Source organism: Gopherus flavomarginatus, chromosome 14 (assembly GCF_025201925.1).
Source record: "Gopherus flavomarginatus isolate rGopFla2 chromosome 14, rGopFla2.mat.asm, whole genome shotgun sequence".
Lineage (NCBI taxonomy): Eukaryota > Metazoa > Chordata > Testudines > Testudinidae > Gopherus > Gopherus flavomarginatus.
In genome coordinates, this window is record NC_066630.1 from 38360918 (window position 1) to 38869346 (window position 508429).

Here is a 508429-nt window from a genome sequence, read left to right on the forward strand (position 1 = left end):
ATTTCCCCCTTGTAATGAAATAGCTAGCTCTTTTCTCGCTTTATAATCAACTCTCTCCATTTCACAAGTGGGGAAACTGAGGCAGAGAGCAATTGAGGCTTGGACTGTCAATAGAGTTTGTGGGATTTGGGCACAAATAGTCTCAGGCTCTTGGAAAATATCAGCCAAAAGAACTTGCTCAAGGTCACATGGCTGGTACGTGGGAATGCCAGATATGGTGGTCAGGGAGCCCTGGAGCTCAGGCCTGCACTCAGACCACACTTCTCCCAACAGTCACAGAGCTAACTTGCTAAAGGGACCAGCTTGATTGTAATGCTGAGACAGGGTATTGCCTGTAGCAGCTCTGGGATTGAGAAGGGCCAGTGACCATACTACCATGGACAACCCAATGAAATCTGCCATGTGATCATCAGGCCCAGTTCTCAGCTCTATATGGCTCAGCTGGACCCATTAACCCTGGTTAGCTGAGACCATGGGCAGGAAGCAGAAGTCTCCCAAAATTCCCAGGGACTTCCCAGCTGGTGTGTCAGGGAACAAACATTTGCCCAGTAGTGGCTGACTCATGGGATCGGTATGTATTTAGTACTCACAAAAGGTACCAGATTGACAGGGCTCTGGAGACTGATGGCCTCTGATCACCCACAAAACCAGCAGAGCACAGCTAGAAGCAGTGCAGGCCTCCTCCTGCAGCCCCGCCTACCTGCCTCAAACCTCAGTTGGAGGGAGCTCTACTTCGAGGCCCTATTTAACCCTTGGAGACTCTGCTGAGACGCAGGGCTCACTTGCAGTGGCCTTGAGCAATAGGAGCACCTGTTCCCTGGAACTGGGCTGAAACGGAGTGTGTTCTGGCAGTACTGTATAGCTACCCTAGCAAAGCCCCCTCCTGTAGACGCACCTTATACTGACAGGAGGAGTTTTTCTGTTAGCCTAGGCCAGTCTACACTAAAACATTAGGTTGATTCATGCAGCTATGGCGCTCGAGCCTGTGAAAAATCCACCCATGTGACATACTTAAACCAACCCAAGCTGAACGGAAGAACTAATCCACCTCCCTGAGACACGGGAACTAAACAACAGGATGTAGCCAAGTGTCTACACTGAAGTGCTACAGCAGAGCGGCTGCAGTGGTTGACACGTAGACCTAGCCAGAGTAACACCACCTCCCTGAACCTTAGTGGTGCTGACAGAAGCCCTCTTCTGGTGGCACAGCTGGGTCTCCAGCAGGGCTTTTGCTGGCACAGCTGTGTCAGCTATGGAGGTGGTTTTTCCATACCCCTGACCACCACAGCTTTGCTACCAGAACTTTGTGGTGTAGACCTGGCCTGAGTTGAGGCTTTTCAAACTAGAATGCAGAAGTCTAGAAAGCCATACTGTGCAAAACAAAAGCACACACCATTTCACAGAGGAAAATTAGGGTGCCTAAAATTAGTATTTAACTGACACCACATCCACTTCGGTTCAGAGAGCGCACTGGCTTAATGACACCCTCATTAGGAGCTGAACATTTTTAGTATCACAGAATGGGGGAGCTGAGGGGGGAGGATAACATGCATACAGAGCAAGGGTGTGATATGCTCAGAAGCCGTGCTACTGTAGTGTTTTATTGGAAAGTGTATTTGTAGAGAGCAAATGTTATAAAGAATTAAACAGATTCCCATTGGGCCTCCCACATCATCTATGCACAGGAGAAGAGAAACATAATCAGAAATGCGTGATTGAAAACAGAATGTTACATTTCATATACTGACCACCACATTAGGGGTAACTCTCTGCAAATCTCCGTGGCAGTAAAGTTTGGTGTTCCTGGGAACATGCTTCTCCAGCAGTAGGAACAAACATTCAGGGAGAGAGGCAGGTCCCTTGGAGAACGTGGTTATATTAAAGAGTGGTCAAGTCAACTTAGGTTCAACATTTAGGTTTTATGGTAAAACACAAACCCAGAGTTATTTTATTTATTTTACAAAACAGATCAACAGAAAAGGTTGTTTTTAAACTCCAATGAGAACAGTTTTCCACTGAGATCTAACTACCCTCTACAGAGTTTGCAACCCAGCTACTATGCTAACCTCTGAGGCTAGCAGAGTGAAACTGACTAGAAACAAAAGTGAAACTGACCAGTTTGTTTCTCCTCTTCCAAGTGCAGAGAAATGCAAACAGTGAATAGTATAGTTTGTTTACTCTGGGCTATTTAGAAATTCTCAGTTTTAATAATTGTAGGTATTTAATATAATCCATGTGGAGGGCTTTTAAAGTTATTTAAGATTTTTGCCCTCACAGTGTCCCTTTAAACTTAAGATCAGGGCCAGCTCCAGGCACCAGCCCAGCTGGGGTGGCCAACGGTGAGGGGTGGCACACCCAGGGTCTTCGGCGGTGGGTCCCTCACTCCCTCTCGGAGCGAAGGACCAGCCGCCGAAGACTGAAGCAGCAGCGGTAGAGCTGCAGATCACGACCACTGGTTTTTTTTTTCCTCCTCCTTTTTTGCTGCTTGGGGCAGCAAAAACCCTGGAGCCGGCCCTGCCTAAGATTATCAGCCCCGTCCAGCAAACATCCGTCCTGGAAGAACAGGATTTGAAATGACAAGAGCCTTTGAAAACTCTGAACCCTCCAATCAATAAATAATTGTTACAGAGTCATAGCACTTTCACTAAATAGCGATCAAGCCCCCAAATGCATGAAGGGGGAACACTGGTTCTGTAAACATCACACTGCTTTGTTGGTGCTCAGTGGCACGTCAGGACAGATGTGCTTTGTTAGATTCTTCCCTGGCCCTGTTTTCCACCCAACTACAAAGAAGAAGAAAAGTGCTTGTTACAAAATAGCCAATCAGCAGCACCTTCCAGTAAAAATGTAAACCAATCAGAGGCAGGTTAAGTAATCCCCTGGTTGAGGTAAGTGAGAACAGAAAAGACTGACTAGATGAGAAAGCCCAGCATTTAAAAACAAAACAAAACAAAACAAAAACAAAAAAAATGAACAAAGTGATATGGCAGAAATTTTTCTATAGAAACTAACTTGATAGCCTAGAACAAAGAAAGGAATGTATTTACTAGAGTTCTTCATGAAGCATGATTGAGGAATTGCACTCACATGTATTAAAAAGCATTCCTTTCTTCAGCTTATCTGATATCTATTCCCTTCCCTTCCAAGCACTCTTACCATGACAGAGACAACGGTCTCATCATGCAAGAATGGAGTATTTCATTCTCACACACAGCATAAGGAGTGATCATCAATACAAGTATTGTTTCTTAGGGAAAATTTCCTGTGGTTTTATCATCTGAAGCTAAAAACCTCGACATGAATAATTCCTAAGTTCATAAAGCAAGGTTACCAGTTTGCTTTATAAGTCTCACCAGTCATTTCACTATTAAAACAGGTAGTTTAAGGCCCTTTTGTTTGGGAGAGAGGATTTGTCAGAGAGGAGATGCAGCCCAATGTAGTATGGTCTCCTGGTTCCCTGCTGGTCTCCTACGCTGGGGGTGGGGGGTACTGCCTATTACACACTGTGAATCCCAAACACACTTCTTCAGAGATTTCTACCCCAAAAGGGGTAACAATTCAGCATGGAATTCCAGTGTGGCGCTCCAGGGACCTTCTGCACAAAGGCTTCCATCATGACCTCGTTCCAGGAGGGCATCGTGCTGTGCACACCCACTGGGTCAGTGTCTGAATTCTCTGTAGTGAGCCTCTGCAATTTCCCAGGCCTGGGAACCAGAAGCTAGAACAAAACCCTGACCTGATGGTGTGTTAGACGATGAACACACAAGCCTGTAGGACTCTCCCAATGAAACAGACTAACAAAATCCCCAGCAGGAGAGGAATATGTTCCCCTCCAACCAACTTTTTGGAAACATCGGAAGCCAAATCAATTTTTTCCTTCAGTCCCGGGCTGTCCCAAAGGCAAAGCTACTTCTAAGGAGGGCAGCATCAGCCAGTCCTGTGGAATGAGTCAGGCCATCAGATCCACAAAGATGGCATTGGCAGTGGTTTGTCCAAAGATGAAGGCTCCAAGCGTGACCATAAACGTCCCATAGCTGACCAGCGCCCACCAGCTGTGAATAGAGAAGACAGGTCAGGGTGCAACATCAGGCAAAGGAACTCACCTTGATATAGTGTCTGGCTGAACCCCGCCAATGGGAACCAACGTCTGAATCATCTTGCAAAAAGGGAGGGAGAAATGGACAGCGAATTTGCTTTTTACCTGGTTGACCTAGTTTCCTGGATTTCGGAAAGTTTGGCTTGAATCAGGCATAGTCCTAGCAGGGAGGGAATGCAAACAACGTTGAACATCAGAATAATCATAGTGATCAGCAGTCAGATTCCTGAGCAGAGACTTAAACAGCCACACCCAGAAGGCAGAGGAGTCAGGAATTGGAGAGACACACAGACAAGCCCTCTTTGTTTTTTCTTGACTTGTTACAGTGAGATAGAGGGAAGATAAGACCCCCATCACCATCACCCTCCCCCTCCCAGCCTGACTGGGAAGTACTGTCCTATCAATGCTGCTAATTAATTAAAGGGATCAAGGAATTCCCTCTGCACCCCCCTTCAGCATGCAGCCTCTCCTGTCCGGGAGCATGGATGACATAAGAAGAAAGAGTCCAGAATAAGAAAGAACTGGATTCCCTTGCATGGCAGGAGACAGCACAGGCAATCAGTACCACCAGGCCATACCCTCCATCCCAATATGTTGCATTTTATTGCCTTCTCAAAGGGGACAGGTCCACCCCCTCTAGAAATGTGTGCTAAGTGCCCTGCTAACCAGCCTGGGGGAGGGGGAGCACTCAGTACCCCTCCCATACCTCTCTTACCCCGCAAGCGTATTAAGTTCAGGACACAGCCAGCCAAACTCACTCCCACCTCCCATTTAGATCCCACAATCACAAGTCTGGCTCCACAGTGACTTACCAGTGTGTGGTACACTTAACGTCACATGGGGACAGCACCAGTCCTTTCCTCTATACTACTTCTCATGATTTGGGGCCACTTTCTTTTTTTTGGGGGGGGGAAGGCGGGGGGAGAAGAGGGGGAAGGCAGTGGAAATGGGGGCATGGACTTTGGGCCTCCTTTGCTGCGAATTGAGCCCTTGATGTCTCCCTGTCCTTGAAGGGAGGATAATGTTTTGTTGTATTCAGGACCACAGAGGGAAAGGGAGAGGGAGTGGGAGAGTGTGTGTGTGTCCCCGTCTTGTCCTTTTGTGATCTTTTCCTGGAACCTTGGCTCAAAAGGGGCTGTACAGCACTCAGCATACTATGGAGCATGTATGGTGCGTGCCACCTGGATTTGGGGAGGCTGGATGTCAACGCCTGAAGCTCCCTAGAAGTGCATTGGCACCTGGACTGTGGCCCTGCCCCAAGGCCTGCTCTCTCTCCCCCAAGGGGAGGAAGGAGCGAGGCACAGGGCAGGGGAGCCTTGGAGGAGGGGGCGGAGCGAGGGCGGGGCCTCGAGGGAAAAAGACGAGCGGGAGCGGGGCCTCGGGGCGGAGCCATGTCCCAGGTGCCCTTTCAGTGGTGGTCTCCCAAAGGCGTCTGGCCAGCGGGTCTCCAAAGGGAGGTGCGCTGCATCCTGTTTGGCCTCCCCTTGCCTCCGATACACGCCCACGCCATGGAGCCGGATGGGATATGGAGCCAGACAGCCTGTACTGATCTCCTAGTGGGAACGGATCTGAAGGACTCCTGGCACATAAACCTCCAGGGTGCCTGTGAAGCGTGACCCCAGGGCCTTCTTCAGCAACCCAATGAAACACAGTGCTCACTGTTCAACAGGCTGGCTGCTTTCTGATTGGCTGCCGCGTCATTCCAACCCACGGAACATTGGGGCCATACCCGGGAAGACGAAGATGAAGCAGGCAGCCAGGCCCCCAATGAGAGAGATGACCTTGCCGATATCTGGGATGAACAAGGCCAGGAGAAGAGTCAGGAGAAACCAGCAGACTGTCTGGAACACACGCCGGCGCCTCTCGCGGACCACATCTTCCTCCACCATTTCCCCCTTGTAGCGTAGCCAGAGCCCCTCGAGCACAGCCCTGCGCAGGAGGCAGAGAGATGGGAGAATTGGGGGGCTGCCTACTGTGATCCCAGACCTCACATATCAGGATTCCCCCACCATTGATTGGTTACCAGGAACGTATGTACGTTCAGAACAGCAGGATCTCTAGTAGCCTGGGCACAGCCCGGCCTGCCCCTCGAAGACAGCATGGCAGCACAGGGGAGAACCAATCCATTTAGTCTGGAGCGCCCCATGAGCCACCTCCAGGGGCACTGGAATGGGAGGTTAGGGCGATACCAATAGTAATGGTAAGCAAGCGGGGGGGAGCAAGCAGGGGGCCACAGTTTGAGTGCCTGTGTTACCCCCCCCAAACACACAAACTTTTAGGGTACATCTGTCACTCCTGGCCACCTCCCATGCCTCTCACCTGCCGCAGAAGTGCAGGATGGGATAGGATGTCAGCACGCAGAGGATGATGAAGGCCCGTGCAATGGCAACGGGGACATCGTTGGAGGGGTAGGACAGCAGCACATCTTGGTCCACGCTCGCACCAAACGTCAGGAACCCGCAGATCCCTGGAGGGGAAGAGAAAGCCAGGGGAGGATGCCAGCAGGGGCTAGGGGAAAGATGGGGCACAGAGATTTGGCTGAAGGAGGTGGCTGGGTTTGTCCCTGGGGCCCAGGCTCTAGCTGGATCTGGGGTCAGAGTGCCGAATGCACACAGATGACAGCAGCTCTTCAGCTGCAGTGGCTGCGGGACAGTTTACAGCAACTCCAGCCCCGGGGTGTCTCTCTCAGCAGTTCTGCCTGAGGGGAAACTCGCAGCTTCCCCAACCGAAGTCTTCCAAGAGAACGTGCTGTGGCAACAGTGGCGCCCCGTGGGCAGGCCAGAGACAAGGGCCTTGCTCCTACCTGTCCCTGCGTAGACAAAGAGAGCGATAACCATAGCTGCCGTCACCACCACTCCCCACGGCTTCACCTTGGGCCGCTTCATACTATTGAAGACGGGCACGCTGCTCACGTGGCACTGCCAGAGATAGAAAGAGCATGCAAGGGGCTGCTGGGCCAGGCGTTCTGTGCTCCGGGGGGGAATCCATCAACGCCAGCCTTACCCTGGGAGAGGAAGGGGACACAAAGGCAGGCAGCCCCTCCACACACTGGAACAAGTTACCAGGGAAGGCAACCGACGCAGAGACCGTAACTGAGTTAAGAGACACCTGGATTTGTTTCTGGACAAGGGGAGCCCACCTCCCAGCTGTTCCTTGGGTTCAGTATAATTTACCCACCCCGGATCCGTCCAGCATAAAGCCAGGCCGTGTGCTGGCAGGGAAACATTGAGCCGTGAAATTGACATGATGGGAAATGTCATGGATGGCGAAAGCATCCCTCGCCCTACTCAGCCTGATGGATGCCACTACCCAGCCCCAGGGAGTTCAGGGAAGGGCAAGAAAAACAGGCCAGGGGGCGGGGCAGGGACTGACAGAGGAGGAAAGGAGAACAGCTAATATAGATGGCGGGGCTAGGCGACAGAATAACAATCTGCAAACACTGGAAGGGTGTGAATGCTCAGGCGTGTTATTCAGCCTGAGGTAGGGGCATAAAGGGACTCCTAGGCTGAACTCCCAGGGAAACACCCTGAGCACAAGTGAGCTCTCTCTCACTGGGGAACAATCTCCCAAGGAACTGGTGGAAATCTTGTTACTTGGGCCAGTTAGAACTAGACTGGACACAACACTTGACAAGGTCTTGCAGGGAACAAGCCAGTTCTGGCCTCAAAAAAGGGACCAAGTGGAGCACAACAGGTCATCTCTGTCCTCAGCTTCAATGGTCATTTTAAGACACTGTTGTTCTGCTGGCATCTCACATCAGTCTGAGGCCCCAGCAGGGGCAGTAGGAGCCTTGGTATTAAAGCAAAGGAGGGGCAGGAGCGGACCAAAATTAATCCAAAAGAGGGTCAGCAAATGAGACAGATGGACATTTCCTGCTCCTAACTTGTCTTAGATCTCCATCGGCCCAGGTCTTCCTGGGAGCAGCTGTACCTGGAATCCGAAGCAGATGGTGGGCATGGCGTTGAACACGGCCATCCAGGAGGCGGGGCTGTGGAGAGGGAAATCACAGCCAGTTCAGATCTAGCTGCCAGCGCAGACACTTAGGTTAAATAGCAGATCTCAACAGCACATGTACAGTCACTCTCCAGAGGGCATTTGCGGGGTGCACCAGGGCATGCTCATTTCACTGCAGTTCTGCACAATGACTGGAGGCTTCCCCGCACATGCAGTGGTCAATGTTTTCAAAGGGCACTAGTGATTTTTGGGGTGCCCCACTGGACACCTTAAAGGGCCCGGATTTTCACAAAGTGCTGAGCATCCACCCTCTCAAAAATCAGGCCCCTCTAAAAGTCATCTCAAGTCAGGTACCCCCAAACAGAGGTACTTGGAAAGTCACCAGCCACTGTTGAAAATCTTGGCCTGTGTTTCCCTCTTATCCCTATTTAGTTTGTTCTGAAAATTCTCTATAAGGTACTAAGCAAATAGAAGGGAGGTTAGATCATCAGGCTGGATCTAAAATCTGTTTGACCACAGTATGGATGGTGGGTGCAATGCTACATAAGAAAATCATAATATTATTTGACCAACGTAAAAATAATAGTGAGGCCTTCTTCTGAGGCACACGTACAAAGGGTGAGGTGGACAGAATTTAATCACCCAAGATGCAATTGGCCTGGACACTTGCAAAGGGAGGGAATTTTTAAAATGGCAACAAGTGATCAAGGCCTCTGTTTTACAGCTCATCCATAAGATGGCACAGTGCTCTAACACACACACAATGCTGGGAGGTTGAGTCAAAAGAGCAGCGTGCCATCTAGTGACCCATTAGCAGAGAAGAGGACCTAATTTGAAACACTACTGGAGACCAGTGAACCAAATCTCTTGTTCGCCCAGGAATGTGCCATAAAATACACCACTTTGTATCTACAGATAAATTTAACAAAGGCCAACAGCCTTTGCTTCCCTGTACAGCACAATATAATTCATTAATCCATTTGGCTAAAATGAAATGTATACTTCCATTGTTTTCCTTTATTACTGATATTTGATGTTATTTGTTGTATAAGATTAATAACTATAAAAGAGACCTGTTGGATATTTTGTCCATTGCCAGGATATTTAAAGCTGTCCTGCCTGGAAAACCCCCTATATTTTTGCCTGTTCTGAGTGACTATTTTAAGGTTTCCTCTCTAACCATTCGGAAATCCCAGCTTCCCCATAACATATAGCAAGCTGCTCTTTCTAGCTCATAAGATATCAGACTTTCATGGGGATAGATACCTGGTGGCAACCAAGGCCAGTGCTTGTCTGATGTACCAGACGTTTCTGCAGACTGTGTCATTTAAGAACCAATAACACGCTCTGTGCTGTACAAATCAGAGATGGACACAGTCCCTGCCCCAAGGATCTTACAATTCTCCAGGACAAAATGCACTGGGAGACCCACAGGGAAATAATAAAGTGCTCTCTCCCATCCTGTATAACAGTGGGACAGAGAAGGCACCTGGCTGAAATGAGTCAGCATTTACACATATTATGAAAGTGGATTTAATTTCCCTGTGGGGATTGGAGTAAGAAGCTTCAATTAAAATATATATTCGTTTAAAAGTTTGAGTTCAAAGAGTTCTTAGCCACCTGGTTGCAAAGCAAACCCCCTAGAAGCAGCCCCAATGGTGAACTGTCTGCCTGAGCCTGCAGCCAAACCAAAAGAGCAGCTCTTGGAGACATGTAGATTGAACTCATTTAGAGCGGGAATGTATGACCGTTCGCATTTCAGCATCATTAGCTTTTTCACTGCTGATCAGAATCAGACAGCTGCTCTGCGACGGGAGGGGCGGGGATTTCCGGTATAGGGCCACCCCTTTATCTCCCTAATCTAACTTGGGACTCGATACAGCCTGGTTTTGAAGCATGGGTGCAGCTTTCACGTACCGCGTGGGGATGTGTCCTGGGGTGATCTCCTTGTCAGGCCAGATGTATTTGATGACGACGACAGCGGTGACATACCAGGTGCCAATCACGCTCAGGGAGCTGCAAAAAAGAAGAGACTGGACAGATGACAGTGCTGCTCCCCACATCTGCTCACTCTTACTCCTTGTTCAGAGCCTCCCTGGGGAGAATCTGGTGAGCCTGGGCCAGGACATCTTCCAACGGCATCTCCCTTTCCCTGGTACATTCCCACGGTTCTCCCAGAGGGCCCAGCTGTGATATCCCACTACACCCCACCCAATTCTCCCTCCAGGACCCTGGCTCCTTCCAATCTCCCATCACTGCCACCATCAATCCAACTCCTTCAGTGGTAGCCTTAGGATAAGCCAGCCACCAATGGCCACTGATTTTCTACCTAGAACATCTGTTGTCTAGCCCTGCTCCAAGCCATTAGAGGACCTGGTGGTTAAAGCAGCAGACGCCTGTATACGCCTGTGCTCCCACTGCTCGCTCTGGGGACAGTGTGACATGCAAAGGAAAGTGTTAGCAGAGACATATGACACCTGCTTACCTATGGGACCATCTTCATTGTCCCCAGGGAGAAACCAGAGACACATGGAACCCACTCCCGCCATCCCAGTCTCCTATTCCGGCTTGGTATGGAAGAGCTGGAGAAGGGGGGGCTTGTGATAAACACAATGCTTTTCATATGATGCCCTGAAAGCACTTTACACCCCATATTACAGGTGAGGAAACTGAGGCGAAGAGCAGTGAAGGGACTTGCCGAACATCACAGAGTTTATTGCCAGAGCTGGGACTAGAACCCTGGTCTCCTTGATCCCTGTCCAGTGCCCTACTCATTAGGCTCTGCTGCCATCTTAGAACACAACTGAACACTCTGGTCAGGCCCAATTGCCTGCCTGTCCCTTTGGCATCCTCCCACCCACAGTTCCCAACCACCCACCTGGCGTATTTCTGGAAGCCAATCTCCTTTGGGATGGAGAGGGGCAGGATTAGGAGGAAGGCCGTGATGCTGATGGTGAACTTGCGGTCCGCATACCAGTGGCTGCCATCTGGCCTCTGGGGATCCTTCACCAGCGCAGCAATGACTGGTGAAGGAGACAAGGGTAGAACAGTATGGTCAGGACACAACCAAGCCCAATGCCAACTTCTTGCTAGAGGGCAGATCTCGAACCTGGGCCAGAGAACATGGGGAGGAGGAGGAAGAATGGAAGCTGCTCTGAATCAGAGGCAGAGAGCTCAGGGGCCCCAGCCCTGGCAGTTCAACCCTGGGACGCTGGAGGGTCTGGTGAAAGGAACCCAACAGACTGCAGGTCTTTGTGGCCGTCATTCAGGGCATCCCCTCAACCTGGCTCCTGAGGGCTGCCAGGCCCAGCACAAGCTGCAAGGATGGGGCACGGAAAATGCCCATCACTTGCAGAGAAGCAGGTTCGCCCCTGCTCCACGCCCTCCCCCAGGTGTAACACCCTCCCCTCCCTCTCAGGGGGCAGGCCTGAGCACTCACTCTTGTCCTGCTGGTCTCCGATGATGATGAGGAAGGCGATGCAGGTGCCAAAGGTGTAGACGGCAATGGCGACCTCACAAAGCACGCCAGGGACCTTGCCACACACAGCCCACACCACTTCCTGGTAGGTGCGCTCGTTGCTGGCCCGCGAGCAGTAAGCCAGGATCACCAGCCCTCCAATAATGAACACCAGCAGGGACTGTGGGCAGAGTAGGGCAGTCAGAGCTCTGGCGCCTCAAGCCAATGGCCCATCCCACCCAGACAGATATGCCGAGCCCGGGGCCTACCACCTGGCCCTGGAGCAGTGAGTGGGATCATTTGCTAAGATGTCTCCTGCACGATCCTGGAAGATTCTCTGCACCTTGAAGTCTTTAAACCATGATTTGAGGACTTCAATGGCTCAGACACAGGTCTGATACAGGAGTGGGTGGGTGAGATTCTGTGGCCTGCATTGTGCAGGAGGTCAGACTAGATGATCACAATGGTCCCTTCTGACCTTAAAGTCTATGATTCTATGATCCTCTGTCTTCTGCAGGGAATCTCAGGCACCCACAGCCCCTTCCCCAGGCCTGCCCGGCTCACCATCTGCAGTGCGATCCCTGCGGCCACGCCACCCGCAGTGCTGAAGGCTGCAGGGAAGTTGAGCAGCCCAGCCCCGAGGGCAGCATTCACCACAATGAAGACGGCCCCGAGGGTGGAGGTGGTCCCCGCTCCAGGTCTCTGCCCCTCATCGCTCTTCGGCCCAGTCTCCACATTGGGGCTCTGCAGTAGTCTTGCCCGCTCCCCGGCGTCGGCGCTCCAGTCCCAGTCTCTGTACTCCCTGTTGATCCCCACATTGTGCTGGGCCATTTCCCCGTCTGGCAGCGCGCTAACTGCTCTCTGCCTCTCCCTAGTGCCTCATCACCAGGCCAAGACCTCAGGCAAAGGAAACACCAGACAACATCGACTCCATCCAGCCCCAGCCTCCAAGGGGTCACAAAGCAGGCAGACTCATTATCTTGCTACAGGCACAAGTGGCCTTGTCCAGGGGTCCCCAGACACAGAGTTCAGGCTACTTTACTGCACCTAGAAGAGGAGCAGAGGAGGAGCAGCACCATCAAGCAGGGTGGATAAAAATCAATTATTAAAATAAATAAATCAGATTTTTTTGATAAAATGCTTTTTGAGGATAAAACCTATCTAAAGATAGTTTTAATTAAGATATCTTTGAGCTACAATGTATCTCATCCTGGAATAGGGATTATAAATTCTAATTCTATAGTACGAGACAATATATTCATATAATGTTTAAGAAAAGTTTTGAAATGAGTTCCAACAGTTCATGGATTAGGGACCCAACCTTATGGGGTTCCAGAGGCTTCTGTATAGATTATGTAGGTTAATCTTTCTATCTGCCCAATGGGACTCAGTGCTCAGTGTAGAAGATACCATCAGAGAGGCTTAGTTTTGCAGTTCTCAGACTGTGGATTTGTGTCTCCAGAGACAACATGCTTGTTAACAGCAAAAATGGCTGTTTTTAAGTTTTAATATTTCATTTAACTAGTTTATTTACGAACAATTTTAACATAAAACAAACCTGATTTTAAAAAACTTGAATGTTTAACTAAATTCAAAAATTCAGATAGTATTTTAACAAAACAAGCATATGTTTGCTGTTGAAGAAAAAAATCCAGAATACATAAAGTTGTTGTTTTAGTTACATAAAACAGTTAAAATGTCTGTCTGGTGATGTTCTCCTCCTAATACACCATGGCAAGAAAATCCTCCAAATATTAATGATTAACCTCCTGAATTGGAGATAGTTCACCTCCCAATGATTTCATAAACATCTGCTTCAATTACCTTTGGTAAATGAAATAACCAATCATTCATTCTCTGATATAGCTGTAAAACTAATCTGAAAAGTTTTCAAAATAAATCACTGTTTAAAAATGTATAGTGTGTACCTTCTAAAAATGAAACCTACATCTACCTCTGAGTTGTGAAGAATATGTATTAAGGTTATAACCACCAACAAGAATGTACTTTTATGTTGAAATCCATGATTAAATCGAGTCTTCCTGATTAGTTATTTAAATCATGATCTAAATCAAATCCACCCTGCCATCAAGTGTATATGAAAATCAGGCTAGACACAGCTGGCTTGCTGGACCAACACTCCTCTTGTACTCTACCAGCTGTTCCACAACTTAACCTCCCATTTAAACAGGACACTGCATCCTGGGCAGGTCGTAAGCAGTGGGAACCCAATCTGGGACCTTTGGTTCTTACAGCTTGAGCCTCTGCTGCCTGAGCTAGACGGCCCAGCTCTGTTGTCACCTGTGATAAGGATTTTTGCATGCCATCACCACAACTGCTCATCTTTGTCTCAGCTGACAGACCCAGGGGTTGGACAGACAGAAAGAGAGCTCCTGTCTCTGAACAATTGGCCCCTCCAGGTCAGAGCTGAGGCACAGCGGTGAGCTGTTTGCACTGCTCGCGTGGTCTATGCTGCACCCATCCTGTGGCTCGAGAGAACTTCAAGCCACAAGGGTGTGAAACTGGTGCCTGGTCACTAAAATTCATTCAAACACACACACACACACACACACACACACACACACACACACACACACACACACACACACACACACACACACACACACACACACACACACACACACACACCCTGTATTTCAAAGCCAACTTCCTTATTTCCAACTCATGTTTCTGCAAACACAGCAAAAGCCCTTGTCCTCCTTTGGGACAAAGTTCAGGGCAAGACTTGAAGAGCTGCCAGTTGGAATGACAGGAGCGCAGAACCAAGCGGAGGGAGCAGCTCAGAACGCCCCACGTGTCTGCTCTGCTCAGCAACCTCCCATGGCTGCTGCGCTCTCCCCGCAGGAGGGGAGGCCGGGAGGGAGGGGGCAGATGGAGTGAGGTATGTCCGTCTCCCACTGAGCCTCTCCCGAAGCATGTTCGGCTGCTCTCCCTGGCAACGAGGCCTGGTCAGGGAGCAGGAAAAAGCCACTTTTCACACTGGCTGACGCTGGCCACTCTGGATTGCTGACTCCACGCGCTACAGTGGCCTGAGAGAGCACCTGTCTGGGGCGGTGGCCTGGCTCGCCTGAGCCTGGCTGCTGGGTACAGGGATTGAGCAAGCTGGAGTTTCCCCCTTCCCCCGGCACATTTCCTGCTCAGTTGGACCCTGTCCACAGCAGTCAGGCCAGGGTGGGAAGGAGAAGGGGCAGGGCAGGCCGACCCCTTCCCCTCCCACCCCAGCCTTTCAGGCAGCCACCAGGCTGCATAGAGCAGTGATTCAGAGCAGCCAGCATGAAAAGTGCCTATCCCCGGATGCCAGAGACAGAAGCTGAACCTGCCTCAGGGCAGGGAGCCCCTCTCCCTCACCCCCGGCAGGCCAAGCAGAAATGTGGAGGGGGCACTTCACTCCACAATCCTCCCTCTCCCAAGCATTGTCTATGGCAGTGGTCCCCAACCTTTTTGTGGCCAGTAGCACGTTCATGTTTTCAGAAGAGTGTGGCGGGTGCCAACAATTTTTCAAGGCTTATTTTGTATTTGTACATTAAATAATACAAAAAAATCATATTTTATGACATAATATATGAATCTATAAGATAAAAAGGGTAATTTTACATGTAAAAGGTATTAAATTATTCGGCAATTACTCTTTCACCTTACCATGTGAATTTGCTCTTTTTTATCTACCTGTAAGAAAAATTAAGGCATTTTTACAAAATAAATATAAACAGTTTTCACCTTATTTATTTTAAAAAAGTAAAAAACACTGTTGAACTGCTGGTCCAAATATATTTATTATTCTTACTTTAACATAGAATGAAGCCTGCAGTTCCAGAGTTATCTGTCCCTGGCAGGGGCAGGGCCGTGGCTTCTCTCCAGCTTCGAAGCTGGAGAGAAGCTGCGGCCTGGCGCCTGCCGAAGACAGAGAACACCGATGCCCGCAACCTGCAGCCCCAGAGAATCCAGAGAGAAGCTGCAGCCCTGCACCTGCCAGGGACAGAGAACCCAGGCACCCATAGCCTGCAGCCCCGGAGTTCTCTGTCCCCGGCAGGTGTAGTGCCTCGGCTTCTCTCCCATGCTGGGCACTAGGCGGGCGCACATAAATTCCCTGGTGAGCGCCATGGCGCCCATGGGCACCATGCTGGGGACCACTGGTCTCTGGCTTTTCACACTCATCACGAGAGGACACCACAAAGTCATTGCTAGGTTGGGGATCTCAACTTTTGTGTAAGATCCACAGCTCTGGAGCTCAGAGATGCACAAGTCTGAAATCCTCCCCTTACGCTAGAGCTATTGCCAGTGCTTAAAGGGGACATGCAGAAGGTAGTGGCAAGAGATGAGACTGTAAACTCTCTGGGGCAGGGAGCATCTCCTTATTCTGTGTTTGTACAGCACCCAGCACAAAGGGGCCTGAGTTCACATCTACGGCTCCTAGGTGCTACAGTTCACAATAAAATAATAGAGGTTATGCCCTTGTTTGCTTCGGTGTGCTGAGGACAGGAGGCCTAAAAAGTCTATTTTTCCATTAGAAATGCAGATCTTGTTTTCCATTTCTCTTGGAAGATTCTATGAACTTGTCCTCTCCAAGTACCAAGGAAGTAAAACAAGATTCATTGAAAGAGGAAGTGATTTTCATTAAACTGTTTAAAATCTTTTGAGTTTTGCTAATATCGCTAAGTCAAATACCCAACACACAGTTGGGAGGAAACCCTGAATCATGGGTTAAGAAAGCTGCCACTCTGTTGCTGTAGGTCCTCCAAAGATCTCTCCAGCAAAAAAACAAGGAAAACAAAAATTAAAACTTCCCAAGGGTTAAAAAGCAGGAAAGACAAAGAAAAAAAAAATCTAAGAGGGGAAAAGGCTCCCTTCCCCTCCGCCCCCCCCCAAAAAGGGCACAAATCCAGGTTACTTTTAATCACAGAAGTATTACTCACGTGTCTGCATTGGTTGCTTTGTCCCCAAAGCTCTGTTTACAACTGAGCTACGCTAATTAGAAACTGGTCATGATGCAGAGGAGCAGCTTGAATGAGGAGCTGGACTGCATTTTTCCTCCCTTCCCCAGCAATGAGGGCCTTTATATTGTCCTTCATCGGCCCCACTATGCACAGTTACTGGATTAACCCTTATAGCATGAGGCGAGAGACACTTGCCTCCTTCCACCACAGAACAGTAATGACACCAATTGGTACAATTCACAGCTCCTCGGTATATTTATTCAGCTCATTTTAGTGCTGATCAGGAAGCAGGGAACAGGCAGACAGGAATGAGGAGCAGACTGAAGTTTGCCCTATCATGGGATCATCAACTAAGACCCAAGCATTAGTAAAATAAGCTACCAGCTTTGTCACCCAGCGTCTTACTCTAAGTGTAACTCAGCCATGCAGCATCAGCATTATAGCATAGGATTAGAGAAAACAAACCTAAACCATAAAATTAACAGGCCAGTAGTATTTGCCTCAAACCTGTAAGTGGCTCCCAATCCCCCAGGGAAACAGTTAAATACTGAGTCAGGTGCCTTGTTAGACCCACATACGTGAGCTGGGAAGGGCTCTATGGGGAAAGAGGATCCTGGGTGTGGGCTGAGCATTCTTGTGGGAGGAGCCTGAGAGCAGCCACACCAGGGGGAAGGTATGAGTTGATCTTTATGACCTCTCCCATTGTTTTCTTGGTTAACAAGGAAAGTGGATGTCTTCAAACACTACATACAGTGTGGAGCACTTTTGAGCTGCAGGTTGAGAACAGCATCTCCTCACACAGCCCTGAGATTGACTTCAAACACCTCTGTATGATTATTGGGCAAGTCACCCTTCCAGGGTAAAAGCTAGCTGAGGGCATACATATCCAAATTCATAAATAACTTCTAATTCACTATATAGTTAACTAGTGGAACTCCCATGTACAAGACAGCACTGAGACAGATATTTTTCTTCTGAAGCTTATTAAACTAGATACATACCTGGACAAGAACCACACTTGTAGGATAACCCTTAATACTACTTCCTAGTTATCAGTCAACATTTATGGGTATAAAATGAATTGCCATCTAGGGTCTGGATGAAATTTCCCCCCAGGACCAGGTTCCAGTTATTACAATAGTCATCCAGTGAGCTGAACTCCTTGTCTTGTATACTGCAATATCCATGCTGGCAGCAAACTTCATAATGTCAGGAATAAATGTTCTTCATTACAGTCTTATTTCACACTAAACCCTCAAATAGCATGGCACAGTCAATCAGGTGTAGTACAGGGTATCAGCCCTTCCTATGAAGCAGGTGGCATCTATCTCTCCTTACAGCCAGGAAGCTCAAACGTCTGTGACTAGCTGTCTAGGTTCAATTAATGATTCCTATGAATCCATTTGGAAGAACTACACTGCCTGCAGAAACTTTTAAACCCTTGCTTCTACTGCAGAGCTTCCTCGTGGGGAGTCTAACCCTGAAATCTGCTGACAGCAGGGACACTATAACCAGGAGAAAGACTCTTAGCTCCATGCCCTACCCTCTGCCACTGCTGACCCTCAGTCACAACACAGCCAGGCCACATGCAGCCTGCAGTAGGAAAACTCCAGCCAGGCAAAAAACAAACTGCCTTTCAAACACCTGCCTGAAAAAAGAGCAGACCCACTAGCATAGGAAATGGGGACAAAAGAATAGGGAAGGGCAAGCACAGAGCCTGCACCAAGCACCTCACAGGGAACAGTAATCCTCATTTATGGCGGATGCCGGGATGGTTAAGATCTAATGTCCACAGCAGGCAGCTCCACCGCGGGCCCTGCAGCAGCAGAAGTGTCACATGGGGGCATCCACAGAAGGGCGTAGGTGTGTGGGTGATGGTGGGTTTCCAGGGCTCTATTTCAGCACCGAAAGGGAACCGATGATCACATAGCTGCTAGAGACCCTGTTTAGTCATCCCAGATGGGGAGGAGGCCACTACCTGAGGGCTCCAGTACTGATGCCTAGAAGGGGTGGGCGAGGGATCCTGTTTTGATACAGGGGAGTTGGTGCATACAGACACCAAACCCCTCTCTGCTGGCCGCTGGGGGACACCTGTGCTCATTAATCCACCAGCCCCCCCAAGCCCAGCCACAAAGCGCCCCCTCCCCTTACTCATACCTGCGGAACGGGAACAAAAAGCCTCGCACAGTCCCACTCCTGCCCCTGAGCACCGGCTCTGAGCTCCTTGGGCAGATGATTAAGCACCACGTGCAACCCAGCTGGCGTCACCCGGCGCACAGCAGGCTGGGAACTGTAGTTCTCGCCCAGCCACAGCTGGGTCTCCGCTGCCGGCCTGCCTGCCTGCTCTCCCCCTCTCTGAGTAATTTCCTGTTTCCTAACCCAGCATTAACACTCAGCAAGATCTGGGTTTCCCTGCTCCATTTCACAGCCCCGAGGGTTCCCACCAGGTCAGCACAATTGTACAAAGTTTTCCATCTTACCAAGCTAGCTTCCTCCAATAAACAAGGCAATAAACAAGACCCCACAGCAAAACAGGTTTCAGATCTTGCCACACAGTTGTTTGCTGGGGCTTTGTATTCATAGGAGCAGGTTCTTCAGAGGTGGAGGAGACTAATTAGGGTAGCTCCTTACTGGCAAACACCTCGCCTAGAGGCTGGTCTGTCAGGCACACGGGGGAGGGGGATTCTTATTTTTCAGACCAAGTGAAATGTTTAAATATGTAACTGACCCTGCACACACTTAGGGCTTGGCCACATTTACAGGTTAGAGCACATTGAGTCAGCCCCAGGCGCCCTAACTCCTGAGGTGTCTGCACTGGCAAGGCATGTAGAGCCCCCTGGACTCTGCGGCTGGAGTGCCCCTGGTAATCCACCTCCATAAAGCTCCCTGTGCCCCAGCTGGAGCACTGGAGTGCCAGTGTGGACACTCCAGTCTATTAATGCGCTTTGCTCGGTCTCCAGAAGTGTCCCACAATGCCTGTTCTAGTCACTCTGGTGAACCCTTCAAACACACTTTGAACCCTACTGCCCTGCCCTCAGGTGACCAACCGTCAGACTTGACTTTTAAATTCTCTGGGAATTTTGAAATTCCTCTTCCTGTTTGCTCAGCCAGGCATGGAGTGCTCTCAGCGCATCTTTCCAGGTGACCATGCCGCCACCCACCAGGTGATCCCCAGTATGGAGCAATGGCAAGGTGTTGTACCTCATCAGTGTTTGGAGGAAGGACGCAGGGCCGGTGCAAGGATATTTTGCGCCCTAGGCGAAACTTCCATCTTGCGCCCCCCCCCTCAAATCACATACATTATACACAATACACGGTCACAGAGTAACATGTTATAATTTAGAATTTATGTTTCCGCACTTTAAGTTTAGAAAATTTAGAAAATTCCATTTTCTAACTAAATAGGTCACACACACTCAGATGGTTGCCAAGTGCTCTCTGTGATGGTATGTTCATCTGTTCTAAATGCCTACTAACTTCCCTGTGAAAATAATCTTTGACTTTGATCCAATGAAAGCAGGATGGAAAAACTCCCCCCGCAGAAGACCTAAGACATGATGGCTGGATGACATAAACAGACGCTCAACAAACTTGGTCCCTCACAGGCACTACCTCATAACATGCCAATTGTGCTCAGGACAGAACATCATAGAGGAATATTATGCATTCAGTGGTCTCTACACTGGCCAAGCAACAGCACGACAACTAACCTAACCAGTCCATCCAACTTTTTTGACTGCTTCTTGGGCACTGGTGAGGGGTAACGGTGCCAGACTGAGCCCGGTGATGGGTGCAGTACAAGTCTACAAACTGAGGCCAGGTGCTGGGCCTAGAGTCCTGCTGAGACTGCTGTCCTGCACCAAGTGGAGCGCAGCCTCCATGAGGAGAGAACTCAAATAAATATCACGCTCCTTCTGCATGATTCCCCCAAGCACTTCTTCAGGCAGCTGCTATGAGGGTCACTCACAGGCTTAGGCCTGACTGTTGCAGGCAAAACACAGCAGCAGGGCTTAAAACTCAGACAGGGCTGCCCAGAGGACTCAGGGGGCCTTGAGCAAAGCAAAATTGGGGGCCCTTTCCATAAAACTTTTGCAATACTATAGTAACATGTATTAGGAAATGTAAAAAATAACTAGTGAAATACGTTCAAAAATTAACTTGTAATAATTTGAAAATACACTAAATACATTATTTAAAAACATTAAAAGCTGTAATGGTCTGTATACATTTGCAATTACATAATGGGCAGATGATGGGTGATTGTGATGGTTGGTACCAATGGGCTGTCGCTGCCTGGGGGTGGTGCTGCTGTTGCCCAGGGCTGGGCAGGGAGCTGGGCTCTGGGTTCAGGGTTGCCCAGCTCACAGGGGCTGGGCTCAGGGATGTGGGGAGATGGGGTCAGGGTGGTGTCCAGCTCAGAGGGGCTGGGCTCGGAGCTGGGGGTCAAGGCTGTGGGGGGGATGGGGTCGAGGGAGGTGCCTGGGGGCACTGGGGCAGCTCAGCTCTGCAGGCTGCTGTTCTCTCCAGCCGCCCACACGCAAGGGGAGCAGGAGCAGGGACCAGCCAAGGACCAAGGGGGCAGGAGCACAGGCGCCTGAGGCCGAGCTGTGGGGAAGCACTTGCTTACCTTGCCCAGCACATGAGCGTCAGGGTCCTCTTTCTTCCTCCACTCCACCAGACCGCCGCTGAGGCTCTTTTCTTCTCCGTGCCCCTCGCTGGGGCTGATGTGGAAGCTGAGCCAGGGGGCAGCCCCAGCTTTCCTCCAGAAGTCCTTGTGTTGTGCCATCACAGGGCTCCTACCACGTGCCCTAAGCAGAGCTGCGCAGCTCTGCCCAGCAGCCGCTGCCCCCGCCGGCAATGAGAAAAATTGCATAGGCTGGAGCCCCTGCTCTGGGAGGGAGAGGGATTCTGACTTCTGAGCCTCTGCCGGCAGCCCAGGGATTCCACTGGGTCAGCGCGCCGCCGGCAGCCCGAACCTCTGGGCAGTCGCGGCAGCGCCCTGACCCAGGGGACCCCCTGGGCTGCCAGCTGCCGCAGCGGCACCCTGACCCAGGGTCAGGGCGCCTCCGCAGCAGCTGGCAGCCCGGGCTTTCCCTGGGCCAGGGGATCCCCTGGGCTGCCGGCTGCCGTGGCAGCACCCTGACCCAGGGGGCCCCTGGGCTGCTGGGGCGGCGCCCTCACCCAGGGTCAGTGTGCCTCCGCGGCAGCCCGGGGTTTCCCTGGGCCAGGGGACCCCCTGGGCTGCCGGCTGCCGCCCTGACCAGGGGGACCCCCTGGGCTGCCGGCTGCCGCCCTGACCAGGGGGACCCCCTGGGCTGCCGGCTGCCCCCGGCAGCTCAGACTCCCTCTCTGTCCCAGCAGCAGCAGCTGCTCAACCATTTAAAAAAATTTGGGGGCGCTTTTTGGTCTCGCGGGTGTTGGGTCAGTGGGTGGCAGTCTCGTGGTATTGGGACAGTGGGTGGGGGCATCGGGGGGTCAGGGTGGGTGGTGGTTCCACAGGTGTTGGGGAAGTGGGTGGAGATCTCGGGTGCGTGGGGTCTCACAGGTATTGGGCAGTGAGTGGGGGTCTCTTGGGTGTTGGGGCAGTGGGTGGAGATCTCGGGAGAGTGAGGTCTCGTGGGCATTGGGGTAGTGGGTGGGATCTTGTGGGTGTTGTGCCAGTGGGTGGGGGGTCCCTTGGGTGTTGGGGCAGTGGGTGAGGGTGTCAGGGGGGCAGGGTGGGTGGGGTCCCATGGTTGGGGCAGTGGGTGAGGGGTCCCGCAGGTGTTGGGGCAGTGGGTGGGGGTCTTGGGGGAACAGGATGGGTGGGAGTCCCATGGGTGTTGGGGCAGTGGATTTCAGGGGGGCAGGTTGAGTGGGGTCTCGCAGGGGTTGGGGCAGTGGGTGCGGATCTCAGGGGGGCAGGTTGGGTGGGGTGCCGCGGGTTGGGGCAGCGGGTGAGGGGTCAGGGGGAAGGGGGTTGGGGCAGTGGTTGGGGGGTGTCGGGGGCAGGGTGGGGGGGCTCACGGGTGTTGGGGCAATGGGTAGGGGTCTCAGGGGGGCAGGGTGTGTGGGGGGTCCCACGGGTGTTGGGGCAGTCGGTTAGGGTCTCTGGGGGCAGGCCGGGTGGGGTATTGTGAGTGTTGGGGCAATGCGGGGGGTCCCGCGGGTGTTGGGGTAGTGCATGGGGGTCTCGGGGGGGTGTTGGGGCAGTGGATCGGGGGGGCAGGTTGAGGGGGCTCTCGCGAGTGTTGGGGCAATGGGTGGGGGAGGGTAAGTGGCACTGCCCTGCCTGGTGCAAGGCCCAGGAGCTGCTCCCTCCCCGGGAGCGTCCAGACCGAGCCGTGCGAACACTGACTGCGCGGTTTGGTTCTTGCGCCGCCCCGTAGCCGTCGCCATGGAGACGGGCCCAGCGGCCTGCCCCAGGGCAGCGCACGGGAGGCGCCTGGAGCCACCGGCCTGGCCCTGAGCGCGCCCCGCGGGATGAGGCAGGAGCGGGGTGCCCAGAGCCGCCTCTCACTGCGGGGAGAAGGTGAGGAGCGGCCGCAGCCTGGAGAGCGGGGCCCAGGGGGGAGCGGGGCCTCCCGAGAGGTTCGTCCGGCTGCGGAGGGCGGAGCCCTTAGGCAGGGGCAGCCCGGCCCGGAGGGAACCTCCGCTTGCGGGGGCTGGGCGAGGAGCAGCCCGAGAGCCCCAGGGGCCTGCTGAGGGGGTCGGTACTCGGGCTGCAGCGCCCTGAGCTGCCCTGTGTCCGGCGAGTCCCCCTGGCCGGCGGCGGGGGATTCCTGCCTCCCGCAGCCCTGTATGGGCGGTGCCCCCCGTGGGGTTGCCCTTGGTGGTGGGATGGATTCCTGGAGATTTCGTCACATGACGTCATCTTTCATTAAAGATTGATCTTCAATCCCGGGCCACTCCAGGCCAGTCCTGGAGGGTTGGCAACTGTTGCCCACGTCCTCCTTCCAACACCGTATGGGTTTTTTAAATCGTCAATGTATGATGCACTATTAGAAATGTTACCACAGTAAGTGTGACTGATTTGTATAACAACTTATAGTAGGGTTTAATTATTCAAATAAAGAAAGCGGCTTTCAGTGGCTGTGTATAAAATACTTCTCAGGGCCCCCAAAGGACACATCCTGGTGACTTGGACATGTCACTCATCCAGCCTGACCCTTTATGCTTGAGCAAATATGCTGACATATAAGAACATAAGAATGGCCGTATGGGGTCAGACCAAATATCCGTCAAGCCCAGTATCCTGTCTTCTGACAGTGGCCAGTGCCAGGTGTTTCAGAGGGAATGAACAGAACAGAGCAATTATCAAAGTGATTTATCTCCTGTGTGGAAGTGGAGAAAGAGATAAAGGGAATTGAACATAGAGATCTTAGTTTGTCTTTAAGCAAGAGTCAGGCTAACAAAGTCAGGCCAACACTGACTCTAATAACGCAAGACCTGAAGGCCTAGGCGGATAGAAAGCGAGCGGGAACTGACAGTAAGAGATACTGTTTTGACATTCTGTTAGATAAGAACAGAATGTAGACTGTAGCAGAAATTAATGAGAAAAGTGAGATATCAGGAAGAAAAATGTATAACAAAATGCAGCTGTTGCTCATTATTATATGTAACACAAAGGTATAAAAGCTTGCTTTCATTATTTACATAATAGAGACCTGCCTGGACAGGGTGAATCCCTGCCAGAGTGTTCTCTCCTCTTTGCAATTGCTTGAGAATAAAGATGGTCTCTGACTTGCTGCACCCAACCAAAGAGTGAAGGCCTGTTTCTCTTGCACACCTGTCATCCAGTCCCAGCATCTGGCAGGCTTAGGGACACCCAGAGCACAGAGTTGTATCTTGGACCAATTGCCATTGATAGACCTATCTTCCATGAACTTATCTAATTCTTGTTTGAACCCAGTTAGTTTTGGCCTTCACAACATCTCCTGGCAAGAGTTCTACAGGTTTACTGTGCTTTGTTTGACGAAGTACTAATATTTTGTTTGTCACACACTGATCCACGTCCGATTTGTAGAGGAAATGAGTTATGATTAGCGCTATATGACAAAATACTTTTGGGTCACCTCAAGGGATGCATCCTTGTGACCATTACGAATAGATGAGGATATGCCACGCCCGGAGCCAAAGCTTCATTTCTTGGCCAAAATGTTTCTGCCAAATAGTGTGTTCCCATTTTCTTTGTTAGTAAACATACAATATGCATGTAAAAAAAACACACACACACCCCAAGCAATTAATCAACCAATTTGTTGCAAATCTGCTTGGAATGTTTTCATAGGAATTATATGAACGGTAAAAAATGATGAAATCTATATGAATCCTATTTGTTAGACAAATCAAGAACAGGGAAAATGGCTACATTTATCAAGATTCATTTAATTGTAGAATAAATATGAAAATATTTTTTTGATGTCTCTTGTTTGTTTCCCATCTAAAATATGAACAAACCGCATGGACACAGTTGGTTCCCAAATAATCAAGTTTATTAATTATATAAAATATACAAGGCCTAACTTAATACTGCTCTGACTGGTCTCTGATGGTTTCTAAAATATAGAACAAAGTGACTGTCTGGAGGGCTCACAAACTAAAGGATATGACTCTTATACAATTAGTTGAACCAGTCTTTAGACTTGTTGTGAGACTCATACAGCAGCAGAGTGACTTGCCTTTTTAAGGAATTTGGAGAACATTTCATCTGTGGCTGGAATATCTTCACTTCCTTTCCTGTTTTTAATTCCAAAATTCCATCACAGATTTGCCAACTGTGTTCCAAGTTTGTGGAAACATACAAAATGGTAGCCCATGTGCTTTAATGTTTGTGCAAATAACTGTCCTCTATTGAACTAATCAGTATTTGAAACAATAAATGCTGCATTTAAATTACATAGGAAAGAGTGACAGATAAAGGGTTTTTCTGGAATATGAGCATTTCATTGTCTTAGTATTCAGTGAATAGCATTTGAAAAGATGCAATTCAGCATTTTGATATAACAACCAAAGTGTATCTTGTTTTCTTTCAACTTACATGCTATCATGCACAGAAATCTCTCATGGAAATAATCTAGGGTCAGCTTTTTGAATTTTTCTGAAGTCAGACAATTGCAAGTGTAGTAAGTGAGATGCATGGTTCACTGTTAATTAAATCATAATTACTCAATTGACACAACTCATTCCACTTGTTCACTTTGACTCTGAAATTGTAAAATAAGAAAAGTTGCAGTTTTTTTATAACTGTTTGTCTGAGCAATTGTTGCTGTTATTTTTAGTGCTAATCACTGGTAAGAATGTGTATGTGCCTGTGTGTGCGCATACATGCATGCAACTATAAGCCTTCCTAATTATTTGTATTAAAACCCCTTTTTTACATGGAAGTGTGAGCGTGTGGGACCGGGGCTCGACCCTCTCCGAGGGGCGGAGGGGAGCCACACACCGGCTCGTTACACGTTCTCTGGCTGGGCCGGCCCCCTGGCTCTGATCCTGGGGCGACGAACACAAAGTCACACGGCTTGGGTCCCCGTTCGGGGCCGAGCAACACTACAGAGCCAAAAGGGGGGGCTCAGGCCCTCTGCTTCAGGGCTGAGCAACAATCCAGAGGCAAAAGGGGGGGTTCAGGCCCTCTGCTTCAGGGCTGAGCAACAATACAGTCTTAAAGGGGCCCAGCCCTAAGTTCAGGCGGGGAACCAAATGCAGAGTCACAAAGCTCAGGCCTTTTTGGCTCAGGGCTGAGCAAGGCACAGGGTTTAGGAAGCTCAGGCCCTCTGGTTCAGGGCTGAGCAGCAATATAGTCTATAGGGGCCCATCCCTAAATTCAGGTGGGGCACCAAATGCAGATTCACAAAGCTCAGGCCCAAGGCACCTGGTCTATAAGCCCAGGTCCGTAGGCCTGAGCTCCGGGGAGAGCGGGAGACTGCCACCCACTCCACTGCGTCCCAGCCCGGGGCCCTAACAGTGGCAAATGGTCCACTGCTGCGTCAGTGGGGATCCTGCCCGCAACACACTGACATAGGCTTGGATATGGTTGCAACCTGACTGGAGTCGGCTGCCCCCGGGCTACTTCCAACCTCCCCCTCAGGGCCTAGCTGGTCCGTGGGGTTGCCCCCCGGAAGTCCAGCACCATGGGCTCCTCGTGACCAGGGCTGGGTGGCAGGTCCGGTAGTTCCTCAGGGAAGTCCAGGCTGGCTTGCTCCGGTGGTTCCTCCGGATAGCAGCAGGGCTGGGGAGGCTCCAGCGGCTCCTCCGGGTAATAGGCACGGGGAAGCTCCGGCAGTTCCCCCGGGTAGTAGGCACAGGGAAGCTCCGGCAGCTCCTCCAAGTAGCGGGCGCGGGGAAGCTCCAGCCAGTCAGGGAGGCTGCCCTGGGCCCTAGAGGGTTCCCAGTCTCGAGCTCCCTGCAGCAGGTCTGCTCCCGGCGGCGACTGGGCTCTAACTGAGCTCTGACGGCTGGCTTTTGTACTTCTGGGTCGTCGCCTGACCCTCTGAGGGGCGGGCTCACCACTCCTTAGCCCCGCCCACTCAGGCTTCTGGCTGGGCGCTCCCTCTCCTGGGCAGGAGGGGCGCCACACCGACTCGTTACAAGAAGGAACATTTCTTCATGAATTCCTGCATAATTTGCTGCTGTCTGCCTTTCCAAAAGGAAGCTTTTATGATCTGTAATATGGATATTACCAAGTCCTACACCAAACATGCACAGGGAGGGAAAAACTTTGGTAAAAGTGTTTGTGTAGAAGGATTGGTGAAAGGTTTTCATGATTCATGGAATTTAAGGACAGCAGGAACAAATAGGTGATCTAGTCAAACCTGTCTCACAGACCATAGAATTTCAAAGATTTGCAGATTACAAGGTTAGAAGGGGCCCTAGTGATAATCTACTCTCTGCTCTGATCTATATAACACACAGAACTTCTCCCTAAGATCCCTAGAGCATATCTTTTAGAAAACATCCAATTTTGATTTATACATTTTCAGTGATGGAGAATCCACCACAACCTCTGATAAATTGTTCCAATGGTTAATTTCCTTTACTATCAAACATTTACATCTTATTTCCAATCTGAATTTGCCTATCTTTAACTTCCAGCCATTAGATTGTATTAGACCTTTCTCTGCTAGATTGAAGAGCCTGTTGTTAAATATCACTGCTCTACAGCCAAAATGCTTCTGAAATAAATGTAGCCCAACTTTACTAATTCTGGGTCACTGAGAACGAAAATGATGCTTAAAATTGTTGATTGGCTCTAGTTTTCAAGATATGCTATTAGGTCAGTATATACGACCCTTGACTTGGGAATGGCAGAGGATAAGTGAGTTATAAAGGGAAGGGATCTCAATTTAAACCAGAAATGACTAAAATACATCTTTGACTGGATCTATGAATAAATCTATGACTGGGTTTGGACAGTACTTGCTTTTTAGGTAAAACAATGAATGCTGCAATCTGAAGCTGGTATTGCGTCATACATGATATGAATTGCATCATGTTATTCCTAGAAGTCATGGATGATGCAATCATAACGAAGCTTACATCACTCTGCTGAACAAATTGCCCTAGATCAGCTCTAGAAATCATGCAGTGTGGTGCTCTCTTATTTGTCAGTGTTTGATTTTGCAAAGGGACACATTTCTGTTTAGCCAAAGTGAGCAGAGATGCCTCGTACTTGTGTGAACAGTGCAGATAACTTCTGCTATGTTTGTGGTGAAGTGACTTTTGCATCACAAAAGCGCAGTATAACCACTATGGTTAAGAAAGCCTATCACCTTTATTTTGGCTGCAAAATTGGAGATCAGGACAAGAGGTGGGCCCCACACATATGCTGCAACACTTGTGCAACAAATCTTCGCCAGTGGTTGAACAGGAAAAGGAAATCTATGCCTTTTGCAGTGCCAATGATTTGGAGAGAGCCAACAGATCTTACCAGCAATTGTTACTTCTGCATGGTGCCTCCAGTTGGGAAAGGTGTGTCAAAGAAGAAAAAGTGGACTGTGCATTATCCAAACATTCCATCAGCTATACGCTCAGTACCCCACGGAGAAGGACTGCCGGTTCCTGATGCACCAGAATCATTCTCGCTTGAGTCAGACGTGAAAGAGGAAGAGGATGAAACTTCTGGTCCTGAACCATCAATGTCACAGGACCCACATTTTCTCCCATCCTCCTCCTCTGAACCACACCTCATAACACAAGGTGAACTGAATGACCTTGTCAGGGATTTGGAACTACCCAAGAGTAAGGCAGAGCTGTTGGGCTCCAGACTACAGCAGTGGAATCTCCTGGCAGGCTCTCAGGACAAATGGAGCCCATCAATGCTTGCAGACTATTGCTGGACAGTGACAAGAGATGCTCCATTTAATGAATACAAGAGACAAGCCAAGAAGCGCCGAGTAGACACTGAATAGGACTAAACTATGTACATAATAGTTTTTTGCCTTTTGTTTCATAATACATTTTATTTATATAACCCTTTTGCTGATTTTTAAAGTGTTACATAAACAGGACAGGTGAAATATTATCATGTAAAGCAACCATAAACACATGAAAAGACCTAGGTTTATAATTTATGATTAAAACTCTACTATCTACACAATATACATAGACATAAAATGTAGAAACTTAAATATCTTAGAAACAGTAGCCAATCAGTTGTTTTAATTGCCATATTTGAATTCAGCACATCAAAATACATAATAAATATCACATTTTATCTCTGAAGCAGACGACTTCTCAAAAATTGTAGACCAGTGTATTTGTTCCCTGTGTAGGTACTTGTAAACCGTGATCAAGTTATCCCTTAACCTTCTCTTTGTTAAGCTAAATAGATTGAGCTCCTTGAGTCTCACTAGAAAGCATGTTTTCTAATCCTTTAATCATTCTCATGGCTCTGAACACTCTCCAGTTTATCAACATTGTTCTTGCATTGTGCACACTAGAACTGGACACAATATTCCAGCAGTGCTTACACCAGTGCTAAATACAGAAGTAAAATAACTTGTCTTCTCCTGGAGATTCTTCTGTCTGTGCATTCCAGGATCGCATTAGCTCTTTAGGCCATTGTGTCACATTGGGAACTTATGTTGAGCAGATTGTCCACCATGACCTCCAAATCTTTTTCAAAGTTACTGCTTCCCAGGATAGAGTCTCCCATCTTGTAAATATGGCCTACATTTTCTGTTCCTAGCTTTAATATGGCAAAATGTATAAAATGCATATTGTTTGCTTGCGCTCTGTTTTGCAAGTGATGCAGATAACTCCGAATCAGTGAGCTCTTCTCTTCTTTATTTACTGCTCCCTCAGTTTTTGTGTCATCTGAAGACTCTACCAGTGATGATTCTATGTTTTCTTCCAGGTCATTGATTAAAATGTTAAATAGCGTAGGGCCAAGAACCAGTCCCTGCTGGACCCCATTGGATGCAGATTCACTTGATGACAAGTCCTAGTTTACAATTCTATTTTGAGACCTGCCAGTTTTTAATCCATTTAATGTATACCGTGTTAATTTTATATAATTCTAACTTTTTAATCAAAATGTCGTGGCACCAAGTCAAACACTGCTTCTAGGTATAAGGAGAAACAGACGAGGCAGCAGTGCCAAGCTGCTCGTGATGCAGGAGGCACAATTTTCTTTTTCAAGTGTGGCTCACTCAGCAGAGCTGCTAGCATGCCTGAAACTGTGGGAACACTTGAAGTGAGAGCAGGAGTTGTATATGAAGGCAAGCTGAGGCTTAGATTGTGTAAGTGAAAGTGATGCTATTGGGCTAAGGAAAGGATCTTGAGGGTATGCAGAACTTGTTTCTGTCCCTGTTGTTGAGCCAAGGTCGAAGTTCTTAAGTAGATGCAGTGTGAGTGTAGACCCAGCCTTTCTTAGTCAACTGTTACTGTCCTCCAGCAGCTATTCCACAATGCCCCATACTGACCACTCTGGTCATCATTGTGAGCTCCACTGCCCAGGGGTCACATAGACTAGAAGCCCAACATCCCAATTAAATCCCAGTGAATTTTTGAAATTCCTTTTCCTGAATGCCCAGCTTCAGGAGCACACCAGGCAGCTCTTCATTGTTGAGTGCAACTTCCCAGCTGACCATACCGGCTACACAATCCAGACTCGCTCCTGGCTGGAGTAGACCGCAGGTATTGGATCTCCTTGGCCTGTAAGGAAAAGAGGCTGTGCAGGCACAACTCCAAATCAGCTGCAGAAACGTGGACATCCATGAGCAGATTGCTCAAGGGATGCAGGACAAGGGCTACAGCAGGGACCAGCAGCAGTGCAGTGTGAAAGCCAAGGAGTTGCAGCAGGCGTACCAGAAGGCCATGGAGGCCAATAATCAAACCAGTGACAAGCCACAAGAGTGTCCACTTTTAGAAAGAGCTACATTCCATACTCAGAGCCGAGACCACCCCCACCCCCAAGAGCGTCATGGATACCTCTGAGAAGCCCGAGTCACTGGCCCCTGCTGTGAACAGCGAGGAGGAGGATCCAGCCTCCCAGCGAGCCTAGACTTGTTTTTGACTCCACCACAGTCTAGCCAGTCCCACAAGTTAAGCACTGGCAAGCCCAATGCAGGGGAAGGAACTTCAGGTGAGTGTGTAGTTTAATTTAAAATTACAGGGATGGCACTCCCAAAGTAGCAGGACACATCTTTTGACTAATCATTAATTTACTCTTGCTAGAAGAAGTAGTGGTACATCCAAGAGAGGTAGAATTGATATCTACTTTTCATTCCCCTCTAGAATTATGAGAGGGGCGGGGCATGCAGAGCAGTTTTTGTTCAGGGTTGTCTCGGGAATCCTCCAGAGAGATCTCTGTGAAACTTCCATGGAGGTACTCCGCAATCCTCTGCCAAAGATTTCTAGGGAGGGCTGCCTTATTTCTTCCTCCACAGTAGGACACTTTCCCACGCTATTCAGCAATAACCTCAGCAGGCGTCATTGCAGTACACAGTCTAGCAGAATATGTTATGGCCTGGATGGCCTCAGGATTCTAGCAGCAGTTGTGCTTTCTGCTTTTGTTACCCTCCGAAGTGAGATATGAGCTGAAATCACCACTGCTGGTGCAATACGGTGCCAGTATTCAGTGCCATTGTCCTATACTACTAGAATCATGCAAACAAGCAATTCCCTCCTAATTTCCCCAACCCCTGGTGGGCCATACTCACCATGACTGGTGCTGTTACTGGTACAGTGCACAAGCATTCTCAGGCAGAAGTGAGAATATAGTGCTTAAAACTTTAGGGGAGTGAGTTCAGCATCTTAAGTTTCACTTTCCATAGTGAATACACTGAAAATGCTACCACTGTGTGTTTTATCTGCAACTGCTGCCATTGTGGCTTTCAGGGTCTCCCCCTCCACACTAACTGAACACCTAAGCCAGATAAGGAGGAGAAAGAAGGGGACTCAGGATGACATGTTCTGGCAAATCCTGGAAGCCAGTTTTGCATCGGACAGTGAGCACAAGGCCAGGAGGATGAACATTGTGGACAGCTTGGAGAAGGAAAGAGTGGAGAGGAGAAAGGTACAAGAAAATGAAAGGGAGATGTATATAGGGATTCCGAGGTAGCAAACAGATGCTTCAGACTCATCCGTCCCATGCTTGCCTCACTCTGCAGCCCATTGAGAACTCCCTATGTCTCTCCTCAACATTCCATGTGGCATCGGGGTCGCTGCATTACCCCTACCACTCTATCCTGGGAGACATTAAAGACAATCACGGTGTCACGTATGCAGACTTGTGAAAGCCACAAGTGGTTTATGTGTAGCTGAAAGAGACACAAATGTTCTTTACTCTTCGTAAGTTCTGTTCTCTTAATTAAGTTTTATTAATTTTTTTAAATGTATTTGTTTTTAAATGATGTCTTTTTTTTTTTTTTGCACAGGTTTGGTTACAGAATAAAATTCTATTATTTGGAACACGATTTCTTTATTTGTTCACAACACATGCTGGCTGGTGCTCAGCAGTTCTGAAAGCAACCAATTACCTGTTAATGCACAGAGTCACACAACTCATAAGATCATTCACAAACAAAATTAACAGGTGCATTGACAATATTATATCCCCGTATGTACAGCAATCACCACATAATTCATACCAGGCTGCAAAAGAGCAGGGCCAGATAGAGCACACTACGGCAATACACACGACTCTGGGTCACAATTACAATGGTCTTTCAAAGCCTCCCTGAACCCATATAGCTCCACATGAAGCTCTTCCAATAGCCCTTGTATCTGGCTGTTCAAATTCAGCAGAGAGCTGCTCCACCTCTGCCTCGGTGGAAACTTTTCCCCCTTAGCTTCACAGATATCATGCAGGACACAGCAGGCAGCTATAACCATTGGGATATTTTTCCCACTGAGGTCAATTTTGTGAGGAAATAATGCCAGCCTCTCTTCAAACAACCAAAGGCACATTTGTCTGTCATTCTTCACCTGCTGAGCCGGTAGCTGAAGTGTTCCTTGATGCTATTGAGGTTGGTGGTGAATGGCTTCATGAACTGGAGAAGCAAGGGGTAGGCTGGTTTGCCTAGGATCACTACTGGCATTTCACCATTGCCAGTGGTAATCTGCTGGTCAGGAAAGAGAGACCCTGCTTGGAGCTTTCTGATTAGTCCTGTGCACTTAAACATGCGAGTATTATGCACCTTCCCTGACAGCCCACATTGATATCAGTGAAGCATCCCCAGTGATCCACCAGTGCTTGCATAATGATAGAAAAGTAGCCCTTTCTGTTGATGTACTCTGAGAAAGGTGGTCTGGTGCCAAAATAGGGATATGCGTGCTGTCTATCGCTCCAGCATGCTTTGGGAACCCCATTGCGCTAAATCCATCCACTATGTCCTGCACTTTGCTGAGAGGCACAGTCCTGCATAGTAGGAGGCAATTAATGGCCTTTCACATTTGTATCTCAGCGGCCCCCGTGGTGGATTTCCTGACTCCAAATTGATTCCCGACTGGCTGGTAGCAATCTGGCATTGTAAGTTTCCACAGTGCGATTGCCGCTTACTGCTCCGCTGTCAGTGCAACTCTCATTTTGGTGTCCCTGCACTGGAGGGCTGGGGCAAACTTGGCACACAGATCCAGGAATGTGGCCTTGTACATCCAAAAGTTCTCCAGCCACCACTCGTCATCCCAAACCTGCATTACAGTGCGATCCCAGCAGTTAGTGCTTGTTTCTCAGGCCCAGAATCGGTGCTCCATCATCTGCAGCTGCTGCATGAATGCCAGCAACAAACTTAAATTGGTTCTGGCTATGTCCCACAGCAATCTGTCCTCCAAGGAATCATCATTTTCCCTGTCTCTCTTCTTGCAGCTCTACAAATACTGTAGGATTATGCACCCTGTGTTTGCAACACTCAGGACAATAGTGCAGCGCTGTGCAGGCGCCATCCTTCTGTCCAAGATTGCAGATAGTAAGGAGGACTGTGGAGATTTGTGGGATTTTGAAAGAAAGATGCAAAAATTATGGGGTACAGATGAAATTATGGGATGGAGACAGTTGTGACTGGGAAGTTGACCCAGTCATCCCTGCGTGACTCTCATTGCCAAAACTTCCCAAAAGAGAGTGTGCTGGACATGGGTGAGTTGCACAATGGGATACATACCCATCATGCACTGCACTCTGCATCAGTACAAGGACTCCTGGTGAATACATGCATCGCCGACATGAGTCAAACATGCAAGCGCACAAGTGATGTATTAACTATGGTGGCTATATGCTGATGTAATTTGAGTGGATGTAAATGTGTAATGTAGACATGGCCTTTGTAGCAATAGTAAAATTATGAGCAGAAGCGTAGGCACTGGAGCTGCATGGTTCACTTTTGGTAGGGTTTTTTTCCCCACAATCATAAGGGCTAGAAATTATTTTTTAACTGAAGTTTGAGTTCTGCAGAATTCCTTAATTACTGCAGGTCTCCTTAATTACTGGGTAAAGCTTACTCCCCGTTCCACTTGTGTACACACTTTTACACCCACCCTGTTCTGCTAGTATTAGATGTCAGAACGGTTCTCAAAATATTTCTGGTGCACCATGTCCTCATCAGGAATAAAGCTTGGATTAGGATTGCCCAGCTAAGAGATATTCCTAGTCTGTGCTCTGTAATGTTCATTGACCTCTTGTACCACATTCCACCCTCACAGTTTAGTTGGTATGTTGGGGAGAAATATCACTTGAAAATCCAGGGCTGCCCAAAGGATTCAGGGGGCCCGGGGCAAAGCAGTTTCAGGGGCCCCTTCCATAAAAAAAGTTGCAATACTATAGAATACTATATTCTCGTGGAAGGGGGCCTGCAGGGCCTGGGACCTGGGGCAAATTGCCCCACTTGCCCCCCCCTCCCCCCGGGCAGCCCTGTGAAAATCCTAAACCAGGTAAGTTCAGTGAGTAAATAAATAAGTTAAATTTGCAGCTCATTTGATTTGCTACTTATTAGTTCCTGCCCTTCTGGACAAAATTGACTGCCGCTGTCAACTACTGAGCACTTTTGGGGCTGTATAAGTGTCCTTTGAAAATTGGGCTGGACTGGTGGTACTCTGTCTTGTGCTTATCTGTGGGTACTAAAAAACAGCATATGGGCACTGCATGTTGCTGTTAAATCCTATCGTTAAAACTACAGGGTTTACTTCTACAGGCACAGGTGGTTAAATAAGACTCTGTACACTTAAAAAGCTGCACCAGCGCAGCTGTGCCACTTTAGTGCTTCAGTGAAGATGCTACTATGTTGACAGGAGAGCTCCTCTCATCAGTGTAGTTCAGTGGTTCTCAAACTTCGTTGCATTGTCACCCCCTTCTGCCAACAAAAATTACTACATGGCCCCAGGAGGGGGGACCGAAGACCGAGCCTGCCCAAGCCCCACCACCCAGGGCGGGGGGGGGGGCAAAGCTGAAGCCCAAGGGGTAGAGGGCATGTAACCTTAGCCCTGGGCAGTGGGGCTTGGGCTTCAGACTTGCTGGGGCACAGGGCCAACACCAGCCTTGGCGACCCCATTAAAATACGGTCCCGACCCACAGTTTGAGAACCCCTGGTGTAGTTAATCCACCTCTGCAAGAAGCGGTAGCTATGTCGACAGGAGAAGCCGTCCTGTTGACATAGTGCTGTCTACACCGGGGGATTGCTCACGGGTGTGGATATTTCACACCCCTGAGCGGCGTAGTTATACCAATGTAAGTTTGTATTGTATACCTGGCCTTAGTAACAGTTTTTAGCAATCCCTGTCTTGCCCTGTTTTGGTATTTCCTGAGCTCAGGATAGTGCTGATGTCTCTCGCAATTAGAGCTGTTATTGTCCTGAAGCTTTCCAGCAGGAAATTTTGTCCATTGCAGGAAATGCAGCTCACATTTCCCTCACTAGTGCATTCACGTGGCTTTCAGAACGATTGCAAGTTTTGTTGATTTTAAAAAATTTGCCTAATCAATGTTAATATTAACTTTTTTCTAAACAATTAATGTTACCTTATGTGGTGGGGTGACTGCCCCACCCCCATGAGAGAGAGGGCTAGAGTAGGCCAGAGTAGCTGTGCAGGCAGCAGCCAATTAGAGAAGGGCCTACTGAGAGCCAATCAGGGCCAAGATTACAGCCAGCCAATCAGGGCCAGGCTAGGCCCTATTTAAGGACTGCCTAGGAGAGGAGCAGGCAGTCTGTCCCAGATCTTCATGGGGGAAGGTCTGTCTCTGGAGTAGGAGACCAGCACCTTGGACAGAGCAGTTCTGGGGAAAGCTAGAAGATGCTGGGGTGCTCCAGCCAAGGAAAACCCCAGGCTGTGGGCCTTGCTACAAAGGACTGAGTGGGTGTACAGGGTCTGACAGAAGGATGGAACCTGCCCAGCTCTGCACCATTGTCATGAATGTTGAAATAGAGGACGTATAATCTTGCTGAGCTTCAAGAAGAACTGAATCCGCAGGGAACATGACCGTTTCCTGGAGGGTAGATTGCTGTGTGACATAGCAAGAACTAATTCAAGGCTATTGATGGCATTCACAGAGCAGCTGCAGATGGTGGAGCACTGCTTCTGGGCCTGAAAAATAAGCATTGATTGGTGGGATCGCATCATAATGCAGGCTTGGGATGACGAGCAGTAGCTGCAGAAATTTTGGCTGCACAAAGTCACGTTCCTGGATCTGTGTGCTGAGCTTGTCACTGCCCTCCAGCACAGGGACACCAGAATCTCAGCAATGTGCAGGGCATAGTGGATGGATTTCCGACAATGAGGTTCCCAACCTGTGGTGGGGCAATAGATTGCACGCATAGCCCCATTTTGGCACCAGACCACATTGCCACAAAATACATCAACAGAAAGGGTTATGGTTATGGTTATGCAAATGTTGGTGGATCACCAGGGATGCTTCACCGATATCAGTATGGGCTGGTCAGGGAAGGTGCATGATGCTCTCATGTTTAAGAACACAGTGCTGTTCAGAAAGCTGCAAGCAGGGACAGTTTTTCCCAACCTTCACATTACCACTGATAATGATAAAATGCCAATAGTGTTCCTGGATGATCCAGCCTACCCCTTGCTCCTCTGGCTTCTGAAGCCATACACCGGCCATCTTGATCACACCAAGGACAGATTCGACTACTGGCTCAGCGGAGGCAGAATGATAGTTGAATGAGCTTTTAGTAGATTGAAGGGACATTTGCATATAGCTGCCTGCTATATCCTGCGTAATACCTATGAGGAGTATGGAGGCACATGGAAGCTAACGAAAGAAGGATTCATGACATCGTTTGCACTGTTTTTGATTGTTTGGATAATCTTTTACACTGCCATCCACTATGACTGACAGTCTGCAGCCTTTGCCTCCCATTCCGGTCTTCAATAAATCCAAGAACATTTTAATAAATCAGAGCCTGTAATGGACGGTGGGTGATGAAAATCAGCCACCTTTTTGTTATCGGTGGTCCAAGGAGCCTGGAACTGCCGCAGCTCCCCTAACAGAGAAGCCAGTCCATCTTGATTTTATACAGGTGTTGCTTATTGAAACTTTTTAAAAAGCCATCACCATTTTTGAAAGCAGTTCAAGATTATTTAGCTTTTGAACTTTTCCCCATGACTTTATTTGATAACTGTAACAACCTCCTGTGTGCTAAAGGGTGAATCTATTAATATAATTTGTGTAAGTTACCTCACCCTCTGGGTGAAAGGTCATTAAATTGTGACTTGACTTCCATTGTTGTCCTTCAGACATACAGTTTTAAAACAGCAGTCACTTTAAGTTACTTTCAGTGGAGAACACTGCAGCATTCAAGTAGTACATGGAGTTCAATGGTTGCCCTTGAATTCTTTGAAGATAATTAAAAATATGACTTATTTGAGTACAAATAAGAAAAGTTACTGCAGTGGTGGAGGGCAGACGTGGCGTGTCTGAATTTGAACAGCAATACAACCCGTAGACCTGGTTGTACGCAGGCAAGTCAGGCCTGGTGGTCAGCATGGGAGTCGGGCCTAGTGTTCAGAGCCCAAATGCCAGAGCCAAGGGTTGAGAGACAGTTTGAGTCTGGAGTCAAAGCAGAGAATCAGAACTGGATTACCAGGAATCTGGGAAGGCAGGAGCAAGTTTGGAAGAATATGGGAACAAGACGGGGTGCAGGGCAGGATGTGGGTTGGAATGTGGACGAGCAAAGCAGGAGCAACGCTTGGAGAGACGAGCACAGGAAAGCAGAGAGTCTGTGGAGGTGTGCTTTGAGCAGCCAAAGAGCCATCAGTCTGCTGGCTTCCTCAGCCAATCTGGCAGGGTGGACCATCAAGCAATCTGGCTGTCTTGTTAGGGCTTCAGAAGTACTGAGCAGGTACAACTGAGGGCCTTACTTCTGACAGCTCTATTGCTCAGGGAGACTTTGTAAGTGCACTTTAACAGTGAGTCCCAGTAATGCACTGTTGTGTAGTGTTCTCTCCCTGGCCTGTTACAAATTGTGTGGTGCTTGGTGTTCATCTGTGACTATAACAGTGTCAGTGCACCTATTAATTTGGGGGTGCTTGCTGTACACTAAAGATTATTACACTGTGTTTCTCACTGAGCCAATGAGTGGTCACACTGTGCAGTACAAAGTAAGCAGGAGCATTCAGAACTGCTAAGCACTCCACAGCATATGTTGTGAACTAATAAAGATGAATTATTTTCCAAGTAATGGAATGTTATTCAGTACCAAAACCAATGCAAAGAAAAACCCATGCAACTTAAAATCAGACATTAAAAACTTTATAGATTACTGGAACAGAACTTAACAAGGGGAAAGAACATTCTGTCCATATTAGCTACACATACAGCTAATGTGGCTTTTACAAATCACTGTATGTGAAGCTGTGGTTGTCCTGTGGTGAGTGGTAGGTGTAGGTCTGCAGCCCCTGATGCCATGTGACATGTTGGGGGGGGGGAGGAAATGGAGGTGCTGCAATGGGGTTCTCGATGGATTGCAAAGGGAGGTGAGCTAGTGATTGATGAACCTGTAGGTGCACAAGAGTCTGCAGCATCTGTGTTTGCTGGTGGAGGTACTCTATTATGTCCTGGTGCATCTTCCTCTCTGGCTCCTGGGTCTGTCTTTGTCTGCTCTTTCTTTCTCCATACAGTCTGCTGCAGTATTCATCCTCCAGGCTCTCTGTTCAGTCTGATGCAGCACTGGCTTGCAGGGTCTCACTGAACATGTCGTCCTGAGTCCTTTTCTTTCTCCTCTTTATCTGGTGCAGGTGTTCCACAGGTGTGGAGGGGGAATGCCTCAAGGCCGCAACACACAAAGGTATCACTGTCAATAGAGTCGCTACGGAAAGTGAAAGTTAATATTCAGAACTCCCTTCCTTGGCTCCCCTAAAGTTTTAAACTAGACATACTTATTGACACTTCTGCTCCAGAGCGCTTCTGTGCGGTGCCACTCACAGCACCAGCCATGGTGACTCTGGCCCTTCAGGTGTGAGGAAAGTGAGGAGGGAGTTGCTTGGTTGCATGAAACTGAGTATAGGGAAATGGTACTGAATACTTGCACTATTTTCCACAGGTGGTGGTGATTTTAGCTGATATCTCATGCTTGAGGGTAACAGAGAGAGAGAGAGAGCACAGCTGCTGCTGGTATCCCAAAGCCGCCTGGGCCCGTAGGCCGCTATCCTGTGTACTGCAGTGGTGCCTGTAGTTACTGATGACTGACATGGGAAAGTGTCCTACCGTTGAGGATGAAATAAGGCTGCCATCCCTAGAAACCGTCAGAGAGGATTGCAGAGAATTTCAATGGAAGTTTCATTGAGATCTCTCTGGAGAATTCAAGGGACATCCCTATTGTGACAAAGTTCCTCCTCGACCTTAGTGGGTCCTGCACTTATTGGTGGATTTGCTCACCTCAGAGATTCACCATGTGGATCAGGAAACAGCCCAGAGACCTTCCCCTCTGGTAGAAGCCACCGTCCAGGTCAATTCCTTCTGTGTCTGATCAGGAGTTGGGAGGCTTGGGGGGAACCCGGGCCTACCCTCTCCTCCAGGTTCCAGCCCAGGGCCTTGTGGACTGCAGCTGTCTAGAGTGCTTCCTGGTACAGCTGCGTGACAGCTACAACTCCCTGGGCTACTTCCCCATGGCCTCCTCCCAACACCTTCTTTATCCTCACCACAGGACCTTCCTCCTGGTGTCTGATAACACTTGTACTCCTCAGTCTTCCAGCAATATGTCTTCTCACTCTCAGCTTCTTGCATGCCTCTTGCTCCCAGCTCCTCGCATGCACACTACAAACTGAAGTAAGGTCCTTTTTAACTCAGGCGCCCTGATTAGCCAGCCTGTCCTAATGGATTCTAGCAGTTTCTTCTTAATTGGCCCCAGGTGTCCTAATTAGCCTGCTTGCCATAGTTGGGTCCAGCAAGTTCCTGCTTGTTCTGGAACCACCCCTGTTACCTTACCCAGGGAAAAGGGATCTACTTAATCTGGGACTAACATATCTGCCTTCTAACACTCTCCTGTAGTCATCTGGCCTGACTCTATGTACATAAACAAACTATGCTGCATGGTCCTCCTTGCCTAACTCAACAGGGGAACGAAAAGCAGATAACTCTACATCTTTGTTGTACCACTACCTCTTCTAGTATGAATAAATTAATGAAAGCTCGATTACTGTGTCCTGTTAAATTGGGAGCACCATCAGTACATCGTTATAATGGAGAAAACAATTAAACACTTACCTGGGGTTCCTTCCCTTGCATCGGGCTCACCCATGCTTGACTGCAGTGGAGTCTCAAACAGGTCCTGGCTCACAGCATAGCTGGACTCCCCGAGCTGCATGTCCCCAATCCTCCTCCTCCTCCTCCATCTCCTCATTCTTGCAGCTCACGCCAGGGGCTTGTTGCTCAAACACCTCAGGTATCCCCAGAGGTGTGTGTGGTAGTAGCAGAGATCCCACCAAGTATGGCATGCAGCTCTTTGTAAAAGGGGCAGGTCTGTGGATTGGCACTGGATTGACTGTAGGCCTCACGGACCTTCTGATATGCCAGCCGAAGTTCCTGTGCTTTCACACAGCACTGCTGCTGCTACCTGTCGTATCCCTGCATCTGCATTCCCCCATGCAATCTGCTCATAGATATCCTGGTTTCTGTGGTTGGTCAGTAGTTCTGCCTGGACAGCCTTTTCTCCCCACAGGCCCAGGAGATCCAATATCTCTTGTCTACTTCAAGCCAGAGTGCCTGGAGCATGTAGCCATCATGGTCAGCTGGTCAGTTGCATACAACAATGGAGAACTGCTGGATGTGCTTGCCAAGCTGGGCAATCAGGAAAAAGGCATTTAAAAATATACAGGTCTTTAAAGGGGGTGGGGGGCATTCCAGTCTCTGTGACCCCTGTGCAGTGGAGTTCACAGTTGTGACCAGAACAGTCAGTTGGGCATTGTGGGACACCTGCTGGAGGACTGTTAGGGTCAACATGGGTAATGCATTGTCTACACCAGGGGTGGACAAACGTTTTGGGCCGAGGGCTGCATCTGGGTGGGGAAATTGTATGCAGAGCAGGGGGTTGGGGTGTGGGAGGAAGTGCGGGATGTGGGAGGGGATGTGGTGTGCAGGAAGGGGCACAGGGCAAGAGATGGGGCAGAGGAGGGGTGTGTGGTATATGAGGGGGCTCAGGGCAGGGGTGCTGGAGAGGGCTCAGGGCAGGGTTTGGGGTGCAGGGTGTGGCAGGGAGTTCAGGGCAGGGGGTTGGGGTGCAGAAGGGGTGTGAGGTGCAGGCAGGGGGCTTAGGGTAGGGAGTTGGGGGGCAGGAGGGGTTTGGGCCCTGGCCCAGTGCCTCTTACCTAAAGCGGCTCTGGAGTGGCAGCAGCGCGCACCGGGGCCAGGGCAGTCTCCCTGCATGCCACGCCACTCCAGGAAGCACTGCGACCCCTGGAGGAGGGGGGCAGAGGACTCCGCCTGCGCGGCCCTTGCCGCACCTCCAGGTACCTCCCCCGAAGCTCCCATTGGCCGTGGTTCCCCCTTCCTGGCCAATGAGAGCTGCGCGGGGTGGTGTGTGGAGGCAAGGGCAATGCACAGAGCCCTCTGCCCCCCTGCCCAGGGGCTGCAGGGATGTGGTGCTGGCCACTTCTGAGAGCGGCGCGGGGCCCATGGTGGGCAATCCCGCGAGCCAGATCCAAAGCCTTGAGGGGCTGGATCCGGCCTATGGGCCATAGTTTGCCCACCCCTGGTCTACACTCACACTGCATCGGCCTCAGTATATCAACCGCGGCTCAGTGCCACTTGGGAAGGTGGTGTTACTGCATTGCCGTAAGAGGGCGTTTGCATCAGTGGGAGGCAAATGTAAGTGTAGACACAGGCACAGCTCATAGACTCATAGACTCATAGGTCAGAAGGGACCAATCTGATCATCTAGTCTGACCTCCTGCACAAGGCAGGCCACAGAACCCCACCCATCCAATTTTGTACAACCCCTATCCCAGGACCGAGTTATTGAAATCCTCAAAAATGGTTTGAAGACCTCAAGCTGCAGAGACACCACCAGCAAGCGACCCGTGCCCCACGCTGCAGGGGAAGGCAAAAAACCTCCAGGGCACCTGCCAATCCGCCCTGGAGGAAAATTCCTTCCCGACCCCAAATATGGCGATCAGCTAAACCCTGAGCATGTGGGCAAGAGTCACCAGCCAGCACCCAAAAAGGAGTTCTCCGCAGCAACTCAGTACCCATCGCATGCAACATCACCCCGCAGACCATTGAGCAGACCTGTCTGGTGGTAATTCAAGATCAATTGCCCAAATTAACGATCCTATCATAACATCCCCTCCATATACTTATCAAGCTTTGTCTTAAAGCCAGGAAAGTCTTTTGCCCCTACTACTTCCCTCGGAAGGCTATTCCAGAACTTCACTCCCCTAATGGTCAGAAACCTTCGTCTAATTTCAAGTCTAAACTTCCTAATATCCAGTTTATACCCATTCGTCCTCGTGGCTACATTAGTACTAAAGTTAAATAATTCCTCTCCCTCCCTAACGTTAACCCCCTTGATATATTTATATAGGGCGAGCATATCCCCCCTCAGCCTTCTTTTGGCCAGGCTAAACAAGCCAAGCTCTTTGAGTCTCCTTTCATAAGGCAGTTTTTCCATTCCTCGGATCATCCTCGTAGCCCGTCTCTGAACCTGTTCCAGTTTGAATTCATCCTTCTTGAACATGGGACACCAGAACTGCACACAGTATTCCAGATGGGGTCTCACCAACGCCGTATACAACGGTACTAACACCTCCTTATCCTTGCAGGAAATACCCCGCCTGATGCATCCCAAAATCGCATTTGCTTTTTTTAACAGCCGTATCACATTGGCGACTCATAGTCATCCTGCTATCAACCAGTACCCCAAGGTCCTTCTCTTCCTCCGTCGCTTCCAACTGATGCGCCCCCAACGTATATCCAAAATTCTTATTATTAATTCCTAAATGCATGACCTTGCACTTTTCACTATTGTATTTCATCCTATTTCTATTACTCCAGTTTACAAGGTGGTTCAGATCTTCTTGAATAGTATCCCTGTCCTTCTCCGTGTTAGCAATACCCCCCAGCTTCGTGTCATCTGCGAACTTTATTAGCACATTCCCGCTCTTTGTGCCAAGGTCAGTAATAAAAAGGTTAAATAAGATCGGTCCCAAAACCGATCCTTGAGGGACTCCACTGGTGACCTCCTTCCAGTCCGACAGTTCACCTTTCAATACGACCCTCTGGAGTCTCCCCTTTAACCAGTTCCTTATCCACCTTACAACTTTCATATTCACTCCCAGCTTTTCCAATTTAACTAACAGCTCCCCGTGCGGAACCGTGTCGAACGCCTTACTGAAATCTAGGTAAATTATATCTACCGCATTTCCTTTATCTAAGTAATCCGTCACCTTCTCAAAGAAGGAGATCAGATTGGTTTGGCACGATCTACCTTTAGTAAATCCGTGTTGCAATTCGTCCCAATTACCATTGACCTCTATGTCCTTAACTACTTTCTCCCTTAAAATTTTTTCCAAGACCTTACATACTACAGACGTCAAGCTAACAGGCCTATAATTACCCGGATCACTCTTTTTCCCTTTCTTAAAAATAGGAACTACATTAGCAATCCTCCAGTCATACGGCACAACACCCGAGATTATCGATTGCTTAAAAATTCTCGCTAACGGGCTCGCAATTTCTCGCGCCAGTTCCTTTAATATCCTCGGGTGGAGATTGTCCGGGCCCTCCGACTTCGACCCATCGAGCTGTTCAAGTACGGCCTCTACCTCAGTTGCAGTAATATCCACTTCCATATCCACATTCCCGTTTATCATCCCTCCATCATCGCAAGGTTCCTCACTAGTCTTATTAAAAACCGAGGCAAAGTACTTGTTTAGATGTTGGGCCATGCCTAGGTTATCCTTAACCTCCATTCCATCCTCAGTGTATAGCGGCCCCACTTCTTCTTTCTTTGTTTTCTTCTTATTTATGTGGCTGTAGAACCTTTTACTATTGGTTTTGATTCCCTTTGCAAGTTCCAGTTCAATGCGGCTTTTAGCCTTCCTCACTTTATCCCTACATGTTCTGACCTCAGCAAGGTAGCTTTCTTTACTGATCCTGCCTTCCTTCCACTCCCTGTAAGCTTTCTGCTTTTGTCTAATCCCCTCTCTGAGTTGCTTGCTCATCCAGTTTGGCCTGCAACTCCTGCCCATGGTTCTTTTCCCCTTTCTCGGGATGCAGGCTTCCGACAGTCTCCGCAGCTGTGACTTAAAGTAATTCCAGGCCTCCTCCACATTTAAATCCACTAATTCCCCTGTCCAATCCACTTCCCTAACTAATTTTCTTAACTCTTTAAAATTAGCCCTCGAGAAGTCGAAAACCCGAATCGCAGATCTACATTTGTTTATCCTTCCATCTAGTTTGAACTGAATCAGCTCATGATCACTCGAACCAAGGTTGTCCCCTACCACCATTTCTTCTACGAGGTCCTCACTGCTCACCAACACCAAGTCTAAAATGGCATCCCCTCTCGTAGGTGCTTCAACTACTTGATGAAGAAATCCATCCGCTATCACATCCAGAAAAATCTGACCCCTATTATTTGTGCAAGTACTTGTCCTCCAGTCTATATCCGGGAAGTTGAAGTCCCCCATAATCACACATTTCCCCTTTGTGTTTACTTCATTAAAGACATTAAAGAGGTCTCTATCCATATCCCAATCCGATCCCGGCGGTCTGTAGCACACCCCAAGCACTATCTCAGGGGAAGCTCTAGTTGCTTTTTTACCCAGCGTGATTTTTGCCCAGACAGACTCCGTCTTATCCATTCCATCGCATCTTATTTCGCTACATTTAATTTCATCATTGATGTACAAGGCTACTCCCCCACCTTTGCCTTTCTTCCTGTCTTTTCTGAACAGCACATAGCCTTCAATACCTGTGCTCCAGTCATGAGTACTATTCCACCAGGTTTCGGTAATCCCTATAATATCCGGCTTCACTTCCTGCACGAGTAACTCCAGTTCCTCCATCTTGTTACCTAGGCTCCTCGCATTAGTGTACAAACCTTTTAATTTTCGGCGTTTGGCGTCAGTGACATTCTTTCCCCCGTCGTGCACAAAATGTCTGCCACCAGCATCACCCGTTACTCTGGTTTCTACTCCACTATTCCTCCTTGGATCAAATCTTGGGGCCGCAAGGGTATCCCCGCTCACTTTGTTTACTTCCCTCTCCAGGTTATGTTCTGGCGTGGAGATCTCCCGAACATTTCCCAACCATCTCCCCCAACTTTCTAGTTTAAAGCCCTCTTGATGAGGTCGGCGAGCCTCCATCCTAGAATCCTATTTCCCTCCTTGCTGAGATGAAGTCCATCCTGAGCAAACAGTTGTCTATCCGTAAATGCATCCCAGTGACCGTACATCCCAAAGCCCTCCTTATAACACCACTCCCTGAGCCATCTGTTGATTGCCATAATCTTGTCCCTCCTTCGTCGCCCCGCTCTAGGAACCGGCAGAATCCCACTGAAGATCACCTGAGCCTCGATGTCTTTAAGCCTCTTCCCCAGTCTGAAATAGTCCTCCTTGATACAGTCCAGTGAGTAACTAGCTGTATCGTTCGTTCCCACATGAAGGATAATCAATGGATTTTTTCCCGCTCCCGCTAAGATGGTATTCAGGCTCAAGTCCACATCCTGTATCTTAGCCCCCGGCAGACAGCACACTCTTCTGTTCTCCCGATCCGGTCTAGTTACAGGCCTGTCTACTCTTCTCAGTAGAGAGTCTCCAATCACGTAGACTTGCCTTTTCCTGGTGACAATGCGATTCTCCGGTCTATCCCCCACAGCAGCTGGCCGTGATTCCTCCCGATTTGTATTTGACCTCACAATCCTCCTAGGGCTCGTACTTGATGTTGCCTCCACTGACTGCTCCCCTCCATCTGCAGGACTAGCTGCTTGCCTCTTCTTCCTTGCCGTTACTCCTTCAGCAGCCCGCTGTGTTCCATCTTCATTTCCCAACTCAGCAAACCTATTCCTGAGTTCTATTTGTCCATCGCTGGCCCGTCTTATCCTCTGTCTGGTTCTCCTAGTGACATGCTTCCACCGTCCACTTTCCTCACCCAGCAGTCCCTCCTCAGAGTCCTTAGGTCCTGCTTTTGTCCGCTCGCCTGAGCTTGTCCCCTGTGCCTCATCATGTCTGTGTTCCATCATCTGCTCAAATCCCCTTCTAAACTCAGCCAGAGTTTCCACTTGCATCTCCAGTCCCCTTACCTTTTCCTCCAGCAGCTCTATCAGACGACACTTCATGCAGATGAAACTCCTTTCAGGTGCTCCCTCTAGGACCATGTACATGCCGCAGCTACCGCATCCGGTCATCCTCAGTGTGTCTGCACCTGCTGCCTCTGCCTCCATCGTAGCGCTGCAACTCTATGCCTGGCAATCCACAGCTCACACCGCACCGCAGGCCGCCGACCAGCGCAGGGCTGCCTCTTCCCTGGTCTGCCTTCCCGGTTCCTCTGCCTTGATCTCCCCTGCAACCTCCAACAGCACTCCCACTGAAACTCCCCTGTTAGCCGCTCTGTTCGCCGCCTCCTGTGCCGCTGCAGCTGCCTGAGTGCCTGGCTCCTTATATAGGACCCCTCATCAGGTAAGCCCCGCCCCCAACTCAGGGCTCAGCCTCGCTCTCAGCACACAGCCCCTAGCAGCCTGCACACACACTCACTCACACACAAACACCACAAACCACAAAAACCTGCTCCTCCAACAGCACTCCCACTGAAACTCCCCTGTTAGCCGCTCTGTTCGCCGCCTCCTGTGCCGCTGGTCAGTGCAAGGTGGCTTATGTTGACCTAACTCTCTATTGTAGACCAGGCCTAACTTTCCTGTAATAGCTTTAGAAACCTATAACAAGCTGTTTGATTGAAGACGAAGGCAGATTTCACTTTGTTGCAGGAGGTTTATTATTTGGTTTTGACTATACCATGGAATTGTGGCAACCACTATGGTTTGGGGCAGAAGAAGCAGTAATGACCAAGAGGAAAAAAATAAATCTTTGAACAGTTTGATTATTTGGTTTGAGTGAATGGTGAGGAAGGAAAGTGGATTCTTGTTTTCTCTGAACTGGTTGGCTTGTCTCCCATACAAGCTAAGAATCTGATCAGCGTTTGATTCATATTCAGCTCATTCACAAGTAGGGCAGGGAAATAACATAATTATTTTATATACAAAAGTGTTGGATAACATAATTATTTTATATACAAAAGTGTGATTTTTAAAACTTATTAAAATAATATTAGTAAAACTAATAAACAACTATAAAGTCTGTCAAAGCCATTTTTGATTGCTGGGGAGAAGGTCTCATCCTCACAGAACTCTCTAGGTTTAAGAGCTCCAGCTACAAAGAGAATGGACCCAAGATCAGGGCTCCATTACAGTAACATTTTCCAATACACTGATAACGTTTGCAGATGACACAAAAATTGGGGAAGTGGAAAATAATGAAGAGGACAGGTGACTGATTCAAAGCGATGTGGCTTGCTTGGTAAGCTGGGTGCAAGCAAGCAATTTGCGTTTTAATGCAGCTAAATGTAAATTTGTACATCTGGAGACATACAATGTTGGCCATGTTTACAGAGTGGGGGGACTTGATCCTGGGAAGCAATGACTCTGAAAAAGATTTGGAGAGGTGATGGATAATGAGCTACCAGTGCTGTGGCCAAAAGATCTAACGCAATTTTTGGATACATAAAGACGGGCATCTTGAGTAGGAGTAGAGAGATTATTTTGCCTTTGGATTTGGCAATGGTGTGACCACTGCTGGAATCCTGTGTCCAGTTCTGGTGTCCACATTCAAGAAGGGTGGTGGTAACTTGTAAAGGGTTCAGAGAAGAGCCATGAGAATGATTAAAGGATTAGAAAACATGCCTTATAATGATAGATCCAAGGAGATGAAGCTATTTAGCTCAACAAAGAGAAGGTTAAGGAATAACTTGATTACAATTTATTAGTATCTACATGGGGAACAAATATTTAATAATATGCTCTTCAATCTAGTAGAGAACAGTATAACACAATCCAATGGCTAGAAGCTGAAGTTAAACAAATTCAGACTGGAAATAAGGTGTGAATTTGTAGTTAACCATTGGAACAATCCACCAAGGATTGTGGTTGATTCTCCATTACTGACAATTCTTAAAACAAGATTGTATATTTTTCTAAAGGGCCTGCTCTACAAATTTTTGGGGGGGAAGTTCAATGGCCTGTGTTATTCAGTATGTCAGACTAGATGAGCACAATAGATCCCTTCTGGCTTGGAATCTCTGGACATACCTTCTGAGAATGCCAAGTGTAACAGGAAGGGATTTTCCTAAGGATTACCTTTTTGTTGTTTTTTTTCTGCTCTCTGTAGATGAACATCTGCAACAAACCTCCTAATAAGACAGCTCCAGAAAAGGAGGGTGAAACAACTGCTGAAGTCCAATCTCAGCACGCCCGAAGGAATGGCTGGAGCTGGCCTCTACATCCCTTCCAGATTATTGCCTGGCTGTTATATCTCTTCTTTGCTCTGATTGGTTTTGGAATCCTTGTGCCTCTCTTGCCTCACCACTGGGTGCCTGCTGGATACATTGTATCCTTTCAACTGACAATTAATGTTATATACCACAAACACAACTTCAACTGTAATGGGACAATGATGGTATTTTTAAGTTTATTTAGGTACTGTAGATTGAAATCATCCGTATGTCATCTCCTGCCTTGTGATGATAACTACCCCTTGCTCTCCTCTAGTCTACATAAAACACATCTTTTGAGTTTCTTTCTCTTCCACTACTTTAATTGTGTTATTACCATTCTGCTCTATCCTTCCTATCTCTGTACTTTTTACATTGAAGCTATTGGTCCTTACCTCCAAGGCTCTTTCCATCTCCACCATTGCCTATGTCTCTCTCATTTCATCCTGCACTCCCTATATTCCTGTGCTTCCTTTTGTCTCTTCTCCTAATCTCGTCTTCTTGACTTCACTCATACTGCCTCCTGTGCTTGGAATAGCTTCTGTTTCCTTTTGCAAATCCCCCTTTAAAATTAATTTATTTCATAAAGCCTTCCTGTGCTGATCTTTCTTCCAGGGATATCTGCACGTTTCTCGTGTTATGAACTGCAGTCCCATGTTTGTATTGATATTTGTTTGCATTGGATTGCAAGCACATCAGAGACAAACCTCATCCCTTTTGTATTCCGAATAGTGTCACATAAATTTGTGGGATTCTGTAAAATCAGAGAGTCTTAAACTCTGGCATAAGGAGCATTTATTGGTGAGCTGCAGAAAGATGGCTAGTTATATGGTGGTGTCATTTCTTGTTTCCAATTGCTAAATCATGTTAAAAGATAGCTACAGATGCATTCATTTCCTAATATTACTTTTCCATACAATAATTGCTAGAGTTGCCCAAAGGATATTATTTGATTATTAATGGAAGGGGAGTTAGTCTATTCAAATGTGAATGTTGGGGGAGCAGAAAGACCAGGTGGATGTCGTAATATCTTTTATTTGACCACTATCTGTTGGTGAGAGAGACAAGCTTTTGACCCATACAGAGCTCTTCTCTGTGTGGTTCGACAGCTTCTCTCAAGCCAAGAGAAGTTGGTCCAATAAAAGATATTACCTCACCCTTGTCTCTCTAATATCCTGGGACCGACACAGCTAAATCCACACTGCATATGATGTTGGAGGAACAGTCTGTTAGGAGACAGTCTCTCTAAATTTGGCCCACACTGTGGAAAAAGTTTGGGAAATCCCTGCTATAAATATTTATCCATGGAACAGATGCAGTAGCAGTAACTATGAATGACAGGGCAGGTTCTGCTGGATTAATAACCTTTCCTGTTTTCCATAATGAGAGTGTTAAGGAAGTTATTTGAATATTTTCTGTATTATGATGGAGCAGATGCGAGTCCATATTTAAGGTTGCACCAGATAGATCAATATCTCTAGGTAAGCATATGTCCTTGCATTCAAGTTCCATCATCTGCCCCATCTCTGCAATCCTGAAATATTTATTAACTCTGTCTGCTTAAACCAAAACCAAAATGTAGACATTTATGTGATGTCCATATCATCAACAAGCAGCAAAAAATCCTGTGGCACCTTATAGACTAACAGACGTTTTGGAGCATGAGCTTTCGTGGGTGAATACCCACTTCCTCAGATGCATGCATGTATTCACCCACGAAAGCTCATGCTCCAAAACGTCTGTTAGTCTATAAGGTGCCACAGGATTCTTTGCTGCTTTTACAGATCCAGACTAACACGGCTACCCTCTGATACATATCATCAACTTATCCAGTCACTAATCAAGGATCTTTTGTGTTCAGACATCCTACAATCAAAATATTTCTATAAAAACTAGTTTCTACTTTCTCTTCTATTTGTGAATCACCTCCTTGTTGAGACTTGAATCTAGGTCTTGCCAATTCTGTTTGAACATTTGGGTGAATGTTCTGTATATCATCTGTCCCTGAGAATAGCGTTCCTAATAACAATAAAATCAGCCAGTGGATCAGTGCAATCCACTTTATAATACCTGAACTTGCTTATAAAATGTTCTGTAAAGAAGGTAGTCTTATGCCCACATCTTTAGTTTGTGCTTAAATTGTATCTGTTTTTCATCTGAACTTGTATTTTTCCATAAACAACATACTTTACCAGTGGAGTCTAGATTACGTAGTCCTAATGTACAAATGGCCTTCTGTAGGACTAAAATTCTATTCACGTCTTTGTATGTGACAGAAAACCTAGAAGAAGATTCCAGGACTCTTTGCTCAGAGATTCTCTATGCAGATAAAATTTTGCATACAAATGTATGTGTTAAAGTTACCTGAGAGTCTTGGAACACATTCCACCCACAAAGTTCAAAGCAGATTCCACGTTACATCTGAGAAATGTCTATGCTTCAGAGACATATAAGGTTGCTACCTTGAGGTCTTTTCTTGCAAGTTCTTTGGGTCAGGGATTGTCTTTTTGTTTTGTATTTGTACTGCTTCCAGCACAATGGGCTCTGTTGTATTAATTTAGATGGAATATATGGGCCCAAAGAGTCAAAGGTGTTAACATAACCCAATCACAGTCTGTGATGATTCTCGGAGTACCCAGGACCATGAGTCACCCTGTTACCTCCTTGCCTTCGGCATGTGGGAGTCTTGCTTTGCTTAACTGGGTGTCAGCTCCCTGACACCACCAGCCTATTAGCTCATCTGGCTTTTTTCCAGCATGGAATAGGCAGCGATCTGCACACAATTCTTCACTCTGCAAACTTGGGTGCCTCACAGTGCTTTGCTGTTGTAACTCCCATCTGGGCTGTTCACAAATCAGCCTTCCAGCATTCAAGTAACACCCTGAGTGCCTGTGGGTAACTGCAGCCTACCAGCACAGTCCAGCTGTACTTTGGCTTCCATCAGCCTTTGTTACCACATGTACGGTGACCCCAACACACTCCCAGTTCTGGATTTTCCCCAAAAACATGTGTTTAGCACTGTCCAGTTCTCTCTTGGACAATTTGGGGATCAAGATACAACAGCTTCCCATCTCAAATGGAGTTACCCACACAGTTCACAACACTAGATTAGTTTTGATTAAAGAATAAAACAAGTTTATTTAACTGCAAAGATTTTAGCTTTTAAGTGAATTCAAGTATTAGGGCATTAAAGTCAGAAATGGTTACTAGAAAAATAAAGATAAAACGCTTCCTAATACTAAACAAACCAGACTTGGTTTCAGGTGATGTTCCTATCACAGATATTCAGTACACTGCTGACCAAACTCTCAGTCCAGGATCTGCTCCCCAGGTCCAGTGGCTGTTTCTTTTGTCTTCATAGGTGAAAAGAGAGAGATGGACAGGGAGACATAACTTGGGGTGGTTTTGCACCTCACTTTTATAGTTTAGTCCTTTTGAAATGCAGTTTCCTAAGATATCAGAGGGGTAGCCGTGTTAGTCTGGATCTGTAAAAGCAGCAAAGAATCCTGTGGCACCTTATAGACTAACAGACGTTTTGGAGCATGAGCTTTCGTGGGTGAATACCCACTTCTTCAGATGCATGCATGCATCTGAAGAAGTGGGTATTCACCCACGAAAGCTCATGCTCCAAAACGTCTGTTAGCCTATAAGGTGCCACAGGATTCTTTGCTGCTTTTACAGTTTCCTAAGAGTGACCCCTAGATAAAGTTCTATCCAGTGGAAAGCAAGGAGACGTGTAGCCTGATTTGAGGTGTGTTAGTAGTGTTTGTTTAATTTATCCTCTTAATTTAATTTTATTTAATTAATTAATTTTAATTAATAATAGCCAGGGCTTTGTAAAATTGTTGTGGGTGAGGATGAAACGGATGAGTTTGGACATGTATCTGGGGTGCTATCTGAGGGTTGTCCACTATCTTGTAAAGTATTTGAGGCAGGCGACTATGCTGTCATAGTGATGTTGGCGTTTAGGGAAGTGGCATCCATGGTGGCAAGGATTGGTGTTCTAAGGGAGGGTGTAAATGTGGAGTTTGTGGAGGAAGTTATTTGTGTCCTAGAGAAAGCTGGCTCTTGGTGAGTGTGGTGAGTGGTTTGAGGATGGTTTCTGAATCCTGATGTTCCTTCATTAAGAGTACCGTGGCCAGATATGATGAGCCTGCATGTTAACGCGCCAATCCACCTTGAATGGTCCCTTAGAATATGTGCTAACTACTTATGCTAAACAGTGTATTCCACCTTGTATTTAGTTGTGATGCTCAGAATATCTTTCCCAGACCCGAAGAAGAGCTCTGTGTAGCTTGAAAGCTTCTCTCTCTCACCAACAGAAGTTGGTCAAATAAAATATTCCCTCACCCACCTTGTGTCTCTAATATCCTGGAACCAACATGGCTACAACAATACTGCATAAAATAATTTGCACACATTCTAGATCTGATGTAGAAGAGCAGTATTTACTTAATCAGCACTCACAATAACTCCCTCTCCATAATAAGACCCATCTCCTTTGAGAATTGGTACACCCAGTACTGTAGTGGAGATCTGTATAGACAGTAGCTGCAGAAAGGAAAGTTACTTTCTAGGAACTGTGGCTCTTCGAGTAGATTATCTGTATAGATCCAAACTTCCTCAATCTTTTGTAGTAATTCTGAAAAAGCAAAAGGAACTGGCGGCATCAGAGCCACAGTTCTTTTATTTAACTTCATTCTGAAAGTTTGACTTTGTGAGGGAACATACATGTGGCCCTTGTGACTGATTGGATCACAGAAACCCCCTTGGGACTGGCAACTGATGTGCCAAAACTACTTTTGCCCCTGCTTTCCCTGCCAGCTTGGGACTCAAGCACCCTGTCTTGTTGAGCCAGATACGCCAGTCTGCTCCAACACCGACCCAGGGTCTGAACCATGTGCCCCAAAGCTGCAGACTTAACTGAAAGCAACTTAAGAAGTGTTCCTATCTTTAACACTCAGATGCTCAACTCCCAATGGGGTCCAAACCCCAAATAAATCTGTTTTACCCTGTATAAAGCTTATACAGGATAAACTCAGTAATTGTTCACCCTCTGTAACACTGATAGAGAGAGATGCACAGCTGTTTGCCCCCCCCCCCCGGTATTAATGCATACTCTGGGTTAATTAATAAGTAAAAAGTGATTTTATTAAATAAGGGAAGTAGGATTTAAGTGGTTCCAAGTAGTAACAGACAGAACAAAGTGAATTACTAAGTAAAATAAAATAAAACATGCAAGTCTGAGTCTAATACAGTAAGAAAACTGAATACAGACAAAATCTCACCCTCTGTGGTGTTCCAGTAAGCTTCCTTTTACGGACTAGTCTCCTTCTGTATAAATCATGTGAGGTGTCATTGGAAAAGTTAGGATTTGCTGAATATGATTATCCTATTTGTATGCATGTATCATTTCTGTATCTGAAGTTATAAATACTGACTATGTATCTGTACTTCAAATGGTAGTTACACCTGGGTAACGTCCATTAGACAAGATGCTTTCAGTCTAGATTGTGGGTGGGGAAGGGCCTATTCAGGATAATGGGCCATTAGGAAAAACAATAGGCCTTGGGAGAAGCTTATCCCCCACATAGTGAGCCTTCCTGAGAACACTTCAGACAGCCATGACTCTACAAGGACATGTGACCAGGCCACATGATTCTGGACTCCATCTTGGGATGTCAGTATTTTTCCACAAACTGGTTTGGGAAACCAAGCTTTGAAACAAAGAGTTCCTGCCATATGCTAAAGCTGTATAAGGCAGGGAATGACATCATTTGGGGTTTTTCACTTCCTCACCCAAGAAGACTTCTTCAAACACCCTGAGGAACAAAGACTGAACTGGGGGAAGGGCTGAATCCAGGCTAAAGGAATTTCTAGCCTATGTATGAAAGACCTGGGGAGTCAAAGGTGTAAAGCAAGGGCAGCTTGCCCCTTAAGAATCTGCAACCTGCTTGTATAATTTCTCAGGGTGAGAATCTGCTAATTCATATCCAATCTATTTAGTATATTAAGCTTAGGTTGTGTGTTTTGTTTATTTGCTAGATAATCTCCTTTTATCTGTTTGCTGTCACTTATAATCACTTAAATGCCATCTTTTGTAGTTAATAAACTTTTTTTTTTTAAATCTAAACCAATGAGCTTTGACTGGAGTGCTTGGAGAAAATCTCTGCTTGGTTCCCACAAGAGTGCATTGTTCTCTTCACGTTGAGGGAGAGGTGGGCCAGGTATTAAACACACATACTGGCCAGATTTGACCAGGGCAGGATGGTACTGCCCTGGGGTCCCAGGCTGGAAAGCTGGTGGTCAGAGAGCCTGCGTGTAACTGCAGCTGGGCGTGTCCCTAGCTGTGTGAATGCTGGTGAAAGTGCAGGCTGGAGGGCTTTGCAGCTTGTCACAGCAGTACTGTGTGAGAGGGAGCCCATGCTGGTGGGTCAGAGGGCTAAGTAGTACCCCAGTTCCAGATGGCACCCCTGGGGGAAACTGTCAAAAACCCACTCAAAGAAGGACAGCTTCTGGAAAGTAAAGTGAAGTGTTCTGAAATCTCTGTAAACAGAAAGGTAATGGTACTCCCTTACAAGATCACAGGAAGCATTATTCCTTTAGACCTAGCTAAGTTTGCCTGGAGAAAGACTTATTGGGGGTGAGATGGGCAACTCTCTGTCCTAATGGGGAGCAGATTTTTTGAGTGATACTGTGATCAGCTACGTAAGACTTTCTAATTGCAGACCATAAATTTCTTGCTTGTTTGGATTTAGTTTGCTGATGATAAGCATGAGCGTTAATCTGAGCTGTTCCTTAACTATGTGTTTCAGTGTCCAGGAGTGTTTTTTATCTGCCACCTAGTGGTTCATTTCACTGCAGTCTCCATTGATCCAGCTGATGCCAGTGTGCGAGAGAACAAGTACCTAGGGCAGCTGGCCACTTTCAGCCGTGACCAACATGCTCATGTCATTGAAAACCGTCACTGCCATGTCTGTGATGTGGATGTGTAAGTACTACCCAGGACCTTCCCCTTGTTTTTTTCTTTCTTCTTCATCACAGTTAGAAGGTGGGATGGGTACCCTAAAGTCTTTAGGGATGTGACTTTGGGATAGCAAACTGAGCATAATGTGCTCATCTCCAAACTTATGACCATAAAGACTTCTGAGCTCTCTACCATGTGTATCTGTGTCTCTACTGTATTTTCAATTGAGCTCCTGTTTTGGGGGAGAGATTGTGTTGGGTTTAGTTCTGTGTTACTTGAATCCCAGAGAGCAACATGTAATTCCCTGGCCTGTTATACAGGAGTTCCAATTAAATGTTGTCTCTTCTGGCCTTGGAATCTATGATTCTATGCATTTCTTTGTGTTTGGATTCTGGGCAGATAGCAGTTTGAAGCTGGATATATTTAGCTTGGGAAACATTAAGCTTAACATGTGGTAGCAGAATTTGTAAAGAATTCACAGATTGAAAGCATTTTAGTGGTCATTTCCAGATTAGAAATCTCTAAACTTGGGGGAAAGGCCTCAGAAACTCAAAAAAGGCAGATTTGGGAATATTTAGAATTATGGATCGAGAGAGGCTTGTCCCCATGGGATTATGTGTCTGATGCAATGCGGCATTGATGTCAACTGAAGTCTTTTTGACTTCATTGGGCTATGGGAGAAGAGCTGCCAGATCACTGTATTATCAGTTTAATACTGAATTTATCATATTTGTAAAGATGGCTGTGTCTTGGAGGTTATGATTCTTGTCGTTACTATAGTGTGCCTAGAGGTCCCCCGGGGTTCAGGGCCCCATTGTGCTAGATACCTTACCAACACACAATAAAGAGTTCCCTGCCTTACACAGCTTGCGGTCTTGATTAATGATGATGCAAGAGATGGAGAAAACAAACAAGCAGGTAGGGATGGGGGAGAGGAAGCATGTGGTAGCAACAGTAGGAGCACGTTTTCATGTAGATTAGCAGTGTGCACAGTGTAGCTTGTTTCTTGCATATGTGCTATCTGCTGGCAACACTAGGTAGGAATTGTGGTAAAACTGAATTTTATGGAGGGATTTGAAGGAGAAAAATATGATAGGCTTTTCTTTTGAAAATACAATGACCAGTGGGCATAGTTTATCAAGGCTCCAGAAGTTTTTGCTTGATTATTTCATTGTATCTGTTGCTATGTTTGTGCGATGAACTTTGGGTGATGGCAGATGGTGAAGGAAAAGATTGGCATATCAGGATGAAGAGTGAATCAAAGAGGGGTGTTTGCTGTGCTTTATTGTATTTGCTCACGCCAAGAGCAATACTAATTCCGTGCCGTATGTGTTGGTTGGTGACAAAGGATAGAGGCCTGAATGGTCCAACTCAAAGATGGAGCTGCAGTGAGCCCCAAGGTGCAGCGTAGGGCAAAGTAAGTGAAAGAGCTGAAGGGCCAGCAGGCAGAGCAGACTGCAAGTAATAGGAATTGCGAAGGGGAGTAGGGCATGTCCAGTGGACTCTAAGAGGCTCTAACAGGTGCATTGTTTAAAAAGCTCATTTATTCAGTGAGAGAAAAGTGAATAAAGAGTGTTTAAGTGTTTCTGATTCTAGTTAGTTTTGTCATTGAGGCCCAGCCCTTCTCTGAACATTTGTTTCACAAGAAAGGTCTCTACCTAGATGAAGATGAGTTACTGTTATTCTGGTTTTATCTTCATTAACATGATCCTTTCTTTGGCAGAAGCTCCAAGTCGAAACACTGTGGAACCTGCAACAAGTGTGTATGTGGCTTTGATCATCATTGCAAATGGCTTAATAACTGCGTGGGGGAGAGGAACTACTGGTAAGGGTCTGGCCCTATGACACCAGGGCAAAGTCATCCAGGAAATGCTAGTACAGGACTTCTCAGCCTTTCTCATGTCTTGGCCCAATTTATATTCAGCTCCTCAAAACCACCCTATACTGCGATTGCAGGTTCCTTTGAACTGATATCAATATCTTCATCAACGACTTAGATATTGGCATAGAAAGTACGCTTATTAAGTTTGCAGATGATACCAAAGTGGGAGGGATTGCAACTGCTTTGGAGGATAGGGTCATAATTCAAAATGATCTGGACAAATTGGAGAAATGGTCTGAGGTAAACAGGATGAAGTTTAATAAAGACAAATGCAAAGTGCACCAATGAGGAAGGAACAGTCAGTGTCACACATACAGAATGGGAAGAGACTGTCTAGGAAGGAGTACGGCAGAAAGGGATCTAGAGGTTATAAATATGAATCAGCAGTGTGATGCTGTTGCAAAAAAAGCAAACATGATTCTGGGATGCATTAACAGATGTGTTGTGAGCAAGACATGAGAAGTCATTCTTCCGCTCTACTCTGTGCTGGTTAGGCCTCAGCTGGAATATTGTGTCCAGTTCTGGGCACCGCATTTCAAGAATGATGTGGAGAAATTGGAGAGGGTCCAGAGAAGAGCAACAAGAATGATTAAAGGTCTAGAGAACATGACCTATGAAGGAAGACTGAAAGAATTGGGTTTGTTTAGTTTGGAAAAGAGAAGACTGAGAGGGGACATGATAGCAGTTTTCAGGTATCTAAAAGGGTTTCATGAGGAGGGAGAAAACTTGTTCATCTTAGCCTCTAAGGATAGAACAAGATGCAATGGGCTTAAACTGCAGCAAGGGAGATATAGGTTGGACATTAGGAAAAAGTTCCTAACTGTCAGGGTGCTTAAACACTGGAATAAATTGCCTAGGGAGGTTGTGGAATCTCCATCTCTGGAGATATTTAAGAGTAGGTTAGATAAATGTCTATTCGGGATGGTCTAGACAGTGTTTGGTTCTGCCATGAGGGTAGGGGACTGGACTCGATGACCTCTCGAAGTCCCTTCCAGCCCTACAATCTATGAATCTATGATTCTCATTGCATATTGGAGGACCGCAAGAATTGGTGCAGCAGTTTATAGATTACTGCTGGCAAGGAGCCAAATAAATTCGATTCATGCAGAAATCAGAGAAATTGAAAATGGGATCAGGCTTGTGACACCCAGGCAACTGGAGTGGGTTGTGATGTTCAGGCTGAGAATTGCTGCTGCTGCTCTAGACTTGGGCTAGACGGTTGTAAAAGGGCTTCATTAGTACATCTGCCAAGACCTCTGCTCCATGCTTAAACCTCTTGTAAGTAACTGATCCTGATGCAATAGTGCCACAGTTGGGATCAGCAGAGGTCCTTGAGTGTGATCACCTCTTTATTAGAGGGAAGGAGCTGCTGGCATGGTCTTACCCTTTCCCCAAGGTCCAAAATAGCCAGGTGTGCTGCAAAGCCCATCTGATTGAGTGAACATTGTTCCAGGACTGAGGTAGTTGGCACGTGTCTGGTGGGAAAGTGCAGTGGAGAATTAGTGGGAGATTTTTCCAAAGCACAGAGGGGGCGTTAAGCGCCCAACTCTAATCAACTTTCAATAGGAGGTGGGTACCTCTCTGCTCTTTGTGTCTTTAAAAATCTCCTTCTCAAGTGGTAGGGTCACAAGGGTGGTGATCAGACGATGTGTAATAGGGAAGGGGGGAAAAGAACTGCTGTTTTGAATGATTTGTGGTTTGTATCTTTTGCCCTCTTGTAATTTTAAATGTATGTCTAGAGTGCTTTACCCTGGGGGTGTTTCATGTGACGGATCTTTCAGACCAAAAGCGAAATAATAAATATTTTCATAATTGCTTCTGAAGCAACGTTAAGAAATACTTATTGGAAGTTGTACAGGCATCCCTAAAAGTTCTGAGGCGTAGAGTGGTTAGACAATCACAGTCAGCTTGGGCAGATACACCTAGCTTGATCAGGTGTTTAAAGCATTCTGCCTTCTCACTCTTGTCTCCAGGCACTGGTTTCAATGTGTGATGCTCTGGAAGGGGCAGCAGCAGGGAAAGCAGAAAAAACGTGTTGTTTGTCGACTGTGAGGTCACTGAAGGCCAGGGACTAGAGGGGCAGCCGGTGTATGTATGTGCTGGGGAGGGGAAAGGAAAAGGAGTGTTACTCCTTCCAGCAATCTGTCTGTCAAGGGAAGTGGTATCCACATTTTTCAGCCAGAGCACTGAATATGTTATTTGAAAAAGGCTAAGGTAAGGTGCCACAATCAGTGTTTTGGGGCAGATTCTCTATCCCATTCTGCTCCCTTTGTGCTTCAAAACAAAGAGAATGCAAACTACCCACAGATCTCCAGATCTCCTTCTCTGTGGAGTGTCTCCAATGGGCATACAGCTGGCCAAGCTGTCTCCTGTGCCTCCCTCCCCACAGATCCCACGGGGTGCAGATGGTGGGATGGGCAGTAACTGATCCACATTCTGCTCTGGTTATCCTCAGCTTGTATACTTCCTTTATGGGACTGTTGGGAGCTGGCATGAATTAGGCCAGTGCAGAGTCTGCTCTAGCCTGTGCTGGGGTCGAGGCATAGAATCAGGGAGCCGTAACTGGTGATTGTTTCTTGGCTTCTTTCCTTCATTCCTGGGTTGCACTGGGTGGTTGTGTGGACGAGGATGGCCATCCTGTGCTACGTGCAGGAAATGGAACAGCCAGAGCTATTCTCCTTCCTCGCTTGTGAAGCAGTAGATAGGGAGTAGTAGGTGCCCAGGGAAAGGAGAGCAGATGCTCAGAGCTGCTCCTGGGACCACAAGGAGGGTAAGGGCAAGTGTTGTCCCCTACTGTCTTCTTTCAGTCACACAAGTTCTTGTGCAGAGAATTAATTTTCCACTCATAATCAAATACACACTGTTTTTCTTACCACACGTGCTCTAAAGGGCCACAGTTTTGAGACTCCAGTACAACATATTGGACACTGGTCTAGATGGTTATCTATAGGGCCCTGCCAAATTCACGGTCCATTTTGATCAATTTCATGGTGAGAGGGTTTTAAAATTGGTCAGTTTCATGTTTTCAGATGTTTTCATCTGAAATTTCAGGGTGTTGTAACCATGGGGATCCCAACCCAAAAGGTACCTGGAGGTAGGTCTGATCTCTCCCTGCTCCAATCCCCTAACAGCCCTGCAAGGGAAAGACAAATCCTGTCCCTCTCCAGCCTGGTGGGGACTTGCAGCTAGGAGCCCCCCTGCTGGGGCACTCCCAGCAGCAGGGGGCGATCGGACCCATCTTCACAAGCCTCCTCCAGCTGCAGGAACCCCTGGGGCTGCTGCCCAGCACTGGAGCTTCTTGCAGCAGGAGAAGGCACTCGGAGGTGGATCTGACCTCCCCCAAGAGCTACCATGCAGCTAGGAGCCCCCTGGCTGGGGCACTCCCAGCAGCAAGGGGGAGATCAGATTTCACGTGGAAGGGCTAATTTCACAGCCCATGACACATTTTTCATTGACGTGAAATTGGTAGGGTCTGATCTAGTAGCCATAACTGAGGTATCTGAGCACCACTAAAATTATACAAAAACAATGAGGAGTCCTTGTGTCACCTTAGAGACTAACAAATGTATTTGGGCATAAGCTTTTGTGGGCTAATGAAGTGGGTTCTAGCCCACGAAAGCTTATGCTCAAATAAATTGGTTAGTCTCTAAGATGCCACAAGGAGTCCTTGTTGTTTTTGCTGATACAGATGAACACGGCTACCACTCTGAAACTAAAATGATGGCATGTATACAAAGCAGTTTTACTGCCTTTGTCTTTTTCTTCCAGTCAGTAGAGGCTGGGTTGTTTATTTGTACGTATGTGGTATTATTGAAGGAGTAGGTTTTGCATTTTGCTCTGAAGATGCTGAGGTCTGTTGTGCTTCCTTGGCAGGCTCTTTTTGAACAGCGTGGTATCTGCCATCCTGGGCCTCGTCCTCCTATTGCTCATTGCATTCTATGTCCTTGTGGAGTTCTTCGTTAACCCCATGATGCTGCGCACCAACCAGCACTTTGAAGGTATCTGGCCACTCTCTGGATGAGAGCTGCTTCTGATCCACGCATCAGCTGAAATGCCTGGGCTTCAGCTGTTCACTGGGCCTGGACTCCTCTGGGCCCTTACGTGCAAGAGTAGCCTCCAGCTCTCTACCCTGCCTCAAACTATTATGTGACTGCAACCATCTCTGTGACCCCAATGATTCCCTCCTGAGCCCAATGACTTTGCTCTCCAAGGGGGTTTTTAGACAGCCTGCAAGATCCAGAGGCACTCTGGGGCTTCAGGACAGCAGATCAGGCCTATAGCTAGCTTTTTATCGAAATTACAATATTTCCAGCTATGAGCTTTTATTAGTGAGGGGTGCTTAATGTCTGGACAATCTGTTTTCCCCCAGTTCCTGTGTTTTCATTCCTTTACCTTCTACTCCCCCTCTTAGTTCTCTGGCCCAGTCACCTTCTCCCTCCACCTCTTAGCTCCTTACTTTCTGGCCTCACCACTTCTTTGCCCCACATCTGTCCCCACCACTGTAACTTGCTCACTCTCCCTTCCTGATGTGTGCTATTGCTGTGCTTTCATTCCATTGTTGTGTTTCTCTTTTTCAGTATTAAAGAACGACACGGACATCTGGTTTGTGTTTCTACCTGCAGCTCCCATCGAGACCCAAGCTCCTGCCATTTTGGTCTTAGCTGGGATTCTCATTCTTCTGGGCCTGTTGACTGTGATCCTGTTAGGCCACCTGCTGATCTTTCACATCTATCTTAGTAGGTATCGAAGTCCGGTTGCACTGCACTGTCCACTTGATTCTCTCTTCACTTTATGCCATACACTCATTGGGCTTTCACCTGTATCACACACACAAATTGTCCAAAAGCACCAATGAAAGCACAGAGGTTTTGGTCCACACGTTGGCATTCCTGCCTCTCTCCTGAGCTTGTTGTTGTGCTCTGCCTTCTGGAGGATGAATAGAAGAAATCCTTGTCCCTTGCTCATTTTTCCTGAAATGTTCTGTAACTTAAGTAAGATTCTTTTGGTACAGTTCAGAATCTAGCAGAGAGAAAAGGCCCTGCAAATGCTTGGTTTGTGATGAGACAGTACAACACAGTACCTATTGGTCCCTCCGGCTTGCTGGTCTGTAAACTAATATTTCATTTCTAAGACTCAAATTAGTTTTGGAGTTCTTCAGTTGTAGAACAACTCTTTACACCTCAGCGCCTTTGGCTGAGGTATGCTAAGCCTCAGCTTTGCCTAAATTGTCTCTAGGAATCATCACTGGTCCATCTTTCTTGGGGTGGATGGGTAGCTGTCCACTGTATCTCTCCAAAAGGAGGGAATGAAGCCACTAATGAATAAAGTGCCACCTCTGCCAGGTCCCCCCAGGTGGGTGAGCAGCACTTGCAGTTAATGGTATTAGAGGCTGCTGATAGATCTAATAAAATGAGCATGGACACTTGACTTGTCTATCAGAAGGAGATCACTGACCAAGGATACTGATACTCTCTCATTGCTCTACCTAGGTTTAAATTCAGAGTTACCCTTCTGTAACCATTTCAGTAACCTCCAGAACCACCCTGTGAAAAAGGTTTAAGAGTGGGCAGTAACCGCTAAGTCCTTAATTCAAGTGATGGCTTCTTGAATTTAAGGCCAAAAGGAGACAATAAACTGTCTAACTAAACTGTTAACATATTGGAGTCTCTTGGTTACTATAATAACACAGGCCTTTTATTTAAATAAAAAGAACTGCATAACTCCTTTTCCATTAGGAATATCAACTTCTTAATTGTGTTCCCCTGATAAACATTGTGAAAATTGCACTGCATTTGCCCAAAGTGAGATTTGGAGGAGGATGTAGATGGACGCACAGTGGAGGGGCTACTTACAGTCTCTCCCATCTTCTGCCTCATCCAGGAGGCGCATTCCCATTTACAAATATAGGTGGCACTGAGAACCTCTCCAAGTACCCTTTAGTCAGTCTCCAGCAACAATGAAGCTGACAACTCCCAGCTGGTTTTCACCAGTCATAAGCAGAAAGATCTATCTTGCAAGCTACAGTTGTCAGTGGTAGCAGAGTGGAAGGGAAGTTGAGTGTACCAGTACTGGAATAACGATAACAGCTGGAAAATGAAAGGGCCATTTTAGTAAAATAGAAAAGACTAAAAACGAAATAAATGATGTGGCTGTATCAGAAAAAGTTCCCTATGGCTAGAATCTATTTAGTCAAGTGCAGATCTAATGCAAGCTATGTGGTTACTGTATTGATGCACAGTTTCCACAAGGTGGTGCTGATTTATTGGGATTAGGCTCATGGAATCATAGATTCATGGGGTTAGAAGGGACCACGTCATCTAGTCTAATCCCCTGCCAAGATGCAGGATTTGTTGTCTCGAAACCATCCAAGACAGATGGCTCCAGCTGCCTTTTGAAAATCTCCAGTGAAGGAGCTTCCACAACCTCCCTAGGTAGTCTGTGCCATTGTCCTACTGTTCTTCCAGTTAGGATTTTTTTCCTGAGATTTAATCTAAATTTCCTGTGCTATAGTTTGAACCCATTGCCTCTTGTCCTGCCCTCTGTAGGTGAATAGCATCAGACCCCGCTGACTTGAATTCGTTCAAATTGGTCAGAAGATCTCTGATATAGTCTTCACGTATCCCATTTGGCATCTCTTTCCCTGTATTGTCTGTGGTGACTTTGCTAGTCATCCAATCACATGTTGTTTTTTGTGAGAAGACTGAAGCGAAGTAGGCACTGAGCAGCTCTGCTTTCCTAGCATTTTCCATTACCACCTCATCTTCTCCAGTGAGCAGCAGATTCACACTGTCCTTAATCTTTCTTTTTTGTCTAACATATTTGAAGAACTTCTTGTTGTCGCTAACATTCCTTGCCAGCTGTAACTCATTCTTTGCCTTGGCTTTCCTGGTTTTGTCCCCGCACACTCACTATTCCCATGTATACTTCCTTGGTGACGTGCCCCTCCTTCTATTCCCTGTATGTATCCTTTTTGGTTTTTAGGTAGCATTGGCCTCTTGTGGCTCATCTTATCTTTCCTCTGCATCAGAATAGCTTGATGTTGAGCCTCTTGTATTACATCTTTTCGGAACTGCCAGCATCCTTTGACTCCTTTTCTTCCTAACTGGTTATTCCATGGAACCTTGCCTGCTATTTCTCTAAGTTGGTTGAAATCTGCCTTTCTGAAGTCCAGTGTCCTTGTTTTGCTGTTCTCATGTCCTGCTTTCCATAGGATCTTGAATTCTATCAGATCATGGTCACTTCCTCCCAAGTTCCCGACCACCTTCACATTTGCAACTAATTCCTCCTTTTTGGTCAAAACCAGATTCAAAATGGATGACCCCCAGTAGTTGTTTCCTCAGTTTGCTGAATCAGGACGTTGTCCCCTACACATGCTAAGAATTTGCCGGACATATCATGTTTTGCTGTAACAGTCTTCCAGCAGAGATCAGGGATGTTAAAATCCCCCATTAAAACTAGCTAAAGTATGTTAGCTAAAATATTGTTACCTGCTGTAGAATGACTCATCCACTTCCTCCTTCTGATTTGGTGGTCTATACTAGACCCCCACCATAACTTTACTACTATTCTTTTCCCTTTTTATCCTCACCCAGAGACTTCCAGCAGGTCTGTTGCTCACTTCCTCTTGGAAGTGTATACATTCTTGACATACAATGCAACACCTCCTCCCTTTACCCCCGTATCTGTCTTTTCAGAACAAGCTGTATCCCTCAATGCTGGTATTCCAATCATGGGAGTTGTCCCACCAAGTTTCTGTAATGCCAATTAAGTCATAATTTTCTTCATATACCATGATTTCCAGTTCCTCCTGCTTGTTCCCCATACTCCTTGCATTTGTATACAGACATCGAAGATATTTTGAAGACTGTCGTGTTGTGTTTCTTCTTGCCTTTTTAATGCAATTGTGATTTCAAGTCTCTTCTCTAGAAATTAGCCCCTTCCCCTCATTACTGTTGCCCGGATTTTTGTCACAACCCCCATAGGACCTAGTTTAAAGCTCTCCTTATTAGGTTAGCCAGATGATTTCCAAAGATGCTTTTCCCAGTATTTGATAGATGGAGCCCATTCCAGCATAGCAATCCTCTTTCCTGGACATCAGGTCATTGTCAAAGAAGCCAAAGCCCTCTCACCAACACCACCTGTGTAGCCATGCATTTACTTCCACGATTCAACGGTCCCTGCCTGGGCCTTTTTCCTTCAACAGGGAGGATGGACAAGACAACCACTTGCCCCCCAGACTCTTTTATCCTTCTTCCCAGAGTCACATAGTCTGCAGTGATCTGCTCAAGGTCATTCTTGGCAGATTGTTGGTACAAAAGATGGGCTTTCCTTTGTATGAAGGAGGATTTTCACCTGCTGAATCAATTTTACTCTGCCTTTTTTAGAGGAATTTTGAGCCAAGTTCAGTTTTGTTTTGAAAACATTTGTGATCCATAAGTTTGAAAGAGATTTTTATTTATTATCCTTATTATTTTACATTAATACCTAGAGAGACTTCAGAAAACTGTGGAGCATTTTGGGACATGATGTTAAGGGTCAGGGGAAATACAATTTCCCAAATATTAAAAAATTATTCTTGTGACCTATTTATGGCAAGCTCTAGCAACAGCTGAAGTATAGCAAGGAATATTCCCTATCTGAAAGTTGCTGCCTTTCAGTGTCACAGTGAAGTTGGTTTAGATTTGACTAGGTCAGGAGGATTTTAAAAGTCTTTGTGCAAATGAAGTACAGTTTTCAGAATGATTGTAGTATTTTTACCGGCTCCTGCTGCCATTCAAAGGGAAAGTAGACTTTGCTGTGTGTGCATCCACACTTAACTAAGCAGCCTAGTAATTCTAATGCTCCTAATGAGAAAGCAGACAGAGTTCCACATGCTGAAATGTCTATTTGTTTCATCCCAGTGTGGAACAAATTGACCACCTATGAGTACATTGTGCAGCAGCGTCCCAGACAAGAGATGAAAGAGGTCAACAAACAGCTGGAGTCTTGTCCTCCCCCGGTGAGGCCCACTCAGGTACTGATTGTGCTTTCAGCCTTTCTTTCAAAAAAAACTTTTGTTTGCTGCGGAATGTTTTGGTGGTTTCAGTGGGAAATCCAGATTCATCCAGAATCTCTGCTCAGGATGTTAGGCAGGTGCTGAAGGCAGGATTTTTGAGGTACTTTGGTGGAGTTGTGTGGGGCTCCAAACAGGAGTAGCAGTTTATAATTGAGGTGCATCAACAGAGGTATACAAGGCTCCAGGACTGGACTAGCACAGAGAAAGCGTCGTTTTGGGAATACCAAGTAGCAAGTTGTACCATCTAGGAAAGAAAGGGAGTGTAAATCATGTTTGGAGAGTAGCCAGCCATTCCCCATAGTCTTAAATTTAACCCCAGAGTCAAAGGTGAGTTTCAGGGATCTTATCAAAACCTATGCACTGGTGTGTTATACTCTATTACTAAAACATGTCTTCATATTTTACAAATCCTCTTGGATTATGTTATAAATTGGGAGATTTCTCGTCTTTTCTTCTGCAGGAAGGCAAATCCTCATGTCTCTTACCTAGTCCCTTACAGCTAAATTACCTGTTACTAGAACTGCTTTGATGTTCTGTAAGAAAAGAATTATTTGATTTCTCTCCATCCTTAATTCATCTGGAGACATGACAAATAGTACACGGTAATGTAAATAAAGATGGCATTTTAATGCATTTGAACACAAGGTAAAGCTACAGTTGTCGCTTCCGGCGCACACTTCCAGACGTTTGAACATTTAACTTCACATTGCATATGTTGTTATTTATTATTTGGTTGTGTCTCGAGGCCATAACTGAAATCTGAGCCCCATTTGTGCTACATGCTGTATAAACAGTGTAAGAAGAGACAGATTCTGCCTCAAAGAGCTTCCAATCTAAATAGACGAGACAAGGGATGAGTGGAAAGGGATATTAGATACAAGCAGTGCACACAGTGTGAAGCATGGCAAATATCAGGTTAGTGCCATGATATCTGTGGGGAAGAGGGTAGCTTTGTGAGGAGATCAGCTAAACTGAAAGGAAGAGGGAGGAGACACTAGGAAATGAAAAACACCACATGCTGAGCATACAGCTATGCTGAGCTAACCGCTGGTTGCAGACAGCGCTATGCCAACAGGAGGGCTTCTCTCGTCAACATAGCTACCGCCTCACGAAGCCCTCCTCTTGGCGTAGGTGGCGTCTTCTCTGATGCGCTACAGCAGTGCAGCTGTGCTGTTGCAGCTTTTTAAGTGTGACCTGCCAAAGCAACACCACCTCCCCAAGCAGCACTGAACCATGGCTGACATATTGACATTGGTGCAGCACGAATGTAAACACTGTTACCTGTGTCAACCCTAACGTTTTCCAGCAGCTTTCCCACAATGCCAGACACTGACTGCTTTAGGCATAATTATGAGCTCCCCTGTCCAGAGGTCACAGAGACCAGAAGGCCCCTTGCCCCTTTCAAGCCCTGCAGATTTTTGAAACACCTTATCCTGATTGCTCAGCTTGGCAAACACGCCTAACAGCTCAACTTTCTTGTGTGCAGCTGACCGTGATGGCTACACACTCCATTCAGGCTCTGACTTGGAGTAGATAGGAGATATTGGATCACTGGGGTCTGTGGGGAGAAGAGGCTGTGCAGACACAGCTACAGACCAGCCATAGAAACATCAACATCTAGGAGCAGATTGCAAGGGGTATGACAGGGATCAGCAGCAGTACAGTGTGAAAGCAAAGGAATTGTGGCAGGCATATCACAAGGCCAGGGAGACTGAGAGTTGATCCAATGCCAAGCCGCAGACCTGATGCTTTTACAAGGAGCTGCATGCCATACCTGGCAGAGACACCACTGCCACCCTGCACACCACCATCAATACTTCCAAGGAGTCTATGCCACAGGCCCCTGAGGATGAGGAGGAGGAAGAGGAGGATGGGAGTTGTGACCTGGGAGTCCAGCTGTGCCATGAGCCAGGACCTGTTTGAGACTCCACTGCAGTCTAGTCAGTCCCAGCAGACGAGCACAGGCCAGCCCAATGCAGGAGAATGACCTTCTGGTAAGTGTGTACATTTATTTCCCATTGCAGTGATGGGGGTCCCCAACTTAACAGGACACATCTATTGACTTTGCATTAATGTACTCATACCAAAAGAAGTAGTGGTACAACAAAGAGAGGTAGCATTCTCTGCTTTTCATTCCCCTAGGTAAGGAGAGCCTTATGGAACAGTTTGTTTGGATATGTAAGAATATCCCTTCCCAAGGATGTCTCGATGAAACTTCCATGGATGTACTCTGCAATCCTCTCCCGAAGATTTCTAGGGATGGCAGCCTTACATCTTTCCTCACGATAGGACACTTTCCCAGGCCAGTCAGTGATAACTTCAGCAGGCACAATTGCAGCACAGAGACTAGCAGCATAAGGGCCCGGGTGGCTTTGGGACGCCAGTAGCAGGTGTGCTCTCTGTGTTTGTTACCCTCAGGCGTGAGGTATCAGCTAAAATCACCACCACCTGTGGAAAATGGTGCCAGTATTCAGTATCATTGCCCTATACTCATAGTTTCATGCAACCTAGCAATTCCCTTCTCATTTCCCTCATGCTTGGAAGGCCCTAGTCACCATGGCTGGTGCTGTGAGTGGCACTGCAGACAAGTGCTCTGAAGCAGAAGTGTCAATAAGCATGTCTTGCTTAAAACTTTAGGGGAGCCAGGGAAGGGAGTTCTGAATATTAACTTTCATTTTCTGTTTTGACTGTAGTGACAGTTGTACCGCTTTGTGTTTTATCTGCAGCTGTTGTGGCCTGGAGAGGTTCCCCTCCACACCCATAGAATATATGAACCAAATAAGGAGGAGAAAGATGGGGACTCAGGATGACATGTTCAATGAGATCCTGCAAGTCAGTGCTGCTTCAGACCATGAGCACAGGGCCTGGAGGATGAACATTGCAGAGAGCCTGGAGAAGGAAAGAGTGGAGCAGAGAAAGGCCCAGGTGTCCCATCAGGAAAAGGAGAGGAAGATGCACCAGGACATAATGGGCCTTCTCCACCAGGAAACACAGCTGCTGCAGACTCTTGTGGAGCCTACAGGTTCAACAATCCCAAGCTCACTTCCATTTGCAGTCCATGGAGAACTCCACTGCTGCACCTCTCTGCCCTACCACTCAACTTCCACATGGCATCAGGGGCCCCAGCCCTATCTCTGCCTCTCCGTGCAGGAGGACGTTAAGGACAACCACAGCTTCACATAGGCTGACCTGTGAAAGACATGGTAGCTTTATGTGTAGCTAAAATGGACATGAATGTTCTTTCCCATTGTTAACTTCTGTTCTATTAATTTATTAAGTTTTTAATGTATTTTCTTTTAAATTGCACAGATTTTTCTTTGCACTGATTTTGTTACTCAATAAAGTTATATTATTTGGAAAAGAATTCATCTTTATTAGTTCACAACATATGCTGCAGAATGCCGAGCAGTTCTGAAAGCACCTCCCTTCTGGTTACTGTCCAGTGTGACACAACTCATAGGATCAGTGACAAACACAGTGTAATAATCATAAACATACAGCAAGTGCTGCCAAATTAATAGCCGCATGGACGATGTTATATTCATACATGTCCACCAAGGACCACACCATCCCTAACGCCCCAAAACAGCAGGCTTAGATAGAGAACCATACACCACTGCGGCTCACTGTTCAAGTGTTTATTCAAAGCCTTCCTGCACCGTATAGCTCTGTTGAGCTCTTCTAATAGCCTTTGTGTCTGGCTGTTCAAATTCAGCAGGCAGCTGCTATATGCCTGCCCACCGTCCACCCCAGTTGCAGCTTCTCTCACTTTGCCTCACAGATATTATGCAGGACACAGCAGGCATCTATACCCACTGGGATATTTTTGTCACTGAGGTCAAATCTTGTGAGTTAACAGTGCAAGAGTCCCTTCAAGCGACCAAAAGCACATTCAACTGTCATTCTACATCTGGTGAGGTGGTAGTTAAAGCGTTGCTTGATGCTGTGAAGGTGGGTGGTGAGCTGGGGGAGCAAGGGGTAAACTTGGTTGGCAAGGATCACTATTGGCATTTCAACGTTGCCAATGGCAATCTGCTCATTCGGAAAGAAAGTCCCTGCTTGCGGCTTTATGAACAGCCCTATGTTTTTAAAGATGTGAGCGTCGTGCATCTTCCCTGACCAGCCCACACTGATATTGGTGAAGCATCTCTGGTGATCCACCAGTGGTGGCACAACCATAAAAAAGTAGCCCTTTCTGTTGATGTACTCTGTGGCAAGGTGTTCTGATGCCAGAATAGGGATATGTGTGCAATCTATTGCGCCAGCATAGCTCAAAGACCCCATTGCTGCAAAACCATCCACTATGGCCTGCATGTTACTGAGAGTCCCAGTCCTGCATAGCAGGAGGCAATTAATGACACTGCACACTTGCATGATACCGGTCTCTGCAGTGGATTTTCCAATTCCAAAATGATTTCCCACTGACTGGTAGCAATCTGACGTTGCAAGTTTCCACAGTTCAATCACCACTTGCTTCTTTACTGTCAGGGCAGCTCTGAAATTCTGCTGTCTCTGTGCTGGAGAGCTGAGGAGAGCTTGGCACACAGATCCAGGAATGTGGCCTTGCACAGCCAAAAGTTCTGCTCATGATCCCAAGCCTGCGTTACAGTGCAACCTCAACAGTCTGTGCTCATTTCTTGGGCCCAGAAGCAGCGCTCCACCATCTGCAGCTGCTCCGTGCCACCATCAACCTTTAATTGAGTCTCGCTGTGTCACATAGCAGTCTGTCCTCCAAGGAATCGTCCTGTTCCCCCGCTGATTTGGTTATTCTTGTGGTTCTGCAAATTCCAGAGGATTGTGCGTCCTGTGCTTGCAGTGCTTATGACAATAGTGCAGAGCTGTACATGCCCCAGGCTTCTGTCAGAGATGGTGGGTAGCAAGGGGGGCTGCATGAGTTCATGGAATTTTGAAAACTGGTGTGAAAATTATGGGGTATAGCTGACTATGGAATGGAGACAGTTGCATGCTGGTAATTTGATCCTTTGCTCCCTGTCACCCCGTGCAATTCATTTTGGGCCCACAATGCATTGCCAAAACTTTCCTGGATGGTGGTGGGTTGCACGCTGGGATATCTACCCATGGTGCACCGCACTGCATTGACACAAGCACTCCTGGTGAGTACACACAGCACCAGTGCAAGGAGACAAGTACGTATGCACACAAGCGATATACTATGTGCGGTGGCTTTATGCCAGTGTAACTTGTGATGACAAAAGTTTGTAGTGTAATCATGGCCTTGACCTTGGAATGTGCAGCGAAGGCTGTGGAAGCTGTGAAAAGAGTACCCTGGCATTATTCATGTATGGTAGGTTTGGGATATCTGGTTAATTTGAAGCACTACACAGTCATGGCGGTAATATTTATTTTATGTTGCTGCAGAGGTGGAGGCTACGTTTTCTGACCACTGTGTTGCTGGGAGGTGGTTTTGTATAATCTAAGGCATAGATTCTTCTGCCCCCCTAGACGGAGGAGACTAAAGAACTGTGTCCTATTACGTGATGCTCTGAGCCAAAGAGGGGATTATGGCTGTGTTGTGCAGTATTCCTCTTGTGAGAGTTCATCACGTTTACTAGCTGTCAGGTCTGCCTCCATTTGTTTTTGCTGGTCAGCCCTTATGCCTTACTCTAGGGGTGGCCACCCTGAGCCTGAGAAGAAGCCAGAATTTAACAGTATACACTGCCAAAGAGCCACAGTAATACGTCAGCAGCTCCATATCAGCTCCCCCACCCTGCTCCCAGCACCTCCCACCCACTGGCAGACCCACCGATCAGTCCCTCCCCCTCCCTCCCCACACCTCCTGATCAGCTGTTTTGTATTATTAAGGAGGCTGTGGTGGGGAGGAGCGAGGGCATTGCAGGCTCAGGGTAGGGGGCGGGAAGGGGTGGAGTGGGGGATGGGCCTGTGGCAGAGCCATGGGTTGAGCAATGAGAACCCTCTGGCACATGGGAAAGTTGGTGCCTGTAGCTCCAGCCCCGGAATCAATGCCTATACAAGGAGCCGCATATTAACTTCTGAAGAGCCACATGTGGCTCCGGAGCCACAGGTTGGCCGCCCCTGCCTTACTCTGTTCATATGTGACTAACAGACTAAAATGAATAAAGTGGGTTTTAGAAGCCTTTTTTTCCTCTAGGAGAGGGTTGCTCAGAAAATTCCTGAGATGTGTCCTTTGTTAACCTTACTGGTGTTGCCAGGCCTGCGTTGCTGTTCACTCACGTGTTTGCATTCTGTGGACATAGCAGAGAAAGTTTTCCAAGCATGTGTGATGCAACGGATGATCAATGTTCCTCTTGTCTTAATGGGTAGCTTCTTTGTCTGTAGGACAACAGAATACTTTCCCTAGTGATGAAAGAGTATACAGATCAACATGAGAGGATAACTGGAGAGCTTTGTTGCTAACACATTTCTCACCCAACTCTGTTAAGGGAGGAGATGTCGCACTTTGTTACTGAGCAGTAACTGGATAGCAGATTGTAGGGTTGAACTCAGCATTGAGAAACCCCTTCTTTGTAAACACTAAGCCCTAATCACTCCCAATAGCTGTGCCCTGTAATGGCCAGTCTTGCTTGGATCTCTCCATGAGCAGCTCTTTTCAGCCACAAGGTGGTTTTCTCTGAAAAGATCTAAATCTCTCCTGCCTTGGTGTGAGATTGTGTCTTACTGTGGCCTCCCTGTTGCCTCATTTGACATATACACCCTGCTCATACAATGTGAACAGCTAAGTAATTCCACGCTCCCAAAGTGGTTTGTTGACTTGAAGAAGTTCATATATTTAAATCTACTAAGCCAATTATTTTCAAACTTGTCTTGATATTTAAAAAATGGGTTCAATAGTTCTAAAGTTATGAACATTTAAAATTTAAGACGAGCATTTTTGAAAAGTTGGCAGCTCTGAAGTATTCTGTTCTGCTTTCCTTTAATCAGGAGGTAAGATGGTACCAGGACTTCAGACATTCAGACCAAGATTTTCGGTGCCTACAGTTTTGGGTGCCCGACTTGAGACTGATTTTCAGAGGCGGGGTGCTCAGAATTTTCTGAAGAGCAAGCCCCTTCAAGATTTCCCAAAGTGGGTGTGACAGAATGCACCCCTGTATTCACACCTTACACACTATTGTAATAATCTTTGTACCTTTATGCCTTGTGAGGTATCATTTAAAACCCATAAGTTGCTGGTCAGTATTGTCATGGTGAAATATAGATAGCAACATTGTATGTGAAGTTATAAGATTCCTCCTGTATGGTGTTATTAGCACATGTTCCAAACCCCACAGCCCAGCCCAGGCAGAAGTTGGCAAACAGGTCTATCCTAAACAAGGGAATGTAGGCTTGCCTTAATTTCCATTTAAGCAGTAAACAGAATCATCAAGCAGAAAGGGGAATGGAGGAAACAAAAGGAAACCCTCATGTGAGCATACATTGGTGAAAAAACTCAGCAGGGAACATCCTTCCCCACGGACTCTTTGTCTTCTGGGTCTCAGCTGAAAATGCTTTTCAAGAGGGGGACTGACACTTATAAGAGGAGAGACAAACAGTCCATGACACTTCTCCTCTCCCTCCCTATCCGTTTCACTCTTTGCACCTGAGAAGACAAAAGAAGCAGCCGTTGAACTTTAGGGGAGGGATCTTACTTAGGGTATGTCTACATCTACAATTTTGCAGCGCTGGTTGTTACAGCTGTATTAGTACAGCTGTATAGGGCCAGCGCTGCAGAGTGGCCACACTTACAGCAACCAGCGCTGCAAGTGGTGTTAGATGTGGCCACACTGCAGCGCTGTTGGGCGGCTTCAAGGGGGGTTCGGGGAACGCGAGAGCAAACCGGGGAAGGAGACCAGCTTCGCCGCGGTTTGCTCTCGCGTTCCCCGAACCCCCCTGCAAACCGCAGGGAAGGAGACCTGCTTGCTCGGGGGTTCGGGGAACGCGAGAGCAAACCGGGGAAGGAGACCAGCTTCGCCACGATTTGCTCTCGCATTCCCCGAACCCCCCTGCAAACCGCAGGGAAGGAGACCTGCTTGCACGGGGGTTCGGGGAACGCGAGAGCAAACCGCAGGGAAGGAGACCTGCTTGCACGGGGGTTCGGGGAACGCGAGAGCAAAGCGCAGGGAAGGAGACCTGCTTGCTCGGGGGTTCGGGGAACGCGAGAGCAAACCGGGGAAGGAGACCAGCTTCGCCGCGGTTTGCTCTCGCGTTCCCTGAACCCCCCTGCAAACCGCAGGGAAGGAGACCTGCTTGCACGGGGGTTCGGAGAACGCGAGAGCAAACCGCAGGGAAGGAGACCTGCTTGCTCGGGGGTTCGGGGAACGCGAGAGCAAACCGGGGAAGACCTGCTTGATTACCAGAGGCTTCCTCAGGTATGCTGGGATACCTGCTTATTCCACGGAGGTCAAGAAAAGCGCTGGTAAGTGTCTACACTTGATTACCAGCGCTGGATCACCAGCGCTGGATCCTCTACACCCGAGACAAAACGGGAGTACGGCCAGCGCTGCAAACAGGGAGTTGCAGTGCTGGTGATGCCCTGCAGATGTGTACACCTCCTAAGTTGCAGCGCTGTAACCCTCTCACCAGCGCTGCAACTTTGTGATGTAGACGAGCCCTCTGAGGTTTGGTCAGTATGGCTATTGGAAGCATGTGGAGAGGAACTTTGCTTTAAATCTAATGTAGTTTGTTAAGTTAGGCAGTAGAAAGCGTTTTATCTTTTATTTTTCTTGTAACAATTTCTGACTCTTATGCCTCTTATTGCTTGTACTCACTTAGAATCTCTCTCTTTATAGTTAATAAACTTTCTTTATTGTTTTACCCAATCCAGTGCATTTAAATTAAAGTGTCTGGGTATCTCTATTTAAAAGTAATAAGCTGGTGTATATGATTTGGATAAAGAAATAGCAGACTTAATATATTTGGACTGTCCGGAGAGGGCTGTTCAGTGCAAGACATTCATTTCTGGGGGATAATCCAGGTCTGGCAGTGTTGGGGTTGCCCTGGAGAAGGAACCAAGGCTGGAGAGAGCCAGAGTGTACTGTGGCTGGCAAGTTGCAGTTTCACACAGACGCTCAGGGTGTGACATGTATGTTGGAAAGCTGTTTGTAAGCGGCCCCAGTTGGACCTACTGCAGCAAGGCATTGTAAGGCACCCAAGGTTGCAGGGCAGCGGTGACATAGCCCCTGCCTGGTCTGAATTGCATCTTGGTATGTCAAAATGGGCAAGATGCAATTCAGACCAGTCAGGGGCTATGTCTGGCAAGTCACTATCACTTTTAACAGTCTTGCCATCATAACTTTAAATCAACTGTAGTGATGTTCATTAAGCTTGTCTTTAAAGTCTCCATGAAACCTACAAGCTAAATCAGTTTTGGAGAAGACTGGCTTGGTGGTAGGTCAGGTTTCAAATGAGTTGGAAAAGGTGAACTCAACTGAGGTGTTTCAGCCCTGGCTCTCCTGAACCAAGTCTGTCTTCTCTGATGGCTACCTACCAATCTTGATGCTTTTGTATTCTGGCCATCTCCATTGCATAGTGAGGTTTATTTATTTCTTTATTGGGGTGGTGGGTAGGTTGAGGGGCCTTCCCCTTAATCCAATTATTGGGATTTAAAAGATGTATTAACTCAGCCATCATGTATATTGACATCATAATGTAATATGTAAATTCCAGATCATATGTTATCTTGGATATATGTACGTCTACAAAAACATTCGTCCAAAGGAGTAGCGTTAACCTTCACTGTTGCTGTTCCTGGCCTTTGCACACTTCTCTTTGAAACATCAATGTTGAATTAACAGCAATTTTTGTATTTAATATTCGAATAACTTTGCTTTAATCCAGCTGTTTGGGTCTGGTGAAAATTTTTCTGAGGGACTTTTTTTAAGGTCCAAAGAAATTGAGGTTGGTGTTCATTTCTCCATTCTGATTGAACTGCAGATCTAGTCTCAGTTGATTGATCCGGTCGGCATTTCATACAGTGGGGTCTCATTAACCAATAGACCCCACTGATATGTCTCATTTGCTGGCTGGCTGAGCAGAAAGCCTTCCTTCCGACTTGTGATTAAGGGGTAAAACCCGCTCCTTAACCCTGCTGATGTGTGTCCTTCATCAGGTGCCCATATACTTTTATTAATGTTTATTCTTGTTCTTTTCAGGAAGTGGATTTTTATGCAGGAAACCTTGGCTACACCAACCCTGAGATACAGGTGGAAGACTCATCAACAGTGACATCAGGCAGAGAGTGAGTACAACTAACGCTAGCAGAGGTTTCCTGGCATGGTGTGTGCTGTGTATGAAATTGACACCCAAGTCAACCCCTGTGACCCTAGTGGGGGTAAAAGTGCGTAGGAGACTGAGGCAATGCATTTGTGTGTTCAAGCATGCCATGCTTTAACCTTGGTGCCTAAAAGTGTGTAAACACCTCCAGAGGTTCTTTAACCTACCAGGAAAACGTCTTTCCTAGAACTCTCTAGCGCAGGGGTGGGCAAACTATGGCCTGCGGTCCTGATCCAGCCCCTCAAGGCTTTGGATCCGGCCCATGTGATTGCCCCCTGTTGCACTGTGGGCCCCGTGCCGCTCTCAGAAGCAGCCAGCACCACATCCCTTTGGCCCCTGGGTGGGGGGCAGAGGGCTCCATGCGTGGCCTCCAGGCACGGCCCCTGCAGCTCCCATTGTCCAGGAATGGGGAACTGCGGCCAATGGGTGCTTTGGGAGAGGTACCTGGAGGCGCGGCAAGGGCAGCCCTCGGCCCAAAAAGTTTGCCCACCCCTGCTCTAGCAGGACTGTCTTACATTAAAATGTCTTAATGGGATCTTTGGTGTTGAAAATTCTGCTTGAAAAATTCTGTGCACTGACTGAAAACCAGAACACTAAGCTTTGTTCTCCACTAGGGGTGTGCGCTTGCCTTTGGAGTACATGGAAGCTCCACAGGCAGGTCTGAGAACGTGACTGGGATCAGAGAGCTTTCAGATAGAAGCAGGAAGCAACTGGGTATCTGAGACTGCCTTACCATGAAAAGGGCTCTGCTGTTCTGAGAGTTTGCCACCCGACTCTCATTAGATTTTTACCTGTCCTTGGGCACCATGTCATGAAACCTCTGCAGTACAGCATGTTGACAGAAAACTACCCTGGGTAAGAAGCGGTGAACTTTACTGCCTGGCTGGTTACTATAAACACATGAGGAAAATACTCTTTACTCCTGCCGTAGGGGTCAACTGGCAGAGACGACTTCATCTTATCCAAGTACCTTTTAGTGAAACTGTAGGGGATTCTATCCTTCCATGATGCACTGTGACGAGGTTGCACCTCCCTTCATGCCTTCCAGCTGTTCTCTCTGAATGATGGCAATGCCATCCAACATCTACCTCCGGAAGAGACAGGCATGACCTAGTAGTCTGAGCTTGGGCCTGGGAGCCAGGAACTTCTGCATTCTAATCTTGGCTCTGATGCTGATTCATTCTGTGGCCTTGGACAAGTGACTTAACTTTTGTACATCAGTCTCCCTACCTGTAAATTGGGGATAATAGTCACCTAGCTCACAGAGGTGCCATGAGTTAGTGTTTGTATAGTGCTTTGAAGGCAGAAGAGTGCTCGGTACTCTTATTCTATATGGTGAGGCTGAACCCTGATTTCTATATCTGAGGTGCTTTTGATTCTCTTTGCCTAACGAGTTTCCCCACAGCTCCTCCAGGTATCTCAGGATCAATAAATGTTTAATAAAACTGACTTTAATTCAAGCCGGAATGTGTTTACCTAGGGAAGGGGTTTGTGTGAGTGAGGGAGCAGTGAGAGCATGTTGTTAATGTAAGTGGAAGGAGGTATGTGTGTCTAGGAAACCTGCTTCGTTATGCTCCCCCTCCAGCCTCTCTCTGCACCCAGGACTACATCATTAGGCCAGGCCATCCAGGGAAGGGAGAGAGAGGAGAGGAGAAAAAGGACAGAGAGGAATGTATGCCACTACTTTTATGCAGTTAGGACAGTAGGAAAAGCCAAAATTGGACAACTGGATACACTCCATCCCAGGTATATAAAGTGGAGTGCCCCAGGGGTCGGTCCTGGGGCTGGTTTTGTTCAAGATCTTCATTAATGATCTGGAGGATGGCGTGGATTGCACTCTCAGCAAGTTTGCAGATGACACTAAACTTGGAGGAGTGGTAGATACGCTGGAGGGTAGGGATAGGATACAGAGAGACCTAGACAAATTAGAGGACTGAGCCAAAAGAAACCTGATGAGGTTCAACAAGGACAAGTGCAGAGTCCTGCGCTTAGGATGGAAGAATCCCATTCACTGTTACAAACTAGGGACCGAATGGCTAGGAAGCAGTTCTGCAGAAAAGGACCTAGGAGTTACAGTGGATAAGAAGCTGGATATGAGTCAACAGTGTGCCCTTGTTGCAAAGAAGGCTAACGGCATTTTGGGCTGTATAAGTAGGGGTATTGCCAGCAGATCGAGGTACGTGATCATTCCCCTCTATTCGACATTGCTGAGGCCTCATCTGGAGTTCTGTAGTGTGGGGCCCAAAACTGGACACAAGAAGGATGTGGAAAACTTGGAAAGAGTCTAGCGGAGGGCAACAAAAATGATTAGGGGGCTGGAGCACATGACGTATGAGGAGAAGCTGAGGGAACTGGGATTGTTTAGTCGGCAGAAGAGAAGAATGAGGGGGGATTTGATAGCAGCTTTCAACTACCTGAAACGGGGGTTCCAAAGAGGAGGGATCTAGACTGTTCTCAGTGGTACCTGATGACAGAACAAGGAATAATGGCCTCAAGCTGCAGTGGGGGAGGTTTAGGTTGAATATTAGGAAAAACTTTTTCACTCAGAGAGTGGTGACGCACTGGAATGGGTTACCTAGGGAGCTGGTGGAATCTCCTTCCTTAGAGGTTTTTAAGGTCAGGCTTGACAAAGCCCTGGCTGGGATGATTTAGTTGAGAATTGATCCTGGCTTGAGCAGGAGGTTGGATTAGATGACCTCCTGAGGTCTCTTCCAGCCCTGATATTCTATGATTCTATAACCCTCCTCTGAAACACCAGCATGAACCAACTGTTCCTCTGTGAGAGGGATATGCACCAGGCCACATGCCCCTGGCATCTGCTCCCTTAGGGCTGCAGTAGGGATATGAGAGAGACTTTCCACTTTCCTTGCACTTCCAGGACTTCCCTTCTCTCTGATTGGGAACCCTGTGACTTGCAACATAAATAACTTCCTGTGGAAGTGGTGGTTCTGCCCAGTTTGACTTCACTTTGAGATCCTCTGCTGTCATCACACCGATAAGGGGAAAATTACTAAGTTTGACTGCATGGCTAACCTTCATGTACAGCCCTGTCACATTCCATGGCACATGCTACTATGAAGTTCGGTACTTGGAACACACCGTTGGGGTCCTGGTTGGAATGTGTTCAAAATCCGGCCCCTTGTTTTCTTCCTCCCTCATGCTGGACACAAAACTCCCAGGCCCTCACCACTGTGCAGTGTGAGACTCTTTAAATACTTCACACGCTTTCCTCTCTCCTTCCCACATACACGCACCACTAGCCCCTCGGTATCAGAAAGGATCCACACACCAAACCATACAGTGTTATTTCCTTTACCATACCCAAAAGTCCATCCTCTCTTTTTTAGACCAACTGATAAATTGGTTAACTCTCACCTTAACTACTACAACCTTCTTTTCTCTGGTCTCCTTGCCTGTCACTTTGCCCCTGTCCAGTCCATTCAAAATGGATCTTTCTTGCACGACACTCAGATCATGTCACTCCACTATTCCACTCCCTTCACCGCCACCTTCTCACTGTTCACATTATGTCCAAACTTCTGATCCTTCAAAGTTCTGCCTAGATTCATAGACTCCAAGGCCAGCAGGGACCACTGTTGTCATCTAGTCTGACCTGCATAACACAGACATCCCCAGCTCCTAATTTGGTCTTTTGAGGGGGCTCTGCTGCTCCTGACTGTCCCTCCTTAGTCTGACCTCAGTCAGGGCAGTTCTTGGACCCTCAACTCTAAGTCTAGCAGTCTGCTTCAGGTTCTCATCTCTGTTCATGCGGGCAGCCTGGTGCAAAGGTATCACTCCTTTGCTGTCCTAGGCCTTTCAGCCTCCCTTTCCTTCTCCGGACTCTCCTGTTTATAGCAGGCCTTGTTTCCTCTGTTGGCTGCAGCTCTCAGTGCCTGCCTCCATGATTGGCAGCTCTGGCCTCTGCATGGGGAGGTGGTCAAGCTGCTTGTCTGTAAACTGTAGAGGCTCTTTTCCCTCTTCTGTCTGTGCTCAGTATGGAGTTTAAAGACCCCTTGACATAAGGCCATAGAACGTACTCAAAGTAACTCCTGTTTGACATACAGAGTATCTTTTAAAAATGATTTTTTTCTCACTCTCCTACTCCCTTCCCTCCACACAAGCCGCCTTTCCAGCTACCATCTCTCCCATCTATTTACAGCTTCTGTGCTGCTCCTTACTCTTCAAACTCCTCGTTCTTACTACCCTCTCTTTATTCAAATTCCTCTCTTCCATGATGCCCCCCATTCATGACCCCTGAGGAACTCAATTATAGATCATGATTTAACTAAAATAAATACTTTTTAAAAATCATTGTTTTGAGATTGGACTTTCACCTGGTCTCCCAATGTTACTGTTTATTTTGTTTTGGAATCCTGTTTCTGTGAGGACTATGTTAATGCACACTAGGCCTTTCATTTCGCACCAGCACCAGGAAGGTCTTCACGGGACAGTTAGAGCAGAACACGGAGCACTCTGCAGTTCACACCCCCATAGCTTGGTCTGGCATCAGTGTAGACGGGCACTGAGGTTAGTTTTGTGGTAGATTATAGATAATTTAGTTTTGCTGGTGTTTCAGTCACACTGCAGAGATCCCCGGGATTTAAGCTGTGTTCAGCTTGCAAGGCCGTAATGCCAGGAAATGATAAACAGTCTCTTTTGTTTGGGAGAAGGCATGTGAGGGACAAGTGTCTTATTTGCACCCCATTCCCTTCAAGAACTAACAAATCTAGAGATCTTCAGGAAGACAACACATCCCTCTGCAGACTCTAATGGCCCTGCTCATGAGAAGGCTGAAAGCTCATCTACCAAAGTGCTCTTCCAGCTGCCTGGTGCCTAAGGTGAAACCTGGGGAAAAGAGGAGTTCTTCTTCTGCCTCTGTGGCTTCATCAAAGCCAAAGAAGTCCAGTTTTCTGTTGGAGGCTGAGGCCAGATTGAAAAAGTCTTCACCCACAACTCCCAGGAGTGACAAGTCAAGTAAAAGACACAAGTCCTCTGGTACTGTGCTGAAGTCAGAACACAAGTAACAGTCCTCTCTGGTACCAACCAGCAGAGGCAACACCGTCACCTCTAGCACAAGGCTTCAAGACAGGTGCCTTCAGCATTCAAGATCATTCCAACTCTGGTACCACTTTCATGTACTCTCTGTACACAAGTCCGTTCAGGTACTTTTATACCCATACCACTGGGACCAGTACTGCCTGTTCTATCTACTGAGGCTGTGCCTCTTATTTTGGTCCCCTGGATGCCACAGCTTTTTTGGCTGCAAAAGATTTGTTATGTCTATTTATACTGCATTTACCTCTATTACATCTTCCAGTACTGACCTCTGGCAGGACATTAATAATGGTGCTATTGGTACAAATGACAGTACAATCAGTATTTCACCCTAGTCAACTACCTCAACAGTTTCATCAGGATCGCCATTGATGCAGACATCAGTACCGCCAACATAGGGACCTGCATAGCCAGTACTGAGATCATCTTTAACTTCAAATGGAGCTGTTCCACCATTTGCTGTGGAGATCTGCATTACTTCCTTAGAGTTGGATGGTAGCAGACAGGCTTCACCAGCCAGATTCTTCTGTTCACCTTACTACTTTTAAACACAACGTTGACTTGCTGCGAGGACCTGTGCTCTCACACAAGAGCATTACTTGTCCAGATATTCGGCCGTGGTGCCCTCCCATCGCTTGCCTAAGGCAGGAAAAAGTGACGAGGCCACAGCCCTGTGGCCTCCTGGTGGCCCCCCCTGTTCCGGGAAGGGGCAGAGAGGAGGGAGTGGCAGGTGGGAAAGCCTTGGAGAGGTGGGGACCTTGAGGGAGGGAGCAGAAAGGAGTGAGCTGAGGGCGGGCAGGGCCTCGGGGGAGGATGCATAAGAACATAAGAACGGCCATACTGGATCAGACCAAAGGTCCTTCTAGCCCAGTATCCTGTTTTCCAAGAGTGGCCAATGCCAGGTGCTTCAGAGGGAATGAACAGAACAGGTAGTCATCAAATGATCCATCCCAAGTTACCCATTCCCAGCTTCTGGCAAACAGAGGCTAGGGACTGCATCCTGGCTAATAGCCATTGATGGACTTATCCTTCATGAATTTATCTAGTTCCTTTTTGAACCCTGGTATAGTCTTGGCCTTCATAACATCTTCTGGCAAAGAGTTCCACAAGTTGTGTGAAGAAATACTTTCTTTTGTTTGTTTTAAACCTACTGCCTATTAATTTAATTGGGCGACCCTGAGTTTTTGTGTTATGAGAAGGAGTAAATAACACTTCCTTATTTACTTTCTCTGCACCAGTCATGATTTTATAGACCTCTATCAAATCCCCCCTTAGTCTTCTCTTTTCCAAGCTGAAAAGTCCCAATCTTATTAATCTCTCCTCATATGGAAACCATTCCATACCCCTCATCATTTTTTTTGCCCTTTTCTATACCCTCCTAGTTATCAGTCCCATGTGCATGTTGAACAGGAGGGGAAAAAAGATGGCGCCCTGAGGAGTTCCACAGAACAGTGCCCTTGGGGAGGGGAGGAGCAGTTGCCCCACAGCACTCTCTTGGAACACCCTGCAAGGAAGGAGCCCAGCCCAGCTGTTTCGAGGCACTTGGGCATCAAACAGTTAACTGTTCCTTAAGAAAGCTGCAATATCTTGTGTATTCTTCATGTGTTTTAGCCTTTCAAAGTTCTGTGTCCACAACGATGGAGCAGACCCTGAGCTCAATTCTTCTTCTGAGCTCCCAGCTCTTCAGTCCATAGTCCACCCCCAGGTAAGTGGGAGACCTGCTATAGCCTGTGAGCTGCTGTGCTTGTACAGTGTTGTCATGTCTCTCACAGGCACAGACACATACATGCACCCTGCTGTCACTTCATTCAGATACATGTCTCCTCCTGGCTTCTCATCTTGTGCTCACACACAGGGTATGTCTGCCCCACTGTAGCTGTAGTGTAGACACTTACTACAGAAACAGAGCGTTCTCACCCCCAGAGCAACATAGCTAGATTGACCTAACTTTCTAGTGTAGATCAGCCCACAGAGACAAATAGTCGTATCCCCTCACTTCACACACATGGATAGGCTCTCCTATCCCTCACTTCATGCATGCAAACACCCACATATGCATATCTTCTCTTTTCTTTCACAAAGAACATACCCTGCCCACAGTAACCCAACACGTACACTGCACTGTGACCTCACAGACGTACCCCGGCGGCGGTGCATGCTGCATGTGCACTCTCCTACCGTCTCATCCAACTCAGTACAATACAGAATGCTTTATTTCCAGAGTGAAAAAGGCAGGAACCGTGGCTTCCCTTGGAGCCTCTGTCCAGGGAAAGACTGTGTGTTTGTGTCTTCCCAGTGTGCTTAGAATTCAGTCACCCATGCCACTATGCCACTGCTCTTCATTCCTGACCTGGTGGCAAGTTGCTATGTAATGTGATGCTCTCTCCTTTCTCAGGGCTTATGCCCAATCGTTTCTCATTTCTTTTAGCAGAAGGCCTTACTAGGCGCTTGCACACTTCATAGCTTGTGTCGGCCAAACCGAGTGCACTCAGTAGGGGCTCCTTGCATCGCTCCCTCCACCCCCTCAATTCCTTTCCTCCCAAACTCTAAAATGAAATAATTTATAAAACTCGTTTAAAAAATGAAGGAAGTTAAACAGAGACAGGAGTTATAAAAGCTGCCAGTGCAGCATCTTTGAACTAATGAGTGGATCTTCCTTCATCTGAGCTTCTTGTTTTCATAGCAGCAGCAGAAGCGGAAGAAGAAAAAGGTGCATAAGGTTCCATTCTCAGTCATGGATGAAAGGTCCAAGACAAGCAGTCAGCCCAGGCGCCCTCTCCCAGCTACCCAACCAGGTGAGTGTGCTTCAGTAAGTCCCTCTGCTCCAACTGCATTTACATGACAGTCAGGCAGGCAAATGGGCCATAGAGAGCTCCTCTCCCAGCACCCTAACCAGGTAAGTGAGCCACAGGGAGCCCCACAATTAGGAGAACTGTAAGGGAATTAGCAGGGAAACGTTAGAAAAACAGAAGAGAGAGGAAAGCCAAAGTTAAGAATGCAAATCCCTGGGGGGTAAACTGGTTCCAAACTGAGCTCTCAGGAGAGCTGGCTTGTCACGTGATGCCACTTTGCCCTTGCTTGTAGCTCCTTCCTCAGATATCAAGGCTCGTCAGTGGGAACAAGGCTGGAGGAGCTGGGAACAACTAGGAATAGCCAGCCCAACTTTTAGGAACTGCAGCTTCAAAAGAGGAAGGGACTGGAGCTGCCAATGAGAAAGGGATGTTTAGGGGGAAGGGAATGAGGTGGCCAAGTAGTATGTGCAAGTAGGTGAAGCAAAGGACTGTGTGGCAGGGAAGCACATGCAGGGGACGGGAGGAGACCACATAACAAAGAAAGGAGTATGTGCTGGGGGAGCAAGGGAAGAGGGAGGAAAATAATAAGTGGAAGGGGGAGATGCAGTGAAGAGCCAAAGCAGAGTGTGTGATGAACTTTGGAAAGGACCAAACGCTTTTCACGCTAACGACAGTTATAGGATCGCATCTTGGAGTAGCATTGCCTGTGCCCCTTCCCACATGGCTGCCCTTAAAAGGAGAGAATGAGGGGAAGATACTTCCAGACTGAGAGCAGCAGTGAGGACCAGAGAACTCACTATCCCATGCCCCTGGACCTTCTCTAATATGAGGGTGGGAGTGTCCATTGAGCTTACTCTCCAGCCTGGGATGGAGGGCAATGTGCAGCGACTTCTGAGCAATTCTCCTCCCGTGGGCTTAGGCATGGCTGGCTGGAGAAATGTGGACCTTGGGCGTCCAGCAGCAGGAAGGATGACTTCACTGTTTGTAGAGCCAGAGGGAGACTCCTAATAATAGCAGTGACACATGGGACCCCCACTGCTCCCCACTCTGTCACTTGACAGATGGGTAAATTTCTGAAGTTAAGCTGAGGAGCTGCTGCTGTTTCAGGCACTACCCGTCCTCCTCTCAAACCTGGGTGGTAGAATCTATTCAGCTTCTAAGGCTCTTCTTGCTTGGGGGAATGGTTTTTCTGAAGGAGCAAATATGAGGAAATACCAGACAGGTTTAAGCTGCCATTGCCTTTTCAGGACTCTAATGGCACTTAACAGCTATGGAGTCAGGCAAGCTGCAGTACCACAGTGGGTTCCAACCAGCTCTGCACTGCAGAGCTCAATGGTGCAGGATTTGACCCACCAGGAAAATGAGGCTTCAGTAGAAAGTGAGGGCAAGTCCTTTGAAATGCACTCATGAAATTTGGGACTTTGACTTCACTTTATCATTAGGTGCCATGGATTGCACATGTGATTTCATGTCAGGATACATGAGGGAATGTAACTGTAGGGTCAGGGGGCTTGTGGGACCTGTATGTGGAAAAGAAGATAAAGGGGGTATATGAACCCAGCAATGGGGAGAACATAGCCTGCCTTAGAAGGGGAAATGGGTTGGTCATATGGTGTTGGAAATACTGTAAAATGTTTCGTGCATGTATTCTTCCATTATTGAGAATTGACTTGTGGGCCTTTTTACATCTGGTTTTGCTTGAGCATGTATGGGCTTCTTTAATTTTGGTGGATCAGTCCCTTTTTTATCTTAATTGCCCCTGGGACTGGGGACATGTGTCTGGGAATGAGGGAAACCACAGTCTCCTTTGATGCTTCCATTTTCCTTTCTTTCCACCTTCAGAATTTTCAGCCACTGCTGCCATCTCATCATCCTCCCACAGCCTTCATCTCCCTATGCCAGCTTTCCCTCACAGAGCTGCCATGCCTGCAAGCAGCATTGGCCATGTCCAGGCAGCTGGACCTCCTGTTGAATACCACTCAGAGTCTGCAGAGTCCATGGATGAGATCCCTGTGGCTCAGACCCGCCTGGGGAGCGCTGCCCCTATGGGGGCTTCCAACAAAAGCCTTAACAACTTTCACCATCATTCCTTGTCCACAGCCCATGCCAGAGGTGATGGGGAGAAGAATCTATATCCTGGGCACCTGGTAAAAAGGAAAAGCTGCCCGAGAGCCAGTGATGGGGAACAAGAGCTGGAACTGCTCTCTAAGATACCTGCTGTGTTTGTGAGCGAGAGCAGTGGTGAGCCTCCAGTCCAACCTGGTGAGATAGTATCCAAGCCCCATCACAGGAAGTGCGGTAGCAAACAGCATGTGGATGAGCAGGACCCACACTTGTGGGACATGAGGACAAACACAAGAGCAGCTTAGTTATCCGCCTTCCAAAGCTTACTTGCCAGGATTTTGTCTTCAAGGGAAGGGAAAGGAAGTTGCTCACTCTACAAATATGTTGGTGTCCAAAGATGTTGATTCCAGTGACTCATCTTATTCCATGGGGTCAACTGAGTTCAGATTCTTTGATGGAAAGATTCTTCTTTCCAGCAGACCAAGCTGCAGAGCAGGAGGAGACCTGTTATCCCACCTTCCTGACTGCTGCCTGCTTCAAGATCAGCAGCATGTGCATCAGAGCAGGGTGAGATGTTAGCAACTCAGCTTCCTTCCCATTACCCTGGGGAAGCAGTGGGTGTCGTTGGGGCATAGACTGTAATATGGGGACCTCAGGTGTTCCCCAGTGTACTGGAGAGCCCACACTCAAACTGTGGTCACCACCAGACTGCAATGAGACATTTACTGCTGCCGCACCAGGGGCAAGAGCTACCATGGTGACAGGTCAGAGAATTCTGCTTACCTTGGCACATTACTGTGGGGTACTCTGGAAATCTGCTTTCCCAAGGCAGAAGGACACTACCTCTCCAACTGAAACTTGTGCTGATTCCACCAACATCCTGGTCTTCTGGAAAGTTGTTCTCCGTTAATGTTGTTAGATGGAGTATGCGTGTAAGAGAGGTGCATTGAGCCCAGATATCTGAGGATTGCTTTCTCACCATCTCTGTGCATTGGCTTACCTTGCAAAAAACCTGGATTGGGATGGTTTGACCCCTCAGAGGATTGAGTGACCCATATGTGCTAGCCACCAAAATTAATATGCTTAAATCTCCAAGAGGTGATTCCTATGGTCTCAATCCAGAAGGCAGTTTCCCTCTTTTATACTGCCCATTAGTAACGTGGGCCTTTGAGCATGATGGGCAGCACATGTGTTCGCGTGTGAGCAATACCTGTAGGGCACTCAGCCTGAAAGCAGGGATAGAGCCATCATACCACTGGTGTATCACTGCTAGGTAATGTCCTTGTAGTGTTCTTTCCACTTCTCTCATCTGTTATTGTCTGTATCTGTCATCTAGGTGAAATTCACCTTGTGCAAACTCTGTGCTTGAAATGATCAGAAGGCCGATTACTCCCATTGGCCTGGAAGGGGCTGGAAAATTCTCTCAAACAGTAGCCACTAAATCACAACTTATTCCTTTATGTTCTCTCCTCATGCAGCAATATTCTGAGTCTTGTTGTGTGGAGCTCCATAATCAGCTCTGTCCACAATAAAATTTTCTATGACCTTTGCTAATCATTTCCTATTCTTTGTTGCAATAGTTGTTTGTTCCCTTGTCCCTGGCCATTTGTTGGTGCCCAGGGTATTAAGAGGTGTGTAGGCAGCTTCACCTATCTCAGCTGTCCCAGCTAGTCCTCATATGGCTAACCTGTCCCCTGTCAGAATGAGAGCCTATGCGCAGCACCTCACATATTGCTTTTTCTTGGATGTAGAGAAGCAGCTCCCTTATCAAGTGGGTCATGTGACAGTGGCTGAGTCACTTTGCTGCAGCTGGAGTCGAATGACGAAAGAGGCAGGAGAAGGAGAGCAGCACCAAGTGTCCATTTTAGCCCACAGCTGTGATACAGTGGGCTGTGGGAATGGGCACGGCTGGCTTTAGGAAGTGTGGGGCCCAATTCGAACAGTTTTGACGGTGCCTCAGCAAGGATGACTTAAAAAAAAAACACGTAAAAAAACAAGTGGGGCTTGTATTCACCGGGCGGTGCTCCGAGTCTTCGGTGCCACTTCAGTGGTGCGTCCTTCACTTACTCCGGGTCTTTGGCGGCACTGAAGGAACCACCACCGAAGTGCTGCTGAAGACGCGAAGCGAGTTAAGGACCCGCCGCCGAAGTGCCGCTGAAGGACTGGAGTGCCGCTGGGTGAGTAAAAATTAAAAAAGCGCCTCTAGCCAGGGAAGGGATTCTAACTGGGTGCGGGTCTCTCTTAGGGGCGGGGCTCAATTCAGGGGAATTGGTGGAATAGGCCTAAAGCCGGCCCTGGTTAGGGTTCCTATAGGTAGTGCTTCCCGCCCTAGTGTTAGGGTTCCTAAGGGTAGGGCACTTGGAACTGGGGTTTGGGTTCCCATGGGTAGGGCACTTGAAGCTAGGATAGGGTTCCTCTGGGTAGGGCGCCCCACCCTAGGGTTAGGGCTCCTATGGGTAGGGCACTTGGAGCTAGGGTTAGGGTTCCTTTGGGTAGGAGTTTCCTGCCCTAGGGTTAGGGTTCCTAGGGGTAGGGCACTTGGAGCTAGGGTTAGGGTTCCTTTGGGTAGGAGTTTCCTGCCCTAGGGTTAGGGTTCCTAGGGGTAGGGCACTTGGAGCTAGGGTTAGGGTTCCTAAGAGCAGGGCACTTCAAGCTAGGGTTAGGGTTCCCATGGGTATGGCTTCCCGCCCTAAGGTTAGGGTACCTAACGGTAGGGCACTTGGAGCTACGGTTAGGGTTCCTATGGGTAGGGATTCCAGCCCTAGGGTTAGGGTTCCTATCGGTAGGGCGCTGCGACCTAGGGTTGGGATTCCTAGAGGGTAGGGCACTTGGAGCTAGGCTTAGGGTTCCTATGGGTAGGATACTTAGAGCTAGGGTTAGGGTTTCTATGGGTAAGGCGCCCTGCCCTAGGGGTAAGGTTCCTAAGGGTCTGGCATGTAGAGCTAGGGTTAGGGTTTCTATGGGTAGGGCACTTAGAGCTAGGGTTAGGGTTCCTATGGGTAGGGCATTTGGAGCTACAGTTAGGGTTTCTATGGGTAAGGCACTTGGAGCTAGGGTTAAGGTTCCTGTGGGTAGGGCACTTGGACCTAGGGTTCGAGTTCCTCTGGGTAGGGCTTCCCGCCCTAGGTTTAGGGTTCCTAAAGGGAGGGCACTTGTGTCATGGTATAATTCCCCACTCTGAACCTTAGCGTCCAAAAGATGGGGTACCAGCATGAATTCCTCTAAGCTTAATTACCAGCTTAGAATCTGTAGCGCTGCCACCAACCAGGAATTCCAGTGCCTGGTACACTCTGGTCCCCCGAAGACCTTGCCCAGGGAACCCCAAGACCCAGACCCTCTGGATCTTAACACAAGGAAAGTAAACCCTTTCCCCCACCATTGCCTCTCCCAGGCTTCCCCTCCCTGGGTTACCCTGGAAGATCACTGTGATTCAAACTCCTTGAATCTTAAACAGAGAGGAAAATGCACCTTCCCCCTCCTTCTCTCTCCCCTTCCCAGACTCTCCCTGAGAGAGACAGTAATCGTAACACAGAGAGAAATTAGCCTCTCTCTCCCCCTTCCCTCCTTTCTCCCCACCAATTCCCTGGTGAATCCAGACCCCGTCCCCTGGGGTCTCACACCAGAATAAAAGAACAATCAGGTTCTTAAACAAGAAAAGCTTTTAATTAAAGAAAGAAAAAAACCAGTAAAAATTATCTTTGTAAATTTAAGATGGAATATGTTACAGGGTGTTTCAGCTATAGACACTGGGAATACCCTCCCAGCCTAAGTATACAAGTACAAATTAAAATCCTTTCAGCAAAATACAAATTTGAACTCCTTCCAGCCAAATACACATTTGCAAGTAAAGAAAACAACCATAAGCCTAACTCGCTCTATCTACCTAGTACTCACTATTCTGAACTTATAAGAGCCTGTATCAAAGAGATTGGAGATAAACCTGGTTGCACGTCTGGTCCTTCTGAGCCCCCAGAGTTAACAACAACCAAGAACTAACAGCACACACGCAAACTTCCCTCCCTCAAGATGAAAGTATCCTGTCCCCTGATTGGTCCTCTGGTCAGGTGACAGCCTGGCTCACTGATCTTGTTAACCCTTTACAGGCAAAAGAGATATGAAGTACTTCTGTTCCATTAACTATTACTTATCTGTTTATGACAACTTGGAGCCAGGGTTAGGGTTCCTATGGGTAGGACAGTTGGAGCTTGGCTTAGGGTTCCAATGGGTAGGGCACTTGGAGTTAGGGTTAGGGTTCCTATGGGTAGGGCATTTTGAGCTAGGGTTAGGGTTCCTATAGGTAGGGCTTCCCGCCCTAGGGTTAGAGTTCCTAATGGTAGGGCACTTTGAGCTAGGGTTAGGGTTCCTATAGGTAGGGCTTTCCGCCCGACAGTTAGAGTTCCTAACGTTAGGGCACTTGGAGCTTAGGTTAGGGTTCTTATGGGTGGGGCACTTGCAGTTAGAGTTAGGGATCCTATGAGTAGGGCACCGCACCCTAGGGTTAGGGTTCCTGTGGTTAGGGCACTCGGAGTTAGGGTTAGGGTTCCTATGGGTAGAGCACTTGGAGCTAGAGTTAGGGTTCCTAAGGGTCGGGCATGTAGAGCTAGGGTTGGAGTTCCTATAGGTAGGGCTTCCCGCTCTAGGCGTAGAGTTCCTATGGGTAGGGCAATTGGAGCTAGGGTTAGGGTTCCTATGGGTGGGACACTTAGAGCTAGATTTAGTGTTCCCATGGTTAGGGCGCCCCACCCTAGGGTTAGGTTTCCTAAGGGTTGGGCACGTAGAGCTAAGGTTAGGGTTCCTATGTGTAGGGCACTTAGAGCTAAGGTTAGAATTCTTATGGATAGGGCATTTGGAGCTAGGGTTTGGTTCCTGTGGGTAGGGATTCCCGCCCTAGGCTTAGGGTTCCAATGAGTAGGGCACTTGGAGCTATGGTTAGAATTCCTATGGGTAGGGCACTTTGAGATAGGGTTAGGGTTCCTATGAGTAGGGCTTTTTGCCCTAGGGCTAGGGTTCCTGTAGGAAGGGTGCCCCGCCCTAAGGTTAGGGTTCCTATGGCTAAGGTTCCGCGCTCTAGGCTTAGGGTTCCTATGGTTAGGGCACTTGGAGCTAGTGTTAGGTTCCTATGGGTAGGGATTCCAGCCCTAGGGTTAGGGTTCCTATCGGTAGGGCACTGTGCCCTAGGGTTAGGATTCCTGGAGGGTAGGGCACTTGGAGCTAGACTTAGGGTTCCTATTTGTAGGACACTTACAGCTAGGGTTAGGGTTTCCATGGGTAGGGCACCCCAGCCTAGGGGTAGGGTTCCTAAGGGTCGGGCACATAGAGCTAGGGTTAGGTTTCCTATTGGTAGGGCTTCCCACCCTAGGATTAGGGTTTCTATGGGTACGGCACTTGGAGCTAGGGTTAGGGTTCCTATGCGTAGGGCATTCAGACCTACGATTAGGGTTCCTATGGGTAGGGCACTTGTAGCCAGGATTAGGGTGCCTATGGGTAGGGCTTCCCACCCTAGGCTTAGGATTCCTATGGGTAGGGCACTTGGAGTTAGGATTAGGGTTCCTACGGGTAGGGCTTCCTGCCCTAGGATTAGGGTTGCTAACGGTAGGGCACTTTGAGCTAAGGTTAGGGTTCCTATGGGTAGGGCTTCCTATCCTAGTCTTAGGGTTCGTAAGGCTAGGGCACTTGGAGCTAGGGTTAGGGTTCCTATGGGTAGGGCACTTGGAGCTAGGGTTAGGGTTCCTATAGGTAGAGCTTCGTGCCCTAGGGTTAGGGTTCCTAAGGGTACGGCACTTAGAGCTAGGGTTAGGGTTCCAATGGGTAGAACACTTGTAGGTATGGTTAGAGTTCCTGTTGGTAGGGATTCCCACCCTACGGTTGGGGTTCCTATGGGTAAGGTACTTGGAGCTAGGGTTAGGGTTCCTATGGGTAGGGCTCTCCGCCCTAGAGTTAGGATTCCTAAGGGTCAGGCACTTGGAGCTACGGTTAGGGTTTCTATGGGTAGGGCTCTCCACCCTAGAGTTAGGATTCCTAAGGGTCAGGCACTTGGAGCTAGGATTAGGGTTCCTATGGGTAGGGCACTTGGACGTAGGGTTAGGGTTGCTATGGGTAGAGATCCCACCCTAGGGTTAGGTTCCTAAGGGTAGGACACTTCGAGGTAGGGTAGGGTTCCTATGGGTAGGATACTTAGAACTAGGGTCAGGGTTCCTCTTGGCAGTGCTTCCCTCCCTAAGGTTAGGGTTTCTATGGGTAGGGCACTTGGAGTTTGGGTTAGGGGGTCCTATAAGTAAGGCTCCATGCCCTAGGTCAGGGTTCCTATGGTTAGGGCACTTAGAGCTTTTTAGCGTTCCTATGGGTAGGGCTTCCCGCCCTAGGGTTAGGGTTCTTAAGGCTAGGGCGCTTGGAGCTAGGGTTCGGGTTTCTATGGGTAGGGAGCCCTGCCCTATGTTTCGGGTTCCTAAGAGTTGGGCACGTAGAGCTAGGGTTAGGGTTCCTATGGATAGAGCACTTAGAGCTCGGGTTAGGGTTCCTATTTGTAGGGCACTTGGAGCTAGGGTTAGGATTCCTATGGGTATGACTTCCCACCCTAGGCTTGGGTTCGTAAGGGCAGGGCACTTATAGCTAGGGTTAGGGTTCCTATGGGTAGGGCACTTGGAGCTAGGGTTAGGGTTCCTATGTGTAGGACTTCCTGCCCTAGGGTTAGGGTTCTTAAGGCTAGGGCACTTGGTTAGGGTTCCTATGGGTAGAATACTAGGAGCTATGGTAAGGGTTCCTATGGGTTGGACTTCCAGCCCTAGGTTTACGATTCCTATGTGTAGGGCACTTGGAGCTAGGGTTAGAGTTCCTGTGTTTAGGGCTTTCCATCCTAAGGTTAATGGTTCTAAGGGTAGGGGACTTGGAGCTAGGGTTAGGGTTCCTATGGGTAGGGCACCGTGCCCTAGGGTTAAGGTTCCTATGGTTAGGGTACTTGGAGCTAGGGTTAAGGTTTCTATGGGCAGGGCTTCCCACCCTAGGGTTAGGGTTTCTAAGAGTAGGGCACTTTGAGATAGAGTTAGGGTTCGGGTTCCTGTGGGTAGGGCTATTTGAGCTACGGTTAGGGTTCCTATGGATAGGGCACCGCGCCCTAGGGTTAGGGTTCCTATGGTTAGGGCACTTGGAGCTAGGGTTAGGGTTCCTATAGGTAGGACACTTGAAGCTAGGGTTAGGGTACCTATGAGTAGGCCTTCCCGCCCTAGTGTTATTGTTCCTAAGGTAAGTGCACTTGGAGCTAGGGTTAGAGTTCCTATGAGTAGGGTTTCCCGCCCTAGGGTTAGGGTTCCTATGAGCAGGGTACCTGGACCTAGGGTTAGGGTTCCTATGGTAGGGTACCTGGAGCTAGGGTTAGGGTTCCTGTGGGTAGGGTACCTGTGGGTAGGGCTTCCTGCCCTAGCGTTAGGGTTCCTAACGGTAGGGCAATTGGAGCTAGGTTTAGGGTTCCTATGAGTAGGCTTCCCGCCCTAGGTTTAGGGTTCCTAAGGGTAGGGCAGTTGGAGCTAGGGTTAGGGTTGCTATGGGTAGGACACTTAGAGCTATTGTTAGGGTTACTATTGGTAGAGCTTCCCGCACTAGGGTTAGTATTCCTCTGGGTAAGGCACTTGGAGCTAGGGTTAGGGTTCCTACGTGTAGGGCACCGCGCCCAAGGATTAGGGTTCCTATGGTTAGTGCACTTGGGGCTAGGGTTAGGGTTCCAATGGGGTGGACACTTGGAGCTACGGTTAGGGTTCCTTTTAGTAGGCCTTCCCGCCCTGTGGTTAGGGTTCCTAAGGGTAGGGCACTTGGAGCTAGGGTTGGGGTTCCTATAGGTAGGGCACTTGGAGTAAGGGTTAGGGATCCTATCAGTAGGGCACTGTGAGCGAGGCTTAGAGTTCCTATAGGTAGGGCACTTGGAGCTATGGTTAGGGTTCCTCAGGCTAGGGCACTTGGGGCTAGGGTTAGGGTTCCTATGGGTAGTGATCCCACCCTAGGATTAGATTTCTTAAGGGTAGGGCACTTGGAGGTAGGGTTAGGGTTCTTAGGGGTAGGATACTTAGATCTAGGGTTAGGGTTCCTCTTGGTAGTGCTTCCCTCCCTAGGGTTAGGGTTTCTATGGGTAGGGCACTTGGAGTTAGGGTTAGGGATCCTATTGGTAAGGCTCCGCGCCCTAGGGTTAGGGTTCCTATGGTTACGGCACTTAGAGCTAGGGTTAGCGTTCCTATGGGTAGGGCTTTCCGCCCTAGGGTTAGGGTTCCTAACTGTAGGGTACTTGGAGCTACGGTTATTGTTCCTATAGGTAGGTCTTCCCACCATACGGTTAGGGTTCATATGGGTAGGACAGTTGAAGCTAGGGTTAGGCTTCCTATGGGTAGAGCTTCCAGCCCTAGTGTTAGGTTTCCTAAGGGTAGGGCACTTGGAGCTAGGGTTAGGATTTGTATGGGTAGGACACTTGGAGCTATGGTTAGGGTTCCTATTGGTAGGTCTTCCCACCCTAGTGTTAGGTTTCCTCAGGGTAGGGCATTTGGAACTAGGCTTAGGGTTCCTATGGGTAGGGCACTTGGAGCTATGGTTAGGTTTCCTATGGATAAGGCTCCGCGCTCTAGGGTTAGGGTTCCTAGGGTTAGGGTTCCTTTGGTTAGGGCACTTGGAGCTAGGGTTAGGGTTCCTATCGGTAGGGCGCCCCACCCTAGGGTTAGGGTTCCTAAGGATAGGGAACTTGGAGCTAGGATTAGGGTTCCTGTGGGTACGACACTTAGAGCTAGGGTTAGGGTTTCTATGGGTAGGGCGCCCCGCCCTGGGGTAGGGCACCCTGCCCTAGGGGTAGAGTTCCTAAGGGTCGGACTCATAGAGCTCGGGTCAATGTTCCTGTGGGTAGATCATGTGGAGCTAGGGTCAGGGTTGCTATGGGTAGGACACTTGGAGCTATTGTTAGGGTTCCTATGGGTCGGGCTTCCCGCCCTGGGGTTAGGGTTTCTATGGGTAAGGCACTTGGAGCTATGGTTAGGGTTCCTGTTGGTAGGGCACTTGGAGCTAGGGTTATGGTTTCTATGGGTAGGGCACTTTGAGCTATGCTTATGGACTGGTGCCACAGCATCCACGCTCCTATTTTTAGCACACTAGCACGAGCCCCACTTGGTCTCTGCTGCAGTCTTGTTATACCCATAGATACCAACTTTTCCTGGCACCGGTGGGTGCTCAGCTCCCCTGCCCCCCACTTGCCCCCATTTCAACCCCTTCCCCAACATCCCCGCCCCAACTCTACCCCCTCCCTGCCCCTATTGGACTCCTCCCCCAAATTCCCGCCCCGGCCCTGCCTCTTCCGTGAGAGTGCCCTGTTCCCCCACCTCCTTCCCAGGGCTTGCAAGTGCTGGGCTCTAGGGGGAGAAGCAGAGCTGCAGCGCATTCTGGGGAGGAGGTGAGCTGGGGAGTGAAGCTGCTGGTGGGTGCAGACCACCCACCAATTTTTCCCTGTGGGTGCTCCAGCCCCGGAGCATCCATGGTGTCGGTGCCTATGGTCACACCCCAACATAATATCAAAACAACACAACTTAACGCTAAGATAACAGCATCATGTATTGCTGGAGGTGCTGTTCACACTGGCCCTTACAACTCTTCCGCCCCACCCCACTTTAGTTTCATAAGAATTTGAAAATAGTAACACAAGTGTTATTGATGTAACTCCTAGGAATTCTGACAGCCATTCGGGTTTCCATGGTGGTCTGCCTATTCAGTGCTTTAGCCAGTTATGGAGTCACCTCTTGTAGTTGGCTCTAGTTTATCATTGAATAAAGGGTTCGTGTCCTCCACATTAGGCCTATCTATTGTGGATAGATCCTCTCCTGAGGACTGTAGTATGGTGCGTTTCTGAGGACATACCAGCAATTCTTTGTCCACGACTGGTCTCCAGTTACAGACTATAGGAACCTGCTGGGGTATTTCCAGCCTACTTCTGCCACACCCTGTGACAGCTGCTGAGTATCCTCAGTGTCTGCCTGCTGCAATGACTCTGTGAACCAGTTCTTGATATGCGTTTTGTCTTGACAAGGATAAATTGTTTAGTTTCTTAGTGCGTCCCCTCCAAAAAGGAATATGTTTGGACTTTTTTCCTGGCTGCCTTTTCTAGCTGCATTACCACACTTTCTCACCTACCTAGATGGACACACAATTCTCTTTCCTTGCATGTTATGCCTGGCATGCTTAATTCCGGCTCATCTGTTCCTCCACCTCCTAGTGTGCTGATCTCAGCTCACTGATATAAGACACTGCCAATGCCAAGTGCAGGTGAGGGGGGCCTTGCTGGTTCTTGCTGTCAAAACATCATGTCACAGGGAAACAAGAGTTTGGAGTCCAAAAATGTTGTCCTGAACAGAGGAATGGATAGTTGAGTGCTGGCTGGTGTCATACAAAAAGATGACAAAAGGCGACTTTGCATCCGAGTGTCATTGGTTTTAATGTAAGAACCTAAGAAAAGCCATACTGGGTCACACCAATGGTCTATTTAGCCCAGTATCATGTCTTCCGACAGTGGCCAATGCCAGGTTCTTCAGAGGGAATGAACAGAACAGAGCAATTATAAAGTGATAATCAACTGTCATTCAGTCCCAATGCTTGGCAGTGTGAGGCTTTAGGACACCCAGAGCATGGGGTTGCATCCATGACTATCTTGGTCAATAGCCATTGATGGACCTATCCTCCATGATTTTAATTCTTTTTTAAACCCAATTGTACTTTTGGCCTTCACAACATCCTAGGGCAACAAGTTCCACAGGTTTACTGCGTGTTGTGTGAAGAAATACTTGCTTTTGTTTGTTTTAAAACTACTGCCTATTAATTTCATCAGGTCAGCCCTGGTTCTTGTGTTATGTGAAGAGGTAAATAACACTTCCTTATTCACTTTCTCCACACCAGTCATGATTTTTTTAGACCTCTATCAAATCACCCTTTAGTCATCTCTTTTCCAAACTGAACAATGCCAGTCTTTTAAATCTCTCCTCATATGGAAGCTGTTTCATACCCCTAATCATTTTTGTTGCCCTTCTCTGTATTTTTTCCATTTCTAATATATCTTATTTGAGATGGGGTGACCAGAACAGCACACAGCAGTCGAGGTGTGGACATACCATGGATTTATATAGAGGCAATACGATATTTACAGTCTTATTATCTATCCCTTTCCTAATGGTTCCTAACATTCAGTTTGCTTTTCTGACTGTCACTGCACACTGAGCAGATGTTTTCTGAGAACTATCCACAACTTCAAATCTGTCTTGAGTGGGATTAGACCCCAGTTTGTAGGTATAGTTAGGATTACATTTTCCAATGTGCATTACTTTGCATTTGTCAACGTCTCCACTGAGTAAGACGCTAAGCATGGAACCAGTGGTTCAGTGTATTCTCTCCACTCCCCCATTACTTGCAGGTGGATAACACAGGTCCTCACTTTGGTTATCTGGAGTTGCTGGCAAACCTGGTGTAACAACCATGATTCAAATTCCTTCCCCTGATCACTGCAGGACCCAGACCGATGATATCATTACCAGAGCACTACAAAAGGACCTGTAGCAAGTATTTGGGTTTTATAACCCAGTGCAGGCTCTATTTCCTGAGGCAAAGGCAGGACTGGTCATCAGCCTTCTAACAGGTGAGGCCCTGGACTGGGTGTCCCCTCTGCTCGATCAGGATCACCGCAGGCAATCTTCGTTGACCCTACACTGAGCTCGCACTGCAGAGGTAGCTCTACATAGACTCCGGCAGGCCTCTGGATTAGCTGCAACATATGCAGCCCGGTTCTGACAGGTGGTGCCGGATATGGTTGGAATGAGCTGACCTGGCTACACCAGTTCTGTCTTGGTCTCACCAAGGAAATAAAAGATGAGCTTGACTAATGATGGAGATTACACAATCTCCCTAGGTAATTTATTCCAGTGCTTAAACGTCCTGAGAGTTAGGAAGCTTTTCCTAACGTCCAGCCTAAAGTGCCCTTGCTGCACTCTCATTGGGTGCCCGGACAATATGAAGGCCCTAATAGGAACATGAAGCTGTCTGAGAAACAGACTGTTGCCTGCTAGGTGCTGCCTAGATTGTCTTGCCCTGCTGCCTCGCTGTCTCACTCAACCTCGTCTCACCATCCCACTGACCCGGGACTGGATCTTCCTGCTATTGACCGCTGTGATGCCCTCAGATCCACTCCCAATACAACAGCACCAGAAATATTGGTCACCACTACGACTGTCCATTTACTATGCAGAGACTGCAGATTCAGAGAGAGATGGATTTCTCCTGTTTGTCTGCAATGTCTAATGATTAATAGTCACCAATTTAACTCCTGCTGTACAAATTTTTCTTTCTTTCAACACTGAGTGTTCTCCATGGATCAGACTTATTGCAGTTCCTGAATCCGACAGCACTGTGGTATGCCAGCTGTTGATTTCGCCAGATACCCAGTAACAGGTATTTGGGCATCTCTTTACATGCGCCATTCCTACAGCTGCTGATGGTCCTACCAGGGCCGGCTTTAGGAAGTGAGGGGCCCAGTTCGAACACTTTCGCCGGGGCCCTGGCAGGGATGACTTGAAAAGAAAAAAGTGTAAAAAAAGCCTTCCATTTCTTCCATGTATTATTTACTGTCCATAACTATATAAATAATAAAATTATATATTATGTACATTGCATCATATGCGCTGTTGATTGGTTATTAATGACTGCCGTTTCACATGTGTGGGGCCCCCCATCACTCCCTGGGGGTGTGCACATGTGTAGGTCCTAGCTGCTCCCTTACCCCCTCATTGAAGCAGGTGTGTAGGTTACTGCCCTGGGAACTGCAGGGCAGCAGTGGACATGGGGCTGGTTCGAGGTAGGGCAGGGGCTGACTGGAGGTAGGGTCTGGCTGCAGGCAGGGCAAGGGGTGCGGGGCTGGCTGGAGACAGGGGAGTATGGGGCGGGCTGGCTTCAGGCAGGGCCACAGGGGGGTGCGGCAGGGGTTGGCAGGGCTGGAGACAGGAGTATGGGACTGGCTGGCTTCAGGCAGGGGGGTGCAGCAGGGGTTGGCTGGAGACAGGGCAGGGCGGGCAGTGCAGGGCTGATGCGGGCAGGGGTGTGTGTGGGGCTGGCTGGCTTTAGGCAGGGCTGCAGGGGTGTGTGGCAGGGGTTGGCTGGAGACAGGGCAGGGGGTGGCAGAGGCAGCTGGAGCCCTGGCCCTTTAAATAGCCCCTGGAGCCCTCTGCTACCTCAGGGCTCTGGGGGCTATTTAAAGGGCCCAGAGCTCCAGCTGGGGCCACGGCACTTACCGCGCTCCGGCCGAAGCTCTAGCCAGGAGAGCGAGGCCGCGGGGCTTGCCGCGCTCCGGCCAGAGCTCCAGCCAGGAGAGCGAGGCCGCGGGGCTTGCCGCGCTCTGGTCAGAGCTCCAGCTGGGAGAGTGGGGCCGTGGGGCAGCCACGCTCCAGCCAGAGCTCCAGCTGGGAGAGCGGGGCCGTGGGGCAGCCGCGCTCCCGCTGGCGCTTTGGTCAGGGGAGCGGGGCCATGGAAGACCCCGGAGCAGACCGCAGCCGGAGTAAGTAAAAAAAATTAAAAAGGCACCTAAGGTGCGGGGCCCTCTTAGGCGCGGGGCCCTATTCCTGGGAATGGGGCGAATCGGCCTAAAGCCGGCCCTGGGTCCTACTACATCAGCAACTTCTAATTTCCCTGGTGTGGCTTCCCTCTGGTTGGGCAGTTCTGTCTCCAACGGTCTTAGCTCCCACATTGCCTGCAAATGTCCTCAGGACTGAGACCCATTCAGGAAACTCTCTCTTCTGACCCCTTGGATGCTTGTGAAGAGCTTGGGCCTCTTCCAGTTCTTTAGCCCTTTCCTAGCAATTATTTCTTGAAGTGCTGCATCTCCTGTAAAGGAGTCACTTTGGGCCAAGGAATTAACATCTTATCAGGAAACCCCTGTTACTGCTTCCACAGATGTACCTCTGTATGTAATCAGGTCCATATGTTTATCTAATATGCTATCCTCCTGCAGCAGCAGGTTATGAAGTTCCCCTGTTAAACCATTTATAAGATGACTTTTCATGCGGGATTCTCTCTCGGATTGCCACTGGGCATTGTCCCCTCTCTGCATTGCCTGTTCCAGGTTTGGCACAGCAGGTTCCACTTCCCTTGAGCCCGCTTCTGACAGCTGAAAGCCACTTTGAGCCATGTCCTGGCCAGGCTGGCACAGCCCTATTGAACTGTCTCCTCAATGCACACAAATAACTGTGCAGGGATTCCCCTTCATGCTGCCTCCTGGCTTCTATTCCTTCCAGTGTTTCAGAAAGGCCAATCCCCCATTGTATAAGTGTTTGCATAGCTGTCTGTAAGATCCATGATCTGCACTGAGAAGCTGCAGGTAAAAGGCTTTCACATCACCATCCAGAGCCACTGCTAGGTACTGTGCTGCTTTCTCATTGGTCCACTCATTCAGAGAGCAATGGGTCAAAGTCTGTCCACTGCTCACATTCATAGATTTATAGATTCCAAGGTCAGCTAGTCTGACCTGCTGTATAACACAGGCCAGAGACCTGCCCCAAAAATATTTCCTACAGCAGGTATTTTAGAAAAACATCCAATCTTGATTTCAAGTGTCCATGATGGAGAAGCCCCCATGGTCCTTGGTAAATTGGTCCAATGGTTCATTATTCTCACTATTAGAAAGCTACGCCTTATTTCCAGGCTGTATTTGTCTATCTTCAACTTCCAGGCATTATTAACTATTTGTTCCCCATGTAGGTATTTATAGACTGTAGTCAAGTCACTCCTTAACCTTCTCTTTGTTAAGCTAAATAGAGGGAGCTCCTTGAGTCTTCACTGTAAGACAAGCTTTCTAACCCTATAACCATTCTCTTCGCTCCTCAGTGAACCCTCTTCAATTTATCAACATCCTTCTTGAATTGTGGACACAAGAACTGGATGCATTATTCCAGCAGCAGCCACACCAGTGCCAAATACAGAGGTAAAAGCACCTCTCTGCTCCCACTCGATTCCCCTGTTTATGCATCGCAGGATTGCATTAGCCCTTTTGGCCTCAGCATCACACTGGAAGTTCATGTTCAGCTGACTATCCACCATGACCCTCAAATATTTTTCAGTGTTACTGCTCCCCAGAGTCCCCCAATCCTGAAAGTGTGTCCAACATTCTTTGTTCCTAGTTGTATGCATTTAGGTATATTAAAATATGTATTGTTCGCATGAACCCAGTTTACCAAGTGATCCAGATTGCCCTGAATCAGTGACTCATCCTCTTCCAGGTCATTCTAAAGTGCCTTGCAAAATCTGAGAGGGATGTGGTGGGTAGCATGCTTTCACAAGTCTTAAAAGAGCAAAACTCCGATGCAGAAACTACAGAAGTGAACCACCAAAAAAGAAAATCAACCTTCTGCTGGTGGCATCTGACTCAGATGATGAAAATGAATATGCATTGGTCCACAGTGCTTTGGATCGTTATCGAGCAGAACCTGTCATCAGCATGGACACGTCCTCTGGAAGGGTGGCTGAAATTAAAGGGACATATGAACATAAGAACAGCCATATTGGGTCAGACTAAAGGTCCATCTAGCCCAGTATCCTGTCTTCCGACAGTGGCCAGTGTCAGGTGCGCCAGAGGGAATGAACAGAGCAGGTAATCATCAAGTGATCCCTTCCCTGTTGTTCATTCCCAGCTTCTGGCAAACAGAGGGTAGGGACACCATCCCTGCCATCCTGGCTAATAGCCAATTAATCTTTACTGCATCTGGCACGAAAATAGCTTGCAACGCTGGCTACAACAGTGTCACGCAAACACCTGTTTTCACTTTCAGGTGACATTGTAAACAAGAAGTGGGCAGCATTAGCTCCAGCAAATGTAAACAAACTTGTTTGTCTGAGCGATTGGCTGAACAAGAAATAGGACTGAGTGGACTTGTAGGCTCTAAAGTTTTGCAGTTTTATTTTTGAGTGCAGTTATGTTTTTGTACATAATTAAGTTCAACTTTTTGGGTAAAGAGGTTGCACTACAGTACTTGTTGTGGTAGACCCAGGCCAGTTGGGAACAGCAGAGTAGTAGAAGGGAGACATACTGGCGACTGGATAAGCAGTTTTCTGTTCCCTGAGTGACCAGAGCAGGGACTGCTCCAGGCTAATGAGAACACCTGACTCCAATTAGCCTGCTAAGAGTCAGGTGAGGCTGTTAAGCACCTGACTCTAATTAAGGCCCCTCTGATGCTATAAAAGGGAGCGAGGGAGCCAGAGGAGAGGAAGTGCGTGCAAGGAACTGGGAGCAAGAGGCTTGCAAGATGCTGAGAGTGAGTAGGCATACTGCTGGAGGACTGAGATGTACAAGCATTATCAGACATCAGGAGGAAGGTCTGGTGGTGAGGACAAAGAAGGTGTTGGGAGGAGGCCATGGGGAAGTAGCTCAGGGAGTTGTAGCTGTTGCACAGCTGTACCAGGAGGCACTCTAGACAGCTGCAGTCCACAGGGCCCTGGGCTGGAACCTGGAGTAGAGGGCGGGTCTAGGTTCCCCCCAAACTTCCCAACTCCTGATCAGATGCAGAAGGAATTTAAGTGGACTGTGGCTTCTACCGGAGTAGAGGGTGGGTCCAGGTTCCCCCCAAATCTCCCAACTCCTGATCAGACGCAGGAGGAATTTACCTGGATTGTGGCTCTGTTCCCAACCCACAGGGTGAATCTGTGAGGCAAGCCAATCCCCCAATAAGTGCAGGACCCACCAAGGTGTAGAAGAGGAACTTTGTCACATTGTATCCAAACCCTGGCTCCAAGAGCCCTCCCCATGGGAACCCTAACCCTGGCTCCAAGAGCCCTCCCCATGGGAACCCTAACCCTGGCTCCAAGAGCCCTCCCCATGGGAACCCTAACCCTGGTTCCAAGAGCCCTCCCCATGGGAACCCAAACCCTAGCTCCATGAGCCCTCCCCATGGGAAACCTAATCCCAGCTCCAAGAGACCTACCAGTGGGAACCCTAACCCTAGCTGCAAGAGCCCGAAGCAAGGGAACTCTAACGCTAGGTCAAGAACCCCTACCCATGGGAACCCTAACCCTAGCTCCAAGAGCCCCCTCCCTGGGAACCCTAACCCTAGCTCAAAGAGCCCTACCCATAGGAACCCTAATCCTAGCTCAAAGAGCCCTACCAATGGGATACCTAACACTAAGTCCAAGAGCCATCCCTATGGGAACCCGAACCCTAGCTCCGAAAGCCCTACACATGGGAACCCTAACCCTAGCTCCGAGAGGCCTCCCCATGGGAACCCTAACCCTAGCTCCGATAACCATCTCCATGGGAACCCTAACACTGGGTCGAAGAGCCCTCCCCATGGGAACTCTAACCGCAGCTCCAAGAACCCACCGCATGGGAAACCTAACCCTACCTCCAACATCCATACTCATGGGAACCTTAACACTAGTTCCATGAGCCCTCCCCATTTGAACCCTAACCGTAGCTCCAAGAGCCCTATCCATGGAAACCCTATCCCTACCTGCAATAGCCCTACCCATGGGAACCCTAACCCTACCTCCAAGAGCCCTCCCCATGGGAACCCTAACCCTACCTCCTAGAGCCCTCCCCATGGGAACCCTAGCCCTAGCTTCAAGAGCCCTCCCCATGGGAACCTTAAAAATAGCTCCGAGAGCCCTCCCCATGGGAACCTTAAAAATAGCTCCGAGAGCCCTCCCCATAGGAACCCTAACCCTAGCTCCGAGAGCCCTCCCCATGGGAACCTTAAAAATAGCTCCGAGAGCCCTCCCCATAGGAACCCTAACCCTAGCTCCAAGAGCCCTCCCCATGGGAACCCAAACCCTAGCTCCGAGAGCACTACCCATGGGAACCGTAACCCTAGCTCCAACAGCCCTATCCATGGAACCCTACCTCCAGCTCGAAGAGCCCTACCCATGGGAACCCGAACCCTAGCTCCCTGAGCCCTTCCCATGGGAACCCTAAAAATAGCTCCGACAGCCATAACCATGGGATCCCTAACCCTAGCTCCAAGAGCCCTCCCCATGGGAACCCTAACCATAGCTCGAAGAGCTCTCCCCATGGGAACCCTATCACTATATCCATGAGCCCTCCCCATAGGAACCTTATCCTTACCTCTAAGTTCCCTACCCAAGGGAACCCTATCCCTAGTTCCAAGAGCTCTCCCCATAGTAACCCTAACCCTAGCTCCAAGAGCCCTGACCATAGGAACCCTAACTCTAGGTCCAAGAGCCCTAACCATGGGAACCTTAACATTAGCTCCGAGAGCCCTACCTATGGGAACCGAAACCCTAGCTCCAAGAGCCCTCCCCAAGAGAACCCAACCCTAGTTCCATGTGCCCTCCCCATAGGAAACATACCCCTACTTCCAAGTTCCCTCCCCATGGGAACCCTAACCATAGCTCCGAGAGCCCTCCCCATGGGAACCCTAACCCTAGCTCTGAGAGCCCTTCAATTGGGAAACCTGACCCTCACTCCGAGAGCCCTCCCCATGGGAACCCTAACCCTAGCTCCAAGAGCTCTCCCCATGGGAACCCTAACCCTAGCTCCGAGAGCTCTCCCCATGGGAAACCTGACCCTAGCTCCATGAGCCCTCCCCATTTGAACCCTAACCCTAGCTCCAAGAGCCCTACCCATGGGAACACTGACATTAGCTCCAAGAGCCCTACCCATGGGAACCCTAACCCTATCTCCATGAGCCCTCCCCATTGGAAACCGAAACCTAACACCAAGTGTCCTAGCTAAGGGAAACGTAACCCTAGCTCTGAGAACCCTAATCATGGGAACCTTAACCCTAGCTCTAAGAGCTCTGCCCACAGGAACCCTAACCCTAGCTCCAAGAGCCCTACTATAGGAACTGTAACCATAGCTCCAAGAGCATTATCCATTGGAACCCTAACCCTGACTTCAAGAGCCCTACTCATTTGAACCCTAACCTTTGCACCTAGAGCCCAACTCATAGGAACCTTAGCCCTAGCTCAAAAAGCCCTATCCATAGGAACCCTAACAATAGCTTCTAGAACCCTACCCATGGGAACTCTAACCCCAGCTCCAAGAGCCGTACCCATGGGAACTCTGACCCCAGCTCCAAGAGCCCTACCCATGGGAACTCTAACCGTTGCTCAAAGTTCCCTACCCAAAGGAACCCTAATCCTAGCTCCAAGAGCCCTACCACAGAAACCATAACCTTAGCTCCAGGAGCTGTACCCATAGGAACCCTGAACCTAGCTCCAAGAGCCCTACACATAGAAATCCTAAATGTAGCTCCAAAAGCCCTACCCATAGAAACGCTAACCTTAGCTCCAAGAGCCCTACCCATAGGAAGCCTAACCCCAGCTCCCTGAGCCCTACCAATAGAAATCCTTACCCTAGCTCCAACTGCCCTACCCATCGGAACATTAAAACTAGCTCCTAGAGACCTACCACGGGAACCCTATCCCTAGCTCCAAGAGCCCTACCGATGCGTACCCTAACAGTAGCTCAAAGATCCCTACCCACAGGAACCCTAACCCTAGCACCAAGATCCCTACCGAAAGGACCCTAATCCTAGCTCCAGTAGGCGTACCGATAGGAACCCTAAGCCTAGCTCCAACTGCCCTACCAATCGGAACATTAAAACTAGCTCCTAGAGCCCTACCCACGGGAACCCTATCCCTAGCTCCAAGAGCCCTACCCATGGGAACCCTAACAGTAGCTCAAAGATCCCTACCCACAGGAACCCTAACCCTAGCACCAAGATCCCTATCGAAAGGAACCCTAATCCTAGCTCCAGTAGGCGTACCGATAGGAACCCTAAGCCTAGCTCCAAAAGCCCTACCTATAGGAGCCCTAACTCCAAGAGCCGAACCCATGGGAACCCTAAACCTAATTCCAAGAGCCCTTCCCATAGGAAACCTAACGCTAGCTCCAGGAGCACTACCCATAGGAACCCTAACCCTATCTCCAAGAGCCCTTCCCATAGGAACCCTAACATTAGCTTCTAGAGCCCTACCCATTGGAACCCTAATCCTTGCTCTAAGAGCCATACCCATAGGAACCCTACCCCTAGCACCTAGAGCCCGACCCATAGGAACCTTAGCCCTAGCTCAAAGAGCCCTACCCATAGGAACCTTAACCTTAGCTCTAAGAGCCCTATCCATAGGAACCCAACAATAGCTTCTAGAGCCCTACCCATAGGAAGCCTCACCCTAGCTCCTAAAGCCCTACCCATAGGAACCCTAACCCTAACTCCAAGAGCCCTACCCATTGGAACCCTAACCCTAACACCAAGAGACCTACCCATAGGAACCCTAACCCTAACTCCAAGAGCCCTACCCATTGGAACCCTAACCCTAACACCAAGAGACCTACCCATGGGAACCCTAACCCCAGCTCCAAGAGCCCTACCCATGGGAACCCTAACTGTAACTCAACGTTCCCTTCCAATAGGATGCCTAACCCTACCTCCAAGAGCCATACCCATAGGAACCCTAAACCTAGCTAAAAGAGCCCTACCCATAGGAACCCTAAACGTAGCTACAGGAGCCCTACCAATCGAAAACCTATCCGTAGCTCCAAGAGCCCTACCCATATGAAACCTAACCCAAGCTCCCAGAGACCTAACAATACAAACCCTAACCCTAGCTCCAACCACCCTACCCATCGGAACCCTAAAACTATCTCAAACAGACCTTCCCATGGGAACCCTAAGCCTAGCTCCAAGAGCCCCACCCACTGTAACCCAAACCGTAGCTCAAAGATCCATACCCACAGGAACCTTAACCCGAGCTCCAAGATCACTACCCAAAGGATCCCTAACCCTAGCTCCAGTATCCATACCCATAGGACCCTAAACCTAGCTCCAAAAGTCCTATCCATAGGAACCCTAACCCCAAGTCCAAGACCCCAACCCATGGGAACCCTAACCATATCTCCAAGTCCCCTACCCATAGGAATCCAAACCCTAGCTCCAAGAGATGTCCCCATAGGAACCCTTATCCTACCTCCACGAGCCCTAAATATAGGCTCCCTAACTCAACTCCAACAGCCCTACCCATGGGAACCCTCACCCTAGCTCCTAGAGCCCTACCCATAGGAACTTTAACCGAAGCGCCAAGAGACTTACCCATGGGAATCCTAAGCCTAGCTCCAAGATCCCTACCCACGGGAACCATAACCCTAGCTCCAGGAGCCGTACCCATAGGAACCCTAAACCTGGCTCCAAAAGCCATACCCATAGAAACCCTAACCCTAGCTCCCAGAGCCCAACCCATGGGAACCCTAACCCTATCTCAAAGTTTCCTAATCATAGGAACCCTAATCCTAGCTCCAAGAGCCTTACCCAAAGCAACCCTAACCCTATCTCCAAGTTTCCTAATCATAGTAACCCTAATCCTAGCTCCAAGAGCCCTGCCCATAGGAAAACTAACCCTGCCTCCAAGTTCCCTACCCAATGGAACCCTAACCCTAGCTCCTAGAGCCCTACGCATAGCAACCCTAACCCTTGTTACAAGAGCCCTACCCATAGGAACCCAAACCTTAGCTCCAAGAGACCTACCCATAGGAACCCAAAGCCTAGTTCCAAGAGTCCTATCCATTGGAACTCTAACCCTAGCTCCTAGAGCCCTACCCATAGGAACCTTAACCCTAGCTCCAAGTTCCCTACCCATAGTATCCCTAACCCTAGCTCGTAGAGCCTTAACCATAGGAACCCGAACCCGAGCTCCAAGAGCCCTACACATAGGAACCCTAACAATAGCTTCAAGAGACCTACCCTTAGCCACCCTAACCCTAGCTCCAAGAGTCCTACCCTTTGGAACCCTAACCCTAGCTACGAGAGCCCTACCCATCGGAACCTTAACCCTAGATTGAAGAGCCCTACCAATAGGAACCTTAGCCTTAGCTCCAAGAGGCCTGCCCATAGGAACCCTATATCTAGCTAATAGAGCCCTACCCATTAGAACACTAACCGTAGCTTCTAGATCCCTACCCATAGGAACCCTCACCATAGCTTCTAGAGCCATTCCGATCGGAACCCTAACCCTAGCTCCAAGAGAACTTCCCATTTTAACCCTAACCCTTCTTCCAAGAGCCCTACCCACGGGAAACCTAACCCTAGCTCAAAGTTCCCTACCCACAGGAAACCTAACCCTAGCTCAAAGTTCCCTACCCACAGGAACCCTAACCCTAGCTCCAAGAGCCCTACCCACAGGAACCCTAACCCTAGCTCCAAAAGCCCTACCCATAGGAACCCTAAACCTAGCTCCAAAAGCCCTACCCATAGGAATCTTAACCCTAGCTCCAAGAGCTCTACCCATAAGGAACCTGGACACTCGCTCCAAGAGCCCTACCCACAGGAACTCTAACCCTAGCTCCAGGAGCCCTACCCATAGGAAACCTAACCCTAGGTTCAGGAGCGCTACCCATAGGAAACCTAACCCTAGCTCCAAGAGCCGTCCCCATAGAATACCTTACCCTAGCTCCAAAGGAACTACCCATAGGATCCCTAACCCTAGCTCCTAGAGCCCTACCTATAGGAACCCTAACCCTAGCTCCAAGTTCGCTACTTATAGGAACCCTAACCCTAGTTCCAACAGCCCTACCCATTGGGAAACTAACCCTTGCTCCAAGTTCCCAAAACATAGGAACCTAGCTCCTAGAGCCCGGCCCCATAGGAATCCTAACCCTCGTTCCAAGAGCCCTGCCCATAGGAACACTAACCCTAGCTCAAAGAGACATGCCCGTAGGAACCCTAACCCTAGCACCAAGAGCCCTACCCATTGGAATCCTAACCCTAGCTCCTAGAGCCCTACCAATAGGAACCTTAACCCTAGCTCCAAGTTCCTTACCCATAGGAACCCTAACTCTAGCTCCAAGAGCCCTACACATAGGAACCCTAACCCTAGCTCCAAGAGACCTACCCATAGGATCCCTAACCCTAGCTCCAGGGGCACTATCCATGGGACCCCTGAACCTAGCAGCAGGGCCCCTACTCATAGGACCCATAACCCTAGCTCCAGGAGCCCTGCCCATAGAACTGCTAACCCTAGCTCAAGGGGTCCTGCCCATAGAAACCCTAACCCTAGCTCCAGGGGCCCTGAACATAGGACCCCTAACCCTAGCTCCATGCACCCTGCACATAGGACCCCTAACCCTAGCTCCAGTGGCCCTATCCATGGGACCCCTGAGCCTAGCTCCAGGGACCCTACCCCTAGGAACCGTACCCTAGCTCCAGGAGCCCTACCCATAAAAACCCTAACCATAGCTTCACGGGCCCTATACATAGGAACTCTAACCCTAGCTCTAGGGACCCTATCCATAAGAACCCTAACTCTAGCTCCAGGTGCCCTACCTATAGGAACCATCACCGTAGCTCCACAGGCCCTACCCATAGGAATCCTAACCCTAGATCCACGTACCTTACCCATGGGAACCCTAACCCCAGCTCCAGGGGCTCTACCAATAGAACCCTAACCCCAGCTCCAGGGGCCCCACCCATAGCAACCCTAACTCTAGCTCCACGGGCCCTACCCATAAGACCCCTAACCCATACTCAATGGGACCTAGACATAGGAACCCTAACCCTAGCTCCACAGGCCCTACCCATAGGAACCCTAAGCCTAGCTCCAGTGGCCCTAAACATGGAAACCCTAACCCTAGCTCCACGGCCCCTAACCATGGGAACTCTAATCATAGCTCCAAGGACCTTACCCGTGGGAACCTTAACCCCATCTCCACGGTCCCTAACCATGGGAACTCTAATCATAGCTCCAAGGACCTTACCCATGGGAACCTTAACCCCATCTCCACGGCCCCTAACCATGGGAACTCTAATCATAGCTCCAAGGACCTTACCCATGGGAACCTTAACGCCATCTCCACGGCCCCTAACCATGGGAACTCTAATCATAGCTCCAAGGACCTTACCCATGGGAATCTTAACCCCATCTCCACGGGCCCTAACCATGGGAACCCGAACCCTAAATCCACTGGCCCTCCATATGGGAACCCTAACGCTAACTCTAAGGGCCATCCCCATAGGACCCTTAACTCTAGATTTAGGAGCCATACCCATAGGAAACCTAACCCTTGTTCGAGGGGCCCTAAGCATAGGACCCCTAACCCTATCTCCAGGGATTCAACCAATGGGAACCCTACCCCTAGCTCCAAGGGCCCTACCCATGGGAACACTAACCGCAGCTCCACAGACCCTACAAATAGGAACCCTAACCCTAGATCCACGGGCCGTACTCCGAGGAACCCTAACGTTAGCTCCAAGGGCCATACCCATGGAACTCTAACCCTAGATACATGGACCCTACCCATAGGACCCCTATCTCTAGCTCCAGGGACCCTCCCATAGGACCTCTAACCCTGGCTCCAGGGGCCCTAACCATTGGACCTCTAACTCTAGTTCCAGGGGCTCTACCCATATGACCCCTAACCCTAGCTGCAAGGAACCTTCCCATAGGACCCCTAACCCTAGCTCCAGGGGCCCAACCCATAGGACCCCTAACCCTAGCTCCATGGGCCCTGCCCATAGGACCCCTAACCCTAGTTTCACAGGCCGTACCCATAGGACCCCTAAACCTAGCTTCACGGGCCCTACCCATAGGACCCCTAACCCTAGGTCCAGGGGCCCTACCCATAGAAACCCCAACCTTAGCTCCAGGGGTACTACCCATAGGACCACTAACACTATCTCCAGGGTTCCTACCGATAGGAACCCTAACCCTAGCTCCAGGGACCCTACCCATGGGAACCCTAACCCTAGCTCCAGGGACCCTACCCATGGGATCGCAAACCCTAGTACCAGGGACCCTACCAATAGGAACCCTAACCCTAGCTCCATGGGCCCAACTTTTGGAGCCCTAACCCTATCTCCACGGTCCCTACCCACAGGAACCCTAATCCTAGCTCTATGGTCCCTATGCATGGAAAACCTACTCCTAGCTCCAAGGGCCCTGCCCATAGAAACCCTACCCCTAACTCCAGGGGCCCTACTTTTGGGAACCCTAATCCTAGCTCCAGGGGCCCTACCCTTGGAAAACCTAACACTAGCTCCAGGGGCCCTACCCATAGAAACCCTAACCGTAGCTCCACGGTCCCACCCATGGAAACCTTAACGCTAACTCCAGGTGCCCTACACATAGGAACCCTAACGCTACCTGAGAGGGCCCTACCCATGGAACCCTAACCCTAGCTTCAGAGGCCCTATCAATAGGACTCCTTAACATACCTACAGGGGCCCTACCCATAGGACTTCTATCCCTAGCTCCAGAAGCCGTACCCGTAGGACCCGTAAGCCTAGCTCCATGGGCGCTACCCATAGGACTCCTAACCCTAGTTCCTCTGGCCATAACCATAGGACCCCTAAACCTATCTTCACGGGCCCTACCCATAGGACCCCTAACCCTAGGTCCGGGGGCCCTACCCATAGGACCCTGAACACTATCTTGGGGCCCTACTCATAAGAAACCGAACCCTAGCTCCAGGGGCCCTACACATAGGATCCCTAAACCTAGAACCACGGCCCTACCCATAGAACCCTAACCCTAGCTGCAAGGACCCTACCCATAGGACCCCTAATCTCGGGTACAAGGGCCCTATTTTTGAAACCCGAATCCTAGCTCCACGGACACTACCCATGGGAACCCTAACCCTAGCTCCAGGGGTCCTACCCATCGGACCCATATACTTAGCTCCAGGGGCCCTACCCATCGGACATCTAATCCTATCTCCAGGAGCCCTAACCATAGGACTCCTAACCCTAGCTCCAGGGGCTCTAACCATAGGACCCCTAAACCTAGCTTCATGGGCCCTACCCATACAACCATTAATAATAGCTCCAGGGGCCTTCCCCATAGGACCCCCTAACCCTCGCTCCAGGGGCCCTGCCCATTGGACCCCCAACCCTCGCTCCAGGGGCCCTGCCCAAAGGACCCCAACCCTCGCTCAAGGGACCCTGCCCGAAGAACCCCTAACCCTAGCTCCAGGGACCCTGCCCATAGGACCCCTAACCCTAGCTCCAGGGACCCTGCCAATATGACCCCGAACATGAGCTCCAGGGGCCCTGCCCATAGGACCCCTAACCCTAGCTCCAGGAGTCCTACCAATAGGACCCCTGTCCCTACCTCCAGGGTCCCTACCCATAGGACCCCTAATCCTAGGTGCACGGGCCCTACCTATAGGACCCCTAACCCCTGCTCCAGGGGCCCTACCTATAGGACCCCTAACCCTAGCTCCAGGTTTCCTACAGATAGGACCCCTAACCCTAGCTCCAGGGACCCTACCCATAGGACCCCTAACCCTAGCTCCAGGGACCCTGCCCATAGGAACACTAACCCTAGCTCCATGCGCTCTACCCATGGCAACCCTAACCCTAGCTCCACCGGCCCTACCCATGAGAACCCTAACTCTTGCTCCAGGTACCCTACATTGAGGAGTCCTACCCATAGGACCCCTAACCCTAGCCCCAGGGTCCCTACCAATATGACCCCAAGCCCTATCTCCAGGTTCCCTGCCCATAGGACCCCTGAGCCTCGCTCCACGGGCCCTACCCATAGGGCCTCTATCCCTAGCTCCAGGGGCCCTACCCATAGGAGCCCTAACGCTAGCTCCAGGGGCCCTACCCATAGGAGCCCTAACGCTAGCTCCAGGGGCCCTACCCATAGGAGCCCTAACGCTAGCTCCAGGGGCCCTACCCATAGGAGCCCTAACGCTAGCTTCAGGGGCCCTACCCATAGGAATCCTAACCCTAGCTTCAAGGGCCCTACCCATAGGAACCCTAACCCTAGCTCCAGGAGCCCTACCCATTGGAAATCAAACCCTGGCTCCGGGAGTCCTACCCATTGGAACCCTAACTCAAGCTCCATGAGCCCTACCCATGGGAACCCTATTTCTAGCTCCAAGGGTCCTACAGATGGACCCCTAACTCTAGCTCCAGGGGCCCTACCCATAGGACCCCTGACTCTAGCTCCAGAGGCATTACCCATAGGACCCCTAACCCTAGCTCCAGGGGCCCTACCCATAAGACCCCTAACCCTAGGGCGGGAAGCCCAACCCATAGGAACTCTAATCCTAGTTCCAAGTGTCCTACCCATAGATACCCTAACCCTAGCTCCAAGTGCCCTACTCATAGGAAGCCTAAACCTACATCCAAGTGCCCTACCCATAGGACCCCTAACCCTAGGGAGGGAAGCCCTACCCATTGGAACTGTAAACCTAGCTCCAAGTGCCCTACCCATAGGAACTCTAACCCTAGCTCCAACTTTCAAGGTATGATTTCCCCACTCTGAACCTTAGCGTCCAAAAGATGGGGTACCTGCATGAACCCCTCTAAGCTTAATTACTAGCTTAGAAATGATAGAGCTGCCACCACCCAAAAATATAGTGTTTTGGGACACTTTCTGGCCCCCAAACCCTTCCCGGGGGACCCCGTCTCACAACAAAGGGAAATAAACCATTCCCTTCTCCTTTCTTCCTCCCAGATTCTCCCCTCCCTGGGTAGCACTGGGAGATCCCTGTGATTCAACTCCTTGAATCTTAAAACAGAGAGGAAATTCACCTTCCCCCCCTTCTCTCCCCCTCCCAGACTCTCCCTGAGAGAGAGACAGTGATCCTAACACAGAGAGAAATCAGGCTTTTCTTCACCCCTTCTCTCCTTTATCCCACCAATTCCCTGGTGAGTGCAGACCCCCTCCCCTTGGGTCTTACACAGGAAATAAAAAAATCAATCAGGTTCTTAAAAAGAAAAGCTTGTAATAAAAGAAAGAAAAAAAGTAAAAATTGTCTCTGTAAAATCAAGATGGAAAATGTTACAGGGTCTTTCAGCTTATAGACACTAGAGAGAATCCTCCCCCCAGCACAAATACAAGTTGTAGCAAACAGAGATACAATCCTTCCAGCAAAATACACATTTGCAAATAAAGAAAACAATCAAAAGGTTAAACCACCTTTCTAACTAGTACTTACTAAATTGAACAGAAGAGGCTGTTTCAGAAAATTGGAGAGTCTGTATACATGTCTGGTCCCTCTCAGAACCCAGAAAGAACAAAGAAAAAACCCAAAAAGCACAGACAAAGGCTTCCCTCCACCGAGATTTGAAAGTATTTTGTCTCCTGATTGGTCCTCTGGTCAGGTGTTCCAGGTTTACTGAGCTAGTTAACCCTTTACAGGTAAAAGAGACATTAACCCTTAACCATCTGTTTATGACACGCCTCCTAAATCGCAGACAGTGGGGAACCTCACTGGCAGTGATTTCTTCCTAGAACTTTAAAATAAATAGATTAATACAACACATGCACCTTTACATATACTACTGAGTATGTAAACTACAAGACATTTTACATTTGAAGGACAATTTTTAACCAGTTGATTGTGGGAAACTTTCATGGGAGAGTGCATCAGCTACTTTGTTAGAAGCTCCTGAAATGTGTTGAATTTCAAAATCAAAATTTTGGAGAGCTAAACTCCATCGAAGCAGTTTTTTGTTGTTTCCCTTGGCAGTATGAAGCCATTTTAGCGCAGCATGGTCGGTTTGTAGCTGGAACCGCCGTCCCCAAACGTATGGAACCCTAACCCTAGTTCTAAGTGCTCTACACATAGGAACCCTAAACCTAGCTCCAAGTGCCCTACCTATAGGAACCCTAAACCTAGCTCCAAGTGCCCTACCCATAGGAACTTAACCCTCACTCCAGAGCCCTATCCATGGGAACGCTATCCCTAGGGCGGGAAGCCCTACCCATAGGAACTCTAACCCTAGGCGGGAAGCCTTACCCATAGGAACCCTAACCCTAGGGCGGGAAGCCCTACCAATGGGAACCCTAGGTCTAGCTCCAAGTGCCCTACCCATAGAAACCTTAATCTTAGCTCCAAGCGCCCTACCCATAGGAACCCTAACCCTTGCTCCAAGTGACCTACCTGTAGGAACCCTAACACTAGGGCAGTAAACCCTACCCATATTAAACCTAACCCTAGGTCCAAGTGCCCTACCCATAGGAACCCTAACCCTAGCTCCAAGTGCCCTACCCATAAGAACCCTAACCCTAGGGCAGGAAGCCCTACCCATAAGAACCCTAACTCTAGGGCAAGCCCTACCGACAGGAACCTTAACCCTAGGGGAGGAAGCCCTACCCACAGGAACCCTAAACCTAGCTCCAAGTGCCCTACCCATAGGAACCCTCACCCTAGGACGGGGCGCCCTACCCATATGAACCCTAGCTCCAAGTGCCCTACCCATGGGAATCTAGCTACAAGTGCCCTACCCGTGGGAACCATAACTGTGGCTCCAAGTGCCCTACCCTTAGGAACCCAAACCCTAGGGCGGGAAGCCCTACCAATAGGAACCCTAACCGTAACTCCAAGTGCCCTACCCTTAGAAACCCTAACCCTAGGGCAGTAAGCTCTACCCATAGGAACCCTAACCCTAGCTCCAAGTGCCACATCCATAGAAACCCTAACCCTAGGGTGAGAGCTCCTACCCATAGGAACCCTAACCCCAGCTCCAACTGCTCTATCCTTAGGAACCCTAACCCTAAAGTGGGAAGCCCTACTCAGGCCAGCTACCTGCACTCTGAGTCAGGACGTAGAGGGAGCTCGGGTCACTAGCTCCTCTACCAAGGCTTCAATCTCCACACTGCTATTTTTAGTGTGCTAGCATGAGCCCATCTACCACATGTCTGTCTGGGTTGGAAGGCTCACTCTCATCTGCAGTGTAGACATACCTTTGTTTCAAGGGGATTCAGAGGACGTTAATGCTGCCCGTGCGTGCTGGAGTTGTTACTTACTCAGTGGAGCTGCTGATAAATGCCAAGCAATGCACATTGGAAAATGTAATCCCAGCTATATCTGCAAAGTGTTGGGGTCTAATTTAGCTGTTCCCACTCAAGACAGAGATTTGGGGTCATGGATAATTCTCAGAAAACTTCTGTTCAATGTGCAGCGGCAGTCAGAAAAGAGAACCGAATGTTAGGAATGTTCCTTGCAATGGTCCAATAACCTCCTTGAGTTCTGTAAGCCGGTGTGACAGTACCCTCCAAGAGGGCATTGCACTTCATTCAGGAGAAAACTGCAGGTGTCCCCAAACCAGTGCAGCATGGCCCCAGTGCAAAGCATTAGAGTGCTAAATAATCGATGGATGGCCCTGGCCTAGGGAACCCTCCGACACAGAGACGTTTTGCCAGAACCTCAGTAAGTCCCAAAGAGGGACAGGAGCCATGAGCCTGTTAATCTAGACTGTCATGGGGTGCAATGGGAGGACAGATGGACCTTCCTGCAACTTACTCAAGGCAAATGGTCCTGGGAGGCCTGTGCTGCAGGGTAATGCTTCATGCATGGAGCACTGGCCCATCTGTCCATTCCTTGTTTCTCTTGTCTGTGTTTTCTCTGATGTTGCTGAGTCACAATAGAGACGGTGGTCCATTCCCCAAGACTCCGTGCAGACTTGTTTTCCACCCGCTTGCTCCAGTTCAGCTCGTTGCTTGAGGTTTGCTCTGCCTGGCTGCCTCCTGGGAGGCGCCTTTGGAGTTGGAGCATGCCCTGCAGCATGCACAGTCACTCAGAGCCCAGACTCTCCTTGCCCAACATCTCCAATTGTCAGTTCTGTGCTCCCACCTCGCCCCTGCTTCATGAGAACAGCCAGAAGGAATTCTGTTGGAGGGGAGCTATCCCTGTGCTGGAGCAGACATTGGTGCAGGGGTAAGGGGAGGTAATTTGTGGCCCCCGATCCTGGGGCTGCTGAGGGCTGTTCTGATTTGCACACTGTCTGCAAGGAAGCCTCCGGGCCCTGTGGCAGCTGAGGAATAGAGGGGGCACAGTATCCCCTGGTTTGCACACTCCGTGCCCTTGAACATGGGTGCTTGTGGGCAGTGTAGCCAGCTCTGCAGCCCTGGTGCCAGCCCCTTGCTCTGGGGATAGCCTTTGGGGGAGGGTCATGTACAGCTGCTTTGTAGCCACTTCCTGCCAACCTAGATATTTCCTTCCAAGAGCCTCTCTCTCCTTGTCCTCACTCTCCCCTGGGCTCCCTTCTAACATCTAGAGGAGCTTCTCCCCACCCCGAGCCCTTCCCTGAACTCTGGATATAGATTCCCAGCTTCCACCGCTCCCTTATGTGAGGCCTCTGCATCCCAAGGTGCTATGGTGACAACTAGACACACAACAAAATTAGTTGCTTGGAAAACAAGTCTGCTGTGAAACCCAACCCTCCGTTGACAGCTGGGTGGGGTGGGGCAGCTTGCCAGCCCTGTGACAGGCATACATGGCTGGAGGTAAGTGCAGAGCTGCAGCGGCTCTCCAGACATGAGCGCGTCTTGCCTCTTCTCCTCAGGTTCTCAGCCCCCCCCCAGGAGGATGGAGAGATGGGTGAGGAGTGGCTGGGGGACAGGCACCAAGCAAGTTTATGCAGCTTCTCCAAGCAAATGAGTCAGACTGCAATTTTTTCACTATCATAAATACAGTTCATTGGGGTGCTGCATTGTACCTCACAAAAGGAGGCCAATGCCAATATTCCCAGCCCAGCTTTCAAGCCCAGGCTTAAGGAGCTAGTCTTCTGCTCCTTAGCCAGCACACCAAATGTTTGAGATGATGCCAGCATGGCCTTTTGATGCGTGTCCAGGACTGAAACAGAACAGGATTGCACCCCCGGTCTGTGTCCACCTTATAAAATGGGGAACAGCCAGAAGCTGATCTCTGCTGGGCTTTGGTTCAGTTTGGTCTGCAAAAAACAGAAAAGTATTTCAGCACTGCAACTCTAAACATGTGTCTCCCAGCCTCGGGGAGAAGCAGTCCAGCCACCCGTGAGAGCTTCTGTCTGTGTGCCAGAGGCTCAGCAGTGCTCACAACATCCGCAGTGAACACAAATGTTTCCTTCAGCATTCTGCCCCTTACTCGACACTAGGCTGGCCTGGTATATAGTACTAGTGTAAGAAATCTACTGAACCTGGCACCTGCACAATCCCTGGTGTCCCTGGTTGGAAGCCAATTTAACTTAGACCCTGGCCAGAATTCAAGTGTCTCACGTGCTGCAGGTTCTGAGCCTCACACCATCAGAGTGCAGAGACTACCCTGGGGCCAGCATCCCTTACCTGCAGCAGAATCAGGACCTGCCATAGAGATGCCATTGCAAAACAGTTACATAGGCCACATCTATACTGCAAACTTATGTTGACGTAGGTTCCATGGATATATGGCTGCTGCAGTCAGTACACCAGGTGTGCATGTGCAAACTTGGCACCTGGTGTCAGCAGCGCGTGTCCTCATCAGGGGAGTGCTTGTATTGATGTGTGGTGCTGTGCACCACAGGCAGATAACCCACTGTGCAACTCACCACGATCCAGATAGCTATCTTTTGGGATGTTTCAGCAATGCATGATGGGGCCAAAATGAGTTATACTGAGGTGACTGGGAGCATGGGGTCAACTTCCCAGTTGCAACTGACTCCATCCCATGATGTTATCCTTGTCCTGTAATTTTTGCACCTTTTTTTCAAAATCCCACAAACCTGTGTGGCCCTCCTTGCTGTCCACCATCTCCAATAGAAGCACAGAGCCTGCACAGCTCTGCACTATTGTTGTGAACGTTGCAAGCATGGGGCACAGGATCCTGCAGTATTTGGAGAGCCGCAAGGAACATGACGATTCCTTGGAGGACAGATTGCTTTGGGACATAGCAAGAACCAATTCAGTTGGTGGTGGTGTTCACAGAGCCGCTGCAGATGGAGTGCCAGTTCTGAGCCCAAGAAACTAGCACTGACTGCTGGGATCGCATTGTCATGCAGGTTGGAGAACTTTTGGATGCGCAAGGCCATATTCCTGGATCTGTGTGCTGGGCTTGCCCCAGCCCTCCAGTACAGAGACACCAAAATGAGAACTGAACTGACAGCGAAGAAGCAAGTGGCGATTGCATGGTGGAAACTTGCAGTGACAGATTGCTACCGGCCAGTTGGGAATCAATTTGGAGTCAGGAAATCCACTATTGGGGCCATTGTGATGCAAGTGTGCAGGGCCATTAATTGCCTCCTGCTATGGCCTCTCAGCAATGTGCAGGACATAGTGGATGGGTTTAGTGCAATAGGGTTCCCGAAGCATGGTGGAGCGATAAACAGCACACATATCCCTATTTTGGCCCCAGACCACTTTGCCACAGAGTACATCAACGGAAAGGGCTCCTTTTCTATGGATATGCAAGCACTGGTGGATCACTGGGGACGCCCCACTGACATCAGTGTGGGCTGGTCACCCACCCACTCACATCTTCAAGAACACAGGACTGTTCAGACAGCTACAAGCAGGGATTTTCCTTCCTGACCGATGGATTACCACTGGCAACGTTGAAATGCCAATGGTGATCTTGGGTGACTCAGCCTACTCTTTTCCCCCCTGGCTTATGAAGCCATTCACTGCCCATCTCGACAGCACCAAGAAGCGCTCCAGCTGCTGGCTCAGAATGACAGTTGAATGTGCCACTGGTGTTTACTCACAAGATTGAACCTCAGTGAGAAAAATATCCCAATGGTTATAGGTGCCTGCTGTGTCCTGTATAATATTTGTGAAGCAGGAAAAGTTTTCGCAGGGGTGGAGAGCGGAGGTGGAATGGCTCTCTACTGAATTTAACAACCAGATCCATGGGCTATTAGAAGAACTCAATGTGGAGCTGTACGTCTCAGAGAGGCTTTAAAAGACCATTTCAATAGTGACCCTGAGTTGTGTGTGTTTCTGTAGTGTACTCTATCTGACCCTGCTCTTTTGTGACCTGGTGTGAATCATGTGGCAATGTCTGTATATGTAGGAATATAACATCATCAATGTACCCATTCATTTTGTTTGTGAATGATTTTATGAGTTGTGTGACTCGGTACAGTAACAGGTAATTGGTTGCGTTCAGAACTGCTGAGCATCAGCCAGCATGTGTTGTGAATGAATAAAGATGAATTTTGTTCCAGGTAACATAATTTTATTCTGTTACAAAATCACAGAAAGAAAAACCTGGAAAATTTAAAAACAAATACATGTAAAATGTAATAAAACTTAATAAATTAAGAGAACAGAACTTATGAAGGGGAAAGAACATTCATGTCTCTTTCAGCCTCACATATGCCAATGATGGCTTTCACAAGTCAGAGTATGTGAAGCTGTGATTGTCTCTAATGTCCTCCAGGTGGAGTGGTAGGGGTAGTGCAGTAACCCTTGATTTTAAGTTGAATATTGAGGGGGGTTGTGATGCAGGTAAACCACAAGCCTTCTCTTGCCAAGTCTGTAGGTGTGAGCTGAGCACTGACAAATTCATAGCTAGAAACCAGACCAGCTCACCTATTTGTTAATATTGATCAAGATAGGTGTTACACTTGTAAGGATGTGTTTACACTCTATAAAATGCTTGCAAGCTGCCACATGCATCAATGTTACTTGTAATGGCTGTATTCCATGCCATAAGGTAAAATATGTTTGTTTTATAATTGTAAAACTGCCTGCTCTGAACATGTGAACTCAGATGTGAAGAGTGGCTCCACTCGCCCATCCAGGAGGACTATCAAATATAAGTGGGCCATTGTAGAATACAAGTTTAGTTAATTGCCCCATCCATGCATGGAGAAGTACATGCAGAAGGCCTCCTTCCATCAGTTTGAATGCTGGACGAGGAAAATAAAAATAGCTGACATGAAGATTGTTCATCTCTTTGTTGTTTGGACTCTTAGAAGGGCTGGAGGTACGAAACAAAACACAAAGATCTCCAGGGTCACTCTGGGTTAGCCCTGAAAAGACATTCAGTGCTGACAGATGACTACATCTCTGTCAACTTTTGGAACCACAGACTTTGTATATATGTAGCCTGCTTTAACCTGTAAATAACTCTCTCATTTCTTTTTCCTAGTTAATAAATCCTTAATTCATTGGCGACCAGCATTGGTTTTGGTGTGAGATCTAAGGTACAAACTGACTTGGGGTAAGTGACTGGTCTCTTGGGACTGGGAGCAATGTGAATATTTTGTGATTTTTGGTGTAAGTGACCATTTATCACCAAGTCCAGCTTGCCTGGGGGACAAGATAGACTGGAAAGCCCAAGGGGACTGTCTGTGACTCCACAAGTCCTCCTCTTTCTCCTCCTTATCCGGCTCAGGTGTTCCACAGGTGCGAAAACGGAGACCCTGAAGGCCGCAATGGCAGCAGCTGCAGATAAAACACACAGCGGTACCATTGTCAGTGTATTCACTATGGAAAGCGAAACTTCAGATGCTAAACTCGCTCCCCTAAAGTTTTAGGCACTATATTCTGGCTTCTGCGTGGGATTGCTTGTGCCCGGCGCCAGTCACAGCACCAGTCATGGTGAATGCAGCCCACCGGGGGTTGGGGAAATGAGGAGGGAATTGCTTGGTTGCATGAGTCTAGTAGTATAGGGCAATGGCACTGAATACTGGCACCGTTTTCCACAGGTGCTGGTGATTTCAGCTCCTATCTCACTCCTGCGGGTAACAGGCAGAAAGAGCACAGCTGCTGCTGGCATCCCAAAGCTGCCTGGGCCCATATGCTGGTAGCCTGTGCTGCAAGAACTGCAGCAGGCACTGCTGAAGTTATCACTGAGCAGTGTGGCAAAGTGTCCTGCCACAAAGGAAGAAATAAGGCTGCCCTCCCTAGAAACTGTCAGCCGAGGATTGCAGAGAACCTCCATGGAAGCTTCATTGAGATCTCTCAGGAGGATTCAACAGACATCCCTATGTACATAAACAAACGGCTCTGGATGGCCACCCCTGCCAAACCCTACAGGAGACTGAAAAGCAGATAGCAACTCTACCTCTCTTGGTTGTGCCTCTGCTTCTTCTAGCATGAGTAAATTAATGATCAAACGATGTGGCCTGCTACTTTGCCATCCCTGTAATTTAAAATTGAACTGCACACTTATCGGAGGTTCCTTCCCCTGCATCGGGCTTGCTCATGCTCAGCTGTCGGGACTGAGTAGGCTGCGGTGGAGTCAAAACCAGGTCCTGACTCACTGCACAGCTGAATCCTCTGGTCGCCTGTCCCCCATTCTCCTCCTCCTCCTCTAGTCCTTGTCCACCTCCTCCTCCTCCTCACTGTTCACGGCAGGGTCCTGTGACTGGCTTCTCAGAGGTATGCACGGTGCTGTGGGTGGTGGTGTCTCCACTGAGTAGATCATGCAGCTCTCTGAAAAAGTGGCAAGTCTGCAGCTCAGCACCAAATTGATTGTTGGCCTCCCTGGCCGTCTGGTACACCTGCTGCAGCTCCTTGGCTTTCACCCTGCACTGCTGCTGGTCCCTGTCGTAGCCTGTAGATGTCCACATTTCTACAGGTGGTTCGGAGCTCTGCCTGCACAACCTCTTCTCCCCACAGGCCCAGGAGATCCAATACCTCCTCTGTACTCCAAAGGATGTGTAGCCAGCATGGTCAGCTGGACAGCTCCACGCAACAATGGAGAGCTGCCAGGTGCGGCAATGAGGAAAAGGAATTTCAAACATTCAGGGGGCTTTAAATGGAAGGAGGGGCTTCCAGCCCTCTGTGACCCCTGGACAGCGGAGTTCACAGTGAAAACCAGAGCAGTCAGTGCAGAGCATTGTGGGACAACTGCTGGAGGACAGTTAGGGTTGACGTAAGTAATGCAGTGGGTCTGCATTCACAATGCCTCAACCTAATTACATCAGCTGTGACTCTGCGCCACACGAGGAGGTGGTGTTATTAAGAAAGTGTAACGGGGTGTTTATATCAGTGGGAGACAAATCTAAGTGTAGACAAGTGCACAACTAGGTCGATGTACGCTGCCTTGCGTCTACCTAACATTGTATTGTAGACCAGTCCCTCGTCCAGGCTAGGTTAACAAAGAGACTTCACTGTGGTGTCACTCAGCATTGCCACACCTAAATCTTAGGTTCCCAGAAAAGCACTGTGGTCTGGTCTACACTAGAAAATGAATCAGTTTAAAAATCAACACCCCTGAGCGGTGTAGTCCAGCTGACCTAAGTCCTTGTGTAAACAGAGCCTGGTGAGGTGGGAGATCCCCTATACCGATGGGGGATAGTCCTTCCCTTGGAGAAGGTAGCATCTAAATGGAAGTGCTACAGCCAGGGTAGGTAGCAGGTTCCTCTGGTCTTGTCCCTCTCCATCCCAGAGAGCACTGGGATGTGAGGAGGCCCTAGTGCATGCAGTGACTCAGAGTGATAGTTGGGTGAGAGCCTGCTGGATGGAGAGTCAGAGACATTAATAATGACAGGAAGAATTAGTAACAATGCTTTACCAGTGTACAGTCTCTGGTTTTCCCAGACCCCAGGGGAATATGATAGATGGAACTGGCTAGGTCTTTGCCATCCCTGATTCCCTTGATTCGGTGAACCTGGCATTTCAAAGCCTCAGCTCAGATGTGAATTACTGTGGGGCAGGTCTCTGGCCTGTGCTAACAGGAGGTCTGACTGGTTGATCACAATGGTCCCTTCTGGCCTTGGAATCTATGAATCTACAAATCTATGTGTCAGGAGTGAGAGCCCGCAAAACTCCAACAGGAAGTGACAGAACTGCCCCATGGTGGGCGAGGCAATACTTTGTGTCAGCACTAACCATGTCAGTTGCTTTGACCTATTGCTCTGCTCCATCCCGTGAGGACAGAACAGAGGGAGGAATTTCAGGGGCCTGGAATATCAGGTGGTTTGCAGGATTGTGAATGGGAGAATGCAGTGAGTCCTGTGAAGGAACTGTTACAGTGACTCAGTCCTGATAAATCTAAAGCTCAGACTAAATCTTTTTATCTGCAGAGAAGTTCACATAACTGTGAATTGTAGCACCAGCCGACAGGGACATCTGATGGAGGCAACGTCTGACTGAATGTGCAAACTAAATGGGGGCTAGGATCTAGCAGGGACTCTGGGATTCCAAACAGGGCCAGCCCCGTGGAGACTGTGGGTTACCTGTTTACCCTGGATTGGATGTGGAATGATACCAAATCCCAACATCCTAGAATCTGCTTGCCAAATTGGAGGGGGAGGGGGGAACAGATGAAGTTACATTAGGACAAACTGCCTTAATGGGGTTAGGACCTTGGATTGCAGAGACTGTATCTTGTCTGTCCTGCCCCAAAGATGGGAAATTTCCACTCCAAAACATGCTGTGCTCATAAATTTCCACTGACTTCTGGTCAGCTTGTCTGTGTCTATGAACCCTACAGTCTCTACAACACTTAAGGATAGAGGTTACAGCATAAAAGTTGTTTCTTCTCCCCCTCCACCCACATAGGAAGCTTCTCTCCTTTTAATCTCTGTGCCTCTCCCTGGAGTGCAGGAGGTTTTGTCCATGAAAATGCAGCCTTTTAAATTCTAACGTACAAGCTAGGGGCAGACAAAAGGTGAGTCGAGACAATGGGGTAGGAAGACAGAAATCATCTGGCAAAAGGACCTGTGTCACACTTTCCCCTCCAGTGAACCCTTGCGTATAGAGCTACAGTGACTCTGCTTCTCAGGTAAGGAGCCGCCTCAATGATAGAACCTCAGTCACACTGGGGATAGGGATAAACATGGTAGCCCCTGACTTAGGCCAGGTCTACACTAGGAAATTAGGTCAGTATAACTACATCACTCAGAGGTGTGAAAAATCCAACCCCCGAGTGATACAGTTAAACTGACCTAACCCCTGGTGTAGACAGCACTAGGTCGACCTCTTAGGGAGGTGGATTACCTACGCCGATGGGAGAAGCCCCCCTCTCAGCGTAGGTAGTGTCTTCCCTGAAGTGCTACAGTGGGACAGATGCTATGTTTTAAGTGTAGACAAGCCCTTATGTCCGTCCCTCAGTGCTCATGAGACTGAGCCATGTCTCCAAAGCATGATGCAGCTGTCACACTCCGGCCTGGAGTAGACAGGAGATATTGCATGTCCTGGGTCTGTTGGGAGAAGAGGCTCCACGGGCACAGTGCTGAACCAGTTATAGAAATGGCAGCATTTCAAAAATTCACAGGCATTTTAAAGAGGGAGGCAGCTTCTGGTCCATGTGGCCCCTGGGCAGTGGAGCTCACAATTGTGACCAGAGCAGTCAGTGTCAGGCATTGTGGGACAGTGGCTGGAGGACTGTTAGGGTTGAAATAAGTAAAGCAGTGTCTACACATGCTCTGCATCAACCTCCATACATCAACCATGTCTCTATACCGCTCGGGGAGGTGATGTTACTGTGGTGGCATAATGGGGCACTTACATCGGTGGGAGACAAATTTCAGTGTAGACACATGCGCACTAGTTTGACCTAAAGCAGCTTATGTTGGCCTGACTTTGTAGTGTAGACCAGACCTACTGCTCTCAAAGCTCTCTTCTGTCTAGAGGAGTTTACCAACACTAGCAGACAGAGATGTGCATGCTAGCTTCATTCCACTGCCAAGCATGTGTCTGGGCTTACCAGCAGCACAGCCGATGCTCTCTTGATTGCATGGCAACAGATTCAGAGCACTAAGAGGCCGAGGAAGCACCAGAACAGGTGCTGTCAGCCCTGTGAAATCTTGGTTGCTAGAGGCAGCCCAGGGAGCACATGTGCTGCACCCCTTTCTCGCTCACATCATGGCATTGAGGCCTTCCAGATGGGCTGAGGTTCTACCACCGACCCGGCCTAGACCAGGACTCCAAACTTACCAGTTCATGGTCCAGTTATCACTAACCAGTTAGCAAGGGTGGCCTTTGACTGGAGATCTGTGGACTAATGTCATGAAGTCAGTGACTTTGCAGGGCCTTAGGCAATAAGCTGAGGTTCTTCCTGGGGTCTACCATTTGGGGGTGAGGCTGTACTCTTCAAGACAGACTTTCTGTTGGTTTTCTTTGGGGCCTTCTGAGTCTGTGAGAGGTTCCCTTCTGCCAAGGGAGACTCTTTACGGTAGAGTCTCGAACTACAGGACTCTACAGCTCAAGGTCTGCAGAGCAAAATCTGATCAACTTGGGGCTGGCAAGACTGTTGCTCTACCCCACTCTGGTGAATTGGGCCTGAGTCCTGGACGGGCACTGCAGGCATATGTGACTCACTGGGGGTCTCCTGTTCCTGCATGGGGGTCCTAACCACATTCTGGTTTGTGGGAGTGGTTAGGGAAGGGCTATCAATCCTGGGCTTGCCACCTGGAGAGTACAGCTCCCACTGGGTCTGGGGGCATCAGAGGTCCAAGCTATAGGGCGTGAGTGATTCAAGGCCTATAAGTCCCATGTGCAGTTGCCTGAGAGGAGGCCAGTGCAGGAGGTGGGCCATAAGCATAACCATGTCTTTTTCTTTCCTTGTGTCCATGATATAGACTGTATTAGTGCATGCCTATGGCTGGGGATATGGATTTATGGGCACAGCCTTGTGCACTGGGATCCCAGGAGAGGGTGTAATTCAGGAAGGGGCTTGCAACTGGCTTTGGGGATGGATGCAATTTTTGTCTTGGCACAGCAGACGGGGCTTTTGCGTGGGCTGGTGCCCCATGAGGACACGCTGGACGTCACTGTTATCCTCTTAGGGAAGAATGACCTGCGAATGGGCTGCAGGCTCCAGCTGATTTGGAAGGCTACATGGGATATTGGCCAGCTGATGGGCATGTTTCCGGTGTGGGGACAGTATGGTTGGAGACAGTAGCCCGCAGGGTTTGGCAGACTGCAGTCCATCCATTAAAGAATGTGGATAGGGCCCATAGGAAGGCCAACTGGAAAGTATCGACATGGCTGGAGTCCTGAGATAGCTCAGTTATCAACCCACTGTGCAACTGAGTTTTTATTGAGAGGATGGAGTGCACCTCTCCAATATAGGGCAGATGTCTTCCTGGATGATCTTGGTATTGGATTGGCTGAACTTCTAGGTAGCTCATGCAGGGTGGGGTAGAGGCAGCCAAGCTGATGCTGGGGCCTCCTTGTGGCAGGTGCCCAGAGCAGAAACTCACTGATTTAGGCTCTAGATCCAAAAAGGTAACATAGTGGGCATCTCAAGAGCATAGGAACTTTGTGTCGAACCCCCTGAGGCAAATGCAGACCATGGGCGGGGGAACCGCCCCACCATTGCATGGGATGGTGGTGCTGGCTGGGGAACAAGGTCCCCTCTCACCTCAATTTCCAAAATGGGGAGGGATGCTAGTGAGCGAGTGGAGGTGCCCAGAGACCCTCCTCATGTGATGATTGGCTCACTCGATGGTGGGAGCCCCCAAGAATCGGCAAAAGACCAGTGAGGTGTGAGTGACTGCTCTGGGCTGTCTCCCAATGGGAATGAGCACATAATTAGGCTAATACATTTATGGCCTGGTTAAAACCCATCCCATGTGTCCTTGCCTTCTTCTGTGTGGTGAGCACACAAGCGTTCACACCGGATAGGCTGTAACAGTCAATCAATCAGTTTTACTTCCAGAACCTTCTATAATGTAACAAAAAAATATACTCAGTTAAAATTGAAGCTCTGAGTGTATATTTGGACTTAGCAAATTACCTGAGTTTCTGCGAGGGAGGAAGTTTACTTCAGTGACAGATCATAAAGCCCTTGTTAAAGTTCTTAGACCAAACCCCAGTATTGCGTCTAGCAATGCCTGGATCTCAGGGATGGGCTTATGCTAACATCTTAGCACACACATCAGGATTCCAAAACATACTGAAATGCTGATGCATTCTCCAAACTGCTACCACAATCCCATTTCTAGGGCCTCTTCCTGGGAGAACCTCCTGGCCATCACTGCAGAAAAAATTGCAGCAGATGCTGAAAAAGATGCTAATGTACCGACTGGATGCAAAAATCATATTGGTGGACAAGTAAAAATTAAGAGAAAGAATGAGTGAGTGGACAGGCAGAGGATGCAATTGGCCATCATCCAATCCCTGCTAACCACAGAGAGATGGTTCTGCAGCATTTAAGTAGCTGAATATTTCATATGTAACACAAGGTCAGAGAGTGAGTCTGAGCGTGTTATAACTGCCACACACACAAAAAGGAATCATGCTCCTGGCCATTGTGCAGGGCACCAAGGTGCTGAGACAAGGCGAAGGGACCAGAGGAAAGCTTGCTCTGGCATATCAAACAAGGCTTTTCAGGCTGCACTTCGCTTTGTCATTCTCCAAAGCGGTTGGCTGCATCCTGATTGGGCTCTGCCCCATTTCATCAGCCACTCAGCGTCAGTCCCCTTGCTGTGTAACCTTGGCAACAGGTTCTTCCACTCCTGATGGGCCAGGACCCTTCATTTTTCTTCTCCCAGGCAGCAGTTCACATGCCTCAGCCATGGACACGTCATCACCGATCCCAGCCCATCCTTGCTCGCTTAAGGGCTGGCTTACACCGCAGCACTTCTTCTCCCCTGAGAGATCTGAAAGGCTTTTAGCACTAACTCCTTGTGCTCCCTGGTTTCCTGTAATTTTCCCTGAAAAGCCCTATTAGTTCCAGCCCACTTGCCAGTCCAAGCTCTCGTACGCTCTGAGCAGCTCTTTGTAAAGCCACATTAGCTGCTGCTCTTTCCCCGGGTTTTTCTTTAGCCGAGCGATGCTCAGCTAGGCCTTCGTTAGCACATTTGCAGGTGCCAGCCTGGTTCATGACATTTAAAAAAAAAAAGTCTATTCATTACACTTCATCCATAAGCACAGCAGTGACCCTATGGACAGGTCTGCTGTAGCTGCTACCTATGCTGAGAGGAGGGCGTCTCCCATTGGTGTAGGTACACTGCCTCCTGGAGAAGAGCAGCACCTGTCTACACCGGAGATGAGGCCGATTTAACTGTGTTGCTCAGGGCCCGGGGCTAGGGGGACCGACTAGCTAAGCAGTAGTTCTGCAGAAAAGGACCTGGGGATTACAGTGGACGAGAAGCTGGATATGAGTCAGCAGTGTGCCCTTGTTGCTAAGAAGGCTAATGGCATTTTGGGCTGTATAAGTAGGGGCATTGCCAGCAGATCGAGGGAAGTGATTATTCCCCTCTATTCGGCATTGGTGAGGCTACATCTGGAGTATTGCATCCAGTTTTGAGCCCCCTATTACAAAAGGGATGTGGACAAATTGGAGAGAGTCCAGTGGAGGGCAAAGAAAATGATTAGGGGGCTGGAGCACATGACTTACGAGGAGAGGCTCAGCGAACTGGGGTTATTTAGTCTGCAGAAGAGAAGAATGAGGGGGGATTTGATAGCAGCCTTCAATTACCTGAAGGGGGTTCCAAAGAGGAGGGAGCTCAGCTGTTCTCAGTGGCAGCAAATGACAGAACAAGGAGCAATGGTCTCAAGTTGCAGTGGAGGAGGTTTAGGTTGGATATTAGGGAACACCATTTCACTAGGAGGGTGGTGAAGCACTGGAATGGGCTACCTAGCGAGGTGGCGGTATCTCTATCCTTAGAGGTTTTTAAGGTCTGGCTTGACAAAGCCCTGGCTGGGATGATTTAGTTGGGAATTGGTCCTGCTTTGAGCAGGGGATGGGACTAGATACCTCCTGAGGTCCCTTCCAACCCTGATATTCTATGATTCTGTGTCATTATACCAACTTAATTTCCTAGTGTAACCCTGGCCTAGGTACCAAGAGGTAACTTCAGTTATTTAGATTGGAAAGAAAGCCCCCCATGCACTTGGCTCTAATCACTGGCCTTTTGGGACTCTTGGGACTGGACCCAAGCTCTCTTGTTGAAGCTGTTCCCCTTTGTGACACACGTTTTAACAGTGGGTCACACAATTGTTTGTCAGCACCAGAACATTAGCTAACAGCCATGCTGGGTTTCTGGTCCTGGTTCTGGGACAGGAATGGAGTCTAGTGGTTACAGGCTAGCCAAGCATCAATTCAGAGGTCTTTCAGCATGGCAGCATGGCTGAGATTGGCTCCGTCAGTAGAGACCGGGTTTTCAGACCTCTCCAAGCTATGTCAGAAATTACATTGGCTTCTGCCAATAGTAAGCATTGTCACATGTACAGCAATGCTGACGGTGAGAGACGTGAGATGTGGTCTCCTGGACCCCAGTGTAAGGTACTTTCTCCTGTGCTACAGGGTGTTTTGGAGGGGAATGCTCTCACACATCACACAACAAATTGTCATTTTGCCTGTCTGGGTCTCAGGAAGACACGACAGCCTCCTGAATTTAGGGACTGTAAGCCAGCGGTGTCGGGACTCGTCCCTCTCAGGCACGGCGGGGAGCCAGGGCGCCTCCTTACACACAGCAGTCTGGGTAGGCCGAACCCCTCAGCAGGCGTTGAGGGAATAAAGGGTCTGCAAACACAGTATATCAGGCCAGGCCCTTGGGCAGGGTGGGGCAGTAGCAGTTCCGACTCAGGCCTTCAGCAGGCTGAGCAAACAGTATCCCAGAAGTCTATACAGCAGACCTCCTCAGGCCAGGGAGAGGGGGAGTCTGCCACCCTTGGGGGGTGGCAGGGGGAACGCAGGCCCTCCCACTCCACTGCGTTCCAGCCCGGGGCCCTAGCAGCGGCAAGGGTTCGCTGCTGTCAGTGGAGATCCTGGCCAAAACACACTGACATGGGTTCAGGCTCTTCGGGAGCCAAACCAGGGTCGGCTACCCCCGGACCACTTCCGACCTCCTCCTATCTGGGTACTTGTCTCTCGCCAGCGTTGTCTGGGGGGTCCCAGACCGTGGGCTCCTCCGGGTACCAGTCGTAGGGAGGCTCAGGCCGCTCCTCGGGATACCGGTCGTGAGGAAGCTCAGGCCGCTCCTCAGGCTACCGAGCGTGAGGCAGGTCAGGCCAGCGTTCCTCCGGGTAGTGAGCGCAGGGCAGGTCAGGCCAGCGTTCCTCCGGGTAGTGAGCACGGGGCAGGCTGGGCCCGGCGGGAGCTCAGGCTCCAGCATCTGACCTCTCCGGCAGCTGGCCACCAACTGAGCGCTTGGACCGGGCTTTTATAGTTCCTGTCCCGCCCCGTGACTTCCAGGGGCGGGGACAGGCGGCGGTGGCTCTGCCCACTGAGGCACCTGCTCTGGCTCGTCCCTCTCAGGCACGGCGGGGAGCCAGGGTGCCTCCTTACAGGGACCGACTTGTGAAATTTGAGAGTGGTGGCAACCTTACTGTAGTGTAACACATCTGCCATCCATGGAGTTGCCAGCAACAAGGGCCAGGTTCAATATCTAGCTGTTCCTTTTGACAACACAACCCAAAACTCGGGGCCCCACCCAATAATCTGGGAAAACTCTACTCCACTCCTGGGCGCCTCTAAGCGGCAATACTTCCCCTCTTGCAAGCACCGAGTCTGTGTTTGGAAAAGAAAACTTTTAATAAAAGAGAAGGAATCGCATTAATTTGGGAAATCGCCACAAGCATTATTCGAAAACATATGACCATGAGCAGAATATGCACCCCAGAGGACGTTGGACAGTGTCCTTTTCCTCAGTCTCTCACCTTGTGGTGTGAAAGGCCGACAAACAAATGTCCCTTTAACATGCCACTCCTCTCTCCCTCCACTGCACCCTACTCACAGTTGTTGTCTTTGATCAGCAACAACCCAGCGTTCCAAGGTGCGGGGGAAGGAAAGGCGTCAAGCAAGGCCTCAGCGGCTGCTACCGGCTGCTCTGTTGTCATTCACTCAGCCACTGTCTTCTCTACTGCAGCCTCTGAGACGTCCTGAGGGCCCCTCACTTAACACAGCTCTCGGTGATTTCAGCTGTTCGTGGGGGAGCATCACTGCTCGTGCAGGCTGGGCAGCCTCTTTCACCAGAGATGCTGCCCCACAAGCAGGTGTAAGGTTTACCACTTAGACCAGGTTATCTCTGATTTCAGCTCTGCAACAAAAGACTCTGAATTAGGTCTTAATCAGCTCTATCCATAAACAGTGGAGAGGGGGTGGCTCAGGTGGTGGCTATGGCTCTTAGAGCCCACCTGACAGGGCAAAAACACCTGTCCTCACCCTCTCTCATCTCCACTGGGCTTTGGCACCCCTCCTCCCTGCTGAGTGAGAACCCCCCCAGTCAGGGCCTGCCAAGCACAATTCTGCTGCCCCTTTAGTCACACAACAAGGTTGACACTTTATTACCCCTGCACCCAATAACCGTGTGATTTGCAGTCGAACATCAGCCAGAAGTGATTGTTTGGGCCGAACAGCCCCATCGTGCTGTGCACCTAGGCGGAGTGGGTGTGTCTATGCAAACAAGGTGAGTTCCTGAAGTCGTCTTCCGCAGCTCATCACGAGTTATCTGGGGAGAGCTCATTCAGACCCCGCTTACAGTAGAGTGTAGGAACTGGATAGTATCCTTTTCACTATTTTGTGGGTCTTCTGGTGGCCCTCACTGTCTTCTATGTTTCAGCCTCAGAACCCTGCCAGAGCAGCTGTGTTTGTGTAACTAGGATTGTGTATAGTTCATAAACATGGTTATTCTGAGTGCACTGTGGCTATGTGGTTCCTTTATATTACATATGTGCTGACACAACATCTTTCCACAGTACTCTGTCAGCTGTACACAACATGTACCTAGACTCCTGTGAGCCCACATATGTACACACCATGTTCCCAGTCCAGCTGGGCCTCCATCTGCACCTTGTACCAAGATCCAGTGTACCCCAACCAATACAGACTGTGTTCCCAGCTTCAGGATGCACTGGCACCCAAACATGTCATGTCCCCAGCCCCCTTGGCAGCCTGACATACCGTGTTCCCAGCCTCTGGGCATGCCCACCACTTCCCCCAGCCCCACCATTACCAACATGCACTGCACAGAGAGACATTCTGTGCAGACGTCCCCAGGGCCACATGCACTCTATCCAGCCCTGTGTCCCATCCTCACTACCTGCGCTGAGCCATGTGCACTGGCAGTGCTGTTGTGTTGCGATCAGTGCTCTGTAGAATGGCCTCAGCTGATGTGCTCCATTTCTAGGTTTTGTCCGTCTGCCAGGTGCTCCTGGAGGGGAGAGCTGTGCTGGGCTTGCTCCAGCTCATGCATTAACCCCAGTAACAAGGGCTTTGCGCAGGGAACATACTTAATAATCCCATGGTGCTGATGTCTGGACTCACTCCACTAGACTCCTTAGCAGGGAGTGGCCCTTGCTGGGCAGAAGCCAGAGGCAACGTGTGTGAGTGTGTGTGGTCACATGGGATCATGTGCCCCCCCCCTCAGATTTTTGCCACGGTTTGCTGGCCCCACTCAGTCACATGGTGCCACTGGGTCCCCTCCCTCCACAGCAGCTGCTGAGGGTGGCAAGCTGTGAGCTGCAGCTGTGGGGAGAGGCAGCGGCAAACAGCTGGGAGCTGCAAGGAGGGGCCACTGAGGGTAAGGGGGTGTGTGACTCAAGTTGTTCGGGGGCAAACCTTTAAATTGTGGCCCCTCCACCCCCGCTCTCAGCAGGCACCAGTTGTCTCTGACAGAAGCCCCGAGTCGCACCAACGCTGCAGGGCAGAAGCCCCGAGCCTCCCCCGCATCAGTCTGGTAGGCAGAGGGGCGGGGGGAGTGCTGCGAGCCTCCCTTTAACTGTAGGAGAGCTCACAAGCTGCAGCCTGGCCACCCCTGCCCTATAGGGATAACCCTTCTGCCAGGGTACCAGCTGCGAGGGATGGGCCTGCAGGGCTGCTCCAACACCCTCTTCCAGGCAGAGGTGCAGCAGCACTTGGGTTCCGATCCAGCCAGGCTGCTAACGAAGGAGGAGCCTGTCCCTGACACCTGGCCCCTGCCTTCCCTCCCACCATCCCTCACCAAGAACAAGCAAAGCCAGAGCCACGCGAGGGGATTGATTCCTCCCTCCCAGCCCTGCAAGCCCAGCCCCTTTCCAGCAGCAGTTATTACACAAATGGACCACCGGGCTCTGCTCCAGCAGGCCTGATGGAGGTGTGAAAGGGCAGAGGAGCCTTTCCTGCCCCAGGCGGGCGGGAGGGAGCGTAGATTTTCACAGTGACCTTGGTCACCCTCCTGCATTAGTTCCGCACCCTGGCTGTTTAGCAGGCTGTCTCTATGGCTACCGGAATAAACAGCAGATAATAGCGCTGCAGCCTCCAAGCAGCACTGCAGTCTGGAGACCAGGAGGGAGCAGGGCTTCTCCGGGTAGCCTGCCACAGCTCACCAGAGGCACTTCAGGCGGTAAGTCAGCAAAGCAGCAACCTGATGGGCTGCTTCTGCAGGAGGAGAAGGAGGGGGGTGAGGGCTGGCTGACAACACGGGGGTCTTGCTCAGTGCACTGGCTGCCTGGATTGGCATCACTGAATGGTGGCTGATTCCCCCATCTGGGGGTGCAGAACAGGGAAGCGAGCTGGCCTGCATGCCTGGGGGACTATGCCTGTGGAGAAGCACTGGGCTGATGTGCAGGGATGGAGGGAGCAGGGTTGGAGCTCATCTGCAGCGGGCTGCATGTGCTGCTTCCAGGGACTCAGCTCAGAAGCCAGCTCACTTGGATGAAAGGGAGGGACACGCCCTACAGGGCAAGCTGGCTGGCTGCTCCCCCCGAACAGCTTTGGAGATGGGGTGCTCCCCCATAGGCACCTCCCGCAGTATCGGTGTTGCCTTCAGTGCATCACATGGCACAAACCATGCACCATGCGTGGGACCAGAAAGAGGAAATGCCCACAACAGGCAGGCTGCAGCACAGCCCTCCCCCATGCATCGCCCCTGGCCACACCCTTACCCTGCATCCACCTGCACATTCCCCTCAGTCCCCCCCAACACTGCATTTGTGTGCACCCCTCTATGGAGTCACCCCTGCACACACACGGATGCTCCAGCCCGCACGTGTGCCCTGTGCAAACCGCAGCAATGATACTTAGCACTTTTCATCCCTAGGGCCCAAAGCACTTTACAAAAGAAGGGACGTACTCAACCTCCCTTTCACAGCTGGGGAAACTGAGACCAGAAATGGGCCAGTATCACCCAGCAGGACAAAGGCAGAGCCAGGAACAGGACCCAAGTCTCCTATCCCAGTACTGCATCCGATCCACTAGCAGGCTTCCTGCACGCAAGCCTAAGACCTGCTCTGGGGCTCAGCGGCCTGTGCTGTTCTGGGGCCTGCTCCCCCTTATGCCTCTGTGAATTCACTGAGTGCTCCCTGGAGAGGGCGGGATCCTGCATGGTGCCTTTCTCTGGGTGTGGCGCTGTGTCCCACGCTGCTCAGTATTGTCACAGGGTGTCTGCAGTGCTCGGGAGACAGAAATAACTCGTAGGTTTGTGTCCTGCTGGCAGCTTCCTCCTCTTCCCACCTTCCCCTCCATGCAATCCCTATGCCCCCTGCTAGCCTGCAGACCCACGCTGCATATGCGCTCACAGTCTGGAAAGGAGGACGGTCAGATTAGCTGTAGATGGTACTGACCCAAGCGCTGGCGTGACTGGCCTAGGAAGCAAGGACCTCGCCACCAACAGTGGATACAGCATGGTAGCAACAGGACTCACATAGCCCCCTGCCACCCCTCCGATCCCTCTCTCCCACACTGTCCTGTCCCTGGAGGGACTCCTGGCAGGGATGTTGGCATGGGCAATCTGTGGGGCCCTATCAGTCCTGGCTAGCTTAGGGCTAATTGTGATAGTGAAAGAGAAGGCAAAGCCAGAAGGGGTGGCTTAGTGGTGTATCAGGTGTGAAATATCAGGTCACGATCCCCGGTAAAACAGGGCCCAATCTTGGCCCGGAAGACCATCTCTTCCCAGGTGCTGTGTGTAGCTTTCCGGCTAGACCTGAGCATGCAGGGTCTAGTCTGCTCAGACGATAGTGCCCATGGTGCTCTGCAGAAGACCGGGGGGTTGGAATAGCTGCCCTGCAGCGTGCTGCAGGCTGGTGAGCTGGTCCCCGGCTTGCAGGAAGTTGCACTGCAGTGGGGCTGGGTGGGGAGAATGTGTCCATTAGCCAAACTGTGGCCATCAACTCAGTTCAGCAAGACCAAAATTACCTGAGCCAAGGAGAGGGACATGTTTGATAGGCTCACTTCCTGGGAGAGAGAGAATCAGTGCCAAGAGCCTTCTCTGGGCCCAGCCACTGTGGGAACAGAGCTCCCTTTGGCTGCAACATGTCGCTTTGCTGGCAGGTTACACACACACTGATTAATGGCCTGCAGCTGTTTCTGCTGCAGCAGGCCCGAGTGGATTCCCATTGGGAAGGCCAGCCGCTCTGAACTCCTTCCCTGTGCACTGGCAGGAGTGGCCCCAGATCTGCCAGGCGCCTGAAAATAGACAAGATGGGGAGTACTACAACTCCTGAGTGTGGCCACGAGGCCCTGTCCCGGATCTTGGGCATGGCTGCCAGCTCGTCAGTGTGTGTCTGGGTGTGTGTGTGCCTGTGCGTGTGTCTCTGTGAGGCTGTGAGTGTCTTTATGTGCCAGCCTAGGGTTTGCCCCCTGCAATTCCCCCATTGCCAGCCTCAGGGAAGCTGCCCCGATGTGGGCCTTGATGCTGCCAGGGGGTGAGAAGACACGAGGCCGCCTGGAGCCTGGTTTTAGCAGTGTTGTAAGGGAACTGAGGCCCATCCGGCTGGCCGGCCGCTGTGCAGTGTAGCTGTATCTGCCGGTCCCCAGATATTTGAGAGACTAGGTGTGTGATGTAATAGCTTTAATAGCTGGGACGCCGGCAGGACCTTTCCCAGACCTGAAGACGAGCTCGGTGTGGTTCCCAAGCTTGTTCTCTCAACAACAGAAGTTGGCCCAATACCAGCTATGACCTCACCCGCCCAGTGACTCTGGCTCGGTCTGGACTCAGTGCATATGCGAATAGTCCAGCCCCGCCATGCCTCCCACAGCAACAGCCCTCCCTAGCAACGGTCGCCAGGCAGCGCAAACTCTGGCCACGCCAGCAGACAGGCCCACACGCCTGTTTTTGTTTAATGTCAGACTGTAACTAGGGCCCGGGGCTAGGCAATCCCCTGAGCCCAGCCAAGGCCGGGTGACTCTGCCCTGGGGCTGGGTGTGTCCAGGGACCTGGAAGAGAGCAGGGGTGGGTGGCGTGGAGCTGGGAGCTTGCTGGGTTAAGGCATTTCAGAATTGACCAGCGTTGCTGGCTCCCCAGCTGGTGACAGCTTAAAGGTCCCAAGGTTCAGAAGGTGCTGCCCCCCCGTCTGTAAACCAGGCCCCTGAATGGTGTCCCAGGCTGGGTCCCCAGAACCCCAAGTCCCTGGTGAAAGGCTTGGCCCTGGCGCTCAATGACAGACCTGCAGGCCCTGAAGTACCTTGCCCAGCTGTGGCCATTTTGATGTACTGTGGCCCCCCAACCCCCGTTTCCCACAGGCTGAAGCACTTGCTCTGTTCCCACTCACCTGCACACCGCCTCTGTTCCCTGTGCAGTGTCAGCAGGATTCCCAGCACGGAGGGCATGCCATAGGCAGAGCTGAGCTGCCCTGCCAGAGACAATCACCTTGGTGCCAGTGCACTACCAGGCCCAGCCCTGCCCAGTGCCTGCCCCTATGGAGGTGATGGGAGGACATGAAGATGCTGACCTTGCTTTGCTAATGCACAGAGCCAGCAGCATTTAGAATAGGGTGACCAGAGAGCAAGTGTGAAAAATTGGGATGGGGTAGGGGATAGTAGGATCCCATATTAAAAAAAGCCCCAAATGTCGGGACTGTCCCTATAAAATCGGGACATCTGGTCACCCTAATTTAGAAGGTGGGAGAGGCCTGTGAGAATCAGAGTGGCCAGGGGGGTTGAGGTGGCTGGCCACAGGCTCTGTGAAAAGCGAAGGGGAGTGACCTGATGTGAACTGCTAAGTGGCAGATGGCCGCTGTAGAGTGCCCGGCAGTTGTTCCTCCCCTGCTCATGGCACTGATGTGCTGGCTTCAGAGATGCTGATCAGGGAGAACACGTCTCTTTAGCACAACCAGTTTAGTTGTGAAAAAGTCTCTTGGTGACAGCTTTCCAAGGGGATTAATAGCCATAGGAGTCAGGCATGGAGGCGACTGTGCCAAAGGGAGGGGATAACCTGATATTGACAAGAAATGCTGATCAGCCAGGGCAGTGCTGTCTGATGTAGGAGGGGGAAAAGAAGCAGTGTAACACTGTAACACAGTCTCAGTACACTGGGTCACCACTCCCACTACAGCACTGCCAATGCCCTTCTGTCCTGACCCACAGTGCCAGCCTTGGGGCCCATACACAGCTCCATCAATGCTCCCCAGTCCCTCTGCTATTCTAGCCCTGGGACCCACACACACAGAGCTCTGCAAATGCCCTCAGGCCTGATCATCAGATCCCACTGCTATCCTAGTCCTCGGCTCCCCCTTCCATGTCTGCCAGTGTGGCTTAGTCATGAAGGGGCCAGGCTTTTGTGGGAGGCAGCGGCATAAGGGGTGTTGCAGGGTGCAGGGGTGCACAGATGGTACGCACAGTATTTGGTGGGATTGATGGAGTCTGCGTAGTAACTGGATCCTTTTCTCCTCTGACTACCAAAGGTCAGCATGGCTGGAAGCACTGACGTGGCAGCGCTGGAAGAGAGCTTCCGGAAGTTTGCAATCTATGGAGACACCAAAGCTACAGGACAAGAAATGACTGGGAAAAACTGGGCCAAACTGTGTAAGGAGTGTAAAGTAATGGACGGCAAAGGGGTCACCGGCACAGATGTGGACATCGTCTTCTCCAAAGTGAAGTAAGTGGTTCCCTTGCTTCCCTCCCTTCCCTGCAGCCTGCTCTACATCAGCGGCTGGCTCCTGGAGCTTAGCAGGGCTGGCACCGCCAGGCCACTTAGCTCTGTGTGCTGCCTGCTGGGTCACCCATGGGCACACTCCCATGTCATTCATTTCAGCCCCCTCCAGCCCTGTCACACTCTGCATGGAGCTTAGAGGAGCCTGGCATCCAGGACAGAGTTTCTTGTCCACCAGATACCGGCTTCACATCTTACTCATGGATATTTGCAGCACATTATTACATGGCTGCTCAGCTTTCATATAGATACACACACGTGTCTAGCCTTCATTGTTGACTATGTGACCTGAGTGTAACGGTGCAGTGACACCTGCCTGAATCTCACAAGCACCTGAACCATGTAACCCAACGGGCTGTTAACCCCGTAACCTAAACTGGCCATTTCAATATGTACATGAATGATTGCATTGCTGATTATTTGAGCAGAACCAGTCAGCTAGCATGCTTATCCCACACACCCAACCTGCCCCTCGCACCTTCCCAGAGCCAAAAGTCCCAGCTTCTCTCTGAGATCTCTGGGGCAGTTACTTGCTCCCCAGTAAGAAATCTGTGGCATCCCGACACCTGGAAGTTCGGGGCAACAACTTGAGACTATAAAGAAGTTGGGGGCTGCTGGGCTGCTGGATTATTCATCGGCACGTCGGATTCTGTAGGAACCTCGATTTGAATAGATCTGAGGCTGCTGCAGAACACTCGGAATCCGCCGTAGAGTCTGCCAAACTCACAGCCCGTGCAGCAGAGTTTGGGAGGGGCTGTTCATGGAGTGTGTGGGCCTTCAATACGGGTTACTATGTAAACATGATGCCAGAGACGCCCTGGGCTCTATCTGCAAAGGGAAATTCGCACTGTGACAGCTCTGAGGTAGGCGTGCAGGGACGGGGAGAGTTAGGGCTTGTCTATGCTTAAAATGCTCCAGCAGCACGGCTGTGCCGCTGTACCTGCACTGGGGTTGAGCCAGGGCCGGTGCAAGGAAGTTTCGCACCCTAGGCAAAACTTCCACCTTGCACCCCCTGACCCCTCCAGCCTGGCGGCAGCTCCCTAACCCCCCCCACCCTGAGGCGTCCTCCCCCGGGGAGCTGTGCGGCACCTTCCCACCCCAGCTCACCTCTGCTCTGCCTCCTCCCCAAGCATGCCGCTCCCGCTCTAATTCTCCTCCCAGGCTTGCGGCGCCAAACAGCTGATTGGTGCTGCAAGCCTGGGAGGCGGGAGAAGTGACGCAGCAACCGCGCGCTCGGGGAGGAATGCTGTAAAAAAAATTGGGGGCACCGCTTTTTGGAGCCTAGGTATGCTGACCCAGGGGAACCCCTGGGCTGCCGGCTGCTGGCGGCGGTACGCTGACCCAGGGGAACCCCTGGGCTGCCTGCCAGCGGCTCAGACTCCCTCTCCTTCCCAGCGCAGTGGCTGCTGAAACACTAAAAAAATTGGGGGCGCTGCTTTTTGGCACCCCCAAATCTTGGCACCCTAGGCAATCGCCTAGTTGACCTAAATGGTAGGACCGGCCCTGGGCAGAGTTTCAGTGTAGACACTGCCTGACCCGATGGGTATTCTCCCGTCGTATGTAATCCACCTCCTGGAGTGGCGGTGGCTAACGTGACGGAAGAATTCTTCCATCGACATCTTGAGGTATTGTCTCTTGAGGAGGTGGATTACATACCACGGGAGAATCCCTCTTATCTGCATAGATAGTGTCTACACTGAGGAATTCTTCTGTCAACCTAGTTCTGGCTCCAAAGAGACTAGGCTGGTTTAACCATGCCACTCGGGGGTGTGGCTTTTTCACACCCCTGTGCCATGTAGTCATGCTGACTTAATTGTCTAGTGTAGACAAGGCCTTAGGTGCTTTAAGCTGGGATCCACAAAAGCCATATGCTCAGCAGGGAGCTGCCTAAGCTAGACAGGGGAAATGCTGAGGAGAGGGGTAGGAACTAAACCCTGGCTGCTTCGGGGCATTAAGACCGTAACTGTGGGTTGCTCAGGATTCACAGCCAGGAACCTTCTGCTGAAGTTAGGCACCAAACCAGGTCACTCTGTCCTTTCTTGCAAAAAATCAAGCCAGTGCCCCTCCTATAAGCAGTAGTCCAGAGGCTGCAGCACTTCCCTAGGCTGTGGGACACTGGCTTCAAATTCCCTCTCTGCCTGTTATGGTGTGAAGACTTGAGCCCAGAGCTCCTGTGCCTCCCTGGGGAGTGCCCTAGCCACTGAGCTCCTGTTGCCTCTTGTACCGCTTCGTGTAACAGTCACTTGAGCAGGGACTTCAACTCAAGTCTCTGCCCTCCCAGCTGCAGGCCCCAACCCCCAGGCTACGGTGCCATTCTCATAGCCTCTGGCCCCCTGCAGACCCCCATGAAATCTCACGTGATGAGTAAGTCCCTCTCCCCTGCCCTCCCTCCATACTGTCCCGCTGTTCCCTGGGGACAGGATTCTGCCCATCTCATCACAAAGGAGTTTTTCAGTCTTATAAAGTATTTAAATGTTACCAGGCTGCACTGCTGCTGGCTCAGTGGAGCAAGGGTTGGGGATGGATAGATGGAACAGAGATGTTTGCCCCTCGTCATCTGCCTGGAAACAAGAGCTCGTCCAGTGACATGGCCCTCGTCAGCAAAGGGGTTAATGCCTGCCAGGGACCGGCTCCTGCAGTGCATCCTGGACTGCAGTGCCTCACAATAGCCCCTCCACATCCACATTGACCCAGTGCTGGAAGAGGTCGCAGTCTGCTGCTGGTGGCTGAGGACAAGGCCTTGACTCTAAGGATTGATGGTCAATGAACAAGAACTTCCTGTATCCGTTTGTGCGTCAGTTCTTGTGTCTCCTGCAGTCTCAGCCAGAACTAAGATTCTTCTCTCCTGTTCTTTAGAGCAGCTGTCAGGTTCTGCTCAGCTGTGGCTGCCTTTCTGGAGGAGGGATCCCTGTGTAACTCAAGCAGTTCACATGTCAACTATTTCAGTAACTGGTTCATCAAACGTTCCTCTTTTCCCTCAAAAACCATCTGTCTGGGTAGCAGGGCTGGTCACCTGGGTCTCCCTGTCACAGCTGGGAATACAAGCGCCATTTGCAAGTTCAGCCCCGGTGTCTGTCTTGCCACAGCTACCATTCTAGTGAAGCGTTTGCACTAGGTCACTCCCCAGCCCTTGTGTCTTGCAGAGGGAAGACAGCCAGAGTCATTGGTTACGAGGAATTCAAAAAGGCCCTAGAGGAGCTGGCCCCAAAGAGGTTTAAGGGCAAGAGCAAGGAGGAAGCATACGAATCCATCTGCCAGCTGGTGGCAGGGAAGGATCCGACCAACGTAGGCGTCACTGTAAGTGATTGCTCTTCTCAGACACATGGCGCAGGAGTGTGGGGTGGGGAACCTGGCAAAGATGGTGGGGTCTGTCTGCCAGTGGGAGCCCCCCAAACGTCACATAGCAAAGCAGTGTGTCCTGGAAGAGGCAGGGATCTGGGAGGGTGTGACAACTTAAGGGAGAGAATACAGGACCGGGCCCTGACCAGGGGGGACAGCATGTGGTCTGGAGAGTGCATGGGGAATGGAGGTGTCTGGAGCAGTGAGGGACAGGGTGGGGAGTGGGCCAGTGTCATGGTCTGTGGGGGACTGAGATGGACTGGGGGGACAAAGCGGCCTGGGAAGGGCACGCGGGGGACGGAGGGGCCTGGGAAGGGCACGCGGGGACAAAGGGGCCTGGGAAGGGCACACGGGGACGGAGGGGCCTGGGAAGGGTACATGGGAGACAGAGGGGCCTGGGAAGGGCACGCGGGGACAAAGGGGCCTGGGAAGGGCACGCGGGAACGGAGGGGCCTGGGAAGGGCACATGGGAGACAGAGGGGCCTGGGAAGGGCACGCGGGGACCGAGGGGCCTGGGAAGGGTACATGGGAGACAGAGGGGCCTGGGAAGGGCACGCGGGGACGGAGGGGCCTGGGAAGGGCACATGGGGGATGGAGGGGCCTGGGAAAGGCTATAATTGCTTCTCTGTGTTTGACTGCCCTGCCCCGTTTTCTTGCTGACAGAAAGCTGCGACCGGCGGGGCGGTGGACAGGCTGACGGACACCACCAAGTACACGGGCTCGCACAAGGAGCGCTTTGATGAGAGTGGCAAGGGCAAAGGGAAGAGCGGGCGGGAGAACATTGTGGACACCAGCGGCTACGTGGGGGCCTACAAGAATGCTGGCACCTACGACGCAAAAGTGAAGAAATAGGGAGAACTGGAAGTGCCACCGACCCTCCCAGGCCCAGGCACCCCACAGCCTCTAGGCCTTCAATCACATCAGCCTTGGGAACTGGCCTTAATGGCACAGGCCTCCTGAGACCGTGCTGGGCCCAGCTCCTAGCCACGGAGCCACAGCTGATAGGCCTCTTGTCACCACGGGCTGATGTGATTAGAAACTGACCTGGACTTGCACTTTGCTCCCAACATTACATCAACTCCAGATGTGTTGTGAGCCATGTCCCTCCTGCTAGCGCTAACGAGACTTTCTCCTCGTGTGCCCCCAGGGCACCACGCCCCTCCTGCTAGCGCCAATGAAACCTTCTTCCCATTCGCCCCCGGGCACCACGTCTCTCCTGCTAGCGCTAACGAAACCTTCTCCCCTGTGCACCCCCAGGGCACAACGCCCCTCCTGCTAGAGCTAACGAAACCTTCTCCCTGTGCGCCCCCGGGCACCACAGCCCTCCCACTAGCGCTAATGAGACCTTCTCCCCTGTGCACCCCCAGGGCACCACGCCCCTCCTGCTAGCGCTAACGAGACCTTCTCCCTGTGCGCCCCCGGGAACCACGCCCCTCCTGCTAGTGCCAGCCAGACCTTCTCGTGTGCCCCCAGGGCACCACGCCCCTCCTGCTAGCGCCAACCAGACCTTCTCCTCATGTGCCCCCAGGGCACCACGTCCCTCCTGCTAGCGCTCACGAGACCTTCTCCCCGTGCACCCCCAGGGAACCATGCCCCTCCTGCTAGCACTAACGAAACCTTCTCCCTGTGCGCCCCCAGGGCACCATGCCCCTCCTGCTAGCACTAACGAAACCTTCTCCCCGTGCGCCCCCAGGGCACCATGCCCCTCCTGCTAGCGCTAACGAGACCTTCTCTCCATGCGCCCCCAGGGCACCACACCCCTCCTGCTAGCACTAACGAGACCTTCTCCCCTGTGTGCCCCCAGGGCACCACGCCCCTCCTGCTAGCGCCAACCAGACCTTCTCCCCATGTGGCCCTAGGGCACCATGCCCCTCCTGCTAGCGCTAACGAGACCTTCTCCCCTGTGTGCCCCTGGGGCACCACGCCCCTCCTGCTAGCGCTAACGTAGGGTGACCAGACAGCAAGTGTGAAAAATCAGGATGGGGGTGGGGGGTAATAGGAGCCTATATAAGAAAAAGACCCAAAAATCGGGACTGTCCCTATAAAATTGGGACAACTGATCACCCTAGCGCTAACAAGACCTTCTCCCCGTGCGCCTCTATGGCACCACGCCCCTCCTGCTAGCTCTGACAAAACCTTCTCCCCTGTGCACCCCCGGGGCACCACGGCCCTCCTGCTAGTGCTAATGAGACCTTTTCCCCTGTGTGCCCCCAAGGCACCACGCCACTCCTGCTAGCGCTAATGAGACCACCTCCCCTGTGTGCCTTCAGGGCACCATATTCCTCCTGCTAGTGCCAACCAGATCTTTTCCTCCATACCCGTCACAAGGCCACCACATTCCTCCCACTCGCTACAATGAGGCCTTCCCTTACTCATGCCACTGGGTGCCTGCCTGTATCTCTTCCGCTAGTGAGGTCTTCTACTCACTACAGATGCCAATTTCCCTCCTGCTAGTGACAGATGCGCCTTTTCCAACCCTATGTCCCTTCAGCTCAGGCCACGTCTTCACTAGGAAATTAGGTTGGTATAACTATGTCACTCCGGGGTGTAAAAAATCTCCCCTCACCCAGCAACCCAGTGATGCCAACCTAACCCCCAGCGCAGAGCAGCACTGTCGGTTGAAGGGGCGTCTCCCATCGACAGAGCTACTGCCCCTCGGGGGGTGGTGTACACGACAGCTGTACCAGTGCAACTTTAAAATGTAGACCTGCCCTAAGATTAACGACACCGTCTCCCCTCCGGGCACATCAGTCACCAGTGTTACCACAGCCCCTTCTCCTCAGGGCACTTCACTTGTCAGCATTAATATCAAACTGTGTGCGCCTTCCCTGGAGAACTGGCCTGCATGTGTTTAACCACCACCCCTCAGGCTACTCCAGCAGCCCCAGGCCCCATCGGTCCCAGTCCAGTCCTCAGACGCCTGCCTTCTTGGCGGAGTCACAACCAAAGGCCTCCCTGCTCTGTAACCTGGCTCTGCAATAAACCTCCCCCTGTTTTGTACTAGCGCCCGTGTGCTTTTTCGGAGGGAAACAATGCAGGCAATTCAGGGCTGAGGCAAAGGAGGCTGGTTTTGACCCAGGATCAGATCAAACAGGCCAGTCAGTCGACTTGGCTCCAAGCCAGACTCTAGGCGAGGGGTGGTGCGGGCTTGGCCCTGTCACCTCATGACTTTGGCAAGCTCCTGGCCGCCCTTGTGCCCCAATGTTGCCAGAGCAACCAGAGAGACACACAAACATTCAGGCACCTGGCTCCAGCTGCTGCAGTGTTTGCAACCAAACACATGAGCTCCTGGTAACACTCCCTGGGAACTGGGTCTTAATTGGAACCACCACATCCCATGGACATGGCCTAGCATCTGCCACCCTCTCCCCCAACCTTGCTGTGCTTTAGACAGGGCTCGAAAGCCTCTTACGCACAGGCCTAAGGCCCAGATCCTCAAAGGCACCTAACTCCCAGGTGCCTAAATACCTGGGCCTTGGGCTCTGGCCTCACAACCACTGAGAGTGCTGGAACTGCCTCCCCTGACTGTTGGGTCTCTCTCTTCTGAAGCCAGAGGTTAGAGGAATCCCAGAGTCACCAGGCCAGAGAGGACACCAGAGTGGGCCAGAATACTGAGGTCAACAGAGACCAGGCCTGGGAATACTGTGTGTCTGCGAGTATTGATGCTCGGCTCTCCCATCTTGTGGCGTCTTGTGCCACTGCCTCAGGAAGCCACTGCTTGGCCACAGAGCTGATCAGCTTAGAAAAGAGATGACTGAGAGGGGATGTGATAGAGGTCTATGCAATCATGAATGGAGTGGAGAAAAGGTGTTATTTACCCCTTCACATAACAAAAGAACCAGGGCTCAGCTGGTGACATTTATAGGCAGCAGGATTAAAACAAGCAAAAGGAAGTACTTCTTCACACAACACACAGTCAACCTGTGGAACTCGTTGCCAGGGGATGTTGTGAAGGCCAAAAGTATAACTGGGTTCAAAAAAGAACTAGATAAGTTGATGGAGGATAGGTCCATCAATATCTATCAGCAAAGATGGTTAAGGATGTTACCCCTGAGTGTCCCTAAATCTCTGACTGCCAGCAGCTGGCACTGGAAAACAGCAGGTGGATCACTCAATAATTGCTCTGGTCTGTTCATGCTCTCTGAGCATCTGGCACTAACCACCGTCGGAAGACAGGATACTGGGATAGATGGACTCACCCAGTATGGCCGGTCATATATCCCCTTTTCCCTGCTTGTGTGTCTTGGAGGAATTCAAGGTATTGAGTCCTGCTGTGCTGACAAAGCTGCTCCTCTGATGCACCACTTCAGCTCACCTAAACATTTCTCATCTGGATTTTTCCTTCTCATCAGAAATGAGGCCTTAGCTGAGTTATTATTTATTTAGCATCTAAAGGGTGCTAGGAACTTTACAGAACAGGAAACACATCCTGGAGAACTCACAATCTGCCAATGGAGAGAACTGTCATCATCCCAGTTGAGTTGGGAGGAGCAAGGAACAGAGGGAGGAAGCAGTGGGGGAAGGGGAGAGAAGTGGGGAGAAGAATGGTAAGGAAAGCATGATGAAGGTTAATATGATGCTAGGTTCCTGACTCAGCATTGCTGGTCCCCATAGCTCCTGCTCCCTTAGTACAGCAATGAACCCAACCAGTTGATTAACTATCCTTCTGTCCAGTAGCTTCATTGTGGAGGCTGGTTCCTGGCACTTCCCCTCCTATCTCACAGGCCAGAGTCTCCTGACAATTGTGCAAAACACCCGTGGGCAGCAAGTACCCTACCAACTAAACAGCCTTCTCAACAAGAAGTCAGATTACACTATATGTCCCAGAGTTCTTTGCAGGTGCCAAGTGCCTCCTGTGGCAAAAATTTGGTTCACCAAGAAGTGTCTGTTTGGATGGCGGAGGCATGTTAGGATGTTCTATTCTATTGAGGTTCTTATAGGGAGTTCCTGCTGGGAAACTTGCTTGTGTGAGATTTTCTCTCTGAAGTGGTCTAGAGAAGCCCATGAGTTACTGCATGTGCATCCAGACTGAGCCTGTGAACCTGCTGAGGTTTGCCCACCCCTGCAGCATGTTGTGGAAATGAAGTACATAAAGCATGCCCCATATTTCCAATTTGTAGTCACCCATTTAAGATCTCTTCCTGCAGCTCTACAGTGTCAATGGTTTCGATTTCCATAATCTCATAATTTATGTATGGATAGAATTTCCCCGTGCATCTCTCCCTCTTCTTCTGTCTAAACTACAAAAATGCCCCAAAAGTTGATAGCCAAGAATAACACCCTGCTCTCCTCTGTATAGTGGCCATTGCATCCTGGAGTTCATCAAGTTCATAGGCGAGTGTGAAAACCACAGGAGTTAAGCTAGGTAGAAATAACTTCCTGAATGACCTGTAGAAAGAGAAAGGTTCTATGGGAAAATTTTCTGATACCCCTAGAAATCCAAGCCAGACAGCTTTCACTTCAAACTAAGAACTGTAAAGTTGTCTGCCTTATGAAGCAGACATACATCTCTCTGTATGTGATTAACCTGCCTTTTCCCTTCAGAATAATGTCTCGTTGTAGTGTAAGTTCCTGAATGATGTGAAATGAAAGGTGTGAAATATAACCAATGAAGGAATGGACTAGGCCTGCTATGTGCAGAGTAGCTATAAAGCATTTTGTTGGCATTCTGTCTAGCAATAGGGTGACCAGACAGCAAGTGTGAAATATCGGGACAGAGGGTAGGGGGTAATAGGTGCCTATATAAGAAAAAGCTCCAAATATCAGGACTGTCCTTATAAAATAGGGACATCTGGTCACCCTAGTCTAGCAATGACATGAAAAGCATAACACACAAAGGAGTTAAGCACCTAACCAGGGTCTAGCTTTGAATCATAGACTATCAGGGTTGGAAGGGACCTAAGGAGATCATCTAATCCAACCCCCAGACAGATTTTTGCCCTAGATCTCTAGATGCCCCCTCAAGGATTGAGCTCACAACCATGGGTTTAGCAGGCTGATACTCAAACCACTGAGCTATCTCTCCTCTCCTTGTAGTAAAAGAAGTTTCCTGAAAAGGGAGTATTCCATTTAATAGCCTGGCTAAGACAGAAAGACAGGCCTGGAAAACAATGGAACATAAAAACCTTCTTAATAAGAAAATGATAAAAGAAATGTATTATACACTGTTGCCATCTACTGGATATTGATAGAAGCAGCAGTAAAAATGAGAACAGAACCCAGAGACCCCTTGGCAAGCATCCAAAAGAAATAAGAGCTCCTCCGGCAAATCCCCAATGAGGGTGTATAAATGGAGGTTATGGAGGTGGATCACAAAGTTTTGCTGAACCTCCATGGCTAGCCTTTCCCTTCCTCCAGAGTCACAGGACTAAGAGAAGTTTGCTGAACCCGCAAAAGAAGCTACAGAATTCAAAAGTGCTACCAGACACTTGGACCAGCTCTATGGCCGGCTCTCCCTGCTTCTAGGGTTACAGGCCTGAGAAGAAGCAGTGACATTCCAGTTCAGAGATTGAGTAACTGAAAGTTTCCTTGCTAAGTCTGCACTTTCTAGTGAGACCCCAAGGAATCATAGGTGTGATTTTAACTGAGTAATGCTAGCTGCATAGTGCTCCATTGTAAGTCCAAGTAAACAGGCCCAAGAGACTCTCAAAGAACTTTTAAGCAATTGCCTTTGATGTTTTAAATTTGTCCCTTTTATACCCAACACTAGAAAGAGCAGGGATCACATTGCTAAGAGTGTCTTAAGACCCAGATTACAAGGCCTGAAGGGAACATTGTGATAATCTAGTCCAGCAGTTCTCAAACTTCATTGCATCGCAACTCTTTTCTGACAACAAAAATTACATGACCCCGGGTGGGGGTGGAGTGAGGGAATTTCTGGATCCTGAGCCTGTGCCTCCTCTCCTCCCCCGGGCTGAAGCACTCAGGCTTTGGCTGCAGCCCCAGGTGGAAGGGGTCAGGCTTCGGCTTCAGTCCCAGGCCCCAGCAAGTCTAACACTGGCCCTGGTGACCCCATAAAATGGGGCCCTGGCTCCCAGTTTGAGAACTGTTGATCTAGTCTGACCTCCGTATAACACAGGACAGAGAACTTCCCCAAACTAATTTCTAGAGCAGATGCTTTAGAAAATTATCCAGTCTTGATTTAAAAACCCTCAGGGATGGAGAATCCACCACAACCCTTGGTAAGTTGTTCCCATGGTTAATTACTCTCACCATTAGAAAATTGACTCCATATTTCCAGTCTGAATTTGTCTAGCTTCAACTTCCAGCCATTGGATCATGTTAGACCTTTCTCTGCTAGATTGAAGAGCCCATTATGAAATATTTGTTCCCCATGTAGGTACTTACTGTAATCAAGTCACCCCTTTGGCATATAACGCCATGTAAAGGGACATTGGCAAGGTTGCCATGGCAAAAATGTAACTAACCTTTTCTCATTAGATCTGTTTTTTGCATAGTCTGTACAATTGTTTCCCAGTATTATTTCCGCCCCCGCCCCCCCAAACAAATTCAACTGGAAGAGGGTTGAGATCACTAGAACCCTTTATGAGGGCACTTTCAATAGAGTGGAGAGGACGAGAGGTTCAGGAAATTGTTGGCTTAGAGGAAAACATGGAGACAGATACCCTGCTCAGGGGAGGAGGAAGATGGGGCATAGAGAGACATGTGGATCCAAGTGAAGATTCCTCAGGACTGTGGAAACAATAGCTGCTTGAAGGAAGAGGGGACAGAGAGGAGATGGTATTTACTTTCCTGAACCAGTAGCAGATTACTGCACGAGCCAATGGAGCCCTGCCCAGGGGCCTAGACTACTTGGAGCCCTGTGATGGTTTGGAATGAGCCCTGAGGCCCCCTACTGGAGGCCTTGTGGCCCTGCCACACCCACCCCAGAAAAGGGCAGTAGAGAGGTCCTCCAAGCTGCCTAGAGCAGCTGTGTGGGAAGTAGCCAATCAGGGCCCAGAAGGCTTGTATAAGAAGAGCTGTAGGGCCAGGTCCACTTCTGTTCCTTACTAGAGCTGGAAGAGACTGGATGGGGGCTCTGTGCTTGGACTTCACCAGGACAAGGCCCTGAGGTAAGGGCAGGGGTGGTCCTTAGGCATATGTGGCTGTGTAGGGCACCCCTGGGTCTTACTGTCCTCCATCCCACCTGTGCTGACCCTTCCTAAAAGCCTCCAGCCTGCCAGACCTATTAGCACAACATTGATACTCTTAGAGAGCCATTCAAGGGGTAATAGAGCCATTTAACAGGCATTTGCCAACCCCCAGGCATAGACTGCCTGAATTTACTGATAGAAACAGTTGTGCATCACTGTCATGTTTATTCAGAACAGGTTAGTCTACAGGACCTTAGTTTAAAATTTGCTTTAAAAATACATCTTTAGTGTGATGGTGAAAATGATAAAATCACATCTCTAAAAACCCCTTACACATAGTTTTAGATGCACAATCTGAGTATTTATCTTTAGCCTTAAATGCTTGGATTGCTTTTAAAATAAATCCTTCAAAAGACCCCCTTATGATTTCAGAGTTTAAATCTGAAATTTCATGGCATTGTAATTGTAGAGGTCCTGACCCCAAAAGGAGTTGTGTGGGTGGAGGCACAAGGTTATGGGGGTGGGAGGGGGAGGTGTGTTGCAGTACTGCTACCCTTACTTCTGTGGTGCTGCTGCTGGCGGCACTGCCTTCAGGGCTGGGCAGCTGGAGAATAGCAGCTGCTGGCTGGGAGTCCAGCTCTGAAGGCAGAGCTGCTGCCAGTATCAATGCAGAAGAAAGGAAGGATGGCACAGTATGGTATTCTCACTCTTACTTCACATCTGGCCAGCAGCTGCCACTTTCCAGCTGCTCAGCTCTGAAGGCAGCTCAGGAGCAAGGGTGTCAGTATTGTGACCCCCTTAAAATAATGTTGTGACCCCCCTGGAACTCCCTTTCAGGTCAGGATCCCCATTTGAGAAATGCTGGTCTCCCCTGTGAAATCTGTATAGCATAAGGTAAAAGCACACAAGACCAGCTTTCACAGGAGGAGACCAGATTTCATAGTTTGTGACATGTTTCATGGCTGTGAATTTGGAAGGACCCTAGTGACTGGACTGATTGAAGAGTGAGCCCCAGGATAGGGCTGCGGATCGAAGGATCCTACAGAGGGTGCTGAGAAGGGAGTTGCTTGGCTTTTATCACACAGACAGTGTGTGACTCTGCTGGAGAATGAGTCACCAAAAACCCACCACAGGTAGGTGGAGAGAGTGTGCAGGCACATGCACTCAGCCAGGGGGTGCTCACGTGAGGTGACTGTGAGCCCATTGCAGGCCCCCAGTTAAATTCCACCCCACTGACTGTGGCCCCAGGGCTGGAGGGGCTCTCGTTCCCTGCCGCAGCCCTGGGACAGGGCTTTTCTGGTCTCTGTGCTGTGGGGGTGGGTGGAGGGTGTGTGGAAAGAAGTGAGCAGGGTGGGGCTGCCAGGGAAGGGGGAGAATGGGGTAGGGCAGTGGATGAAGTGGCAGGTTAAAGGGGTGGAATGGGGGTTGGGCTGCAGGTGGAAGGGCTGGGGCAGGGGCCCCATCACTTGCTCCAGCTCAAGGAGACCTTGATAGGCCTCTGTCCTGAACACTGAACGTGGTCAGATATTGCTGCTCCTTTCTGCAAGTGATTTCAGGAGTGCGTGTTTCCATTTGCCAGGATGATGACTTTTTTGGAAATTCAGATAAATTTGGCAACTTTCGCTATCAATCTGGGAACTACTGGATGTATTCCCTGAAAACACAATGGTAAACTCTCACATGTTTCCAAGATCTCACATCTAACTGTCAGACTATTATATTGAGCAGTACCAGATGGTATGGGCAAAGGGGATCTTTGTAGACTACTATATCAATAAGGGGTATATGTGTGTGTGCCCCCAGAGATCCAGCTCCTGCCAGGGCTCTGGAGGCTGATAGGCTGCCTGTGTTTCAGCAAAAATTTAGTTGTCTGTTTAAAAAAAAAAAAAATGCAGCAAAACACTTCACTTCAGCGAATGGGCATTTTCCAACAAAAATGGATAATTTCCAGCCAGCAACACTCTCTTAAATGGGAGAAGCACCTGCTCTGTCAGAGCCTATTGATGCCAACTGGCAGAGGGCACCAGGGATGCCCTGGGGTTTTTACAGGTTATCATACTGTCAGGTTTACTGGTTGTCATAGTCACTGTGAAATGTACATACAGAGGTTTAAAGAGTTATGAGCCTATACTGGAAATTATGTTCTCAAAGCCTTGGAGTTAAGGCAGGTAAACAGGAGGTGACATGCCTTGACTGGTTCCTTCCAGGCAGAGGGTAACAGATGCATATCTCCCTGTCTGCTCATTGTGTGTGATCTGCTTCACAATGCAGATCTGTTAGCACGTGCAGCCAAAATGCGAGTCAAGAGACTATGAAATCTTCAAGAGAGGAAATGTACAGCTGGAGGGGATCCTATTGAGTACAGATTGTTTGCGTATAGCTGGGGGGCAGAGGTACCTCCCTGCATCTTTAACTGAGAAGACAAGCGGACAGTGTGACTTGTCTCATGAATGGAAGATCACAACCAAGCCTGGCTGTAAAATGCTGGAATGGCTTTGACCATTGCTCCAGAAAATGTGAAAATATCTTAAGTTTAGGTTCTAGGATGCACGTTACAATTTTAATCACTTGTTTCCAATATCTTTACTTGATATCCCTAGAATCTCTTCTGTGTTACATCACCTTTTGCTTGCTTTCACTATAAACATATCTAGGTGCTGTGTGATCAGTGGAGCTATGATCTAGGCTGTAACCAATAAGATGAGGGGCAGGGTTCCTTTGGGAGCAGTGAGTCTGCGAATACTGTGAGTGCCCAGTGATTCTGGGACTGGACACTCCAGGGAGAAGCTCACTGGGCTCAGGGGTTAGTGTGGGCCTTTCACTAACCTGCAGAGGGACAGCAGAGCCTACACAAGCAGAGGGGAAGGCTTGTGTTGCCTGTGGCTGGTGGAGTCAGGGAGCTGACCCATGGCAGGCACAGAGAATGCCCCCTCATGTTAAGGGTATGTGGTAGCGAGGTGATGCTTCCTGGTGGTACAATGGGTGGTGAGGCACATCTGTATGGTGGGTTGCACAGGGGGCTTGTCCAGGGAGGTCTGTCAGTATTTATTCCAGACAGGTCACAGATCAGTAGATAAGAGGAGTTCAGAAGAGTTTTGAGATTTAGCTGGAGCTAAGAACTAGCGGCTCAGACACTCCTTGGGTTCTGGCATGCTGTCACATGCAGTAAGAGGAACTTGAGGGAGGGTCATGGCCACTATGCCCTCTCATGGGAAAAGTAGGAGACACATGATGCATGTGCAGCTCCACTGGACACTGCTATTGAGAACCCCAATCTCACATGTGCACCTACAGTGGGACCTGCACTGATGCATACTCGGAAGAACATGGATCAGATATATCCTCTGACTTAATTGCTTTTATGTTTAATGATTGAAAGCTAACTCATTGTAACCTTACACCCCATATTCTTATGAAAATATGCTTATGATACAGATACGGCATAACAGATATATTATGCAAGATGAGTCTTGTAAGGTATCATCAGAAAGGTTATACTATACTGAATGTGATTATCCCATTTGTATGCATGTATCATTTCTGTATCTAATGCAGGGGTCTCAAACTCAATTTACCTTCGGGCCAGTGCAGGCCTCAAATCCTCCCACCAGGCCAATGTCACTCATGCAGCCCAAAACCCAAACTCCACCTCCCACCTGCCTAAGGCTCTAGGACAGTTTGGGTGGGGGAGGTGGTCTGGGGTAGGGAATTGGGGTGGGGAAGCAGGTCTGAGGCACAGGCTCTGGGAGGGAGTTTGGGGGAGGAGGAGGAATGAGGGGAGGGGGTGCAGGCTGTGGCAGGGGGTTGGGGGTGCTGCACTTACCTGGGGCTCTGAGGCAGGTGGGCTGGGGGGCTTCTGCATGGTTCTGCTCCTGCAGCGTCCCATTGGCTGCAGGGGTGCTTGGGGTGAGGGCAGTGTGTGGAGGCACAGCCCCACCCCTGGGTGGCAGGGAGGGGCCAGCAGCCACTGGAGTGAACGGGCAGATACCATTCAGCTCAGCTGCGCTGCTGGGGCTCCTGAGGGGGGAGCACCCGGGGGCGGCAGGTGGGGCCACATTGGGGAGACTTGCAGGCCAGAGATGGCCTGTGGGCTGGGAGTTTGAGACCCCTGTTCTAAAGTTAAGAGTATTGACTATGTAACAGTTACAACTGTGTGTATTTGGGAGACACCCACCAGACAACAGGCCGTCAGCCTTGATGGGCCATTAGGAAGAAACAATAAGACTGAAGATACTAATCTCTCTCCTTCCTGAGAGGTATCCTGGGATGTAGCTGTGATGCTACTAGGTCAGGTGGTCCTGTCACCTGGTACTAAACACCATCTTGGACTGCTAGTAATTTTCCACTAAAAGGAGGGGGAGGTCAAGACTGGGAAGCAAAAGATTCCGCATTGTGTAAATCAAGGCAAGGCAAACAGGACTCTTCTCCATTGCCTTCCTGCCCAAGAAAAGACTGCTGAAGATACCTGAAGAGACAAAGGAACTGACCAGTGGGAAAGGCAGGGGCTGAATCCAGATGAAGACAGGAGTCTAGTCTGTAAAGAGAAATACCTGCAACTTTGAGCTACAGAAACTCTGCAACTTGCCTAAAACAACATTTAGGGGGAGAAATTACTACTTGAAACCAGTCCCTGTAAGATCTTAAGCCTGATAGGAGTTTTGTTTTACTTGCTTGGTAACCAGCTTTGTTCTGTTTGCTGTCCCTTATCGCTTAATCTGCCTTTTATAGTTAATAATAAACAAAAACAAGTTTATTAAACCCAGTTTGTGCAATTTCTAAGGGAGGGGGACATGGCAAGAAGTTGTGCATATTTTCCTCCACATTGAGGGAGGGGGCAAATTTATGAGCTTACGTTGAATAAATTTCTCTACAGCGCAAGACAATACTTTGGGTACTTCCAGAGCGGAGCTGCACTTGAATGCTGCGCCATTTTCTAGCTGAGTTTTCTCAGAGCCGTTTGCAGACAGGGATGCACCAGCTGTAGAATCACAACCTGTGTGTGTGAGAGCCTAAGTCAGCAAAACAGGGAGAGGGAGCCCAGGCTAGTGGAGCAGGCAGGCTCAGTGAAATCCCAGTACATCAGAGGTCCAAGGGGGGGTGGTGTCCAAGCCGCACACTTATGTTAAAATATATCTGAGTCTGCAGGTGTGAGTTTCCTCTCCTTTGCTCCCTTGAGTTCAGGTTGAGCAGTGCCTTCTATTTAAAGAAGATGACTCTATTTAAAAGATGACTCTTCTAAGAACTCTAAAATCTGCATGCTTATTCAGATTGTCTTGAAATTGTGCACCCCATGGAGGAGCTAGGTAAGGTTACTACTGCAAATTCTGTCATTTGAGCATGGGGTTCTTGAGATACACCCACCCACCCCAAACAAAACTACATTTCACAATCAGCAGCTTCTCACAATGTTTATTTTTACACAGGTGGGGCTCAAACTGTGGCTTTCATCATCCCCCACGCGGTTGCTCAATGTTCATCTCCGCGTGTGCCCCTTTGGGGAAGCTCCATTGAAAACATTGTTCACGGAAGAGCTCAGCTCTCTAGACTGGTACCTGGCAAACACTCGTGCAACGAAGAGAGTGAAATGGGCAGAGGTAGCAAGAGGCTTTCCAGCCACGCTCTGATCAAATGACGTGAGTGACTCAAGGGGACATGCTATAGCCATTGAACCTGAGTGACACCCTTGCACTGTAAATCTGAACCCTGCATGTGGCAGAGATCTGAGAATGATTTGTAGGAACAGGGCTAGTAACTGCCTCTCAAGCATTTTTTTTTAACTTTTGGGGAATGTGGCCTGCTAATTTGTACAGTGACTTTAGAAGACGTTCAAACCACTTTCTCCTAGACAAACCACACATGCGCTCTGCTGATGTGGGAATGAGGGCAGGGCATGATGCTACCTTCTCCACTTGCAATAGCATAGGAGAGCATCCGCCCTGGTTGATCAGTCAGCACAGGTTGGCTGGAGGCAAGATGAAAGACCGGACAATGTAATCATGTTTCTTCAACAATGGAAATGATCACTTGAAGGCCAAGGGGTTCCCGGTTCACAGCCCCTTAAACGGGAAGTACTCATGATATTTTTCACTGAGTGCACCAAGGCCTTATCTTCAACTAAGTGGCATTTCTGTTTTTTTCCTGTTTGTCCAAACTTTCGAACTCTGCAACTGATCAATTCCAAAATTTCAGGGAAAGTTCTAGACATTGGTGACCAGAACCCTACTGATTTGGGGGGAAATCGGAAAACAAAGAGGGGATAATGGGGGCACATGAAGCCCCCACCGACTCTTTAGCACAGCCACTGCCTCAAGCACCCCCTTCCACTGTCAAATAGATGAAACAACTGGTTAATGCACTCATTAAATGTAACAATACCCCCAGGGCTGTTGCAACCATTTAGGCGACCTAGGCGGTCGCCTAGGGCACTAGGATTTGGGGGGCACTATATTGGCAGCGGCCGGATCTTCGGCCGCCACTGGCACTTAAGCAGAGGGAGCTGGGGCAGGGCCACTTGCAGCAAGTAAAGGGGAGGAGGGGCGGCATGCAGGGAAACTCCTCACCCGTGCCCCGCCTCGTCCCTGTGGCTGCTTCACTTCTCCTGCCTCCCAGGCTTGTGGAGTCAATCAGCTTAGGACCCACAAGCCTGGGAGGCAGGAGAAGTGAAGCAGCGCTGGGGTGCTTGTGCATGGAGCAGGGGGGAGCTGGGGCAGGGGGGTGGGAAGCTGCCACGGGGGGGCGCCTCAGGGTAGGGCCACGGGAGGGCACTAAGAAGTTCCACCTAGGGTGCGAAACATCCTTGCACTGGCCCTGAATACCCAATCTCGGCAATGCCTATCCTCCCAAAAGAGTTTAAATGTTGAAATCCTGAGTGACTTATCACCACCCAAAAAGATGACTAATGGTGAGGGGAAAGGCCCCTGGCCTGCGGTGGCGGAAATGGGGTACTCTGGTTTGGGGGGAGAAGCGGAAGTGGTATGAGGAGAGGGAGGGAAATGAGGGACAGTCACAGAACCCCAGGCATGGCAGGGAAGGGGAAAGGGTTTAATGAAGGTTCACACAGAGCCCCTGCCATGAGGGAGAATGGGGGACACTGCTGTGAGAGGGGGAGAAGCATGGGCAGAGAAGGGAGAATGGGGGACCCTAGACTGGGGAGAGGGAGGCCACACAGTGCCCTTGGCATGGGTAGGGGGAAGGTGGGAATGCAGAGGAAGGGGACTAGGTTGAACAGGATTTTTTTTGGCATGGGGGGGAGAGATTGGGGGAGTAGAGTATCTGGACAGGCAGAGCAGCTAGAATGGGGTGGAGGGAATGGAGCGTATGGGGTGAAGTGGGAATATGGGGCACACAGAGCCCCTGCTAGGGAATATGGGGCAGGGTCAGAGCTGGGAAGGGGAATGCAGACTTGTGGAGAAGCAGTGATAAAACCGGGCTGTTTGGCAGCATGCAGGGAGAGGAGGTGGATGGGGTAGGGGTATAAGTAGGGAGAAGGGTTGGGAGAGTTTAGGCCAGTGGAAAAGGGAGGGAATTGGGGGAGTGGAAGGTGAGGAGATGGAGTAGGTGAAAGTGGGAGAGGTGAGGAGTAAGGGCAGGGGCCTAGTTACCTCCACATTCTTCCCTCCCCTGCCATCATGCTGGGATCTGGAGTGCTTTCCCCTCTGAGCTCTGCTCCCTGTCCCCTATGCTGTGCTCAGAGGTGGGGGTCTGATCCCCTCTCGCTGCCCCCATATGTGAACCAGAATCTCAAAAGGACCCTACCCCTCCCTCTGGGAGGAAGTCTGAGCCCCTCCCCCTATCCCTCCATGTGAGCTGGGATCCAGAGAGGCCTGCCCCTCTGGGGAGTATGAACTCCTCTCCCTGTGTGTGGTGGGATTGGAGGCCTCTCTGCAGGAAGTCTGAATAATAGATTCCCAGGCCAGAAGGGATCATTCTGATCATGTACTCTAATCTCCTGTATAACGAAGGAAAACTAGGAAATTCTCTCACAAAAAACATTGTTATTGCAGAGTTTAAGGTTGCTAAGTAGTATCTCCGACCTTTCCAGAACACTGAATTCAGCAAAACTTAACCTCTGAAATCCAGGGAAGAGAGCGTTAAGGTACCTGCCAATGCCACCTTAACTCTGCCCTCTGAGCAATGTTGCTAAGACCTAGGTAAGACAGTAGTCCAAATGAGCTCTCCGTCTACTGCTGAACTGGAGGAAATGACCTCGTGAACTGACCATATCTGCACAGCCGCACACATCTTGCCAAGGTGATACATTTTGGCTGTTTTGGGTTAAAATCCACGAAGGGCTTGGCTACACTAGAGAGTTGCAGCGCTGGTGAGGGGGTTACAGCGCTGCAACTTAGGATGTGGCCACACTTGCAAAGCACGGCCAGCGCTGCAACTCCCTGGTTGCAGCGCTGGCTGTACACCCGGTCGAGCCTCGGGTGTAGGGATTCCAGCGCTGGTCAGCAAGTGTGGACACCCACCAGCGCTTTTATTGACCTCCGGGGTATAAGGAGGTATCCCAGAATTCCTGTCCACAACAAACCGGAAGAAAGGGAGCGCTCGGAGTTCAGCCAAACTGCTTATTTAAAAAACAAACACAGCTCCTGTTTGCTGAGCGAGCGGAGGCAGGCAGGGGAATTACTTTGGAATGTTCACAGCTGTTTGCTTGAAGAGAGAAACAGCAGGCTCACATGGCAGAGGGGGAGGGGGAAGTCCATGTTCAGCAGTTGCTGATCTGGTCTGACGGGTATTTAGCTGTGCATAATTTGCAATTAGTGAATAAGAGAGGAGTGGGGGAAGGGAGTTAGAACTTTTAAAATGATTGAAGGTAGACACAAGTCCTTAGAACTTGCAAGGCAGTGAGCTGAGAACAGTGTCAACTCCAAAAATCCATTCTGTCTGTCTCCTCCACGCTCCCTGTCACATTCCACCCCACCCCCCTCTTTTGAAAAGCACGTTGCAGCCACTTGAATGCTGGGATAGCTGCCCACAATGCACCACTCCCAACAGCGCTGCAAGTGCTGCAAATGTGGCCACACTGCAGCGCTGGTAGCTGTCAGTGTGGCCACACTGCAGCGCTGGCCCTACACAGCTGTACGAACACAGCTGTAACTACCAGTGCAGCAAAACTGTAAGTGTAGCCATACCCTAAGTCTTGGATGCAGAGGTAATGAAAGGTTGTTATCCCTATTTGATGACTAAAGGGCAGCAGAACTGTACTTAATATGCCCTAATTGAAGCATATTAGCTACAGTCACCATGACTGTAATCTCACTCACTAACTGTGGGGGCAGGGAGCTCTCTCCGAGTAAAAAACCAGAGGGGACAGGGCAGCTGTTACTATCTAGTAGTGAGCCTTCTGTTTAAGGGTCCTAGATACTTATGACATTCCAGGGTGCAAGAGCACTGAGGGGCAGTGTCACTCCTGCAACTTGGGGTACCTCACAGTGCTTGACAGCTGTAGCTCCCAACCTGGGCTTCTCACAGCCAGACACCCTGAGTGTCCGTGTGTAGCCACAGCCCCTGCGGGGCCAACAGCTCTGCCCCTCTGATTGTAGGTGAGAAATTGCATGAGACCAGGATTATAATCTGTTACATTTTAGACACTGGAAAGTGTGCTTTATTTTATTACATTTGAAACTATTTTTGGTCTCTATGCTTAGTATCACTTAACTCTCTGCTATTTATTAATACATTGATATTAAAACAATAAGTTTACCTCTGAGCAGTTCTATTAAGGTAAAGAGTATGTCCTCAGCGGAGCTAACAGGCTAGTTCAGTGGTTTTCAATTTTTTTTTTCTGGCGACCCAGTTGAACAAAATCTTTGCCTGTGACCTGGCAGAGCTGGGGATGAGGGGTTTGGGGTGTGGGAGGGGCTCAGGGCTGGGGCAGAGAGGAGGAGTGTGGGGGTGAGAGCTGCAGGGTGGGGCCAGGAATGAGGGATTCAGGTTGTGGGAGGGGGTCAGAGCTCTGGGCTGGGGGTGCAGATTCTGGGTGGGGCTGGGAATGAGGGGATTGGGGTGTGGGAGGGGCTCAGGGCTAGGGCAGAGGGGAGGAGTGTGGGAGTGAGGGCTGTGGGGTGGGGCCAGGAATGAGGGATTCAGGTTGTGGGAGGGGGCTCTGGGCTGGGGAATGAGGTTGGGGTGTGGGAGGGGGTCAGGGCTCTGGGGTGTGGGAGGGGGTCAGGGCTCTGGGCTGGGGTGCAGGTTCTGGGGTGGGCTAGGGATAAGGGGATTTGGGTACAGGAAGAGCCTCCAGGTTTGGGGGGCTCAGGGCAGGGGATTGGGGCATGGGGTTTGGGGTACGGGCTTATCTCAGGTGGCTCCCAGTCAGCGGTGCAGCGGGGGTGCTAAGGCAGGCTTCCTTAACACACGGCCAGTGGTTTTCAAAGTGCAGGTCGTGACCCAGAACTGGGTCGCAGATTGTAAGGCATTGGATCGTGGCGGCTCTGGACAGCACTGCCAACCGGGCCGGTAAAAGTCTCTTCAGCGGTGTTGCCTGGCTAAGGCAGGCTACTAGTCCCTACCTCGTCTGACATGGTACTGCAACCCGGAAGCAGTCAGCAGCAGGTCTGGCTCCTAGGCAGGGGGGCCACGGGACTCCACATGCTGCCCTCGCCCTGAACACCAGCTCCATACTCCCATTGGCCAGGAACTGGTGGACCGTGCTGCACCCTGGAAGGGGCCAGCAGCAGGTCCGGCTCCAAGGCGGAGGTACGCAAGTGGCTCTGCGTGGCTCTCGCCTGCAGGCACCTCCCCACAGCTCCCATTGGCCAGTTCCTGGCCAATGGGAGTATGGAGCTGGTGTTCAGGGCGAGGGCAGCATGTGGAGTCCCGTGGCCCCCCTGCCTAGGAGCCAGACCTGCTGCTGACTGCTTCCGGGTTGCAGTACCATGTCAGACGAGGTAGGGACTAGTAGCCTGCCTTTAGCCAGGCAGCACCGCTGAAGAGACTTTTACCGGCCCGGTTGGCAGTGCTGACCAGAGCCGCCACGATCCAATGCCTTACAATCTGCGACCCAGTTCTGGGTCACGACCTGCACTTTGAAAACCACTGGCCGTGTGTGTGTGTGTGTGTGTATGTACGGGCTCTTCGGAGGCAGTGGACTTAACTTCTATGAGTGTCCAGTGAGAGGGACTGGACACTACAGAGAGATGTCTTGGGAAGTGGGGTTCGCTGAATGTTACTTACAAGGCAAAGTTAAGACTGGCAGAGTCTCGGAGTTTGCTGGTGTGGCAGGGAGCTGGCGCATGGTTTAGGATCCAGCAAGAAACTCTTACTGAGGCAGAGAGGTAACACAGTGGCTTATGGCTCTGGGCTCCTTGAGGGAGGTGTCATGGGGCTCAAATGGGTTTTGTTTTGTAATTAAGAGGAATCCCTAGATATTGAACCCGGCCTTTGGTACTGCCAGTACCAGCTGGCAGAAGGGTTACACACTAGATAGAGCAGAATGTGCATTCAATAGAGCATATGCCCACTGTAGGACAGAATCAAAGGCAAAACTTGCATGTAGGTGAGGTTCCTGTTCAGTGCATTACCTGCACCTGCCCAACACTCAGCCACTGAGCCTGCTCCATAAAACATCCCCGTCTCTATTGCATTTTACAGTCCTTTCACATTTGCATACAGAGTTCCTCTAACACAGCACTTTTATTTCTCCACCATAACAGCCACTCTCACCTCACTGCCCACAATCCCCATGGGAAGACCCCTCAGTATCGCTACAGGCACAACTACACAATTGAGTGCTGATATGAGGCAAACTGCATCCCTTAGGGTACACACATACCCACTGCTTTTCATCACACAGAGGTGCTCAGATTCCAGCGCCCCCATCACCTCATCATAATCACAGTTCTGCTAAGCTGCCCCAACCAGTCCCTCCAGCATTCAATACAGCTCCACTTAACACAGCGAATGCAGCTAGAATGCATGCAGATAACTCCTATAGGCTAGTGCCAGCTCCAGGGGGACAGAGATAAGGTTGCATTGGTGTCCACCTTTCAGGCGTTAAAGGCTGAATTACCTTAATTCTTTATTTCCTGGTTTTCAGCACTTTAAGTTTTATTGAACTGGATGTTGTAGAAGAGCACAAGATACCACTGAGCAACTTTAACTCACTAAATCTTTCACAGTGAACATACACTGGAATCACCATCCCATAGCTGAAATGCAACCGTCTCTAGAGTAAAACATGACAGCTGTTAGCAGCAAACAGCAACAGTGCAGGAAAGTTTAGGATACGGAGAAATTATTCTGTACTAAACTGAAATTGCAGAGGGAATGATTATCTGCAGATTATCATCCAAAATAAAACGTCACCAGGTCACTGGGTTTAAAACTCCGAATTCTTGCAAAAAATGCCATGGGACATTACCTTAATTTTACACTTTATATCAAATATTGGATCTCCAACCACACAGCCACCTAGCACGGGACACTGATTCAGTACCATTTCAGAGGACACTGAATCCACTACTGAATCACCAATACTTCCTGAGGTGTGACTCTGTATTCTCTGTAGTATCCGCGAAGATCATACCTCCTTGGGACGGCAAGACTGCACACTATAGTTTTATTACAAAGAGCCTTGTGTGGGTTTTTTTGGTAAATCAAAGACAGAAAAACATAATGCTAACACCAAGTGGTGCTTAAGATGCTAATGCAAGGTAAGATTAGAATGACATAGTGAATTCACTTCAATAAAAGTAGACATTAGACACATTTGAATATAGTTTGACATCTCATATTGTATTTAAATGGAAAAGAACATAATCCATATAACATTAAATGTGTGAAGTGACTCCATGTTTCCTTTAGAGAGGAGAATTGCTTAATTGCTCTGCATTACTATACTGACTACAGCTGTGTGCTGATACAGGCGGAGTTCTTTCTAAAGGAGGCGATCTCTCACGAATGGTGAATTTCTCAGAAGAAAGCGTTGTTTTTACTGAACTAGGATTGTGCTCTTTATTCAGCTGTTGCAGCAGGAAGTTGTTCGTGGACACTAAAGACCTGGACGAGATGGCGAAGAGGTGGTTAAAATGATGCATAAGCCTGCATTCATTTGCATGAACTCTGCTAAGATGTGGAATGTATTCCCTGAAATGACACTAATTTCCATTTCTTCAAATTTATAGCAAACGGAAAGTTAAAATGAAGCGTGTAGTTCATGCTTCTGTATTTCAAACCAATTCTAGCAGTCACACTTTAAGGTTCCATTTATAAATAGTTTATAATGGGCTAAAATGATTGATGTTATAAACCTGTTACAGGCATAAGTAATGTGTTATGGACAGCTACAAGCACATCAGTAGAAAGAGTTATGCTATAAATGATAAGAAACCTACTGACCTGATGGACAATTGATTAACCACCCTTAGAACACATGGTACTAGATTCACATCTGTAAATATATTAAATCCAGTACTTCCATATCTGAGCAATTTTCGAGAAATGCTCTGGAATGTGTGCCTTTGGTTATGTACATATGCATCTATGATATGCTAATATGAGCTGTCACCACGTGCTGATGCATGCAAGCTACCTCTTTTTTGTTTGTTTGGTCTGATCATTACACATGGTAGCTACGTGTCTGAGAGTTTCCTAGCATAACACAACCCCTATTATGGTCATTTTAGGGTTCAGTAAGGAACAGCCTGTCTTCTTCCAGTCACTGACTATGGTTTCAAAGAAGGAAGGAGTAGTCTCTCGTACCAATTTAGATTGGTGCAATTTGGTGAAAACGCTAAAGAAACGTCGATCAACTACATTAGGCTATGGCAACACTACAGAGCTTGCAGCGGCACAGCTTAGGCATGTACCATTGTACTGCTGCTAGTGCAGATGCTCGAAGCCGATGGGGGAGAGCTCACCTATTGACTTAATTAATCCACCCCCAACGAGTGGCAGCAGCTACGTCAGCCGGAGAAGCTCCCCTACCAACACAGTGCTGTCCACACCAGCACTTAGGTCGGTGTAATTTACGTCACTTGGGGGGGTGGCATATTCACACCCGAGTGACATAATTTATACTGACCTAAGCTGTAACATGTACATAGCCAGTGTCTTGCTTCTCAGATTCAGAGTCACTGTTACAATGTATACGGATGCTATTTTATATGTCCATAATATGAACGCAGGATTGTCTCTAGGTTTTTGGTTGTTCTATAAGCTGTTGTACAAGATCAGAGTTGGATGGGTCACTACAAAAACTAATTTCTCCATGCTAATTTCCTCCTACTGTTACTCACACCTTCTTGTCAACTGTTTGAAATGGGCCACCCTGATTACCACTACAAAAGTGATTTCCCCTCCTGTTGATAAATGTCCACTTTAATTGAATTGTCTTGTTAGAACTGACCCCCTACTTGGTAAGGCAACTCCCATCTTTTCATGTACTCTGTGTGTGTGTGTGTGTGTGTGTGTGTGTGTGTGTGTGTGTGTGTGTAAGTAATATATGTTCTTACTGTATTTTCCACTCCGTGCATCTGATGAAGTGGGTTTTAGTCCACACAAGCTTATGCCCAAATACATTTTTTAGTCTCTAAGGTGCCACGAGGACTCCTTGTTAAGATTACTTGAGTGACATCAACTGTAAAATTCCTTACTATTAAGGTTTAGCTGATTTTTTTTAATGTAATCTTAATTTTGATTTTTTTCCAGGCTAATATGTTTGTATTTTAAGAAAACTACAGTATTCATTCATTTAAAATTAGAACCTGGTTAACAAAGTGTTGCTTTGGCCTAATAGCATATTTAAGAACTGTTCACCATCAGGAATCCCTGACAAACTTGTGAGCTGTGCAAAGACACTAGTGATACTGGGCTGATCTTGTGAAGTGTGCCTGGGGCCATGAGGAGTTCGGAACTCCATGCAGGCTTTAGAATGCATGAGGAAACTGCTGTGAACAGATAAATACTTTCCCCCTGAACTGATCAAAGTCTTTACCAAGATAAAAACATATTTGGATTTTTAGGCAAAGACACTTTTGAAAATGTGAGATCATCAAATGCTTTGTCAGTTTTTTCTGAACCTCTGTGAAAAATCCTCCACTGTTTAAAAGTTCATGTTTCTAAAATCAATCTGCTTGAAATTTTACTTTTGATTTAAAACTGGGCTTATAATGAAAATTATAGTAGCTCACCCCACACTATGAATAAGTCAATCATGTTTCTACAAATATATAGTGGAGACAATATAGTGACACAGTGCAAGTCACCATAATCTAGGTAGATCCCATTTTTAGAAAAGGAGATGAGCCTAAAACTCAATTTGATTTAATATTTGATATTTCCCCCACCTCAATGCACTGATGTGTAGCCTGATTTTCAGAGGTGTGGAGCATACTTTGTTCTCACCGACTTCAATGAGAGTTGTGTGGATGACCAGGACATTTGAAAATTAGGCCACAGACTCTTTTTTCTGCAAAAAGTCTCTGGGCAGGTCTATAGTTAAAGCGCTGCAGTGGCGCAGCTGTAGTTTCAGTGAGGACAATATCGACGCCGACAGGAGGGCTTCTCCTATCAGCACTGGTACTCCACCTCCCTGAGAGCTGGCAGCTATTGCAACAGGAGGGCTTCTCTCATTTACATAGTGCTGTCTACACCAGTGGGTTGGTCAGTTTAACTGAATCACTCAGGGATGTGGATTTTTCACACCCCTGAGCAACCTAGTTATAGTTATACTGACCTAATTTCCTAGTGTAGACCTGGCCTCCATGTGTGTAGAGCTTCTACTTCATACTGTTAATCATACCTCTGACTCTCCTGTAGAAGATGCACGGTCTCCTGCAGTTTCTTATGTTGTTTTAATTCCAGAGTTAAGTACTCTACTTGGACACTCAGCTGCTCGTTCTTATGTAGCAACTCATCTAAAAAAATACAGTGAGTTGAGGTCAGCAAAATACAGAGCTGTATGCCTGAAAATGCATTTTAAAATAAGTAACATTATTAATAGTAATGACAGAACCTCTGAGTAGAATGAACTACTAGTAATTACTACTACTACTACTACTAACAGGGTTGCATATTTTGTAGCTTCTGTAGGCCGAACTCATGGAACAAACCAGGGACTCCTTGCATCTTGCCACTCCAGCTCACAAGCTCCATGTGTCCTGCATGTTTCCCTCTCCACCATGCCACTGTCGCCCATTCTTCCTGTCCATGGTAGAGTCTACGTGTTTCCCCCAGCTCCCCTTGCCTCATACCGGGGTCCCACATTCTTTCCACCCATGTCAGGGTTCTGTGTGCTCCCATTCCCATCCGCCCAGGCCGAGGGTTTCCCACTCTGCCCTGCCAGGGGCTCAGTGTGCACTTCCCATTCTTTCCTTCCACCCTCCCCATTTGTCCTCTTTCTGTCTGGTGATAAGTCATTCAAAATATCAACATGTTAAAGTCTATTGGGAAGATGAGCAGAGATGAGATGAAGTATTGTTATCCTGGAAAGTGTTAACTGGAATCATCAACCAGTTCTTTGATCTCTAGGTAATTACAGAGGTGCTTGAAGCTGTGGTTCTGCTACACAGATGAAAGGGACTCCATGTGTCTCCCATTTTCTCCCTTTCTGATTTTCTGATTTTCACCAAAATCCGTATAGTTCTTCTCAGCTGGCTGTGATGTAGAACCTCAGCCCATTATTATTTTATTTTATTATTCTAATTCATGTTTCTAAGGGGATTTTCACCAAAGTTTCTAGATTATTTTTCAGTTTGTTTAAAATAGAATCTATGATCCCTCCCGAGGAGGAGTCGGTTCTGTATTTCCGTATTTTATGAGTAATTTGATCTAGATTCTAGGTGCATTATTTCAGGAGCAACTGCTAGGGCCATTTTATGGTTTGTTTGTTAAGGAATTGCTTACATTCAAATAGGAGCCCCACAGCATAATCTGCTCATTGCAAGCTCTGGGCTCAGCCAAATTTTGGTGTTATCAAATTCCACAACCAAAGTCAGGCCCTGTCATACAGCAGACACTTACAAGTTCACTGTCCGGTACATGAACTTGGCAAAACTGTTGCTAGCATACTAGGCACTAGATATTTCTGTAAATATATTCCAGCTAGTACAGATACATCCCAAACTAGTACAAGATAAGAGATGTTGACAACATAATGAATAGGGCTGTTTTGTCCACGATATCAGGAACAAGGGGAGGTAACAAATGCCATGAAACGTGTAAGTTTTGTACGTTAGGATTTTTTTAGCCTATAAATGTTGGGGTACTTGGCCTTGATTCTTTGTTCAGCTGAGGTGGCAGCAGAAAATCCAGCTGCTGACTGAGCTGTTCCTTGACACAGGGCACTTATGTGTCAGTGTACCTGAAACCACCGAGCCAGGGCTCTACGACTGTGTCTTGACGTCAGTAAACCTGGCCGAGTGCCTGTGTCACTGAACCATGCCTGTGGTCTGTCTTTGAGTAACAGTGCAGCGTTATTAGCAAATATCGCAGCCTGCTGAACTAACATTGAATTTCAAGGACAGAACCACAGAGCAGCCTGAACAGTGCTACCGAGGCAACAATATTCCAGCTCCCAGCACTTAACCATGCTGAGTAGTACTAGCAAGAGCTGCTGAACCAGCTATCCGCGCAGAGCTGGGAAAGCACATGGAAAGCACACAAACACGCAAGCCAATTGACGACAATACTCTATCACTAAAGAGTTAAAGGGTGGAAATACAATTAATACCTCTCATCATGGGTTCATGTAAAATAGATCTTATTAAATGAACTCGATATACTTTGACAAGATTTAAAGTCCAGTTGTTAAGAATGTTAAATGTTGATAAATGAACTTTAATATGGCCAAGTTCAAGCTCCTACATCTAGGAACAAAAAATGTAGGCCACAGAATGGGTGACTGTATCCCAGAAAGCAGTGACCCTGAAATTAATTTCGGGGTCAATATAGATGAAGTTTATGTTTAGCTGGTTAAGTGTGATACTGTGCTTAAAAAAGGGCTAGCGGAATATTTGGATATATTAACTGGCAAATACTTAGCAGGACCACGGTTGTGGCATTACCTCTATATATGACATCGGTAAGGCTGTTACTGGATAGCGTGTCCAGTTCTAAAAGGATGTTGTATATTGTGAAAAAGCGCAGACAGCTCAGAGAAGAACTACAGGAACGGTTCGAAGTCTGGAAAACATGCCGTACAGCAAGAGGCTAGAGGGGTTAAATCTATTTCACTTATTAAAGAGAAGAGGTGATTTAATGATGAGTTGTAAGTACCTACAAAAGAAGACTTTGATCTTAGAGGACTCTGTAGTCTAGTGGACAGGCAGAACAAGATCCTATGGCTGGAAGCTGAAGTCAGTTAAGGTCAAATTGTAAATAAGACAAATTTAACACCAAAGGTAATTAATCATTGGAACAGCGTACCAAGAGATGTAGTAAATTCTCCATCATTTGCAGTCTTGACTTAGACTTCAAATGATGGAGAATTTACTTCATGTTTTTCTAAAATGTATGCTGTGGTTCAACCACAAATTGTTGGGTTAGAAGTAGGGATCCCTGGGTAAAATTCTAGGGCCTGCTTCAGAAGGTCATATTGGATGGTCAGACCCTTCTGGCCTTCTTCTATGAATCTGCCTGAGATGAGGTTGTGGCTACTACCAGTATTACTGGCAACTGATCTCATGTTGGGGAGCATGAGTTTAAACTTAATCCCACTGCCGTCTGGTGCCTTATCCTCCGTGGGATAGAGACAGGTCAAAGCTATCTGATACGTGGAAAGGGATTCCCTCACTTAGTCCTGACAGGAATTAGGGAGGCCCTAGGGTTCTCAGAGTCTGTCCTCTGGTGGTATTGTTCTAATGCGTTTCCTGATCCCTACATTTATTACAATCTTGTTTTGGTTGCCCAACCCTCTGATGTGCCCCAGAAGGGCACATGTGACACAGCTGGTCATCAGCATAGTGCTTCATTAGTTGTGCAGTGGTAATATTTGTATGCACTAAATCACGTTAGATGCCTGTGACAGTCCCCTTGGCAAATGGTCTCCCATTCTTTGCAAACAACTCTCACCTCAGACCTGAGAAACTCATTAGACCAAACACAGGTCTTGTAGGGTATTTGCTCATAAGAGGCAACATGTAAGGTATCTACATAAAGCTCTTATCAAGACTCATTATCGGTGTTCCCACCCAATTTTTTCCACCAGTGTGCAGAATGAATTTTGTTATGTGCACCACTATGGAGGTGGTGTGTGACCCATCACATTCATATCGGTGCACATAACAAAATTCATGTGGTGGGGGTGGGGCCGAGGGTTGGGGTGCAAGGGTGTGAGGGCTCTGGCTGGGGATGCAGGCTCTGGGGTGAGGCTGTGGATGAGGTGTTTGGGGTGCAGGAGGGTGCTCCAGGGCTATGGCGGGAAGAGAGGACTCCCTGCAGCTCTCTCTCCCCGCAGCAGCACCAGGGGCAGGGGGTGGGGCAGTGCCTCTCCCCACTGCAGCAGCTCCAGGGTTGGGGCCACAGGCTAGGCGCCCGGTCCCTGCAGGTCCGGCCAGGACTAGGTTCAGGGTGGGATGCCTCGGCTGCAACAGGTCTGGGCTGGGGATGGGTTTGAGAAGGAGCACCCCGTGACAGGGCTGGGCCGGGCCAGGCTGCTGTGGCTGGGTCCAGGCCAGGACGCCCGGGTTCTTTTTTTTAACGAACTATAGACAGGTATCATATACAGCAGAGATTCTTAACCTGGGGTGCACGCAGCCCCTGGGGGTGTGAGACATGCCAGTTTTTTTTTTTTAGAAGGTAAATCATCAAAACCACAAATTAAGAATAGGCATGTAAGTACATCTACTTTATTTCATCAAAGCTATGTATTTATTAACATTATCCATTTTTTAATGATTACTGTAATATACAAACAAAAAATATATCTAGGTTTAAGGGGTGCGAGAACATATTTTGAGAACCAAAGGGGTGCAGGCTGCAGTAAAGGTTAAGAACCACTGATATACAGGTATCGAGAGAGACTTGCAGAAGCAAGGATAGGGTGCTCCAACAACCATCACAGGAGGTAGGAAGAAACTGAGGAGGGCCTGGGGCAGCTCAGCCCTTTATACCTGCATGATGTGCAACAGCAGAGGGTGCTCAGGCTGTCCCAACAGATACTGCTAAGAGTAAAAACTCTCTGCCAACTGTGCACTCCAGTGCACAAACACCTACAGTGGAATGGACGTGTGCAATCACTCGAAGAACCTACTTAATAGGTACCTTTCCTAACTTATAAATAAGTGTAGCCCCTAGTTGGTTTTATGTTTGTTTGTTTGTTTCTTGTTTATAGTTGAATCTCTATTCCTTCTTAAATAAAGAACATAAGAACGGCCCTATTGGGTCAGACCAAAGGTCCATCTAGCCCAGTATCCTGTCTTCTGACAGTGCCCAGTGTCAGGTGCCCCAGAAGAAATGAACAGAACAGGGAATCAAGTGATCCATCCCCAGTCACTCATTCCCAGCTTCTGGCAAACAGAGGGTAGGGACACCATCCCTACCCATCCTGGCTAATAGCCATTGATGGACCTGTCCTCCATGAATTTATCTAGTTCTTTTTTGAACCCTGTTATGGTCTTGGCCTTCACAACATCCTCTGGCAAGGAGTTCCACCTTTTTCTTGTTTTATTACAAGTGCTGTGTGGTATACAGGAGCAGTGATTTAAGGTAAAATTAGTAACCTACTCCTTTGGGAGCAGAAGATCTGGGATTTCTGTGAGCAGCCTCTGGCAGGGGCTGGTTATCAGAGGGGAATTGTTCAAGAGGACTCGGGGACTGGAGTGCCCCTCTTGTTAGCCTGCAAGATGAAGCCAGGGCTGGCATAACCCAGGGGAAGATGCGTGAGTGGCTGAAAGGCTGGTGCTGTTAGGGAGTTAACACCCAGTTACCACAAGCAAGGCTCCCTCAGGCTAGAGGCAGGGGGATAACAGTGACTCTCAGTCCTGGGCACCCCAACAACCATCACAATACCACTAACTAGATGCTACAGCCTTTCTGGCTGAAAACTGATCCTTCATTTCTCAGGGTATTAGTGTTGAGCAGCATCTAAACAAACACTTGGACTTATTTCTAACTCTTCAGAGCTGCAATAACAGCACTTACCGGCAAGGAGAAAAGAATAATTCAGACACAGTCATATTACATATATTAAGCCAAAACCAAGCCTTGTGAACCTACCGTAAGTGAGTGAGTGAGTCCCACTGAAGCAATAATTAGAGGCAGCAGTGTAGTTCACTTCCTGTAACTGGGAAGATGACACATGGCTCTCCTCCTGCCCCTTGGCTTGCTGCTGCTGCTTCACACAGTCCAGAATTTGACAAGATAAAACAAAACAGTTGAAAAATCAAAACATGTTAAGAGAAATTAAATATTTTCCTACAGTCTGATCCAATGTCCACCAAAGCCAATAGGTTTCAGAGTGGTGTTAGTCTGTATCAGCAAAAACAATAAGGAGTCCTTGTGGCACCTTAGAGACTAACAGATTTATTGGGGCATAAGCTTTCATGGGCTAGAACCCACTTCATCAGATGCCTGGAGTGGAACATACAGTAGGCAAATATAAATATACAGCACATGAAAAGATGGGAGTTGCCTTACCAAGTGGGGGGTCATTGCTAACGAGGCCAATTCAATCATGGTGGACGTGGCCCATTTCCAACAGCTGACAAGAAGGTGTGAGTATTGACAGAGGGAAAATTACTTTTTGTAGTGACCCAGCCACTCCCATTCTTTATTCAGGCCTAATTTGATGGTATCAAATTTGCAAATTAATTCCAGTTCTGCAGTTTCTCATTGGAGTCTGTTTTTGAAGCTTTTTTGTTGAAGAATGGCCACTTTTCAATCTGGCCTTAATTTGAAAACTTGACACCATCAAATTAGGCCTGAATAAAAACCAGGAGTGGCTGGGTCACTACAAAAAGTAATTTTCCCTCTGATACTCACACCTTCTTGTCAACGGTTGGCAATGGGCCACATCCACCCTGATTGAATTGGCCGCATTAGCACTGACCCCCCACTTGGTAAGACAACACCCATCTTCTCCTGTGCTGTGTATTTATACCTGCCTACTGTGTGTTCCACTCCAAGCATCTGATGAAATGGGTTCTAGCCCACAAAAGCTTATGCCCAGATAAATTTGTTAGTTTCTAAGCTGCCACAAGGACTCCTCGTTGTCAAAGCCAATAGGAGTCTTTCCATTGATTTTGATGGTCATTATATCAGGCCCTTTGTGCAGTGATGAATGCAAATGGGGGCAGTGCTGCTGTGCTCTTTCCCCAAAGCCAGTACACCTAACCTTTTAAAGACTTGGCTGAAATGCGTTCTTAAAGGAAAATGGCGCTCTCAGCCATTAACAGAGTGTGGAGAAGTTCTGCCATTTCCAAATAGATACTTTAAAAACCAATACAATACAAAAGGCACTTAAGAGACACTGGCAGGTAGTTCAAGGTTTTGTCAGGAACCAGATTTAAACTGATATGTTTTTCGATACATTGTTTAAAGGATTTAATTGAAAACAGGTTTTAACTTTGGACATAAACATTTCCCCTGCAGTGTCTGCAAGCTGAACACTGCAGCATTGCCAGACAGTGTGGTCTCTCAGCCTGAGCATGGGCCCTGCCCCTGATTTACCCTGTGCTTCGGGCCAGTCACAAAAGCTCTCTGCCCCAGTTTCTCCTTCTGTAACAGGGTGTTAACTTGCTCAAAGGGATGAAGTCTGGACTGATGTTTGTAGACTGCTCTGAAGATGAAAACTGATATGTAAAGTGATGGCTATTACTGTCATTAGTGCACTGCTGCAAAAGAAGCAGAAAATGAAACTGTCTGGCTACAAAGGTAAAAGTGACCAGTCTGTTTTCACTGGTCACACTGCATGAAGCGCAAAAACTAAGCAAACTGCATACATGATAAATTATTATTTTTAATTATTTCATTTTTAATAATCTGGAGGAAGATTTTCCTGGGCATGAAAGGCAGATAGATGGGAGCTGAGTGCCTAACTGCTTTTGTGCCTCTGAAAATTTGCCCCCCTGAAATGGTGTTAGTGATTTAGATCAGGGAAGATTTTAATATACATCTTTTCCCTGACAATGTCCCTTTAACAAACACATGACATTGCAAATCAAATGCAAGACCATAACTCTCCAATCACCAGAGGCACATCCAAGATAGATCTTTCTCTCGCAAGGCATTATCAGTAAAAATGTGCTCATGTTTGACACTTCCACTGTACTGATACTTGCCAGGAGGTCTAGTCTCATCTACAGTATGGTGGGACTCAAGGAATGCAAATCCCACTTGAATGCAGACAAAAAGGCAATTTGTGTGTCATTTACACCTCTTTGCAATCAGCTGTACTGATTATCAGTTTGGGATTTTTATGTTACAAGGAAGTTTTCCTTACTGAAAAGTTCATCCCCTTGTTTCCATATGACACAGGCATGGGAAGGGAAGAAAAACACCTACCAAAGCCATGTTTGCTCTGTCGAACGGCTCAGCATACTTCACCTGGGACCTTTGAAGTCTGGAAGTATTTCCAGCTAAGACTGATGGGCTATCCCCACCTGGTAGGTGAACATCCTTCTGTGGAGGGGTAGAGGCCATAAGATACAAAAGCAAATCTTGGGCTGGAGCTACAGAAAAACAAATGGGTTGGAAAAGCAGAGTCTGAAAAACAGAGCATTGGTTTCATGTTTAGTGACAGTATCAATAGCATTAGGTGGGAAATGATTTTTCCCACATGGGGAAACTTTCAAGATTTTGAAAAATTTTCCTGCCTTGAATCAAGATGAAAAGTCAATCTCAAAAAATTTCAGACTGAAAATCTTCCCCAGAAATAAATCAGTTCCTGTTTGTTTCAATAATTTCAAACCATTTTATTTAGACATCAGCCATTTTTGTTTGAACATCGTTTTTATTTAAATTTTGAAATGTACTTAGTTTACAGTGTTTTTTGAAACCAAAAAATCATTTTGAATCAAAACCTGGAACTTTTTCAATTAGAAAATGTCAATGTCCCATTTTGACAAACTGGAAGCATTTTCCCTCCAAACATTAACAAAATGGCAATTTTGTGATAGAAAAATGCTTAGCTGAGAAATTCCTGACCATCTCTAAGTATCAATACACCTGAACTTTTTTTTTTTTTACAGTATCACATCTGAAGAAAAGGCCTGAATTCTAAAAGGTTGGACAGTTTGGCTCTGACACACTGGTTGGTCCCTGTCATGAACATACAGCTAAGGGTAGCATAAATCCCTCCTTTTGCCTGTAAGGGGTTAAGAAGCTCAAATAACCTGGTTGGCATCTGACCAAAAGGACCAATAAGGGGAGAAGATACTTTCAAATCTGTAGGAGGAGGTTTTTGTTTTGTCTCTTTTGTTGTTCTCTTCAGGTCAGAGAGGAACCAGGGCAGGAAAAATACATCTCCTAAAGCCATATCTGAAATAAGCATCTAAGATTACAAATTGTAAGTAATAGCAAGGAAATGTGGTAGGTTATCTTTTGTTTTAGCTTGTGAATTGTCCCTATGCTAAGAGGGAAGTTTATTCCTGTTTTTTGTAACTTTAAGGTTTTGCCTAAAGGGGAATGCTCTGTGTTTTAAATCTATTACCCTGTAAAATTACCTTCCATCCTGATTTTACAGAGGTGCTTCTTTTACTTTTTTCTTTATAATAAAGTTCTGCTTGTAAGAATCTGATTGGGTTTTTAGGAGACTAAAAACCAAGGGTCTGGTCTGTGCTCACCTTGTTAACCTAGTTGGTTGGTATATTATTCTCCAGCCTCCCCAGGAAAGGGATTGAAGGGGCTTGGGGGGATATTTTGGGGAAACAGGAACTCCAAGTGGTCCTTTTCCTGAATCTTTGTCTAACTCACTTGGTGGTGGCAGCAATATCGTCCAAGGACAAGGAAGAATTTGTGCCTCAGGGAAGTTTTTAACCTAAGGTGGTAGAAATAAGCTTAGGGGGTCTTTCATGTGGGTCCCCACATCTGTACTCTAGAGTTCAGAGTGGGGAGGGAACCCTGACAGTCCCTAAGGATTAGATTCACAGAGGAGCTTAAGGAGGGTGACTCTGAGCATCGTCACACCTTATTTTTAGGTGCTTGGAAAATCACTGGGATTCTCAAAGCCTGAGTTCAGCACCCAGGTTCCCTATACAATGAATGGGCAGACATAGATGCCTGAGAATAGGATTCACAAAAGCCAGCACACTAGGCAACTCCTTGTCTAAAATAACCAGTGTGAGATGCCAAGGGTTCTGTGGTAAGCTCTGCCCCTCGCAGAGATAGGTACCTAAATCCAGGCTGCAGGGAGGTGCCTCCCTTTGCCTGGGATTGCCAGGTGTGAATCCTCTCTTGGCATTAGATGCTTACGTGGTTCTAGCAAGAAGCTGGGGTGCAGATGCTCCTGCATAACTTTTAGCCTAGTGGTTAAGGTACTCTTCTGGAACATGGGAGACCTCCTAGTTCCAGTCTCACCTCTTCCTGAAGGGGAGAAAGGATTTGAACAGGGATCTGCCATGTCTCAGGTGACTGCCCAAGTCCACTGGGCCATGGGATTTTCTGGGTTGGAGTTCCCTGTTGAAGCTGTTCCACTCTAGATACATAATTTAAAAAGTCATTGGAGCAGGGGGACTGAATCCTGGGTGTCCTACTTCTCACATGAGTTTTTTAACCACCAAGCCCATGCTCACTTCTTCTCTTTCTCTCTGGCACAATGCTGAAGCTGTTCCACACTGGATAAATAATGTAAGAATCATTGGGCCAGAGAAACAGAGCATAAAAATGACCCTATAGCCTGGTGATCAGAGCATCTTCTGGGGAGGTGGAGGAGCTAGAATCCACTGTCATAACTCTAATTATTATTTTTTAAATTATCCACAGTGAGGAAAGTCCCCCTGTTGGAGTATTCTACAGCCCTGTGGTTAGGGCACTCACATGAGAGGTGGCAGATTTCTGTTTAAATTCCCGCTCCCTCTTATGCAGAGGTGGGACTTGAACCAGGCTCTCCCACATCCCATGTGAGTACCCTAAACATTAAGGTAGGACCTTCTCCACCAGCTGCTCTGTGTGAGTTCACTTATAGGCACCTGTGATGGGGCACTCTACTCACTGCAAGATGGCACCTCCTCCAGGCCTGCCAATGAGGGGGGCAAAGAGGACAATTGCCCAGGGGCCCGGGCAATTTAAAAGGGTCTAGGGGCTCCTGTCCACTGCTGCCAGCCCTGGGCCCCTTTAAATCACCCAGGCAGGCCACAGGGCTCCTAGGCACACACAACCGCTCTGGGCCCGTGCTTTGGGGGCCCCACCCTTTGTGGGGCTTCATGGGCCGGCACGACTGGCCAGCGCAGGTGGTTCTGGAAGTGACAGATTCGTCACTTCTGTCCTGGGCCCTGCCCCCCTAGAGACGGCTCTGGGCCCGGAGCCTGGAATTTCTGTCAGCGGGCCTGGCTCTGTGTCGCCAAGATCCCTCACTGCAGTTGCATGCCATCTCTCTTGGTCTCCAACCTTTCTCTCACTCCAGGAGCTGCTGCTGCTTCTCCGTGACTCGGCCCTTTGGCCAGGTCCCCGTGCAGTTTCTCCTTCTGGGTGTGTATCAAAGTCCCTTCTCACCAGCAGTCTTCCCTTTTGCTAACCCATGATGCCACTTCCCTCGTGGCAGGTGGGAAACCCAGGCCTGCCCTCTACGCTAGGTTCCAGCCCAGGGACCCTGTGACTCATAGCCAAGGTCTGTTCAGTCCCCAACCTTGCTGCTTACTCCCTGGGCTGCTCCCTATCCTGTGTCCCACAGGCTCTCTTTCCCACTCTCTTCAGAGTACAGCCTTCCCTCTAGGTTGGGCCAGGCCCCCAGGGTCCTACTCTTTCGCTGGATTCCCTCCTTCCCTCTCTACTAAACAGTGGGTGATTGCAAACTTGCAGCCTTTGCTGCTGCCAGCTTCCTGGGTTCACACTAGCCCAGCTCCCCTCTACTCAGGTGAGCTTCCCTCTAATCAAGGCTCTCCACTCAGCCTATATCGCTCTCTTTTACTGCTTAGTTGGCGGACTGGGCCCGTCTGTCCTAATTCAGCCCTCTCAGAACCAAGGTGGGGAGTGCACCCTATCGCAGAGCCCAGTCTGGTAGGTGAGGTCTGAGCATGCTCACCAGATCAGGCTCTGCAACTGAGTTAGGCAGCAGAACCCCTCTTTTCCCCTAGCTCATGCATCATACTGGGGTTAGGCTTCCAGATGTCTGGCATGTGGCTGCAGTGCGAGTGCACAGAGGTAGAAACGCAGGCACCTAGGGAACTGCAAAAATATAGGTGCTTAGTGATTATTTTAGGAGCCTACAGGGTTTGGAGGCAGTTGAGCAGCAGTTTTGTGAATCCCCATGGGGCCTGATGCTGGGATTTAGGTGCCTGAAGTGGTCGTTAGCTCCTTTTGTGAATCTAGCCCTAGATTTATTGCAGCTTTTCTTGACTTGCATTTCTACTATGCATTACACCTGCACTGCATATGCTATGCAGCAACTGTAAGGAAAACCACACCGCAGAGTCACAGAAAACATTACTTACTGCTCAGCAATGTATGAAAAATCATCATATCTTAAGAGAATTCTCCAGAATGGGGAGCTACCACTTTGTAACTGGAAGAGACTGCAGGAAAAGTTACCGCCGAAGCCAGAAATTGCACCAAGTGAAATCCAAATGACGAACAGTTAAAATAACTTCCCATTCGCAAATGCCAATTGGGAGAAAGCAGTTTGATGTTTAAGCCACAGAATTTCAGGTTGCCTGGGAGGATCGGTACAGTAGAGACAAAAACAGACTTAGACTATTCATTCAAATTCAAATGAAATAACTTACCAAGAAAATTCTTGTTGAGGAGGAGGGATCCAGCTCCATCCCAGTAACGATCTACCAGCTCCAGGAGCTGCTGTAGGACAACAGCAACATGTGATGCTTTCTCAGTCCTTTTGGGACTTTGACTTTCTGTGAAACTCGTATCATTGCTCAGATCATTGGGAACAGACTAAGGACAAAAAAGGCAAACCCAGCTGTTTATTTTTCCAGATAAATTATGCAATAGCTTTGCAAGCACCTAACTTATGTGCATAAACCAGGTATTTGTGCATGCATATTTCCAACTGGCACAGAACTGGCCAGGTGCACAGGAAGATACCTGATTTGTGTGAGAATGTAAGCTTGGGGCACCTGAATTTACATGCACAATTGCATGAGGTTCATTTTGTAAAGGCCACCTGTACATAAAGATACATACAATCTAAATAAATCACATAGGACTTTAAAAACATAAAGAAAAGAGAATTTTTCCTCTCTTTGTATTAAGGACATAAAGCCCCTTTGAAGTCGTATGCTGCACACAGGTACTACAAGTAAGATGGGTACTAAGAAAGAGACTACTGGGACCATGTAGCTTCTCCTCCTGTATAATGCAAGCTAGAGAATTTCACACTGTAATTCATTCATCATCTCAGGAGCGTATGTTTTAAAAATACACCTGATCTCGATTTAAAGACTTCAAGTGCAGGACAATCCAACACATTCATTGGGAAGCTGTTCTGGTGGTTAATTACACTTGTTCAAAATTTGTGTCTATTTCCAAGTTGAATTTGCCTCGCTTCAACTTCCAGCCATTGGTTTCTGCTTGATTAACAAGGGGTCTCTACTATTTTTCTTCCCGTTCAAGGATTTACAATCAAATAGCCTCCTAATCTTTTTCATAAGCTAAACAGACTGAGCTCCGTAAGTCTCTCATTTCCAGTATTTGAATCAATCTCTTGGCTCTTCTAAGCCCTTTCCAATTTTTCAACATCCCTTTTCAAATGTGGACACTAGAACTGGATACTGTGTGTGAAATCCTGGCTCCACTGAAGTCAGTTGTAGTTTTGCCATATACTTAAATGAAGCCACAATTTCACACACTTTTCCAGTAAAGGTCTCACTAAGGCTTCTTACAGGATTAATATAATCCTCCTACTCGATATTTCTCTCTTTGTACATCAAAGAATTGCATTAGCCCTCCTAAAGCATCGCACTGGGAGTTCACGTACAGTTGATTTCCACCAGCCATGACCCTTAAATCCTTTTCAGAGTCACTGCGTTCCAGGACACAGTCTCCCAACCTGCAAGTGTGACCTACCTTTGTCCTACCTGTCTGACCTTGTGTTTGGCCATATTAAAACATATGTTTGGCTGTGCCCAGTTTACCAAGTGGCCCAGATTGCTCATCACTAATTATCATTAATGATCCCCCAAGCAATATTTGTGTCATCTACATGCTTTATAAACAATGGTTTTATGTTCCCTTTCAAGAGCCCTGAGATATTGAGGAATTCCCAGCCTGTTCTCTTAGAACCTCAGAAAATTTACCATGGGGCACATTCTTCACTGCATCATAGCAGTGTGACCTGCTGGTATAATTCCATTGGCTTCCATGGAATTATAAGTAAAACTAGTATAATGCAGTGGCAAATTAGTCCCAGTGTTAAGGTATATGGAACTAAGAAGACACAAGAGAGTAGACACAGGCCAAAACTCTATCCTCAGGAATTCACAAAATGCATACAGTGGGAATCAGGACTAGTGTACAATGTTGGCATAAAGTCCCTGCTTGTGTTGTTCTGATTCCTAGAGTTTTAAGGCCAGCAGGGACCACTGTATCATCTGGTCTGGCCTTCTGTATATCACAGACCATTACATTTCACCAAGCTACCCCATAGTGAGCCCAATAACTTAGGTTTGGCTAAAGCAGATCTTCCACAACGGCCATCAGTTTTGTATCTGAGACATCGAGAGATGGAGAGTCAACCATCTCCCTTGGAAGTTTGTTCCAACAGTTAACCACCCTCAATACTAAAAAATTGTGCCTAATTTCTAACCTGAGTGTGTCTGGCTTCAGCTTCCAGCCACTGCTTCTTGTTCTGCCTTTCTCTGCTAGACAAAAGAACCCTTTAGTTCCCAGTATATTTCTGGTGCTACACTGTGCACGCCCTTAACTATGTATTCCACATTACAGCAGACTGAGGTGCTGAACAGCAGCAGGCTTAGGACAGCTAGTATGGTGCAATGTCATCACAATCACTTCTCCTTTGTGGTAGCCATGCCCACTTCTCACTTATAACAAAGAGGACGTGATGTACAGCCTCTCCAACGTCTGTAGACCACTGCACGTTCACACTTGTGCTTGGGTGATAATCCACAAACCACTTAGAAAATGTTTGTGTCCAACCTACTCTTCCAGTGTGGTGCAAAGTGGGCACAATAACTCCATCTCTAAGACTGGACATTCCATAGTAAGGTGATCCCAATGCTGCTGGGCTTGGACCCCCAAGTCTGCAAGATCCTGGATTCAAAATTAAGTGCTGCCAGGTAGTGTCAGAGGAGGATCTATTGCTTACTCAAGTTGGGGTACTGTTTTCTTAGAGTACGTTTTTCATGTTATCTTCCGTAACCCATTAAAGTAGCATTCTACAGTTTTGTAGTATTCAGAATAATCATACAAAAACATATCCACACCATAGCTCTTACAACCATTTTCTGTTACAAATAGGCATAGTATAATGAGATGCCAATATAAATCGCCACTAATAGCAAATGCATTTCTGTACAGCAAAGAGGCTAAATAGTAAGACACTTGCCTCCTTATTTGACTCTTTAAAACAATGCTGAGGGGCCAGTGATGAATGCAGTCTGTCACTTTGTTTATACCCCATTTTAGAAGGGCTCATGCACCTGTTAGCTGCAGATTCGCTGTCTTTCCTAGGCATTGCAGATGGGAATGTTTTTCTCATTGTTGCTGGCTGTGAATGCGCAAGCAACGCTTCAGCTGATAAAAGTTGATGCCTTGATGTTAAATCACTGAAGCTGGTAGATAATGTAGAAAAACGAGTGGCTAACAGAGCAGGGTCACTGGTTAGGTGTGTATTGGTGTTCAGATCTAGGGGAAGGAAAACAGGAATGCAGATTAACCATCTCAGATGTTTTTATCCTGCTTCCCCCTTGTATCTTTCGGTGTTCTCCTCTAAGCAGTAACTCACATATGCTTATCAGTAAAGGAAGGACTATGATTCTAACAAAGTTTCAAAGGGGTCATTCATATAAAACAAAAGCAAACCCAAAACACTGAGTGACTGTGTTTCTGGCAAGAGCATAGAGGAGAAACAAAACAGCTGGAGCGGTGGATAGATGTAGGCCAGGTTGAGTGAATATGTTCAGACCCGCCCAAAGATCAATGATCTGCAATGTGATATAGAACCAACATTTTTACACTATGTCAAAAATAATCTAATTAAACAAATATTAATTCAATTTTAGGCAAAATGTGGGAGATGCATCACTTTGCAGACATCTTGTCTGAAAGGAGGGTGTAGTCTTATGAAGCTGGCTGTGGAAAAGAGAGACGGGTCTACATGAAAACCTTTGATAGATATGTTCCCTTAAAAAAAGTCTTAATAAGTTTAGCCAATGGAGATTGATTATGCTTCAAGATTCTAGCCTCCACCCCCTTCATGCACGGGAAGCACTGTATACACAAGCTGTAAATGAAACAGTCCATGCAAGAATTCCTAGTTATGTACACAACACTGTAAAAGAACTTGACACAAAATATTAATCATTGGAAACAAAAGACTTTTGTTATCCCCTCATTGTAAGTTGTTTAAAGGTACCAGACCAGGTAGCTGGTTATCCCTCACTATTGTTTTCTTTTGCAATGAAGCCATTTGCAATAAATGTGAGAAACAGCCCTATGGTAAAGGGATCAAAATGCCTTCTGGATTAGAACAGAAAATAGCTTTGTACATGCTGATGAGGTCTTGTTTTTGCAGGCACGAGAAACCCTGTTAAAATGATAGAACAATGGACTTTGGAATGTGGGCAGGTATCAGGGATTCCACATGAACTACAACAAATCTGAAATGGTGGGAACTACTGTTCCTCAAAGGGTCAAACCAAACTGTTGTCAGCTACGTACATTTAAATGGGTAAAGAAATCTTAAATATTTTTAAGTATGTTGTGGAGAAACATAAAGAGCATTACTGTCTGATGCAGAATAAAATAATACAAGACTGGAAGAAATGGAAGAGCTATGACATTTCTTGGCTAAGTAGTGTAGCCATGATCATCATCTTGTCGTGTCCTCATATTACTTCCCACCATGTCCATGCACATGTGACTGCTAATCACTGCACTCTGCCAGATCACTGGAAGAGCATTTATTCTCAAGCTGCTGACATCACAGGAGATGCTTCATATTTTAAGGTTCTCTGCTACAGACACAGGTATTGGGGCCAGAAAGATATAGCCCCACTTGAGCATCACATCTTGTAGCTTAAAGTCATTTATGCTTGTAAGAAGTGGGATAAACAATTGCCAAATGGTAGGGTAGGAGATGATTGCATGCTGAGGACCGGTCATCTGTCCTCGACCATTGTGTCAAGATGCTTGATTGGAAAAATCAGCTTTCCAAGAAGAAGTGGCAGCTGCAGAAGATGCGGGAGGAGACGGATGCATTTTGTGATTTCTGCTCTTCTGTCTGGACGGGTCCTGGATACAAGGCATAAAAGCTGGATACCAGTGAGGATGCTGAGGGTGATACTGCTTTCTTTTTGTTGCTGGCATACAGAAGCCCAGAGACTTAAGCGTTGTCCTTAAATATTTGAGACTATACAGCCTATCATCTGTTTTGTCTGAAAACAGCAAAGGACCCTCAGACGGGAGGCCTTAAATGATCTGTTGAGTTGACCCTCTGGAGGACGAGAGCCATGAACACCTCTCCATAGCAATGGCCAAAGCCTGAGCAGCAGAGTCATCCCCATCTAGACGGCCTGGAGAGCTGTCCTGGCCACTAATTCTCCCTCATCCACTATTGCAGCAGACTCCTGTTTCATTTCATCCAGTAGCCTGTTCTTCACCCTTAAAACATTTCCCACAAGGTAAAATCATAACGACCCAGCACAGCCTGCTGGTTTGCAATCCTAAGTTGTAAACTTCCTGTGGAATACATTTTTCTTCCAAACAGATCCAATTTTTTTGCCTCTTTTCCTTTGGGAGTTGATGTCTGGTGGCGCTCTCTCTCTCTCATTAGCAGCAGAGAATACGAGGCAGCCTCAAGAGATATGGGTATACAGATATCCAAACCCCAGCAAGGGGACACAGTACAGTAGGGGGCAGAGAAGAGGGGATCTGCCCTAACACCTTGATGGGCTCAAGGATAGACCATTGATGGCAGGGCTTCTCTACAGGAACCTGCCAAGGCTAAAATGTTCACCGATCTGTGTGACTGGCTCATCTCAGGTGCTAAAATGCCTAGTTACGGCTCTGATCGAATTAATTTCTTTTTTTATTGTTAGAAGGTAAGCTTTGTATTGCACATTATTGGAAAGGTGTGGCCCCCCCTCCTACTCCTGGAGTTGTGGTACAGCAAAATATGGACTGTCCTTGTAATGGAAAAGCTTTCACATCAAGTACACGTACAAGAGAAGCATCAAAAAGAGTATAGGTGTTTAGACATTTGATCATGCTTTTTAGTGTGGAGGAAAGCTCACCAGCGAAGAAGACAGAATCTTTAGCCAGCTTCTTTGAATATTAACCTGATCCTCAATAAATAACATCTTATGCAGCATGTTAACATTTTATTGTAACTTTGCCTTAATAAAAAGAGGATGAAAGAAATCCACCTATGCTATTATATTAGGAATCTAAAAGAGGCTTCAATATGAATGATCTTGTGTTCAGGGCCCTGCAACTAGTCAAATATAGACCACACAACAGACCTAGAATCAGCCCATGACATAGAGGATAGAGAGGTAAAATCAAGGTCCTGTCTACTCCACAAATAAAATAGTCAGGGAGGCTGGTTAAAACGTATTTTTTAATTAACATGGTTCCAAGTCGTAATGTACATTGGCCCTTCACTGTGTTTGTCCAGATCAGGCTTTAGGCTGATTATGAGATTCCTCTGCTACCTGGAACTCTATCTGCAATCAGTTTAGGGGACAGCAGAGTTATAATCACGCTCCCTGATGTAGTTTTATCAAATACCCCAACAGCTATGTGGGTGAAGCCAGACAATCACTACACTCTCAAATGAACTCACATAGAAAAGTAATAGACAAACACACCATATCACCCCTGGGCCACCACTTCACAGAATGATCACTCCACACCTGATCTTTCAATACTCATCCTCAAGCGAAACCTACATAACATCTTCAAAAGGTGAGTCTGGGAACTGAAGTTCATGCTGCTAGACAATAAGAGCCATGGACGTAACAGGAAAACTGGTTTCATGGATCATCACAAAACCCTGTAATACACACCTGCCAGCTAACCTTTTAATGGCCCACTTCAAACTCTGTTCATATAAACAAGCTAACCCTTATTGCCTACTCTATCTCCAGTGACTTCCTATAACACGTTACCTCTTATGCTTAACTATCTGTCCCAACTTGTATTTAACTCAAACACTATGATTTCTTTCCTCAGATAGAAGAAGAGTTTTGCGTAGTTTGAAAATTTGTACCTTCCATAAGCGAAGCTGGTCCAATAACAGATTACCTCACCTTTCTTGTCTCTCTCATATCCTGGAACGAACATGGCTTTTATTTGTAGGTTAGCAAGGGCCTAACACTCATTTGGTGGCCACAAAAGTAGGAACGGCAGTAAATACAATCCTCTCTGCCATAGCCTGAACCTCTCAAAAGGAAAACCATTAAGACAAGTAAGTGTGTCTTTACCTGAACTGAGTTTTAAGAGGCTTCGGGTGCTATTGTCCATCTCAGTGTGCTGTGTCAGTAAATCACTACTAGTGGACTGTGAAGTTGTCTTCATTTCATTAGCAACGCTTACACCTGAATCTCGGAAATTTGTACTTCTCTTATCTTTTTGAAGTCTCTTAAAGTCCTTGTTCTGAGGGGTGGAGGAAAGGTAGAGGTGGTCATAACTATCTAGACTAGTATCTCTGTGTGACTTGTATGGGTTCGTTTTATTGGTGTCACTCAAATGAAGTCTCTTGGTTGAAGAAATGTCCTGGTTAAGGTAATAAGTATTAGGTTTTCCTACTAAGTCCTTCTCAAGAGAGGAGTCTAAGGAATCGTTTTCTGAAAAGGTCACCCGAAATCCTCCTCTTGTGAGTCCAGCTCTTATTTTGTCTGGGGAGCGCAGGGATGAACGCATTTGTGGTGGTGATGGAAGGGATCTGTATTCTGCCAAAAAACAAGCACAAACATAGGAGTAAAAATTGTGAAAACTGCAAAAAATTCACCGAAAGTTATTTTTACTCATATTCCAACCTCACACTTAAGTTGCCTGCATTTATAAGCCTCCTGTGAAGAACAACTGGCTCCCACAGAAAGAAGTCATAAGAAAGCAGGCACTTGAATATAATGTCTTATGTCGTACATACTTATGAAAACATACATTAGAGATGGAAAAGATCCATTTGATCTCAGCTATCCCTTCTCCTACAAGAACCAATTCAGGATTATTCCTTACAACATATTCCCCAGTGCTTGAAAAATTCCAGTATTAAATGTCTCAAATGATGGGGCTTCCGCCATTTCTCTTAAGTGCCACATTTGGATGCCCTGTCACCATTCACAATCATGTGCTTTTTGTAATGTTCATTGCCCCAAGAAATCTCCAACAACTTTCAAACAGTGGAAATGCAAAGAAAGTCACATACTTCTCGAGTGGACGTTGCAAGATCCAGTGCTAATGGCTTTGAAGTTTTAACTCTTTAGCTGGGACAAGTGAAGGGTGTGAGAGCTCAGACAACTTGGCAAGAGAGGACCCTGTGCAGTGGGAGGCATTGGTGAGCTGGCAGGGGACCTACGACGGAGAGGTCACTGCTCAGCTGAACCACTATCGATCTCTGCAGTTGTTCTTGTGAGCAGAGAGCAAAGTAGCACTTGAGAAAATCCTTCAGCAGGAAAATCCAGTCCTTGCTCTTCTGAGTTACAGACAACACCAACAGGGAGTGCTGGATATCGCCTAGCACAATTCCTGATGGGAAGACAACTCAGAACTGCTGTTCCAACTCTGGAAAAGAATCTATCTCCAAAGTGGCCAGACACAAAGAGTAGCCAAATCAGACAAAAGGTAAAAACAGCTTATGAAAACTTTTACAACAGATGACGCTCAGCTAGACCAGGCAGTTCTCTAAAACTTGGTGTCCACGTTTGTGTCAAATTGGATAGCCAAAGACAGCAGTCAGAAAGAAAAAATAATTCAATGTAGGGCCGGCCCCAGGCCAAAGGGCACCCCAGGCAAGGAACATCTTTGGCGCCCCCCCTCATTTGTTAAACTTTTGAATACCTTATTTTTTATTGCATTTGTAGCCCATTTGATTATTTTGATGCACGATTTACATGCATGATTTATCGGTCATATAAGACAATAAATTTGCACGCTAGGCTAGGATCTGTAAACTTGTATTTATTCATGTTAACAACAAAAACAGCACCCCAAGCTCAGTGCCCCCCCAACCCCAGCACCCCAGGCAGTTGTCTGGGTCACCTGCCCCTAAATCTGGCCCTGATCATATGTGATTGAGACCAACAGTGGAGAGTTCAACAGAAGCTATCAACATCTACAATTTGTTCCTCAGAAAGAGCAATCAGAGCAAAATCTACGGATGACAGATGCAGAAGAAGATTCAAGAATTCCGAACCGACCTCTGCTGGTCGTTGCAACTAATGGACTGCCAGATGATCAAGTTGTTATATGTTGTTACTAGTGTAATTAGAAAACCAGTAGAGAGAGAGTACCAATTCAGAGATACTTAACAGATTGAGCTGTACTTAACTTTAATGATAGGGTGATAGTGTACGTTAAGTAAATGGTAGGAATGTAAACCTTAGGAGATGTACAGTAACTCCTCACTTAATGTTGTAGTTCTGTTCCTGAAAAATGCGACTTTAAGCAAAACAGTGCTAAGCGAATCCAATTTCCCCATAAGAATTACTGTAAATGAGTGGGTTAGGGTTCAGGGAATTTTTTTCACCAGACAAAAAGTCTCTCTCTCTCTCTCTCTCTCTCTCTCTCTCTCTCTCTCTCTCACACACACACACACACACACACACACACACACACACACACACACACACACACACACACTTACACTTAATTTAACAAAAACAATTTAATACTGGTACACAGTGATGATGATTGTGAAGCTTGGTTGAGGTGGAGGAGTCAGAGGGTGGGATAGTTCCCTTACTGCTAAATGATAAACTAGCAATTGGCTGAGCGCTCAACGGTTAATACTTTCACTCTACACAAGGCAGCAGGAATGGAGGGAGATATGCACATTTCCCTTAAGTACACTGCCTTGTTAATTAGTTCTACTTGCTGAGACAGCAGCTGCTGCAAGCTCCCTCCATGTCCTGAGCCCTGTTGTGTCCCCCCTGCTCTATGGAAGATGGGGTAAGTGGGGTGAAGGAGCAGGGAGGAGGGGGACAACCTGACATTAGCCCCAATCTTCCTTCCCTCTCCTCTCCCCCCCACCCTGCACAGCAAGCAGGAGTCGCAGGGAGCAACTCCAAGGCAGAGGGCAGGAGCAGCACATGGCAGTGGGGAGAGGGAATCAGCTGAACTGCAGGCATCTGCTGCACAGGGAACTTAGGGGAGCAGGGAGCTGATAGTCCACCAAGCCCCCACCAGCTAGCTGCAACAGGCTGCTCTTCCTGCAAGCAGTAGACAAAGCAGACAGTTACCAAAGGGCGTTAGAAGGGAGCATTACACAACTTTAAAGAGCATGTTCCCTAATTGATCAGCAACGTAACAACGAAACAATGTTAACCGGGACGACTTTAAGTGAGGAGTTACAGTTAAGTATTCCATTAGTTTCAGTATTATACTGTTCAGCCACTAGATGGTGCTATGTGTAATATACCTTATTTAAGCTAACCTCAGCCATACCGGATCGAACAGTAAATGAACCTATAGTGACCATATGTGGTGTGTATTACTGAGCAGGAAGCGCTGTGGTCAGTCCAAACCTGGTTCAGAATCCTGACCTGTTTGTAGTAGCCCTTCAGCCTATTGTGTACAGGAAATACATGACAACTATATTCAGAGCACCACTTCTACTGGCACAGTCAATGAACAGATTCATAGATTCCCAAGGCCAGAAGGGACCACTGTGATCATCTAGTCTGATGTCCTGTGCAGCACAGGCCAGAGGATTTCCTGGAATTCATTCCTGTTTGCACAAGAGCAGACCTTTTAAAAAGCATCCAATCTGGATTTAAAATTTGCCAGTGACAGAGACTCCACCATCAGCAGTGATAAATTGTTCTAATGTCAATATTAGATTCAGCAGTGCAGCAGGATGAATTTGAAAGAGAATTACAGGATTATTATTGATATAGGAAAGAATTAAAAGTCCCAGTGTTGAAAGAAAATTGAAGATTGAAGCATTTACCATCTTCCAGGTGACTGTGATTCAGCAACTGTTTTCCTGCCACTTCTTCCAGCTGAAAAATATTTGAAACATCAGATCATGCACTTCGTACTGATCTAGAGGGTCCGAGTCATCCATTTATTAAAAGAAAATTTGAAAATGTGAAGCCTTGTGCTCCCTGAGTGAAAGGATTGCAACAGACAGGCTTTCTATGGCTACAGAGGCCACACTGATAACAAATTAGGTGCAGAACACAAGAGTGCAGGCTTGAACACAAATTTAAATGAAGCTTTTCTAACATGAAATCACTAGCACCAGGAATTCAAACCCACAGTATGTCCGCTTCATTGGAAGTCTGCATTAAGGTTAAGAATTTAAACACAAACATCAGGACAATCAAAAGTAAAGATTCCCACACCAAGGGGAACTAGCTCACACTGATGTCTGAAGTATTCTATATACCCATTTATGCTTTTAAGCTGATTGCTATAGGTACAATGAATCAGAGCATAGCCTCAGCTCAAGTAGCCCAAAGAGGATGGAAAATGGAGTTTCCCCTTGTGTATCCCCAGGTAGTGGCGGCAAGCCAGCGTGGAGGTACACCATCCAATCTTGCCAATATGGAGCACATGGGGAGAGCTAACAGCATGGCAAGAGCATGCGCCTCACCAATAAATTTGGGGCAATTATTACCATGTTAGAGCAAGCCATTCAGTGTGCCCTGGGATCAAGCTGTCTCAGGACAGGTGATCGAAAGCTATCTATGTGTACCAACTGGAGTTCTGGGACATCTGAGCTGGCCTAATCTGTGGACACCTTATTGTATCTGTAGGAGCCGTAACTATGAATTTCTTGACTACTGTGTATTTCAATTCCCAATCTTAAGGCTCTAGTCATAAAGATTTTTGCACTGAACTTCATGTGCTTTTTAAATGATGTTAAAGTAAAAGGAAAAAGCTAAGCTAAACTATACTATCCAGCCAATCTGCGCCCATGTTATATACAGCCGCTGAGGAAGGAAGGCAAAAAAAATTAAAGCATCACCAAAAATAGATACAAATCACTTAAAGAAGAGCAAGCAATGTGCAAGCATAGTGTTAGTGCTTAAACAACAACTCAAGAGTGTCTTACTTGGGTTCCCGGCATGTTGCTGCATTGTTTATTCTCTTTAGCTGAACTGCTGGCCTGTACTGCAGAAGCAGATGAAGCATTTAGTGAGGAATCCATTGCTTCGCATTTTAACAGAAGCTTATGAGTTAACTGCTTTTCGCTTGACTCTGTTAAAAAGAAAATAATTAGAAGCCATGACTCAACATTGTAGAGGTAACTAGAAAGCGGTTGCTTTATTATGGGAGAAGGGTCGATTCTCAGAAAGAACCACCTGATCATTGGCAATCTTCAAAAGCTCTCCCTAAAAAAGATGCACTGTGCACATAGTGAGTGCGCAAATGTCTGGGCTTTCGAGAGACAGCTCGAACAGGGGGCCAAAGGTCCCTGAAGTCCTGAGCTGCCAGTGACCAAAAAGGAAATGAAAATGGTTGGGAGTGCATTCTTTTTTAATACTCTTCAGGCTCAAATATTTGTGCTCACAAGGGGCACCTGCAGGACCCCAACTATCACTCCTTTAGAGAAGATTCCAACCTAGCAGCATGGGGGATGCACACAACCCAAAGTGTGGATCTACACAGCCAAATCTCAAAGGCAGTGCACTTTAGTTTTTCTACATGGACTGTAGTCAGTAGCTGAACTTTTTCCTTTTAAAGAGATGCTAATTATTGAGTGATTTCCAAAATTAGTCAGAATAAAACATGAGGTTTGGCTTCCTCCTGTATTTTCAATACCTGCATATTTCCAACTTTGTATACAAGCCTACTATACATCTTTATATTTGCTACATTAATTGATAAGAAGCAACTTACCAGTTTGATTTCTGCTGCTATCAATATCCAAACTAGGTCCTGAAGAAGTCCCTTTATCTACTGCATAGTTCTTCATTGTATTCTCCCTACAGCTGCAACCGAAAAGAGATTTACCAGGGTTAGGTGTGGAGTAATATGAGTAAGAGTGGCAGGATCGGGCCCTGCAACTGTACCCAAAGGTAATAGAATTTTAATATCCTGTTTACACTCCTTCTCTCCCTCAAAATGTCATTTCCTACCAATTACATTTTACAAAGAATACTCCCACTCTCTGGATGCAGGTACAGACAAGAAGAATATGACTGGTTTAAAGGGCATGCCATAGATACCAAAAGTCTCTGATCTACCACGTTCTCTTCTACCAAAATCCACTTCTACCACTGTCTATCCCAGCATAGAAAAGTGACAATTTTCTTAAGGCTGATCTATGCAAACATTTAGCTCCTGGCAATCTGGGGTGTAAATCTACCCCCCCAATACTTTGAGTGCTTTGATCCAGTCCTGTTTCAAAGTGGGGTAGGTCAAAGCACACTAAGGAACTGTTAGTGTGCATCAGCAGGGTCCACAGTTCCTTAGTGTGCTTTCATCACCTGCTTTGCAACTGCACTAGATCAAAATGCACTAAGGAACTGCTAATGCTTGTCTACATAGTGCATTAGCTGGGGTATAAATTCTAGCACACACAAGCATGTTGCATACTAACTGGCTGCGTGGACCCCCCTGGCATGCACTAAAAGTTCCCTAAGTGCACATGGACATAGTACTATTCAAAATGGGACTACATCATCATGCACTAAGGAACTTTTAAGTATCAGGGGGTAGCCACGTTAGTCTGTATCCACAAAAACAATAAGGAGTCCGGTGGCACCTTAAAGACTAACAGATGTATTTGGGCATAAGCTTTCATGGGTAAAGAACCTCTCAGATGCATCTGAAGAAGTGGTTTTTTTACCCACGAAAGCTTATGCCCAAATAAATCTGTTAGTCTTTAAGGTGTCACTGGACTCCTTGTTGTTTTTAAGGAACTTTTTACTGAGTGCCATCAGGGCCCTCATGGCCAGTTCATGTGCGACACTCTGGGGCACGCTAGAATTCACACCCCAGCTAGTGCACTTTAATGCACCATATAGACAAGCCCTCAGTGTGCATCAGCAGGCTCCGTATGGAAAGTTAGTGTGCAACATGTTAGCATGGGTAGATTCATGCCCCCAGCTTGCTGCGAACTACATGGTCATGTATACAAGCTCTTACATCAACTTAAAATGGATTCAGATCGGATGGTCTAATATTGCTTCCGTTGAAGACAATGGTAAAACAGCCAGTCCTGGAAGTGGCTGAGATCTCTAATTTTTCCCTGAAGACAGTGGGAGTTGGGAAACAATCATCACTGTTCAGGAGGCACTCAGAACCTCCTGGGACGGGGAACACAATGAGTTTAGTCAGAGACAGGGCAGAAAAATATGCTGAATATATCTCAGGGTTCAGGTACTCTATCCTCTCTCTGTATTGTTTCAGCTATGTAAATTCGATCAATATTTTGTTAAAATATTTGCAAAGAGTTATTGGTATGTAAATAGATTTTCAAGACTTGTATATGCCAATCTGGAACAGAGCCCTCTGCAGCATTTAAAATATTGTTGATTGTTACTTTGGTGAAGCAAGGAGAGAGAAGTACTATGAATAATGCTGTATGTTGAGTGGAAAAAGGAAGTCCCTCGCACTGTTGTATTTGGGTCCATTACAGAAGTTGTGCTGCAGGCAGAGTTGCTTTATACTTGTGAAAACTCAGTGGCCATGTTGTATAAAATTACCATCACTGAACAGACTGGTCTCTGTGTTTGAGTCTCTGGCTTTAATAAGATGAATATTCAACAGTTATACTACAGCTGAGAACAATGAGAAGCAGTGGCCATTATTGCTAAGGGCAATCTAAACTTCTTTCTTATAAGACCTGGGGAAATGGCAACTAATTATTTAAGGGCAGCCTGAGGCAACAAGCCTACAGAGAACAATGGGAAATGGGAGCCATTTTGTAAATGGACAATTCTTTGTGAGTGTCTCCGAAAGAGAAGATTCATTGACTGAGTCTCTGCTGACAAATACATTTTCTTTTATGAAAAATGGCAAAAATTCCCTTAACCCAACAATTTTTCCCCAAAACTACCTGTTGTCTCACATATGCTCAATTTTTTCCTCATAATTTTGGTGTAGATAGTCAACATTAGTTTAAAGATACATACTAGACCCGATTTTCAGAAGTGCTCAGTAGCCAGCAGCTCCCAATGAGAACAGCAGGAGCAGTCAGGTGCTGAGGTCTTTTGGAAATGTGGCCCATCAACAATAAACAGTTAAAACCCCTGCCAAATTTTAGTCAGAGATTAATTCAAAAAACGCATTAGAAATTTATGATAAGAAGCTAAAAAACCTACACAAAAAATTAAAAGGATATGAATTATCATGGTGTAAAATTTCATACAGAAAGACAACTATACGAAGAGACAAACAGAAATGGATCCCCCGTTTTAAGCCTATTTCAGCATGGAATTGCATTTATTGAGACATGACAAGCACTTGCATGTCTGGTGTTAATAAGACATTGCAAAACACTGCTGGCCCAATTTTTAAAAGAGCTCAGGTCCTATTTAGGCACCCAGCTGAAGCAGCCAGATTTTCAAAGGGAGAAAATCTTGCCACTTGAGTTAGGCACCTAACAGGAATCTGGGCTCTTTTCAATAGCTTGCCCTTTATATTCAGAGAAATTATATACTTGTGCATGCCAGTTAATCATGTTGCTTGTTACCTTTCGTAGCATAACCAAAGCAATATATTTTGTAGTACAAGTACAACTTATGGTGCTGTATTTATAAAACAAAGAACTAAGACAATTTAGCAGAAAGCTGAGTTGAATAAAACAAAACCCTATGAATCAGCAAATTGACACAAAGCAAAGAAAGACAGATTACCCAATGATATAGCTTAAGTGTGTTCCATAATATTCCCTTCTGTTGTAGCGCTTTTAGTCACTTTTTAGATAATCAGTTGAACAGATTTAGGCAGAACAATAAAGTACTAATCATTGTTTACAGCCCATGATTTCTACAGCAGGTAATTCCAAGAGATAGTAACTATTTACCATCAGGACCAAACTGAAATCAGTGGTGTGCCATCTGCTTACCCAAAGCTGAATTTGGCCCAGAAACTCATGGGTATGTCTACACAGGGATAAAGGTGGAGGGTTTGTTATATTTATTTCCAGGGACTTTGTCTACATGGCAAAGGAACATCAAGTCGCTACGTAGGGTACTATCAATTAAATACAAAGCAAACATGCTTACCTTATGCTTTCTTTTTCAGAAAATAAACTCTCCTCTTTTCTCTTGAGGCCAAAATGCAGTATGGCAGCTTTTCTTTCACTCTCCCTAACTATTCTGTCATCTAAAAAGAGGGAAGATTATTTGAACATTTGTAGATTTCTTTTTGCATATAAGCACACTAGTGTTACAGTATAGCCCTGACGACTGTTATCACAAGTGTAAGCAAAAACAGACTCTAGAAATTGCACAGCAACAGCCCGTATACTGCATAACCACAACTCGAGAAAGTAAAATATTAACATTTAAAGCCTTTCCCACACCAGGTGAAATTCCATTAATTATTAGAAAACTGATAACAGATTAACCTAACCCAAGATTAAAGATACATATAACCCCATTTGGAATGTATGGGACAGTCTCACAGTGCAGCTGCTAATATTATTACAGAAGTATTTCCATATGAATACTCAGTGTATCAATTTATTAGCAAGTTAATTCAAAATCAGAAGGGAAATAATTTCTAAGATTCTGATAAATTGTTTATTACTCATTGCCCAAATTTGTGTATTTAGTGTCACCAAGAAACGTAAGATGAATGCACTGAATTTTTTTGTTTGTGAGAGTGGTACCAACTGTTTAAATTATGATTACATAAACAACTCCACTCTACCCTCCCTCCCCCTTTCAATTACTTATAACTTTCTTAAACGTACACTTTCAGGCTGTAATTTTCAGACATTACGCTAACGTGTGCTATATACACTTAAGATAGCTCTGCCAAGCTAGCCTAGCTCAATTAAAAGGAGCCATACTGCAAAGTAACACAAAAGTTGCTGTGTCCACAGAGCTGAAGCTTCACTCACTCATGTGTGGAGCTAAGGATTTGCCTATGTGGTACGGTAATGCGCTCTATGGATGTGTGATTTCTAAAGCGCACTAACATGTAGCACATTAATTGGGCTGCACAGGCCCTGCTGGTGAGCTTTAACGTCGTGCTGCCTGAAATAGTATTACATTAAGATGCATTATGGGATTTTAGTGTGCACCTGCATTGTCTACACAGATCAATTGATGCACAATACATTAGTGCGCTTTAGAAATCACAACCCCATAGAGCGCATCACCCCACTATGTAGTCAAGCCCTTAGACGTCAGTGGCCATATTCCAAGGTTCTTTGCACTGCAGTAAGCTGATGGTGGTGATTTTGGCACCAGACAAAAACCTGTGGCTAGAGAGATGTTTGTGGGGTTAAGGGCAGAACATTGGAAGTGGAGGCTACTGGAAGAGTTAGAGCACAAGCAGTGGGGCCTAGCAGCCTCCAGCCTTTTGGAGTGAAAGTTCTATCAGCTCAAGATGGAAAGAAGTTACAGTCTGCTCCCCTTCCTGTCACTGGGTGTGCTGTCTCCAGATCACATCCTGTGACTAGTAAACAGAGATCTCACCTTTCCCCGGCAGGTAATCTCCATGTCAGAGTTCTAGGCTGAAACATGGAGATCTCTGACTAAAAGATACATTAGCTGCTGGGACTCTCAGCGGTGTTCTAAACTGGGGGTGGGGGTAAGTAATACAGCATGTACTGTGCACATTACTAGCACTTTGGGGTGCTTCTGTAGCTCATAAGTACCCAGGAACATTTTGCCCAATAATGCTGAAATTATCACTTCATTGTCCCTTCATTCATTCATAAATTTATATCAGCACACATGAGCAGGCAACACTCCACGATAAACAATCAGCAGGTCTGAAGAAGACAAAATGCAAGTCTCTCACGCTACCGAAAGGCCCATCAATGGAACCCCTGTTCCTTAGCAAAACTCCAATCCCTGTTACATTAAGTCAAAGATTTTCAAATGGCTTCTCAATTCAATAAGTCTTTTAGTCTATGTCATGAAGCTTTCCAGACTCTGGCTCCGGCTGACCACTGGAGGGAAATGCCCAGAGATGTGGCTCTCCATGGAGAATAGCCCCCTACACACCACAAACAGTCTAACCCAAGGAACCAAGAAGATTGTAAGTCCTGCAATAGGATATATTAGAGGGAGATCTCCCAGACGAGAGAGTCCCATTCCGGGCTTTAAAGACCATAACTAACCCCCTGAATTGCACTCAAAGAATAATCCGATAGCCCAGTACAGAGCACTGGTGTTACATGCTCAGCAGCTCACCCTCCTTAAGAAGTGTGTTACACAGTATTCTGCACGAGTTGAAATCTTGAGGTATTTTTCAGGGACAGCCAGAAGCAGAGCACATTTTCGTCACTTGGCTAGGCATGTGATGAGCTGAGATGTCCCTCTTTCTCCCTGTTCTTATTCCCTTACTCTTCTTAACTCCTCTTTGTCCCCCTAGCTCACTCCACTTAAAATAAATAGCTCAACAACAACAACATGTAACTAACACAAAATCGAGCATTCATTGGTTTATATGTTATAGCCCCATCCCCATCCCTTCATTTGTTTAGGTCTTTTAAATCCTAAGCCCTCCAGGGCAGGAACAGTCTATGTCTGCAGGACCCAACACAATACGTCCCAAATCCCCCAATATGCTACAGAACTACCTGAGCCAATTTGATGTTGTTACAGAGACTGAGAGACCCCAGATGAATATAATAAAATCAGTGCAGACATTGGTTACAGGGTGACTGACTCTTTAAGAGGGAGCAGGGCCAGTGTACCTGTGCTGCACCAGCTGACCCAGGGCTGGTCTACCCTTAAAACACTGCACAAGGGCAGCTGTGCTGCTCTAGCGCTTCAGGGAAGATGCTACCTATGCTGAAAGCATAGATACTCTATCTCCCCCAGAGGTGGCAGCTTTGCCAATGGGAGAAGCTCTCCCATCAACATAGCACAGTCTACACCAGGGGTTAGGTTGGAATACCTTATAGCAACCTAATTTCTTAGTGCAGACCTGGCCCCAGATTAGGCTTTAAAGGAGGGCCCTTGACCTGGGGAAGTAAGAAAGACCTGATGAGTCAAAACTAGGAAGCCAGGTTTCCAGAGTCCCCTGGGAGAGGAGGCAGAATGAGTGCCTGAACGGTAAAGAGAAAATATCCCCTAGGACTTATAGCCCAGCGTGAACTGCAGAACTGTGTTTGTTTAAGTTTGGGACAATAAAGCCATCTAAAAGAGACTCTGGGTGTGTGTGGCAATGGATCCTTTTCAGGCTGGGGAGAAGCCTGGCCTCGTTACAACATTGAAATTGATGTTCACAGCAAAACACCTGATGATTCCACAGCCAGGCCTAAAAAAATCTAAGTCAAGGTAGGGAGGAATTCAAGGGAGCAGAGTGGTGCTGTTCATTACTATGGCTCCAACAGAGATTTTAAGCTAGGATCTAAATACCAATAGTTAACTTTTCAAGTGTGTCTCTGAATTAGGAGCTTAACTTCCACTGACTTTGAATATGGTCTAGGCTTTCTTGTGCTGGAATCACTTTTGAAAAGGGACTGAGGCCTGGTCTATGCTACAGGATTAGGTCGACATAAGCAGCCTTGTGTTGCCGTAGCTGTGGAAGGGTCTTCACTTAAATTTGGCTCTCGCTGACATAAGTGCCTCTCTATGCTGATGTAGTAACACCACCATCCCAAGCGGCACAGAGTCACAGTTGATGTAATTAGGTGGCCGCAGTGGCAGTGTAGAGGCTGCATTACTTACAACTGTTACAGCAGCCATCCCACAATGCCCCACGCTCACAATACAACTGATAACAAGCGCTCCTGGTGAGGACGCAACTACTCTTACAAGGAGCCAAGCATGTGTGCACACCAGTGATTTAATAACTGTGGTGTCTGTATGCTGACTTAAGTTAGGTCGACAAAGTTTTGTCATGTGGACATGGCCCAAGTTACTAAAGGCTCTTTAAAATTTTAGCCCAAGTATATGTACTTACCTTAGTCCATTTTTGGGGCTGGAGTGCCTCATACATGCTAAGATAGGGGCAGAATTATTAGCCACACTTCTCCCTGACTCAGTCGCTGTGCACTGAATTGAGTATCCAAACGGAGAAAGGCTTGCCAGCACAGGGCATACTTCACTTTACAGTCTACTGCCATGGCAACAGCCTGCGAAGTCAGACATACTGCTTTGACTTCAGCTCTTTCACATGGATTCTGTAGTGAAGTCATAAACTTGCTTTTAGCTTCAGTTATTTCCATAGCAACAGACTGCAACGTGATACATTCAGGACAAAGGCTTAATTCTAGATCGAGCATAAAGTTATGCTGGGGTCTAATCAAGTACCTTCAAACAGTTGGAAAAACACAGAATTATAAAAAATTAAACTGGAAGGCAGCTCTGCACAGGCTGTAGACACAGTCCTTACACACAGCAGAAAAGATTGTAGACAAGGGCTGAGCCTTTAAGAAGCAACACAGCAATGAACAACTTTGTGGCTGAGTCAGCATTACTAGAATGCCTTATGTTTTTCATTTGCTTTGCTGAGGATTTAAATTTGTAGTTGTACATTTGTAAAGTTACATTTATACAATTGTTCGTTTTGATTTTCTAAGAACAGGAAAAATACTGAGCTGTTAAAACTTGAGGAGCTTGTAAGTTCTCTGAACCACAACTATGGGAACGGTAGAGATTACCGGTTTTGCCAGCTTTACCTGCAGAACTTGGAAGAACCACAATCTGCATGATTATAAACTCAGCAAGAAGGCAGGAGCCTGAGGAGCTGACAAACAACATGGGAGAAATCCTCCTCCTTCCCATGGTGCGTTTGAACTGCCACAACAGTTTATGACACTGATCCAGTAATAGTAGATTTCTGCTATTGAATACCTTTTCTTCAGCATTCAACAGTAGTATCTCTCACCCAGTTTTTCCAGGGCTTGTAGCGTGTAGACAGCGAACAGTCTATAATCTGATTCTTTTCTGGTAACGGGGTTGAGGCGCAGATCCAGCTCTGAGAGGACTGGTAATGTTTGGAGGCGTGACACTTCCAGCAAGGATGAGATATGATTGTAATATAAATTCAGATTTTGTAACAAATATAAATATTCAATACCCTGTAAGGAGAAAAACAAAGTTATATATTTAAAAGAGTAGCAGCATGATATAGTCTTTAGCGCACTAAACAGGGAGACTTCCTCAGACTTACTGTGGCACATTGGTCAAGTCTTTTACATTCTTTGCACATCGATTTCCCTATATGTAAACTGGTGATAATTATGTATAGCTTGGCAAAGCACAGGGAGATATTCAGATAAAAGGCACTCTAAAAGGACTATTATCCTGTGATCCAAATAAAGATGGAAAGCAATACAGGATAACCTCTGATAAGCAAACATCATTTAGCCAATCAGTTCTGAATGGGTTCACTTTCTCCCAATTGCCTTTCACAGCACATGTGGTTTACCACACACACATTTGTCTGAATATTTTGGAGAAATATTCATTTCTACTGAACTTTTTTGGGGGGGACTTTTGTTACCTGGAAAGGTGATTGAACTCTGAGAGTGACCCAGCTGTAGTAAGTGGAAATGGAGGCAAGGAGCTGTAGCAACACAATGGGGTGCTTTGGAGGTGGCAAGCCAGCCATACTTGCTAAGAGACGTTTGACTGCAGAGAAAGTCAACCCAGAGGAAAAGGAGCTAAGAAAAACTGTAGAATGGTTACTCTGAACCTAAGGAGCTAGACATCTTTATGAGTGCTTGTCTACCCTGCTGAAAAGGGAGGTACAATTTCTTTTGGGTTTTTTTGGTTGATACTATATAGTCAGGAGCGAAGCCCTTTGGGTTTTTTTGGTTCATTGTTTTTTTCGCTTGCTTTGTCATGAGGGAGAACTGGAATTGTTTTTACAGGGCCCAAATTAATTTCCTGACCTCAGAGAAGGAAACAGAACTCTTTGCCTGGAGGAATGGGACTGACAGGTTACCAAAAGGGTAATCATGAAGAGTTTTCCCTGCCTGAGTGAAAGAAAACTGGTTTGTTTTAATCAGGTTATCAGATTGACTAGATTTTTTTAAAAATTAATTGTTAATCCTTTATAACACCAAACCTCTTACAAAATATCTTGAGGTTGCAGAGTTCAACAGAGAATGGGGAACTTACCTCTAGACTGACAATCATATTTCTGGACAAATCTAATGATTGCAAGCTTTTAAAATTTTTGAAGGCATCTCCAAGGGAGTGGATTTTCCCTTCATATGTTCCCTGCAGTGAGAGGGACTCCACCTGTTCTGAAAGGAAAGAACTTGTAAAGGTCCTAAGGTCTCTTCTAGTTTTCTAAAAACTGAATGTAACTTATATTTTAGACCATCCAATAACTCCAGTTTCATCAGCTGCTTGTATGTGCAAGAGCCTCACTTTTTCATTTTTAGAGGTCTCTCTCGTTCAGTAACAGGGAGCTGAAGTGCCCTTTTCTGAGAGAAAATCTGACCGTGCCAGAATTCTGTGGTGAATGCCCCAACTGCCCTAGAAGAGGGGGAAAATCACAGTAATACTTCCTTTAAAATAACCCTTATTTCAGGACTGTAGTGTTCGGACCCACCATAGAAAACTGACTTATGTTGCAGGTTTCATACCCTTTAGAGCTCCACAGGGGAACTAGTCTGGAGGGGAAATGGGCAACTCTATTCTGCTGGTGTCTGTTACCATGACCCAACATTATCTACACTAGGGGAAATGCTCTGCACTGTTAAAGTAAGTGGGCGAGTCCTTATTTAAAAAAAAAAGTACCATAACACACTTATGGTACTTCCTCAAAAAGTGCCAGAATGGTGTTCCAAAGCATTCTGGCATGACTTGACCCCTGGGTAGAGTGTTTACTCCAGGTCTGCCATGCCCTGCTGGCTTCTCATCAAGTTTCTCTTTCAGTTGTCTATCAGCATCTGGATACACCTTGGGTCAATCTTGAGCTACTACTGTCATTCAAGTCATAATATGAAGCCTGTGGCAGGATGGACTAGTCCAGAGGGTCCCTACTGGAGGCCTCATGGCCCTGTGTCTCCCTGCCCCAAAATAGAGTAGCGAGAAGTCCTCCAAGCAGCCTAGAGTGGCTGCAGAGGAGCAGCCAACCAGACGGGCTGCTGGAGTGACCAATAAGGGGCCAGATAAAAGGCAAGCAGCAGAGCAGAGTCTTCAGTTGCCCTATGGAGCTTGATGAGGGAGGACTGGGTGCTTGGCTGACTAGACAAACAGGACCAGGACCAAGGACAGCTCACTGCAGAGAGCTCACCAGACAGAACCACCCAGGGAAGGCTGCCAAAGACTGGGTGCCTGGCTGTCTGGATAGAATAGCAGCAGGACCACAAGAAGCTTAGGGTGGGCAGGCTGAGCCCCGGAGGACTGAGCACAGAACCTGGCCAGACCAGATAAGGGTACCGAGATGAGTCCTGCTAATCTGGTTGCGGACTGAGTCCAGGGAGGGCTGCTGAAAAGGACACCAGCTGAGGGTACCAAGATGGGCTCGGGCTGGGTGGTTGAAGAAGGCGGTGCCTCTGGAAAGAAGCCTAAGAGAGATGGCCCCATACCAGGGCCAGGATAAGAACCCAGGACTCTATACGCTGGAAGTGGGGACAGCGTATGCAGCTTGGCTGGTGGGCTGAGTTGCCGAAGACTTGCCAAAAGAACCACTGGCTGGGGGTGCTCACGAGAGGTAGGTGCCACCTTGTTGAAAAAACTAAAATCAAACACAGGATCACACCCAACCAACCAAAGGGGGCCGCCCCTGAAAAGAACTGTGATTGCAGGTACATCGGCCAAAGAAAGGGGGCACTTATGAGACGCAAGTGCCAACCCCATTAAAAAGACCAAGCGTGGATACGCTTTGCAAGAACTCAATTGAAGAAAGCAATGTTTAAGGGATTTGCTGCAAAAAGATTTTGCTGTATATTAAAGACTACGAATTACTTCCACAGCAGCTCAGTCTCAGCCTGGAGTTTGTTTGCATTGAACTTTAGAAGATTAGGTCTCCTGACAGCAGGTGATAACTGTAAATTGTTATGATCGCTCTCTTCCTGTGTGACCTGATCATATACTATAGCTAGGGTGACCAGATGTCCCGTTTTTAAAGGGACAGTCCCCCTTTTTGGAACTTTTTCTTATATAGGTGCCTATTACCCCCCACCTCCCATCCCGTTTTTTCACAGTAGCTATCTGGTCACCCTAACTATACCTGGCTTAATGTGCATCCTTTCTCAGCATCTCTGGATGTCATGAAGTAGTCTGTAGTTCTCTCTCCTTTGATATGGCTAACATTATACAGCTACAGCAATGAAAGAAATTGAATCCTTGCCATTCCAGATTTTTTTTTTATTAACCTGTTGACTGCATACACTCAATTGATCTCACTACTGCCAAACTACCATAACCACACATTGACTGTGTAGCCAGCCTTGGGAACATTCAGCCAAGAATTAATTTTTGTTCAGAGCAGGGCTTGAAAACTGTACTGTTGCTAGTAGGCATATTTTCCTGGAAACTGCCATCAACTACTGCAGAACTGAGTTTTTTTTTAAAAATAAACTACAGCTGTCAGCTCTTATGGCTACAAACAAAACTTCTCAGTCATAACCAGAGTGTAACAGATGCAGTGCTGTCTGTGTGAATTTGCAGATAGTGCCAGCGCCTTTGTCGCTGTTCAGAGCCTTTCCATGCAGCAGCTGAGTGAAAACTAACCTGGTTCTCCTCTGTTTTCACTACTGCTATTCAGTATCTTGTGGCCAACCATGAAACTGACAAAAGTCTAATCAATTCCACTTTGCTGCTGCTCAGCAGAATGAGGGATTGGAGCTGTGTGCTGGAGAAGAAAACGGAAGATAAAGAGAGTAGGGAAGGATAAAGTAAGAAACCCCCATGCAACAGGTGGAAAGCTGAGGGAGGGATAAGGGGACACAAACCAATCCTTGCAGAAACCAGGAAGCTTCTGAATGAGAGGGATGAGCAGAAAATGACTATTCATGCTTGCTTCACACAGCAGGTTGGGGACTGGAAGGTGTTGGCTTTTCACTTGGGTAATGACATGGGACAGTAGGAAGTTTTCACCTTTCACACAGGCATTTGGCTAGAGGGATTAGTCCTCTGTGATGTGTATGGTGAAATTTCACCGCTCCTATGTGTGAGCAGTGTGTAGTAGTGGCTGCATGGATGAGTGTACAATACGAGAGGGCACAGGAGGAAAGTGCGAGAAGAAAGATGAGAGAAAATGTAAGGGCTTTGAATCAGCTAGAATAGAGATTCAAATCTGGATCTATAGGAGTGCCCTAATTACTAGGCCAGGGCTACACACATGCCCACAATGACTGTCTTTATGCAAGGCTCAATCTGGTGGACTCAGGACGTGCCTACTGCATTGGGCCCTGCAGGGGAGATAGATGGGGAAAACCCTAGCTTGAGAATCCTGCCAGCGCTTAGTTGCCAAGTGTCAGGATGTAGGTGGCTCTGCTCGTGCACAGTGGCAGAAGCTTAGGCACCTAGGAACTGCAGCTGGCAGCTGAGCAATGTTTTTTCTGATGGGAGTGGGCCTAAGTGTTGGTCTTAGGCATTTTAAGAGGGAGTTAGCCACTTAAGTCCTCTTGTGAATCTAGCCATTGGGGGTGGGGGAGGTGCCTTCCTGCTGTTCATTGTTCATGAGTTGTCATACTCGGTGCCAATGGTATTTGCAGCATGCAAATGAGTGCACCAAAGGAGAGACATGTTTCTCTGACTGCACAGACTACGCATCATAGTACTGATTGTCAGATTTTTCCCCTTCAAAGATCCCTCTGAATCATACTACTGTTTTGTATCTGTGCACACGACTGCACGATGAATTAGAAAATGCTGCGAATACTATGCAGGTACTGTTTGTTCCCCACTATGTGCTTGCAGCACTTTGTCTATAGGAATGTATCACTTCAACAGGGCTTGTGGATCTTACACAAATGAGACCTTTGTGAGGGTCCCCCTGTTCAATACTATTTCAGCTATTGCCATGAACTTCAATTTTTTTATGGAAGTACGGAGGTACTAACAACTGCCAGGTAATGTATCAGAACCAGCATTGTACACTTCTATATAACCTGATGCTGACCTCCCACTGTTACAATGGACTAGCATATGGTTTCATATCAAAAAGACACCTTTTACTATTATTACTAAAATATTTAATTTGTCATACCTCAACGCATCATAAAACCCAGTGTCCTATTATGCTGGAGCTAAGCAAGCACAGATGTTGCCTTTTGACGTGGAGTATGGGAAACTTGCCACCCTTATCTTATGTGCATGGCTGCAGTATGCACTTGTACAGATGGCTACTAGCGCACATGCCCTGTTGAATGAGCGTAATTTCCTGGACGGTCAGACCTGGTACTCGCGTGCAATCACTGCTCCCTGGGTTCCTGTGCTTCCAGCCATCACTGTTCCACAAACAGCCCTGCTTACCCCAGTGTCCCCCAGTACCCCTTTGTGCACCACCACCCTACTGGCTGCCCCAATACCAGCCCCTGCTGCAGCCCCCAAATACCCTGTGACCCTGATTCTCCATCCCCCTCCATGCCCCTAGATCCTGCTGCTGCCCCCAAATACCCTGGAGCCCTGATTACTCCCCCATGCCCCAAACCCCTGTGGCTGCCCCCAAATACCCTGGAGCCCTGATTACTCCCCCATGCCCCAAACCCCTGTGGCTGCCCCCAAATACCCTGGAGCCCTGATTACTCCCCCATGCACCGAACCCCTGTGGCTGCCCCCAAATACCCTGGAGCCCTGATTACTCCCCCATGCACCGAACCCCTGCTGCTGCCCCCAAATACCCTGGAGCCCTGATTACTCCCCCATGAACCAAACCCCTGCAGCTGCCCCCAAATACCCTGGAGACCTGATTACTCCCCCATACACCAAACCCCTGCTGCTGCCCCCAAATACCCTGGAGCCCTGATTACTCCCCCATGCACCAAACCCCTGTAGCTGCCCCCAAATACCCTGGAGCCCTGATTACTCCCCCATGCACCAAACCCCTGCGGCTGCCCCCAAATACCCTGGAGCCCTGATTACTCCCCCATGCACCGAACCCCTGTGGCTGCCCCCAAATACCCTGGAGCCCTGATTACTCCCCCATGCACCGAACCCCTGCTGCTGCCCCCAAATACCCTGGAGCCCTGATTACTCCCCCATGCACCGAACCCCTGTGGCTGCCCCCAAATACCCTGGAGCCCTGATTACGCCCCCATGCACCGAACCCCTGCTGCTGCCCCCAAATACCCTGGAGCCTGATTACTCCCCCATGCACCGAACCCCTGCCTCTGCCCCCAGATACCCTGGAGCCCTGATTACTCCCCCATGCACCAAAGCCCTGCTGCTGCCCCCAAATACCCTGGAGCCCTGATTACTCCCCCATGCACCAAACTCCTGCTGCTGCCCCCAAATACCCTGGAGCCCTGATTACTCCCCCATGCCCTAAACCCCTGTGGCTGCCCCCAAATACCCTGGAGCCCTGATTACTCCCCCATGCCCCAAACCCCTGTGGCTGCCCCCAAATACCCTGGAGCCCTGATTACTCCTCCATGCACCGAACCCCTGTGGCTGCCCCCAAATACCCTGGAGCCCTCATTACTCCCCCATGCACCAAACCCCTGCTGCTGCCCCCAAATACCCTGGAGCCCTGATTACTCCCCCATGCACCGAACCCCTGTGGCTGCCCCCAAATACCCTGGAGCCCTGATTACTCCCCCATGCCCCAAATCCCTGCTGCTGCCCCCAAATACCCTGGAGCCCTGATTACTCCCCCATGCCCCAAACCCCTGTAGCTGCCCCCAAATACCCTGGAGCCCTGATTACTCCCCCATGCACCAAAGCCCTGCTGCTGCCCCCAAATACCCTGGAGCCCTGATTACTCCCCCATGCACCAAACCCCTGTGGCTGCCCCCAAATACCCTGGAGCCTGATTACTCCCCCATGCGCCAAACCCCTGCTGCTGCCCCCAAATACCCTGGAGCCCTGATTACTCCCCCATGCCCCAAACCCCTGTAGCTGCCCCCAAATACCCTGGAGCCCTGATTACTCCCCCATGCGCCAAACCCCTGCTGCTGCCCCCAAATACCCTGGAGCCCTGATTCTTCCTCCCCCCACCACAACCTCAAGCCCCTGCCCCCAAGTACCTGGGGGCCCCATTCTCCCCCCAATACCCTGGTGCTGCCCCGCCAGCACTTCCCGCATCCCCAGGCCTGCCGGGGGCGGTACCTGGGCCAAGTCCCCGCAGCGCCGCCTGCTCCCGGATCCAGGCCTCGCTGAGCTCCAGCTGCAGCGCCATCCCCGCCTTGTTGCCGGGCAACGCAGACAAACACCCACGGCGCGCGCCCCGCGCCGCCAGCCGAGGACAAGGCACGCGCAGAGGTCAGAGAATGGAGGGGGCGCGCCGCCCGCGCCGAGGACAAGGCACGCGCAGAGGTCAGAGAATGGAGGGCGCGCGCCGCCAGCCGAGGACAAGGCACGCGCAGAGGTCGGAGAATGGAGGGCGCGCGCCGCCCGCGCCGAGGACAAGGCACGCGCAGAGGTCGGAGAATGGAGGGCTCGCGCAGTCCCGCGGCAGGGCCAGTTACTGGAACCTCAGTGCAGCCCCCTCCCTGCCAGCCCCACCCCGAGAGGGAAGAGGGGCCGCCGCTTTCGCCATGGTATGAACCATGAAGGGGGAGGAGAGAGCAGCCCCCATGGGATCAAAGGGGAGGAGAGAGCAGCCCCCATGGGATCAAAGGGGGAAGGAGAGAACTGCCCCCCATGGGATCAAAGGGGAGGAGAGAGCAGCCCCCATGGGATCAAAGGGGGAAGGAGAGAACTGCCCCCCATGGGATCAAAGGGGAGGAGAGAGCACCCCCATGGGATCAAAGAGGGGAGGAGAGAATTGCCCCCCATGGGATCAAAGGGGAGGAGAGAGCAGCCCCCATGGGATCAAAAGGGAAAGGGCAGCCCCCCATGGGATCAAAGGGGGGAGGAGAGAGCAGCCCCCATGGGATCAAAGGGGAGGAGAGAGCAGCCCCCATGGGATCAAAAGGGAAAGGGCAGCCCCCCATGGGATCAAAGGGGGGAGGAGAGAGCAGCCCCCATGGGATCAAAGAGGGGAGGAGAGAGCAGCCCCCATGGGATCAAAGGGGAGGAGAGAGCAGCCCCCATGGGATCAAAAGGGAAAGGGCAGCCCCCCATGGGATCAAAGGGGGGAGGAGAGAGCAGCCCCCATGGGATCAAAGGGGAGGAGAGAGCAGCCCCCATGGGATCAAAGAGGGGAGGAGAGAACTGCCCCCCATGGGATCAAAGGGGAGGAGGGAGCGGCCCCCATGGAATCAAAGGGGGGAGGAGAGAGCAGCCCCCATGGGATCAAAGGGGTGGAGAGAGCAGCCCCCATGGGATCAAAAGGGAAAGGGCAGCCCCCCATGGGATCAAAGGGGGAAAGAGAGAACTGCCCCCCATGTGATCAAAGGGGAAGAGAGAGCGGCCCCCATAGAATCAAAGGGGGGAGGAGAGAGCAGCCCCCATGGGATCAAAGGGGAGGAGAGAGCAGCCCTCATGGGATCAAAGGGTGGAGAGAACTGCCCCCCATGGGATCAAAGGGGAGGAGAGAGCAGCCCCCATGGGATCAAAAGGGAAAGGGCAGCCCCCCATGGGATCAAAGGGGGGAGGAGAGAGCGGCCCCCATGGGATGCAAGGAGGAGAGGGAACGAAGGCCCCCATGGGATCACGGGAGAACAAGAGCAGCCCTCCCCTGGGAGCATTGTGGGCAGAGGAGGGAGAAGTTGGGACGGTTGCCAACTTTGTAATAGCACAAATCTGAACATCTCTGCCCTGCCCTGTCTCCGAGGCCCCACGCCGCTCACTCCATACCCCCTCCCTCGGTGAGTCGCTTTCCCCCACCCTCACTCACTCACTTGCTCATTTGCACCGGGCTGGGGAGGGTCCCTTTTCTACAGGGTGTTCTGAGCAATGCATGAGTCAGTGTGCAAACATTGTCTCTGTTGCTCTCCTGAGATGTAAATGTAATGGACTCCTCAGGTCACAGTTAAGGGCATCATGGTTGGTGTCTGTCCAGCCAACTTGTCACTTAGGCCTTGTCTGCACAGAGACTGGCACTGCGTCATTGCAGTCGGGTGTAATCGGAGCTTTCAGTGCCAGTCCAGGCATAGATGCTTTCAAATCTTTTTTGTTTTGTTTAAACTGACTTGAATTTGGGGCACGCTTTCCCCAAACCAGTGTCCACATGTAGACTTGTGCTGAAATAGTTGGTGTGAATTGCAGTTAATTTCATAAGAACTTAAGAACAGCCCTACTGGGTCAGACCAAGGTTCCATCTAGCCCAGTATCCTGTCTTCTGACAGTGGCCAATGCCAGGTGCCCCAGAGGGAATGAACAGAACAAGGAATCCTCAAGTGATCCATCCCCTGTTGCTCATTCCCAGCTTCTGGCAAACAAAGGCTAGGAACACCATTCCTGCCCATCCTGGCTAATAGCCATTGATGGACCTATCCTCCATGAATTTATCTAGTTCTTTTTTGAACCCTTTTATGGTCTTGGCCTTCACAACATCCTCTGGCAAGGAGTTCCACACAGTGCCTTGTGTGAAGAAATACTTCCTTTTATTTGTTTTAAACCTGCTGCCTATTAATTTCATTTGGTGACCCCTAGTTCTTGTCTACTTTCTCTACACCAGTCATGATTTTATAGACCTCTATCATATCCCCCCTTAGCCATCTCTTTTCCAAGCTGAAAAGTCCAAGTTTTATTAATCTCTCTGCATACAGAAGCCATTCCATACCCCTAATAATTGTTGTTGCCCTTTTCTGAACATTTTCCAATTCCAATATATCTTTTTTGAGATGGGGCTACCACATCTGCAGTATTCAAGATGTGGGTGTACCACGGATTTATATAGAGGTAACATGATATTTTCTGTCCTATTTTCTGTCCCTTAATTATTCCTAATATGCTGTTCACTTTTTTGACTGCCACTGCACATTGAGTGGATGTTTTTAGAGAACTATCTACAATGACTCCAAGATTTTTCTTGAATGGTAACGGCTAATTTAGACCCCATCATTTTATATGTATGGTTGGGATTATGTTTTCCACTGTGCATTACTTTGCATTTATCAACATAAAATTTCATCTGCCATTTTGTTGCCCAATCACCCAGTTTTGAGAGATCCTTTTGTAGCTCTTTGCAGTCTGCCTGGGTCTTAACTATCTAGTAATTTTGTATCATCTGCAAATTTGCCACTTGACTGTTTACGCCTTTTTCCAGACCATTTATGAATATGTTGAAAAGGACTAGTCCCAGCAGAGACCCCCAGGGGACACCACTATTTTACCTCTCTCCATTCTGAAAACTGACTGTTTATACCTACCCTTTGTTTCCTATCTTTTAACCAGTTACCAATCTATGACAGAACCTTCCCTCTTATCTTGTGGCAGCTTACTTTGTGTAAGAGCCTTTGGTGAGGGACTTTGTCAAAGGCTTTCTGAAAATCTAAATACTGTATATTCACTGGATCCCCTTGGTCCACATTCTTGTTGACCCCCTCAACCACGTTGACTCTTCCTCAACAAATTTTCTTCATCTATTTGTCTGACGATATTGTTCTTTATTATAGTTTCAACCAGTTTGCCCAGTTCTGAAGTCAGGCTTACAGGCCTGTAAATGCTGGGTTCACCTCTGGAGCCCTTTTAAAAAATTGGCATCACATAAGCTATCCTCCCGTCATCTGGTACAGAAGCTGATTTAAATGATAGGTTAGAGACTACAGTTAGTAGTTCTGCAATTTCACATTTGAGTTCCTTCAGAACTCTTGGGTGAATCCCATCTGGTCCTGGTGAATTATTGCTGTTAAATTTATCAATTTGTTCCAAAACCTCCTCTAATGATATCTCGATTTGGGACAGTTCCTCAGATCTGTCACCTACAAAGAATGGCTTAGGTTTGGGAATCTCCCTCACATCCTCAGCCGTGAAAACCGATGCGAAGAATTCATTTAGTTTCTCCGCATTGTCCTTATTGTCCTTGAGTGCTCCTTTAGCACCTCGATTGTCCAGTGGACCTAACCAGATCAGCCACACCATCACTGGTTCATTCACCTGCACATCCACCAATGTAATATACGCCATCATATGCCAGCAATGCCCCTCTGCTATGTACATTGGCCAAACTGGACAGTCTCTACGGAAAAGGATAAATGGACACAAATCAGACATTAGGAATGGCAATATACAAAAACCTGTAGGAGAGCACTTCAACCTCCCTGGCCACACTATAGCAGACCTTAAGGTGGCCATCCTGCAGCAAAAAAACTTCAGGACCAGACTTCAAAGAGAAACTGCTGAGCTTCAGTTCATCTGCAAATTTGACACCATCAGCTCAGGATTGAACAAAGACTGTGAATGGCTTGCCAATTACAGAACCAGTTTCTCCTGTCTTGGTTTTCACACCTCAACTGCTAGAACAGGGCCTCATCCTCCCTGATTGAACTGACCTCGTTATCTCTAGCTTGCTTGCTTGCATATATATACCTGCCCCTGGAAATTTCCATTACATGCATCTGAGGAAGTGGGTATTCACCCATGAAAGCTCATGCTCCAAAACGTCTGTTAGTCTATAAGGTGCCACAGGATTCTTTGCTCCTCATTTGTGTGTACTTCCCCTTTCTGAAATAAATTCTACAGTGCTGGTTTCATTACTTCACTTCCTATTTCTGTGAAGTCGAGGCCTGAGTGGTGCGTTCACTGATGCAGAGCAGTTCACATAATTGTCATTTTACAGGCAGGGAGCTTGGAGCACAGAAGCCACACAGCTGGAGAGTGGAGGAGCCAGGTGTGGAGCCCAGCGTTCCTATTGGAGTTGATTGTCCTGTCCTCCAACAGTTTTGTTCCTTTCTTACTGAGACTTCCTGACTCCAGAGATTTCAGGCTGCAGGATGGTCCTTTGGAGAGCCATTGAAGGCAGATGCAGTTTAGAGCAGCCCAGGTTCAAGTTCATTGAGTTTGCTGAAGTTTACTGGGCGGCTGTTTCAGGCTGGACTTTTAAATAGTGATACTGTGTTGGAAGTGCATAGAATTAAAAAAAAAATCCATGATGCATTTTGTTAGAGTAAGAGTTCATTAGTTTGCCCTGGAGTAATTATGTAGTGCACACTGCGCCTGTCTGTTAGCTGTTGCTCTCCTCCACAGAGGCTGCTGCAGTTCCATGGCTCTTTATGTGTATAAAATGAAGGATGCTATGTAATTATAAACTGTTACTACAGCATACTCTTCTTCAATGGGACACACTAGATCAGGATAGCTGTTTTATTGGGACATTTCAGAGTGTGATGCTGGAAAGTGTAAATGGCTGCTATCCGGTGGGTCTTTGATATAGAGACAATCACAAACTTTGTTAAATGGGTGGGGCAACTAAATGCTGCTTCATGTCGTGATGACTGGAAACATTAGGAAGCCATTTTCCAAGACAATGGGCTATATTACAAGGCCACTCAGAAACTAAGGCTATGTCTACAGTAGCACTTTTGTCAGTATAACTTTAGTCAGTCGGGATGTGGAAAAATAACACACTCCTGACCGACAGAAGTTTCACCGACAAAAGTACTGGTGTGAACAGCACTATGTTGGCAGGAGATGCTCTCCCACTGACATAGTACCGCCACTCGTTAGAGGTTTTAATTATGCTGGCAAGAGAGCTCTCTTCTGCCAGCATAGAGCAGCTACGTGGGAGACCTTACAGTGGCACAGCTCCAGTGGCTGTGCCGCTGTAAGGTCTGTAGTGTAGACATAGTGTTAGCCCTGTTGTCTGCCTGTTGTCCTGTGTTTCCTGGGACTAATTGCAAACACAGAGGTGAGGGGACTGATTGGCTACAGCTGTGTGTGCTAGAAGCAGAAACTGAACAGGAAGGAAGAGAGCAGTCATCAGTATGGACCAGACATGAAGCAGAGATATGGAGCTCCTTAGGGAACAGAACGGACTGGAGAGGCAGGCTTTGAAATTATGAGAAAGGAAATTGCCTGTGTAGTTTTTTTCCCCATTGTGTTCAAGGAAACAGAACTTTATACTTGGCAAATAAACAGGATAGCACCAAAGAAATACCTGACTTATATAATCAATTTCTTCTCCTCACGGAAACAATCTGGCAAGGCCCCAGATATTGGCTAACTGCTCAGGCCAAAAGGGGCAACAATAGGAAAATGACTCAGGGCTTGGCTATACTTAAAATGCTGCAGTAGCCTGCTGTAGCACATCCGCATAGACACTATCTACACTGATGGGAGGGCTTCTTCCGTCAGCGTACGTTATCCACCTCTCTGAGAGGCAGTAGCTAGGTCAACAGAAGAGTTCTTCCATCAACCTAGTGCTGGTCTAAACGAGGGATTAGCTGGGTATAGCTGCCTCTCTCAGGTGTATAGATTTTTCACATCCCTGAGAGACGTAGCTATACCAAAGTTAATTTCCATTGTAGACTAGACCTTTGGCTAATGATCATGTATAGTTATGACTGTTGCTTAATTTGGATAGTATTTAGCATAAATTTAGCAAGCAGTATATCAGTGAGTGGCATTAAATGGATATGAAGTTGTAAGATCTTACCCTGCCACCCTTATCTAAGGCCTCAGTGTCTGTGGCTTTGGTCAAGGACAATTTTTCTACTGGTGTCTAGCCAAATAAATTTATATTGTGGAACTTTTGTGACCTGTTTGTAATCTTTTGTAAGCCAGCAGGGCTTTCAGGCCCTGGAGACTTTTTCTTCTCTTGACTGTTTTCTCATTCCTTTAAATTCCTGCAATTCCTTATTCTTTAAAAAGCCCAAAACACCAGGGAATTTGGCACCAAAAAGTATGTAGAGAAAACGTTTAACAATATAAGGTTTGCATAACTTTTGGGTGCCATATCAAAGTTAAGGCTGCATGCACAAAACTTTGCAAACTAAGGGCAGGTCTACACTTAAAATGCTGCAGCTGTGCTGCTTATTCCTGGGGGAATTCTGTGCCATTGTGCAAGTGTAGAATTAATATTCCCCCGCAGATCCATTTCCTGCCTCCCTCCAAATAAATTATTCTGCAGGGGAGGCAAAGGGAAGCCATGAAAGGGGTCATGCTGCAATTGCACCTTTCGCCCACTAGGGGCTGATGTGTTGTCAAAAGAGAGAGCAGCTGGCTCCCCACCAAAAAACCTGTTCCGCAGTTCTCCCACCCACACCCAGCAACCCTCCAGGTTCACTCTCAGGGCTGGTCCAGACTAGGGGAGGAAAATCGATCTTAGATACGCAGCTTCAGCTACGTGAATAACGTAGCTGAAGTCGAATATCTAAGATCGAATTACTCACCCATCCAGACGGCGCAGGATCGATGTCCACAGCTCTCCGTGTCGATTCCGGAACTCCGTTGGGGTTGATGGAGTTCCGGAATCGATATAAGCACGCTCGGGGATCGATATATCGCGTCTAGATTAGACGCGATATATCGATCCCCAAGCAATCGATTTTAACCCGCCGATACGGCGGGGTAGTCTGGACGTGGGCTCAGGCTCCTTCCCCGCAGTTACTTCCCTCTCCCTCAGATCCTCCATTACCCCTGACTCCCCAAAGCTTTGCACAGCTTCTGAGGGGTGCAGGAAATATGTTGCTGTATTGTAGTTTAAATGAATTATTACTCTAAGTTCTGTATTAATATGCCTAGTCAGGAATCTATTTTTCAAAAAAACATTTCTGGAATCTTTTTTGTTGCCTGTATTGTTACAGACATACTTGCTGACAGGTAATTTGAAACTGGCAGGATTATTATGTGTTATTTTGACAAATAAATGTGCAGAATTTTAAAATACTGTGTGCAGAATTTTGAATTTTTTGGTGCAGAATTTCCCCAGGAATAGCTGCTGTAGTGCTTCAGGGAAGACGCTACCTATGCCTACAGGAGAGCTTCTCCCATTGGTGTAGGTATTCCACCTCCCCGAGAGGCATTAGCTATTGTTGTCAAGAGAAGCCCTCCTATTGACTTAGCGCTATCTACACTAGGGGTTATGTTGGTTTAACTGTGTTGCGCCGGGATGTGTGGATTTTTCACAGCCCTGCGTGACGTAGTTATACCAACCTAATTTCATAGTGTAGGCCTGGTCTAACTTTAGTCTTTCTTGATTAAATAAATTTGTCATATGGATATAAATTTATGAATATATAAATTTTCACTTGAAATTTCTAGATAAAATGATTTTAAGGCATTAGTTAACGTTAAGAGTATGAGAAATTAGAGTAAAAACTTTACAGGGGTGTTATAATTATCTCAAAAACAAGCATTCAGGGTTAAGGTTCACCTTAAAAGAAGTCTAATTGTGTTTACCTATGGAAATTCACAATTAGGGCACCCAGGCAATCTGTCCCTGCCCTCCTTGTGAAATCTTTAGATCTGTGACTGGCCCTTCCATAATAATAGTTAATATATGCATTTCTAGATAGCAACAACATATTTTTCTGTGATGGTTGTAAGACGCATTAATGCGTTATTCAGAATTGTTTAGGATAATACCTTATTAGAGCTGTTCATTTGGATTTTACTGGTATGTGTTTTCTGCTACTACACACACTGGGGCCATGCTGCTCTCACATTAGTATAAATCACTGAACTTCACTGAAGCCAATTGAGTTACAGTTCTGTCCAACATCCATATAAGTGGTTATAGTCAGACCCATTGTTGTCAGCCATGTAAGTATTTACTAGAGGCACAATTTTATTTGAGCATCTACTAATGATATTATTCTTTAAAGTTTACTTTTCATTCAATGGTAACACACTCACTATACATTTTGGACCTGACTTTCAAAAGTTGAGACATGTATTGTGTGCACAAAAATGCATATGTGTTTGCCTAATTTGCATGTGCAGTTACCATATTTGTGTGAAATATGGTGTTTGTATGCACAAGTGATTGTGTAGGCAATGTAATTGGTCATATGCATGCTTGTTTCATCAGGCCCAATGTGTAGTACGTGTGCTGCCACTAAATGAAAAATCAAACATAAAGACCAATGGCATTTTGAAATAAATTATTATAAGACACTGCTTCAGAACCTACCCATTCACTCTAGCCTACTGATATGATTTTCTTTTTCAATTAGAAGGAACCAGAGACAGTTAATGAATCTACAGAAGAGGACTCAATTCATTTTAATGTTGGCGGCTGGCATTTCTCTATTCCTAAAAGTAAAATTGCTCAGTTTCCAGAATCCCTGCTTTGGAAAGAATCTTCTGCCCTGGTTCCATCTGAAAACCCAAGACTTTTCATTGATAGAGATGGATTCACATTTAGACACGTCCATTATTATCTACATACCTCAAAGTTGTCTTTTTCCAGCTGTGCTGAATTGAATTTGTTGTATGAACAAGCATTAATTTTGCAGCTGACACCTTTATTGCAGGTACAGTGTGATGTTATGTATTACTTTTATACAGCTTTTGTTCATTCATAAATAATAATGACTACATAAAGATTTCAGAGTATGTGTGAATATATAGATCGGGGTAGGCAACCTATGGCAAGTGTGCCGATTTTCAGTGGCACTCACACTGCCCAGGTCCTGGCGGCCACCAGTCCGGGGGGGCTCTGCATTTTAATTTAATTTTAAATGAAGCTTCTTAAACATTTTAAAAATGTTATTTACTTTATATACAGCAATAGTTTAATTATATATTATAGACTTATAGAAAGAGACCTTCTAAAAACATTCAAATGCATTACCGGCACGCAAAACCTTAAATTAGAGTGAATAAATAAAGACTCGTCCCACCACTTCTGAAAGGTTGCCGACCACAGATATAGATGCTTGGAATGGATGCCTAACAATTAATTTCTGTGTACACTCATTCATTGTGGGCTGCTGAGTACAGATATAAATCCCGAATATGACATTTGACCTTTCCATCAGAGGCCATTGAAAGGTCCTTACTCATATTAAAAACACAGATTCATAGAAACATAGGGCTGGAAGGATTCTTAAGAGGTCATCTAGTCCAGCCCCTGCACTGAGGCAGGACCAAGTAAATCGTGATCATCCCTAACAGGTGTTTGTCCAATCAGTTCTTAAGAACCTCCAGTAAGTGTGTGATGGTTCTCAGGGTACCCAGGACTGTGAATCACCTGGCTGCTCCCTGCATCTAGCTTGAGAGACTCTTGCTTGTGCTTAACCAGGTATCAGCTCCCTGACATCATCAGCTTAGCCACTCACACGCTTTCCTCTGGAATCTGCCAGCCTTTAGCTTGTCTTGCAGGTTAGCAGTAGGTGAACCTCAGTCCCCAAGCCCCTTTGAAGCATTCCTCTATAGCATGCAGTCCTTTTTCCACTAAACACTGATGGAAATACCAGGTCTGCTGTACCTAAGGGAACAGTGTACCCACCAGCTTGTGTGATTCAACTCAGAAGCAGAAGTACCTTGCTTAATATCACAGCACTTAAATATATTATAGTGAAAACACGGAGAAGTTTATTACCAAAGAATCAAGTTATTGTGAGTAAGGATTTTGGAAACAAAAGTATAACACGCTTTCTAGAGACTAAACTTAACAAACAGGTTAACCTCTTGACTAAAGAAATTTATCTCACTGAATGTCTTCTGCTGTCTCTTCAGCCAAGGTTGGCTGAGGTCCCATTTTCGTGAGGGTAAATGCACTGCCCATTTACTTCCTACGGGCAGGATAAAGGGGTGTCTTGTTTGTCTTCTTATATCCCTAAAGTTCATTGTATGTACTGTGGTTAGCAGGGCCGGCTTTAGGCCCTGCGGGGCCCAATTTGAAAGAGCTGCCGCCGAAGACAGCGGCGGGACTTCGGCAGCAGCTCAATTGGCTGCTAGTGCCTTCGGCAGCATGTCGGCGGCAGGTCCTTCTTCCAGGCAGTGATCAAGCTGCCTCCAAAAACAACGGCAGGACTTCGGTGGAAGCTCAATTGGCTGCCGATGCAGCAATCGATCTGCCACTGAAGACAGCAGCAGTACTTTGGCGGAAGCTCTATTGGCTGCCGGTGCCTTCGACGGCATGTCGGCAGAGGGTCCTTAGGGCCGTTGCGGGGCCCTCTTAGGGTTGCAGGCCCTGATTTGGGGGAATCGGGGGAATCACCTTAAAGCTGGCCCTGGTGGTTAGTTTCTCTTTTGTGCTTCTGTCCTGTTGACTTCTAGCCTCTTTGATAACTTCAGTTGTAAATAGACATCCATTATAGCAGCTTACAATGCTTAATTTAAATCCAACAGGCAGATAGATAAATAAACATCTCTTGTCTGACAGAAAACCTGTTTCTTCACCTCTGCTGGTGACGTATACCTTGACACAGAATCTAAGAACATGTTTTCAGTGTATATCGCTAATTCCTTATGTAGTATCTGTCGGTGCAGTGTTGTTGTGCCATGTTGGTCTCAGGATATTAGAGAGACAAGGTGGGTGAGGTAATATGTTCTATTGAACCAAGTTCTGTATGTAAGCTTCTGTGCTTACATAGAGCTCTCCAGACCTAAAGAAGAGGTCTGTGTAAGCTCGAAAGCTTGTCTCTTTCACCAACAGAAGTTGGTCCAATAGAAGATATTACCTCACCCACCTTGTCTCTTTAATATACTGGGACCAACATGGTTACAACAACACTGCATATATGATTTCTGTGTCTTAGCTTCACATAATCACTTTTTTGGCACACAGGCTAGTGCCTCTTCCTCATTGACATTTAGCTGGAATGAGCAAGTATATCTGAGCATAATTTCAGTGCTACATGTATCATAGAGAGAAATTCATTTTCCAGCTCAGTCTTGTATATTGTAATAGTTGATACATTTTCTTCTCCTGTTCTAATAATTTAGAGTAGAGGTTTTCAGCCTGTGGTCCCTGCAGTCTAAGGGATCCACAAAAAGTGACTATGAAAATAAAGTTTCAGATCCTAGAAAAGGCTTTCCATTTTTCTGATCAATCAAAAGAAGTGAATACCCCCATCTATTAGGTCAAAACCCAGAAGTGTTGTCATTACCATAGAAGCCCACAGTTTAGCACCCTTTCTCATGTGGTGTTAAATACCATGCAAAGCATGTGCAACATTTATAGTTGAGCTCTGTTCAGTCGGTTTTCAGTCTAAGACTCTATGGTAGGGGTCCACAGACAACAAGTTGTATTTCCAAAGGTGCTTTGCATCCATTTGAAATATTTTAGGGGTCCGCAAATGAAAAAAGGTTGAAAACCACTGGTCTAGAGAAAGGGATATGGTGGAATTTGACAGGCACTACTAATATTTGTCTTTCTGAAGCAGGTTGATCATGTAAGACAGTGAACTCATAAGCACCATCAAGATGTAGAATATGTTTTTTTTGTTTTTTTTTTAAAGGTTGCCAAATGGCTTACAAATGAATGTGGAACCTCTCCACCGGCTTCATTTGAGAGAAAACTCTAATGAGTCCATAAAAAGTTCCAAAACATGGCCCTTTTCTGCAGTGTTTTAACCCAGTACTAATTCAGACCACTGGCAAGTCAATACCTTGCTGAGTGGTTTCATGTTTACTTTTTGTTACTTTTCTGAAGAAATGCTTCTAGCAATTAGGGTGGTATTTTCTTTCTGAGGCTATAAGTTTACTTACACCAGCTACACATACACAGAGCTCATGTTGATACTCTGGTGCCTCATGTATTTGTTCATTCTGAATGTTGTTGGACAGAGGTTCACTTACTCAGCAGATGGGTGTAACGAATATTTATTAAGGCAAAACAGTCAGAATAGTGATCTGTTACACTCACAAGTGAGAAGCTTAACAGGACAATCTCATCAGAGTCGCCTCCAGCACCAGACAATACAGCATCAGCTTCTCTTTGTTACACAAACTTATTTATAACTTTATCTTTTCTTATACATACTTATTAGACTCTCATTTCCATGTTAACTCTCCTCCCCTCTCAGTACAAGATTAATGTTAGTCCAAACTGGTCTTTTCTAGTTTTATAGTTACTGTATCTTTTCTTGTTCTCATAAACATGATTACTCTGTAATTTCTTACACATGCACAACACTAAACATGATTAGTCTGCATTTTCTTAATGTACATAGTTCTAATTAGGCTTATGTTGTTAAATGTTATCAGAACAGATGCATAAAATCCAAAGCAGGCTTCTGTTAGGCCTAAATATGCCTTCATTCTCAACAGTTTTTACAGAAGAAACTTTTTGTTTGGCACTTCCACTCTGGCAGAAAATGCAAAGACTCCAGTACACTGGGGGAAACTTGCTCTGAAGTACTGTCAAGGTTCTGATGATTGTAATACAAGATTAGATTTGCAGTTCACCCTTACTAGGTGATGAAGTACCTTCAGTGAAGTTCCAAGTCTGCTAATTTTACTTGTATTATAGCCAATCACTGTTCACTAGAAGCAACAACGCTGTTCCTTTTCACTTGTTGTTGGCAACTAATGCATTGTTCATAAGATACTGTTCAGGAGTGCTTCATAGAATCATAGAATATCAGGGTTGGAAGGGACCTCAGGAGGTCATCTAGTCCCACCCTCTGCTCAAAGCAGGGCTAATTCCCAACTAAATCATCCCAGCCAGGGCTTTGTCGAGCTGGGCCTTAAAAACCTCTAAGGAAGGGGATTCCACCACCTCCCTAGGTAACCCATTCCAGTGCTTCACCACCCTCCTAGTGAGAAAGTTTTTCCTAACAGCCAACCTAGACCTCACCCACTGCAATTTGAGACCATTGCTCCTTGTTCTGTCATCTGCTACCACTGAGAACAGACTAGATCCATCCTCTATGGAACCCTCCTCCAGGTAGTTGAAAGCAGCTATCAAATCCCCCTTTATTCTTCTCTTCTGCAGACTAAGCAATCCTAGTTTCCTCAGCCTCTCCTTGTAAATCATGTGCTCCAGCCCCCTAATCATTTTTATTGCCCTCCGCTGGACTCTTTCCAATTTTTCCACATCCTTGTAGTGTGGGACCCAAAACTGGACACAGTACTCCAGATGAGGCCTCACCAATGTCAAATAGAGGGGAATAATCACATCCCTCCATCTGCTGGCAATGCCCCTACTTATACAGCCCAAAATGCCATTAGCCTTCTTGGCAACAAGGGCACACTGTTGACTCTTATCCAGCTTCTCGTCCACTGTAACCCCTAGGTCCTTTTCTGCAGAACTGCTGCCTAGTCATTCAGTCCCTAATCTGTAGCAGTGCGTGGGATTCTTCAGTCCTAAGTGCAGGACTCTGCACTTGTCCTTGTTGAGCCTCATCATGTTTCTTTTGGCCCAATCCTCTAATTTGTCTAGGTCCCTCTGTATCCTATCCCTACCCTCCAGCGTATCTACCACTCCTCCCGATTTAGTGTCATCTGCAAATTTGCTGAGGATGCAATCCACACCATCTTCCAGATCATTAATGAAGATATTGAACATAACCGGCCCCAGGACTGACCCTTGGGGCACTCTGCTTGATACTGGCTTCCAAGTAGACATGGATCCATTGATCACTACCCGTTGAGCCTGACGATCTAGCCAGCTTTCTATCCACCTTATACTTCATTCATCCAGCCCCTATTTCTATAACTTGCTGGGAAGAATACTGTGGGAGACTGTATCAAAAGCTTTACTAAAGTCAAGGAATAACAAGTCCACTGCTTTCCCCTCATCCACAGAGCCAGTTATCTCATCGTAGAAGTCAATTAGGTTAGTCAGGCATGACTTCCCCTTGGTGAATCCATGCTGACTGTTCCTGATCACTTTCCTCTCCTCGAAGTGCTTCAGAATTGATTCCTTGAGCACCTGCTCCATGATTTTTCCAGGGACTGAGGTGAGGCTGACTGGCCTGTAGTTCCCTGGATCCTCCTTCTTCCCTTTCTAATAGATTAGCACTACATTAGCCTTTTCCCAGTCGTCCAAGACCTCCCCCAATCGCCATGAGTTTTCAAAGATAATGGCCAATGGCTCTGCAATCACATCCGCCAACTCCTTTAGCACCCTTGGATGTAGCGCATCTGGCCCCATGGACTTGTGCTCATCTAGCTTTTCTAAATAGTCCTGAACCAATTCTTTCTCCACAGGGGGCTGGTCACCTCCTCCCCACGCTGTGCTGCCCAGTGCAGTAGTCTGGGAGCTGACCTTGTGCTTGAAGACAGAGGAAAAAAAAGCATTGAGTAGATTAGCTTCTTTCATGTCCTCTGTCACTAGGTTGCCTCCTTCATTCAGTAAGGGGCTCAAACTTTCCTTGACTTTCTTCTTGTTGCTAATATACCTGAAGAAACCCTTCTTGTTACTCATAACATCTCTTGCTAGCTGCAGCTCCAAGTGTGATTTGGCCTTCTTGATTTCACTCCTGCATGCCTGAGCAATATTTTTATACTCCTCCTTGGTCATTTGTGCAATCTTCCACTTCTTGTAAGCTTCTTTTTTGCATTTAAGATCAGCAAGGATTTTATTGTTAAGCCAAGCTGATCACCTGACATATTTACTATTTTTTCACACATCCGGATCGTTTGTTCCTGCAATCTCAATAAGGATTCTTTAAAATTCAGCCAGCTCTCCTGGACTCCTTTCCCCCTCATGTTATTCTCCCAGGTGATCCTGCCCATCAGTTCCCTGAGGGAATCAAAGTCTGCTTTTCTGAAGTCCAAGGTCTGTATTCTGCTCTCCTTTCTTCCTTGTTTCAAGATCCTGAACTCGACCATCTCATTGTCACTGCCTCCCAGGTTCCCATCCACTTTTGCTTCCACTACTAATTCTTTCCTGCTTGTGAGTAGCAGGTTGAGAAGCGCTCTGCCCCTAGTTGGTTCCTCCAGCCCTTGCACCAGGAAATTGTTCCCTACTTTCCAAAAACGTCCTGGATTGTTTGTGCACCGCTCTATTGCTCTCCCAGCAGATATCAGGGTGATTGAAGTCTCCCATGAGAACGAGGGCTGGTGATCTAGTAAGTTCTGTTAGTTCAAGAGTGCCTTCATATTTTGTCTATGGGATACCTGAGGATAATAATAAATATAATTAATAAATACCATATGAATACTGAATAAATAAATAATCTATATTTATCAGTATGTAGCTTATGCTGTGGATTAGGTATCCAAATGGATACTCCACCCACACTGTAAGCAAAAGTCTGCTTTAGGTTAGCTTAGTAGTTAGGGCTAATAATTAGCTCCTAATAATTTATATTTTTGAAAGAGGAGAATTTACAGAAATAAACTGTAACGTACTATATTGTGGATGATACTTTGTGCAATGCATAGCAGTACATTTAACTCCTTCACATATCAAAAATACCTGAAAAAGTAGTTCATTTACTTAATCTTAAATGTCATCCTTATGGCAAAACCAACAAAATGTAAGTGCACAACATCAAGGGACCAGAGGAGGCAGAGAGTCTGATCTTTGACAGAGATTGCTCCCTGCATTTTCTGATAGCACAGTTTCCAAAATTAGAAAAATATTCTATAATTAGTACTCTCCTTTACTTTCTGTTTTTATGTTACAAATGGTATCCGTTTTCTTTTTTCTTTTTACTTACCTTAAAGTTCAAAATTCATCTTGATAAACATCACTTTCAGATTCCACACATCCAAATTATGAAAGAAAAAATGTTTATTAACTTTTCTCCAGAAATGCTTTCTTGTTTCATGAATATCAACTTGGCTTACTCTAGTTTTTAGGTGGGGCAGTGGCCCTAGTTGGTGGATATGAGCTACTCTATTGCATTCTATGTACCCTTTTTCCTGCAGGAAAGGATGTAGACATTCCTCAGGGCTTCTTTCCTTTGTTGTGAGTGATAGAGCTGAATCTAGTCAGGAGTTCAGGATGGTGGTTGCAATCTGGTCTGGGTTAGGACCAGTTTTACTGATCTGTTTCATTCTGTTGATAATCTCTGTGAAGTAGGATGGGAGCTCTTTTTAATGGTTGGTGCTTGGGACTGATGTTTGGTTTATGGAATCCAGGTAGAGCTGAGCGAATGACAGATTTTTTGCTTCAGTGGCCAAAACAAAACAAAAAAGTGTTTGAGTGGAACAAAAATGTTGACTGTAAGATACTATTTACTACTAGCACCAGGGCACTTTTTATATGAAGCTAAACATTTACTTCCCTTCTTAGTCCCTTACTTCCAATAACCTACCATCATGATGTCATCAGAACCCAGCAGGCCCTTCAGCCTTTGTGCTGGGCCTGTTTATTTCTCATTGTCCATGCTAACTTTGCCAAATCAAAGTGCTCAACATTCAAGAGTTACACAACAAACAGGAGAGATTTCTGAGAGTTTTAAAAACAAATATAGCACATTGCTTTTCACCCATCTTGATATTCATCTTGTGGGAGAAGTTGCTTACCCCCACTTTGTGCATAACCATCTTGTTTTCAAAGTTCAACTTTAAATGCACACACAAAAATGTCACCTCCCTGTTTGCTACCTGAAGAGGATTTACCTTATTCTATCCTCCTGCCTGGTGTGTGGGAGCAACAATCCTATCCCCCACCCTATCCAGGCAGAGTAGGTCATTGCCTATTCCACTTTCTACTTCAGTTTCCTTACTGCTCCACACTTTCCCCTTAGGCCTTCTTCCCCCCTGCCCCGCCGTCTCTCCTCTGCACCCCTGCTCGGTCCCACTGACAGTGATGGGAGATGGTGACCCTTTGGGGTAAGGGCCAAATTTTACAACATTGAAGGTAGAAGTCAGAAATTCCTAAAAGCCTTTATCCTGCTCTCCCTTCCCAAACTATTGGGAGATTTGTGATCAAACTGTGAATATTGGTTGTACTGTACTGTCACAGGACGAGGCATGTAGACCCAAATACACTTTTTGGAATATATGAGGGCTCTAATTAGATTACATATTCCTATGAAAATCCACCCGTCATTCTTACTTCTACCGAAAATAGGAACATTCTAAGTTTGGACCTGATCACGCCTATAGAAGCTATTGCAGACATATTGTACAATATTCCATGACATTTTTTTATGGATGCAAAGGGCTGTTCACCAGGCATTAAAGTATCATCTGTGGCTACTTTTATGTTTTGAACTATTTATTTGAATTTAAAATAGTCGATAACTTTTCTATATCTTAACAGACTTTAGACAATTTGAAGGAAGGGAAACACAATCTGCGTGTGCGACCTGCAGATATACCAGTAGCTGAAAGAGCATCCATGAATTACTGGAGAACGCAAAAATGTATCAGCAAGCCATCAGAGTTTCCCATTAAAAGCCCAGCATTTACAGGTAGATGTCCCAACCCTACTCTCTGTGAATGTATCTGGTACTTTAAATTACTTAGCACATTCTGTAGGTCATGTTGTGGAAAACCGACCACACGGTTGATTTTGGATCAGACAGCCTGAGGCTCCTTTACTGATCAATCAAACATGCATGCATGGAGGAGTCAGCCAAGGCAGCCGACCGCCCCCGACAGATAAAATACGAGAGCTAATATAGGATAAAACCACAAAAATTACATGTACTTCCTTGAAGTTTTACATGCATATAAGGAATAAAGCAAAGCAAGCCTTTCTGTTTTTCCTTACTTTTGCCCTTTGCGGTTTCTTGCTGAATCACATGGCAGCTATTAATCATAAGCTGTTACAAAAGGTTAATTCTACTTTTATAATTTCTACAGTTAGTTCTGCTTTAGTAGTTTCTGTCGACTTTTCTCCTTTCACCACCACCCCCCCTTCCTCCAGGCCACACATACAGTTCACCTGACCATACATACAGTTCACTTGACCAAAGTTTTGCCAAAGTTTAGGCCTTAGGCCATTTTCCTCCACAGTCATAACCCACTCGTGTTGAGCCAAGATTAGGATTTTTAAATATTTTAGAATCTGAAAGTTCTTAATATGTTGTGCTTTGTATGCACGTGCTCAACTTCCAGATGACTAATTATATGAAAGCAAAGGTGCAAATTTAGTTACGTGCACATACAATTAGGGATTTTGGTGTGTGCATCCAGGCAGGCATGTACCTACCTGGGTGCAGTATCCAATGTGGGTCTCACCAATGCTGTTTACAGAGGAAACACCACCTCCCTACTCCTACTCAATACTCCCTTGTTAAGACATCACATCAGCCCCCTTTGCCACAGCATTGCCATGGGAACTCATGTTCGGCTGCTTAGCTACAATGACCCCAAGTCCTTTTCTTAGTCACTGCTTTCCAGGAATCAGTACCCCATCTGACAAGTGTAACCAACATTCTTGGATCCTGAATGGTCTTACATTTGGCTCTATTAAAGTGTGTGGTGTTTAACTGTTCCCAGTTAACCAAGTGATTCAGATCATTCTAGATCAGTGAATGGTCTTAATCAGTATGTGCCACCCTAACAAATCATGGATTCATAGATTCCAAAGCCAGAAGCAACCACTGAGATCATCTAGTCTGACCTCCAGTATAATGCAGGCCAGAGCACTTTCCCAAAATAATTCCTATAGCAGATCTTTTAGAAAAAGAATCCAATCTTGATTTTAAAATTGTCAGTGATGGAGAATCCACCAGGACACTTGGTAAATTGTATCATCTGAAAACTTTATTAGCATCAGTTTTATATTTTCTTCTAGGTTATTGATCCAAGTCCCCATGCCAGGTGATCCATTGCTTAGCTAGCAGCCTACCTAGATGGACTGGTTTTCTTAGTCTGCCTTTTTTGTCCCAAGGGTATTTCCATAGACTAGGAGACTATCAAGATCTAACAACCCTCTTTTGTTAACGCTGTGTCACCATCCCTTGAAATTTCATCCCAAAATGAAGGTAAAAAGGCAACAGAGAAGACAGACAAGCCCCACATTTAAAATGGAGTTTGCAGTCTGGCACAAATACACACAGAGAATCCACAGATCTCCCAAATTGTCTGCCTGTCTGTCTGTCTCTCTCTCTCACACACATACACACATAGGCTGATAACTCCCCATTAACAACTATATATTCTATTTTCCACTGTTAATCTTTGATATGTGTCATACTGTGTACAGAGAGGAGACATGAACACGCATGCTAAGAAGAACTCTTTGTACCTTCCGCCAACAGAAGTAACAAAATTAATGGCAATTTTCCTTATTTGTGTATTGATATCCTCTGATTTTCCTCTAGGATTACATGATAAAGCTCCCTTGGGGTTGATGGATACACCATTACTTGATACAGAAGAGGAAGTGCATTACTGTTTTCTGCCATTAGACTTGGTGGGAAAGTACCCTACTTTAGTCAATGATGATAATTTGCTGTGGCTCCTGGAGAATGCAGCTCTGATAGAGTGTGAATGCAGTGAGTTCCGTTTCATAGGTAAACCTCATTTTTTTCTGTTTGGAAAGCTGCTTGCACATTTGAGCACTATCAGAATAAGTTACAAATAATTATACTCTACCTCTGTCTCTCAACATCTTCAGTTTCATTCTGGTGTCTGTGTAGGGTGACCATATTTCCCAAAGGGAAAAAGGGACACCAAGGGGGGCTAGCCTGAGCCCCCACTCCCATTCCCCTGCCTGTGTGGGGCTGGCCTGAGCCGCTCACCCAAGCTCCCCTCCCCACACAGGGCTGGCATCGCTGCTCACCGGAGCCCTGCCTACTGCCTGTGCGAGGCAGGGGCTGGTGTTGCTACTCGCTTGAGTCCTGCCTGTCCCTCTTCACACCCCGACCGAGCCCTGCTGTCCCCCTGTGTGGGGCTGGTGTCGCTGCTCACCCCCCCCTCGCACTTTCCTCCACACCCTGCTTTTTTGACAAAAGCGGGCATTTGTCCTGTTTGGGCTTAATCTTAGCAATTGATAAAGTTGGCAAAAGCAAACTGAACCAGTGCCCACTTTGGCCAAAATGGTCGGGATGGTCAGGACAGGGCTTAAAAAATGAACTGTCACGGCCAAAACGGGCTGTATGGTGTGTGTAATATATGTATATATGTAGCTGTATGGTGTATGTGTGTGTATATATATATATATATATATATATATATACACACACACATGGTTTATTGTAATAGGTTTATAAATTTATATTAAAGTAAGTTTGGCTGTAATGCAAAAAAACCTACAGGCTATATTTTGTATGTTAAGCTAAGGCAAAGTTAGTATATTTATATTAAAACCTTTTACTTAAAAATCAAAGTTAAGCTATATTTTGTTACCTAAATAAATAAGTACCCATGCCTAGGTTTATATCCTTTTATTAAAAACCAATAAACAATAAAATATGGCATTTTTTTTAATTTGTACCTACGAACTTCACAGGTACATCACAAAAAAACATATATGTGTAGGTACATGTCATCAATACGCCCATACATACTAGCCTATGGAGTAGGCGTACCATAACATTTTGTGGGTAAAAAATAAAATTTGGGTATAAAAAAAAATTTCCAGCACTATAAAAAAAAATAACCCAACTCGCTAAAGCACTCCGCTCTATCATTCTCACATACATTCTATTTCTACTCTATCTCTCTATCTATTCTATTTAGTTACAATAACTACTAGTATTAGTAGGCTGTAGTTGTTCTTCTTAAACTTTAAGTTTTTAAAAAACTAGGCTAAGCTTGGTTTCACTAAGTTTTATTCTTGGTTTTGTGTATTAGGTTTTAATTTTAAGTTTATGTTAGTCAAGTAAACCGTAGTCAGCTTAAATAGCTCTTATCATTAGTTTTTCCTAAGCACTGCATCCCGCACTCAAACATTAAAAAACCTAAACTGCAAGGCTGGTCCTGTGTCTCTTACCACCAGGTTATCAAAAAAAAGAAAAAACAAGGAAGTATATTAACCAAAGCGTTGTTGCATATAATACTATATTATCATATGTATCTTTCAAATAGCAATAATGCAATTGTAACTTTGTAACTCTAAGTATTTTACCATTTTCTTACTATTATTAATTTTAATAAAAAATCTTTAAGGCTATATCTGTGTCAGTGTAAGCTTCCTGTCATACCCCCAAAATCCTTTGCAAATTCTATAAAGCCTCATTCAAAACAAAAACATTAATCGTTTTATCAAACAAATTGGCAAGCCTAAAACCCATATTAATTAATATTAACAATTAATTATTATTCATATTATTAATCAAATTAAGTTAAATAAAATTAAAAATAAATAAAAATTTATATTATTAGTACTCCCTAAATCAGGCTACAGTGGTCACCCTATCTCTGGATCATTTTTGGTACTAAACTATTTCTAAGTCAGTCTCCAATAACATTTATTTTTAAACCAAAATCTTTGATTTTCTTCTTACCCACCAGTTTTACTTGGGCCAGTACACCACAATGAGGCATCAGGACATGTGGGGACTTCATTTCACCTTAGTGCAACCTCCCTGTGATGCAGTTTTTCTGAGCATCATTTCTTAAGTGTCCCAATCAATATGTAGGCCCACTGCCAGGCTGGCTTAGAAGCTGAGGAAAACGTGCGACTCTGCATTCTGGAATTCATGTTTAGGGTCACCAAACAATATAGAGCCAGGAGGTCTCAGGTTTGGTTCTGCTGCTTTGCAGTGTGATTCCAGCAGAATCTGGCCAGATAGTCAATTTATCTGACACCAGAAGGATTACTCCAGTTTGGTGAAATCCTCTGTTACAGATCTAGTGCAGTAATTCCTGCACCACCTCTGCCTTGCTGGTGGTGCATGGGATAGAGTTGGCGCAATGGCTAGGGCTCCCTGGCACAATGCCTGTCTTCAGCTGAGGTGTCAGATATTGGGGGGCTGTTGGCATCCAGCATAATTTGGAGCAAGCCCTTGGGCTGCTTTTCTGTCAGGGGATTGGCCCAGCACACGGCCATTTCAGGATCAAGGGAGCGCAAGATGAGCTATACGCCAGCTTTGAATTAACACAGTCTCCCTCCATGTCTCTGTATATGCTGATACCATAGAACTGTATGTCACTAATTCAGGCATAGGGTTATAGGCTGTATTATGTTAAACACACAATAGTCTGAAAACAAATATAAACTTTCACTGTGCATTAAGTATGCAGCGTTGCTGTAGCAATGTTGGTCACAGGATATTAGATAAGATGGGTGAGGTAATATCTTTTATTAGACCAACCTTTGATGGTAAAAGAGACAAGCTTTTGAACTTACAAAGAGCTCTTCAAGTCCAGGCTCGGAGAAGAGCTCTGTGGAAGATCAAAAGCTCGTCTCTTTCACCAGCAGAAGTTGGTCCAGTAAAAGATATTACCTTAATCCACAGTGAGTGAGGTAAGGGAGTTGGAGGAACGGAGAGAGGGCCTTGGAGTTGGGGTGGGCAGTGAGGCTGAGTAACTGTACTAACTTGCTTGCTGCCTACAGCCCTCATCCTACCTGCCTGTAGTCCCTCATCCATATCCCTTCAGTCTCCCTTGGATAGTTTAAACTTCACAATGGGATTCCCAGTCCAACAGACCTGGTAAATTTAGTCAGACCAGATGTCTTCTCTGGTGAGCTATAGAGAAGCTGCCTCTGTAGCAGCGCAACAAACTTCACTTGTCAGGGAACTTTACCTGCAAGTTTACCTCACACTCTCTCTGTGGCTTTTGCCCTCTGTTTGCAGTTAGACCATTTCTAGAACTAGTTCAGCTGCAGCCACTGATGACATCCATTGCTGGCAACTGGTAATTTCCTAATGTAGACAAGACTAGTGATAACATTAAAACATTATCCATAAATGTGTGTGTGTGTGTGTGTATTTATACTGAAGATGGCTGTAGAACACAAAATGCTACATGAAGCATATATAATGCCACTGAAACTTTCTAAAATTAAAAAAAAAAAAGGAAGTTTAGATACTATACTAAATATATTCAAAGGATACTCACTTCGTGTGGAAATGTATATACCTGCAAAAGTTCATGTTACAAATCCCAAAATGTAATACCAAATGTTACTGGAAAAACAGTTCCAGCTATATATATCAGGCTCATGGGGCTTGTAAAATGGTGCTAAAAATAGAAGTGTAGACTTTTGGGCTCTCAGACCCACCCTCAATGGGTTTTAGAGCTTGGGCTCCAGTCTGAGCAGGAACATCTACACTGCTATTTTTAGCCTGTAGCATGAGCCCTGGGAGGTCAGTTGATCCAGGTCTGAGACTTGCTGCCATGAGGTTTTGTTTGTGATGTAGACACACCCTGACAGTGTTAAATCCTTTCTGCCACTGGCACTGCTGACTGCCAAGCATAAAAACAACAAGGAGTCCGGTGGCACCTTAAAACTAACCAATTTCTTTGGGCATAAGCTTTTGTGGGTAAAAAACCTCACTTCTTCAGATGCGTGGAGGGAAAGTTACAGCTGCAGGCATTATATAATGACACATAAAGAGAAGGGAGTTACCTCACAAGTGGAGAACCGTTCTTAACAGGGGCAATTCGATCAGAGTGGATGTAGTCCACTCCCAATAATAGATGAGGAAGTGTCAATTCCAGGAGAGGCAAAGCTGCTTTTGTAATGAGCCAGCCACTCCCAGTCCCTGTTCAAGCCCAAATTAATGGTGTTACATTTGCAAATGAATTTTAGTTCTGCTGTTCCTCTTTGAAGTCTGTTTCTGGAGTTTTTTTGTTCAAGAATAGTTACTTTTAAATCTGTTATAGAATGTCCAGGGAAACTGAAGTGTTCTCCTACTGGCTTTTGTATGTTACCATTCCTGATGTCCGATTTGTGTCCATTTATTCTTTTACGTAGGGACTGTCTGGTTTGGCTAATGTACATGGCAGAGGAGCATTGCTGGCACATAATGGCATATATCACATTAGTAGACGTGCAGGTGAATGAGCCCTTGATGGTGTGGCTGATGTGGTTGGGTCCTCTGATGAAGACACTAGAGTAGATATGGGGACAGAGTAGGCAATGAGGTTTGCTACAGGGACTGGTTCCTGGGTTGATGTTTCCGTGGTGTGGTGCGTAGTTGCTGGTGAGTATTTTCTTCAGGTTGGGGGGTTGTCTGTAAGCGAGTACTGACCTGTCCCTCAAGATCTGTGAGAGTGAGGGATCATTTTCCAGGATAGGTTATAGATCGTTGATAATGCACTGGAGAGGTTTTAGCTGGGGTATGTACATAATGCCCATTGGTGTTCTATTATTTTCTTTTTTGGGCCTGTCCTATTGTACTCGTCTTGCTCTATCAATCTGTTTCCTCACTTCCCCAGGTGGGTATTATAGTTTTAAGAATGCTTGATAAAGATCTTGTAGGTGTTTGTCTCTGTCTGAGGGATTGGAGCAAATTCGGTTGTATTTTAGGGCTTGAATCCTAAGATACAACCACTGAAACATGGAATCCCCTTGATATGGATGGGAAAAGAGACTTATAACAAACCATAGCCTCCCAGTGTGCTGAAAGCAGAATCCAAGGAACAAACTAGCTATTGAAAAAAGATATACCACAAAATATGGTCAAAATGTACAGATTATCTTGAAACAGACAAAATGGTCTAAATATTTTGAAACCACTGCTCGTAGTCTTAATAGAAGGAAATATATTGTGACAGACCCAGACCAGTGGGGTAGAGGAGTCTGGTAGAGGGCAAATATACTGGTCACTGGCTGCGTAGTTTTCTGTTCCCTGAGTGACCAGAGCAGGGGCTTCACTAGAGTAATCAGGAACCTGCTAGAACCAATTAAGGCAGACAGGCTGATTAGAGCACCTGCAGCCAATCAAGGCAGGCTAATCAGGGCACCTGGGTTTAAAAAGGAGCTCACTCCAGTCAGGTGAGGAGGAGCCAGAGGAAAAGTGCGCGTGAGGAGCTGGGAGCAAGAGGCACAAGGAGCTGAGAGTGAGAAGCTGTGCTGCTGGAGGACTAAGGAGTACAAGCGTTATCAGACACCAGGAGGAAGGTCCTGTGGTGAGGATAAAGAAGGTGTTTGGAGGAGACCATGGGCAAGTAGCCCAGGGAGTTGTAGCTGTCATGCAGCTGTTACAGGAGGCACTCTAGACAGCTGCAATCCACAGGGCCCTGGGCTGGAACCCGGAGTAGACGATGGGCCTGGGTTCCCCCCAAACCTCCCAACTCCTGATCAGACACAGGAGGAGCTGACCCAGACTGTGGGGAAGATCACTGAGGTGAGCAAATCCGCCAATAAGCGCAGGACCCACCAAGATAGAGGAGGAACTTTGTCACAATATATATTGGAACAAATTTCAATTAGACTGAAAATCAAACTTGTTATGCAGGTTTTGGAATATGTAACACTAATGGTGAATAGTTTGAACCAAAAGAAAAGCTTATATTTGATTTAATGTAATTCGCAACTAGTATGATATACTGTATATTAATACAATAATTTCTAGATGTTAATGTAAGCTTACCTACAATCAATCGATTAATAATATAGATTCAATAATGTTTGTCAAAGTTGAAATAATAATTTAAAATATCCTAAAGCCAGATATGGGATTAAGGCATGTTCCTATAGCTTTTGCTTATGTAAATAGGCCCATTAATATGCTGTGCAACAGGTGGAAGAAGGATGGTGGGCCTGATTCTCATTTATACCAAGAGCCCTTTACACTGCTAGAGCAGTATAAATGGGAGTAAATTTCACCCCCTTTTTAAAGCCTCTTTAAACTACCAAAGCAGTAGAAAAGGGTCTTAGTGTATATGAGAATTGGGTTCTTTATGTCTCTGGTAGTAACAAAATAATTTTTCATTTATGAAAGGACCATCTAGCTTCAAAAGAGTTATGAACCCTTTTGAAGTGTGGCAGAAAACCACAGCTCCTCCACTAAGTGTTTCTTGTGGATTGTACTACCTATCATTTTGCTGTGCTTTAAAGTAAAGTGACGTTTGATTTTACATCTTGATCTTCAAAATGTGGCAAATTGCCAGCACTATTATGATGGGTCTTGTGCTTTCTCTTCGTTGGGGGGAGGGCAGTTCAGGGCACCATTTCTTGCCCCAAATTGGAATATTAACTGCCCCACTAGTGTCCTAGAGGAGGGGAGTGGAGAGGGAGGGACCTGGGCCCATCCTCTACTCCAGGTCCCAGCCCAGGGGCCCTGATGATAGTGGTAAACCATTTGAACTGACGGTTCCTTCCCCTGGGCTACTTCCCTCTCCTGCTCTTCAGCTTGTGGGGGCTTTCCTGCCCTCCCTCTGTACAAGCCAGGTGCCCCTTTACCTAGGGTCTTGGACTTCTTAGCCCACCGCAGCACTTCTCCAAACTGTCCTCTGCTTCCCTTCAAACTGTTCTCTGCTCCAACACCAATCCTTTCTGCTCCAACTCCTCCAAACTGTTCTCTGTTCCAAACCAATCCTCTCTGCTCCAACTACTTCAAACTGTTCTCTGCTCCAACACCAATCCTCTCTGCTCCAACTCCTTCAAACTGTTCTCTGCTCCAACTCCTTCAAACTGTTCTCTGCTCCAACACCAATCCTCTCTGCTCCAACTACTTCAAACTGTTCTCTGCTCCAACACCAATCCTCTCTGCTCCAACTCCTTCAAACTGTTCTCTGCTCCAACACCAATCCTCTCTGCTCCAACTCCTTCAAACTGTTCTCTGCTCCAACACCAATCCTTTCTGCTCCAACTCCTTCAAACTGTTGTCTGCTCCAACACCAACCCTGTCTGCTCCAAATCCTCCAAACTGTTGTCTGCTCCAATACCAATCCTGTCTGCTCCAAATCCTCCAAACTGTTGTCTGCTCCAATACCAATCCTTTCTGCTCCAACTCCTCCAAACTGTTGTCTGCTCCAACACCAATCCTTTCTGCTCTAACTCCCACACTGTCTGATTGAAGCAGAGGTTTTTATCATGTGACTGGCTTCAGGTGCTGTAATTGGCTCCAGGTGCTCTAGTTAATCTATAGCAAACTTTCGGCCCCTTACAGGGAATAAGGCTCCCTTCTAACTCTCTCCTGCTGCCCTCTGGCCATGCTGTATCACAAAAAAATGTTACGATTATATTAGTTTCCAGGTATTTATTATGAAACAGTAAGAATCTCCTGGTTTAGTTCTAGAATATAAAATAACTAATCAATATATTGTTGGGGAGGGAGGGGGGAAATGTCAACAGCCTATTGTTTTTGCGAGAGTGAACCTTGGACAGGTAAATGACAAAATTAACACTTTGGTTTTTGTCTTTATTTTTCAAGTAAATTTTCTTCGCTCAGAGAAGATTTTGTTGCCTGATAATTTCTCCAACATAGATGTTTTGGAAGCAGAAGTTGTAACTTTGGGAATTCCTAACCTTACAAATGCAGTGAAGCTTTATAGGGGTAATTTGGTGTCATTTTATTTTCAGTGTATTCTCCCATTCACTTTCCGTCTCAGCTAAGGTGTTTAAATATTGAGGTGATGCATAGATACATAGATTCCAAGGCCACAAGAGACCATTGTGATCATCTAGTCTGACCTTCTATGTAACACGGACATAGAATTTACCTCAAATAATTCCTTTTGAACTAGAACATTTTAAAAAAAATCCAATCTTGATTTAAATTTTATCAGGGATGGAGAATTCACCATGACCCTTGATAAGTTGTTGCAATTGGTAATTACTTACACTGTAAAAAATTGACACCTTTCTTCCAGTCTGAATTTGTCTAGCTTCAACTTCCAGCCATTGGATTATCTTAGACTTTTCTCTGCTAGATTGAAGAGCTCATTATGAAATATTTGTTCTTCATGTGGGTCCTTATAGAATGTCATCAAGTCACCACCTTTCCCTTTGTTAAGCTAAATAAGATTGAGCTCCTTGAGTCAGTCACTCCAAGAGGCATGTTTTCCAGTCCTGTAATCATTCTCATGGCTCTTATCTGAACCCTTTCCAAATGTATCAATATCCTTCTTAAATTGTGGACACCAGAACTGGACACTGTATTCCAGCAGCAGTCACACCAGTGCCAAATAGAGGTAATATAACCTCTCTGCTCCTACTCAAGATTCCCCTGTTTATGCATCCAAGGATCTCATTAGTCTTTTTGGCCACAGAGTCACACTGGGGGCTCCTGTTCAGCTGATTATCTACCCTCCCACCCCAAATCCTTTTCAGTCTCTACATCTCAGGATAAAGAACTCCATCCTGTAAGTATGGCCTACATTCTTTGTTCCTAGATGTATACATTATATTTGGCAATATTAAAATGCATATTGCTTGAGCCCCGCTTAATACAGAATGCTCTGTATCAGTAACCTGTCCTCTTCATTATTTATCACTTCCCCTAGTTTTTTGTCATCTGGACATTTTTAATGATGATTTTATGTTTTCTTGCAGGTCATTAATAAAAATGTTAACTAGCCTAGGGCACGACCTGACCCCTGCAGGAACCCACTAGAAACACACCCATTCAATCCATTCAATGATGATTCTCCATTGACAATTGCATTTTGAGACCTATCAGCTAACTTTTAATCCATTTAATGTGTCATATTAATTTTATATTGTTCTAGTTTTCAATCAGAATATTATACAGTACCAAGTCAAATGCCTTACAGAAGTCTATTACATCCACACTATTACCTTTATCAACCAAATTTGTAATCTCGTAAAAAATCAAGTTAGTTTGACAAGATCTAGTTTCCATAAACCCACGTTGATTGCCATTAAGTATATTACCCTTATTTTATTCTTTATTAATCAAGTCCTATGTCAGATGCTTCACTGTCTTGTCCGGGATCAATGTGAGACTGACAGGCTTATAAATACCCCGGTCTTCCTGTTTACTCTTTTAAAATATTGGCACAACATTCGCTTTCTTCCAGTCTTCTGGAATTCCTTCGATATCCCAAGACTTATTGAAAATCAACATCAATGGGCTTGATCTTGAGCTAGGGCAATTTCTGACATAACGATTCCTGGAGACAAAAACTCCTATGTGATGGTCTCCTCAGATGCAGAATTACAAGATAAGTCATTTTCTCCTCCTTGCCTTTTGATCAGACACCATCACTTCCTTCTTTGAGTCCCTCAGTTAGTGCCCCTTGCCCATGACATTATATTTAAACTTCTTGCCCTCATCTTTATGGCCATGAACAACTTTGCCCGGGCCTGCAACTTGGATCTTAATTCTTATTGTGTCTCTTGTTGCTCCTATGTGTCTCACCATTAACAGTGGCCCATACATTCTCTTCTCCCAATTCTACTTATTCCATATTGCCCTATGCATGGATCTACTTCCCAATCCCAGTGTGTCAGGTCCTCTTATGTACAGCTCTCCTACAGACTGCCTTCTCAATTTCTCTTGCAACATTAAAGATAGATGATATCTACACCACAAATTAAGGTTTATTGTGCCACAGGGATCACTACCCATGCAAGTTCTTAGTGACCTGTTACTTGAGGGCTCTAGGAGCATCTTGAGCAAGCACTACTCCTTGTAGTTATGCCAAAACATCTGCCATAAGAAATGCAGGGCCTGCTCTTAAACAAGCAAACAAAACCTTTTCTATATTGGAGTTGGTTATAAATGCAAATTCTGCAAACAAAAGGAACATCTTTTCCGAGTGGGAGTATTTTTAACATTCATTTTCTTATGGACAGAAAAATGTATTAAATGGATATTTTGAACCCAGAGGACTTTTCAACAGATTGCGTGAATGCTGAGAGAGAGGGCAAGTGTTGCTGTAATTATTAATCTTTTGCTTGTTAGAACACGGTCTTGATACATTTATGTATTTCCTTTTCATGTAGGAAATTGCTCTATGCTGACCTCTAACCTTGAAGATTCTATGAAGGGTATAGTAAACAAGATGCTGGATGTTCAGGTAGTCCTGAGGCCCCCTTTGTATGTTATGGCACTTGGTGTCTTAGTAAAATACCCCGATTCAGCACTTGGACAGCTCCATATAGAAAGTACTTTAGACCGAAACCAGCTGTACATCTCTGGGAATGGAGTCCTCTTTCAACATGTCAAGTAGGTATTCTTGTATATACTAGTCTTTATGAAATTCACGGGGCTGGGTTCATTTTCTGTTTGAGTTCTTCAGTCATATTGCATATTAACTTTGGAAGAGCAGTCCTTCAGTCTTTCTTTTTAATTAGTTTTACTCCTGAAGATATATTACTAAAATGGAATATTGTAACTTCTAAACTGCACTGAAAGTGCTAAATTCTGCTTTGTCACAAAGTGATCCTATATGCCTAGAGAAGGGCAGACATCATTACACTAGACAGAAGGAATGACTCCCCAAGGAGCACTAAAGAGGCACTGAAATGCTTTCCAAAAAGTTTATAAATGTAAGAAACTCAAAGGATGAAAGAAGGGTGTGAAACATTAAAACATACTTTTCCAAAAAAATTGTTTAATAATTTCTTTCATTTACCTGCTGTGACCTGAGTTCATCCCTCCTCTCAGCATTCTGCATTCCTCTGCTAGTATCACTGATCACTAACATTGCAGAGTGAGGAGGACAGCTCTTAAACTGGCTTAGGTGTCTCTACTAACAGCAACCATTGCCAGGTCTCGGCAGATGAAAGGCCTGTAAGTTCACCTACAATTTATATTAGTTTAAAATTTTCGGACAACACATATAGTCTGTTAGGGCCTGATACTGTAGACGTGTTCTAAATCTGGTATGGAGCACTCATGTGAAGGTTCTAGTGAATTAGCATTATTTGTCAAGTGGAAGAAATGCAGAAGTGTTCAATGGGAAAAATCCCATTGAAAGCTCAAGTATTAATGGCTGGAGAAGTTTTCTACCAGGTGTTCTTAACAATGACTTGGCCTGAATTAGTTAAAAATAAATCATGTAAAAGTATTTGGTATAATAAAATAGATAAAGATCTAGTGACCTATTCTCAATTAACTTTGAATGGATAGGAACTGGCTAGGAACTTGCCGCCTCCCACTTACTGAAAATATGTCTGAAATCCATGAACTCTGTGCTTACTTGGACAAAAGGGACATCACATATGAACCAATGAAAGATGCTTTGAAATCATATCTGAAACAAAAGATACCTGCAGAGACAAAGGGACACGGTAAGTAAAGGTTTTTCAATAAGTGATTGTATTGTTTTAAAATATGATGAGTGGATATTGGCTGATTAAGAATAAAGATTCAATAATCCAGTGCTAGCTAGGAGGAAAAGGTAGGTTTCAAATTAACCAGGGTTTTATGTGACCAACAAACTCCTCGTTTTCATAAAATCTAGTATGAGCCAATAGTTATTAAGAAGTAGCTACTGCAACCCCCAAGCTTTAGAAGAAATGCATAGTGACTGCACTACAGTAACATTTATTTCGGAAGAGGCATTCATATTTATCTTTAGAATATACCTGCTTGCTTGAAAATTCTGTCTCTTCCCCACTCAAAAGAGACAGAATTAGTGAAAACCCTTCATGACATACAGCATATTTCCAGGCAGATATGCAAATAAGTCTTGCATCCCAGAAGGTCTCTGTGAATTGAGTTGCTACAATATATTTTCTGGTTAAGGTTGTATGTTGTACACAGCACACAGTCAACCTGTGGAACTCCTTGCCTTAGGAGGTTGTGAAGGCTAGGACTATAACAAGGTTTAAAAGAGAACTAGATACATTCACGGAGGTTAAGTCCATTAGTGGCTATTAGCCAGGATGGGTAAGGAATGGTGTCCCTAGCCTCTGTTTGTCGGAGGGTGGAGCTGGATGGCAGGAGAGAGATCACTTGATCATTACCTGTTAGGTTCACTCTCTTTGGGGCACCTGACATTGGCCACTGTCGGCAGACAGGATACTGGACTGGATGGACCTTTGGTCTGACCCGGTACGGCCATTCTTATGTTCTAATATGAGACTAGGGGATTGATATTTAAAGTGGGTTTCCTATGTGAAATCTATGTACCTACAAAGGACTGAATCCTACTAATTCTTTTGATGGAATTAAAATCCATGATAACAGGGCTTTGTATGAAGGAGTTCAGTCATCTCTGTTGCATCTTGATGTCATCATGACATACTGTGGGGCATAGCTTGTGTTAGAGAAATTACACGGGAAATAATTGTAACAATCCTAAATGCCTAACAATTGAGTTGTTGTTATTTGTATTACAGTAGCAACTAGGGACCCCAGTCATGGACCGGGGGCCCATTGTGCTAAGTGAGATACTGTACAAACTCATTTTATTTTACATATTCACGTTCCAGAGTTGTCTAATCTTTTCATATTATTGTCCACGTCCCTCCAAACATCACTTCTGTGAGAATGTGACTGCTGTGTATATCTTTCAGGACTGACGTGCTATTGTAGGTGCACAAATCTTTTCATAATGCAGGCGCTTTTCAGATCAAATATTTTTTAACCATTTTTATTCTGGTGAATAGTTATTTAAACTTTCCAGCCAGCATATCACAGGATAATACAGTAACTGTTTTGAGTCACATGGACTATTCCTGTTACTGATTTCAATTTAAACTTTTCCAGAAAGTCATTTACACATTCAGATAAAATCTAGACTAGGGGTAGGCAACCTATGGTACACGTGCCAAAGGTGGCACATGAGCTGATTTTCAGTGGCACTCACTCTGCCCGGGTCCTGGCCACCAGTCTAGGGGTGTCTACATTTTAATTTAATTTTAAATGAAGCTTCTTAAACATTTTAAAAACCTTATTTACTTTACACACAACAACAGTGTAGTTATATATTATAGACTTATAGAAAGAGACCTTCTAAAACCGTTAAAATGTATTACTGGCACGCAAAACCTTAAATGAGAGTGACTAAATAAGACTCAGGGCATCTCTTCTGAAAGGTTGCCAACCCCTGATCTAGAGGCTAAACACAGAGCCTAAATTGTGCCCAAGCTTGTGCGGGTGCACGGGAGGGCCTGGAGCAGGCACCATAACACTACTTCCATTCCTTGCACACAAGAAGTGTGTGAGGCTAGCCTAATGTCTCCAAAAGTAGTGATAAAAGGAACACACAAACGGTGGTGAAGAAATAGCTTTGCTTCCCTTGAGCTCCCTGAGCTTAAAACCACAGTCAAGTCCAGTGAAAGCTTTCTATCAGTCGTAACTTTCAAAGCAAAGCCCAACACACTTCAGCTTTTCCCACTGCTCCTGAGTGTTGACATTGGGTACCTTTTTGGTGTAGGTTTAACGGCATATCCAGCTTTATCTACCTTGGGCAGGTAAACGTACCAGGTTAGTGAGCCCAGACTGAACCAGACAGATGCAGACCAAGACTTTGGACTGGACTGGAGAGAGGAATACTGGCTGCAGCATGGGTGCTTGCTGTTGCCCATTTGCATGTTTATTTCTTGACAATGCTTATATCTGACCCCGGGAAACAGAATGCAAGGCCTGAGCTCCGCGTGTGTTTGCACAGAATTCTCTACAGTCATTTAGCACACTAAAGAATCCATGTTATTATTACACTATTGTGATATCCCATCAGTAGCTCACGACTGTCATATCCACCACCAAGTTTCATTATTTTAAAATTACTTTCACTGTGACCTTGACATTTTGAACCTTATCCCTTAGATGAAGACTGGACAGCAGAAGTAAGAGTCCACTCCCTACATCAGATTGTGAAAATTTATGTAGGAAGCCATTGGTATGAAACATACTTACAAACCTTGCTGAAGGTATAGTCAATAAGTATCTTTATATTGCCTTACCATAAGTCTGCCTAAGACATTTCAGTAGTGGAAAGGTGATAAGATAAGTCACTGGGGCTGGCCTGGCAGCCTGGGGCAATCAGAGCTTCATTTCTGGGCTGGGAGCTGTATGAAGGCAACATGTTTAGCCCCTGAAGAAAATAAGCACCTGGAATTATTCATGAGAGAAGGGTTCCCCTCCTGGCCAACAACACAAGCAGCATTGACTGAGGCTGATAGAACCTGGTTAAGTCTTCTTTCATCAGGTACATGGGCTGCCAAAACCATGTGTGGGGGCAGGCTGCATTCCCTCAAAATTACTATTAGAAATCCATAAGAACAAGTAGACGCTCATAAGTATGCGGTTAACTTCATGCACGAGCTGAAGTTCCATTGAATTCAAGTTTAAGTTAAGCACGTGCTTAGGAGCTCTGCTGAATGGAGATGGATTTAAGCACATGCGTAAAGTTAAGAAAGCCCTGGGTGCTTTGCTGAATCAGGGCTGAAAAGAGCCAATCTTAAATCTCAAAATGCGCACGTGACACCCCAGGGCACATTTTCAGAAAGGTGGCCTGTCTTTTGCCCCTCCAAAAACTGCACTGAATTTTGGGTTTGCAATTCAGCTGAAGGCACATATTTGAGCAGGTGCACAATTCTAATTCCCTGACTGCAGGAACACTAAACTGTAATTTACAGACACAAATTGCACCTGTAAGCAAGGAAAACAGACTGAAACGTTTCTCCCTGCACAGAGCCATCTTTGCCCTCCCTTTATCCCCACCTGTTTATGTAAAGGCAGGTAGAGAAGAAACGGGGGGGGGGGGAGGGATGTGGAACGAATGAGCCTCTCTTATAAATGCAGCCTTGACATCAAAGAACGTACATGGGGCTCTTTCGTAGGCCTTTCACGTTTCCAGGTCCGTGCAGGCCAATGTGATTCAAAGGGCATGTCTACACTTACCTCCGGAGTGATGGATCCAGCCGGGGTCGATTTATCGTGTCTAGTGAAGATGCAATAAATCGACTGCCGAGCGCTCTCCCGTCAACTCCAGTACTCCACCAGAGCGAGAAGCGTAGGCAGAGTCGACAGAGGAGCATCAGCAGTCAACTTACTGCAGTGAAGACACTGCAGTAAATAGCTCTAAGTACGTCAACTTCAGCTACACTATTTTCGTAGCTGAAGTTGTGTAACTTAGACTGACTTAGCTCTCTCACCCCTCCCCCTGAGTGTAGACCAGGCCTAAGAGTGGAGGTCTCTGGAAGTCCTGTATTCAGAGAACCCCCGTTTTCTGGTGTGTTGCCTACTGTACACAGGCCTCAGAGACTTTAAATGACAAGAATCAACATTCATCCTTTAAAATGTTTGTACTAAGCTCATGGTTAGCGCTGAGCTTTTGTGCTGCCACAAATGCCAGAGCAAGCAGAGAAAGTCTAGATATACTGCAAAGTACCAAGCTTCACCTGGGAAGGGACTGTCTCATGATATAAATCAGTGGTCCCCAAACCGTGGAGTATGCCCCTCTAGGGCATAGAGCAACGTTTTGGGGGGCACATGGTGGGACCCGGGCCAGCCACCGGGGGTGCAGGGTGGGAAGGGAGTGCCACCAAGCCCAGCTCAGGCCCCAGCTCAGTTCCAGCCACACCTCCACTCCACCCCCTGCTCCATCCCCAGCCCAACTCTGCCCTTATTCCCTCTCCCTGACCAGGCCAGCTCTGCCATCAGCCCAAGCTCCTCTATTGAGCCAAAAGTGCAGTAATGGACGAGGGGGCACAGACGCATTCCAGTACTGGCAAGAGGGGGCATGACAGGAAAAGTTTGGGCACCACTGATGCAAATGAACCCCGTCGGCAAGAGAAGTAGCATCATGTGCTAACAACTTGCTCTACGTTTAGCTACATTCAACCTTCCCTGGCTAGAAGGAGAGTTGCTTTGAGATGTGATTTGGAGGGACACGGTGGGAAGAAGACAGGTCTTAAAGTAACTCTGACTTCCTAAGGTAAGATATATGTTTATTTCTGCAGTGTCCAGAGCTCCTGTCAAACTGCAAAAAAGTTTATTGGATTACATATGGTCAGAGCCTCCTAATCCATGGAGATGGGCAAATATTTCGACACATTCTCAACTTCCTTAGACTTGGCAAGCTGTTTTTACCATCTGAATTTAAGTAAGAAAAGAGAGATCATGCATTTTATTAGTCTTATTTCAGATATCTATAGGAAAAAAGGTATTAATCTTTTATTCAACCTATAGGTTTTCTGATTTACATGGTGATTAAAGTATTAAAGAAAGATTTTTAGTTCCAGTAGTATTTTATTATCAAATTCATACAGCAACATTAGTGTGAAAAATTAGCATAAGGCTTTGTGAATTTAAAGAAAATCTGAGCAAATAAATTGTAGCCAATAATTTATTCATCAAATTTAGCTTCTTTTTTCTGTGTGAAAATTGACTGCAAACAGGTTGTGGTTTACTTAAACTTGTTTGTTCAAAATTATTTGCTGTATGATTTCTACAAATAAATCTTGCTCTGTTGAGCATTCACAAGCAGTTTGTTTTCAGTGTTAGGTATTCAAAGTGTGAACTGTTTTTCACAAAAGAGTTCACTTATTTTGGATATCTGGAATGATTCTGGTTCAGCTGAAGTCAATGGAAGCTTTGCCTTGACTTCAGTGGAGCCACAATTTCACCTTTCATTGTTTGGGTTCCCAACTTGAGATACCTATATGTCAGCCAAAAAACAAGGCACCCAAAATTCGTAAACACGTTTGAAAGTTTTGGCCTCTATTTTTAACATGTGTGAAAATGGTATTGCATCAGTAGCAAAATAAAAAATTACTCAAGTTAGGGAGAGTACATTTTGCACCATCACTTTGCATTGTTGATTACAGAAGATGATTTCAAAAATTGACTAGTATTTAGAAAAGATAATCTGAATGTGTTTGAGAGAATTACTGTACAGTTAAGTTTATTTACAATTTACAGAGAATGGTCTCTATTTTGTCAAGAAGCAGAGGAGTACAGAATTCCTTCTCTTTTTGAAGCACTTTATCAGTGTGATGGATACAGGTAAAGAAGATGCTTGTCTATTTTCTATAGTTTCATAGGCTCATAGATTCCAAGGCCATAAGGGACCACTGTGATCATCTAGTTTGACTTCCTGTATAACACAGGACATAGAATTTACCCCAAATAATTCCTTTTGAACTAGAGCACGTTTTAAAAAATAAAAAAAAAATCAAATCTTGATTTAAAATTTTCCAGGGATGGAGAATCCACCATGATGTTTAGTAAATTGTCCTAATGATTAATTATCTTCACTTAAAAAAGCACACCTTATTTCCAGCCTGAATATGTCTAACTTCAGCTTCCAGCTGTTGGATCATATTATACCTTGCCCTGCTAGATTGAAGAGCCAAACATTTGTTCCCCATGTAGATATTTAGACATTGTGATCAAGTCACCCTTTAAACGTCTCTTTGTTAAAATAAATAGATTGAGCTCCTCGATTCTATCACAAGGCAGGTTTTCCAATCCTTTAATCATTCTCCTGGCTCTTCTCTGAACCCTCACCAAATTTATCAACATCCCTCTTAAATTGTGGACACCAGAACTGAACACAGGATACCAGCAGTGGTTGCACCAGTGCCAAATATAGAGGCAAAATAACATCTTCACTCCTACTCAAGATACCCTGAGATTACGTATTCAAGAATCACATTAGCCTTTTTGGCCACAGCATCACACTGGGAGCTCATATTCAGTTGATTATCCACCTTCCCCTCTCCCAATCTTTTTCAATCCCCCATCCTGTAAGTATGGCCTGTATTCTTTATTCCTAGATGTATACATTTACATTTAGCCATATTAAAACACACATTGTTTGCTTGAGTTCAGTTTACCAAGGGATCCAGATCACTCTGCATCAGAGACCTGTCCTCTTCATTATTTACCATTCCCCCAATTTTTGTATCATCTGCAAACTTTATCAGTGATGATTTTGTTTTTTTTCAGGTCATTGATAAATATGTTAAACAGCATAGGGCCCGGAACTAGTCCCTGCAGGATCCCATTAGAAACAGACCAGCTCAGTGACAATTCCCTGTTTACAATTACATTTTGAGAACTATCAGTTAGTCAGTTTTTAATCCAGTTAATGTGTGCCATGTTAATTTTGTATTGTTCTAGTTTTTATAAACAAAATGTCATGCAATATTAAGTCAAATGCCTTACGGAAGTCTAAGTATATTACATCAACACTATTACCTTTATCAACCAAATATGTAATCTCATCCAAAAAAAGATATCAAGTTAGTTTGACAGGATCTATTTTAGAATAACCTATGTCAATTGGCATCAATTATATAGTCCACCTTTAATTCTTTATTAATCAAGTCCCATATCAGCCACTTCATTATCTTGGCTAATAATTCCCCAATAATTAAAATTAATGTAAAACTAATTTTAACATCCATCAGAATGCACACACAACCCAACAACCTTAGGCTGTCCCCAGAAAAAAATTTGAAGGTTCACAAATGTAGCAAAACTGAAAAATATTCATTTTGCAGATTGTGGGTCAAAAAACATGAAACTTACGATGAAGCTTCTTTTCCATTTAGAAGATTAAATATTGTGACTTGGGATAAGGAGTGTGAGTTCAGCAAAGACCCAAAAGAAGTAAGATTTTTTTCAGAAATAGAACAATAAGTTTTAAAAAACAGTTCAAACCTAAATGTTAAAATTGTCCAGTTGCAGCTTGGGACAAGTTGTCTTAACTCTTATTACAAAATTATCAACAAAAATGAAAGTCTTGAAACTTCTACGTGAAGAGGAAATCTTTATTCGAAAAGTGCAGTAATTTCTAAGAATCTACTCACATCAAGGTGCCAGTAGCAGTTCACAAAAAATACTGACATTTCTTTTATAGAACCAGGGGTGCTGGAACAATTTGTATAGTGGGGGAGCTGAGAGCCATTGAACCAAACTGTAAACCCTGTATATGATGGAAACCACTTCAAGCCAGGGGGTGCGGCAGAACCCTCAATCTCTCGAGTTCCAGCACCTATGTATAGAACCACAGGTTTTTGAGCGTCAAGAGATACAGATTCAGGGTAAAACAGCCAGAGGTATTTTCTTTAAATATTACAGAAATGTGAGAGGGTTCCTTCTATAACAGGAGAAAGAAAATCTCAGTCATTTGCAACTAATTATTGCCATTGAGCTGGTTTGGATAGCTTTTCAGTGTTCAGATGTGTTTAGATGGCTTCTGTGCCGTTGCCATTTTGGGTTCCCAGAGCAATTTGTGCTTCTTTTCTGGAGTAAACATGCCTGATCAAGGCCTGTCCAGTTTGCCCCAGGGAAGGTCACTCCCTGTCTCAATGTTCTCTGTGCTAGGTTTTTAGTTTGGACCATTACGAACAGGCGCAATTGGCCCTACTCCACATCAGGCAGAGGGGATTTGAACCTGGCCTGGGTTTCCCATCTCCTGGGTGAATGATCTAACTACTGAGTATAAGGGTGGCACTTCCTCCACCTGTGTCTGTTTTATGCAGGGTTGGCATGCTCTGAGCATGCCTGCTGGATTGAGCCCCACAGGTGAGATAGGCAGGGGAATGCCTCATTGGAGAATTCCACTGGGCCTTTGGCATGAGTTGCCTAAAGTGGCAGTTAGACACCCACATCCCTTGTGGGTCTAGCCCACAATGTCTAAGTACCTCTGTGGGCTTAGCCCCATGTGGTTATAGCTTTGGTACCATGGGCAAGGTTCAGTGTGCGGCCCCTGAAAGGTCTAGATGGACAGGTGCTCAGAATGACCAGTTCTCAGCTCCTGCTGCCTTACAAGTTTATTCCAATACAATTTAGACCACAAAATGGCCCTGCTTATGCATGTCCCTGCCTGCAGGTATATGGGATCTTGGGGAGCAATTACCACACAGGTGGGGTGCAAAATAAACTTTATTAAGAAAATGCAAAAACAGGGAAAATTTAATAGTGAGGGGTATGGGGTTTGTTAAGGTAGGCAATTGGGGAGGGAGTTCTTTTAGTATAGTATAGGGGGTTTCAATAGTGGGGTACAATACAGTGGGGTACAATACAGTTGGTAACCAACTAACACTGAAGTATAAATGTAACAGGTAGCTAACAATTTCTAGGTAAAGGGTGTGTCACAGCAGCATATAACCAACTAACAGTTATGGGTAAAATGTGTTAAATAACCAACAACTCTAGGTAAAAATGTGTCACAGTGGTGTAAATATAAAATGTGAGGTGTGTGAGAGAGAAAAAGGGTAACCAATGGGGTTTTATGCTAGACTTCAGTAATACAATTGAGGTTTGGCAGCAGTAGGAGCGGGGTGAACACGTGAGGGAAGGGATTAAAAGAGAGAGAGAGAGAGAGAAAGGCAGTGGTAGAGGAATGAGGTTAGGGGATGGGGGAAGAGGAGCACGTGGTGGAGCAGAAACCAAAGATAGAGGCGCTACAGAGGGAGATTTAAACTCAGGGAGACACAGAGAGCAGACAGGCTGCAAGTTTAAACAGCAGAGAGACTGCAATGAGTGACTGGGGAGCTCGGGGGGGGGGGATTGGGGCAGTGGGAAGACAAATTCAAATAGTAAAAACCTTATCTATCCCCTAACTTAATCAAACTTATATAAAATGACAAGCAGCTACAGAATACAACCAGGCAATGATTTTCTAAACTTATCTTAACCAACAATTAGGCAACACAACAAATATCACAGAAACTTACAAGCTCTACAATCTTAACAAACTATGACTTATTAAATTAAAAAAAAACAAGACCTATGGTGCACCTTATGCTATGGGGAGGTTACAGAGGGCAGAGTGGTATGTATCCAGGACCCAGCTCCCAAGGAAGCCAAGGGATGGTGGCTACAGCGGTGGATACAGCTGAAAGCAGAGAGCCCCAAGGCAAAGCCCACAGGAGCAGAGCTTAGCAGTGGCAAAGAGCCCTGTAGTTTAAGAGAGGTTTTAAGACACAGACCAAAGTTTAGCTTGAGTCTGTGTGCTGGGGAAACAGAGCCAGCAGCTAAAATAATAAAATAAAAGTATAGAAAGTTTTACAGAGGGATTCTTACCAGTCCCCAAGGCAGCAGCAAAGGCAGAAGCAGCAGCAACATCAGAAGAGGCAAGGAGGGTTCGGTACAGTCTCAATAATCAGGAGATCTCTCAGGTAGCAATTCGTTCTTCGTGGGGGGGGGAGGGCGTTCAAAAAACGGGGGTACGCTCAAAAATAAAACGAGAGCGGAGAAAGGACCCCCCAGAACCCCTGGCTGATCAGACCAGGCAGCAATGCAGGAACCTTTCTGAGGTGTGTTTCAAAAATGTCTGGTTTTAAAGGCAAACTTGGGCAGTTTCCCACCAGTAATCCTGATAGGCTCCCTCTGTCACAGGGGAGGGGGCACAGGGGAAAAACTGAAGGTAAGCCCAGAGACATGCCTGGACATAGTCCTGTGCAATAGGTGACTCAAGAGCACATGAGACTATGACTCATGCCCAGGATCTTAAAACCACAATAGGCCTTGCAGCTCTGGACATTGCCTACCCTACACCAAGCCCAGGTTCAACGAGGTGATAACAGGACTAACCCTTTGAAAAGGGCAGTGGTCCCACTTAGCATGCAGCACAAGTGGCCATCCCTTTGAGAAGGGCAATGGCTCTTGTTAAACAACTTAAGGGGCCCTCCCTTTGAGAAGGGCAGTGGCCCTGGTAAACAACTTAACAGCCAGGGAAGGGCGGCCACAGGAGAACAGAAAACAAAATGGAGTCTGGGGAAACAAAATGGAATAGGGGAATAGCTGTAACGGACAATGCAGTGCTAAAATATAAGTGATCGGATAAGGCAAAATTTACCTTTCATTTGGCACAAATGGAAAGAGTCATTCAAAAATAACCGCTTTTCACTGCATTTTTTAGGAACATTGCTACACCGCTGTGGATTTCAGTAACTGGTGTGTTAATACCTGGAGTAAAATAAAAGACATGCAGGATAGCAAAGGAGAGAATGAGAAGTATACCAGAATGATTTCACAGTGCAGAGGGACAAAACGAAGGAATAAACCTGGAGGATATCATCAGTCTACAGACTTCGGGGGAAATTCCAGCTACTGTAAACATTCCGCAAGCCCTCCAAGGAAGAAAGGGGAAAGAGGGAATTTAGCAAAAAAATCAGAAAATAGAAACTCAGCCACTCCCATTCAGAAATTGATTTCCCTGGTAAAGGAATGGGACATGGTGAACTCCAGAAGATGTGAATGCCAGCATGTGATGATATCCAACAGTAACCTTGCAGATAATGTACCTTGTCAGGAAACACTTGAAAATGGGGGTCCCATCAAAGATCCTGCTGGCAGGTCTCCTGGGAAAATAAGTCAGACAGTTCAGGAAAACGACCAGACTATTCAAGCTGCATTCAGTGCTGAAGAGAAACATTCGGAGCAACACACATTCAAACAGAATTTGCCAGTTACCCTAACTGCTGAAAAACACAGATTCAGCACCATAAGGGAGACTTACCCAATGGAAAAAACTGCAGCCTTCAAAGAGTGGAGGGGCCCGGAGCAAACAGGAAAAGGTAAGTGTCATGTGCTCATTGCTCTAACAATGGCAGGAGAAATTAACTAGTAAACGTGATACTTAAACTAACTAGAAATGTCTGGTGATACTGATTAAGAAAAAAGAAATGTCAGGCTGAAAGAATCTCACCTCTTCCTCTTGCTCTCCCACAAACCAGAGGGGTTCCCACCGCAGCTAGAGGCAAGCACTAGCTCAGTGGTTTGAGCATTGGCCTGCTAAACCCAGGATTGTGAGTTCAATCCTTGAGGGGGCCATTTAGGGATTAGTCCTGCTTTGAGCAGGGGGTTGGATTAGATGATCTCCTGAGGTCCCTTCCAACCCTGATAGTCTATGATTCTATGGTCTATGACTAAATTCACCCCTGTACACGGCTATACCACTTGAAGCCCACTTCAGCTTCCAAACTAGGGGCAGATGTACGCGTAAAACACTGCAGTAGCACTAACTGTGCTGACAGGAGGCTCCCCCTATGGGCAGAGTTACTCCACTTCCCTGAGAGGCAGTAGCTCTGTTGATAGAAGAAGCCCTCCCATTGGCATAGTGCTGTCTACACTGGGGCTTAGGCTGGTTTAACTGCATTGCTCAGCAGTGTGGATTTTTCACACTCCTGAGTGACATAGTTCTACCAACCTAATTACCTAGTGCAGACCTGGCCTAGGGCTTGAGTGCGACTGAAGTGGTGCACACTCCTTGTGCAGACCCACCACGTGTAAACTAATGCGGATCGCTCATAAGGGGTACGAAGGTGAAGAGCAAATTTCCTTTTCCTTCAGAAAAGCTTTCTAGGTTCCCCAGTATGTATCGACTATGATTTATTTGTATTACTTTATCGTGTACCAGATTTTAAAATGAAAGCCCCTTCTGCAGGGATATGAGCATCAAAGCACCTGAGGTCGCACTGCTCAGCCCCTGCTGCACTACATTGTGCACCCTGGGTTCCTCAGCACCTTGCAGGAGTGGAGGCCTGAGCCTGAAGTTCAGAAGCCTGGGGAGACACTAATTTATGTGTCTAGGGAACTGCAACATGGGAGGATGCACCTAGGCAGCAAGATGTAAAAAAGATTTGAGAAGAACTGGAGATTAACAGGGAGGAGCTGTGCCAAAAAGTCCCGATTTCTTATTTGTGTCACGATGTCCCCTCTCTAACAGATCCTCAGCCAACCCTTCCCTGGCTAAAGCAGCTTGAAACGGGCATGTTCGGTGTGGGGATGAGCGGTGGCACTTGCCCAAGTACCATGTAACTACTTTCAAATGATTATTATTTATTGAGGGCTGTCAATCAGTGTACACAGCGCTGTGTAAAGCATAGAGAGACATAGGTCCCTGCCCCCAGGAGCTTAATATAAGACCCAATGCTGCAAGTCACTACCGCCCAGATTCACAAAGGGACGTAGGCATTGGGATGCTGAGTGTCACAACGCCTAGAAAATCACACAACCCTGTAATCCACAAAGCCTGAGTTCTGTGCCCAGGCTCTCTATATAGCAGGGGTGGGCAAACTTTTTGGCCCGAGGGCCACATCGGGGTGAGAAACTGTATGGAGGGCCGGGTAGGGAAGGCTGTGCCTCCCCAAGCAGCCTGGCCCCTGCCCCCATCTGACTCCTCCCACCTCCTGCCCCCTGACTGCCCGCCTCAAAACCCCACACCCATCCAACCCCCACTGTTCCATGTCCCCTGACCACCCCCTCCTGGAATCCCCACCCCTAACCATCACCCAGGACCCCACCAACTATCTAACTCCCCTGTTCTGCCCCCTTTCCCCCCGAGAACCTCTGCCCTATCCAACCGCCCCCTGTTCCCCATCCCCTGACCGCGCCCCACAGAACCTCCGCCCCATTCAACCACCCCCTGCTCCCTGTCCCCTGACTGCCCCCAAGGGCTCCCTGCCCCTTATCGAACCCCCCCACCCCATGACTAAGCGGGATAGGGAACAGCAGGGGAGGGGCCTAGGGCTAGCCTCCTGGGCCAGGAGCTCAAGGGCTGGGCAGGACTGTCCCGTGGGCCAGATGTAGCCTGCGGGCCATACTTTGCCCAGCTCTGCTATACAGTGTATGAGGAGAGGGATGGGATCTACAAAAGCCAGCACGTTAGGCGGGGAATTGCCTAACCTAGCCAATGGGAGATGCTTGTGAGAGATGTGTGCTAAGCCCTACCCCTCTCAGGGAGATAGGTGCCGAAATTTGGGCTGCACGGAGGCACCACACTTTGCTAACAATTCATGAACTGTGGGAAGGCAGATGCTCCTCCACCTAATTAATGTGAGGGGCCTGTGTGATGGGTTGGATCACAGAAACCCTGTGGGATTGCCACCTGATGTGCTGAGACTACCTCTGAGCCTGTTTTCCCCACCAGCTTGGGACTTCAGTGCCCTGCCTGGTTGTGCCAGACACGCCAGCCTGCAACAAACACAGACCCAGGTCTGAACCACGCCCCCTAGAAGCTGCAGGCTTAATTGAAAACAGCTTAAGAAGTGTTCCCGTCTCCAGCAGTCAGATACCCAGCTCCCAATGGAGTCCAAACCCCAAATAAATCCGTTTTACCCTGTATAAAACTTGTACAGGATAAACTCATAAATCGTCTGCCCTCTATAACGCTGATAGAGAGATATGCACAACTCTCTGCTCCCCCAGGTATTAATACGTACTCTGGGTTAATTAATAAGTAAAAAGTGATATTATTAAATGCAAAAAGTAGGATTTAAATGGTTCCAAGTAATAACAGACAGAACAAAGTGAATTACCAAGTAAAATAAAATAAAACACGCAAGTCTAAGCCTAGTACAGTAAGAAAACAGAATACAGATAAACTCTCACCCTCAGAGACGTTTCAATAAGCTTCTGCCACAGACTGGAAGCTTCCTAGTCTGTGCACAATCCTTCCCCTTGTACAGCCCTTGTTCCCAGCTCAGGTGGTAGCTAGGGGATTTCGCATGACTGCACTCCTCCTTCTCAATGGAAAAGCACCAGGTTAAAGGTGGATTCCAGTTTAGGTGACATTATCACATGGCACTGCAAGACTTCATTACCCACTTGCAGAGCCGGCTTCAGCTTTTATACCACCTCAAGCAGCAAAGGGGAAAAAAATTAAAAAAAATAAAGCCGCACTCAGCGGCAGTTCGGCGGCAGCTCTGCTGCACCGCTTCATTCTTCGGCGGCAATTCGGCGGTGGGTCCTTCCCTCCGAGAGGGACTGAGGGACCCGCCGCCGAAGACCCGGACGTGCCGCCCCTTTCCGTTGGCTGCCCCAAGCACCCGCTTCCTTCGCTGGTTCCTGGAGCCAGCCCTGCCCACTTGCCAGCACACAGGTATACAGGAAGACTTGCAAGTAAACAGAGCCATCTACAGTCAATTGTCCTGGTTAATGGGAGCCATCAACATTCCAAACCACCATTAATGGCCCCCACTTTGCATAATTACATTAGGACCTGAGTTATATTTCATATTTCTAGTTTAAGATACAAGAATGATACATCCATACAAATAGGACGAACACACTCAGTAGATTATAAGCCTTGTAATGGTACCTTACAGGAGACCTTTTGCATGAAGCATATGCCAGTTACAGTATATTCACACTCATTAGCATATTTTCATAAAATCATATAGAGTGCAACGTCACAGCCTGATCAAGGAGGCATGCTCAGAAGCTGATTGCACAAAAGAGCAGAGGAGGAAGGAAGCAGGAGCAGAGAAGATGATTTTGGTGACAGCACATTGGTAGCATAATGTAATAACAGCAAGTTGTGCAAGGGAATTGTTCATAGTGAGCCAAAGAAAGCTGAATTCATTGCTATTGATTTCAATGGACTTGCAATCGGGAAGAATTTGGCCCAGTGAAATTAGTTCATGGATAATTTCTCTGCTCCTCCTCCATTACAGACACTGGGCAATTCTGACCTCAGTTACAGAGGTGTAAATCCAGAGTAACTCCGCTAAAGTCACTAGTTCACCTTTTTACCTGTATCAGAGGGGTAGCCGTGTTAGTCTGGATCTGTAAAAGCAGCAAAGAGTCCTGTGGCACCTTATAGACTAACAGACACTTTGGAGCATGAGCTTTCGTGGGTGAATACCTGTGTCACTGAAAAAAGAATCTGGTTTCCTGTGCTTAAAAACACTTACCCGTCCTTCTGTCTGAGACAGTTGGAAGCTCAGTAACATATTATTGTCTCCAGAAAGAAATGGGATCGATTACTTTAATAACACTCAGTGACTCCTCTATGCAAACCCTGACGTTCTGTGTGGAAGTTGGGAGCATGATGAAAATACAATGGGAGTGCGATTCTAGTCCTCGTTCAGAGAACTGCGAAGCTTGGTTCCAGGGCTTTTTGAGCAGAGGGAGATGATCTGACCAAGTCTTCTTCAGAGTTTGTGTGAAGATACTAGTACAATTATTTTTAACTATTGGAGTTACTGTATTCCTTAGGCTTTGTCTGTAGTACCATAGGCATGCCTGGCACAGTACAGAGCCAGTAAGGGTACAGGACCAGCTCACAAGAATTTATTTGCACAACAAAACTGAAAAGCCTCTATAGTCTGTGTGCTTCTTAGTTTCAGATGCAGGGCATTACAGCAAGCCCAGAGCACATAATTATTAGTCTTGTGCTAGCCTGAACTGAGATAAAAAGAACAGGAGTACTTGTGGCACCTTAGAGACTAACAAATTTATTTGAGCATAAGATATATACACATACAGAAAACATTAAAAGGTGGGAGTTCTCCTACCAACTGTAAGAGGCTAATTAATTAAGATGAGCAATTATGAGCAGGAGAAAAAAAACATTTTTAGTGTTAATCAAGATAGCCCATTACAGACAGTTTGACAAGAGGTGTGAGGATACTTAACATGGGGAAATAGATTCAATGTGTGTAATGGCTCAGCCATTCCCAGTCTCTATGCAAGCCTAAATTGATGGTATCAGGTTTGCATATTAATTCAAGTTCAACAGTTTCTCATTGGAGTCTGTTTTCGAAGCTTTTTTGTTGCAAGATTGCCACCGTTAAGTCTGTTACTGAGTGGCCAGAGAGGTTGAAGTGTTCTCCTACTGGTTTTTGAATGTTATGATTCCTGATGTCAGATCTGTGTCCATTTATTCTTTTGTGTAGAGACTGTCCAGTTTGGCCAATGTACCTTTTCGTGTTCTCTGTATGTGTATATATATCTCCTGTCTGTGTGTTCCAGTCTATGCATCTGAAGAAGTGAGCTGTAGCTCACGAAAGCTCATGTTGAAATAAATTTGTTAGTCTCTAAGGTGCCACAAGTACCCTTGTTCTTTTTGAGGATACAGACTAACACGGCTGCTACTCTGAAACCTGAATTGAGATAGGCTCAGCTGATGTCAGGCTGTGGTGAGAACATTTTGCAAGTCTCTGCTTGCAATGAGCTACTCCTGGGGAAAGACTGGAAGAGCTACAGCTGAGGTTTTCAAAGGCACCTGGTGGAGTTTGGGACGGTCGAGCAGGTCCTGCCTGGGGTTCACCTGATCTCAGTTCAATTTCTGTCTTAGCTGAAAACTTACTGCATGCTCCCACGCATGTCACACAATGACCCCTGTGCCTTGTACAGAGGGGAAGCTGGCACTGACTACCTCCTAGGGGTGATGTAAAGGTAGAGTGTATTAATGATTGCAAAGTGCTCTGGTACTATGGCGAGGAGGCCCATATGATTACCTCACTAGCTAGAACTCTTTAGGCTCCTTTGACCATCCCAAGCTAAATCTGTTTGGACTTGGTTAAGCAATGACTAAGGGAGCACATAATAACCATCGCTAAGTATCTCCAGGATTTCAGTACCAAGGAAGGAGAATATTTGTGGGTTTGTACCTTTGGTTTGTAAGCTCTTTGGCGCAGGGACTGCCACCTGTCATTTATATTATGGTTGTCCTGCACCTCACACCAGACTGGTAGACTCTAGGTGCTACTGCAGTCTAAATGTTTGATAATAATTCATTAATAATTAAGGGGTACAGCTAGGGGTAATGCGGTGAAAATGCTGTGCCCCTCATTTTCTGTTAAAAGACGTGCTAATCCTATTACAAGTTTTGCAAGTTATACTGGCTGAAAATCCACATATTTTTTATCCCCAGAAACAACCATCAATGACCAAACCAACATGGTAACCCAAGTATTTAATAATGTAGGATTCATCCTTAAAGTCGAACATCCTCCAATTGTAGGCAGTGATGGTTCTTGCACTTGGCATGAAGAGAGTGTTGTTTACAGTGCTGGCATCAAACCTGCTAATGCAAACAGTCAACCAGTGGCTAGAGGTACAGTAACATTGAAAAGAACTGGAAATCTGGCACCTTAATTAGCGTTTCAGTGGTGCCACATGGCTTTTTGGGAGAAAACAAATGCCTCTGATTCCTTTTCCTGGTCTATGGTATGAGGAGCTAAGTACCAAACTTCTTGGTAGCACTTTTATAACTATTCTTGTATAGTGTTTGCGCTGGCGTGAAGGCCAACAAGTTTTTATCATTAGTAGAGGGAAGATGAGATGAGATGACAGTAGATATATCATAAATATCATAAATCCCTAACAAACTATAGATGTGTGTAGTCACAGTTGGCTAGAATCAATCAGTCCTAGCACTTACAGTACACCCCGAGTCGTAACTGACTGTTCCCCAAAGGGCAAGTATGACAGATTCCCAGCGGGGTGCCACCTGGAACTGGGGTACCACTGAGCCCTCTCACTTACAGCCTGGGCTCCCTCTCGCACTGTGCTGGTGTGACAAGCCGGAGACCCCTTCCAGTCCTACGCTCCTACCAGCATCCACACAGGCAGGGATGCACCCAGCTGCAGTTACATGCAGGCTCCAACCAGCTACTGCATGAGCCAGCAATAGAGAGGCTACAGCCAAGAGAACACCCAGCTCCCCGCTGAGTATAAACCCAATTTTATACGGTGTTGCACTGCACAGGCATCTGTACAAGGCAAGCTCGTAAGTGGGTGGCCTCTCCCTCAATATGTTAACCAAGCTGAGATTTACCCCCAGACACTTCACTGAAAGGCACGCTGGTTTCGATAAAGCAAAAAGCAGGTTTATTAACTACAAAAGATAGATTTTAAGAGATTATAAGTGATAGCAAGCAGATCAAAGCAGATTACCTAGAAATAAACAAAACTGCAAACTAAGCCTAAGAGACTAGAATGATTGGCTATGAATGAACAATTTCTCACCCTGGCTGATGCTACAAGCAGTTCAGCAGGTTTCCATACACAGGCTAGAAATCCTTTTAGCCCAGAACCAGCACTTCCCCCAGTTCAGTCTTTGTTTCTCAGGTGTTTCCAGGAGTTCTCGTGTGGAGAGTGAGGCGGCTAGATGATGTCACTCCCCACCTTATATAGCATTAACATATGGCAGGAATCCTTTGTTACAAAAACAGTTCCCAGCACAGTTTGTGGAAAAATACAGGTTCCCAGAATGATCAGTACCATGTGGTCTGGTCACATGCCCTTGCTGAGACATAGCAGCCATAACTTACCAACCAGCTGAAACCTTCATGGGAAGACGAAGCTTTTCCACAGCCCATTGGCTTCGCTGACGAGCCATCAGCACTGTCCAGCTTCATCACTGTTGTACCTGAAAGGCTGGCTGTGGGTGCTGCCAGAGTAAGCACATTTGAAATATGGATCCACAGGCAATCTTCATAACTTCAGATACAAAAATGATACATCTTCAGTAACTCCTGCCTTTTCCAGTGACACCTTCCGTGACCCAGCTTGTACAAAAGGCATCATCATTATGCCATAATCATAGCATAATACTATTACTGTGACGAATATGGGGTGCAGCAAGATCCCCACTCCCTGCTCTTGCAGTACAAGCTACAGGCCAATTTATAGACTGAGTCCCCACTGTTAGTTCCTGCCAACTAGTAAGCAAATCACTAATCGCTTCAATTGTCAGTGAGCTCTGGGGACTACCGGGCAAGGGGCTGGCCAGATTGCAGCTGCAATGCGCTCTTTGGTCCTGGCGAGGAGCCCAGCAGGGCCAGCTCTGGGGCCAGGGCTACACACACACACACGTGTCCCTGATAGACCTCGCCAGGTATGTGCACACCCAGCCAGCTGCTTGCCTTGCTGTGGATGCTGTTGTACTCACCCAACCCAGTATCAGGTAAATGGGTGGTTTGGCAATTCACTACCTAGTGCAAAACGTTTGTTAGAAACGCTCTGCTGTGACAGCGGCTTTACTGCTTGAAACGTACTGAAGCTGTTTGCTAGCTAATCGCGGTGGCCTTTTCATGCTCCCCAGCAGGCAAAGCTCGAAATCACAGATTCATAGACTATCAGGGTTGGAAGGCATCTCAGGAGCTCATCTAGTCCCACTCCCTGCTCAAAGCTCAAATCTTTTTAGCAATTAAAACAAGCCAGGGTAGAATCATGAAATCCTTGTTCAGGTTTGCCTTGGCAAAGCTCCCATTGACCCTGGATCGGCACATGTAGTGTGACAAGATTCTGTTGCACCCATGACAATGCAGGCAGGTGATCAGTGGCCGGCTAAATGAAAAGGGCTGGAGCTAGCGTGCTAACTCAGTATGTTGTGTTTGACACTCTTCTTGTAGATGTAGTTTTCCTAAGTTTTGCTTTGGCACGGGAAGAGATATTTTATGCCAGGAAGTGCCACTGTTTTCTGACTGACATCATCCTGAATTCCATCAGGCAGAAGGATGCCAGAGAGATCACAGCCAAAGTTGTGAGGCTTGTGCACAGGCTTTGGGTAGGTATGATTGCCTAACGGTGCTGAAGCTAGGCCAGGTACTGAGGGTGCCTAGTGTGTCTTTCTATGCCTACAGTTGCCACTGTCATTTAACCTAAGTCCCCATGGCACCTACGTTGCTGCCCAGCAGCTTTGCAAAGCTGCCTAAGGAGTGATGCTGCTCCCGCAGCTAACGAGCGGCTCAGAGCCTAACTCAAGTCACAGCCCCAGAGGCGCCGAAGCAGGAGGCTCAATCTAGGCAGGGGAACGCTCACTTTCACGTCCCTGGCCCACATCAGGGGACCAAGAGGTGGAAGGAGTGGCAGAGTGCCTGCATAAAAGGGAGCCAGAGGCACAGGGAAAGGTAGGGTGAGTGTCAGCGTTATTGAGCATGAGTAGAAGAGAGCGACTTGGCTGCTAGGACTTGGGCTACTTACGTGGCTGAGCTGGCTTAGATGCTAACTCCAGAAGGGGGTCCTGGCTGTGACTCATCAGCTGGAGGAAGAAAAGCCCTCCTTGGGCTTGTGGCGCAGAGGGGAAGAGTAGAGACCCACAGTCTAAGGCAGCACACTCTCCTGGGCCAGAGGAGAGAGGAGCTGCAAGGAATCACACAGGCACATTTCCCAGTGGAAGCAGTGAGTGCAGAAGCTCAAACCGCCAGCAAGAGCCAGAGCGTCTGGGGCTAGAGCCACAAAGGGACCTCGGTACCTAACTGCCACTTAGGCAGCTGAGTCCACCATTCCTGAGAGCCTCAAAACTCCTGCTGAGATGCTGCCTAACCCCGTAAGCACCTAAGTTACTGCTGGTTAAGGCCCCCCCAGGTGGCTACATGTCAAGCCATGTGCATGCACAAAGCCACTGCTGTCCTACCACCACCAAACTGCCTAGCACCCTAGTGCACACCTAACCCCTGGCTGGATTCTCAGCCTGGCTTGTCCCACCCCCCAGCTCACCGGTGGGGGTTCAGCAGGTGGGTGTGTTTTGAGCATGCCTAGGCTGCCGGGGACAAGCACATTGGGACGCTGAGGGCAGCTGTTTGGCCCAGAATACCCACCAGTGCAGTGGTTAAGACATGCAGCTATGGTCGGTTTTCAACTTCCTGCTCTGACCACATTAGAGCAGTGACTGGCAGCCACATGCCCCACCTCCCAGACGCATGCGCTGCACCTGAGGCTTTGGCGCTCTCCTATTGAAGCCATTCCACTTTGTGTGACTGATGAGCTAGTGGGTGGTGCCTCTGCAGCCTGGTGGGCAGGGCACGCGGCTGGGCTGTGGCGTCCCAGCTCCAATGCAGGGATTTGAACCTGGGCTTCTCCATGCCTGCTGAGTGCCTGACTCACTGGGCTACTGGCTGCAATGAATGGGGGGGCTCTGGGTTTTCTCTGCCCTGGTGCCCACCCCAGGAGCGGGATCAGCTATGAATCTTGTGGAGGGAGGTGCCCAACTACCTTTAAGGGGCAGAGGGGTTCGGATTCCTGCTCAGGGTGCTGGCTTCGTGAATTGCTTTTGTAGGGGATGATTAACACTGCAGTTAAGCACCCGCGGCCGGCCTGGGCCAGCTGACTTGGGCTTGTGGGGCTTGGCCTGCGGGGCTGGTTACTTGCGGTGTAGCCTGTCAGGCTCGGGCTGGAACCTGGGATGTAGGCCCTGCAAGGTGGGCTGGACCCAGAGGTGAAAGTAAGCCGATCCGGTCTGGTACGGCGTAATGGCAAGAGCCAGTACACCGTGCTGGACTGCATCAACTTCCACAGTGGGGATTGAAAGGGCTCTGGGCTGCCTGCGGTTCCAGGCAGCCCAGAGCCCTTTAAATCCTGGCTGCTGCAGGCAGCCCAGAGCCCTCTGAATCCCGGCTGCGGCTCTGGAGGCCGGGCTGGGGCCAGGATTTAAAGGGCTCTGGGCTTCTGTCAGTGGCAGGAGCTCTGGGCCCTTTAAATCCCTGCCCCAGGCCCGCAAAGCTCGGGGTTCCCCCTGGCGGCCAGAGCCCCGGGCCCTTTAATTTGTCCCTGAGCCCCGGGGGGGGCTCCCAGCCACCTCTGCAGCTGGGATCCACTGGGTGATTTAAAGGCTCTGGGTCTCCCAGCCACAGCTGGTTCCCTAGGGCCTTTAAATCTTGAGAGGCCCCGCCTCTTCTGGGAGAGGCCATGCTCCCCATCAGGACTCTGGCAGTACCGGTAAGTCCTGTAAATTACTTTCACCCCTGGCTGGACCCCAGCCCCAAAGTCTACACCCCAATTAAACATCCCCTTAGCCTGAGTCAGCCAGCTGGGGCGGTTAATTGCAGTGTAGACAGACCCTTATGCACCTCATGCCCTGTGCACATTATAGGGAGTCTGGGAATGACACTGCATGGCAAAGAGACGAAGGGTCTTGGTGGCTCGAGCCCTAGGTGTTCAAGGCCAGGCCCTGGTGAAAGGCAGGGGCATAGCCCCCCCACCTCTACACCTGCAGGTTTGTTGTGGGCCGGCCAGGGTCTATGGCTGGATTTGTCAGTGTGAGTAAATCTGTTGCTCTTCCCTGTTTGTTTCTCAAATCACTGTGTGCCCCATGTCAGCTAGGGCTGGGGTGAGCAAAGCGTGACTACCTGCCCCCAGCACTTTCCTGCAGTGACGCGGGAGGCTGGGTGGTTCTGTGAGCTGGGTTGGAAGCAGCTGATTTTCAATGGCCAGTTTTAAAAAAGTGTTTCCCATCAGACTGTGGAGGCCGAGTTGCTTCTCACACGTCAGATCTAAGAATGTAACAAATCTGCCACTCTGGGAGCAATGCGTTTTCTCTCCCAGTTCTGTACACATCAGTCGTTCCGGGGGCTACCAGGTCTGGATGCAGCTCTGCACGTGAATAAGCCTGAGGGTCATTGGCAGGACCAGGTGTGACGAAGTGGGAATGTTCTTGATGTGTTATGTGAATGCTGAGTGGGGAGTATTGACCAGGGAAGGTTGCAGGGGAATTTGAGGTGGCCTGCACTGGGGAAGGGAGCATACCTGAGTATGTATCCTGAGAACCCAGGTTGGGGGGTTGGAGGCCAGGTAACACCTCAGCTGGGAAACTGGACAAAGGGTGGGGGAGGAGCTGGGGGGCAGCTGAGAGAGAGGCTGGAGGGAGTTTCAGTTTGGAGCTGGCTGGACAATGGAGGGGGCACCCCAACAGGGCTTGGGCTTTCCAATGGGGCTGTGGCCTCCCTGGGGCCCCCAGATGGACCTAACTAAAGGGGGTCCTGTTGTCTGTACCAGCAAAACCTGTTTTGGGCTGGCTGGGAAGAGGCAGGGAACCCAAGTCTGGGGTCTAAGATCCTTGCCCCCCCAGAGGGACCTGGCTGAGGGGTCCTGGTTGTACCTACAAGCCCTGCTTGGGACTGTGTTCCTGTTGTCTAATAAACCTTCTGTTTTACTGGCTGGCTGAGAGTGACCGTAAATCGCAGGAAGTGGGGGGTGCAGGGCCCTGACTCCCCCACACTCTGTGACACCAGGTGCGAGAACTATTGAGACAAGCCTTCTTTTCCATTAGACCCAACAGATCACACCAAAGGAGTTTGTTGCTGATGTCTTGAACACAAAACCTTTTAACGATGATAGACACGTTCGTGAAAAGCTACTTCGATGGGTGGAAGTAAGTACAGAGCATTCAAGAGCCTTGTGTTGTTACAGAAGCCAGACTCTGCTTAACAAATTTACCAGCTTTTATATTAGTTTGTGGTTCCTCAGCTTTCCTTGTGGGATGATTGAACTAGAAGCTCGTTTACAGCATATGCTGGTAAAAGTTGTACCGAAGTTAATATTATTAGTTTAAAATCATACCAATCTTTCAGATGGCTTCAGTTAAAGCAGAAGCCATGCAGGGAATCATTTTCTCCATCTATAAAATGGACATAATAATACCTGCCTTCTCTAGCGCTCACTGGGCCTCAGCTGTGTTGGGTATTTGGTTGTCATGGGTTTTGTTCCTATGGCAACTGAGTTAGATTATTAGGGGATAGCCCAGCTTGCTTGAGCTGGTCAGGTGAGCTCTGTGTCTGTAAACAGATGGTAGCTTTGTTAGCTGGCTGCTCTCTGGGCTCAAGTGATTTCTTCCTAAACCGGCTGCCCCCAAGGATATAACAAGTTGGAGTATTGAGGAGCAGTTCAGGAAAGAGGTGGACAAACTGGAGAAAGTCCAGAGAAGAGCAACAAAAATGATTAAAGGTCTAGAAAACATGACCTATGAGGGAAGATTGGAAGAATTGGGTTTGTTTAGTCTGGAGAAGAGAGGACAGAGAGGGGACATCATAACAGTTTTCAAGTACATAAAAGGTTGTTATAAGGAGGGAGAAAAATTGTTCTTCTTAACCTCTGAAGACAGAACAGGAAGCAATGGGCTTAAATTGCAGAAAGGGCGGTTTAGGTTGGCCACTATGAAATACTGCCTAGCTGTCAGGGTGGTTAAACACTGGAATAAATTGTCTAGGGAGGTTGTGAAATCTCCATCATTGGAGATTTTTAAGAGCAGGTTAGACAAACACCTGTCAGGGATGGTCTACCTAATTAGTCCTGCCCTGAATGCAGGGGACTGGACTAGATGATCTGCAAGGTCTCCTCCAGGCCTATAATTCTGTGACGCTGTTACATGCTCATGTTTCACTGCTCTGTATTATGGCTGATGAGTAACAGTTTGATTATTCCTTTCAGTTTACGCTGCCATTTGCATGGAAGTACAGCCACTGCATTGATTTGCTGCTGAAGAAAGGGTATTCCAAATCCATCGCATATTTTGGCTTGGGAAAATAAGTTACAGGAGCTTTAATAAAGTTTGACCTAAACGTTTCTCGCTGTGAAATGTCTGTCCTTGCGTCTGACAGCTCAGCTGGTAAAGCATACATTACCTATGTGGAAGGTTATACAGGTCCCAGCTAAAAAGCCGTTCTAAGGTGAATTAAGGATGAGAGAACTAGTAACAAGCATTAGAAAAACCTTACACAAAGCTTTTAGTTCACGCAAACCAACCAACTAACCCCCAAAAGAAGCAGGAAATTCAGAATTAGGTTAAATTTATCAGAAACAAAACCAGTTGAAAAAGAAGACGTGCGAGTTCAGGCGTCTGAACGCCTGTGACTGTCCCAGGAGAGACACCAGCCTCTCAGCTCTCCTTGTGTGGGTGGAACAGAACAGATGTGATCACAGCCTGTTGGTTTTATTATATGTGTGTCTCTCTCACCTCCCCCCCCCCCCATGCTGACACTGCTGCTTGGCACCACTCTCACCTTGACCACAACGCATAGTAACGATGGCAGATACTGTCACAAACGTGCTCTAATGTAATGACCTGTTTCGTGTGTGGCAATATCCGACCTCTGGCTACACGAGTGATTGCCAGGCACGTGGCTTGGCAGAGGAGCCCTGGGGGCTCTAGGGAACAGATGAGGCCAATAAACAACTTGAGATGCCTCCACTGAACAGATCTGTGACCTGACTCCAGTTGGGCAAACTAGTGTGTGAAGAATTTTCTAACCACGCACCAGCTTGTTTGCTTAACATCAGGCTTTGGGGGGGAAACACTGTCATCAGAGAACAGTCTTTGCTAGGACCAGGACAGGCTGTCTCTAAACGCAGGCAGAAGGTTTCCCCCCAGCAGTCATTTGATACCCTGTTTTTAGCTCTTTGGAGCATCCTTCCCAGTCTGACACTATGTAAAAATGAGAACTTTGAAAACGCGCATTCAAGCAACGCTGGTCCTGTGCATTAGAGCACAAGTAGTTTAGCCAGGTAAACCCACTTCACCCCCGTCCTGCTATGGGTGGAAAATGTTACTTTCGGCTCAGACCTGCCGTAATGTTTTGGCGTATTCCTTTGTTCACAGCGTTTATGGGAGCACACATCGGCCTCAGCTGCAGCTGTATAGCAAGGGACAGTGCCTGCTGCTGTCTAATGTGCATGTGTGATGAAGTGGGAATTTGCTAATTTTTTTTAATGACATCATGTGTGCCTCATTTTCCCCTCTATGTTGCATTATTACCCATGGAGGGGGAGAGTTGTTTGTTCTCCGGGAAGACTGGGAAATGTAGGTACGTATGTCGCCTACTTATCTGCGCCCAAACGGGTCTTTAAAAAAGGGTGAGCCTCCCTCCCCCCATCAATAAAAAATCCAAGTAGCCAGTGGAAAAACCACTCACTGGGCTATGACACCTAGCGACCAGTGCCCCAAAGGGAGGAGGATTTCCCCCAGCTCTCAGCAGGAAAGCTGGGCACAGACCCCAGCTTGAGAGAAAAGCCCGGGTATGTGTGGTGGAGGGGGTTGCGGGCTCGCCCCTGGCAATGTCCTATGGAGGTGAGACAGAGCGAGCCTGAACAGCTTGGCTGTAGGAGAATGGACCATGCTTTAACCTCCATTTTTCAGTGCTAACCTGAAGCCTTCTTATGCTGTGTTCCAGTTTAAACCCGACTGGTTGGCCAACGCTGCTTGAGTGTCACTGCAAATACTTGCTGGGGTGCCTGAATCCCTGAAGAGTGCACATGTCTCTCAGCTGGACAGAGCTTCTGGCATGAAGAAGGAAAACTGACACCCCCGAGGCTCAGGCTTAGGAGGTGGTGAGACCATGTGGCCTACCCTGAAGGAAGAGTGAGACCCCCCCTTGGACTGTTCCAAAACTGGGGGGTGGAGGGGCTGTAGCACCGATCCCGTGGCTGCGTGACAGCGTGCATTCCACATCCAGCTTCCCGTCTCTCGTCTCCAACAGGAATATGCAACACAAATCAACCTCATACAAAGAAAATAACCTTTATTAGGTCGTGAAGTCAAATCCTGGCAAACCAGGTGGCAGCTGAACATTTCTAAAGATTCTTCCAGCAATGCAGAAACCTCTTTAACAGGAACTTCAGAAATTGGTCACAATGGTACTTCCATGTCCCCCTTGGTTTAACGTCTTTCCCTCGTTAGTGGTATTCGCTAGCACTGGTTGACGCACAAAGCTTAGAATTAGCTAGAGATTTTTACACAATAGGTTTTAAAACCTTGCCTGGCCAATTGTTTACCCCGCATTGTATAAAAAATGTCAATCATCTTCCATTTTGCAATCTAAGAAGGAATAAGACTGAAAAAGTGTCAGCTTCTTAAAAGAACATCAAAGAAGTGTCACATGTACATTACACGGCTTTCCAAAGGCAAAGGAACAGGGCTAATATGCAAAGGCTAAATGGGAGACCATGAGGTTTAGCATTCATGAGCCTGGGAAGCAGTGAACTGTCAATGGACCAAAACCAACAGCTCTGCGGAGACACCAGTTACATGGTTGCTGCTCCCTACTATCCTTAAGGCCAAGTGTGATGTGTGTGCGTGTTGCGAAAGCTGAGGGATAAAGGTTTGCAGCAAGCGAAGAAGCTGTAAGTAAACATGCTCTCCGACAGCAGGTTTGCATTTCCCCATCTACACGTTAAATGAAAGTCTTGCAAGCCAAACAAGCCCAAACTTTCCTGACCGCACCTACCAAGGAGCTCAAACATTACTGACTGTCCCAAGGGGCGCATCACATACAGGCAAAGGTTGGGTCTCTACTGGAATTACACTAAATTAAAGCTGGGGCCTTTACTGTTTCAGTGGCATAATAATCTGGGCTCCACACACTCGACGGCTGCTGTACTCAGACATGGGCTCTGGCCAGTGCTGCTTTGATTAACGCTACTACATGCTAGGGCTGGGTATCTGACTGGGACTAGAACATAGAACAGTTCTAAGCCATCATACTCCATGTCCACCCATCTACCCTGGGCACGTCCTCTTTCCTTCTGCAACAGCCTCTCCACACTGCTGACTTTGCCACTTACGCCTCGTGCTGTTAGATGCTGGGCTGATTTTAGCAGCAGGCCCAGGCTGCCGCCTGTGTGGTCTGCCCCCAAGACAGCAGCTAAGCGGGGCCAGGACAGCATGTTCTCTACACCCAGATGTGCTGCAGAGCCAGGAGAACATACTGGGTTGTCCTGCTGTACCCTGCAGGACTGCTTCCATTGCCGTCGCCTTTGACCTGCATCTCTGCTGTGCTGGGGGCTCCCCACTCAGGCCCTTGGCACACACCTCTGCTGCCCACTGGGATGTCGATATTCCCAGCAGCCACACAGGGAGGTGGCAGACACTGACAGCTGATGGTGGTACTAAGGCAGGGAGCAGCTCAGTACTGCAAGCACCTGAAGTAACAATGAACCTGGTTTTAGTAAAACGAAAGGGTTACACCAAGGAAATAAATTATCGCTGCACTCGGATAAGCTAAGCCCGAGGGGAGGCCGTCACTCTCGCACGGCAGCGCAGCAGGCAGCCCAAACGACGCTACTTTTATTGATTACCTCGTTTCCTCCTCAAGCCCTTCCATAAATGCTATAAACTGTGCAGCACGAAGAACAGAACGAGTAACAAAATCTGTACAGTCCAGAGCTTCCAAAACACTCTCGCTTTGCAAATTGCTATGTTACTTGTTAACACATTTATCAAGGACTAACTGCCCCTCCAACGCACCAGCGATGGGGTCGAGTTAACGGGGCTAATTGGGGCGCTCCCCAGTCGAGCGCCAGTTCTTGGTTTGAGGAGCCTGTGGTTGTGCTTGACCATCTCCAGGAAGGCCGGCAGTCTCCTTGTGCCGGTCAGACACGTGGACTCTTCCGTGGGTTCAGTGGAAGCAGCGATCAGACCTGGAACACAGTCCCAGGCAATGGTCAGGCTTGCTGCACTCCACCCGGGGAAGGACTGGGGCCATGTTTGTGTCGGCTGCTCTCAGAGACACTTTGGCTCAGGAGTGAGTCCCCTTCGGCTGCTCTCCCCAGGCCGTGTGGGTCCGCGTCAGTGGAGCTCTCCTGCAGTCCCATGTGCGGCCGCCCTCCCAACCCTGCCTCTGCAGGACAGCTGCAGTCCCCCAGCGACAGTGCAGAGCTGAGCGGGAGCCTCAGGGCAGACAGGCAGAACGAGGCCATGGCTCAGGTGATGTTCTAGCAGGGGCTGGCCTTCCTAACGAACTCTGCTAATGAGGCCCTGTCTCCTCAGGGACAGACACGGAGACTGAGCTAGCAGCAGCCTTGGGGGAACATGGCTGACGCCCAGCGCCAAGGCAGAGGCACTGGTGTGCAGCAGGCTGTTGGCAAACGGGAGACAGGCTAGTGGCTAGATGGCTGGGTCAAAGCCAGCCTCAGGATCCTCACTGGGCCAGTGGCACCGAGAACGGACCCGAGCTAGTGCCCCGTGTCCTCAGTAAGGACTCCATTACACATCGCCTCAGCTGCTGGGAGCCAGACCTTGCAACGTGTCTGTAAGCAGCTGGGCCCAATCTCTGGGGTTAGCCAGCAGCACCGCATGCCATGGGAGCCAGGGCTGAGATTCTCCTGGCGCAGGGCACGGCTGCCAAACCCGGCCAGCCCTGAGCCCCCCCGGCGGCTACTTACAGCTCTGTGTCTTCAGGCAGAACCCTTGTGCAGAGGGGCTCACACGACTGTCGAGGGGCTCACGGTGACCGGGCCTGCTGTCTGCAGAGGAGAAGAGCCAGCGTTAGAGGACACCAGCTCACTAGGCTGGGAAGAGTAAAGGCCTGGCAAGTCAGAGGGATGCCAAGGAGACACAGTAACAGAACATTCAAACTCATGAGTGTCCCACCCAGGGCTCCTTCATCCTGGCCCCCACGGAGCACACCCAGCCCTTCCCTGGGAAAGGAGCCGTGGAACACCTCCGAAGCACCACTACTCTGCATAGCAGCAGCTGAAAGGTGCTTGCTGATGCCCAGGCATGGCCAACTACCCTCTGCAAATGGCACAGACATGCTGCCAGGGCTGGCACGGCAGCTCCCTCCTCAGGGCGGCATCCAGTTGCTTTGTCAGGATCCCACAGCGCTGGGGGGTCAAGCCTGGTTCTCTGGAGGCAACATGCGCTGTGCCACCCAGCTGGGCGGGAGGAAATCCCATGTCCCCGCCCTGGGTCACGCAGGCGCAGCACCTCTTGCTCTGCCTGTGCCGCGGTGGTTTGTCTGGAACGGCAGGCAGGGCATGTGGGGGCTGCAGCTGCTTTAACTCACCGCAGACCGGTACTGGCTTTTAGCGAATTTGGGGTTCTCGTCCAGCGGGGAGGTGAGCGTGGAGCTGTGCCGAGAGCCCAGCGGCGGGTACACCGGCGAGCCCACGTCGTCACAGAAGCTTTCCTGGGGGACGCCGGAGACACAGCCGCTGTCGGAGCCACTGGAGCCACTGCCCGACATGCACTGGGAGGACTCAGAGCTCTCCGTCGCTGGGAGGAGAGAGGGCAGGAACCACCCGTAAGGGACCAGGAGAAGCCACCCGAGTTAATCCCAGGCTGCACACACCAGGCTCCGTGGCGCAACTGTCTGTGCAGCCCATAGCCACACCACCTCAGGGCAGGCTGCCTGCAGGCCTAGCTACCGCTCACGGCCAAGGGGGCTGTAGGACACAGCACTGGGGATTCAGCGGGGGTAGGGGGTGGGTTTCAGCATGAGCCGAGCAGGGAGGGGGCCTTTGGAAGGCGCGAGGGAGGGAGCTGTGGGCCCTTGGGTGATTAAAAGCCCCATGGCACTTCTCCCTCCGTACATCTCCCCCCCACATGTCAACAGGAGATGATCCACCTCGCTCTAGACTCTGCCCCACATAGCTGTGTGCTGCTAATGAGTTACTCAGAGTGGCTGCCTTCTGGCTGGGGGCAAGTAGTCCCAGTTTATACGTGCGAAAAGCACTCTGGGCTGAACGGTGCTTGGCAGGGGGGCCTTGGGCATGGCAGGGGGGTCTAGTGACAGGACAACAGTGGGGGACTAGAGCCCTGGGTTCAGTTCCTGATCTGGGGGAGCCTGAGCAAGCCACGTGGTCTCTCCCAGGCTAACGGCCCCGCTCTGCCTCGCTGGGCTGTGAGGAGAAATGTGAGTGAGGGGATGGTGATGAAGGCCAGGTAATATGGATCCACTTCTTCCCTAGCAGAGCAGCACTGGCCCCAGTGCAGACCCCAGGCCTGTCTGAGAGCTCCTGCTTTATCCCCCCCAGTGACAAAGGTGACCTGCTTTAGAGCCGCTGGTTCAGATGATGACCCTGCGAACATGCCAGAGCAGGCTGCAGGTTCCTCCTGCAAGTATCTCAACTGAGCTGGGCGCACTAGCACAAGGGCTGCTGTGCCGAGGGCTCCCCACTCCCTGATGGCAGAAGGGAGGAGTGTCCTGCTGCCCACTCCCCGTGGGCAGCAGATAGCTCCACTCGCTGGCGTGTGGCGCAGGCGAGCTCTGCAGACGTGACATGTGGAGCTCTAAGGGGTGGGGGGTGGTCTCCCCACCAGCTCCTGCAGGAAGGGGGGTCAGGGATGCTGCAGAGAAAAGGGTTCACCACGGACTGAGAGCGCGAGGGAGCCCAGGACCCTGCCTAAAGCCAGCAGAGCCGCGCTTGGGGTCTGGGAAAACAGCCACCACGAAACACCAACAGTCTCATGTCCAATGCACACAGGGAGGGGGGATGGCAGAGGGGTTGGGGGACAGTCCCCGCACGGGGCACTGGCTGTGAACTGGGGCCCATCCTAGCCCCCCAGCAAACGGGGGCAGAGGGAGACAGGCCCATGGGAGATCATGTAGGCAGGGCCCTGGGCTGGTCTGCATGCGCTCTGCCCTGCCCAGGGGCCCGGCCCAGTGGTGAGGGAGCTGGGTGAGGAACAGGCTGCGACAGGGCTCTGCGCTCTGGCTGTCCAGGCAGCAGAGGGGCTCCTTGCGCGCCCAGCGGCTGTCCGCTCAGACGTACTCAGCGAAGGCTGGCTGCTGGTCTCGTGCTCCTGCTCATCTTCCTCGATGCAGGCGCCGGCGTGGAAGGGGCGGCCGGGGGCCAGCACGCCCGGCAGCAGGGTCTGCTCCAGGTACACGTGCAGGTTGAGGGGCCCAAGCAGGGAGGAGGAGGACGGGCTGTAGGAGGAAGGGGTGCTGCCCGCGGAGAGTGGCGTCTGGGTTCTCTTGTAAGGGTTGGAGTGGTCAAACAGAGACACCGCAATGGAGGCCCTCGTCCGAGCTCCTGCCACAAAACAAAGCCATGAGCGTCAGCCCTGCACGCTGGCTCTGGGCGGAGGGGCAACGGGGCTGGCACCTACCTCTGCCCTTCATGATGTAATCGATGGCGCGGTCGTTGATAGCTGCCTCGCTGGGCGTGATGTCGAGAAACGGCTTGTTCCCTACCCCCATGGACACCATCTCCTGCCTGCGGATTTCTGAGGAGACAGCAGCGGAGCATAGAGTAAACTGCAGGCTCTCCCCCTTCTCCAGCACAGAGGAAAGTGCACTGAGCCCCTGGGCCCCGAGCCCACAGCAACCCCGCAGGCTGCTGGATCTCTGCTAGCGAGGCAACGGCCGGGCTCGGCTCCTCTGCCGCTCACCGCTCGCGGGACGCTCTGTTGAGAGAGCTGGCAAACAAGTGAGTGAGCCCCACCAGGACTGGGAACTCTGGCCAGGGCCAAGTGCGGGGTCAGGCTCTGAATGGAGGGTCTTCAGCTGCATGCCTGGGGGAGATGGGTGCTGCCCTGCAAGCCCAAGCATAGGGAGCCTGCGCGGCCTCCTGGAAGGGACATTGCCCTAGGACTCAGGAGACGCGAGTTCTCGTGTTGGGAATTTATTGTAATAGTCTTATGTGTGCCTCAGTTTCCTGCATGCTTTGCATTGCTACCAGTGCGGGGGAAGGGATTATGGCTGCTCTTAGGGCAGGCTAAGGACGACACTAGGAAATTAGGTCAGTACAACCACATCACTCGGGTGTGAAAGATCCTCCTCAGCTGAACCTGCTGGACCGAGTTCCTGGTGTGAAGCCCAGCTCAGGCTTGGACAGTGCGGACGCGGATCCTGCTCTGAAGGAAGAGTGGGACCCAGGGTGTGTGTGTGTGTGTGTGGTACGCAGAGGAGGCTCCTCCAGGAGGTTGCCTAGAAGCTGGGGTGTAGCACAGACCTGGGGAGCTGTCACACCTGGCTCGGCCACCGATTTGCTGAGTGACCCCTGGCAAGTCTCTGTCCCTCAGCCTGGGCAGCACAGTGAGTGGGACACAGTCGTGCGGTACAATCAACCGAGGGAAAGAGCATGGGAGTGTCATCATTCCCCATCGCACGTGGCAAAGTGGCTTCCCAAAGCTCCCAGGTTCCCTGGGTCAGTGTGGAGAGCAGGGACCCAGGGAGCCCCCAAGGGATGGAGGTCCCATGGGGAGGGGCCGCACCTTTGTTGCGGGTGGCCTGCTGCCACAGGATCTTGGCAATGTCCTTGGTCCAGACTTGCTTGGTCTCCGCTGTGCTGGCCTGGAGGACGTACGTATCGCTGGACTTCCGCCGTCGGAACCAGATCTCAAAGCGCAGGCCGCTGTCCCCGGTGTTCTCCGTCAGGCCGATGTCTGCCGTCTGGGGAGAGGGAACACGCGATGTCTAGAAGGCACGGGGGGAGGGGCTATGGGGGCGCTGGGAAGGTGGGGCCACGGATCTGTCCTGGATCGCGCCCCCAGCCCATGCTGCGGAACACGTCCTGCCCTCCAGCACATCCCTGGAGACGCCGAGAGAATTCAGCCCCCTGGCCTGCATGACCCTCATGGTGAAGGCTACTGAGGCCCAGCCTCCTCTCGCCTGGCAGTGCAGCAGCAGAGTCATGGCACTGTCGGAGCCCCCACCCCAACGCTGGGGCAGCCCTCTCCAGCAGCACAGCAGTGCCCTGCCAGCCCTGGCCCAGCAGGGAACACGGGGCCATACGCATATCGTCTCCCTCTGGAGCTTGTCTGCTACACCGTGAGCTGCCTGGGCAGGGGCCATCGCTCTGCCCTGCGTCTGTACAGTGCCTGGCACTGGGGAGTCCTGGCCCAGGTCTGGGCTCCGAGGGGCTCCCGCAATACAGGTGACAGGCAGTAGTAAGAGTGTGCCCAAGAACGCCCCCCAGGAGGCGCTGTTGTGTGGAGCACGCCGCAGAGGCAGTCTGACCTTGAACGAGCGCTTGTAGATGTACACGTCGAAGCCGCCCTCGATCCTCTTGGGCTTGCTGAAGAGAATCAGGTCCTCAAACAGGAAGACGTGTCTCTGGCACTTCTTGCGGCCCAGCCAGATGGTGAACTCGTCCTGCCGCATCAGCTGCCCCTGCTCCTTGAGGTTCACCTGGCCACAGGGAACGCCAGCCCAGTAAAGCAGAGCCCACAGCTGAACCGGCTGGGACTGATGCCCAGCACACAGCACTGCCTTGACTGCAGCAGACAAGCAGCTGCAGAGGGCAGGACTGTGTGGGGAGAGCAGGGACCTGATGCTTGAGGCAGCCTGGTCCCCATGTCCCCGGCTGCTGGTGAGACACTGCAGCCAGATATGGCAGAGGAAGGAAATTTGCAGAGGGAAAGATGGGGAGACTGAAAGAGGAACCTTCCTTGCTTCACCCAGGAACACAAGGGAGATCCAGGTCACGAGGGGCAACATGCACCCCACAGAGCACCACTTGAGTCCTCTAACTAGGATTTAAGTGCCCGGAAGCCGCAGTACCAAGGCCTGGCCGGCCTTCTGCTTGGGTTATTGTCCCCCTGCACAAGTCCGGGCTGCCAGCCACTTGCATGGCAAGTCTGGAAGTACCCGCCAGGGCCCGTTCTCTCCCGTATCGAGGGGGAATGTGTGAAGATGTGGGAATATTCTGCAGTATTTGTATGATGCCGAGGGCAAGCCTCAGTTTCCCTCTGCATGTTGCATTGCTATCCAGCGGGTGTAAAAGAGTTAACAGTGCGCCTGGACAAGCACAGGAGGTGTGAGTGTCACCTCCCTGTCTGGGAGGGAATGAAGAGAGTCAGTAAGGAACCCAAATCAACCCAGGGTCCAGTAAGACAAAGAGACGGCCCAAGGTCTGAATGATCAACACCTATGAGCAGGAAACCCCAGCAGGTGGGACTGGGAACTGAGCTGGAGAACAGGGTGTCAGGTGACTGGAAGAAGGGGTTTTTTTGGGGGGGACTCAGGAGTGTGAACTTGGGAAGACAAACAGATGACGGGAGAGAGCCAGAGATGAGTCCACCGCAGCTTGGCTGGCCCATCGTGGCGCTGGCTTAGCCAGGGTGGACTATGGCTTAACTCCTGCCTATCTGAGCTAACTCCAGTGCGTTCAGGTTCTGTGGCCAGGTGACCAGTCAGTGGTACCGTGGTTTGGAGAGGCTGCCTGTCTCGCTGTGAATACTCACTGAGAGCACTGCGCCCTGATGGGGGACAGCACAGATCTCTCGCAGGAGTCTGGCTGGGCTGGATTCGGTGCAGGGAGCCATGAAGAGAGATGTGGTCACTGGTGCCAACAGCCCAGTCTCTCAGTCTGCCCCGGTGGAATGGTGAGGGGCTTTGGGGCCCGGCCCACTACAGGGGCACTCCCAGCAGACTGGGGCGCAGACGCTGGGACTCTGTGACAGATTGTTACTAGCAGGGCCGGCTCCAGGCACCAGTGGAGGAAGCACGTGCCTGGGGCGGCACATGCTAAGGGGCGGCACATGCTAAGGGGTGGCTTTGCCTCTTCCCTCCAGCCTTGGGGCAACACAGTCCAGGCGGTTTTTTTTTGCTTCGGCAGTTCGGGTTGGTAGAGCCGGCCCTGGTTAGTAGGTCACTGGAGAGATGGGTGGAGCCCAGCAAACCCTATGAATGGTAATGCCTACCCCTTCTGGCCAGAACCTCCCCCACGGCACCACAAGCCGTGTCCATCCCTGCCCCCAGCACTCCTGCGAGGAAGAGCGGCTGAGCTCAGACCCAAGCTCTGGGAGGTGGTTCTGTGGGTGGTAGTCGGCACCTGTCTCCACCCACAGACAGCTCGGCCTGGGATCTGCTCCACTGGCCAGCAAGCAGGGATGGCATCACAGCCACTAAACAGGGCACAACCCCTTGCACTCAGCCAGGACTTGATGACACAGCTCAGGCCTGGTCTACACTACAAAATGAGGTCAGCGTCTGCCCTGAGCGAGGCAGTTAAGCTGCCCTAAGTCCCCATGTGAACAGTGCGAGGCTGACAGGAGAATTCTTCCATGGTCTTTGCTGCCGCCCCTGGGGAGGGGGAATGCCTGTGCCAATGGGAGAGTCCCACTTCGCAGCAACCCTCAACTCATGGAGTCCTTGACCGCAGCATAAGGGGCTCAGCACCTCCTCCCAAGGCCTTGTCCTCTGCAAGGCCCAAGTGGGCTTTGGGATCCTGTTCCCCATATGGTGCTACGGGGCAAGTCCCAGCATCTGCCGGGGGCTGGGTGTGCACGTGGAGGGAAGAATGAACCCCCTGTCCAGGGAGAGGGCCCCGCACATACATCACAATCTCGGATGGCGTCCATGGCTAGCAGGTCGTTGCCGTGCCGAAGCTGGAACTTCACCATCTCCTCTGCTGCTCGGAGGTAGCCCAGCTCCTGCTCCTGGGCCTCGCTGCACTCCTTGATCAGGTCCTTCAGCAGCAGGGCGTATTTACTCATGCGCTGGATGGGTTTCAGCAGGTAGGAGGCGAGATCCATTTTATCCCCCAGTTGTACCTGCTTGAACTGAGACCCCCCGAGAAAGCTGATCAGCAGAGCGGTGTGTGTGAGCAGCTGCTATTCCTGGGGAGCGGCAAGGCCTCCGCTGCCCCAAGCCCTGGGGCTGGGACTAACGGATCGCTGAGTTTGCCAAACGTTCTCCACCGGAGCCTCCTGCTCACTAGGGTTTGTAAGCTACGGGAAGGAACGGAGCCAGGACGTGCAGAGGAATTAATAAGGAGGAAGCAGCAGGGCCGGTGCAAGGATACTGTGCACCCTAGGCAAAACTTCCACCTTGTGCCCCCCCCTCCCCCCTTGCACATCCGTTCCTTGAGGGGCAAATCCCAATGAGCCTTGACAGACCCTAGGGGCCAACCTGCCCAGGGGCCAGCAGTGCCCAGGGGCTGCTCCCCTGACCAGGTTCCCCCTCCCCGCCCCATTGAACTCCCCTGGAGGGTGCACAGCCCCGCTGCGAGCCCTCCCCTCCCCACCCCCATGAACTCCCCTGGAGGGTGCACAGCCCCGCCGCAAGCCCTCCCCTCCCCACCCCACCCCAGCGGCCCCCGCCCCGAGTCCACTCACTGGTTTTGTCGGGCTTGGGCTGCTGCAGCAGCTCGGCAGGGAGGAGCCGCCTTCCGGAGGCACCAGAGAGCCAGAGCGTCCCACTTGCGGCAGCAGCGAGCCCCAGCCTTGGAGGAGCCGGCGCGGCGCAGGGGGCAGCAGCCCTGCAAAGGCGGCGGTGCTGCTAGCAGGGAGCAGCCGCGCCCCCCAACCCTCCTGCCCAGGCTGAGGCCCGGTGCCCCCCCGGGGGCTCCTGCAGGCTGCAGCGGATGCATGTGGGCAGCGGCCCTCATATGTCCCCCAGCTTCCCGCTCGCTGTGCTCACGCTCTGCGGCTCCCGGGCATGTGAGCTGCCGCCACCACTGAGGCAAAGGGCCCAGAGCTTGCTCTGGAAGGGGCAGCAGCGGCAGCCGCTCACACTCCCAGGAGTCGCAGAGCCTGAGGGCGGCGAGGGAGGAGCCAGGGGGCGCACGGGGGCTGGCACCCGCATGCATCTGCAGCAGCCTGCAGGAGCCCCCCGGGGGGGAGGGGCGCCAGGCTGCAGCCTGGGCAGGAGGGGTGGGGGCGCCATCGCCTTTGCAGGGCTGCTGGCCCCCTGAGCCACGCCGGCTCCTCCATGGCTGGGACTCGCTGCCCCTGCAAGCCGATGCTCTGGCTCTCCGGTGCGACTGGAAGGCGGCTCCTCCCTGCCAAGCCAGGGCACTGCTTTTTGGCACCCCCAACCACTTAGCGCCCGAGGCCACCGCCTAGTTCGCCTAGGGATTGCACCGGCCCTGGGAATCAGTTGTTTGCAGGACACCTTTCCAAGGCAGCGTACTCTGCATTTCAGCCCCCTTCCCACTTGGCTCCTCATCCTGTGTGAGCCAGGCAATTCCAGGAGACCCGTTCCCTGCACCCAGCACAGAGACAGCACCCTGTGTCCTGAACAGGGGCTAGGTTTCTTTAAGCAGACGAGGGAGGGACCCAATCCCAACCCCAATGAACCATGGAGCCCTGATCTGGGCTGAGGGCACAGGGGATTTACCTTAAAGAATGTGTTCCCGTGGCTGGCCAGCAGCGAGTCGGATTTGGGTTTGTTTTTGCTGTATAATGCGTACATCCCAAACTGATCCTTCTGCAACAGAAACAAACACCCCTGAAGGGCCCCTGCACAGTCCGGGACTGTGGCTGTCACCCGAGTTAATGCCAGCCCTTGTTGTCAAGTGATCCCGTTTCCTTTGCAGAGAATTGCTGCAGAGAGTCTGCAAACCAACTCCCCCGGGGCCCCGGACTTTAACTGGCTACACTGGGCCTGTGCACATGGGAACTGGGGAGGACGACTCTCCCTACGGATTCCTGGGACCTCGCCAGGAGCCCTGGGTACCTCCTTCAACTCCATGTCAGCATTATGGCAGACAGGGTTGTTCGCTGGTTCCCCCCCAGGATCTTCCTTCTGCCCCTTGCCTGGGAGTCCCTGTGGGCTGTATGGCCTGCAGACCCTTACAGCGACGGCTGAACATGACTGTAAAGAGACACTGCAGCTGGTGTTCCCGGCCTGGTGGAGAGGGAAACAAGCTGTCCTGCCACAACCCTGCTTTAGAGCCAAGGCTCCCTGCCCCTCTCCCGCACTGTGCTTCATTATTAAAGCCGCACCCAAGAGTCGAGGATCTTTGTACTTGGGGTATATCTACATTGCAATTAAAAGCCCATGGCTGGCCCATGCCAGCTGACTTGGGCTCCCAGGCTAATGGGCTGTTTAATTGCAGTTTAGACTTCTGGGTTCAGGCTGCAGCCTGAGCTCTGGGACCCTCCCACCTCAGGGGCTCCTAGAGCCCAGGCTCCAAGCCAAGCCTGGAAGTCAATACGGCCATTAAACAGCCCCGCAAGATGAGCCCCGGGAGCCTGAGTCAGCTGGCACGGGCCAGCCGCGGTGTCTAATCGCCGTGTAGACGTACCCTGAGAGACCACCTGCTCCTGCAATTCCTTCCCCAGCTGACATCACAAATGGAGCATGAGTCACAGGGGCTGATGGGTCTAAAGAGCAAAGATCCTGCTGCCCTGGAAATGTCCCTTAATAGTCAGGGACAAGGGGAGAAAAATGCAGCATCTGCTCTTCCCCAGTCTCGGCGGAGCTGCCTGGAGCGCAAGCTGCCTGCTGCACACTGGCCGCCTCCGCTCACAAGCCCTGAGGATTTGTTGCCTGGAGGTGGTTTTGCTGGTGAACTAGGAGCAGAACCAGGCCTAGGTCTGAGCAGGAAGGGGCCAACAGGCCTGCTTCTCCCATGGTTTGTGCTGGGACGGTGGGCATAACATCGGTAAAGCCAGCATAGGCCATACTGGAGCTCTCAGCAGAACTGATGAGAGTCCCCTGGCCATGTCCACATTACGGTCCCCAAGCCTGGATTGTCCTACTGTGCTCCAGGGCCCTGGCCTGCAGGAAGTGGCCAGGAAGTGTTCTCTGCTCTGCCCTCCGGCCCCAGATGGAGCTTTCAGGGCAGGCCAGTGTACAAAGCTCCTATTCCCTCCCATACTGCAGGAGCCAGGCAACAGGCCTTAGGAAGCCTGTGGGTCTGGGAGCCCAGCCCAGCCATCACCCCCGGGTCGGGCGTCCTGGGGAACACCACGGGCTGTGTGTCTGCAGGGCAGAGAAGTTCATTAAATGGACAGAAAATGCCGAGAGGTGTGAAAAGGGCAGCGTAAGTAGTGAGCACACAGCAGAGCCTAGGAAATCAGCCCAGGGCAGGTCTCGTGGCTCCCTCGGGTATAGGGTCCAATGCATGGCTCTGCTGGTCTCAGGGCCCTGCACCGCACCTCACCTGGCTAATGCTTCCCCAGACTGCGGCCCCTTCCCACTTCCCAGCCCCTGCTGAGGCAGCTGGGCCGTGCCTTGGGGACCCTATCGTACTGGCCCTGGCTGCCTGAATGTGCACTGCTCCTTCCCTGTATGATCACAAGGCCACGTGTCTCTTACACACCTGGGAGCAGGCTCTAGCTGCTCGCTGTGTTAACAAGACACAACTCCTTCCAGAGCAGCACATTCATTTCCCCTCCCAGCTCCGCAAGCTCAGCTGGGCTTTGGAGCGAGGCTTGTAGCAGGAACCTGGGCTGCTCCGAAGGCATTACTCTGGAGCTCAGTGTCCTGGTCCAACATGGGCTGGCTCCGGGGCTGACGCCCAGGGACAGGCTCTGCAGTAACCCCTGGTCTGAGCAGACTGCACAGACAATGGCACCTTTTACAGCCCAGCCCAGGGGCAGGACAGCCAGGCGGGCGCAGGTGCCTTACGTGTCTGAGGAAGCCATGGCTGACGCGCAGCGGATGGTTACAGCAGCTCTCCAGTTCCCGCAGGAAGTACTGGCTGTGAAAGTCGTAGAGCTTCTCCAGGTTCCCGAAAATGACGCTTCGCTTCCCTCTCAGGTCCTGGGGCAGGTCCAGGCGCTCCATCTCGGGGAAGTAGCTCTCGATGATGTAACACAGAGACCGCACGTACTCCCGCTCCGTGGTCACCATCTCGTCGATGATGTGCCGCAGTTTGCTGCAGAGGCAGAAAATCTCAGTCGGGAAGGGGAGACTGGCGGGGCTGGCTCTGGTACAGGCTCTGCAGGCACAGGGGTGCCTGGGCTCGGCTCCGCCCGCCGGGGCGGCATCAGAATCTCTGCTTTCATTTGAAAACATTCTGTTTCCTGCCCTGCTAACGGGGAAGGACAGCGGGAAAGCGCGGCTCCTCGGGAAGCAGCTCTCCGAGTACATGCCAGGCTGGTCACCAACAGGGAGGTAAGAAAGTGCAAGATACTGGACGTGCACGTGGGGGTGTTGGAGGGAGTACAGCCGTCTTAACAGCCTTTCCTGCTACACCCCCACCACCTCTGTGAGAAAGGTTCCTCCCACTCCTACCTTGCCATGGGCAGCACCGTCGGGCTGGCCCAGGACAGATGGCTGTCACAGTCAAGTGACTAGAAAGGCAAAGGGATGCCCTGGGGTGCAGGAGGGCATCATACAGACCATGGGAAGCTGCTCTTGGGGAGAATGATCCAAAAGGCCCCTCCGTGGGAACAGTGCCCCGGAGAGCCATGGGGGACCCAGCCATGGCTTCCTGCTCACTGGCATCCCAGCCCCGAGCAGGGTGGGGTGGGCCCATCTACATGTCTCTCCTGTGACCACCTACACCAATGCTCACGCCTGGCCAGGAAGATACTAACAACCTGAGGCCTGGGGGCTTGGCTTGCGTGCTGCAAGCCAGCAGGGGGCAGAGGTGTTGGCAGGTCCCTTCTCTGCACCCCAAGGGGACTGGGATATGGAAAGACTCTTTCCTTTGGGGGCAGGTGTAGTTGGCTTTTAGCTGAGAAGCTTCTGCTTTTTGATTTAACTTTCGGTGGGAAATTAATTCCTTCCTGCCTGCTTCACCCTCATCCTCACCCCTTTCCCTTACAGCAGCACCTAGGTGGGTATCCAGAAGGGAGCAGCAAAAAGCCCAACAGGACCCTGCAACCGATGCCCTCAACAGGGATCATACTCCCAGCTGGTTGCTCCTTCCAGCTTGCACCCCTCAGCCTTCGCCTCTTTGCCAGCAGCAGCTCCAGCATTGCCTCACAGAGTCAAACAGTTGTTTGCCCGGCCACAGCCCCAAGGAACTGCTCTGAGCACTCTCCAGCTTCCCCCGGACATTCCCCTTCAGCTTCAGCACCCTTTAGGGGAACAGCCTACCAGCTGAGCGCCAGGCAGAATAGGAGGTCTGCCAACTCTGCCAGAGGCAGCTAAGATCCTCCCCTTTGGCCTTGGCTGCTGCAGTAGCAAGACATGCTGCACGTACGTGGCAGGGCTGGCAGTGGACCAGGGCACCCTGAACCACTTTGGGATGACCCAGATCCTGAGCCCCCTTCCTCAAGTGACGGAATACAGCCCTGGGTTCACACCTGACATGCTACAGTAATAATCTCTGTACAAGCCATGCCCTGAGAGGTGCCATTTGAAACTCATAACTTGCTGATCAGCAGTATCATGGCAAAGCGCCTATAGCCACATTATATGTAAAGTTATGGACATAAGCTGAAATCAGCTGACTGACGAGTGTTTCCCAGGTAAGTCTGGGGAGTGGTTAACCCAGTTTCTCTCAGACAAAGGGGCGAGCTGACGTCCCAGCCAGGGGACAACAAAGCTAATGGGCCATTTCCTACCAAATGGCCAGTCTTTGACCAAAACCGGGATCCGGGGCCGAACGATCTGCATCTTAGCAAAGAACCTGCACGGCATCTCCTTTGTGTAGCAGGCCGCCTGGCTCCTGGTGCTCAGCTTGAAATGCTTTTCAAAGAGGGACTAAACACCTCTAAAAAGGAGGGGCAAACCCCCCAGGCTCCCCTCTCTCCTTGCCCATCTCATTCGCTGTCCCTGCGAAGACACAGGGAGCCGCCTGCTGGACTCCGGGGGCGGGGGGGCCTGACCCAAGGAGTTTGGTCAGTATCGCTGTGGGAAGCACGTGGTGAAAAACTTTGCTTGAATCTAATGTCGTTTGTTCAGTTAGGCACTAGGAAGAATTTTATCTTTATTTTTTCTTGTAACCATCTCAGACTTTTATGCCTCATTGCTGGTACTCACTCAGAATCACTCTCTTTGTAGTCAATTCACTTGTTTTATTGTTTTATTTAATCCAGTGTGGTTAAGTTGAAGTGTCTGGGTAACTCTACTTAAGATAACAAGCTAGTATATATTCTTCCCTTAAAAGAATAATGACCTTGCTATAGCTGGACTGTCCAGGGGGGTGGGGCTGGGCAATATAGAACATGCATTTCTGGGGGAAAGTCCAGAACTGGGAGTGAGCTGGAGTCACCCTGCAGTAGAACCAAGGCTGGTGAGAGACAGAGTGTGACTGGCAGGCTGCAGTTACACACAGACACATCCGGGAGTGACCTGAATGCTGGCAGGCTGCTTGTGAGCAGCCCAGGCTGGGAGCTGTACCAGCAAGGCATTGCAAGGCACCCCAGGTGACAGGGCAGGGGGGACACAAACCCCCCACAGGTCTGGATTATACCCCAGCACGTCACATCATCCTGAACCACTTTGGGATCCTCAGCCCCTTTCCTCGCCTCTCTTCCACTATGGGGAAACTGTGCCATTGTTTTCGGGCATGACAGGCAATCTCTGCAGACTGCTGGGTCCCTGAGGGGACTGAGCAGAGTGTGCGCCTTCCAGTTCAAGGCCACGCAGAAACCTAACCTCCTTCCCCTTCTGGGCACCCCTCGGGGGGAAATGCTGCAAGAAGACGTGTCAGCCCTGTTGAAAATGGGACCCTAGAGCCCAGTGCCGTACCAGGGAGAGGCTTTTGTCCTGGTGTTTCTTTATCCCCAGGAAACTGGTGCCCCAGTTCTTACATCTTTATCATACCACTTCTGCATTCGCAAAATAAAATAAATATCCACCTCATTGCAGAGGGTCCACAGCCTGGCTAGAGGTCGTCCTCCTTTAATGCCAATAACCTAGACGTTGCCCCATGAGAGACCCTTTCCCCTCCTTCCTCGCAAGGGAGCATCGCTGTAGAGCGTGTGGTGGGAGGTGGCGACTTCTCCCTGACCCAGCTGGAGCTTCCCTTTTGCGCCTCTCTGACTCTGCCTCCTCAGCCCATGGGGCCTGTCTCCACCCCAAGACTGGCCCCAGTGCTGGAGATTAAGCAGGCTCCGGCAGAGCACTTGGTACAGTGTCACCAGGAGTGCTGCTTTGCACCTTAGCAGACACAGTGAGAACCATCCCCTCGCAGCCTGCCTGGCCCCTGCACATGGGCTGCGAGAAGAAGTCACCTACCTGCCCCGGCTCTTGGCCTCTGGTGTGGAGCCGTAGCTGCTCTGCTCCTCTGGCAGGCAGTGCGCAGCCCAGCTGTGAGCAGCTTGCTGCCGTGTCGTGTGAGTCCTGTCCGCAAGCTCCGTGCTGCTCACTTCCAGCCCCTTAATGAAGACTCCCGTGTTGCCGTACCTGGCCGGCTCGCTCAGAGTCCTCTGGCAGCTGGACCGCAGATTCTCACTGCAGGGAAGATCAAAGCTTTGGGCCTTTTTCAGCACCCTCTTGGACGGTGGTCTCCTGGAGGCTGACGCAGTTGAGCAGGATGAATTCGCTTCAAGAATTTCTAAAATACTCTCCAGGTTTGGCTTGTCCTCGGGCATGTCGCATGGAGCCTCGCAGGCCACTGTACCAAGAGAAACCCTGCTCAAGTAGGGACTCATGCTGGGAGCAGTGTGGGAGGTCAATTCTTCCCCAGCATTGACATCCCTGGAGCTGCTCAGGGATGGTGAGAGAGTTTTTTCCCTGGTCCAAGCAGGAGAACGGTTTGGCCTGCTGTAGAAATGGGACACGTTGTGACTCCTGTCTGAAAGCAGCCCAGGGATGGCTCCCTCCGAGTGCCTCCTGTGGGACAGCCAGCTGCTCTCACCACCACACCGGGAGTGCTCCCCCTCACCTGGTTTCTGCTCAGAGAGCAGAGACCTTCGTGTTCTCAGGGCAGCTTCTAGCTTCTTCTCAAAGACCACTTTTGTCTCCTGGCACTTGGACCAGGCAAATTTCCACTGCTTCAGCCCTTTGTCGCTCTTCAGCTCACAGGCCAGCTCTTTCATCTCCTGGAATTTGGCATCGCTGATTTCCGGGTGCTGTCCCTTGTAGCTTTCCAAACACTTGATCACTGCTGCACAGTGCTCTGGGGAGCTGCAGTCCTCCATGCTGATGCAGGCTAGGTGTCGCATCCCCTCCAGCGCCCACTCGTACGCCTGCAGGGAGCAATGACAAGGAAAACAGCCAATCAGTATGCTCTGAAAGGATAAACCCCCCGCTCAGTGCCCAAGTGCAGCCCAAGAGAAAAGGGTCAGTGTGCGGGCCAAGTGCGCGAGCCAGAGGGGCTGCCATTGTCAATGGGGCTTAACAACTCCGCAAATCAAAAGGCTCTTTATGCAATGGGCTCCAGCTGTGCTGGCTACTCCGTCACTGCTCCACCCTGCAGCAGGGACACTCCCCGGCACAGGCAGCGCTTGAGATGGCCTGTCCGTCTTCCCCAGTGCGCACGCTAGGAGGGGCAGGCTGTGAGCAGCACCACAGCAGTTTTCAGCCCTCGGTGGGCCTGTGAGGTGCACAGCCCTGGAGCTTACCTGCTACTTGCATCCAGCATTTCAATTCACCCCCGTTAACTGAGGTCGGAGGGGTCAGTAGCAAGCGGCAGTTTTTGTTGGGAATGAGACTGTTGCTCCCTCTCTAGCTCTGCTGTGAGACTGGGGTGTGTGCACTGCCAGTAACACCATGGAGGACACCTTCCCTCTCCAGGGGCACTGGCAGTAGGACAGTGGGTCAAGCCCTGCCCAGACGCCTGCTCCTCTTTGAGAGGGTTTCGAAGGGTTTAGGGGGAGAGGTCTACAGTGTGCACTGGAATTGGGCACTGACCTGCCCCAGAGCTCAGCTCACAGGCTGGGGGTCAGGCCTGCCCCTCCTCTCAAGATCCTCTAGAGGGGAGCTGGCTACCTGGCAGGGATGGAGAGGATTGCTGAGTTCAGCTCCACAAGGGCAGTGGGAACCTGCAGGCTAGGCAGGTGCACCTGGTACTCTGCAGACACAACAGCCATTCCCCCTCCTGGGCAGGGGGTGCATAGCACATGAGGGAGGAGGACCCCTTCCCCCAGCCTGAGAGGAGAGCTCCCAGGGCACTGCAGGCTGCTCGGACTGGCAGGGGGCTGGGAAAAAGGCCAGCCCTGACCCTCCTCTGCCATCATGGCCCCTAACTCACCCAGGTCTGACCCTCCCCTGCCGCCATGGCCTCTAACCCAGCCAGCCCCGACCTTCCCCTGCCATCATGGCCCCTAACCCACTCAGGCCTGACCCTCCCCTACCATCATGGCCCCTAACCCACCCAGGCCTGACCCTCCCCTATCGCCATGGCCCCTAACTCAGCCAGCCCCGACCCTCCCCTGCCATCATGGCCCCTAACCCGCCCAGGCCTGACCCTCCCCTACCGCCACGGCTTCTAACCCAGCCAGCCCCGAACCTCCCCTGCCATCATGGCCCCTAACCCGCCCAGGCCTGACCCTTCCCCCAACCATGGCCCCTAACGCAGCCAGGCCAGCTCCCAACACCATGGCCTGTGATCTGTTAGTCAAAAATTCTGGTTAACAAAGAGAGAGGGAGTTTGGGTGTGGGACAGGGCTCAGGGCATGGGGTTGGGGTGTGGGAGGGGTTTTGGGGTGCTGGATCCAGGCAGCACTTACCTCAGGTGGCTCCTGGGAAGTGGCGACGTGTTCCTGCTACTCCTAGGCAGAAGCAAGGCCAGGCAGCTCTGCACATTGCCTCCACCCCCAGGTGCCGCTCCCACAGCTCGCATTGGCTGAAGTTCCCAGCCAATGAGAGCTGCAGTTCCCAGCCAATGGGAGCTGCAGAGCCAGCACTCAGGGTGGGACGGAGGCAGTGCAGGGAGTCCCCGTGGCCATTCCTCCACCAAGGAGCAGCAAGGATAGGTCGCCGCTTCTGGGAAGCCATGCAGACCCACGTAGGGAGCCTGCTGGCCCCGCACCAACTGGACTTTTAAGGGAAATCAGAAATGCCAATTCTAGAGCTTTCTGGTTGGTAAAGTGCCAGATAACACCGCCTTTACTGTACATGGATGCTACAGCATGAGGTTAGTAAGAATTAATCCACACACAGCTGCCTAAACCAGACTCTTCAAACATCCTGGTATTGGTAGAAATTACAATTGTATTGCAGGAGTGGTGTGGAGTGACTGACAAGAATCAGAGCCCGCTGTACTTGAGCACTGCCCAGAGGGGCAGTAACAAGACAGTCACACTCCAAGGACTCCCAATTGAAATGTCCAATTTCTGTGAATAGTTACTGCAGCCGCAGTTTTTCAACAAGCCCAAGCCTGGCAGAATTAGACGGGACAATAAGCTGTACAAGGCCTGGTCTACACTGGGGAGGGTGTGTGTATGCGGGGGATTGATCTAAGATATGCAACTTCAGCTACGACAATAGCATAGCTGAAGTCGAAGTATCTTAGATCGACTTAAGTCACGTCCTCGCAGTGCGGGATCAATGGCCGCCGCTCCCTCGTCGACTCTGCTTCCACCTCTCACCCCGGTGGAGTTCTGGAGTCGACAGGGAGCGCGTTCAGGGATCGATGTATTGCGTCTAGACGAGACACGATACATCGATCCCTGATAGGTTGATCACTACCCGCCGATCCAGGTAGTGTAGACATACCCTTAGCAGCGAGTGTAATCAACAGTTGGGACAAATTATCAAAGGTTGTGCTGGATCACTCACCACTTTAAATCAATTTTGCATATTTTTCTAAAGGATCTGCTGCAGTTCACACAGGAACTATTTCAGGGAAGTTCTCTGGCCCGTGTTATGGCAGTAGCTTCAGTCTGCTCTATTTTATGAAAATTAGCTTGCCCTTCAGACTCCTGGCAAGTTTCCAACGTGAGTCCTAGATAAGCAAAGTTTGAGTGCCACAGCTGTGCATGCTCTTATGGCAGGTGTCACCAGGGGGCGCAGTTAAACAGTCTACGTCCACACTAGGAGCTAGGGGAGTGATCCCAGCTTGTGTACACTTCTGCCAGCTCAGTGAGAGCTGGTGTGAATATAAATGGCAGTGTAGCTTGGTGATACGGGCAGCAACAACAGGGGCACACCTTAGCTGAGATGAGTACAACCTCACCCAAATCCTGGGGGTATCTACTTGGCATGACCAAGCCATTGCACAGCTACTGCCACCCGGGATACTGCGACTACCCTGCTATTTATACTGAGCTAGTGTGATTGTGTGGCTGCAGGCTGGGAATCACACACCAAGCTCTCAGTGTAGCCATGGCCTTAGTGTGCAAGCAAATGTAAGGCTTGGGAAGACTTGCTGTGCTGGTTTTCGTTTTGGTTTGAGGAGAGGCAGGTTCTTGGTCCGAGGAGTTTGTTCTCCGTGTGCTGAGTGACCACCTCTGTTCCAGGACTAGTGAAGGTGTGCAAATACAATGAGTTACACGTACAGGCTTCCCAGAGCCTATGTCACTGCTTTCTCCTCCACTGGGAAGCCGACCTGCAAAGCCCCAACATCTGCTACCTCTCTGTAGAGGGGGACAACACTATATGGGAATAGTGTAGGCAGTACAGGTACTGGACTCTTTGCTGAGCACTGGACAATCACTAAAGCAGAAGCATTTGGCAGAAAAGGACCTAGGGGTTACAGTGGACAAGAAGCTGTATATGAGCTGACAGTGTGCCCTTGTTGCCATGAAGGCTAACAGCATTTTGGGCTGTATAAGTAGGGGCATTGCCAGCAGATAGAGGGACGTGATCATTCCCCTCTATTCGGCACTGGTGAGGCCTCATCTGGATTACTGTGTCCAGTTTTGGGCCCCACACTACAAGAAGGATGTGGAAAAATTGGAGAGAGTCCAGCAGAGGGCAACAAAAATCATTAGGGGGCTGGAGCACATGACTTATGAGGAGAGGCTGAGGGAACTGGGATTATTTAGTCTGCAGAAGAGAAGAGTGAGGGGGGATTTGATAGCTGCTTTCAACTACCTGAAAGGGGGTTCCAAAGAGGATGGATCTCGACTGTTCTCAGTGGTAGCAGGTGACAGAACAAGGAGCAATGGTCTCAAGTTGCAGTGGGGGAGGTCTAGGTTGGATATTAGGAAACACTATTTCACTAGGAAGGTGGTGAAGCACTGGAATGGGTCACCTAGGGCGGTGGTGGAATCTCCTTCCTTAGAGGTTTTTAAGGTCAGTCTTGACAAAGCCCTGGCTGGGATGATTTAGTTGGGAATTGGTCCTGCTTTGAGCAGGGTGTTGGATTAGATGACCTCCTGAGGTCCCTTCTGACCCTGATATTCTATGATTCTGTGGTTCTATGGTAACAGTCTGTATTGTTAATAGTCCTGATTCACTGCTGTGCTCAGTGGGGTGATCCAATATAGCCAAGTGCCAGCAACCGAGAGGCAACAACTAGAATGCAACTGTGGAGCAGAAACTGTCTCCACACAGAGAACACAAGATTCCTCCACACAAAGAGGAAAACGCCAGAGGTTCCCCTTATACTAGGGATGTTGAAGCAGAGGGGGAGAACATGCCCTAGGTGTTATGAGGCCATGGAGGAGGAACGTACGCTCAGCTCTGTGATCTGTATGGTCACTGAATGCCAGTGCACAGGGCCATATCTGTGGGGGCAAGAGACAGAGCAGAGCCACTCCAGAGACAGATGCAAGGGTTGGGGAGCCTCCTCAGTCCTTTAACTACTGTTCTTTCGAGCTGCAGTTACATGGAGTGTGCCCAGCCAGTCTCACTACACATGCAAAGCTAGAAGCTACTTCAGAAACCGCAGCAGCTGCTCCAGAACAAATGTTGTCAGATCGACAAAGACAACAACCAAAGCCTGCAGACACAGCAGCAGCCCTGCGCTGACCTGCCTAGCACAGTGACAGTCCGTCCAGTCCGACTGTCCTGACTCCTCCCTGACCCCTGGCAGGAGGCTTTTAAAGAACACAGCTTGGTGGGGAAGAAGTGTCTGCTGGTGTGGGGGGGTGTCTGTCCACGGGGGGGATGGAAATAGGGGACGATGCAGGGTTGTCACTGCGTTGGAACCAGGGTTGTTCTGTGCTGTGGCAGTGACACCTAATCTCCAGGAAGGTGAGGGCAGGATGGGGCGACCAGCTGGCAGCAGCAGAGCTTGGTCCATGTTGTCCCCTATGTGACATGTAACTAATTTTGCTGGTCCACGCCCTGGGGCGAGGCAGCAGCCCCTGTTGTTGCTGGCAGGTTCCTGGGCAATGGCAGAAAGGAGCCGGGAAAAGCTAACAGCCCAAGAGGAACTTAGAAAGGATTGTAAATCTTGATGGCAATTCAAGTCCCCAGTGTCTGTGACAGGCGAGTTAATAATGCAGCTTTGTCCCCTGCACAATGGCCTCTGCCTTCCATCCTCCCCACAGTGGATGGCTAAACGGCCACTGCGGCTTTTCCAGGTCACGTCATCTTCCCAACTGCACTTTCCAGCCGCAGAACAAGGACAAGGAGAGGAGAGCACCGCCCAGCATCCAAGTGAACAACGTACACACCAGCTCTTCCATGGGCTTTGCTGACTCAGGCCTTTGCGCACCTTTAATTTCATGAGTCAGCTCACGTAGAGCTGGGCTGGAAAACGGCCCCGGGGTGCAGGACAGAGAAGCTCCCAGCTGACCTCCCATTCTGGGGTGCACTGAGGTGTGTGGCGAGGGTGGAGGGGGATTGGGGTTCTGGGCTTCAGTCGTGTGTGTGTGTGGGGGGGGCGCTCTGGCTTCATTTCTCCAGAAGCTAACAAACAGCTAGCACAGTACAAAGATGCAGGTCTGTGTGTGGTGGAGGAGCTGGATGCTACTTACATTCTCAAATCATGCCCAAGGAATTAACTCTGGGGTCAGCAAGGAAAGAAACTGCCGTCTTTTGTGATCTAATTAGCGTTAAACCATAGAGAGGCCTTTCCTGAAACTCGTTATCAAAAGGATCATAACCGTCCTCCCTCCACAGAGCCTACTCATGCCACAATGGGATTTAGGTGTCAGTGCCAGACCTGTCCTACACCAAGGGACCAGGGCAAAGCAGAGTTTGCAGTGACCATCCATCCCATTAGGGAGAGCCAGAAAATATCCCTCAGAAAGGCGCAGCACATCCTCAGAGAGAAGGTGGATTTACTGCTCCCTAATCAATAAATTACCAGGATATTGTCACTGCTGTCCACAGTATGAGTGTGGATTGGTACACATTCAGGAAGAGAAGCTACCTGGAATTTGTGTCTCAGGGATTTCTACAGCACCCATCACATCAACGTTAAAGGGCTGCCCACGTAAAGGGTGATAGGAGAACACTCCCAACCCACAATCAGTGGGTGCGTTCAGATCTCTACTCAGCACTGCAGACACATCATCTGGTGCAAGCAGCACTTTTCACTCAGGTTCAAAGCCCTTCATTAATCAGGAGATCAAGAATCTTTTCTTCCTTAAAATCTGTAAAACATAGAAGAGATTGCTCATGGATTGTAGTCACAGGGACCAATAACCCTTCAGAAAAGCAGGACACATCTCCTGGAATTGCTTAAAGGCACAAGGAGTGAAGGAGCAAGAGATGGGCATTCTGTTATCTGGGGATGGAGTTAAGAAAAGGATGGACTGGTAGACCCCTGTTCTTCTACCACTCCTTCCTCCTCTCCCCATACGTGAAAGGCCGTAATATGGGGGAGCTGAAGGAGGAGATGTGCCTTTTGGAGAAAATGAACCCAATAGTTCAGAGGTTCTCAAACTGTGGCGGTGGAAAACCCGTGGTCTGTGAGCTCCATTCAAGTGGTCCATGAATAGTTCCCTCTAAGGTGCACGCCTGGGAGGCGCAGGCATGACTCCACTAATTAGGTGCCCGGACCCTGGAGAAGACACACATGTAAGGTGAGGTGGTGGTTTTGGGGGAAATAGGGGGTTGGTAGGAGGGGGAAATGGGGTGAGAAGAGGGGGCGGGGGCAGGGGCGGCTCCAGGCCCCAGCACGCCAAGCACATGCTTGGGGCGGCAAGCCACGGGGGGCGCTCTGCCGGCTCTGCAAGGGTGACAGGCAGGCTGCCTCTGGTGGCTTGCCTGCGGAGGGTCCGCTGGTCCCACGGTTTCGGTCCGAAGCGGCGGGACCAGCGGACCCTCCGCAGGCAAACCGCCAGAGGCAGCCTGCCTGCCGTGCTTGAGACGGCAAAATCCCTAGAGCTGCCTCTGGGTGAGGGGAATTTGGGATGTGCAGGGCTCGGTGGCTGCTGTGGCGGGGGAGAGAGGGCACATCCATCGTATTAGAAAGGTAAGACTATTGATATTAAAATACGAGTTGTGTGCTTTTAGTTGTAGAACAAAAACGTTTATTATTATTAAGGTTTTTTTATATAGCGCTTTCATCCAAAGTGCTTTACAATCCTTAGCTAATGGTACAAACAACATTAGGAAAGTGCATTAAGTGGTCCGCCGAGACCCTCAGCAGTTTTCAAGTGGTCTGTGAAAAAAAGAGTTTGAGAACCACTGCAATAGTTGGTTTCTCCTTAGTGCTCAGGGTGCTTGGCGTTCTTCACCTACGGACTAACTACAATAGGCTCTAGGTACAAGGGCTGCCACCACACACAATAGGTCAAGAATCAGAGAGCCGTAAGGACTGTAAGGGTGTTGAGGTGGCATCACGCGAATCCCCAAGGAGAAGGAAAAGCGAAAGGGAGAAGAGTGTGTAAACCAGGGCCGGCCCTAGACCAAATGGTGCCCCAGGCGAAGAGCATCTTTGGCGCCCCACCATCCAATTGTTAAACTTTCAATACTTAATTTTTTATTACATTTGTACCCCATTTCATGACTTTGATGCGTGATTTGCATGCATGATTTATCCCTGTCATATAATATTATAAATGTGCACACTAGGATCTGTAAATCTGTATTTATTCATGCCATATATAAGTAAATAAAAACAAAGTTTCCTCTAAGCTTATAGAAACTTCTTAATTTTTAATAATAACTGAAATGTACTAACATCAAGAAATTGAACTTTGCACCAACACTCGGTGGATCAGTATAAAATGGTATTACAGTAGGTGACAGCCTTAGAATTGTAACCATAGTCCTTACGTTCAAAAGGGCGCTTTTCTTGCCTCTGCCCTCGTGAATTGAAGCAATGTGTCAGAGAGATCCAAAGAATGGCCAATGGCATTTGCAAGTGATAAAATAGCAAGCGATGTCAGTCTCTCATCAGCCATCGTCAATCAAAGATATGTTTTAATGAGCCTGAGCTTTGAAAATCTGCGTTCACCACTCACGACTGTGACCAGCAGCGTAAGCAGAATCCTCAAAGCTATCCGCACATCAGGAAAAGTGTCTTTCAGCCCTGGATTATGAATGGAGAACTTCGAGTGGAGAGTGCATCCCATGTGGCAAAATGTGACAGATGTCCAATTCAACATAGAGATTTTTATCATTGACATCCAAACATTCCCCATATGTCAGCATCCAGTGAAGGTCTGTACAATTGCTAAAAGTGTTTTCCTGTCCTGGCAGCTTACAAAAGTCATACAAAAACTCCTAGGTCTTTTTGTGGTGCTTCATTTGTCTAAGCCTTTCTTCAGTGGTCACTCAAACCGTGTCAACAAGTGAGCAAAAAAACTCCCTCTTGAATTTTTCTTCCGAGCTACCCATCACCTCATCATTGCCCTTGAAACCAAATTGTCTCTTCTTCCAATGAATGCAAGTTTCCTTGAAGACAGGCTCAACTTCTAAGTTTTCTGCCATTTCTTTGGCAGCAGTGATGGCATCTCCAAATCTGTTGTCTCTGTAGGCCACAACGAAATCAAGGCAGCTTCTCACCAAAATAGTAGCAGTCGCAATGTTCATTGACTGAGTTTGTAATGCCTTGCTAACAATGTTTACTTGGAACAGGATATCATGTCAAACTACAATTGAGACCAGAAATTTGAAGTCAGTGATCTGGTTTGCCAGGTTTTGTGCCTCATGTTGGATTCCGGCCTCGGCTTTACTCAACTGCGCCAATTCCATCAGGGCGTCATAAACCTCAATCACTTGGTACCTCACTGGCCTTATACTGTCAATGCAGCTCTCCTAGTGAGAGTTACTTAGTGGGGCTTCACAGTCAGTTTTGTAACATTGTTCATGAAGATCTTCCACATGATAGTTGATGCTGAAAACAGGATATGTATCCTTTGCAGTGCTCCAAAGAAAGATACCAAATTTGAAGAAGATGCCGCATCTGACACAACCAGGTTGAGGGAATGGCAGCCATAACGCACGAAAAAAGCTCTTGGATTCAGCACAAGGATCCTTGCCTGGATGCCACTGTTTCTTCCCGTAATGTTCACACCGTTGTCGCAGCCTTGGCCGCAGGAGTCCTGAAGATTTATTTTATTCTCTTTCAAACCGTTCATAAACAGTCCTGGTAGGCCTTTTCCAGCAGATTTGTCCCCAGACCGGAAACAGATAAACAGATACTTGGACACAGCCATCCTCATCATCAACAAATCTTACTGCAAATGACATCTTTCGCAGCGTGACTTTGAGAAGTGTCGCTTTTGCTCATTTATTGGAAACGTCATATCATAGGCGCCGACTCTGTGGGTGCTCCAGGGGCTGGAGCACCCATGGGGAAAAATTGGTGGGTATTTAGCACACATCAGCATCTCCCTGCCCGGCCCCCCTGCTCCATCTCATTTCTGCCTCCGCTCCGCCTCCTCCCCTGAGTGTGCCGCCGAGTCCTGCTTCTCCTCCAACCCTCCCTCCCAATGCTTGCGCCGTGAAACAGCTGTTTTGCGTGGCAAGACTGGGAGGGAGGAGGGGGAATGCGGAGCGCTTAAGGGAGGAGGCGGGGCCAGGGCGGGGATTTGGGGAGGGGTCCAATAGGGGCAGAGAGGGGGCGTAGTAGGGGCAGGGCTGGGGCTGGGTGCGAGCACCCACCAGCACTGATGAAAGTTGGCGCCTGTGCGTGATATCCTCGATTTTGCCCGGCCCATTCAAAATTGTACGATCAATACATTCTATTTTCCCTTTTGTTGCTAAGAACAAAAACAGAACCCCAAGCCTGGCACCCCTAAGCCTGGCACCCCATGCAGTCACCTGCCCTAAATTCAACCCTGGTGCAAACCTCCAACATGAGTAAGGAGGTGTCTGGAGTGGGAGACAGAGGCACATCAACCACTCAGGCTCCCTCTGCAGAGATGAAGAATGTACACTGCTCCCAGGCCCGGGAGAACCTTCCATCCCAGGGAGCAGCGAGGCTGATGCTGAAGGGTCATGCATCTGCGCCTCTGAAGCAACGACAAATGACCATACAGGGAAGATCAAAGAAGGCGACAGCAGAAACCCAGGACTTCTCCTTCCAGGAAGCCACAAAGGACCGTCTGCGTCTCCGCAGAGAATGAAGCATAGGCTGAGAGTCTACTGGTGGCCTTGTGTCTAAGCACCTTGCACTAGTGACCAGTGCCAAGGAAGTTGGCAACAAAAAGCTGTTGTAAGTCCCAGGCCCCTGTGGCTCTGGTACTGCCCGATGCTAAGTCCCCTGTGATATTTCTGCGTTGGGAAATGGAGGAATGGGCAGGCAGGGAGTGAGCGGGGAATACTGCTACTGATTTCAAACAACCCAACCATCCTTGGCCCCTGCACATTGCTACTGTCTGCAAGGACTATTACCCTCGCCACTCAGGGTACTTGCTACACCTGTCTGGTCGTACCCCCTGCAAGCTCTCTGGGGCAGGGACTGTCTCTTACTAGATGGCTACATAGCAAACAGCACAATGAGGCTTCAGTCTGGTTGGGGCCTCCAGCCACGACCGCAATGTAACTGACAATCAGCACTTCAGGTGGGAGTTTGAAAAAACGCGGCTGGCAGGCAGGTGCTTTGGTGCTTTACATAGAAATTGGGCAAGGGCTTGGCATGGCTCAGTTCAGGGCTGCGTGTAGGGTACAGGAGGCCTTTCCTTGGATCTCTGCTCCTGCACTGCACTGATGCGACCTATCCTGCCGACAGCAGAGATCCTAGGAGATCCCTCCTGAACGCTACATGCAGCATTGACTGGCCAAGCACCTGCCCAGTTTTTATGTAAAGTGTAACACGTAGAGGCTTTTTGAAGCTGGCCTCGGCTCCTCCTACAGTGGGGTCCTGCAGTGTATTTATCTGCAGCAGTCAGCTGCCAAGGCACTGAACTCAGGAGAGTTGGGACCCCACAGATTGTCATTCTCTGCAAAGACAATACTCACAGTGCAAGCTTTCAGAGCGACGGAGCACACAATAGAGCGAAAGCCAAAGAAAATGTCTCTCTCCTTTCTGTCCCCAGCAAACAATCTGCCAGAGAAAGCACTCTGCATTTACTCCGAGAATGATTCTTTGTATTAAAAATCCCAGTCATTCAAACCCATTCCCTCTAAAATCCACACAACACCTGGACAACCACTAGCATTTGTCCAGTCACAACAGCAAAGTGTCCTTTGTCACATTTTGCAATATGGAAAACCCAACCCAATCAGACCTGCTGGCTGGAGATTGCACCCCACTTTAATAGTTCTCAATGATGCCATGAACAAACAACGTTAGACTGAAAACACTGGCATGTTATCCAGGCTTATATGTGACCATCACAACAAAGCAGCCCATATACAGACAAAGAAAACCCTGCATCTCTGCTAACTTAGAGCAATTAGTTACACTAGGAATTGTTTCTGTACAGCACTTGGCTTCTAATTTGTTTTGGGTCTGGTTTGAATTTCCCTGTGACAATAGCCTCGCAGCTCTCAGGCAGCACATTAACAATGCCCAGCAGCGAGACAAACTTCAGGCCACGTAGGCAGCACATTATTGAGTGATTAAGTTTGAAAAATAAACCTAATCCTACCTTCAGATTTCTACAGCGGGGATCCAAACCGCGGCTGAGTGCAAATCCTGGCGCTGAGCGCTATCATCCATTGCAGTCAGACTGAAGCAATGGCTCCCAATTAGCGCACCCTACCAACTCTGCTATTCACAAGGAAATGCTGGTAGCCTAAATACCAGATGGACAGTCCCTGGTAACTAGAGAAAACAAAGTGGGGGAAGGGCCCCTTAACTTCACACTGAAGCTACTGAAGCAAGCAGAGAACACGTAGCACTGGGCACTGGACACGCCACCTGTATTTTAATGCTGCAACAATAGCAGGAAAAAATGTCAGCACTAAAACCTAAAGAGATATTGCATGGCGAGGCAAGAAACTAACTGCCCTCGAACACACAAGGGCTTTGGAGAAAACGATTCTGAACTTTCAGGGGGAAGGGAAAGCAAAACCTCTCCTCCGCATCCTAAAAAAAAGATGTCCAGTCCCTTCAAAACACATGATGGAATTCACAGAGACGGAATTCACCTGTGACCTTTTCATGTGTCAGAAACCAGGTATTTCATAGCATAGTTTCTCACAGAAGACTCATCATACCCTGTCAGTTTTGAGTAACTTCCTCTTTACGCAGACGATTCATTCATCTATTACTCCGCTCCCCGCAAATGAAGAATTTTGCACTCCCACGCTGAAAAGACGGTTACTCACCTTTGTAACTGTTGTTCTTCGAGATGTGTTGCTCATATCCATTCCAGTTAGGTGTACGCGCCGCGCGTGCACATTCGTCGGAAAACTTTTACCCTAGCAACTCAGTGGGCCGGCAGGTCGCCCCCTAGAGTGGCGCTACCATGGCGCTCGATATATACCTCTGCCGGCCCACCCGCTCCTCAGTTCCTTCTTGCCGGCTACTCCGACAGTGGGGAAGGAGGGCGGGTGTGGAATGGATATGAGCAACACATCTCGAAGAACAACAGTTACAAAGGTGAGTAACCGTCTTTTCTTCTTCGAGTGATTGCTCATATCCATTCCAGTTAGGTGAATCCCAAGCCTTACGTAGGCGGTGGGGTCGGAGTGAAATGCGGCAGAATGAAAACTGCCGAGTCAGAGGCCACAGCCTCTCTTGACAGTTGAACCAGGGCATACTGCGAAGCAAAGGTATGGACCGAGGACCAATGGAGCTTCGCGACAGATCTCGTGGGTAGGCACACGAGCCAGCAAGGCGGCAGACGAAGCCTGAGCCCTGGTAGAATGCATGGTGATGTGGCTTGGTGAAATATGAGCCAAATCATAACAAGTGGGGATGTCCGCCATCACCCAAGATGAGATCCTCTGAGAGGAAAACAAGCAAGCCCTTCCTTTGGCCCGCTACCGCGACAGAGCCGGGGCACCTTAGGAGATGGGTCTGTCAGCACAATATAAATGCGAGCCCTCCACAGATGCCCAAGGAGTGCAATGGTTATGCCCATTGCGTTGAGCTGTGGGTAACATGAAAGGCCGAAACCCCTTAGGGAGGAGACGTAACAGCTACGAGGAAAGCTGTCGTGCAGGACAGGCATAGCAGAGGGCCAGTCGTGAACGGCTCGACTGAGGGAGACATAAGTCTGGTTAAAACGAGGCTGAGCTCCCAGGTCGGGGCTGGGCGGTGCACCCGAGGGTGCGAGCGCTCCAAGCCCTTGAGGGACCTCGAACCCATAGATCGTGAGAACAGGGAACGGCCACCTTAGCCTGCTGGGAGGTAGAGAGGCTGCTAAGTGTATCCTCAGCAATGATACCGTCAGGCCCTGCCGCTGAAGGCCAGAGGCAGGCCAAATAGAGGGGATCGAGACCTCAACAGGAGCAAGATCGAGCGTATTGCAGCCGTAAAAGAAACACTTCCACCTGGCCCTGACCGTTGACCAGGTGGAAGGCTGCCCGTCACCCCGACTCAGGTACGCAGCAGCCACACCGTGAGGTAAACCAGCTGCAGGACCGAGCGACAAAGCCCGTTGTCGCCCTGAGTGATGAGGTCTGGGTGGGGTGGAAGGGTAATTAGGTCTGTTACCGACAGGCCGAGCAACATGGTAAATCAGTGCTGCCTGGACCACTCTGGAGTGATCATGACGATGCACGCTCTGCCCCTGCGGAGTTTGAGCAGGACCTAGCGGACCAGTGGGAACAGTGGGAAGGCATAATGCAATTGGCCTCTCCACGGCATCAGGAATGCGTCCAAGATCGATCCTGCGGAGAGACCTCGGAAGGAGCAGAACATCTGACATTTCCTGCTCTCGCAGTGAGCGAACAGGTCTGTGTGAGGAAACATCTCAACTTCCGGAAAGCCGAACGCCTCACATGGGGCAGAGTGATCGCTCGTAAGACCAGAAAGACTTGCTGAGGCAAAGCGTTAAGACGTTCCGAACGCCTGGGAGAAAGGACGTCGCCAGCTCCATCGAATGGGCCATGCAAAAGACCCGGAAATGGATGGCCTCCTGACAAAAAAGGGGGGGGGGCAATGTCCCTCCCCGGATACTCATGAAGCACATGGCCGTTGTGTTGGCCGTAAACACCGAGATACAACGGCCTCGCAGCTGCCGCCGGAACCCCTGGCACGCCAGGCGGACTACTCTCATTTTTGGGGCATTGATGTGGAATGCCAGCTCCCAAGAAGACCAAAGGCCTTAAGCCCGGGGGTGACCATGAGCACTCGAGCAGAGAGATGACGCGTCCGTCATCCGGGCAGTGAGGGCTGGGGCGGATGAAACCGCATCCCTGCCCACATCAGGGAGGGAGGTAGCCACCACTCTAGGGAGTCTATGGTGTTCGAGGGAACGGTGACCACCATGACCATTGGCTCCCTGTCCGGGCGGTACGCCGAGGTGGGCCGGACTTGGCGAGGACGGAGGCGGAACGTGGCGTGTTTGGATACAAACTTGCGGGCAACCATGGACCCAGGAGACTGAGACAAGAACAAGTCGAGGTCGTTGGGAAAGCCCTTCGACCTCCTATGATTGTTGCCATCGCCTAAAACCGCAGGTGTGATAAGCAGGCTCCAGCTGGGTAGGAGACCAGGATAGCCCCTTGGAAGCCCAACCTCTGCGTGGGAACCAGAGTGGATTGCTCTATAGGAACCATCAGGCCTTGGCCTGTGAATAAGACCGTGACGATGTCCACGCACTGAGCGGTTTGTGTCTCAGAGTCTCCTCGGATAAGCGAATCGATGGTAGGCGGCGACTATGGCCGTAAGCCAGGAGAGTGACCGTTGGCTATAAAGCGGAGGTACCTCCTGTGCGGAGGGAAGATGGCGTCACGAAAGTACGCGTCCCTCATATCCAGGGCGGCATAGTAGCCCCCAGGAGGTAAGGATGGAATAATGGTTCCCAGGGATACCATGCAGAACTTCAACCTAATTCTAAACCGGTTGAGTCCGTGCAGGACCAGGAAGGTCTGACCTGTGCCCGCGTGGGGGACTAGGGCATAACGGGAGTAAAACCCCTCGCCCCTTTCGCCCGCCGAAGGGGGACAGGGCTGGAGCAAATTAAAGGTGATACACTGTCCCCAGGTACACCTTGGAAGGTTCGTCTCCGGTCCCAGTGGTAATTACGAGGGACCTTGACCTTGGCTCTTTAGGGGGCCTGACGTTCGTCCGCGACCACCTTGGCCTTGCCGTTAGCCAAAGTTCTGCCTCTGGCTAGGCACAGAGTATGGCGGCTGGGGCCAGAAAGGCCTGCGTTTAATCGCCGGCGTATGCATGCTTAGAGAGCGCATTAGGAGCCCATTGACCACCAGGCTTCGCAGCCTGGGGCTGTCCCTGCCACGACGAGGCCTTTACCAACAAAGGGTAAATCCTGAATGGCAAACTGCAGCTCCCGTCGGAGGTTTGAAACCTGAAGCCATGCACCTCATGGCGACGCCCAAGGCCAGAGTCCTGGCCGCAGTGTCTGCTGCGTCCAACGAGGCCTGGAGGGACGCTCCGGGAACCTCCTTTCCTCTGTCCTCCGAGACGGCAGCGGACTCCTGGCGGGAGGTCTGAAGGAAAACTCCTTCACCCCGGTGCTATAAGTATTGCAGCTAAGCAAGGCTTGTTGCTTTGCTACCTAGAACTGTAGGGCCTCTGCAGAGTACCCTGGCGGCCAAGCAAGCCCATGCGCCAAGCCTCTTTCGGCATTGGGGCGGGCGCCCGCTGGCCATCATGTCAGGATCATGGTCCTGAGCATAGAATCTGCGCATATGGAATGACACAGATGCATGTGCGGACTGCCACGGAGGTACTAAAGAAGGCACAGGCAGAGTCTCTGACTCACTCGGACCTTGCCCAACTCGGCACCGGGGACCGGCACCGGGAGGCGTACCGGTACCTGGAACGAGATCCAGACCCGCAACCAGAACGGTGCCGGGAGGTCAACCGAGATCTCGAGGCTCGGGGAGAGACTACAGGAGTCAAGGTATCCGCCGCGGCGCCGGGAGTCGGAACGGTGCCGACAGCGGGTCGGCGAACGGAATACCGGGCGGTGCAGCGAGTGTGACCAGTACCGATGAGGAAACAGCATCGGGACTGCCGATGGTGCCGGGCGTGTCGACAGAACCTGGAGTGCCTGCGGGACCGTAATCATGAACGGTGCCGCTCTGCTGTGCTGACAGAGGACGGTCACCTGAAGAGACTGTATCAGGCAGCATCGACTCTGTCATGGCAATGAAATTCCTCGCCGTCGGTAACGTCTCCGGCGTGGAGGGAACAGCAGGCTCAACCACAGCGCATAGTGGGGAGCTGTCAGGCATCGGATTCGATAGCCCTTGTGGGACCGGAATCGACGGTGCCGACATTGTCGGTGCCTCAGAGGCGTCGGTGCTGGGCAATCCGACCGAGACTAGCCCTCTGGCTGCGATGCAGGTTGCACGGAAGCAGGAGCAGGGCTCTCAACCACGGCGCGTGCAGGGGAGCCCTCAGGCCCTGGATCCTAACGGCCCTCGTGGGACCGGGACCGACGGTGCCGACGTCATCGGTGCCGCAGCAGACGTCGGTGCCGGGCGATCCGACTCAGAGGAGCCCTCTGGCTGCGGTGCCGTTGGCACGGAAGCAGCATGAGCAGTAACTCAACCACGGCGCGTGCCGGGGAGCCGTCAGGCACCGGATCCTAACGGCCCTCGTAGGACCGGGATCGGCGGTGCCGACGTCATCGGTGCCGCAGCAGGCGTCGGTGCCGGGCGATCTGACTCAGACGAGCTCTCTGGCTGCGGTGCCGCTGGCACGGAAGCAGCAGGAGCAGTAGCTCAACCACGGCGCGTGCCGGGGAGCCGTCAGGCACCTGATTCTACGGCCCTTACGGGACCGGGATTGACGGTGCCAACGTCGTCGATGCCTCAGCAGGTGTCGGTGCCGGGCGATCCGACCTAGACGGGCTCACTGGCTGCAGTGCCGCTGGCACGGAAGCAGCAGGAGCAGTAGCTCAACCACGGCGCGTGCCGGGGAGCCGTCAGGCACCGGATTCTACGGCCCTTACGGGACCGGGATCGACGGTGCCGACGTCGTCGATGCCTTAGCAGGTGTTGGTGCCGGGCGATCCGACCTAGACGGGCTCACTGGCTGCAGTGCCGCTGGCACGGAAGCAGCAGGAGCAGGAGCTCAACCACGGCGCGTGCCGGGGAGCCGTCAGGCACCGGATTCCACGGCCCTCGTGGAACCGGGATCGACGGTGCCGACGTCATCGGTGCCGGGTGATCCGTCTTAGATGAGCTCTCTGGCTGCGGTGCCGTTGGCACGGAAGCAGCAGGAGCAGTAAGCTCTACCACGGCGCGTGCCGGGGAGCTGCCAGGCACCGGATTCCGTGGCCCTGGGGGACTGGAAACGACGGTGTCGACGTCATCGGTGCCTCCGCAGGTGTCGGTGCCAGGTAATCCAACTTAGACGAGCTCCCTGGCTGCGATGCAGATGGCACGGAAGCAGCAGGAGCAGGGGGTCTCAACCACGGCGCGTGCCGGGGAGCCATCAGGCACCAGCAGGAATCGTAGGCTCTCTCGACCTCGGGAGAAGGGAGCGGTGCCGAGCCGATATCGGTGCCGGCGACGGCCGGTGCCGAAAGGCCTTGGTAGTATCGGCGGGGTCCGGTGCCAAGGAGGCGCTACTGCCCGCCGCTTGATCATCGCTCGGCGCCCCAGGTGGAGGGGTAAGTGAAAATCCCACACCGTTTTGTTCTCGGCTTAAAAGCCTTGCAAATGGGGCACTTAGCTGTCAAGTGTGATTCCCTGAGGCACTTGAAACAGGAGTCGTGTGGATCTCCCTTCGGCCGCGGCTTCTGGCACGCCGGCCCATTCGAAAAAACCGGTGAGCCCCGCATGGGCTCCGGGACCGGGTTCATGGAAGGGGCTACTTCCCGAACCCCGCTAACTAAACTAACCATGTTAGCAAAGAAAACGTATAACTATACAAATATATAAATAAAAGGGTTATAACTGCGTAACTATATACGAGAAATACGAGTAGCTAGGGAAGTGGAGGTCAGCTAAGCCGCGCTCCACTGTTCCAACGACCGACACGGGCGGTAAGAAGGAACTGAGGAGCGGGTGGGCCGGCAGAGGTATATATCGAGCGCCATGGTAGCGCCACTCTAGGGGGCGACCTGCCGGCCCACTGAGTTGCTAGGGTAAAAGTTTTCCGACGAATGTGCACGCGCGGCGCGTACACCTAACTGGAATGGATATGAGCAATCACTCGAAGAAGAATTTGGAGTTCTGTCTGGGTTAAATTAACTAGCAGAACTGAACTAACCAAGATCCTATCTTACTCCTGATATATAATCTGGTAAAAGAAACCTAACTAAGTAGATCAGATCTTCAGGCAATGCTGCAGGAGAGATATACACCCTTGGAGTAATGTGAATCGCTGGGTCAGTAACATGGTCTCCTCATCCCCTCTTAGTAGGGGAGGCAGTGACATTTAAATTACTAGCCTGCTTACATCCAGCCATCCTGCTCATCTTCTGAGTTATGATGATGATGATGCATTATTTGCACTGCCTAGGAGGCCTCCCCAGTGACCAGGCCCCCTCCCCCAGCGCTAGGTGCTGCACAAACATAGAACAAGAAGCTGACAATCAAATATAAGGCAAGCGACAGCAGGTAGATGCAGACACCAGATAGACAAGGATGTACAAGGGAACAATGAGGCAGCATTGATCAGCATGACAGCCTGAGGTTTCAGCACACCAGTGGACTAACAATTGTCAAGTTTTTTGTAGGCATCATGGCAAAGGAGAGTTTTAAGGAGGGATGTGAAGGAGATGAACAAGGTAGCTTTGTGGATGTTTACAGGGAGCTGTGTGTGAGGGGCAGCATGGGAGAAAGCATCATGGTGCTTGCGTGATAATTTAATAGGTGGGCGATGGAGGCTGGCATTATGGGCCAATCAGAGGCAGGAGTTGTTTAATTCCCATGCCCTGGCGAAATGGACTTTGAGTCTCCTGGAGCAAGAAGCGGATGCCAACAGGTGAACATTCCTGTGCGTTCAGGGTTCAGCCTGTCCCACTCCCATTGTAAAAGTCTTTGGTGAAAGGCAGGAGGCAGGGAGAGGGGGGAGCAGCGGCAGCAGACACTTGGGATCAGGTTTGTGATCAAGTGTGAGTCACGGGAATTCTGTACATGTGTTTCGCTGCTCTGGAAATGTCAGGGAGCACCTTCTCTAGGTGTGTGGTCCGACTGAGCAGTTGGTCATTGTGAGGCGTGGGTGCTCTGGCCTGTGCACCAAGATTGCCTTAACCAGAGACTTCCTTGTTTTCAGCTGTTAGAGTTCCTTGGGTGTAGCACCTCTGCACCTCTGCCTGTGATGCAGCGAGGTCTTTGGATGGTGGGTTAAATAGCACTCGATGGACAAAAACCGTTAGTCTCACATCTGAGCCATGCAGCATGAGGACAAAGAAAAGCCCAGAACATTGTGAAGTCTCTAACGGCATGCTCTGCTAAGACAGGAGAGTGGCAATGAGTGAGCAAAGACTTATTTCCTTTGGGATGTGAGTTCAGCAATGCAGCTTGTAACAGACCACCTCGAGGAAACAGCCTGGAAGCTGATGGAGCTGACAACGAATTCTTGGAGGAAGATCAACACTGCAGAAATCTCTGGTCACTAATTTGGCAAAACATAATGCCCTTGATGAGCTGTGGCAAGCTGGATTTAATCTTTCAATAATTCCTTTTTGTTATAAATTAGAATCATTGTTTAGAGAGAAGTCTAAGAACTCTACATACAATGCTCCATCTTGTTAAAACCAAGGCAGGGAGTTATCTACCAGGTCAATAATTTAGTCAGAGACAGTCAACTTTAGCAAGGTTTATAGGCCTTAGAAGAGAACTTTTCCAATAAGAACCAGAGGGCAGAAATAGCTGAGAGCTCCTATTGCGTGGATCAACCTTCCAAGCCTGTTCACTCAGCAGCACTAGGTAGAATAGTGACTGACTTTCAAACCCGACAATAAACCTCCTCAGAGAGCACATCTCGGTGGGATGCCTGATTTTACACGAAACACAGACTGTAACTGAGGGAGATGACAAGAGAGAAAGAGGACCTGAAATCAGAGGCTGTCTCACAGAGATGCTGCCTGGCTAAGAGGGGTAAAAGAACCCAAGGTGACTCCATCTAGATGAGTTTCGCAGCCTGGCAGACTACAGGTGTTATGCAGACTACTTATTTTATGTTAATCTGATCTTTTTTCTCTATCCTGAGTAAATCTCCTGAGTCTCACGCTGCTGTCTGGGACTTCCATGCAGAAAGCCCTGAAGAGAGAACACCAGCGAGGGAGAGCATGCTACATGTTTATCCCACTCTGGATTCTTGACCGAAAGTCATGGTGTCAGAGGCGACGCATGGGGTGTATCCCAGTTTGGAGCCATTACCCTCATGGGAATAAGGCTTATTTGCTGAGTTTCTTCAGTTCTCATCTAATGTACAGAGCTGGGAACCTGAGCTTCATTGAAAGACAAGTAACTCACAGGCTGATCTAGACTCCTGTATGCAATAAAAGGTGGCTCAGAGTTTGAAAACTCTGGGCCGCTGCCCACTCCTGGCTGGCAGGCTCCCTTCCAGCTGTCTGTCTATGGTTCATCTAGAGTCGTGGTTCTCAACCAGGGGCACGTCTTCCAGGGGGTACATCAGCTCACCTAGAGATTTGCCTGGTTTTACAACAGGCTACATAAAAAGCACAAGCGAAGTCAGTACAAATTACAATTTCATACCGACCATGACTTGTTTATACTGCTCTAGATACTGTACACTGCAATGCAAGTACAATAGTTATCTTCCATAATTATATGGTAACAATGAGGAAGTTGGCCATTTTGCATTGTTAGTGTGACTGTGACACTTTTGTATTTTTATGTCTGATTTTGTGAGCAAGTAGTTTTTAAGTGAGGTGAAACTTGGGGGTACACAAGACAAATCAGACTGCGGAAAGGGATACAGTTGTCTGGAAAGACTGAGAGCCACTGATCTACAGCACCTCTTGTCTTTGTGCCTAGGGAAAGGGCTGAATAGCAGAGGCTAGGTCTACACTGGGGAGGAGTCAACCTAAGATACGCAGTTGCGTAGCTGAAGTCGGCGTATCTTAGGTCGATTTACCTGGCCGTGAGGACGGCGGCGAGTCAACCGCTGTTGCTCCCCCATCGACTCTGCTTCTGCCTCTTGCGTGCAGTGGAGTTCCGGAGTCAACGGCAGAGCAATTGGGGATCAATTTTATCGCGTCTAGTGTAGACGCGATAAATTGATCCCCAATAGATCGATCACTACCCATCAAGCCGAGCCAGCGGGTAGTGCAGACATACCCAGAGAGCAGTCTCCTCACTGCACTCAGAAGCAGAAAGCGCCTTCTCCCTTTCAGTAGCTGGAGGGGCTGAACTACCAAATGTAGCCAGGGCTGCTAGATAGAGCAGGGGTTCTCACAAGAAAATTTTTGGTGGCCACTCTTGCCGGTGGCCGCTCTGACAATTTTTCCTAAAATACTTAATTAACTTCTGGAAAAACAAATAATTATGCACATATACATGTCCAAATCATTGCAATTTATTTACCTAGCATTTTTTTTCAGACTCAACAATAAAAATAACATACAGTTGTTTCCATTCATTACTGGACCTAAACAGAATAGAAACAAAATAAAGTGCATTGGGGGGAGGGATAGCTCAGTGGTTTGAGCATTAACCTGCTAAACCCAGGGTTGTGAGCTCAATCCTTGAGGGGGCCACTTAGGGATCTGGGGCAAAAATCTGCATGGGGATTGGTCCCCCCTTAAGCAGGGGGTTGGACTAGATACCTCCTGAGGTCCCCCTCAACCCTGATATTCTATTCTATGCTTTGCATGTTCTTCTCTTTTTTGTTGTTGTTTCTTTTGCTTTTTTTGGTTGTTGGTTTTTGTTTTTTTTTGAGACTTGCTAGCTTCTATGTCTGCTCCTGTGAAAACGGATATTTGTAGATTTGTTAATATCACTTTTCACAGCAGACTTACTCAGCCCTGGCAAGCCGGGGAACAAATTAAGTTCTGAATGGGTGAGTAGGGAGGCATGGGGGCCATGGCTGATGGGTGGTGAGCCCAGGGCTGGAACCTGAAGCACCATGGCTGGAACTCAAAGCCCCATGGCCAGAGCTGCTGCCCAACACCCCAGGGCTGAAGCCAGAAGCCTGAGCCCCACTGCCCTGGGAAAGGGGGCACACATAGTGGCTGCCTGCTCCTCTGGTGTTTGTGGCTCCAGAGGGGAGCAGGGCCCAACCCCTACTGGTGGCCCTGGGGAAGGGGGTGAATGTTCTGCACATCCCCCATCCCTGCCCAGGAGGGTGTGGCCACAGGAAATACCCACGGTGGTCACATGGAACCATGGTGGCTGCATCTGAGAAACACTGAGCTAGAGGCTGACATGAAAGATCCCCAACCCGGTGGGTCCAGGACATCATCTTTCCATTTTTCAGCAGCAGAATGAACTGGGTGCTGGTTGTCTCACCAGCGAGATGCCCCTGAAACTTGCTGGTGGAGACTCCAAGTCCTGCTGTCCATAACGACCTCTGGTGAGGAGGTGCAGTCTTCTGTCTTGGAGGAATCTGGTTAATTTTTCAAACCCTAGTTTTCAAATTCCAAAATTTAGATAGCAAGCCCATCCCCTGAAATGGGAGAGAGCGTTCACCCCACAGGACAGCCAAGCCCTGCACAATCAGAAGCAGCATGGAATGAGCAGCAGGACCAAATCACAGCTTTCTGCTGCCTTCCATTGTCCAAAACGAATCAAACAAAGCCATGCAGAAAAAGGGAGCCCCTCGCCAGGCACAGGTACGTCTGTGGCAGCCTGCACTTTCTAACTTCTCATGCCAAGGGTTTCCCAGGCACCCAGCGACCACAGCAGCTACATTTACACTAGAGTGCAAAGATCGTAAAGCATTGGCAAATAAAGGGAGAATTCAGTTCACATTAGTGGGCTGTCGCTGCTATATTAAAAGACAGATGGTGCAACTCTGGGCTTTACAGAGCATGCAAACGTGCCCACACACAGAGAGTCCTTTGGATTCTGTCTGAACACAGCACACAAGCTTCACCCTCAATACACACAGACCAGTGCACACGAGCTACTGAATGGAAAGCCTTGTTCTCAACTGCCTCAATCTAACGGCATGCTGGATGCTTGGTACTTACAAGAGCATTTTCAGTGTCTGTTTGCTGCTGAAAGCAGGGGAGTATGTATTTGATTCAAAGGGAAAATGCAAGGAGAGCTGCAGAGAACTGCTCCTGAGAGCGGAGTCTGGCCCACATGCAGCTGTGAGCTGATGTCAGCCAGGGCCCCCGGCCCGTTTCGGCCCATAGAAGGAGTGACACTTGCTGGCAGATGGAATGTACACCCACATTAGCATTCCTACAGGGACAATGAGGAGGGGCCACCATATAGATTACAGGCTGGCTGTCCCTCCCTCAGTCACAGAGGGAACAGGAACCTCCTTCCCCGGCCTGGCCTTTGTTTGCTGACTCACAAAGGAGCGAGGTTTCTGTGTTCAGAGTCCAAGGCATGAGAAACTCTGCAGGAGGGGCGTATGTCACAGAAGGGGCTTCTCACACACACAGAGGCTCCCAGACCAGGGAGGCGGGAGGGGAAGGAGCACCACAGCAGACAGGCCACCAGGAGGGGATGGAGGATGCTCTCCAGGCACAGCAGAAAACTCCCGTGGGGAGAGGGCTGTGCGCGAGACAGAGAGAACCCCATCGTCTTGGAGGGCTGGGAGTCTCCACAAGACAGACACCCAGAGGGAATCCTGGTGAGCTGGGGGGCAAGGGATCCTGTGACAGAACAAACCCCACAAAGGATCTGACTGGGGACCCAGAGAACCCCACAGAGGCAGGGTCAGATTAACCTTTTGTGGACCCGGCTCCAAACGTATTTGTGGGCCCCCATGGAGGCAATGGCACATGGCACGGAGGTGGGGGTGGAGGTTGGTCCCCAGAGCGAGGGGCCAGCCAAGGACAATGGGGCATGGCGGGGGTGGCCCCGCTCCGCCCAGCCCAGTGCGAAGGCCCTATTTACAAACTGGCAGTTGCCAGATGCACAGTGGCTTGCCCAGCCCTGTGCTGCCAGCCTGCCCCTTCCCCTCGGGGTGGGCCCATGCCATGCCACACATCCCCCTGCCCAACACAAACCACCCCCGACACCCTATGGCCAAGCCCTCCCAGACCCGCTATGCTCAGCACTCCCCCGCAGACCCTGTCACAAATGCACAGTGCCCTGTACACTAACACCTCTGTCCAGTGCCCCCTGCCCACAGCCCCACCACAGCTGCCAGGCACCTCACACACAACCCCCAAACCCTAGTGCCCCAACACATACATTTCCCCACCCCCTCACAGCCCAGCACCCCCCAGATCCCCACTCCCCAACGCCCTGCCTCCCAGCTGCACTCACCGGCCCTCTGGGAGGTGACTGTGTCTACCGGGCTGAGCCGGCAGCACAGCCAGGGCTGGTCCCGGTGCAGGGAATTGCTCCGGCCCCTCGGGAGTGATGCGATCAGCCAGGCCAGCGCCTGCCCCAGCTGGGGTCCCTCTGAACCAGCCCCACCCCCAGCTTCTCCCCCACCTGGCTGAAACTGGCCAGGCTTCTGCACCAGTCCCAGGCGGTTCAGCTGAGGAGACAGGTGGTGGGAAGCAGAGACTGCCCAGAGCTGGAGGTGCACTGGGGTCCAGCTAGGGGGCGGAGAGGAGCCGGCGGGTGGGGCCAGGCTGGCGGGTGGGGCCAGGGGACAGAGAGGAGCCGGGCCGGCAGGTGGGGCCAGGGGGCAGAGAGGAACCCTCAGCTGGCCAGTGAGCAGGCAGAGAGGAGCAAGTGGTGGGCGGGGGGAGCCAGCGGGGTTTTGGGGCGCAGTGCAAGCGGAGCAGGCTGGAGCCCCTTCTGAGCATAGGCCCGGCTCCATGGCGCCACTGGTGCCATTGTACATAAGAACGGCCATATTGGGTCAGCCCAAAGGTCCATCCAGCCCAGTATCCTGTCTACCAGCAGTGGCCAATGCCAGGTGCCCCAGAGGGAGTGAACCTAATAGGTAATGATCAAGTGATCTCTCTCCTGCCATCTATTTCCTCCCTCTGGCAAACAGAGGCTAGGGACACCATTCCTTACCCATCCTGGCTAATAGCCATTAATGGACTTAACCACCATGAATTTATCCAGTTCTCTTTTAAACCCTGTTATAGTCCAGCCTTCACAACCTCCTCAGGCAAGTAAACTCAGGACTGCATAGAGGTCAGGCTTGGTCGGGCAGACAGAAGATGCACACGCATCTCCCTTGCAGAAAGCCTCTTACAGGCCCTTCCCCCATAAGGGTAGCACGTGTCAAATCCCTCCTCCAGCCCAGTCTCAAACATCCCAAGCAATGGGACTCCCACAGCTTCCCTTGAGAGAGTGGATGCAGAAGAAGTAGGGGGAGCACCCCCTCAACTGAAAGCAGCCACCCCCCTTCCCCCCACTAGGCTGGGTAACTCCCTGAACCTTCAGCAAGGGACGAGTGAGCCACAATCTTGCACAAACCCTTGGCATGCTGGAGAAAACCTCGGCCTGGAGCCTTTAGAGTTGGGAGTGGCTCACGGACGCATGGAGGGGTCTTTTCAGCATACAACAGAGGTTTTCTTCAAGCTAAATCCAAGCTACATAAGAGAGTAAGAAGTTCCATGAATGGATTGAGGGGGAGCAAAGACAACTGGGGAAACAATTTTACTTAGAGACATAAATGTAGAGAGAGAAAAATTAGATGAGTGAGGCGAGAGCACGCGAGACCTGCTTTGGCTTGAGTGATATCTGAGATGGCTCCCGTCTCTGCTGGATCACAGGCCAGCGGCGGGTAGTAAGAGGATGAGGGGGTGGCAAAGGCCCTGTGCATCTCAGCACAGACACTAACTCTCCACAGTGAAGCAATCCCCAATGCTTTATGCTCTCACATGCCTCTTCGCTCGCTCGGCCTCTCCATTCTCCTCTAAAGCACAGTGTGGTGCCTTTAGGTCTTGAAACTGAGTAATCAGGGGATAGAACCCAGCACATGCTCAATAGTATAAGAACACGACAGGTCCCACTAGCACATTCAAGTGCAATTTTCGATCATCTGAGAACCAAACTCCTTGCATTTGGAGGTGATTCAAGTGGGCTCCCCAACCTGTCCTTGCGTCCATATGCATTGTTCTCACGGAGAGGCTCAACAAGACCCTCATGTTCCTTCCTCACACTCGAAGGATCCAGCCACCAGGTCAGTTCTTGCAGGACTGAGGCAGCACCATGACAGATCTGATCATATGGTGCTTGGCTGGGGTGTGCACTGTCCTTAGCCAACGTTGCAATGGCCACAGGGGAAGTCTGGCAAGCGGCATCGCAAAGGTACATGCCAATGTGTGCCCTAGTATGACGAAGTGGGAATGTTCTTGATGTGTTCTTTGAGTGCTGAGTGGGGAGTGTTGGCCTGGGAAGGTTGCAGGAGAGTTGTGCTTGGATTGTGCATTGGGGATGGGAGACTTGCCTTGAGGGAGGATATCTGAGCACCAGGGCCAGCTCTGGCTCTTTTGCCACCCCAAGCAAAAAAAAAAAAAACAAACCTGCAGGGCGGCCGGAACAGGGAAGGGGAAAAAAACCAAAACCCATGGGAATGCCGCCCCTTGGAATCTGCCGCCCCAAGCACGAGCTTGCTCAGCTGGTGCCTGGAGCCGGCCCTGCTGAGCACGTAACATGAGAACCCAGGAGGGGGGTTGGAGGCCAGGTAACACCTCTGCCCCGGAAACTGGACAAAGGCTGGGCGGGGGGCGGGGGGGGGGCAGGAGAGGCTGAGTGAGAGGCTGGAGGGAGTTTCAATTTGGAGCTGGCTGGGACAATGGAGGGGAGCCCCGATGAGGCTCTGGCCTCCCAACGGGGCTCTGGCCTCCCTGCCGCCCTTCCCAAGATGGACCTGACTGAGGGGGCCCTGTTGTCTGTACCTGCAAGACCTGTCTTGGACTGTGTTCCTGTCGTCTAAATAAACCTTCTGTTTTGCTGGCTGGCTGAGAGTCCTGGGGAATCGCAGGAAACCGGGGGTGCAGCGCCTTGTCTCCCTCCACACTCTGTGACACCTAGCAATCCAAGGCATGTGTGAACTGCTGTACATGGTCTTGCCCTTATATCATGTATGAAGAACTGTAGGGACCTGAATCTGTGTGGCAGAGCAGCCTGTGCTGGCTGTGATTTGAGCAGTGCTCCTATGAAATATATCCTCCGTGAGGGTGTGTGAGACAATTTCTCGTAGTTCACAAGGAGTCCTGGAGCTTGAAGTGATGGAATGATGGAGGCAAGTGTTACCTCCTGAAGCTGAGGCAGTGAATGCGTTTGCTGAGCCTCCTCAGATGCAGCATAGGACAAAGACCAGTTCTTCTCTGGAATGAGGAGATACAAGGAGTAGGAGCCTCTTCCCCTGTATTCCTGTGGCACCTTCTCTATGGCTCCTAGACAGAGCAACGAGGCCACAGCTGATTGTAGAAGGCTCTCATGAGAAGGATCCCTGAAGAGGGATGGGGAAGGGAGATGGAACTGGATGGTATAGCTACGGGTGACGGTATCTATCATCCATTTGTCAATGGTGATGTCCACTCTTGCCCCATGGAACAAGGCGAGGTGGCTTCCAAAAGCAGTGCTCACTCAACTGATCTTGGTGCAGCTCTCAGCTGAGCTGGCAAATTTGCTGCCATGTGGCCAGAGTGATGTGCGTGGCCAGGGTTGGGGAGGGTTGATGTGCTCTACCATATCTTGGCCACATCCTGGACTGGCGGTGGTACGAAGGTGTCCCTTGTTTCTGTTGGTGCTGCTGTTGGGGTGGTGTGTTTTGCAGTATACACCAGATGTGTGTAGATTCACGGGGGCTGTAGGGCTGTCTTGGAGTCATCCAAGTTTTGGGTCCTCCACTACAGAAGGGATGTGGACAAATTGGAGAGAGTCCAGTGAAGGGCAATGAAAATGATTAGGGGGCTGGAGCACATGACTTGTGAGGAGAGGCTGAGGGAACTGGGATTGTTTAGTCTGCAGAAGAGAAGAGTGAGGGGGGATTTGATAGCAGCCTTCAACTACCTGAAGGGGGATTCAAAAGAGGATGGAGCTTGGCTGTTCTCAGTGGTGGTAGATGACACAACAAGGAGCAATGGTCTCAAATTGCAGTGGGGGAGGTCTAGGTTGGATATTAGGAAACACTATTTCACCGAGAGGGTGGTGAAGCACTGGAATGGGTTCCCTAGGGAGGTGGTGGTATCTCTATCCTTAGAGGTTTTTAAGGTCAGTCTTGACAAAGCCCTGGCTGGGATGATTTAATTGGGATTGGTCCTGCTTTGAGCAGGGGGTTGGACTAGAGGACGTCCTGAGGTCTCTTCCAACCCTGATATTCTATGATTCTATTTTAGCCATGGACCTAGCAGAGGTGTCAGCTGTATTCAGTAAGGCTTGCAGGCAAGTCTTTGTCACTAGCTTATTCCTCTTTTACAATGTCCTTAAAAGCCTGTCTAGCCTTGTGAGGCAGTTTGACTGATGAATAGCATCACTCTGTCCCATGTTAGAAAACTGCATTTGGCTAGTAGAGTTTGGAAATTAGTGACTTGTAGCTGGAGTGATGCAGAGGAATGGGACTTTCTCTTAAACAGCTCCAGTTGTTTGGGATCTTTATCTTTCAGTGGATCTTGATCAAGTTGGGATTACTTGAGATCTGGGTTTGGGGAGGGGGTGAATAAAAGACCCCCCCAAAGTGGCACCTGCATGGACACAGATGATGACTTTCCTGCCTGGATGAATTCCACATCTCAGACCACTGCTCGGTTCACCTTCCATTCTCCACTTGAACCAGAAATCACAGGACTCAAGCACCGCCTCCGACAACAATCTCTGAGAATGGTGTCGTGCCCAGAAGAGCCAGACTCGAACACCCCCTTTCGAGTCAAAACCCGACCATCCAGCGCTCGGTCCAGCAGATAGGCAACTCCAAGGCTTGGGCAGAGAAGTCAGCACCAAGTGAAGGTGTGCAGGTACAGACAGTCCATGCAAGGGTTGTCAGCACACACCACACTGCTAGTTTCTATCCTGCTGGCACAGGTGGTAAGCGGGAACCCGGGGGGGTCGTGGGCCTGCCCTGCCCTTTGTGCCCTTGTGGCAGTGCATGAGGAGGTGGGGGGGGCAGGGGCGCATGCACAGCCTCATGGGTGCTGCTAAAGAATCTGGCTTCGCGCACTTGAGGCACACATACACCAACACTGGGATCCACACGGACACATACTCAGAGATGCAACCCCCACCCTTCCTTCCCTCAGCAGGGGCAGGATGGGAAGCCTCCTCTTCCACCAGCCCAGCCTTTGTCAGGCACCAAGAACTGCTGTTATAAAGGAAGGGCAGACAAGGGGAAGCATTCAGCTTGACCTTAGCTGCATCCTCTGAGGAGTGAGGGAGAAGGAATCCAGCCAGCCTAGTGTGCGAGCTGCCTGCGGCCTGGCCCCAGCTCAGGCTGCTTTACCGCACAGACCTTTCCTCCAACTGCTTGTCCTTGGCCTCTGATAAACCCTTCAGGCAATTCTGGTCTGCCTAGTGATCCCATCCCTGGGGCGGGGCTGCCCCTCTGAACATGCATGCTGCAAAGGGCTCTGGGACACTGAATGCTGGAATCATTCACCCACGCAACCTTTAATGGCCTCAGTCAAGTCAGGCCCGAGAGTAGGATGCAAAGGACAGGTCTTTAGGGGTCTGCCAAGTGGTGAAGCACTGCCCTGCTCTCACATCCTTCCCCCAATATCCCAGTGAGCACTTTCCCACCACAGGAAGCCCTCATCTGGGACAGCAGCCCGCAGATTTCCTGAGGTGGAATTCACCTCTCTCACAGGGCAGCAAGTATGTGCATGGGCCAACCACACAATCCCTTTGGAAGCCTGGGCTCCATTCTTCTGGCACCCGCCATATTCTGCAGCACCAAGGAGACTCTCGAACCCACAGAGCATGCGGCCTGACTGCTCACCTCCAGACCACGTGACCTAGCACATGATCTAGCACACTTTATGGGGAAGACGACCAGGGATGCTGCTAATATCAGCCTCCTGCCACTGCGCCATCCAGGCTTGGGCTTATCAAGGAGGCCTTTTAGGGGTCAGGGAGCCACCAACGGGAGCAGAAGGTAGTTGTGTGAGATCAGAAAGGCCCGGCAATGGAAGAGAGTAAATTAATTTAGACTTAACTTCTGTTCTTCCCTCTCCACATCATACCATGCCTCTGACTTTGCCCTTGCCTTTGGCAGGCAGGATGGATTTGAGATAGAGGTCTAATGTAATCATCTCATGAAACTTCAAACTGTTCCGTCAAGTTTTGCATTCACCAATGCACCTGCAGAGCTTGTAAGACAAGCTTCCATCCCCACGCTGCAAATGTAACCCACACACCTCCTGGGTGTGGTGTGCTGTCCCATCTAGTGGCACCGAGACGTCTTAGAGAGAGATTAATGAGTCTGTGTTACAGCCTTAGCTAACAGCCATAGGTTTTTAGCTCTTGTGGTAGAGGCTCATGATTTAGCTCCAGAGGCCCCAAGTTCGATCCTGCCTGCCAACGAACGGGGTCTGTTAGTGTTACAAGTGGAGACTCATCCAGGATTTCAACTGGGGAGTCTCTGAAGTTTGGGACGTGCTTCCTCAGCTAGGAGAAGTATGTAACCCCACACTCCTTCTGAGTGTGGTGTTCTGTCCCATCTAATGGCACCGAGACCACTTGGAAATAGATTGATGAGTCTGCTTTACAGCCTTAGCTAAGAGCCACATGGCTTTTGGCTCGTGCATTTAGCTCCAGAGGTCCCAGTCTCAATCCCATTAATGGACTTAACCTCCATGAATTTATGTAGCTCTCTTTTAAACCCTGTTATGCACATGTAACCTCCCCTCAATGAAGGACCAAGGGCAGAGCATAGCCCGGGATGGGGGAACACGCATGTGCAGAGACTGTCACCAAACAACCACCCTGTTTACTGCCGCACAGCAATATCCTGGGCCACTTCCTCTTCACCCCTTCATGCTGGAGCCTGTTTCTGAATGTTTTCGTGTTTAGCAGCATTCACACACACACCCTGAACACCTCTGGCTGCCAAGGCAATTCAGAGAGACGGCGTCTAAGCGGCGCCTACATCTGGAACAGCTTAACTGGAAGGGTCTGATTCTTTCTGGAATTTGAGAATTTCAATACACAGTGTTTGTACAACTGGGAAATAAATAGAACACGGAGTCATTTGCCTTTTACACTCGTCAAGGATTTTTAAATGTACATGGAAACTCGTTTCTGCATCGGCGACCTCAGAAACTAACCTGCACCAAGCCCCCAATGGCAGCAGACCGAGTTCACGTCAAAGCAAAGGAGCGAGAATTCTGGGCACTCAGGACTCCTGTACAATGTGCACGGCACCTGGCCTCCCCATGCCATTTGTTCCAACTCACTCCCCATGGGCCTCACCAACCCTCCAGGATCGTCCAGGAATTAAAGACTAATATTTAGTTAAATATTATATCATGTGATGAAACCTCCAGGAATACATCCAAACAAAATTGGCAACCCTACTCACCAGCCAGCTGCCATCACCCCCGAGGTTCTGGGCACTATATTCTCAGACCTGGTTTCGTTGCATGGACTTGCCCAGAACAGAGAACTGGCTCTTTTTATGGTTGCAGATGAAGGGACTGCATGACACATCAACACATGTAACTGTCCACAACATGAAGGACACATTATTCAGCAGAACACCAGCATTGCCATGGCCTGGAAGCCTCCTCTGCGCTGAAAGGCAGGACACCAGAACTCTGGTCCCTTGGGCTCCAAGCTAACTGCTCAAGGACTCTTCTATCCAACTGAGACACTGGTGCTGACTGTAAGGATGTGCCCACCACATCGGGCCTGGAGATTAGAAGAATTAGACCAGAGGAAAACTATGGAGTCTTCCCTCTATTCCCCATTGAAAATGTCCTTTCATGGGCACATACCTTCCCCTACTCAAAGCTCAGTGCTTTGTTTCCTTACCTTGTCGAAGAATTCGTACAGCCTGACTGTCTCTCCAATCCGACTTCTGGTGTCATCCAGTCGGGTGCAGAACTCCTCCAGCTCATTTCTATATGTCTGCAGCTTGAGTCCATAAACATGCAAGTCTGCAGAGGAAAAATCTTCCCACCTGTCCAGCTTCTTTAACACTTCCTGTCCCTTTCTACAATATTCCTGAAAGAAAATTACAGTTGTGGATAAGTGTGCTGCACTGGAGACCTGGAAACACAGACCACAGGAGACTTCCAAAGCCCCTGGGAACCATTAGGACTAGCTAAACCCAGCGGCAGCTCCAGGCACCAGCACACCAAATACGTGCCCGAGGTGGCAAGCCGTGGGGGGCGCCCTGCCGGTCCCTGTGAGGGCGGCAGTCAGGCAGCCTTCGGCGGCTTGCCTACAGGAGGTCTGCCGGTCCTGCAGATTCGGCAGCAATTCGGCAGCAGGGACGCCGAATCCGCGGGACCGGGGGATCTCCCGCAGGCAAGCCGCCAAATCCACGGGACCGGGGACCTCCCACAGGCAAGCAGCCGAATCCACAGGACCGGGGACCTCCCACAGGCAAGCCGCTGAAGGCAGCCTGCCTGCCGCGCTTGGGACGGCAGAGATGCAAAACAGTAGCTCTCTCGGGCATTCATTCTTTATCAGCATCCCATTAAATTGGGAAGTTCAGATTAGATGCAGTGAATCTGTAGCTTCAGCATAAAATTTCTGCATAACAACAGGCTATTTAGGATGAAAGAAATGGAAGTGTTTCAAGAACCTAAAGTGAGTTCAAAAAATCCATTTCACATCCTGGAAATGTCTGTAAACATTCCCGTCCCATGAACAGACATGTGACTCATCCACTGAGCTGTACACACAATAACTGTCTTGTAGATGGCTTGGAAGCGGTGAGCTTTCCAGAGGAATTTGCCTGAGGAGGCAGCCCTGGCTTGGAGAACCAGGACCAGGAAGGTGTTTTATACATGTAAGCAAGGTCTGAATGAGCTCTCTCCTGACACCAAGTGGTGAACTGGGGTGGGGAGCGGGGGAAGACTTCATGAGAAGACTGTATTTGAACACATAAACCTGCTCTGCCAAAGTATCAATTTTGGCTGGTTTTGGGTTACAAGTCACTTCAGTTCTGATCGCAGGAGTAATGAAAAATTATCTGGATTGTAAGAGTAAAGGGCAGCAGAACTGTACTTCCATGCCCTGATTGAGGGAGTCCCCTAAGCTGGACCCCACTTGCTAAGCAAGGCATGGGGATGCCAAGTCTTGGTGAAAGTCAGAGGGGGCAGGGGCAGGGGTTGCTTCCTGGTGGCGTGAACTCTGCTTAATAAGCCCTGGGCACCATTTGACTCACCCCTCTCCAGTATTTAAAGACAGAGCTGATCAGGCTCAGGGGAGAGTCCTCGTTTCTGTTCAGTGATCACTCAACCTGACAGCCCTGACAATCAGGTCTCAGGGCCAATCCTCAGGCTATATCTACACGACAGAGTTAAGTCAACGCAAGTTACACTGACAGTCATACACTGCTATAATTACATCGCTTATGCATGTTCACACAACGCTCCTTATGTGGGCGGACCTGGTGAGGGGACACTGTTGCAGGGAAAGACAACGGCACTAGCAGTGAGGTTCCCCGCTGCCTAGTGAAATCGCTAAGAGCCGGGCAGAGTGGTGGAACCCCAGAACACAATAGTGCACAGCTGGCAGCGAGCAGCAGCAATAACAACAGTGGCAGCAAGTGGTCAGTGGGGGCAGAGTACCTACACGAATGCGTCTCTGAACTCTTGGCCTTCGCTGACTGCGGACTACCAACCATGGAGGGCCATCCCCAGCTATTCTGGGGCCCTATGCAGCCCTCCCCCCTCGCAGGGGGGGCAGCCTCTGCTGGAGGGAGTGGGGGGGGCTGGTCTGAGGCCTCCACAGGGGAGGGAGGACCCCGGGCCACCGCAGGGGGGAACTACCCCCCAGCACTCACCAGCGGCGTGTCTGGGGTTGGGTCGCTGCATTCCTGCCGCTGGTGAGTGCAGCCCTGGCCCTGCTGCAGAGCTCAGGGGAGTGGGAGCGGGGCGGGGCTGAGGCAGGGAAGGGGTGCGGGTGGAGCAGGCAGAGCAGGGGTGGGAAGAGGTGGAGCAGGGGCTGGAGCAGCACGCAGCTGCACAGGACACCAGGAAATTTGGTGCCCCAAATTTCCTGGTGCCCTATGCAGCTGCGTACTTTGCACATGGGTAAGGGTGGCCCTGCAACCGTGAGTGGTGTATTGAAGGGACATTCATTCATTGGACTTTCACATCGAAAGGTGGGAAACTGAGGCAAAGGACACTGCCCAATGTACTGTGGAGTGGGTGTTCACTTAAGGAGTACAAGCTTTTGAATTGGTGTTGCAGTATTTTCCCAAATGAATGCCGTTTCCTCTCACTTCAATAATAAGTTTTTTTTTGTCATACACAGAGCCAGTGCTTGCCAGCAGGGAAGTACTGCCTCCAAGAGGCACCCGGGGTGAAGTTTAGTTTTCTCAGATTACTGGGTGGGGGCTCGAGCCAATTCTGCTTTGTAATGTTAAGAGGACCCCTGGATATTGAACCCGGCCCTGGTTGCTGCTGAAACCGCTTAGCGGAAGGGTTACAAACATATGGACAGTATGGAAAAAGTCCTGGAGTGAGTGATGGGCAAAGGAAAGGAATGGGAAGGTGGTGCGGGAGGCACACATCGCTGGCAGTTTGGAGAGGGGACAGGGGAATGTGACAGGAGGCATCATGAAGGTCCGGGTGGCGTTGTTCAGAGACACAGATGTAACTTACATAAAGTCTCTCTCTGAAACACGTGTTCAATGAAATCCTCAGCCCACGTAGGCAGAGACTAAGGCAGACTCTACTCCACAGCCTTCCAGGAGGAACAGCTCTCTCAGCGCTATCCACAAATGTGTTGTGTCTCCAGCCTTGAGTGTACGGCTCACTCTGTCCCAGTGTAGGTCAGAGGTCGTTTAAGCCTGATCTGTGGGATGTGCCCCCAGGACGGTTTCAGCACACACTATGAATCAGCCTGGCAGGCGGCACCCGCCAGCCAATTCCCCCATTATTGTGGCAGGCAGGGGTGTTCTTTCCCACCACAAACTGTTCTGCCCCTCTTTCCAATCCGAGAACACTTACACTGGCAACAAGATCAAATTCCCTGAACTGCTTTTGTGCTCGAAGCAGCAGCTCCAAAGAATCGTCCAGGTCAATCATTTCCTTTAGCTGCTTCCCGCCAACGTTCTCGATCCAAATGCTGACCTAGGAGAAAAAGGGGAAAGCAGTTGTGCTAGTCGTCACTCAGTGCTGCTGTGCAAGGCAGGCCTTTGTGTGGAAAGAGCAGAGAGCTTCTCTGCTGAGGTTGGTCATTTAATCATTGGAAAGAATGCATGAGCATTTCTCCCCAAATCTCAGCATTTCAGTGTATGCCTCCTGCTTTACACATGGACCTTTTCCACGTTAGGTCTCTGGATAATTGCTACGCTCCGCTGTTGCTCACAGGGCCTTAGGCATAAGCAAAGTGAGTGGCTGCTTGAGGTCTGTGCTTCTGGGCAAACAGCAGTCGGATGAAAGCTCTGCAACTCCTGGGCTGGTCCTATCTTCCTACTGCTCCTGCTGCCAAAGCTCCTTTTGCTGTCACATCTCCTGCGCCCCACTCCTACTTCTGCCTGGCAGAAGGATGAGGAGCAACGGCATTACCGTGAACACAGCAATGGAGTCGCACCTATGTGGTTATCTGGGGCCCTATATCTGCTGTCTTATTTCCTGAACACAGTGCCCAATATAATCTCTGGTATCCATGTTATTCCTAGCAGCTCCTCATCACAGGCCAATCACTGACACTGGGCTCATCTCCTCAGGGATAGTCAGACTTTGTCACCTGGCTAAGGACTGTGTTGGTCTTCATCTGCCTTCCCTACAAACACCCTCCCTAATCCCATTCCCACCTTGGGGGCTGAGATGGCTCTGCTCACTCTGAAGGGATGGAACGAGCCCCCATTGGCCTCCTCTGACACGGGGGAAGGGTTCCTCAGCGGTACCTCCAGAAGAGTTTCTCTGCAGTGCTCCATGGGAAACACCATGTGTTTGTGCTCCTGGCCAGGAGATCTCTGCACTCTAAGGGAGTAATCTGATTTCCACCAGTGTGTATCAGAGGGAACCTTACTGACATTAATGGGGTTATACTAGGTCAAACCGGTATGAAGGTCACATGCTTGGGGCTGGACTTTCCGAAGTGCTGAGCATACAGAGTACCTGCTGACTTGGTGCTCAGCACATCTGAAAAGCTAGCCCCAAGTCTGTATGTCTCGTTAGTACAGGAATGCCGGGTCCCTGAATGCTATCAGGTGGGTAGTGCCCATCTCAACCTGGGCAGAAACTACTAAACGCCAAGTTGCTTATGGAGTGTTTTTGTGATCTGAAGGCATGTCCCTTTGGGACCCTTTCTGTGTTAATTTACTACCACCTGGTTCAAACCCTGACGTAAACTGGGATTAAATACTTGGCCACCTTTGTGGGACATGCAGTCAAGGCTAATCACTACAACAAATGACAAACTGGTCTTACCTCCCTAAAACCTTCTTCAAAAGCCTCGAATTCCATCACTAGCTCCAGTTCCTGGATGCGTTTGTTTGACAACATCACCAGTAGGTGGACACCCTCATCCACTCGGTTATAAAGTGTCCTAGCAGCATCTAGAGCATCTCTGAAAGGGAACACAAGTCCGGTCAGCGTGTTTCACATTCTTATTCATATTTCATACCTATATATGACTTGGCTATTGGCAGCCCCTGAAGGTATGTCCACCCAGCAAAGAAAGACCCGCGGCTGGCGCTTACTTGTGCTGTGGGTCTTTGAAGACTTCTGGGCTCGGGCTTGAGACCGGACTCTAGGACCCTGCAGGGTGGGAGGGTCCCAGCCACAGGTTTTTCTTTGCTGTGTAGACATACCCTCAGTCACCCTTCATCTAGAAGTTTCTTGTCATACAAGAACAAAGTACATCACAATATATATTAGAGAACAGCAGGGCACTTTCACTGCTTCAGCTTACAGTACTAGCATTCCAATACCCATGTCATTGCATTCTGTTCCAGAACAGAGAAAGAGATCCTACCAAGGAACCAGGGGTTCTTCACAGTACTTCATTCCAAAGCTTACATGGTCTGCAAGGGGCACTCAATTTTTTGACCCAAAATTTAGACTTTGTACAAATGTGGAACCGAATCAAATGCCTTTCTGAAATCCAAGTAAATTATATCTATTGCACTTCTTTTGTCTAAAAAATCAGTTATCTTCTGAAAGAAAGAGAGCAGGTTGGTCTGGCACAATGTATCTTTTGTGAAACCACATGTTTTATCCCAGTTCCCATTTACCTCTATGTCCTTAACTACTTTCTCTTCAAAATTTGTTCTATAACCTTGCATGCAACTGAGGTCAAACTAATAGGCTGGATCACTTTTTTCCTTTCTTAAAAATAGGTACTGTACTAACAACCCTTCAGCCACAGGGTACGACCCCTCAGTTTACAGATTCATTAAAAATCCTTGCCATTGGGTTTGCAATTTCATGCACCAGTTCCATTAATATTCCTGGATGAAGATTATCCAGGTCTTCTGGATTTAGTACCATTAAGCTGTTTGAGTTTGACTTCAACCTCAGATGCAGTAATTTCTCTTTCCATATACTCATTTCCATTTGCTACCCTGCCATTATCCCTGAGATCCTCATTACCCTTATTAAAATCTGAGGCAAAGTATTCATTTATGTGTTGGGCCATGCCTAGATTATCTTTAATCTTCACTCTATCCTCAGTGCTTAGCAGTTCCACTTCTTTTTTCCTTGTTTTTTTTTATTTATATGACTACAGAACCTTTAACTTCTTGTTTTAATTTCCTTTCCAAGGTTCATCTGTGCTTGGCTTTTGGCAATTCTCACTTTTCCCCTATACTTTCTGACCTCCAAGGTGTAGCTTTCTTTACTGATCCATCCCATCTTCCATTTCTTGGAGGCTTTCTGCTTTTTCTTAATAATCTGTTTGAGATGCTTGCTCATCCAACTCTGTAAGCCTTCCCTAACAATTTTTCCCCCTTACTTGGGATGCAGGCTTCAGATAGCTTCTGTAACTCTGACTTAAAGTAGTTCCAAGCCTCCGTCACATTCAGATCCTTGAGTTCTTCAGTTCAGTCCTCTTCCCTAACTAATTCCTCTTTTATAGGGCCCTTAATCAGGGAAGCCCCACCCCTTAATCAGGGCTCTGCTGTAATTGATGCTGGAGCCTGAATATCAGTGGGTTCCTGCCTGCTTGCATCATCACCACCAGGAACAGAGGTTCTGGAGCTCTGCTAGAGATTGTAGAGGACCCACGTGTCAGGATGCAATCAAAGCTCATTCTTCCCTAGCGACAGAGGTTCAGCTGGGAACCCCTTGTGTTTTAGTTAGTGTGTGGTGTAACTGAATCGCTCAAATTTATTTATTTAACTATAGGTATAAAGAAGGAAAGACATGGAAGCAGAAAAGAAACAATGTGATATCTATCAGCCCTTACAAGAAATACTGTGATACCCTTCAGTGGTACTGCCAAGCACTGTCACTATAGTCTGTTCTCATAAGGGATGCAAACGGTCACTTTGGATCAGACATACATGTCCTCGTAAGGTTATTACCTACCCATCTATTTTACAGATGCTTCAGATCATTTTTTTAACTTGGTATTAGGTATCATTTTTATCCTACCACGGCCAGGTGTCTTAGTCCAAGTGCACCAGGCACAGAGGAGTCATATAACACTCTAAAAATGATCTCATTTTCTTTCCATAACATGACCACAATTTTAAGAGCAGCTCTATCTTGGGATATTCCAGGGCTAAAAGTGAATGTACTGCCCCTGCTGGAAAACTGGGAGTCTCCACTCCCCAACAGGATAAAGCTTCCTCTTCCAGCTGTGTGGGGTTGCAAGCTATCAGACCTTGCTGGTGGTTCAGGACTGAACGTTGCTTATCCTGGGCCTTGGGCAGGAGTAATTACTTTTTTTTGTTTGTTTTGCGGGGGTGGGGGTTAGGAGGGGAGGAAGATTCCATATTTGGAGGAAAAGCAGGGAATATTCTCTACAATAAAACCAGTGGTGGGTATTTGAGCTGCTTGGTTGTTCAGAATGTTAGGATAACTGGGGATGGGAGGAGGGAGATGGATTAATGGGCAGAGTGATGGTGAAATATCCAAGGTGTATGATACATTTTATTCGTCACTTCTCCCACAATCCATCACGTGATATCAGCTCCACATTTCTAGCATATCTATGCATATATTGACACTTCCTGGATTAAAAAAGCACAAGGAAAAATTTTCAAAAACACTTAAGTGACTTACGAGTCTAAGCAGGGGTGTAATCCTGATATTTTAAGAGCAGATAGGTACTCCATCCGCACCAGCCCCCTGGCTGTCATGGCCCCACCTTGACAGCATGCTCCCCTCTCTTCCCTGTCCCCACATTTTCAAAATAGATGTAGGGACCAGATTTTGAAAGGATTTTAGGCACCTAAAGATACAGATACCACCTAGTGGTATTTTCAGGAGTGTCAAGGCACTTGGCTCCACTGGCCTATCTACATCTTCGGCACAGAAACCTCTTTAAAAATCTGGCCCTTAACAGCCTAACTCTCAGGCTCCCAAGTGACTGAGGAGCTTTTGAAACTGTTACCCCTAGGAAGTAAGTTATTAACATGGATCCTCAGCAGTCCAGGACCCAAGCACATTATTACCATAAATTACAGCCCTTTTGTCTATGAATGCTGGTACTTACTGACAATCATCCTGCAATTTTTTATTTACTATCTAGCTGGCATGAGGCTGCGTGATTGCGCTGAACAACTAACTTGGCACAGCACAACTCCATAGAAAACTTCCATCCAAAGCGATGCCAGATACTCAGCAGCCAATTTTTAAGCTTCAGTCTCTTTCGGCACTTGTAACTTTGTTTGTTTTTTTCTCTTCAAAATACCATCAAACTGAATGGATTCCTCGATAGAGCAGCCAAGAGCAAAATCACTCCTGGACTGACACCTGGTACACTAGAGTTCAGAGGAGATGGGGTTTTGACAGCAACATTGCAAACTCTGGTGAAAAGATGTTAAAGGGAAATGCTGGTACTGCCTTTCACAGACCCTGGGTACGTCTACACTACGGGATTATTCCAATTTTATATAAACCGGTTTTATAAAACAGATTGTATAAAATCGAGTGCACGCGGCCACACTAAGCACATTAATTCGGCGGTGTGCGTCCATGGTCCGAGGCTAGCGTCGATTTCCGGAGCGTTGCACTGTGGGTAGCTATTCCATAGCTATCCCATAGTTCCCGCAGTCTCCCCCGCCCCTTAGAATTCTGGGTTGAGAGCCCAGTGGCTGATGGGGCAAAAATCATTGTCGCGGGTGGTTCTGGGTAAATGTTGTCAGTCATTCCTTCCTCCAGGAAAGCAACGGCAGACAATCATTTCGCGCTCTTTTTCCCTGGATTGCCCTGGCAGACGCCATAGCATGGCAACCATGGAGCCTGTTCAGCTTTTTTTTGTACAGTCACCGTATGTGTACTGGATGCCGCTGACAGAGACAATACTCCAGCGCTACACAGCAGCATTCATTTGCTTTTGCATGATAGCAGAGAAGGTTATCAGTCATTCTGTACCGTCTGCTGCTGGTGTAAATTGGCAATGAGATGACGGTTATCTGTCGTTCTGTACTGTCTGCTGCTATCATGGGTGCCCCTGGCTGAGGTAGGCCGGGGGCGCAAAGGCAAAAATGGGAATGACTCCCAGAGTCAATCCCTCCTTTATGGTTTCTAAAAATAGAGTCAGTCCTGCCTAGGCTATGGGGCAAGTGTGCTAGAGAACCAGTATATCAGAGAGCACAGCTGCTCCATGCCAGATCCCGCAGAAAGGATGAGCTGCATGCCATTCACGTGGGGTGCCCCTGCAACAACCCCACCTGTTGCTTCCCTCCTCCCCCAACCTTCCTGGGCTATCGTGGCAGTGTCCCCCCCATTTGTGTCATGAAATTATAAAGAATGCAGGAATAAGAAACAGTGACTTGTTAGTGAGATAAAATGAGGGGGAGGCAGCCTCCCGCCGCTATGACAGTCCAGGCAGGACATTAAGCAGTGCGGGGGAGAAGAGCCCAGCATCCCGCTGCTATGATAGTCCAGGCAGGACAGAATCTTTTCTTTACATATGAAAGGGAGGGGGGTGATGGAACTCAGCCCCTAGTTGCTATGATGAGGATGGTTACCAGCCATTCTGTACTATCTACTGGGAATGACCGAGAATCATTCCTATTTTCATCCAGGCGCTCCCGGCCAGCCTCACCTTAAGCCAGCTAGGAGCACTCACGGGTTGATAACAAGGATGGCTACCAGTCCTACTGCATCGTCTGCCACCGGGCAGGGGAGAGGAGTGGATACTGCTCTTCACTGCTGCAGCATCGCGTCTACCAGCAGCATTTAGTAGACATAGGGTGACATTGAAAGAAGTCAAGAAAAGATTTCTTTCCCTTTTCTTTCACGTGGGGGGGGGGAGTAAATTGACGAGCTATTCCCTGAACCACGCCGGACAATGAGTTTGAACCTACAGGCATTGGGAGCTCAGCCAAGAATGCAAATACTTTTTGGAGACTGCTGGGGACTGTGGGATAGCTGGAGTCCTCAGTACCCCGTCCCTTCCTCCATGAGCGTCCATTTGAGTCTCTGGCTTCCCGTTACTCTTGTCACGCAGCACTGTGTAGCCTGTAGATTTTTTTTTTCAAACACTTTGACATTTCATCTTCTGTAACAGAGCTCTGATAGAACAGATTTGTTTCCCCATACAGCGATCAGATCCAGTATCTCCCGTACGGTCCATGCTGGAGCTCTTTTTGGATTTGGGACTGCATCGCCGCCCGTGCTGATCAGAGCTCCATGCTGGCAAACAGGAAATGAAAATCAAAATTTCATGGGGTTTTCCTGTTTACCTGGCCACTGCATCTGAGTTCAGATTGCTGTCCAGAGCGGTCACAGTGGTGCACTGTGGGATACCGCCCGGAGGCCAATACCGTCGATTTGCGGCCACACTAACCCTAATCCGATATGGTAATACCGATTTTAGCTACGCCTCTCGTCGGGGAGGAGTACAGAAACCGATTTAAAGAGCCCTTTATATCGATATAAAGGGCCTTGTAGTGTGGACAGGTACAGTGTTAAATCAGTTTAACGCTGCTAAAATCGGTTTAAACGCGTAGTGTAGACCAAGCCCCTGAATAAAACCAGGTGATCGTGTACATGCTGTCTCCCAACTCTCCTGGTAGGCAGCAAAAAATCAGTGAAGGAAAAATTGGAGACTAGCATTGCTATTGGACAGAGTTAAGATTATTTGGGCACATTAACAGTGTTTTTCCTTACTTATAAATGTTGGGGCTCCTTTTAAATCCAATCTTAACTCTGAATTTCCTGGGATTTTAATGCTTGTTATAACTAGAACGGTTGTGTAAGTTACTTTTTACCTTTTAACTCACTGATATGTGCCCTCAACCTTAACGCTAATCATTACTTAATGTCTAATCATTTCTGGATTCCTGCTGAGGACATGGCCTCAATGATATCTTGTGACAGGAATTTCCATAGGTTAATTATACGTGTGTGTGTAAACCTTGAATGAATGCATATAATATACGCATCCTTTTATGGGATGGACTCAATACCTTTTTTCACCATCACTACCCTCTATGATTCTAAAAGCAGCTTGCAATGAAGAAAACAGATCTGACTCTCTGGTTTACCATTGTGTAGAAAAGATGGCTTCTATCTTGTTAACATAAGAAACTAAAAATTGGTGGTTAAAAGCCTTTAACTGACTTCACTAGTGGCTTGTGCAACTCTCCCAATGAAAAGCAGGGGGCAGTCTGAAAACACCGAGAAATCTCATCCAGAGCTAAAGCTCAGATTTGCTTGAATCAGTCAGTTTCCCCTGCCCACGTGAGTGTGGTAGACAGCCTTTCACTGCATTCTTTCAGGGTCAAATCATTCACATTAAATTTGCAATACTGCAGAGTCAATATAATTTATAACAAAAATGAGTAGCTTGATTTCAGCTTATATTTCCCTGAATCCTGTTTTCATTGGGCAATTATCGTTTGTGTGGAAAAGGTTCCAAGAGTCTTTAACAGTTTTCTGGTTCAGTGCCAGTACTGTTGTATAACTCTAGGGTAATTTTAGACACATAATTCAAGACTTTTTTCACTGCATTTTTTTTTTCTGAAGATTCCTTTCGCAAAGCTAGAATTGGACTGTCATGGGGCACTCTCACTGCCAGATAGTGCCTCCTCCTGGCCATTCTGGGGATTAGTTTTGCAAGGTCGATGCCCCTTCCCGTGGTTTAACGCCATCTTTCTGTCTCTGCAGATGTGTACACCTCCTAAGTTGCAGCGCTATAACTCCCTCACCAGCGCTGCAACTTCGTGGTGTAGACAAGGCCTCAGTCTGCAGCCCCTCTCTTGCTCCCTGAGCTGCTGCTGCCTCTTTGTGCCTCAGCCCTCCGGCCAGGTCACTGGTACCCCCCAAAAGGGGAGACCATGTAAAGTCTTTCTCCAGCAATCCTAGGCAGTCTTCTCATTCACTGCCTCAGGTGCTACTCACTCAATATCAGGTAGGAGAACCCGGGCCCAGCCTCTACTCCAGGTTCCAGCTCAGGGGTCCTCACTTCAGCAGCCAAGGTCTGTCCTACCTCATCCCTTGCTGCTTTTCCCCTGAGCCTTTCCTGTCTTTCTAGCTTTCCCCCTGCTCTGGGTTTGCCAGCCCAGACTCCCTCCTCCCAGGGAGTGACTGCAGATTATGTCCCTACAGCCCCCCCACCCCCACCCCCTTTGCTGCTCTCAACTCCTTGGGCTTTAGACAGGACCCTCCTGTTCCTGTCCAGCTAAGCCCTGTCTAATTAATCCCTGCTTCCTGGCTCCTCATCCAGGTGCAGTCTGAGGGGTTCATTGCCCCCCTCAGCCACCTTAACTCCTTCAAGTCTTGTGTGGGGTGGACACCCCCATCAAATGGAGATTTAGGGATTCACTTTCCAGAGAGGGTTGTGTGTAAGAACATAGCCCCAGGAGAGGACCCCGTGGGCTGCCAAAAACAGGTGCCTGTGTCTTGTGCCTGTAGACCGAGGTGAAGAGCAAATGGCGTACTGATTTCTAACAGTAGCAGAAGAGTGATCCCGGCCATTACTGTCCTGTCGTCCAACTTTTAGCCTGACCAAATAATGGAACAAATATTAAGAGAAAATATCTCTAACCCACCAATCTAGAGGGATGTGGAAGTGTGACGGGCATGGGGAGCCAGCAAGAAACATCTTCCCAGACTAACAGGATAGGTTTACAAATAATACCGGTGGATGGAGGGGCACACTCTAACCCGGTGTTTATTAAAGCAGTTGATAATGGGTCTTGTGAAAGTCAAATAGCTTGGGCAAGACAGCTGTTGGCATGTGGGACCTGGCCCAGGTCCGTAGTCCAGTCCTCTATGAGCTGAAGGAAGGCTGGATCCACCTGGGAGGAACTCTTGCCTTTCGTCTCCTCTCAAAAGTCCACTGTCTCCTACATGTGCAAGACGGGGGCAGGAGAAAGAGACACTTCCACCTGCTTGTGTTCACAGATCAACCAGTACGGATGGTACCCAGACTTCCAGGAGTCGGGGGTGGAATACAAATTCAGACCGAGAGACAATTAACAGCCTGGACTGCAACATCCCCTGTGTCTTAGTCTGTGAGCTGCATTGTTGCTGGAGATGAAAGCTCTGAGGTTGCCAGATGCACATTGACACCTGTCGTCCCAAGGCCCCCTGCAAGTGCTGTGACAAAGGATCCGCATCAAGAACTCTTCTGTGCTGACTCTCATGGACCTAGAGATTCCACAGCTTCTAGGGCTCCAAGGACACCGGCACAAGGACACTGCTGCAGTGGGCCAAGACGCAGATCACCACGGAAACAGTCTGCTGGGACATGATGTCAGTCACTAGGTCCCACTGTGTTCCAGGATCCATGGCCTTCCCTCTCTCAGCCTTGTGACCAGCACACGTACAGAGAGAATTATAATGCCCCTGGCAGTCTGTGTGAGGAGTCTGCCCGACCCTCCTCGGTGCTCAGAACTGTGAGGTGGGGCATAGGCAGGGTCAGCTCCAGGGTTTTTGCTGACCCAAGCCCCGGAAAAAAAAAAAGGGGCGATCTGCGGGAGCTCTACCGCCACAAGTTCAGTCTTCAGTGGCAATTCAGTGGCAGGTCCTTTATTCTGAGAGGGAGTGAGGAACCTGCCGCCGAAGAGCCGGACGTGCCGCCCCTTCCCCGTGGCCGCCCCAAGCACCTGCTTGCTGGGCTGGTGCCGGCCCTGGGCACAGGAAGGGGCAGGAATGGGGTTATTAAAACATCCCAGGAACTCCGATCAAGTTCAACCCTTCACATCCCAAATACAGGAGCAGAAAACAAACTGTCTGGAAAATCAGCTTCCTAGCAGACAGCTTACAGCTTGCTAAGCACAGACCAGAGAGGGAGCAGTTATCTCCAAGTCATTATCTATACAGTCGGGGCATCCTACGACATTGCAGGGCTGCCGGTTTGATATCACTTGAGATGAATATCTGTGTACATTTCTGAAAAGATCAAAGGGAAGGAGACTTGAGAAAGCACGGCTTGATTAAAAATAACCAGCCTGGATTCAGCAAAGAGAAACCATGCTTAATTAACTGATGGGAATTCTCCGAGACTTGGGCTGGGATGCAGCTAGACAAGATGCAGAACGCAGTGTTTACTTAGCCATTCAGCAAGGCCTTGTCAGAGTTCAGCCCAGAGGACTGTGTCTACAGGCAATATTTTCAAGCTAGCAAGAGAGGTGACTTGAAGGTTGTCCTTTACAAGCAACTCCTGTCTCAGACCTGACAAACTCACTACACCTAATATACTGCTTTCATAGTATTTATCTATAAAGAAGAGCATGTGAGGTCTCTACTGAAAGCGTGTAATGTATCAATATTCCTAATTGTTGCGAGATGTGTGTATGAGTAATATTTAAGAAGTAATGTGACAATATTGAAAATGACGCCTAATAGGCTTGGAGTACAAGTTAGTCAGCAGGGAAATGTGTGTGTCGCGGATGGCTATTCAAGCTGGAGGGAGTTGCCACTCCTCCCCAGTTAGCCAGTAACGTAATGCAAGGCTCAGCTGTCTACCCTTGCCCCCTCACAGAACTATCAACAGAAAACCATGAAAAACAACTGAAACCACTGAGAGGTAAAAAGGGGAAATTATACCAGACAGGTGACTGCAGGTCTCCGAATAGAGACAAAAGCCTGACTCAGTATCTCACAGGGTGGGGAAGAAGCATCTGGTGGTGCAGGGGTGTTTCAGGAAAGCCTGGATCCTGATTCCTGGGAAGCCAGCCATCTCTGCAACAGACTGAATTCTGGGAGGGGGGAAACCTTTTATATTAGCTAGAAAAGTTATAGGACTTATTACAGAAAAGGTAACTATTAACAAGTGTTGCCCCTAGTTCAAGTCTTATTGTTTGGTTTTGTATGTAGCCATTTGTTTCCGTCACTTGCTCCTGTTTCTAGTGGAATCTCCATCTTAAACCTTCTTTCGTTTTATTTTAAGTGCTCACCGGTGCTGTGTGGTTTACAGGAGTGGTGATTTAAGGTAAAGCTGATAAACTGGGGCACAGGCTCCTATGCAGGCAGAGGATCTGGGATCTCTGTGAGTAGCCAGTGCTAGGGGCTGGATGTCAGAGAGGAATCATTTAAGGGGATGTGGGAACTGGGGTGCACCTCTTGTTAGCCTGCAGAGCAAAAGCAGGGTTGGCCCAGTGTGAGTGGCTAACACTCAGCTAGCACAGGCAGGACTTTCTCTCACTAGAGGAAGAGGGTAACAAGGTGACTCAGTCCTGGGCACCCCAAAAACTGTCAAACACCTTTAAACGGGAAGGCCAGAGGGAAAGGGCTTCTCTCCGCATCCACCCGCAACATAGGAGACTCCGAGGGGGGTGAAGTGGCCCATTCCTGTCAATGTGATAGTCTCATTGAATGAGAAAAGCCCCTGGAAATGATACAGCCTGAAACAAGAGCTCTGAGCCATGTGAACCAATGCATTCCTCTCCATAGCCCCCCCTGCCTGCCTCAGCGCCTGCATCATATCCTGCATGCGGGATGGGTGTGAAGCATACCAGTTCTCAGCTCCCCACTCAAAGGGGCAGGCCTTCCCAGATCCTCCCTCACGTGGGGGCAGAGAAGGGGCCTGAGACTCTCCCAAAAGGACAAGCCCCCAAGAACCTGGGTCACATGAAGTGAGTAGGGGTCCTAGGGATACCACCAGTCTCTTATTAGAAGGAACGTCCCTCGTTCCTTCGTGGCTGTGCAGCAGGAACTCCCGCAGGGAATGCCGGTGAGTAGTGCTCATTAACGATTGTGATAATAATAAAATATCAGGAAGAGAGGGAAGTGGGGGTGCTAAGAAAACAGTCTCATTTTTGAAATACAGTGTTGGCAGCCATAGGTCCAACTCCCCTAGAGGGACAAGAGCCTCCAGACCCAGACCCCCCCCACACACACACACCAGCAAGAGGGACTCTGGCACTCCCAGATGGGCAAGGCCTCCATAAACCAGACCATATGATGGGGGCAGGGAGGGGACTCAGACCCCCCTAGAGGAGCAAGAGTGCCCCAGATCTGAGAACATGCAGAATGTGGAGCTGACAGATGTCCTTGTCACTATTCCCCCCAGGACTCCCGAAACTCACCCTCACATCTCTAGTCCACTGTCCCACCCCTCCACCCCCTAACTCCCAAGCCTCCTTCACCTTAGCCCCCAACCACTCCCCCTCCCCTACCACCCATCCCCATTTATCCCCTCCCCATAACCCCACTCCTCTTGCTGCAGCCCCAAACCTCTAATCCCCCACTCCTGCACCCCCAATCGCCCTCTTCTCTCCCAGGAAGCATTCACATGTCTACATTTTTTTACCCAAAGACTTTGAGCGGTCCAGGGGGGTTGAGGTTCACTGGAAAATCTGGAGAGTGCAGGGGGTAGTATACAGTATTGCGGTGCACTGGCAGAGCTGTGGGGTGCATTGGAAGAGCTGGGGGTCTCATGCCTGAATCCCCACTCTCTCTCAGCTCCCCTACCATCCATTCCCATTATCCCACTCCCTACAGCTCAAAACCCTCTTCGCACACTCCTCCACCCCAGTGCCCCTCCCCTACAAGGAAGCATTCACATGTCTAGCTTCCCCACTCAAATATTTTGATTACATTCCCCCCAAAATAAAACTGCCACCCATGACACTCAAACTGTAGCCAGTTACTCAGTCCAAAACGCCCTTTGCCTTAGGTGGGGGCTTACGGTTAACTGATCCTTAGCTATGATGAAAGAGGGTGACTTCGCTGCCATTAATCTCAAGGTGTTGTGTCGTTCATCCAGTGATTCGTACCTCAGAGTTTAACAGCACAAGGCAGTGCAAGGAAACAGTGTTTGGGGGGATGTTGCTATAATACTCCCAAGTCAGACTCAGATGGATTTTGAAATCTCAGTGAGATCAACAAAAGAAGCTACATGGGAATAAAACTGGATAATACAATCTACCTATAGGGATAATTGTACTTCATGTTTGTAAGTGGCTTTACAAGCACTGCCTAGCATGAGAAGACCGGTACCTAGTTCTACATTCATATTAAATGTTATTTGATTTGCATTGAGCTCTGGGTTATCCAGCTGGTTTGTGTTCTCCGAGTAAGAATTAAAAGACTCAGCACCACACACAGATCTACAGGGACAATCCTCATTTATAAATCACGTTCCCCAATTCTGCACACGCGCCCCATATCCTCATCTAGACAATCCATTACTTCATACTATATATAGTGACTGTGGCTATACCATTAAATCTGTACCAATGTTAGAATAGTTCCCCCAAGGCGAGCTGAATGCTCCCAAGCTTCATCCATATGAGCAGCTAGGCCTGTGGGAAGAAGCAGGCTGACCCAGAAGCAACTAGGTAGCAGAACTGGTGTCTAGCATGGACAACACAGGGTTTTAAAAACTCAACATGTGCAGCATGTAACTAAGCACCCAACACGCACGTGGCATAATGCAAATACTGAACAAAAATTAGCCAGAACCTTGAATTCTTCCTCATATAAAACTGTCATTGACTCAATTAGACTTTTGCATGAGCAAGTACATAGTAAGTGAATAGCAGCGGCAGCAGCTTCTGTTGGCTACAAGCTGGGATTCAGTAGCTTGCCCTTTCTGTCACTGTAAATCCTGCCATGTATGCTATTTTCCATCTCCAGGAACGTTGTCCCATGGAAGAAAGTCACCTTTCCGGACCGTGAAGCACTGCCTACCTTCACTACAGAACCGGGGACCCAAGGAGTCACCTCAAGGCGCAATCAAAACTTACCTAAAAAGGCCTTGACTTCCTCTGCTGGTCTTTGAGAAGCTCAGGAACTGCAGCCTTCATAACACACCTTTGGAATGGCTGTGCACTCCCTTATGTACAGAGCACCAGGGTTTGTTTAACTGTGATGTGAGTGCTCTTCACCAGGCTCAAACCACCAGGTAAACACAAAGAACAGGTTGGACTGTCCAAAAACGACAGCCTGGAGTGAAGGTATGTGACTGGATAGAAATGTCGCTGTGTGCGTCTTTGCATTTTGCACTACACCTCACACAAATGGAGGAAAACTTGGAGCAATTACCTGCTCACCGGGGAGAGATCAGAATGCATTCTTTTGAGAGAAACTGACAAAATATAACATGACCTCCCTTCATAGATTCTAAGGCCAGAAGGGACCAGTATGTAATAATAATGGTCAAATCCTGAGGTCCTTAACCAGATTTGCAGAACGACTGAGGCCATGTATACACAACAAACTTTGGTTGACGCAAGTTACGTAGGTATAAAACTGTCACAGTTAGTATATCGCTTGCGGGCAGGCATAACTGGCTGCTTGCCTTGGTGCTACACATACTCACTAGGAGTGTTTGTGCTGATGCAAAGTGTAGTGCACTATGGGTAGGTGTCCCAGTGGGCCACATGCCATCCTCCAGTGCAATGCCTTCTGGGGAATTTTTGCAATGCATTGTGGGGCACACATGAGCTGCACAGGGGTAAAGTTCCCATCATGCAATTTTCTCCATCCCTATCTCAACATTTTCACACAATCTTTTTTAAAGCCCGCAAACCTGCGCAGCATTTTTTGCTGTCCACCATCTGACAGAAGTACGGCGTCTCCACAGTTCTGCACTGTTCTCGTGAACGTTTCAGAGCCACAGGAAGAACCACAACAAAGAGGGGCAGGACGATTTCTTTGAGGACAAATTGCTAAAGTCATAGCAAAAAAAAAAACCAATTCCAGGTTGCTGGTGGTGTTCACAGAGCAGCTGCTTTGGAGAAACGAGCACTGACTGGGAGAACTGGTACAGAAGTGCCGCTGCAGCGCTGTACGTATAGACATGGCCTTACTCAGAGTCTTCGCTTACAAGAAGCTAGAAGCCTGAATGCCAAGAAATGTGGATTCTGGCAAACTCATAGGGGTCAGAGCTATCTCGGGCCTCCGTCTTCAATGGCAACCATTTAGGGACGGTCAACAACACAACTCAGCTGATCTCAGCCACCATATCGCTGTATAGGCAGAGAGGAGAGGAGGTTCCCAAACCACGTAATGTCTTTATAAAATAAAACCAACATGCTGAAACTGCACCTGGATGTACTGGGAAGCGAGTGCTCCACATGGCGCAAGAGAGGTACAATCCTTTTGATCCTCTTAAATAACTTCTCTCCCTCCTTGGCACTAGTGCCATTTACACACCTAGTTCCTAAGTTTTCAGGACAAGGAACCACTCCTTTGACCTCCTGCATAATGCACCCCATGAAACATGGCTGAGTAAGGCGCCTCTAGGGTATATCGTTTAGACAGACTTTCAATTTTGATTTAAACACTTCAAGTGATAAATACATCATGTCCCTTGGTGAGTTGTCCCAAAGGTTAATTACACCTCTCTGAAAAAAGAGAATCTCATCTGAAGTCTGAATTTGTCTAACTTCAGCCATTGGCTTCCATTCTGCCTTTGTTTGTTATATTAAAGAGGCCTCTGCATCAGAAATCTTCTCCCCAGGTAGGAGCTGATGGACTTTGATCAAATCACCTCTTATCCTTCTCTTTGGTAAACTATACACATTCAGCTCCTTAAGTGACACACTCTCAGGCAGATTTTCCGATCTCAAATTCATGTAGTTTTTCCCTGAACTCCCTACAATTTTTCAACATTTTTTTGAAGGGTGGACACCAGAACTGGACCCAGCCTCCGATAATGGTCTCACCAGTTACCAGGTAAAGGTAACACTGCCTCACTCCTGGGTAAGGCACTTGTAGTTAGGGTTCCTATGGGTGGGCCTTCCCACCCTAGTGCTGTGCTTCCTATGAAGCAGGCATTTGGAGTTAGGGTTCCTATGGGTAGGGCACCTGGAGCTAGGGTTTGGGTTCCTATAGGTAGGGCTCCCCACCCTAGGGTTAGGGTTCCTATGGGTATGGCTCCCCTTAGGGGTAAGGTTCCTATGAGCAGATCAGTTGGACTTAGAGTTAGGGATCCTAAGAGAAGGGTTCTTGAAGTTAGGGTTAGGATTCCTATGTGTAAGGCTCCCTGCCATAGGGTTCCTGTGTGTAGGACTCCCTCCTAGGATTAGTGTTCCTAAGGCACATGGAGTTAGGGTTAGGATTTCTATGGGTAGGGCTCCCCACCCTAGGGTTAAGGTTCGTATAGATAGAGCTCCCTGCCCTAGGGTTAGGGCCCCTGGAGTTAGGGTTCCTATGCATATGGCTCCCCACACATTGACTGGGGTTCTAATGGTAAGGGCTTCCTGCCCTGGGGTTAGGGTTCCTATGGGTAGGGAACAGGGCCGGCACTTCCATTAGGCGACACTAGGTGGTCTCCTAGAGAGCCAAGATTCGGGCGGTGGCATTTTGTGCGCTCCCCATGGGGAGCACAGGAGCTTCCGGTTCCGCTCCCATCGCCCTGATGAAGAAGGACCTTCTGTCGACGTGCCACGGAAAACAGCGGCAGGCAATTGAGCAGCTCAATGACTGCTGCTGTTGCCTGCGGCATTTCGGCGAAGGGTCCTTCTTCGGCGGTGTGATGGGAGTGGAACTGGAAGCTCCCGCACGCCCCCTGGGGAGCGCACAAAATGCCACCCCCTGAATTCTGCCTAGGGTGCCAGAAACCCTAGCACCGCTCCTGGTAGGGAACACGGAGTTAGGGTTATCATTCCTGCAGGTTAGGGGAGTAGCTAATCTCACTCTGGCTGGTCATATACAAATTAAGAATTGTATGGTTCACAAGAGATGCCCATTTACAATATTAACAAGATCTCAATCAATAGTTGCTAGGGGCTGGAGGGAAAAACAAAACCCGCAGGAGTTACCCTTTTTAGGAGTACGATGATATATTCTGAAACTATATCTTGAGTACAGATGAAACCTCAGGTATTCAAGAGAAACATCAAACGTAACAAGAGAGACAAGGTGGGTGAGGTAATACTCACCCACCTTCTACTGGACCAAATTCTGTAGGTGAGAGAGACAAGCTGTTGAGCTACACTGAGCTCTTCTTTAGGTCTGACCTGAAGCTGGTCTAATAAAAGTTATTACCTCACCCACCTCGTCTCTCTAATATCCTGGGACCAACACAGCTACCACAACACTGCATATAGCATAACAACAAGTCGTGCTCAGTAAAGATGAACCTTACTACATATATATTATCTGGGTACACATATATTATCTGTCACGCATTTGATGTAATTCTAAGATAATGTCTATACTATATATATATATATCTATATATAAAAAGAGTGTAAGCTTGTGGACAAAAATATAGTGCTCAATGGAGTTTGTAGCCCACTCAGCGTATAGCAAATTCAGAGAGAATGTTGCTAAAGAAGAAAACTGTTCCTCAAAAAGCCTTAGAAACATCTTTTGTTGTGGCCATGCACACTGCAAAATGCAACCCAGCATACACTGTAGAAGACCTTCTACTTCCAGCAGCAAGAGACATATAGAGCATTATGATTGGGGAACCGCCCTGGCACTGAAAACCATTCCAAGTCAAATAATGCCATCTGTCAATACATTGTAGAAAACATGCAGGACCAACTGACAGAACTAGTGAAGAAGAGTCAATATTTTGCACTGAAGCATGATAAAGCCACAGATGGGCCAATATGGCTCAGCTTCTGTGTTATGGGACGGTCGTCAAAGCAGGTACAATAGCTGAAGAAGGCCCATTCTTCTCATGGAAATGTTAGGCTGAATCTGAACATGCCAAAAAAATTGATATTTTCAAATGATAGCTTTAAAATCCCAAATTAGATCCGATGATATAATTAAACTGTATGTGGTTGAATATAGTCACAAAACCATCCAAACTCTGGTAACCCTCCTCTTCAATCTAATGTACTTGGTTGGGTTATTTTGTGTTTTTTTAAAAAAACACATAGTATTTGGCTATGGGGAGCCACCAAGTTTTAAAATATCTGTAAGGAAGCCACAGTACTAAAAAGTTTGGGATCTCTGGTGCTAGACTAAATGGACTCAGAGCACACATTGATCACATGGTGATTAAAAGATCAGCAGCCACTGGGCACCTCATCTGTGTTAGAGCTCCCAGCTTTTCCACACTGCTGTAGCGGCAATAATGGAAGTGCAATGATGAGAAATTTTAAGATAGAGACTAGGTTTTAGTGACTCACCTCCACTCCCTCCCTAGCACCCAGATCGCATTCTTTCATAAGGACTCACACTGATGCTGCCTCGCCTCAGCTGGCTTTTCAGTGCTTAAGATGAGAGTCTACAGAAAAGGTGTCTACATCCCCCACAAACTAAGTAGTGAACTAGAATATTTACCACAACTAATGTCGCAAAGAATTTGTTCTGAGCTGGTATGCAAAATAAAATGCTTCTTAAATACATATAATTTGCCTGCCAGAGGAGTTCACTTGTTTGAAATGGCACTGAGGAATTTCACGGCCAGTAGCAGTGTCTGCTATTGCAGGCAGAGTCCATCATTTTTATGCTGCTATTATTTATCTACATTATTTGTCTGCTCTTTGGCTAATGGCAACAGCAGGACTTGCTGAGATTCCTAGATTTGCATTTCAACACAGCCATACCAAATCTACTACACCAAAGGATCTATACAGTAGAACGTGGAGGCTTCCATTGTCCATGCTAATGATCCTGAGTTTAGTATGGCAAGTATAGCAAGCTGAAATCTTGGGTACAAACACAGATGTACGGTACTTGCAGCTGAAAACACTGCCCCCCAAGGACTCTATTCAGCAGAAATTACATGCTGGCTACCATGTCACGGAAGACTACGGAAGGTCCCAAGTAGGTGCTGCCAGCCTCAGCACTCAACAAGACACTTTTTTGGACTGTGAGACTTTTATTAGACAAGATTCCCCCATAGGCTGGACTGGGACAGAAATCTTTTCATTTCCTTGATTTGATCCGTGCCTGATTGGCCAAGACCATCTTCTACATCTGGCCATTATTGGGGCAGGAGGAAGAGCAGGCTTAGGGGCTCCATGTACACTGAAAATGGAGAGCGAGCAGATCTGTACTATGTTAAGGGTGGATTAGAGTACAAGACAGCTGGGGAACATCCAGCGAGGGTACCAACAGACAGCTACACTGCAGTTGTCTATAGGCCTAGGTGAAACTTCAAGATTTTGTCTGAAACACAGACTTACATGCCACACCATGCTCTTCCTAACTAACAACATCTCTTACACGGTGTCATTGTCAATTTCTGAGACAAGCCACTTACCCTTCAGGTTTAGAAACTCAGAATGCTCCGGGTCAGGTCCCTGGCTGTCACATACAGGGAGATTGCTCTACATGCCATGGAAAGCACAGAACGGTAAACAAGCATGCTAGAGAGGGTGGGGAGGAGGGCAGGGAGCCAAAACTAACAGCTGGGGCATGGGGCAGGGTGGGGGATGTCTCATTATTAAAGAATGACTGAAGTGAGGTTTTTTGCAATGTATTTCCAAAAGTGTTTGTCAGATAATATTCTATTACAGGGAGTACAAGCCTGTTTCCTTTCCTTTCCGATGTGGGCTCCTGCATATTTTAGTGCATTGGTCACGAATCTGAAAGAAGGCATTAATTAAATGTTTTCCATTGGGTTTGTTTTGCTCTGTATTCCCACTTTATGACTTGAATTTTCTGTCACATTAAGCCATGAGCTAGCAAGGGAAATTAGGCCTTCAGAGCCAGCAAGTGTACTGGGGTTATCCTTCGTAAGAGTCTTGCTTAGTGTGGTTTAGTACAGCCTTTCACTCACGCCATCCAAATGAGAACGATTATAAACTGCATCAGTCCTTTCTATGCCTTATCAATGAACGTTATCAAAGTGACAGGATCAACTGAAAAGCCACCCTGCAGTCTGACATGGCTTAGTTACTATGAATACAAGTACTGACTGTCACCATGACAGCTTAGAGAAATCTATTATTTCCTCCATTGTTTCTGTTTGATTGCGTTGTGTCTTTGACTACACCTTGTGTACAGTCATTCTCACTACCTCCTAGCACCAGCCAAATGCAGCGAATCACATTCCCCTGTTTATGTCAGGCTTCCACACAGCAACGGGAGACAGAACAGCATTTTAAATAACAGGAAAGTGTGACTCAAGTGACAAAACGTTGGCAGGGGGACCCGAGAGTAAAATGTAAAACTGTGTTTAACTCTTTTGTAAAAAATTTGATTTCAAGTCCTTTTAAATACAAAAATTATCCAATGACTGAGAAAATTGTACAATCCACACCTAAAAGTTAGGAAACGCAAAAGCTAAGGTTGTGCACAAGAGTGCCTCTGCCCGTGTGTATCTACAAGTCACAGAGCCAAATTCTGCTATTTTTGCCCCAGTATAAATCTGCAGCTACTTCAGTACTAGTTCTAAAGGTCAAACAGACATAAGTAGAGGTTACTGGCCTTCTGTAATAACTGCAGTCTTTTGAACTGTGTCCCACTATGGCTGCTCCACTTAGGGTGACCAGACAGCAAATGTGAAAAACTGAGACAGGGGTGGGGGATTAGTAAGAGCCTATATAAGGAAAAGGCCCAAAAATGAGGATTGTCCCTATAAAATTGGGACATCTGGTCACCCTAGCGCCACTTCAGGTGCACATGTGCCTCTCGTGCCCGTCATTAGAGGTTTTTCTTCTAGCAGTGCCCATTCAGCCTACACATGCGCCTTTGCCTCCTACTGCCAAACTCTAAAGCTACACAGGGATGCCCGGGTGAACTGCCCTGGGTTTCTTTTCTACCCAAATGTCTCCACAGAGAACAGTCCAAAGCAGAGGGAAAGGGAAGGCAGGTATCCTATCGATAAACTATCCCTAGTCTCTGAGCAGAAATCATAGATCCCTGGAATATATCTGCGAAGAAGATGAACAACCTGGCTGATCTTCAAAATTGCTTGGTCCTATCCAAGTAGAAGGCCAGAGCCCTTCTGACACATAGGGTATGCAAATAGGACTCCTACAAAGAGTTGTGTGGCTTCAGCAAAAACATTGGTAGATGAATAGATTGGTTAAGGTGGAACTCTGAAAGAATCTTAGCTGAGAATGTAGGATGTGGGTGTAAAGAAACCTTATCCTTGAAAAATACAGTGAAGGGTGGGGGGGATCTGCCATCACATCACCGATCTCCCCAGCTCTGTGGGCTGACGAGATGACTAATAAAATGGTCTACTTCACAGATAAATGGAGTAGAGAACAGATTGCTGTAAGTGTGAATGGATGTTTCATAAGGTAACTGAATACCAGGTTGAGATCCCTGCTTGGTGTGGGTCTCTAGTCTGGGGGTAGAAATGTCCAAAATCCTCAATAAACCTAGATGATGCAGGATGAGCAAATATGGAAACAGTCAGGTGAAGGTCTGATACTGCAGACAAATGGAACTAACTGCCCTAACTGATAACCCTGATGTCTTCGGATCCAGCAGATAATGCAGGATGACTGAAAGAGGCACAGATCCAGGCAGCAAGCAGTAATGACAGCACCAATGGAAGAATCTCTTCCAACCCTGCAGGTTAATCATATGGGTTGACTTCTTCCTATGATTCAGTAACATCTGTTGCACTTCCTTAGAGCTGGAGGATTCTAGCCCCATGATCCATTGCAGAACCATGTCCAGGGGTGGAAAACTCCCAGACTGAGGTGAAGCATGCAACCCACATCCCAAGAGAGGAGATAAGGGGTGGTTGGGAGCTTTAGCAGTAGATGGATGCGTAGATGAAGCAGGTAACTGTACCTGGCGTGTCTTGGCCAGGTTAATACTAGAAGGATAACTCTGGCCCTGTCCTGTCTGATTTTGTTCATCACCTTCAGTATCAGTGGCATTGGAGGAAACACAGAGCAGACCCTTCTTCTAGGGCAGAAGAAAGGTGTCCCCCAAAGAGTGGTGGCCCAGAGGAGAGACTGACAGGAAGCACTCGGTATTGGAAATGATCCTGGCCTATAGTGAATTGTAAATATTTCCTATGCAAAAGGTGTATCGTTATATGTAAATAGGCATCTTGTAGATTGAGAGTGGAAAATCAATCTCTCTTGTCCAGTGAAGGAATTATAGATGCCAGAGTCACCACTCTCAACTTCTGAGGCTTTATGAACTTGTTCATAAAAGTCTTAGATCTAAGAATGGTCGCCACCCTCAATCCTTCTTTGGTACAAGGCAATACTTCAAGCAAAATCCTTTGCCCCTGTGAGGGGCAGGGATTGGCTCTTTTGCTCCTAATCGGAAGATAGAGTCCACTGCTTGTTAGTACAAGCTCATGAGGTAAGGGGAGTTGAAAGGAGGGAGACACAAATGGATGGAATAGCTCTATGTAATGATGTTTATGATCCTCTTGTCTGTAGTAATCCGCTTCCAGGAATGTTGGAAATGGAAAAGGCAGTTCTCAAATGGAAAGTGATGGGCATTTGGGAGAGGCTATGAAACCAGAGATGTGGAGGATTCAAACCCTCGACCAGCCCATCAATATTGCTGCTTAGAAGACGGTTAGGTAGTTGTGGAAGGCAGGTGGGAGGCCCTCTTTCTCTGAAACTTATGTCTTTTCCTGGGGGTGGGGGCAATAGGGGACCTGTGAAATCCAGAGAACTGAGAAGGACATGATCTCTGGGCAGTTTGTGACCTACTGTCTCTTATTTGTAGGTGTATATATGCCCAGGAAATGTAAAGTGGCACTAGAGTCCTTCAGTGTATGCAAGGATTCATCTGTGGTCTTCAAGAAAAGCCTATGACTGCTGAAGGGGAGGTCCTCAATGACGTTCTGTATTTCTTTTGGAATCCTCAAGGGCTGGAGCCATGATGCCTGCACATAACTACCGCTGCTGAGATGGACCTAGCGGCAGTGTCCACAGCATTCGATGATACTTGAAAAACAGTCCTGGCCGATCACTGGCTCTCTGAAATGGTGCACTGGAATTGCTCCCTGTGTTCCTGTGGCAGGTGTTCAATAAAGGCCATCAATCTATTCCAGTCTATGAAATTGTATTTTGGCCTTGACCGCCTGATAATTCAAGATCCTGAACTGCGGGGTTGCTGAAGAACAAACAGATCCACGCTCTTTTGGTCCTCATCATGTGGAGTGGATCTGGAGAAATGCTGCCTGCCCCACTCGTTTACTGTACGCATTAGTAGGGAGCAGTAGCGTAGCTAGCGGGGTGCAGTGAGGCAGCCGCTTCCCCTCAACACATTTTTCAAATGCGGTGCCTGAGCGGGGCGTCTTGGAGCTGCCAGAGCTCTGAGTCCCTGTGCAGTGCGGTGCGGCTCGGCAGCGGGAAGCTGCTGTGGTGGCAGCTCAAGACATTCCGGCACTAGGCAGAGTGCTGGCGCTTCGCGGCATGGAGGAGCTGCAGCGGGGCACCCGGCTCGGAGCGCGGGAGAAGAAAGTGAGGGACAGGAGGAGGCACTGCTGCTGCCCGGGCACTGGTGCTGCTGCTGCTCCAGCTCTCCGGACGGTGGGGTACAAAGTGCCCCCTGAGCAGCGCCGCCGCAGGGGGATGTACCGGCTGCTTCGCGGGTGCAGGGACCAGCAGCAGCGAGGACTGCAGCAACCGCTGTGGTGGGTGGGCGATGGAGCACGGGGCTCCTCCCCCTCTCCCCAGCAGCACTAATGTGCACACACGGCTGAGGGTGTGCAAGTGGTGAGTCTCCCTCCCAGCTCCTCTCCATGGGCACAGCCAGAGCCACGAGTTGCAGGACTCCAGTGCACCTGCCCACGCCTGGCCAGAAGGGCTGCGCGCTGCCACGTGGGGCAAACGCACCCTGCACGGCTGCTGCGGGAAGTCTGGCCACAAAGAGGGGATTAGCTGCAGCTGCCTCCCTCACCTCCCCGTTCCCGCTCTCCCGCCAGTGCTGGACGGCCAGAGCGCGGGCACCTCAAGGTAAAGATGGTGTTGTTTGCCACCCTTGTAAACAGGTGGCATGTGGGGTGCTGCATTCTGCCCCTGGCAAGCGGGAGGGACTTGGTCTCCATTCCCCGTGGGGAGCCGGCTCCTAGGTTGCACCGGACTCAGAGGGAACCAGCAGGAGCTGGGTGCCCTGGCACTGTGGGGCAGGAGGAGGTAGCTCATCAAAGGCACCTGGGCAGCCAGGTAAGCACGGACCCAATGAGCGGGGTGTCTGGGAGGGGGGGTGTGCAGCATGGCTGCAGCGTGGCCGGAGGACCCAAGGGGGGAGGGACCGTGGCATGGCTGGAGGAGTGGGGGGAGGGCGTGGAGCGGCCAGAGGAGGACCCAAGGGGGGGCATGGCCAGAGCAGGAGCCAAGGGGGGCGCCTTTTTTATGTTTGCTCCTCCTGCACTTAGAACCTGGCTACGCTACTGGTAGGGAGTTAAGTGGAGGGTGGGAGAACAAGAAATCAGAGTCTCTAGGAAGGAAGATAATACTTTTTATCAGTCATTTACATGTTGGTGGAAGAGTAGCAGGTGTTTGTCTCACAGTCTTAGCTGGACCGAGGAGCACCTGGTTGATGAGTATCGCCACCCTGGCAGGTGTTGCTGACTGTCGGAAATCCAACAGCTTGTGTTGTGAATCCCTGACCTCTTCTTGTGGAATATGAAGAGTGTCAGCTCCCTCTTTAGGACATCTTGAAATTGTTGAAAATCGCTAGCCACAGAAGGTAGTGGAGGCATAACCACTTTGTCTGGATATAAGGAGAATATGGGTGTTTGAGGGGTGGCCTCTTTATCCATCCTGCCCCCTGTTCCTCAAATGTCTCCTCCTGTGGAGGTGACTGGCTGGGGAGAAGAGGACTGATCAACCCTAGTCTCCCTTTGAGATGGCACTGGTGGTCTGGAGGAGAATTGCTGTCTGTAAGCAGTCCAGGGATCCCTGTATGGCCACTGCGGAGGCCCCATAGAAAAGGGTGGAGAGTCTTGTGGTGCCAATGGACGGTAGCAGCCTAGAGACCGAGATCTTCGTACCAAAAGGCGTTCGGTATCCATGAGGAGCAGGGATTCCAACTTATCCATTATGAACAAGTCCCTTACATATCTAACCTCCTGCTGTATCGAGTAGGGAATTGGTACCGATGCAGTAGCCAAAGCTGATGGTATCACTGATAGTGGGCATACTGATGTAGGTGCCAAATAGGTAGGTGCTGACAGCAGGACTGAGTCTGGCGGCATGGGACCTGGGTGCTCATCTTTGCCCTCCTTGTCTCGGACAGAGAGTAACAAAGCCCCATTGGAACCATGTCTTTTCTTGGAGCTCCAGGGCTTTCCAGCTCCCTGAGTCCTGGAGGAGGAATTCTTCAACTCAACAGTAGCAAAACAAGAGGTCAAGGCTTTGGAGATCTAGATCTCGCAGGGGATCTGGGCATTGTAAGAGCAGGTTACTTCAGATGATAGTCTGTACTTGGGAGCCCTCTCAGAAGCCGCCAATGACCTCCCCTTCTTAGGGGAAGCCTGAGCCAAAGTGGAAGGGGCACTGGATCTGTCCAGAGACAGATGTAAGCTGGGGTCCCCTGAGCTGACTCAGAGGGCTCCATCACTAACAGGCTGATCTTAACTTTCCTGCTCTTCCTTGCCCTCGACTTGAGGGCCAGGCAGACACTGCACTTCCGGGAGACGTGGGACTCCCCCGAACTATGGACACGCTTAGAGTGGCCATCACTCACAGGTATAGCCTCTTGGCAGGAGAGGCAGAGTCTGAAGCTTGGAGAGCCAGGCATGCCCTGCCAGGAAGACAAGGCTCCTCAAGGAAAAAGAGAGTAGAGAAAAAAAGAAAGAACTGTCCTCTCACTGCTAACACTTACTAAGTAACTATAACTACTACTAACAACTAGCTATACTAACAAAACAAACTATAAGACGACGAAATAGCCCAGGCACTCTCAAGGCAGGCGCCGTAGAGCTCTGTCTCAAGCTGAGGTAGCGGAGAAGGAATTGAGGGTGGCTCACCCACACATCCCGATATAGCCCTGGTGTCCTGCATAAGGAGACACTGGGCACGTGTGCAGGCTGAACAGGCACTGCTAGTGGAAAAACCTCTGACCAAGGGCTTGAGAGGCACATGTACATCTGAAGTGGAGCATCCATAGGGGCACCACTCAAAGAACAACCAGCTTTCTTCAAACCTGATTGAAGTGTATGTCTCAGTGCGGCCGGCAATACAAGCCCAGTTTGAGTAAAATTAGTCCGGTAGTTTTAAGACCAGGAGTGTCTACAATCAGCAAACCAGTGTGAGAACATGCACTCACCCAGCTGGGCATGAATAAGCAGGATGTCTGCAAGGGGCTAAAACATGCCCTACCTGTGTGGTGGGTCCCCTAGCAGAAAAACGAGTGAGGTTCCCCCATTTAAAGGGGTGGGGTTCAAACAGTCCACAGCTACAGGATGGGAACGGAGCTATCTGAATTCTCTGCTCCTCTGCCCTGCAGTGGAACACGTAAGGCTCGTGGGCAGCTCCTTCAGCCAACGCACTATGTGGTTTGTAGCTTCAGCAATCACTCTATGCCAGGGGTCTCAAAGTCCTGGCCTGCAGCCATCTGCCGCCCGAGAACCTCCCTACTGTGGCCCGCAGAGGAGAAACGCAGGTGGTCACGCTGCCAGCAATGTCTGCTGCAGGCGCTACCTCCCGCAGCTCCCATTGGCTGGGGGAGAGGGCCAGAGATATGATCACTAGTCGCTGGGCAGAGTCAGCCATGGAGGAGGCATCGTTAGTTGCCGGGCAGAGTCAGCTTCACATTTTTCCCCACAATGAATATAAACAAGTCAAAATACCGAACACAACTATCTGACGCACACCTTGCTGCAATCCTGAAGGTTTCAACTGCTCAGTCACTGAGGCCAAACATCAACAAACTGACAGAACTGAAGTGTTGCCAGGTGTTTGGCAAACACTAAAAACTCTCTGGCAGGTGAAGAATTGTATAAAGTTGTATGGCAGCTTTATTATTTCTAAGAAATTCAAAATAAAAAATACAATATAAACATTTTCTTTTCTGAGCACCATCTTCAGTGACGTTATTGGCCCGCTGGGAGGATTTCAGGACCGGCACTGGCCTTAAGGTAAATTGAGTTTGAGACCCCTGCTCTACGGTTTGGAGGAGTAGGAGGTCTTCCCTCATCCACAGATGTCGATGCTTAGCCAAGTTTCTCAGGCTTGGACCCACTGACTTCAGTAGGCACTGGATCAACCCTTACTGACCAAGCAGAACAAACACCTACTACACGTGTTCTGCACACACTATACAAGCACACAGAACTTTGTCCAGTCAAAGCAGTTTGTTCTCCAAAAGGGCTCTGCTCACATTAAGTTTCAGAGTCAGTCATTTTCCTATAGCTTTGTCTATGTGAGTGTAGTTAGGATTTTTTGTGGGAGAAATAGTTTCCCCACCCTCTCTGAACTCCCAAATGGCTAAACTATCCATGTCCAATGCTGCTTTTAGAGAGAGGCTCCTTTGCTTCCCCTCCCTCGGCCCAACTAGTTTGAGCATTTATTTTCTTTGCTAAAGTGACATGTTCCAGTACATGCCAGATAGCATTTTATTAACCCCATTAAAAATTATAAATGGGATATTCTTTTCCCTAAATTTCCCATTGGCTCCATTTTCCTTTCCTTGCTCCCCTCTATAGCTCACATCACTCTATCTGCTCCTCTTCCCCTCTCCACTCCAATCTCCCCCTCTTCCCACAAGCACAATCTAGGTCCCACACCCTTCATTTCCTTACTTCTGAAGGACCAATCCTGGCCCTCTCTCCAAACCCAACCTCTCCCCCTCCTGTCCCCATCCGCACCTCTGTCCCTCTCATGCCAACATTCCTAACGTCACACCTTTCTCCCTCCTTGCCCCTGCAGTTCCCCTTTTCTTGCTACTCCATCTCCACAAAAATCTCAGCCATCCATGACCTCTTCATCTCTCTGTCTCTGCAGCTCATTTGCAAAATGTTGAATTTCATCTTCCATTTTATCCTTCAGTCAAGTGATATCCCTTGTAACTCTTCGCAGTTAGCTTTGAATGACAGCTGTCGATTAATAGCAGTTAAGTCATGCAATTAACTCAAAAAATTAATCACGATTACAAAAAATGTATTGCGATTAATCACAGCTTTAATCGCACTGTTAAATTTATAAAATATTTCTGATGTTTTTCTACATTTTCAAATACAACAGAAAATACAAAGAGTGCAGTATGCGCTATATTACTTTTATTACAAATATTTGCACTGTAAAAATGATAAACAAAAGAAATAGTATTTTTCAGTTCACTTCATACAAGTACTGAAGTGCAATCTCTTTATCGTGAAAACTCAACTTACAAATGTAGATTTTTTTGATTACATAACTGCACTCAAAAACAAAACATTGTAAAACTTCAGAGCCTACAAGTCCACTCAGTCCTACTTCTTATTCATCCAGTCGCTAAGACAAACAAAGTTGTTTACATTTATGGGAGATGTGCTGCCCGCTTCTTATTTACAATGTCACCTGACAGTGAGAACAGGCATTTGCATGGCACTTTTGTAGCTGGCACTGCAAGGTATTTACATGCCAGATATGCTAAACATTCGTATGCCCCTTCATGCTTTGGCCACCATTCCAGAGGACATGCTGATGATGCTAGTTACAAAAACATCGCATTAATTAAATTTGTGACTGAAGTCCTTGGGGGAGAATTGCATGTCTCTTGCTCTGTGTTTTACCCAATTCTGCCATATATTTCATGTTATGGGAGTCTGAGATGATGACCCAGCACATGTTGTTCATTTTAAGAACACTTTCACTGCTGATTTGACAAAACACAAAGAAGGTATCAATGTGAGATTTCTCAAGATGCTACAGCACTCGACCCAAGATTTAAAAATCTGAAGAGACTTCCAAAATCTGATCGGGATGGGGTATGGAGCATGCTTTCAGAAGTCTTAAAAGAGCAACACTCTGATGCAGAAACTACAGAACCCAAACCACCGAAAAAGAAAATCAACCTTCTGCTGGTGGCATCTGACTCAGATAATGAAAATGAATGTGTGTTGGTCTGCACTGCTTTGGATCGTTATCGAGCAGAATCCATCATCAGCATGGACGCATGTCCACTGGAATGGTGGTTGAAGCATGAAGGGACATATGAATCTTTAGTGCATCTGGCATGTAAATATTTTGCAATGCCAGCTACAACAGTGCCATGAGAACGTCGCTTCTCACTTTCAGGTGACTTTGTAAACAAGAAGCAGGCAGCATTATCTCCTGCAAATGTAAATAAACTTGTTTGTCTAAGCGATTGGCTGAACAAGAAGTAGGACTGAGTGGAGTTGTAAGCTCTAAAGTTTTACATTGTTTTATTTTTGAATGCAGTTTTTTTGTACATAATTCTACATTTGTAAGTTCAACTTTCATGATAAAGAGATTGCACTACAGGACTTGTATTAAGTGAATTGAAAAATATTATTTCTTTTATTTTTACAGTGCAAATATTTATAATAAGTAAATATAAAGTGAGCACTGTACACTTTGTATTCTGTGTTGTAATGGATATCAATATATTTGAAAAAGTGGAGAACATCCAAAAATATTTATATAAATAGTATTCTATTATAGTTTAACAGTGCGATTATTCGCGATTAATTTTTTTAATCGTTTGACAGCCCTGCTTTGAACTAAGCTGGTCTTGAGTAATTTCGTATTGTCTGCAAATTTTGCCATCCCACTGTTTACTCCTTTTTCCAGAGTATGTTGACCAGCACTGGTCCCTGTACAGACCCCCGGGGGACACCACTATTTACCTCTCTCCACTGTGAAAACTGGTCATTTATTCCTACCCTTTGTTTAGTATCTTTTAACCAGTTACTGATCCATGAGAGAACCTTCCTTCTTATCCCATGCCTGCTTATTTTGCTTATGAGCCTTTGGTGAGGGACTTTCTCAAATGCTTTCTGAAAGTCCAAGTACACTGTATCCACTGAAATCACCCCTGCCGTGTTTGTTGACCCCCTCAAAGAATTCTGATTGGTGAGGCACAATTTCCCTTTATAAAAGCCTATGATGCCAAGTAACTTGATTCCTGCCTGCAATCGCCCCATGATGCCAGCCTCCACAGTCCACTTGTTAGATTTTCAAACAAGTACCTTCATGCTTCCTCCTTTGCTGCCCTTCACACTTGGGACGAGCTCCCATAAACATCCACATAACTAACTCATTAACATCTTTAAAACTCTTTGTCATGATGCCTACAAAACATTTGGTTACTATCGTCTCATTAAGCAGCAAAGAATCCTGTGGCACCTTATAGACTAACAGACGTTTTGGAGCATGAGCTTTCGTGGGTGAATACCCACTTCTTCAGATGCATGCATCTGAGGAAGTGGGTATTCACCCACGAAAGCTCATGCTCCAAAACGTCTGTTAGTCTATAAGGTGCCACAGGATTCTTTGCTGCTTTTACAGATCCAGACTAACACGGCTACCCTCTGATACTATCATCTCATTGTTTCCTCCCGCATCTGTTTTGTCTGTATCTAGCTGTTGTCTCTTGTCTTTCACTTTAATTGTAAATTCTTGGGGGCAGGAGGCATGCCTCTGTTCTGTTTGTACAGCACCTAGCACAACAGAGTCCCGGTCCAGGACTTGGGCTCCTAGGTAAGACAGTAATACAGAGAATCTATATGATACGTTTCCAGGACTGTCACTCTGAAGCCTAGAATGTTTGTACTGTCAATAGCAACCAAGAGTCCTGTGGCACCTTATAGACTAAGACGTACTGGAGCATGAGCTTTCGTGGGTGAATACCCAATTCGTCAGACAAATGGAATGGAAATTTCCAGAGGCAGGTATACAGTCAATGTAAAGCATGAAAACAGCACGGTTTGGAGCGCTTTTCCTTCAGAATATTACCAGGTTGTGGCATCACTGGGACTCATGGCCTGTTACTGTCCCATTTTTAAGGTGTCAGCCATTTTGACTTTACGAATTACACTCGTGCGGTGTACAGCTACAATAGGGCATGAATCTGTGCCATGCCAAGAGTCCTAGATCACTGTGACATCAGAGGCAACTCAACTAATGTCAACCCTTACTCTGCAGCTAATCTGCATGCCACAATTTCACTAGTTGCATGAGGGAGACTGCACAGAGCGGATTGCTTGGCCCAACTGTCAAACACAGGGCCACAGCCCAGACTTTCAGCTACTAGTGAACAATAATAATGCAAAAGAGAGGTGCAAATCTGAGAGAACTGCAGCTACTGACATTTGCGCCACAACTGATTTCATGATTCACTCATGCAAGGAACATCACTTATGGGTGCAAACTGCAGCTACAGTCAAGGAGACCAGAGCTCGGCGCAGCACAAAATATACCATTATATATAGGCCAGAAAATCTCTCTGTAAAAGCAGCTGTTTTAGTTTAGTTTGAAGCTGTGTTAATTTAACATATAAACACTGCTGGAATCACCACTTAAGGCAATTTTGTAAGACATTTGTGGTATGCAGATGAAATCCAAGCATAATTCTGGACAGGAGCAGTCCACCCCTGCACAGGAAAGGGTTTGGTTTTAAAATGGAGCTCAGTGTTATCTAGAGGAATCTACCCTGCAGGTCAGTAGGACTTTTAAAGAGACAAGACGGTTCTTGGTATTTGAAAAAAAAAATCAGAAAAAAGTATATTCACCACATTCTTAATTTCTGCTGTTTTCCCCAAACACCCGTCAAAGCGGGAATTGCACGGGGACTTTTTGCTTGTAGAGCTTTTTAACCTTTTCCCACAAACAGTCTCTGTCTGCCTTTGTTTGACTTCCTCTCCTTCTTCCCTGCCTTCCCACGGACTCACCTGTAGTCCTCAGTGACAGTAACACAGGACTCCTCCTTCCTCAGCCTAGCCAGAAGAGCTCCACCTTCCAGCTGCAGTTTAACCAGCCGCGTGTCATCAAGGACGTTCTTCATTAATTGCCTATAATTCCTCAACAAAACACTGGCCTCCTGAGGAGTTAGAAGAGCAAAGCAAATACAGTAATTTAGCTGTTACAATGTACGGGCATTAGCAGAACAAAGAAAACATATCCTGTCCCAATGGTACATCTCAACCCTACCCTTGAAAAGCCTCCTCTCTAAAGGCTGGAGGGGGAAATTCAGTCCCCATTGCCCTTTCAGTCCACCGCCTGTCTGTCCAGGCTGCCAAGAACAATGTTATAGTGGTGTTTTGCTCACAGCGTTCGTTTGACTGATTTGGCTCTACAAAGAGAAGCCTTCCAGCTCATCCTCATTTTGCTACCCAAAGCCATTGCATGATAGCCCATCATCTCCAAGTGATGGACCTCACTGCACCCCAAGTACTGGCAACAGGTTCATCTCTGATGGCACATGGTCAGGGGCGGCTCTAGGTATTTTGCAGCCCCAAGCACGGCAGGCAGGCTGCCTTTGGCGGTTTGCCTGCGGGAGGTTCCCGATCCCGCGGATTTGGCAGCACGCCTGTGCGGGACCAGCAGATCCTCCGCAGGCATGCCACCAAAGGCAACCTGCCTGCCACCCTCGTGGCGACCAGCAGAGCGTCACCGTGGCTTGCCGCCCCAGGCACGTACTTGGCATGCTGGTGCCTGGAGCCGCCCCTGCACATGGTGTTGGTGGATGCGCATGCAGGAGGAGGAAAGATCTGGTACAGCATCTTTCACACTCTCTGCTGGAGGACAGGATGCCTGGCAGTACATTTTAGCTGCTTGCACAATGACAAGGTTACATAATTGGTATAACTCATGTGTACCTTGAAAATACATTTTGGGCTTAGTAAGAGAAAGCTATCACTGCAGAGTCATACTGATGTAGGGCTTTTTACAGCTGCAGAATTACACTCGAGAGAAGGAGGGAGATTTTTTCAGTGTCCATTTTACCAGCGTCAAACCCCACAAGCTCTTGTACAAACAAGCCTTAGAAGAGGCTGCCTCCTAGGCAGGATTTTGCAATTTTAGATGTCAACCGCCATGACAATAAATCTTGGGAACAAGTGACAGGCACAGTGCTGTAATTAAAGGCTCTTTGTTTCACGTTTGCCTTCTGGCAAGGCCTGATCTTTCCTCACTCTAAACTAGCTTCCATTTGACTGGCATGGTTAATTGAAAATCTAAGCTATTGAATGGTAACTGCAGAGAGAACAATTTGTCCTGTTCTCCTTGCCTTCCTTTTATCGTACTCCTGCCACCCCCTCTCTCTGTGCTTGAAAGCACAGACTGGAAAGGATATGGACTGTACGGCACTGCTTTCTTTCCCACTGAAATCAATATCTCATCAGTTAACTCCTTTCCTCTGGTCAGGCAGCAGGCTCTTCAGAAAGACCAATGAGATGACACCCCTCAGAACAATGCCCTTCCCTGAGGGGTTTCTAATAATGATAGCACCAAGGCACTTATTGCAGACAAATCAGTACTCTCTTTGGACATGAAGATGGTCATCAGAGACTCACTTTACTCAAATGTATGAACCTTTAACAGCTAGAAATCCCATTACAAACCACACTGGCATATCATCGCAAAGCTGATTGAGTGGAAATCTCCCCCAGCACTGGGACAATGACAAGGTTACATAGATGGGAGTAATACCAACTAACTCGTGGCCAGACACCAGACTGGGTCTGCTTATTGTAACAGGGAAAAGAACAATAAGAATGAGCTTTTAAGCAAAAGTGCATCCAGAGAGGAATGAAAAGAAAGCTAGAAATTAACCCTGGAAAAGCCTTCATGATGCTCCACTGCTGGGTTTCTCTCTTTCTTCCATGTCCTCTTCCATGGCAGCATGGAGATCTTAGTCTCTTTTGGCATTTCCTTTTCACAACACTGGATTTTGTCTCTATATGCGTCTAGTCTCGCCCAGTTCTTTTCTGTACTTGTTCTCGTTAGAAATCTGAGCCCCAGAACAAACATTACAATAGCCAGCTCACTGCTAGAGAGGGAGGGGCCTCGGATTAGGGCCAGGATGCAGAGAGCTAACCTATGTCAATGTGACTTTACTTTGATGGTAAAATTTAATTGCTCTTTTTAATCCATTTTTCTCTAATCCAGATATGAAGTCCCATCTTCCCAATCTCCATACAAACACTTAGCCATTTGGACACCAGTTGTTTAACTTTAAGATCTTTGCTCTGCCCTAATTTATTGAGAATTTGAGTATTCATTTTTTTTAAAATGCAGCATTTAGCATGAGCTGCCATTATAGCATTAAAATTTCAGCCTGGCAGCCCCTGTCTAGCATCCTGCTTGTTGTGCCTTTGTCTGGCACTAGAAGACAACACTTACCTCAGCTCTTTCTGGTAATCTACAGGACTCCACCCTCTGAATGGCCCCATGCAGGAAAGCACAAGCACCCTGACATCCTTGTAGCAAATGCTCCAGTTTCTGAAGGGGAAAGGAACAAGGCAGGGGTTACTGTCAGCATGGTTTTCTTCGAGGCAGACGAGAAATAGCAGCTTGCAGGGAGCTCTAGGGAGTGGTGGAAATCTCGAGTGGAGCAATGGCATGGTGTATGATGGGTTCAGGGCTCTCTGTGAAACTTATGAATTCCGGTTCATACGACAAAGTTGCTCTTATGAAAACTGTTGGATCATGGAAAGCTGGGCTAAAAGACTCCAAGAGGAAGAAGCAACCCAACAAGTATAATCCTCATGAGTCAGAGGACCCTGCCTGCCTTCCTGAACCACCAATGGTCCCCCAGGACTCCCCAGAGAAGGGCAAGCTATTGAGGGGCACTGCAGTTAGGGTTGGTTGTGCTGTATATGAGCTGTACTGCTTGTGCTTTAGCTGTCAAGTAAGTGAGCAATGATGCTAGATTCCGGTGAGAAGTCTCTGTCTGTTATATGCCCCATGCCTCCAGCAACATTTCAGCAGTAACCCAGGAGGCTCACTCCTTCGTTGTGTTAAACTATGGGGGAGTCTGAAGGGTCAGCAGTGAACCAAGGGTTGAGCAGCAAGTTCTCAGTGCGGGGTGACAGATACAGGGTCTGCACCCTGAGGCTGTGCCTATGGACCCCAAAGACTGGGGCAATGGTTGGGCTCCATTTAGGCTCCAGAGGTTTAAAACACCCAGGATCCAGAGGCTTGGGTTCCCTCACAGCAGTCCAGTGGTAGCCAGGAGGGGGTGTTCGAATGGGACCTGTGACAGCATGGTATTAGAGAGACAAGGTGGGTGAGGTAATATCTTCAGGTCAGACCTGGAGATCTCCGTGTAACAGATTCATAGAGTCTAGGAGTGGAAGGGATCTCGAGAGGTCATCGAGTCCAGTCCCCTGCCCTCGTGGCAGGACCAAATACTGTCTAGACCATCCCAGACAGACATTTATCTAACCTACTCTTAAATATCTCCAGAGACGGAGATTCCACAACCTCCCTAGGCAATTTATTCCAGTGCTTAACCACCCTGACAGTTAGGAACTTTTTCCTAATGTCCAACCTATATCTCCCTTGCTGCAGTTTAAGCCCATTGCTTCTTGTTCTATCATTTAGAGGCTAAGGTGAACAAGTTTTCTCCCTCCTCCTTATGACATCCTTTTAGATACCTGAAAACTGCTATCATGTCCCCTCTCAGTCTTCTCTTTTCCAAACTAAACAAACCCAATTTTTTCAGTCTTCCTTCGCAGGTCATGTTCTCAAGACCTTTAATCATTCTTGTTGCTCTTCTCTGGACCCTCTCCAATTTCTCCACAGCTTTCTTGAAATGCGGTGCCCAGAACTGGACATAATACTCCAATTGAGGCCTGACCAGCGCAGAGTAGAGTGGAAGAATGACTTCTCGCGTCTTGCTCACAACACACCTGTTAATGCATCCCAGAATCACATTTGCTTTTTTTGCAACAGCATCACACTGTTGACTCATATTTAGCTTGTGGTCCACTATAATCCCTAGATCCCTTTCTGCCGTACTCCTTCCTAGACAGTCTCTTCCCATTCTGTATGTGTGAAACTGATTTTTCCTTCCTAAGTGGAGCACTTTGCATTTGTCTTTATTAAACTTCATCCAGTTTACCTCAGACCATTTCTCCAATTTGTCCAGATCATTCTGAATTATGACCCTGTCCTCCAAAGCAGTTGCAATCCCTCCCAGTTTGGTATCACCTGCAAACTTAATAAGCGTACTTTCTATGCCAATATCTAAGTCATTGATGAAGATATTGAACAGAGCCGGTCCCAAAACAGACCCCTGCGGGACCCCACTTGTTACACCTTTCCAGCAGGATTGGGAACCATTAACAACTACTCTCTGAGTACAGTTATCCAGCCAGTTATGCACCCACCTTATAGTAGCCCCATCTAAATTGTATTTGCCTAGTTTATCGATAAGAATATCATGCGAGACCATATCAAATGCCTTACTAAAGTCTAGGCGTACCACATCCATCGCTTCTCTCTTATCCACAAGACTCGTTATCCTATCAAAGAAAGCTATCAGATTGGTTTGACACAATTTGTTCTTTACAAATCCATGCTGGTTATTCCCTATCACCTTACCACCTTCCAAGTGTTTGCAGATGATTTCCTTAATTACTTGCTCCATTATCTTCCCTGGCACAGAAGTTAAACTAACTGGTCTGTAGTTTCCTGGGTTGTTTTTATTTCCCTTTTTTATAGATGGACACTATATTTGCCCTTTTCCAGTCTTCTGGAATCTCTCCCGTCTCCCATGATTTTCCAAAGATAATAGCTAGAGGCTCAGATACCTCCTCTATTAGCTCCTTGAGTATTCTAGGATGCATTTCATCAGGCCCTAATCTTGAAAGCTTGTCTCTCTCACCAACAGAAATTGATCCAATAGAAGATATTATCTCACCCATCTTGTCTCTCTAGTGTCCTGGGACCAACATGGCTACAACACCACATACAAGTAAGGTATTAAGCTTTTCATGTCTTGAGTATGGGATGGCCGCATTAGCCACAAGTGACCAAACCAGGAATTGAAATAGGTCATCCCACAGCAGGTCCAATACAAACCTAATTTATTCCCACCCCAAGCTACTATGGATTTTGTTTGTGCCACGGTTTAGAGAAGAGGGATTTTAGTAACATTCTTTTAAGATCTGGATTTGTTTCAGAATGAATAGTTTTCATATCCTTCCACTGGGAAAGCTAAATTGCCTCAGTTATAATGTATGGACCCTGGAGTGATAGAAAAAATAGAATACACATTTAAGACTTCTATACAAGTCGTAAGTTAGCTATTCTACACATCAGGGTGATACAATTTTAAGGTCTGACATCTGGCAAACTTCCAGAACTAGATTCAAATGATTTATACCATAGAAAACCTGCATTCTCAGCTCTCCTCTGGGACAATGGTGGTTCATGAGATATTGCCCCTTAAAAGTGTCATTGATCCAGGTCTGAATACTGTTGTCGTCAGCCTATAACCAGTGAAAACTGGGGGCAAATTCCACATTCACAGGCAGATTCTTATTTTTGTAAAGAATGAGGACCTGTTTGAAGCTGCTCCCAGGTTTGGAATGTTGTGAGCAGCCCCGCTGGAGATGGAGACGGATTAGTGAGCAGGAAGCAGGTGAGCTCATCAGAGATGTTAAATAAATAGTGTTTGACATGTGGTTGCAGAGCTACAGACATTTATCACTTGGGTCATGGTCACATTCAGTGCATCGATTAGCAGCTCTGTGCCGTCAAATTCCTTCATGAACTCCCCCCTCAGCTACAGCTTTGGGAAAGATATTGACTTAAAATGTAAGAAATGTGAAACAAGAGGTGGCCCTGAAATCCTGTATTCTTCCCCAGAGTCTTTATTTATTTCCAGGTATTTCCCTAGCTACTCCTCACTATGTCTCATACCCAAAGCGTTCTTGGAACTTACTGGGGACAATTTTCTGTTTCAGAAGGTGGAGGAGATCATGAGGGAGACAACTATTTTAGACATGCTTCTAACAGGGAGGAATTGGTGGGGAATCTGAAGGTAGAAGACAATTTGAATGAAAGTGATCATGAAATAATAGATTTCATCCTTCTAAGGAAAGGAAGGAGTGAGAGCAGTAGAATAAGGACAATGGACTTAAAAAAACCAACAGACTAACAAACTCAGAGATCTGGTAGGAACAGTCCTATGGGAAGAAAATCTGAGAGATAAAGAAGTTCAAGAGAGCTAGAAATTTCTCAGAAAGACAATATTAAAGGCACAAGAGCAAATTATCCCAACACAAAGGATAGGAAGGATAGTAAGAGGCCAATATGGCTCCATCAGGAGCTCTTTAGTGACCTGAAAATCAAAAAGGAATCCTACAAAAAGTGGTAACATGGACAAGTTGCTGAAGAGGAGTATAAAGAATAGCACAAACATGTAGGGACAAAATCAGAAAGGCCAAGGCACAAAATGAGTTACACCTAGCAAGAGAAATAAAAGGTAATAAGAAAAGTGTATTTCTCTTGCTCCTAATGTATTTAAATAACAAGGAAAGGAGTCCTCTCCAAAGCAGGGAAGAAGAGTTAATAACTGATAAAAATCAAGATGGCCGAGGTGTTTAATATTCTAGTCTGTAATTTTCACTCCATACATCGGAAGAAGTGAGGTTTTTTACCCACGAAAGCTTATGCCCAAATAAATCTGTTAGTCTTTAAGGTGCCACGGGACTCCTTGTTGTTTTTGTGGATACAAACTAACACAGCTACCCCTGATATTTTGATAAGGCTTTGGATACAGCCCCACATGACATTTTCATAATGAAACTAGAGAAATTTGTTCTACAAGAAATTACTATAATGTGGGAATGTTCTCAATGGCTCGCTGTCAAACTGGGAGGGTGTATCTAGTGGGATCCTGCAGGGGTCAGTCCTGGGTCCAGAACCATTCAACATTTTCACTCATAACTGGCATAATAGAGTGGAGAGTGTGCTTATCAAACCTGCAGACGATGCCAAGCTGGGAGGGAACTTTGGAGGTCAGCGTTAGAATTCAAAACAACCCTGACAATTTAGAGAACTGGTCTGAAAGCACGGGATGAAATTCAATAAAGACAAGTGCACAGTTCTGCATGCAGGAAGAAAAACAAAATCAAAAGCACAATTACAGAGCAGGGAGTAAGGGGCTGGTGGTGGCACTGCTGTAAAGGTTCTGGGGGTTATTTTGGATCGCAAATTCAGTATGCAGTTGCAAAAAAAGATGAATATCATTCTGGCATAGATGGAGAGGAGTGTTGTACATTGTGACGTTGCACCCCATAATGCTTTATAGAAATATGCTTATGAATGTAAATATGACATAACTGGAATATGTTTGATGATACATATGCCATGTAACATCTCAGTAACATATCTACTGAATGTATTCATCCTATTTGTATGCATGCATCATTTATATATATATATTTTATAATGCTCTATGCTTGAATTTAAAGTGTTTGCTGTAGAAAGCACCTAAGGCAGATTTGGTCAACATAGCGTAAAGAGATTATTCAAGTAATTGGAAGTACTTGGCCAATGAAAGACCTTGATAGACACCAATCCACACCTGAGCTTTCCTGGGAACGTTCAGGCTAACATGGTGTCGGTCTGTAAAGAACTGAGTCATGCATGGACATGTGACTTGCCCATGTGATTCCAGAACTCTATCTTGTAGCTCTAATTCTACACAGGGGAGAGAGGGGTGTCCACCCACAAGAGGGAGGCTACATAAGCCCCTGAGAAACCCCTCCATTTTGTCTTCAGCTAGCTCAAGAGACAGCCTCTCCACCCCAAAAGATGCCTGAAAGAAACTGGAATAAAGGACACTAACTACAGGGATGAGAGTGATTGCTGGACCCAGACTAGAAGGAGGCTAGTCAGTCAAAGAAGCTTTATTTAGTTTCCTACTGTGTTAGGCTTAGACTTGCGTGTTTTATTTTATTAGTAGTAGTAGTAGTAATTCACTTTGTTCTGTCTGTTACTACTTGGAACCACTTAAATCCTACTTTCTGTATTTAATAAAATCACTTTTTACTTATTAATTAACCAGGGGCTGTATTAATACCTGAGTGGGGGAGAACAGTTGTGCATCTCTCTCCATCAGTGTTATAGAGGGCGAACAATTTATGAGTTTACCCTGTATAAGCTTTATATAGGGTAAAACAGAATTTTTGGGGGGTTGGACCCCATTGGGAGCTGGGTATCTGAGTGCTGGAGACAGGACCATTTCTTAAGTTGTTTTCAGTTAAGCCTGCAGCTTGTGGGGGACGTGGTTCAGACTTGGATCTGTGTTTATAGCAGGCTAGCGTGTCTGGCTCAATCATGGCAGGGTACTGAAGTTCCAAGCTGGCAGGGAAAACGGGCTCAGAGGTAGTCTAGGCACATCAGGTGGCAGTCCCACAGGGGTTTCTGTGAACCAACCCGTGACATATGTAAGACCTAGGAGATAATTATATGACGCTACTTGGCATTGGTGAGGCCTCAGCTGGAGTACTGTGTCCAATTCTGGGCACCACACATGTACAAATTAAGAGTCCAGAGGAGAGTAACAAAAATGAGAAAAGGTTCAGAAAACCTGATTTCTGAGGAAAGGGTAAAATAAAACTGGGCATGTTTAGTCTTGAGGAAAGAAGACTGAGGGTGGATCTAGTAACAGCCTTCAAATATGCTAAGGACTATTACAAAGAGGATAGTGACCAATTGTTCTCCATGTCTACTGAAGGTAGGACAAGACGGAATGGGTTTAATCTGCAGCAAGGCAGATTTGGATACTAGAAAAAACTTTCTAACTCTCAGGGCAGTTAAGCTCTGGAACAGGGCAGCTGTGGAATCCCCATCATTGGTGGTTTTAAGAACAGGTTGGACAAACACCTGCCAGGGACAGTCTAGGTTTAATTGGCTCAGCCACCGTGCATGGGGCAGAACTAGACGACCTCTCGAGGGCCCTTCCAGCCCTACAGTTCCATGATTTCATGATTCTATATGGCGAGGGAAGAGAACTTTAATGATGATGTTTCTGATTGCCTTATATTTGAAGTAAGTTGAAATGAAGAGAGACAGCCTCAGAGACACAGCAATATCATCTGTGACATCTTGATAGACAGCTCAGCATTTAGGCATTGCTACATTGTGCCCTAACCAATAACATCAGGGCAGAAACAAGGCTGAAACCCGTGGAAGCAGAAACCATGAAATTGGTGCCATCCCAAACACAGTTCGGCAAATCAAACGCAAATGGAGACACTGCCCGTTTGTGCACGCTGCCGATGATCCTTGCAGGGAGTCGCAGATGAAAGGAAATGAACCCCCCCATACCTGAAAGTGCTGAATCACACCTAACGGTACTACGACAGATGTGGCTCTTATTGATACAGGAATACCCTGAAGCATGTGGCACAAAGGAACTGAAGCTCCTTGATTGGCTTCTGAGGTGGAATGTGGTGGCAAGTTTGGTACAATCTGTAAATCACCAGTGCTGGAGGACAGGGGTGTTCTCAGCCAATTCAGGCATTTCCTCCAAGAACTCCAGCACCTGCATTCTAAAGCTTTACAAATGCCAGGAGCATAGTCCTCAATGGGCAGTTTTTTATATATTCCAGGAAATCTGGCTCCAAAATAACAGAATTCTAACTAATTCTGATCACTTTGAAATGTTTATTATTCAAATTATTATTTGTTAAGTGGTGACATTATTCTAATCACTGATGAATGAGACAAACTTCAAGAGAGTTCCTGCCCTGGAGACCTGGGAGTGTACAAGAAGGAAGGAGTCTGTCTCCCCTCCCCGCAGAGGGCTGCAATGATCCTGCTCCCTCCTGTCAGGGTCAGGCCGTGGGCGGCCCATGTGCCCTGGTCAGCTGCTAAGTTGCGATTGAGAGAGAAGTCGCAGGCTCAGGATCCCGGGAAGTCGGGATCAGGCACCAAGCTACAGACAGCAGTCAAATAGCAAAGGCAAGGACAAACCAGGGCCAGAAGCTGGAGTCTGGGGTTTATAGCAAGCAAGGCCCGGAGCAGAAGCAGGCAAGCAGTCAGTTTTGTTGCTCAGACAGCTCCCTATCACGGCTTATATACTAGTACTGGCCAACCAGTGGGCAGTGAGGGGCCGCCACTCAGGCCCTGCCACGTCTAGCTTCACAGGGTCCTCTTGTGGCTGCCTAACCTAAGCCTCTAGTGGCAATGCGGAGGCATCAATAGCCCAGTTCCTCCCAGGGTCTAGCCCTGCAGATTCTCACGCATCCACTGCTCCCTCTGGCAATTACATTCTTAAACATACACAAATTAAGACATTCAAGGTTATGGTTCCCATAGCCATGCTGATCTGGACACTTGGCACATCATCAACACCAACACGAGACAAATACGGCCATGCAGACATGCACAGTGCAGATGAGACATGGCTATCAGGGGAACCGGAACTTCACCTCTCCCGTCTTTGGTAAGTTTCATATTTATTTGCTGCTAGATCTTGCACTAACCCAGTTAATTATAAGTTTCTCCTCTACGGTGTATGGGAAATCTGGCCATAATCCTAGAAGCAGCAAATTTAAAGACTGTTTCACATCTCACTCACCATGCGAAAGCTTAACCAGTCCCGATGGCAGTAAGGGAAGGCTCCATCCAATTCCAGTGGCAGCTGTGTGCTGTCTATGTGCTTGTGGAGGGACTTCATTGAGGGGAGAAGTTCAATCTGAGAAGAAAAAAAAGCACATCTGCATCACGTCTGCCTGCAGAAAGGAGCACTGACGAGTCGAGAGTGTCATGTCTACACTGCCAGAAAAGGAATGTTCTTAGCTTGGGTTAGATAACATGCATTGAAACAGCAGTGAAGACACAGCATCTCAGCTTTTAACTCAGTTTAGTAGCTCGAGTTCAACCCCAGGCTTCCCTTTTAGGCATCAGCTGAGGATAAAAGCCGAGTTGCTCTTGTCTTCAGTGCTATTTTAACCTGAGTTAGAACAGAAGAACGGCCATACTGGGTCAGATCAAAGTGGCCAATGCCAGGTGCTTCAGAGGGAATGAACAGAACAGGGAATCATCAAGTGATCCATCCCCTGTCACCCAATCCCAGCTTCTGGCAAACGGAGGCTAGAGACACCATCCCTGCCCATCCTGGCTAATAGCCATTGATGGTTGGCTAACCTGAGTCAAGAACACACCTTTTTTTGCAGTGTAGGCATACAATATGAGGGGAAGGGAATAAGTAAGGTGAATGTCTCTCTAGTGATCCACTTTCCAGCAGGGCTAACAAGAGATCCCAGCTCTCTATGACAGCCTGAATCTCTACACACACAGGGGAGGTACGTGAAATCCAATTACAATACGAAGGAAAAAACAAAAGCTGAGCAATCTTAGAATAATTCACTAGCTTCCCGTTCTATAGTTCAATGAGCAAACTGGAAGCAAAGCAGTGTGAAACGGAAGCTTGAAAGGAGCCAGGAATTCCTCCAAAGCCAAAAATTATCTGGTGGCGACAGAGCAAATCTCTGCCTTCCATGGTCACATGGCATAGTATGATTCATGCATGTTTATAAAGTTTCTCCGGGACTGTAAAACTGGCCACAGGCTTCCCAAAGTAATGCCTGACGAAGCATCCTAACACAGCAGATCTTCTCCGCTCCAATCCCAGTGCGCCTCTGATCTATGCCAGGAGTCATTTGCCACTTAGAGGGTACCCAAGATCCAATACACCCAGCTTGCTCCGGTTAGAGGCTGCAGCTGAGCTGGGCCATCCAAGGAACATAATACCCACAGAGAAAATGGACAAGAGCTGCTGAGAGAGCCTGAAGTGCTGGGCTGGGAGTGAGAAATTCAGACACAAACATCCAACATTCTTCTCGAGTTGCAAAGTTTCCATTTTCTCATTAAAACTGTGACTTTCCCTTTGATTCTGCTGTATGCCAATTTCTTTATTAATCTCTGTTCTGCACCTTCCTGATCCCCTTGGATTTGGCAGCTTTCACTTGTCTAAAAAACTTTTTTTCCATCTATTACTTTGGTTGTTTTCACTCACACAGATATACCTCCCTAGCCCTTGCTCTGTGCCCCCCGCATCCACACACACACAAATGCCCCCTTACGTGTGAATGACTGGTAACAAATGCCTCTGGCTTGTCACCTTTGCTCATTCTCTTTGTAACCAGAGATGGCAACACTCTGCACACACAGCCACATTAAAACAATTTCTCCCCAAATGAACCTCAGAACATTCAGGACCTTTTTCTGAAGGGATCCTGGGTGAAATCTTGGCTCCACTGAAGTCAGTGGGAACTTTGATTTCAAAGGGGCTACTGCTTCACCCCAGGTTTCCTGGCTCCTTACACATTTACAACTGAGGTGGTGTCTGACCCGAGTGCTGACAACATGTTGAGTCCAATACTCCACTCACTCACCTGCCGGCAATTCAGAGAGCGTCTTCCACACTCAGACTGTGAGCTCTTTGGAGCAGAGATTGTCCTGCTATATCATGTATCTACAGTGTCCAGCACAAGGGCCCTGTGAAGGAGTATGCAGCAAACTCCGTGCTGGGCAACACAGGTTAACAGGATAACGTGGGCTCCGCCCCATCACATTTATGAGAGCTTAAAAGGGAGAAACCCAGCTCAGATGATGGGATACCAGACCAGACCTGACCTGATCTCCAGTCCTCAGCTCCTGGAGAGAGGGCTGGCTGAAGGCAGGAGCTCCTCAATGAACCCTCACTGAGGGAAAGGAGACCCCAATGCTGACTCACCTGGAGAGGGAACCATTCCCCTCTATTACCTGTGAAGTCATTTTAGGACTGCAGCCCAACGAGCACCCTCCGAAGGAGGAGAGCCTAAGATCAGCTTTGGGATGATTCCGTTGTGTTATTTCCCTTGTTGTTCTGTTCACTGACAACCCCAGAAGGGGCCGACTACCTGGGGCCCAATCAGATGGCTCAGAACTGCAGTGGGAAAAATGCCCAGACATCAAAGAGCACAGAGTGGCCCAGGTGAGTGCTTAGGCCCTGACCAGAGCCTTAGGGGGTCCCTGGGGAAGGAACTCTGGTGACAGAGCCCCACCCCTGACTGGGCCCTCTAGGTGTTGCTACCACCCTACAAATAATATACTTTTGGAGGCTGCTCTATCAATTTTGACTCACTGAAGTCATGCGGCAGTTGCAAGGTCAGAACTACGGGTGAGAGGGGACGCAGAAGTTAAGCTTCCAACAGCCACACTAACTTAGCCACGCTGTGCATCTTCTGCATTTTGAGGTTTACATTTTGCAACTATCAGCAATATATTACGCTACTCCTTTAACACGCCCCTCCCTTCGTTGGACCTTTCTGTGCTGAGCTTCCTGGAGTCACAGAACTGCACCTCTGCCACAGAGTTCAAAGCCAGGAGGGGCTGCATCTAATCCAGTGTTTCTCAAATGCGGCCACATGCGGCCACCAGGGCCTTTCCTTGCGGCCACAGTCACCTGGCCTGTGATGGGGGGGCGCAAAGCAGTGGCTCCTCTCCCAGGTCCACAAGCATTCAGGACTTAAATCTGTCCCAGGGCTTGCCGGGGCTGAGTAAGTCTGCTGCGAAAATGGTATTAACAAACATACAAATATCACTTTTCACAGCAGAAGACTTACCAGCTAGCAAGTCTTAGAAGAAGAAAAAAAATGCAACCAAAAATGCAAAAGAAACAACAACAAAAAGACAAGAACATGCAAAGCACCTTATTTATGTTTCTATTCCGTTTAGGTCCAGTAAAGGATAGCGACAACTGTAAATTATTTTTATTACTGAGTCTGAAAAAACCCTACCAAGAGTTGGTGGCCGCACTCTGAGGCCACCAAAATTTTTGTTGTGAGAACCCCATGTCTGACCTCCTGCATAATACAGCCAGAGAATTCTACCCTGTGATTCCAGTGTCAACCCCTGACTTGGGGCTGAGAACATGACTTGGCCATTAAAATTACTCATTTTCTACCTCCGTGTGATGAAATCATGGGGCCTTTTCCTAAAGCCCTCACTCAGCCCACGCCCAGGTCAAAGTCTCAGGGAAGCCACTGGGGAGTCCTGTGGTCACTGGGCCCAGCTGAAGGGGCCTGTATTTCCTCTGGGACAGCGGGAGTACGGGGGAGTGGCATTAGTGGAGGAAGTGCCTCCCAACTTCCCAACATCCCAACGTGAGTGCCAGCTGGGGAGGTAGCACCCCCTGGAGACACCAAAGCCAGACAACAGTTCTGAAACATAGTCATCAGCAGCCAGGACTTCCAGGCCCTAGGTCTGACGATTCCCCACCGCTGGGGCAGTCAGAACTGGCAGAAGAGAACAGACACTCCACCACTGAAAAGGGTGTTGATGTTCCCCATCCTTGGTGTCCTCTCTTCCCCTTGTAGGAGTGCTCAGCTGAGCACAATAACAATGCTGCCCCATTGGGGGATTTAGCCTGTTGTTGACAACAGGGCCTGAAAAGTTCTCAAGTCAGTGTTCATTGTGCACAACTCCCCACTGTATCCTTCCTGCTAGAGTCTTATCAAAGAGCTTTCTGGGATCCTGACATTCATGGGCATATGTGAGAGTGATGGACTTGGCAATAAACGATCTACTCAATTCATAAACATTTATAGCCCCTTAAATATCACACCGGAAAGAGAGACCATCACCATAAAACAGAGAGCAGCACTACAGAGATTTCAAGTGAGAAAGAACGTACATTAGTGCACAGAGAGCTCACTGTTCAGAGGGTTAACACAAGTCTCAGGCGCTCCCCAACAGTTCCTGCATGCATGCTTCCATTACCTGCACTGCTGTTGGCTTCTCCATCCGAAAAGTGAGATCTCTTTCAACAAGCAGCAGAACTCCGTGAATACAGTGAGGAACCATGTCCTGTAACAGAGAACAGAGCACAGATCTCTTACGAGCTGGATGGATTGCTTAGGAGTATGTACCATTAGTTTTATTTCAACACAAGAGATTGCAATGCCTTCTTCAAAGATAGTTGCAATTGCAAACTGAAGGGCACAGTCTCCCCCGAAGGGGCAAGCAGTCATATCTGTTGGTGAGGATCTGCCCTAAAGGGAACATGCTCTCCAAGCTGTTAGCCCTGGGAAACACTGCACAGAGTCAGGGTACCTGGATGCAGTAAAAAATCTGCTTTCTCACCGGGCACTGCCCCTAACTGAAAAGTAGCATTTTCCCCACAATGCCAGCAAATTTGTGTTCTTTACTTAACTGCTCCTAGCCCAACACCAAGGACGTGCCTCCAGCCACTAGCGTTAATGGACAGAAGCACCAAATTCAAGGATGTCCTGGCAGCTGTGGCCTCAAACTCTCTCTCTCCTGCTCCAGCAGGAGGCCTGCACAGGGAGAACATTCCACAGGGAAGTTAGAGACAGGCCCAAAGAGCTAAGACAGGAGTAAAGAAAACAGACAATGTGAATAGCGGGGTCACTATGGCTTGGTTTGGGCAGCAGGGAAGGCTTCATATTTTAGCAAATGTTCTAATAACAGGCACTCTTCCAATAAAAGGCTACAGGCAAGTCTCATCTTACGCGGGGGTTCCGTTCTGCGGTTAGCGCATACAGCAAAAACCGCGTATAGCGAAACTCACTGAGTTGAATGGCGGGCGGAATCACCCGCACCACAGATGCAGTTTTTATATTGTTATTTTTCTTTTTTTTCCCCGTTTTTGCCGACTGTGCAAAGCTGAATTCGCGCATCTTTAATGCAACTAAGATGCGACTTGCCTGTATAGAAAAGCCTTTGCCCAAGCTAAGTTGTGAGGGTTTTTGGACTGGTAAAGCCAAAAGACCAGAAGTAAAATTATAAGCAACTGTGATGGGTGTCCACCCACACAAGAATGGAAAGGTTAAGGTGGCGAGGGGGGCCAATTAACTGCCCAGGCTGCACCTGGAGGAGGAGCCAGGGAGCAGGGATTAATTAGACAGGGTCAGCTGGACAGAACAGGAGGGGCCTGTCTAAAGCCCAGGGGCTGAGCGCAGCAGAGGGGCTGCAGGGAAGCAGTCTGCAGTCACTCCCTGGGAGAAGTGAGGTGTGTTTGGGGCTGTAGATACAGGTAGCCTACAGCTACTCCCTGGGAGGAGGGAGTCTGGCCTGGCAAACCCAGAGCTGGGAGAGCTGAGAAGGTAGGAAAAGCAGCAACGTATGGGGTAGGGCAGACCTTGGCCACTGAGAGGGTCCCTGAGCTGGAACCTTGTGTAGAGGGTGGGTGCAGGTTTCTCTACCAGCCACCGGGGAAGCAGTACGGACCAGACAGCAGTGAATGGACCGCCTGGGACAATTCACCTTGGAAGACTTCGATACCCCAGAAGGGGAGGACAATAGTGACCTGGGTGGGAGGGCCAAGTTCATGAACAAGAAGCTGCAGCTGCTGGGGCAAGAGGTGCAACAGGGTGAGAGAAGATAGGTGAAGGGACTGCTAGAGGAGGGTGCAGCACGTGGAAAGAGTTTATCCCCAGAGCAGCCAGGAGGAGGCGCCCTGGTGATGAGTGAAACCCCCTGACAGCAAATACTCTTTTTTTTGTATAGCTTCAGCTGCAATCTGTCCAGAATAAATGCAATTGACCAGCAAGCCTTTGACAGGAGAACTCTGTAACCGTATTCTCCAATGACCTTTAAGGACATAACACCCAGAGTGAGCAGCAGCACAAGCAGACAAAATAGGCAATCACTGGAAAACACAGGGGATGATGAACTCCAGTAAATAGCACTGCAGATTGCTTTAACAGTCTCCCATTTCTACCCCATAGGCTGAACTTGACTCTGCATTAATGACTTGAGAGCCAGCTCTAAGAACACACTTCTGCCTCAACTCACTGCGAAAGGTGGAAGGGGTGGTCCAAGCCTGATGTCTTTGAGTTCTAAAGGTGCTTCCCCTTAACTGAGCTAGTTCTTGGTCTTTCTTCTGACTGAGAAATTAAAGGCCAATGTGCAGAGGCCCAATTCAGGATTCTACAAATATAAGGGCCAAAACCGCAGTGGAGATCTTTGGGCAAGGAAACAGACTTTTTCTTATGCTAAATAAGTATCTCTCCTCATTCCACCCCCTTGGTCTCCTTGTATGAGTGGGATACAATTCTAACAATTGTCCCTTCTAAGCATACAGGGGTTTTTCTGAATCTTTTATTCACCTTTTCATTTGATCACTGACAAATGTCAGGAAAAGGCCAGAACAGCACAACAAGTTCAGAATTACTGGGGTAAAAACTGGAGATCACCGGGGAGGGGACGGGACAGGGAGAGAGACAGAGATCACAGCTGTACAGACATCCTGGAATTTGACTGGTGTCTCTTCTGGATAATGCAGGTGGAGGAAGATGAACCATCATTTCAAGACAGCTGGTGGCACTGAAAATGTATATTTAATTAAGTTCCCCGCCACTGCCCTTCTTCTCCTCCTCCTACCTGCTTGCATAATAGGGTCACGATGCTAATGTTCTGACAACCCAATAATTTCTGAGAACACACGGTGAGGCTGTAAAATTGGAATTATGATTACAGATAATCAGAAAGTGTGCGTGGGGAGGAGGGTTCCTGTGGAAATTTTCATTGAAAAATTAAAAAATTTTCATCCAAAAACTGTCAGAGACTGAAATTTTTTTAGTTTTCCAGAAAAGAAAATGTCAGAAGACAGGATTGTCAGTGGCCAGGCCTAGTGGCTAGAGCAGGAGTCAGGCCTAGCGGTCAGCATCTAGACACCAGAGCCCCGGGTTGAGATAGGGCCAAAGCCAGGAAGCAGGGCCAAAGATGAGAATCAGAGTCAGAATTCAAATGCCAGAGCCAAAGGTGCAGATGGAGTCAGGAATCAGAACTGAGAGTCAGAACTGGATCACCAGGAATCAGGGAAGGCAGGACGGGAACACGGCTGGGTGCAGGGCAGGATGTGGGCTGGAGCCGTGGAGGAGCACAGCAGGAGCAGGGCTTGGGGAGACAAGCACAGGAAGGCAGAGTGTCGGTGAGCATGTGCATTGAACAGCCAGCAAGCTGTCGCTGCTGCTAGGTTTAAGAATTGGCCTGCGGGCTTCTTCAGCCAATCAGGTTGCCGAGGGCGTCAGGAGTACTGAACGGGCGCAGCTGAGGGCCATACTCCTGACAGAATATGGAATATTTCTAAGAAAAGCAGACACTTTCCGCACCAGTTGTTGTTTAGTCAGAAGCTCAATGATCAGTTGGAAAAAAGTTAACAGAACAACGTTGACCAGACCAAATTCCGACTTGCAGGTTGAATGAGGCAGAAGGAGGGACTGGCTCACAAGAGGTTAGAAAGGGAAGGACAGAATCTGAGCAAGTAAGAGGCTGGCAAAGGAAACTTCCCATACCTCACAATCGATTTTTGACAGGTTTCAGAGTAGCAGCCGTGTTAGTTTGTATCCGCAAAAAGAACAGGAGTACTTGTGGCACCTTAGAGACTAACAAATTTATTTCAGCATGAGCTTCCGTGAGCAACCGAAGAAGTGAGCTGTAGCTCACGAAAGCTCATGCTGAAATAAATTTGTTAGTCTTTAAGGTGCCACAAGTACTCCTAATCGATTTTTGGTCTCTTGCTTGCTGTGTTGCTGTAGCCGCATTGGTCCCAGGATATGAGAGAGACAAGCTGGGTGAGCAGGCTAATAAAAACTAAAAAAGAGCTACCGTTGCTTAACAATCATGTAAAAGAAGCAGTGAGAGATAAAAAGGCATCTTTTAAAAAGTAGAAGTCAAATCTTAAATAGAAAGGAGTATAAACACTGCCAAATTAAGTGTAAACATGTAAGAAAAGCCAAAAAGGAGTTTGAAGAACAGCTAGCCAAAATGTAATAACAATGTTTTTTAAGTACATCAGAAGCAGGAAGCCTGCTAAACAACCGTGGGGCCCCTGGACGATCAAGATACAGAAGGAGCGCTTAAAGACGATAAAGTCATTGAGGAGAAACTAAATTAATTCTTTGCTTCAGTTTCCGTGGCTGAGGATGTTAGGGAGATTCCTAAACCTGAGCTGGCTTTTGTAGGTGACAAACCTGAGGAATTGTCATAGATTGAGGTGTCATTAGAGGAGATTTTGGAATTAATTGATAAACTTAACAGTAACAAGTCACCGGGACCAGATGGCATTCACCCAAGAGTTTTGAAAGAACTCAAATGTGAAATTGTGGAACTATTAACTAGGGTTTGTAACCTGTCCTTTAAATCGGCTTCTGTACCTAATGACTGGAAGATAGCTAATGTAACACCAATATTTAAAAAGGGCTCTAGAGGTGATCCTGGCAATTACAGACCGGTAAGTCTTAACGTCAGTACTGGGCAAATTAGCTGAAACAATAGTAAAGAATAAAATTGTCAGACACATAGAAGAACATAAATTGTTGGGCAAAAGTCAACATGGTTTCTGTAAAGGGAAATTGTGTCTTACTAATCTATTAGAGTTCTTTGAAGGGGTCAACAAACATGTGGACAAGGGGGATCCAGTGGACACAGTGTACTTAAGATTTCCAGAAAGCCTTTGACAAGGTCCCTCACCAAAGGCTCTTACGTAAATTAAGTTGTCATGGGATAAAAGGGAAGGTCCTTTCATGGATGGAGAATCGGTTAAAAGACAAGGAACAAAGGATAGGAATAAATGGTAAATTCTCAGAATAGAGAGGGTTAACTAGTGGTCCAAGGGTCAGTCCTAGGACCAATCCTATTCAATTTATTCATAAATGATCTGGAGAAAGGGGTAAAAAGTGAGGTGGCAAAGTCTGCAGATGATACTAAACTGCTCAAGATAGTTAAGACCAAAGCAGACTGAACTTCAAAAAGATCTCACAGAACTAAGTGATTGGGCAACAAAATGGCAAATGAAATTTAATGTGGATAAATGTAAAGTAATTCACCTTGGAAAAAATAACCCAACTATACATACAATATGATGGGGGCTAATTTAGCTACAACGAATCAGGGAAAAGAATTTGGAGTCATGGATAATTCTCTGAAGACGTCCACGTAATTTGCAGCAGCAGTCAAAAAAGCAAATAGGATGTTAGGAATCATTCAAAAGGGGATAGAAAATAAGATGGAGAGTATCTTATTGCCCTTATATAAATCCATGGGACACCCACATCTTGAATACTTGTGTACAGATGTGGTCTCCTCATCTCAAAAAAGATGTACTGGCACTAGAAAAGGTTCAGAGAAGGGAAACTTAAATGATTAGGGGGTTGGAACGGGTCCCATATGAGGGGAGATTAAAGAGGCTAGGACTCTTCAGCTTGGAAAAGAAGAGACTAAGGGGGGATATGATAGAGGTATATAAAATCATGAGTGATGTGGAGAAAATAAATAAGGAAAAGTTATTTACTTGTTCCCATAATACAAGAACTAGGGGCCACCAAATGAAATTAATGGGCAGCAGGTTTAAAACAAATAAAAGGAAGTTCTTCTTCACACAGTGCACAGTCAACTTGTGGAACTCCTTACTTGAGGAGGTTGTGAAGGCTAGGACTATAACAGGGTTTAAAAGAGAACTGGATAATTTCATGGAGGTTAAGTCCATTAATGGCTATTAGCCAGGATGGGTAAGGAATGGTGTTCCTAGACTCTGTTTGTCGGGAGGGGAGCTGGATGGCAGGAGAGAGATCACTTGATCATTGCCTGTTAGGTTCACTCCCTCAGGGGCACCTGGCATTGGCCACTGTCGGTAGACAGGATACTGGGCTAGAAGGACTTTTGGTCTGACCCAGTATGGCCATTCTTATGTTCTTAGCTGAGGGAACTGGGCTTAGTTAGTCTGCAGAAGAGAAGAGTGAGGGGGGATTTGATAGTAGCCTTCAACTACCTGAAGGGGGGTTCCAAAGAGGATAGAGCTCGGTTGTTCTCAGTGGTGGCAGATGACAGAACAAGAAGCAATGGTCTCAAGTTGCAGTGAGGAAGGTCTAGGCTGGATATTAAGAAACACTATTTCGCTAGGAGAGTGGTGAAGCACTGGAATGGTTTCCCTAGGGAGGTGGTGGAATCTCCATCCTTAGAGGTTTTTAAGGTCTGGCTTGACAAAGCCCTGGCTGGGATGATTTAGTTGGGGTTGGTCCTGCTTTGAGAAGGGATTGGACAAAATGACCTCCTGAGGTCTCTTCCAACCGTAATCTTCTATGATCTTTTCTTCTGGAACAAACAGGAGTATATAACCATTCATCCCCTGAGATACATTGGGATTTGAACACCAAAACATATTCTAGTCTATACGCTACAGTCTAGGTAATAGGGCCTTAAGGCTAGGGTACTGACCTAGGACTCAAGAGTACAGGGTTTTATTCCTAGCTCTGCCATTGGCCTGCCGGGTAAGAAAGTCACTTTAATTTCTCTGTGCCTCACTTTCTCCATCTGTAAAATGGGGATAATGATACCGACCTCCTTTGTAGAGTGCTTTGAGATCTTCTAATTCACAGATTCCAAGATCAGAAGGGACCATTCTGAGCATCTAATCTGAACTTCTGCATGACACAGCCCACAGAACACCCCCAAAATAATTCCTAGAGCATAACATTTAGAAAAACATCCAATCTTGGCTTAAAAAGAGTCAATGATGGAGACACCACCACAACCCTTGGAAAATTGTTCCCAGTAGGAGGAGTGGGGAGAAGAAACCCAACTGGTTTGAAAAAGGAGCTTGATAAATGTATTAACAGGATGATACAATGGGGTACCATGATACCAGGGAACTGGACTCAATGACCCAAGTGGGAGGCCCGTTCTAGTCCTATGTTCTGATCACTCCAGCTCCCTAAGATCATTGCTGATTTCTAGGAAGTCTGTCATCTGAAACATAGCTATGTAGCCTACAGAACCCAGCGCCTCTGCAACACCTCAGAGCCCTGAGCCAGGCACCAAGGAGCGACACTATGGGCTTGGCTACACTTGTGAGTTACAGCGCATGAAAGGAGCCCCGGGCGCACTAGCTCACTGGCAAGGCACTGAGAGCGCTCTGACTCCACGGCTACAGTGCTGCTGGTTCTCCACCTCGGCGAGAGGAATAACATTTGATGTGCCCCTACTGGAGCGCTGCGGCATCAGTGTGAACGAGGTGTTGCATTACTGCGCTCTAATCAGCCTCCGGAAACATCCCATAATCCCCTTAAGTCAAGTGGCCACTCTTGTCATTGTTTTGGATATGCTCTTTGAAAGCTCCGTTTGACAGCCGGTTGCTTATCTGCTCCAAGACAAAGCAACCATTACTGTGGAATGCTGTGTGTGTGTGAGAGAGGCGGGGAGAGGTCTGCTGCTGTCTGAACTTACAAGACAGTATGGTGACATGCTCTCAGCCCCCCAAAAACCCACTCTCTCTCCCCACATACAAACAACACACTGTCACACTCCACCCCAGCCCCCATTTGAAAAGCACGTTGCATCCACTTGCATGCTGGGATAGCTACCACAATGCACTGCTCTCTGTGGCTGTTGCAAGAGCTGCTAATGTGGCCATGCCAGTGCGCTGTCAGCTGTCAGTGTGGACAGACTGCAGCGCTTTCTCTACTGCACTCTACGAAGGCTGGTTTAACTCACTGTGCTCTCCAAGTGTAGCCATGCCCTATGAAATGAAAGACACTCCCTTTCCCAGGAGCTGTGAATGTTACCCCTGCAGCACTGGGAGCAAGAGCACAGCACGGTCACCATAAGATACTCCCTTGCCCCAGGGGCTAAGCATGCTGCCTGAGCACAGCTCCCAACTCCACCCAGCTCTGGAAGGAAGAGAGGAAACCCATGACTCAGCCCTAGCTCTCTGATGTGGCAGAGCAAAGCACCACCCACCCAGCCAACCGGCCTTTCTGTATGCACAAGTGTCATTAAAATCTCATCCTGGGTTCATTCAGAGTCTGTTTGAGTGGACACCCTGAGGGGCCAAAAGGCCAGTGCAAAGAGGCACCTGCTTAGCCATGATTAGTTGCAGCTACAACTCATTATCTTGTTTGGATTTCTAACAACAGATGGGAAATAAGTTCTGATCAATGTCAACACAATGCACTTCATTTCCAGCTGACTGACATGAAAGCCTGTGACCTGAAACAAGATTAAGTTACAGCATGTCTGCTTCCAATCATTCCCGCCTTCCCCACCCCCCCACCAGATCAGCAGCAGTACGGGTTCCTCAGAAGAGCACTGACATAAAGCATCGCCCTCCTCTTTCAGAGACAGTCCCGCCAGCCACAGCCACAGCACTGGCGTTTCTGCTTCACTTTTAATTCGTCTTTGAAAGTGACGGTCTACTGAATATTTCATGCAGCTGATGAATGAAAACAAAATCTTGATGCCAACAGAGACACTCGCCAGAAATGTGGCAGCACATTCTGAGCAGAGTTCCGTGGACAGCACTTACGAGCCTGAGGACAAGGCTCTCAGCAGTGGCTGAAAGGAATGCAGCTGTTTTTCCCCCCAAGTCAGGACTCTCTCTTTTCCTGAGGGCTGGGAAGTACAGGCAGGGGGGTCCCCCTGAAACAGGCCAGCGCTCCACCTCCTGAAAGCAGCCAAAACCTGGGATGGCATGGATGGATTTCAGGAAGACAGAACACAGCAACCACACCAAAGAGCCTGAGGCCAAAGGACTTGGGCTGCTTCTACAGGCTCACCTGCAGTAAATTGAAAGCCTTAAAAAGGGCAGGAACTGGTGAACAGCGACGAGCATCTACCAGAATGGTTAGGCCCAAAGCTCGGCACTCTGCTCTGTGAGGAAAAGAAAAGACGAGTTAGTGTGTCATTGCCACAGTGCAGCATGGGCTATTCATGCGGTACTGTTAGATAACATGGTGTACCGTGCTGGGCATGCCCGATACAACTCTGTAAACGGAAGCCACTAACTGGCCTCATTTTGTTAGCCACAATATCTTCCCTTTGAGGTTGCCTAGGGTGCTCCTTCTTCTTCCCTTGTACTGCTAAGTAAATTCCTGATGCCCCACCTACCACTGTGACACTGTAATTCCAGCCATGCTGCTCCACTCCCCAGACCCCAGCAGCAAATCCTCTGACAACACAGACTATCACATTTCTCCGGAGGCAGGTAGTGAGGAGGGAAGCCATGGGGAGTGCCAGCACTCACTGACTGTGCCTGAGGGCTGGAATGCAGCATCACTTACATCCTTTCGGCTGCACTGACAACAAAGCTCACACTTGGAACTAATCGTATTTTTCAAAGTATTACAAAACGCAGACCAGGAGCTAAGACCCAACGGAGTCTGTGAGTAGGGTGACCAGACAGCAAATGTGAAAAATTGAGACAGGGGGTGGAGGGTAATAGGAGCCTATATAAGAAAAAAGACCCAAAAATCAGGACTGTCCCTATAAAATCGGAACATCTGGTCACCCTATCTGTGAGGATCTGGAAGAAGCCCCATGACAGCAGCAGTAGGGGTTGAAAACTACAGAGCACACGACAAACTGATACATTCTGAATGCGTTTAGCTCTACCAGGCAAACTGTATCACATCCGTGATGCCAATACCTCACTCGTCCAGCTGAGGTACACTTGCTCAGCCTCTGCAGCCACCTTCAGCACTGGAGGACAGGCTGTCAGGAAGATTGTTTCCTAGATCTATATGACAGGGCTGTTGCGTGAGTTGCTGGGCTACCCCAGAATTGTCAACGTCATGTTTTCTAAGCCCTATTTTCTGAGTTAATGCAGAAGAGTGAGAAATGGTTTGGATTCATGGCAATGCTTGGAAACGTAGAACAATATACACATAGCACTACTGCTTAGCATGTGTATATTGCAAGCTGCATGACCAAAGCCAGCAGATCTATGGCTTGTGCAGATTCTGAGCTGTTTGGGGCCATCTCCTCATGCTGCCAAAGGCAGCCAGCTCCATCTAGCTCCAAACTAGGTGCCAGTAGAGATTGCCCTGTTCTGCCTGTCTGACACCCTGCCCAGCCTGGAAATGGCACCAACCTTGGGATGCTGTGCAAGTACAGGAGGAGGCGCACCAGCTCGCTGGTGTTGCAGTGAGGGTTTAGCCAAATCGTGTTCCTTGTGGTGATTATGGCCACTGCACGTCCACACTTGTCTCTGGTGCCTGAAAATGAGAATTTATTTTAACATCTGCAGTTTATCAGAGCCTTGAAGGATTCCCCCACAGATTACCTCCAGGGCAGCCCAGCTCACCCACGGCCCTTAGTGATTCTCCCTGTAAATTACGGCATTGCTGTTGGGACCAAATGCTCTTCTCCCACTTTCCACCCCCACAGAATTGAGTACACATCCTCTACGACACACCAGTGCCCACCAGAAGACCAGGACTTGCCATTGAAGCAGTGCCATGGCCACTGAGAGGCACAGACAATGCTCGCTGTTTGCACGGTCTCTGTTGCAGTTACTGGAAACAGCGATTCAGGCCCACACTCAGCACCGCAGAAAGTAATAAAACTCAGGCTTGAAGGGTCTAAAGCCCTCTTGGCCCTCAAGCAGCACGATTACTTTTGCAGCTGATTGCTTATTTAAAGAGCTTTGAAGAACCGTGTGCAGCCTAATCAAATTCAGCACTAGTATTCCAGGCGGAGGGAGGAAAGCCTAGTCTCCCAGCACACAAAGCAGCAGGCTTCTCTTCAGAACAAATCTATAGAGAGGGAACCCGCAGCTCTCACTCCAGGGTCAACACAAGATGGAGGCATCAGAAGCATGGCTTTCCCCTCACTGTGGAGGAGCCCACCACACTATGGCAGCCCTAAAGGGACAATGGGTGCTGGGCACACACTGTTAACCTTGCAGGAGGTTTGGAGTCCTTCTGCAGGGGATGCCAATGGGTTAAGATGTGAACAAAGAGAGCATACACAATGCAGCTGACTCCCCCACCTAAAGCAAGCTGAATTCCCCAGGGCTCTATGCATGGAGCAGATGAAAGACCTTTGCTTTAGCCAAACGCCTCTGGTCTTGCCAGCCAGGAAAGGAGAGCTGAAGGCAGTTGTGGCTCTCTCCTTCATGACAAAAATTCCAGTGGCAGAAGTTGAGGGGGTATTTAAGAGATTATGCAGCTTTACACCAGGAATGTGCGATATGTGTTAATTGGCATTCAGCAATCCTCCTTGCTTGGCTCGGGACTGCTTGGCTCTGCACTGAGAACAAGGAAGCAAAGGACAGGGGTGGCTCTATGTATTTTGCTGCCCCAAGTGCGGCAGGCAGGCGGCTTTCGGCGGCGCACCTGTGGGAGATCTGCTGGTGCCACAGATTCGGCGGCATGCCTGCAGGAGGTCCACTGGTCCCGTGCCTTCCGCGTACCCGCCGCCAAATTGCCGCCGAAGCCAGACCGCTGGCTGCCGAAGGCTGCCTGACTGCCACCCTCCTGGCGACCAGCAGGCCGCCCCCCGTGCCTTGCTACCCCAGGCACATGGTTGGTGCGCTGATTCCTGGAGCCGCCCCGGCAAAGGACCCAACGGGGCAGTGCAACTGCACCCGACCGGTGTGTTTCAGAGTTCTACATTTCACCTCAGAGATCCACACCTGGTCTTTTCTAGTCAACAAACCTGGCAGGGGCCCCAGGCAAGGGCAAGTTACCAGCATTGTTGTACCCCACAATCTCACTGTTCTGAGGAGACCGCTCATCTATACAAGCTGGGAACACATGTATCTTGTTTGTTGCAAAAATGGCATGACATGATTAAAAACATCCCAAGAAACCTAAAAAAAGCAGAATCCTAAAAAAAATAATAATTAAAATTACACTTTTCTGTATCTTGCCCACTTGACCCCTGCTGTCCCCTTGGAGGGAACGTGAATAGAAATAGAGCAAAGTAAATAAGTGGTTTCAGTGAGGGCACAAAGGGCCCCAGATAAACAGATCTGCCCTGCTAGGAGCAAATCTCTCAGTGGCGTTTGGTAATGAGAGCCAGGGCCCCAAGCAGGCATTATTTCAAACAGAGGGGAAATCACAAGTAGGGTTAACCCCTTTTCAGGGAGGAGGACCATTAAATGGTCTTTGTTCTTCTAAAGTCAGGTCTAAACGGGAGATTAAATAAATCAGGAGCCCTGTTACTGCACCTGGAATATTGTGTTCTGTTCAGGGCAGTACAAGACCAAAAAATGGTGCTAAAATAGAAAGAGTTCATTAATACTATATGGAGCTCCGTGAGTTAAGAGAGAAGCCATCAAAACTCTCATGCTCCAGGGCATCAGCTGAGTGCCGGAGAGATCAGGATGGAATCCTCTCTTTATGGACAAGATGATACAATGGTCAAGTTCAGTAGGGGTTGTTTTCACCTTTTATTGAAGCACCAGTTATTGTCCTCTGAATTATTAACTGCAAAAACTGGATTAAACTTTCCCCTGACTCCCACATAGGAGTATAGAAATTACCTGACCAGCTCAGACAAGGGGTCTGTCTCCATCAGTGGCTGGGACTGGATAATTCACAGGAAACTGCAAGTGCCACAACTGACTAATGAAACATCCTGCCCAGAGGAAAGCTTCTTTTGAACCGCCACTGTTAGTTCCTACCCCTTATAAAACCGTTTTTACTCTCTTCACTGTAACCACAGTGTTCCCATAACCCCTACCCACGTCTAATACCCCATTAGAGGGGTGTGTCTGTGTGTGTTTGAGCACATGGACATGTCCTCCCCAGTTCACACTCCTCCTAGTATTATGCTGGGCACACCCACTTCCCAGGGATGAGTTGGATGCATTTAGTGCTTCTGATGTTGCTCCTCCCTCAGATGAAGGTTCTCTTCAAGCATTGCTGGAAGGCTGCCCCTGTGTTCACATGTTATGTGCATGTGACAATTTTGGTTTGCATTTTTCATAGATTCATAGAGTTTAAGGGCAGAAGGGACCATCAGATCACCTGGTCTGACCTCCTATACAACACAGGCCAGAGACCTTCACCCAGTTACCCCTGTGTGGAGCCCAACAACTTGTGCCTGGATAAAGGATATCTTCCAGAAAGGCATCCAGACTTGATTTGGTAGTTTGTTCCAATGGTTAATCATCCTCACAGTTAAAAAAACTGGGCCTTATTTCTAATTTGTCTGGTTTCAGTTTCCAGCCACTGGTTTGTGTTCTGCCTTCCTCTGCTAGATTAAAGAGGCTTTTAGTAGCTGTTATTTTCTCCCCATGAAGGTCTTTCTGTAACCAAGTCACCCCTCAGTCTTCTACACGTTGAGCTCCTGAAGTCGCTCATTGTAAGGCATTTTTGCTAGCCCTTGAGTTATTTTTGTGGCTCTTTTCTGCATTCTCTCCAATTTTTCAACATCCTTTTTAAAATGTGGACTCCAGATCTGGATGCAGTATCCTAGTATTGGTCTCACCAGTGCCATATGCAGAGTTAAAATCACCTCCCTATAGGGTGACCAGACAGCAAGTGTGAAAAATCGGGACAGGGGGTAATAGGATCCTATATAAGAAAAAGACCCCAAAATCGGGACTGTCCCTATAAAATCGGAACATCTGATCACCCTACCTCCCTACTTCTGCCCACTAATCCCCTTTAGATAGCCACGGATTGCATTAGCCCTTTTTGCCACTAGGTTGTACTGGGAGCTCTATTGAGTTGCTGGTCCACTATGACCCTTTTCCTACATTGATCAGAACTCTGTCCTAGATTCCTGAGCTCTCTGTCTAGATGCTGTGCACATTGGGCACATGGGTCCCCGTGGTCAATATACCCTTGTTTTACCTCTCTCCTTATCTTTCTCCATGCTGGTTTTCTACATTCATCCCTCTGTAAATAAATATTTCCCTTTCCTATATTCATTGTACTGTTCCAATATGTATGTATTTACGTTGGGGGTTGGAACAGGTGCCCCTGGGGTAGAAGGGGAGCACCTTTCCTTGACCGCAGCCATCCCGCAGAGTGGATTCCATCTTGGCCACAAGGATGCTATAGTTACATTAGGACTCCTGGATGCAAATTATCTAGTCCTTCTTGAGCGCGAGGTCCTGTTTCCTGCCAGTCTCCGACTCGGCTTGAAAGCTCCAAGAGTTGGCCAGGGATTTGAGGACCGAACTTCAGAAATGTTTATAGTGAAAGGAATACGGCACACACAGACCTCCTGCCCCACGGGAAAGTCTAAAATGCATCCCTATCAGCAGCACACCTACATCAGCCCTTTTGCAGCATAAAGCTTCCTGCCCATCCCTCTGGCTCACTCACTCACCTGGCAGACAGGCAACTCCACTCCTGAGCACGTCGAGGTTCACTTCCTTCGCTGTGACGGGTGCAGTATGTAAACTTCTGGGTACCACATAAGATGGAGGTTCCTGGTGAATAACAGCTGCTGAGCCTTCCTTTGGGGAACAGAGTCGACCTGCTGGCTCCCACGAATCTGTGCACATTTCTTCTTTTATCTTTTCTCCCCCTTTCAGCCGTGTTCCTGTAAAATAAGATAATCCCACTGGTGTCAGGAGCCTGGGGGCAGATCTCATCCCCAGTCAGAGGTGTCAGCTAACAAACTCCAGACACATGAGACTTGCTAGGACTGCACTGAGCTCTGGCACCCCAAACCTCTTCAACAGCTACTAAGTAAACTGCTGCATCAACAGCTGCTGTCACTATGCAGCTTATTTACAAACAGAGACACATTTGGAGCTACTTAGTTAAACAGCTGTACCCAGAAAGCTGGGTCTCTTCAACTGTGGCTTGAAGTGGGATCCCTGGGAACTGTAGGAGTGAATGCTGCTGTTTATAGGTTGATGCCCATCCCATGCTATTTGCAAGCTCCCTTTGCCCAGCTTAAAAAAAAATGTTTTACACTGTGTTTGTGCCCTACAAGAACAGGTCTGAGAATCACAGACACATTAAAGAGTTTGCTGGTTATCTTATGAGGACATCATTCTCTGATGGAGTCCAACTCAGGATAAACTGGCCTACCCCAGATAAGGGAAAGGAAGGATGTCTTGTGTTTGGACCATGTACAGGAGGCAGCATTTCATAGATTCCAAAGCCAGTGTGGACCAGTGTTATCAACTAGTCTGATCTCCCCTATGACATAGGATCATAGAAGAGGAGGGTTGGAAGAGACCTCAGGAGGTCATCTAGTCCAACCCCTTGCTCAAAGCAGGGCTAATCCCCAGACAGATTTCTACCCTGTTCCCTAAATGGCCCCCTCAAGGATTGAACTCACAACCCTGGGTTTAGCAGGCCAATGCTCAAACCACTGAGTCATCCCTCTCCCATAGGCCAGAGAACTTCTCCAAAATAATTCCTGGAACAGATCTTTTAGAAAACCAGCCTATCTTGATTTAAAAATGGTAATTGAAGGAGAATCCACCACAATCCTTGTAAATTGTTCCAGTCATTAATTACCCTCAAAAATTTATACCTTCTTTCCAGTCTGATTTTGTCTAGCTTCAATTTCCAGCCATCAGATCATGTTACACCTTTCTCTGCTAGACTGAAGAGCCCATTACTAAATATTTGTTCCCCATGTAGCTACTTAAAGACTGTAAACAAGTAACCCCTTAACCTTCCCTTTGTTAAAATAAGTAGATTGAGCCTTCTGAGTCCATCACTTTTTAATCCTTTAATCTTTCTCGTGCCTCTTCTCTGAAGCCTCTTCAATTTAACAATGTCCTTCTTGAATTGTGGACACCAGAACTGGACACAGCAGCAGTCACACCAGTGCCAAATACAGAAGTAAAAAAATCTTTCTACTTCTACTCAAGATTCCCCTGTTTATGCATGATTTTATGTTTTCTTCCTGGTCGTGATAAAAATGTTAAATAACATAGGACCAAGACCCAATCCCTGTGGGACCCCACTGGAAACGCACCCATTCAATGATAATTCCACTTTACAATTACATTTTGAGAGCTATCAGTTAGCCAGTTTTTAATCCATTTAATGCATGCCATGTTCATTGTAGATTGGGCTAGTTTTTTTTAATCAAGATGTTGTGCGGCATCAAGTCTGATGCCTTACAGAAATCTAAGTCTATTAAGTTAACACTACTGCATTTATCAACCAAGCTTAGGAGAAGTACCACCATCATAAACCTCTGTATGTGTTTAAACACTAGAAGGTGCAACAGTCACACTGTGTAGTGAGGTCCAGAAGCACCTAACATGGCATGTTCCTTCTGAAATGCTATGTGGCAAACTGGATGAGAATTGGCTCTGTTATGTTGGGTTCTATGGCAAGCTCTGTCTGAAATGAGCTTAGGCAAGCTCTCATTTCTCTTACCTATAAAATAGGTGAATGAGAGTTACCCCTTGAGGGAACAATACAAAACTCTAGTTTCATAATAAGTGTTATGAAGGGAACAGATATATTTACAGCAGCCATGGGGAAGAACTGGGAATAGAACTCATGCTCCCTAAGCTTGCAGTTTAATGCACTGGCTATGGCAGGACTGGTATGAAATACCTCCAAAGGCTTCAGAGCTTTGTGCCTGGGGAATTTCAGGCCTGGTCATGTAGGGGGCCCTGAGTCTGGAACTCTGCTATGATGGGTATTGCAACAGACATAGGGCTTGTCTACATCAGAAAGTTGCAGCGCTGGTGAGGGAGTTACAGCGCTGCAACTTTGAAGGTGTACACATCTGCAGGGCACCACCAGCGCTGCAACTCCCTGTTTGCAGCGCTGGCCGTACTCCCGTTTTGTCTCGGGTGTAGAGGATCCAGCGCTGGTGATCCAGCGCTGGTAATCCAATGTAGACACTTACCAGCGCTTTTCTTGACCTCCGTGGAAGGAGGAAGCCTCTGGTAATCAAGCTGGTCTCCTTTCCCGGTTTGCTCTCTCGTTCCCGGAGCCCAGAGCAAGCAGGTCTCCTTCCCTGCGGTTTGCTGGGTGGCTCCGGGAACGAGAGAGCAAACCGCGGCGAAGCGGGTCTCCTTTCCCGGTTTGCTCTCTCGTTCCCAGAGCCCAGAGCAAGCAGGTCTCCTTCCCTGCGGTTTGCTGGGTGGCTCCGGGAACGCGAGAGCAAACCGCGGCGAAGCGGGTCTCCTTTCCCGGTTTGCTCTCTCGTTCCCAGAGCCCAGAGCAAGCAGATCTCCTTCCCTGCGGTTTGCTGGGTGGCTCCGGGAACGAGAGAGCAAACCGCGGCGAAGCGGGTCTCCTTTCCCGGTTTGCTCTCTCGTTCCCGGAGCCCAGAGCAAGCAGGTCTCCTTCCCTGCGGTTTGCTGGGTGGCTCCGGGAACGCGAGAGCAAACCGCGGCGAAGCGGGTCTCCTTTCCCGGTTTGCTCTCGCGTTCCCGGAACCCCCCTTGAAGCCGCCCAACAGCGCTGCAGTGTGGCCACATCTAACACCACTTGCAGCGCTGGTTGCTGTAAGTGTGGCCACTCTGCAGCGCTGGCCCTATACAGCTGTACTAATACAGCTGTAACAACCAGCGCTGCAAAACTTTAGATGTAGACATGGCCATAATATCCTCTAATATCCCAAACAAATCTTATGGAAGTAAGATAAACTTTACTGAATGGAGTTCAACCTTACTGAACTGGGGTCCGCTGTATTAAAAATGAGGTTGTTTATGTGGAATTTATGTATTTCCACAGGAAGTGTAAACAAGAGAATAGCAGGGAGTGATCAGGCTAATTCACTCAGGTGGGACATCTCTAGAGAAGCCACCCCTGGAAAGATGAACATACACTAGTTCAAACTGGATTCCCCAGGGACCCGGCAGACAAAGACAGGGTCTGCTTCCTGTTCCAGAAAATGGACAGGACCCCAGGTCCACAGAGGGCCCCAGTCCTTAGAGCAGGATTGGAAGGACTGGGGCTACTGAGGCCACATAAGATTGGTGGCTTGTTCTGGGATAAAGCTGTGATGAACTTGTAATGACAAGGTATCCCCTTGGGTGGCGGGGTGATGGACTGCTCCTGCCATGTTGGGGCTGGGGTGAACCCTGGTAAGCTTGTTAGCATGCATGTAGGCTCTTTTATTGTGTTTAATATGATTCCTCTGTAATAGCTTAAGAATCAAGTAAGCTTGCATAGGAAGTGCTGCCTGGTACCTCAGTAGCCATTACACTCGTTAACCACCTCTCTAGAGAAAGCAAGCAGGTGTTCTTGGGCAACGTGTCTGCACTGGGAATAACACAGTGAAGGCAGGGAAGAGAGAGGGAGATGGGTCTCCATCCAGATAGCCAACAGCTGGGGAGACGGAGGCCTGAGGATGGGGGCCCTGGCCGGAACACAGCAGAAATACAGGTGCAGTTGCCCTGAACTGACAGGTATGTTTGGAGAATTGTCATTATGATTTGGTGCAGGGGATGTGGGATTCTGTGGCTAGCCAGCCTGCAGTCCCAATGAGAGCGTTTGCTTTGGATTAGTAATTGCATCACTACAAGCAGGTGCAACCTGTGCTGCAGAATGGTCACCCAGGAGGGTAACTGGCAAAGCTGTGTCCATCTGGAGCAGCAAGGAAAGGTAACCACTACAAACCACAAGGAGAGAAGCGGAAAGAGCCTGAAAGGAATTCAGCACACGGGAACGTCTCACTCTCATCATCCCAACCGCTGCCCAGCACTGGACAGATCGCAGGGCAGCTGTGAGCTGAGCATTGACCATTCCTCACCCAAACCAGGGAATCCACCCCCCCTGCTTCTGCACCTAGACTACATCACTATTTGTAATATATTAAATGCAAGAACAAATATGTTTGCAGAACACTGAAGCTCTGGCTGAACTGATGAGGAACGGCACCTCTCAGAGGTACAGCCACTCTCACCACAGCACAGATCAAAGCTGCAAGTAAGCGATTCTAGCAGGGACATTTTTTCAAAATATGAATGAATTGTGCATGCTCGTGGCTTCACCCTTTGTGCTGCCATCAGCAGGGGGGGTCAGCAGTTAACAGTGGACCCCAAGCAAACCCAGGTGATTCACAGCTGAGTCAGTCCTGATCCAGTGTCCTGGCACACTAGCCATCCACTCCAAAGTTCCACTCAATGTCCCAATTCCCACTGTCTGGGCTGGACAAATATAGATGGAAAAAACACTGGGTACAAGTGTCTTCTGCAGGCTAGCGCTCCTCAACTCCTTATGGCTCTCCATGCTGGGAGGGGGCAGGAAAGAAAGGGGTACCTAGGGATATTAAAAGGGAGAGGCTGGAAGGGGGAACCCGAGGAGAAGTGAGAGGGAGAGAAAGGACTGTTGCCCCTGGAGATGCCAGAGGAAGAAAGGGCTACTGGCCCTTGACTTCCATTTGCCCAGAGGGCAGGACTAGAAAGAAGAAGGAGGAACCTAGGCAGTTGTAAGGAACAAGCCCATGGGAAGACTAGAGGGGAGAGAAGGAAAAGGAGGAAAATCTCCTGGGGTGAGCTACAGGGGACTGCAGGCCACTGGGCTTCCCAGACCAGAAGGCCAGGAAGCCAAAGCCAGTTGGGCAGGGGGCTAACCATGCTGGAGCAGTGCAGCCTTCACACTGCACCAGCCTGATTTCTGCTTGGTCATGAAAAAGCCAATTCCTGGGCTTCATGAAGTAAGTATTTCACTGGCCCAGCCAGGTTGGGGCATTCACACCTCACTGATAACAGGGCTGCAGCACAACTGTTTATTGTGACAAAGTTCTTCCTCTACCTTGGTGGGTCCTGCGCTTATTGGCAGATTTGTTCACCACACAGATTCACCCTGTGGGCCGGGAAACAGCTCAGAAACCTTCCCCTCTGGAAGAAGCCACAATCCAGGTCAATTCCTCCTGGGTTTGATCAGGAGTTGGGAGGTTTGGGGGGAACCCGGGCCCACCTTCTACTCCAGGTTCCAGCCCAGGGTCCTGTGGACTGCAGCTGTCTAGAGTGCCTCCTGGTACAGCTGTGTGACAGCTACAACTCCCTGGGCTACTTCCCCATGGCCTCCTCCCAACACCTTCTTTATTCTCACCACAGGACCTTCCTCCCAATGACTGATAACGCTTGTACTTCTCAGTCCTCCAGCAGTATGCCTACTCACTCTCAGCTTCTTGCATACCTCTTGCTCCTAGTTCCGTTCTGTTCCATTCCGTTCCGTTCCGTTCCTTTCCTCTCCTCTCCTCTCCTCTGGCTCCCCCAGGCCTGACTGGAGTGAGCCCTTGTATAGCATCAGAGGGGCCTTAATTAGAGTCAGGTGCTTAAATGCCTTACCTGACTCTTAGTCAGGTGTTCTCATTAGCCTGGAGCAGCCCCTGCTCTGGTCACTCAGGGAACAGAAAACTGCATATCCAGTGGCCAGTATATCTCCCTTCTAATACGCTGCTGTTCCCAACTGGCCTGGGTCTATCACATTATGTTACTGCAAAGTTGGGAAGAGGGCGGAGAGCTTAATTTTTTAAAAAAGGAGATTGCAGAATGTAGCAGATTGCAGAAAAATCTGCAGTGAGAGCAGGGGCGAATGAATTTGCCACAGCTGCAGATTTCTCCTTTCCCTGAGGTTAAGGCAGCAATTGTGGGAGAAGGCTGGGCTGTGCAGGTTGCAAACGGACATTGGTATTCCTCTTGCAAACTGCCCCATCGACAGCCGAAGAGCCTCAGCTCTTGCAGATTCAGCCCAGTCCATGATTCTGGCCTGATCCCGGTGCGCACTGTAACATCACTAGTGGGCAGGGCGGTAAAAAAATCTTAGATGCTGCTGAACATGCTCGGAAGTGATTTTTCAGTCACGTAACTATGTCATTAATAGCCAACTCTTTTTTTCCAAATGAGGACTCCTTCCATGACAAATCTGCCTTGTCTTTACGTTATCAGTCCAGGGGAAATGGCAGCTGGAATGTCTGTACCTGGGAGCAGCGGGAGTTTGCTGTGCTATCCCAACTCAGACACAGCAGAAGGGGCTTTGCTTAGACTTTCCAAAGACACTTCACTTTTGGGTAGAGATCAAGCAAAGTATGTTTCAGCTCAATTTGGGACTGTCTCAGGACGTCAGGGGTGTGATGAAATATGGGATTATAATGGCAACAGTTTTACAACCTCAACTATAACGTGAACTGGCCGCGGGTTAGATTGCATGACCCCTGCAGTGCCTTTTAATCCTATAGTTCTACAATTCTATGAAGTGAACGATCAAGAATTTCACTCTATAACTCTTAGAACTTACAGACACAGAACAGCTGGCAGGGAACACGCCTGGAAATGAATACCAAAAGGATAGTAAATACTGTGTCTAGTTCACTTTGGAATTGTATCTCTAAGGTTATGTCTACACTACAAGCACTACAATGGCTCTGCTGCAGCACTGCAGCTACACCGCTGCAGTGTAGACACTTACTACAGTGAGGGAAGAGGTTCTTCTGTTCTGTAGTAAACTTACCCCCTTGACAGGCAACAGCTAGTTGATGGAAGAATTCTTCTGTCAGCCTAGCAGTGTTTATACCGGGGCTCAGGTCAGTTTAGTGACATCTCTCGGTGGGGTGAATTTTTCAAATCCGGAGTGATGTACCTAGGCTGACCTAAATTTTAGGTGCAGACGAGGCCTTAGTTGTTGTTTGGGTTAGAAATGGCGAGATGAATCATAACGAATTAAACAAGCACCTGCCATCCAAGGATTTCAAAGCCCTCACAAATGTTATCGACCTAACTAAGCTTCCCACACCTCCGTGAGGTACATTATCCCCTTTTGCACTTTAATTTATTGTAGTGCCAGTGGTAAGGAAACACTCTGAGTATTTTTAAAAGCCAAGTACCGCCAGCTTTGAGACAACATTTTGGTTTTCCCTACCCCTTAACTCATATTTTGAGTAAAGTATTTTTAACACAAGACCTTTCAACTGAAGGGCCACGGGCCGCGGCTCAGAATAGCAACATCCAGGCTGGGACTCACCTATTTCTGCAATATCTCCACTGTCGTGACCTTTAAAACCCTAATGTATTTTTGAAATAGAAAGGCCCTTTGCTTTCCCTCTAAGTATTATGTCACTAAGTTCCACTACTGCAGTGATTAGACATTGCACGTGAACTGGAGAGCAGCCAGCATCTCTCACTTTCATTATCTCATAACCTCAACTGGGATCAGTTATTTTTGGACTCTTCAGATGGGAACATTGAAGCACTGAGGCGAGGGTCATTAAAAGAGTGTGTGGCAACCTGAATACCCAGGTTTTCTGACTTCCAGCCATGGGTCTTTCACCTCTGGGTCATCAGACAAAACCTGGCACAAGACGGCAATGACTAAAACCAGTTACCATCCAATGGCTGCTTTGTAGCCCATGTGGAGAGTGTCTCATTCTAAGGACACATCACAGTTGTTAAGTACTAGCATCCACCACTGAAAAGCCTACACACTGGGCATGGAAGTGAACTCCTATTGTTTGTGTGGGTGTGTCTGGTCAGGACTGATGTTCATTAGTGGGGTAGCATTGTCAGGGGGAACTCACCCACAATGTACCAGAACAACAGGTAGAGCAAGTTGGTTTCCCTAGCTGTCAATACGTCACTTTCACGAACACTGAGGCCCAATCTTCTCTACACCTATAACTGCCAGGAAACCCAGCTCTGTCCCAGTGTGTCCTGGTGCTTTAGTGTTGACACACCCTAGCTGTGGGTATGTCTACACCGCAATCAGGAGGTGTGACTGCAGCGCCAGTAGATATACCCAAGCTAGCTTTGATCTAGCTAGCAGTGAAGCTGGGACAGCATGGGCGGCAGCTGTGCAAGTACATACCCAGGGTCCTAAGAGGGCAGGACAAGCCCCCTGGCACCCGCTCCCGCTGCCACGGCTTCGCTGCTATTGTTACTAGAGCTAACTTTGATCTAGCTACGTCTACACATGCTGCAATCACACCTCTCGATTGCAATGTAGACATGGCCAGTCCAAGAGACATAGGGTATGACGTTAGCCCAATTACAGGGATGAAATTAGGCCCGGACTATACTGCAACTTTTGGACATGGAACAGTCAGGTAACAACAACTATGCTTGTATCCAGATCCCACACCTCAGTTATGGCTGTAGTGCAACAAAAGGAAGGTGGGAATTTTGTGTCTACAGTACATGCACTGCATGGAAGCTCCCATCTGTCTACTGAGACCCCACAAGATCTGTCTCTTTAGATTTGGTCAGGTGAGCTCTAGCTAATGCAGTTTCATGGTCTGTTTCCCACTGCCTTTCAACTGTTCTCTAATTCTACTATTCCGGCCCCTGCTAATTTTTCCTTGACTTAGAGATGTCTAACTGGAGTGTCCTGTGCCCGTACAATGTTTTGGAGGATTTGAACTGCACGGATAGGTCTGTAGCTCTGCTAACTCTCGAGACAATATGACTCGAGCATTGCAATCTGTCTGAATAGACACTACATCCATATAACCTTATGCAGGAGCCTGACATTTTACCTGCGTGGCCAGTTTCCTCTGTGGGAAGGATTGTGATTTCATTAATGCACAAGCCTGGATGTCAGGTGATCTGGGGTCTGATCCCAGCTCAGCCACTGAAACACTGTGTGACTTGGGTCAAGCCACTTAACTTCACTGTGCCTTCACTTCCCCATCTGAAACGTTGCGATTAGCCAGGCTACTCAGGCTAACAGCCTGCTAGTTTAATCATAAGTGAGTTGGAGAGAGGGCGTTTTCAGTGGGGGTCCTCAGTACTAGGATTTGCTTTCTACACTACTTCACCAGAGTCCCAATCTGGTGTTCAGGTCACATTAAAAAGCCTATCTGTTTTCCTGTGGCCTTTTTCTGCTGCAGCCTTCTGCCCCAGGTAACCTCCCAGATCTGGCCTTCAATTATGAAAGGGTCAGAACAATATACATTCTGTTATGATGGGATGATTTATTGGGGTTGGTCCTGCTTTGAGCAGAGGGTTGGACTAGATGATCTCCTGAGGTCTCTTTCAACCCTAATCTTCTATGATTATTACACATTTCTATTGTGCATATTTATTAAGCGCACATTACCATGGGAAGTGGGGATTACCTGGTCAACGGAAGGGCTTTAAAGATTGGCAATGTTGTGTTGGACAAAATACCCACACTATGCCCACTTGAATGTAGGATGACAACCCCAGGCCATAGTGATTCTGGGTGAGAATAATGCCTCTCCTGCCAGTGTACATTCATAGTGCCAAGGTAAATGCTTCCAGAATCCTCTCTCAGCCACAGGCTCATCTAAATGCACAAATATAATTAGCATTTAAACAGTGTTTAACTTTTGCCAATTTTTTTTCTCCAGGAGGGCCGCTGCCTGTCAGGGGTAGGCTGTCTGGGCCCTTCTCTCTGTGTGCATATGTGTCTCAAATACAGAGGACAGATGCTTACCTTTAGAAGGTGAATCCTGAGAAGCTGCTTCCTGCTTGGAAGGGGTGGGTTTTGTATTGCTGCTCCATTCAGCCAGCTGCATTGGCCTCTTAGTATTATCTCCATCCGTAGGTGGACAAGATGGCAGTGTGGCCTCCAGTTCCCCTGCTTTGGGTTTCAGCATGTCTAGAGTTTCCAAGGCTGCCGACTCATTTCCAGCCTTTAGGATGGTCCTTCTGCATGATCTCTCTTGTTCAGCAGCACCTTGTTTGTTCTCCAGACCCCCTTGCAAATCCTGTCCTGCCACACATTCCAGGCCAACCCCTTCTGCTGGGGTTTGCAATAGCACAGAGTTCGCTACACTTTTATGACACTGGATTTCCACACAGCTTTGTTTCTCCTCACATTTCTCTCTATCCCTTTTGGTTTCAGTTTGGCACGAGCGCTCTGTATGTACTCCTACCATTGTGCCATTGTTATCTAGCCATTTTGCTGTCTGTCTGATCTCTGTTAGCCCAGAAGTTTGGAGTAGTTTGGGTTCTTCTACTTTCTGTTGTGTACAGCCCATGACCTCCTGTCCTTTGTCCTGTGGCAAGTATCCATCCACCCCCCTGTCAACAGCAGAGGAGTATGTATGGCTATTCTGCTTCTCGTTCCCAGTGAATGTTGGTTCATCAGTCTCTTTGCAGACTTCCTCAACACTAACTCCACTGCCTAACTCTCCTAACTGGTCTGCTTGTCCTCGGTTCAACTTTGGAGGTTGACTTAACGGAGGACGATGTTCTGCTAGCGGATTACTGCAGTGATTGTGTTCTACAATTCTATCTGGCACATCCACTGATGAACGGAAGCATTGTTCTGTCAGACCTGAGGATTCAGATGTAATCTGAATGCCAGAGTCTTCCTCAAGTCTGCAGTTTGCTGTGGAATGTCCCGTGACAGAAATCGGAGCAAAATGCACCCGGGTGCTGTCACAGTGGTCATGGGCTCTGAACTGGTTTTGCATTCCCTCCCTAGCAGCAGCATTAAATGAAAGTGCTTCTGGGCTTGGCTCTGTGGTTTCTTTCCCAGTTTCTGCCCTATCATTTTCAGCTTCCATTTTTCCAGGAGTCTCTACTAATTGTTCCTTGCATTCAGCACTGTCTCCAGCACAAACATCATTGTAACTGCACATTGCATATCTCCAGTCTATCGTGTGCTCACTGTGTGCCCCTTGCCCCATGGAGGATGAACTCTCTGCACTGCTGGCTGCAGATGCAGCTGTGTGAAAGTTAGAGTCTGAATTCCCCATGCTGCCAGGATCATTTGATTCCAGCTGACATTTTGGTAACACTTCACCACGTCGCATCATTTTGTTTTCCAAATGAATTCCATTTTCATGAGCCCCTGAATAAGAGGCCCTCGGTGTGTTCGTCTGACCGTGCTGCTTTTGTATGAGTGCTGAACAAACCAAGTTCTTTGAACATGTGCTACTGTCCCGAAGGACAATAAGCCTGTGTTTGTCTTTAGAGACATTCACTCTTGGTCTGGGCTGAGTTCTAGAATTTAAGGCGATCGATTGGGTTAAGGAGCCCACTTGTGGCCCAAATCTTGGCAATGAAACTTCCGTGAGCTCTACGTACTCTCCTTCAGGGTCGCTTTCAGAGTCCTCCAGGGGCACAGGATTCATACCATTAATAATGGGGTCAGCTGATTCCTGAGTAGTCCTGCTAATGACCAAATTGTCCTGCATCACTTCTTGCTCCAGCAAAGCTTGAGGTCCAGGAGCAGGTGAGTTGCATTTGGGATGCTCCATTGGGAAGCACAAATTTGAAGATTCTTTAGCCATTTTGAGAGCTGTGATATTATTTTCAATTATTTTTGGTTTATCAATAAATTCAGGATTGACGATTTTATCCCAGGGAACCCGGAATATTTTATCATCAGAGGCTAGTAAACAATTTTCCAGCGCTGTACCCATCCGCTCTCCATTGATGGACTCCAACCATTCCACAGAAAAAATAGAGGTGTAGGAGACCTCTGGGACCACAACTTCCTCTACATTATGTTTGTCGTTTGCCAAACATTTCAGTACTATTCGTGGCGACTTCTTTAGGTAGGGCACCACCTGCAGGTAGAAGTCACCAGGCTTTAAGGTTCGCCAGTCTATGGAGGCCAGCTGGACTACAATCTTCTCATGGACACAGAGGGGCCAGCCTTCATGGTGGAACAGCAATCCACAGTACTGAACCTATGGGGAGGAGAAAAGCATTTCAGCACCAGTGATAGAAAGAGGTCACCACAGTCTTTGTGACAGAAAAGATGACTGGCTCCCTATTACAGTTTGCAGTGTTGCTGTACTGTGTTGGCCTTAGGATATGAGAGAGACAAGGTGGGAGAGGTCATATCTTTTATTGGACCAATGTTTGTTGGTGAAAGAGACCAGCTTTCTCCCTACACAGAGCTCTTTTTCAGGTCTGGGAAAGGTACTCAGAGTGTCACAGCTACATACAAGGCAGAACAGATGGTTAAGCATAAGGAATTAACATGTTGCAAGGTGGCCTCGTGCACAATTATTATCTCCGTTTTAAAGATGGGGGAAATGAGGCACAAAGATGTGAAGTGACCTGGACAAGGGCACAGAGAAGCTGGGTTTAGAAAACAGAAGGATTCCCACATCCTAGAGCAGTGGTTCCCAAACTTTAACAGCCTGTGAACTAGCATGTCAAGTCTCGTGAACCCCCTTTTAAAAATGAATATTTCCAGGGATTTTCTCCTGTACCTGAGTATAAATTATAAAAGCAGTGATCTTGGAAACATAAAATTTGTTTTTATGACATGCTTATTACACACTATTTATTATTAATTATTTATCATTACAGTATTTTTATTATATTAGGAAAATGGCAACACTCTTCCAAGATCTCACTTTTCCAAGATCTCACTCAAAAGAGTACAAGGAGCGCTAATGGAGGGAGCACTGCGGGGCTTCTAGCAGGAGGGGTGGTAGCCAGCCACCTATCAACAGGCTCTGGGAAAATACCCTCCAGCTGCCACGAGTGGTTCTGAGCTGGGAATTAATCATAGATTTTTGGTCTGTCTCCTGATATTTGAATCTCTCCTACCAGCCCTCCCGTGTATGATAATTGGTTTGGCCAAGCCAGCTCTTGTATGCAGCATGATGTGCCTGTGTCCCCTGCACACCGACCTCCACTCATTACGCACCCCAGCCCCAGTCAGTCAATCTGCCCCTGGCTTACAGCGCCACCCCTGCTCCTCCTGCAGCTGTGGAGGCTCTGCATGGTGCAGACTGCACCTCCAGGCCTGGGAGAGCAGCCCTGGGGCACTCACCACTGCCAGGCTGGAGCAGCTCCAACAGGGCTCCTCCTCTGCCACTTCCCAGGGTGCAGCACAGAGAGGAGGTGGGAGGAAGGTGCCAACCCACTGTCAGTGGGAGGCCTGGGGGAGGAGGGCAAAAAGCCGGCCCCGGAGCTATGCGGCTCCTCTCAGCCGTCCCGCTTGCCTACCCAAATCTCCTTGGTACCAGTTGGGCAGGAGCACCGGCAGCCGGACTGGCTGTTCTCTCCCAGGAGGTGGGAAGCGGGAAGGCAGCCAGTAGGAGGGGAGCAGCTGCCTGCAGCAGGAGCCGAAGTCCCTTCCTTTGCCGTGGACTTGCCAAGGCAGCAGTGCCAGGCGTTTGTTCAGAGGGGCTGCCCCACAGGCACTGCACAGCAGCAAGTCCCAGGGGGCTGCCACAAGGTCTCTCACTCACCCCAAGGAACTCTCATTATCTCCCCTTATTTCCCAACATGCTCTGCCAGACTCTAGAGTCTGACTATAACTACCATGTGGACTACATATCCCAGCAGGCCTTGTTCTCAAAGAACGACTGGCTGAGCTCACCAAGAGTTAGCCGCTCCTTCCCTCTGACTGGGAGGGGAACTGCAGCCCAACCTGCCCCAGCCTTGGACCCAAAAGCTGAGCTCTGAAGAAGGAGCTTCTCTATAAACCTTCCTGCAACCACTGCCTGCAACCACTGCCTGCCCCTCAGGGACCACATCTCCTGTTTCACAGGGTCTTTATGGGCAAATCTGGAACAGGGGATTACTGAACCGGGAGGGCTCCCCATAAATCTCAAAGAGCCTGTACACTCTATTACAGACCACAACCTGGCCTGCACCTCTGTGTGTGCAACGTTAGATGTGCAAACCTGCACAAGTACATTCAAGCAGGAACACCTGCACATCCAGCTAATAGATTGCAGCCCCTGTGCATTTTCACATGCAAATCACAATTTTCACGAACTGACAAATGGATCACTTACAAGTGTGACAGTGCAAAGTACATGTGCAAGATTGCACACACACCAGCTGGAGACCACTAACAATCAGGCCCAACATTTACAGTGTTGCCAACATTTGCAATTTCATCGCAATTCTCATGATATTTGTTGTTTTTCTTAAATCTCCAGCTCCTGGAGGCGAGTGATCACACCAGAATCTCAGCTTTCATTTCTTCAATAAGAAGTTTCTAGCCCTCCTGGTGGCAGAGAAAACCTTGAAAATGTGACCCAAGTGCACCCTAAAGGCTCAGAATCCAGAAGACAAAAGGAAAAAAAAGTGCATTTTTTTTAAAAAGATCATATGATTTTTAAGCCAATCTAATAACTTTGGAGGGCCTGACTCATGATTTTTGAATGCTTAGCGCTGGCAACACTGGAAAATGCTAATCTTGGCATTATAGTAGCAGCAATGTAATGTGACTCCTCGAGGCTACTGAGTCTGGGAACATTCCAGCAACCATCAACAAGGAGCGGGAGTTCTGGGCAAAACACCGACTGGCAACGTTTAATCCAGAGTGTTCTCCTGCCAGCAGCAGAATCTGGCTTCCTACTCCGTATCACTGAGGAGACTCTAGGGAATAGAAACTACCATATTCCAGTTGGGTGTACCTCAGTAAAGGTTCAGAAAGAGACTCAGCTAAAACTCCCTTCAGTCCTTTCATTCAAGGCCTATGTTTATGTGCTCGACAAAGGCACCAGCCCACTTCTGATTTCTGGAATGTAGCTTTCAATAACTAATCCTCAACCATTTCTTGTCGATCTGCCTGTTTACATACTATAAACTAACTATAAACATAAAGAAATACATTAATGATACTTTTTGCCAGCACTTTTATGGACTAATGCTACAAGAAAACAGTGCCTTGCAAGGTTTCAGAGTGGTAGCCGTCTTAGTCTGTATCAGCAAAAACAATGAGGAGTCCTTGTGGCACCTTAGAAACTAACACATTTATTGGGACATAAGCTTTCGTGGGCTAGAACCCACTTCATCAGATGCATAAAGTGGAAAATACAGGAGCAGGAATCAATACACGAAAGGATGGGAGTTGCCTTATCAGGTGTCAGGTCAGTCTAACGAGACAATTCACTTAACAGAAGGATACCAAGGGAGGAAAGATAACTTTGGAAGTGGTAATGAGAGTGGCCCATTTCAGACAGTTGGCAAGAAGGTGTGAGTAACAATAGGGGGAAATCAGTATTGGGAAAAATAGGTTTAGGTTTTGTAATAACCCAACCACTCCCAGTCTTTATTCAGGCCTAATCTGATGGTGTCCAGTTTGCAAATTAATTCCAATTCCGCAGTTTCATGTTGGAGTCTGTTTCTGAAGTTTTTTCTGTTGAAGAATTGCCACTTTTAGGTCTGTTATTGAGTGACCAGAGAGACTGAAGTGTTCTCTGACTGGTTTTTGAATGTTATGATTCCTGATGTCAGATTTGTGTCCATTTATTCTTTTTATTCTTCAAAAGTTATCTTTCCTCCCTTGGTATCCTGCTGTTAAGTGAATTGTCTCGTTAGACTGACCTGACACCTGGTAAGGCAACTCCCATCCTTTCATGTATTTATACCTGCTCCTGTATTTTCCATTTCATGCATCTGATGAGGTGGGTTCTCGCCCACAAAAGCTTATGCCCAAATACACTTGTTAGTCTCTAAGGTGCCACAAGCACTGCTTGTTGCTTTTTCTACAAGAAAAGCCTCCTGAGGAGCTGTACACAGGCCTCTGGGCGGGAGTGATACTTACACAGGCATCCTGCTGAATGCACTGCAAGATGTGCTTTGTTGGAATCAGGAAATCTATGAGGTAGCGCAGTCCATCCCCGCAGTATGTCTTCTCCACCACGTCAAAAACCTGGCACAGAACCGTGGCTGCTGTGGCCTCAAATGGAGGGTAGAGCACGGATAAGGTGCTCTGTATGCACCTGTCCAGTGATTCGGAGTCCTGTCGAGAGAGAACATTAATGGCACCAGGATGCCGCATGTCCTAACCTCGCCTCCCAGAGAACAGCGGGGATAGCAGGCTAAGGACCCCCAGAACTCCTGGGGTGCAGCCCCTGCAGGATGTAGGGCCTCTCAAGCAAAGGAGGAAGAGGAAGAATGAACTTAAGTCCTTGTAAACTTCCTTATTATGTGAATTTTCATGTAAAATAGTCTTTAAAATAAGCTCCCCCAGTGCGTGAGTGAAGTGCGCACATAACAGAGAGCTGCACACGGCTCTGAGATCATCACAGCATCCAGCTAACACAGCAAATCCTTCTCCCTGCTGAGTCGGGTGGGGCTGCAATTAACGTGTTATTGCCGCACATCAGTGAAGTGGGGCGTGTGGATCTGCAGCCCCAAGTTTCAAACACCTTTTCAACCACGCCACATTTGGAAGCTCCACTCAGCACATAGGTGTGTACAGGCCGGTGTTTCATACCTCCGAGGGCTAAAGAGATCCTTCACTAACACCACCCACTCCCCATGCTCATTAACCCCGCCCTTTCCCCGTGTTTGAAAAGTAGACGTGCAGCAGGACAGGTGTAGCCATGTGGAGTCAGTGGTGATTTTAATGATGTTGCACAGTGTGTCAGATGCCTCAGGAGGAGAAGTTGTTTTGTATGTGCTATTGAGTAGCACTTAGAGGGCCAAACTGTTTGTCATTTTGATTGTTTCAGATAACTCCCTCAAAGTACTGAGCAGGTGCTTGGCTCCCAGGGGACCTTGGTGGCCAGAGAGCTGCCACGGCAGTGGGAGGGTCTCTACAGTGCGAGCTACTCCCTATAGATCCTATTCTGGGGAATGTGAGTGGGATCTCCCTTCTTTCTAAAGACACAAACCTGCAGTGCTCAGTGATGGCACTTCCATTATTCTCACACTCATACCATTCCTGCAGCCCTATGGAAGTCTTCACAAGACAATTATTAACATGGGCATTGAGTCAAAACCCCTTGATAATGTTACAAAAATCCAAAATGCATATTATCCCGCCTTTAGTGAAATAAATGCACAGAAAATAGCCATTGCATGTTGTCAGTGTAGTTTAAACAACAGTACAAACACAGAATAAAGATAATACGTAAGTCCCCATCTCCCTTTAGTTACATCGATCTCCAAAAGCCCGCAGGAGTTGCACTTGTGAGGGGGAAGGGATCCACTCAGTTCCTTATGTAGGACTAATACAGAGATAAACATTAAACACCAAAACATGGGAGTGCATACAGACCAGTTGTCTCTCACGGGGCGCAGAGAGCACTGATATCCTGGACAAAGAGCCCTGTGGCTTCAGCAGCAACATCCTTAGCTAAACATAAGACGGTAAGAACGGCCATACTGGGTCAGACTAATGGTCCATCTAAACCAGTTTTCTGTCTTCAGACGGCAGCTGCTGCCAGATGCTTCAGAGGAATGAACAGAACAGGGCAATCTGGAGTGACCCATCCTCTGTTGTTCAGTCCCAGCTTCTAGCCGTTTAGAGACACTAAGAGCATGGGGTTAAATCCCTGCTCATCTCGCCTTGTAGCCATTACTGGACCTGTCCTCCATGAACTTGTCTAAATCTTTTTTGAACCCAGTTATAGTTTTGGCCTTCGCAACATCCCCTGTCAACGAGTTCCACCGGTTGACTGTGTTGTGTGAAGAAATACTTTCCTTTGTTTGTTTTAAACCTGCTGCCTGCTAATTTCATTGGGTGACCCCTGGTTCGTGTGTTCTGAGGTAAATAACACTTCCCTATTCACTCTGCCCACACCAGTCATGATTTTATAGACCTCTATCATATCCCACCTTAGTATCTCTTTTCTAAGCTGAACAGACCTACTCCTTTTAATCTCTCCTCCTAGGGAAGCTGTTCCATACCTCAATAATTTTTGTTGCCCTTCTTTGTACCTTTTCCAATTCTAATCTATCTTTTTTGAGATGGAGTTACAAGAACTGCACGCAGTATTCAAGGTATGGGTGTACCTTGGATTTAGATAGTGGCATTATGATATTTTCTGTCTTATTATCTATCCCTTTCCTAATGGTTCCTAGCATGCTGTTCACTTTTTTGACTGCCTCTGCACATACAGCAGATGTTGTCAGAGAACTCTCCATGATGACTCTAAGATCTCTTTCTTTACTGGTAACAGCTAGTTTGGACCTAATCATTTTATATGTATAGTTGGGATTATGTTTTATGATGTGCATTACTTAGCAAATGAAATTCAATGTTGATAAATGCAATTTTGTCACCCAGTTCCGTAAGATCCATTTGTAACCTTTCATAGTCAGCTTTGGACTTAACTATCTTGGCAAAATTTGAAGACAATGCAAAATTACCCACCTCACTGTTTACCCCCTTTTCCAGTTCCTTTATGAATATATTGAACAGCACAGGTCCTTGTTCAGATCCTTGGGAGACCCTGCCATTTACCTCTCTCCATTGTGAAAACTGACCATTTATTCCTACCCTATGTTTCCTATCTTTTAACCAGTTACCGATCCGTGAGGAGACCTTCGCTTTTATCCCGTGACTTCTTAATTTGCTCAAGAGTAGTTGGTAAGAGACCTTGACAAAGGCTTTCTGAAAGTCCAAGTACACTATATCCACTGGATCAACCTTGTCCGTAGGCTTGTTGACACCCTCAAAGAATTCTAATATATTGGCAAGACATAATTTCCCTTTACAAAGCCATGTTGACTCTTCCCCAACATATCGTATTTATCTCTGTACCTGATAATTCTGTTCTTTGCAATAGTTTGCAGCAATTTGCCTGATACTGAAGTTAGGTTTACAGGCCTGTAAGATATGTTACAAAGACGTAGTTAATCTTCCCAGTCCTCCGTCTGCTTTTGGGGACTTGGTTTTAAGCAATATAGGGACACAAAGAGTACCCACAATTATGCACCTAACTGGCAGTTACATTCACAAATGGCTGTTTCTGGGCACGTGCACACATAGGTACCTGATTTGAGTGTGCAACTGTAGTAAGCATGCACCTAGCTTGTTTACAAATCCAGCCTTTAACACTGACATTTCCTGAGTCTCAGTTTTAAGTAGAAAACCTTAATGATCCTATGGCACTAGGGTGACCAGATGTCCCGATAAAATCAGGACTATCCTGATATTTAACCCTTTGTCCCGTGTCCTGATCAATGTACGATTGGGACGCCATTTGTCCCGATATTCAGGTTAGAAGGCGAGTTGGAGGGAGGCGCTGACCCTGTGGGTGCTCCGGGGCTGGAGCACCCACAGGGAAACATTGCAGCCAAGCTCCCCCTTCCTCACCTCCTTCTCCCCCCTCCAGCACTTCCCGCCACCTAACAGCTGTTTGACAGCACTTAGCGCTTTCCAGGAGGGAGGGGGGAGGAGCAGGTACGCGGTGCGCTCAGGGGAGGAGGCGAAGAAAAGGCAGGGCAGGGGTGGGGACTTGGGGGAGGGGGTGCAATGGGGTGGGGTGAGAGCGGTGCAGGGGCGGGAAGAGGCAGGGGGTGGGCGAGCACTCACCCAGCAGAGGGAAGGTCAGCGCTGTAGGGGTGAGTGGCGGGCAGGGGAGTGAAGAGGCGAGCGGCAGGTCAGCAGGTAGGGAGGCGAGCAGTGGGTGGGGGACTGAGGAGGGACGCAGGAAGTCAGTGGCAGGTTGGCAGATGAGGAAGGGCATGGTGGGGGGGCCAAGCTGGTGGGATCTGGGGCAGAGTGGGGGCAGATCCTGGGAGGAGTTGGAGTGGACTGTGGGTGGGGCTGATGGCACCCCACTGTGTCCCGCTATTTTAGTGAGGTGAACTGGTCACCCTATATGGCACAAACAGGGATTAACTAATTAACACACTGATTGCTGCAACAGCATCTTCTAGCATTCTCTGCAATTCCACTCAGCCACTGGCCCTTTGAGCGCGATGGATCTGGAGCAGCTCCCGAGATAAGCTTTGCCCTGTGTATGAGGCACTGCACTGTGGGTAGAACTAAAGCCATTCTAGGAGTCCATTTGGGAAGCCCGGGGCAGGAGAGGCAGGGGGGCATGTAGTGGTAAGTGCTACATCTGCAGGATGGCATGTCCTGATCCTGCTGGGTCCCAGACTCACTAAGGGCCTTGGGCACATCCTCCGTTATCTCTTGTGGGTCAGTCAAGCCAGACTGGGAGACAGAGTCGAAAGCAGAACTTCACTGAAAACCAGATGCTGCCTCAGGGCTGCACCTTCCTAAGTAAATACATGACAGCTGCAATCAGCTGAAGTGTTTAAAGGGTTAACGATCTCTCTGGGGCAGCCAATTCACTCTGCTCATTACAGCAATTCTCCACCCTGGGAATGGGGGGATTCTGCTGGTTTTGCCTACCTACCTCAGAGGGGTCTGAGGAAACAGCCTCCATGAAGGGCTGAAAGGGGTCTATATTGTGTGTCTAAAATACAAGGTTAAGCCAGTGAGCAGTGCAGTTCCTGCCTTGTGCTGCTCCAGCAAACATCACAGGCACCAGCCAGGTTTGAGGTTAAGAAAAAAGGAGAGTTGCTCCTCCCCCTCCCCACCCCAGCCCCATAGGGGTGTGAAGAGGAGGGGAGCAAGCAGCAATGCCAGCTGCTCCATGCCCCCTCTGTGCAGGGTTAGAGGTGAATACACATTACTATGCTCAGCATTGCAACACCTACCCCATAGGTGGGCACTACTGTCTAGCATGCAGGTTAGGCATGATCTGAGCACACCTGCTGGATTGGGCCCACAAGTGAGATAGGCAGGGCAATGCCCAGTGTGAATCCCATCGAGACTTAGGTGTGAACTAGGCACCAGCCGCTCTTTGGCATTAGGAATTAGGTGGTTTTGCATACGGCCACCAGCCAAAACGAGGTGCCATGGAGACTTTACTGGTAGAAAGGAAGGTTCTTAGGGAATTTAGGCACCTACAGCATTAAGAGGCAGGTGAATCATGGTTCTGAGGATCTCAGCGGTGTCTAAATGTTGGACTTAATGTGCCTAAAGTGGCAGTAAGGTTCCTAAGTCCCTTTGTGGCTCTAGCCCCTAGGCTGTTTTGTGACCAAGCAGCACGCACGCCTGCCCCTGAATTGCTCAGCAAAGTAAGAAGGGAGAGGTCAGAACTCACACTTGGCCACAGCCCGGCTCTCAGTTCCACAAGCGTCGACCCCTCACCGAACGCTGCCCGTGCACATGTAGACTCCAAGGTGTGGGGAGCATGGGGAGAAATGCACAAAGGGAAAAGGAGGGAAAGATACAGAAACTAGGAAATAATAGAGAGGAGAGACCAGCACAACAATGGACAGAGAAGAGAGAGAAATGGAAATAATGGAGAAAGCAGCAAGGCGTCCCCAGCTCCAAGTTTAGTGTCATTCTCCATGGACCCCTCGCACTACCCTGGCCTCAGCCAAAGAGTAAAAACGGAAACATTTTGTCTGAAAACTGGAGGTTTTTACAGTTTTTGAGTTTTCTGCTGAGATTTTTTTTGGTGTTCATTGTTTCGACAAAATCTAAATGTTTCACTTATTTTCCAATCAGCCCTAATTTCAGCAACCATCAGTTTCCAAGAGAGCACTCTACAGAGAACAGATGTAAGTCCACAGCCTCCACTGTTCACTTGGAGGTACCAATGCTTAGGGGCAGAAGGGAGAAGACGACAAGCTGATGTTTTACCCATGCTTGGCTTGCAGTCCCAGAGTCACTATATGTTTTTGCTAAAATGGTCTGCTGTTAAATTCTGTAGGTGATACTTAACTCTGAAGCCCAGTGTTGGCAATTTAGCTTCCCAATGAGATAAACAAGAGCAGTTCACCTCTCTCATAGGGTTCTTGCTTCAGCCTGCCTGTAGGTTTAGGATGAAAGCACAGAATCCATGCACACATGGAAGGCTGTATCTGCAGTCCGAGTACTACAGAGTCAGGCCTGATTTTTCAGAGGTGCAGCCACAGCTGCTGTTGAGCTCAGCTGGAAATGTGGGTGCTCACGTCCTTTGAGAATATGGTTGCTATGCTTCCATCCTGCAAAGCGCCGTGGGCCACCAGAGAAGCACTGATACAATGTGCTACCACAACCCAGCTCAAGCCACACACAGCCAACACTCAGCCACAAGCCTGACTGCTCTGCAGCTGGCTAATAATGCAGCTCACACAGCAAAGCGGTGCTCCACAAAACGAAATGAAAGTAAATCACTTCCACATGTGGCCGATCCACTCTCCCAGCTTGGTACTGACGCTGCAGCCTTGGAAGCTGTTACAGGACAGTATGCAGGATGATCATTACAGTCACTGCAGAAAAACAAACACTCGGAAATGATTAGCTTGCAGTCTTTGCTTTAATTCGAACCAAATTAAGATGAGGCACTTGCTTTCCAGAATGCACTTCGGACACAACACCCCACTTCTGTACATGTTCTCAGTATACAGTTCCTCAGCACTTTGTAAAAAGCATCGCAACGCCATGCCCAAACGCAGACAGCGACTGCAACATCTGCCAGGAAGTGAAGAGCAGAACAGACTGGAAGCAGCCTGGGCTTCCAGATGACAGGTATGATTCTACTCAAGAAGGGCTTTCCCAGGATTGCTGCCAAAGTCAAGTACTTCCCCTAACATGCCTCTCCACTGGGCACAGGCAGGCCGAGGGCCTTTGGATTTAATACGTGGCACAAGGTTTCACCAACCAATATCTTCCCACTTCAAAGAAAAGCAGACCAGGGCTGTTCATCTCTGTGGCCAGAAACAAGCTGCAGAGTTGTTCTAAAGTAGAGAAGGGATGACTACCAGAGGTATCAGCCAGTCAGCTGCACCCATGTTCCTTTTGCTGGCATACTTTGCACTGGGCAGTTTTTGGCACAGCCAAGCAATCAGCATGTGATAATGCGACAAGTTGCACATGGCTGCAAAGCCCTGTGCCTTCAACCCGAGAGGTATGCAGTATCTGAAAACTGCCCTAGCACGAGGCTGCACAGAGCCACAGCACAAGGGATTCTACAGCGCGAGCTGCTGTTCGTTATAGCACAATTTATGCTACATTAATCCCAGGGGCTGTCCTGCCTGCAGATCTGCATGTGTGTCCTTAAGGGCTATGCCAGGGGATTGCAGTGGTGGAAACAAGAATGTATGGTTGCCTAAGAGCCTGGAGAACCAAATATCCTGCCTCCTGTCTGTATACAGTTGTGGGCATGGCATGAGCTTCTATCCAGTGCAGAGAATGAATGCAGGGCTTCCAAGCTCCAGCCAAATGCACACGGGGTAAGTCAAGGCATTCCTGTCCCACTGAGCACTATCAAACCCAGAAGGACCGATGCAGGGCACCAGGTCAAGCAGCCACACGGGGAGCGACATCAGTGGGTAGGAGGCTTTGCACCCTCCTGACTGTCATTCGCACAGCTCTGACACTGGGCCCTGGATGTTTTTCTCCAGTTGCTATATCAATATTGGTTGGGTGATGGGGGTGGAATGGGGACAAGAAGGGAGCAGGGCAGGGTGGGAAAAGGCAGGGTGGGGAGGGGACTTTGGGGAAGGGGTGGAATGGGGATGGGGCGAGGGCGATGCAGGGGTGGGAAGAGGCGGGGCCAGGGGTGGGGGTCTAGAAGGGAAGTTGGTGCCTATGATCGAAAGTCTTACTAAAGTCGAGATATGCCACATCTACCACTCCCCCGCCACCCCCCTTCCCCGCCAACCATAAGACTTGTTACTCTGCCAAAGAAAGCTGCTGTTAGGTTAGTTTGCCATGATTTTTTCTTGACCTGCAGTAAAACACAAAACAAAGGGATGAGGAGATTGGGGCCTCTAACCACTTCGAGCACTTTGCCTGTATCCCTCATCTCTGGCTTTTGTATTTTCAAATTCTCAGTTCTTTCTGGGCAAAGACCAGAGCTCAGTGGGTGCTAGGGCCAGGCGGTGGGTATGGGTGGCGGGGGGGTGATTGGTGCAGAGATCAGTGGGGGCTGGGCTGCCTGATGGCTGAGCTTAGTGTGTAGGGGGGGACTTGGGCTGCCTGGGGCAGGCAGGGGTGGGTGCTTGCAGGCTGAGCTAAGTGGGTGCTGGGACCGGGCGGGGGGTGTTGGGTGGCTGAGCTCAATGGTGGGTGCTGGGTGGGAGGACTGGAACTCCCCTCCAACTTCTGTCCCCCTGGCTGCTTGGAGCCAGAGGGGAGGAAAATAAGCAGCCATGCTCCACAGCGCCCTCCAGCAGCCAGAAAGAGGAACTGCAGCTCCTCACAGCCCAGCTGAGTGGGTTTTGGAAACGCCTTTGGTTACACTGGTGCAGCTCTGCACACAGACAAGGCCTCTCACGCTTTTGAAATGCCAGACTACAATGATAATCTTTATACAACGTTAGTGCAACTTAACACTACCTAATTTTGTTCCCCATTCCATTGTTTTCTAAAGAATTCACACAATGCTCAAAGGTCACTCTATTTGAGAGTGGCTCACGTGATATGCCCAGGGTAGAGCCCATCACTCTTACACTACGAGAGCACAGTGACAGGCTACAGACGTGCCCTCCATTTAGCGGTCAAGTGGGACACGTATATTTCTAAAATCAGGAGTCATAAGAACTGTCATATCGCAAGTGATAGAATGACAGAAGTTAGAGACAGGAGACGATTTATTAAAACACTAGTCCCTGAAAGGCTGGCTGTCACACAGATGTAATTCATAAAGCCACGTGTGTAAAAAAAGCCACAAATAGGGGCTCTGGTTTCCATGCCCTGTGCAGTACTGAGCGATGTTGTACATATTCCCAAAGGTTGTGCACCAAGCTGCCCCCTAGCGGAGATGCACAAGCACCTCTTTGTTACCTCCATGGAACTGTTACTGTCTCCTCTGAGCAGCCATCATGGTCCTACCACCACGGAGCCTTTTAACTCCAACATCCGATCTGGTTCGCCCAGGGCCACCTGATGTTTGAACCTGGTGATGTTCTGAACATCGCTCACACTGACTCAACAGACGTTCTGGGCTTCAGCGTGATGTTTGGGGTTACTGTGCTGGCTGTGTTTTTGTTGTTGAGTGGTTGTGTTGATTTGTGTCTGAGGGGGTTGTGCTCGGAGAGTTGTGTAAATTTGTGAGAATGGCGAATGAGGAGTGTGTGCTGTCATAAGGGGCTGTGTATGTTTGGGATTCTTGTGCTGCTGGTCTTGTGTGGGTGGCTGTGTTGATTTGTGTCTGAGAGGTTTGTTTGAGGAGATTTGTGTGTGTGGCAGTTAGGTGCATGGGCACAGCAGATGGCGTTTCCCTCATACAACCAATGAAATTGTCGCATACAAATTAGCTGTAGTAAGGGTGGCGATTGGAGGAGTTACCTCCAATATCATCATGGTTGCGGACTCTTGGCATGGCACAGATGCTTTACTGTCGCTGTATACCAGTGTAAAGTGGATGCTTACAGACCACAAAACCCACTGATGATTCAGCCTAGAGATATTCTGAACAAAAGAGCTCTCAGCCACACTTGTAGCTGCTTCCATCACTTCACGTTGACTCAACAGTCATTCTGGGCCCCAGAGTCTCACATAGAGTGAGATTCCTGCAATCTTACTGTAGATAATAAGTCCACCTCCATTGAACTCATGCAGGATTGTGCCTAGATTCCAAGTTCCACTTTGAAATGACCCAAACTATAGGGCATCCATTCCTTTCCTTAGTAGACTTCTAGAAAGATTCTGTGCTCCAACAGATTTCACTGTTAGGATTTTTTTCCCTCCTATCCAGCAAGCATTATTGCCCTGGTTTGATTTCATCCCATTACTCCTAATTACAACCCTACACTTGTTCCCAGCTCCAGATTTCAGCACAGTGTGTGACATGCCAGGAAGCACTAACACAATCATTCTGACCAAGGCCTAGAACCAAGGGGAAGGAGACTTTAATGTTTGTGAGCAATCTCCAGCGAGCAACAATACAGGGAAACCAGAGCAAAACGAAAGGACTTCATTTATATCAGCTTGGCGCTGCATAAACTTTCGGCTCATTTTTAACATCTTTTAGCCAGGAGCATTACACAGTTTCAGCAAGTTTTACACAATATCCATCACCTTGAACTCAAATACCCATCCGGGAGCATCTTCCAGCAGATTGGAAAATGCCTGTGCTAAAAAAGGGAAGATAATCCACCAGCAAAATGACTAAGCAGTGCCAGAAACTTTATCTTCACATCAGCGAGCACTTAAATAATTGTGTTACATGATTATATGCATTTCTCTGGCACACAAAGGCATAACAAGATCCAATGGCGAGATGCTGAAGCCAGACAAATTCAATTAGAAATACGACTATTTTTAACAGAGAGGGTGGTAAGCTCTGGAACTAACTACCAAGGAAAGCGATTGATTCTCCATCTCTTGAAGTCTTGAAATTAAGACTGGATACCTTTCTGAAAGACATGTTTTAGTGCACAAGCTATGGGGCTCCACACAAGGGTAACTGGGTGAAATGCAGGGCCAGTGCAAACAGTTAGGCGACCTAGGCGGTTGCCTAGGGCACTAGGATTTGGGGGGCGGCATTTTCTTCGGCAGTGACTGCAGCGACCGGATCTTTGGCCACCTCGGTCGCCGCTGGCATTTAGACCGAGGGAGCTGGGGCAAGGGAGTGCGGGGAGGGCTGCCTGCAGCAAGTAAGGGGGGTGGCGGCATGCAGGGGAACTCCCCGCCCCCATTCACCCCTGCCCCGCCTCCTCCCCGAGCATGCCGTGGCTGCTTCACTTCTCCCGCCTCCCAGGCTTGCGATGCCTAAGCTGATTGGCACCGCAAGCCTGGGAGGCGGGAGAAGTGAAGCAGCCACGGTGTGCTTGGGGTGGAGGCAGAGCAGGGGTGAGCTGGGGCAGGGCGGGGGTGCCTCAGGGCAGAGGGTGGAGGGTGGGGAGCTGCCGCAGGGAGGACGCCTCAGGGCGGAGGGAGAGAGCTGCTGCGGGGAGGGGCAACTCACGGCGCGGGCTCGGGGACGGGGGAGGGCGCAAGGTGGAAGTTTTGCCTAGGGCGTGAAATATCCTTGCACCAGCCCTGGTGAAATGTAAGGGCTGTGCTATACAGGAGGTCAAATCAGATGATCTGACAGTCCCTTCTGGCCCTAAACTCTATGAATCATTATGACATACTGATGCAATGTCACAATATTGTAATGTTAATGTCACAATGTCATAGGGGAAAGGAGCTAGCCCCATCAGACTAATAAACAAAGTGGCAACCCTAGGAGGGGAGGGATGGCTTCCTAGGGCCCCTCCCTCTGGTTGCCTATCACTGGATCTCAAATGACAAGAGATGCTACGGTGGATCCCACACACTGGGAGCCCATATCTGGGGTACAGGCTGCAGGAAAGGATCAGCCTCACGGAGACGTTTCCAACCCAGAAGAACCCTGGTAACTCATCCCTAGAGCACAAGGAGAATGGTCAGCTGATTCCTCATGAGACGAGCCCTCTGCTGCTCCAGCCACTTGTGCTCCTCCATTCCCAGGAGTCATATTCCTCTAACTCCACGGAGCTGCTTGAGCACTGAGCAATGCTGTGTCACCTCAACATGAACTGTGTTCTCTAGCCAGACTCAGTTCAGGTTCACCCAACTTTGCAGCTAACACCAGAACCCAAAGTGCTTTGAAACTCTGGCCACAAGAATCGGAACACTCAAACATGCTCCACACTCAGTAGATCCCACTGAAAACAATGGGAGCTGCAGGGTGCAGAGCTCTCTGGAAAACCTGTCCATTAACACATAACCCTTTGTCAGAACTTTTCTATGACTTTTGCATGACCACGTGTTGGGAAAGAAAGAAACACATTAATTCTGCCATGAGTGCAGGGGATTGGATTAGATGACCTCTCGAGGTCCCTTCCAATCCTATGATCCTATGAATAGTCATGACCTCAAGTTCTCCTTCTCCTAGGGCCTGCTGTTCAGGACTTACATGAACTGGATGAAAACCTTTCCCATGCTCAAATACAGTGTTAGAAACACATGCCAATAAGCTAGCTAACTCAGTGATAAACTGAGTGGATCGCTTTCACTTAACTCCTAGCCAGAAAGGAATAAATATAGCCCCAGAGATACTCCCTTTATAGCCTGTTTGAACAAAAGCAGTCTCATGCATTTCCATTATTTCCATACATATCAAAGAAGGGCGGAGATTTAACGAGTGATTTCTAAAAGGCATCTTTGTGCACAGAAGAGATGGATGCCAAAATGTGGGTGGTTATGAAGCTCAAACACACAAATAAATACTTTCACAGGCATTTTTTTCTTTCATCCATGAACGGGCCTGCATACCAGTCTCCTGAGAGTATGAGAAGAACCTTATTCAAAAGGTAAACAGTCTGAGAGGCAGTACAAGTTTGAAAGAATCCACAGCCATGAAGCATGAATCAAGGTGGATAAAAATCAATTTTTTTTTAATTCAAAAAAATCTGATTTTTTTGATAAAATGAGTTTTGAGGGGAAAAACCTATCTAAAGATCATTTTAATTAAGATACATTATAGCTCAAAGATATCTCATCCTGGAATAGGGATTATAAATTCTAATTCTATAGTATGAGACAATATATTCATGTAATGTTTAAGAAAAGTTTTGTAAATGAGTTCCAACAGTTCTTATGGGGTTCCAGGGGCTTCTGTATAGATTATGTAGGTTAATCTTTCTATCTACCCAGTGGGACTCAGAGTTCAGTGTAGAAGATACCATCAGAGATGCTTAGTTTTGCAGTTCTCAAACTGTGGATTTGTGTCTCCAGCAACAACATGCTTGTTAACAGCAACAATGTTTTTAAATAAATAAATAATGTATAGAGGTGAGAAACAGCAGACCTCAACCCTATTGTCCCTCTGCAAACTTGTGTACAGAGTCAATCCCTCTAAAACCTCTCTCTAAAAGAGCAAAGTTTCAAAAAGTTCAATGAATAGAAGATAGTTGGGGGAGGAACAGATCTGGACAAGGAGAAGAAGTCTGGAGATAAATGTGAGAAGCGAGGGACATATGCTTGTTTTGTTAAAATGTTATATGCTTGCTGTTGAAGAAAAAAATCCAGAATACTTAACCTTGTTGTTTTAGTTAAATAAAACAATTTAAATGTCTGTCTGGTGATGTTCTCCTCCTAATACACCATGGCAAGAAAATCCTCCAAATATTAATGATTAACCTGTTGAACTGGAGATAGTTCATCTCTCCTAGTGACTTCATAAACATCTGCTTCAATTACCTTTGGTAAATGAAATAACCAATCATTCATTTTCTGATATAGCTGTAAAACTAATCTGAAAAGTTTTCAAAATAAATCACTGTTTAAAAATGTATAGTGTGTACCTTCTAAAAATGAAACCTACATCTACCTCTGAGTTGTGAAGAATATGTATTAAGGTTATAACAACCAACAAGAATGTACTTTTATGTAGAAAACCATGATTAAATTGCATCTTCCTGACTGATTTAAATCAAATCCACCCTGGCATGGATTAAGCTCAACAGACACTGCAATGGTTTAAACCTAACTCTGAGAGTCTGCCCCAAGAGAATGCCAGCTAGAGGAGGCATGTAACCAAAGGAGAAATACAGTGAGAAAATATGGAGAAATATCGTTTCACTATAACCCTCCTGATTAAGTCATCAGAACCACACAGTGAGACTACAGTCTTAGAATTAAGCATTTTCGTCTTTGTGTTGCTTTCCTAGGACATCCAGATCACAGGCCTAACCTCAGGTCCCCGTACCCAGTCTATAAGGGCGTACTGGGGATGATCACATATTATACAAGTGCCCCACACCACCAGCTCCGTTGGTGTTCACACAAGGAGCACATAAAGAAGAGCAGAGCAGAAGTGTGATTAAAGCTGACCCATGGAAATCTTCCAACATTTCCCAGCACACTGCAAACTGTCGTTGGTCATGGTGATACCAGCTCAACTCCATTGAAGTCAGGGGAGTTCCTCTGGTATAAGCGAGAGGAGATTTTGGGTGCCACAGCATATGCCTGGCTGATAGTACACCAGGTTGTGTAAATTTAAGCACTCAGACAAGTGGATTTTCAGCATTCACTTTCTGTCTGTTAGATCCCCTGAGGATTCTGATTGGCAAAGACCTGCCATCTTTTGACTATTTAGCCCAGCAGATGCATTCCTATCAGCCAGCTACCAAACTGCCCAACAGTAGTGCCCAATTTACCTATGCTGTCTCCTTATTCTGGCAATCTCTCCTTGCCTCTCACAACCACTGCTCTGTCAGTAGCGTAACTCAGTAGGGGCTGGTGTGAGCTACTTGATTCTCTACTCTAAGGGTACGTCTACACTATGGGATTATTCCAATTTTTGGAAACAGATTGTATAAAGTCGAGTGCATGCGCCCACACTAAGCACATTAATTCGGCGGTGTGCGTCCGTGTACCGAGGCTAGAGTCAACTTCCGGAGCGTTGCACTGTGAGTAGCTATCCCATAGCTATCTCATAGTTTCCGCAGTCTCCCCCACCCATTGGAATTCTGGGCTGAGATCTCAATGTCTGGTGGGGCCAAAAATTTGTCGCGGGTGGTTATGAGTAAATGTTGTCAGTCAATCCTCCCTCCGTGAAAGCAACAGCAGACAATCATTTCGCATCCTTTTCCCTGGATTGCCCAGGCAGACACCATAGCATGGCAACCATGGAGCCCGTTCAGCCTTTTTTCACTGTCGCTGTATGTCTACTGGATGCTGCTGACAGAGACGGTACTGCAGTGCTACAGAGCAGCATCCCCTGGCCTTTGCAAGTTAGCAAAGACAGTTACTAGTCATACTGTACCATCTACTGCTGTCATGGGTGCTCCTGGTTGGCCTCGGTGAGGTCGGTCAGGGGCGGCTGGACAAAAATGGGAATGACTCCCCAGGTCATTCTCTTCTTTAAGTTTTGTCTAATGGAGAGTCAGTCCTGCCTAGAATATCAGACAAGCCTACTAAAGAACCAGAGAGGCAAACGGCCGCTCCGGGTCAGAGCCCGAGACATCCCGCAGAAATGATGAGCTGCATGCCATTCTAGGGAGTGCCCCTGCAACAATGCCACCCATTGTTTCCCTCCTCCCCTACCCCTCCTGGGCTACCGTGGCAGTTATCCCCCCATTTGTGTGATGAAGTAATAAAGAATGCATGAATTTGAAACAACACTGACTTTATTGCCTCTGCAAGCAGAGATCAAAGGGGGGAGGGGAGGGTTGTTGGCTTACAGCAAAGTAGAGTGAACCACCATTCTACACTTGCTCAGCCTACAGCTGAAAATGGGAATCTGTGATAAGCACTAGGCTAGAAGCACAGGCAGGACTGAATCTCCATTTGTGTGGGGGCCTTTGGTTGACACTGGTAAAATACAAAATGCCCCAGGATATGTATGTTGGGGGACACTTCTAAACGGCAGCTTAATTTTTTTATTTGCAGAAAAATGTAGAGGTTTAAGTATCTGATTGTGAGCCCTGGTAGCAATGGGTAGGCTGGGGTAGGCGCGACCGCGTGGTGCTGCTGACTGGGAGAGCAGCCTGAGGCAGAAGATATTCCAGGCAGGACTGAAACTCCATTAGACAAAACTTAAAGAAGAGAATGACCTGGAGTCATTCCCATTTTTGCCCAGGCGCCCCCGACCAACCTCACTGAGGCCAGCCAGGAGCACCCACGGGACGATGACGACGGATACCAGTCCCACTGTACCGTCTGCTGTCCACAAGGCAAGGCAAGGCAAGGGGATGCTGCTGTGTAGTGCTGCAGCACTGCGTCTGCCAGCAGCATCCAGTAGACATATGGTGACATTGAAAAAAGGTGAGAAACAATTTTTTTCCCTTTGCTTTCATGGCAGGGGGAGGGGAGGGCTGATGACATATACCCTGAACCACCCACGACAATGTTTTTGACTCTTCAGAGTTTGGGAGCTCAGCCCAGAATTCAAATGGTTTTTTGAGAGTGTAGGAACTGTGAGATAGCTACAGTCGTCAGTTGCCCCTCCCTCCGTGAGTGTCCATTTGATTCTTTGGCTTTCTGGTATGCTTGTTTCAGCTCCTTAAGTTTCACGTAGCACTGTATTGAGTTCCTGCTGTGGCCTCTGTCCATCATGGCCTAGGAGATTTTTTCAAATGTTTTGGCATTTTGTCTTTTGGAACATAGTTCTGATAGAACAGATTCATCTCCCCACACAAAGATCAGATTCAGTATCTCCCGTACAGTCCATGCTGGAGCTCTTTTTTGATTCTGGGACTGCATGATCACCTGTGCTGATCAGCACTCCACGCTGGGCAAACAGGAAATAAAGTTCAAAAGTTCATGGGGCTTTTCCTGTCTACCTGGCCAGTGCATCCGAGTTCAGATTGCTTTCCAGCACGGTCACAATGGTGCACTGTGGGATAGCTCCCGGAGGCCAATACCGTCGAATTGCGGCCATACTAACTCTAATTTGAAATGGCAATGTCGATTTCAGCGCTACTCCCCTCGTCGGGGAGGAGTACAGAAATCGATTTTAAGAGCCCTTTATGTCGACAAAAATGGCTTCGTTGTGTGGATGAGTGCAGGGTTAATTCTATTTAACGCTGCTAAGTTTGACATAAACTCGTAGTGTAGACCAGGCCTTAGGAAATGTGTCCTTCAGCTCTGAGAGGAAGGAGCCAATCGACCTTCTGGCTAAGAGGGGTGAAAACATTATCTAGGCTCCCCCACAAGACAACGGCAAAGGAAGGAATGAACATCTCCCCTTACTGCTGTATCCCCAAGTGGGGTCAGATGGAGGGGCTGTGTTGACAGGGCTTTGCAACCTTGTACAGCCTCTGGGAAAAGCAGGCTTCATTCAAATGTTAAAATAGAGGTTTTTAATTAGTTAAATATGAAAATGATTCATCTAATCAGTAAAGAAGCCTCTGTGTTTGTTACTCTGTTAGTGATATAATTAGTGCAGTAGCCTCTGATCATTACTGCTATATCCAATTCAGTTTTATGCTGGCCTTACATGTTCAGGGTTTTTTTACAGCCCAGATTTGTGCTGGCTGCTCCTAACCCTATTTGAGAAGTTGTAGGGAGCAGCTGGGTGTCTTGGCTTCAAGGCAGGAGACAGCTGGGATTATTGGTTTCTGGTGCACAGTATAGGATTGTGGAATAATTCTCTTCCCTAGGTGTTTCTATTAAAATGATCAGCCATGAAATAGTTAATAATGCTCGATATTTACAGCGTGCTCTTTTGGAATGGGAGTGAACAGCACAATGAGGTGACTGGGGCAGTTCACCCTGCAGGGTTATTGTTTCAAGTTGAGTGTAGACTCAGGCAGATGTGTCTGCATCAGCTACTCTGAAGTTATATTTTCAAGGTTTTTCTCCCAACCGTGAGGGCTAGGAATGTGAGGTTTTTTTTAATTAAAGTTCAGATTCTAGGGGTGCATCTGCAGCAAGGGCTGGGCAAGAGGTGGGGCGCAGGGCCCCCACCATCCTTCCTGTTACAGCGGGTGATCCTGCATTTTGTTAACTGGCCATTTGATTAGGGTGCCTGGGATTGGAGCATCCTCATTGAACGCTTGTAGTTTGGGCACCAGCTTGGCCCAGAATATTTCATTTCCTCTCTGGTGCCTTATCTATTGTTGTTAGTGGCTCCAGGAAGTCACGCTTACCAATGACCTTACTCTCTTTCTTCACAATGAAGATATGGAGCCACCCTTGCAGCACTCTTCCCTCTGCCAAGGACAGGTACCAAGGAGAAAGGACAGAGTTGTCTCCCCAACCCCACACAGTCTGCCACTAGAGCTGCCTAGCCACAGAGAAGGGAGTGAGCCCACTGACTTAATGCATAGTCTTTCCTGAAGGCCTCCCTGAGGCAGTGTCTCTCCTCTGTTTCCCTCTCAGGGCTGTGCCTCACAGAGCCCTTCATGCAGCATTAAATGTTAGGTTTGGTATACAGTAAAGAAAGCTTCTTGGTCTCAGTCTAGGCTTTGGCAAACATGTTCACATCACATATACTGTTTTGAAACCATGCAGTGCTGTTGTTTGCTTGTGTTAGGGCTGCCAATTTCAGTTTGACGTATACGGGTCTTGTAGGGGTGTTGTCTGGATACTGATCTCAAAGACCTGAAGAGTTCAAGGTGCTTAGAAACTCTTTCACTGTCTAACATTAAACAGCGATAGGTAGGTTCAGGGTTATTTTAAAGAGAGGCTTTGATTTTACTTGGTTACTTAGCAAACACTTCAAACATTCATTTAGATTAAAAGTGTATTGATTTAATACAAGAACGAATACAGAATTAAAACAGGTATTTATACTGAAACTCTGGTTGAGTGATTATGCAAAACAAACAGTTAAAACTTTTAAAGTTTTTCTCCTTTTGGAGGCAAAATATTAGTTTCTTATTTTCAGAACAGCCTTCTCTGATGACAAGGAAAGGGGTTAATTTTACTCAGTCCTGAAGTGTAGAGGCAATTTGCTTATCTTGTTCTTAGCAAACAGACACAAGGGGCAGGAGAGAAAAGGGGGGGTGAAATACACCCACTGGTTAGTTATGAGTGGCGGTTTTGACTGGCAAATCAACCACAACACCTGCTGCCTGGATCCTGGTTTCAGGGATGTCATCTGATTGGATCTTTTCTATTTAGACAAGTCAGGCTTGGATGAGTGGGACATAGCTTTTCATTGAATAGTGAAATCAGCTAAGAGTGAGAGAGAATAGCAGGAAAGAAAGAGGGCAGAAAGTAACACAACAAGGGAAGGGAAAACAATGCAGGATCTCATGTGCCTTTTGCCGTCCTGGGACTTAGATATCTCCACTGATGGGCTGGGGGTTGGATGCCATGATAATGTGATTTGCAGTGTGGTTGTAGCCATATTGGTCTCAGAATGTTAGCGAGACAAGGAGGGCGAGGTAATATCTTCGATTGGACCAGCCTCTTTCACCAACTGATACAAATGTTCGAGCTTACACTGAGCTCTTAGTCATATGATGAAGAGCTCGGTGTAAGCTTGAAAGCTTGTCTCTTTCACCAACAGAAGCGGATCCAATAAAAGCTATTACCTCGCCCACCCAGTCTCATGATAATGTGATGACTTTCAGCATTCCCAGATGAACACAAAGGTCCTTGAACAAGGTCAGGGCTAGCCTTCCTTTTAGGGGGACGAGCCGGGGGAGATGAGGCGAGGAGAGCTAGGACACATGGGACAGGAGAGGACAAGGAGAGCTAAACTGAACTGACCTTTTTTTTCAAAGTCTCTTTATACGAAACCCCCAAAAGGGAAAAAGTGGGTGGCATAGTTCATCTCCCCTCATTATGTTGTCCTCGGCCATCACACCAATATGGGCTATTAACATCTGGTTCCATGTTTTTCATTTTTACCAAGCATAATTTTAACAATCCTTGGATTACAGTAACATAGCTTTTTTGATGTAGACTAATCCAGCTTCTTCGTCTGGCTCTCTTCCAGTTGTTACAACATTTAACGTCATAAACAACTTCATCTATTTTTCATGGTTATTGGAACATCTTATGAATTTTCACATACTTTTTACAGTTGAGCTCACAATGAGGTACACTTTGTAGGTTCAGTAGACATTAACTCTACACCAAAGAAAAAATGCCATCCGAGAGATTAAGCCAGGAAATGGACTGTATTCGTGAGATGCACTGCTTCTAAAAAGAAATGCACCACAACTAACAATATGCATACATTTCTCTAAGATTAACTGATTATACCACCTATTCAACAGAACGATCAGTAATAGTACCGCTGGACAACTTCCAATAATATTACACACAACGATTATGCAGGTAAGAAAATACCTGTCTTTCTCACATTCTCACCTAGGGCTGGAATACCAGAAGATGATGTTGGTTATCATTGATATGCATTGGCACAGCTGTGTAGGGAGCCCAGCATGAATAGCAGGGCATCCTGCAAGTCCAGATTGAGTTGCATTAGTAGAGATTGTAAAGCAAGCTTGTATCTCACTTATTCAAATCTTGCCTGACTTTAACCACTATTGTTATTGTTACCAAGAGTACCGAGTTTACCAAGTTTTTAAGGAAAAAAGCAAACCCATGGATACACGAATAATTATTCTCCACATGTTACAGGAGATGTTTTCCACCTCTCAGCATGAGCACTGGATTAAAGCTTTCCATGCTTTGTCTGTCCATGGTCCAGTATTTCACTCATTGCTCTGCACAGAAACAAAGAATCGGATCCCCAATGCTTAAAGGTTTTTGTGATTCCCATTGTCACTTCCTTCCCACCCCAGCAGAACTACAACCAAAAGGTCGCAGTAAGTTTATGTTTTCTGTTTGGATCCATCCTTTGCTCCTGCTAGCCAGGGGCTGCTATCTGAGCACAAGTGCTGGAAGACACAGGAATCAGCCAGAGGACTGTGATACACTAATACCCAAGCACAGCTCACTGGCGCTAAGTGACACAGTTTGAATTAGAGACAGAACACACAGCACCTCCCCGATCTTACAGAAATGAGGAGCATGGGCAGCTCCGTGCAAATTCAGTGACAGACAATGCTCTCCCCTAAGACAGCAGCCTGCATTTCCTCAGTAAACTGCCCTATTTAGTGTAATAATTACCTTATTTGCTGACTGCCTCCTGCGAGCTGTCTGGAATTACAGTCCAGGCTCCAAGCAAGAAAGGAAATTAACTTTCCCAACACAGAATACAGGAAGCATCATTATCTATTTACTGTCACCTAAATATTATCTGAAGTACTTATGTGGCCCCCCATTCCCAGCACCTCACAATGTATTTCTCCTTACCCACCCCGAGGAGGCAGGGTAGAGCTATTCTCCCCACTGCTCAGATGGGAAACTGAGGCACAGATGAAGTAACTTTCCCACAGGCACACCAGGAATCTATGGCAGAGCTGGGCTAGCACCCAACCCACTGGCCCATCCTTCCCCTCAATAGTTAGTGATCATTTCCAGTGTAAACCAGTCCACATGCTGAGAGATGCCAGCACAATGCAGCTGCCACACAGCACTGCTGCCATCATCAGTGTGACATTATTGACATGAACTGTGACCATATAGATCATTGTTGCAACCAGGGTCCTATGGTTGCACAGAAGAGGTCAAGTGGGGAATCTATGGAAAGGTTGTAGTTTACTGGTTATGATTATGCTGTCTGTATGTGTATATCATTTTTGTATTTGAAGTTATGGATATTAGCTATGTACTTGTATCAATGTGTTTGATTCTAAGTAGTCTCAGTGAAGCATTTGGTCAGCTTCTTGAGAAAGGACTATTCTCAGTAAGTGCCCAATCAAGAAACACTTAACTGACAATGGACTTTGGGAGATGCCAATCCACATCTGAGCTTTCCTGGGAACATTCAAACTAGCATGTAAACAATGGCGTCGGCCTGCAAAAAGCCGAATCATTCATGGACATGTGACTTGCCAGGTGGCTACAAACTCCATTTTGTTGCTGTGATTTTGCACAGGAGAACAAAGGGGTTTCCGCCCACAAGAGAGAGAATATACAAGGCCCTGGAAACCTCTCAATTTTGTCTTCAGCTGGCTCAAGAGATGGCCTCTACACCCCCAAGAGACGCCTGAAAGACACTGGAACAAAAGGACAGTAACTACAGGGGTGTGAGTGATTGCTAGACCCAGACTAGGAAGAAGTCCAGTCTTATTGGGACATCTCTGAGGGTGAGATTCACCTGTATTCAGTTTCCTACTGTATTAGGCTTAGATTTGCATGTTTTGTTTTATTTTGCTTGGTAACTTACTTTGTTCTGTCTGATATTACTTGGAACCACTTAAATCCTACTTTTTATACTTCATAAAATCACTTTTGTTTATTGATAAACCCAGAGATATCTGGGGGAGCAAACAGCTGTGCCTATCTCTCTATTGGTGTTATAGAGGGCAGACAATTTATGAGTTTACCCTGTATAAGCTTTATATAGATTAAAACTGATTTGTTTGGGGTTTGGACCCCATTGGGAGTTGGGTTTCTGGGTGCAAGAGACAGGAGCACTTCTTAAGCTGCTTTCAGTTAAGTCTGCAGCTTTGGGGTGCCTGGTTCAGACCTTGGGTCTGTGCTGGAGCAGACTAGCAGGTCTGGCTCAGCAAGGCAGAGTTCTGGAGGCCCAAACTGGCAGAGAAAATGGGCTCAGAGGTAGTCTCAGCACATCAGGTGAAAAGTCCCAATTAATGGCTATTAGCCAGAATGGGTAAAGAATGGTGTCCCTAGCCTCTGTTTGTCAGAGGGTGCAGATGGACTGCAGGAGAGAGATCACTTGATCATTACCTGTTAGGTTCACTCCCTCTGGGACACCTGGCATTGGCCACTGTCAGTAGACAGGCTACTGGGTTGGATGTACCTTTGGTCTGACCCAGTACGGCCGTTCTTAATTTCTTATGTTTTTATGGGTTTCTGTGACCAAACCCGTCACAATCAGTGCTTAGAGGTGGGGACGGTCACAAGAAAAACACTAACACTTTTACAGATGGGGAAGCCGAGCTCTTCCCTGATGAGTGTCACTGGAATAATCCTTCACTCTGGATGAAATCCCACTGATCTCAAGGAGAGTTTTGCCACTGACAACAATGGAGGCTTTATTTTCCCATTCTGGTTCTATTCAATCACACCATTTGCTGTGAAAATGAGCACGAGTGGAGAGGGGGAGTAAATAGCCAAGTGTGGTCCTTGATTATTTTGCACATTGAGGACATCTTTTCCCTTCCTTTCTGAGTCCTGCCCCTTGCACAGTCTGCTTCATTGCTGGGGCAGGGTCTCAGAAGGACCAAGCTGGCGCTCGTGCTCAGATACAGCACGGCTCGGCTGGCCCACAGTGTTGGCTAGTTCTTCCTGCAGAGTAGAGGTTGTGAAGAACAGAGCTCCAGGACTGAACTGGAATATCAGGGGAAATGACCTAATTCTGCTAGGTCCACGGGGTTATTTTAAGCAACCACATTTTCAGAAGTGGTCAGTGATTTTGGGTGCTGCAATCTGTGGGTGCCCAGCCTGAGACACCCGAAGGCCGTTAAAGTTGGATTCCCAAACATGGGAAGCACGCCAAACCAGTGGCCACATCTGGAAATATTTGGTTATGCTGGGAGCGGTTGTAACTGCTGCAGTGTAGCATGTTCACCTGTGTTGGAAAAGCAACTCTATACTTCAATGGTAGCAGCTCTGACCAATATCACCAAAACCCTATGCGAGCCCAGAACCTGTGTGTGCAATATCCTCTGAAACGCTAGATAAACGCATTGTAGAAACTGTGGGCCAGATGTTTGGTGTGGTACAGTAGAGGAGAGGACATCAGAGCTCAGTTATGGTTCATCCTCTGCCAAGCCTGAGTAAATGCAAGGGACCTGCGCCAGCCAAGAATAGCCCTCAAGGGACTGTCCACCAGCAGAGGATAACTAGAGAGCACCGCAGTCTGGCCCTATGGCTCCCGGTTTCCCTGCCGTGCAAAGCAGCCTGTGCCACCTCTGAGCTGCAGGGGGGCAAGATGAGATGGCGAAGGAGATCAACTCCCTGTGGGGACCTTCTGGCTCCGTGAGAATCCCCCACAAAGAAGATAAGGCCGTTCTTACTTTCCATGCCCTGTGCGCCACCTGAATGGCACAAAGAGGACAGATAGGGTAGAGAATCTTGCACTCTGAATCTGTGCTTCAGGTTGGCACAGCTGGCAGGAACTCTAACCGTGTCTTGTTTAACTTGACATCTGTATTGTATAGGTTTACATGGCAGCTCTGTTCATACTCTAACATAGCTATTTTTGCACAGTGCTTATTTGGGTTTATTGCTGTAGGCACCATCCAGCTGCAGCAGCCTATACAATGGATACAGAGTGCTGTACCACAGCAGCCACATCACAACCAGCAGCATAAGGAGTGCAGCCCCACTGGCACTTACCTGGGCCCCAGGTCTGTGCGTGTGGTAGCTCGGGGAGAGGCACACTACCCCTGGGTTCCTCAGTTGGGAAATTCCATCCAGTTAGGTTCCCCATAGGGCCTACCACAGTACCGTGAAGAAACGAACTACCAAGCAGTCAGTTCAGCTGGCGACCTTAACTGTCACAGCCGACACCCTGGTCACTGACAGTTACCTCAGCCAGGAGGAAAAGCAGACAGCATCTATCTAAACTTGTTACCTCCTTGTGAGGAGAATTCAGACCATCGCTTGGAGCTGAAAAGCGATTTCTGACTGCTCTGTGGATCCTTGGATCCTTCAGACCAGGACAGACACTGGACCATAGTTCCTGCACCATCTACAAGTGCACCACTGACACGTGCCTGGACCCAGGGGTGGTTCTATGTATTTTGTCACCCCAAGCACAGCAGTCAGGGGGCTTCCAGTGGCGCGCCTGCAGGAGGTCCGCCAGTAACGCGGATTCGGCAGCTTGCCTGCGGGAGGGCCACCGGTCCCGCGCCTTCAGCATACCCACAGCCGAATTGCTGCCAAAACCATGGGAACAGATTGATAAGACACCTCCTGTTTCTGAGGCATCTGGTCTCTGGGGTAGAGAACCAATCAGAGCTGAACTGGAAGACTCTCACCAAAGTTATGGGTCAGACCTCAAGGTCCATAATGGACATCAGAAACTACTAGAAGTTAAGAATTTTCTCTAGACTGAAACCTACTCCTAGAAGGGAAGATGAATTTGATCCATGGATGGATCAGGCTACCCAAATGCTACAAGAGTGGACTGTGGCAGATGGGGAAATGAGGAAATTAGTGGCTGAAAGTCTTTGTGAGAATGAAGTTTCACAGGCTCATCAGAAAGCCATAGAAAGCCCACTACTATAGTAACTGCCCCCACTGTTTCTAATTCTGCAAGAAATCAAACACTGACCTTAGTCAAAAGGATAGAGGAGTTAGAATCCCATCTTGCCATGCCATGCCATGTGTTAATACCCTTGGGTAAAGCCATTGCCCTCCGTGTCACTGCAGACATGGCAAAAAGAATATGGTGATAGATCCTTTCCCCTGAGAAATTCTTCTAGGGGAAGGAGCAAAGACTTTTTTCCTACTAGATCAAGTGAGCCTGTGAGAATTTTGGGGCATATGATGGGATTTTTCTGTTAGCATTGTGGAGGGTATAGTCACACTGCTCACAGGTGTAAGAATCCTGAAAACTTAAATGATGTTCTCAGTGGTGGCAGATGACAGAACAAGGAGCAATGGTCTCAAGTTGCAGTGGGGAAGGTCTAGGTTGGATATCAGGAAACACTATTTCACTAGGAGGGTGATGAAGCACTGGAATGGGTTACCTAGGGAGGTGGTGGAATCTCCATCCTTAGAGGTTTTTAAGGTCTGGCTTGACAAAGCCCTGGCTGGGATGATTTAGTGGGGAATTGGTCCTGCTTTGAGCAGGGGGTGAGACTAGATACCTCCTGAGGTCCCTTCCAACCCTGATAGTCTATGACTCTATGAATGATGTATTGAAGACAAATGTCAGGGAAACCACAATGGGCCCCAACAGGGAGTGTTCTGGGCCCCACAAGAAAAATCACTGCAGACAAATTCCAGTATTTGGGGGAGACCAATCTACAGAATTCTCCTTTGACTCCAATACCAGATGGACTATGTGGACTCCAAACCAAAATTGAACTGAAGATCGATGTTTGGAAGTGTAAAGCTGTTTTGGACAGTGATTCCCAGGTCACTCTTCTGTTCAAACCATTCTATGATAGCAATTGAAGAATACATCTATTCGCTGCTGGAACGACTATCGGTATGGGGACTCTGCAACACCAGTTTCCTGTACCTTGGATATGTGAACATAGAATTGGAATTCCCCAAATTTATTGTGGGAGTGTCCACCAAATTACTTTGGCCCTAGTATGCCCAGCAACCGGCTATACTAACCAAGTACCCCAATAATTGGGACGAATGCCAATATGTTTGGAGAACTAGCTAAGGAGTGTTGAGAAATGGTAGGAGCCAAACATGCAGAGGCGCTTAACGTGCATTTCCTGTTCCTAGATCCCTATCAGAGGAAGGAGAAAGAATAAATTGTGGTGCCAGAACAACCAGTAGGTCGAGTGATAAAAGTAAAAAGTCTGTACCGACTCTACCAGGAGGTGCAACTTGTTATGTGGAAGGACAATTAGAGGTATCCAACCAGGCCAAGAACCAGATAGTGACTATTGAAGCTCTGGCTGGGGACACCTTAATCCATAGTTTGATGGCACATTGTTGAGTGACACTCCTGTCCACCAAGACTGGGAAGACAGTCGCAGTACCCATGATAAATGAATCTGCCCACCCAGTCATTGCGTATCCTGGAACTCTATTGCCCATGTTTATGTGTGGAGACAGTTAGTGGCTCCTACCGGAATAACAATGCCAATGTGATACTTGATACCTCTCACTTGAACTTTGGGGATTCCCCAGTTCTGCATGTCTGGAAAGAACTATTAAAAAAGAAACTTGCTCAGAGAATTAGCATATTCTCCCAGAGTGAGTAAAGCACATCCCAAACCTCCCGAGTTTGTGCCCTCGAAGATGGCAGGGAGGTTACAATAGGTTTGTAGTTCACACTCATCACCACAATATCTGAGCATAACGCATTAAGGAATGTGACTAGGATCATCAGTCAGCCCCCCAGAAATCATGAGATTGGCTTTAAAATGAGGAGATTTAAAAAACAAACCATTAATGTAGGGTTCTTTCCATTTGTCTTCTGATTTCTAAGCTGTGGGAGGCACATTTTCAAGCTCCCCCCGCCCCCCCCCCCGCTCCAATCATGAGGGCAGGAAACGTGCTTTTTTTTTTTTTTTAAATCTAAGCAAAACAAGGCCCTTATATGCCACTTGATGGTAATTCTCCTTATGTCTGTCTGTAGGTATGCAACATGATAACTTTTGAATGCCATACCCAATCAATTCCACAGTTTCAGGGAATGTTCTAGACATCAATGGGCAGAACTCTACGGATTTTAGTGAAGAGTTAGACAATCAGAGGAGGGAAATGGAGGACACAGAGTCCCTGGCATCTGACCAAGGCTATGGCTTGTCTACATTACCTGCTAGATCGACGGGCAGTGATCGATCCAGGGGGGGTCCTTTTAGCGACTCTAGTCTAGAAGCGATAAATCAACCCCCGAGCGCTCTCTCGTTGACTCTGATACTCCACCGGAGTGAGAGGAGCAGGTGGAGTCAACGGGGGAGCGGCAGCAGTCGACTCACTGCAGTGAAGACACCGCGGTGAGTAGATCTAAGTTATGTCGACTTCAGCTACGTTATTCACGTAGCTGAAGTTAGGTAACTTAGATCGATCTCCCTCCCCCAGTGTAGACCAGACCCTAGAGAGTTTACAGCAGTGCAGTTGCACCAGTGCAGCTGTGCCACTGGAAGCTCTCTAATGTAGCCACTCTAAGTCGACGGGAGAGAGCTCTCCCGTTAGCTTGATTACTCCAGCCCCAGCAAGCGGTGGGAGCTATGTTGGCAGGAGAAGCTCTCCCACCAACATAGCACTGTCCACACTGGCGCTTACGTCAGTGTAACTTATGTCGCTCAGGGGGGTGGTTTATTCACCCCACTGAGTGACACAAGTTAGGCTGACAGAAGCAGTAGTGTAGACGTAGCTTAACAAACTCAGCAGCTTCAACCAGGTCTGTAATTGTCTACGGATCTAAAAACAGAACCCCACCCCCTGCACACACACCTCTCAGCTGTGCCCATCAGCCCAACTGAGTTTAATATATTGACACCCTGAACGACTTCTCCCCCAACCAGAAAGAAAAGAACTAATGGTGATGAGGGCGCACGGAACCCCTGGTATAGGCAGTGGGGTGGGGGTTGCATGGAGTCCCTGAAATAGAAGGGGATGGAAAGGTGGCACACAGGGAGCTTGTGGGTGGAATGGAGGGATGCAAGGAGTCCCTGGTGTGTGCAATGAGTTCGGTTGTGGAGTACTCGAGCCCCGAGTAAGTGAAAGCCGAGCTTCTCACCATCAGAAACCAGCATTTTAAGTATAACTCTTCTACCAGGTGGAGGCGGCAGCAACAAGGCCCTCCTTACATAAGAAAAACACTAAATATAACTAAATCATTAGCGTTGGCAACACTGTATGCAGATTCTGTTTCCTCCGCCTGCTTAGTAGAAATAACTTGTTCGTTCCTGATCTTAACAAGAGTTCAAGGAGAGACTAAATGTGTTTTACATGGGGAATGCAGGCAGGAAGCTGGGGACATAACCTGAAGTGAACCAGGCTAAAAGCCATCAGAGAACCTTACAGGGGAATCCTGGGCAAACTCTGGGAAGGACACAGAAGAGGACCTCTCTCTAAAAAGTAGGCTGTAGTTGCTGGGCTCAATTATGTCACTTACACAGCAAGGAAGAATAAGTCTACTGCAGAAATCTCTGGTCTGTGTGATGCAGGAGGTAGGATTAGATGATCACAGAGGCACCTTCTGGCCTTAAACTCCCTCTCTCTCTCTCACACACACACAGACACAGACACTCACACACGCACTAGTGAGTGGTTGGAATGCGCACACACACACACACACCAGTGAGTGGTTGGAATGCGCACACACACAGACACACACACACACCAGTGAGTGGTTGGAATGCACACACACACAGACACACACACACACCAATGAGTGGTTGGAATGTGCACACACACACACACCCCAATGAGTGGTTGAAATGCACATACACACACACATACACCAGTAAGTGGTTGGAATGCACACACGTATATGCACACACCCACACACACCAGCGAGTGGTTGGAATGCACACATGTGCGTGCACACACACGCACACACACCCGTACACACCAATGAGTGGTTGGAATGTGCACACACACACCAGTGAGTGGTTGGAATGCACATATGCGCGCGCACACACACACACACACCGATGAGTGGTTGGAATGCACACACACACACACATACACCAGTGAGTGGTTGGAATGTGCACACACACACACACACACACACACACCAATGAGTGGTTGGAATGCGCACACACACGCACACACACACACACACACACACGAGTAAGTGGTTGGAATGCACACACATGCACACACCAGTGAGTGGTTGGAATGCACACATGCACGCGCGCACACACACACACCAATGAGTGGCTGGAATGCACGCTCACACACACACACACACCAATGAGTGGTTGGAATGCACACACACACACACCAGTAAGTGGTTGGAATGCACACACGCACGTGCACACACATACACACACCAGTGAGTGGTTGGAATGCACACACACGCCCACACACACCAGTGAGTGGTTGGAATGCACACACACACACCTCAATGAGTGGTTGGAATGCACACAAGCACCCACACACACCAGTGAGTGGTTGGAACGCACACACACACACACACACACACCCACCAATGAGTGGTTGGAATGCACACACACACACACACCAGTAAGTGGTTGGAATGCACACACGTACGTGCACACACATACACACACCAGTGAGTGGTTGGAATGCACACACACGCCCACACATACCAGTGAGTGGTTGGAATGCACACACACACACCCCAATGAGTGGTTGGAATGCACACAAGCACCCACACACACCAGTGAGTGGTTGGAATGCACCCCCCCCAATGAGTGGTTGGAACGCGCACCCCCCCCATGAGTGGTTGGAATGCACACACGCACCCACACACACCAGTGAGTGGTTGGAATGTGCGCGCGCGCGCACACACACACACACACACACACACACACACACACACACACGTGGTTGGAATGCACACATGCACACGCACCCACACCAGTGAGTGGTTGGAATGCACACACACACACCCCAATGAGTGGTTGGAATGCACACACGCACCCACACACACCAGTAAGTGGTTGGAATGCACACATGCACGCGCATGCACACACACACCAGTGAGTGGTTGGAATGGGTAGAATGCATCTGTCTGGATTTCCTTTTACAGTTCCTGCTGCTTCCTGCTATTGACCATTTATCTAGCTCTGACCCTGTGCTGATACCCCTCCTCTCTTCTGCATCTAGCAGTGAACATGGAAGATTTTCTAAAGGGACCAGTGTTTTTCTATGACCAACACTTTCTAAAAATCAGGCCTCTTTTAAGGCATCTCAAGCTGGACCCCAAGTCACTTTAAAAATCAGGGCCTCTCTACGTTTGTTTCCACACCCAGGAATAGTCATGTGTTTGTCAAGAGGTGAGGGCTGTCCTCAGGGAAATGGGGTAGGGGATGGGTTGCTGGTGGAATCAGAGAGACAAGTCAAAGTGGCTCCATGTGAGCCCCACCAACGTGAACACCAAAAAAAAAAAAGGAACCAAGTGTTCCCCAAACACTAGTGACCAGGACTTTACACACGTTAAATCCAGGAAGCAGAAGGTGGTGAGGCCCTCTTGAGACATGCTCCCCATCTCGGGGGGAGGGACAGCTCAGTGGTTTGAGCATTGGCCTGCTAAACCCAGCCAGGGTTGTGAGTTCAGTCCTTGAGAGGGCCATTTAGGGATCTGGGGATTGGTCCTGCTTTGAGCAGGGGGTTGAACTAGATGATCTCCTGAGGTCCCTTCCAACCTTGATATTCTATGTCCCTGCCTGTTACCAGCTGGCACTTATTACTAAGGATCAGGCCCCATTGTGTCCAGCACTGCATATGCACCCAGTGGGAGACAGTCCCTGCCTCAAACAAGTCCTCAGGCCAAACAGAAGAGACAAAGAGTGGGAAGGAAAAGGGAGGCCCAGTGAGTTGCCCATGGTCACAGAGGAAGTCTGTGGCACAGGCAAGAGTAGGAATCAGGATTCCTGGACAATGCTGCCTTTTACCCCATACAGTATGGCTTTCTAGCCTAAGTTAATAGAGTTAGCATGTACACCTGCCTTTGCCAAGCACACGATGCCCAACTCCAGTGCCTTATAAAAAACAAAGCATCACAACGGCTTTACAAGCATCTGGGCCAATAAAAAGATATTACCTCATCCACCTTGACTCTTTACAAGCACAGACATTAATTCACACTGGAAAAAACCCAGGGTGCCGGCGTTTTCAAATACCCGGGCTCCCTGATGCTTAGTACAGAAATATAACACACAGTTTAGAAGACTGTCAAAATATGCAAATCTCCAGCATCTCCACTGTGAGCAGAACCATTCAGTGCGTGAGTGCACAAGACATCTGCAGCGAGCACACTTCCTCCCTCTGTAGCATGGCCCTTGCCACTTGCTCCCTGGTCCTTGAACATGCCATCTCTTTTCTCCCCAATCACTCCATTAGAGCTACATTGGCCCTGCAAAGTCCCTAATTGAGATGTTCTTGTTAGGCCATATGTTAGAGAAAGGGGGTGGGGGAAGTACCAGACCATCCCAGAAGGAAAAATATGCACCTAAAACTGTGGCTAGCCAGTGCATTCATTGGGTTGGAGGTCAGGAAATGTTATAGCTACGTTTCAAACTTACTTTGGATACAGTGGCCATCCTGGTCCATATCAATATGTGTGCAATGCCATCTGCAGCAGTCTCCCAGAATCCTCTCTCCAGCTATTTCAATCAGCACGAAATCTTGCAAGATGTCTCATTTTTATTCCCATTCCTTTCACCGGCTTCCTAGCCATCTGCTGCCAATTGAAACTTTCCACTCTTACATATCACGCTGGCACCAGAATCACTCCAGTTCCTGCCTTCCTGCATCACTTCCAACCTTTGTGCTCCGTTCATTCATCCACTCACAGTCTCCTTACTGTGAGTCACTTTGCCACCGCCATTGCTAAATGGTGCAGTTCCTCTCTTCTAGCTCCACTTCTTTGGAGTTCCCTTTCCTGAACCGGATCATCCTAAAGCCCTTCTCAAACCCTCTCTCTCTTAATACTACTGCTTCCCACGAGCACATTCTTCTTACTCTTCACGTGAGCCTGATGTCCTGCTCTCCCTCTCACTTGTTGACTTCTCTTTTGTTGTTGGATATTGTTGGTCACCGCTTGATTGCTGTGTCTCGGCTAGTTTATTCCAAAGCTTTGGATAGTATAATCCAAGAGCCTGGCCACGTTGCTTCCTGAATCCATCTTTTGTGTGTCGCCCCCAGACTCTGAGGGGCACGTTAGGCTTGTGGTGGTGCACTGAACCCCTCTGAAGCAAGGCATTTAGTAGACCCGTTTCTTTAAGGATTTCTATTTATGTATCTAACCAGTTCAGAAAAGAGCTTCAGGAATGATTCCAGGTCTGGAAAACCTGCTTTACAGTGAGAAACTAGGAAGCGCAATCAATTGAGCGTCACAAAACAAGGTCAAGAGGTGACTTGATCGCAGTCTACCAGCACTTACACGGGGAGAAGATTTCTGAGAGAAGAAGGCTCCTTAATCTTGCAGACAGGGACAGAACAAGAGCCAGTGACTGGCAATAAAAGTTCAAACAGGAAATAAGATGAAAGGGTTTTTTTTCAAGTAAGGGTAATTAGTCATTGGAACAAATTGCCGGGGGGATGTGGTAAATTGGATAAGCTATGCTATAGTACAACCATAAGTTACTGAGTAAGATGCAGGAATAATTGGGTGAAATTCTATGGCCTCTGTTATGCAAAAGGTCAGACTACTAGATGGACATAATGGCTCCTTCTGACCTTAAAGTCTATGAATCTCTTCAACTGCAACTTCAGACACAGTAGCATTGAGGCCAGATTTGTAGAAACGGGTGAATGTAGAAATTTGCACGCACAATGACAGATTGCACAAAATCATTGGAATAAATATGTAAATGGCTTGTAAGACAGGTAAGCTGTAGTGTAATTGCACCTGCAATTGAGGGAATTGTGCACACAAATCTGTGTAGATGTACGTCAGATGTAATGTGGTATCCTCTGTGTGTGGCCATGTTAAGAGGCAGTCCTGTTCTCTTCTCTAAGAATAAAGAAGCTCCTATTAACACTGGTACTTACCTGGTAATATGTTCTGCTTCCTCTTAGCTTCAGCAGCTCCCACGCCCTCTTTTTAAGAGCGTTGAGTAGTTTGTTTGTTTTTACAGGGCACTTGACATCTTGGAGGTCATAATGTCCCTGCTCCGAGTTTGTACTGACTCCTTGTTGGAAAGGCACTCCCTGCAGCATCTGTGTCCGCACACTTTCTTAACTGCACTCTTAGACATTGGGTCAAGCCTGTGAGAGTGAGTAGTTTCCAACACTCAAAATCTATCATATCGGAGCAGCCAGAGGGAGAAACATCCCAGGCATTCTCAAACTAGGGGTGGGACCCCTCGGGGGGTCACAAGGTTATTACATGGGGGGGTCAAACCCCCCAAACCCGACTTTGAATCCAGCATTTATAATGATGTTAATATATTAAAAAGTGTTTTTAATTTATAAGGGGGTCGCACTCAGAGGCTTCCTGTGTGAAAGGGGTCACCAGTACAAAAGTTTGTGAACCACTGCCTTAGTTCTACCAGATCTTCCAGTTCCTCCCTGTGCAGGTACAATATGGAAACCACAGAGAAGATGCATTTGATTATTAAACTAAGATGGACACCACAGAACTAATGGCAAAAAGAAATCATTGCAAAACAGTGGTAGAATACAAACAAACCAAATGCTAAGCAAGATAACATTCTGAAATAGTGCAAACAAATTCACGCTGCCACTCCAAAACAGCCAGGTAAAAGTCAGTCATTGGCAAGTGGAACATGCTCCTGATCGGCAGGACTTCAGCACAGGGAGGGTTAACATTATTACTGAATTGGGGATGTGCACACTCCTGCCACACACGAATCAATCTAATCAGAGGAGGAAGCACAAGGCCCAGGCTGGTTTTCCTAATGCACTGAAGGTTAGGGGCAAGATTATCTTCTCATCCCACTGAAATTAGATCAGGCCAAAAACCAAAAACTTCTCTGTGAGGGTTGTTTTGTTTGTTTTTTTTACACAATTGAGAACTTCAGAGTCAGTGAAGGAGAAGTGACAGCAAACTCCTGGTGCTCTCACTGGACGCAGCTCTTCAGACACTCACAGCTTTGCATTGGCAAAGGACCGAGGAGAGAAAGGAGCAGCACTAGCGTTGGGGGAGCATACAAAGAAATGACACAAAGTCTCAGTTCCAGTCTGGTCACTTGCCCTTCTAGTTTCCGTGCGGCTATCACATGAGATGTCTTAGTCCAACTCCTCTCCGAGGACAGCTCTGCATCTCTCCAGCCCAGTGGATCCAGACTGTAGCTAAGTTACAGACAGGCTTGGGGTTTGGTTTTTTTTGAATTTATTCTTTCGGTTCAAATATGTTTTAATGTAAAAAATATCCAAAGACCCAAACTTTACTTCCTAGGATTCGCTCAGGCTCCCCCCACAAGCCCTGACAGCAGCTACAGCCAGTGCCCAGACAAGCGATCTGTGTATCGTGATCTACTTACCATGTTTCTAAACTCCTTTATCCTCACCCTCTCACTTCCAAAAGCAGCGTTTTTTCTCTCTTTCTTCCATGGTTCCCCCACACAAGGTTTTACTCTCTTCTTATAAATACGCATAAACCACTGAACCACTTTGAGCGTGGAGCTGTAATCCAAGCCCTTGCCCGCCCCACTCTGCATTTCCAACTAATCTAACTCATGACACAGCCTTGGGGCTGGACTGGGGGACCCTGAAGGCTGCTGTGACAGCCAACAGGCTGCGCTTTGTTTCGCAGTAATAGATGTAGTGACAAGTGCAGTAAACACTGGCTTCCATGTGCAGTGCAGCTAGAGACGCTACAAGCCCAGCGATACACAGGTACCATAAGGCAGAGTCAACAAAAGGCACAGGCCTGTTATTCCATAGAAGCCCCGTATAACTGATTTATACTTTCACTAAGCGGTTTCTTTGGAATATGTCTGACCTTACTTAGGAGACTTTCCCTTAATGCAAACACTGTCATTCAGAACCGAGGAAACGTCCTGCTCTCTTTTTCCAGAAATAACATCTAAAGGAAACACTACATGTGGGGAGCATGCCAATGTCCCCTGAAAAGAGGCCTCAACCTATGCGAGGTTTTCAACAAATTTCTCTTTCCATTTCTGGAATGTAAAGAAAAGCAGAATGTTTTCACCCAGAAGAGACCCCAAAGGATTCAGGGGGAGGGGGACTGCCACGGATTTCCAATAAATGAGTAACAGGTCAAGTTAAACCATGGGAAATAACAATGGAGCCTACAGAAATGCACAAAAATAGTATGCTTAACAACATTTAGAAAGGAAATAGAAAAGTGATGACTATGTCATGCAATGGCACCAAATCACATCAATATCAAGCTGGGTATAAAGACCTTTTTTCCCCAAGGGAGGAAGTAATTTAGCATGGCAAATTCCTCCGCCCCTTCTTTAATTGTTTAAAATGGCCAGTGGCCAGAGCAGTGAGGAAGGTCACTGAACAGCCCGGCAGTGGCCTACAGAAAAGACAATGGAAAAGCCAGAGGGGGTAGAAGGTGGGTGGAAATGCAGGTGCCTCAGTGCTTTCAGTGATCCATCAACACACATGGATCCGATATAATGGTGGAGGAAAACACAGAGCCATAGGACATGAGGACACAAAGCCTGATACTGAGAATCACTGCAAAAAACCATGTTGCATGGAAAGACAACAACATCCGGTGCAGCTCAATGGTGGCGCAGGGTTTGGCAGCTGTGTTGGATGTACTGCTGGAATGTTTGTGGGCCACATGAAGGAGAGCAAATGAGCCCCTTTATCTTTCACTAGGACAATAGATTCAGTAACATGAGGCAGAAGACCACGGGGACAAAGGAACCAGAAGCCAGCCATCTTCGATGGTAGAATAGAAACTATCATCAGCATCTTCCGCCGCCACCTCAGACTCAACAGGTCACGGTGTGTGCTGGCAGCCTTGTTTGGCTGTTGTCCACAATTCAAAGGAAATTGGGGTGCTGTGGAGCCAGGCTGCCGCCACATACTGCCATAGCAACCGGCAAAGGCAACACAGACACTAACTCAGCAGAGAAGGGGGGGGAGAGAGGACTACACCAGAGCCAGAAAAGAATAGAGTGATGCTGTAAGCAACAGGTATTATTACAAACAGCCCTCCTTCCCCTTCAGAAAGAAACCTTCCTAGGGTATCGGAGCAATGATGGCTAGAGGAATTGACGCCAAGGACTGGAGAGGAGCGAGGGGCTTTTCTTACACTCCTGAAACGGGGTTGCCGGTTTGTGACTTCCCTGAACTATAGAATGGCACAGCTGGCAGGTTATTCAAGCACTCACTAGGCAGTTACCAGATTAGCAGTTAAACTAACTTGGTTTCAAAATCTTCTCCCTTTGATGGAATATTGAGACCATGCCTGGTAATCAAACTGGTGCCTCTGTCTCACTTTTAGTGGGCATATTCGGCGTGGTCAGCACTGGATCCTAGAGAAAAGTCTGACCCAACTGTAGGACTCGCCTTGGATGCGTGACTATTAAGGGTAAGAGTGCAAGTAGCCTGTTAAGGAGTGGTGCCCAACTGTTTCTCTGCCGCTGCGCATCTTGATATATTTAATTCTTTTGAAGCACACCACCATATTGTCTCCAAATGAACTCATGAATATTCATGAGCCAATCCAGAGCGAGGCTAGTAGGCTTACAGTCAAAACAACCAGGGCAGCTAACATTAGATCGCGATCTGGCTATTGTGTCAACATTAACATTTTCAACAGTAGAAACTAACATTAAAGCCAAACATAAGAACTCTGGATGAAAGCGAGTTCAGTGAAGAAAGTGACATGCAACTGAGAATAATATTTTGGGATGAAAAGCACTTAATAATTTATTGTTTCTTCTCATTCCCAAAATAGTCTTCCCAAGTGTGTGCACATTTCTCAGCTGTTTTTAAAGGCAATGTCATTAAGTCCCACTCAGAGTTCTGCCAGCCTCAAGAGATCAAAAAATAAACAAGTCAGACCCCCCAACAAATCAGGAGATTGGCCCCAAAACATGTGGCTATTTGCAAAGAGATTATATTGTTTTTTCAGTCAGTCTAACGATTGGTGAACTGCCCCGTCCATCCTCAGAGGGAGAGCGAGAGAGCGATAGTGCTGCCCATGCTCCCATATGTACTGGGTACGAGGGTTTTGGCCCCTGCTGCAGGAGTTCTGACCCCCCACATCTACCCATCCCGTGCCTGGCAATGAACTCTGCCTCCCAACCTCCAAATCAATCCTGTGCCCCAAGGCTCCAAATCACAGAACATCAGGGTTGGAAGGGACCTCAGGAGGTCATCTTGTCCAACCCCCTGCTCAAAGCAGGACCAATTCCCCACTAAATCATCCCAGCCAGGGCTTTGTCAAGCCTGACCTTAAAAACCTCTAAGGAAGGAGATTCCACCACCTCCCTAGGAAACCCATTCCAGTGCTTCACCACCCTCCCAGTGAAAAAGTTTTTCTAATATCCAACCTAAACCTCTCTCACTGCAACTTGAGACCATTACTCCTTGTTCTGTCATCTGCCACCACTGAGAACAGCCAAGCTCCATCCTCTTTGGAACCCCCTCCAGGTAGTTGAAAGCAGCTATCAAATCCCCCCTCACTCTTCTCTTCTGCAGACTAAACAATCCCAGTTCCCTCAGCCTCTCTTCATAAATCATGTGCTCCAGCCCCCTAATCATTTGTGTTGCCCTCCGCTGGACTCTTTCCAATTTTTCCACATCCTTCTTGTAGTGTGGGGTCCAAAACTGGACACAGTAATCCAGATGAGGCCTCACCAATGTTGAATAGAGGGGAATGATCACATCCCTCGATCTGCTGGCAATCCCCCTACTTATACAGCCCAAAATGCCGTTAGCCTTCTCGGCAACAAGGGCACGCTGCTGACTCATATCCAGCTTCTCGTCCACTCTAACCCCTAGGTCCTTTTCTGCAGAACTGCTGCCTAGCCACTCCAGCTGCCTCAAGTTCTGTCCTCACCCTCCACCAGTCCAGCCCCACCTCACCCCAGTTCTGCTTCCCTAGCTCCCCCAGCCCCCACCTCACACCAATTCTGATCAAACCCGCACCAGGGCCCAGCACCGCCCCCCGACTCCCCCTCAGCCCCACCCCTCAGTTCAGCCCCCTGCCTCACCTCTGCTTCTCCTGAGGTTCTTCCCAATCCCAACCCTGGAGGGTGGCAGTGGGGTCCCCTCTCCCCTTCCAGGTGGGGGGGATGTCTCCAGGGCTCTCCCCCTGCTTCCAGCTGCAGGATGGAAGGGGAGGGGCAGAGGCACTGGCCTGTTGAGGGGAGGAGAGGGAGATTGAGCTCTGATTGGTTGCTCTGCCCCTGGAGGAGGCAGTGCAGTGAGGCACACAGCCAATCAGAAGGCGCTTTCCCTGCCTTCCTTCCCCCTCCCCTGTCTCCACTCAGCAGGATTCAAATTTGCTATCTTAACCTGGCTTTGGGGAATGGATGTGACACATGCATAACATCTGAAAGGGGCCTCGGCCCGGACAGCAAAGGGACAGAATCCCATCCAGCTCCGACTCTCCTTAACATACACGGGAAGGGCCTTTCGTTCTCATGTGTCATTTTCCAAAAAATGCAGTGGCACACCAGTTGGGAAGCACTGCGTTAGGGGACAGCTACATCGCATTTTGGAGGGAATGGGAGCAAGCCTCCCAGCCCAGGTCGACAGATTCAGGCTAGCAGGGCCCACACCAGGTCTCTAAAAAGAGCTGTATAAAGAGAGCTTTCAGGTTGCGACTTGGGCTGGAGCTTGGGCTCTGCCTGCATGAGCTTCTGAATGCTCCAAGATCTCTGGTACCCGGTACACACTCTGGCCTTACAATGTGTTTTGGGTTGTAGTTTGATTTAAAAGTCCTGGGGTTTGGATGCTACTGGAGCTCATGATTTGATTACATACATAGTTTGGTCAGTTTCATCAGGTTTGCTTCTGGTATTGGGGAAGGCTGACTTTCTCTGCAAAACCCCAGTGAAGCTTTTCTTAAGCCGAGAATTGTATCAACAAGGAAAGATGGCACACACCTTACTGGAGAATGGCCAGCATGCACCAAGGCACAACACCCTTCTTATGGCTCTGGCACTCTTGTTTTGGAAGCAGCCTTGTTTAAAGCAGGTTTTATTCCGGCCTGTGTCAGGTAGGTGGTTAATATAATTATTTTTAAAGGGACAGCAAATGTCCTTTCCAAGAGGGCCTCTGCAGGATGTCATCTGTTCAACAGGGCAGTATAAAGGTTGAAGGACTCTGGCTTGTGTTATACAAGAAGTCAAATTAGATTATCACAATGGTCCCTTCTGGCCTTATAATCTATGAATCTCTCTCCACAGAACATTAGACTGGTATCTGTCCGGTATGGACACTATCCAGCTATATTCAGCTGTGTCTGTATATTCTCTGCTGTATGTATATGGGGCAGCTTTTCCTTTTCAATCAGAAAAATACTCATAAAGGGAAGGTGGTGGCAGCAGAGGCAGCAACTGCTCTGGCAGATTTCCATACACATTCGTCTGGGATTTAGAACATCGACTTTAATTACAGGTATGGCGGGTGAAGTTTAGGCGTAGGCCAACGGGCAGGCAGTGAAATGGAATAGCTGTCCATTAACATTAGCAACAAGGAGAATAGCAAGGTTAGGGTTAGTGATACTTATCTGTGTTCACCCAAAAACAAAAAGAAGATGGGAACAAGAAGGGTATCCGGGATGTGTGGATTTTGTAATATATATTTGGGCAGAAAAGTGGGCCATCTCAGGGGGGTTATATGATCATCTAGCTTGACCTCCTGGATCCACAGGTTGTAGAATTTCACTAAGTAATTCCTGCATCAATCCTGTAACTTCTGATTTAGTTACAGCAGATCTTTTAGAACGACCAGCCCCTTCCAACTTAAAGATTTCAAGTGACTGAGAATCCACCACAGCCCCTAGGTAACTTGGTCTAATGGTTAATTACCCTCACTGATAAAAATGTGTACTACATTTGTAGTCTGAATTTTTCCAGCTGCAGCTTCCAGCCATTGTTTGGCTAAATTAAAGAGCCATCTTCCTATCAGAAATTTTATCCCCATTTAAGTACTTATAGACAGTGATCAAGTCACCTCTTAATCTTATATTTGATTAATTAAATCAATTGAGTTTCTTAAGTCTCTCACTGTAAGGTAGGTTTTTTAGACCTCATATCATTCTTATAGCTCTTTTCAGAACCTTTTCCAATATTTCAACATCCACTATAACTAAACAGTGTATTCCAGATATAGTCTCAAAAATGTCCTCTACAGAGGTAATGCCACCTTCCCTACACCTAACTGATGCCACAAGACTACAGAATATAGTTGGGGATTCAACTGAAAGAAATGTTGATTGATCAAGGGTGATGAGGCAAATCCAATTGATAAACACAAAACTTCAGGTGCAGCAGCAGTGACACACAGCTTCTGTTGTGTTGGTGCCACATTTAAGTGAGAGCAAGATCTGGGGAGCTCCTAACTGGCTTGAAATGAAATTTCATAGATCAGAAGCCTGCCTGAGGTTCTTGAGTAAACTCTACCATCCTGCCTGAAGGTGAGTAAAGGCCAAAGACATGTGACAAAGATATCACTTTGGAGAAATGGACAAGGAATTCATCAGGTAGTGATTTGAGCAATCAGAGGGCTGCACTTTTCAAAAGGTTCTTAACTTTTTTCTTTTTGCCACATCATAACTTCAAAAGTTTAGCCCATACATTCTAAATATAGCCTATTCTGTTGTCGTCAATATGGCCTTTCACTATTTTTGCAAAGGTTGTGTGTTCATTTTGGAATTATTTGATGTGACTTTGTTTTTTAGGACCTATCAGAACTCTGCGAAGTTTACAGCTTGTACACAAAGGCGTAATGGAGACCTAGGATTGAAATTTAAAAAATTAAGTCTCTAAGGGGAAAATTTCCAAAAGAAGCTAAAGTCAGCAGCCTAAATCCCGTTTTCAAAAGGGATGTCTGCACTTTTGAAAAATGGCACTTAAGTTAGGTCTACGGTAGGAAATTAGGTTGGTATAACTACGTTGCTCAGGGATGTAAGAAATCCACTCCCCGAGTAATGCAGTTAAACACTACTAGATAGAGACCCATCAGTACTTCATTCTTTGAAATATGTCACAGGCTATGACCGTCACTATTTCAGAGAGAAGACTCAGATTCCAAGGCCAGAAGGGAGCACTGTGATTATCTAGTCTGACCGGTATAACACAGGCCAGAGAACATCCTCAAAATAATTCCTAGACCAGAGCTTTTAGAAAAACATCCAATCTCCATTTGAAATGCGCCAATGATAGAGAGTCCAGCACAACCCTTGGAAAATTGGTCCAGTGGTTAATTACCCTCACTGTCAAAAGTGTACACTTCATTTTCAGTCTGAATTTGTCTTGCTTCAGCAACCGGATCATGTTATGCCTTTCTCTGCTAGATTATATATTTGTTCCACATATAGAAATTTATGGACTGTAATCAAGTCACCCCTTAACCTTCTCTTTGTTAAACGACAGAGATTGAGCTCTTTGAGTCCATCACTATAAGGCAGGTTTTCCAATCCGTTAATCTTTCTCATGGCTCTTCTTTGAACCCTCTTCAATTTATCAACATCCTTCTTGAATTGTGAATTGATGGAGAAGGAATATTGCCTAAAACACACAGTATTGCATTTCCATTGGTAACAGTTTGGAAAAATACACTGCTAGCTAGGACATTTATGGCACACTTAGGGTAGCCGTTTAAGACACATTGTAAACTCATTGTAAACATCTTGCTGCTTTGCCTGGCCGGTGTACAGGGTGAGAAGGTAAAAGGAACCCATCAGGTTGTTTGGGGATCTGTAGTTCTGCATCTCAATACTTTCAAATCTGTGATGGTATTATATTTAAGGTAGAATTTCCTTGTTTTCTACCTTTTTAAACTGCAGTGTTTTGATAAGATTTTCCTTTCTGAAACCATGGCTACAAATTTATAAACTTAATTTGGTCTTAACTACATTTTTGTCAAGTCAACACTAATTTCATCAGCAAGTGAGTCTTTGCAACAATCACATCCTTTGCTGATGATACAGTAAACTGCCCCCTTGTCATAAACAGGCATATTCTATTTGCTGCTGGAGCGCCACCCATTGCTCTTGCTCCCAAGAGCTTAGGACCATACCATACTGATGGCAAATTTTTGTTCTTTAGGACTGCCATTGCCAGTGGGAACAATAAAAACTGCTCAGAATACAAGCACTCATGACGTATAAAGACAGACAAATCCATGGCTGACTTTGTGAGAAGTTGTGCAGATTCATACAGTGATTTTTTGTCCCCTAAGTATGATGGTTTCGGGTCCCTCCTTTGGAATGGGATGGTGCCATTGTACCTCGGCGCCAGCCAGGTTACAATACTGTATTTTGATTCTGGCTGTTTTTCTCAGCACCTTGTGCTGTGTAAAGTAAAGCTGTGGACACCCGCATCCCAAAACCAAGGGGCAGGCTGACTCAATGCTAGGTGCCAGGGTGGGGATAGAATGGGAGCTTGTCTGTGTTCAGATGCTATTGCTAAGCTGACCACTTGTACCCTGTCTAGAACACATGTCGTTGCTCCAGAACTAAGTCAGCTCTTTGTTTTGTCATGTAATTTGTTGGCTTTGATTATGAGGTTATTTTTCACGTTCGCTCTGATTATCTCCAGGACAATGCACTGTTGAGTCTGTTCTTTCTCGCAGCTGCATTGTTTGGAAATAGAAGAGGTAAAAGTCTCCTAGAATTCAAGGACTCTTGTATGTGAGTTCCACTCCTACCATTCAAACCAACTCAATGGGAAAAATGAGACTGAATGGCTGTATTACATTTTTTAAAATGATTCGTGTATTGACAAAAAATGTGGATGGAACTGTTTGTCAGCTTGAAGAGCAAACAGTCTCTGATGCACACATCACAAGCTTTATCCCCCCCATCAAAAATTTCAAGGCTGACGTTCACCTCCTCAGCCCTAATTATTCAAACTGATGAGGTATTTCCTGTGCCTGCAGCTATCAGTAATAACAGGGAGTCTATGCCCAGAAGGACATCCCCTTGCTATATTTACTTGTAGCCGTATCCCAATATAGCTTTTTTAGTGGAAAGCTGCTTTCCCTCTCTTTCCTGTAGTTCAGATACATTTTATGTGCAGGCACATAGGAGACAGCTGCAGCCAGCGCTCCAGTGGGTGTTAAAAGCCCCTCTTCATTGCACGCTGCCAACAATGCCAGGCTTGTTCCCCAGCACAGGCCTGCACTGTCTGCATGGAGGAGCAGGCATTTGCTCTCGAACTCAGCCTCCAGTTGCTATGGCAATTCAACTAAATGTAAAACTAGTGAGAAAGGCGTTGTGCTGGCCCTGGAAGCGTTCTGATGCTGCTCATGGACCCAGATAGGAGTGACCCACGGGAAAGGGAAATAGCACCCCCATAAATGCATTACCAAACGCGACCATGGGGAGTGCTGGTCCCTCCTGTTCCCCGCAGTAGCCCAGGGCAATCACCGAGTGTGAGCAAAGCCTAAACCCCACCCACATTCCTCCAGGGCATTGGACTCTCAAGCCCAGCCCCACTTCTTACGTGTCTGGACTAGGGCCTTTGGCACAGGTGCTGGAACAATTTGCATAGTGGGGTAGCTGAGAGCCATTGAACCAAACTGTAAACCCTGCATATAATGGAACCCACTTCAAGCCAGAGGGTGCAGCAGTCCCCCTGCACCCCTAGTTCCCGCACCTATGGCTTTGGCTCCCGGTGAACAGACTCGGGATCCATGAGGAATGACACTTTCTGCCAAGCATTGTGAAGCCTTAGCTACTTTAGAGGTGCATATAATATAAAGGTCAGGACTGGAATGTCATTTACCCCCCAAACTGTCATAAGTGACCTTAATAGCCAGGCTCAGCTGTCCCTCCCCACCAGCCAGGCGTGGTGGGGGAGGAAATTATATTTGTACTCATTAACCAGGTACCTAACTCCTAATCCTTACCAGGCTTGGGGAGTTTAAATTGTCAGCCTCTTTATGCTGGTGCAGTACAAAAATCCCCACTTGTGTCCATGTGTAAGGAAACGTGCAGCTCTCCAAGAGTGAAGTTCACCCCGGTGGCAGGGCTAGCGTAGGAATAGGTCCCACTTACATGTCACGTAAGGACTCATCCCAAATACATCACACTGATGTTGTCTCCTAGACGCAGATACTTCAAGGCCAGAAGGGACCAACGTGATCATCTTGTGATGCTGTACCCCATAATGCTTTATGGGAATATGACATAACTGGAATATGTTTTGTGCTGCCTGTGCCATGTAACATATCTCTGTAAGGGTTATGGTCTATTGTATCTATTCATCCTATTTGTACACATTGATTATTTTGTACTTGAGGTTAAGAATATTGGCTGTATACTTGCTTGATTTCTAAGTAAGCTTCGTGACGCATTTGGTCAGCTTCTTTAGGAAGGAAGTTGCAAGGTTAAGTACCCAACCAGGAAGCACTTGGGGAACAATGCATCTTGGAATGCTCCAATCCATATAAGAAGTCTTCTTGGAGACATACAAGATACCATGCGGGCAATGGCTTCTGCCTGTAAAAACTGTGATTCATGCATGGACATGCGACTTGCCCAGGTGACTCCAGAACTCCATCTTGGTGCTGGACTTTGCATAGGAGTGAGGAGGGGATCTCCACCAACAAGAGAAAGTCTATTTAAACCCCTGGGAGATCCCTCCATTTGGTCTTCAGCTGGCTATAGAGAGAGCGTCTCCACCCCCCAGAATACTTGGAAGAAACTGGAACAAAGGGCAGTGACTGCAAGGGGTGTGAGTGATTGCTGGACCCAGGCTAAAAGGAGATTAGTCTGTAAAAAGGAGCATTCTGGAACTGGTGAGGATCTTATCTGCATTCAGTTTGATTAGACATAGATTTGCGCATTTTACTTTATTTTGCTTGGTGACTTACTTTGTTCTGTCTATTATTATTTAGAACCACTTAAATCTTACTTTCTATATTTAATAAAATCACTTTTTGCTTATTAAAGCATAAGCTTTATACAGGGTAAAATGGATTTATTTGGGTTTAGACCCCACTGGGTGTTGGGCATCTCAGTGTTAAAGACAAAAACACTTCTGTAAGCTGCTTTCAGGTAAACTTGCAGCTTTGGGTCAAGTAATTCAGACCCTGGGTCTGTGTTGGAGCAGACGGGAGCGTCCGGCTCAGCAAGACAGGGTGCTGGGGTCCTGAGCTGGCAGAGAAAGCAGGGGGCAGTAGTAGTCTTGGCACATCAGGTGGCAGCTCGCATGGGGTTTCTGTGATCCAACCTGTCACACATCTAGTCTGACCTCCTGCACATTGCAGGCCACAGAACCTCCTCACCCACTCCTATAATAGACCCATAACCTCTGCCTAAGTTACTGACATCCTCACATCATGATTTACGGACTTCGAGTTATAGAGAATCCACCATTTACAAACCAGCAAGTGACCCATGCCCCATGCTGCAGATGAAGGCGAAACCCCCCCCAGGGTCCCTGCCGATCTGACACAGCCAAAAATTCTGCCCCCTGCAGTAGCTGCTGAGTGGGAGCTGCCCTCTGTGATATCAAGGTGGCAGAACCCACAGATTCTCATCACTCTGCCAAAACCTTTTGTGATTCAGTCCATGCTACCTTACTCATAAAGACCTGGATTCAGATTTACTGAGGCCCTGAGCACAAAGAACATTTGGGCCCCTCCCCCACTCTCCTTGCCATGAGGCCCCACCCTCTGCTCCTCCCCTTTCCCCGAGGACCCGCCCCCTGGCCAGACCGAAAACCAGGCTGTGGTAAGAGGGAGCCCCGGCCTGTGGGCTCTGCTGGGTGGTACCCCGGCTCCCACCACCCACAACCGCCCGGCACCTGACCCAAGCAAGGGGGCCAGGGCCAGGCACAGACATGGCACAGGGATGGGTGACACGGTTACCATGGAGACAAGCCCCGCCCCACCTCCCAGGACTCTGCCGTTGCCATAGCTGTCCTGTGGCCACCTGACAACAGGCAATGCCCCCCCAAACGATGTCTGGCACGGACCCTCCACCTGCCCTGGGGGGCGCGCGCTGGGGGAGGTAGGGACATGGACCCGGGGCAGCTCTTGGGCATCCCAGCCCTCCTCAGGGCACGTGGAGGGTCTGGGACTTCCCACAGCAGCCCAGGCTCCCTGGGTGGCTTTTACTACAGCCTGGCTCCTGCTTCCGGCCTGGCCAGGAGGCCAAGTCCTGGAATTGGGGGGCAACAGTTCTGGCACCCGGGGCCCTCCACTTCTATACAGGTTCTGGTGCTCCCGCAGAGGCCCCCAAATTGGCCAAGGCCCCTGGGCACGGGCCCCATGTGCCTGTATATTAACCCACCACTAGTCTCATCATGGGCGTAGTCCAGCTGCCGTCAGTGAGAGCGCAGCGTGAGATGGGCTTGCAGCGTGAAGCTCTGAAACACAGGCAAGCGCTACCTTTGAGGAGCAATGTGGACCATAGAGGAGGAAAAGCCAATGAAGCCATTTGGACTCCACTGGATCTGGGTTCTCTATCCTGCCATAGCATGGCTATTCCTTCTCTGGCAACCCCCGTGGGATGTTTGGGTGAGCAGCTGCCTGATGCTCAGCACGAGCTTGGGGCTGTTAGTAGTGTTTTTTCAACTGTTCTGTTATTTTTACTCCCAAACATGGCAACTTACTTTCTTTCTGGAAAGTTTGTTTGGCCAGCTCTGGGGAGGCACTTGAGTTGGTGAGGGGCTGTCGGCTCCTCTCCAGCCAAAGGCTGCAGCGTCTGAGTGCAAGAAGCATTGCTGGTCAGACAAAATGATTCCAAGTCACAAGACAGTATCAAGTGTCTGATTTACAGGTGCTGAGTAGGAAGGGGCTCTCATCCCTGGAGGGAGGGGGGATAAACTCCCTGTCAAAAGAAGGAGGGTGAAATGAAATAGATCAGAATGGGATATGGCAGGGCAGAAGAGGCCAATTAGAAAGCTGTTTGCGTGAGCTGACCTTCACGTAGGGTGACCAGACAGCAAATGTGAAAAAGCGGGATAGGGATGGGGGGTAATAGGAGCCTATATAAGAAAGACTCAAAAATCAGGACTGTCCCTATAAAATCGGGACATCTGGTCACCCTACCTCCATGGCACAACTGCCAGCATTTGAAAAACATACATTTGTATCTGAATAACTTCAGATTCCTGGTGCTAAAGCAATACACCTGTCCCAGACAGAATAGGAATTAGGATTTGCATCCTCATAGGGGTTCCAATAAAGCTAACATCATGCAACTATTTAAACTCTATGGACAGCTTAATACCATTTCCCACTCCTCATCCCTCTCCTTCCCTTAACTCTAGGTCAGCTCCATGCAAGGACATTTCAGAGCAATACTCCCCTGCAGTTGTTTTCTGAGACAGAGCCTCACACAGCATCCCCTGTCCTGGCTGAGAACAGCGGCGTATCCAGGCAATGGGAACTTTGCAAGGCTGCTGGTTTTAGAGTGGGAAATCTCAGCCAGCCCATCTATGGAAGGTAGGTGCCCATGGTGTTCAGACCATCTGTTCCTTTCAAACCAGGAAATAAAATTACTCTATGTAATAAAACAAAAAATTGACTAGTGAAAAGACAAAACAGGTTTGGATCCCCAGGGAGTAGGGAGTGTGAGGGAGCGAGTTATATATGAGGCATAGCAAACAAGAATCACAGGGAAGTAATTTTCCCTTCTGTCTCATAAGACCTGCAGCAGACAGGGCTGCAAGAAGGACCATAGAACAAAGGCCTCATGCACAAATACTGCAGTAAAAGACAAAGAAAATTCAATATACCTGCAACTCCACCGCAAATGTCTTGTTACAGAGTAAGGTTCAGATAGCTCCCCCAAAATAAGATTGAGACCTCCCCCAGATTGATTAAAATATTCCTAGGGAGTGAAACAGTTTGGGCAGCCAGAGTCTGGTAAGATTTAGGTAATGCAGGTCACCCAGGTTCTAAAGGCAGGGTTCCAGTGGAACGTGTCTTTCCAAGGAACATAGCTGCTCCCTGGTACCCCAATTGCCCGTTCCTTTCTGAGAGCAGCCAGTGAAGGAAGGTCAGTGTACCCAACCACCTCAGCTTCCCTGCTAACCAGCTCTCAGCAATGCCGCAAGCAGTTCTCATTTGTTCAGAGTATCTTTTACTCCTAGGGCTTTGACCCTTAGCTTGCTATTAACAAGAAATCATTCCAGAACTGGCTGGACCGGCCATGGACTCATTTTAGGCAAGAGGCTAAAATTGGGATTGGCTACACCATTTGAAATTACATCTGTCGGTGAGGTAACGGTGAAACTGCCTCCAGAGACCCCGCTCCAGGACTCTCACCAGCTTGGAACAGTTCCAGACAAGCCTTGTACCTCTACATACATACTCGCAGCCCTGAGGCCTGGCCTTAGCACATTTATAAACTGTAATGCCTTGTGACCAAGGCGGCCTAGAAGCAGTCCAAAACAGTCCTCAAGTGGATGTGAGTGGCTGGGTAGCCAGCAGGTCAATCCGTATCAGAGGCAGTCCAGTACAGCGTTTCTGTTCTTGCAGGGGTCAGTAGTTGGAAGATCCAGGCAACAAGGCAGGGTCAGAAGAAGGAGCACCCAGCAGGCAATGGTCTGTTGCTCACACAGCTTCAGTTTCCTGTTGGGGCCTTTATATAATCCAGGCACCCAATTAGAGTGCTGCCTGTCCACCCAATCAGGGGCCTGGGGTGTGGCGGCTATGGGCCTGTGGGCCTTTGGCACCAAGTCTGTTGGCTAGGAGCCGTGGCCAAGGATGCTGGCTGAGGTTCTGCTGGGCCTGGGTTCATCCCAGGCTCCTGATATCACCTCCTTCCCTCAGGGCACCAAAGGTCTAGACTCATCTGCATGGGCTCTGTGAAGGGCTCTGAACACTGCTTTTCTCTGGTGTAGCATAGAGCCTGTATTGGCAGAGTCTTTCTAGGATCTTCTGCACATGCTGGTTGTGCACAGGGCTAGTCTTCAGGGTAAATTAGTAAGTCATCTAAGTAGGTGACCACATAGTGGTCCAACATATCTCATAAGACATCATTAATTAGATGCTAAAAGGTCGCAGGCAGGTTAGTAAGTGGCCATACAGAGTGCAAAGAGCAGTTTTTCATTTGTCTCCTCACCAGATTCTGAGTAGGTTGCACACCCCTCAGGGATCTAACTTGGTGAATACCCAGGTTGTTCTTGCCCAGTGCAGGGGTTCTGGAATCAGGGGTAGCGGGTGTTGATTCTGCACTGTGATTTTATTTAGAGCACGGTAGTCCACACAGAGTTTTAGGGAGCAATCTTTCTCTTTCACACAGAGGATAAGGTCCCTGGCCAGGGATGTGGAATGCCAGATGAGACCTTTCTCCTGATTCTCATGGATGTAGTCTTTAAGGGTGGCTAATTCGGGTTCTGACATGGAATACATTTGACTGAACAAAATTTTGGCCCCATGCTGTAAGTCGGTCGGCAGTCATATTATCAGTGAGATGGTAGTGTGTCTGCATTTCGTTTTTCAAATACGTCAGAAAATTCTTGGTATTTTGTGGGAATTGTGACAGCTGACCCTTGTAAGGAGGAGGTCTGCTCTGTTGCCTGGAGCATCTCTCCCTGTTTCCGAAGCCCAGGCAAGACATCTGAACAGAGGTTCTGAAGGCTTGAGCTTGGAAGGCAGGAGTCAGTTGTCCTGGCAAAACTTACAATTAAATCTCATGGTGTGCTGATGTCAGAATATGTACGGGGCATGTTTCGCTAGCCAGGGGATTCAAAGGGAAGTGTGGGGACTGGATCAGGCTAAATTGGAGGAGCCCTCATTGTGCTCCCCAACCATCCCCTCCAAAACTAGTTTCCTGACTGATGGGGCTAGTTGCAAGCAGCAACCCTGGAATGGGTTTCTGGATGGGGCGTGGTGGAGATTTCCCCACATCACCCAGGCTCAGCCCCTTTACTGAGGCTGGGCAGGGTCATTTCCCAGAGCTGTATGGTTCAAGGACTTAGCAGGACCAATGGTCACCACCAAGCTCCACCCAGAAACCCATTCCAGGTGCCTGGCCTGACACTTTGAAAATGTCCCTGCACCTACAACTCCAGCTCCAGGATTCCGGACAGGAATCCACCCACAGAGGGCCATGACTGACCCAGGAGCTGGTGATAAGTTCATGCACGCTACCGTAGCTCAAGTACCTGGCTTACTGATACAGCCTAAGGCCACCCCTGATTTTTCCCCTTGCTTGGACGCAGGCTTCAGATACTTTAAATCAAAGTTGCAGAAACTAATTCCAAGCCTCCTCCACATTCAGATCCTTGAGTTCTTCAGTCCAGTCCACTTCCCTAATTCCCTTAATTTTTTTAAAGTTAGCTCTTTGGAGGACCCTTGCTGCAGATCTGTTTTTGTTTAACCTGAATTACCTCACGATTGCTGGAACCAAGGTTGTCCTCTACAACCAGTTCTTCTATGACAAGGGTGGCCAACCTGGGGCTCCGGAGCCACATGCAGCTCTTCAGAGGTTAATATGCAGCTCCTTGTATAGGCACCGACTTCAGGGCTGGAGCTACAGGCGCCAACTTTCCAATGTGCCAGGGGGTGCTCACTGCTTAACCCCTGGCTCTGCCACAAGCCCTGCTCCCACTCCACCCCTTCCCAACCCCTCCCCTGAGCCTGCCATGCCCTCGCTCCTCCCCACAAAACAGCTGATTGGGAGGTGCTGATTGGCAGGGTTGCTGGTGGGTGGGAGGCACAGGGAGCAGGGTGGGGGAGCTGATGGGGAGCGCTAACGTATTACTGTGGCTCTTTGCAATGTCAATTGGTAAATTCTGGCTCCTTCTCAGGCTCAGGGTGGCCACTCCTGTTCTATGAGGTCCTCATTTCTCACCAAAAGCTACTCTAGCTGGTTCAGCAACTATTTGGTGAAGAAATCTGTCAGCTATCACATCCAGGAAATCTGGGCCTTAGTGTCATTAGTAGCACTCGTCCTCCAACAAATATTTGGGAAGTTAAAATCTCCCATAATCACACAAGTCCCAGATGTATTTATTTAATTAAAAAGGTCTCAATCCATACCGAGATTGGATCCTGGTGGTCTATAGCACACCCCTAGCACTATATCAGGGGAACCTCTAGAAGCTTTCTTCCCCAAAGTGATTTTGGCCCAGACAAACTCTGCCTTACCCATTCCATTACTTCTAATTTCTTTGCTGTCTACTTCATCATTGATATACAATGCTACTCCACCATCTTTGTCTTTATTTCTGTCTTTCCTGAACAGCACCTACCCTTCAATACCTGTACTCCAGTCATGACTACTATTCCACCATGTTTCTGTTATCCCTATAATATCCAGTTTCACTTCCTGCACCAGTAGTTCTAGCACAACTTGCGCCTTGTTTATCTGGGTGAGGGCCATTCAGTGAGAGGACGTGAGCTTTGTTTTTCCTCACCCTAGTGTAGGCCAACAGCATCCAAGACAAATCCCTTAGACTTCTGCTTGAAAGCTCTCTCACACAGGACATTGCAGCCAGCTTGAAACTGTCTTCAGTTCAGCCTTTCATTCCATCATCTGCAGGATCATTACCCCGAGCCCATCAGTGGATTTGCACCTCCCACTCTAAGAAATGCCAGGGGCAGATGTGGTGGAATTACTTTTCCTTCTCTAGGACCGTAAAACGTGAGGGCTCACAAAGCTCCATCTTTTCATCCCTCCAGCTCAGTGTCTGTGTGAGGCCCTTTGGGAGGCAGTGAGATGTTTGGGGCTGCAGCTAAGTCCTACCTCTCTTTTTCACTGAGCTTGGATTCCGTAGTTCCACAGTTTTGCAAGTGCTTGGCTGAGATGGGGATCTGGATGAAAACAAAGGCTGTGGCTAAGCCTGGATAAAGAGGAAATAATGTTTTTGTTGATTGGGGAATTAACGGAGTTTTGATATGAAAAAGAACAACACAGTCAGCCCCTGGGTACCTTATTGTGATATTAAATTCTGTTTATTGTACTGCATCCCTGGGTTTCCAATGTGCCGTCAGTGTTTATGCTGACGGCGCGTAACTGCATTGGAAAAGTCGTCAGCGGGAAGCTAGAGGTTCTGGCTCCTGGGCAGAGGGCAGCTGGGGATTTTGACACTTGGGAAGTTGTGAGATTGTGGAATAAGCACTTTAGCTAAACTTTTCCACTACAATGAGCAGCGGTGAAATAGTTAACATTCATGAGATGCAGTTCAGGAGAACCCACTGCCCATTAGATCAACATGATCAGTAAAAACGATGCATGTTTAATGATAGAGAAAAAAGAAGGATTACCTGTAAAGGTGAGTTTGCACTTGTGTGTCTCTGAATCAGCGTTCCTACTGGATGCAAGTTCCCAAGCCTCATGGCTGGAAGTGAATTGTATCTTGGGGAAGAGATTTGCATGTGGTGCAGCTCAGTTTGTAACAGGCAGGGCTGTTTTTCTTTAGCCAATGGAGAAGTGTAAAAATGTGAGACAGATCAGAAAGCCTAAAAGGAGCCTGCTTATGTGACAAACAAACTCATAAATAAATAAAAACATCAATAAAAACAGCTGAAGTGCCAAGGCAGCAGATGCTGCTGGCAGAAAATCCTATTCACAGCTAACATCTGTCTTCTGTGCTTCTCACCCAACATGAATACAGCATATGGATAAACAGCCCTCCAGCAGCACTGTCCTCTGCTAATCTACTGCTAAGTGGAGAAAGAGCGTATGACTACAGATGGAAAGGAAAGCATGAGGCTGTTGTACTGTACTGTTTGTGTTTCCACTACCTGGGAAAACTTAGAAGGACGCCTGGTTATTAGCTGTGTTTTTCCAAATCATCCTGGTATCATCATCTTGCATTTCTATAGAGCTGTAAAGGTACATCTTGCTTTACAGACTTAGATAAGACACTTTTGCTGTCCTGAAGAGCTCGTTTAGTCTCATTTAGCCTGCAAAACAGACCCAGGGCAGGACAATGGCCAAGAGAGGGTGAGAGAGCAGGATAGTTGATGAGAGGGAGAGAGAGAAGGTGTTTGGTAGATAAGATGCCACATGGTTCTCACATGGGCATAACCACAATAAAAGGCAATACACTGAGTGGGAGAAAGAGACTGGGAGCAGTAAGGTGAGAGGACGGAGATGGGAAGTGGGGTGAGAGAAGTCAATGTCTGTGTTGTGTTGCACTTGTATTTGTGTCTGTGTGTGACTCCTGCTTTGGCAGAGGCCAGGTCTCAGCATGAACATAGATGAGGTGTGCATAGCACAATGAGCGTATTTCCACATTATTCCTGCAAACAATGTTTTCTACTATGAATTGTTCTGTTTTAGCCCTTTGCTCTCTCTTGTGCTTCTCAAACTGCAAGATTTGAGGATGACGTGAACAGGTGATAATTGGGAACTATTTAAGAACACTTTATTGGATGGCCAAAAGGCCACAATTGAGGAAGAAGTCTGTATTGGTTAAAAATGTCAACCTGCTTCAGGAACGGAGTGAAGGCAGTTATGAAAAAATATATAAACAAAAGGACAAAAGAGGAAGTTGATAGTAATGAATATCAATCAGAAGGTAGCAATTGTAGAAAATTGATAAGGGAAGCAAAGAGGCACAAGGAGACATCTATGGACAGCAGAGTTACGATCAATAAGAAGTTGAAGTATATTAGGAACAAAATGAATTCTAAAAATTGTATTGGTCCAGTACAAGATGGAATGTTAGAATTATCAATTATGCAGCAAAGGCAGAAATGGTCAATAAATACTTCTCTTCTGTATTTGGAAAAAGATAGATGATGTAGTCATATGATGTGATAACAGTGGAATGGAAAGTGTGTTATCTCAGGAGGATGTTTAGCAGCTATTAAAGTTAGACATTTTTAAAATCAGTAGGGCCAGATAACTTGCATCCAAGAGTTTTAAAAGAGATTGGTGAAGAGCTTGCTTGGACCATTAATGTTGATTTTTCAGTAAGTTTGGAACACTGAAGAAGTTCCAGAAGATTGGAAGAAAGCTAATGTTGTGCCGATTTTTAAAAAGGGTAAAACGGGATGAGCAATGTAATTATAGGGCTGGCAGTTTAACACTGATCCTTGGCAAGATAATGGAGTGGCTGACACTGGACTTGATTAATAAAGAATTAAAGGAGGATAATATAATTAATGGTAATCAACACGGCTTTAGATCTTGTCAAACTTAATATCTTTTTTTGGATGTGTGGAAGTAGTGAAAGAACGGACAGGGATTTGTAGGGGATCTTAATGCATGACAGTCTCTGATAGCAAGAGTTAGGCTAACTGTAACCCTAATAACGCGAGATTTGCAGAAGCAAGGATTGTGTGAGGCGAGTGGAAAAGAACTGTGTGAGAAGTTGTTTTGACCTTGTGTAGATAATATGAAATGTAGACTGGAGTCTCTTAAGTGAGAAAAACAAGATATCAGGATGATCTATGTATAAACAAAATGCAGCTGTTGCTTATTATTGTCTGTAACAAAAGTATAAATGCTTGCTGTAATTGTTTACCTGTTGAGACACCTGTCCGGGACTGGGGCAACCCTGTGTCCTAGGGCACTCCCTCCCTCTATTGCAATTGCTTGAGAAATAATAAAGTATCTGACTGCTGCACCCAAAGAAAAAGTGAGAACTGAGTTTTTCTCCAACAATTTGGGGGCTTGTCTGGGATGGCAACGCCCACGGACCCACAGACGGCTGCTACGGATCGTTCCCCTTTGAACCCCATGTTGTCAGAGGTGTTGTCAGATGCTACCGGTGTGGTGCTCTGCTCTCTCCTTGTTGGTATCACTCGGCTGCATGCATGTGTTCCCTCTGTATGCTGCCCCAGCTCTGCGCAAATAGCTGACACAGCAGACCCGAAAAGAACCCCCAATGACCACAGAATCTAGTAAGGTTCGAAGTCACGTCGGATAGGTTTATTGCGATCTTGGACACAATGGCAGTTCCCCATAGATTACTTAGTCTACTGGGCATACTACGAGAAAGTGCCTCTTGGCAATGGACCCGGCTCAGTCAGTGGCGGGACTTTCCACTGCCCCCTCGGCCGGACCAAGACACCACCCCAGGGACACATTCTTATACACAGGTACAAACAAATTACACATCACTCCTGACGTACTGAGGTGCAACCCCTTTACGCAGTAAGGTGCAACCCCTCTACGGAGTAAGGTGCCGCCTCTCACCTGGTACATATTGGTTCGATCAAAATAACTCTATCCATCATTTTACCCTTTTGCCCCTGTTATTGGGATGGGTCGGCCTGTTCTTTCTTATCTCTGGAATGCTCCAATATAAGGTGTTCTGGTACCGTGTTTATACTTCGATATGCTAGGTGAATATATGCTTATGCATCATCAGCCTTTTCCTTGCTAGCATCTGTGAACCAAGCCGGCTTCCAGCTCATAGCTTGACTTTGCTTTTTAGCTAAGTCTTGACCATTACTTTAGTTCAGGCCTCAGGCCTCATACTGGGCCTTTATCAGGGCCTTCACTTACTACACCCCATGGCGCCACAATAGAGGTAAGAGACCTTTTGAAATCTCTGTTGGAGTGTCAGAGGAGGACTGTCCGTGGGGACGTCTGTCCCTGTTGGGTTCACGCCATCTGAACTTATTGACTGTGCAGCACGATCAGATGCAGAGTGGTATCGGGGAACAGTTTTGCCACCCCAGCAAGGTTAGTTTGAAGCAGTACTGGGAAACTGCTTGGTTGGCCAATGAGGTTAATGCATAGGGAAATGCATTAGGTATGCACCGGTGCTAAGGGGTTTTTACCGCCTCAAGAGGGTTATTATTACAAGTTTCGCTGATAACGGCAATAGCATTGATGATACTTTGACTTCTGTAAGGCATTTAACTTGGTACTTCATGACATTTTGATTACAAAATTAGAATGATGTAAAAGTTACATTGCACACATTAAATGGATTGAAAGCTGGCTAGCTGATAGGCCTCAAAATGTAATTCATAGATTCATAGATCCTTGCAGGACTTCACTGAAAACACTCCTGCTCGATGACCATTCCCTTTTTAGAGTTACGTTGAGATGAATCAGTTAGCCAGTTTCTAAGCCCTACCATTGTAAATAGGGGATCATCATCGAACGGGCATGTATCTAGTGGGGTTCCGCAGATCAGTTCTTGGGTTTCTGCTATTTAGTAGTTTACTAATGACCTGAAAGAAAAACATAAAAAACACTGAAAAGGTTTGCAGATGACACAAAAATTGGGGAGTGGTCACTGATACAGAGAGATCTGGATCACTTGGTATGCTGGGACCAAGCAACCAATATGCATGTTAATATGCCTATGGCGGGGTGACCACTCGCTCCAGCCCGAAAGGGGTTGGAAAAGCCCTGCAGAGGGTGGGGGCTGGGCAAGGTAAACCCTGGCTGATTTGGGGGAAGTGGCTGCAGCTGGGGCCATGCCCCAAACTGAGCAACATGGCCTTATAAGAAAGCCAGGGAAGCCAGAAGCAGCAGTCTTTCTCTGACTGAAGAGGGAGACAGGCCTGGCTGCTGGGAAACTCACCCAGGGGACCTAGAGTGAGTCAGGGCTGGGGAAAAGCCTTAGGAGCTGGGAAGCCCTAGGCCAGCAACTCCCCAGGCTGCAGGGCTTAGTTTTAGGCCAACCTAGGTATTGGGTTTGCAGAGGGGCAGCCTGAGGGTGGGTAAGGGCAGCCAGTCCACACCCCTTTGCCTATGATGAGTGGCTGATATTGCAGTCGGCCCCAGCGAACGGGGGCTAGATGGAGACTGGGCAGTAGCCAAAACTGAGGCGAAGTGGAGATAGTGGGTTGGGGGTTCCCCAGGGAGGGAAGACCCAAATCGGTGTGGTACTGCCAGGGAGCAGCACTGGGGTCCAGGGAGGGACATGGGGGCTAGAGGATGGGCGGATCACAGGCCTGCAGAGAGCACTCCAGAGCTAAAACAAGCTAATTCCCAGAAGTCACCAGCAGGAGGTGCCGCAGGGGTGAGTCTGCACCTCTACAATGCCTAAATATAAATATATACCTCTAGGAACAAATAATGTAGGCCATGCTTACACAGTGGGGGACTCAATCCTAGGAAGCAGTGACTCTGAAAAACATTTCGGGGGTGGGTGAATAATCAGCTGAACATGAGCCCCCAGGGTGATGCTGGGGCCAAAAGAGCTAATTCAATTCTTGGGTGCATAAACAGGGGACTGTGAAGTAGGAATAGGGAGTTATTTGATTTCTGTATTAGGCACTAATGGAATACTGTTTCAGTTCTGGGCCCTCAACTCAAGAAGGATGTTGCTAAATTGGAGCGGGTACAGAAAAGAGCCATGAGAACGATTAAAGGATTAGAAAACCCGGCTTGTAGTGACAGACTCAAGGAGCTCAGTCTATGTAGCTTAAGGGTATGTCTACATCTACAATTTTGCAGCGCTGGTTGTTACAGCTGTATTAGTACAGCTGTATAGGGCCAGCGCTGCAGAGTGGCCACACTTACAGCAACCAGCGCTGCAAGTGGTGTTAGATGTGGCCACACTGCAGCGCTGTTGGGCGGCTTCAAGGGGGGTTCGGGGAACGCGAGAGCAAACCGGGGAAGGAGACCAGCTTCGCCGCGGTTTGCTCTCGCGTTCCCCGAACCACCCTGCAAACCGCAGGGAAGGAGACCTGCTTGTTCGGGGAACGCGAGAGCAAACCGCAGCGAAGCTGGTCTCCTTTCCCGGTTTGCTCTCGCGTTCCCCGAACCACCCAGCAAACCGCAGGGAAGGAGACCTGCTTGCTCGGGGGTTCGGGGAACGCGAGAGCAAACCGGGGAAGGAGACCAGCTTCGCCGCGGTTTGCTCTCGCGTTCCCGGAACCACCCAGCAAACCGCAGGGAAGGAGACCTGCTTGCTCGGGGTTCGGGGAACGCGAGAGCAAACCGGGGAAGGAGACCAGCTTGATTACCAGAGGCTTCCTCAGGTATGCTGGGATACCTGCTTATTCCACGGAGGTCAAGAAAAGCGCTGGTAAGTGTCTACACTTGATTACCAGCGCTGGATCACCAGCGCTGGATCCTCTACACCCGAGACAAAACGGGAGTACGGCCAGCGCTGCAAACAGGGAGTTGCAGCGCTGGTGATGCCCTGCAGATGTGTACACCTCCTAAGTTGCAGCGCTGTAACCCCCTCACCAGCGCTGCAACTTTGTGATGTAGACAAGCCCTAACAAAGGTTAAAGTGTAACTTGCTCACAGTCTATAAGTACCTACAAGGGAACAAAGATCTAATAATGGGCTCTTCGGTCTGGCAGAGAAAGGTCTGACAAGGTCCAGTGGTTAGAAGCTAGACACACTCAGAGTGGAAATGAGGCACATTTTTAACAGTGAAAGTAAAGACCATTGCAACGATTTACCAAGGGTCATGGTGGATTCTCCATCACTGACAACTTTTAAATCAAGACTGGCTGTTTTCCTAAAAGATCTGCCTTAGGGACAGTTCTCTGGCCCATGCTATAAGGGAGGTCAGGCAAAATTATCACAATGGCCCCTTCTGGCCTCGGAATCTCTGAATCCTCTATGAGAGGTAGCAGAACTGGCTCTTTTGTTAAATTTACACAGTGCTAGGGACTGGACCCCTGCCTAAAGCACCCTGCACATAGGAGGGTGAATGGGACAAGCAGCTGTACGTGTCCTGATCTTCAGAAAGCAAAGGATGAGAGTATCTGAGGGGCTGGCCTTCCTCTAAAGCACTAGTCCACTTCACTCCTTATTCTCTTCTAGCTCCCAAAGGCTTCCCGGACATCATCGTCACTAAGGATACCAAGAACAGAGTTTGCTTTTCTCAGTTTGGTGGGCATGAAAACAGATGTGCAATCTCTCCATCCGTGTCACTTCACACACACCTACATACACTCCCTGTCCCACTCCTTTGCAGAATCTCATGGCTGTCCCTCGCCATAAACACCGCAGCAGAGAGCGGGAAGGAGGAAGACTGTAATGGCACCAGGACACTCCTCCAGGGGGAAAAGTGGGAGGAAGAATTTGAAGTTTCATCTTCTATTCAGTATCCCTGCAAGCCCTGCTTCAATGCAGCCTTCCTTTCCCATTCTGTGCACAGGTGTGCTGTACCACCCCATGGCACCAGCTTTATGCTGCTGTGAATTTGCTATCTCAGTGACGGTTTTTCCATCAACGGAGTTAATCCACCAGTCCAAGAGGCAGTAGCTATGTCAACAGAAGAATTCTTCCATCAAACTAGCCACATCTACACTAGGGGTTAAGGTCAACGTAACTACAGCACTCGGGACAACATTTTTCACAACCCTGACTGCCGTAGTTAGGTTGATCTAATTTTTTATTGTAGACCAGATCAGAGTCTCCGAAGTGTCTCCAATAGCTGCTTGTTGTAATGCAGGGCAGAAAGTGCCTCTTGTAGGTGGAGAGGCAGCTGATAGGTGGGAACACAAATGGTTAATGTACAGTCAGGGAGTCGAGGTGAGCTAACGGGATCTGATACGTACTGAAAGGACTGACTGCTCGCCAGTGTAACTGCCATTGCTGCTGACCCTTCAGCGAGGTCACAGCTGCAAACGCACTTTGACTCGGTTTATGTAATGTGTGATGCTGTTTATGCACAGTATTATGCTTGTTTGAGACAAGAAAGTAAGGATCCTCGATTGTCACACTGTGTTTGCTAGACATTAAATAGTTCTAAGTTAGCAGTATGGAGGTACATTTTCAGCCGGGTGTAACTTATCCGGCAAAATATGTGACCACAATTTGCATCTGCAATTAAACTGCTGGTGCAAAGCTGAATGTTTGTGCTTTCAACACCTGTGTTAGATGTCTTGACATCCAGGAGACAGTTGTTACTGTTACCAAGTCAATGGTCCTGTGCACAGAATATGGAGGGAGTTAGAAATGCATCAAACACCGGGAGAAAGGGGAGGGGAAACAGAAAGGAAACGCTTCCTGGTTGTGATAAAAATGGATTTCAATTACACAAAAAAGAGTCATGTGACATGACCTTGGGGTGCAAGCTAGTATCAGAATGAATGCAGGACAGGAATCAAACGCCCTATCTTTATTTATAGGCCAAGAGACGCCACTCTGACACAGCTGAAGCACAACCAATAGAAGGAAATGTTTTTGCCTTCCCAATGGAGCGGCAGAGCCCAGAACTGGGTGCTTTCCAAACAAGAATGGAAAGGAAGCCACTAATCATGGCCTGCCAGGAAAAAAATGCCCCACCTTCAGTGATGGTACAGCATGAAAATACCCCTACGCTTACAGGGCCAGATTCACTCCTGGCAGAACTCACCGGCTGTTGGGTAGAGAACATGAATATGTCAGTGGGTGTATTCTCACTTTAGGGCCAGACTGTATCCAGGTGCACACCGTGGGGAGAGAAGAGACCACTCACAGTGTGGCTAGGGAGCAGAGCCAATGTTCTGTGCTAGCCCCAGTGGCAATGCCACCCAAAAGGGGCTGGGGGAACAATGCAGGGCCCTGGCCTCAGTTTTGGCCAGAGCAGTCCAGCTGTAGGATGGAGGGTTCCCATTGTAGCATGCGCAACCCTATGGTACGCACAGTCATTCCTACTGAGTCTGCCTGAATTGCTCCTACTGCAGCATGATTCTGCCACACATCCTGAATGCAGCACTGGGCCTTAAACTCCCCAGCTTGCCTTTCATTTCCACTAACATTAATGGGCGAGCAATAGCCAACACTGCAAACACAGAGTACCTGCACCACCTGCACTCTGCTTACTCACCACCCCATAGTAAACTTCTTCACACAACAGATAGTCAACCCATGGAACTCATTGCCTGGGGATATGGTGAAGGCCAAAAGTATAACTGGGTTCAGAAAAGAATTAGCTAAGTTCATGGAGGACAGGACTATCAAATGGCTATTAGCCAAGATGGTCAGACACACAACCCCATGTTCTAGGTGTTCCTAAGCCTCTGACTGCCAGAAGCTGGGACTGGACTACAGGGGGTGGATTACTCAATAAATTGCCCTGTTCTCTTCATTCCCTCTGAACCCTCGAGCACCAGCTGCTGCCAGAAGACAGGACACTGGGCTAGATGGACAGTGAGGCTGTTCTTATGATTAAGGCATGTGCCATAGACTGCACATGTGGTCCCACTGACAGCACTGCACCTAAACTCCCTCTAAGTAGACGCTGCTCATCTGTCGAGGCATTAAAGAGAGTGAAGCTACACAGCCTGCAGATGGAGACTTCACATCCTTACTCATGACACTAGAGCTGAGCTACCTCCGGGCTGCTCTGCAGCAGTCTGATGGCCTGCCAGACAATGCTAACATCAAACAATCAAGGGGACAAACCCTGCACGGGGTTGGGTCACTCTCTTCCCTCGAGGCCGTCTCTTTCTCCTCTGTAACGGAAACTGCCCACCAAGATAACTCCCAACTCAAACAAACCAGGCTGGCCTAACTCCATGGAAGCCACCAAGAATCCAAAGCCAGCAGAGACTTGCCAGCACTCGCCTGGAAGTCTTAACAAGCTTTCAGTGCACTTTGAGGTGACAGTGGCTAGCGCTGGGATGGAGCACAGCATAATGACACTGGGCCGTGCCCTAGCTGGGGCAGTAGGCTTTTGTCCTTACTGATGGATTATACATAGGCTTGGCCAAGTGCAACCTTTGTTTATTTATCATTTTGATGGAAGATCAGTGTTTATTTTTAAGCATGTTTTAAATTTTTTATCTACTTAAATTTTCACCATCACAGGATTATTATTTTTTGTGGGGGACCGGGGAGAAGGCAGACAATTATTTTAATGACAATAAACAGAGTCAAAAAGTTAAAGCTTTGAAACCATTAAACCCAGAAATTGTCAACCTCACATGTCAGAACGTACCAAGTCAATATCCTTCAATCAAACTCTAATACATTCTCAAGCAGCATTTCTCTTACTTGGCCTACTTGTAAGTTTGGATCATCAATCGAAATGGGTTTGTTCCATTTGTGTGTGTACGATGAAATCGACATTGATCCATAAAATCGAATCCTTCGGAGCCTAGTTAAATGCCATGGCCAGCTCTTCCAGTCACAGCACCCCACGCAGGCTTTTCACTCCATCCTTGCTACTGGGTGCAGATGACATGGGCATAGCAGGGTTCTATCCCAGGTGCTTATGCAGCTCCTTCAGGGAAAAGGGGTTTTGCCACTTCCTGGGGAGGCCCAAAAGGCAGGACAGAGAAAGGGGGAAATGGAGACAAATGGGGAGTAGAGAGAGATGGAGAGTGGAGAGGACAAAGGCAGAGGAAAGAAAACACCAGGCCCTTTCTCAGCAACTGGCCCATGCTGACACTCCCTAAATATCTGTGTGTAGGGGGCTGGAGGCAAGGCACACCCAGGGGAAGGGCCTGCCTTTGAAGCCCATGTCACCTCCCGGTGCAATGGAGGCCATGTTTGTGACCCCCAGGGCCTGTTCCCCCAAGGTGGAACGGAGGGATGGGTCTGGTTTGCCAGAAGAGCTGATATTGGTCACTTGATGTTGCTCACAGATCATGAGCCTTGTGCTCAGAGTCCCCACAGAGGGCACATTTCACACTAACCAGCTCCCTAGCATTTCAGTTGTTTCCACTCGCATTTCCACACCTCCGCTTGTCAGCATCTCTCAGCAGCTGCAGCGGGGAGGGGGCTCTCTGGGAAGCCGTCTGATTTTCACTTTGATTATTAGCTGCTTTTGCGGTACCAGGCTGGTTTCAGCTGGAATGAAAGCCCTTGGAGTTTTAAGACCCTGTTTTCCGTAAACATCCAGGCAGGAGATATACTGTGATGTGTTCCTGCTGCAACCATTCTAGAATGGTCTCACATACCACCAGGGTGTAAGTTACCCAGGGATATCCGGTCATCAGGAGGAGCTCAGCTCCCCTGAGGTGTTTACACGAGGCCCTGCCTCTCTGATGCTAAGCAATTATTCTTGTCAAATTCACTAACCTTCACGAAAGAATCCCCTGCTGAGAATATTGTTCATTAGCTGCTGCGGATTTGCGATGGCAGTGCTTCAAGTTCCATTTATGAGCTGTGATGCCTGTTCACCACAGAGGATAAGTTGGATGCTGAAAGCGCAGGGTCGGGTAAGATACATTATGAATTCGTTCAGCCAGCCATCAGAGTGTATTCAATTCACCTAGCACGCAGTCTGCTTCACAGACATGGGGAACTCAGGATTAGCATTGAAAAGCCACACAGAGCACCAAAAAGCAGCTGCCACCCGTGAGGTGATTTTCTGATAAATGTTTCCAGCAAGTGTAGTGATGAACCAAAGCAAAAATATGAAAGTCTACAGCAATTAAAGCCATGAACAAAACTCCCTCATACTGACCTGGGCATTTGCAAAGAAAACCAATTCTCCCCTGCAGCTCTGTGAACATTTCACTCCAATATTCCAGATACGCTGTTTAACTATATTAAATCCTCATTTCAGATTGCAAGTAAAGTGAGGGCTTTGCTCAACAAAAGGATGTCATGGTTTAACTAATTAATTCAACAATCCTCTAATTGCAATCCTCATGAGACGGTCAGCTTTTAAAGAAAATAATTACCACTAAGTGACAACCTCTTTGTGAAGTCCAGTCTGATCAGGGGAATTTTCTTAAGCCAGAAATATAATCATGGCATGATTTCCCAAAAGAACAGAATGGAACAGCTGGGCACAATCACAGTCTGAAGACGCGAGATTCACTCAATTACTAGATCTTCAATTTAAAATGTCATTCTATAGATTGTGCAAACATGATGGTTATTTAACATTCATGCCGCGTGAAAGCTGAAATTGTATCCAGACAGCAGTCAGGAAACTCTTGAGATTTGAGATTTGCACACAAACCGTCCATGTGCCCCATAAGAAATATACACAACTCTCAGCTCTTTCATTACGTTACCACACAAAATACACTGTATGAAATGCAAAAAACAAACCACCTTATGTTAATGCAACCATTAGGCTGCAGAGTTAACACAATCTAATGTCAAAAAATGCCAGAGTTTAAGCTGAACATGCACCTTTGCCTCTGTCCCCTTGTGCACACATACTATGGTACAATTTTTAAATTATGTGATCACATACTACTACTCAAATAAGACAATATAAGATGAATATTCTTTGGACCGCTGGATACCCTACTGTTTGCTCTAAGGGTGTATTGTAAGACGATATTTTTCTTTTTCTTGGAGTGTATCTGTACCTCATATATTACTGTTGCATCTCACAAGGTGTTTTCACAGACAAATACACTTCAGTGCATTTTAATGTCTTGTTTTACTAAGTCACTTTGAGGTAAGCTGTCAAACTATCTTAATAAAGCTCAACTAATATTCTGAAAACAAGAAGCACTTTCCTAAAAATATCATTAAAACTTTCTGAACTTAATGAGAATTTTTGCACAGAATCTAGACATGCAAGTTACTTATCAGTATATTTCTAATAAGACAAGTACAAGTAAATGTTCAGTTGATTTTCCCCATAACTGACACGAAAAGGGTGTGTTTTTCCAGGAGCTAAGTATTTAATGGCATGAAGCAGTAATGAGTAAGACCATAATTTTGTCACGGAGGTCGCAGAAGTCACGGAATCCGTGACTTCCAGAGACCACCATGACTTCAGCCTGCAGCAGCTGGGAGCTGGATGGTCCCCCCATGGTGGCTGGAAACTGAGGGGTACCCTCACTCCCAGCCACCACAGGTGTGGGGGGGGCACAGCTCCTGGCCACTGTGGGGGTGACCCTCGCAGCTCCGAGCTGCTGCGGGGTGTGGGGGGACCCTGAACCTCCAGCCAATGGGAGTGTGGGACTCTGGATATCCAAGCCCCCACAGCTGGTGGGGCTCCTGGAGCTCTGAGCTGGGTTCCCCGCGGCTGGAGTGGGGACCCAACCGTTCCCCATTTTGTCATATGTATTTTTAGTAGAAGTCAGGGACAGGTCACAGGCTTCCGTGAATTTTTCTATATTGCCCATAACCTGTCCGTGACTTTTACTAAAAATATACATGACAAAAATCTTGGTCTTACTAATGAGATATTTACCAGTCCTATGGTGACAGAGCTGTGACAGAGAGTGGGACATGAGCCCCTGTTGAGTTCCCGGGAGTGGATGGGCACAAGCCCATCAGCATCTGAATGTTCCTCCTGCAGCCTAAGGGGAGGGACCACTGAACCCAGAGCTCAAGTGAAAGCAGGGTGGCAACAAATGATCAAACAGGGATGGGAGTGAGGGTCACAGGATCAAAAGCAGGGAGCCGGCACTCTGATCTCTGCAAGTCCAGTTAGCTGGCCCAGAGCACGCCTGGCTATGGCCACTGCTTCCCATTGATAGATTGGGATGGGCTGGGAGGCGCTAAGAGGCCAGTTAACTCATTAGCCCACATGGTAACAAAGGGCACAGGAAGAGTGTGTGCGGGGTGCAGAGTCAGAGCCATGAGCTGCTCCACCACAAAAGCCCAATCAGAGGTAGTGACTCTGTCCCTGGGATGGCTGGTGTGATTTAGTCCTTTCCATAGGGAAGTACACTGTCACTACACACCTGTGTTGTTGGACATTGTGCAGTTTATAGGATTGTTGTGTCTTCCAGGAAACAGGACCAGACTAACAGCAGCAATGACGAGAGCTCCAGCCCATCTCAACTAACTTCCTCATTTCCCCTCCACGAAAGGACAGTTATTACCAGCTTTAATACCATCGAAAACTGTCAAACGGGGTGTGTTTCCATCTACCAACTCCAGACAAAGGAAAAGGGAATGAGGGATGTGGTTACAATGAAAGCCTGACTTACCACCTTACATTTCACATGCTATGATGAACTGGGAATGTTCTTAACATTTCCTCTGAATACTGTGTGGGCGCCTCAGTTTCCCCTATGCATTTCTTAAGTTTCTAGGGGGTGAGATTGTTGCAGAGCAAAGGGCCAGGGTGCATAAACAGCTGACTTTCTACCTCCTAGCAACTAGTGGCCGGGGCCCTTCCCCCCGCAAGGGGATGCTAAAGGTGTCGGAGAACAAAGAGATCAGGTAACCTCCTGGCCTGGGAAAGAAACAAAGTCCAGAGGAGGAGGGGCTGGAGGGGGAGTCAGTTTGGAGCTAGTTGGGGACAAGGAGTGAGTACAGACGTGGGTGTCTGGCTTGCTGCCTCCCCAGGATGGACCTGGCTGAGAGATCCCATTCTCTGTACCTACAAGCTCTGTTTTAGACTGTGTTCCTATCATCGAATAAACCTCTGTTTTACTGGCTGACTGAGAGTCACGTCTGACTGCAAAGTGGGGGTGTGGGATCCTCTGGCTTCCCCAGGACCCTGCCTGGGCAGACTCGCTGTGGGAAGCGTACGAAGGGGCAGAGGATGCTGAATGCTCCAAGATCAGATCCAGGAAGGTGCCCTAAAAACAGTCTGCTCACAAAGAGGAGACTTCACCAGAGTCCTGGCTGGCTTTGTAGGGAGCAGTTCCAGAGCATCGCCCGGGGACTCCGTAACACATGCTTTCCTTGTTTCCTTCTTTTCTGTCTCTTTAACAAAAGATTTGTACTGCAGTGTTTGCCATGGGACTAAGCAGGCTCAGGTCTCTGTCCACCAGGCCTCCAACCTCATTTAACACTGTTTTAATGTTGGATAGTGACTGGGTCTTGTTCACACCTTTGACTCTGTGGGCCCCTTTATTCCATCACAATACATACAACAGTGCTCCAAGGCATAGACTCATAGGACTGGAAGGGACCTCAAGAGGTCATCTAGTCCACTCCCCTGCACTCATGGCAGAACTAATTATCTAGACAATTCTTGACAGGTGTTTGTCGAACCTGCTCTTAAAAACCTCCAGAGATGGAGAATCCTCAACCTCCCTAGACAATTTATTCCAGTGCTTGACCACCCTGACAGTTAAGAAGTTTTTCCTAATGTCCAACCTAAACCTCCCTTGCTGCAATTTAAGCCCATTGCTTCTTGTCCTATCCTCAGAGGTTAAGAAAAACTATTTTTCTTCCTCTTCCTTGTAACAACCTTTTACATACTTGAAAACTGTTATGTCCCCTCTCAGTCTTCTCTTCTCCAGACTAAACAAACCCAATTTTTTCAATCTTCCCTCATAGGTTTTCTAGACCTTTAATCGTTTCTGTTGCTCTTCTCTGGACTCTGTCCAATTTGTCCACATCCTTCCTGAACTGGACACAATACTCCAGTTGAGGCCTAATCAGCATGGAGCAGAGCGGAAGAATTACTTCTCGTGTCTTGCTCACAACACTCCTGCTGATACATCCCAGAATGATGTTTGCTTTTTTTGCAACAGTGTTACACTGTTGACTCATTATTTAGTTTGTGGTCCACTATGACCTCCAGATCCCTTTCCGCAGTACTCCTTCCTAGGCAGTCATTTCCCATTTTGTATGTGTGCAACTGATTGTTTCTTCCTAAGCGGAGTACTTTGCATTTGTCTTTATTGAATTTCATCCTATTTACTTCAGATCATTTCCTTAGTTTGTCCAGACCATTTTGAATTTTAATCCTATCCTCCAAAGCACTTGCAACCCCTCCCACCTTGGTATCATCTGCAAACTTTATAAAAGTGTACTCTCTATGCCATTATAGAAAACATTGATGAAGATATTGAACAGAACTCGACCCAGAACTGATCCATGCGGGACCCCACTTGTTATGCCCTTCTAGCATGACTGTGAACCACAGATAACTACTCTCTGGGAATGGTTTTCCAACCACCTTATAGTAGCTCCCTTAGGTTGCATTTCCCTAGTTTATTTATGAGAAGATCATGCGGGACAGTATCAAAAGCTTTACTAAAATCAAGATATACCACGTCTACCACTTTCCCCTATCCACAAGGCTTGTTACCCTGTCAAAGAAAGCAATCAGGCCAATTTGACAGAATTTGTTATTGACAAATCCATGCTGACTGTTACTTATCACCTTATTATCTTCTAGATGTTTGCAAATTGATTGCTTAATTATTTGCTCCATTATCTTTCCGGGTACAGAAGTTAAACTGACTGGTCTGTAATTCTCTGGGTCGTCCTTATTTCCCTTTGTATAGATGGGCACTATATTGGTAGCATATATATCCATAGCATCTGGCTATGACCTGTCTCACAGGACAAGTCCTGCTTTAACCCACCCCAATGCCTTTGGAGTGGAGAAGGAGTGCAAAGCAGGTAACAGGAGCAGCACGGGCCCAAGACCTTCTGCCCTCAGAGGCCTTGCTTCAGATAAAAGGTGGTGTTTAGAAAGTGAGAGCTAACATGTCTTACTGAGTGCTTAGTGTGGACAGGAGAAGTTGTATTATAATGCTTGTTAGCTGGTCAGGAAAAATCTAGGCTTCCCCTAAGCCGTACCACCCCCAGCTAACACAATTTCAAAGGGGTTCAGCTGCATCTACACTATGTGTTAAGTGTTATTGCAAACACTTTAGCTAACAAGAGGAAAAAGTGGTTTTTAAGCAAGTCTAGACAAGGCAGCAAGTAGCAATAAAGGCCATGACAACAGCCCGTCTCTCCCCCACTCGGGGCTCTGGGGGCAGCCCTCCCTCCGCTCTCTGGTGCTGTTACTCCCCCACCCTAGAGCCACCAGGGTCTAGCTCTTAATGTGAGTCATGGGGAGGATTGCACTGGGCGGGGGAGGAGGGGCATTACGTGATGCACTGACAATTTCCCTCCTGCAGGCTGGCCCAGATCAGCCCCTCTGCCTGCTGCACAAGAGCCTGTTCTCAGAACTGGGAAGTCAGAGTAGGCAGGACCCAGAAACTCTTCGTACCTGTCTGCAGAACATGCTCAGAAGGGATCTTTATCAACAGCCCAGAAGTCTTGGATTCTCAAATCCATCCCCAACACACACTCTTAGCCAAAAGCCCCCATCTCAGGAAGGCACCTTTCTTGCTCAGCCTTTTTGGAGCAGAGTTGTGAAACAAAGCATGATCACTTTTTTTGCCTCCAACAACTTAAAAATAGTGGAAGGGTTTTTCCTCCAATTTTCAGCAACTGCAAGAGCCCACAAGCGAGTGAGTGAGCGAGCAACATAGCAGGTTTATGCCTCCATTTCAGACCATCCTAAGTGAAATGAGGGGTTGCAGGGAAAGACCTGACATAACATTAACTAGAGGGTCATAGGGTGACCAGATATCCCGATTTTGGGTCTTTTTCTCATATAGGCTCCTATTATCCACCATGCCCTGTCCTGATTTTTCACATTTGCTGTCTGGTCACCCTAAGTGGTCATGACCAAGAAAACTCTGTAACAAGCAAACCATTTCCAGCTGCATGCATCACAACCCCGTTGTAGAAAACTATGCACTGTTTGCAATGCCATGGTTTCTTGATGCGATAATTAATGTTTCTTAGCTTGGGTAATTCACACCAAGGCTACAAACTTGAGGAAGGGCCTGTAAGATTGGAGTTTCCCACTTTGGAAAGTCTCAGAAATCTCTACATTTGCTGCTTCTACAGATGCTCTTCCCTGCAATGACCCCAGTCTGTGGCACTCACCCAGGGCCGGCTTTAGGAAGTGCGGGGACTGATTCAAATACCCAGCGGCAGTCCAGGTCTTCGGTGGCACTGAAGGACCAGGAGCGAGTGAAGGACCCGCCGCCGAAGTGCCGCCGAAAACCCGGACCGCCGCTGGGTGAGTAAAAATTAAAAGTTACGCGCTCTTCTTTAGGGTGCAGGGCCCTCTTAGGCGTGGGACCCGATTCGGGGGAATCGGCATAAAGCCGGCCCTGCACTCACCCTGGCTCCACTCAAAAAGTTCATTTCATTTTGGAAGATTGTGCCAGTGAGAGTGATACACCCTCCACTGGAACTGAGCAATACCTCTGGGACTTGAGATCTCTCACTAAGGAATTAACTCCAGTGATACCATGGTGATACCCAGAGGCGAGGGGGAGGGTCTGTTTTACTGACCCCTCTGAACTCTCTTCCCCAGTGATATTGATAACCATTCACAGCTGCAACACTTGCATTCTAAGCCAATTGATTGAGTCCCTGTCAGGAGCTGTTACTGTGGAAGCAGATGCAACAATCCGTGGTTCCTCCACACTGACTTACTTCAGAGAGCAGAGCGAAAAAGCAACTGAATTTTACAAATAAATGCGATTTCCCCGAGACGTCTTTCCGCTCTCCAAACACACAACTCCAACCTAACACAAGGGTTTGCTGAATCCACAGGGTCACGCTTTCGGTGCATGGCTAGTATCTGCCCTGCTCTTTCAATGTACCTGCACAAGACAAGTGCTCCTGTTGAGTTCAGCAATTTGGATATTTTCCTGTCACTGGACTTTCAAAAAAGCCAAGTGTACAATCAGATTTGCAAAGACGCCCATGTTCCACAACCCCCAAAAGCCCCTCTGATTGCTCGTCTCTTGCTCATTCTTAATAAAGCTCACAGAATCCTCACCTGAATAAAGGCTGCTTAGAGTTACCAGCTCCTCTGGGTCAGGAGTACGAGCCAGAAGGTTGCATAGGTTTTGCTGTCACAGCAAAAGAGCTGCAGCCGGATACCTGAAAAAGGTGCAGCTCTGGCTCCAGCTGTGAACATATGATCAAGATTTTATATGGCAAATGGGTGTTCCCTTCAGCCCAGCTTTAATTGCCATCTGCAGCTGCATTGCCTGGACTCTGCTCACATGCTGCTCAGTGAACACATAATGGGACGCTATGCAGTTCAACCAGGTGTGTCTCAACAAATTCTTAATCGCGCTACTATTTTTAGATTGGTAAAGGAAATCTGCTTCTTTAGTGCACCTACCCTTTCCCCGCCACATTGACCTAGCATGAGAGCTCTGGCTACCTCCCTGTCATTTCTGGGCAACTCAGCTCTTGGGGTAATGTGAAGGAGAGTCCCAGGATTCAGCATCCTTTTGTAAATCAATACTTGACTTTCCAAAAACGTCATCATGTTTGGAACTCAAGTTGCACTGCAGCTGAGGAACATTTGGTTAAGGGCCAGGAAAAGACAAAGACTCTCCCCTTGCAAAAGGTCTGAGTCTATCAAAACTGGGGCTAGCTGGAGACGGAGGATGGTCAAGTGGGCACCAGAATGCATATGAGACTTCGAGGTGAAGTAGGAGCTTGAACCTGGGTTTTCAGACTTCCTGGGTGGCCATGAACAAGTCACTTAGCCTCTTGGTGCCTCAGTTCCCCATCTGGGAAATACCAACTCACAGAGGCGTCGGAAGGATAACAACATTAAATATAGTGAGGGGCTCAGAAACTGCAGTGATCGGGGCTAGATAAGTTCCATGGATAGACAGCCAAAGGGTCAGCTGAGAAGCGAGCCAACCCTGTATTCATCCTTCCTTCTGGGTCACCTACCAACTCACTCACTTGCTCAAAACAGTGCAGTGGTGTTAGCTGGTGACAATGCACCACAAACACATCTCCTTACAGAATTATTCCCAGTCAAAAGACTTTTGTTGGGCTAGTGTTAAGGCTGCAGATAAGACAGCCCCAAATACTGGAAAAATCAGGATATTTGGAGTTAAGATTCCCCAAACAACCTTAATTCTGACCCAATATTAAGACCCATCTGATCACAAACCTTCCCCTCACATACCATACATAGAGAATCATTCTTAGATCTATTCCCATCTCAAGTCAGCCACAATCATCCTCCCGTTCACCTTACAGTTCATGGCATTGCACACCAACATCTTGCTTCCTACCCATATAAAAGACAGAAAGTGCAATGGTAGACTGGGTTCTTTGGCTCACAGACCCACCTCTCTGCACCATCCAACCAACCTCTTAAGGCAGCTGAGAAACACTCTATTCTGGCCCTTTTATCTGAAGATCTCTAGCTTTAACAAGCCTACTACTCACCTTTACTCTGTCCATTCTGTCCATGAGCCACAGAGCCAGAGCTCCAGTCAATGGAACTGACTGAAACTTGCGGATAGTATATCCGGGGTTTTCATTTGTAGTCAGCGATGTGAACAGTTGGAGATGTTGCAATACGTGTGATGGCCACGGAGCTGTGTCCCTGTCAGATGAGCACGGGGCCAGGACTAGGACTGTTTGTAGAACCTGAGGTCTGAATTTCTTGACTTTTGAATGTTTCTTTTTATTAAATAGCAACAAAGTTTTAACGGTATGTTAATGGCAGCTAGTTACCTGAACAAGACATTGTCCGGGAGTTTCCTAATTTAGAAAAATCCTAACATTTAGAAATTGTTATGACATAAAATTGTCTTGAGAAATATACGTTTTCCTGAGAAGGTTGTTATATAGCAAACTCATGTACAAACTAGTGCTTCTGGGACAGATGCATATGGAGACTTCATCAACAGCTCCACTCCCCCGTATCTTAGAAGCTCAAACTGCAATCCTCATCCTGCGGCATTTATATAATCTCCACAGGAATCACATCTCAAGTGGCAGATACCTTGCAGGCCAAAAGTGAGCCACTGAGGGCAGGACCAGGGAGACCCCCCAAAGACCCCCAAAGGCCTGCAAGTCTATGGAGTTTATAAGCTCTCCAGGACCAAAGCTTTTAGCTCCAACTCTGTAGCCCACTCTGGTCCTGTGGTTTTTATATGCAAGATCCCTAGACTAGATAGGCCTCTACTGTGCACAAAATGTGAGATTCACATGAGCTTAGCTAGGCACAAATGGAGCTTATATACTTCTCCACTCACTGGCAGAACAGACTTTGCAAACTCTGCCAACAGCTGTGTGGATTTTATAGAATGCCAGGGTTCCTGGGTTTTATAAATTCTGCAGAATGCTTATAGGCCCAGAACCACAGCAGCTACTTACTCCAAATCTAACCAATCAAAAGTGCCAACAACAGTCAAAGGCAAAAGAATAAATCACATCTGAAGTTTTTAGGCTAAATAGTTTAAATGTCCAGAGATTTACCAAAGCAAAAACTCTTGTTTCTTAAACTGTCACATCAGAGGAGCATCTCGCTGGATTACCCTCAAATATTCTCGAAAAGTTCTCTGGCAGAGAAGCATGCATCAGAAAAGGCAGGCACCTCAGTTTCATTGGTGGACGTCAGAGGAAGGATAAAAGCCAGACTTGGAACAGAAAGCTAGGAACTAGGGAGAGATCTTCCTAAAGTGGACTGAGAAAATGTAGCTACCAGTGGGCAAAGCAGCCATGCGCCCACAGGCTGAGCAAAGTCACTGATCTGGCTGGCTACTAGCCTTCGTTGCCACTTTCAGGAATTTGACTTGGAACAAATCCCTGGGATCTCTCCACACGGTGACTGGGGCTTTTGGTGCCAGGAGTAAACAAAGCACTTTGTGCTCTGTAAAGCATCTTGCCATGGTGCAGGATGCAGACTGTCAGTGACCCTCTCCCCTTCCTGCGTTACCTGCACCGTTAACATTCATCAGGAAGCAGCACATGAAGCAACCCCGTCAACAATAATTACATGCCCATCTCCTGAAAGAGCAGAGCAGCTTCTCCCAGAGAGACACAGGAAAGGGAGGGAGGATACACACTACCTGCCCAGTAAATCAGCCCTAGAGAATCTCTGCTTGCATCTTCCTTGGCATTCCCACCTTCTGTCATTCCTTCCCTCTCCTTTTTGTCTCCACCGTTAGTCCAGCTCCTTTCTGTATACTCCCAGGTAACCCGTTAAAAAAAGAGCTATGGGTGAGTATGCACCTCAGGAATTTAACATACAGCTCATTCCAGGGCTGTTGTCCTGAACCCCAAAACAAGCACCGTAAGCCCAGCAGATTCAGGTGTAAGGGTAACCTTACAAGAAAGTGACACATGTTCAGATATGGAAATGAACAGTTAGGGCACCCAAACAACCTCAACCCAGCCCTGCAGGCCCCAAAGCAATAAGTGGATACTGCTAATTGGAGAAGATCACTGATTGTGGTCCCAGAGTAGATAACACTGATTTTTAAAGATGCATTTGATTTTTTCCATGTTTTTCTCCTGACAGCATAAAGGGCTTCTTCCCAGAGGGCAACTTGGCTTCACTCCCATTGGGAACAATGGGAGTAGGTGGCCATTTTGAAAGAGAGAGCCACCATCTTCTCTGAGGGCACTTCTATGGACACTTTTTCAGATGTTTACTGTCCACATGTAGAACTTCGAGGAGCTTTTGTACAGCTCTTCCTACTGGAACTCTTGCTGGGAGGGACATTCAGAGCCCCATAGCTATGGATAGATCTGTCCAGAGACTTTCCAGACTGCAAAATTGTCATAGGCGTCATTATTCATAGAGATGATCTTTAGCCCAAAACAGATTCCCCCTTAGATGAGATGGCATCTAAAAACATTTAAGTCTCTCAATATAGAGACTGAATGCTGGGTTCAAGTCCCCATCATGGGAAGGAATCAGGCTGGGAAGCTATGGGTGAGTCATGCTGGTGAGGGGAAAAGATTGGAAGAGCAATGGTCTAGTTCAGCTGAAACCCAGACCCCATGTGTCACGGAGTGTGGGGGAGTCCGGCCCTGCACCCCTCTTCCTGGGACCCACAGTGACTCTCAGCCAGCCAGTAAAACAGAAGGTTTATTGGACAACAGGAACACAGGTTACAGCAGAGCTTGCAGGCACAGTCAGGACCCCTCCACCGAGTCCTTCTGGGCTTTCAGGGTGCTTGGATCCTAGCTAGGATACCCTGAATTCCGCCCACACAGCCCCAAGCCCAAACTCAAACTGCTTCCCTCCTGCCACTCCCTTCCTTTGTCCCCTTCCCGGGCAAAGGTGTTGACCTTTCCCCTCCCTTACCTAGCTCAGGTTACAGGCCCTGGCATCGTCCATCCCCTAAAGTCCTCCCCTGCTCTCCCACTCCCCACACAGACAGTCCCTACTGCATCACACCATGTCAGTGAGGAGCCTAGAGAAAGGCTGAAGAATGACCACCAGTCTGGTCATTATTCAGCTGAGTGGAGGGAACAGGGGCAAGAATAGGTGCCATTTAGGGGGAGAAGCAGAGACCAGGCTGGGAACATGGACATGCTTAGTGAGAGCCACAGTAAGATGCCATGGCAGAGCAGGACTCTTCAGTGGAAGAAAGAGGTGAAGGCAAGACGGTTTCATGAAGTGCTGCAACGAAAGGGGAGCAACAATCTCCTGGAAGGCAGGACGAGCTTTAGAACCACTGCAAGCACCTCACGCTTCTAACCGATGTTCAGAGTGCTCCAGTGGTTGTCCCTGGCCTGGCAGTGAAAAGGCTACAGCTCTTACCTCCCCCCCACATCCCCCAGTAAAACACCTTCCTGCCTCTTCACCTAGGTGCAAGCAGAACCTTTTGCATGTCCCGTGACAAAGCAGGGCCACTGAGAGCCTGATCACTAACAGAGAGATGACGAGTCCAAATGGAGAATTTGCCCACTGCTGAGAGGAGAGATCTGGGACTGCAGGAACTACCCACGTCAGGAGGCCTGTGGGTCCAGGCCAGAGTCACCAGACTCACATGGGTATTTTCTCACCTCACGTTATGTCTCCCACCTTGGGCGATAGGGGGTGGAGAACAGGCTCACAGAAATGTCCATCCAGAGTGACTAGTTGCAGTTGACACTGGACCTGCCAGTAGACTTGAGGGATGCCCTATTTCACACCCAAAGGGCCGAAGAGTAGCAAATGGGAGTCTCTATTCAGTCAAATGAGCCAGCTGAAGGAACTAGAGATTTCACTCTTGACTTAAATAGGGGCAGGATTTTTTTCTATGTTATTAGTAATCACGTTTATTATGAAAGCACATACGGACCAACAAGGCCCCATTGTGCTAGGCATTGCAAGATAGTAAAAGACAGTCATGGCCTTCAAGACCTTATAATCTAAACAGACGGGATAGACACAAGGCAGAAGAAAGGGGCATAACACCTCAGCATGGTGAACAGTGTGATGGCAACAAATGTCATGTTCGTTCCACGATTATTATTATTGTGGTGTGGCGTGAGCCCTTAAAGTATTAAGCTGAAGAACATAAAAGCAACGATTAAAGGAGAGACAACGAAGTTACTGCCCTGACAAATCCCAATTTGTAATAGCAAATATGGTTATAATTTACCTTTACAATGTACAAGACACAGGTAAAACCTCACTGATGTATTTTTTAATTAGTTTAGGGATTTTATAATCCTTTGGTGTTTTTGCTAAGATTAGTTCTATCAACAGTCTTAGGGAGTATCCATTACTGGGATTAAAACGCTGAAAGATCTCTTCAGAACAGGGTATACAGGTCTTGAAAAACAGTGCCAAATAGCTCCATGACAACTACACATTGATCTCAAAAACACAGCACACCACCACCTACAATTCAAAACCCTGCCTCACTGTGGTGGTTAGATGTTGCTTGTAATTATTACAAGTGGGAGCACTGGCTGTTGGGAGTCTGAAAGGACAGGAAACAGGAAGGAGGGGGAGGAGTTGAGGAGGCAGAGTGAGAGTTACAGAGGGTGCAGCAGCAGCTTGGAAAAGAGGTTTCCACTTTAAAACTAAAGTCCTGTTGAGGTTTGTTAGTACCTTGCCTGGTTGATACAGCATCCACTGGACTTCAATAAAGGTTGTCAGAGCAAATTAGTTCGTATGCGTGCGCAGAGAGTGGAATTTGGAGTGGTCAGCAATTCAGTCAGCTGGCCGTGAACAGGTTTCCAGCAGGACACATTAGCTGGTCAGAAGCTCCAAGGTCAGGGAAATGATCAGTCCAACACACTAATGTGGATTTTCTCCTCAGTTCAGTCTGAAATGGGGAAAGACCCTGTCACTAACGCCCAAAGGAACTAGCTCGCCGTACGAGTTACAAACAAACCACATCAGACAAGTGAGGTAAAGTCAAATTCTTTCCTTTAACCGTCATGCCCACGAGCGTACAAAATCCAGGATGTTCAGTGAATCCAGAGTTCTACATGCTGCCTACCTAGTGTAACCAGATGTCCCGGTTTTACAGGGACAGTCCCGATTTTTTGGGTCTTTTTCTTATATAGGCTCCTATCACCCGCCACCCCCGTCCCGATTTTTGCTGTCTGGTCACCCTATGCCTACCTTACTGTCTTTCTAGCTCTAATTTACCATCACAACAGGATTTTGGATCCCAAAAAAACTGCCTCAAAATCTCTTGAGATGTAACAGGTCGCAGGGAGGGTCTGGGAAAGCACATACAGGATGGGCCTGGTTGACTGGCTAGCCCAGACCACGGTCCACTTAGGCAACAGCCTGGAGGAGGCTGAAACTGTCAGCAAGGCAGTCTCCATCTCTGCAGCTTTTATGGCCCAGTCCTGCTCCCACTGAAGTCAATAGGAGTTTTGCGATTGAATTCAGTGGAAGCAGGACTGAGCCCTTAGGTTGGGGATAGTTTCCTCCTGCTGAGGCCCGACTGGGAAGGCCATATGGTTTTCTAAGGAGACCACAATCCTCGGCCTACTTCTTCCATTCTGCCACATGGCAACTTCCTCTTGCTCTTGCAGCCCTTCTGCTCCCATCCAGAAACGTCGGGACAGCTGGCAGGAGGATGAGAAAAAGGCCCTATCAGGATTTTGTGCTGGCGTGTTTCCTGTTGTAGGATTTATAGTTATTTATTGTCCAGAAGCTCTACTGAAACACAGGGTCTTTCCCAGCTCTAGTTTTTGACTCCATGCTGACACCTACTGGTATCATGTGGTATTTGATTGTTCACACCATGCTTCTGGAGCATCTGGCATTCGCTTCGGATCCCGCCACTGACGTACAACGCACCCCTTCGAGACTGCTGCATGTCAGAGAACCCTGCTGGTTAGACTCAGAAAACACCGATCCGGTCATTACTACGTCTCCGGGGGCTTCCTAATGCATAAATTGTCCCAACGTTTCTAAAGAATCCCTGGTTCCGGTTGCCTCAGGTTCTGTTGCTCAGCTTGAGACAACCTGGGCCTGATTCTGGAGTCCATTCCAGCTGCTCGGCCATGCTCCAGTGCACAAGGCGGCCAGATCTCTGCACGGAGAGACAGGGAATCCCTGAGGAGTGCAGAGCAGGTGAAGCAGACCACCCCTCTGGGAGAAGGACAGCCTTCCCATGCCCTGTGTCTTTGGGCTCTGCACAGCTGGCTGCAGCTTTTGCCAGGACAGCTCCAGGATCAGGGGAGTGCAGAGGTGGCTTAAGGCTACCTCCCTCCTACACTCATCCACTTTGGTCCTGCCCCATGTGCTGCCTGGTCAGGCCACAGATCTGTCACTCCTGCGGCTCCCAGTGATGTCAGTGGGAATGGAGAACCCGCAGCCCTTCTGGGGACTGGGACAGCCGCGTTTCTCTGGGCACCCAGACTCAGTGCCATGTTGGGATGGGTTGGCTATAGGGCTGTACTTCCCACCTGGCCACGAGTGCTGTGTCCCCTCCTAGAGTGAAAGGACCCCCCCAGAAGGGGCTTCTCCCACCCCAAGAGAGTCTCTTGCACAGTCCAGTAGCTTTGCTTGAGAGCCCATGTAAATGTCCCCCGTCTTAACTTCATCCTCCCTTCCCAGCTGCACAGCCCAATATGACCCTACATGACTCTCCATCCTCAGTGCCAGATTAATCCTGGAGCCATAAGGTGCAAACTCCATACCCACCACTGCCAGAGTGGGGGTCTCCTCCCAGGAAAAAAGCTTTAACACCCAGCCAGAGCTCCATAGGAGTCCCCGGGAGGTGGCTGCATGCCTTGGGGAAGCATCCTGTGGATTGCATAGGCCTGCCCTGTCCTACTCATTCCTGGGGCTGGGGCCAGCCAGCTCCCTGTCCTTCTGTGCAGAGTGAAATGTGGATGGATCGCACGGGGATGTCTCTGCTCCTTGAAGACTGATCCTGGAGCCAGAGAAGTGAGAGCAGCTACTGCAGCAGCAGAGGGAGGTGCCATGATCAAGCTGTCTATTGGCTTTGAGATTGCTGTGCGTACTCCCTGGCTGGACTCAGCAGAGGGACTGAGTGGATCGACTGAAAGCAGCATGTGTTTGGTGGACAGTTCTGTCCCCAGACAGGTGTGTGTTCTCCACGGCCTGCAGGGAACAGCCTGGGCAGCCGTTACAGAAATACCCATCACGTTCTAGGGTACAGCCCAGACCAGTGAGAGCTAGGTCGCTGCCTGCCCTGTAATGCTAAGTGCTTCAAAAGGATCTGCGGCGGTGGTGTGCTTGTCTGGACGCTCCTAGCGAGCACAGCAGCTGCATTGAGTGTCTGCGGGGTAGGCAGCTCTCACGCCTCCCTGTCCTTAAAATCATGACTATCATTTCAGTCATTTTCACCCAAATTGCCTTCCACCTTCAGATTCGCTATCAATTCCACCAAGTTGGTCAGAATCACGTCTAACGTGGCTGTGCCCTGGTTATGTCCTCCACTCTCCGAAACAAAAATGTGTCCAATCCACTCCAAAAACGTATTGGAAATTTTGAAGGTGTATGGATACACTTTATCAGAGTCACTTCGGAGGTGTGAGACTACCTGCTTTCAAGACCAGATGAAAACACCAGAGCCATTTCACCTGACCCTCTCCTGGTTCCTGTAGGACAGAGATCCCAGCTGATTCATAGATTTTAGGTAGGACTGTCAAATGATTAAAAAAATGAATCACGATTAATCGCACTGTTAAACAATAATAGAATACCATTTATTTAAATAGTTTTGGATGTTTTCTACATTTTCAAATATATTGATTTCAATTACAACACAGAATACAAAGTGTACAGTTTTCACTTTATATTTATTTTTGTTACAAATATTTGCACTGTAAAAAACAAAACAAATAGTACTGGGAAAATCGATATATTTGAAAATGTAGAAAAAGATCCAAAAATATTTAATGCATTTCAGTTGTATTCTACTGTTTAATAGTGCAATTAAAACAGATTAATTGCGATGAATTTTTTTTTTAGTTAATCGCAAGTTAACTGCGATTAATCGACTGCCCTAATTTTAAGGCCAGAAGGACCATTATGTTCATCTGTAGCAAAACACAGGCCATAGAATTTCCCCATTCCTGCATCCAACCAAAGTAATGTATGCTTGAGAATGCCTTTTAGAAAGAGAAATCCCATCTTGATTTAAAGGCTTCTGGCAGGGCAGAATCCACCATCTCTCTTGGGAAGCTATTCCAGTGGTTATTTACCCTCCCTCGTATTTTCAGTTTGAACTTTGCTGATTTAACCACCAGACACTGGGCCTTGTTATGTCTGTGAGAATCAAGAGCCCTCTCGGATCAGAAAACTCCCTGTGTTGGGACCCTCAGAGTGTGGTCATGTTACCTTTTAAGAGTGGTAGCTGTGTTAGTCTGTATCAGCACAAAGAACAGGAGGACCCGTGGCACCTTAGAGACTAACAAATTAGCCCATGAAAGCTTATGCTCAAATAAATTTGTTAGTCTCTAAGGTGCCACAAGGAGTCCTCTTTCCTATTACCTTTTAACTTTCTCTTTGATGAACTAAACAGATATTGTTTCTCAAGCCTGTCACTGCCAGGCAGGTTTCCCAGACCCTGAACTAGTCTAGTAGCTCTTCTTCGACCCCTCTCCAAATTTTCACCATGTTCTTTAGAGTGTCTAAGGCAGTGGGCTCCCCAGTGCCAGACAGAGGGATAATACCATCCCCTGATAATCTCCTTCTGGTAGAACAGCTCAGGACTGTGTTAGCAATTTGTGCCACAGCATCGCAATGGGAGCTCATGTTCAGCTGAGTCTGCACAATAACCACCAAGTCCAGAGGTAATCTGCCGCCCTTAGACTTTCATGGCAGGAACCCACTTCCCCTCTGTCCCCTGCATCCCTCCCTGGAGACCAGGGACCTGCTCCCCATCTGACCCCTGCAACCCTCCCCCAGCCACCTCCTCTTCCATCCCTGGGGCCAGGGACCCACTCCCCAGCCATCACCCACAACCGTTTCCCTGGAGCAGCTCAGCTCAATCACAATACCTGGGCACCACCCTCCTGGCCCCCTGCTGTCCACATGCTCAGCCTGCACCCCCATGCTCCCTGCACTCCACACCCAGCCCCAGCAATCTGCACCCCATCCCATGGCCTGCCCATCCCACCCTGTAGCCATTGCCTGGCCCCCCAGCATCCTCACCCCCCATTATGCCCCACACCTTTCCAGCTGATTTCCTTGCTGTTGGCTACAGCATGAGTCCAGGGTAGTGGCAGCTGCAGCCAGAAGCCAGGCAGATTGGCTTGTGGCTGAGGCCCTGGCAGCACTTGCAGTGCCAGCAGGAGCACCCCGAGCTGCTCAGCACCCGTTATCTTACCTGCACTGGGGGCAGGGAGGGGGTGGGAGAACTTCCCTGACAGCCCGACTGGTGGCCACTTCCTGCTCCTCAGAGCCCTGGCTGGCGGCCATCCCTTCTCCTGGGCAGCCCCACCAGCCGCATCCCCTGCCACTACTGCCCAAATCACACCCCTGAGAGAAGCCGTGCCTGAAGCTGGGAAGGGGAGACATGGGACAGCGCTGATTGCCCTGTTCTGTTCCCTCCCTCTGGGGCACCTGGCATTGGCCAATGTCGGCAGACAGGATAGTGGGCTAGCAGGTGCCATCCGGTGTCAGTCCGTTCTTATGAAAGATGTCGCTATGCCGATCTCAGCCCCATTATAGACGCCACTAAGTCAATGGAAGAATTCTCCTGTCAACCTAGCTGCTGCTTCTCGAGGAGGGGGATTTCCAGCCACGACTGAACAATGTCTTCCAGCAAGCTAGGAAGCATCTACACCGCCATGGCCCAGCTGCAACCCCACAGCGGTGCTGCTGCAGCGTCTGTACTGTAGACAAGCCTCAGAAACGGGCCACCCTCGGCAACTGCCTGGAGCAGCCTCTCGCCACGTCCTTTTCAGAGTTACTGCTTGCCGGGACACGGTTCCCTCAGCTGCTAAGTGTGAGCAACCTTCTTTATTCCTAGATGTATCACCCTGGATTTGGCTGCATTAAGAAACATGCTTAGCTGCACCCAGCTTCCCAAGCAATCCACGCTGCTCTGTGGGCCTGTCTGCATGAACATTTGTTTGCAGCCAGCGGAGGCGTAAATCTACTCTGCACTTGCCCTGTCGCGCTCCGTGCGTCCACATAGACCCCAGCTTTACAGTCTGCCCTGCTTTGAAATGGGAGCAGATCAAAGCACCCTGGGGAATGGTTAGTGGGGCGTCAGCAGGGTCCGCACGGACAGCTAGAGCGGGGGGAGGCCCAGCCCACCAAGCACTACGTGTCTGTGCGGACAGGCCCAGTATCAGTGATCGATCTGGGCTTGTTATTGGTCAGCCCACCAATGAACGTGTCATCTGCAAACTTTATCCGCCATGGTTTTCTGTTTTCTTCCAGATCATTCATAACAATAGTGAACGGTTTTGGGATAAGAACCAACCTTTACAGGACCCCGCTAGTTACACATCCACTAACTGATCATTCCCCATTAACAGCCCTGTGTTGATAGCTAATCAATTACTTGTTACCCCATTTCATTTTGGCCACATTGACCTGGGATAATCCTTGTTTTTCAAATCACAACGGCAGTTGTTGCTAAGTCAAATGCTTAACAGAAGTCCAAGTATGTGTTATCAAGTTACCTTTATCATCCAAGCTTGTAATCTCGGTAAAAATGGCATCAGGTTTGTTTGACAAGCCCTATTTTCCATGCAATCACATTGATTGCTATTAATGATAACTTCAGTTAAGTTTCCAGATGGAGTCAGGGGGCCTGAAGCACCCTCCATCTAGATCGTTATATCTGCATGTAGACACAGCTAAGGGCCTCCTCTGTAACTTAATCATGAACGGTAATTGCTTTATTAGCCACTGACCTGGGACTTAATGACTCTCTTCCTTGATTTCTGTTATCAGCAAACACACCATACTCCTGAGATGAAACACTGTCCTCAGGGTCTGGAACTAAAGGCCATAGCCTCTGCCTCCTACTTACTTCCACCTGCATATAGTATTATCTCTCTCTACACACCCTATTGATTGTAAGGCCAGGAGAGACCATTTGTGACGAACTGGGAATGTTCTTAATGTTTTCTCTGAATACTGTGTTGGTGCCTCAGTGTCCCCATGGCAGTTCTTAAGTATCTGGCAGAGCAAGGGCCAGTGCACCTAAATGCCTGGCACTCTGTAGCAACTGATGGCCTGGGCCCCTCCTCTGCAAAGGTGCCAGCTGAAGGTGTTGGAGACAAAGGGATCAGGTGACCTCCTGGCCCGGGAAAGGAGCTGAGCAGAGAGGAGGGGCTGGAAGGGGTGGTTAGTCTGGAGCTGGCTGGGGTCGAGGAGTGGAGGGCAGACGTGGGGGGTCTGGCTCACTGCCCCCCCAGAATGGACCCAGCCGAGGGGTCCGGTTCGCTGTACCTACAAGCTCTGTTTTAGACCCTGTTCCTGTCATCGAATAAACCTCTGTTTTACTGGCTGGCTGAGAGTCACGTCTGACTGCAAAGTGAGGGTGCAGGACCCTGTGGCTTCCCAGGACCCCGCTGGGCCAGGCTTGCTGTGGGAAGCGCACGGAGGGGCAGAGGATGCTGAATGCTCCAAGGAGAGACCCAGGAGGTGAAGACGTGTGAGCTTCTTGCCCTGAACAAGTCTGCTCCAAGGGAGAGGAGGCTCCCCAAAGTCCTGGCTGGCTTGGTGGGGAGCAGTTCCAGAGCATCGCCCGGTGACTTCGTGACAACTGGCAGCAGTGGGACATACTGCACCCTGTGAATGGCGCTGCTTGCAGTAAGTGACTGGGGAGCAGTAAAACAAAGGAGGGATAATGAGGACCAGGCGTGCTGAAGGCTCAGAGAGGGATGGTTTCAGGGGGCGGTTAACCTCTGGGAGTGTGTGACCAGCGAGAAGGACTGTTGGAGTAATGGGGTCCCCCTGAGGACTGTAGCGAGCAGTCTCAGGGGCGGAGGAGCTTGCTGCTCGACCGTGGGAGAGAGAAGGATTTTTGCAGTAGCAGGGTTCCCCTGGGGATTGCAGGAGCAGTCCCAGGGGCGGAGGAGTCTGCAGCTCGACCCTGGCAAAGAGGTGGTGATCACGAGAAGGGCTGGCACACCAGGGGTTCTTCCTGGAAACCATGGGGGAGCCAAGAGCACACAGGCCTGTGAGTCCAGAGCCACTTGGGAACGGTGAAGTGATGGCCTATCACCATCTCCTTAAGAAGGACATTGTGATCCTGTGCACAAAGGAGGGTTACGCATGGGGAAATTCACCAAGGCACAGTTAATCGTGCAGCTGCAGGACAAGGACCGCTCTGAGGAGCAGATTCCTGGCCCAGATGGGGCTACAAGAGGAACTGGGAGCAGCTGATGCAGCAGCCAGGCATCTCCGAGAGTCTGGTCCCCAACAGACGAGAGTCTTCACGATCGGGTTCCCCATCAGGGCATCGGAGACGGATGGGTTTGGAGCAGAGCCCAAGAGAGCAAGAGGACCGTGAGAGAGAGCAAGAGCCCGAGGAAAAGCTGCAGGAGAAGCAGCATCAGCATGGACTGGCGATGGTGGAGTGGAGAGACATAGGGGGCTGCCTAGGGGTCAGTGGGGAAACACGCCTGGGGTGGCGAGATCCTGGGACAGAGGGAACTGTGGTGGTGCAGTCGCAGATGCTGAGGGGCTGTGGGACCTGGGTGAAGGTCCCCGGGGTGAAGCCCCTCGCCCTGCCTATGGGCCGGATCCCTGTGCAGACCCAGGAGGGGTCAGGCTGGCTGGTCGTTGGGGTTCTCCAGGATATCGGCTGGGAGGCCCTGTTGGGGGGTAACTGTCTCCCCATGGGACAGGATCCAGGCCCTGCTCCTGTAACGGCCGAGGGTCTGAATTTAAATCCAGGGAACCAATTGGCTAGGATGGAAATGGTCAGTGAAAATGCAAATGACCTGGCTGGCAGGGGGGAGGGGCTGCTGTGCTCAGGATACCTGCCTACCTGTAACCAGCCCCCTGGGGCTGAGTGGGAGGGAGAGATGCTCCCCGCCCCCCTGCACACCAGAGAGGGGCTCACGCTGGCTCTGATGCCGGGACCAGAGCAGAGAGCTCTCTGCCTGTCCCCACTGGGACAGCAAGGGCAGCGCCGAGCATGGGGGGAGCTGAGACCCCAGCTGAGTGGGGGAACACCCAGGCAGGGCAGGTCGGCTGCCAACCAGGTTTGCCTGGTCCAGACGTGCTGCTGGGAAGTGATTACACAGCAGGGAGGGAGCTACCAGGGACAGGGCTCAGGGGGGCTGTGACCCCAGGCCCAGCCAGCGAGAGGGAGCAGGTCCCACTCCCTGCCCCAGCAGCTGGATTCCAGACCGAGCCGCGGAAGGATCCCTCCTTGGAGAAGCTGAGGGAACTTGCTGGCCACAGCACTGCAAACCCCCTTGGAGAAGGCTGCAGGGACAGAGTCCTGCAGGAGAAGGGATTCCTGTACCGGGAATGGGCTCCCCAAGGGGAAGTAGAACTGGGGGGAATCAGGAGGCAGCTGGTGGTGCCCCAGGAATCCACAGGGTTCTTCCCATTTGAGCTTCTGGATGGGAGGAGAGTGAGGGGACCCCTGGACCTGAAAGGGGAGGATTGGATGGAGAAGGGGGAAGACCCCCTGGGGGATCTCTTCCCTGAGGTGGGAGCCAATCTCCCCATCAGGTGTTCCCCGTTCAGAGTCACTGGAAAAGCAGCCCAGAACCTGGAGACAGAGGTCAAGGACCTGCTGGCTTTAGATGTGATCCAGCCATTCAACAGCCCATGGGCCTCACCTGTGGGGCTGGTCCTCAAGGAAGACAGGATGATCTGGTTCTGTGGGGATTACTGGAAGCTTAAAGCCATCACGGTGTCCGATGCCGACCCCATGCCTAGGCCTGGGGAGATTCTAGACAAGCTGAGGGGGATGGAGAACTTGGCCTTGGCGTACATTGATAACGTGCATCTTTAGCCAGACCTGGGAGGAACAGGTGTCCCAGGTGAAGAGGGGGCTGGGCTGCCTCAAGGAGGTGGGACTGACGGTAAAAGCTGGAAAGTGTAAGGGGGGACGGCAGAGGCGTTGTGTCTGGGCCACAAAGTGGGAAGTGGCTGCCCAAGCCCAGAGCTGGCAAAGGCCAAGATGGAGGCTCTTAACCAAGAGAGCCTGAATTGCAGCCCAGAGTGCTGGGTGAAGACCCTGTCCCGGTTTGAACCCCAGGGGTATTGGGGTGGCAAAAGGGTTCAAGCTGCATAAACCTTCCCACATGCGGCCTGCGAGTGCCATCAAGCACACCCGACCTAAGGGAGGGCGTGAGACTGGACTGTCCTGGTGTAACTCACACCAAGGAATGGGAGAGATGCTGGGGCACCCATGGGAAAGTTGGTGGGTTCGAACTTCCCCAGGTCACTGGCTGGAGTGACCTCGCTCAGTTCGGTCTCGAAGGGGTGAGAGATGTGATGAACTAGGAATGTTCTTAATGTTTGCTCTGAATACTGTGTTGGTGCCTCAGTGTCCCCATGGCAGTTCTTAAGTATCTGGCAGAGCAAGGGCCAGTGCACCTAAATGCCTGGCACTCTATCTCCTAGCAACTGATGACTGGGCCCCTTCCCTGCAAAGGTGCCAGCTGAAGGTGTTGGAGACAAAGGGATCAGGTGACCTCCTGGCCCGGGAAAGGAGCTGAGCAGAGAGGAGGGGCTGGAGGGGATGGTTAGTCTGGAGCTAGCTGAGGTCGAGGAGTGGAGGGCAGACGTCGGGGGTCTGGCTCACTGTCCCCCAGAATGGACCCGGCTGAGGGGTCCGGTTCGCTGTATCTACAAGCTCTGTTTTAGACCCTGTTCCTGTCATCGAATAAACCTCTGTTTTACTGGCTGGCTGAGAGTCACGTCTGACTGCAAAGTGAGGGTGCAGGACCCTGTGGCTTCCCAGGACCCCGCTGGGCCAGGCTTGCTGTGGGAAGTGCACGGAGGGGCAGAGGATGCTGAATGCTCCAAGGAGAGACCCAGGAGGTGAAGACGTGTGAGCTTCTTGCCCTGAACAAGTCTGCTCCAAGGGAGAGGAGGCTTCCCAAAGTCCTGACTGGCTTGGTAGGGAGCAGTTCCAGAGCATCGCCCGGTGACTTTGTGACACCATTGGAATCCTCTAGTCTGATCCCTGGTAAAACACAGGCCAGAAAACTGCCCCATAATAATTCCTAGAGTGGAGCTTTTAGAAAAATACCCAATCTTTATTTAAAAATGGTCAGTGATGGAGAATCCACCACAAACCTTGGTAAGCTGCTCTAATGATTAATTACTGACTGTGAAAAACGCACACCTTATTCCCAGTCTAGATTCATCTAGTTTCCACTTCCAGCCACGGGGTCAAACCTGAAGCTGGGAGTAGCAGAGTTCATAATCAGGTTTCAGGCCAGGGTCAATACCAAGGGTCTGAGTCAGATTCCAGGCAAGGTCCAAATCAAGCTGTCAGAACAAGAATGGTCAAAGCAGCTACAAAAGATCCACTCTGTGGCCTGGTTACTTCCTAGAACCTCTTGGGCTTATATAGGGCAGAGACCCCATCAGGAGCCATGAGGCTGCTGCCTGTCAGAGCCCTTGATGTGGGACTTCCCATGGTCTATGTCCACAGCAGGTCATGAGGAGTAGAGTACAAGCTAGTTCTCGCTGCTGCTGTATAACAGCAAGGCAACATCTGCAGTCTGGTTAGTCTACAGGCCTGAGTTCAAGGCCCCCAAGGCATTTGTCTTATTGAAACTCAGTATTAACAGTCCAGCCGGCTCTTTTAAAACTCTTGGATGCAAGTTCGCTGAAGCTACTGATTTAAAAAATGCCTCACTTTAGTAGCTTCTGTTTAACAGGCTCCAGAGAGACTTGTGAAATGGAAAGAATATCATCACCATATGACGAGCCTGTATCAACTGCATCATGCTGTGACAAAGTGGGTATGACAAAGCATCCGTAGATTCATCCGGCCACACACTATTGTAATAACCTTTGTCCAAAATATGCCTCGTGAGGTGTCATTTGAAAACTAATAACATCCTGGTCAATAATATCAAAGCAAAACATATGTAGCAACATTCTATGGACAGTTATGAATTCCCCCCGTATGATGTTATTAGCACACAAGTGGTTAAACAGCTCTCTCCTAACCGACGGAATGCGTGTCTACCCCAAGTGACTAAGTGATAACCAGGGTCCTCAGGTCACAAGAGGGAGAAATGGCAGGAGTTGCGGCAGAGCTGCAATTCAGCATAAACAGGGGAGAAAATAGAGCATGGAGACACCTTCCCCACCAGACCCCATGTCGCCTGCTTGACTGTTCGAATAAAGTTTACTTTGCAGGATAATCATCAGCAGAATCCACTTCAAAGGGTGGCTGAACTATGAAAGTACAGTGTAACCCGCTATAACGCGATGTTTGGGGTCCAAAAACTTCGATCACACTAAATGCGAGGTTGCAATATAGCAGGGTTTGTCAGTGGCTCCCAACGCGGTGCATTGATGTGCGCCGCCTAGTGCCCCTAGTACCTAGTGCCCAGCAGGGGAGAGGAGCCATGGCTCCCCACCTGCTGGGGACAGAGAATTCGGGGACTGCGGGTGCTGGTGCTCTCTGTCCCCGGCAGGTTCCAGGCCGCGCCTTCTCTCCGGCTTCAAGAGGAGCCACAGCTCCCCGCCTGCTGGGGATAGAGAGCACCGGCGCCCGCAGCCTCGGAGTTCTCTGTCCCCGTCAGGTGCGGGGCTGCAGCTTCTCTCCCCTGCCATGGTGTTGGGGACCATTGGTACAGAACCGTACTGTTTTATGCCTTAAAGGGGAGCCAGCCTGTGATCACGTTATATGCGATTTCGTGTTATGGCGGGGCGCGTTATTGCCAGGTTTGACTGTACCAGGGACGGGACACTGGGCTGGGGAAGGCAAGGCTCTGAGACGTCATGGAGCATTCTCTGTCTCAGCCATTTGGCTGGCTGGTTCTTGCTCTCATGCACAAGGGCTAACTGACTGCTAGATGTGAGGCAGGAAGGACTTTTCCCCCAGGTCAGACTGGCAATGACCCTGGAGGGGTTTCACCTTCTTCTACATCGTAGGGTATGGGTCACCTGCATCTATCTCACCTAATCATGCCCCTGACATGGTCCCTCCTGTTCTCTGCCTGTGGCACACAATAGCTCTGTTTCTGGTGGGCTGTAATACTTTGGTCTCATTGTGGTTGTGGGGTTCAGTGTGCAGGTGCTGGGTGGAATATGATAGACAGGAGGTCAGACTAGGAGATCTGGTGGTTATACACATATAACAGAATGTGGTTTCACTCTGAGTTCCCCAAGAAACTGAAACAAAACTTTAGTATAGCAGCTAACAATGGTGTGTCCTCAGCTGACCTCTAGGCTGGCTCCTTAGCGCAGTGGTTTTCAAACTGCGGGCCACGACCCTGTATTGGGTCATGGCAGCTCTGGTCAGCACTACTCACCAAGTCATTAAAAGTCCCATCGGCGGTGCTGCCCAGCTAAGGCAGGCTAGTTCCTACCTGTTCCGACACTGCGCTGCACCCCAGAAACGGCCAGCAGCAGGTCCGGTTCCTAGGCTCCTAGACGGGGGGACCACGTGTGCTGCCCCCACCCCAAGCACTGGCTCTGCACTCCCATTGGCCGGGAACTGGGGGGGGTGCACACAGGCAAGAGCCACACGAAGCTGCTTGCGTGCCTACGCCTAGGAGCTGGACCCGCTGCTGGCTGCTTCCAGGATGCAGCGCGGTCTGCGGTGCCAGGACAGGCAGGAAGCCTGCCTTGGCACCCTCGCTGCACCGCTGACTGGGAGCCACCCGAAGTAAGCCCACACCCCAACCCTGCACCCCAATCCCCTGCCCCAGGCCTGAGTCACCCTAAACCCAGAGCCCCCTTCCTTCACCCCAAACCCTTCATCCCCGGCCCCAGTCCATTGCCTGCACCCCCAGTCCAGAGCCCTGACCTGCTCCCGCACCCCAACCTCCTGCCCCAGCCCAGAGCCCCCTCCCACACCCTGAACCCCCTCATTCTCAGCCCCAGCCCGCAGCCCTCACCCCAACCCTCTGCCCCAGCCCTGAGCCCCTCCCACACCCCAAACCCCTCATCCCCAGCTCCGTTGGGTTGCGGGCATCAACAGTTTTCTTCAAGTGGCTTGCCAGACAAAAAGTTTGAAAACCACTGACTTAGAGAGCAGCTGAATGATATCACCCAAACTTAGCCCTATCCCCCCATGACAAAAGCTAACCACAAAGGGAGATGTGCAACAAACCTCTGGAAAATACAGGCCTCGTCAAGGGAAAGTAATTGTTTTCCAGCCAGAAAGGTGAACCAGTATTGCCAGTTTCAGGAGACCAGAAATCATGAGTCAGACCCCTGAAAAATTATGAGTCTTTTAAAAAGGATTGTTCAGAGTTTATTGGTCTGTCTCTTGCCGTTTAACTCCCCTGCCCATCCCCAGTGCGTGAGATGATTCGTGTCGCCAGCGCCCCCAGACGGATTGAGTGAGGTGACTTTGGCCCCAGCTGCAGGAGCTGTCACCTCACCTCTGCCTGTCCCAGCCCTGCAATGAATTCTGCCCTCGCTCAGCCCACCCCCCGCCACCAATTCCGCCCCCAGCCTCGCCCCCTGCTCCCGCCACTTCCCCAGCGGGTGCGGCAGGAGGGAGAGGGAGAAGTGGGGGAGGGGCAGAGGCGCTGTCCCGTCCCCATTGCTCACAGGGGGAAAGGCGGAGAGCTGTCCTGAGCTGCTGGGCTCTTTAGATCCCGCCCCCTGCTCGCGGGAACAGTGTCCACTCGCGGGGTGGGGGTGAGGGCTTGTCCTGCAACAGCTCTGATTGGTTGCTCTGGGCGAGTCGGGTGGGCAGCCAATCAGAGGGCTCAGGTTCACTAGAGGGCTGAGCCTCCTCGCATCACTGCAGACTGGATGCAGCCCCGTCCGAAATCCCATCCCTGCGAGAACCCGACGGGAGCCGGCAGCCCTGGGGGGCTCCTCAGTTCCACTCTGCAGCCGGTGCATCAGTGTGGCTTTCCGTCAGGGTCTGCCTTCACTGAGCGCTCAGGCGGGTGTCGATCCCATCCACACACAGAACTCTCTCACCCCCGTGCGGTGGTGCTTTACACTGGGCTAACTGGCCTGGCTACCTGTACTCAGGGCGTTTAGTCCAGCCCCCTCCCACTTTCACTGGGGCCGGTAACCTGCCCACTTGGCAGCGAGGACACAGACTAACCACTCGAGCGCTCACACTCCCCCACGTGCCCAGAAGAACAGACAGGTTCCCCCACAATCCCCTGGGAATTAATCATAGGGCATCTCAGCTCACTGTAGCCCAAAGCACCGTGCGCCCCCAGGAGACCTAGCCGACACGCGCAGGAGAGCTCAGCACCAGTGAAGAGATGCTAACGCAAGTCTGGCGCTCCCACCCGGGCCAGGCTAAGCCAGGTGCCAGTCCCCCCGCTAACTCAAGCCCTGGCGGGGTGGGAACACTTGCCAGAACACAAAGCGTAAGGAAGTGATATTATCCGTAGAGAAAACTTCAGCATTCAACAACACTGCTGACTTCTCTTGGCATTAAAACTTCCTGTGCCATGACAGCAGTGCCATTGCAGCCTCTCCTCCGCGTTAAGCCTCCCTGCACTGGCGGAGCACCCTCGCGCCAGCAGACTCGGGATCGTTCACACAGTGATGGTCTAGGACCCAGAAGAACAAGCTAACACACCTCCTCCTTCCACCCCCAAACTCAGAGAACTAGTAAGTATTGGGTTAAAGGCTGGCTGACTAACACCGACGCTGGCTCTTTGGGTGATGGCCCTGCGGTGAATTGCTCAGCCATCTCCACAGATTCCAGAGGCCATTGTTAAGCGTCTTCCCTTCACTCCTGGCCTGCACAAGACTAGCTCCGGGGAGCAGAGTGATAGGGGCCTGCCTCTGCTTCTCCCTTGCATTCTCCGGGAGGAGGAGCAGGCTGTGGACGAGGGATGGCACAGATGAATAAGAGTTTTACTAATCCCCTTGTCCCCTTTCAGCTCAAGGAAGGGAAGTGGGGGACAGGCTGCAGCAGGCTCTTGGAGTTGTTATGATAGCACTCAAGCCAGGCTGGAGACGGTTTTCATGTCACCCCACATTCCCCCCAGAACATTTATATTGACAAGACAAGCAAAGGCTTGTTATTCTGCACCAGAGCACACGGCTGGGGCTGAGGGTCCTCAGCGTCCCAGAGACCTCCATTCTCCCCAGCCACGCGCTCCGCAGTTCCCTTCTCACCTGGGCCTGAGCCTGCCTCGTGGCGAGGGGTCAGAACGCAGGGCAAACAGGAGAAACAGCAGACAAGGCCCGGGCCCCCTTGTGTACCTTCTTCTAGGGAGCTTTGCCTTTCCCCTGGGATGCCAGGTACCGCGGAGTAAAAGGCACCTCTGTTCTCCTCCGGCTGAAGCAATGTTCTCAAATCGGGTGGACGGTGCACTCAGTACAGCCCCAGCCTCCCTCCTGACCACGACAGCAACAGGCCCCAGGTGCAGCATGCGGGCACAGGGAGATAGTCCATCAGCGCTGGGAATGCCACAGTGGAGTGTATGTCTCCAGGCACACACAGAAAACCCGAAGGGGAGGGAGTGCAAACAACACTCAGATCCAATTCATCCCGCCAGCGCTCACCCTGGCTGTGCCCTCGCTTGCATAGGGACTGGAGAAAAGCCTCTTCGTAAGCCAGCGGTGGACACGACACAGCTCCCAAGTCTGGATCGCTCTCAGTTAAGGGCCATCGCTGTCAGAGGAACGTGGCCTGTTCCATGTGGAGCCTGGAAACAGTCACTCTGCACAAATATCAGACCAGCCAGTGGCAATGACAGGCAGGAGACTTGAGCATCAAGCTGCCGACAAACCCAAGGGACGCAGCCCACGGTGAAGAGGCGCTGCCTTTCCCAGCCACACTGCCTCTGACCTGCAATGCTACGCGAGAGCAACTGCCCAGGACAAATCTGGTCTTCATTATCAGTCCTGAGCAAGCTGAGCTCATGCATCCCCGGCTCACCCTGCAATCAGAGCAGCACACATACCGCAGTGCTGCACATCCAGCCGAGCCCGCCCGGAGCTGCTGAAGTCATGCAAAGGAGAGCACCCAGCGCAGGGAGGCGGCATTCGGTCTCCAAACACACACACACACCCCTGAGTGGCAGCATGGGCCAGCTGCCCAGAGTACAAACCCTTCCAGGCCCCGGGCAGGGATATGTATTCAGCACAGCTAAACCTTGCTGCCCGTGCCAGTGCTATCTCAGCTGTGCTATGACTTTTAGCAGGGGCCATGATGGGGGCGCTGAGGCTAGCTTCAGGGGGACATTCAATGGGCAGTGGGGGTAGCTGCGGGGGATACTTAGGGGTCCTGGGTTAGCTGCAGGGGCATTCAGGGGTGAGGGGGTAGCTGCAGAGGATACTTAGGGGTACTAGGCTAGCTGCAGGGGCATTCAGGGGTGAGGGGGTAGCTGCAGAGGATACTTAGGGGTACTAGGCTAACTGCAGGGGCATTCAGGGGTGAGGGGGTAGCTGCAGAGGATACTTAGGGGTACTAGGCTAACTGCAGGGGCATTCAGGGGTGAGGGGCTAGTTGCAGGGACATTCGGGGGTGAGGGGGTAGCTGAGGGGGATATTTAGGAGGTACTGGGCTAGCTGCAGGGGCATTCAGGGGTGAGGGGGTAGCTGCGGGGGATCCTTAGGGGTCCTAGGTTAGCTGCAGGGGCATTCAGGGGTGAGGGGGTAGCTGCAGGGGATACTGGGCTAGCTGCAGGGGCATTCAGGGGTGAGGGGGTAGCTGAGGGGGATATTTAGGAGGTACTGGGCTAGCTGCAGGGGCATTCAGGGGTGAGGGGGTAGCTGCGTGGGATCCTTAGGCTCCTGGGTTAGCTGCAGGGACATTCAGGGGTGAGAGGGTAGCTGTGGGGGATACTTAGTGGGTGCTGGGATAGCTGCAGGGGCATTCAGGGGTGACGGGGTAGCTTTGGGTTATACTTAGGGGGTACTGGGATAGCTGCAGGGACATTCAGGGGTGAGGGGGTAGCTGCAGGGGACACTGGGCTAGCTGCAGGGACATTCAGGGGTGAGGGGGTAGCTTTGGGCTATGCTTAGGGGGTACTGGGATAGCTGCAGGGGCATTCGGGGTGAGAGGGGAGCTGAGGGGCAGGGGCGGGTCTAGGGATTTTGCCGCCCCGAGCACGGCAGGCACGCCTGCAGGAGGTCCTCTGAAGCCGCAGGACCTGCAGACCCTCTGCAGGCAAGCTGCCAAAGGCAGCCTGCCTGCCACCCTCGCGGCGCCGACAGAGCGCCCCCTGTGGCTTGCTGCCCCAAGCACGCGCTTGGCATGCTGGGGCCTGGAGCCACCGCTGCTGCGGGGGATGCTTAGGGGGTACTGGGCTAGCTGCAGAGGCATTCAGGGGTGAGGGGATAGCTGCAGGGGATACTTAGGGGGTACTGGGCTAACTGCAGAGGCATTCAGGGGTGAGGGGATAGCTGCAGGGGATACTTAGGGGGTACTGGGCTAGCTGCAGAGGCATTCAGGGGTGAGGGGGTAGCTGCGGGGGATACTTAGGGGGTACTGGGCTAGCTGCAGAGGCATTCAGGGGTGAGGGGATAGCTGCAGGGGATACTTAGGGGGTACTGGGCTAATTGCAGGGGCATGCAGGGGTGAGGGGACTGTAGCGCTGCTCAGGGGGATCAGAGGCAACAGTCTTTCCGGTGGCTGGTGTGGGGCTGGTTCTCGGCATGGCCCCTGGCCAGATTGGCCCTCAGAGGGGTCTGTGGCGGGGTAGCCTCAGTTGGGTTGGCTGGAGTGGGCTGCTGAGTGAGAAGCTGTGGGCATGGGTCCCGGGTGGAGACTGGACTCTCTGATGCCCCTCTCTCTTGCCGGGGTTATATCCTCTATGCCATAGGCACTGTCTTCCACGTCCATTCATGTGGAGCTAAGCTGCCCCTGTGCCCGGGTGCCTGTTAATCCCTTCTGCTCAGCTGAGCATCGTCTCCTTCCCACTCACCCTCCTGAAGCTCCCTCAACCCCTGCCCCCTGCTGCACTGCCCGGGCCTGGGCCAGAGAGCAGGACCTGGGCCAGGCAGCTCTGGGGATTAGAGGTGTGAGCAGGCGAAGAGCGAGGGAGTCTGGGCAGTGGTGCAGAGGGGCGGAGAGCAGAGCATTTAATTGGGGTTATTAGCACTGCATAGTGGTTGCCCATCTCCCAGCCTGCACTAGGCTTGCCAACAGGGACCCAGGGCTGCAGACGGAGCCTGGACAACGCCATCTAGGTCTGGGACTTCAAGCCCCATCCCTTGTGCCCTTGCCAAGAACCTGCAAGCCACAGACTGTGTCTTGCTCTGCCTGCCCAGAGTGCTAGAGCCAAGGCTACTGTCCCATGCTATAGTGAGGCGGAGTGGCCTCCCTCCAGACCCGAGGGGGAGGGACCATTACAGCATTCAACAAATAATCCATAATACCTCCACCACATTGCAAATACCAAAGTGTCTGTTAGGCACACATGTATAGCGCCAGGCAATCGAAGGCTAGTCCAGCCCATTGAGACCATCTAGTCTGACCTTGGGCACAACACAGGTCAGAAAATCCCAGCCAGCTACAAGAGGAAGGGCAGGAAACTAGCAATGCCAGGGGAAGGAGGGCAAACGAATCCCAGGCAGCTAGTGACCAGGGATAAGCCAGGGCAGAAAGAGACATCTAGTCTTGATTTAAAAGCTCTGAGTGATCGAAATGGTAAATTGCTCCAAGGGTTAAAAACTTTTGTCAAAGTTAGAATCAGGACTCACAATTTGTCAGACCACTCTGTTTTATTAGCACAGCGCTCTGCCAATAACATTCAGAATATGTGAGCGGCCATGCAAGGCCAAAACAGTCTTATTTATACAGATAAAAGAGCGGGAATCAGACAAAGGAACAAAGAAAGCAAAACTGTAAAATTCACCTAGGGCACAGCATGCATATTCTACTTTCTTACTAACTCTTTATGGATCTGAGGCTAATACTTTACCAATTGCCCTTAAATGGTGCAATTGTTCTATGTGAATGTCTGTATTCCTGACACCTGGATTGCAGCATTCCAACAGTTTTTCTTAAAGGTACAGACAGCATTTTTTTAATCCTTTCTATTTTCACAATATAATTTATTCTACTTTCACAATCCCTCCTTTTGGTCAAGCGCACGCCATGACCAACAATTACTGGGTTCCACAAATTAACCGTTTTTTATCTTTTTGTTTATCAGTGATATTCAAAATTATTATATTAGCACTCTGTTTTGGGGCAGCCATCTGGGTGACACAATTCTGGATACAACAGATTAACTGAAAGCATACAAAAATCACTAAGATTTCAAACAGGATAGTTAGGGCTCCCTGAAACAACCAGTTTTCTATGCCAGAGAAATTGAACAGGTTACTTAGCCACTTCCATAAAGAACTCAGCTCTTCATGAGGAAGATATGCGATTTGTTCTAAGTGGCTGTAGCGATCTATTACCTTATTGGTATTGTATAAACATACAACATTGTTTTCCAGTGAGAGCACAGGTCCCTCCTTTGGCCGTGAGCACTATGTCCAATGCCTGACGGTTCTGGAGGGCCACCTGTCCGATCGCCTCTGTTTCCTTGGCCAGGGCTCTTAAACTTTTTCTGGTTTTATTTGCCATTATTTAACTACTTAGGAGCCTTTTTGCCTGGTGTATTGCTCCCCCAAGTGGGGTAAAGGAACTGCCAATAGCCTCTTCCCAGGTGTCATTACTGTTCCATATTGTGTTAAACAGACAAGGTCCTCCAGTGAGGTCTGGGGAATTGAGTGGGATAGCCAGGACAGGAACACCAGTTTGAGAGTGGGCTGGGATGTGGCTGCAGACCCAGCATTTAGAAATAATAAGGGTCTGAGCTATCCACACTTGCTGCTGGATAAAAGAATTGTTATTGTGTGCACTCCAGACCTTAAGATACCAGCAGCCGAGGAACAGGCGCTACCAGAGCTGCATGTTGGAGGCAAGGCCCTTCTGGTTCTGACAACCTTAACTGAGGGAACTGCACTCACAGTTTTATGTCCACCAGGCAGCAGGCGCTCGGCTCACTACTGCTTCTTCTTGGGCCTTGCTTTATGTAGTCATCTGCTTCTGGCAACCCTTACGAGAGCGTAGATTGTAAGGTATTGCAGGCTGTTTCTCTACGTCTTCTTCTGGAGTCAAAAAAATTGACTCTGCGTGGTCCTGAGGTGGTGTTTGGTTCACTGGGGGTGGTGCATTCTTACACTGCGAAGCATGTATCCACTCTGAGATGCCAGACAGTTTAACAGCCGTCCCTTGACTCTGGCTATAACAATGGCCTTCACACCTTATCTTGTCCTGATGCATACATTTCTTATTCACACAAATAGATTTGAGAATACAAACAGTAGTATTTTATATTGAACAAAAAAAACATTGCAAATTAAACCTTGCTAAGTTTTACAATTGATAACTAAGACAATTTACATTGAGACCCAGGCCTTCAATGTTTCTCTAATTTACTTAACACAGACACAATAGAGAATCCTGTCTCTTACAACCTAAATCTTAAAACAAAGAGTTAGAGAGGGCCCAATTTGTAATGCATATGGGAAAACAGAATCCTATAGTCCCAGGGGGTCATTTCTTTCTGCTATTTAAAAATAGTGACTAGCAGGATGAAATCAAATTATACTTTAATTCTTATGGGATATTATAAAATCCTGCTTCTACATATCCCCCTTTTGACACTAAGATTATTAATCGCCAGTGTCACTTCTTATTTAGTTTACGTAACAGAAAATACTGGGAGGTGATTTGGGCCTGTGGCTTTAGCTTTACATACATTTGTTTTATTCACCAGCACATTTTAAACATTTTAATTAAACACATACAATGTAAAACCAAAAACAATTAGGGTAGTAATATTAGTATGCCAGTAGTTGTGGGAGACCATCCAGAAAATGTTCTACCAATGGTAAGCTGTTATGCTTTTATGCAGTGGCAATTTTTAACATGTTCCCATTTGCGTGTATAATATGAATAGTTCAGTTTTTTACATTTTTGTTTTTATTTTTTTTTTTTAGGAGCCATGTTACCTTTTTACCTTTTAACAGATGATTGGTAACTGTTTGCCATTTAATGCCAAGGTTGATAGAGAACTCAGCTAAATCAGTGCTTACAGTAAGCGGAGACTCTTTTGTTGTTGTTGTGGCAAATAGTAAATGTGATTATTGGTAAACACAGTACTTACATTACATTTACATTTGTCTTCTGGTGGGTTGCTAGCACTTTTTAAACACTTTTTCCCAAGAATTAACACATACACATAGTCCATTATACAGTACTTTGGATTATCTGAAAGACAAAAAGAACAGTTTTCTACCCCTTTTGGGGTGGCATTGATTATTGCTTAAAGATTTCATTCTTTTACAAATACCCTTCCTGACTGCAGGCAAAACAGAGGAATTACCCCCATATTTTCCTGTGTGTTTTTTTTTTTTAAATAGGCAGGCCAGGTTTTAATGGCTTTTACATTTTAAGGGTTATGCAAAAATTATTTTACTGTTTAGTTATTAAATTCATGAGGTGGTGTACCTTAAGTTTTGCCTCTTATATAGCAGACCAAGTTTGTAATGTTTTTCCTGCTGTGTTAAGCTTTAAGTTTATTTACAGGTAATAGCTGAGAAGCATTATTACCATATTACTTTAAAGGATTTTTCCAAAAATCATACACACTACAAGTTGTTACAGGGGTACTCACTAACATTAAAGTTATTTTAATGTTTAATATTAACAGTAACATTAGCATCAAATAAATTAAAGGTATCTTGTTATACCATGCCTTTTATGTAGGCAGTTTGTTTGCTGACCAGGTATGTTTTTTATTTGCAGCTTCGTTTGTGCTGGCAGTTTTTACCTTTCTTTATTAGTTAGGTAATTTGCATCAACGCAGGCTAGGCTTTTGGATTCAAAGCCATTAGCAGAGCTCAGAGACTCTGTCTTAACACACAGGGATCTGAAAAAGAAAACACAGCCTACTGCGGCTCTTTTTGGAGCCCTAATAGGATTTTAATTCAGCAGCATGTTTCATTTGCATTTTTTTTTACATTCCTTTCTACAATATACGCTGCACATGTCCTACGGAAAATGCACATTCTTTCTATACTATAACTTTTTAAAAACATTAGCCATATTAATTTTTACATAAGGTATAACTGTTTCTTTTGTTTTTACAGAGTTTTCATGTATTTTTATCAAAGTGACAGTCTGATTTTACAGAGCCATTTTAAGGCTCAGTGTTTTTAATATTGCTTCTTTTTGTTTTGTGCACCTCACCTCTGCTGTTGCTTCAGAGGGTCACTGTTAATTTTTTATTCTGTCATTACAGCTCTTATTTACTATTGTTACAAAAAAAAAACAAACCAACCAAACAAAAACTCCAGAATCTCTACCTATTCTCCTGATTCTGACTGCCCTATTGCAGCCATGACTTGGTCTTTATTTAAAAACATTTTAATTTTTGTAAAGAATGAAGTTACCCCTTAAGGGTTAAATGCTAAATCCCAAAGCCAAACAACACTAATTGCCTGTGTCTTGCAAAAAGGTCTGTCAGTTTTGCAACTTTGAATTAGAGTTAAATGAATTTGTAGTGGCATTAAAAACAAAAAAAACCAAAATTAATTTATCATATCTACAAAACAGGAGTTTTACAACCCAGATGTGTTGGTTTAGATTTTTAGAACTTTACATACACAGACAAATAGATACATACACATTTTTTTTTCCTTAACATTTTTTTTACACTGCTTTGTTTTTGCATAGCTGTGTATATATATAAGGATTATTTACAGGCACTCTTCTGGAAAAGGGCCCATTTTTCCTTTAGAATGTTTGCAAAGAAACCAAGAATTTTTTTTCTTTAACATGGTCCTTTTTAACATTTTTCACAAAGTTTAACTGCTTAATTCTCTCCAGCCTCTATAGTTAACTTTTCACTCTCTTTTCTTAAATTACTTGTTTATGTTTTAAAATGACACCTTTATTACCTTAGATTTCACCCTTTTAAGTATTGTTCCAGAGGTTCATGCCTGCACTTACTACTTTTTTTTTACTCCTGACACTATTCCCTTAGGGCTTTCAACCTGTTTCTTTTCTGTTGCTTGCCTGCTTGTCTGGGCCCGATCCTGCTTTTTTTTAATGAACCATTTGTGAATGATATTGTGGTCATTTCACAATTTTGAAAGAAATGTTCAAGGAAAGGGACCAGGAAGGGTGGGGGCTAGTTGAGGAGCCCCCCCCCGCCCCCAACCTTGCTGAATTGGTAGTGGGACACTATAAAGAATCAGTTTCTGAGGCAGACAACAAAGGGGAACAGAACAAGGGGCTTTTTGGTCATTTTTACAATGAGATGGGAGTATGAAGCGGGCTGGATCGATCCGGGGTTTGGAGAACGGGGTAAAGGGGAGCGCTCGGTCTAGTGGTGGGAGAGGAGGCTTTTAATAAAGCTTTTAACTTATTATTTGAATAAGTGAGAGAGGCCAGTTTTGATTTTGTCCACCTATGATTTGCCTCTTCCCACCACTGCATGAAACAATTAACCTCTCCTTTAGCCAATTTAGTTTTAGGTTGGCCGAGTTTGTCCTTTAAGACGTCCACTCAGTCTTTGTTCCAAGATTTTAACAGTGGCCACTGAGTTTTGGGATCCCCCTGAGTTAGCCTAGACCATTTTCCCAGAAATTTACAGGAGTCTGGACCCTATTTACAGGAGTCTGGACCCATCCTAAATACATAAAATGAGCCGGCGTTCATTTAGAGAACTGTCCCGACTTAGACGTCTGGTTACCAGTACAGGAGGACTTTCACACACCAATCACACAAGAAGGAAATTCGGGTTCATCAGAGCGATGCCCGCTGCAACACACACAAGGAGCCCACAGGCTACTGCCTCAATTGCCCTTGCTTTCACACTAAGGGTTTTACCCAAGGTGTGGTGCGGCTGCAATTGTGCAGATTTCACTCACTCAGACCGCGGGGACAGGAACCCCTTGGTCGGCCGATCCCCAGACAGAGACGGCACCCAGACTCAAACACTCCACAAGAGGACAGATAGACATAGAGACAGGACAGTCCTCAATCTGGACAAAACACAGAAATAATTACCTGACCAGATTCCTGATGTCAGATCCCGGGATCCCTACCAGAACAGAGTGGGAACCAACAGGTTCGATGGCGTAGACCTCACTGTGGCTGTGCGCCTTTCCGCTCTAGTGGGGGACCGCTTGGGCCAAATGCCCAGGTGCCGGCTGCCACGGTCATCCCACAAAAACAGTCAGGAATCACACAGCCCCAGTGAAGACGGTTGCCATCTCGGTGGAACCTCCAAATTGTCAAAGTTAGAATCAGGACTCACAATTTGTCAGACCACTCTGTTTTATTAGCACAGCGCTCTGCCAATAACATTCAGAATATGTGAGCGGCCATGCAAGGCCAAAACAGTCTTATTTATACAGATAAAAGAGCGGGAATCAGACAAAGGAACAAAGAAAGCAAAACTGTAAAATTCACCTAGGGCACAGCATGCATATTCTACTTTCTTACTAACTCTTTATGGATCTGAGGCTAATACTTTACCAATTGCCCTTAAATGGTGCAATTGTTCTATGTGAATGTCTGTATTCCTGACACCTGGATTGCAGCATTCCAACAGTTTTTCTTAAAGGTACAGACAGCATTTTTTTAATCCTTTCTATTTTCACAATATAATTTATTCTACTTTCACACTTTCACTATTAAAAATCCACCCCTTGCATTAACTATAAATACAGTTAAAAGAAGGTTGAATTAAGAGGACCAGCATCTGCTTACACCATAGAAAATTGTTCAGAATATATTTTTAAGATCTTTAAAAAAAGATGAAATGAATGCACATGTGCTATAGATTAGCGTAATATTAGAACACTGAAAAATTCTGTTCAGTGCCTCTTTCATCAAAGCAAACTTGCTAAAACAAGTGCTCTATTCTGGGCCGGGGGAATAATGTGTGTGTGTTCTAGGATAAATCAGAGGGATTTTAGTCAATAGGGTTTTCTCTTTGTGTGCCGCCCTTTGAACTGTCAGCCTGGCAGCATATGAGGATATAGGATAAAGAGAAGGCAGCAGAAAGTAATAGAGGGTGGACTAACTATTTAAAGATAATGCATCTTACCAGGTACAGTCAGGTGAACATCTCTGGGAAGCTTTTTCTTTAGTTTTTCCATTTTTTCTCTCCTCTGCTGTGTTTCCCCCTCCTCCCCCGTTATTACTTAAAAATCTGTCACCAACTCTCGTGATTTCATTGCGATTGTCACAATATTTGGTCTTTTTGGTAAAGTCTCAGGCCCTGGAATCAGGTGAATAGGTGAGAAGCAGCTTCCATTATGGAAAAAAAATGTTTCTAACCCCTGTGGTTGCAGAGAAGAACTTGAAAACATGAGACCTGAGTGTGATCTAAAGGCTCTGAATTCAAATGACAAAAAAAACAAAAGGAACCCACTCTAACAGGGTGGCACTCACCTCTCATGAGTGCCCCCTTGTTCAGGTGTGTCTCTCCACCTCTCTGTTTATGGTGACTCCTATTGGTGGTTTCTCGGGCGGTTTCGATGACTCAACCCTCCAGCCAAGTCACACACACAGTCTGTGACCTTTCAACAAAATAAAACCCCTTCCGGGCTAAACAATTCAACAGTAAAAGTCTCAGTCTGCAGTCTTTTCACAGGCCCAGGCCTGGTATTGAGCCATATCCCCTGGGCTTTCTCCCTGGAGGCAATGGTTTCACCCTACCTGGGGCCTTCTGCCCCCAGATGGGCCACTAAGTAGTTCAGTTCCTCTTCCAGGGGTGTATCAAAGTCCAATGCCCTCCAATATTCAGCACATTTCCCCAGTGGCTAATGGGGAGACCCAGATCCCAGCCCAGGGACCTCATGACTAGCAGCCACATGTCATTGTGTCTCCTTTAACAAACTGCAGTTACAGTTCCCTGGGCCACTACCCTGTGGCTCCGGCCTTCACCAATGCTTCACCGTAGGGCTGCAGTCTTGGGCTCAAGCCAGCAGCCACCCAAGAGCTCCTTCTTGCTCCCGCCCATCCCTGCCAGCAACTGCCTAACTCTGGCTCTGCAGCTCCATTTATATGGCCATCCTGTACTCTGATTGGCTGCTCCCTGCAACTACTCTAGGCCGCATGGAGGAACCCTATTGCTCCTTTCTGGGATGGGGTGTTGTAGAGCCCTGAGGCCTCCAGCAGGGGGCCTCTGGGCCTGGTACACCCTGTCACTCACATAAAACGTATTATATTTTTTAAATCTCATACATTTAAAGTTAATCTCGTGATTGTGGGGGCTAAGTTCATAATTGTTGAATTCCTGAGGTTGAGAATACTGAACTGGACCACCAACCCACTTTGGAAATATAGAGAGGAAAGGAGACACTGTGTCAATTACCTAGTATCTAAATGATATTATTCTGTGTTGTGAAAACAAGTTTATACTTAGATAGCCTGATTTTCCAAGATACCGAGCAACTCACAACCTTACAACTTCGATTAACTTCAGCAGGAGTTCTGAACCCTCAGCATCTCTGAAAACCAGGCCAGGACTGAGCATGCGTGAATGTAAATCACCATGGAAAAAAACATATTTCAGATGGAACCACAATGAGAGGCCTCGTACAAAATGATAGGTCTGGGATGCTCAGGCAGCCCACTCATTGGATTGCTTTATAATAACTATTACAAGGTTGAGTGTATCGGGCTGTAATCTGATGAGAAGATCCATTGCCTTATTGCATGACTCCAGACTTAGAGAACAAGAGGTCTGGCCATTTGTTCTTGTGGTTTGGCATGTTAATGTTATTTTCCATAGATAGATGTTAGTATTTTTAGGCTGATAGATACATAAGAACATAAGAACGGCCAGACTGGTGAGACCAATGGTCCATCTAGCCCAGTATCCTGTTTTCCAACCAGATGCTTCAGAGGGAATGAACAGAACAAGGGAATTTATTGAGTGATCCATCCCGTCATCCAGTCCCAACTTCTGATGGTCATTGTACAAATCTGTACAATGGTATAAGGGTTAGAACAGTCCCACACAGGCTGGACTCTTGCTGCAAATAAAGGACCGGGGTGTTAAAAAGATATTGAAGAAATATCTAATCTATGGAAGAACCTCAATTCCTACAGGAGGGAAACTCCAATAATGAATGAACAGAAACCTCAGTTGGCCCAAGACATCTGACATGGGCATTAAATGGCATGTGGTGAGGGCAGGGGGGATGTAATTAAGATTTACTTCAACCTCCCAGATAGTGATTTGAAAACCCTGGAGACGTACTGTACTATGGAAAAGGAAATCACAGCTAGTAAATTATCATGTCTTGAGCCAACGGGTTTGACATCTCTGCTGGAAACTATTTCCCAGGCTGCTCTCAAGAAGCGAGTTTGACAGCTTAAACAAATCAGGGCCTAGGATCAAATAACAGGTTTAGACACTGGCAATCAGGACTAGTTATTACTAAACCCCAAACATTTTGGGCTCTCTTCTCTGAGGACTTCTGTTCCCTTGACACAACATTTCCAGGAAGGTTATTCAAGTGCAGTGTGGAGGAGCCCACTGTAAAACAGCTGCCACATTGGAGAGTTAAGCTCTCTCATGACAGGCAATGCAGAAGGGGAGGTTAAACGTGCAGCCTTAATATTGATCTTTTGTGCACTGGCATCCTGACCCCCTGTGTTTTCTTTGTTGATCATAGACTGGTTATAGAATCATAGAATATCAGGGTTGGAAGGGACCTCAGGAGGTCATCTAGTCCCACCCCCTGCTCAAAGCAGGACCAACTCCCAACTAAATCATCCCAGCCAGGGCTTTGTCAAGCTGGGCTTTAAAAACCTCTAAGGAAGGTGTCATAAACAGATAGCTAAGGGTTAATGTTCTTTTACCTGTAAAGGGTTAACACAGGGAACCAAACACCTGACCAGAGGACCAATCAGGAAACAAGACTTTTTCAAATCTGGGTGGAGGGAAGTTTTGGGGTGTGAGTTTTTTGTTCTTTGTCTTGGGTCTGACCTTCTTGGCTCTGAGAGTGATTTTTCTATCTCCTGGCTTTCTAATCTTCTGTTTCCAAGTTGTAAGTACAAGGATAGTAAGACAATAGGTGTATATTGTTTTCTTTTGTATTTACATGTGTGTAGTTGCTGGAATGTTTTAAATTGTATTCTTTTTGGATAAGGCTGTTTATTCATTTTTCTTTTAAGCAATTGACCCTGGATATTGTCAACTTGATACAGAGCCTATTTTTAATGTCCTTTTTTTTTTCTTTTTAAGACCTGTTGGAGTTTTTCTTTAGTGGGGACTCCAGGGAATTGAGTCTGCAGCTCACCAGGGAATTGGTGGGAGGAAGAAGTCAGGGGGAAAAATCTCTTTGTGTTAGATTTACTAAGCCTGACTTTGCATACCCTCTGGGTGAGGGGGAAGAGAGATTAGATCTCTCGGTACTTGTGTTTCCAGGACTGGAAGCAGGGAATCTCCTAGGGTCGTCCAGGGAGGGGAGCCTGGGAGGAAGTAACAAGGAAACAAGGGGAGAGGGTTATTTCCCTTTGTTGTAAGACTCAAGGCATCTGAGTCTGGGGGTCCCCCAGGGAAGGTTTTGGGGAGACCACAGTGAGCTAGGCACTGTGTAATTCCTAGCTGGTGGCAGCAAATACCAGGTCCAAGCTGGTAACTAAGCTTGGAGGTTTTCATGCTAACACCCATATTTTGGACGCTAAGGTCCAGATCTGGGAAAAAATGTTATGACAGAAGGGGATTCCACCACCTCCCTAGGGAACCCATTCCAGTGTTTCACCACTCTCTGAGTGAAAAAGCTTTTCCTAATATCCAACCTAAACCTCCCTCACTGCAACTTGAGACCATTACTCCTTGCGACCCAACAGAACACGAATTTGGATATAACGCGGTAAAGCAGCACTCCGGGGGGCAGGGCTGCGCGCTCTGGCGGATCAAAATAAGTTTGATATAAAGTGGTTTCACCTATAACGCAGTAAGATTTTTTGGCTCCTGAGGACAGCGTTATATCGGGGTAGAGGTGTAGTTGTTTCCAGACCAAGTTTCTTAATATAACATGTATGCCCTCCCATATTCTAATTCAATGGTTCTCAGCCAGGGGTAGCCATACCCCAGGGCATACATCAACTCATCTAGATATTTGCCTAGTTTTACAACAGGCTACATAAAAAGCACTAATGAAGTTAGTACAAAGTCAAATTTCATACAGACAATGACTTGTTTATACTACTCTATATACTATGCACTGAAAGTTAAGTACAATATTAATATTCCAATTAATTTATTTTATAATTATATGGTAAAAATGAGAAAGTAAGCAATTTTTCAGTAATACTGAGCTGTGACACTTTTAATACAGAATATTCCTGATGTGTGAGTAGCTAAATTATGCTGTGTACTCTTGACATGTTTTGCATTTACATCAGGGATTGGGAACCTTTGGCACGCGGCCCCCAGTGGCCTGGGATGGCAAACTGTGGCCAGTGGGAGCTGCAATCGGTCAAACCTGCGGACGCTGCAGGTAAACAAACCGTCCCAGCCCACCAGCAGCTTATCCTGGTGTGCCACAGGTTGCTGATCCCTGATTTACATTATACCTGTCTCTGCCGACTAATCTGCGCCCTCCCATGGTGTTACCTGGCCCCGCTAATCAGGGATCTTTTCACACTCAATGGACAATACCAGAGGCTTCTGAGGAAGGTGGAAGACATGACACACCTGTCTGTGCAATACCATCCTGTGATAGACGATCTCCTCCTGACCTCAGCAAGTGGTAAGCCTATGCCCTCAAGCATGAAGCTCAATAGACACTATAGATTCTGGTCCATGTTCTCACCCCTCTTCTGGCCGCTTTGTGGCTCTTACAGTTCAGAGGTGAGCTATACCTGGGACCTCTGTCTCAGCCTTCCTTTGGGCATTACTCTCCCTGAGAGCCCTACGTCTCTGCTTCTCTCAGAATGGAATCCTACCATACACCTTACTTTGACAAGAGCGCTGGGTTACAGACCCCCTTTTCCCAGCCATACTAGCTCCAGCAGGGCCAAATGCATCTGATCTCACCTTAAACTTCATAGACTCATAGATTCCAAGGCTAGAAGGGACCATTGTGATCATTTAGTTCAACCTCCTGTGTAACACCAGCCAGAGAGCTGCCCCAAAATAATTCCTAGAGCAGATCTTTTAGAAAGACATCCAACCTTGTCCTTGTCCCAGCCACGCCTTCGGAGTCCGAGGTTGAGGCGGTGTCTCTGCAGATGCTCTTTCCCAGTCTGTGCCTCTGAGTTCACATTTATTCATTTCAAACTTCCTTTGTCTGCCCCAGAACCCTGGTCCTGGTCAGGGTGGTTTATGCATCTTCACCAGGGTGAGGTGGGGGAGTGGATTTCAAAGCAATAGGCTCCCTACTGCTAGAAGTATTGGTCTGCTCTTCCAATCTATGTGCTGTCAGCATATACAGGAAGTAATTTTTTTTAATTAATCCTGGTATCGCCCATGCTCATCATGCTATCACCCAGTGGTTGGAGTGAGAGGGAGCAGTTCAGCAACTCTCCATTGGTTGCTTGGAGACTCTTGCCAACTGATGTCAATTTGAGCAACTGCAAAGCTGTTATAATTTATGCTGGGGATATGGCCAGGGCAGTTTGGGAATCTCAGGACTGGGAAGAATTGGAACTTCTGTTCTTATCCATCAGTGTCTGGTCCTTTTCTTAAAATTACTAAATTATATCCTCAACAGAATGCAGCAGGGAGACCTTGGAAGAGACTAGTTGCAGATTTATGCAAATTCAAAGGCCATCATTACCTGATCATAGTGCTATATAGAAACAAAGTACTTGAAAGACATAACATGTTGCTGTGTTATTGAGAAACAGAAGTGCACTTTGGCTCATTACAGTACTCCAGAACTAGTGACGGAGAACGGACTACAATTCACTTCAGCACAATTTAAAGTCATTCCAAACAAAATATGATTTTGATCTAATTACTAGGAGCCCACGTTGCTCACAAGTGTCTGGAGAGCAAAGTGAGCTGTACGGACAGCCAAGAAAATCCAACCAAGGAAGATCCAGTCCTTGCTCTTCTGGACTACAGATCAACACCAATAGCAGCTACTGGACATAGTCCAGCCCAACTCCTGATGGGAAGACAAGTCAGAACGACTGTTCCAACATTGGGAAAGAATCTCTCTCCAAATGGCCAGACACAAAGAAAGTAGGAAAATTAGATAAAAAGGCAAATGAAATCTTAGGAACACTCTTACAACAGATATCACTCAGAGAACTGCCAGGTCTAGAACCTAGTGGCTCCATCTGTCATAAAGAAAAAGAATTCAGTGCCCAGATCATACAGCATGTGATCGAGAACGACAGTGGAGAGCTCAACAGAAACTATCAACATCTACAGTTTGTTCCTCAGCAAGAACAATCAACAGAGCAAACTTTACAGATGGCAGATGCAGAACAAGAAGATGACGACTCAGATTCCAAACCACCGCCAGCCATTGCAACTAACGGACAGCCAGATGATCAAGTTGTTATGCATCGGAGTTGTGTAATTAGAAAACGAGTATGATTCAGAGACACTTAACAGACTGATCCTTACTGAACTTCAAAGACAGCATGATAGTGTAAATACTGTCAGTTGTGGGAGCGTAGAACTTAAAGGGGGAGATGTAATGGACTGCTCAATTAATGGAATGCTCAATTACCATTCAGCCACTAGGTGGTGCTGTGTGTAAAATATCATATTTGAAGGGACCTCCACCATACCTGGCAGAGCATTTGAAGATCCTATGATGAACACAGTTGGGGTGTATAAAAAGCAAGCTCTGTGACCAGTCCAGATCTGGCACAGGAGCATAACAATCCCCTGTCAATCTGGATTGGCCCAGTCGCCAAGTGTGTAAATTAGGAGGGATAGTGTGCAGCCCTATCTTGAGCATCTCAGGCCATGTCTACACTACAAACCTTGGTCAACACAAATTACATTGGCATAAAGCTGGTGTAGTTAGTGTATTGCTCCTGTGCATGCATACTTGGCCGCTTGCATCAGCACAGTATGTACTCACCAGGCGTGCTGGGGTTGATGCAATGTGCAGTGCACTGTGGGTAGGCATCCCAGTGTTCCATGCACCACCCTCCAGCACAATGCCTTTTGGGGAACTGTCACAATGCATGATGGAGCACTCATGAGCTGGGGGGAGGCTTGGAGCAAGCAGTCAAATTCCCATCATGCAATGTTCTCCATCCCATAATGCCATCCTGATGTCACAATTTTTGTGCCTTTCTTTTAAATCCCACCGACTGAGTTTGACCAGCCAGACATAAGGGCCATCAGAAGAGCTCAGCTTGGATCTACTGGCTGACAGAGTCACAACAGAAAGCTAAAGAGACATTTCAGAACTCCCTTTCCTTATTCCCAGAAGAGTTTTAAGCAAGACATGCTTACTGCCACTGCAAGTTTTGAGTTACTCCCGGAGTGAGGGGGTGGCGGGCAGTGAATGAGGAGGGGATTGATTGGTTGCATAGAACAATAAGATGTTGGACCCCATTTCCATGGGTATGAGCACAGGGCAATGACACTGAATACTGGCACCATTTTCAACTGGCGGCAGTGACTTTAGCTATCTCCTGCCCGAGGTAACAAAGGCAGAGAGAGCACAGCTGCTGCTAGGGTCCCAAAGCTGCCTGGGCCTGTGTAGCACTGGCCTGGGTGCAGTCATTGCGGAGTGGCGTGAGATCAGGCTGCCATCCCTAGATGCCTTCAGGACAGGATTCCAGAGAACTGCCATGAGAATTTCATCGAGCTCTCTCCGGAGGATACAAGGGGCTTTCCTGGGTACATAAACACCCTGCTTCCCATCCCTCCCATCCCCCACCTAACCCTACAAGAAAATGAACAGCAGATAGCAACTCTGGTTGTTGTAGCGTTCCCTTTTCTCGTGCCCATAAAACAATGCAAAGTAGGTATCTGTGCCCTGCTAACTTGGGGTTGGGCCAGGTGCTGTCTGCACATTTACACATTTTAGGGAGAATGCATGCACCACTTCCCTGAGGCTCCTTCCCCTGGGTCAGGCTTGCCTCTGCTTTGCTAGCAGGACTGGCTAGGCTGCAACAGAGTCTCAAACATTTCCTGGCTCCTGGCATAGCTGGACCCCACCCGCACGATGTGTCCCTTCTCCTCCTCGCTGTTTGCAGCAGGGTGTGTGTGTGTGACAGTCCTCACGCGGGGGTTGAGTGGTCAGGCAATGTCACCGGGCAGTCCAAACTAAGCCCTTGACCTGCAGGGGGGTTGTTGGAAGGTGAGCACAGGCCCTTCCACTCCACCAGGCTCCAACCCAAGGCCCACTGAGGGTGATCGGTGAGGTGACAGCTGAGGCTGCTTAAGACTGCCCTCCCTGGACCCCTTCCTATCCCTCTCGCAATTCTCCCAGCCGCCTTTCCATGTTCAGGTGGTGTGAAGGGCGCCTCCTGGTGGCAGCATGCAGCATGGCAGGCCCTTTGCTGTCAGGCAGCAGCTGCCTCCTCCCACGGTGTGGTATGGACCATCCTCAGGCCAAGGGCTTTCCCCTGCTGGGGTGGTCCAAACAAAAAATAAAGGGGGTTGCCAGAGTTCAGGGAGGGCCCTTCGGGCAGTTGTCATGGGGAGAGATGTCTGCCTTCCCTGCGCTGTCCCCTGCTGGAGCTGCAGGTCACACATCTGCTCTCTTCCTTGGGGTGCCCCCAAACAAGCTGCTCCCCTGCCTTCACTCCTCCTCCGGGGGCGCATTTCCTACAAGTGCGATGGAGCTGGGCTAACTGGGCCCACAGTAGTTCCTTAACCCCTGGTTGCCCAGGGTGGGGGCTGTACACCCCATCACAGGTTTCCTGTCTTAGGCTCCACACCCACTGAGGTATCCACAGTGGCCTGCAGGGTGCTGATGGGGTCTCCACCAAGTACGGCATGCAGCTTGGCCCCAGATTGACTGTTGGCCTTCCTGGGCCTGCGGCAGGTCCCTCACTGTCACACGACCCTGCTGCTGATCCCTGTCAACCCCTCCTCCTGCATCCCCCATGCAATCTTTTCATACAGGGCATGTTTCCAGGGCTGGGCCTGCACATACTCTGCTCCTCACAGGCCTAGGCGAGGCAATGCCTCCCGTCTGCTCCAGGCCGGAGCATGTCTAAAGTGTGTAGCTGGCATGCTTGGTTGGGCAGCTGCACACAAGGGAGAGCTGCTAGGTGTGCTTGCCACCCTGGGCCATTAGAAAAAAGCCTGTTAAAACTATGTGGGGGGAGGGTGGCTCCCAGGCTCTGTGACCCTTGGGCAATGGAGTTCACAAGTCCCTCACGGGCATTCTGGGACAGCTGCTGGAGGACGGATAGGGTCAAGACGGGTTAGATGGTGTCTACATTCGCACCATGTCAAGCACAGTACTCTGCCCATGGCTCTGTGCCATTCAGGAGGTGCTTTTACCATGTTGCCGTAACAGGGCGCTTACATTGCTGGGAGACAAATTTGAGCACAGACACATGCACCACGAAGGCAACATACGGTGAATTATGTCAGGCTAACTCTGTAGTGTAGACCAGGCGTAAATGTTGAAATGTATAATTATTATTCGACTCTCGGCAGCAAAGAGCCATTTATCATGTTGTTGACAAAAGCCAAGATCTAAAATCAAGGAAATGATTAGTTAAGAGTCTCAAATCTTCCAGTGCCAGCAGAGCAAATCCAAGGGCATTTTTCCTATCTAAACGCCTGTTTCGTGGTAACATAACGCTCTTGGCTCGGACGCAGAATAAATATTAATTCGTTTCAGCAACTTCCGCACGTAAATACAACACCAAGGCAGACAGCTGGTTCTGAGCAGACATCGCTGCACCTGAGTTATGGCTGCAATGTGGCTTCTGCATAAAGCTGATTTTTGCCTATTCTCAGATATCCACATCAACAGTTTGATCAGCCTGAGACCCGCTAGGCCAGCTCTGGTAGCAAAACAGATTGTTGGGGTGCAAATTTGAGCTAATCTGCTCTCAGGGTGCTTGCAATATAGACTTTCCCCCGCCCCCATTACCTGGCTTGAACATTTGAAATGTATCCTAACATTTTGGATCAGAGAGGGAAACAGCAGGGGCAGGACCCACCTTGGACCGACATTACGGTGCTGCCCTCAGTGCGAACTAGTGTTCGGAGTCATCAAAGGGAGGATTTGGGGGCTGCTTCCAATCTGAAGCCCAGTGCTCTGCTTGGTGTTAATGTCTCTGGGGGCTGGCAGCAGTGCCGAGGCTCTGTCCTTTGATGACATGGTGGCCTTCCATCGACTCATTGCAGCCTGAAGGCCTCTCCAACATCCTGGCTCCCCGGGTTCTGCTGCCGTCTAGGGAACCACAATGCAACCCAGCAGCACAGCATGTGGGCTCAAGCAGGGACAGTGCTGGCTCAGAAAGTCCTGCTGGAGCATTAGCAACACACAGCCTGGAACTGCTGCTCAGGTGGCTAGGCTGGAGGTAAGTTTTTGCTGAAAACTGAGTCTTGCATCGTCTCTAAAATCTATCAAACCCCTGCAGGTCAGCGGTTCCAAGAAGTCCCTTCTAGCCCAGGCTTGACTCAAACTCTGCTTCGTCCTGTAGCCAAGCCAGCACCCAGCCACCTCACCGAAAGACTGGCAGGCTCCATGTGCTTTGGGTTCCCGCCTGCCCACCTCAGCAAAGCACAGGGAGACGGATTCATTTGCCTAGCAAACCGTTGCCTGGAATGAAATTTCTGTGGGGTGTCTGAGCCAGGGCAGTGCAGGGAGGACAAAGCTAAAGTCACGGCCTATAACCCTGAACCGGCTTTCATCCCGGCTTTCATCTGCCACAAACCACATCAAGCAGCCTCTTTGGCGGTGCTGTCTCAGGCTCTGGTGAGGAGAATCATCCTGAGCCACTGCTGGGCTTTGGGGAGCTCTTGTTTTTTACCCTGACAATAGCGACTCTCATCCAGGTATTTGTGGAACAGGCTCCAGCCGCAGGCACTGGAAGGGGCAGCTAAGCACCTAAGTGAATCTAGCCCCAAGGTGCTCGTTTGAATATTTGAGGCAATCGCTGGC

The 508429-nt window shown here is 48.2% G+C and overlaps 6 protein-coding genes and 1 long non-coding RNA gene across 25 annotated transcripts; 3 read left to right on the top strand and 4 right to left on the bottom strand.

Annotated features, from left to right (window-relative positions):
- Positions 1-1899: 1899 nt before the first annotated feature.
- Positions 1900-21350, bottom strand: SLC38A7 (solute carrier family 38 member 7). 6 transcript variants are annotated; one of them, XM_050922987.1, is made up of 11 exons: positions 21090-21350; positions 12072-12554; positions 11490-11688; positions 10929-11073; positions 9968-10066; positions 8027-8084; positions 6900-7014; positions 6416-6563; positions 5826-6025; positions 4202-4256; positions 1900-4052 (listed from the first exon to the last, which is right to left on the bottom strand). In XM_050922987.1, exons 2-11 carry the CDS (start codon positions 12336-12338, stop codon positions 3950-3952), a joined length of 1389 nt encoding a protein of 462 aa, XP_050778944.1. In that variant the 5' UTR covers positions 12339-12554; positions 21090-21350; the 3' UTR covers positions 1900-3949. The 6 variants fall into 6 exon arrangements, 5 of the variants coding, with proteins under 5 accessions (XP_050778944.1, XP_050778943.1, XP_050778942.1 ...); XM_050922986.1 differs by lacking the exon at positions 21090-21350 and adding an exon at positions 18620-18704; XM_050922985.1 differs by lacking the exon at positions 21090-21350 and adding an exon at positions 15168-15194.
- A 1389-nt stretch (positions 21351-22739) lies between these two features.
- ZDHHC1 (zinc finger DHHC-type containing 1) lies at positions 22740-88472 on the top strand. Of its 6 annotated transcripts, none has more exons than XM_050922970.1 (12): positions 22740-22973; positions 31781-31958; positions 48758-48976; positions 55676-55851; positions 57554-57652; positions 61583-61707; positions 62287-62445; positions 66610-66722; positions 76892-76977; positions 83679-83772; positions 84751-84862; positions 86702-88472. In XM_050922970.1, exons 2-12 carry the CDS (start codon positions 31851-31853, stop codon positions 87226-87228), a joined length of 1818 nt encoding a protein of 605 aa, XP_050778927.1. In that variant the 5' UTR covers positions 22740-22973; positions 31781-31850; the 3' UTR covers positions 87229-88472. The 6 variants fall into 6 exon arrangements, with proteins under 6 accessions (XP_050778927.1, XP_050778925.1, XP_050778926.1 ...); XM_050922968.1 differs by having other exon boundaries at positions 22742-22973; positions 57551-57652; XM_050922969.1 differs by having other exon boundaries at positions 22742-22973; positions 57551-57652; positions 84754-84862.
- Positions 88473-134454: 45982 nt separating this feature from the next.
- TPPP3 (tubulin polymerization promoting protein family member 3) lies at positions 134455-143551 on the top strand. Its single transcript, XM_050923179.1, has 4 exons — positions 134455-134829; positions 139106-139299; positions 142497-142650; positions 143356-143551. Exons 2-4 carry the CDS (start codon positions 139112-139114, stop codon positions 143542-143544), a joined length of 531 nt encoding a protein of 176 aa, XP_050779136.1. The 5' UTR covers positions 134455-134829; positions 139106-139111; the 3' UTR covers positions 143545-143551.
- Positions 143552-144052: 501 nt separating this feature from the next.
- On the bottom strand, positions 144053-145683 carry LOC127034392 (uncharacterized). 2 transcript variants are annotated; one of them, XR_007769379.1, is made up of 4 exons: positions 144829-145683; positions 144365-144773; positions 144200-144254; positions 144053-144147 (listed from the first exon to the last, which is right to left on the bottom strand). It is a non-coding gene; the product is annotated as an uncharacterized LOC127034392 (long non-coding RNA). The 2 variants fall into 2 exon arrangements; XR_007769378.1 differs by having other exon boundaries at positions 144310-144773.
- A 17650-nt stretch (positions 145684-163333) lies between these two features.
- LRRC36 (leucine rich repeat containing 36) lies at positions 163334-206633 on the bottom strand. Its single transcript, XM_050923183.1, has 14 exons — positions 206564-206633; positions 200456-200583; positions 199218-199410; positions 194426-194525; positions 191091-191182; positions 190303-190448; positions 189193-189244; positions 185504-185971; positions 181405-181703; positions 178610-178775; positions 174234-174400; positions 171948-172062; positions 166534-166648; positions 163334-163790 (listed from the first exon to the last, which is right to left on the bottom strand). The coding sequence occupies exons 1-14, from the start codon at positions 206631-206633 to the stop codon at positions 163592-163594; spliced, it is 2310 nt and encodes a 769-aa protein (XP_050779140.1). The 3' UTR covers positions 163334-163591.
- A 249-nt stretch (positions 206634-206882) lies between these two features.
- Positions 206883-262841, top strand: KCTD19 (potassium channel tetramerization domain containing 19). Of its 7 annotated transcripts, none has more exons than XM_050923150.1 (17): positions 206883-206994; positions 215458-215757; positions 224397-224547; positions 226408-226599; positions 234358-234480; positions 236895-237117; positions 238024-238184; positions 240670-240773; positions 242808-242950; positions 243769-243852; positions 245355-245463; positions 248723-249380; positions 250532-250612; positions 255464-255646; positions 257949-258103; positions 261584-261685; positions 262741-262841. In XM_050923150.1, the coding sequence occupies exons 1-17, from the start codon at positions 206992-206994 to the stop codon at positions 262837-262839; spliced, it is 2871 nt and encodes a 956-aa protein (XP_050779107.1). In that variant the 5' UTR covers positions 206883-206991; the 3' UTR covers positions 262840-262841. The 7 variants fall into 7 exon arrangements, 6 of the variants coding, with proteins under 6 accessions (XP_050779107.1, XP_050779108.1, XP_050779110.1 ...); XM_050923151.1 differs by having other exon boundaries at positions 215461-215757; XM_050923153.1 differs by having other exon boundaries at positions 215557-215757.
- Positions 262842-264810: 1969 nt separating this feature from the next.
- PLEKHG4 (pleckstrin homology and RhoGEF domain containing G4) lies at positions 264811-430100 on the bottom strand. Of its 2 annotated transcripts, XM_050923146.1 has the most exons (24): positions 429947-430100; positions 395499-395696; positions 389457-391665; positions 379453-379668; positions 375257-375380; positions 373944-374037; positions 365149-365235; positions 360962-361078; positions 352762-352860; positions 350310-350458; positions 319490-319628; positions 318062-318184; positions 314907-315098; positions 281841-282793; positions 278334-278583; positions 276096-276185; positions 274313-274537; positions 271992-272162; positions 271247-271424; positions 270140-270256; positions 269800-270063; positions 268092-268300; positions 267469-267549; positions 264811-266724 (listed from the first exon to the last, which is right to left on the bottom strand). In XM_050923146.1, exons 1-23 carry the CDS (start codon positions 430058-430060, stop codon positions 267508-267510), a joined length of 6360 nt encoding a protein of 2119 aa, XP_050779103.1. In that variant the 5' UTR covers positions 430061-430100; the 3' UTR covers positions 264811-266724; positions 267469-267507. The 2 variants fall into 2 exon arrangements, with proteins under 2 accessions (XP_050779103.1, XP_050779104.1); XM_050923147.1 differs by lacking the exon at positions 395499-395696.
- Between the last annotated feature and the right edge of the window lie 78329 nt (positions 430101-508429).

Coding starts and splice junctions, on each gene's coding strand:
- ZDHHC1 (XM_050922968.1), top strand. CDS start 31,851: ATGTTCTGGCAAATCCTGGAAGCCAGTTTTGCATCGGACAGTGAGCAC. Junction 31,959..48,757: donor AAAGAGTGGAGAGGAGAAAG/GTACAAGAAAAT, acceptor TGCTCTCTGTAG/ATGAACATCTGCAACAAACC. Junction 76,978..83,678: donor ACAGTGACATCAGGCAGAGA/GTGAGTACAACT, acceptor CATGTGTTTTAG/CCTTTCAAAGTTCTGTGTCC.
- TPPP3 (XM_050923179.1), top strand. CDS start 139,112: ATGGCTGGAAGCACTGACGTGGCAGCGCTGGAAGAGAGCTTCCGGAAG. Junction 139,300..142,496: donor ATCGTCTTCTCCAAAGTGAA/GTAAGTGGTTCC, acceptor TGTGTCTTGCAG/AGGGAAGACAGCCAGAGTCA. Junction 142,651..143,355: donor CGACCAACGTAGGCGTCACT/GTAAGTGATTGC, acceptor TCTTGCTGACAG/AAAGCTGCGACCGGCGGGGC.
- SLC38A7 (XM_050922987.1), bottom strand. CDS start 12,338: ATGGCCCAGCACAATGTGGGGATCAACAGGGAGTACAGAGACTGGGAC. Junction 8,085..9,967: donor CCAGGACACATCCCCACGCG/GTACGTGAAAGC, acceptor CCCTCTCCACAG/CCCCGCCTCCTGGATGGCCG. Junction 4,053..4,201: donor CAGGAAACTAGGTCAACCAG/GTAAAAAGCAAA, acceptor CTCTATTCACAG/CTGGTGGGCGCTGGTCAGCT.
- PLEKHG4 (XM_050923146.1), bottom strand. CDS start 430,060: ATGCGTATTTATAAGAAGAGAGTAAAACCTTGTGTGGGGGAACCATGG. Junction 319,629..350,309: donor ACTGTCACTGAGGACTACAG/GTGAGTCCGTGG, acceptor GTTCCCTTTCAG/AGATGCTCTAGATGCTGCTA. Junction 274,538..276,095: donor ACGGGAACACATTCTTTAAG/GTAAATCCCCTG, acceptor GGGGGGTCTCAG/TTCAAGCAGGTACAACTGGG.
- LRRC36 (XM_050923183.1), bottom strand. CDS start 206,633: ATGGCGCTGCAGCTGGAGCTCAGCGAGGCCTGGATCCGGGAGCAGGCG. Junction 181,704..185,503: donor CCTCTTAAAACTCAGTTCAG/GTAAAGACACAC, acceptor TCCTTCCCCTAG/ATCTGAACACCAATACACAC. Junction 178,776..181,404: donor TTAAAGAGTCAAATAAGGAG/GCAAGTGTCTTA, acceptor TTTTGTCCTTAG/TCTGTTCCCAATGATCTGAG.
- KCTD19 (XM_050923150.1), top strand. Junction 250,613..255,463: donor GAGCGGTGGCACTTGCCCAA/GTACCATGTAAC, acceptor TTTTATCCCCAG/AAACAACCATCAATGACCAA. Junction 261,686..262,740: donor AGCTACTTCGATGGGTGGAA/GTAAGTACAGAG, acceptor TATTCCTTTCAG/TTTACGCTGCCATTTGCATG.